The 576,716-nt window shown below is 35.9% G+C and overlaps 3 protein-coding genes, 2 long non-coding RNA genes and 2 pseudogenes across 24 annotated transcripts; 3 read left to right on the plus strand and 4 right to left on the minus strand.

Moving 5' to 3' along the window:
• Positions 1-20,063: 20,063 nt before the first annotated feature.
• On the minus strand, positions 20,064-25,634 carry LOC143681436 (uncharacterized). Its single transcript, XR_013174608.1, has 6 exons — positions 25,378-25,634; positions 23,463-25,044; positions 21,815-21,861; positions 21,683-21,718; positions 21,245-21,446; positions 20,064-20,225 (listed from the first exon to the last, which is right to left on the minus strand). It is a non-coding gene; the product is annotated as an uncharacterized LOC143681436 (long non-coding RNA).
• On the plus strand, positions 25,537-35,214 carry CLN5 (CLN5 lysosomal BMP synthase). Of its 2 annotated transcripts, XM_077158459.1 has the most exons (5): positions 26,360-26,432; positions 27,989-28,105; positions 30,399-30,564; positions 31,268-31,493; positions 33,916-35,214. In XM_077158459.1, the coding sequence occupies exons 2-5, from the start codon at positions 28,101-28,103 to the stop codon at positions 34,425-34,427; spliced, it is 909 nt and encodes a 302-aa protein (XP_077014574.1). In that variant the 5' UTR covers positions 26,360-26,432; positions 27,989-28,100; the 3' UTR covers positions 34,428-35,214. The 2 variants fall into 2 exon arrangements, with proteins under 2 accessions (XP_077014575.1, XP_077014574.1); XM_077158460.1 differs by lacking the exons at positions 26,360-26,432; positions 27,989-28,105 and adding an exon at positions 25,537-25,882.
• Positions 35,215-38,752: 3,538 nt separating this feature from the next.
• FBXL3 (F-box and leucine rich repeat protein 3) lies at positions 38,753-74,861 on the minus strand. Of its 5 annotated transcripts, none has more exons than XM_077158455.1 (5): positions 74,781-74,861; positions 55,256-55,604; positions 52,449-52,571; positions 49,612-49,783; positions 38,753-41,280 (listed from the first exon to the last, which is right to left on the minus strand). In XM_077158455.1, the coding sequence occupies exons 1-5, from the start codon at positions 74,786-74,788 to the stop codon at positions 40,637-40,639; spliced, it is 1,296 nt and encodes a 431-aa protein (XP_077014570.1). In that variant the 5' UTR covers positions 74,789-74,861; the 3' UTR covers positions 38,753-40,636. The 5 variants fall into 5 exon arrangements, with proteins under 5 accessions (XP_077014570.1, XP_077014572.1, XP_077014571.1 ...); XM_077158457.1 differs by lacking the exon at positions 74,781-74,861 and adding an exon at positions 68,473-68,643; XM_077158456.1 differs by lacking the exon at positions 74,781-74,861 and adding an exon at positions 68,455-68,643.
• On the plus strand, positions 48,827-49,493 carry LOC143681435 (ragulator complex protein LAMTOR5 pseudogene; annotated as a pseudogene).
• On the plus strand, positions 68,349-72,602 carry LOC143679572 (sodium/potassium-transporting ATPase subunit beta-3 pseudogene; annotated as a pseudogene).
• Positions 74,862-100,277: 25,416 nt separating the features above from the next.
• MYCBP2 (MYC binding protein 2) lies at positions 100,278-471,306 on the minus strand. Of its 15 annotated transcripts, none has more exons than XM_077158462.1 (86): positions 470,708-471,306; positions 431,265-431,340; positions 412,521-412,736; positions 406,894-407,047; positions 404,815-405,011; positions 398,888-399,130; positions 398,591-398,662; positions 397,053-397,149; positions 393,182-393,255; positions 391,969-392,107; positions 390,464-390,540; positions 387,496-387,700; positions 385,498-385,662; positions 383,224-383,382; positions 378,109-378,313; positions 372,905-373,050; positions 372,497-372,598; positions 361,557-361,664; positions 355,247-355,366; positions 354,477-354,558; positions 346,645-346,762; positions 341,672-341,876; positions 340,877-341,030; positions 337,022-337,194; positions 335,837-335,962; positions 335,625-335,752; positions 323,999-324,090; positions 311,289-311,423; positions 309,462-309,545; positions 308,310-308,406; positions 287,871-288,063; positions 287,067-287,335; positions 282,961-283,182; positions 281,678-281,869; positions 279,185-279,391; positions 277,644-277,775; positions 276,244-276,422; positions 273,561-273,703; positions 271,663-271,763; positions 270,680-270,898; positions 263,929-264,154; positions 258,881-258,999; positions 258,170-258,257; positions 255,565-255,614; positions 252,657-252,829; positions 251,302-251,446; positions 246,780-246,995; positions 242,022-242,077; positions 237,278-237,393; positions 235,055-235,152; positions 234,136-234,252; positions 233,295-233,435; positions 215,495-215,569; positions 212,767-212,991; positions 211,786-211,918; positions 207,612-207,734; positions 204,760-204,939; positions 190,739-190,840; positions 185,200-186,843; positions 184,121-184,290; positions 183,128-183,372; positions 180,274-180,441; positions 175,768-175,925; positions 174,393-174,592; positions 173,383-173,532; positions 163,307-163,467; positions 162,121-162,277; positions 161,699-161,923; positions 159,613-159,678; positions 158,010-158,249; positions 157,617-157,715; positions 145,124-145,204; positions 143,875-144,141; positions 143,087-143,370; positions 132,144-132,240; positions 130,633-130,752; positions 128,881-128,982; positions 127,969-128,097; positions 127,460-127,592; positions 119,523-119,626; positions 117,426-117,614; positions 116,944-117,051; positions 115,715-115,924; positions 113,029-113,136; positions 112,175-112,340; positions 100,278-101,397 (listed from the first exon to the last, which is right to left on the minus strand). In XM_077158462.1, exons 1-86 carry the CDS (start codon positions 471,007-471,009, stop codon positions 101,282-101,284), a joined length of 14,388 nt encoding a protein of 4,795 aa, XP_077014577.1. In that variant the 5' UTR covers positions 471,010-471,306; the 3' UTR covers positions 100,278-101,281. The 15 variants fall into 15 exon arrangements, with proteins under 15 accessions (XP_077014577.1, XP_077014584.1, XP_077014587.1 ...); XM_077158464.1 differs by having other exon boundaries at positions 100,279-101,397; positions 204,760-204,915; positions 287,067-287,341; XM_077158463.1 differs by having other exon boundaries at positions 100,279-101,397; positions 157,626-157,715; positions 287,067-287,341.
• Positions 471,307-485,967: 14,661 nt separating this feature from the next.
• LOC143679406 (uncharacterized) lies at positions 485,968-488,326 on the minus strand. The gene is made up of 3 exons (XR_013173721.1): positions 488,272-488,326; positions 488,032-488,117; positions 485,968-486,217 (listed from the first exon to the last, which is right to left on the minus strand). It is a non-coding gene; the product is annotated as an uncharacterized LOC143679406 (long non-coding RNA).
• Positions 488,327-576,716: the final 88,390 nt, after the last annotated feature.

The following is a 576,716-nucleotide window of genomic DNA, read 5'->3' on the forward strand; positions in this document are numbered from 1 at the left end:
TCACTGCCATGGCAGAGAGAAAAGTGATAGAGCAAATCACAAATCACAACTTATGCTAGCATTTCAGCTCCACCAGCCTAAAGCCAGTCCCATGCATAAGGAGCATCACTTCAGGGAAAGAAGAGACTATTAGTGAACCTATGACACTACCCTAGGAATTAAGTCATCTGGACTTACAAATTAAAGTTTCTTGAATTAGTTAGGTGTACTTTCATTATTTCTCCCCATTTATTTGAACCTTTTGGTATATCTGAAACTTGCTTTAGAAAAATCCATTTCAGAGTATCATATTATACCGTAACTCAGTTATACTCAGGTCAATATACTTGATTGTGTACAATGTCTCCCTCCCACATAGAGCTCAGAAAGTCAATATATTAACTTCTCCCACACCAATATTTAACAGAGGACTAAATGTTTCAGAGTCTGTGTCAGGGTTTCCATCTCCTATGACAGGGAAGACTAAATAAGCTGAAACATTCCCACTCTAAAACACTTGGAAAGTCTGGATAAAATATAATGATCATTCTCTTACATGCATGACTACAAGTGTAAGAATAATCAAGCAATATCAACAAAGCTGATACTTCAAATAAAATGTAAAAAATAAAAAGTATTTAATAAATGTTCAGAAAGATAAAATCTAAATGCTTCGCTAGTCTAAAATTTAACAGTAAAAATAGCTCTCTTTCTTGAGTGCTTAGTATACCTAAGTATACCTAACTATATAGGTATACCTAAGTATACCTAACTATGCTGAATACATCATCTATGCTTTACATGAGTATGTTTAATCTTTGCCAAAACCTATGATTCTATGATTATCTGTATATTATAGATGAGGAAACTGAAGCTTAGGAAGCTTATAAGTAAATGTGTACCTATGCATATTTATACACATGTATTTAAATTATACACTCTTTTTACATACTCATCTCTTGAAGAAATAGTTTATTTTTCCTGAATGTTGCTTATTGGAGGGTAAAGGAAAAAACTTTCACAGATTTACTTTATTTACCTTTTATAAAAATGAAGAATGTTTTCTGTGACCATCTCAGTTTGCCCAGGGCTGAGAGGTCTCAATGTTAAAACCAGTGAAGTCCTGGGCAAATGGGATTGATTGATGATTCTACCAGGATTTCAGAGAAGTAGAGCCATGGGGACAAGCCTTCAAAAGCAGAGCTTATGTTTTTCCCTAGTTTTGGTTAAGAAATTGTTATGATAAAAGGAAAACTAAAAGCACTGAAATGCCTTAAGTCCTATTTTAATGGACTGATGAATGACAAATATGCCCTCTATAGAAATGGCTTTTTTCCCCCTCAGCAATGGTGATGGATTTGTGTGACATGGTTGGCCAAATAAGAACCACACTCTGAAATTATGAGAATGAATACTTTTATTTTCCTCTACCTAAAAGAACATAGAGAAGAAATTAGCTTTGAGTGATCTTCACTATAGGATGTGTTTCAGAGGCTTCATGCCCTTTGCCTTTTATAGTTTGCAAGTGAAAGATTCTATGTACAAAAGCCACCCCCCTCCCACCTGTGGTTTGTGGCTTTGGATCATGAGGCTTTGTCTGTGGACAACCACTGTGGCCTGAGTCGAGTAGGCCTCTTCAGCATAGGTTTGCATGTGCTTCTGCTAGAGATACTGGATATCATGTTCTCTGTAAGGATTTCTTATATTAGTTTCTGGGTTGGCACATGAGGACCTAGACAGTGAAAGCAACTAGATTTTAATGTAAAGGAACATCCAAGGATAAAATAATACATTGACATTCAGATGTAAGCATCAGTCTGCCTCCTTTCCTCTCTCCCTTCCTCCCTCCCTCCCCTCAAATTTCAGGAAGCAATTTTTAGAATTCTGGTTTATTGCCCATAAAAATATGCAAATGGAGAAGAAGGAGATAGTCACTGAAACATCAGCAAAATATCTTCCTTAATGGTCTGTGATTCACTCAATGGGCCATTGAAAGCCACACAAAAAATAAGAAAAAAATATGATAAGCCAATGATGACAATTTGGGAGAACTATCATCTTTTCAGAGAAGCCAAGTCAAACAATGTGTGGCATGTCCATGGTCTCCCTCTGAAGACTAAGTAGTCATCCAGGTTCCACATTATCTCTGAACCCCTGACCTCAGCTTATGGGACTTAAAATAAGTACCAACCTAAGAGAGCAATCTAAAGACCACCAGTGGCCTTGAGGTGGTTTGATCCACAAGTTCTACCAAACTGAGCTGATGGTCATGTAATCACTATAAATATCGCTATCTATTTGTAGGCTTATAATTCCCTACTTTCTACTGTTATCTCTGTATGCTTTGTGATCTACAGATATTTTTTAAATGTTAAAACTGTAATATGAAACATGGCTATGTCTGTCCTATTGCTGTCTTTCTTTCTTTTTCTTTTTTTGAAGTTTTTACTGTAAAATATTACATATATACAAAAAAGCAATATTTTCAAAGTATATTTTAACAAGTGTTTTTACAGAGCAGGTTACAAAGTCTGGTATGGGTTACCATTCCACAGTTTCAAGTTTTTCCTTCTCACTACACCAAAACGCTGGAAGCTAAAAGAAATACCATTATAGGGATGCCCCAGTCATACTCTTTTGTTAAATCCTGTCTTCTCGATTATAAATCCTCTTTATCCTTTGATCCTACTCCCAAACTATAGGGGTCTTTAGGCTATGCCCATTCTAACTATTTCATATTGAAAAGTGGTATCAATAATATAGGATAGGGGGATGAAATTAGTTGATATTCTTGGAGCGGCTGACCTCTCTGGGTTTTAGGAATCCTCTGAATCTCCTCTGGCCTAGGAATCCTCTGAAGGTTACAGGTTTCAGGAGAGTAAACTCAGTACATGAAACTCTCTACCTTTGTTCCCATATAGTAGGTGAAGCTCTAGGGTACATACACTATCATCTTTTTGCCCTATATTCAGATTTACCTTAGCGACAACCAGATCAGCTTTGTTTTTATCTTTAATTTAAGCCTGATTTCTTTTTTAGTTACTTTAACTGTTATTGTATGTAGCAATGCTAGCTTTCAGAGCTGCAGAATTCCAGCTCTGAATCTTAGATGTCAAAAAGGTACTCATTCCAGGGAAATTACTAGTGTGTGTGTGTGTGTGTGTATATATATATATACTAGGATATACTAGTATATCAGTATCAGTATATATATCTGTGTATATATATATATATACTAGTATATATATATATATTCAGAGATACTGATATATATACTGATATATATATCAGTATCTCTGAATCTAGACACACATTTACAACTTTGAACCAAGTGTGGTTGCTATAAGAGCTTACAATCTAGGCTCCAATTTTCTATTTCCTGAAAGAGACCATAGCATATTTGTTCTTTTGTTTCTGGCTTAGTTTGCACAACACATTATCCCCAGATTCATTCAGTTCATCACGTGCCTCATGACATCATTCCTTTTTGTAGCTGCACAGTTATTATATCATTGCACCCTTCGGCCCCCTCCATCCATTGGGCATCATGGATAACGTGCAAATTAACAAACCATGTCTTACAATGTCCTGACTTGGTTGTACAATCAGCAGCACTCTCAATTTTAGACAATTTTCATTGGCCCAAGGAGACAAAGAACCAATAAACATAGCCTCACCAAATATCTAATAAAAACCTCCCCTGATCTCTTGTCTCCCTCCCCCTCCTCCCAATTATTTATACCCAGTATTTCTGTGGTACTCTTGATGTCTTCCTGTTAACTATAGGCCTTGACATGCATTTTTAGTTTTCTCCCATACCCTTCTATTAGACTATTTGTAAAAGATTAAACTTTGAAGGAATTCATGTGAGAACTTACTTATAACTGTAGAGTTAATCACTGGAATAAATGTCACTATATATCCCCTTTCAATCATATTCACCTTCAATATGGTAGCGTCACTTATAACTCCACTAATTAATTACCATCACTTCTAGCTATTCCCTAGCATTTAAGTTCAACCTCATTGGATAGCCTTTCGCCCATCTCTAACTTTTGTGTGCCTCTCATCTGCTGTATTCTAGAGTGTAACCTCAGGGATTACCTTTACCAGAGTCATAATAGCAAAATCACAGAGTATCTGTCTTTTTGTGACTTATTTCACTCAGGTTCGTCCATATTGTCATATGCTTTGGTACCTCATTTTGTCTTATTGCTTATAATATTCCATCGTATGTATATACCACAATTTGTTTATCCACTCATCTGTTGATGGGCCCTTGTATTGTTTCCATCTTTTGGCAATTGTGAAAAATGCTGCTGTGAACATCGGTGTGCAAATATCTTTGTGTCGCTACTTTCAGCTTTGCTGGGTATATACTGAGTATTGGTATTGCCAGGTCTAAGGGCAACTCAATATTTAGTTTTCTGAGGAACCACTATACTGTCTTCTGCTGCACCATTATACATTCCCATCAGCAGTGAATAAGTAGTCCAATTTCTTTACATCCACTCCAACATTTGTAGTTTTCTGTTCAATAGCAGTCATTCTTATTGGTATGAGGTGATATCTCACTGTCATTTTGATCTGCATTTCCCTTATAGCTAATGAAAATGAGCATCTCATCATGTGATTTTTAGCCATTTGTACTTGTTCTTCAGAAAAGTGTCTACATGTCACCTGCCCATTTTATAATTGGGTTGTTGTTCTTTTTGGTTGAGCTGTATAATTTCTTTATGTACACTGATATCAAACCTTAATCTGATATGTGGTCTCCAAATATTTTCTCCCACTGAGTTGGCTGCCTCTTCACATTTTTGACAAAGTTCTTTGAGTTCAGAGGCTCTTGATTTTAGGGAGTTCCCATTTATCTAATTTTTCTTTCACTGAGCATGCTTTGGGAGTTAAGTTTAAGAAGATACCTCCTATTACTAGATCTTGAAGATGTCTCCCTATATTTTCTTCTCAGAGTTTTATGGTACAGCTCTTATATTTAGATCTTCAATCCATCTTGAATTAGTTTTTGTATAGGATGTGAGGTAAGAATCCTTTTTCATTCTTTTGCTATTGATAAGCAGTTCTCCCATGCCCATTTATTGAAAGGACTTTTTCATTCCATTTAGTGGATTTGAGGGCCTTACTGAAGATCACTTGTCCATAGATTTGGTGGTCTATCCCAGTACTCTCAATTTGATTCCATTGGTCAGTACTTCTACCTTTGTGCCAGTACCATCCTGTTTGGCCACAGTGGCTTTACAGTAAGCCTTAAAGTCAGAAAGTGTTAGTCCTCCCTCTTTGCTCTTCTTTTTTAGGATATTTTTAGCTATTCAGGGTCTCTTTTCCCTTCCAATAAATTTGATAACTAGCTTTTCCAAGTTTTCAAAGTAGGTTGCTAGAATGTTTATTGGTATTGCACTGAATAAGTAAATCAACTTAGGTAAAATTGACATCTTAATAACACGTAACCTTACTATCCATGAGCACGGAATGCCTTTCCATCTATACAGGCTATTTTTTATTTCTTTTAGTAATGTTATATAGTTTTCTGTGTACAAGTCCTTGACATTCCTGGTTAAGTTTATTCCTAGATACTTGATTCTTTTGGTTACCATTTTGCTTTTTTGGGGGTGGGTGGGTGCATGGTTTGGTTACTATTTTGAATGGAATTTTTTCCTTAATTGTCCCCTCAATTCAGTCATTACCTGTGTATAGAAACATTACTGATTTCTGTACATTTAACTTGTATCTTGCCACTTTGCTGTATTTATTACCTCAAAAGTAGATTTGTCATAGATTTCTCAGGGTTTTCCAAGAATAAGAAGTTTTACCTTTTCCTTTCTTATTAAAAGCTTTTATTTGTTTCTCTTGTCTAATTGTTCTAGCTAGGACTTCTAGTACAGTGTTGAATAATAATGGTGACAATGGGCATCCTTGTCTCATTTCCAATCTTATGGGGAATGGTTTCAATCTCTCACCATTAAGTGCAACACTGGTTATGGGTTTTTCATATATGCCTTTATGATACTGAGGAAGTTTCGTTTGTCTCCCACCTTTTGCAGTGTTTTTATCAGAAAAGGATGCTGAATTTTGTCAAATGCTTTTCTAGCATCAATATAGTCATGTGATTTTTCCCTTTCAATTTGTTAATATGCTCTATTACATTGATCGATTTTCTTATTTTGAACCACCCTTGCATTCCTGGTATAAACCCCACTCGGTCATGATGTATAATTTCTTTAATGTGTTATTGGATTTGATTTGCTAGTATTCTATTTTTGCATCTATGTTCATTAAGGATATTGGTCTGTAGTTTTCTTTCTTGTAGCATCTTTATCTGGTTCTGATATTAGAGTGATACTAGCTGCATAAAATTAATTAGGCAGCATTCCTTTTTCCTCAGTATTTTGGGAGAGTTTGAGTAGGATTGGTGGTAGTTCTTTTTGAAATGTTTGATAAAATTGCCCTGTGAAGCTGTCTGGTTCTGGGCTTTTATTTTTAGGAAGTTTTTTGATGACTATTTGAATCTCTTTATCTATAATTGGTTTATTGAGATTTTCTATCACTTCTTGAGTCATTATAGATAGTTCATGTTTCTAGGAATTAGTCCATTTCATCTAAGTTGTCTAGTTTGTTGGCATATAGTTGTTCATAGTATCCTCTTATGATTATTTAAATTTCTTCAGGATCCATGGTAATGACATCCCTCTCATTTCTGATTTTGTTTATTTGCATCCTTTCTCTTTTTTCCTTTGTCGGTCTAGCTAGGAGTCCATCAATTTTGTTGATTTTCTCAAAGAACCAACTTTTGATTTTGTTGATTATTTCTATTGGGTTTTTTTTTTTGTTACTGTTCCCCAGTTCATTTATTTCTGCTTTAATCTATGTTATTTCTCTTCATCTATTTACTTTGGGGTTAGTTTACCGTTCTTCCTCTAATTTCCCCAGTTGAGCAGTGAAGTCCTCGATTTTTTGCTTGTTCTTCTCTTTTAATATAAGGCATTCATGGCAATAAATTTCCCTCACAGCACTATCTCTGCCACATCCTGTAAGTTCTGATATGTTATAGTCTCACTATCATTAGTCTCCAGATATTTACCAATTCTCTAGCAATTTCTTCTTTGACCCAGTAATTATTTAGGAGTGTATTGTTTAATCTCCATATATTTGTGAAAGTTCTGGTTCTTTGGTGGTAATAATTCCAGTTTCATTCCATTGTGGTCAAAGAAAGTGGTTTGGATAATTTCAATCTTATTAAATTTATAAAGACCTGTTTTGTGTCCCAGAATATGATCTAACCTGGAAACATTCCATGAGCTCTGGAGAAAAATATGTATCCTGGTGTTCTGGAGTAAAACAATCTATATATGTCTATTAGGTGCAATTCATTTATCGAATTGTTTAAGTTCTCTATTTCCTTGTTGATCTTCTGTCCAATTGTTCTATCTATAGAGGAGAGTGGTGCCCAGAAGTCTACCACTATTAATGTTGAAATGTCTATAACTCCCTTCAGTTTTGCCAATGTTTGCCTCATGTATTTTAGAGCTCCTTGACTGGGAGCATAAACATTTATGATTGTTATTTCTTCTTGGTGAGTTGTCCCCTTTATTAACATATAGTGTCCCTCTTTGTCTCTTATGATGTCTTTACTTTTTTTCTTTTGTATGCTCTATGGTGGGGATCACATTTCATTCTTTTTCCATGTGAGTATCCTGTTATTGCGGCACCATTTGTTGAAATTTTTGTTGTTGTTGTTTGTTTTTCCTTTGTTTGTTTTGCCTGTTTGTTTTGTTTTGAGGAAGTGCAAGGGCCAGGAATAGAACCCAGGTCTCCCATGTGGCAGGTAAGAATTCTACCACTGAACAGCCCTTGCACCCACCCCGTCTTTACTTTTTAAATCTATTTTATCTATTAGTATAGTTACTCCTGCTTTCTTTTGGTTACGGCTTGCATAGAACATCTTTTTCCTCCCTTTCACTTTCAATCTAATTGTGTCCTTGAGTCTAAGATGCATCTCTTGTAATCAGTATATAGATGGATCATATTTTTTAATCCATTCTGCCAATCTGTATCTTTTAATTGGTAAGTTTAGCCCATGAACATTCTGAGTTATTACTGAAAGGGCAGTTCTTGAATCTACAATCTTATTCTTTAGTTTTTATTTTTCAGATCAATATATTTTCCCTCTCTCTCTTTTTATCCTTTGAATCACCCTTACTGGTACTCTTCAATTCTGTGCCCTCCTCCAGACTTCCCTCTCCTGTCTTTTATCTTCAACTGACAGAACTGCCTTTAGTATTTCTTGTAGGGCAGGTCTCTTGTGGACTAGTTTTCTCAGTCTTTGTTTGTCTTTGAAGATTTTAATCTATTCCTCAACCTCAAAGGACAATTTGGTTGGGTACAGAATTCTTGGCTGGAAGCCTTTCTCATTCAGAATCTTAAGTATATCACACTACTGCCTTTTCACCTCCATGGTGCCCATTGAGTAGTCCAAACTCAGTCTTATGTGGATTTCCTTGTAAGTAGTAGATTGCTTTTCTCAGGCAGCTTTCAGACCTTTCTGCTTCTCTTCAACATTTGACAGTCTGATCAGTTATGTGTCTTGGAGTAGGCGTGTCTTGGAGTAGGCCTATTTGGATTTTTTTCTACTTGGGGTTTGCTGGACCTCTTTGATTTGCATATTTATGTCTTTTATAATGGTTAGGAAGTTTTCTCCATTTATCTATTCAACTAAGCTTCCCAGCCCTTTGCTCTTCTCTTCTCCTTCTGGGATACCAGTGATTCTTATATTTCTGCACCTTTTGTTGTCCACCATCTCCCTGTGAACCAATTCCGTTTTTTTCCATCTTTCTTGCCATTTATTTCTTTGTGCACTCTAGTTCAATTGTTCTGTCTCCTAGTTTGCTTATTCTTTCTTCTGCCTCTTCAGACCTACTGTTGTGTTTCCCTAGTATATTTTTAATTTGGTCTACAGTATCTTTCATCTCTGTGAAATGTGCTATTTTTCTACTTAATCTTTCAAATTCTTCTTTATGCTCTTCTAGTGTCTTCTTGATCTCCTTTATTTCTTCATAAATATCTTTGAGCAGTTATTTCATATTCTGTGTTCCTGCTAGTGTTTTGACCTGGTCATTTAGCTGGGCCATTTCTGCCTGGATCTTCCCATGCTTTTGATTTTCTGTTGCATCCAGGGCAACTGATTATCTATATAAGGTTATTTTACAAATTGGTTTCCTTCATTCATCTAAAGTTTTGTGTTTACTTGAGTTTGCATTGAAGGTCCCCTTGGTTTGTCAGTAATTCCCCACCAAACCAAGGCCTGTCTCTCATGCAGGAGGTGTAATTCTACTTTTGGGTCTATTGAGAACTAGGTAGAAAAAAATGCACAGGTAGTTCAGCAGAAGAACACCCATGTATCACATGGGAGACCTGGGTTCGATTCCTGGCCCATGCACCAAAAAAAGAGAAAAAAAATGCTTGAGGGTCTGTTAAAAACTAAGGAGAAAAGGATCAACAGATGGTTCAGCAGCAGAAAGCTAGCCTGTCTTTTGGGAGATATGGGTTCCACCACTGGCCAGTGCACCAGAAAAAAAAAAATAACACACAGCTCAGCTGGCATCCTTAGGCCTGCCTCTCTGTTCGTGTATACTGGAGCTCTCCAAGCCGCCAAGGATAAAGAGGAATGGTACCAGAACCCCACAAACCTCCCTCGCCAGCCAGCCATTGAAGCAGCTCTGTTACGTGTCCTCCCCCCCCCCTTCCTGGGAGGGACCCTCCAATCTCTGCTCAAACCAGGTACCCATGACAGCCCACCTCAGGGGTGGGCAGCAGGCAATGTGCACTAACCCAACAGTCCACATGCACAGGGGAAGCAAGTCCACTGCCCTTGGGGTGCCCCATGGAAACTCCCAGCATGGGGCCATGAGGGAAGACCTCCCAAGCCTGCTGCAGGAGCTAGTCAGAGCATAAGAGCAGGCTACTCCCTCGGGACCTGCACCTCCCTGCTCACCACCCTGGTGGACTTGTGGGTGAAGACACTTACCCATCTCTCTATATCCCAGTCCTTCTGCTTCAACTACATCCTGGGGTTTAGTATTATTTTTTTACCCTATTCTTTTTGTTCCATGGATCTTGGGTGAAGACATCCCACCCTACTCTGATATCTTCCCAGATAAGGTGTCCTATAGTTTTTGTCCTTGGACCAGCACCTCTCACCCTTAGCTAAGTTTGAGAGCTTTTCCATGATTTGACCAAGGAAGCTGAATGGTCTCAAAGCCTAGGGGTGGTCATTCTCATTTGGGAGATTTAAGGGGCAAAGAACATTCACCAAAGCCGTAGTGATCCTCCAGTCAACAGTCGTGTCCCAACATGACCAATCTGATTAATGTGGAACTTAACTCATAAATAAGAAAGAATATTGCAGAATTGCTTGAAAGGAGAATAACCAACAGCATGAAAGAGAGGTACCAAGATGAAGAAGCAATAAAGATGTTGGCCTTTAGAAGAAGGGATACTAAATACAATGTAAGAACGAAGCTTGGATCAGGTCAGATTCTAAGGATCCTTATAAGCCATATTATCAACTGAAGAGTTTGTATTATTTAGCTATTGCTATGTAACAAATTATCCCAAGACTTCACTATTTAAAACAACAATCCTTCATTATCTCAACAGCTTTTGACAATTAGGAATCCTGAAGTAGCCTAGCACGGTACTTCTCGTTTAGGGTCTCTCATGAGGTTGCAATCAAACTGACAGTCAGGGCTAGAGTCTTTGAAGGCCAGACTGGGGCTGAACACCTGACCTGATAAGGAATGATCTGCTTCCAAACTGGCTGTTAGCAGGAGGCTTCGTTTCGCTTCCTCCTCAGTGAACCTCTCTATAGGGCTGCTCATGATATTGCTTTCCCCAGAGTGAGCTATTAAAGAGAGAGATATGCATTAAAAAAAAATTACCCTGACTTCTGTTTAGAGCTAGGAGCAAGAGACAACAGGAAGTCATCTTTTCTCTTATTGGAGAATTGCCATCAATATAAATTTATCATGTGAGCATGGATAGTTAGAAAGTGACTCTAATTACAGAGGACCTTAGTCTTTGGATTGGAAGGTATGTGAGGACAACACCAGTGAATTATAAAGTTGAAAATAAAATCATAAAATTAGATATTCATTCCCACTACTCCTTAAACCTGCCTACCCGCATCTTTACACAGGGGGCTCCCTGCCATCAGTATAGCCACGTTACCATACCAATCCTGACCTTGGACCCTACCTCCAGAGCCCAACACACTTTCTCCATAGGCTCCAGCAAAGAGAAGCAAAAACCCGAATTCTGGTTACTTGAGATTAAGAATTTAGAAAGGTATTGAGAATTAATCATACTTCCTCCCTGTTTGCTCCCCATTGGTTCCTGAGCTGCTCTTTCCATACAGCCAATCCTAGCTTTACCATCAATGTACTTTCCTGATGCCTGTCAAAAATCATACAGTGATAGTTACTGAGCTTCCTAACCTTAATTCATCTGTCAATGAGTTAAACATACTTATAGCAGAGGAACTTGAACTAAGTGTAATTGGGAATTGTTGAGATGGTGGAAAGTCTAGAATTAGAAGGACAAAGTGAAAAAGAATGGGTTTGAGAGGCGTGAAAGCAGTCTCATAGCAAATGAATTCCACCTCCAGTTCACTCCTGCGATACCCTTCCTATTTGGAGCAGCGTGAATTTCAAGATACTGCTACATTTTACATGGCTTATTTAAATTAGTTTTCTAGATTACTTCTTCCTTTCTCAATTTCTTGGTTCCCTTCTTTTAAGAACTACCTTCTTCTTTTCAAAAATGGCATTTTAACTTTTCTCATAGCCTCTGGGTTATCTAATTAACTGCATCTTGTTGTATTTCATCACTGTTTATAAATAAGAGCTGTAACTCCATTGTATGAAATTGAGAAAGAAATCATATGGCTTTATGGCATTTCCAGATTGCGTGTCTAATTGCCTGTTTACTTTCACAGTCCTCAGTAGAAGATAAGCTATTTGAGGGAGAAATCACAGCATACTGGTTTGGCTTTCTAGAGAACTTAGCACAGTGCCAGACACATAGCAAGAACTCACCAAATATTTATTAAATAAGTGACTGTACATTAAATAAGTGATTGGATATAATGTATATCAATTTATACATTATATTTTTTATACATTAATCATAACATTTTACTAGAAAGAGGTGTGATTGCGATGAGAACATCAAATAGACCAAAAAAGATACTGTACAAACAGAAATGGACTCAAGGCTCAGAAACAGCTGAGAAGCCGTGTTTTTATTTTCCTCATATTCCCTTCCTTCAGGGGCCACTGTGAGGCTACTTGTTCTTTAGCACCCACATGGTGCTCAGGACCTATCAGGGTCTCCACGGGCCCCACCTTCATAGACAGCATGGGGTCCTGTGGCTGGATGCCACAATCACCTGCAGGGTCCTGTGGATGGATGCCACAATCACCTCCAGCCTCCGCCTGGCTCCCCAGGCATGCACAATTCCCCATAAGGCACCCCCAGGTCAGAATCTAACCCTGAATAGATGGACAATCAACGCCTAAATGCCCTCAACTGTGGGAACAGGTGGGCATTTGGGTTGAAAACAGATGGTTTTGTTTAGAACAAAAGATTCAACCAGCACTTAAAACTCTAAGCTTTACATAGCAGATTTTCAAGCCAGTTTTTTTCCCTTACTCCCTCCTTCTGCCCCCAACTATGTTTGCACAAATTTCTAGCAGGATGAAAATCAGTTATGTTATTCTCCATCTTAACCAGAAGTTTTTGTGCCAGCACCCATCTCTCTGTTGACCATCTTCTCTCCTGTTTTCTCCCACTGCAGACTTCCCTCCCCTTTCTATCAAGGCTTCTGAGAAATAAACAGCAGCTCATCCCTTTGAAAATGACAGGAATTCCCTAACCTGATAAATCTGGAGATTCTAAATATGTGACTAGTTGGTGGCCAAGTTAAAGACTTTAGATTGGTCATGGATTCTGTCTCTGTAAGTGTTGGATGGCACTGTGCATAGAATCAGAGAGTCCCAAATACCTCAGATCCTCTGATCCAATGACCACTCACTCTATAATTAACATCTTTACAAGAGGACTCTGATAAGTATAGAATAAAGTAAGCTGACTAGCGATTTAATAATCAAAGCAGGGAAGAGAAACAGCCTATCATTTACTAAGCGATACTAAGTGTTAGGCATACAGTGAAATACTTTGGGAGGATGCGTTTCACTATACATAATAAGGCTCTCTTATGATGCTGTGTAGAAAACAAAATAATTGTCTATGCATTCAGGAATTTGATATTAACTTGGCAAAATATCCTCCTGCTTATGAAATGTAAATAATCCTGCAAGTATTTATTATGTCACTTATGGGTAGAAGCAGAATGGTCTTCTCCATTAGGATGTCCACGAGAACTTCATTTGTACAAGTCCCCCAAGCTTACTCCTTCTCAAATATTCCCTCTTTTGGTGAATGGCACTGACATTCCTTTATCTTGAACTAGGCTCCTACAACAGTCTCTTAACTACCTTTGTCTGCCCCTCTCCAATCCATTCTCCTCACAAGTGCCTGCAGAGATCTCTCCAGAACATAAATCTGCTCATATCACTACTCTTCTTAAACACCACTGTAGCTCCCCATTGACTTCACAGTCTTCGGCATGACATAACTTTCATGATTCAGGCCTGGCCTGCAAATCCGTTCTCCTCACCTCTGGCTCCCAGACGCAGCTCTCCAGCCAGAGTTTGCTGAATTCACCATGCCGTCTCACCCCTCCAAGCCTTTGTCATGCAGCTACCTCTACCTTTATCATCCATCCTCAGCCCTTGCACCTTCGTGTGGCTGATGCTCATAAATTTTCACAACCAGCTCAGATATCAATGCCTCCAGGCAGTCTCTACCAAGTAAGAGCAGGCAACGGTTTTCAAGTCACATATGTAGTTTTAAATACCCTCATCGCCATATTTTAAAAAGAAGAAACTGATGAAATTCATTTTAGTACTATATTTTATTTAACCAATGTATCTTAAATAGTATCACTGCAACGCACAATCAATATTTTAAAATAATGAACGAGAAATTTTATATTCTTTTTTTCTTACTACATCTTCAAAATTTAGTGCGTATTTAACACTTATGACACATCTCACTTTTGACTAGCCATATTTCAAGTGTGCAGGAAAGCCATGCAGGAAGTAGCTACCATATTGGACATAACTCTAGAGCACTTAAGCAGTGTGGAAACAGAATCCTGTGCTGTGCTTCCAAAGGTTCTAATTCTGGAGAGGGTCTAATTCTAGAGGTCTAGAATGGAAACCAGGAATGCTCACTTTCAACAAGAATTCCAGGTGATTATGATGCCCACATTCCTCAGACTACGGATCTAATTGGTGAATGTACCAGTTTTGAAGTTAGGTACCCACAGAGTTTATATTCTGACTCCACCATTTAAATACTGGGTAACCTAATGACTTCACCGGTCATTAGAAATTTCTATGTCTCAGTCTCCTCACCTGCAAAGTGAAATGCATAATTCCCACCTAGAGTCATGTGGGGATTAAATGGATAGTGCATTCAAAGCCCTCAACCCCATACCTGGCACATATCTAATAACGACAGCTACTAGCTGTCTGAATACACCCCATTTTTTGACAAGTCTCACCCTTTCCCCGTCTGACTCTCTACACTTCCTTCCACCATAGCCAATGTCACACTTGATGGAACTAGACAGAAAGGGTCTGCTGCAGGTTTTCACATGCCCTGTGCATGCACGTGATAGGTGCTCATGGTATGTATTAAAAATTACACACTTTTTGCTTTGTTTTGTTTTAGAATTGAACTGAATTTCATCAGCTGGGTTTACTCTTGTGGAGCAAAAATCTTTAAATAAAAGTACCTGAAGTTCTCTTACAGAAAGAAAGTGCACAAATAGAAAGTAGAGGATGGCAATACTCTCCTAATGCTCTCCTCTTTAAAGTCTGTCAAAGAAAGCTTTCCCAAAGTGATCTATGGCTTGAAAGTGGGACACCTGACAGATCATGTTATTCAGAGGAGAAAGAGAATGATGCTACATACCCAAGGAGTCAGCATGGAGGTGTTTTACAAAGGCACCCAATATAGTAAGACAAGAAGTCCCCAGTTTGCTTTAGAGATAAAACTGAGTATACATACATCTCTACACACCACGTGAGTGTGCCTAGAAATGTGGGCATGTGTTCTACTTTTCTACTCTTTATTTTATAGGTAATAGTATACAAAGCATTGTTGTATATAGTTGTATGCTTTACTGAGTTATAATATCCATCCATATCCTATACTAAGACTTCGGACTATACCCTAGAAATACCCAACAATTTATTATTATTGTTATTACTGAAAGCCCATTCTGACCTGAGAGTCTCAGAAGCAATATTTCAGATCCTTTGTTAATGCAAAGGCTGAAGAAAAGGCTGGTTGAGCACTCTGAGCAGAGGGCTTATACATGGGAGATATACCATCCCCTCTCTATGGGATGCACTTGGGATAAATAGTCAGTATGCCTTCTCCAGTATTTGCCCACTAGTGGGAAGTAAATCAGAACAAATTCAGTAAACTCCGACTCTATTCCCTAGTGCACTTCTGGGAATAGAGTACCTAAGATCAAGCAACCCCCTCCCTTTCACGGGGGAGTTGTGGATTCCTCTACAAGAAGGAGAGAAATCTATTGATTAAGGCTTCAATCTTGCACAAAGGGTTAAAATAAAGATTATTAATATAATTCTTTCAAAGATGAGGAACAAATGTTGGAACGATGACTTCATATTTTGTGTTCACACTCTGTCACCTATTAATGTTCATTTGTTTTAGATTCTACAATTCCACCATATCGAGCACTTTTTGGACAAGTCAGACTTTAGATTCCCACCACATATGCTGCTTTTGTTAACAGTGTAGTTGTAAGGAGGTTTACATGTCTTTTCAATTATTAGATAATCTTAATAACTTTAGAGTCAGGAAATAGCTCAGAAATCACCTAATTTCCTAATTTCACAAATAAGATCATTTAATTTCAGAAAGGTAATGTGCCCTGTTCTCTCTCATACACAGTAATATCAGTTTTTATGTTTTTCCATGAATTAATGCTTTTCAAATAAATTGTAAAGTAGAGGAGGTAGGATGGAAGGACTTAGATTTAACAACCCCAAGATACCCCAATTCTAAACCTTGACTATATACAGCAAAGGATATAAAACCCAACATCCAGACTCTCTTCTCAATTGTCCCAGTACTCCCTTGTACATGGGGTGGTGGCCACTGCCACCGTGACCAGATACTATCTGGTGATGAGCTCTTCATTCGTTCGTTCATTCACTAATTCAACAGACATTTATTGAGCGAGGAACAATGGCCAGATGATGTCTCTATTTTCTGAACCAAAAATCATCATTCCTAATCTGATGTAAGATTTTTATGCTTTTTCTGTGTGTGAGAGGCAACCTACAGGATGTAATTTGGACATGAACATGCTGGAATTTCTGAGATATTTTTATAGTTTATGGGGGAAGTAGCTCAGAATATTGAATCTGAAACCCAGTGGCATGTCCAGAAAAAACTGTCCAAGAAGCAATGAGAAATGCACCAGCCACATCAAACAGACATACAAATCCATTTAAAAGGAACTTCTGATTATTCCTATTTCATTAAAAGGAAAAGAAAATGACAGGGATATAAGAGGAATAAAAACCTCATAGAAGAAAATCATGATTTTAAAATATAACAGTAGTAATCTGGGTTCAGGAGTTCTTGTACTACTCTTGCCACTTCTCCAAGAGTTTGAAATTATTTCAAAATAAAAAAAACACATGACCTCATCCGGAATAAACAACACTAAATTTTTAGTGCAACCTAGTTAAAGGGTGAAGAAGGAGGAAAGAGCAGCCACTCGATTCACTGGCTTTGTTTTTTTTTTGGGGGGGGTTGTTGTATGCTGTATGGTAGAGTCACATTTTGGGTTTTTTCCATGTGAGTATCCCATTATTGCAGCACCACTTGTTGAATTTTTGTTTGTGTTTTGTTTGTTTTGCTTGTTTGTTTTTGGGGAAGTGCACGGACCAGAAATCAAACTTGGGTCTCCCACATGGCAGGTGAGAATTCTACCACTGAACTACCCTTGCACACCGCCCCCCCCCCCCCCGGCTTTGTTTTTAAGGGGGTTAACATCTTTTCAGGTGCTGTGATACAGGGAGCGCTGACCACTTGGGCAAGACCCAAACTCCTTGGGGTTTGTAAACTGCTCTGCAAGGTCCTGCCCTCCTGTGGAAAGAAACAGCATAGTCAACAGCTTGAGAATCACAGCCAATTCACAGACTTTATTTTCAGAGAATCAAGTCTAAAAGTCTCACAACAGGCTACTTACCAGTCCCAAAGCCATTATATCCATGGAAATTCATTGTTGTTGTTTGTTAACAGAGGTACCCTCAATGGATTTTAGTAACACATGGCACCCTACTACCTGTTTTAGCTTCACAGTCGCTAAAACAAATACCATACTATGGACTGGCTTAACGAAAGGAATTTGTTGGCTCATGGTTTTAGAGGCTAGAAGGCTTGCTTCTTTCTGGAGTTGGCATGTTCTACCTGGCTGGCAATCTTTGGGGTTACTTGGCTTTTCTGTCACATAGCAATATGGCAGTGTTTTCACCTTTCTCTTCTAGGTATGCCGACTTCCAGTTTCGTGACTTCTCTCTTGTGTAATAGGATTACGACTCATTCTGATTTAGTTGAGCCACACCTTAACTGAGGTAACCCCATCAAAAGGTTCTGTTTACAACTGATTCACACCCACAGGAATGTATTAAGAACAGGTTTTTCTGGAGTACATAACTCCAAGCTACCTCAATGTGTTTCAAGGGCCCTCAAGACCATCAACATACTTGGTGATTTATGAGAAGGACTCTTGGAACTCAGCAAATAGTTGTACTCATGGCTGAGGTTTATTACAGTTAAAGGATACATGACAGAATTAGCAACAGAAAAAGACACAGGCAGAATCCTAAGAAATCCATGCACAGGCTTCTGATTCTCTCTTCCTTCTGTGAGGAGACACACTGAGCATGCTCCTTTCCCAACAGCAAAAATGGGAAATGTGTGCAATGCGTCTGCCCAGCGAAGCTCACTAGAGACCCCGTGCATGTGATGGCTTGAGTTATGTACCCCAAATTTAGACATGCTTAGTCTTAATTCACATTTCTGTGGGTATAAGCCCATTGTAAATAGGATCTTTTGAAGATGTTATTCTAAATTAAAGTGTAGCCCAACTGAATGAAATTGGATCTTAATCTGGATTACTGTCCTTTACAAACAGAATAAATTCTGAAAAAGTGAAAGACAGACGCTGGAGGAGCCACAAGTCAGGGAGGAGCTAGAAGCTAGATGTGAACAGAAGCCAGAAGAGAAAAGAGGGGACAATACCACGTGACCAGAAAGCCAAGGAACCCAAGGATACTGGTCAGCCAGAATGCTACTGATCCCAGGAGGAAACAAGCCTTCTAATTTCTGAAACCACGGGTCAATAAATTCCTGTTGTTAAGCCAATCCATTGTCATTGCAGCCTGGAAACTAAAACAATGGTTCAAGGTTTTTATTGGTGGCTGCTAATATAGATGACCTCTGCCTAGCAACTATTAGAATACCAGAATCCAAGACGGAAAGCAGATGTTCAGAATAAATCAAAGTATTTGCATAAACAATCTCTGTACAGTGAACAACTCTTATTAGTTAGAGAATGGGTCAAGTGACAAGTTCCCAGATGCCAGCCAAGGACCAACTAAACACAGCAGCTTCAGGCCTGCTTTATTAACCCTCTTCTGCACAATTTTCTTCACCCTGAAATACCTTCCTTTTTTCATTTATGTGACTTTGTAGAGTGGAAAATGTTATGAAAAATTGGACTTTTCCCCACATTAGGCATTTTCACTGCTCTGTAGCACCTGAGCTCTGTAAGCTGTGTGTTTCAGCACAGTACTGTCACACACCAGAAAGCTATAATAATTTAAACCTAAGCTCTCAACATAAGAGTATGTGAGTTTAAAGGTAATTTTTATGAATTTATTTTATAACAACTTTATTTGGAGGCCTTTATCTAAAAAAACAGATCACTGTTAGGTAAGTCCTTTATAATAGTCCCCCGGGACTACTCTAGGACATGTGATAGCCTGCATAGAAGAACCTCTATGGGTGATACTCAGTAAATTATAGACATTCATTCAATTCAACAAACGTGTACTGTGGGCTTCATACATGCCAGTGGCTGTTCTTGGTACAGGTGAATAAGCAGTGAACAATATAGAAAAACCCATGCTCCCTCGAGCTCACAAAGTAAACTTGTAGATGCTAAGCCGGGTTCAGGAACTAAGAAAGTCTAATGCATGTAAGCCTTCCTTAAAGGGAAGCATCAGGTTCTTGTTGGGCAGCGATTTAACCTGTGAGCATAAAAAACTTGTAGCACTGTAGAAATGGAACTCCCTTGACTATTTCAGCAGGACTTCCCTACACAGAGTAAAGCTGTAGGGATCCCAAACAAGGAGGAAAAGTTACAACAAGATACACTGATTTTCATTCTAGCAAAGATGTGCATGTGTTTGCATGTGTGTGAATGCAAGTATGTGTAATCATCTCCCACCAATATGATATATACCTGCAACACTGTAGCTTCTTATCACTCATAATGAAATTGCTCTCCTCTTACTCTCTTCTCCTACCTGACATCAAAAAAAATTCTTAATAGCATAGGAATAGATCACAGAAATTAATAATTTAAAAGCCATCCAAAGCAGATAGGTGTTTCAGGAGCAACTATGCTGTTTCCTGCTAAACCCTGAGTACTTCATAGCTATAAATCATATCATAAGTCATCATGATTCAGAGAACTTAAAAGAAACTACTGTAGCTTTTTTATCTGAATCACAAAGAATAGAATATATGCCTTCAGGCAAATAATTAAAATTTTAGTCATCAGAATTCTTTGTAAATGCAGAAATTAGCATTCCAATATCTCCATCCCAGTTTTAAATTCGCTCTGCTTTTTTATTGTAGCTATTATTAAATCCAAGTCAATCCACCACGGTTACAGTTGGTTCCTGGGGAAAAGCCAACCTGGAGGTTCAGGAAAAAGCCCTTGGAACAGTTCGATGCCCATCTGTTTGAAACATGGCAGGAAAGTGTTGCTTCTGAAAAAAAAATGAAAAATAAAAATGATGATTTGTCTAGAAATCACATATATCTGAGTAATTCAATTACAATTATTAAACATTTGAATAAAGGTAGCATTTAAAGTACCTATCATCAAGTGATAGATTATTTATTTCAATCGGTTAGAGCTAAAATATTTTTACTTGAACAACTGCCTCAAAATATTATGGTTAAAGCACCATTTTTCAAACATCATTTAAAATACCCCCCAATATCTGAACTGTGATGGACTGATTTGAAGCATTTATTAGGAGTTTAAAATTGGGAACTTACTTATAAACAAAGCTCTCTAACCCATTAAAAAATAAACTTCATTTTTCCCATTCTGTAAAAATTTCATGCAGAGGAGGCTTGCATACGAAAGGGTAGGTCAACACCATTTTGTTTGTAGCATCCCTGTGGGATTCACTCACATCTCGGCAGATATGCTTGCATCTAAACTCCTATATGGCAGTGGCTATGCTGACATCAGGAAATTTATCAGAAGAGAAGAGTCAACCAAGTGGGAGAAAATATTTTTTAGGCACCTGACAGCATGACTGTGCAGAGAGTTAAAATTAACAGCTGACACTAGCTTCTCAAACACTGCAATATTCAGAACAAAAGCTCACTCAGAGGCACCACAAACGTAGGAAATTTCTTCCAGTTTCATTTAAATTAGTAAGATAAATGAAGGCTAATTGTGCTAGGATCAATAGGAAATAATTAAAGCAAGCACAAAAACTGAACAATACAATACAAGAGAACTGCCATTTTGAATTTTTTCTTACAGAGCAAGGCAATGTATTTTGAAAGAATACACCTACCGTATGATTCAAAGTCACCTGGTCTTATCACTTTAAACCATCATCCCTTACCCTTCCCATTTCCATCCTGACCAATCACCAAATACTGCAGCCCCCAAATGAAAGATAATTTGTCCATACATCAGAAAAGCAGCCACATTTAAATTCACCTGGAGGAAGGAAAATAAGAAAGCATTGTAGAACCTGCTTACCGAGACACAAGCTTTTAATCCTTTTCTCCCCCTCCATCCACATTATTATCCTTGCCCACTGTGACTTTACAAGCACGGGAAGATCTTCTGCCAGTACAGGGGAAATGCAGCACTAGTGGAACGTTTGAAGAGTTGACTTTACAGAATGGTTGATAGTGCACTCCTTCCCATGTAGGAAACTTCTTGGTCACCCCAAAAACACCTGCAAAGAAAGAGGAGCTGGAATTATTTAAAGCAGCTGACAAGAAGAACTTATGGACAATTGTTAAGCAAAGAATTAGGGGCATATAGGAGCAATAACCCATGTGATTAGAATGTAAAAATAGTATTTTTAAAAAGTCTTTTAGACTTGATAATGACTTTGAATTAATTCATTAACTTTGTTTTAAAAAGTCAGCATAGGGTGGTGCAACAGCTGTTCAGTGGCAGAACTCTCACCTGCCATGCCAGAGACCCGGGTTTGAGACCTGGAGCCTGCCCATGCCAAAAAAAAAAAAAGTCAGTATAGCAACCAATAATTGTCAGAGATTTTTTTGTTAAAAATTGGTGGCAATCTTTAGGGCTACCCACCTTTAGCTTTTACACAGCTTCAATGTAGCCCTTGTGGCAAGTGGAATCTATAAATATAAAGGATTTATATTTATATAAATTATTAAATAAACATTTTGCATCAACAGTTTGCAATTCTGAAGACACAAGTTGGGATACCCACTATGACATTAATTTTTGCAAAATATTTCATGTTGGGAACAAAGAACTAAATTCAAAAAAAACATTGTGATAACTTTGTACCTCATAAAAACAAAAACTTATCTTTATGTGCTGTACCAAAAGATGTCTAATATAGCAGTAATTTTTTAATCTAAAATTTTTTTCATTAGGGAAGGTGTGGTTTTATAGATCAATCATGCATAAAATACAGGATTCCCACACACCACCTCATTTAAAACACCTTGCATTGGTGTTGAACATTTGTTACAATTGATGCTAGCATATTTTTTTATAATTGTACTATTAATTATAAAGTTCATGGTTTAGGGTGCACAGGTGGTTCAGTGGTATAATGTTCTCCTTCCATGCAGGAGACCCAGGTTTGATTTCCGGAGCATGCACCGCCCCCACCAAATAAAAAAAAAGTTCATGGTTTAACTTAGGGTTCACTATTTATGTAGTGTAGTTCCATGGATTTTTTTTTTATTCGGTTACCATTTATACAATCCAACACTTGCCCTTTGATCATATTTGGTTATATATTTCAGTGCTGTTCATTGCATTCACAATGCTGTGCTACTGTTACCACCAACCTTTATCAAAACATTTCCATCATTCCAAATAGGGACTGTGTATATTTTAAGCCTTAACTCCACATTCCTTATCCTCATCCTGTCCCCCCAGTAAGCTAATCCCTATTCTAGACTCTGACAATACGAATTTGCTTATTCTACTTGCTTCAAATTAATGAGATAATACACCATTTGCCCTTTTGCATCTGGCTTATTTTTCTCAACATGATGTCTTCATGGTTCATCCATGAAAACCTTCTTGACCGAAAGGCGGAAGAGAGGAATGAGACAAAAGAAAGTGTAAATAGCTGAGAGATTCCAGAGTTGAGAGGTTATTCTGGAGGTTATTCTCACACATTAAAGAGATATCACCTTTTTAGTTAAGGTGTAACAGAGAGGCTGGAGGCAAGTGCCTGAAAATGTAGAGCTGTGTTCAGTAGCCTTGTTTCTTGAAGATGATTGTATAATGATATAGCTTTCACAATGTGACTGTGTGATTGTGAGGACCTTGTGTCTGATGTTTCTTTTATCTACCTTTTGCACAGATGAGTAAAACATATGGATTAAAAGTAAATAAATTAATAGGGGGAACAAATGTTGGAATGAATTTAGTAGATTGAAATGCTAGTGATCGATGGGAGGCAGGGGTAAGGGGTATGGTATGCATGAATTTTTTTCTGTTTTCTTTTTATTTCTTTTTCTGAATTGATGCAAATGTTCTAAGAAATGATCTTGATGATGAATATACAACTATGTGATGGAAAAAAAGAATGTTCACATTGTATATTGATTGGTTTTAGTAATAAAAATTTAAAAAGATAAAAAAAAGGGGGGGAATTTAATAAGTTGCTAGTTTACATTTCTAAGGCCAAGAAAATGTCCCAATTAAAACAAGTCTATAGAAATGGCCAATCTAAGGTATCAGGGAAAGATACCTTGGTTCAAGAAAGTCGATGGCATTCAGTGTTTCTCTCTCAGCTGGAAGGGCACATGGCAAATATGGCAGCATCTGCTGGCTTTCTCTCCAGGTCTCTTGCTTCATGAAGCTCCCTGGGAGGCATTTTCCTTCTTCATCTCCCGAAGTCCCTGGCTGGTGGACTCTCTGCTTTGTGATTCTGCATCATTCTGTAGCTTTCTCCAAAATACTCCTTTTATAGGATTCCAGTAAACTGATCAAGGGCCACCTAGAATGGGTGAAGACATGTCTACACCTAACCAAGTTTAATACCCACAATTGATTGAGTCACATCTCCATGGAATTAACATAATAAAGTTCCCAACCTATAGTACTGAATAAGGATTAGAAGGAAACTTTACTACCACAAGATCGATCAGGATTAAAACATAGCTTTTCTAGGGTACATAAATACTTTCAAACCGGCACAAGTACCTACTTCCAAAGATCTGTATAAATATCAACAAGCAACCCCCTCCCAATCTAAAAAAATGATTCTCAGAACTCATTGTGAGGTATCTCCAGATTGTCTCACGACATTTTAAAAAATATCATGAACTTTTATAGTAATTCTAAAGAAAAACTGATTTTAGTTGTTCAGTTTAAAAAAGATAAAACATACAACTGATAGATCCTTATAAGGAGTATTAAATGTAAAGAAGTTGAACAAATATCTAAGACAATTATACTGGCAAATCAACCTTTTGTTTTAAAAGGTGGAGTCACCAATCTAACAGTGATTCCAGCAGAGCAAAAGCCAGAAACAGGAGAATCCTCTACTGAGATGTCCAGAGCCTCCAGACCTCCAGTGTTGTCTGAGAGCCACAACACAACTGCCACCCGGGAAGTTAAGTGGAATCTACATTTTAATTAGATTCCCCGGAGATTTCACATAAACGTTTGAGACATGTTGGAATCAAGCAGTGGTTCCCAAACTTGTCTGCATATAAACATCATCTGAGAATCTTTTAAAAATTCCAAAATCCAAGCAACACTCAAGGCTATCTAAATCACAATCTCTAGAGATGGGACGCAGACATCAATATTTTTTTGAAGCTCCCAAGTGTTTTCAGTAAGTAGACAAGTTTGGGGATCACTGTTCCCTCCAGATGGAGAACTTCAACCTGACTGCACAGGGTGAGTTTCCACCACCAGAGTCTGATGCAATTGGTCTGGGGTGTGGCCCACATTTTTAATGAGTTTCTTAAACTCCCTAAGTGATTCCTATGTGCAGAAAAGTTTGAGAATCACTGACCTAGAGCCTGGCATGGAAGAGTAAAAGTCGGTAGCTGAATGTGCACCACGCTTTCTGGAAGAAGGTTTTAAAGTCAGTAAGCATTAATTAAATGAACAGTTGGTTGCACAGCTCTCAACCGACTCACCAGGTATAATGACAGCACTGAGCTTAGCAGCTCAGGTCTGCCAAATCTTGTAGGATCCCCCCACCCCCCAGGCACTGCTGGCACTTTGCTCATCACAGTGCCCTTCTCTTCTGCCAGGCTCCCTTTCAAGTGACTAGCAGTGTGCATCTTCTGCTTGGCATTTAAAGCAAATATCTTCTCCTGCAAAAACAGAAAGAAAAAAAAATGATGTTCATTCCCCCATGAAAACCCAAGCAAATCAATCTGAGTTTCAACCAGAAAGGAAAGTTAGAAGGCCACTAATTCTGGCCCCTCGGGGCCAACATCAGCTACAAATATTACAACTCAACTACACAAAAAGAAACTGCAAGAGAGCCTTTCAGACAGGAAAAATTTGAGTTACAAGTTGGCTTCCAGAAAGAAAGAAGATCATAAATAGGTTTTCAAATACATGTGCTTCTTAACGAGATGGAAGTGGATCTAATCTTATAGATAGGAACATATAAGGCTCAAAAACATGGGATAACTGATTACATCAATCCTTGAAATCCATTTGCGGCAGTGGTTCTCCACCCTGGCTGCAAATTAAAACCACCTGGGGAGTTCAGGACTAAACAGAGCAGCTAAAGAGGATGTCTACGCACTGATATCCCTCAAAATCTCCTCAGGAGATTCAATCTTGTGTCACGATTAACCACCGCCGACCTAAGAGAGTTCTCGCTCTCGGAGAGCGCGGAGTCAAGGCGGAACTCGCAGGCACTCAAGGCCCGGGTGCCACGGTCCGCGCGGTGCTTCGGAGGAACAGCTCCGCGCATGCTCGGCTTGCGAAATTCGCCACAGTCGCCGGAAATACCGGGGGTCGCCAAATGGCGCGGGCTAGAAGCGCGGGCACGGGGACAGGGAGACCACGGAGGGAAGGCCTGGCCCCGGGACGCGTGCCCTGGCGCTGGGTCCTGACGCCACTCTGGCTGTTGGCATCCTCGGGCTGGCCCCCGACCTCGGGCGACCCGGCCTCGCACCCGTGGCCAGTGCCCTACAAGTGAGTGCGGGCAGGGCGAGGCCAGGGACGCCACGGGGTAGCGGGCGGGCGCGCGGGCCCACACAGACCGTCGGCGCGCGCACGTCGGGGCATAGGAGGGGCAGGGGAGGGGGTGGCGCGCGGAGGTGGGGCGCTTCTCGGCGCGCGGAAGACCCGCTTCTGCGCTGTGAAAGTGGAGAACTCGGACATTGCAGCTGCTGCTTGCACCGCCCCAGGGCCTTCTTTCTTCTCGGGACTCTTGAGCCAGCCAGCTTTGGTTTTCCTGCAGTCTCAGAGGAGTCCCGAATCACGGAAGTAAAGGGAAGTATTATATTTTAATCGAGTGACTTGTAGATATTTTATCTTTGAAAAACTTGGGAAGACAGTTTAAATACCTGGTTTGCAACTTATTTTATACACTATCATTAGTCATCATTCATACGTAACCTAAGCGCATGACAGGTCTCGAGACCCGGGAGCCCGCCCCCCACCCCCCATCCCCCCACCTCCACCTCTGAGTCCCGGGCAAACCGAGGTTGGCCACTTCTCTTGTCCCGTCTTCGATCTGGAGGTAGGACCCTGGTCATAAGTCGGGGACGGAGAGTGCAGACCTCCAAGCTGATTCGAGTCTTTGACCCCCGAAAAGTGTTTAACTCTGCCTAAGACTCAGAGATAGCTAAACAGGGTGAAAGAAAACATGGGGTCAGCACCAGGCAGGAGTGAGATAGATTATCAACCTTTGGTGGACACTGCGAGCATCCACCTAGATCTTTGGGGGTGAGGTGGATGATTCACCTTGAGCGTTGGGAAGGCAAGATTACCGGGTGTTTGGGAGTGGGATCCGGGTTCTTGAGATCACATCTGGCTCCTGCATCACTAGCTTTGTGACCTTGGGAGAGTTACTCAGTATCTCTGTACCTACGTGTCCTCAGAAAGTAACTCATAGAGTCGTTGGGGGAATTAAACCTAGTACATATCAGCTATTGTCGAAAACCTTAGTGTATTGGACAAGTGTAGTCAACTCACCGAATGGTTTGCACCATTTCCGTGTTTTGCTTAATAGCCATGAAGAAAGTAGTTTTGGTTTTTGAAGCAGGTTTTCTTGAAAATATTAATAGACTGTTCATGAGAGAAAATCAGATATTCATTCAATAAAACAAGTAAGAGGGCCAATGCAGTTACTTGATTTTCAATTAGGACAAGGTGTTAACTTGTTTTTTAGTATTTCTTTAAGTTTCGAGTATTAAGTACTAGCTCTCCCTCTAATACCCTCAAGTGAGTATAATACATTTAATTTAAATTATGCTTTTAAAAATTACCTCAGGCCTAAAATAAATTATACTTTGGGTAAGTGGAACTCTTGATGAAATTTTGGAAATAGGGCCAATGAATGGTTAATGTAATCGCCTATACAAAACAGATGTGTACCTAAATTTAGTACACATTTTCAGGGATTCTTCAGGTTTTGGGTCATGATCAAGGTTTTAATAGCCTAACATTGAAATAGAAATATTTGTTTATATGTTAGGGTTTTAAAACAGTGGATCTGGCTGGAACCTTAGGGATCTAGACTGCTTAGAGGACAGAAGCAAGTTCTTATTCGTCTCTCTCTTCCCAGTACGAGGTTAGGGAAGGTGACCTGTAAATGTGCATTGAGCTGAATTCAATAGTCATCACCCCTCTAGCCCTACTACTATGGTCTCCTCCGGACTTCTTCTCTTGCCTGTATTATTGCAGCCACCTCCTATCTGGTCTCTGAGCCTTAATTTGCACACATAAACCCAATTCGAAAAGTAAGAATTATTTTATAGCAAATTCACTCATTTCAGATCTGCTACTTAAAATTCTTTAAATTCATTCTCTGGTTCAACCCTTCCCAGTTGTACAACTCCACGGGGCACACTATTCACACTGTACTGTGTTCGTGCAAAATGACACAGTCTTTTCTACATCTTTTCTCCTGCCTTGAAGCCTGAATTCTAGTCTTAGGTCCTATTCTAGTTTGCTAGCTGACAGAATGCAACACACTAGAGATGGATTGGCTTTTAATAAAAGGGGATTTATTTCATTAGCTCTTCAGAGGAAAGGCAGCTAACTTTCAACTGAGGTTCTTTCTTACATGGGCAGGCACAGGATGGTCTCTGCTGGCCTTCTCTCCAGGCCTCTGGGTTCCAACAACTTTCCCCGGAGTGATTTCTTTCTGCATCTCCATTGCTTGGGCTGAGCTGCGAGTGCTGAGATGAGGTATGCTAAGCTGCTTGGGCTGTGCTACATTGAGCTCTCATTTAAGCACCAGCCAATTAAATCCGGCATCATTCATTGCAGCAGGCGTGCCTCCTAGCCAACTGCAGATGTAATCAGCAACAGCTGAGGTTCACACTGCATTGGGTCATGTCCACAGCAATAGATCTAGGCGCCTTCACCTGGCCAACTTGACAACTGAATCTAACTACCACATGTCCATCCCTTGTCAACTTGGCAACTACGTGCATCACTTTAAACAATATTAAGGTGCAGAAATTTTCTTCTAATTGTAGACCTATGAATCTCAAAACAAGATATCTGGTACTAATATGCAAAGGAAGGACAGTCACAGGATGCATAAGGAGGAATTGGAAGGAAAACCTACAGGGCAAACACCACTGGATATCAAAGTCTGAAAGTCATTTATCCTTCAGTTTTAGAAAGTGGCAGTCCCATCCTTTCCAAGGGCCTATGCAGTGGCCCGCCTCTTTCCAAACCAACCTCGGGGAACATTGAAGAGACCACCATTTTCTCGGCTCCACTCTCTCCACGCATTGGGGCCACACCTGGGCTCTCTACCATTTCTGGGGCACATGCTCAACCCCTCCATGTGGTGGCAGCCAGGCTCTCCCCAGTCCCCAAGAAGCATGCTGTACCTTCTCAAAGGCCTGAGGCAGCACAACTCTTCCACTGCAAGGAGATGGGAGACTCATCCTCTGACTTCAGGCCAGACTCACTCTCTCCGTGTATATGGGTGGGTCTACTCTCCTGGCCGAGGTTTCTTGGCTTCAGACCTGAGCTTCCATGGTTCTCTGCAAACTCCAGTTTGTCCCTTTGTGTCCCTCTTTGTCCAGATTGGCAGTGGTTCCGTTTACACCAACAGTCTCATCAAGCCCTCCAGGACTTCTCCATCGTTCTCTTCACAGTTCCTCCAAAATCTTCCCCTTAGCCATCAAAAAAACTGTTCCAACGTATCTGGTATTTGCAAACCACAGCAGCACCCCACTTCTTAGGTACCAAATCTGTTCTAGTTTGCTAGCTGCCAGAATGCAACACACCAGAGATGGATTGGCTTTTAATAAAAGAGGATTTATTTTGTTAGTTCTTCAGAGGAAAGGCAGCTAACTTTCAACTGAGGTTCTTTCTTACATAGGCAGGCACAGGCCTCTGCTGGCCTTCTCTCCAGGCCTCTGGGTTCCAACAACTTTTCCCGGGGTGATTTCTTTCTGCAACTCCAAAGGGCTGGGCTGAACTGCAAGTGCTGAGATAAGGTACGCTGAACTGCTTGGGCTGTGCTACGTTGAGTCTCTCATTTAAGCACCAGCCAATTAAATCAAACATAATTCATTGCAGCAGGCATACCACTTAGCCGACTGCAGATGTAATCAGCAACAGATGAGGTTCATACACCATTGACTCATGTCCACAGCAATAGATCGAGGTGCCTTCACCTGGCCAAGTTGACAACTGAATCTAACTACCACAGTTCCCTACCTGAGAGTCTACTAAGGTGTCATACTTGTCTTATGGTACCTGATATCTTCTCTTTTTTTCTGTCCCAACCTTCATAGACACTTTAAAAACCTAGGCCAGGTCTTTTTCTCCTTCTCCTTCTTTGCTGCACCCCGACTCTTTCAATCTCACTCCCCATCCCCAGCCCCTGCAGGCAAAAATAATTTCTTCCTCCTTTGTGCCCACAGATGATTTTGTACATTTCTTTAGTTTCCCACTTAACCACATTGTACCCTAATTATCTGTTTAATGTCTTCCTTGCCCCACGGCCACACCCACCCAGACCCAGTGGGGAAAAGAACAGCAGTGTTTAAATTTTTATTGCCCTCTTTTCTAGTGTACAGTATCCTACATATAATAGCTCCTCAATAAATTTTGGTTAAATGAATGTTGGTTAATTCTTAAGAAAACATACAATACACTTATGGATTATTTGGAAAGTTAAATTTCATCTTAAAATATTCTTTTCTCCAGTAAACATTTGTATGTCTAATTGGATAGGATCTGGAGCTATAAACATTTTAAGACATGTACCCTGTCTTCAAAATTCCCACAATGAGAGTGGAGAACAGGGAAAGGTGCATTTTATCAAAGTGCTTTTGAGCTATCAAAAGCTAACAGTTGGAGTCTGTTCACAGGATAACAAGTAAAATGTGTATATTTATACATTATGGTCAGAATTTTGGATGTTTTCCTTAAAAATTAAAATCTGGATTCTAAAATATGTGAGAAACCAAATTTCTGTTAGAATCTAAGTTGATCATTTCTTTTTCTGTTTTAGACGCTTTTCCTTTCGTCCAGAATCAGATCCTTATTGTCAAGCTAAATATACTTTCTGCCCAATGGGTTCTCCCATCCCAGTTATGAAAGATGATGATGTCATTGAAGTCTTTCGATTACAAGCTCCAGTCTGGGAATTTAAATATGGAAACCTCCTGGGACACATGGTAAGGATGCACTTGCTCTTGTATCATTGGTTAATTGAGTGATTTAGTTAACTATATTGATTTGGTGGAATAATTACTGTTAAAATGGCTGATTTTAGGTGTTAATTGGTATTCTTAGCATATATATAAAATGAGTAGTCAAAAATAATATAATTTATGAAATAATTGCAATCTTATTATTATATTTTGTAATCTGGACAATAACAAATGCAGTAGCTTTAATCCTTTTTGATATTCTGAGTCTGAATTCAACTCCTTTATCCAGCATGTGGAAAACAAAAGGAGGAAGCCCAGAGAAAGGGAACGCCGGAACCACATTGATTTCTGGGCCCTGTTATATGCACTCTTCCTAGGTTAGCTCACCATTTAATCTTCTCATTACCCTGGGAGGTACATAGAGTTTTTTACTGAGACCATGGCATGGAGACATTTAATACTTTTTCTAACTTACAAAGAAATTATGAGCATGTCCACATGGCATATCTCTTTCCTATCTGAGATGAGACCAGTAGCCAAAATAAGAGAGGATGAGGGGTTAGTTTGAGGGGCTATAGGGTGGGCACAAGAAAAGCAGTGTGGAAGAGGAACAGCTGAGCAGTTCTACTCGATGTACAGTTGAGGGACATCACATTTTCTCCCATCCAGTTGCCTGGACCTGTGGTCACTTTACAAATGTTTCTATAATTGTATTATTTTAACCCAGAAAATTATGCATGATGCCATTGGATTCAGGAGTACATTAACTGGCAAGAACTACACAATGGAATGGTATGAACTTTTCCAACTTGGAAACTGCACATTCCCCCATCTCCGACCTGAAATGAATGCCCCTTTCTGGTGTAATCAAGGAGCTGCTTGCTTTTTTGAAGGAATTGAAGATACTCATTGGAAGGAAAATGGAACATTAGTTCTAGTAGCAACCATATCAGGTAAGTTTCCGAAGTATGGCAGCAGTTGATGAGTGTATTAATATCTAAATGAAAGAAATTACTTTCATTGAGATATTTCAGTGGTGTTCTTCTTTTTTGCAAGTCACTTTGAAAATGTACTTCTAGAACTACTAACTTCTGACCCAAATTATTAGTCATGTAACGCTTTACCTGTGATTATAGGATATGAGTAGTTTATCTCCTACCTATTCCCATGGTAAAAGTGAATAAACAGTTTGTAAATTAAATTTGACTTTCTAAATAAAAGTGAGGAAAAATCCACAGAGTCCCTCATAAAATAATTGGTTAAAAGACCTGTGAACTGCATCTGAAAAAAAAAAATCTGATGATAAATTAAAATGTTTTTATATTATGAAATAATAGTTACCACTTATATGGACTTACTTTAGGCCATATATGTAAATCACTTTGAACAGTGCTTTACATATATGGCATCATTTATCATCACAGAAACTTTCTGAGATAGTTACTATTATTTTTCCCCATTTTCAAATGGGAAAACTGAGGCACAGAGGTTACGGTCACACAGCTAAGTGGGACTTCAACCCTAACAAAAAGCCACATAGTCATTCTCTTAACCAATTCACTACATTGCCTCCTAAAATATATATGATTTTTGACATTTGAAGCCCCTTGGACTAGTTACCCTTGAGATTTTTCTCTTCTTTTGCATGTGTTGCTAAAGCAGTTTGAATTTTGCTGTAGTTCTTGCATTTTTTGGTTAGCTCAGCAGAACTTTTATCAGCAAATCATCGAGTATCCTTGGTCAAGTCACCATTTTACCTTATTGGCCCAGCTGTCTCATTTTTACAAAGAGGATGATACCATTATTACTTTCCAGCAGTAAAGAGTTTGTCCATATGATTTATAGACTCTACACTTATAAATTGCTATTGCAATTATAGAAAAGGTAGAGACATCTTGAAATGAAGATACTGTTTGTGATAAGCATTAGTCTTATCACATAGGACTTGAGGAATTTATGCTTTCCCTTTGTATAGCTCTTTACAAAACATCTTGGAATGTGTTAATTCCAATGGGAGGAAGAGATATTCTTCTTCCTTTTATAAATAAGAAATTGAGGCTCAGCAGGTAAAGTGACTTAGCTAAAGGTGACAGAACTGGATCTAGCAGATCCAGGACTAGAATTGAGGTCTTTTATAATCTAGGGATCTTTTAACAGAATATTCTGTTTTCTTCTTCCTCCCTTCTAATTGTTATACTCTAAACCAGCCCAACAGTATAAAAGTCCATCTCTCTTTTAACAGTGCTCAGTAAAATAAATAGCTGCTCTTTCATTCTAGGGTAGTTGTTCACAGCTCTGCTTTCTCCTTTTCTGCCTATCTCATACCTTAAAATTCTTCCTTCTGAGAAAAATTTATCATATGAACAGTGATCACTTTTTTTGGCAAAATGGTTTGTAATATGCCAGTACTTAAATCTTTTAAGTTATCCATCTACCCTCTGATTAATCCTGTTCTTTGACTTTTATTCATGTTACGAAACAGTGTTTTGGAGCATCTTATCATTTAATTATAGCAGAAGCTTTTCAAAGTTGAAGGACATTAAAAATAGCATCTTCAGATTTGTTCACACATAGTGACAAAGTGAAATGTTGGGGCACAGCTCAATTAAGCATAATAATTGCCTAGGTGAACATTGTAACCCTGCAGAGTAAGGTGTTTCCTATATATTTGGGGATATTTGTTCAGGTACAAGACAGTAGGAGACAGAGTTAGACTTCCTGGAGTCTGTTTAGTCCATAAACTTGGCCAAAAACATTTCCAATTTAGTTGATTCATTGGAAGAATTTGAGTGGTGGGTGGAGAGGTTGTAAGCAGAATCTCCATAGCTACAAGTACAGGGAGAAAAGGGAAATAATAGATATTAAACAGATATTAAAGGTGATAGGGCATGGTGTTGCCTCTAATGTCATTTGTCGGCCAGCCTTCTAGAGTAGCTTTCTCAGGCAGCCATTCAATGTATGCAAGCCATGCTTTGCAACTGAGAAGCTCCGAATCTTCCCCCTTCCCCAGTTTTTCTTACACTGCCTTTTCTCCATTCACCTTTTCTTCTTCCATAATTCTTTGTCTTTGCCCCCTGAATCTAAGTTTTCCTTTTGACTAAAATGATTATAGAATTATTTTTTAAGATCTATCTATACATCTATTTTATCTTGTTAACAATTCAGAAATAGCTTATGCTTTGAATAATAGAATAAAAATTGGCTATGTTTTTATTTCCATTGTGAGATGCATGCTTGGAAGTTCAGAAATTGTTGTTTATTCATATGCATTCATAGCCTTAGTGAGTCTATTAGGACAACCATGGTTGTTCTATTAAAACCAACGTGGTTAACTTTAATGTTCACATAGGTTTTTCTGCTTTTGTTTTTAATTAGGAAATGCATTTAACAAAATGGCAAAATGGGTAAAATGGGACAATGAAACAGGTATTTATTACGAGACATGGACTGTCCAAGCCAGCCCAGAAAAGTGGGCAGAAACGTGGTTTGAATCCTACGACTGTTCCAAATTTGTGTTAAGGACATATAAGAAGTTGGCTGAACTTGGAGCAGAGTTCAAGAAGATAGAAACCAACTATACAAGAATATTTCTTTATAGTGGAGAGCCTACTTATTTGGGAAATGAAACATCTATTTTTGGGCCAACAGGAAACAAGACTCTCGCTTTAGCTATTAAGAGATTTTATTATCCCTTCAAACCACATCTGTCAACCAAAGAATTTTTGTTAAGTCTTTTGCAAATTTTTGATGCAGTAGTTTTGCACAAACAGTTCTATTTGTTTTATAATTTTGAATATTGGTTTTTACCTATGAAATTCCCTTTTATTAAAATAACATATGAAGAAATCCCTCTACCTAACAGAAACGAAACACTCGCTGGTTTATAAAATGTTGATGCTATTGCTCGTTTCTCTAAGCCACCAGCATCTTGATTTTCAGGAAGTGATTTTACATTTGTGCATTTCTTAGACTTTTCTTCCTTGGAAAAGAAGATAAAATGTGTATCTGCAGACTTGCTGCATATTAACATCTCAGGACTTTCCTCTTAGAGAAGCTGAAACTCATATATTATATTGGCCAAAATGAGCATGTTAAGGTGATCTTGATTTCAATCTCCAAGCCTTTTTAAAAATGGAGTTATGGTTCATATCAGAAATATAGGATCTTTGAAGTCAAAATTTTAGAACTGTGGAAATGATATGCTAATATTTTAAAAATACCTTCAGTAACAGTTTCATGGTGGAAGCCACTTTTTCCCATATGGTAGTTAAACTATTTTGAGTATTTTTTTATGGTTTGGACTGACTTCATAGCTTTTATAAATTTTGTAGCTAAGTCTAGTAGTCTGATTATATTGTGTTTCATTCACCTTCACCTAAAATCTTATTAGGACAACACAGCTGGAGTGATTTTGCTTCCAGGATGTGGCAAATACAGTGTTAAAGAGCACAAATCTGGGGGCTTGATTTTTGGCTAATATACTGGAACTAGCCAGTAACTGGTATCTTGTTTTAGGCAATTAAACAACCCTGAATCTTAGTCTCTTTATCTCTAAAATGATTCATCTCTTAGGATTGTTATAAAAATTGAAATCATGTATGTTTGGCACATTATGTTCTTGTAAATAGTAGCTATAATGATTAATCTAAGAATAAATTGTCATCCTTGATCTTTCCTAATGTAGTCTAAGTGCCAACCTCTCTTGAGTTTCATGATAATCACCTAGACTTTGACCTGATAGCATATAGTATCTGATTCGTCAAACAGTTGAGGCATGAGAGTGATTTGGCTGCAGTAGTCAATGTCTGGTTATACTAATACCCTTAACACCTTCACTGTTCTGTGTACTTCTACTTCCCACTAAATCTCCCAACTCTGTGGAAGACGGTGAACATCCCAGAGAAAGGACTGGCTTTTGTCACGTGATTCAATTAAGGCCATCAAACAAGCTTTCAAAGTGTTTGAAGGATTTGATGATCAATTGAACATTCTTTCTATTCATGGGAAAAAACACCAGTCAATAAGATGATGAAACAGAAATCAAACAGTGTTTAATATATAAAATACCAATTATATTATTGTTTCAGCTAATAATTCCTGGGAGTACTTCCTGGGAGGCTGGTAGAGCACCCCTGAGTTTTCATAAAAAGCTTAAATGTAGATATAAAGTTAACCTAATCCACATGAGAAGATTGGGGCTTAGAAAGGTTAAGTTTCAAAGGCTACTCAGCTAGTAGTAAAGGAGCCACATTTTGAACCCAGGTTCAAACTGAATTGAATGCCCTTTACAAGTTTCCCAGTGCTACTCAAAGTATACTCCACATACCAATGCCTAACCACAAACTGTTATTTCTATAAGGAGAGAAGTACAAAAAATTGAGTTAAGCATTTGGAAACGTTCAAGCAATTTGACATAGTGATTTTATATCTGTTGAATCAAGTAAAATAAATTGTAGCATATATGTTATAGTCTGTCTTTATTTCATTTTTCCAATAATTCATTTTCATTGTTTTTTTTTAAACTATAGGCCCACAGCAGATTAAAAACCCCAGTCCTTTATCCCAGATAGCTTGTGAAGCACCACATTAAAGCATTCTGTCTACTGCACAGTCTTCTTCAGATAAACAGGGAGTATTTAGTTTTACTGTCTCCCATTTAGCCAGTCAACTCAGGTTAACAGTGCCTAAACATCCCTAATCTTTCCTCTTTAACCTGCGAGCTATCTTCACAGGAAATTGCAAGAAAACTTACGTTTTTGCATTATCACCATCTAGTGGCTAAAACCGGGCAATGCCAACTTTTTCAAGATTCTTAGGAAAACTGCTATAGGAAAGCAATATTTTGGATATTCACAACTGCATGGGGTGACAAGCAAAGATTCTTATACCAAGTTTGTGTTCACTGTAAATCACAGAAAGTCAGCAAAGACAAAATGAGGATATCTGAACATGGAGCTTAAATTTTAAAATAAGACTAATTTAAAGAATCATCCACAATTTTTCATTGTGCTTAAGAAAATTAATATGTAAGAAATTGTGTGAGTTCTATATAGACTATAATGTAATGACAGATAATGATTAGCACAAAGAGCATAGCATTCACACAAGTGCTTCTATGACTTTATTAAATCTGTCAACTGTACTTACAAGATGAAATAAGGCTTTAAAGTAGAGTTGATTCAAGAACATTTCAAAATGGTAGTTAGAAAACAAAAACATGGCTGGGCAGGAATTTGCCAATTAAATTTTGCTGCCTCTTTCAACCACTGTATAACAAAGTAAATGTACTTTCTATTCTGTTCATTTAAGTTATAAATTTATAAAACTTCCTTAATTCTATTTCTAAGATAAACTATTTTGTTGAGGTTTAAACTGTATTAAGACTTCAGAATAAATATATCCTCACTCATTTATCCTGGCTCAGTATTAGTTAAGTATACCCATAAAGTGTCATCTACTATATTGTTGTAGGCACAGGAAAACAAAAGATGAAAATGACTACTAAAGTAAATATTTGGAAGCCTCAATCAATATACACTCCTTAAAAAATAAAAAACAAATAATATAAGTCTTAAGAATACCAATGTTCATAGCAGCATTATTCACAATAGCCAAAAGGGGGGAGCAACCCAAGTTCCCATTAACAGATAATGGATAAACAAAATCTGGAGTATTAATATACACAGTAAATATATATACGCATTCCATAAAAAGGAATGAAATTTTTATATATGCTAAAACACTAATGAGCCTTGAAAACAATGAGTGAAATAAGCCAGACACAAAAGGACAAAGATTGTACGATTCCACTTATATGAAATATACAGAATAAGCAAATTCACAGAGAAAGAAAATAGATTAGTGGTTACCAGGGACTGGGGACAGAGGATATTGGGAATTATTGCTTAATGAGTACAGAGTTTCTAGCTGGGGTGATGAAAAAGTTTTGGAAGCGGATGGTAGTAACAGAAGCACAAATGAATGCAATTAATACCACTGAACTGTATGTTAAAAAATTGTAAAATGGGAAATTTTGTTAAATATATTGCCACAGTTAAAAGAAAAATTCTTAGGAAGTTTTATCCAGTTTTATAGTCTACTATGGTGGCACGTGTGGAATTCTCTGGGACTGTGTTTCCTTAAAGACAATGACTAATTTTTTTTAAATAAATTTTTGCCATGTTATAAAAAGAATGATGATCTAAAATGACCCACATGCTTTTCCCTATTCACAGCCAAAGGTATGGGGCTGGCCTGAGTTTGTCTCCATCATCATCTTCATATTTACGCTTTATTGTCCAAGTAACTTCTTGATCTACAAATCTTCCTTTCTACATTCTTTCTCCCCTATTTAAAACAAGGTAGGATAGTAATAATTTATCTTTTCATTAGATTGATTATTTTAAGGATAAGCTCTTAATTTATTTATGGAATAAAAGGCTTTGTGTTCTTTTTTTTAAAGGAAAGCTGGTTGTCAACGAGCAGGTAGGATTTTCCTAGCTGTTTGGTAACATTAAAACAAGCCCCACAGATAAAATGGGGCTACTAATCTGTGAAAAGATTGTTCCCAGCTCTATGTGGGATAAATAGCCTCTTAAAACGCCAAATTTGGGCCTGAGCCTCTCTTCTATCCTGAACTTCTCCACAAATACAAAAAAAAATTCTTAGAATGTCATAAATTGACTTGCTTTTTAAACATGCATTTTTTCCTTAGTAATGTCAAAATAGCCCAGATTACCAAGGTAAACTGAAATTACTTCTGGAAGCTGTTAAGACAAGAGATGAAAACAGTTTCAGTGGTTTAAAACTATTCCAATATGTAGATTCCTAAAAAAGGCCAACGGGATTCAAGGACCCAGAACTTTATTTCTAAATGATGCCTTTTATAAACTCTCACTCTGAATACAGAAAGAATCTACTCCTAAATTAATTTTAATTTCATCATTTTCTTTATAAAACTAAAGAAAATAAACATTTCATGGTAGATTTTTAAAAATCATATTTTAAGCAGCAGTCAGAGCTTATTTCAAGAACAGATACCTATTTGCCTAATTTTATATCTTCAGTCTACCATAAACATTGTTAATATTAAACATTATCCATCAAATATGAATCTGAAAAAAACCCGTATGTGTGTAAGTTTAGCTAGTTTTAAAGTCAAATAAGTATAAATATTTGGGTAACTTTTAAAAATCGTAATAATACAACAGCATTAGTAACTATCTTTATTCTCAAATTAACAAAAGCATATCATATACTTTACAATATAAACAAATTAAGTGCTATGCATTTTGCTTATAAAGTGACAAAGTATTTTAAGTATTATATAATTCAATTTGTACAAAAAATAAATTTCTAAATAAAGCTCTGGTTAGTATAACTGATTACTGTACCATCAAATCCATTTTCCAGTGCTGTTCAAGAAAAAAAAGACTTCATCCAATAACAGGTATTTCTTGTACAATCAACACTTTTTACTATTTAGTAAAAGGGGGAATATTACTGTAATTGTGTTGAATTTTCAAGTCTGGGTCAGCTTTTCCCCCTCATTTACATATGGCTGTAGTACAGAATCCTATCACTTTTGAAAGGCTGATTTAGAAAATTACCTTTTGCCTAGGAAGGTAATCTAATTGAAAAATAGATAAGATCTGTAAGACTGTTAGCTTTCCCAACTGTTGAAACAGTTTTTAAAGTGACGCTACTGAAGAGAGCCATTTCAGGCATTAATGTATTCCACTGGGAGTAAACCATTTCTTATTTCCTTTAGGAGGTTAAAATCTACTAGCATTAGTGCCCAGAATCAAAGGCTATATCATATTAAAAAAAAAAAACAACTAAATATAGTCCAAAACTTAGTATTTTAACAGACTATAAATTCAAGAATTTTTTTTCTTTTTTATATGAAAATATTAAACACTGACTTAAACAATACAAAATATCAGTTTAACCAAATTAATCACAAAGCTGCAGACCTTTTTCAATGAAAATTTCCCAATCCAGAGCAATATTTACTCAAAAATATGATTATGAACTTAAGTATATCCTCTTTTAAATTAACTGTTGTTTATGCTAAACTGTACACTGGTGCTCTTTTTATTTTTTTAAATTCTCCTTACATAACTATGTAAGTTCCAAAGTGGAAAAATGAACCATCACTAAAATTCACTGAAGACTAATATTCTTCCACAGAAACAATTTATAAACATATTAAAGTTCTACTTTTAATTATTCAAATTCCCTAATTTGGCTTTTTAAATATAGATAAGCTTTTCATTTTGATTACTGTATAATAACCTCAAAACTAATTTAAATAAACAAAACCAAGGAAAACTAGTAAAGCATTCCTTACTTTACATACAAAAGCCTCAAATGCCACATACATATAACATTATCACAGAAAAGAATATTTTATATGGTTTAGCAGATTAAAGAACACATTTACACAAAGCTAAACTGCCCTCCTATTCTGTTTATTTTCTTTTAATTTGATCTTGGCTCTGTGTATTATCCTTATATAATAACTAGTTGTGACATTTATCTGTTTTCTAAGTGTTTCAATTGATTATATATACCTCTTATTCTTCAAAGAGCTTTGTAACATTTGAGAACATTCAATCTTTTTCACTAGCTACAATATATCCTACATTTTTCTCACAAAATGCTCACTTTCCTGAGCTATATTAAACACCTTATAACAGGTGTATGTATATCTGAAGACCCTAAAATGTGAAATTTACATTAAAAATGCATAGAGAGCATATATTTTGGAAAACCTAGTAGTACTCAATTCTTGGATATTATAATACATAGGTTTTGTTTCCTTCAGATTTTAAAATGTTTAAGTCTATAACTGATTACTTTCACATCTGAACCATTTTTAATTTTCTGAGATTTGAATGCTATTAGGCTAAAGAAACACAAGGATTTTTCTGACCAAAATTGATCTGTGAGTCTCCTAGTAACCAATCCTTATACACTCACTGTAGATAAATTTCTGTGCCACAAAATAGAACTATATCAGAACTACAGCAAATACATTTGTATTAAATACAATATGCTTAACATTAAGGTGCTATTCATCATGTCCTAGTCTTTACCAAGTGGGCATCATGTCTGGGAACCACACCCTACCAAGATGCTTGGACACTTCCCAATGAATCTGCTCCAAACTGTACTTCTGATCAGGAATTAATACTTCCTCCATAATAGATAACTGAGACAGGCGGCCACCACACATCTTCACAAACTCAACAAAGGCACTACATGAGACTTCACATTCCCCTAGTCCAATAGCTGATAGGTTTTTGCAGCGTTCTGCAATGCGAATTAATTCTTCATCAAGTGGACGTAATCCATTAGCACATACTACCAGTTCAACTAGTCTGGGGCATGTCATTCCTACACGGCCAAGCACATCTTTGCTTACTGATCTCCCAAAGTAAAGATGAGTGGCAGGTATTTCATAACGAAAGAATGGGTCAAATTCTTCTTCATATAAAAAAAAATACATCACTAAGTTCACTTTGGGTGAATGTCTGATGAAAGCATCCCAGCTGCTCTTCTGAATTGTATGGAAGTGTGTCTGTCCAGGATTCTCACTTACTACATCAATGCGCAAATGTTCTAATCGAACATGTTTTTCAGAAGATAAAGCAAGTAGCAACTCATCACTCAATAAGTGGTAATTCAAGGCCAGTTCTCGTAAGCCATGACATTGATCAGCCACACAAAGGATACCTTGGAAGAAGGAAAAAAACAAAACAAAACAAAACACAAAACTGAGTACTTACAAGTTTTTATAAAAGTTTATCATTTGTTCAAAAGCTCAAACAATTACATGCCCCACAGTAAAATTATTTCCTTACCACAATATTATACAATTTAAGATTTATTGCACAGTTGGATTAGCAAAAGGAAAACATTTAAAATTTGTTACTAATTTCGTCTATTAGAAAATGAAACCTATTCCAAAGTGATACCTTAAAAAGAAATGAAGCTCACTTAACTCAGAAAAATCATAAAATTAGTAATAAATGTCATCCTAAAAATATACCACAACTGTACACCTACAACTTCTTTAATTAACAAAAGAAGATTCAGCTCAAAAAATATGTATCTTCTGAATTGGCAAGAGAACAAAGATTTGCATCTATTGTTGCTGAAAGACTTGAGAGTTTGGGAGCACTTACACATGGTGACAGAAGAGCAACAGAATCCAGAGAGTTGAGCAGGTTCAACTTGGACAATAAGTATGGAAGAAATGCTTTAGAGATTGTCATGAAATCCATTGTAAACCTGGATTCTCCTATGGTATCCCCACCTCCAAATTACCCCGGTGAATTCTTTAAAGATGTTTGACAAGGACTGATAGGAGTTGGCTTAATAAATGTAGAAGATCGCTCAAGAATTCTTACTCTTGATAAAGATTATAACATAAGAAAATTCTTTAACAGAATTTTGGGCATGGAGGTACATCAACAGAATGCACTTTGTGAGAACTTTGCTGACACACTTACTGCAGTTGTTCAAAATGCCAAAAAGAACAGAAGATATGATATACACATCTTAGATTTTGGCTCTGGAGATGAAAAGGTGAGGAAAAGTGATGTTAAGAAGTTTTTGATTCCAGGCTATTCAACCTTTGTCCTGAAGAATTATACACAATTAGTGTAGAAAGGGAATGTCCTGGGAGGAAGCTACCAAGATTTGGGCTGAGCTGACAGGACCAGATGATGTTTTTACTTGTCATTGCAAATAAGAAGCAATAAGAAAACTGCTATCTTAGTTAAAGTGAACCCTAAAAAGCAGTTTTTCTTGGTTTACAGACCAAATACCAGGAAGCAGCTCATATTAGAAAATAATACAGATCTAAAGAAGAAGCATAAGAAGGTAATTTCTGATGATGCTGTGGTCCATTGGTTAGATCAATATCATTCATCTGTACATACCTGTACTTACACTTATTGGTGTGGCAACTGCAAAAAAGCAAGCTTGGGGTTAGTTTGTGAAATAGGTCTTCGTTGCTGCCCATATTATGTATTATGTGGTTCTGTACTGAGTATGTGGACAAAAATTGAGGATGTTCTGGCATCTGTCAGTGACACAAATGTGAAAATGCAGATAGTTCAGCTAAGAACAGAGGATGGACAGCAGATCGTAGGTTTAATCATTCCAGCAAATTGTGTGTTTCCTCTTGTAAATCTCCTGTCAACCTCAGACCAGTCTCAACAGCTTGCAGTCCAGCAGAAACAGCTTTGGCAGCAGCACCACCCACAAACCATCACCAACTTGAGCAATGCATAAAGAACAGACAGGTTTCAACATGGACGTATCTGAAATACTGTTGAGGCTTATCATTTGCATAAAAATCAGGGATAGTTTCCAAAGAATTATTTTTCTCAGTTGTGCTCTGTCTAGTTAATTTTGGGGGGAATAAAGACCTGGAATAGATAGCAACTCTAAAAATCAGCAGTGCCGATGGTGGTACATCTGTTTTCCTTTTGCTTTTCCCTTGGTACTTCCCATTTGTTTTTACTTTGGGTGAGCAGAGGGGTATCTGCATGTGCGCAATGTGTGTGTGTGTGTGTGTGTGTGTGTGTGTGTGTGTGTGAGAGAAAGAGACAGAGTCTGTTTTTTGGTGAGTATCTTAAAGGTTACAAACCACAATTGGTTTGAAATGCTTGGAACTTCCCACGCTGGCTTTACTTTTCTGTTACACAGTGGGTTACATGCAGTCCATCCCTGCTGTGGCTGGGGGTGTTATCCCCAGATGCATGTATTTTAAGTCTATAAATATCGAAATGTATATTGGTTTCTTTTTCCAGCTTATTAAAACTAGGCTTATTAACGCATAAGATGAAAGTCTGCATATCATGCATTCAGGTTCTTTTCTAGTTTTTGTTCTGACAGTGCATGTCTTTGAAAGCATGCATAAACAAGATTAACAAAGAAGTCAAGTAACAGAGAAACATATTTGTAGCTGTACAACCTTGGTTATTGTATTTTATAGTGCTTATACCCAGGTATTGCTTCTGAGCCTGTGAGCCCCTCCCCCATTCTCCTTCTTGCCTTAGTTTTCCTGTGAAAGTAATGAGTACATATACATTTTGGTGATAAAACTCTTAAAAGTTAATTTTAATATATACTTATAATATTCCTCACATGTGCTACAAAAATGGCTACAAGCCTGTTTTTCTTAAATTTACATTTTCTTTAACTGAAAAATAGTTTTAAGAAGTGCAAAGTGACTTCCATCCTGCAGTCTTTTTTTTTAGTTCTTTATTCTTATTTGCTTTGTCACTCATAAAAAAGAAACCTTACTTGAGTTGTAAACTAGACAATGAGGAAACACTTAAGGCTTTGGCTGTATGTTTTTCTGTTATTGCTATTATCCAGTAACTTGAATATTGTTTAATGTGTTGTAAGACACTGTAGAGTTTATCTCAAGCTGTTAAAAATGGTAATGTACAAATGTGAATAGGCATCTATAATATGGGTAAGTTTTGTTTCACCTATAATAGATGTTTATAAACAGGTGAGGGGACAATTGATCTTTCTGTTTACTTTTTTCCCTTTTGTTTTTTTTGCTTGCACATGTTGCACTATTAAAAAATTGAGATTGTATAAACCTGATCAAAAGCTGCAAGATACCAAAATCTTGTAGATGCCAAATAAAAAGTTGTTATACTAAAAACAGTCATGATATATAAAGTGGAATTTAGCTCAGTACTGCAGACAGTGCCATATTTTTATAAATTGATTAACAATAATAAACTTCAAGGTTAAGCAAGAAAAGTTACATGTGCAACAGAGGCCAAAGGATATGTTTTGAAATTTAAAACCTAATCCTAATAAAAATAATTAAAACAAGTATGCTGGTTTGAAAATATGTACTTCAGAAAAGCCATGTTTTAACCCTGCTCCAGTCTTGTGGGGGCAGCCATTTCTTTTAATCCTGATTCAATACTGTAGGTGGAAGCTTTTGATCAGATTATATCCATGAAGATGGGGGATGCCCAACTGTGGGTGTGACCTTTTGATCAGATGAAGATGTGACTCCACCCACTCCAGGTGGATCTTAATGAGTTTACCAGAGACCTTTAAAAGAGAAAACATTTTGGAAAGAGATTTTAGAAACAACAGAGTAGAGCTGAGACAGATGCCGACACTTGGAGAACACAGACACAGTTATGTGAAGATGCTTGAAGCCCAAAAGACATAGCCATGAGATTTAAGAAAGCCAGAACCTGGAGAGAGCCAAGGGAAGCCAAGAGATGAAAGCCAACCCCAGAGAAGCAAAGTGAAGAACACCCACAGGAACAGAGGCTGATCACAACGGAGCCCAGGGGCAAGGGACCAGCATATGCTAGTCACATGACCTCCCAGCTGAGAGAGGTATTACAACCCACTGGCCTTCCTTGAATTAAGGTATCTTTCCCTGGATGCCTTAGTTTGGACATTTTTATAGGCTTAGAACTTGTAAACTTGCGACTTATTAAATTCCTTATTTAAAAGTCATTCCATTTCTGCTATATTGCATTCCAGCAGCTTACAAACCAATAAAACAAGATATAACCACATATAACTATGACTTATGTAACTAAAATAACTGCAAATTTAAAAGGACAAGATAAAAATATTCCTATCAAATGAGCAAAGAGTTTTATAGTTTATAATATAGCATTTAATAGTATATAATATTCTTATCAAATTTCTAAGGAAAAAAATATCAAGATGCCAACATAACCACCCAATTCATATTAATGGAAATACATACAACTTCTAAAGCCCTATCACACTCCAAAAAAACCCCAAAAAGCATAGGGCACCATGCTTCATAACCACATGATACTATTAACCTAGCAGCAACTGATTTTTATCAAAGGTCAATATTTGTTCTCCAAAGAGAACTAGTATAAGAACTTGCCTCAAAAAGGCACCTCATATTCCCTAAAAAAAAGACTCAATTTCTTTCTTCCAGTATTTAGAAGCAGAACTGGAACAACAAAACACATATCATAATTGTATTTTACTGTATAATTGCAATATGCCAGGTACTAGATAGGTTATCTCATAAATACTCAAAAAAATCTTGAAAATTAGGTATTATTTCTGTTTTGAAGTTGAAGCAGCTAGCTACAGGTACCAAAGCTGGATTTCAAACACAGGCTTTATTTCATAGGCAGTTCAACATATAGTTCGAGAGTTACAGAGAGATTCCCTGGAAGGAGACAGCAAATATAAGACACAATAACACACAGAACATTACCGAAGCCACGAAGCTGATGAGCTTGCCCAAAGTTTACAGAGAAAAGAAAAAAGCACCAGTACCGGACACAGCGCAACACCAACACTGAAGGGATAGAAAAAGGCACCAGCAAAGGTAACACAGTAGGAACAGAAAGGAAAGAAGAATGCCAAGAGTATTATTAAAAGAGGGAATAGTCACTAGTCTAACAGTGCTCAGAGGTCCAATAATAGATTATCATAGCAACCATAAGAAGTAGAGAAAAAATGTTATAAAATGTTTAGTGAAAAAAAATAGAAAATAGCCCAATGTAGAGAAGGAAACTGCAAACATGCAAAATATGAATAGAAACAAAATATGCAAATGTGTTAGCTTTTAAATTAATATCTTCTGTGGTTATATTCTTCAAGTAAAAAGTATTACAGCTGCTCTTTTTCTTCCCCAAAACTAGTCCAAAAGCCATGAGGTAGGACCAAGCTAACTTATACTATCAAAACTGATGCACATATTTAATAAAATAAGTAAACATGGATATACCAGGATAAAGAGAACAGTTAGCTCACAGTCTCACCAGGAAACCAGAGATGAAAAGGCTCCCCATATAGTGTAGTAAGTGCTACAAGTTATGTTGAGTGCAATGAAAAGGCAAGGATGGGGTATCTAAACCAGAAAGAAGGAGCAGACAACACTGTTACCTGAATTTTGAAAGCTGGATGAAGAAATTTTAAAAAAAGAAAAATAGGAGGGCCTTTCATAGGGTACAGGGTACTGTATACTTCTATTGTATAATATATTCAATAATAATCTAGGAATGGCAGAGAGATCTAAGAAAACAGTGAAATAAATCTAGCAACTCTCATCATTAAGCCCCTCCTTATGGAGATGTGGGAGAATGAGATGGTAATTTCCATTCAAGAGGGAATCATTTCCTAGGGAAAACACCAGGCTTTAAGTTATGGAAAGGTGGGAAGTACTTTGCAAAGAGATCAAGAATTTAACATTGTCCTCTAAAGAACAAGTTACCCAAATAACACAGCCAAAGGAGTGGAGGAATGAGTCAGGAATGAAGCATGCAGAATACTATGAAGTGCAGGTTTATGCTTACTTTTCAATACAAACCACTGGCAGTTTAAATAACCTCACATTGAACAGGGTAATGGGTAGAAAATTCTGTAACAGAGAAGTTGGAAAGTGCTTTCATAAAGCTATTCTCCCATTTAATGGTTCTGCTCCCAAATTCAACTTGGGAAAAGCACTATCTTGAAAAATGTTTAGTGTAACTTTTCTCTCTCCAAATAATGAGAAGAAAAGTAATTAATTGTTTTAACCCAAAACTTTATCTGTTAGCTCAACTATAATTAGAGAAAATTGTTTTATCTAAGTGGACAATTCAAACTTCATATTGTCCTTTCCTCCTTTTAAAATAAAATTATTTCCTACAACTGAAAAGCATTTATATTCTGCATATCCCCACCAGCCAAACTTGTGCTAAACTTTATTTATAGAGTTTATATTATATAATCAAATTGAAAGTTTTTTCCAAAGTAAACATATACTTAAAGATATATGCCCCTAGTGGAGAATCACTGAGTTAAGAGACAATAATACTCAAGCGCAAATGTGCAGAAAGAGAAATAGAATCAGGGTTTGCTGTGGAATAAAGGGATAATGGAAGTAAGGTTTGTGAATCAAGAGCTGTCATCACGATCTCCTAATTATTAAAGAGCAGAGAATCATCTCCCATTTTTCTTTCGGGGAGGCCAGTTTTTTCATGGATTTATAAGAGCTCCCATTGTTAAAGATCTCAACCCTTTGTCATACAGGATGAATTTTTCATTTTTTTTTCACACTTTGCCTATAATGTATTTGGTCTGATGCTGTGCTTTTTTGGGGGGATGGGGTCTTTTTTGGTAGCCAAATATATTCTTTCCTATCTTTGGTGCAAATTTTGGCAACCCCACCCATTCTGTTATTTTCACTAAAATGTTAGTCCATCTGAAATTCATCTTGAAATTTATTTTTTCTGACAAATGCTTGAACCAGCATTGAATAAACTGGTCCTTCCACTACCACCTTTATGATATATTAACTTGTGCATACTGGTGTCTGTTTTTGAACTACACAGCGTCTAAGATGGTGATGCACACTGAAGATGAATAATGAATAATTTTGAATTTGGTAGATGTTGAAAATGATGTATACAAATGGTCTTTTTTAAGGTGCGTTCTGAAGTATTTAGGAGTCTCTGCAAGGTAATTTAACAAAATTAAAAGGGGGTAAAAACTGAAACAATATGGAAAAGTTGATGGTTGTTCAAACTGGCAATGGACAATGTACGCTGTATTTGTGGACATGTTTTGAAATGTTTGTAATAAAAACTTTAAGAAAAAAAAGGATTAGGTTGACATTGCAAAAAAATAAAAAATAAAATTATTCATTTTTTAGTACATGCTGCACAGCTTGCCAAGTAAGATTAAAAAATAAGGTCATAGATATTGCTATTTACTATGGTTTGCCAAATCCCAACTAAAACCATGCCTGTCAACCTTAAAGAACACTTAGGGCTCTGAAATTCTACAAAAGTTCCACGCACTGTTTTTACTTTCCAGAAGCCTACAACCTCCAGATGGGTTCTTGGGCCAGGTAACTCCTGAAACCCAAAGGGACCAGCCTCTCCAGAACATCAACTAGTTCCTTCCCCCATCCCATGTTATCGACAGCCCTACCGACATGAAAAAATCAGAATGGGCACAGTCCAAATATCCCTAAAGATTGGGAGAAAGATCAAAGGAGAAGGAGGTTATAACAGAGAAGACAGGATATAATAAATGAGTATTACTGCTGAATCATTGTATCCATATTTCTTTTAGTCTTCAGTATCTTGGATCAACTAGAAGAGAAACCTAAAATTGTAGAACTGTAATCCATACCAAAACCTGAAATCTATTCTATAACTACTTGTTACAGTGTACTTTGAAATTTATTGCTTTTTTTGTAAATATATTTCACAATAAAAAATAAATAAGCTGAATGCTGAGGATCACGGACTAGGGTATATGGTGAGCAGGATGGAGGAGACCTTGGCATAACACTTGGAGGACATGATGATGAATCCATCCATTATTGGAGTCCTGTGTACAAATTCACTAGGACTTAATCTGGGCTGCCATAGGGACCTTGTCATATGATCATGCTGGGGTAATACCTGTTCTAGCCCAGTAAATAACTAAACTAACCTCTATCGCACCAGTGTTCTATGATATGTCTAGAATTAGACAATGTGAATATTGTGACCCAGAAACATGATGGCATCACAGCGGCAGTGCACAAAATAGCTTCTTGACACCTTGTATCAATTCTCCAGCCTGTCACAAAGACTCAATCCTACCTATGTTAATTATCTTATAGAATTATTAAAGCTCCGGTATTGAGGCCATTCACTAAATGTGCATTAGGCATTTTTCTCTTTATTAGGGTAAGCTGCTTTTGACACTCTATGGATATGGACTGACCTATCAAAATATTGGTAAGAAAGGATCATGTTTTGAAGCAGCAGGTCCAGGTCACTTTGTATATAGTTCTAATTATGTTCAATAAATCTGACCGGAGGAAAAAAAGAACTGTGAGTGAGGTCTACGCTTGGATTACTATGGAATTTATGCTATTGCTATTATTTTATATTAATATTTTTATGCAAAATCAATGATACAATCATATTAGCTCACCTTCAAGGTTAATGATAATAGTTTTTCTTTTTCTGGTGATCATATCAATACATTTTATAAAAATATTTAAGTATGTTGTAAGAAAATACAACATACCTGCCGGAGAGACATGTGGACAGCTGCTCATTTTCAGAAGCTTGAGTGTATCACTGTTGTTGGCCACAAGTACTTTGAGGGATGGATCATCTACTGGGGTATCATCTATCTTAAGCGAAGACAGGGACTTGGAGTTTACAAACACAACCGTCAGTGCAGAGATAAAATGAGACTGAAAAGTGGGAAAAATTAAAAGAAAATTTCAATTTTTACAAATGAGAATTAGGGTTTTCATATAACATCTGATATGGTTCACCTGAACACTAATGATATAGTTCATAACATCTGAGGGGCAGCATCCTTTTATCCTGTTGTTGAGAGTATGGTAAAAAGAAGTGGCTATCTGCCATCTTTCAGAAGAACCTGTTAATTTGTGGGACATGGAATTCAAGCCTCAAAATGAGTGTCCCTAAATTACAGCAAGCACGTAAGTGAAAAGGGGAATTCTGGAACCGAGGGTGAGAATACCTCTCAAGCACTTCCCATAAGCCTATCTGGAAACCCTGCTCTAATGTTTTGTAACAGTGAACCACATTCTTTTTTGATTTGGTATGTAATAACCATTAAAATGGTAATACTATTAGCATAATCATTAACAATTAATATAACAGCAATCAACTCATTTGGAAAATGAAAACTCATAAAATTTTATTTTAAACCACCAAAGTCATACTTAAATAAAACCCCGAATTTTAAAATTCTTTAAAATACGTTAAATTATCTACAATATCTCAAGCCTTCTATTTTAATGTATTTTGTCCACAAATATACCAATTAATATCATTCCATTTATCATATGCATATAAGTATCTTCTGGACATAGAATCTAATCTAAAGGAACCACTGTAGTGAAACAAAAAGCATAGTCAAAGTATGCTACTTTGCCCACCATACCATACTTTGTACATGTATGGGCAAAGAATCCATGAGGAGGTCAACAGATACTCCAACACCTTCCTCTAAATAACCATTTCCACTTCGGCTTTATGAAATTCTCTACAGCAGTAAGAAGGAATGAAGGCATGCTAATATCCAAGAAATATAGTGCAATCAAACACTGTCTTCTTGGTCACCTCTCTAACTTAACTTTTTCCTTACTTTGATTAAAAACTGGCTAACTACTTAAATTTTGACCTCTTTCTCCTAATATTTTCTCATAAAACAAGATTTTTTTTATCTTGTGCAATTACATTTCTCCATTAGTATGGTCATGTCTATATCACTGTCTTCTTTTTCCTATTTCCTCTCATAAAATGCTAGTAAAAATAAATTTCATGTATGTTCTCTCCAGTTCTCTCAGGATTTCCAAGATATAGCAACATCCTATTTCAATCCTATACAAGTGCTATTTAAAAAGGGAAAAAAAAGCATAAATATGTTAGAGCCATTTTAATAAGCAAGGCAGAAGCCTTAACTGCATCAATAGTTCCCAAAGATCCCAAAGACAAAAACTTCAATACTAAATAAGTACAGTACTATAACTAGATATGTGCAATGGCAACCATGAGTAATAAAGAAAAAAAGGAAATTAAATTATTTTCAATATACCTTTTACTATGGTTTATTTTATATATCTCATATGTGTATGAATAAATGTATATTTTTTTTAACTGTAGTAAGTACATAGAAGATCAATTCAGAATATTTCATTTCCCATATGAAGCTTGTAAACAAAGTGCTACTAGTCTGGATTTCTGAGTTAGGGCCTTGAACCATCTTAATTAGAATCACCTGGACAGCTGGATGGACAGGGAGACTACAGGCCTCGTCCTAAATATGGAATAGGAATCCAAAATTTAGAAAGTTCTTCAGATGATTTTTATGCACATTAAGTTTGAGAACCACAGTGATCTGATTCATATACTTAGAATTTTAAAACTGAGACATGAACACAACTCTCTTTGCCCATCTTCCTTATCTACATATGAGAAAAAAATTTTATCTCAAAATATGCATATTCAATGAAACTTTTCTTAAATCAGCTGTGATATAATTTGTTACAGATATTCCACTTAAACAGCCACCTGGGTTATACTATATACTCAATTTAGTAATATTCCTTTCTAAATCATCCTAAATTAAACTGCTAAAAGTTTGAAAGGATGTTTATATTTTACTTAGCAGCGTATTCCGGAAAAATCTTTCAAATTATTATTGGATTCTAACCTACTGAACATTAGCTAAAGTACTCTTGGGCCCAACTATTAGCTGCCTTTCTAAAATACACCCTTATTTTTGAACTTTAATAGAATAGTTGTTAGGAAGAGAGATTATCTCTTAATTATGTGCAGGACTGTGTTAGAAAGGAGGCTCTTAATTGTGTGCAGAACTGTTAGAAGATGTATATGAATATAGTTATCTTTTCCAAAAAAACTGTTTTCCTTAAATAAAATTTGGAAGTTAATCCAAACTGTACCTATACTACCTTTGCTCAACACTAACCAAAAGATTTATAAGTAAGCTATACCGGCTCTCAATATTAGTACTCTCTACTTTTCTCTGATTCTAATTTCTCCAAACTCTTTGAAAGGTTTAAGAAAGAGCATCTGTGTTTCTCTTTTTTCTAACATCCTTGCTCCCTAGTTTTACCTACTAGTTTCTTTTAACAGTTCCTATAGAATCTTCCGTAAATTCATTCACCCCTTAACTTTATCAATAACAAGCAAAAGATGATAAAAGGAAAAGCTTTTTCAAAATCCTATCTCTTAATATTTTAAGCAGTAACTGGTTTTCCATTATATATACAACTTTTCTTACATTCCCATTGTCCATACAAGAAATAGTTAAGAGTTTCATTTGGATTTCTCAGTAACAGATAAAATAAATCAGCAGATTACCTTTGGTAAATCCATAAAGCTTGGCCGAGCAGTTGAAATAAGTCCAAGTGTTTTTAAAGAGCAGTTCACAAGTTGCGATAATATATCACATGCTGCTTCAGCTGATTCTTTGCTGCTATCCACCTTAGAAAAGAAAACATCCTTTATCACATGCATATATTTGCGTTTCTCTCTGTGTGTATCTTAATTTTACAAAGGCAAGAAACATAGGTGTTAGTTTATTGCATTACAATTGAAAGAGCTAATATTTATTCCTTTAATCATCCACCTTCATATACAATTGCAGTCGTGGGGTCTGACCCCAAGACTTACCCCTGAATAACTGTAAGGGCAACTTCAAGACTCCTAGCTTTCAGTATAAAATATATATTTAATGTTGAAAAAACCTGGCTTTTAAGTTTATTTAAGGTGATTTGTTTCAAACTGACTGCATAACCTAATGGAATAAATGAACGTATAATCTTTAAAAAATAATTATATATTTGGCAATGGTTCAAGTAATATATGTCACTAAGTAAATACATATGTTTCCAAGGAACCACAAACTGAATTAGCATTTTCTCAGAATGTTCAGGTGAATCAAGCCAGGGATTCAACATTGTTATTAATGAAAAGTAAAATGAGGGTCTCCAACCAATCAAGTATGAAAATCTGAATCAAACAACCGTGAGATAGCTGCTCCCACACTCTCCTATATACATTTCCTGGAGGAAGTGTAACATGGACAAAATCCCTTGGGTAAATTCAAAGATACAAGAAAGAGCTTTTCCTTAAAAGAAGTTGTTCTCTGGGCTAAAAGCATCTTAAATCAGAATAGTTAAAAGTAATATCAATACTCTATGCTAATTTTCAGGTCTGTGTATATTACTTTAACTCAAAACAGTTCTGAAGAGCTGGTTGTAAAACTAACGTGCAGATTTTATATTACATTCTCAAAGCTATTCTATTATTCTTTAAGTTTCTCTACACCGTGGTTCTCTAAGTGTAGTCCTTGGAATAGCAGCATCACCTGGGAACTTGTTAGAAATACTGATTCTGATGCCCAACTCAGACTATCTCAATCAGAAATGCTGGGGTAAGGCCCAGCAATCCTCAACTAAATAAGCCCTGCAGGTGATTCTGATGTACATAAAATTTAAGAACCACTGTCCTACACTAATAACTGACTACAGGCCTCTTGGGTCTATAGTTAGTGATGAATTAAACATAAATATCAGGAGGGCCCAGAAAAGCCCTGAAAGGTGACTTATTTTTGTAAGTCAGAAATTATTTTCAACAGGAAAATAGAAGGGTGTAAACATATTGGACAAATGGTTTTTGGGAGGTTATAATAGTTGAATACACCTGAACTCCATCACAGAGCTGTAAAATAAAACTGATCCGGCCAATCCACTGAATGGAACTAGTCTTTATGACCTATCAGATGAATGCATTATATGCCTCTTTTTATAGAACTTACCATTAGAATACTCAAATTACCATTGGACAACTCAAAGACGACTGCAACCAACAGAAAGGCTCATCAAAATTTCTTCATTGTGGGGATGGAAGAGAAGTGTCCCTGGGTTTTTGTTTAGTTGATCCCCCCACCATTCCCCCACCCCCCTCATCCCCAGTTAGGGTGACCAGATAACATCCAGAACATCTAACTAAATTTGAATTTCAGATAAAACAGAAGTATTTTTTAGTAGAATGTCCCAAATATTGCACAAGACAATGACTACTAAAAAGTATTCACTGGTTATATGAAATTCAAATTTAACTAGGTGCTCTGTATTTTTATTTGCAAAACCTGGCACAACCTACTCCCAGTGGCCTAGGTGCTTTTTCTGGGAAAAAGGCCACAACAGACCCTATCATTCCCACTACCAGATTGCTCTTCCTTGAACACATGTGGAGGATATGGGAAAATAAGGAAGTAATTTCCATCTAAGAAGGACTGACATTTGGGATAAAGGCAGGCTTTAGTTAAGGCAAGGAGTTCTGGGTTCAAAACCATTGCTCTATCTAGGCTTAACTTGGCCTGTTTTTAGGAACTGTTAAACACAGGCAAATTCATGCAGCTACATTTCAATAACAATTATCAGCTGTCTTCTATAAAAAAAAGTTATTATTCACTCCCAAAACAAAACATTATAAGTTTCTGTACTCATACACTGCACATACAAACCACTGTGATTTCCTAAACTATCCTGAACATCTCAAAAAGTCATGCCACTTCATTTATTGCAACTTTATTTTTATAACTGACTGATTTCTAGTATGTCCCTTCATGCAATGAAAACATGAATAGATCTCTCTGGCATTCTTTCATGTACTTATTTCTATTTCTCTTTAATATATATTTTCTATTTTTTTTTACATAGTTTCTATAACTCTTTTTAATTTGAAGACCCCATATCATAAAGCCATCAATAAGGAACTCAGTCTCTATTAACTAGAAATAACTGCTATATTTCTTACTCAAATATAATCTCTCCATTTTTAATATTTATTGTGTATTCTACCCTCAAATCTGTTCACAATAATTCACTGTAACTGAGCTTTGGTCAATGAGTTATTCTTATTTAGTGGTTGCTTCTGTTCTTTTAAGAAATTATTAATAATTACATTAGAATAGCAAAATTTAGTGTCATTAAATATTAGAATTATTTAGGATATCTTCTGAGGCCCACTATTATTATTAATCTTTAAGCCCCTTCCCTAAAAAGGCAAATGTTTTAAAGACATGAGAAGACATATTGGCTTAGGACATAAAAGCCATTAAAAATGCTTTATTTTTTTAAAAGAAGGATTTAAAATATTACCTTGAAGCTGACATATTGTAGATGATTTGAATGTCTTTTAATAATCTGTTTGATCAGCTCTGGATGTGTAGCTTTCAAATAAGATGTAGCTGGCTGATTCAGCTCAAATTCAAAACACCTCCACAAGTCAGGCATGTGAAATACCTGGTTCCAGTTGCGGCAAACTTGAGAAGCATGGGCCCGATCAAGAAGAGGCAAATATTTAAATATATGAAGAATAATGTCCGGAAGGAGATTACCCCAATCACAAATCTGAGAATGTTCATTTGTAGTCCTCAGTTTCTTGGATTTCTCTGTAGTACCTTGTTGTGATGAATTCTGGCCACTATCTCCTCCACCTCGTTTCATCCTATACAGAAAAAAATGCATCATTTTTCCCCCATTCGTTACTAAACTTCTGGACACGAATCCAAACTAAGTAATCTTTCTGTCACTGAGATGCATATATGTGTGTTATATATAAAAACACAGAATAGAATAATTCAAGAATATCAAAACAAAATAAAATGAAAAATGCTAATGGAGGGAGACCAACTGTGCACATTATATACATTTTTGAGAGGTGATTTTAAACATTTAATTTTATACTCTACAACTTGGGGAAAAGTTTATAGTGATTTTGAAACTAACCCAAGAATAATTCAAAAGCTGTGTAGAATACAAAAGGGAAACCAACAATAACATTTTCTAAATGTTTTTTAAAAGTCAACTTAGGGGAGTGAGATGTTTCAGGGCTCTGTCCCCCACAGAAACTTTGAACAACCAGCAAGAACTGGCAAAAACATCTTTCTCAAAGCTCCAGAAAACAGAGGACTGCAGTACCAAATCAAGGAAAGGCCATCTGAAAGAAGTAAGATCTCCTGGCATGCTGGCTGGTCTCTCCCCCCACGGGTTCATGCAGAGCTAATCCAGTCCTGGTGTGCAGATCCCAGGTCCCAGTACCAAAGGGAGCAGATTAACCTTGATCCACATGTTGGGACCACATATGTCTGGCCCAATCTGCTGGTGGCCAGAGGGACTCACCATCCCAGAACTTGTCCTGCCTATAGAAAGTGTCTCACCTAATACAGAAAGCTGTGGGAAAGCAGTCAGATGGTTGCCTGGGGCAAGGGACTGCTGCTTGAGTACATACAGTGCAGTGCTCAGCACCATGAGGAAACTGTTTCTGAGAGAAGAGTGGCATTCAGTACTAGGGAATTCTAAGGCGACGTGCATGCTCAAGACAAGAGGAATGCACAGAAAAAGAAACGATGGGGTGGGTTGAGGGACTACACTTTGATCTCAAGTTATTCTTTAAACTTACTGTACGCAAAAGTCTTGAAGGAGAACACTAGCACAGGTCAATCTGGGAAAAATGCCCCCTCCCTTTTTTTTTTATAGCACCTGGCATTTAAGAAAAGTTCTGTCATAACCCCAGCTGTATATAATTTATGCAGTATATAATTTATGCAGTATATAATTTCAACCTTTCTATGTATACTGACATGTTGTTTTTTGATCCAGTAAATGGTATATCCTGGAGAATGATTCATGGGCACTGCTGTTATGGGGTGAAATGTTCTGTATATGTCTATTAGGTCTAGTTCATTTATCATGAAATGATAAACTTGTAAAAATACAAGTTTAAGGAACAGACACCTCAAAGTCTAAATTCTAGCCACAACCCATTAAAATATAAAGATGCCCAGGTTTCAACAAAAGGTCACAAAACATAAAAAGAAAGAGGATGAGATGGCTCAGGCAGAAGAGAAAATTAAAGCATTAAAAACCATCAATAAGAAGGACCCAGACAAGATCTGGGACATTTTAAGCCAAGGCTTTAAAAAAAAAAAAAAGGTCCTAAATATGCTCAAAGAACTAAAAGAAATCAGGAAAATGACAGATGAACAGAAAGAGAATACCAACAGAAGGATGGAAATTACAAAAAGGAACCAAACCAAAGAGCTGAAGACCACAATAACAGAAATTAAAAATTTCCTAGAGGGGTTCAACAGTAGACTGGAGCAGGCAGAAGAAAGGAGAGAACTTGAAAATAAGGTAACTGAAATAATCAGTCTGAGGAGAAGGAGAAATGGAAAACAGTGAACAAAGCCTGAGGAATCTGGGGGACACTATCAAGCATACCAACATATGCACTGTGAGAATCCCAGAAGGAAAAAGAGGAGAGAAGGGGGCAGAGAGACTACTGGAAAAAAATGAGGACTGAAAAACTTCACAAATGTAACAAAAGATAGGAATGTACACATCCAAGACACATTCAATGAACCTCAAACAGAATAAGCCAAAATAGACCCATGTTGCAGCATATTATAATCAAGCTGTCAATACCAAACATAACAGAATTCTGAAAAGAGAAAGAAAATGCAGAACTGGAAATGAGAAAGGGATCAGATATATTAGAAAAGATTAATAATACAGAAAAAGGAGGCTGCAATAAAGGAAAGAGAGACAAAGTCCAAAAGACTAAATGTCTAAAGTAAGTACTACCTTTACAGCAAAAATACTGAATGTTAATGGATTAACTCCCCAATCAAAAGACAGAGATTGGCAAAATGGATTTTAAAAAGCATGATCCAAGTATATGTTGTTTACAAGAGACACCTTAGACCCAAAGACAAAATAGGTTAAAAGTGAAATGCTGGGGGCGGGCCACGGTGGCTCAGCAGGCAGAGTTCTCACTTGCCATGCCAGAGACCCAGGTTTGATTCCCAGTGTCTGCCCATGCAAAAAAAAAAAAAAGTGAAAGGTTGGAAAAAGATTTTTGATGCAAATAGCAACCAAAAGAGAGCTGAGGCAGCTACAGAAATATTGTACAAAACAGACTTTAGGTCAAAAGTGGTTACAAAAGACTAAGAATAAACTATCTATGCTGTCCACAAAAGACTCAACTTAGACCCAAAGACACAAACAGACTGAACGTGAAAGGTTGGAAAACGATATTCCAGGCAAAGGGTAACCAAATGGAGCTGACATGGCAATACCAATATTGGACAAAATAGACTTTAAATGCAACACTGTTTGTAAGAGTGAAAGAAGGACACTATATATGGATAAAAGAGGAAATCCACCAAGAAGAAATAACAATCATAAATATGTATGCATCTAACCAGTGCCCCAAAATACATGAGGCAAACGCTGGCAACACTGAAGGAAGAAACAGACATCTGTATGTTAACAGTTGGAGACATCAATACACCATTCTCATCAACAGGCAGAACATCTAGACAGATCATCAATAAGAAAACAGAGAATCTGAATACTATGATAAATGAACTAGACCTAATAGACATATATAGAACACTGCACTCCATAACAGCAGTGCACATGAATCATTCTCCAACAGCAGTGCACATGAATCATTCTCCAGGATACACCATTTACTGGATCAAAAAACAACATGCCAATATACATAGAAAGGCTGAAATTATATACTGCATCTTCTCTGTCTATAAAGGAAAGAAGCTGGACAGCAATAACAAATGAAAGACTGGAAAATCCAAAAAGATATGAAGGTAAATAGCACACTTTTTAAAAACCAGTGGTCAAAGAAGAAACTGCAAAAGAAATTAGTAAATATCTCGAGATGAATGAAAACAAGAACACAACATACCAAAACTTATGTGATGCAGAAAACCTCTCCCAGTCAGGCGAGTAACCAGCCAGAGTGGCAGCAGACGTGGCAGTATAGCCATAGTGCTGGGAGCAGCAACCCACCTCAGACGCAGTGACAGCACGACAGGTACTAGATTTTGACAACTTCTCACCATGGATGAGGATAAGCTAGTCATTCTTGGCTCAGGAGGCTTTGGAAAGTCTGCTCTGACCGTATAGCTCGTTAAAGGAATTTCTGTTGAAAAATATGATCCTATAATAAAAGATTCTTATAGAAAGCAAGTTGAAGTACATGCACAACAGTGTATGCTTACACTACACAAAAAGAAAAATTTAAGACCTAACTGCACACTTGGAGGAACTAGAAAAAAGAACACTAAACTAATCCCAAAGCAAGAAAGAGGAAAGAAATAACAAATATTAGAGCAGAAATAACTGAAATTGAGAATTAAAAAGAACAGAATTAACAAAACCAAAAGTTGGTTCTTTGAAAAGATCAATAAAACTGACAAGCCCTAGACTGACAGACAAGATGCAAATAAATAAAATCAGAAATGAGAGAGGGGACATTACTACTGACTGCACAGAAATAAAAAGGATAAGACGATACTACGAACAAGTGTATGCCAACAAATTAGACGATCTAGATGAAATGGACAAATTCCTAGAAACACATGAACAATCTACATGAGAAGAAATAGAAGACCTCAACAGATCAAACACAAATAAAGAAACTTAATCCTTCAACAAAAACCTTTGAACAAAGAAAAGCCCAAGACCAGATGGCTTCACAGGTGAATTCTACCAATCATTCCAAGAATTAATACCAATCCTGCTCAAACACATCCAAAAAACTGAAGAGTCACAAACACCTAACTCATTCTATAAGGTCATCACCACCTTAATGCCAAGCCAGATAAAGACACAAGAAAAGAGCAATTTCTCTTATGAATATAGATGCAAAAATCCTCAACAAAATAAATGGAACCCAACAGCACATTAAAATGATTAAACACTATGATCAAGTGGTTTTTACCCCCAGTATGCAACAGGTAGTTCAACACAAGACAATCAATATACTACACCACGTTAACAAAACAAAGGGGAAAACCCACACGGTCATCTCCATTTGTGCAGAAAAGGCATTTGACAAAATCCAGCATCCTTTTTAAATTAAAAAACACTTCAGAAGACAGGTATAAAAAGGACACTTCTTTAACGCAATAAAGGGTATATATTAAAAACCCACAGCTAACATCGTACTCAATGGTGAAAAACTGAAAGCCTTTCCTTTAAGATCTGGAAGAGAAGGATGCCCACTGGAAGCTCCAGTCAGAGCAGTCAGGCAAGAAAAAGAAATGAAAGACATCCAAATTGGAAAGGAAGAAGTAAAACTTTCACTATATGCAGATGACATGATTCAATACATAAAAAGTCAAAAAAAAAAAACTACAACAAAGCTACTTGAGTTAATAAATGAATTCAGCTAAGCGGTGGGGTACAAGATCAACATGCAAAAATCAATAGGATTTCTTTACACTTGTAACAAGCAACTGGAGGGGGAAATCAAGGAAAAATTCCTTTTAAAATAGCAACTGAGGGCTTCTGGGAAATTAGCCCTGCTCCACGGAAAAGTTAGAGAAGGGACAGGAGGGTGACTGAGGCAGCAATTCGGGAGTGCAGCTGATCGGCGAGAGCCTTCTACAACACATGTGCCAGCCCTGGTTGCAGAGGCCGAGGAACTGAGAGGCAGAAAGCTAGAGCCTGGTGTAGAGATGCACAGTGGCGGAGCCCACGGGAGTGCACAGATGGGTACACAGGACTAGGAAGCAAGCCAGGCCGCATTCCTTGGGTGTGCTACCCTCACCAGCACAGCCCCATGACCAGCAACTCACTCCACTCACCATGCACCTGAACCCCCTCACCCGCTTCCATTTCCCGTGCTCCAGGTGCCCCCACCCCACCAGCCCTCAGTGCACATAGCTGCCCCACACTCCAACCCCAAGTGCAGCCCAACCCACCACTCCTGCACTCCTCCCAAGCACTACCTCCCCTTCCCTGTTTCCTGCAGGCTGTTCCCAGAGAATGAAGGTTGTGGGCACTTACCTAGGATAACCACCCCACCCCCACCCCCGCCAGCCCATAGTGTCACACAGCTTCACCCTGCCCTCTCTGAGCTCAGTGCATCCATTTAAACACTCCCAGGCCCACACATGCACACAGGTCCCCAAACTCATCATTCAGCTCTGGCAACTGCATGTTACAACCATGCATGCACATGGCCCTCAGCCTCACTTCCCAGCTGAGAAAGTGCCAACCAGCACAGCCGGGACACATCTGCCCCCAATACGTGAAGGCTTAACGCTGACCTGCTGTCACAGCTCTATGCATAAGCACAAAGGGCCCCAGGCCTTACACCAGCACACACCAGGGTTACCTGCGCCAGGCTGATGCACCAGGGAGGTGCAGCTATATCCTGGTCGCTGGGTGCCCATGTCACAAGCACCAACATAACATCCCCAATCTGTGCCTATACAACACTGAAACAAATCACTGTACTGAGTGCTGCACCCCATTCCCTGCTCCCTGCTGTACAACCATCCCACAAACACAAGGCCTGAAAGAAATCAACTCCCAAAGTAAATCAATCAAGACATCTACATGTGATGAAGACAGCAGAAGATCACTAAGCATATCATAATGCAGACAGATAAAGCCCTGCCTAACAATGAAATTAAAACACCACAGGAGACACAGAAGTTGGAACAACTAATCAAAGATGGTCATACAACGCTACTTAATAAAATAAGTGGGACAGCAAATGACATAAGGGAGATCAAGAACACAGTAGGAGAGCACAAAGAGGAATTAGAAAAAATAAATAGAAAAATTTGAAAAAGCTAACTACTGAATTCATCTGGAAGGGAAAAAGAACCCAAATAGGTAAAAGCATCCTAAAAAAGAAGAACGACGTGGGAGGATTGACACTATATAAGACCTATTATAAAGCCACAGTGGTCAAAACAGCATGGTACTGGCACAAAGAGAGAAGCATTGACCAATGGAATCGAATTTAGAGTACAGAAATAGACCACCAAATCTATGGTCATCTGATTTTTGCCAAGGCCCCCAAATCCTCTGAACTGGGACAAAATAGTCTTTCAATAATTGGGCATTGAAGAACTGGACATCAATAGCAAAGAGAATGAAAGAGGACCCCTCTCTCACATCCTACACAAAAATTAACTCAAAGTGGATCAAACATCTAAATATAAAAATTGGCACCATAAACCTAGAAGAAAATGTAGGGAAACATCTTCAAGACCTAGTAATAGGAGGTAGCTTCATAAACTTTACACCAAAAGCACAAGTAACTAAAGAAAAAAACAGATAAATGGCAACTCCTCAAAATCAAATGCTCTGCACCTCAAAAGACTGTGTCAAAAAGGTGAAGAGGCAGCCAACTCAATGGGAGAAAGTATCTGGGAATCACCTATGAGACAAAGGTTTGATTTCTTGTATATGCAAAGAAATTATACAACTCAACAACAAAAGAACAAACAGTCCAATTATAAAATGGACTAAAGATATGAAGAGGCATTTTCTAAAGAACAAATACAGATGGCTCAAAAGCACATGAAGAGACACTCATTTTCACTGGCTACAAGGGAAATGCAGATCAAGACTACAATGAGATACCACCTCACACCTATAAGAATGGTTGCTATTAAACAATCAGAAAACTATAAATGTTGGAGAAGAGTGGAGAAACTGGGACACTTATGCACTGCTGCTGGGAATGTACAATGGTGCAGCCACTATGGAAGACTGTTTGGCGGTTCCTTAGGAAACTAAATATCGAGCTGCCCTATGACCCAGAAATAGCATTACTTGGTATATATATACCCAAGAGCAGAAAGCAACAACACAAACAGACATTTGCACACGAATGTTCATAGCAGCATTATTCACAATCGCCAAAAGATAGAAACAAACCAAATGTCCATCAACAGGCAAGTGGATCAACAAAATGTGGTATATACATACGACGGAATATTACGCAGCAGTAAGACAAAATGATGTCCTGAAGCACTTGACAAGATGGATGAGACTTGAGGGCATAATGCTGAGCGAAATTAGCCAGACACAAAAGGGCAGATACTGTATGATTCCACTTTTATGACCAGCATTGAGGTAGCTGAAGGATGCACTGACGGAAGAGTAGAATGGCGAATGATGGTGTATACTTAAGAACGAAGGCTGTGCTGCTAGAAAAAAGTAACGTCATGAGGCATGCAACAACATGAATGAACATGTGGGACATTTGGTGAGACAAAATAAGCTAGGAACAAAAAAATAATAGTGCTATGGTCACCTTTAGCCAATGCTTGTAAGAAAACAGGGCCTAGACTGCAAGCTTTTAGAGCAGACACACTAAGTCCAGAGTGGTGATTATTATTTCTGGATTTTGAGAAGGTGTTTTATATATATAACCTGATATTAGAGATAAGAACAAAGCCAAACAGGTTGGGGCTTTAAAGTAACTCAGAACACAGGAGTAAGGAAGACAGTGTGTATATTTTAGAACCACACATACTCTTTGAGACCAATGGAAGAAAGGTTTATTTAATCTGGAACTGAAATTTTCCGTAATGCATAATCTAATTCAACCTATCTGTATAGGTCATTTGAACAACTGAAACACAGAATAAGAAAGAGGTCCTTTAATCCTGTATAGATTATTATAAGGCCTGGAATAATCCTAGAGTATGTTAACCAGATAATCAAAAAGTATTGGCAAAGTCCCCTGAGGGAGAGGAGAAAGACTATGGAACTGTTAAACTTTACCATCAGGGGATGGTAAAGAATTCCCTGATACTGTGTCAAACTTTAGGGACACCCAAATTAACAGGCCATGCCCTCGATCGAGGTTTACTCTTGTGAAGTTTATGCAGGTAGCACAGAAACTTAGATTACTTATAGGCATGGCTAACAGTTACTTCTGGAGGACCTCTGTTATTGCTCAGATGTGGCCTCAGTCTCTCTAAGCCCACTCTGCAAGTGAAATCATTGCCCTCCCCCCATGTGGGACATGATATCCAAGGGTGAAAGTCTCCCTGGCATCATGGAAGAGGACTCCCAGAGATGAATCCAGACCTGGCACCGTGGAATCAACAATTCCATCCTGACTAAATGAGGGGAAAGAAGTGTAGTTAATAAAGTATCAGTGGCGGAGAGAGTTCAAATAGAGCAGAGAGGCTACTCTGGAGGTTGCTCTTACACAACCTTCAGGTAGACCTTGCTACCTATCATAACGGGGCAATCCCCAACCAGGACCATTCCAGCCAATCCAAAAGAACACCTAGGGCAATTTATAAGATTGCACAAGGGTTCCAGGCTCTAGAGTAACTTGCCAGAAACCTACAACCTCCAGATGGGTCCTTGGTCCATATAAGTCCTGAAACGTAGCCTAACTTCTCCAGAACATCAGATAGTTAGCTCCACCTCCCTACCCCATATTAGTGACAGATCCTTCCAATAGCAAAAATTTAAAATTGCCATATGCCAAACAACCCCAGAGAGAGGTATGGAAAGATCAAAGGTGATGGTGGAATTATACATAGAAGATAGGACTTAACAAATGAATATGAATGCTGAATTATTAAATTGATATCTCTTTTAGTCTCCAGTATTTTAGAGCAGCTAGAAGTAAAAATCTAAAATTGTGAAATTGTAACCCATGTCAAAGTCTGAAATATTCTACAACTAACTGTGGTGCTGTGCTTGGAAATTTATAGCTTTTTTGTATATATGTTATTGTTCACCAAAAAAAAAAAAAAGGAAAAAAAGTCTATTGTGATGATAAGAAAGTATTTAAGTCCTCTAGCCTCCTATATTCTGGAGCAGCTAGTAGTAAAAATATGAGCGGATCATATGGTAGCCCATGACAAACTCTAGGATCTCTCCTGTAACCACTTTTTGAAGAGTGTTTTGAAATGGCTACTTTTTATTTCTTTGCTTTGTATATATGTTGTACTATACAATAAAAAGTTTTAAAAAAAGTGTGTGTATATGTGTGGGGGGGGGGTAGTTATAAGAGAAAAACAAACTGGAAGTAGAGTCACCAAATTATTACAATAACTAAGAGTGGGCCATAGGATTACTGGTGATTCTTTTTTGTCAGTGTGCTTTTCCTTTCTATATTTTACACATTTCTTTTAACATCTGTTGTTTTGTAATCAGATTTTTAAAAAAGGCCTTGTTTTTTGTTGTTGTTGGAAAGTATGTATTGCAGCCTCTGAATTAAATGGGGTAACTACAGATCATTCACTAGTACCCATTTAGTTTACAGCCTGCAATACTTCTGTTTCTAGAGAGCTAATCTAAGTAAGTGGTCGTTTGAACCTAGACTTGGGATCATGGCCTTTCAAAAGAATGGCCTATAGTTCCAACTCCCTTCTTCTGGCACATGAAGGTATGAAAATTTCTCTCTGGTTCCTGTGTGGGAAGAAGGACATGCATAAGAATAATCATAAACCGAACAGCTCTCTCCAGTAGCTAGCAAAACTTGTGAAAGAGGATTAGGAGCTGGAGAATAGAGGCAGAATGGCAAGAGGAGCCTGACCTCCATGCCATGAAAATGAGCCCAGGTCTTAGCATATGTACAATAAACTGCCTATGCCTCATTGCTCCTACTTCCAAGCATCTGAGTTAAGTGAAATAAATGATATATAGCCTACTGAGAAGACAGAGAGGATGGGAGAAAATAGAATAACAAAAATAATAGTTAACAGGGTACTTTTATGGAAAACTGAAACTTATTAACTTTTAACACATTTTGAAGTGATTTTAAACAAAGGTATAATCTACAATATAATCTTTAAAATTAAAAAAAAAAGAAGAAACCTCTCCTAGTAGTAATGTCCTACCAAAGGTTGAGATTACACTGTCATTATGACCCATTTTTCTGCTTTAACTTGTTTTAAAGTCATACTTTAATTTTAGCATATAAAATTTGGGCCAAAGAACTAAGCATTTGCTATTCAAAGCTTATAATTTTTCCTCTGACTACCTGAAACTACTCAGAATTTTAAAATACAAAGATTCATAACAGAATACAGCAATCTTGACAATTTCTACTCCTCATTATAGATTGCTGACCCCATTTTTTTGGAGAAAAGTCTTCTAAAACCAGAAATACTCTATTAAAAGCTGCAATTATTAGCCTTACTTTAGAATATATGGACATATAAACAAAAATGATACTGGGGTGGTGGTGATGATAGCACACCATGTGAGCATCTGTGAATGTAATTAGTATCACTGAATTGTGTACATGAAAGTAGTTAAAAGGGGAAATTTTAAGCCATGTATGTTTTATTATAATGAAAAATGTTTAAAACAATAAAGTACACTTTAAATGGGTGAAATGTATCATCAGTGAACTATATATCTCAAGAAAGCTGTTTAAAAAATAAACTGGTCATTCACACAATTATCTTTGGTAAAACTGCTGATCCTAACAATAGATACATTTGTTTATTTAGCCCTGTTTTCAAGTATATTTCAATACTTTTCCAAGTTGGGAGTAGGAGGGAAAAAAAAACCCAAAGTATTCAACACTAAGGTATAGTATTTCCATGTTCACCAAAGTATATTTTAAACATTGATTAGTTTATGAGTAGCTGAACAAAAATCTATCAATTGCCATATGTCATTGAACTACATTATATCATAATTAGGATCTTAACCTAGATTTAAAAAGCAAATCTACAAATATAAGGCTAAATGCAGACAAAAAACAATAATCTATTGTCTTCATTTATGCATGAAAATAAAAGGAGTGGGCATTTAATACAATTTTAAAATGCCAATTTTTCGTGCAAAAATTTACACTGCTTTCAAAAATATTTTATTTACTCTATCTGCACATGAAACTGCTGTATAGAAAATTAAACGATTCAGATCCACCAGTCTGCAAATAATTTATGTCAGTAAACTTATATATCTTCTACTTTTAGTCAAAGAGAAAACACCTTTTATATCTGAACAGGAGAGGGTAGGACAGATATGGACAATACACATCAATGAGACTTTCTTGAGCAACAAAATCAGGCCTCCGCAGAGCTGCTTAGGCAGTTTAATTTCACATTACAACTTTTGAGGCCCCAAATAATTAATTCAACTTATTAGAGCTTCTGATGAGTGAACGGACTGATATTATTGGGAACTGCCTCTCCCCCCAAAAAACCTAAGAGGAAAAACTACAAACTAGTTGAGCAGCAAAGAGAGCTACTGAAGTAACTAACAGTTCCATAAACTGACAGGAACAGTCAAATTACTCATCAAATAGATTTCAGCTCACCAGAGAACACGCTGCTGTATGCCCCTCATTGCATCAGCACTTTCACATATGCTGGATATGTAATAATTTTTAAAGCCCATCAGCAGTTAGCTCTTGAAAGCTAAATGCCTGTTTTTGCATCAAATCTCCTTTCCATTTTTGTTTTGCCTTGACTAATATCAAAATTAATATATATTCCTTGACTGGAATACAATAGAAAAGTGGAAACAGCATTAACTCTCAGAACTGGATGGTAGGGAGAACGTGGTGAACACATCCAGTAATCATATGTAGATCACTGGGAAGTTGATGGCATTTTTATAAACATTTCACGAATAGTAGAAGCTAACTTTTTTCAAGTTAAAAAGAAGATTCTAATTAAAAGACAGGCCACTCGGCGGACATCAACAAATTAATTAAATCTCTTTCAATTCTTAACTCGGAGATGCAAGCCAGTCATTTGATGGGCTGCTTTCTGAGCACTATCTGCAGTTCCACCTAAAAAGGCTGTTCACGCGAAAAGGAAGCACAATGCTGCTCAGCACAAGCTGACCAAGTTTTCCACTTGGCTACGCGGCGGGAGCGTCTCTGCCTCCCTCCGCCACCTCCACGGATTGGCTTTCCCTGATATAACTCCTGCCTCTACCCTTCAGTTCGTTTTGACATCCTAATCCCTGTAATTTCTCAAGCTACGAGCATTGGTGTAGCCGACGCCGAAAAGGAACTGGCGGGGCGCGAACCCCACAGTACCTGTCACCAAAGCCCGCCAAGCGCGGCAGGAGCTGCGGCGAGCTCCGCGGCGTCACGGGGAGGGCCGCACGCGACCGCCGCACAGGCACCACGCCTTGTTGACGTTTGGAAGCAGGCACCGCGGGGAAACGCCCCCAAACAGGCTCCAAGGTCTGGGAGCCGCGCCCGGCGCCCCGCCCGCAGCGTCCAAGGGGCGCTCCCCCGCACGCCGGGGACCCCGCGAACCCCGCCCATCAAGAAGAGGACTGCAGACCCTCCCCCGGCCCCGTCGTCGCAGCGGGGCTCCGGCCCTGCCCCTCCGCCGTTACCTGCTGCCGGGGGCGGCTTCCCCCATACACCACCCCGGGGTCCGGGGAGGAGGGCGGCGGCTGGTCCCGCGGCTCTCACATGAGGCCCCCCGGGAACCCCGCTTCGCGCTCCCGCCGCCGCGGCCCCCCGCGCTCCGCCCGCATCCGAGGCGCTGGTCCCCCGGCGGGCGCCAACGTGGCTCCACCTTTGCGGCTGTGGCTACCCAGGAGAAGTCTTCTTTTTCAGTCCCACGCCGACGCGACCCCCTTCCGGGTCCTTCCGCCACTGCGACAGACTCCCTCAGCGAGCTGCGGCCACCACGGAGCTGCCCAGCGTCTCAGCCCAGACACGGAGTCCAAAATGGCGCCTGCGGCTCACGGCCGCGCGCTTTCCCGGCGCGTCTCCCCCCGCGTGGGGCGGGTGCGCGCTGCGGAGGACGGTAGAGGAGCCGCGCCCAGCCGTAGCGTGCGCAGCCGGAGCCGGGTGTGCCTTCCCCGCGCGGCTGCGGGCTTCCAGCGCCTGGTTCCAGAGAGGCTGCCACCTTTATCTCCTCAGACGTGGCTCTTACTTTTAAAATTATTGCTAAAATAGGAAAGTTTAGGGAGGTGGTGCAAAAAGAAGAAAAGAGAAGTTTCGAGTCTGCTGTAACTCCGCAGCCGGTTCCCCTGGGCGGAAGGATAAACAGTGGCTGTTGACAGCTCGCTGAGATGGCCTTCGGGATGGCTACGCCTAGTGCCCCATAACCTAAGGGGTTAAAAATACAGGCTCTAAAAATATATACACGTAATATATGCATTAAATGTTTAAAACACTGCAAGGAAATATAACCGGATGGTTGCCGTATTAAGGGTGGGATTATAGATGATTTCTATTTAGGTAATTATTTTCTAAATCTTCCTAAAATGATTTTTTAATAGGAATTATTTGTTATTATTTCTATTTTAAAAACCATCTTTGTTTTTATGAGGTAAATAGGTTCCTGAGATTAGTAAATAGCTTTCTAAAATGGAACAGTCTCTAGCAGCTTATTAATGCAGCTGTACCTGAACTTCAATATTTTTTTAGGTCCCTTAGTGACTGGGTAACAATAGGACGTTCTAGGAAAGGCATTGCTAATTATTAGAAGAAGAAAGGCAAATAGGTCAAATTCAGGTCCATTTATTTGAAACTAGGTTAACAGCAAAACACTTCAACCAATCAAAAAACATAGCCAGTATATCACATTAAAACTCTCACCCTCCAAAAGTGGCCGCTTTTCACTTCCCCATTTTCCTCCTGAAGTAGAGGAGGACCTTAGCACACTTTGCATTTAAACCTCCCCTCTTTTTCCTGTTAGAGTTATTTAAATTTTTTATTTCACTTTTTTTCAGAAAGAAAACCTCTGCTTATTTATAAATCATTCAGTAATTACAGTTGTCCATTGTATCAGTCAACATCATTGGCACAGGGGTTGGAAAGGGTGACTGTGGAGTAGTTCCATCCAGGAGGGAGCAATATTTTATTATTGAACTTGTTTAGAATTGCAGGTGCATTATGATAATAAAAGCAGGACAACTTATAGTCAGTTTTGTTATTGTTTTTCAATTCTGTACAGAAAATGTACCCCTTCCTCTGGGAACAGAACGCTCCCAGGACCACTCCACCTAGGCACCCGCTGACCAGGAAAGACTAGGTTATGTGGCCGTAGTTCCTTATACACCATCTCAGACTTACCTGTTTTTGAGGAGTTTGACAGTTTTGAGGAAAGCTGATCTGGTATTTTGTAAAATGTTCTTCAATTAGGGTTTTTCTGATGTTTTTTTTCATAAGACCAGGGTTATGGGTGTTTGGGAAGGAGTCCACAGGGGTGAAATACCATTCTCATCCCATCACATCAGGCGCATGCTATCATCATGACTTAACCCTGTAGGTGTTAGCATTGATCAGGTGTTGAGGTCAACTTTCTCCACAGTAGATACTCTTTTCTTCCCCTTCTATGCTCTGTTTGTAAGGAACTCACTATGTCTAACCCATACTGGCGGGGTGGGGAATTATGCTCCTTAAACTATATGGGATTTTTCTACGTGGGAGGTTTGCTGCCGTATCTCTTAATTTCACAGTTATTTCTTTATTTTTCTATATTTAATTCTTTGTAGTTTTCTCAGAACTGTCTTACAATTCACTAATTCTCTTTTCAGTTCTATTCAGTATCTGCTTAACCCAGTCATTGCCTGTGTTTTTTATTTCTAAAAGTTTCATTTGGTTCTGTAAAACATCTGCATGATCTTTCTTGATGTTCTTTTCTCATGTTTTAAATTCTTCTCTTATTTTTCTGTAATCTTTTTAGTCATATTAAGTAATCAGGGGTCTAATCTAGATACGTGTCAGTGTTTGCTCATGATGGGTTGTCCTTAATGTATTCTATGATTTTGAATTGTGAATTCATCCTTTGTGATGCTTTAATTCTAGAAATCTTGTGCAACCTGGTTGAGTGCACGTCATTCCAGAGAGGTTTTTTAGTTTGCTTTTGCCGGTAGCTTCAGGCTATTACTAGCCAGGAACAATTTTTATAATAATTTCTTAATTTTGGGTTACTTAAGTTATAAAGAGAGTATAAATTCAAATTCCAACCTGTGTGAGGGTAGGCCCGTGGTTATGAATTCTCAAAAAGGCTTTCTTCCAGTGATATAAGTCTCCCTGGCAATATGGGCAGGACTTCCAGGGATAAGCCTGGCCCTGGTACTGTGGGATTGACAATGCCTACCTGGCTAAAACGGGGAGAAGAAATGTAAAATAAGTAAGATATCAGTGGCTAAGAGATTTCAAATAGAGTTGAGAAGCTATTCTGGAGGTTACTCTTATGCAAACTGCAGCTAGATAATAATAATTGTCATAGCCCTGTAAATCCTCAAGAGTACCCAGTGCTCTGAGATTCTATGAAAGTTTCACTCACTATTTTTCAGAAACCTATAACTTTCAGATGGTTCCTAGGCCAGAAAAGCCCAGAAACCTAGTTACCAGTTTCTCCAAGACCATCAACCATCTGCATACTCCTACCCCATAATGTCGGCACCCCTTTTAAACATGAAGAAGAATGACCATTGCCCAAATATCCCTAAAGAGTGGGAGAAGGGAAGTTCTTCCATGAGAGCTTGGCAGTGTAGAAGCTCTTTGTCTACAACCTAACCACTAGAGAGTGCCTGGGGCGCACCGCCAAGAGCTGCAGTTTGATCTTGCTTTTCTACCTAGTCTTCTATGGGCTCCTGGCTGCACTCTTCACATTCACAATGTGGGTTATGCTTCAGACTCTGAATGATAAGGTTCCAAAATACTGTGACCAGCTTCCTAGTCCAGGACTTATGGTTTTCCCAAAACCATTTACGGCATTGGAATATACAATCGGTTTGTCTGATTCAGATTCCTATAAAGCATACATTGAAGACATTACTAATCTTCTAAGGCCATATGATTTACAAGGACAGAAAAATGTCATGGTCTTCCCTGATGGAGTACTTTTTGAATAGAAAGGCCCAGATTATCATGCATGTCAGTTTGTTGATCACTTACTTGAAGCATTCAGTGGTATGAGAGATCCTGACTTTGGCTATTCCAAAGGAAAACCTTATATTCTTGTGAAAATGAACAGAATAATTGGATTAAAACCTGAAGGAGAACCAAGGATAATATGCATTCCCAAGGACGGAAACATGGCAGTTTTATTAAATTATCCTCACAGTGCAATTGTAGACTTAAAATATTTTCCATATTGTGGGAAAAAAAATGCACGTGGAATATTTAGCCAGTAGTTTCTGTCCAGCCAGGATTTGGCTCCAACAGTACCAAGAAAGAGATGATAGTTGAGTGCCAGATTGATGGGCCACCCAATCTAAAATGCCAGGATGATCACGACAAGTTTTTGAGACAAGTTGTGTTCAAAATTACAGTGAAGGCATAGTATAGTAGGATATTTTCACAGAATAAATTTTGTGTTGTCTTGTCTTCATTTTGTATCAGCTGGACCTGCCATTTTAGAATTATGAGACTACCTTGGAGAAAGTGGGTTGGTACATAACACTGGGGTAACATCATAATGTGCTTCCAGATCATAATATTCAGTGTGCTCCAAAGCTACTGCCTCTGCCGCCCTTTGACTAGTGTAAAGATGCTGTATTAGGGGCTGCTAAATGCCTGACTCAGAACATGTGTAATGGGGGTCTTGTCCTGGTTTTATGTGGTTTAATTGCCAGGTGTCTAAAACTTAATGCGCTATACTCTGTAAATATTTTATGGATTTAACACTGGTTAACTGTCGTATTTTGATGCCAACAACTTTTAGGGATAAAATGATAAAAGAATAAATGGTACCTGACCAGTATCAAGTGACTTTATAGCTGCAATAAATGTGGTTATGTAGACACCCCTGAGGTTCTGTATGTTGAGGAGGAAAAAAGAAAATAAAAAATGGGTTTGAAAGTGGAAAAAAAAAAAAAACAGTGGGAGTAGGATCATAGGAGAAGGAGGAGTTGTATCAGAGAAGATAGGATTTAACAAATGAATATGATTACTTAATCATTATATTGATATTCCTTTTTAGTCTCCAGTGTCTTAGGGCAGCTAGAAGTAAACACCTGAAATGGTGGAACTGTACCCCATACCATACACTGAAATTTGTTCTAAAGCTGCTCATTAAAATGTACTTTGAAATTTATCACTTTTATGTATAAATGTTAAATTTCACAGTAAAAACGTTTAAAAAGACCTTCTTTTTAAAACCAGATCCCATTCAAAGACATATTAGTTTGTTGTTCATCTCTTTGTGTCCTAAGTTAAACATTTCTTAAGGAGGATGAAGATCTTCAAAATTCCTGCTTTATGCAGGGATTTCAGTTACAACTTCTCTTGCAAACTCATCTCTTGTCCTTATAGGGCATTAAAACCCAAGCCTTTATCTCTAAAAAGATTCCTGTCCCACCAGTCCTTCTATTTTGGTCTTAAGGACTTTATGTTTGCTCTTCTCAATTCATCTCTTTACCTCTTATATATCTCTTCACCCTTTCATATTTTTGTTTCTTTCTTCCTCTTTGTTATATTACACTTCCAGTTCACTGATTTTTCCTTTGACTGTTTCCAGTCTAGAATTTATAGCAACTTATTAAATTTCTCATTCCCAACATTTATAATTTGTTTTGTCTCATATCCATCTAGTTTTAAATAATCATTTTAAATGAATTTTATGCCTTCTTTATCTCTGCAAGCACTCTAGATATTTTAATTTTGAGATTATTTATATATTTACTTTTTTTTAACTTTTTTTTAGCTTAACTATAGGCATATTTAAATAAAGTATCCAGATAATCATTGTAAAATCTGTGTTTGTGCAGTAAGTTTCATAAATCAATTTAAAATTAAGGCAACAAGGAAAAAATCTACAAATTCAGATAGCAAAGTTCTTAAATTCTAAATATGAAACAGTAACTTAAATACCATTTGATCAGCTGTCAAAATTGTGAATGTTCTCAAAATATCAAGTAGAAAGTTATTACAAATAACTACATTACTATAGTAATGACCTAAGTCACTAAATATTTTCCTGATTTCAGAATGGATATCTTAGCTAGCTTATCCATACACATATTTAAATAAATATCTAAGAAGTCATTATATTTATTTACTTTTATTGTCAATTCATTTTGTATCAGTTTATCTCCTAATTTTTTATTTTGTTGGCTGCCTTTCTCATCATTACTTTTCCGTAAGTTTTGAAATTTTATCTACAAGTACAAGGTTATCTTGACAAAAAATGTTTTACTTCTCACTCTTTCTCCCCACCCCCTTCCCCTGTCTCTCTTTTCCTGTATTTGTGTATAGGTGCCATCACCTGGACTCTCAGACCCTTAGTCTAGAACCAGATTTTATGTTGGCATCTTGATGTATTTGCTCAGGGATCTTGCATGTGAAGCAACTGAGGTAAGAAGAAGCTTAGCTGTAATTCTGTCCAGTGGTCTCTGGGAGGCTGCGTTTGTGACTTTGCCTCCTAGGAACACACTACATATGAGCCAGAATTCCAGGCACCAGCCTGGAATTAAACTGCAAAGTCAGTTTAAAAAGAGAGCCACAAAACTAAATATTGAGTTACCCTATGACCCAGTAATAGCACTACTTGGTATATACCCAGAAGAGCTGAAAGCTGTGACACAAACAGACATTTGCACACCAATGTTCACAGCAGCATTATTCATAATCACCAAAAGATGGAAATAATCCAAATACCCATCAACAGACGAATGAATTAACAAAATGTGGTGTATACATACAATGAAATATTATGCCGCAGTAAGATGAAATTATGTCTTGAACGCATGACAAGACAGATGAGCCTTGAGAACATAATGTTGAGTGAAATAAGCCAAATGCAAAAGAAAAGATACTGTGTGACTCCACTTTTATGACCATGGTAAAGGTAAAATCAGAGGCTGTATTAGTTAGGGTTCTCTAGAGAAATAGAATCAACAGGAAATATCTGTAAATATAAAATTTATAAAAGTGCCTCACATAATCATGGGAATGTACAGTCCAAAATCCAAAGGGTAGGCTGTGAAGCTGAGGACTCCAACAGAGGGTCTGGACAAACTCCACAGGAGAGGCTTGCTGGCCGAAGCAGGAAGAGAGCTTGTCTCTTCTGAATCTTCCTTAAAAGGCTTTCAGTTATTAGATTAAGCATCACTCACTGCAGAAGATACACCCCTTGGATGATTACAAATGGAATCATCTGTGAATGCAGCTGACATGAGCATGATTTAATTCTATGAAATGTCCTCATAGCAACAGACAGGCCAGCACTTGCCCAACCAGACAAACAGGTACTACCACTTGGCCAAGTTGACATATGAAACTGACCATGACACAGGCTTATAATACAGAATATTAGAGATGCGTAGAAGCTAGAGATGGATGAATGGTTGGCCAATGAGGTTGAACTCAAATGTAAAGGAATAGATAGAAGTGAAGGTGGTTCCTAGTGAGTCTATAAGTAATATTACCATATTGACGGTGAATGTGATTGAAAGGGATTGTATAGACCTATGTGCCCCACTGATGAACACTAGACATATAAATCAGTTCTTACATGAACTACTTCAAAGGTATGATTCGTGTACAAAGAGTGTTTAAGTCCAAGGTACAGGGGGAAAACTGCTATTGTATGCTATGGGCTATGTTTAACAGGAAAACATCAGCAGTACCACAACAACAGCAGGACTAAATAATGTGGGGAGGGACGAGAGTTAAGGGGAGCTTTAGATTTCCTATTTGGTGAGGGTGTGTTTATTGGTCATCATTCTCTTGGGAACGATGAAATTATATAAAATTGAGAATGTTGATGGACTGGGACTTTGGGCATTATACATTTATGCCTAATGAATGCATCTGAATGATGTTGCTGAAGGATGAATTCACTTAAGAACCATCCTTATTTGGAGATGCACAACCCAGGAGACATCACCATGTGCCTTCTTATGAGATAACTAAGCAAGCTAGACCCCAGAGTTGTATCCCAGTGGAGCTAAGTGTAGGCCCACAGGCACTCAGAGAGGAAACCACTGGCATGAGAAGCTGGAAGCAACAGAACCAAACAAGGACCAGATGCCAGCCACATGCCTTCCCAGATCAGCCTCTCTTGAGTCAAAGTATCTTTCTTTGGATGTCTTAATTTGGACATATTTATGGCTTGAGAACTGTAAACTTGTAACTTACTAAATTCCCTTTATAAAAGCCAAACCATTTCTGGTATATTGCAATTCTGGCAGCATTTATCAAACCAAAACATTAATACAGCAACCCCAACTCTCTCAAGACTGCTGCATGCACGTGGTATATAATTATCCACTCTACTACTCCTATATCTGAAGAAATAGAGTTTAATCCAAATAACACCATAAGGGAAAAGATAATATTAGTAAAAGTAAAACTATTAATAAAAGGAACAACAAAGCAAGAATTTGGCATCATCATTATATATATACTTCTCACAAGGCACAAAAAATCAAGGCAAAATATGACAGAACTTTAGGAAGAATGAGATAATTTAATGTTGTAGTTGAAGGTTGAAATATACCCCTCTCAGAAACTGATGCAAAAATACAAGCAGAGTCATGGTAGATCTGCGCAATATAGTCAATACTTTAAGCTCTTTGATATACAGAAACTTATACTGAAAGAACAGTCATTATAGTAAGAAGCAAAATAAAAGACCAGAAAGGAAAGCTAAAGTAAATTCCAAAGATTTGGCATCATACACACTATGTTTGGGAACCATAATGTGGTAAAGTTAAAAATGAATAATAACAGGAGAACTAAGAATGCCTTTTGTTTGGAAACAAAATGATATAACTAAAATAATTCATGGATTAAAAAGCAAATCATAACAGAAATTAAGAAAAATCCTTGAATGATAAAGAAAAATATTCTATTTCAGAATTTGTGAAAAACATTTATATCAACACTTAGAATGAAATGCATAGTTTTAAATATAGTTGTCCAGAAGTAAGTTAAATTAAAGCATAAGCCAAGTATTTAGCTTGGATAAAGAAGGATATCTTTTCTCAAATGATGGTAAGTTTAGTGAAACTGTTGCCTATGGTAACATTTAAAATAGAAAAATATATTTAATGAATTGGTGCATCTGGCTAAGGAAATTTCCAGGCAGAAAGTTGAAAGTATCTGCTATTTTATTTTAGTTGCATATGAAAAAGTTCAGATGGAGAGAGATTAATTAAAGAAAAACTCTTTGGTTTTTTAGTAGAATTGAAAGGAAATACAGAAGGCCCAGGCAAGTTTTTCCTTGAAACTGAAAATCCCAACCAGTGTAACCTGGATCTGGAAAGACTCTTTGTTGAGTCACAAATGATATTCTATTTTAATTGAAAGGCAATCAGGAAATTTGGTTCTATTGTGTCTTGTGTCTGGGCTTGAGGGTAATGTGGGATGTGGTATCTTATGGCTGTCATTAACCAAGGATGATTCTTCCTAGTAATGAAGGGGGGCTAGCAGTGGGCCCACCTTGGATGAAGCCCCAGGAAGGTGCCTGGGCATGATTACTGTCCCTTTTTGAAGGATTCCCTGCCTTCCAAATTGACAGATCAATCACAGATCTTACTTTGATAAAGATATATAAGATTTTTTCCTGAGGGACAGGAACATCTCTAAAGAGCAGTTTAGTTGGGCAGGAACAGACGTTCTAACTCTACCTTACTCATTCTTTTCACTCTTACAGCAGAAGGGCCTTAGAGACTTAGCCTAGTATAAGGAATGCTGCCCCACATGGAGGTCCCATTCTTTGACCTCTTTTTCTCTTTACCGATTCCTCTTTTTCTTTGAAGCTCCACTCTTTCAAGTCCCCTACCCTATGTTACCAGAATAAAAATTATTTATTTAAAAATAATTCAAGGAACCACAAACATGGGCAGTGAACCCTAAATTAAACCACAGACTACAGTTAATAATAGTTATAAAAATATTCTTTCATCAATTGTAACGAGCGTTACACACCAATGCAAGGTACTAATAATAGGGTGGTATGTGGGAACCCTGTATTTTATGCATGATTTTTTTCTGTAAACCTACTTCTCTAATAATAATAAGAAAAAGAAGATGTAGATTATTCTAGTAATTCAGAAGGTTCCCTCATGAATCCTCCCAGTCAACATCCCCTCAGAGATAACCACCATTCTGAATTCTAGCACCATAATGAGTTTTTACGACTTTATATAAATGGATCCATACAGTATGTACTCTTTTGTGTCTGGCTTTATTTTTTTTCTCAGTTTTATCATGAAATTTATTCATTTTAACTGCTTCTTGACATAAACATCTGCTGAGAGTTATCTATTCTTTATCCTATACCTCTAACATTTATACCTGTTGGCTACCATTTTCCACTTTTCCCACTCAGGCATATTTGAGTATCTAGGACTACATCTTTCTTCATTTAAGAGTTTTCTTGATAAATACCACCTGGAAAGAGGTAACAAAAATTACTAGTGGGTGGTGCCATGGTGGCTCAGTGGCAGAATTCTCACCTGCCATGCCAGAGACCCAGGTTCAACTCCCGGTGCCTGCCCATGAAAAAAAAAATTACTAGTATGGGAGGAAGTTACAACAGTTTACCGAATTCTTACAGAAATGTTCATTGGCACACATCTCCCTTCTGCATAGATTTGAGCCCAACCTCCTCCACTATGTCTCATCAGGGCAACCCTGCCCCCCTCCTCTGAGTTACTTCAGTTTGCATTTCCCATTGTGGCAAATTAGCCCAACTAAAGCATTTTGATGGTAAGGTGTCTCTTTGTATGTTAATTGTATCTAGGATTAAATTGTAAATTCATCAAAGACAAGACCAATGTTTCCTGACTCTGAAAAAGAATCTATCAACTCTTCCCTAGACCACTGTCAATTTTCCAACTTGCATTCTATAGCGATGAAGTCTTTCCTTTTTAAACTAGCCTTTAACCTGCTTCCTGCATTAATTTTCTAACACATATATCTGGGTATGTCTCTTGCTTAAAAAAAAAAAAAAACAATGATGGATGCTAAAATCCAAACTAAGAATGAGATTTTAGACCAGCGCTGTTCATTAGAAATATATATGAGCCACATATATAGTTTAAAATTTTGTAGAAGTTGTTTTAAAAAAAAGGCAAAAGGAAACAGGTGAAATCAATTTTAATGATGTATTTTACTTAACCCAGTATATCTAAAATATTATCACCTCAATATGTAAAAAATATAATTATTAATGAGATATTTTATGTCCTTTTTCTTTTGGTACTAAGTCTTTAGTACGCTAGCCCAAAACCCTGGGCTAATTATTTAGCCTCTGTGAGACTCAGTTGCCTCATCTGTAAAAGGAAAATAATACTTCACAGATTTGTAGAAGCTGAAAATTTAAGGATGTATAGGAAGCCCATTGTATTAATTTCCTATTACGGTTCCCATAATAAAATACTACACAATGGATTGGTTTAACAATGGGCATTTACTGGCTTACGGTTTTGAGGCTAGAAGTTCAAAATCAAGATATCAGCAAGACTTGCTTTCTCCTGAAGCCTGTACACTCTGGTACTGACTGCTGGCAATCCTTGGAGTTCCTTGGCTTCTGTCTCTGCCTTCTGTTAAATGGCAAGGTCTTCTTTCACTGGCTTTTCCAGATTTCTGCTGACTTCTAGCTTCTTGCTCCTGTGTGGATTTCTCTGTTAGGCTTTTTTATAAGGTCTCCGGACCCACCATGATTCAGTTGAGCCGAAATGTAGCGCGAAAACCAGGAACGAGGCCGCAGGCCTCCAGGAACGTTTCGCGAAATTAGAACAGGCTGAGACTAAGGATCCGTAGTTTCAGGAAGCAGGTTTTATTTGCTATGGCCATAGGGCTCAGGCAGTAACCCCTGAAAGTCTGAGCCTCAAACAAAAGGCAACCTTAGCTTTTATAGACTGCACAATATGTTAAAGACAAGGTAAACAATTGGCTGATTTAAGTTGAGAATGGCCCAGAGCTGAACCATTGAGGGGCCCCCACCCCAGGAATGTCTTCTTTTGCCTATGTGCATTTTTACCAGTTCCCGAAGGCTAGGGGAGGGGGTTTCTATACCAAGAAATGTGCCTTATCTAGCTTGCCTGCAAGGAGAGGGGGTTTGGGGATTTTCCACAGAAAGCACAGCTGAACTAGAAAGAGGGGAAGGCCTGCCTGCTACAATACCTTAGCTAAACATGACATCTTCAAAAGGCCCTCTTTACAAATGGTTTAATAAATTTACATGGTACAGTGATGGAGGTCAGAAATTCAAAATGGGCTGAGATCAAGGTGCTGGCAGAGCTGTGTTCCTTTGGAAGCTCGGGGAAAGAATCTGCTTCTTGCCTTTTCCATCTTCTAGAGGCTATCTGCTTTCCTTGGGACCTTCTTCCATCTTCAAAGCCAGCACTGTAGCCCCTTCAAATCTCTCTGACTGTTACTTCCATTGTCATATCTTTTCCCAGATTCTGACCCTCCTCCCCTCTTTCCCTTACTCTTGTGGTTACATTCAGCCCACCTGGTTGCTCCACAATCATCTCCCCATCTCAGAAAGTCTCATTTGCCATAAAACTATTCACACATCTTGACGATTAGTACATGGACGTATTTGGGAGCCATTTTCCTACCTACCACAGTCATGCATTACACGGTACTTGCCCACTCTAAGCCCTCAATAAATGCTATATTTTATTATCATAGAACCTTCATTAAGCTCTTAATCACATTGGATTCTTTTCATGTTTCTGTATTTGTGTTCTGTGAATGCCTTGTCCCTAGCACTTAACACAGTGTGCTGTACATATTTCATCTCTAACTCATAATGTATCCATCATGCACTTCTAGGTATAAATCACAGTTGCTAAACAACTGGGAAATCCAATTCCCATCCTCATGAGAACATACTGTCAAGAGAAGATAGAGAACAGGTGCTCAAATATTTATTAGATGAATTAATGAAACAAAACAGTTTACTTACACTTCCTAGTAATGCATCAGTGTCTCACTTCTCATTGTATGCTCTGTTTGGAATACACTTACCCATTTTTGCCTGTCAAAACACATCCTTATTTCAGAACTAGGCTGAAACACCTGTATTTGCTTTTCTGAGGAACTGGACACTTGTAAGTAGGCTCAGAGCACAACAGAAATGTTCAACAAATGGCCTTTTTATTACTTACACAGTATAAAGTGTCTGAAAGAGCAGGGGAAGAGACCATTGTAGTCGGTCACCTGGAGAGGCGAATTGCTAGGGTCTGGGATAGTATATGGCAGATTTGCACACTCTACTTTGAGTCAGAGAGGAGAGACAAATCGGGGCTGCATGAGAGTGGCTATTTATACAAACCCAGGTGGAGGGGGCCCTGCAATTCAGAGTCCCTGCTGTGATAAGCAGCTAGGGTTGCTTGTTCTTGGTTTCCTGGTGTAAGACACAGTCAGGCCACTCTATTAGACCTAACGTCTCCCTTGGGCTGCAGAATGGAAACACATTGAAGCATCTGCACACAATAGAAAAGAAGTGGGAGCATAGGCCAGGGCTGGGAGATGGCTTTTAGGTGTATTCATGACTTCCCCAACAAAATTATATCTGAACATGTTTCTTGTCTCGCTTTGTTAGCTAAGAAACTTAGTGCTGATTTGGAGGACCGTCAGGTCTCAGAAAATAAACTTCACAAACAAAATGGATTCTGTGGCATGGGGGACCCTTCAGTTTCTCTCCCTCAGCATCTTCTGACAGGACCTGATGTGCTGACAAGATAGATGAGCAGAACATGCCAATGTCCCATGCTCCAGAGGCCAGACCAGATAATCATGAGCATGAAGTCATGATCTGCACCAGTCTGATATTCCCCGTTGACGCCTGCAGCTGCACATCACCCCCACCCCCCTTGGCGCATTTTTTTCTTTAAAACCATAAGCTGTCGGAAAGAGAGCGGGAGCCATTTTCCTTTCCTTTCTCTGGCAGGTTTTGCTGCCTCCTGCCTGCCTGCTCTCCCCTTGCTCTCACACTGCTGCTTTCTCTCTCAATAAACCTGTTAAACTTTGACTAGCTGTCTCATGTGGAATCCTTAACAACTCCATGCCTAATAGGCCTACCTTTAGCAAGTATATAAAACTGTTTGTTTACTTACTGAACATTGATCTCTAACCTTGGTTTTTATTTTCTTTCATAACTTCCTTCACTATAATTTCCTTCAATAGTATCTATATTTTAATAAGCCATTTAAGTCATTTATTAAATGCATTGACTATAAGTAAGTCATTTAAAATGTATTATCTTCTTGTGTCAGTTTCTGCTTTAGGAAGTGGATGCCAAGATGGAGTTAGACATGGGAGAAATTTGTTAGGGACAATGCCTGTGAAAGAGTAAGGCATGAGGGAGGTAGAGTAGGCAGAGAGAGTCTTCAGGCTGCAGGTTTTTAGGGTTTTTGTAAATTAGTATCAATTTTTATTAATACAAATCCTGGAAAAAGGAGTAAGGATAAAACTTTAAATTAATCCTCAGATAACTCAAGAATATTTGGTACATGTTTTAGAAGAGGTAGTGTTCAAATTAAAAATTGGTCAGCTAGCTTTCTTATATTCCATGGATAATAAGAATATTTTTTTTCAATGAGTGGTGGGAGGATTTCTCATCAAACAAATTTCAGAAATATATAGCATTGTCTGGGATGATTCAGTGACAATCAAAAAACGAAAGCATCGAAGAATCCCTGCAGTAAATATGTAGGTTGACCTTTGTTTAATCCAGAATCTCCAAAACATATTTCATCATGGCATTTATTAAAAAAAAATATTTTAGTATATTGTACATCATCTCTTCATAGGAAATAGTATGGCAGATAGGGGTTAAGCTATGATCGCTTGTTTGACTTCTTCTAAATAATAATACCATGATAATTACCATTGAAATCTTTTACTATTCATTTATTGTGATGAGAGAAAACAAAAGTATACTTTCTAAAAACAAGTAAAGTTTGTTTAATTATCTTCAAGATATTCTATGCATTATTTAAAATTATTTCTTATATTTGTAGAATTTTTTCATTCTTGTGATTTGCAACAGAATGAAACATGATGAAAGTCAGAAGCTCAATGTAAAGCTACTACCCCACCCACCCCTACTAAATTTGCATTAATAATTGAGGCCACTCTTAGTAATCAGCATCCTGCATGTGAGTGTAAATTGATTGTATATGTGAGCTAATTTTTGATGACTTTGGATTTATAAAAATAAATCAAATGCAGAATGAACAGAGTGGATAAGCATCATGTAGCATATACAATTTAAATCAACCTTTGTTTTTTAAATATTGTTTCTGGATTGCTCCTCTGGTAATTCTACATCTCATCATTTTGCAATTGTCAATTAATTATTGCATCCTATTTTGAATTCTCAACTTGTGGGTTTTATAGAGTGTCCTTTTGTTTAGTGCATGTTTGATAACACAATATGAAGAAGCTGTCCAAACTAGTTTTATAGAAAGGTGACTGACCATAAAGTAGTCAGTGTATTTATTCTTCCTTTCATGATGGTGGAGGCAAGATATTTTAATGGGTATACTAAATATATTTGTTATGCTAGGTGTTTGGTGTTCTAAGATCATTAGCACTTTCTGGCCATGTAGCCATATTATGTGATAAAAGTAGCAGATTTAGGGCTTTTGTCTGTAAGGAGCTAGTGAAACTGTGGACAGGAATCAAATGAAGAATGGGCTGGGAGTGGAGGGTGTTGCAATATGGGACCCTAGATCCAGCACTGCTGTTTTCAGTGAGGTCCCCGAGATAGCCCCTTAGCAGTTCAGTGGCTTAGGGAAGGCCAATTTACCATGAGAAATATCCCATGATGTGGTACCTATAAAGTGTATATGGACATGTATGAGTCCAAGTATAATACTTCCTCTCTCACTCTAAGACTGCCATAACAGGGACCACTGCCAAGTTTGTTTATTTTGTGCTCAGACCTCCAGACTATTCAACATGTTCATATCATTGAAAAGCAAGTGGGATGGCAAAGAAAACTTCATCTGTAATTTGATGTGAGACTGAAGGATATATCTGTACATTGGGCTGGATGGATAAAGCAGTGGACACTGAAGTCACTTGATATTTTCAAGTATAGAAGTTCACCTCCATCTATTATAAGGTTGATATGCCGTATTGCTGCGTGACCAGAAGTTAGAATTCAGTAATGCTTTTTCCTTTTAGATATTTTAATTTTGTACACCTTTGTTTAGATTACTTTATTATGACCTTTTCTAAATGGCAAGGTCAAAAGGGCAAAGAGTATTTTTTTGCTCTAAACAATAGTAGGTAGGGTTCGTTTCCCAGTGCCTGCCCATGCAAAAAAGGAAAAAAGAGTGGCAGACAGCACAAATATAAGTATTTCAGACTGCTGACACTTCCGTAATTCAGTCTTGAATTTCACGTGCAAAATAAACCAGAGTTGTCAGAATTATGTTAGTTCATGTAGTTCCATAGGAGCAGTCTTGAGATCTAACAAAATAAGGGAATTTAGATGCTTTTCTAGTTTTCTTAGCTAAATAAAGCTGGTTTGAATTAAAGTGAGAGGAAATTTTGAGAAATAAATTTAAAAGAATGGCAAAATCAAGTAATGCCTTGAAAACAAATGATAAAAGAAGTAAGGCTTTGGTAACAACTTGAAATGCAACTAGAATTGAGTAATAAGCAGGGCCTGAAAGGAAAAGGCTGAGAAACAGTGTACTGTATTAAACAAACAAACAAACAAGGAAGATTGGGTAGATTGAGGTTTGTAATCACAAAATAATTTTTAAAAGACAAGCAAATTCACATCCCAAGATATGATGAAAAGGAGAAAATGACATGAAAGACTGCTAGAGGACAGAAAAGAGATTTTTCTTTTACTTAAACATTTTGATCATTTTGAAACTTTCATCTGGTGCTTATTGTTTCAAGACTTTCTTCCGACCTTGCTTCTCCCAGAATCAGTCACAACCTCTCATAACCTTTATCCTCAAAATGGAAATGGCTTTTATTATAATTTTTTTGTTATGAAAGTACATCTTTCTAATTGTTAAAAACACTTGCAAAATACATAAAGAGGAAAATAGCTTCTCCGCCGGTGCTCCCGCCGCCATCTAGCCCTCCTCTTCCTCTTTCTCCGCCAGCGGCGCTCCCGCTGCCATCTAGCCCTCCTCTTCCCTCTTCTCCGCCGGCGCTCCCGCCACCATCTAGCCCTCCTCTTCCTCTTTCTCCGCCGGCGGTGCTCCCGCCACCATCTGGCCCTCCTCTTCCCGATTCTCCGCCGGCGCTCCCGCTGCCATCTGGCCCTCCCCCTTCTCCGCCGGCGCTCCTGCCTCCATCTAGCCCTCCTCTTCCTCTTTCTTCGCCGGCGCTCCCGCCGCCATCTAGCCCTCCTCTTCCTCTTTCTCTGCCGGCGCTCCCACCGCCATCTAGCCCTCCTCTTCCTCTTTCTCCGCCGGTGCTCCGGCCGCCATCTAGCCCTCCTCTTCCTCTTTCTCCACCAGCGGCGCTCCCGCCGCCATCTTATCCTTCCCTTTCTCCTCCTGCTCCAGCGGCTCTCCAACCACCACCGTGCCCTCTTCCGCCTTCACCGGCTCCTCCACCCCCGTCCTCGACAGCCTTGCCATCCTCACCTTTCCTCCTCCAGAACAGCTACCAGGGGAGTAGAAACGATACAGAACAGCTCCAGAGCCACGTCAGAGATCAAAAAGACAGCGTACCCCATCCTGGAATGGCTGACTGGCTGGGAGAACCCGCTCCGGTGAGATCGCCGAGGGGTGTGGGCTTCACCGGGCGGGGCGGCAAGCGGCCGGAGTCCCTCCCCTCCTCCTTCCCGGGCCAGCTGGCAGAATTGGGCAGGCAGTTCCCTCAAGCCGCGGGGGCTGGTGCCCCCACCACGTGCAGCCCCCCAGACCAACTGAGAGAATTGGATCAGAAATCCCCAGGCTGCAGAGAACGGTGACCAGGGGGGTCCCTTCCAAACACATGACTCCCCAGTCTGGCTGGGAATGGTGCACTCTCCCCGGCCGTGGCGGCTGGTGCCCTCCTGCCACGCTTGGCGCCCCGGGCCGACTAGGAAATTAGGACATGCGCTCTCCCGGGCTGCGGCGGCCGGCGACCCTCCCTGCGTTCGGACCCCCGGGCCGGCTGGCGCTCTTCCGGGCTGCTTTGGTTGGCGGGCCTCCCCCACAGTGAGAGTTTTCCAGGGTTGGAGGACCCACAGCACCTTTTACTGGTGGGACCCGCAGACGGACGTGTGCTGCAGGCGCCACCTACTGGGCGGGATGGGAAGAACAGAGCCCAGAGATTTCACAGAGGAATCTTTTGGCCTGTTGGGTCCAAAGCCCAGGGAAATCTGACTGGGTGCCCAGGCGCCAGCGGAGGGTGGCAGATCATGCTCAGAAAATTGAGGGTATGGCCCGGTCAAGGGAACAAACCAATGGTTCGGGTGAGGTGCGGGAGCTGAGACAACTAATGCTGAGTGTACGAACAGGGGTGGAAAGCCTCTTCAAGAGTGAGGTCGGTGGATTGGGGGAGGACATGAAGGGGACGTGGGCTGAACAAAGGGAAGAAGTGGAAAGACTGAAAAGACGGATCGCAGAGCTTGTGGAGGTGAAGGATGGAGCAGAGAGGATGGAAGGGAGGATGGATGTCTACCATGATAGATTTAGGGAGACAGAGGATAGAGTTGGTGATTTGGAGGGTGGAACATCTGAATTCCAAAAAGAAACAGAGACTGTCGGGAGGAGAATGGAAAGGTTTGAATGGGGTGTCGGGAAGCTCAAGGACAATATGAACCGCACAAATATACGTGTTGTGGGTGTCCCGGGGGGGGAGGGGAGGAGAAAAACTAATGGAAGAGGTTATCACTGGAAATTTCCCAACTCTTGTGAAAGACCTAGAATTGCAGGTCCGGGAGGTGCAGCGCACCCCAAAGAGATTGGACCCAGGTGGGCATTCTCCGGGACACTTGCTAGTTGGAGTGTTGGAGGTTGGGGGGGGGGGATCTTGAGGGCAGCAGGAGGGGGGCGGTCCGTCGCATACAGGGGAAGCCCAATAGGACTATGTGTAGATTTCTTGGCAGAGGCCGTGGAGGCTGGAGGACAGTGGGATGATATATTTGAATTGCTGGGAGCGGAAAACTGCCAACCAGGACTCCTGTGTCCAGCAGGGTTGTCCTTCAGGGATGAGGGAGAAATTAAAACATTCTCGGACGAAGGGTCACTGGGAGAGTTTGTGACCGGGAGACCAGCTCTGCAGGAAATACTAAGGGGAGCACTAGAGTCGGATATGAGGGGATGGAGGAGGGGGGCATGGAGAGGAGTGTAGAGGGAAGGAAAGTCAGATATGATATATATAGTGCAAGGGGCAAAATGGTAGAGGAAAATATTATCCAAACAGTAATAACACTAGATGTTGGTGGACTGAATTCCCCAGTCAAAAGACATAGACTGGCAGAATGGATTGGAGAGCAGGATCCTTCTATGTGCTGTCTGCGGGAGACACATCTTGGACCCGGGGATAGACGTGGGTTGGGGGTGAAGGGTTGGGAAAAGATATTTCATGCAAGTAACAACCGGAGAGGAGCAGGGGTGGCTATACTGATGTCCAGCGGATTGGACTTCAAATGTAAAACAGTTAAAAGAGACAAGGAAGGACACTGTGTACTGGTAAAGGGAACAATTAAACGGGAGGACATAACAATCGTGGGTATTTGCGCACTGAGCCAGAATGCCCCAAAGTGCATGGGGAGTACACTGCGGGCACTGAAGGGGGAAGTGGACGCATATACTGTGATAGTTGGGGACTTCAGTTCGCCGCTCTCGTCGGTGGGCAGAGCGTCTAGACGGAGGATCGGTAGAGAGATAGAGAATCTGAATGTTACTATAAATGAGCTAGACTTAACGGACATTTGTGGGGCATTACATCCCACAACGGCAGGGTACACCTTTTTCTCGGGTGCTCGTGGATCATTCTCAGGGATGGACCATAGGCTGGGTCACAGGGCGGGCTTGACAAGTTTGGAAAGATTGAAATCGTACACAGCACTTTATTGGATCATAAGGGAATGAAGTTGGAAATCAAAAATACGCGGGGTGCCAGGGGGTTCGCAGGTGCATGGAGGCTCAACAGCACGCTCTTGGGTGGCAAGTGGGTCAGGGGGGAAATTGCGGCAGAGATTAGTGGATGCCTCGAGGTGGGTGAAGGTGAGAGCGTGGCATGTCGGAGCTTGTGGGACGCAGTGGGGGCAGTGCTGAGAGGGAGATTTATTGCCCTAGATGCCTATATCAGAAGGGAGGAAAAGGCAAAGATGCAGGAATTAACTGTCCACTTGGAAGAACTGGAGAGGGAACAGCAAACTAATCCCAAAGCAAGCGGGGCGGGGGGGGAGATGGCAAGGATTGGAGCAGAGATGGATGGGATTGGGAGCATGAGGACGGTGGAGGGGATCGATGGGACCAGAAGTTGGTTCTATGAGAAAATCAATAAGATTGATGGGCCCTTAGCAAGATTGACAAAAAGAAGAAGAGAGAGGATGCAAATAAATAAGATCAGAAATGGAAGAGGAGACATAACTACTGACCTCACAGAAATAAAGGAGGTAATAACAGGATACTATGAACAACTTTACGCTAATAAATACAACAATTTAGATGAAATGGACGGGTTCCTGGAAAGACATGAACAACCAACTTTGACTCAAGAAGAAATAGATGACCTCAACAAACCATCACAAGTAAAGAAATTGAATTAGTCATTCAAAAGCTTCCTAAAAAGAAAAGTCCAGGACCAGATGGATTCACATCTGAATTCTATCAAACATTCCAGAAAGAATTAGTACCAACTCTCCTCAAACTCTTCAAAATAATCGAAGTGGAGGGAAAACTACCTAATTCATTCTATGAAGCCAACATCACCCTCATACCAAAACCAGGCAAAGATATTACAAAAAAAGAAAACTACAGACCAATCTCTCTAATGAATATAGATGCAAAAATCCTCAATAAAATTCTAGCAAATCGTATTCAACAACACATTAAAAGAATTATACATCATGACCAAGTAGGATTCATCCCAGGTATGCAAGGATGGTTCAACATAAGAAAATCAATTAATGTAATACACCATATCAACAAATCAAAGCAGAAAAATCACATGATCATCTCAATTGATGCAGAGAAGGCATTTGACAAGATTCAACATCCTTTCCTGTTGAAAACACTTCAAAAGATAGGAATACAAGGGAACTTCCTTAAAATGATAGAGGGAATATATGAAAAACCCACAGCTAATATCATCCTCAATGGGGAAAAATTGAAAACTTTCCCCCTAAGATCAGGAACAAGACAAGGATGACCACTATCACCACTATTATTCAACATTGTGTTGGAGGTTCTAGCCAGAGCAATTAGACAAGAAAAAGAAATACAAGGCATCAAAATTGGAAAGGAAGAAGTAAAACTATCACTGTTTGCAGACGATATGATACTATACGTCGAAAACCCGGAAAAATCCACAACAAAACTACTAGAGCTAATAAATGAGTACAGCAAAGTAGCAGGTTACAAGATCAACATTCAAAAATCTGTAGCATTTCTATACACTAGTAATGAACAAGCTGAGGGGGAAATCAAGAAACGAATCCCATTTACAATTGCAACTAAAAGAATAAAATACCTAGGAATAAATTTAACTAAAGAGACAAAATACCTATATAAAGAAAACTACAAAAAACTGTTAAAAGAAATCACAGAAGACCTAAATAGATGGAAGGGCATACCGTGTTCATGGATTGGAAGACTAAATATAGTTAAGATGTCAATCCTACCTAAATTGATTTACAGATTCAATGCAATACCAATCAAAATCCCAACAACTTATTTTTCAGAAATAGAAAAACCAATAAGCAAATTTATCTGGAAGGGCAGGGTGCCCTGAATTGCTAAAAACATCTTGAGGAAAAAAAATGAAGCTGGAGGTCTCGCACTGCTGACTTTAAGGCATATTATGAAGCCACAGTGGTCAAAACAGCATGGTATTGGCATAAAGATAGATATATCGACCAATGGAATCGAATAGAGTGCTCAGATACAGACCCTCTCATCTATGGACATTTGATCTTTGATAAGGCAGTCAAGCCAACTCACCTGGGACAGAACAGTCTCTTCAATAAATGGTGCCTAGAGAACTGGATATCCATATGCAAAAGAATGAAAGAGGACCCGTATCTTACACCCTATACAAAAGTTAACTCAAAATGGATCAAAGATCTAAACATTAGGTCTAAGACCATAAAACAGTTAGAGGAAAATATAGGGAGATATCTTATGAAACTTACAATTGGAGGCGGTTTTATGGACCTTAAACCTAAAGCAAGAGCACTGAAGAAGGAAATAAATAAATGGGAGCTCCTCAAAATTAAACACTTTTGCGCATCAAAGAACTTCATCAAGAAAGTAGAAAGACAGCCTACACAATGGGAGACAATATTTAGAAATGACATATCAGATAAAGGTCTAGTATCCAGAATTTATAAAGAGATTGTTCAACTCAACAACAAAAAGACAGCCAACCCAATTACAAAATGGGAAAAAGACTTGAACAGACACCTACCAGAAGAGGAAATACGGATGGCCAAAAGGCACATGAAGAGATGCTCAATGTCCCTGGCCATTAGAGAAATGCAAATCAAAACCACAATGAGATATCATCTCACACCCACCAGAATGGCCATTATCAACAAAACAGAAAATGACAAGTGCTGGAGAGGATGCGGAGAAAGAGGCACACTTATCCACTGTTGGTGGGAATGTCAAATGGTGCAACCACTGTGGAAGGCAGTTTGGCGGTTCCTCAAAAAGCTGAATATAGAATTGCCATACGACCCAGCAATGGTATTGCTGGGTATCTACTCAAAGGACTTAAGGGCAAAGACACAAACGGACATTTGCACACCAATGTTTATAGCAGCGTTATTTACAATTGCAAAGAGATGGAAACAGCCAAAATGTCCATCAACAGACGAGTGGCTAAACAAACTGTGGTATATACATACGATGGAATATTATGCAACTTTAAGACAGGATAAACTTATGAAGCATGTAATAACATGGATGGACCTAGAGAACATTACGCTGAGTGAGTCTAGCCAAAAACTAAAGGACAAATACTGTATGGTCCCACTGATGTGAACCGACATTTGAGAATAAACTTAGAATATGTCATTGGTAATAGAGTCCAGCAGGAGTTAGAAACAGGGTAAGATAATGGGTAATTGGAGCTGAAGGGATACAGACTGTGCAACAGGACTAGATGCAAAAACTCAAAAATGGACAGCACAATAATACCTAATTGTAAAGTAATCATGTTAAAACACTGAATGAAGCTGCATCTGAGCTATAGGTTTTGTTTGTTTGTTTGTTTGTTTTACTACTATTATTACTTTTATTTTTTTTCTCTATATTAACATTCTATATCTTTTTCTGTTGTGTTGCTAGTTTTTCTAAACTGATGCTAAATGTACTAAGAAACGATGATCATGCATTTATGTGATGATGTTAAGAATTACTGATTGCATATGTAGAATGGTATGATTTCTAAATGTTGGGTTAATTTCTTTTTTTCCGTTAATTAATAAAAAAAAAGTTGCAGTGGGTGTGAGAAGTGTTCCACTGACACAAAGTTTCTGAGACATTTAAAATAAATAATCATTTCCAAAAAAAAAAAAAAATACATAAAGAGGAAAATAAAGATGTCTTATTTCAACTTCCAGAAAAAACTGCTGTTAATATTTAAAGCGTATTCATTTTTTTCTATTTATTTTTAATCTGCACAGGTACATATTACTGTATATAAGTCTATCTTAAGTCTATACATTTAAAATAGGAATAATCTATATTGTGTAATCTTTCTCATGTGAAATTTGTCATTTCTTTTTTCAATTTTAAAGCGGTTTTTATTGAGATATATTCATACACCATACATTCTACCCAAAGTGTTCAAGCAGTGGCTCTTAGTATAATCACAGAGCTGTGCATTCATCACCACAAATTTTAGAACATTTTCATTACTCCAAAATGGCAAACCCTGTACCCCTTAGCAGTCACCTCTCAATCTCTCTATCCTTCCCCAGCCCTACATAACCACTTATCTAATTCTGTCTCCACAGATTTATTTATATTTATATTCTATATAAATGGAATCATATAATATGCAGTACTTTGTGTCTTTTCTTACACATAACATAATGTTGTTTTAAAAATTATTTTTTTAATTAGAGAAGTTGCAGGTTTATATAAAAGTCATGCAAAAAATACAACGTTCCCTTATAGCCCTCTATTGTTTGCACTTGGCATTGGTGTGGTACCTAAAAGAATATTAAGATAAAAGAATATTAAAATATTACTGACTATAGTCTGTTGTTTGCATTAGGTATATTTTTCCCATGTAACACCCTATTATTAGCACCTTGTGATAGTGACATATATTTGTTATAATTCATGAAAGAACATTCTTATATTTGACTATTAACCAGAGTGCAAGGGGTGCAGTGGTAGTTCACTGGTTAGAATGCCTGCCTTCCATGCTGGAGACCCGGGTTCAATTCCCGGACCGTGCACCTTCCCCCCCAAAAAAGTAACCACAGTCCATTGATCACTATAGGGTTTACCGCATTATATAGTCCTACATCTTATCTCTTAATTTCCTTTGAATGACCCAACATATATAACTCAAATCTTCCCCTTTTAACCACATTCACAAACGTAATTCAGTGCTGTTAATTACACTCACGATAATGTGCTACCATCACTACCATCCATTACCAAAACTTTTCTATCAACACAACAGGTACTCTATACAAATTAAACATTAACTCCCCTTCTCTACCCCCATCTCAGACCCTAGAAACTTGTACTCTAGGGTCTAACTCTATGAGTTTGCTCACCATACTTACTTCAAATCAGTGAGATCATAAAATATTTGTCCTTTTATGTCTGGCTTATTTCACTCAACATAATGTCTTCCAGGTTCATCCATGTTGTCACATGCATCAGGACTTCATTCTATCTTACAGCTGAATAATATTCCATTATATGTGTATACCACATTTTATCTATCCATGCGTCCATTGATGGACATTTGGGTTGTTTCCCTCTTTTGGCAATTGTGAAGAATGCTGCTATGAACATCAGTGTGCAAATGTCTACTTGTGTACCTTCTTTCATTTCTTCTGGGTATATACCTAGTAGTGGGATTGTCGGATCCATGCAAATCTATACTTAACTTCCTGAGGAACTGCCAAACTGTCTTCCTCAGTGGCTGTACCATTTTCCATTCCCACCAGCAGTGAATAAGTGTTCCTATTTCTCCATATCCTCTCCAGCCCATGTAGATTTCTGTTCTCAGTACTGGCCATTTTAATAGGTGTGCAGTGATATCTCATTGCGGTTTTGATTTGCATTTCCCTAATAGCTAGTGATAATGAGTATCTTTTCATATGCTTTTTAGCTATTTGTATTTCCTCTTTGGAAAAATGTTTGAGTTTTTTGCTCGTTTTTATACTGGGTTGCTTGTCTTTTTGTTGTTGAACTGTAGGATTTCTTTATATATTCTGGATATTAAACACTTATTGGCTCTGTGTTTACAAATCTTTTCTCCCATTGAATAGGTTGCCTTTTCACTTTCTTGACTGTTCTAGTTTTCTAGGCTGCCAAAATGCACATACTGTAAAATGGGACAGCTATTAATAATGGGAATTTGTTAACTTACAAGCTTACAGTTCTGAGGCTGGGAAAATGTCCAATTCTAGATGCCATACTTTCTCCCTGAAGACTGGCTGCCAGCAATCCTGGACTCCTCTGTCATATAGTGGAGTGTATGTATGAAACCTCCTTTCTCTTCCAGGTTTCATTGCTTCAGTGGCTTTCTCCCTGCTTCTTTGGCTTTCTTTCTGTCTCTTTCTCTGTAGTCATTTCATTTTTAAAGGATTCCTGCAAGAGAGTTAAGACCCATCAGAATGAGGGGGGTCAAAATTTAACTAAAGATCCTACTCACGTAAAAACCCTGCTTACAATAGGTTCACACCCACAGGAATGATTAACATTAAGAACATACTTTTGTGGGGCACATAAGCTCAAACTACCACACTATAACTTTGACCTCCAAAAGACATGTAATTTCATATGCAAATACATTCATTCTATCATAATATTTCAAAAGCCTTAAATTATTTCAGCAATAATATTAAGTACAAAGACTCATAGAAATCAATTATAGGGCAGTGCAACAAGCTTGTGCTTTGGAAACTTTGACTATTGCCTAGAAAAAAATCTTGAAGATGCGTCCCTAAATTTTCTTCTAGGACTTTTATGGTCCTGGCTCTTATATTTAGGTCTTTGATCCATTTTGAATTGATTTTTGAATAAGGTGTAAGGGGGATTCCCTTTCATTATTTTGCATGTGGACATCCAACTTTCCCAGCACCATTTGTTGAAGAGACTATTGTTCCAGTTGAGTGGACTTGGCAGTCTTGTCAAATATCAATTGGTCATAGATGTGAGGATCTATTTCTGAACTCTCAATTCGATTCCATTAGTATTTCTAGATATCAGTATATCTATCTTTATGCCAGTACCATGCTGTTTTGACTACTGTAGCTTTGTAATATGCTTTTAAGTCAGGAAGTGTGAGTCCTCTAATTTTGTTCTTCTTTTTCAAGATTTTTTGGCCTCTTACCATCCCAAATAAATTTGATAGTTTGCTTTTCCATTTCAGAATGATATTATGTCTTTCAATCCATGAACATGGGATGTCCTTCCTTTTATTTAGGTCTTTGATTTCTTTAAGCAGTGCTTTGTAGTTTTCTTTGTACAAGTCCTTCACTTCCTTGGTTAAATTTATTCCTAAATATTTGATTCTTTTAGTTACTATTGTAAATGGAATTTTTTCTTGATTTCTTTTTCTGATTGTTCTTTGCTAGTATATAGAAATCCTATTGACTTTTCATGTTGATCTTGTACCCTGCCACATTGCTGAATTAGTTTATTAGCTCCAGTGCTTTGTTGTAGATTTTTCTGGGGACTTTCTGCATATAGGATCATATCTGCAAAAAAGTGAGTGTTACTTCTTCCTTTCTGTTTTGGATGCCTTTCATTTCTTTCTCTTGCATAACTGCTCTGACTAGAACATCCAGTAAAATGTTGATTAATATTGGTAGCAGTGGACATCCTTGCCTGTTTTAGTTTACTAAAAATGTCCAAATTAAGGCATCAATAAAAGGCTACCTTCACTCAAGAAAGGCTGATGAAGTTCAGGGTTTCTACCTCAACTGGAAAGGCACATGGCAAGCATGGCAATGACTACTGGCTTTCTCTCCAGGCTTCTTGCTTCATGAAGCTCCCCTGAGGGCATTTTCCTTCTTCATCTCCAAAGGTATCTGGCTGTGTGGGCTCCTGGCCTCATGGCTCTGCGCTCTTGAATTTCAAGACTTTTTCATAATGCTTCCTCTTTTAAAGGACTCCAGCAAACTAATCAAGACCTACCTGGAGTGGGTGGAGTCACATTTCCCTCTAATCCAAGCTCAATACCCACAATTGGGTGAGCCACATCTCTGTGGAGATAATCTAATCAAGTTTCCAAACTATGAAATATTTAATAGGGATTAAAAGAAAAGGTTGTGCCCATAAAATTGGCTTTTCTAGGGTACATAAATCCTTTCAAACCAGCACAATGTCTTATTCTAGATGTTGTGAAAGCTTTCAGGCTTTCATAATTGAGTACATTAGGTGTGGGGTTTTCATACATGCCCTTTATTGTGTTGAGGAAGTTTCCTTCTATACCTATCTTTATACCTGTTGTTATCAGGAAAAGATGCTGGATTTTGTCACATGCATTTTCTGCATTAATGGAGATCTCCATGTGGTTTTCTTCCTTTGTTATGTTAATGTGGTGTGTTACAATAATGTATTTATTAATAATTTATATTTATTTTTCATAAGAATTGGGAAATTTTTGGCCATTTCCTCAAATATTCTTTCTCTACCTTTTCCCTTCCCTTCTCCATCTGGGACAGCCATGACACATATATTTGTGCACTTCATGTTGTCATTCAAACCCTTGAGACCTGATCAATTTTTTCATTCTCTTTTCTATCTGAACATCTCTCTGTAAGATTTTGATTGTCCTACTTCTAATTTGCTGATTCTTTCTTCTGTTAAAATCTGCTGTTTTATGCCTCTAGCGTATTTATAATACCTTCTATTGTGCCTTTCATTGCCATAGTTTCCATTATGTTTGTTTTCATACTTTCAAATTCTTCTTTATGTTACCCAATGTATTTTTAATATACTTTATTTTCCTTCATCTCCTTGAATTGATTTAGGAGATTTAAACATCTCTGATTAGTTGTTACAAATTCTGTGTCTCCTTCAAAGTTTGAATTTGTTCCTTTGACTGGGCCCTATCATTTGTTTCTTAGCATGGCTTGTAATTTTTTTGCCAATGTCTGAGCAACCAATTATCTCGATGAGTTAACTCTGAAGGTCAGCTTCTCCCTCTTGTCTAGGGTTTTATTGTTTAATCGCTTTGTCTTAAGGCTCTTCTTTGATGCTTGGTCCAACTTATTCTGGACATTTAGAAGAGCCTGAGTTTAACTGATCAGATTTTCTCAGCTCTTCTTCATCTGATTCCTGTCTTGGATATGTGGTACAATTTTTAAGATCGCACTAGCTTTGTAATTGTTTCACCTCCAGGACAAATCTTCCTTTCCTTTGTTCTTTCTTCAGGAATCTTCATCTGTTCTTTTGTTTTTGTTTTGCCTCAACAGTTTTTTAACACTCCTTTTGTTGCCTCTTGCTGCTTTTGTCTAGAGGGCAAATTCTGGGAGAAGGGTCACCCTGAGAGGACTTTCCTAAGTCAGTATTTTCCAGCTAATACAAGGCCAGGGTCTCGTGAAGAAGGCACAGACCAGCTCCAAAGAGCCTGGGAGAAGAGGGTTAGAAAGATGCTAAAAAACCTTAGCACCCTGTGATCTGAATTCACCAATCAAAAGCTGTGATTAGTACTTAGTCATGTCCTTGAGGTTCTTGGGGAAGAGGACTTTCACATCCCTCTCCATTCAAGCAGCTAGCCAGGGATCAGACCCCAAGGTGGCCTGCTTTGACAGTGGGGGAATATGCACTGGCAGTTGCTGCAGAGTGAGGTACTCACAGTTCTTTAATGCAGTTTCTTAGTCTCTTTGACCTGCTTTACCCTGGATGCTGTACAGTGCTCCTGTAGCCTGTGGAGTCCTAGAACAGTTGTTTCAGACAGTTCCTGCCTGTCCAACTGAGGTGCAGCTCTATGGCAGCTGCAGTCTCAACCAGCCGAACAGTTCTGTGGTGAAGATTGTCAAAAAGATGTCCTACATTGGATAGGAATCGGCCAGTCGCTGGTATCCCATCATATAGCCCAGTCCATACTCTGTCATTGTCTGGGGCTGCCTGGGGAGAGTTGGCTTTATGGCAGATCCCAAGAGGCTGCGACTGGAAGCTATTTCATAAATTAGTGTTTTCATAGAATCAGTGTAATGGTAATGGCACAATGTGATATAAAGAGCTTGGATCTTAGAGACAGAAAGACCTGGATTCATACCTCAGCCAAATACAGCTGGAATCTAGTGCAAATAATTTAACTTAAATTTTCTTCTCTCCTTTATTCTTCACTTTTGAACAGTTCTTTATTATGGGATAATAATATCCAATTTTCTTTTTTTGGCATGGGCAGGCACCGGGAACCGAACCCTGGTCTCTGACATGGCAGGCAGGAACTCTGCCACTGAGCCACCGTGGCCCACCCAGGATAATGCACTTTTATAAATGCTTTCTCAATTGACATTGGTATATTAGACCCAAGAAATTGAGACTAAGGAAGAGTAATGGTTAATTAAAAATCACACAGTCAAAATGAGGCAGTCAGAACTTAAACACTAGTCTTCTGTCTTTAGGCCCAGTACTTTTTATGTAATATTGGCAGTTTGAAGGAAAATGAGAGGAAATGGCCCATTATACAGCCACCACTAGACACATCCATGACCAGGTGCAGGTGGGACACAGCTGACTAAGTGGGCAGGGAGAGATATTAGGGTTGAACAATCATGAAAAAGACTGATTAGTAAACATTTTGGAATGAAAAGTGAATAAGAGGGTATTGCATCTGTTTTACTAAGTGACCTTATTGATAGAATATAGGGATTTTTAGGTCTAAACAATCTAATCAGAAAATTGTTAAAGAAAAATGGCTTTTCTTAGTCCTGAAAATATAACAAAAGAAGTTTCCTTCCCAGAAAGATTCATTAAAATGTGCTATAATGATTCTGCTTTATGTTTCAGTCTAGTTTATTACATATAGCAGTTGAAGAATGGTCTAGCTCTACAGTATGCTTGAGCCAAACATATGCTGAAGCCATTCCTTTTCTGTGTCGTCATAATTTATTCATTAAATGGTTTGAGATACTAGGAATTATATAGCTATAAATGTCTTCTTCATAAATTAAGACAAGTTATACTATTGTGAGATTAAAGGAATTTGTTGTTCTATCCCTTTTATTACTAGAATATTTACACTTAAAGGGCTCATTCTTGCCAAGCCATCTTGATAGTTTCCTAGTTCCTTCATTTTCCATTACAAATTGGAGCTGAGCAATTTGCTGGCAGAATTCATTGATGTAAGATGCTGTTCTTTACAGTTCTCAAGTGTCCGTAAAATCTCTTACCTGTGTGGCATTCTCAATGTTAGTTTCATTCTTGTGGCTTGTGAGTTTAAATCAAGAATGTTTACAATGGCCTCACCACATTCTCCCCTCATTTTTCCTGGGGCACACCTGGAAACAGCTTCCATCTCAGCACAACTTTGTGTTTTCAGGAAATATTTTAAGCCAATCCTGAGCCTGTGCCCTGTCTCCACCCACAGGCTTGTCTGTATAACTTGATCACCATGACAGGTGAGGGCTGCAAAATGGCGGAGACAGACATTTCTTAAAGCAGGTACTGAGAGACAGAAGCTGGTGGTGAAGCTGGGGGTGGGAAGTTATCTGAAAAGCAGGGTCATCACGACAGAATGACTGAACCTAGAGAAAAAGGCTGTGTTGCCCTGAAGGTTCTAGAAGCTCTTCTGAATATAGGCCAGAGTAGCCCAAGAGGCCCTTTGTCAGAAGGAAATATGTAAAGGGATGTGTAAATGGAAATGTCTTCAGGACCCTTTCTGTTTAAGATTTCAGGGTTTCTTCAAGTCTTAATCCAAGGTTTTTTGGAGGTTGACATTGAACTAGTCTTGCCTGCAATCCATTCTTTCAGCTTGGCTTGGGGCCACTAGAAGAGACTTCAGTGACAACAAATTACTCTCCTTGCTTCTGAGCACACTGGGCATTTAAAATCACTTGCAACTCTGAGGCACTGTCATACAGTACAAAAGGTGCTTACATAATCTCTTTATCTAGAGAGATGGCAAAAGGTTTTATCATTGCTTTTTAGCAATGACTCAGATGTTTCTGAGTGAAAAGGGACATCTCCATTAGGTCACAGCCCTTCCTTGCCCAGTGACCTCATATGATTATGGATCCACAGCTTACATCCTGAAGAGGTCAGGGTTTATGACTTCAATTTCTTTTGCAGCAAGGTCCCTAACACCAGGAAAAATAGATTGATTACTGTTCTTTGATCATATTTTAGAATTTTCCATTTACCCACTTTTTTTCCTCATGTGCTTTTCTCCTTATCTCTGCCCCTTGAAATGCTACTTATTCTTCAAGAATTAGCCCAAACAGCCACTTAGCTACACTTTCTCAACAAAAAAATAATTGAACAAAAACCAGTAACAATGCTCTTTTCTAAATCCTGAAGCAACTAACTTGGACATTTTTAATGAAACTTATTAGTGTATTCTGTAAAATAGTTATCTGTGCTCAGATTTTTTGTGTGCGGGTTCCAATAAAATTTTATTTACAAGCTGAGTTCAAAAGGGGAAATCTGCTTTATTTCATTATATCTGAAAGTTATGAACAGCAAGGGGTGGGCTCCAACAGTGTCCAGAGCTGACCCCAGCTCAGCACATGAGGAGGTCGGCTGTAGTTCACTGAACCCTGCCCTTGATGATACTTAGGATATAGTCTGGCTGCACTAGGAGATGGTTGTGCGTTCTACTTCTCTGTGAAATGTAAACCACTCCAGGCCTGGTGTGCTTAGATTTGATTTCTTATTTGTATTTTATGTTCTTTCAAGGCAAAAACTATTTTAAATTCCTCAAAAGTGCTTAATAAATTGTATTAAAATAATGGATGTGGATAAATTAATTTGTATATTTCTAATAATGGGAATTAAAAATAAAACTGATCAAAACCTCGTCAGTCTCATGAAACAAAAATAATCTGATTTATGATAAATCATAAATCTCAGTTTGGTAATTTTATGAGTTAACTGAGAAAATATCGATACAGGAAATACTAGTGATTTTACTATTAATTTCAAAAAGCTGCTTGTTAAAAAGATGGAGTTCGGTCAATTTCCTAGATGATTTTCTCTGTCTTTGGCATATACCTGTTTATGAATATGTATATTCAACATTTTCTACTCAGTGGTTTAAGATTCCAACATTGTACTTCAATGCTATTCTTGTTTTCGCTAACAGTAACAAACATTATGATTGTGTGGTATTAGTAAATTTCTTTCCAAGGAAAACTGGATAGGATTTTTAGACTTTAAAGGTGTTTATATTTTGTTTCTCATATATCTTACACAATTGGTAGACTTTATCACTGTATAAAAATGTACAGTGGTTTATTGACATGTACATTCCAATATGCTTACAGCTGCAAGATAATGAGGCACACTCAGTATTGCACTTCATTAAAATTTCAGGCTCAAACTTAACCTAGAAGTTTAAATGAAACTGCATTTGTAATTTAGTAATTCTTATACAGGACAAACATTGATACTTTTATATACAGTGTGATACTTATTACATTTATATGCCATCCTAACACAATTTTTTTTAAATAACAGTCTAGGAAATAAACCAGAATATTCCTCTTTTTATCCCCACCTGTGATGCAATTGTACAGGATTACAAAAAGGCAGTATACAATAAACAATGATCATTATTATTTTTTGCTTGAAAGTCAGCATCATTTTTTAGTCCATGGGCATGGCGATTCTTTTATACCAATTATCTATAAATGTCCAATGTATCACAGCCAATGACGGTAATGGCCACATGCAAACATCTCACAAATTTGATGTCTCGGTTCAAAAGAAAATAAACCAAAATAATGGGGAAACTTTCCACAGCAAGAATTATGTACATGGTATTTGGCATTCTTCTTGCACTGTGAATGGTTCATTTTCATGGATTTAAAAATGGTCCCGTCCTTATCCTGAGCAGAGTTTAAACTTCACCACATCCTTTTGGGGGATGAAGGCAACTTTTCTCTCTGTCGACAAAGGAATCTGAGTGTTTTAAAACGTGTGAGCATTTCTGCATACTCCACAACCCAGGGCAAATTCTTCCCCAGTGGGTGGATGAACAACATGGAGTGGACATTCAGTTCCTTCTAGCTGTTTGCCTTTGGGACCTGTATAAGTTTTGAAGGAGGCAAAGAATATAATTAAAAACAAACAAACAAAAACCTTACAGAAACTTCATATAAACATAAATCACCCATAAGTTATTCAAAGCAATAGCATGGCTATGGTTATGCAAATATAAAATTAGGTACAAATTTAACATAAAAAATTTAAAAAATATTTTTCTCTTAGTTACATAAGTAAAAATGTTCATCATAAAAAATTTAACATATATATATATATATATATATACACACATACAGAGAAAGTGATAAGATCCCTTACCTACAATATCATGCTTAGAAATAACCACTATTACCCTACATATGTTTTTGTATTTATGAATGAGTTAGATATGTTATTTTAAAACAAGGAGCAATAAACAAAAATGTTCACGAAATTCCCTCAAGTTAGTCTAGCATGAAATTATTAAGGATAAGAACACATGGAGAATCTCACAAATGTTTTTCTACATGTAAAAATAAATTTAATTAGATTCCTGGTGCCCACCCATGTTAAAAAAATAATAATAAATTTAAATGTAAATAAGCCATGTTACTCTTCTACCTTATATGAAGAAAAATCACATACTGATAAAATGGGAAGACTGACTTTTAGTATTAACTTAAAAAGTATCTGAAGGGAGATAAGTGGGAAAACAAAATTAATCAATTTAAAAATATGAAGAGTAAATATGATAAAATGTAATTTGGAAGATATACTTGCAAATTAGAAGATATAAATTTGTAGATAATTATCAAACAGCTTAAAAAGTATATAAACTAATGATGAGCATTTAGCACAATTGGAGACTGAAATTCAGTACTACACTATGTTGTAGATCAGTCAGTCTTAACAATTTGTCTGCTCTGTTTGTAGTAGCCATTTTTTTCTGGACTATTCAAACAAAAAGGGTAACTAACTCCTTTCTCTCCTTTTGCACTTATGTGAAAATTTTAGTTCTAGTGTTTAACTGGCATGGATTAATAGAGTTAGAATTTTATTTTTAAGAAAAATTCATACAAGCTAACTTCCATCTACTCCATCATCACCTTTATTTTATTGAAATGTATAATTAACTAAAGACAAGATTCTTCTTGGGAATATGTCGCCATAACATTTAAGGAGATTTTCCTTCATTTAAACTAAATTACTGTTTTAAGTTGATCTGCATATTTCTGTATATTTGTCATGACAGTGCTTGCATCCTATTTGGTGTACTGAGCAAATAAACTTTCCATTTTAAACAAACAAACAAAAAAAAGTATATAAAAACTACTCTTTTAAAATAAAAACTTGTTATGCTTATGTGCTTCATGTTATGTTTCATATCATTTAGAAAGCATTATAGCTCCTTTATAAACAAGGAGTTTTAGTGTATGGGGAACACAATAAGAATAAGAATTCTACTTATTCTTGATTGCAGAATTCCTATTTAACAGTAGAAGGTATAAGCATAGTAATTTTCTATAGCTAGTTTTGAATGAAGGGAAATTTTGATTTTGTTTGAGAGAAAAATTATCATGAAATTGGATGGAACAGATTTATCCAAATCAGTGGGGAATGAGATATCATTAATTTACATCTTCTGGATTTAAAAATATTTCTGACAGAAAAGGAAAACACGAGGGATAAAAAGGCTCGTGTTTGTGAAGCACTTAGCCTGGCACAATATAAATACTCAATAAATGTCAGCTGTTTTAACTACTATTGAACAATAACAATAAACTGAGGCCTGATCTAGAGGAATAAAATAAATTCCATATAAGAGTAAGACCAAGACATGAGGGTAATTATCAAACTGAAGGCTCGTAATCTCAAGAGATATTATTGACTGCGGGTTTAAGCTCACAGATATGAGAGAGAACAGTCAGTACTGCTTCAGGCAAATACAGGCACATGACCCAAGGATCGATCAGGTTGGGAGTACACCAGAGGTTTGTTAGAAAGTTACTTATTCCTGCTATAAATAATAGCCATCAGTATTTCACCCGAAATCATCAAGTCCATTGGTATTCCTACCTAACTCGGTGGGGGCAAGGGAAGATCCTCAAGGACAGAACATGATATATATATATATATATCTCAGGGGTAGGTAATACATATGACCCTCGCAGGTTTTTTTTTTCAGGAAAAAAATAAGGGACTTTTAATTCAACAAATATTTATATATATTTATCTTCAAGAAGTTCATAATCTAACATGATGGTAAAAAATAATGGAACATGAAAACAAAACAAAATACTTGCAAATAATGAGTACACTGGTCTAATGTACTAACTCAATCCTCTAATAGCCACAGGAGACAGGAACTACTATACTCTTTTTGCAGATGAACGAACTGAGGCACAACTAACAATTTTTCTGATTCCTAGATATCTAATTTACAGAGTGTTGTTAAGATTAAGTATCCAGGCACTGAAAAGCTCATCCATGAATATTTTTTAGAAAGAAATGGACAGAACTGGGATGCATTATCTACTTCAACTCCTTAATCTGGACTTTGTCCTCATTATCTATTAAAGATTAGAGTCAATGGGATTAATGGTGATCAGCGAATTGATCCTTCTGTCTTAAGTAAACTGCACAGCAATCTTCTGTGCCCATTTCACTGTAGGGTCTTAAATTTGACTCTAGTTCTCTAAATGAATAGATGAGTTAGAGAAATGTGTGAGGCTAGGAGAGAATAACTCATTTTAAGTATGTTCTTGGGCCAGTTACTTAATCTCTCTGGACCTTAGTTTTCTATTTGTGAATATAGAGATAATACCACCACCTTGGGTTGTAGAAATTAAACGAGAAAATACACTATGAAAATGCCCTGGAACAATGTCAGTTCCTTCCTTCTGCCAACTTCTCTATAATTCACAATTGCTTTGCAAAGGGCAAACTCCTTCAGTCAGCTGACCTGGTTGATCATGAGAATATACAAGGGGGAAGCCTTGCCTTTGTTTGACCCATCTTCCCTCTCCCAGTTGTCACTCTTAATCTCTTCCACTGTGTTCTGGAACACTTTTCATTGCTAGCTAACTTATTACTTTTAACTTTCCTTTATCTTTTTTTACACAGAAGAAAGTTACTTTCATTAAGTAAAATTAAGTAAAGTTTAGCTGGCACCGTCTCTAAACTTTCTCAACTACAAGTTGTCAACTCCCAAACTCTTCTGTGATTTAGGCTAGGAAACATGATTGATATTCTTCTCATTCCCTTTTATTTCCAGACCAAGGACCAAAACTTCCATTCAATAACCCCTCTTCTCTTGAAGCTCAAATCATGTAGGGCACTGCCCTCTTCTTACCACCTTCATTTGCAGATCTCCAGCTCATCACCTCCTCCATCCAATCATGATTTGCATCTCTATTCTGGCCATTATCCTAAACACCCTAGCATCACATCTTGCTTATTGCAAAGTTACTTAAACTTAAAAAAAAAATGGGCCGGGGCCAGGGGGCAGAGGAGTGAAACTATTTATCTTTATTTTGAATAGGTAACATATTTTACATAGTTTAAAAATCAAAATGATAAAATATGACATACAGTAAGAAGTCATCCTCCCCCATTACTTCCGTTTTCCCAATAAGCAATATTTTTAGTTTCTTCTGTATGTTTCCAGGTTTTTTAAATGCAATTTTACTGAGGTGTATTCATATACCATATAATAATCCAAAGTGTACAATCAATGGTTCAACGCATCATCACAATGTTGTGCAGTCATCATTATAAATGATTTTTGAACATTTTTATTACTCTATAAACAATAAAAATAAAAGTAAAAAAGAATGCCCCAAACATCCCAATCCCCTTATACCCCCTATTATTTATTTTTGTCTTTATTTTCTTACTTATCTGTCTATATACTGGATAAATGGAGTATCAGTCAAAAGATTTTCACAATCACATGGTCACACTAAAATCTATATAGTTATAAAATCATCTTCAAGAAATAAGGCTATGGATTACAGTTCAATGGTTTCAGGCATTACCCTCTAGCTACTACAATATCCTCAAGACTGAAAAGGGGTACCTATATAATGGGTAAGAATAATCTCCAGAATGACCTCTTGACTCTATCTGAAATTTCTCAGACATTGAAACCATATTTTGTTTTATTTCTCCCCTTTCTTTCTCAATTCCAGGATGCCAGGGCCAGGCTCATTTCCAGGAGTCAGGTCTCATGTTGTCAGGAAGATTTACACTCCTGGGAGTCATGTTATACATAGGGGGGAAGGCAGTGAGTTTACCTGCAGAGTTGGCTTAGAGAGAGAGAGGCAACATTTGAACAGCAGAGAGTCTCTGAGAGTGACTCTTACACATAATTATAAATAGTCTTAGCTTCTCCTTTGCAGGAATAAATTTCATAAGGGCAAGCCCCAAGATTGAGAGCTTGGCCTATTGAATTGTAGTCCCCAATGCTTGCGAGAATATCAGGTCTTCCCCAGGTGGGGAAGTTTAATATTTCCACATTTTCCCCCATTCTCTAAAGGGGACTTTGCAAATACTTTCCTATCTTCTGCCCAGATTACTCTGGGATGTATCAGGGCATCACACTAACCTGTACCCACCAACAAGATTTCATTCCCTATTTGAGGTTCCATGTAATTATGGTGTTTGAATAAACTCACCAAACAAGTTGAATTAGATAGTGTGTTACAGAAAATATAAATTTGCACCAAATAAACATCTTCCCCTTTGGCCTCACCCAGAAGTTGAGGCTTTAAAATAGTCAATATCACCCTTTACCCTTTAGTTTGATTTATCTTAATTCTAATCAGATCAGCTCCACTCATATCTCTAATTGAAGTCTGATCTCTTTTGCAGCTCTTTTAACAATTGCTGTATGGGGTAATGATGACTTTTATAGCTGCAAAACTCTAGCTCTGAGTCTCAGGTGTCACACAGATACCCGAAGTTCTAGGGAACAATCAGGTTATAAACAGAGATCAGCATCTCAGAATCCAGAAATAACAGTTATAACTCAGGAATAGATGTAACTGCCGTAGGAGTTTACAATCTAGGGACCTTAACAATAAGCCTTCTCCTGATAACATATGCTCTGAATTCAATTCTCAGAGTTTGCACATTGTAGTTAGTCCATATTAATGAGGCATTATAATAGTTCTTTTTTCATTCCTGGCTTATTTCACTCAACATACTGTCCTCAAGATTTATTCACCTAGTTGCATGCCTCACAACTTCATTCCTTCTTGCAGCCATTCAATAATCCATTGCATGTATATACAAAAGTTCTGGCCTTCCATTCATCAGTTGATGTACCTTTAGGCCACCTCCATCCACTGCAAATCATGAATAATGCTGACATAAATACCATTCTTGTCCCTGCTTTCAGTTCTTTCAAGTATACACCTAATAAGAGGGTTGCAGGATCATATGGCAACCCTATACTTAGCCTCCTGTGGAACCACCACACTGCTCTCCAAAGGGGCTGCACCTATTCTACTTCCCTACCAACAGTGAATAGGCACATCTCTCTCTTCACATTTTCTCCAGCACTTGTATCTCTCTGTTTAATATGAAATCGTTTTATTGACACACCATATAATCCATCCTAAGTAAACAATCAATGGTTACTGGTATAATCACACAGTTATGCATTCACAACCACATCTGCTACATGAGAACATTTCCATTTTTCCCACAAAGAAAGAGGAGGAAAAAAAATAGAAAATAAAATAAAATGAAAAGGAGAAATAGCAACATCACCAAAAATCTCACACCCCCTCTTATTCATTTTTATCTTTGGTGTATTGCCTGTGTTACACTTAATGGAAGCATACTGCAATGTTACTGTTTAACTACAGACCCTAGTTTGCATTGATTATATTTTTTTCTGTATACCATCCCATTTTCATCACCTTGCACCACTGATGTTCATTTGTTCTTCTTCATGTAAAAACATTCTTATATTTGTACATTTAATCACCATTACTGTCTGTCTGCTCTAGGTTTCACTAAGTTATACAGTCCCAGTCTTTATCTTCTATCTTTCCTTGTGGTGTCATACATGTTACAAGCATTACTCTTTCAACCATATTCACACTCAGCTTTGGTCAGTGTACTTAAAATGTTGTATTACCATAAGATATATTGTGCTATCCATTTTTGGATCTTTACATTTAGTCCTGTTGAACATTGTGCACTTCTTTAGCATCAAATACCCCATTTCTTTTTATCTCCTAATAACCTGTATTCTCAACGTTAACTCTCAAAGTTCATTCATTAATGTCAGTTTATATTAGTGAGACCATACGTGTATTTGTCCTTATGTTTCTGGCTAACTTAATTCAACATAATATTTTCAAGCTTCATCCACACTGTTGCATGCGTCATGACCTTATTCTGATATATATTTTATTACTTCTCTTTTTTTATCCTTAAATAGTCTTCATTTCTATACACATCTTCAGACCTCTTCTGTCTTTTCCTATGTCTGTTGTGCCCCCTTTAGAATTTCTTGTAGAGCAGGTGTCTTGTTCACAAACTCTCTCAGTGTCTGTTTATCTGAAAATATTTTAAACTTGCTCTCATTTTTTTTTTTTTTTTGCATGGGCAGGCTTCAGGTATTGAACCTGGGTCTCTAGTACTGCAGGTGAGAATTCTGCCACTGAGCCACTGCTGCACCACCCAACTCTCCCTCATTTTTTTTTTTTTAACTTTTTTTACTGTATAGTATAACATTTATACAAAGCAAAGAAATAAAAAAGCAATAGTTTTCAAAGCACTCTTCAAAAAGTGCTTACAGGAGAGATTCCAGAGTTTGTCATGGGCTACCATAATACAATCCTCTTTTATTTTTCCTTCTAGCTGCTCCAGAACATAGGAGACTAGAGGGCTTAAATACTTTTTTATCATCACAATTGACTTTTTTCCTTTTTTTTTTTTTGGTAAACAATAACATATATACAAAAAAAGCACAGCACCACAATTAGCTGTAGAACATATTTCATACCTCGACATGGGTTACAATTTCACAATTTTAGGTTTTTACTTCTAACTGCTCCAAAATAAAATGAAAAGAGACTAAAAGAGATATCAATTTAATGATTCAGCATTCATATTCATTTTTTAAGTCTTCTATGTGTAATTCCACCATCATCTTTGATCTTTCCATCTCTTTCTTCAGGGTTGTTTGGGCTACGGCAATTCTAAATTTTTGATATTGGAAGGGTCTGTCACGAATATGGGGTAGGGACATGGAACTATCTGATGTTCTGGAGAGGCTGGGCTAGGTTTCAGGACTTATCTGGATCAGGGACCCATTTGGAGGTTGTAGGTTTCTGGCAAGTTACTCTAGTGCCTGGAACCCTTGTGGAATCATATATATTGCCCTAGGTGTTCTTTAGGATTGGCTGGAATGGTCCTGATTGGGGGTTGGCAGGTTATGACAGGTAGCAAGGTCTACTTGAAGCTTGTGTAAGAGCAACCTCCAGAGTAGCCTCTCAACTCTGTTTAAACTCTCTCTGCCACTGATACTTTATTAATTACACTTCTTTTCCCCCATTTGTTCAGGATGTAATTGTTGATTCCACGGTGCCAGGTCTGGATTCATCCCTGTGCCCCTCATTTTTGAAGGACAGTTTTACCAGATATAGAATCCTCAGTTAGCAGTTTGTCTCCTTCGGTATCTTAAATATAACATACTACTGCCTTTTTGCCTTCATGGTTTTTGCTGAGAGATCCACACATAGTCTTATGGAGCTTCCTTTGCATGTGATGGATCACTTTTCTCTTGTTTTCAAAATTCTCTTTGTCTTTGACATTTGACAATCTGATCAGTACGTGTGTTAGAATATGTCTATCTGGATCTATTCTGTTTGGGGTATTCTGTCTTCTTGGACCTATAATTTTATATCTTTCATAAGAGATGGGAAATTTTCAGTGATTATCTCCCCCATTAATCCTTCTGCCCCCTTTCCTTTCTCTTCTCCTTCTGGAACACCTATAATATGTATATTTGTGCGCTTCATGTTGTCATTCAATTCCAAGACTCTGCTCACATTTTCCCACTCTTTCCCCTGTTATTTTATATGCTGGATTTCAGATGTCCTGTCTTATAGTCAACTAATCCTTTCTTCTGACTCTTCAAATCTGCTGTTGTAATTCTCCATTATGTTTTCATCTCTTCTATCATGTCTTTCATTCCCATAAGTTCTGCCATTTATTTTTCAAGCTTTCGAGTCATCCAATATCTTCTTTATATCCTTCATCTCTTGTACCATATCTTCTTTCAACTCGATTTGATTTTTGAATTGATTTAGCATGCTTGTTAGAACATCTTTAATTGCTTGTTTCAATTCCTGTGTTTCATTTAAAATGTTAGTCTGTTCCTCTGACTGGGCCATATCTTCATTTTTCCTGGTATGACTAATTTTTTGCTGGTATCTAGGCATCTGATTTCCTTGATCAGTTTATTCTGGAGGATGTTTCCACTCTTTCATGTTGGGTTTTCTTATTGGTTGCCTTTGCTCTCTATCTGTTCTTTGGCATTCAGTTCAACTTATTCTAGACCTCTAGCATGGCTTCTGTTTAACTGATCAGAATTTTTCAGCTTTTGTTTTTCTGGTTTTTGCCTTGCCTATATGGAACCTTTTTTTGAGGAGGGTCTCTCCACTATGATTGACCCCAATCAGATTTTTCCCAGACAAGGCAGGCCCATGGCTTCTCCACCTCAGGAGGAGGGTACTCAGTATAAGATCTCCTGGAGGATGAGGTCCGTCAGGTTGTCTAACGTTCCTGCAGAGCCTCTAGACTCTGTGCTTTCCTATCCTGCCCAGCAGGTGGCACTTGTCAGTGCACAGCTCCCTACCAGCGTAAAGTACTGCAGAGCCTTTAATTTTCAGCCTTCCAGGGGTTTGGTTGACTGAGGCTAAAGGCAAGCTGAAGTGTTACTGATCCCAGCCCCTGGGGTCTGAATTCTGTGAGGGTGGGCTGCCACTTGAGCTTGGCCCTGTCCCCTTCTCTTGGGGACTATACCCCCCTTTAGGGAATTATCTCCTTTACTTTACTTGTTACTTTGTTTCCCAGACCTATCTTAATTCCATCCTTGACTGGGTCAGCACAGACAACTGAAAATGCCCCAGGCCTTCTCTAATGAGATAACTCATCAGAGAGGAAAAAAAAAAAAGAGAAAAAAAATAAAATAAAATAAAATTCCTTTTCAGAGTCAGTCTCCCCAGGCCCCAAGGTTTGCCAATCAAGAGCCAGAGTTGGTACCTAGGCTCTATGTGCCACTTTTCTTAGGGCACAGCCCGTTTCCAAGTATTCTGAGCTGGCCGACTCCAAAAGCCTTTTTTTTTTTCTTCTTCTTCTTTTTCATCAATCCCATCTCTTTCTTGCCAGGAGACCTCAGGGTACTTTTCTGCTTTCTCTGGGTTTATCTATGCTCAGAGCTTGTATCCAGCAGTCCAAATTTGCTAATTCAAACTGTAACTGGAACTTGTTGCTAGTGGAAACTTCTTTTTCCCACGGGGAAGTGTTTCTAGCAGCCTGCCATGCCAGTGGGGGAGAGGCACTAACCTCTGCAATTTGGGAGCTTTACTTGAACAATTTCCTGCTGAAAGCTCGCCCCTTCCACCCCTTCCTGACTTGTATATGATTTGTGTCCAGTTGTAGATGTCCCCCAGTTATTCCAGACAATTTCTGGTTGTTTACTAGCTGCCATAGAGGACTAATTAAATTCCACATCTCGCTATACAGCCATCTTGCCCCATCTCTTTCTAGTGTTTTTAATGCAATAGATACAAATGAGTATATATTTTCATTTCCTTCCCTTTCTTATAAAAGACATCATATTTTATACATCTTCATTTAATACATCTCTTGGAGATCTTTACATGTTAGTACAGGAAAATTCCATCCTGAGTCTCCTTTTTTACCCCAGGAGTATATTTAGTATTTAACCAAATACTTATCAAATACTGTTTGCAACCTTTTATTATTTTAAGCAATGCTATAGTGAATACCGTTGTGCATTTGTTCTTTTTCTTTTCCTCACACATGCAAGTGTATCCCAGAAGCGGAACTGTTATGGACAGAGGCAGCTGTAATTATGATAGGCACTTCCAAACTGCTTTCCATAGGGTTATACCATCAGCACTCTCTCAAGCAACGCATGAGTCTATTTCACACAGTGTGTTGTGTTATTTGTATTGTGTGTTTTCACTAATTTCAGGTTTACCTCATGTGTAAAATTCTCCTGTGACCGTGTTTACCTTTCCTTCCACTACCCTCACTCCCATGAAACCTTCCACTTCTCTGTGAGTACAAGCCCCCTGGCCTCTCTCAATTGTTTCATTTTCCTTTTGGCTTCATATTCCTTTTTACCTGACCTCAAGAGACAACAATTTCTCCTGTATTCTCAGTGGCAATTTTAATTCTCTTCACTTTTTAAAGCTCACTACCCTGCTGATTTCCAGTCATTTTAGATCAAATTACTTGTCCATATCACGGCGCTGGTTTCCAGGTTTCTTAAAAAAAAATCACAAAATCCTAAATGGTTCTAATATTAGTTTATGATATCAGACTTCACACATGTATTTAGTGCTGAACAGCAACCTTTTTACTAATCCTTAGTTGACTTCTCTCTCATTGTTCCTAATCTTTCACTCATAATAATGATTGAGCCTTCTCCTTCACTCAGAAAAGTCAAAGTCTTAAAATATCCTTTGATTCTTTAGGTTTCTGTCACTTGAAAGAGAGTTTTAATAATAAACAATACTAGGTACCATATATATCATTAACATAATTTTAAACATAGTAAAAGCATACCTGCAGGACAGTGTGGCAGTTCTTCCTTAGGAATGCTAGTCATTCTCTGAAAATCGTCATGACAGGCATTACAAAAATGTGTCGTTCCAAAACAGAAAAAGACAGCCACTGAGCAGCAGTAGCGACATTTATATTCCAAGAAGTCAGTGCCATGTTTGGGACACATCTGTAGCAGAAAAAATACAAAAAGAAGACACAAAATCAGAGTGAGACTATTTCAATTTTATTTAAAACAGCCAAACAGCTTACAATTCATGTTCTAAATCGTAAGACTACAATCTGAGAGCCTACTTAGCTCCCAAAATTGGCTGCAAAACTCTCGATATAAATATATATTTAAAAAAAGAATGTGGTTTTGCCCATAACATCAGTACAAAGCCGAAAGTTCTAATCCTATCTCAAACATAACCTAAGATTTAAGTACGTATTTAATTTCTTTGTGACTTTATCCCTATTATTAGGGATAAATATTATTATCCCTAATAATATTTCAAATGGAAATATTATTTTTATCTTCCAATCTCATAGATTTATTTTGAAAATTTCACTGGAGAGGGGAAAACACGAAAGTTTGAATATGGGTTAAGAAAAGGAAATAAATTCACTACTTATTGAAATGTGGTGATTCACTTCAGGGAAGAAACAATTATAAAATGGGCAAACACGGAAATATCATCTGGAAGAAACAATGTATATGAAATAATTTGGAAAATTATACACTTTTGCATAAATATAAGAAAACACTAAGGGGAAAAACCTGGTTTACCCTTCCTAACACATTGGCAATAATCTATTAAGGAAAAAAAAAGTTTAATGTTTCTAAACTATCCTTTCTAATAAAATGTTCTGCCCACCTGAGCCCTGGACACATCTGAACAGGCACCACAAATGAGCTCTCTGGGATCGTAATCATCCCCTTGTCCAGCTTCAGCGTCACAGCGAGCTTCGCCACCAAAATATGCCTACGGAGAGAACACACAGAGATGACAGCAGAAATAAAGAAAACCCTCTTATGGGATATCTCCTAGAGTTCCAGTCATTGACACGCCGTTGCAAAGCCAAGAGCAAGTGCATGTTGCTGCCTGTGGAGGATCAAGGTGAGAAATGAAGCTATTCAATTCTGGAATGATTCATGCCTACAGTAGGAAGTCCAGACATTATATTATCAAAACAAAATAATAAAATAATGTATATTATTTTAAATAAATACCAAAACAGGATATTAAAATAGTAAAGAGAAACTATGCTTTTCAAGGACAAAGTCTGACTAATTTTTCTCATTATGAAATATTAAATAGCATATTCCCTTCTGCTCCTCTTAAACATAATGCTTAGAAATTCTTAAACTGTAATATTGTAGAAGAAAAATATGCCTAAAGTAAATTATTAGTACAGGATTATAATCTAAAAGCTAATGGAAAAGGAAAAAAAGCTATTTTTAAGCATTTACTGATCACATAAATTTTTTTTTTTAAAAAGAAAGCCAAATCACTTATAAAGTTATACAATATGCAGGAACTCAACAGTATCCATTACAGAGACTAGAATAAATGAACTTATCATGATAGATTTACTCTGGGCACAAAATAAATAAGGCCAACATAATTGAGACAGCTTACATGTACATCTTGTCCTGCGTTAAAAAGTTTTGTCCATAATTGGTGGCCAGCCGTCTTAAAATGAAAGATGGTCATAAAGTAGAATACGTAAGATAAGTCAATATAAATCTATTACCTGAACCAGTAAAAGAGGTCAAAACACAGGTTCCACTGACCTAGAGGTTACAAACGGTTGTTTACCAGCTTAACTGGTCCTAAAAGTACTTGATTACTCCTAGTACATATTGGTACATATTGCTTATTTCAGTTATTTCACTTTTTAATATTTCCTGCCTAGCTTCTTACACATTTGAGTGTGTGCTACCATAGTAGCATAATATCCATCTGTGATGTTTAACACATTAAACATACAGAAATATATTTTATTATTTGTATCAATACAAGTTTAACAAGTGCACACTACTAGTCTTCTCTAGGTCTTTTTGGCTTTCATCTGTATTTATTCAGCCTTCCAGGCATCATCTGTATTTTCATTTTGTTACACTGGGGAATTAAGCTTCTGTCATTTATTCTATTCCCTCACTCATTTATTCATTCTCTAATTCAGTAAATATTAACATAGTGTCAAGTAAGTCAACACTGGAGATAAAGAAATTAAAAAACAAAACAAAACAACAGTCTTTGTCCTCATGAAATTTATTGCCAGATGGGGCACAGAGACAAGCTAACAGTAATCATAATGCTGATTACTGTTTGACAAGCAAACAGTAATCACAATGAGTGCTATGATTAAAGATATCAAAATTATCTGGTATGTGTAGGGGTGGTCATATTACTGAGGAGGTGAAACCTCAACTGCATACTGAAGCATGATTAGAGATTTGGTAATGCAGATGAGCATTACTATGGGTGGGTGACAATGTGAGCAGAGGAGAGGATACTGTGCAGAGAAACAGCATTTGCAATGGCACAGAGTTGTCAGTGAGGGAGCAAACATGGCTGAGTTTGGGGAACTGTTAGTAGTTCATTATTTATAGTATGAGGTGCAAATGGTAACATACTGGGAGATGAGACTGGGGTGGGAGGTAGGGATAAAGGGTATAATCAGAAGGCTGACATAATTAAATTTGAGGTCTAGAAATATTAACTTACTAGTCACAATGGCAGTGTAGGGGATGGAATAGAGGAGTTAAGGACTTGACATCAGGATCTCAGAAGGCTAATATAATCATAAGTGAAAAAGGATTAGGGTTGTTGAAGCTAAAATGGAAAGAAAAAGGGACTTGAAATTTGGAGACAAAACTGAAGAAACTTTGTAAATAAATATTAGAGACTGTGAAGAGTCAAGATTGATGGGTTTAATAATGGACAAGCGGATTTTGAAGCATCTATAAAAAATACATATGTCTGGTAGGCAACTGGATATATGTAACTAAATCTCAAGAATTTGGGGAGGTTATAACAGTATTCATAGTAGGTTAAGCCATAGATGTACAGCAGTCACTGAAGGTATGTAGGTAGCATCAGCAAGAATGGAGTTCTGGGGAAACAAATATGTAAGGGGTAGGTGAACAAAAAGGAAACCAATGAAAGAGTTATAGATGGAATGATCAGAGAGGAAAGAGTACATCAAAAGACAGTACTGCAATGGAAGCCAAGGAAGTAAGAACAGCCAGCAATCATGTAAGTGAATTTTATTCAAGAACCAATTGGGTTTGGCAATCAGGAGGTTATTACTGGTAGGAAGCAGTTTGTGAAGACAGTACAAAAATATTACATGTTTTGGAAAAAGTTTGTTAGGTAAAAAAAACAAAAACAAATTAAGTAAAGAAGTTCAACTTGAAAGGCTATACCAAACTTACTCAATTGTAAATTCAGACTTAAGATGCGAGAATAGTTAGATATCATTATACTATTTAACTCCTTAATTACATAGGTAAGCTCTAGCTCTTACAAATTCTTAGTATAATGTATAGCATACCTTTCTGCATTTGTAGCAGACATAATATGCATATCTATTCATGGCATAACCAGCTGGGTCATTATAAAACCTCACACCAGGAGTTGTGATAGCTTCACTCTTATGCAGACCTTCATATTCCAATCTCATTAAGGCCTTTCTTCTGACATCCTCATAGAGTTCTTTGATTGGATCAAGCAGGTCTTTTAATACTATATGATTTATTTTGTTCTGAAATAAAAAATGAATATTCTTTAACAGAATTATTTATGCCTTAATTCAATGAAAATATATTGTGTACCTAAGTGCCAAACACTGTGCTAGGAGGTAAGCAGACACAAACATTTTCTAAATAAATGCCACTTTAAAATAGCCGTGTAAAGTGGTTAAGTGTGTGTGCATGTATCTGTTTTGGCTCCTTGTAGGTAGGATAGAATGTCAGGTGAGAGAAATGAGCAGGCAATATTTTTCTATACCATCTTCAGGTGTCTATTTCCAGATACCCAAATGCAATCTTTCTTTGTGGCACAAACAAGCAGGAAAGCAAAATACTACAATCAACTTGATTATTCCCTCAGGCTAACTAAGCAACGATTGTGCTAAGTTTTTACATGTTATACCCTTTACATTAGTCTATAAATTTGAAGGCAAGAAAATAGAGATGACTTAAAAGGAATGAGGAATTAACAGGGAAAGCACGGGCAATCGCATTCTTGAAGAAAGGTAATAATCATAATTAGTGTCCCAAAGCTACTTGTTATTTTGCTTAATACCTTTACAGAGATGTGTTAAAATATCAATAATTTTCTCCTTATTATAAGTGGGCTCTAAAAGAATCTGTTTTAATGGCACTAAATGTTCAGACTTTACTCTTTAATTGCAGTTATCAGTACCTACAAGCGTCACAGGCTCATTCTTCTTTTTGATAGTTAACCATGTGATATCAACTGATCTGAATTCTTGGGGTATGAAAGTAGTGACGGTACTCTTTAGTGCATGATGTCTAAATTAATTTTTTGATGCATTATATTTAATTCAATTTAACAAGATTTAATTGACAATTACTGTTTCAGGATGCATTATAATAGATAAAGATATCTTATACTTCGGCAACAATAGATGGCAGGGCAGAATACTGTTGGAGGTTGGTGGCAAATGGAGCAAGATATGAAGAGATGCTGACATGAGTTTATTTTAAAAGCTTTGATGAAAATAAATACAAAGTAGATAATTTCTGATTCTTTCCATACCTTGCAAATGGGACAAGATATAAATCCAAATGTTATCCTTGGACCAAGCCATCTGTTTTCTAAAACCCGTCGACAGCACTGTAGGTGGAACACATGACTACAGTCCAGCTTAAATTAAAAAAAGGAGAAGCATATAAGCAAATGCAATAAAGATAAACACTTGTGTAACCAGGAGATTATGAAATGCAAAGTGTTATTTAAAATAGATAAAAGAAAAATCAAGAATTTAATATAATTGGCACTTGTTTATAAACATCAGTTCATTATTAACTAGACCTTCAGCTTCTCCCATTTTTTGCCATTCATACAGTAATGCCAACCTATGTAAAATAGCCTGGGTTAGAGAGAAATATAGAATTATTTAATTTTGCATCTTTTGGAAAGAAGATGAAACTACTGATTTACTTAAGATTTTCTTTTTTGAGGATATTATTTTAGAATGACAAGAATTGAAATGATTTAACTTTAGAAATGAAGACTACCTGAATGGCTGGTGCTGCTGAGAGTGCTTCAGTGAAACATATCATGCACATATCATCTGCATCTTGCTTCAGTGTTGTGGCACTTTTATCACAGCCATGTAGACAGGGCAAACAATGTTCTTCGTTTTTAACACCTCCACATGGATGGCCACAAGGATGTGTCTTACAACAGGCTATCTTAGCATATTCCTATTAAACATGAATAACAGTATAAAATTATCAAAAAAGGCACAGAACCTGTTTATTATCTCTATTATATTAATTTTCTAAGGCATTTTACTACAGGAAATAAATATTAAGTCTAAGTAACAACAAAATAAAGCTATTTTTAATCTTTACTTGAGTATGGTTTAGGATTATCAAAAAGGCTTGTTTCTCTTCTAATGCAATTTAAAAAACTGACTCTGCATAAAGGAAATGCTGATAAAAAATGAATTAAAATTTCAGTCTATTTGTTGTTGTGCATAGCCACAAAACAAAACAAAAATTCCCGACATACAATATCCCAATCAACCCTCTCTCATGGAATAAAAGGAAAAATATACAGGCATCATACACCATCTGAGCTCACTATCCAAATACTTGTTACATGAATTCAGGAATCCAAAATATTTTGGTAGCCTGCATATATATTCAGGACTAAAGAACCCTCAGTTACTAGAAACTTACTGCAGGGAAATAGTGAATAAAGTATATAAGGTATAAAGGAAATACAGTCCATTGCTTTTTTAGTACATAAGTAAATACTAAATACATATGACTGTGGCAGTTGAGAAACAAAAAAAGAACCCTGTTTGGGCTTTAGAGCCTTATTTAATTGATTCTCCCACTTTAACAAAGTATTTAACTCCACATAGAAAATATACTACTCCAAAAACAGGAGTCACATTTCTCAAAAAAACATATACAAATGGCCAGTAAGTATATGAAAGATGCTCATCACCGTTAGCAATTAGGGGTATGTAAATAAAAATCACACTGAGATACCATTTCACACTCACAAGGATGGCTGCTATTTAAAAAAAAAAAGAAAAGAATAAGTATTGGAGAGGATATGGAGAAACTGGAATACTAGAGCACTGTGCGTGAGAATGTACAGCCACTGTGGAGAACAATATGATGGTTCCTCAAAAAGTTAAATACAGAATTAACATATGACTCAGCAATTCCACTTCCAGGTATACACCCAAAGAAAGTAAAAACAGGGCCTCAAATAGTTATCTGTACACCCATGTTTATAGCAGCATTATTCACAATAGCCCACAAGTGGAAACAACCCATGTGCCCACCAACTAATGAATGGATCAACGTGTGGTACATGCACCCAATGGAATATTATTTGGGCATAAGAAATAATGAAGTTATGAGACATGCTGCAACACAGAAGAACAAATATTGTATAGTGCATAGAGATGCTAGAAAGAGTAAATCTGCAGAGATAGAAAGCAGATTAGAAGTTACCAGGGGCATGAGAGTAAGGGATATGGAGAGTGTTTGAAAAATAAAAAATACATAATGACAAAAAAAAGAAAAAAAAGAGCCACTTAATATTTGAAAAATGGAGATTTAGTTAATACTAGCCCCCTCCATCCTTTTTAAAAAATGAAATAAAAGTCTGGTAGAAATTCTACTATGAGGGATGAATTGGTTCGACAAAAGACTAGAAGTACAAAGGAAAGTTAGGAAACTACTGAACTTCTCTATGAATAGAAGATGAGGATCTGAACCAAGGCAAAGAGTCTTCAAAAAAGAGCATGTATGAAATATGAATGAAGTAGGAAGAACAAACATGTAGGTGTTGAGGTGGATCACCCAGTAGCAGGGGGCTTCCTATTTAATAAGAAATAGTCGGTAAGCAATTTTTAAGGAAGTGCTTTCAGGGAGGCTGGTAAGGAAATGGAGAAAGCAGGACATGAAGAGGAAGACCAGCAGCAAGGGTATCTCCTCAGACTTGATTTAATATAACCACCATGAGGGGAAAAAAAAAAAAATGGGAGTCATGCTGACCTATAATTATGAAGTAAAGGTCTCATGGTCTCATGTGGAATGCGTACTATTCCTTACTGTGATGGCCTGACTGCTTAACCACATACTCACCTGGCAATCTGCATCAGAACAAACACTGCCAACAGCAGATAACTCTGTTCCACTCCTGGAACCACAGAAACGGCATGCTTCTGAGCTACTTGTGGTTGGTTTGCCTAGGTTCAAGCAGAAAAAGAAAAATCCATTTTAAGGATATGTTTGCCGTGTATCTTAATATAATTAATAAAAAAAATAACCATGCAAACCAGATTTGTATGAACTGCCATCACTCATAAACCACCTGATAGTTTTATAGTGGATGGTGCCCGAACTGCAAAGTAAATAACAACAAAAAAAGAGGGATAAGGAACTGAAGACCTATCTCAAGCCAAATAAACTCTTTACTGACTGATTTTCATTAAAAAGAAACAGATTAAAGATGTCATAAGAGACAAAGAAGGACACTATATATTAATAAAAGGGACAATTTACAAAGAGGAAATAACATCCATAAATATTTATGTTCCCAATCAAGGAGCTCCAAAGTACATGAGGCAAACACTGGCAAAACTGAAGAGAACAACAGACATTTCAACAGTAATAGTGGAAGATTTCAACACATCATGCCCCTCCACAGACAGAACACCCAGATAGAGGATCAACAAGGAAACAGAGAAAGTAAGCAATGTGATAAACATAGAATTAATAGACATATAGATCATTACACCCAAAAACACCAGGCTATACATTCTTCTATAGGGCACATGGAATGTTCTCCAAGATAGAGCATATGCTGGGACACAAAATAAATCTTTATAAATTTAATAAGATTGAAATTTCCAAAGGACCTTCTCTGACCACAATGGAATGAAGCTGGAAATTAATAATCACTAAAGAACCAGAGATTTCACAAATACATGGAGATTAAACAACACACTTTTAATAATCAGTGGGTCAAAGAAGAAATTGGTAAATATCTGAGACAAATGATGGTGAGAATACAACATATCAGAATTTAAGGGATGTGGCAAAGGCAGTGCTAAGAGGGAAATTTAATACCTAAATGCCTATATTAAAAAACAAGAATGAACAAAAATCAAGGACTTAACTGCTACCCTGGAGAAATTAAAGAACAGAAAACCAACCCAAAAGCAAATAAAAGAAGAGAAATAACTAAGATTAAAGAAAAACAAATGAACAGTAAATCATTTATATAGAGAATAAAACAATAGAAAGAATCCACAAAACCAAAAATTCTTTGAGAAAATCAGTAAAATTGATACCCTGCTCTAGTTTGCTAGCTGCCAGAATGCAACACACCAGAGATGGATTGGCTTTCAAAAAAAGGGGATTTATTTAGTTCACATACAGTTCTTCAGAGGAAAGGCAGCTAACTTTCAACTGAGGTTCTTTCTTACGTGGAAAGGCACAGGGTGATCTCTGCTGACCTTCTCTCCAGGCCTCTGGGTTCCAACAACTTTCCCTGGGGTGATTCCTTTCTGCATTTCCAAAGGCCTGGGTTGAGCTGTGGGTGCTGAGATGAGGTACGCTGAGCTGCTTGGGCTGTGCTACATTGAGCTCTCTTATTTAAGCACTATCCAATTAAATGAAACATCATTTGTTGCAGCAGGCATGCTCCTAGCTGACTGCAGATGTAATCAACAACAGATGAGGTTCACATGCCACTGGCTCATGTTCACAGCAACAGAACTAGGCACCTTCACTTAGCCAAGTTGACACCTGAATCTAACTACCACAGACCCCTAGCTAGACTGAAAAAGATAAAAAAAAAAAAAAAAAAAAAAAAAGGATGAAAATAAAATAAAAAATGAGAAGGGCGCATTACCATAGGTCCTGAAGAAATTTTAAAAATCCTAAGAGAATACTATGAACAACAGTATGTCCACAAACTAGACAACTTAGATGAAATGGACAAATTCCTAGAAACACACAAACTACCTAAACTGACTTGAGTAGAAATAGAAATTGGTTCAACAAACCAATTACAAGTAAAGAGATTCAATCAGTTATCAGAAATATTCCCACAAAGGAAAGCCCAGGACCAGGCGGCTTCACAGGGGAATTTTATCAAACATCCCAAAAGGACACCAATTCTGCTGAAAATCTTCCAAAAAACTGAAGAAAAAGGAACGCTACCTAACTCATTTTATGAAGATAGCATCACTCTAATACCAAAACTGGATAAATATGATATAAGAAAGGAAAACTACAGACCAATCTCCCAAACGAACATAAATGCAAAAATTCACAACAAAATACTAGCAAATTGAATCCAATGACACATTAAAAGAATTATACATCACGACAAAGTGGGGTTTATACCAGGAATGCAAGGGTAGTTGAACACAAGAAAATCAATAATTGTAATCTAGCACATTAATGAACTGAAAGGGAAAAATCACAAGATCATATTGACTGATGCTGAAAAAGCATTTTAAAAGTTCAGTATCCTTTCTTGATAGAAACACTTCAAAAGGTAGGAATCAAAGGGACCTTTCTCAATATCATAAAAGGCGTATATGAAAAACTCATAACCAGCACCATACTTAATGGTGAGACATTGAAAGCATTCCCCCTAAGATGGGGAAAGAGACAAGAATGCCAATTTCCATCATTATTCAAAATTGTACTAGAAATCCTAGCTGGAGTGATTAAAGAAGAGAAAGATAAGGCATCCAAATAGGAAAGGAAGAAATAAAACTTTCATTAGTTTCAGGCCACATGTCCTATACTTAGAAAACCCTGAGAAATCTATGATAAAGCTGCTTGAGCTAATGATCAAATTCAGCAAAGTGGCAGGATACAAGATTAATATACAAAAACCAGTAATGTTTCTTTCTATACCCAAGTAATGACCTATCAGAGGAAACCTTAAGGAAAAAATTCCATTCAAAATAGTGACCAAAAGAATCAGGTCTCTAGGAATAAGCCTAACCAGGGATGTCAAAGACTTAAAACTACAAAACATTGCTAAAATAAATTAAAAATGAACTAAATAGATGGAAAGACATTTTATGTTCATGGACAGAAAGACTGAATGTTGTTAAGATGTTAATCCTACCCAAACTGGTCTACAGATTCAATGCAATATCAATCAAAATTCCAGCAATCTACTTTGGAAACTTGGAAAAGCGAGGCATCAAATATATCTGGAAGGAAAAGAGACCTCAAATAGCTAAAGATATCCTAAAAGAGAAGAGCAAAGTACAAGGACTTACATTTCCTGACTCTAAAGCCACAGTGGTCAAAACAGCATGGTACTTGCACAAAGAAGAATTGACCAATGGAATTGAATTGACAATGCAGAGCTAGACCACTAAATCTATGGACCCCAAATGATCCTTAATAAGGATCCCAAATTCACTGAACTGGGACAGAAGAATCATTTCAATTATTGGGCATGGGAGAATTGGATATCAATAGCTAAAAGAATGAAAGAGGATCCCTACCTTACACCCTATACAAAAATTAATTCAAAATGGATTAAAAGACTTAAATGTAAGAGCCAGTGCTATAAAACTCTTAGAAGAAAATGCAGGGAAACATCTTCAAGATCTAGTAATAAGAGGTAGCTTCTTAAACTTTACACCTAATGCACAAGCAATGAAAAACAAATAGATAGGAATTCCTTAAGATCAAGAGCTTCTGTGCCTCCAAAGATTTAGTTAAAAAGGTGAAGAGGCAGCCAACTCAACAGGAGAAAATATTTGGAAACTACATATTGGATAAAGGTTTGACATCCTGTGTACAAAAGAAATATACAGCTCAACAACAAAGAACAAACAAAACAATTATAAAATAGGCAGACAACATGAATAGACACTTTGCTGAAGAGCAAAGACAGATAGCTAAAAAGCACATGAAGGGATCCTTATTTTCATTAACTATAAGGAAAATGCAAATCAAGATGACAATGAGATTCACCTCACACCTATAAGAATGGCTGCTATTAAACAAACAGAAAACTAAGAATGTTGGAGAGGATGTGGAGAAATTGAGACCCTTATTCAGTATTGGTGGGAACGTATAATGGTACAGTTCCTGTGGAAAACAGTTTGGCAATTCCTCATAAAACTAAATACTGAGTTGCCCTATGACATGGCAAAACCAATACTTGGTATATATCCAGAAGAGCTGAAAGCAGTGATAAGAACAAACATTTGTATACTGATGTTCAAGGCAGTACTATTCACAATTGACAAAAGATGGAATCAATCCAAGTACCCATCAATTGATGAGTGGATAAACAAAATGTGGTATATACATACAATAGAATATTATGCAGTAGTAATATGAAATGAGGTCCTGAAACACAGGACAATGTAGATGAACCTGGAGGACATAATGCTAAGTGAAATAAGTCAGACACAAAAGGACAGATACTGTATGATTTCCCTATTATGACCCTGGTAAAGGTAATCCCTGCGATTACACTGTAGAATATAATAGACTTAGAGGCACACAAAAGCTAGAGTTGGGGGGAAAGGCTACCCAATGAAGTTGAACTTAAATTCAAGGGAACGCACAGAAGTGATGGTAGCTAATTAGTGGAGTTATAAGTAACACTGCCATATTGAAGGTGACTATGACTGAAAGGGGATGTGTATTGCCAATTATTCCACTGATTAAATCTATAATTATAAATAAGTTCTCCCATGAACTATTTCAATGGTTTGATATTGGACAAAGAGTCAACAGTAGAGGAGTATGGGGGAAAACTAAAAATGCACACTATGGCCAAACATTAACAGAAGACATCAACATTACCACAGCACTATCAGGGGCAACTAACTGGGGGGTATGAACAAGTGATTAGGGGTAGTTTTGATCTGATAATTAGCAGCACTGTCAGTTCATTATTGCTATGGACCAAGAAAATTGTCTAAAATTGAGAGTGCTGATGACTGCACAACCAAATGAGGGTACTGTTAAGACGCTGTTTATTTTGGACATTATTCATGATGCCCAGTAGATGGAAGAAGCCGAAGGGTACAATGACTGCGAAGCAGAATGGCAAACTGTGATACGTTTATATGATGGAATACGGTGCAGCTACAAAAAGAAAGGACATTGAGGCAAGCAATGAACTGAATAAACCTTGGGGACAATGTGCTGTGCAAAATAAGCCAGAGGCAGAAGAAAAAATATGCTAAGGTCTGTTTCAGAAAACACTCATAAGAAAATGGGAAAATAGACTGTAAGCCCATATAGCAGCCACACTTAGTCTGAAGTATATTTCTAGAATCTGAAGACACTGAGGCACATGTCTATCAGCTAGTATTTCCCTTGAACTCTGAGTAACTCTGTGACACCTAAGACCCAGAGTTGGAGTGCTGCAGCCCTGAAAGTTAGCATAGTTATATACAACAGTTAAAGTAACCCAAAAAGAGATCAGGCCTCAATTACATATACAAATCAACACAATATGGCTGGGACTAAGGTAATTCAGAATACAGGTTAAAAGATGATAGTGTATGTACTCTAGACCTTTGTATGAGACCAAAGGCAGTGAGGTTTATTATTTCTAGAACCTAAATTTTCTGTAATACACAATCTAAATCAACCTGCCTGGATAGTTCATTTAAACAACCCAAACCCCTGGAGAACAGAACAGGAATGAGGCCTTGTAATTCTGTAGAGCTTAATGTAATACCAGGATACATCTCAGATTATGGTGGGCTGACAATTAAAAAGTACTAATAGCGTCCTTTGAAGGTCTGAAGGAAAAAAAAAAGGAACTATTAAACTCTTCCATCTGGGAAACCCCGGGTACCTTCTCAACTATTGGGCACTCTCAAGAAAATAGGCCAAGACCTTGATCTTGAGGTTTGCTCCCATGAAACTTATTTCTGTAGTAGAGAAGCTAAGACTACCTATAATGAGATCTTAGAGTTGCTTCCAGGAACCCTCTTTTGTTGCTCAGATGTGACCTAAGCCCAACTCTGCAAAGAAAATCATTACCTACTCCCCTATGTGGAATGTGACATTCTGGGGTGAAAGGCTCCCTGACAATGTGGGGTGTAATTCTGGGGATGAGTCTGGCCCTGGCATTGTGAGATCAACAGTTTCTTCTGGACTAAAAGGGAGAAAAGAAATGTAACAAAATAAGGTATGAGTGGCTAAGAGTGTTGAAATGGAGTTGAGAGGCTATTCTGGATGCAACTCTTATGCAAGCTTTGGGTAGACAGTTGTAATGGCCATGGTTTGCTAAACCCCAATCAATGTCAAATTTCTGTTAACTCTAAAGAGCACCTAGGGCTCAAACTGAGACTCCATGAAGTTTCATCCATTAAGTTTACTTTCTTGGAACCTATAATTTCCAGAGGGTGCTTAGGCCAGATAAATCCTGAAACCCAGAGGGACTAGCCTCTCCAAGATTATCAATGAATTACATCCCCCTATCTACTGTCAATGCCCCTTCTCAACATGAAAAAGTCAGAATGGACATTGCCTAAAGATCTTTATAGACTGGGCAAAGGATCAAAGAGAAGGAGGAGTTATAACAGAGAAAATGGGATTTAACAAACAAGTATGACTGCTGAATCACTATATCAATATTTCTTCTAGCCTCCAGGGTTTTGGAGCAGGTAGAAGGAAAAATCTGAAATAGCAGAATAGTAACCCATAACAAATGCTGAAATCTTTGCTGTAATTACTTTTTGAAGTGTACTTTGAAAATTATTGCTTTTTCTTTCTTTTCTTTGTATATATTTCACAATAAAAACAACATTTAAAAATTGATAAAAAGAAACAGATTAGACCTCCAGTCAAAGATGGCAGACTGAGCATTTGTGAAAACCCCCCCTCACTCCAAATGCACAACACTGATAAAATATAACAATAAAAAGTTAAATAAAAATATACAGAGGAAAGGGAAATCTTTAAGTATCTTGACGCAATAAAAATTACAAGGCATAGGAGAAAAACCTATTATCAGAGAATCTAAAAAACTTGAAAAACAGAAGAATTCTCATCCAAGGAACACAGAATTTAAAATTGAATTTTGAAATTGAAATTGAAATATGTTTGAAATATTTAGAGAAAGAATGAACAGACTTCATAAAATAAAGAGCAATAGACAAAGGACAGGAAGATTTGAAAATTACAGATCAAGCACATTTTAAGACAATTCAAAAATTCTAAATAAAAAATTAATATTGAATTCTGCAGTGTTTACAGAAAATATTTTTTGAAAAAGGGTGGTTTCCATCATGAATACAAGGATGGTTCAACACTAGAACCTATATTAATACAACATATGGCACCGATAGATCAAAGGAGAAAAACAATCAGCCTTGCAACATGGAAAGTCACTCATACGTTTAGAGTTAAATTTCAAGTTTGCACCTAACTTTACCATCAGAAGTTTGTAGCAGTGAGAGAAATGGTACTTAATTTTTATTTAAAAGATTTCTATTCATCTTTGTTAATTACTTTATTTATCAGATCAATAGGAAAAGAACTATTCAGAAAATTTGAGAAGCACTATTAAACCACTCAGAATTTCATGAAATAATAGGCTCACAACTAGAAGGGATCTTTGTGATCACTAAGGTAATAATGCATTTTGTGAGGGAACAGCTATCAACCAGAAGGAAATATCAACAGAAGTGAACCTTATCTACACAGCACCTTTTAGTGATCAATACTTACTTTTGGGAATATATCTAATACTTCTGAAGATTATCAGTGAGGTGTATAACTGAGACAACCATCTCAGTTAACAGATGAGGACACTGAATTTCAGAGAGGTTAAATGAATTGCTCAAGGTCACACCGCTCGTTAGTGACAAATAGGTTTCCTGACTTTTAGTCTAATGTTCTTTCCATCATACAACAATGTCTACATCTAGTATATATTCTAATATAAAAAGTGATCAATTCATAATTAGACATCTGAATATCCTTTACAATAATTCACAATAAATGGATTAACATCTAGTTTAATATATTCAGTAAGTATGGCCTAATCTTCAATCCTTTTTTACCTGTGTGTTCTCGGAATTCCACCATTGCTTTCATTGTTTTAGAATCTGCCAGTGCCATCAACCAGAATAATTTGGTTCTTCCACAACCTTCGTGAAGGTCAACCTTTATCGCTTCTTCTTCTTCTTTGAAGACCTATTGTTTCATTAAAGAAAAGGAAAAGAAAAATATTTACCATTCTAAAAGAGGAAGTGTGACACTAATCAATAATAATAACGATGGTTTTCATTTACTAAGCACTCTCAGGTAGTTCATAAACTTCTACTTTCTAATCATCACAACAGCCCCATTTTTATAACTGAGGAAACTACCTCTCACAGAGCTTAAATACTTGTTGAATTTATTCAGTTAGTAAGTGAGATCACTAGGAACTGAACCCAGGTCTTTTGCTTTCAAGGTTCTTTTTTTTTTTCCCACTCCATCAAGCTTCACTCTCACATTTACTTCAAAATTTACTAAATATGTTTTATGTTCCAGATACCATTTTGGGTATACGGACAGAAAGTGGCACCTGTCTTTGATGAGTTTTGGTTCGACGATGAAGATGAAGGAATCTGTCACAATCAGTACATAAATTTCCACATATGTTGCACAAAATGATTGCTGCAGTTTCACCATCATCATGGTTATCACACATAGGCTAAAATAAGACATTTCAAATACTACATTAGATTAAAAAGAAAGTCTCAGAAACACAGACATGTTGATTCTAACTTAAAATTTTTGTTATTCTGAAGTCTATTAAGAATTTAGAATCTGAATGTTAAAGACAATTAGGGCGAGTGTACTTAACTATAAAACCTCTCAAATCTCCAAATTCAATGATTAATATGCTATGCAGGTTCAATGATAAATTACAAACATGATACTTTGCTTAATGACTAAGATTTTCCCCCATTATTTAAAAAAATTCTGAGTTATTGGATGCTAAAGGAATAAATAATACATTTTTAAAATTTGATCATTAATAAGAAACTGATGAAAAGATCTATTCAATACCTAAGGAAACTCATAAAACATATTTTAGTATATATATGTGAATAAATGGTGTGGCACATTACCTCTCCTACTGCATCATTTCCTTCCTATCAGAAGACTGATTAATTTTAGTACAAAATCTAGACATTGAATCAGAATCTGGCTAAAAACAAATTTTGATATGATGCAAATATGACTTGGAGAAGAAGGTGAAAGCCCTTTTAAGTAATTAAATTAAAGCCTCTAAAGTTTCTAATGAATTGTGAAAAAGGGAACGGAAGTGAAATAAACTGGTGAGATGAACTTGGCCAACCTAAACACAATTTTTCTAGAGCTCTAATAATTGTGTATTTTTATGATAGTTTTTGTTGAAACTGGTCTAAACAAAAATACATTACTATAAAGCAACCCAAGATACATTTTTATAAGAAAGTTCTGATCTTACCATTTGTTTTTGCTGTCCATCCTTTCCCATCCATCTCCCTGAGGAGAGACGATCAACGTGGTCCTGATCAAGAACACACAGTGATGCGAGAGCGAGCCAAAGCTGTTGAAATGAAAGGCCGTTACATTATCGAAGTTTTAGGAAAGACTTAAACACTGACGGCCTGACACATAATGATGGCTCAATAAATGCTGGTTGAATTTGAAAAGATTTAGACACCTAGTGGCACTCAGTGTTTCTTGATATGGTACCAGGCATACGTGCCCCATATGGGCCTGGAACATAGCAGTCACTCAAATATTTATTGAACAAATGACTGTTTTTGTGATGAACCATTCTGTTTTCTACCTGGCATATGAAATTATCCTTTATACAAATGCCAAATTAACAAATGAATTTATATATTTATCTAATACATACCATATCAATGACTTCTACCTATTTTTCCATACTTGTATCATCTATTTGAGGCATTAAATTACAAGGAAGGTAGTACAATGGCTGTTTGCCTAATTTTGCATAGTTCCATGAGTAGTTGGGTATATATCAAAATCTTTTAAATTTTCATCTCTGTAAATGTAGTTTTCATAGACATCTCTGTATGTTTCAAAGTGCCTAGCACTATGGTTGGTTCACTTTGTCAAAAATAAGTAAATGTTCAATAAAATTTAGAAAATTGTACTCAAATATAGTTTGAAATTTTCTGAGGCTTAAAAGAGTAAGTTTCAGGGCAGGTAACGGTGGCTCAGTGGCAGAGTTCTTGCCTGCCATGCTGGAGAACGAGGTTTGATTCCCGGTGCCTGCCCATGTGAACAAACAAACAAAAAACCCAGGTAAAAGAGTAAGCTTCAATTCTGTGGAGAAAGATACATTCCTTCATTACTGATACATAGAAAATTATTAAACTGGCTTAACTCTAAGAAATATGTGTGTGTGTCACTGGATGTGAAGAGTAACAGAGGATAAAGGACAGAAAAATAATGAAAAAAGTACATGCATACTGTCAAAAGCAACTGCTTCAGGCTTCACACTCACCGATAACATAGTACAAATTGCCTTTTCCTGCCTTGAGGAAATACAATTTATCTTCTTTTTCAGACTTCTGAGGATTAACCTAAGCAATTCCTACCAGTGTTCACTTCTTCCTAATGCTGTCACACTGCCCTGCTTCAAGGAAATGTCAAATTCTCTTTTGGAAGTATGTGGGAAAGGAAGCTTAGTAGGTTAATAATTACTATAGATAACCCATCCAAAGAATGAAATCCCAATTTTTAAGAGATTCTATCCTACCCCACCCTGGGAATACATTTTTTGCCTTTCAAACATAAAGCCCTTCAACCCAGTAATAAGGCCACAGAGCTTACATTAGGAAACACTGAGTCGCATAAACAGGAGTGTGTGGGACCTTGTTTACAAGGACCACCAGTCCATCACAGCTCGATGCTCATGCTCAACTTATGTGGCAAACTCAGATGATTCAATGACATACAATATAATTCTGCTTTTGATAACTAGTATATCTACAGCTTTCAGAACAGTAACAAAAACAAGTGATGCAGAACACATAACAGTGAATTGTTACAGCCATCAGGTTTAGTGTACAATTTTAAACAGCCCTCATGCTTTCTCAATAAATGTAATATTTGCTAGAGGGAAATGTGGATTAAGCTTACTTATTGATTAAAATCTGTTCAAACCTATTAATGAAAAAGAACATGCAACAATAGAGTTCAAATAAACCAAAAAACCTACCCTAGTTGTTGCAATACATCTCACTGGAGATCTAAATTCTTCTTCCATTTTGGTCAAGGCAATAATTGTCTCTGCTATGGCATTTTTTGTCACTCGGGACCAAGCTTCTGATAGATGACCCTATTGAAAAGGACAGAATATTTTAATAAGTAACAAGAAATGTATTATTATATTAGTAAATTATATTTTTACATAAACGTCTCTCACAAAAAAGATTTACTAGTTTGTAGCAAGACCATGACATTTTAGAACAAAGAGCAGAGAGCTGTGATATAAAAATCCTTTACAGCCCTATGGAAACCTCAACTTCTAATCACTATCTTGATGATACAAAAGAAAAGTAAATAAAAATTTAAATTTTCAATACTCTTTTTCCTATAGAATTCAAGGCTATTTCAATTTACACTGGATGAAAACCAATACAAGTACTAATGTATCTGTGCTTGAGAAATTTTGGTTATGAAACCTTGTTATTTAAAAGGAAATTAATGCAGCTAAACTAACTGCTTTAGTTGACTATTTAGGGATACCAAGACATAAGTAGTTTTAGACAACTATTTTTATTTGCTAGCTTTATTTACTTATTAATTTTAATTTCAATTTTTTTGGCATGAGAAGGCTCTGGGAATCGAACCCAGGTCTCTGGCACAGCAGATGAGAATTCTACCACTGAGCCATTGTTACACCACCCTGCTAGCTTTATTTTTAATCAACACCAGTACTTTATTAATATATAATTTAGGTGTCCCTAAACATTTTCATCCAATAAACACCCTGAGAAAGCTCATGTGCCACAAAGATTGAGAAAATGTCCATGCTGTTGAGAAAAGTGATAGGGCTCCATATTTCCCCTAGTATATTCTCCCACTTCTCATAGCCAAGTGCTATCAATCTTTTAAGAGGCAGCTCAAATTCCTCCTGCTCCATGCCTTCAGTTCACTCTAGCTCTCAGGGATTTACATTTCACAGTATGTTGCCTTCCTGAGGCTGAACTCCTGGAAAACAATGGAAGGTAAAGAAACCAATCTTATGGAGCAAGTAGTAACAGCCAGGCATTTCGAGAAGTAATTTCTTATCTTCCACACTCTCAGATAGACATTACTAAAGAAGAGTAAAAGCTTTATAAGCCATGAGAGCCAAAGAATGGAAACTCTCACTTTTGGGATTTCTTTTTTTTTCATCTTTAAGCTTTTAGATGCATGCTCTTTTTTGAGCTTGAAAGAGCATATTTTATTTTATTTTTTAAGTTTTAAAGTCTTGGAAGACATATGTTAACAGTTATCAAGTAAATTAATTAGAAAGTTTGCAATGTATATATTTTACATAAAGGATTAATTTAATCAGTAACTGAAAAGACAAATGTTGCAATAGTTAATATACTAAAAATAGCCTTTAAATAAAGCAGAATATTAATACATTCCTCATCAATTCAGTAGAATAAGATACATGCTTTATTAATCCAATAACTATTATATCTCATTGATATAATGGTCAGGAAAACGGGAACTTACTGCTGCCATATCCTTAATAAGTTTAATAATGATCTCTGAAATTTGGGTAGGAGTAGAGCCCTTCATCCACCAATGACTTTCACCTCGTCGAATATAACTACAAAGAAAAATTGGCAGGTAGAAACCAATCATTGATAGTTGTTACAAATGAGTTAGATGAAAACTGTTATTCCAGTGTGCAATATTTTAATTTGTTAAGCTGTTCATTCAATTAAACCATTGGAAATGAAAATTAATCAAAATATCACCCATAACCTATCTCTGCGACCTCAAAAAAGCAGCTTTTCTGATTTGTATTCTCTTTCGAATATTTGTTTACATATTATTCCTGGGTGGATCTTCTAGAACACTGCTATTCAAAGTGTAGTACATGGACCAGTTGCCTATCCACAAACTATTTGCTATAGTCCACACACAGAGTTTAGGAGCTAGGGCCAGAATGTAATCAGTACATTATATAATTGAGAATACTATTGTTTAGTTCAGCTCATATTTTGCTTTCTAGCAGGACTATCTAGATGAAGGAATGTGATTTATATGCTGGTGCTATCTTCTTATTTTATCATGGTTTGGCTCTTCGGATTGCACTGTTTCAGATCTTTTCCTAGTAATTTATTTACTAACATGCAGTTGTTATTTTCTTTCTTCTTATACGTTGATGTTCTGCCACTTCAATTCTTTTTTTGGTAAACTTAGTATATCCTGAATGTTTCTGTTTTCAGGAAATGTAGTAACATCATCTTCTTTTTAAAGTAATAAATGATGTTTGTGGAAAAATCAAAACAGTTTACATGAATGTTTGGCATGTATTCCACAGCGTGACTGATCATAACTTGTTTAACCATTCATCTCATGATGAACATTAGGATGCCTCTAATTTTCTGCTGTTACACACAATTCTAGAACATTCCTACATAAATATCTTTTTTTGCAAATGTGTAAGCATTTTGAAACATTTCTAGAAGCAGAACTGGTAGATCAAAGGATATGCATATTTTAAATATAATAAGATATTATCAAACTGACATCCAAAAAAGGTTGTAGCAATTTTTATCAGACAAGAATTCCTATTTCCTCATAAAGCTGCCAAGCATCAAAGATATTCTACTGCTGTTTTAATCTACCTTTCTCTGATTTCTAGTGAGGTGTCTTTTCATCTGTTTATTGACCCACGTTAATTCTTCTGTGAAGTGACAGTGCTTGCCACTTATTTTCCTAACAGTTTTTTGTCTTTTGCTCATTGATTTATATTCATTCTTCTAATATTATGGCTATTAAATTATTTTCAACTGTATAGGTCTCAAATAATTTTCTAAGTTAGTTGCTTGCATTTTAAAATATTTTAATAGTATCATCTATCAATTCATTTTCATGTAGACATATCCGTGAATCTTTTCCTCCATGACTTTTGAATTAATTTTTAAACTTTTTAAAAATATAACAACAAACACATTCTTAACATATGATCATTCTGTTCTACATATATAATCAGTAATTCACAATAGTTGCATATTCATCATCATGATCATTTCTTAGAACATTTGCATCAATTCAGAAAAAGAAATATAAAGACAACAGAAAAAAATTCACACATACAATACCCCATACCCCTCCCTTTCATTGATCACTAGCATTTTAATCTACTCAATTTATTTTAACATTTGCTCCCCCATTATTTATTTTTATTCCATATGTTTTACTCGTCTATTGATAAGGTAGATAAAAGGAACATCAGACACAAGTTTTTCAGAATCACACAGTCACACTGTGAAAGCTATATCATTATACAATCATCTTCAAGAAACATGGCTACTGGAACACAGCTCTACATTTTCAGGCAGTTCCCTCCAGCCTCTCCATTACATCTTGAGTAATAAGGTGATAGTTATTTAATGCGTAAGAATAACCTCCAGGAAAACCTCTCGACTCTGTTTGGAATTTCTCAGCCACTGACACTTAATTTTGTCTCATTTCTCTCTTCCGCCTTTTGGTTGAGAAGGTTTTCTCAATCCCTTGATGCTGAGTCCCAGCATATTCTAGGATTTCTGTCCCATGTTTCCAAGAAGGTCCACACCCCTGGGAGTCAAGTCCCATGTAGAGAGGGGGAGGGTGGTGAGTTTGCTTGTTGTGTTGGCTGGAGAGAGAGGCCACATCTGAGCAACAAAGGAGGTTCTCTGGGGGTGATTCTTAGGCCTAATTTTAAGTAGGCTTGACCTATCCTTTGTGGGGTTAAGTTTCATATGAACAAACCCCAAGATTGGGGGCTCAGTCTATTGCTTTGGTGGTCCCCACTGCTTGTGAGAATATCAAGAATTACCCACCTAAGGAAGTTGAATTTTCCCCCTATCTCACCATTCCCCCACCTCTATGACTTTTTATTTTTATCCTATTTTATTTGTTTACTAATTTTCATGGGCAGGCACTGGGAATTGAACCCGGGTCTCCAGCATGGCAGGAGAGAATTCTGCCACTGAGCCACCATTGCACCACCCTCCTCCATGACTTTTGGACTTTGTGTTTTAAGGTCTTTCAAAATTGACGATTACAAAAATATTCCCTCTATAATATTTTTTTTTCATTTGCAACTTTTTTTATTGTATGGTATAACATATAAAAAAGCAATAGTTTTTAAAGCACTCTTCAACAAGTAGTTACAAGACAGATCTCAGAGCTTGCCACAGGTTACCATACAATCCTCTCAGATTTTTCCTTCTAGCTGCTCCAGAATATAGGAGGCTAGAGGGCTTACATATTTTTTTATCATCACAATTGACTCTTTTTCCTTCTTTTTTTGTGAAAAATAATATATATGCAAAAAAGCTATAAATGTCACAGCACCACAATTAGTTGTAGAACATATTTCAGAATTTGACAGGGGTTACAATTCCACAATTTTAGGTTTTTCATTCTAGCTGCTCTAAAATACTAGAGACTAAAAGAGATATCAATTTAATGATTCAGCATTCACATTCATTTGTCAAATCCTATCTTCTCGGTATAACTCCACCATCATCTTTGATCCCTCTCTTTAGGGGTGTTTGGGCTATAGCAATTTTACATTTTTCATAATGGAAGGGTCTGTCGTTAATATGGGGTATGGTGATGGAACTATCTGATGTACTGGAAAAGTTGGGCTAGGTTTGAGGCCTTATACTGGAATTCAACCTCATTAGCTAATGGTTCACCCATCTCTAGCTTCTATGTAAAAAGAAGGTATCTTTAAGTACCCTAGGGTATTTAGGTAAGTTAGGGTATCTTTAAGTACCCTAACTTCTGTATTATAAGCCTCTGATGATACCTTTATGCTGGCCATAAAAGTGGAATCATATAGTATGCATCCTTTTGTATTTGGCTAATTTCACTCATCCATCTCATCATGTGCTTCAGGAAGTCATTTTGTCTTACCGCTGCATAATATTCCATCATATATATATACCACATTTTGTTGAGTCAGTCGTCTGTTGATGGGCATTTGGTTTGTTTCCATTTTACGGAGAATGTGAAATAATGCTGCAACGAACATCAGTGTGCAAATGTCTGTTTGTGTCGTTGCTTTCAGGTCTTCTGGTCTACTATATACCAAGTAGTGCTATTGCTGGGTCATAGGGCAACTCAGTGTTTAGTTTCCTAAAGAACCACCAAACAGTATTCCATAGTGGCTGTGCCACTGTACATTCCCATCAGCAATGGACAAGTGTCCAGGTTCTCCACATACTCTCCAACATTTATGGTTTCCTGTTTGTTTAATAGTAGCCATTCTTACAGGTGTGCATGGTACCTCATTGTAGTCTTGATCTGCATTTCCCAACGAAAATGAGCATCTCTTCATGTGTTTTTGAGTCATCTGTATTTGCTCTTCAGAAAAATGCCTATTCATATCTTTAGCCCATTTTATAATTAGGTTGTTTGTTCTTTTGTTATTGAGTTGTATGATTTCTTTGTATATATAGGAAATCAAACCTTTGTCCAATGGGTGATTTCCAAATATTTTCTCCCATTGAGTTGGCTGCCTCTTCACTTTTTAACAAAATCTTCTGAAGTGCAGAAACATTTGATTTTCAGGAGTTTCCATTTATCTATTTTTTCTTTTGTTGCTTGTACTTTGGGTATAAAGTTTAGGAACCTACTTCCTATTACTAGGTCTTGAAGATGTTTCCCTACATTTTTCTTCTAGAAGGTTTATGGTGCCAATTTTTATATTGAGGTGTTTGATCCACTTTGAGTTAATTTTTCTGTAGGGTATAAGAGGGGGTCCTCTTTTATTTTTTGGCTATTGAGATTCAATTCTTCCATGTCCAATTATTGAAAAGACTACTTTGTCCCAATTCAGAAGATTTGGGGGTCTTGGCAAAAATCAGTTGACCATAGATTTGGTCGTCTATTTCTGCACTCTTCCTCACGTATTTTGGGGCATTCTGATTCGGTGCGTAAATATTTATGATTGTTATGTCTTCTTGTTTAATTGTTCCTTTTATTAGTATATAGTGTCCTTCTTTGTCTCTTTTAACTGTTTTACATTTGAAGTCTAATTTGTTGGATATTAGTATAGCCACTCCTGCTCTTTTCTGGTTGTTATTTGCATGAAATATCTTTTCCCAACCTTTCACTTTCAACCTATGTTTATCTTTGGGTCTAAGATGTGTTTCCTGTAGACAGCATATTGAAGGATCCTGTTTTTTAATCCATTCTGCCAATCTATGTCTTTTGATTGGGGAATTCAGTCCATTGACATTTAGTGTTATTACTGTTTGGATAATATTTTCCTCTAACATTTTGCCTTTTGTATTATATATATCATATCTGATTTTCCTTCTTTCTACACTCTTTTCCATATCTCTCTCTTCTGTCTTTTTGTATCTGACTCTAGTGCTCCCTTTAGTATTTCTTGCAGAGCTGGTCTCTTGGTCACAAATTCTTTCAGTGACTTTTTGTCTGAGAATGTTTTAATTTCTCCCTCATTTTTGAAGGATAATTTTGCTGGATATAGGAGTCTTGGTTGGCAGTTTTTCTCTTTTAGTATTTTAAATATATCATCCCACTGTCTTCTAGCTTCCATGGTTTCTGCTGAGAAATCTACACAAAGTCTTACTGGGTTTCCCTTGTATGTAATGGATTGTTTTTCTCTTGCTGCTTTCAAGATCTTCTCTTTCTCTTTGACCTCTGACATTCTAACTAGTAAGTGTCTTGGAGAACGCCTATTTGGGTCTAATCTCTTTGGGGTGCGCTGCACTTCTTGGATCTGTAATTTTAGGTCTTTCATAAGAGTTGGGAAATTTTCAGTGATAATTTCTTCCATTAGTTTTTCTCCTCCTTTTCCCTTCTCTTCTCCTTCTGGGACACCCACAACACGTATATTTGTGCGGTTCATATTGTCCTTGAGTTCCCTGATACCCTGTTCAAATTTTTCCATTCTTTTCCCTATAGTTTCTGTTTCTTTTTGGAATTCAGATGTTCCATCCTCCAAATCACTAATTCTATCTTCTGTCTCTTTAAATCTATCATTGTAGCTATCCATTATTTTTTCTATGTTTGCTATTTTATCCTTCACTTCCATAAGTTCTGCGATTTGTTTTTTCAGTTTTTCTATTTCTTCTTTATGTTCAGCCCATGTCCTCTTCATGTCCTCCCTCAATTTATCGATTTCATTTTTGAAGAGGTTTTCCATTTCTGTTCGTATATTCAGCATTAGTTGTCTCAGCTCTTGTGTCTCATTTGAGCTATTGGTTTGTTCCTTTGACTGAGCCATATTCTCAATCTTTTGAGCGTGGACAGTTATCTTCTGCTGCTGGCGTCTGGGCATTTATTCAGATTTCTCTTGGTGTTGGACCCAGCAAGGTTGTAATATTTTTCTGTGAAATCTCTGGGTTCTGTTTTTCTTATCCTGCCCAGTAGGTGGCGCTCGTGGCACACGTTTGTCTGCGGGTCCCACCAGTAAAAGGTGCTGTGGGACCTTAAACTTTGGAAAACTCTCGCCGTCCTGGGGGTTCGCTAGCCGAAGCGGCTTGAGCCGGCCCGGGGTCCGAACGCAGGGAGGGTGTCCGAACGCAGGGAGGGTTGCTGGTCGCCGCAGCCAGGGAAAGAGCCCGTCCGAATTTCCTAGTCGGCCCTGGGCAACAAGCGTGGTGGGAGGGCGCCAGCGGCAGCAGCCCGCCCGAGAGAGTGCACGTTCCCCGGGAGTCACGGGTTTGGAAGGGGCCTCCCCCACCCGTCACCGTTCTCCGCGGCCTGGGGGTTTCCGATCCAATTCTCTCAGTTGGTCCGGGGGCTGCGCGTGGTGTGGGCGCCAGCCGTCTTTGTTTCAGGGGACCGCCTCTCCAATTCTCCCAGCCGGCCCGGGAAGGGGGAAGGGAGTAACTCCGGCCGCTTGCCACCCCGCCCGGTAAGGCCCGCGCGCCTCGGCGATCTCACCCGAGCTGCTTCTCTCAGCCAGCCAGCCGTTCCAGGATGGGGTACGCTGTCTTTTTTATCTCTGTTGTGGCTTTGGGCGCTTTCTGTATCGTTTCTACTCCCCTAGTAGGTGTCCTGGAGAAGAAACTAAGATCCGCGCGTCTTACTAAGCCGCCATCTTCCAGGAAGTCCCTATTTCTGCACTCTTGATTCAATTTCATTGTTAAAGCTTTTATCTTTGTGGCAGTACCATGCTGTTTTAACTACTGTGGCTTTATAACAGGTTTTAAAGTCAGGAAGTGTTAATTCTCCCACTTTGTTCTTCTGTTTTAGGATGCTTTTAGCTATTTGGGGTCTCGTCCCCTTCCAGATGAATTTGGTAGTTAGCCTTTCCGAATCTTCAAAGTAGGTTGTTGGAATTTTGATTGGTCCTGTGTGGCATCTGTAGATCAATTTGGGGAGAACTGACATCTTAACTATATTTAGCCTCCCTATCTATGAGCAGGGAATGTCTTTCCACCTATTTAGAGCTCCTTTGATTTCTTTTAGCAATGTTATGTAGTTTTCTGTGCACAAGTCCTTTACATACCTAGTTAAGTTATTCCTAATTATTTGATGCTTTTAGCTGCTACTTTGAATGGAATTTTTTCCTTAACTGACTCCTCAGCTAGCTCATTGCTTGTGTATAGAAATGTTATAGATTTTTGCACATTAATTTTATATCCTGGCACTTTACTGAATTTGTTTATCAGCTCAAGTAACTTTGCTATAGATATTTCAGGATCTTCCAAGTATAGTATCATATCTCCAAATAATGAGAGTTTTATTTCTTCTTTTCCATTTTGATGTCTTTTATTTCTTTTCCTGCCTGATTGTTCTAGCTAGAACTTCTAGCACAATGTTGAATAATAGTGGTGACCATGGGCATCCTTGTCTTGTACCTGATTTTAGGGGGAAAGCTTTGAATTTCTCTCCATTGAGTATGATGCTGGCTATCAGTTTTTCACATAATCCCTTCCCCATCATATTGAGGTACTTACCATTGATTCCTATTTTTTGGAGTGTTTTTATCAGAAAATGATGCTAAATTTTGTCAAATGCTTTTTCAGCATCGATCGAGATGATCATGTGATTTTTCCTTTTCAATTTGTTAATGTGTTGTATTACACTAATCGATTTTCTTTCATTGAATTATCCTTGCATTTCTGGTATAAAGCCCATTTGGTCATGATATATAATTCTTTCAATGTGCTGTTGGATTCAACTTGTTAATATTTTATTGTGAATTTCTGTATCTGTGTTCATTAGGGAGATTGGCCTGTAGTTTTCCTTTCTTATAGCACCTTTACCTGGTTTTGGTATTAAAATACTAGCTTCATAAAAAGAGTTAGGTAGAGTTTCCTTTTCCTCAATTTTTTAGAAAAGTTTTGAGCAGGATTGGTGTTAGTTCTTTCTGGAATGTTTGATAAAATTCCCGTGAAGCCATCTGGCCCTGGGTTTTATTTGTAGGAAGATTTCTGATGCCTGACTGAATCTCTTTACTTGTGATTGGTTTGTTGAGATCTCCTATTTCTTGCTGAGTCAGTGTAGTTTGTTTGCATGTCTCCAGGAATTTGTCCATTTCATCTAAGTTGTCTATTTTGTTGGTGTATAGTTGTTCATAGTGTCCTCTAATGATTTCTTTTATTTCTTTAGGATCTGTGGTAACGCACCCTTTCTCATTTCTGACTTTGTGTATTTGTACCCTTTTTTCTTTTTTTGTTAGTCTTGCTAGTGGCTCATCAATTTTATTGATTTTCTCAAAGAATCAACTTTTGGTTGTAGTGATTCTTTCTATTGTTCTTTTGTTCTCCCATTGTTTTATTTCTGCTTTAATCTTTGTTGTTTCTCTTCTCGTATTTGCTTTGGGGTTAATTTGCAGTTCTTTCTCATGTTCTTCCAGGTGTGCTGTTAAATCCTTGATATTCCTCTTTCTTGCGTTTTAGTATAGGCATTTAGGTCAATAAATTTCCCTCTCGGCACAGCCTTTCTCGCATCTCATAAATTCTGATAAGTTGTATTCTCTTTTTCATTAATCTTCAGATAGCTACTGAATTTTCTAGCAATTTATTCTTTGACCCACTGGTTGTTTAAGAGTGTGTTATTTAATCTCCATATATTTGTGAATGTTCTCATTCTTTGGTGGTTATTGAGATCCAACTTCATACCATTGTGATCAGAGAAAGTGCTTTGAATAATTTCAATGTTTTTAAAATTATAAAGACCTGTTTTGTGCCCCAGGATATGATCTATCCTGGAGAATGTTCCATGAGCACTACAGAAGAATGTATAACCTTCTGCTTTGGGGTGCAATCACCTGTATATGCTTGTTAGGTCTAATGCATTCATCAAGTTATTTAACTTCTCTATTTCCTTGTTGATCTGCTGTCCGGTTGTTCTATCTATAGAGGAGAGTGGTGCATTGAAGTCTCCTACTATTATTGTTGAACTATCGCTCCCCTTAATTTTGCCAATGTCTGTCTCATGTACTTTGGAGCTCTTGATTGGGAGCATAAACATTTATGATTGCTATTATCTTCTTGGTGAATCGATCCTTTAACTAGTATATAGTTTTCTTCCTTCTTTGTCTCTTATGATGCCTTTACTTTTAAAGTTTATTTTGTTCAATATTAGCAAAGCTACTTCTGCTTTCTTTTGGTTACAACTTGTGTGGAAAATTTTTTTCCATCCTTTCACTTTCAATCTATTTGTATTCTTGTGTCTAAGATGAGTCTCTTCTAAGCTGCATATAGCTGGATTATGTCTCACAATTCATTCTGCCAATCTGTATCTTTTAATTGGTAAGTTTAGTCCATTAACATTCAAAGTTATACCTGAAAATGCATTTCTTGATTCCACCAGTTTATTTTTTTTTATTTTATTTGTCAGATCTACATATTCGTTTCTCTTGCACATGTGACATCTTGCAGAAGTGACCCGACTGCACAGGTCAGCACTTTCTCAGATGTGAGAAGCGTGGCTGAGGGCTGAGCACATGTGCAGTTCTAGGACTGCTGTAAAGTTTGCTTCCTAGAGCTGAATGATGTGATTGGGGGTCAGCACATGTGCGGTGGAGTGAGTGTGTGCAACACTACTGGCAGGGGGGCAGCGGTACCCTAAGTATGGAGGTTAGTGCCTGCAGACTTTATGCACTGGCAACAGTCTGCAGGGAACAGGGAGGGGGAAATAGTGCCTGGGAGGGGTGCAGGAGAGGTGGGGTGGGCTGCACTTGGGGTGGGGGTGGGGGGCAGTTATGTGCATTGGGGGCTGGTGGGGTGGGGGCACCTGTAGAGCAGGGAATGGGAGAGGGTGACGGGGTTCGAGTATGTGGAATGTGAAGTAAGTCATTGGTCATGGTGCTGTGCTAGTGAGTGTAGCGCATCCAAGGAACACTGTCTGGCTTACTCCTGGTCCTGGGCTTCTGTCCGTGCACTCCTGCATGCTCTGTGTGCTCTGTGGCTCCACACCTCTGTGCCAGGCTCCAGCTTTCTGCCTCTTAGTTCTTTGGCCTCTGCAACCAGGGCTGACCCACGTGGTACAGTGAAGCTCTCCCAGGTCAGCCGCTCTCCCGAATCACTACCTTCTCCCTCCATAATTTTTTTCTAGTAGAATTTTAAAAACTATGTGTGTGTGTGTGTATATATATATATATATATATATATATATATATATATATATATATATATATATATGAAGAGTTAATTGATCTGAAGCTTATAATTTATATTACATATCCGTGTATATTTATATTTAATTGATCGGAGGTTAGTATGTGAGGTAAGAGTCCATAACTTTTTTAACATGGATATTCAAATAGCTCAACAACATACACTCAGACTTTCCTTTCTTCACTGATTGGAAATGACACATTATATGTAACATTCCCTTTTATGTATGGGTCAGTTATTTATGGATCTTATTTGGTGAGTGTCATGGTCAGGTTCATGTGTCAACTTGGCCAAGTGGTGGTACCTGTTTGTCTGGTTGGGCAAGTGCTGGCCTGTCTGCTGCAATAAGGACATTTCATAGAATTAAATCATGATCATGTCAGCTGTATCCACAGCTGATTCCATTTGTAATCAGTCAAGGGGAGTGTTTTCTGCAATGAGTGATGCTCCATCTAATCACTGGAAGCTTTTTAAGGAGGATTCAGAAGAGACAGGCTCTATTCCTGCTTCAGCTGGCGAGCCTCTCCTGTGGAGTTCATCCAGACCCTCCATCAGAATTGTCAGCTTCACAGCCTGCCCTGCGGATTTTGGACTCTGTGTTCCCATGGTCACGTGAGACACTTTTATAAATTTTATATTTGCGAGTATTCCCTGTTGATTCTGTTTCTCTAGAGAACCCTAACTAATACACCTTTTTAAAAGCCATTCTTTTCTGGTATATTGTATTCAGGCAGCTAGCAAACTAGAACAGTGAGTAAGCAAACAAGGCAGACTTTGAAATCATGTTATAATTCACCCAATGGGGGTTTACTGGCTCTATTTTAGTAGAAAGCAGAGGGAAAGACCTACCTGGAATTGAAAATCATTGGAAGGGTAACTGTTGTAACTCCTTTGCCCACAGTGGCACCAGCTGTTCCTGTGATGGTTGTTCCTTTGGCTTTTAGCTGTACAGTGAGTGCTTTGGCAATGCATCCTAGAAACATGTCCAAGATACCTAGCTTATTCCAATCTCCTTTCTCTGTTGAATGTATGATATCACTGATATCTGCTGGGGGTAGGGATTTCACTCCTATGATGCTGGCCAGACGACTAGGTGTCACTTCAGGCAAAACTCGTCTTAGTAAAGAGGTCACCTGATAAAAAAAAAAGAAGGAAAAAGTTCTAAGATTGATGTTTTAAAGTTTTCATTTTTTAATGAATCTAGCTGACATTCTATGACTTTAAAAAGTTTGAAAAGTACAGAAATATGACTTAAACCCTATTTTTAATTTCTGGAGTGATAATTACCATTCCAAGGCAGCAAGAAAAAAAATATGCCTTTATTTGGTTAGAACTAAAGGAAGATTACATTATATACTTAATGGTAACAAGACAAATAGTAGCTAGGATATTCTATCACAATACCATGTTAATGAAATGGAACATATTTTGCTCTCCTACACTTTCAATGCAACAATTAAAAATAAAAAGCATGGAGTTAAAAAATACAGGCCAAAAACTAATGAAACAAAACATAATAAAAATCTATACTTTTGGCTCTAAGTAATTCTCTTTGCTAATGTGAATTTTAACAATGTTGAAACTATCATACCAGGTAAAAAAAAATAAGTTACAAGGTAAGTGGTATGAGCAGTCACCTGTCTCTGGACTCTCGGAGAGGCTGTGTGAAGAAGTGAAAAGAGGTCCTGAAGCAGAGTTAGTTGCTGAGCCAGGTACTGCCGGCCCACGTTAGAGCCACTCAATGCTAAAACCATAGAGAGCAGCTCAAAGCAGTAAGCATCAGAGGAGGCATCTTCATCATTTGGTTGAGAATTGGCATTTTCTTTGCTTGAGATAGCATGTTCCCATTCTTCACGGACTCTGGTGGCTTCCATGCGAATAGCCTGGACGATGTGGGCACACACCTATTTAAAGATGACAGAAAGGAAGTGTAAATTTGTATTTGTTAAGACTGATCTACTACTTCTAGTAAAAATACAAGAACATAAGTTGATGCTCAATTGAATATTCTTCTTTTCAATTAATTCTCTACCATATCATTCTCTCAAATAAGGAAATCTAGGGGAATCCTGATAAAAATCTGACTATTTAAATAAAGCATAATTTGGAAATTGAGTATATACAATTTATCACTATCACTCTGTGGTTTAGCATATCAAACAAAATCAATTAACATATTTTATCACTTCTAAGGCACATTTTTTGATATTTTAACATTCCTATTCTTTTATAATGATAGTATTCATAATTTAATTGGCAGGAATTTTTCTATTTTAGTGATAATAGTAAATAACAGCACATTTTTGAATTGACAGGATCTAAGATTCAATGAAATGCTGTTAAAAAGATAAAGCACAAAGAGATTCATGTTAAAAAGATGTGAATGGTATTGAAAGTTGAAACAATAAACTTATTTAAAATAAGTTCTTTATTTGGCCTTTGGGGGACTTCACTTATGTTACCTAAGCACTTTGTTATAAGAACAACTTACAGCTACTCTCTTACCCTTTTTAATTTAAAATTATTAACACTGGTTTAGTTAAAACTATCATTACTCAGCAAAAAAAAATGAAAACAAATTAAAAAACAAAACAGTGGAAAGAACACAGGAAATGCAAATGAAATCATATAGTTGGGTAGTTGACAACAAAATAAAACAATCTACCCAAAAATAAGAAATAATGAAGAGCAACAAAGAAAGAAAGTTAATATTGATAACAAAATCTTTAAACTGGTTCAAGGTGTGTCAAAATACTCTAGATAAAAGAATACACATTCTGCAGGACTCCTAAAGCAGCCAATATAAAATGGCCTCCATATATTTTAGAATACAATTCATACCCTGAAAAAAAACTGATGAAGACAATGAAATGGTAATTAACCAACCTGCTTTTGTAAATTAGTCAATTTACTCCTGCTGAATATAATTCCAACCATATGTTCTTTCAGGTCAGCATCGGATGTTGCCTTTATGTATAAACAACAGGAAAAAAAAGGAAGCAGACTCAATAAATAAAATCTGTATTTCTGACATTTTAAAGTAGCTTGGAAAATAATTATACAGATATTTCTATAAGGTGAATTTATTTTAAATTGAGGCCATAATGCTAAAATAAAGGATAAAGTTGAAGGAATCATCACTGATTAACTATTTAAAGAACAAAATTGTAGAACTTAAGAAATCGAGAGAGGTCTACTATGGATTCATATATTCTAAAAATTCTTGTGAATTTGAGTCAGTTTGATTTAATTTATTTCTAAATTTGTTACGTTAGTTCACATCCTACATTCAGAGGTTTGAAAGGCAAGTCAAGAAAATAAAATTTGATTAAAAGGAAAGGTCTTTTTAATGAGACTCTATGATGGTGGTCTTAAATTAAGCTACTCACTACAGAAATCTGTGTGTGTGTGTATATATATATATATATATATACAAAGAAATGTATTGTAGGAAAAATCAAAGCTGAAATTTTATAGAGCTTATATGTGTGGCAATTTTCTAAGTGATATATATATATATATATATATATATATATATATATATATATATATATATATACACACACACACACAAATAATCTTATTTAATCTTCCCAACAACCCTGTGAAGTAACCCTCTAATGTTCTCCCTATTTTAAGGTAAGGAAATTGAGGCAAGCCACTCTTGTCTAAGAGAGAAAAATGACTCTCAGTTTCACTCCCCTAAGGATAGAGAAAGCCACAAGAGAATACCACTCCCAGCTTAACAATGAGAAAAAGCTGATAATCTACATTCTAACTTTCTGGAGCTCATCAGAGTTGAGATCAGGAACCAGGTGAACTGGATTCCGAGTCCATATAGTTGGAGACTTCAACACTCCTCTCTTAGTATTTGTTAGACTAAGTAAACAACAACAACAACAGAAAAATTAGTAAGGATCTTGAAGATATGAATAACACTCCCAATCAATTTAAAGTAATTTATATTTACAGAAATCCTCACACAACAATACAGCACCCACATTCTTTTCAAGTACACATGGAACATTCCCTAAAATAGCCTATATTATGGGCCAGAATTTTAATCTTAACCCACTTTAAAGAACTGAAATTATACAAAGTATATTCTCTGATGACAATGAATTAAACTAGAAATTAATAACAGGAAGCTCTCAAAAATCCTCAAATATTTAAAAATATAACAAGACACTTCTAAATTACCCAAGGGGTGAAAGATTAAGATATTTTCTAATTCCCCTTTTGTTTTCAACAGAATAAAAATGAAAATACAACACACCAATATTTGTGACATTCAACTAAATCAGTACTTAGAAGAAAATTACAGCATTAAATATTTACATTAGAAAAGAAAGATCTCTTTAGATCTATGATATAAAGCTTGTATCCGAAAAAATAAGAGCAAACCAAACCCAAAGCAAACAGATGGAAAAATAAATGTATAACCTCAAGTTATTAAAACAGAGGAAAATCAGTGGAACCAAACGCTGGTTCTTTTAAAAGATAAATAAACTTGATAAACCCTTAGCCAGACTATTCAAGAAAAAAAAAAGACACAAATTACCAAAATAATGACTACGTAACATTACCAAAATACAACTAAGTAACAAGACATCATGACAGATCCTATGGATATTTAAAAGGATGAACAAGTTACACCAAAAAAAATTGGCATCTTAGATGAAATGGACAAATTATTTGAAAGAACTACCAAAGTTCACTCAAGAAGAAACAGATGACTAGAATGGTCTCATTTCTGTTAAAATAAAAATTTAATTTGTAGTACAGAGCAACCTTTTTTTGCTACTTAAATTAGATTATACATTAACTTCTTTTACAAAATTCTGTCATCCTTTAAAGTAAAAAGTATGAACTGCATATATGCTAATATCACATATTGAATGAAATACATAGCAAAACATGGACTATTTTACTGAATAAAAGTAAGAACATGATGAAATGCATTAGATTTATCCATTCTGATAAAAATTCTTAGCAAAATAAGAACAGAAAACATCCTCAAACCAATTAAAGGCATTTAAAAAATTCTAGTGCTAACAATATATTTAATCGTGAAAGACTGAATGTCTTCCATTTAAGGTCCAGAAAAAGGCAAAGATGTCTGCTCTCTCCTTAAGGCTTCAACCAGTTAAGTATTGCAAAGAAAAAGAAATAATGTAAGGCATGTAAGTTGGAAATGAAGAAGTAAAACTAATTTCTTTGCAGACTACATAATTATCTATGAAGAAATCCCAAAGATTCTACAGAAAAGCTTCTAAAACAAAGTTAATTTTAAAAGATCACAGAATATAAGGTAAAAATACAAAGGTCAATTGTATTACTATATTTTAGATGTGAACAGAAAAATGAAACAAAAGATACTATTTATAACACCATCAAACATGAATTATTTAGTAATGGATTTAATAAAATATGTGTAATACCTGTACACTGAACTACAAAACAGTGTGGAGAAAAATTAAAGAACTAAATAAATGTGTTCATGGATAAAAAGACCCAATATTATTAAATAGTCAATTCTTCCAGAATTGATTTATCGTTTCAGTGCAAAGCCACTCAAAATTATAGCAGGCTTTTTATTTTATTTTATTTTTAAGAAACTCCTGATAGGCTGTTTCTAAAATTTAAACAGAAACTCAGAAGACCTAAGAATAGTCAAAAACTACTTCAAAAAGGAATAAATTAGAAGACTCACATGACGTGATTTCAAGATTTAGTATAAAGCTACAATAATAAAGACTGTCTGATGCTGGTATTAAGAATATACATTTAGATCAAAGCGACAAATAGTCCAGAAATAGACCTATACATTTATGGCTTTGATTCTTGATTACTGATTATGAACTGATTATTGATAAAAGATAGTCTTCTCAAAAAATGGTGCTGGAACAACTGGATATGCACATGTGAGTAAGTGAACCTCAACACTTAATATGACATATAAAAATTAACTTAAAATGTGTACAGTTCTACACAAGAGAACTAAAATGATAACATTTCTTAAAGAAAACAGGAGAAAATCGATGTGAACTTTGGTTCAAGATAAGACTTAAAGATCATGAATCATTTAAAAAAAATAGATAAACTGGACTTCATCAAAATTAAAAACTTTTGCTCTTTGAAAGACAAGTCGTTTCCTAGGATAAAATATTTGCAAAACACATATTTCATAAAGGACATGTATCCCAAATATATAAAAAGCTCTTACAACTCAATAATTAAACAGTCCAATTAAAAAAATAAATAAAATATGTAAATAAACCCTTCACCAACAAAAGCATATGGATGGCAGATAAGCACAGGAAAATTTGTTCAACGTTATTAATCATTAGAGAAATGGACATTAAAACCACAAGGAGATATATACCATCACACACTTACTAGAATCTAGGCTAAAATTAAAACGGCTAACAAATCAAAGTTCTGTTGAGGATATAGAACAATTGGAAATCTCATATACTTTCAAATAATTCATTTTGAAAACAGTTTCTTATAAAGTCAAACCTACTTTTACCATAAAACAGAGTGATCCCACTCTGTTTGGGTAAATAGGAATTTACCCAAGAAATGAAAGCATATACACACAAAGATCTGTACAAAAATATTCACAGGAGGGGATAAATAGTGGAGATAACCCAAATATCTACCAAAAAGTGAAACGATAAACATATTACAGTATATCCATACAATGGAAAACTTCTCAGCAACAAAAAGGAACAAACTATTGATTTATGTTCAACATACATAGAGCTCTAGAGCATTACACTAAGTGAGGTAGCACACCAAGTAAAAGATGTGGGAGAGCAGGGTTTGATTCCCAGCCCATGCACTTCCACCAAAAAACATACAAACAAATTCAACAAATGGTTCTGCAATAACGGGATATTCACATAGAAAAAGAATGAAATGTGACCCTACCATACAGCATACAAGAAAAAGAGAAAACAGACTGTTCTAGTTTGCTAGCTGCTGGAATGCAACACACCAGAGACGGATTGGCTTTTAATAAAAGGGGATTTATTTTGTTGGTTCTTCAGAGGAAAGGCAGCTAACTTTCCACTGAGGTTCTTTTTTACGTGGAAGGCACAGGATGGTCTCTGCTGGTCTTCTCTCCAGGCCCCTGGGTTCCAACAACTTTCCCCGGGGTGACTTCTTTCTGCATCTCCAAGGGCCTGGGCTGAGCTGCTAGTGCTGAGATGAGGAATGCTGAGCTGCTTAGCAGTGCTACATTGCTATTTCTCATTTAAGCACCAGCCAATTAAGTCAAACGTCACTCATTGCAGCAGACACGCCTCCTAGCTGACTGCAGATGTAATTGGCAACAGATGAGGTTCATGTACCATTGGCTTATGTCCCCAGCAACAAGACTAGGTATGCTCACCTGGCCAAGTTGACAACTGAATCTAACTAACACACAGACCAAAGGCAACATTCTGTATTGTTACATTTCTATGACTTCTGGAAAAGTCAACAATACAGAGGCAGAAAATAGTTCAGTGGTTGCCAGAATTAGGTGTGATATGGGGAGACTGACTGTAAAGGGAATGAGGGAATTGTTCTGGGACTAATGTGCTTTAAAATGTGATTGTGGTGATGATTTCACTATTGAACACATTGATCAAAATTCATCAAATAATGTTTAAAAGTGTATTTTTTTGGTATATAAATTATACTTCAATAATCTGACTTACAAATGATTCCCTTAGGGAACCGCCTTAACTTGATAAAGAATGTCTACAAGAAATGAACTGCTAATATACTTAATGAAGAGAATAGAAGATTTCCCCCTAAGACTTGGAAGAAACAAGAATGTCCCCTTTCACCATTCTTGTTTAATAGCATGCTGAAGTTCTAGCTAATGCAATAAGATAAGAAAAAGAAGTACAAGGTATACAGATCGGGAAGGAAGAAAAAAAATGGTCTTTATTGCACATGATATGATATGATTGTCTAAATGGAAAAATCTCAAAGTTAACAACAACAAAAACATTCTTGGAAATAATAAGTGACAACTAGTAAAGAACATTTGAAATTCAGAACATAATGGCATTTATATATCACAATAGGTGTGGTACAGGGGATTTTTAGGGCAGTGAAACTATTCTTTGTGATAAAACCCATAGAATTGTACAACAGAAAAAGAACTTTAGTTAATAAAACATATTAATATTGGTTCATCAATTGTAACAAATGTAACACACTAATGCAGGAAGTTAACAGTAGGAGAAACTGCAGTAGGGGGTAGGGTAGAGGGAAAGGAAGTATATCAGAACTTTACATTCTGCACAGTTTTTCTGTAAATATAAAAACACTCTAAAAAATAATGCCTATTAAAGAGATAAAAAGACCCATAGCCAGCATCTTACTCAATGGTGAGAGACTGAAAGCTTTTCTCCCTCTGTCACCACTATTTCTAACATTGCCCTAGAAGTTCTAGCTAGAGCAATCCAGTGGGAAAAAAAAAGCCATCCAAATAGGAAAGGAAGAAGTAAAACTTTCATTATTAGCAGACACATGATCCTATACTTTGAAAACCCTGAGAAATCTACAACAAAGCTTCTTGAGCTAATACATTCATTAAAGTGGTGGGATATAAGATTAATGTGCAAAAATCAGTTTCTATACACAAGCAATGACCTGAGGAAAAAGTAAGGAAAAAATTCCATTCAAAATATCAACTAAAAGAACCAAGTATCTAGGAATAAACTTAACTAGGGATATAAAGGACCTGTATAAAGAAAACTACATAACATTGCTAAAAGAAATCAAAGATCTAAACAGGTAGAAAGATATTCCCTGATCATGAACAGGAAGGTTAAATGTTGTGAAGACGTCAATTCTACCCAAATGGACCTAAAGATCAACGTAATACCAATCATAATCCCAAAAACCTACTTTGAAGACTTGGAAAAGCTAGTTATCAAATTCATTTGGAAGGAAAGACACCTTGGATAGCTAAAAGTAGCCTCCAAAAGAAAAACAAAGTGGAAAGATTAATACTTTCTGATTTTAAAGCTTATTATAAAGCCACAGTGGTCAAAATAGCACGGTACTAGCACAAAGACCAAAGTATTGATCAGTGGAATTGAATCAAGAGTGTGGAAATAGACTACCAAATCTATGGTCAACTGATGTTTGATAAGGCCCTCAAATCTACTGAACTAGGACCAAATAGTCTTTTCAATAAATGGGCATGGGAGAATTGGATGTCAAAAGGCAAAAGAATAAAAGAAGACCCTTACTTACACCCTATACAAAAAGTAAGCCCAAGTGGATACAAGACCTAAATATAAGAGCCAATACCATAAAACTTTTAGAAGGGGAACATCTTCAAGACATAGGAATAGGAGGTAGCTTCCTAAACTTTACACCTAAAGCACAAGCAATGAAAGAAAAAATTGTAAATTAGAACTCCTTAAAATCAAATGTTTTTGTGCTTCAAAGAACTTTGTCACAGATGTGGTCTCACTCTCTCTAGGCCCAACTCTGTAAGTGAAATAATTGCCCTACCCCCTATGTGGGACATGACGTTCAGGGGTGAAAGTCACCCTGGTGCATGGGAGATGACTCCTAGGGATGAGTCTGGTCCTGGCACCATGGGATCAACAATTCTATCCCGACTAAAAGGGGGAAAAGAAATGTAACTACCAAAGTATCATTGGCTGAGAGTTCAAATAGAGTTGAGAGGCAACTCTGGAAGTCACTATCATGCAAGCTTCAGCTAGACATTGCTACCCAAAATGACTTGCCAAACCCCAACCCAAACCATTCCAGTCAATCCTAAAGAACATCTAGGGTAATACATAAGATTCTACAAACATTCCATGCACTAGGGTAACTTTAAAGAAATCTACAACCTCCATATGGGTCCCTAGATGAGATAAGTTCTGAAACCTAGAGGGCCCAGCCTCTCCAGAACATCCAGCTAGTTTGATCTCCCTATTCCATGTCATCAACAGCCCCTTTCAACATGAAAAAGTTAGAATGGCTATAGCCCAAATACCCCTAACGAGTGGGATAGAAAGATCAAAGATGAGGGTGGAGTTATACAGAGAAGATAGGGTTGACCAAACAAATATGATTGCTGAATCATTAAACTGATATTTCTTTTAGATATTGCTGAATCATTAAACTGATATTTCTTTTAGTCTCTAGTATCTTAGAGCAGCTAGAAGTAAAAACCTAAAATTGTGGAATTATAACCCATACAAAACTCTGAAATCTGTTCTACAACTAATGGTGGTGCTGGACTTTGAAATTTATTGTCTTTTTGTATATATGTTATTTTTTCACAAAAAAGATAAAAAAGTGAATTGTGATGATAAAAGAGCATTTATTCCTTCTGGAGTAGCTAGAAGGAAAAATCTGAGATGATAGTATGGAAGCCCATGATAAACTCTGGAATCTGTCCTGTACTACTTGTTGAAGAGTGCTTTGAAAACTATTGCTTTTTTCTTTCTTTGCTTTGTATATATGCTATATGATACAATAAGCTACCAAAAAAACCACAAAAAACAAAAAAAACACGCCAAAACCAAAAAAAGGACTTGGTCAAAAAAATGAAGAGATAGTCAACTCAATGGGAGGAAATATTTGGAAATCGTGTATTAGATAAAGGTTTTGTATCCTGTATACATAAATCGATCATACAACTCAACAACAAAAGAACAATCAATTATAAAATGGGAAAAGGATATGAACAGACTTTTTTTTCTGAAGAGCAAATACAGATGGCTAAAAAGCACATGAATAGATGCTCATTTTCATTAGCTATAAGGGAAATGCAGATCAAGAGTACAATAAGATACCACCTCACACCTATAAGAATAATGCTATTAAACAAACAGGAAACTACAAATGTTGGAGAAGATGTGGGGAAATTGGGACATTTATACCGTGCTGGTGGGAATGTATAGTAGTACACTGTTATAGAAGACTGTTTGGTGGTTCATCAGAAATTTACATATAGAGCTGCCCTAGGACCCAGCAATGCCACTCCTTGGTACATACCCAGAAGAGCTGAAAGCAGTGATACCAACAGACATTTGCACACTTATGTTCACAGCAGCACTATTCACAATTGCCAAATATGGAAACAATCCAAGTGCCTATCAATAAATGAGTGGATAAACAAAATGTGGTATATAGATATGATGGAATATTATGCAGCAGTAAGATGAAATGATGTCCTGAAGCACATGACAACATAGATGAACCTTGAGGACATAATGCTGAGTGAAAATAATATAGGCACAAAAAGATAGATACTGCATGATTTCACTTTTATGACCTTGTAAGGGTAAACTCAGAGGCTTATGTTCTAGTTTGCTAGCTGCCAAATACAACACACCAGAGATGGATTGGCTTTTAATAAAAGGGGATTTCTTTCGTTAGTTCTTCAGAGGACAGGTAGCTAACTTTCTACTGAGGTTCTTTCTTACAAGGGAAGGCACAGGGTGATCTCTGCTGGCCTTCTCTCCAGGCCTCTGGGTTCCAACAACTTTCCCTGGGGTGATTTCTTTCTGCATCTCCAAAGGCCTGGGCTGAGAGTGCTGAGATGAGGTATGCTGAGCTGCTTGAGTTGTGCTACTTAGAGCTCTCTTATTTAAGCATCAGCCAATTAAATCAAACATCATTCACTGCAGCAGGCAGCCTCCTAGCCGACTACAGATGTAATGAGCAACAGATGAGGTTCACGTACCATTGGCTCATGTCCATAGCAACAGAACTAGGCACCTTCGCTTGGCCAAGTTGACACCTAAACCTAACTACCACAGTTTATAATACAGAATATAGGGACCTGGAGATACATGGAAGCTAGAGATGGTGAATGAGTAGCTAATGAGGTTGACCTTAAAAATAAGAAAATGGATAGAAGTGAAAGCAGTTCATTAGTGGGTCTCTACGTAATATTCCCATATTGAAGGTGAACATGATTGAAAGTTGTATAGAGCCAGGTATCCCACCAATTAACACTACAAATATAAATAAGTTTTTGCATGAACTACTTCAAATGTATGACTCTTGTACAAAGAGTAAGTAATATCAGAGTATAGGGGAAAACTACTATTGCATGCTATGGGCTATGTTTAACAGGAAGACAGCAAAAGTACCACAGCAATACAGGGGGTAAATGATTTGGTGGGGGAGGCAGAGGATAAGAATTAAGGAAAAGTTTGGATTTTCTATTTGGCAAGTGTGTGTTTATTGGTTATTTTTCTCTTGGGAGCAATAAAAATTGTCTAAAGTTGAGGCTGCTGATGATTATACCATTAAGTGAGGATAATGTGAGATGTGGACTACTGATCTTAGACATTATATATGATACCTAATGGATGGAAGTGGCTGAAGGATTCACTGACAGAGAAGTAGAATGGCAAACTGTGGTGTATACATATGATCAAATATTGTGCTGCTAAGAAAGGAATGAAGTCATGAGGCATGCAAAGAGGTGAATGAACCTGAACATTATGTGATACAAAATAAGCCAGAAACAGAACAGCAAATATTGTATGGTCTCATTTAGAAAAGACTTACAAGAAAATTGGGGCCTAGACCGTAAGCTCTTTTGGCAGTCACATTTACTCTGGAGCTATATATGTATAACCTGGTATTTTCCTGGAACTCTGAGTACCTGTGTGACACCTAAGATTCAAGTAGGAGTTCTGCAGGTCTGAAAGTCAGCATTGCCACATACAACAACTGGTAAAGAAACCAAAAACGAGATCAGGCTTCAATTACAGATAAGAACGAAGATGATCGGGTTGTGACTAAGGTAAATCAGAATACAGGGGTAAAGAAGACTTTGTCTGTATTTTAGAACTTCCCCTACTCTATGAGACCAAAGGCAGAGAGGTTTTATTTTGTTCAAAACCTAAATTTTCTGTAGCACATAATTTAACTCAACCTGTCTGGATAGATCATTTAAACAAATGAAACACATGGAACCCAGAAGGGAAATGAGGGCTTTTAATTCTGTATAGCTTAATTGTAATGCCCATATACATCCCAGAGTATGCTGAACAGATTAAAAAGCACTGGTAAAGTCCCTTGAGGGATGGGAGAAAAAATATGGAACTAATGAATAAGGGGTTACCACCAGGGAACCCCTTATTACTATCACAAACTAGGGACTCCCAAGTCAATAGGACATGTCCTTGATCTTGAGGCTTGCTCTTATGAAGGTTATTTATATAGCAGAGAAGCTAAGCATACCTATAGTTAAGCCTAAGAGTTACTTCCATAGGACCTCTTTTATTGCTCAGATATGGCCTCTTTCTCTAAATCCTATGCTGCAAGTAAAATCGTTACCATCCCCCCAACATGGGACGTGATATCAAGGGGTGAAAGTCTCTCTGGCAATGTGGGATATGGCTCCCAGGGATAAGCCTGGCCCCAGCACCGTGGGATTGACAATGCTTTCCTGACCAAAAGGGGGAAAAGAATTGTAACAAATAAGATATCAAGGGCTGAGAGTTCAGAGTTGAGAGGCTACTCTGGGGGCTACTTTCATGCAAGCTTCAGCTAGATATTGCTATTTATCATGGTTTCCTAAACCCCAACCCAAACAACAACTGCCAACCCTAAAGAACACCTAGGGCTTTATTTGAGAGTCCACAAAGGTTCCATGCATTATGGTTACTTTCCAGAAACCTACAGTCTCCAAATAATTCTTAGGCCAGATAAGTTCTGAATCCCAGAGGGGCCAGGCTCTGTAGAATATCAACTAGTTCCATCTGCCTATCCCTTATTAGCGAGAGCCCTTTCCAACATGAAAAAGTTAGAGTGGCATAGCCCAAATATTCTTAAAGATTGGGAGAAAGATCAAAGGAGAAGGTGGAGTTATAACAGTGAAGATAGTATTTAACAAATGAGTATGACTGCTGAAACATTATATTGATATTTCTGTTAGTCTCCAGTGTCTTGGAGCAGCTAGAAGGAAAAATCTAAACTGTGAACCCATACCAAACTCTGAAATCTCTTCTATAACTAATGTTGCAGTGTGCTTTGAAATTTATTGCTTTTTTGTATTGATGTTATTTTTCACAACAACAACAAAAATAAAATAAAATATTGTAACCTTTCCCAATCCTTTCAACTAGTAGCTCTCTGACACCTTGAATTCCCTAAATAAATTTCTGGAAAATGCCAAAAAGAAAAAACAGAAATCATGTTATTGCATGGGGATCCAGCAGTACCATATCTTTCCTATTCAACCTTAACTTCTCAACATATACTCTCCTACTGTTAGGCCAGCCTCATTAGTGAATCCTTGCTCCCATCCTGTCTATTAATTGAACTTTTATCCATTCTCTTTCAGGTCTAACTCAAGTCCAAAATTCCTGAGAATCCTTCTCTGATTACTTCCAGGACACAATAATGTTGACGTAGTCTGAAATCCTTTTGACACATCCAATTTTTATCACAGATTAGTAACTTGATTATAAACTGAATTTTAGCACAGTTTTATAGTCATTCAAATGATATCTCTAAAAATTTTGAATGGGATTACCAAAGTTTATGAAATCTTATTTTTTACAGACCTCAAAGAGAAAAATGGGGATGATTTAGATATTACCGAATTAGAAAGCACAGGGGTAGACATGATAAATTCTTGAAATTATCTTTTAAAGTGCTGTAACACCTAAAGCAAATGAATGTTGAGATTAGTCAGGGTTGACATCTCTTTTTGGAAATGGATGAGGTTTTCCACTTAGGTACAGTGCTTTAGTTTATACCAAAGAAGTAAAGAAAGCAATGGCATTTTAAAACAGAATAATGAACAGTTATTCCAAAAAATATATACTGAATTTGTGTTTGCTTACACCATGGTGGCTACAAAAAAATCAGACATGAACCTTGTTCTCAAGAAGCTTGTGGTTGAGTAGAAGAAATAAAACATTTCTAAAATAAATACATTAGGAAATAAATCAAGAAGAGACATACATATATTATTAAGTTTAGCAGAGGGAAGAACTACTTTTTGGAGGGGATATCATAAAGCAAGTTCATAGAGATCTGAGCTAGATTGTGAAGAACAGATAAGATGGAAGAGACAGAAGATAATTTTTTGATGTTGCACAGCAAATAAATAAGTAATTTTACAAATGTTAATATTTGCACACAATAACCCAAGATATAGGGCAAATTGTGTTGCTACTTTTTATGCTATCTATATTATACATTAACAAATAATGAATTTCTTTTAGACAGGTCATCTTCTTTCCAACTAAAGTGAATGTGAACTGCATATAAGTTAGCATCACATGTCAACTAAAATATTTAATAATACATGGATTATTTCAGTGAAAAAAAGAAAATGAAAAGGGGAATGAGTATTTTTAGAATACAAAATAAATACATTGTATACTTTTTCCTCTCCTTCAGGTGATGATAACAGTGCTTTTTCCTCTTGTTCTGGTGTAGGTTCAGCATCTCCAGAGATGAGCTTTCCAAATACCTGATGAAGACAAGCATGTGAGAAAGAGTTAATGGCAGGAAGTTACCATTGTGGAAACTAACTGATTATGCAGGCCTTATAGAACTACTATGTTATTCCTGCTATATACCATGACATTTCTGAAGTATGAAACCAAAATAAAACACAGGAGTTTAGGGCTATGAGAAGAGGAAGGAAAAGGGCAATTTATGTAGTCAAAAATTTCAAACAAATTTTAGAAAATATTTTGTTATGTTCTTGAAACATATTACTCTAATTTATTCTATGCTGGAATATGTAAGTAAGGATACTCACTTGGGATGTAATAAGTCTGAAAACTCGCAGAGTCTCGGCTTCACAGTTCCTTTGCTGGGCCACACTGGCTGAAATCTGGCCAGCAATTTTTGTGCTTTCACCATCCTTCCAGCCCAGAACTTTTACTTGCCGAACCCTCAGTGTATTTTCTGGACCCTTTAATTCAATTTTGATGATGTGATTATCCCCTCCTGGAAGTTCACTCGTTACCCAACCAATGTGTCTGGAGTCCAGATCAACCTGGTAGAGTAGTAAAAGGAACAGGAACCTCATACAACTATATCCTTCTTATCTCTGTCCTAGATTTAGCATTAATAACAAGCTCAAATAGCAAACATTTGCAGAGACTGTAAAATTTATTTCACAATGATTATCTTACTTAAACCTTGTGAGGATAAGAATTTAATATTATTTATTATCTAAATCAATTATCTAATATATAATTATTTATTAAATATTATCTATTAATTATTCAATTGATATTATACATATTAAGAAATCAAGATTATTACATGTTAAGGGACTCTCCATAAGCAACGGATGTGAGAATTAAAATCCAGGTCTGACTACTATGCTACTTCCCAGCACAAGTGGTGCAAGTGAAAATATTACAAACAATTTACAATACTGTACTTTACCTATCCCAACTGTAGGCAGAAACACAAGACTAGCAACCAGGTTACAGTCAAAGATAAATACTTTCTGATATGCAGTTAATTAATATTACTTTTGAAGACAAATGATATAATATGCAACTTTGTACTTGGGATTCCTTACTTCACTGTGTTTCATTGAGAATATAATTTTTTTCAAGGATTGAATTTCAATGCACTGTGAATGATTTTTGACAATATTCACTTAATAGTATTTGATATGTAAGAAGTGATCTGGGGCATGTAAATTAATCATATAGACATTAAATTGATATTATTTCAATTTATAATATCAATCTTTCTAAAAAGGATATTAAACATAGATACTATCTCACAGAATAGGATTACTTGCTCAATTTAAATAAAATTTATTATTTGTTCAATCCAAAATTTCATTCTTTTAACATGATTTGAAAAAAAATCTGGTTAACTTTCTTGGGCAACAGTAGCCACAGAGGAAAAGCTTTGATAGTTTTACTTACACAAGTGAGTTTGTATGTACTCTCAGCCACGTGCCCAGATAAAATTCATTTCTAGAGTTAATTTGTAAATTGAGTTACAACCCGGGATATAGTAGCAGTGTTATACGTGATAGACTGTAGGCTAAAGGACAGTAATCTGTTTTAACTGTCAGTGTAGGTGAACTATGGTGTTAACTGTGAATTGGATCTATGACAACTTTAAGGCATCTGAAGTTTTGTAGTGGAAAGAGGTGACAGGTATGGTATAACAGCTCTTGACCGAGAATATTTAGAGCAATCATGTATAAGATCTCTAGCACAGAGCTGGTTATAACTGTTTCTATGTATGGACCATTTGTCAATTTAGTGCTTTGCAAAAAGATAATTTCATATAAGACACTGGTAGAGTGCCAAAATTAGAATTCTACGTGGAGACATAAAAAATTTCTCCCTAGATAGCAAACCACTTAATGATAAAATTTTAATTACCTGCTTAATTCTGCATAAATCTTCTACTGATTTGCCAGTTAAGAAGGTCATTGAGGTAACTTTATTCTAAAATATAGATAATTCAAAATATTTATTATGCCATACTTCCGTTTAAGATTTATGATTTCTTACATCTAACCATATTAAATCAATGCTTCTGCCTATCTTTTAAGGTCCTAATTGAACCCACCCCATATATCCAACCAACCACAAATCCTTCAACACCAGTCTTATTCTCACAAACTCCATCTTAATCATATTTCTGCCTTTCTCCATGAGTTCTCTTTTAACTTGGCATTCCCTTTCTTTTGATCTAAAGAACACAGTCAAATTCTATCCATACCATGAAGTCTTATAACTCTGCTTGTCACTTATGTCCTACCTTCTTTTCTATATTCTCATTGCTTTTGGAAGAAAAAAGGTTAAAAAAAAAAAGTGGCTTAATCAACAAATACTTTAGAGGGTCATAATGTGCCCAGAACTGTCTTATAGACTTGGAGAAGGATATATGATAATGAAGGGTTCTATCCCTCCAACATAACTGTCAAATTAGGGAAGGCATGATTAACAAGCAAAAGTATCAAAAAATAGAAATTAAAATAGTTGTAAGTTCCAAAAAGAGTCATGTTGGTACTAAAGCCAGAGACCTTAAGGTTGGTAAGCTTTACTCAAAGCACTTCAAGAAATGAATTAATACATTAATTCCTTGGAGAGCTGCATACTTGAAGTGCTTTGGGCTAATGAATTCAAATCAGTGAATGCTATGTATAAGGCACTGTGGTGGAAAGGATAGGGAACAAAGAGGTACAGAAGTCTCAAGAATATATTTATTTCTTACAGGGAATTTCTTAAAAGTAGTTTCAGCTTACGTACTGGGGATTTTAAACAATAATATTGTTTAAACAACAATAATCTATTGCAATCACTGCTTTGTGGGAGAATATGCCTTGCCTTAAAATGTACCATGAATCAAAGATAACTTTGTACTGGTCAATGAGTAGCTGGAAAATTACTAAACTGGACCTAGTAAGATAAAGTAGTGTACTGAAACTCTTGGGTCTGAAGAGGAAATATGTTTATAATATATTAGCTAAGCCTCTTTTTCTGATTCATTGCCAGGAAAGAACTGAATCTGTACCAATACACAGGAATTGGGGATGGCAGTGGATGGGAAGGTGCTTGCAAACTTTAGATGGACTGCTGTGGTTGCATTATACCCAGAGTATCTGAGGCCCAACTCCATCACTCTGACTCTTCTTGGGAAAGGAAATATGCAAATTGTATAGGAACGGCTCAGCAATGGCTGCAGGGGCTCCATTAATACTGTAGCTGCTAGCAAGCCACATCTAATCTGAGGGAAATAAATCTAAGAAGAATCTTTTTCCTGGAATAGGGCAGAATGGGGTGCCATTCGACAGTTGGTGATCTTTCCTTCTTGGTTCCTAACACTTAAGTAAATATGACTCTTTTTCCTTTCTTTAGTGCATTAGGTAAGAGTGCTTAATTCAACTGAAACATGTGGACATGCTAGCACTAAGGAGAACATAAATTATGGTTATTTAGGTTAGCCCAGGAACTTTTTCTTTCCCCATGGAGGCTAGGGTGAAAAAGTAGAAACCTAAAGCTAATTAAAGTATAGGTCACAGTGCTATCAAAGTAATATGAAAGAGAACACAGAGGAGGGAAAGAATAATTTTTATAGAGAAGATCACAGGACAGGAGTTCTTTCAAAGTCTTAGAGAATTTGTGAGAATGAGAGGAAGAGTTTAAGAGGGAAAATTTCCAGGCCAAGCAAATAGCATGAACAAGGTATGTAGGTGGAAAATATTATAGAGTACACATTTATTTTGCTTAGCTGTAGCCATGGTATATTTGCAATCAGACATCTTTTAAGAACTGGTATTTTACAGTGCTCCCAATCATATTAATCTGATTTTAGACTTAAGATTATTTGGAGAATACAAAAATGCTGTTTGGCTGATGAAATTTCAGATGATAAATCTTTTCACTAAACTTAGAAATGAATGTATGATTACTAAAGCTTTGGAAAGACCTAATGAATCATAAATAAAGTTTCCCTTCTTACACCAAGATCTCGGGAATTGTCCACGTGAACAGAAACGTAGCGGGCATTGATTCCTTTTACACAGTTGATGGTGATGCTCTTAGTTTTGTTTTTATCTTCATCTCCTGATTCCCAAAAAGTTTCTGTGGAACCATCTGTTAAACTGCCAATCATGGCAGGTCGGCTTGATGTTTTTATGTCAACAATGCTGGTTAAGTCCTTTAAGCACATTACTATGCATAATTCCTATCAGAAACAAACATAAATACTATAACATTCAAAAGGAAATCTATGATGATAAAATAAATAGACATAAAATAAGAAATAAAAGTATGTAAGAATCAAATTATGAGTAACTTATAGTTTCTCCTTCAGTACATTCGTTGAATGTTAACTAACAGGATAATATAATATAATAAGATGATAACTGTTAAGAGACTGACCTGAGTCATAGCTTCAAAGCCAGACTGTATACTGATGCTGAAACTCTCTTCACTATCTCCATCATCTGATTTTGACAAAATATTGTTAATGTGATGAAAGACATTGCTCTGATGGAGGAACTGGTGATCAGACTGCTTGAATTTGAGGCTCCAGCATCTAAAAAGGCATAAGCAATACATGAAATAATGCTTTTCCAGGAATTTCTGGAAAAACATTCTTTTGATAATACTTCAAGAAATCTTATACTCTAAGTAAAAAGAAAAAGAAATTTAACAAATCAGGGAACAAAATCATTGTTTCTGCTGTGGCAGTGTCTTCTTTATTTTTTTGATTGTGACATAAAACTAATTTCTTCAGAGCAAGGTAAGTTCTAAGGAAAGTTCAACCCATTTTAAATAGAAAAATCAAACACATGAAGATCAAGGGTACGAAAGCAAAAAAGTCAATGAATTTGTTTTGCGGACAAGTGTTACATCAATTTATACAGCCCCTCAAATTAATTATACAATTACATATTAATACATCAGGTATAACACATCTACTTCAAAAATCTTGAGAGAAGGAAGAAAATCTTTCTACTGTTGGTCTTACCATTAGGAATGTGGGAAGCCAAATCATTCCACCAACTTGTTTCTTATAAAACTAATGGAAGATTACTTGGATATGTAGTCCAATATGTGAAACTAACAACAGGTTCACAATGCAAAAGTATTGCTAAAATCGTAGGAGATTCTAACTTAAAATTAGGTGATATTATTTAAGGTAGTTTTAGGGTTGGTTGCATGTAACCAGGCTACATTTTTCCCAAAATTCTTTTAAATTCAAAACTGTCATCTTGATTTTTGTTTTTTAGAATTCATTCTCTGTTTCCTTTTTCTAAAATATAAAATTCTCCAGAGGCAGCTCTGAAGCAACTGATTTGTGGTGATAAAAAGGCAAAATGAGTAATACAGTTAGTGATAATTTAGCACACTCAAGAATATTTTATCCGTTTTTTAGAGGGGTAAATGGCTGTGAATGAAGGACAATTCCCAATTATGACAGTACAAAGGGAAGCACCATCTACATAATTCAGAGATTCCTTTCTATCTTACTATTTAAAGAGGTCTTTTGAGCATTTTATACTTTGAATATTGCAGAAAAAATATTTTTCAATGTATTTAGAATGCTCAGATATAAAATTACCTTAAGGCCATTTGCTGTAATGAACTGCCACTGGGGAGAGACATCATAAGATCAGAGATTGTCTGAAGTAAGCGGTGAAATGTATGTGGTAAAGGATGAGCTGCTTCACCGGCGATCACTATATCTGAGAGTGGATGTTCACATACTCGTGTGTCCTTTTCCTAACACAGAAATTAAAAGCAAATTTATTAGGTTGTACACTGGAAGTAAAACAGCCCCATTTAAAAATGCTGCCCTTTTTAAATTTAACACAGTTCAGGTGAAAAATGTTTGAGGTCTGGAATAAGCCAAAAGACCACCAGGTTTCTGTTTGTTTTAAGAAGCCTCTGATTTTCTCTTTGGAGATTTTTTTGGGAAAATTGTAGTCATATAAGAAAAATCACCACTCAATGATAAAAAAAAATGGCTTGCTTATATTCTGACATGAAATTTACAGGTTCACTGAAGCAACTAAAAAATTACGCCTTCCTTTCCATTAAAAAAGATTTCTCAGTCAAATGAATTACATTTCTAGAACTCATACCTACACTTCAGTCTTTGCTCATGGTATTTTCTCTGGCTAGGAAATCTTCTTATCTTCATGGTCAAAATCTGTCTTATGGTTTGTACTCAAAGTTACATGTAACACTGCCCCTAATCAGAAGTAATTTTCCTTTGTGATCCAAATGCCCTTAGAAAGCAGTGATTATTATTTTACTTATTTCCAATACCTTTGCACAGAGTAGCTATCTAAGAAGACTTGCTGAATTGAAATATATCTGCTTAATAACAAAAGCAATTATACTTTAAGTTTCACATATAGTTTCTCATTTAACAAATTAATTATTTTGAGTACGTAGTGTATGTCATAGCAAAAAATAAACCACATAAAAAATTCTCCCTATCCCCAACCCTCCAGATGTCATTCCCATTGGCAATCACTATTATCAGTTTCTATGATGCTATTTATAGATCATATGTAGATCACTAATTGTGTAGATGCACACTAATCTGTAAGTAGCATGCATCTATACCAAGAGTAACATTTTAAACACACTGATCTGAACTTTCCTTTTTCACTATTAACAGTTTATTTTGGAGATCATCCTTTATCAGATACATGTGTAACATACACAATCCTGCAGCACAATATTCCAAAGAATGTAAATACCAGTTTATTTCACCAGTCCACTTCAGAACAAACATTTAGGTTGCTTTCTGTCTTTTATTATAAATAATTCTGCAATGAATCAATTTACATATCTGTCATCTCACACTTGTGCATATACAATAGTATAAATTCATAGAAGTAGAATTACCAAATCACTTTTTTTCAAATCACTTTCAATATGAATTTATTTTTTAATATTTTCATTGAGAAATATCCACACACACACAGTCTAACCATATTATAAAATCAATGCCTCAAAATATCATCACATAGTTGTGTATTCTTCACCATGGTCATTTTTTGAACATTTGCATCACTTCAGAAAAAGAAATAAAAAGGAAAAAATAAAGAACTCCCCAATCCATACCCCTTACCCTTTCCTCTCATTGACGCACAGTATTTTAATCTACCTGATTTTTACCATTTATCTCCCTTTAATTTTTATTTTGTATCTTTTTTTTAGATAGTTATTATATCATCTCATTATAGATTTCATTTTTCTTAGCAAGTCAAATTTTTTATTTACCTGTTCCTCTGTGTTGAATTCTGGTTAATTTTTTTAGGACTCTTCTACAGTTAACCAATTTCTTCACTAATCTGCTGTAAAATATCAGAACTAACTTTTTAAAAAATTTATTTATTTTAACTGTATAGTATAACATATATACAAAGCAAAATAAATAAAAAAGCAAGTTTAAAAGCACTCTTCAAAAAGTGGTGACAGGGTAGATCCCAGAGTTTGTCATGGGCCACCATTCGATCCTCTCAGATTTTTCCTTCTAGCTGCTTCAGAATATAGGAGCCTAGAAGGCTTAAATACTTTTTTATCATCACAACTGACTTTTTTTCCTTCTTCTTATGTGAACAATAACATATATACAAAAAAGCTATAAATTCAAGGCACAGCACCACAATTAGTTGTAGAATATATTTCAGACTTTGACATGGGCTACAGTGTCACAATTTTAGGTTTTTACTTCTAGTTTGCTCTAAAATACTGGAAACTAAAGGAGATATCAAAAGACTTCCAGGAAGATGGCCGACTAGAGCAGTCTGAGATTAGCCCTGCTCCATGGAAAAGTTAGAGAAGGGACAGGAGGGCAACTGAGGTGGTAATTTGAGAGTGCGGCTGACCTGGAAGAGCCTTCTGCACCACATGCGGCAGCTCTGGTTGCAGGGGCCAAGGAACTGAGAGGCAGAAAGCTGGAGCCTGGTGTGGAGGTATGGAGGCCACGGGAGAGCCCGGATGGGTACACGGGACTAGGAGGTAAGCCAGGCTGTGTTCCTTGGATGCACTACCCTCACCAGCACAGCCCCATGACGGGCAACTCACCCCACACCCCATGCACCTGAACCCCCTCACCCGCTCCCATTCCCCATGCTCCAGGCACCCCCACCCCACCAGCCCCCAGTGCATGTAGCTGCCCCCCCACCCCACCCCAAGTGCAGCCCAATCCACCTCTTCTGCACTCCTCCTGAGCACTACACACACACGCCCACACCCACACCCTTTCCCTGCAGGCTGTTATCAGCGCATAAAGGTTGTGGGCATTAACCTTCATACCTAGGCTACCCATCCTCATAGTGTGGCACAGCCTCACCCTGCCATTCCTGAGCTCAGCACATCCATTTACGGCACTCCCAGGCCCACGCATACACAGGGGTCCCCAATCACGTCATTTAGCTCTGGGAACTGCACATTACAGAAGTCCTAGAACAGCGCATGCTCACAGCCCTCAGCCTCACTTCCCAGCTCTGAGAAAGTGCCAACCAGCACAGCTGGGTCACATCTGCCCCCAATACAGGAAGGCATAATGCTGACCTGCTGCCACGGCTCTACACATACACACAAAGGGCCCCGTGCCTTAGACCAGCATACACCAGGGTTACATCCCCCAGACTGGTGCACCTTGCAGAGCTATATCCTCCCTGGCCACTGGGTACCCACATTCATAAACATCAGCGTAACATCCCCAACCTATGCCCAAACCTGCCCTGAAACAAATCACTGCACTGAGTGTTCCACCCCATGCCCTGCTCCCTGCTGTACAACCATCCCACAAGCACAGGCCTTAGACTGTTGAAAGAAATCAACTCCCAAAGTAAATCAATCAAGATATCTACATGCAAGGAAGACATCAGAAGATCAGTAAGCATATCACAATGCAGACAGATATAGCCCTGCTGAATGACCAAATCAAAACATCTGAGGAGGGCCACGGTGGCTCAGCAGGCAAGAATGCTTGCCTGCCATGCTAGAGGACCCGGGTTCGATTTCCGGTGCCTGCACATGTAGAAAAAAAAAAACAAAAAACATCTGAGGAGACAGAGACATTGGAACAACTAATCAAAGATGTTCATACAATGCTACATAATAAAATAAGTGGGATAGCAAATGACATAAAGGAGATCAGGAAGACAGGAGAAGAGCATAAAGAGGAATTAGAAAGAATAAATAGAAAAATAGCAGAAATCATAGAGATTAAAGATTCTATTGGCCAAATAAAAAACAAACAGAGGCACACAACACCAGATTTGAAGAGACAGAAGAAAGAATAAGTGATATAGAGGACAGTATAATTTACTTTGAAGACTCAAAACAGCAAATGGCAGAAAAGATGGAAAAATTGAATGGGAACTGAGGGAAATGATAGGCAAAATAAAGTGCACAAATATAAGAATCATTGGTGTCCCAGAAGGAGAAGAGAGGAGTAAAGGGCTAGGAAGAGTCGTTGAGGATATACTGGGAGAAAACTTTCTAACCCTCATAAAGGACATAAATATACAAGCCAAAGAAACCCAAAGAACTCCATACAGAATAAATCCAAATAGGCCTTTCCCAAGGCACACACTAATCAGTCTGCCAAATATTGAAGAGAAGCAGAAAATCCTGAGAGCAGCAAGAGAAAAACAATCTACTATATAAAAGGGAAATCAAGCAAGACTGAGTTCAGACTTCTTGACTAGCACCGTGGAGGCAAGAAGGCAGTGGTATGATATATTCAAAATCCTGAAAGAGAAAGACTTTCAGCCAAGAATTCTGTACCCAGCCAAATTGTCCTTTAACATTGAGGGAGAGATTAAAACTTTCACAGACAGAGACGTCCTGAAAGAATTTGTCAACAAGAGGCCATGTGCTAGTTTGAAATGATGTATGTCCCCTAGAAAAGCCATGTTTTAATCCTAATTCCATTTTGTAAAGGCAGTTGTTTCTTCTAATACCTATTCAGTATTGTATGTTTGAAACCGTAATTCGATCATCTCCCTGGAGATGTGATTTAATCAAGAGTGGTTGTTAAGCTGGATTAGATAGAGGCATGTCTCCACCCATTTGGGTGGGTCTTGATTAGTTTCTGAAGTCCCATAAAAGAGGAAACATTTTGGAAAATGAGAGATTCAGAGAGAACAGAGCAGAACACATAGCCATGAGAAGCGAGTCCACTAGCCAGCGACCTTTGGAGATGAAGAAGGAAAATGCCTCTTGGGGAGCTTCATTAAACAGGAAGCCAGGAGGAGAAGCTAGCAGATGATGCCGTGTTTGCCATATGCCCTTCCAGCTGAGAGAGAAACCCTGACCATGTTCACCATGTACCTTTCCAGATGAGAGAGAAATTCTGACTGTGTTTGCCATGTGCCTTTTCACTTGAGAGAGAAACCCTGAACTTCATCAGCCTTCTTGAACCAAGGTATCTTTCCCTGGATGCCTTTGATTGGACATTTCTATAGACTTGTTGTAATTGGGACATTTTCTCGGCCTTAGATCTATAAACTAGCAACTTAATAAATTCCCCTTTTTAAAAGCCATTCCACTTCTGGTATCTTGCATTCTGGCAACTAACAAACTAGAAAAAACTCCCAATTCAATCCCACTGATCAATATGTCAATTTTTATGCCAATGCCATGCTGTTTTTACCACTGTGGCTTTACAATAAGCTTTAAAGTCAGGAAATGTAAGTCCTCCCACTGCATTCTTCTTTTTTATAATGTTTTTGGCAACTCTAGGCCTCTTTCCCTTCCAAATAAATTTGGTGATTTGCTTTTCCAAATCTGCAAAGTAGGATGTTAGAATTTTGGTTTGCATTGCATTAAGTCTGTAAATCAACTTGGGTAGAGTTGACATCTTCACAACATTTAGTGTTCCTACCCATGAACGTGGAGTATTCTTAGGGTTTTCCAAATATAGGATTATGTCATCTGCAAATAATGAAAGTATTACTATTTCCTTTCCCATTTGGATGTCTTTTCTTTCTTTTTCTTGCCTGATTGCTCTAGCTAGAACTTCTAGAATAATAGTTAAATAATAGTGGTGAGGGAGGGCGTCCTTGTTTCATTTCTGATCTTAGAGGGAAGACTTTCAATCTTTCACTAGTGAAGATGATGCTGGCTGTGAGTTTTTCATAATGCCCTTTTATCATATTGAGGATGTTTCCTTTGATTCCTACCTTTTGAAGTGTTTTTTTTTTAATTCAGAAAAGAGTACTGAAATTTGTCAAATGCTTTTTCAGCATCAATTGAGGTGATCATGTAATTTTTCACTCTTGATTTGTTAATGTGTTGTGTTACATTAATCGACTTTCTTATATGGAGCCATCTTTGCATGCCTGTAAGGAAACCCACTTTCTCATGGAGTATAATTCATTTCATGTGCCTTTGGATTCAATTTGCAATATTTTGTTGAAAATTTTTGCATCTCAAAAAAAATTTTGCATTCTCAAAAAAACTACAGATTGGTCTGTATTTTTTTCCTTTCTTGTAGTTTCTGACTTTGGTATTATAGTGATGTTAGCCTTGTAAAATGAATTAGGCAGTTCTCCTTTTCCTTCAAATATCTGGAAAAGTTTGAGCAGAGATGGTGTTAGTTCTTTTTGGAATGTTTGGTAAAATTCCCCTGTGAAGTTATCTGGCCCTGAGCTGTTCTTTAGGAAGGTTTTTGATGACTGACTGAATCTCTTTACTTATGATTGTTTTGTTGAGGTCTTCTATTTCTTCTCAAGTCAGTGTGGGGTGGTCATGTGTTTCTAGGAAATTGTCCATTTCCACTAAGTTGTCTAGTTTGTTGGCAGACTATTGTTCATCAAATCCTCCTATGATTTTTAAAATTTCTTTAGAAATCATAGTAACGATCCCCTCTTGTTTCTGATTTTATTTGCACCTTCTCTCTTTTTGCTTTTGTGAGTCTAGCTAAGGGTTTGCCAATCTTGTTAATCTTCTCAAAGAACCAACTTTTGATTTTATTGATTCTATTTATTTTTTGTTCTTCAGTTCATTTATTTCTGCTTTGATCTTTGTTATTTATTTTCTTCTTGCTTTGGGGTTAGTTTGCTGTTCCTTTTCTAATTTCCTCAGTTGTTCAGTTAGGTCTTTGGTTTTAGCTCTTTCTTTTTAATATATGCATTTAGAGCTATAAATTTCTCTCTCACCACCACCTTTGCTGCATCTCATAGGTTTTGATATGTTGTATTCTCATTTTCATTCATCTCTAGATATTTACCAATTTCTCTAACAATTTATTTGACCCACTGGTTGTTTGAGTATGTTGTTTAATGTAGATGTAATATATATGTAATGTGTATATATGTGTGTGTGTGTGAAAGTTCTCACTTAGACTTAGAGATACATAAAAGCTAGAGATGGATGAACCATTAGTTAATGAGGTTGAACTCCAATGTAAGAGAATAGATGGCAGCGAAGGGGATTCTCTAGTGGGTCTAGAAATAATACTACCATATTGAAGATGAACAAGATTGAAAGGGGTTGTATAGACCAACCTGTCCCACTGACTCACACTAGAAATATGAATGAGTTCTTGTAAGAATTACTTCAAAGACAATGATTCTCGTATAAAGAGTGCTTAAATCCAGGGTACAGGGATAAAACTGCTATTTCATGCTATGAGCTATGTCCAAAAGGAAACCATCAGCACTATCACAGCAACAGCAGAGGTAAATAATGGGGTGAGGGACAAGAGTTAAGAGGAGGTTTAGATCTCCTATTTGATGAGGGTGTGTTTATTGGTTTTCATCTTTTGGGAACAATGAAATTATCTAAAATTGAGAATATTGATGGTCTGTGGACTTCGGGCTGTCTACATGATGCCCAATGAAAGCAGGTGGTAGAAGGATGCACCGACAGAGAAGTAGAATGGCAAACGATGGTGTATACTTATGAACGAAAGCTGCGCTGATACAAAAAGGAACAACATCTTGAGGCATGCAACGATATGAATGAACATGTGGGACATCTGGTGAGACAAAATAAGCCAGAAACAAAAAAAACAATAATGCTATGGTCACCTTTAGAAAATGCTTATAAGGAAACAGGGGCCTAGATTGTAAGCTTTTAGAGCAGACGCATTAAGTCCGGAGTGGTGATAATATTTCTGGATTTTGAGAGGCTGTTTTATATATATAACCAGATAGTAAGAGATAAGAACACAGCCAAACAGGTTGGGGTTAAAGTAATTCAGAACACAGGGGTAAGGAAGACAGTGTCTGTATTTTAGAACTATACATACTCTCTGAGACCAATGGAAGAAAGGTTTATTTGAGCTGGAACTGAAATTTTCCGTACAGCATAATCTAATTCAACCTATCTGTAGAGCTCATTTGAACTAACTGAAACACAGCACAGAATGAGAAAGAGGTCTTTTAATTCTGTATAGATTATTGTTAATGCCTGGAAACATCCTAGAGTATATTAATCAGATAATCAAAAAGTATTGGCAAGGTCTCCTTATGGAGGGGAGAAAGACTATGGAACTGTTAAACTTTACCATCAGGGAATTCCCTGAAACTGTGTCAAACTTTAGGAACACCCAAATCAATAGGCCATGCCCTTGATCATTAGGCTTACTCTTGTGAAGCTTATGTAGGTAGCATACAAGCTTAGACTACCTATAGGCATGCCTAAGAGTTACCTCTGGAGGACTTCTGTTGCTGCTCAGATGTAGCTGCAGTCTCTCTAAGCCCAACTCTGCAAGTGAAATCATTGCCCTTCCCCCTATGTGGGACATGACATCCAGGAATGAAAGTCTCCCTGGTAACATGGGAGAGGACTCCCAGGGATGAATCCAGACCTAGCACTGTTGATCCCACAGTGCTGACAAAATGGGGGAAAAGAAGTGTAGTTAATAAAGCATCAGTGGCAGAGAGAGTCCAAATAAGAGTTGAGAGGCTATTCTGAAGGTTGCTCTTATGCAACCTTCAGGTAGACCTTGCTACCTATCATAATCTGGCAACCACAACCAGGACCATTGCAGCCAATCCTAAAGAACACCTAGGGCAATTTATAAGATTCTGCAAGGGCTCCAGGCACTAGAGTAACTTGCCAGAAACCTACAACCTCCAGATGGGTCCCTGGTCCAGATAAGTCCTGAAACCTAGCCCAGACACTCCAGATCATCAGATAGTTCCATCTCACTATCCCATATCAGTGACATTATATATATTTTATATATATATATATATTATATATATATATAATATATATATATAATATATAATATATATTTATATTATATATAAATAATATATATATATATATTTTTTTTTTTTGCATGGGCAGGCACTGGGAATTGAACCTGGGTCTCTGGCATGGCAGGCAAGAACTCTGCCTGCTCAGCCACTGTGGCCCACCATTACATCATTTAATTTAAAGCTCCTCTTTTATTTCCTTCAACAAATTAAATACAGTTATTCTGTATCTACGCAGATACTTACAATCACTGAAACTGTTGAGGATCTATTTCTGTTGCCTGTTTGTTTTGTCTTGCTCTGGCTTGTGTCTCCTTGTTTCCTTGTGGGTCTTAAGACTTTTGACTATGATAATTCTGTCTGATATCTTTCTTACTTTAACAGACTGCTATGACAAATATCACATGCGTTGTCTTAAATAATAGGAATTTCACTTTTGACTGATAATGATGTCTGATATCTTTCTTACTTTAAAAGGCTGCTATCACATGCATTGTCTTAAATAATAGGAATTTCTTGGCTCACAGTTTCAAAAGTCTAAATCAAGGCATTGGCTAGAATCTTTGTTTCCTCTGGTTGTCAGGAGCATTCTGATAATCCTTAGGCTCCCTGGCTTTCCCATCACATGGTGATGTCCACTCCTTTTTCTTCAGAGTTCTGCTGACTTCTAGCTTCCAGTTCCTCTCCATGGCTTTTTCTTACTGTTTTTGAATCTCTCCTCTAGTAATCCAGATTAAACCCAACCTCATTCAGTTTAAGACCTTAAAGTAACATTTTTAAGACAAGCAATTTACAGTGGGTTCACACACACAGAAATATGGATAAAGACCAAGAACATGTCTAAATTGGGGTTACATAATCCAATCCATCATAATATTCTTGGAAATTAATCATAAAACGTCAAGTATTAAATTTTAAGAGATTGAGAATAAGTTCTATGCTGTCAGATCCTTTCACTTTATAGATATTGAGTCATTCTGCTCTGAGAAGATATGGGGCTAGAGCATAGGCTTACAGTGATCTAGCTCATTGCTTTTTCCATTAGACAGGATGCTTCTCATAAAATCCTTCTTTTTGTAGGCAAAAACAATATTTCTTAATGCCACATCCCAAAATAGTATCTTTTCTTCCTCTGATATTTTAAAACAATGCTGTAAAGTGGATTTGCACCCTGTAGTAATATTCCAGTTTATTTGTAACAGCATACAATTTCCAATTGATTGCCTCATGACAATGGTTTCTCATCAAGTCCCTCAATGAACCTGATGATTCAGCTTCACTATAGATAAAACTTTCACTATGTATAGTTAATACTTTGCCTATGGCATTAAAATTTCATTCTTTCCAGTTATATACTGTGAATTATCTCATGTAAGTTATTGTATTATCTGAAGATGGTTCTATTCTTCTATAAAAATATGGACAATTAAAAAAAAACAAAATTTTCACTTACTTGGTCTGTATTATCTTTGTTTGCTTTATTCTCTTCATCCTCTTCTTCCTCTGGTTCCGCTGGAGCAGGTGTAAGTGATGCCACAAAATGCCACAGAATATCATGGAGAGAAGTTGTTTGTATGACATTACACAGAAGCCAGTTAAAAGCCTGAATAAATGATGGTTAAATGAGTCCAAGATAAGAAGAAAATTTATCATATGAGTAAAAAAATGTAGGGCTTTTCAAAGTCAGAAACAAAGTATCCCTACTGAGTAAATGTTTTAAGGAAAGATACTGGGAAAAATCAATTTCACTGAAAGCACACTGAACATGAAAGGGCCAGTAATTTTGGTATTAATTTTAAAAAGCAAAAATTATAATAATGATATTAGGGAAAATAATACTCTGAAATGCACTGCCAAAATGCATTTTTTCAAACTCAATTTTAAAAATTCTTAATATTAATTTACTCAAGCACATTGTTTTCCAACTTGTACTTAGTATCAACATAGAATGCTTCTTAAACCCTACACAAGCTACCATTTACTTACATATATTTATATTGCTCCCAATAATGAAGAGGCAGTTATTTATTATACAGATGATAAATGAAAGATTTACTGTATATACAGCCTTGTGATATATAGCAATTCTGTCATTTTCAGAGAATGAAAACTCAAAAGTTAATACTGGTAAATTTATAACTCAACAGCCCTACTCATCCCCTTTGCACGATTATTTTACTAACTGAAAATGCCACTGAGTGCAGAAAGTTTAAAGAAAAGATAATATCAGAATTCAAATAATAACATAATAGAAATAAATCTGGGTGCTTAAATATGGAATTCTAAATTCATTTACATTCATAAACCTGAGTTTATTTTTGAAATTTTTATGTGAACATATTTTCCATTGGTCAATACACCCCTTAATTTGTTGTAATTTTTGTTTGGTAGAAAAGTAGCATCTTTAAACAGAATCATCACAATAACTGGTCTGACCAATCAACTCCATTAATATATCCATACCTCCATAGCAAAAACTCGACAAGCAGATTTCCTTAAGGCCTGTTTCATAGCTATTTCAAGACCTTCTAGATCATGATGTTGTATAACAAAAGCTAATACTGGCCACTGGAAATTTCGTTCTCCTTTGGAAAGAGAGCTGTGGGCTGAGATTAGCCGGGAAAGCTCAGGAGATGGATGTCTCAAGAGGGAAGAACCAACTTCTATTTAAAAGAAAGAAAATTATTAATTTTCATAGGCAGTAATAAAATTAATATATTTAAGATGATACAGAACTGAAAACTTTAAAAATGTGAAACTTTATGTGGATATTGAAAATTAGGAATATCAAAAAAGTTTTGGCAATGGTGGTGAGGGCAGTAAAAAACACTGTGGGTATAATTACTGCCACTACAACTGTATACTTATAATGGTAACATATATATATGTTAACACAATATAATTTTAAGAAATAGTATCTAGCTTAATCATTTAAGAGCCTTTTTCTCTAGTACTTGATGTAAATCATGATTTCAATTTCTACTGAGGAAGAAACTGAAACTCAGTTTAAATATCTTACCTTCCTAAGGTCATACAGCTCTTAAGTTATAGAGATAGGTTTTAAATCCAGGACTGAATTCAAGGTTCATGCTTTTTAAAACATTCTAAAAGCTAAGTGATTTTTCCTCGAATGCAATTTATGTATAATCGCTATCACTTTCTATAACAAAGGCATCTCAATAATAAGAACTCAAATATTTTGTTGAATGAATCTATAAATTGTTGGAGGATGTTTATTTTCTTTCTTGAAAGTCTACCAATAATACCATCTGTGTACAAATTTTAGGACAATCTTCATTTTAGTAAGTGTCCTATCTGATAAATTATCTTCATATTATCTTTTTCTCTTGAGTTTCTTTTTTTCATTCTTGAGGCAAAATCCCCCAGCTCCAATCTGAGGCTGTTGATACTGACTGGTCCAAATTATCTAACTCTTTTACTGACTCAGAGCTACTTATATCTCCAAAGTCTTATTATCTTTTCAGAGTGATGGCAGATGCAAGAGTGGGACAATAACTGTAAATATATAAGTCACTGGAACTGTTTGTTCACTGGCTTAGTGGAATACATAATGCTAGCAAGATACCACTTAGACCTAACGAGAAAGAATTTGAAGGTCACTTTACTCTTGAAGAATCACTAGATGAATGATGTCTCAAACAACTTTAACATAAAATTTAGAGAGGCATACTTAGGCTGTATCACTTAAAGGAATACCTATCAATAAAAAAATTTATCCTCTCACTTCAAATATTAGATTCTTAAAAATCTGCAGATGAAATCATTTTATAGTTTTTCTTTTTAGCAGTTGGGTCACTCAATTTTCCATTATACTTACCAGTGTCTCCACTGTTAACTCTTCTTCTAGGGATGGCCTTAACTCGTGCAGGTAAAATGGAGTGTTGCTTATCATATTCAGAAGCAACAACTGAGTATGATCTTTGGAAGACAGTTCTCTTTGCCAGATCTGTATCAGTTATGGGACTAGTTTCTAAACTGCAGATAGAACAAATTGACATAAAAAATTTGGAGAAAAGGTAAAAAAAACAAAACTATGTTTTATAGTAGTGTAACCAAATATGACTCTATTTCATATGGAAAAACACAAACTCAAAACCAACCTGATAATCTCATCTTAAATCAGAATTTGGTCTTTCCAAATACAGCAACATCATATTTTAAGGTAATTATTTTTATTCATTTCTCAAATTTTTAGTTTTCTTAAATCTATTTAACATTTTAAACGAAAAAGAAAAGGCATCAAATAGTCTAAGCTCTAATTAGAATAGAAAGCACATGGTAGTGGAATTCATGCACCATGACATTAGAGATAAAAGAGGCAGATATTAACTAAGCGTGCTAAATAGGAAGAAAATGGATATTTATATATAGAAGCTTGATAAAATGGGAAATGAAACTCGATTCTTTTTTTTTTAAGTACTTTAATATTCTATAGGTTTCTGACTCTAGGGAAATGCTGCACAACTTTTCTAGTGCATGGATACATCGAAGTATTATGAGAGATAAAATGATTTTCAGCATCACTCTTATACTTACACTGTAACAATGATTTTCATTTAGGCTTAACAGCTTTTCTACTTACTATAACAGCATTAAAATAATTGAAAAAGTAGTTTCCTTTACTGAGACATTTAATAAGAAAAAGAAATATCTTTCCTTACTTATTTCCTAGGACAAATTTACTAACTATTCTTTTCATGTGTTCTTTTTCCTGTCACCATAAATCCCTCAACCCAATAGAGACATTTTTCCTCACTTTGGGTCCCTGGAGTTGTTTTTCTTCCATCATTCAAGCCAGTTTTGAAATCTCATGTCCCTCAGTAAAGTGTACATATTTTCTAACAAGTGGCTCACTCTCTGGGTATTTTCTTTACCTACCATCTCTCAAAGCTTATGTACATCCTTGCTTGAATAGACTATAAATACACTCTAGTATAAATAGACATTTATAATAGATATAGTATAAATGCTTATAACAGGTCTAATTGGGGGTAAATGTGATTTTGGTTTGTTCGATTCCATGAATGACTAGACTATAGTGATATTATCTTAATTCATTTTATATAGGATATTACCATAAAGTATTAATTAAAAAAATGAACTATTACTTAACTTAAAAACTGACAGTTGCATAAAAATTGATAATGCTTGTTGTAAATAAAATTCAAGCAACACAAGAAAACCCAAAGTAGGAGCCAGAAATGGCCATCATTGATTGCAGATAAACATCATTCCAGAAATTCAGTTCTACAGTCATGTTTTCCATAGTTGTTTAGGCTTTGTTCTATATTTAACATAGAATCTCTCAATCTCAATTCTATTTACATTTTGGGCCAGCTAATTTCTTGTTATGGAGGGCTGTCTTATGTACTGAAGGATGTTTAGCAACATTATGGACTCCTCCCAGCAGGATGCCAGTTACAGCAGCCCAACTGTGATAAAGTTTCTAAACACTGCCTGATATGAAATCACCCCCAACTGACAATCAGTGAGTTAATGGATTCATTCAAGATTCAGCACCAGCTTGAGTTATTCATTATTTTAAGTGACTGATTATGAGACTTCACTGTCAAGAAGTTTTTTCAAGAAAAGCTCAAAAGCACTACATTTCCTGAATTATTGTCTGCTTGAGAACATCGCAACCTGCTGAGCATAAAAAATGTGGGCTACTTTGTTTTCCTTAGAATATTTTAACCATTACACTTATGTGCTCTGGCCCTATTATACTTCACCTTAAACAGTGTAGTCTTGAAAAGACTATTTCAACATGCTTTTCATCAGTCATTTCGTTAACTTGATCAATCCATGATCATAAATTTTGTGGCAGTGTTTTTTTTTAAATTAATTACAGTAATAGCACATAGGTGCTAATGCTCAGTGAGTATATCTGAGCATTATTGGGTAAACATTTTAAGGTAGCATTTTCTTTCATTTGGATTTTAGAGATACTGTTCATTTTTTTCTTTCATTTGAAGTTGAAAGTTCAGAAGTCTACATTTTTCTCCTGCTGCTGCAACAAAATTGTTTTTCTTAGAGTTTCAATAACGAGATACTTTTGGGTCACCTTTTAGAAAAATTTCCCTTTAGTCTGAAAATTCAATACTTTTTATATGGGGGCATTTTTCTTATAGTTTTGGATACATTTTCTACTATACTTACTGATTTTTCTCCTTTAAAGATATCAGTATACTCCTTTGGTTATCTTGTTTTCCATATCCATTATCTTTTAATTGCTATAATCATTTGGTCCTTTCTTTCTTTACTCACTGAAATATCTCAAAATCTTCTTTTCAATATTTCAATATACTGTCCTTAGACATTTCTAATTAATTTATTAGTTTTACAATGGTGCTGCTTTGGTCTTCAGTCTGTTCTATTAACTCTGTATCTTTTTACCTCAGTCTCAAATTTGAGCTTTAGCTTATTTCAATTTTTGTTATTATCAAGTTTTCCAGTACAACAGAGTATTTATGGGAATTTTCTTCTTTTCCCTGAGTTTTCCTCCAGATTGGGTTATATCATCTGACTTGAGTATGACATACTATTTATTTTCATTTGCTAATGCTTAAGGTGAGCAGCCCTGTCTACGTCTTCTGTCTGTTCTGATACAACATGCGTGTCATTTACTAGACTTCCTTTCCCACCACATGTGACACTGTTTAATTGCTTCACCAGATAACTCGACATGTATTAACTATTCTATGGCAGGAATCATTCCACTTAGCTGGGTATATAGCCCATTTCTGTGGCAGGATTTTCTGGGACCTTGGATTGTTGCTCGGCTTCATCACAGAGCTGTAGAAAATAGGATTCCTTAGAAGATTCCCAATTTCTGCTGTAATACTAGTGGTGATACTAGGGACTTCTACACAAGAAGGTTTTAACTTCACTTTTTCTGGGATTTCCATTAATTCTTTTAGACCACTTTTTTCTAAATTAGTAGTATTTGATTTCTTAGTATGGTTTCTAGGGTGATGCAGAGGTACATCAGAATTTTCTGTTTCTTTCCATGGGCACCACTTTTGGAAACTGATGGCAACCTGTGCAGTTAGAGTTGGTAAATAGTTTTTTCCTTTTTTTTTGGTTGTTAACTCACTAGGTAGTTGGGGTGGGAAATTTTATGAACAGCTTCAAAGGTGCATGGGCAGTTCAGTGGTTAGAATGCCTGCCTTTCATGCAGGAGACCCGGGTTCAATTTCTGGGTCATGCATATACCCCTGCCCCTCCCAAAAAGAAGGAGCTTCATTTCACCATCTTTACCTACAGTTCATGCTACTTGATATTGATCCTAATGGGTAATAAGAACGCTTTGAATAACAATTATTGGATTAAGCTCAAAATTATTTCTAACTTTTTAAATGTATATCTTCTTTGTATATACTTTATCACCTTTGACGATAAAAAAAGGCAGTACTGTATTCCTTGGAGGAAATTTCAAAAGCAGCTCCAAAAAAACTTTGGTTTCAATCCACAGAATTGGGGAAAAAGTTGACAACTACTTTTAATGGAAAAATACTCATCTGGATATACGGGTTCTATTATGGTTATTAAACCATAGTTTATAGTTAGTTTGTTAGTTTATAATTATAACTGTACATATTAAGACAGTAGAACATCCTAATAAGCACTTTCTATTTTCCTAAAACAAATATCCTCCTTTCACTGATGCTGTTTTCACGGTTACTCAAGCCTGAAATCTTGATGTCATCTTAAACCTAACCTTTCTTGATCTAGTCACCAAGTCACATTGATTTTTCTTACAAAATATCTCCTTTATATTTTATTTGTGTAACCACCGCCAACAAAATCTAATTCCATAGACCAAGCTGAAATTTCTGATAACTTTATCACTTTCTCAACTGACACTGTGCATTTTTATCATGTCGTTATGCTTCTAAAAAGTCTCAGTGGATTCCTACTACTTTCTGCATTATAGTGACATGCTTCTGTTCAGTTTTTAAGGAACTCTTTACTCTGACACCACCATTCCTAAGTGAGTGGCATTGTAAGCAATAATCCTAGAAATGTGAGATTTTTTTCAGCCCCATTTCTCCCATGAAACCTTCTGCCTCAAAGTGAAACTTTCTCTATCTGACTTACTAGTGACAAGTTGCTGTAATATTTTCTAATGTAATTTTTTATTACTGCATCAGTAACATATATTGTAAGCTTTTTCTTACTGCTTGAACAGCACAACTGACTCAATGTCCTCCCCAAGACAGAAGGATCTATAAAGACTATTTCTATAGCATTCTCTTCTAGCTCAAAAACTTTTCTTCCACCAAACACTGGCCATTCAACAGAGAGGAGAGAACTAAAGTACCTTGGAGGCATAGACTTCATATTGCTCTCTGGTTCTTCAAATACACTAGGACTTGCATCAGGTGTTACTGATATGTATGGGGCAGGTACAGATGTTGAACGTAGGTATCTCATTTCATCCTGGAATAGGTTGTCATCTTGATAGCCCACAAAATTTTCATGATGATGCCTGCATTAAATCAAATCCAGTAACTTAAAGTGTGATGGCAATACAGATTGTCTTCATTTTCACTCTCCTTCGTAAAGGAAAAACCAGCACATGTAAATGTATAATTAAAGGTGAAGTATTAAAATAAATTGAGTTGTAAGCAGATGGAAAAAAAGTCTGACAGCTTTACATACAGGTGTTCCAGATATCACAAACATTTCAAATCCAAAACTGAGCTCATTTTCCTTCTTTTGAGAGCTGTTCTGTCTTCCACTATTTTGGTGAATGCTTCCGCTAATTATCCTAGTGCTTAAAATATTTCCATGCCAAAGCAGGCTTAGTCCTCAATAATTTCTAGTCACATAGATCTACGAATAATAGTTTTCCTCTTACATCCATTCTCTCCTCTCATTCTCTATCATCACTGCCTTGGTCCAGGTTCATATCATTTCTTGCCTGGACCACTGAAATGCAGGCAGGCGCCTATTTTGTAGGAATATATATAACAGTCAAGTGTGAGAGACATTAGAATTATGAAATATTCCAAGGGTGAGGGAGTTGTCCATTCCCAGAGAGCCAAAAATAAAAGATCAGCAATTATTCTTTGTATTTTTTGTTTGTTTGTTTTACCAGTTGGTTCTTTCTGTTTCAAACTGGAATAAAGATTTGCTAACCTAAGTCCTCTGAGTTATCTGACTGAAGCTTAAGAAAAGATCTGTTGCCTTTGGCATGCCTGATGATTTCCACCTTGGCTTAAAATGTATTTGGTCTGACATTTTTATTTTTATTTTACTTTATTGAAATAGTAAGTACAAAAATTAAAAAAAATTCAGGCAGTGCGATGGTGGCTCATTGGCAGAATTTTTGCCTGCCATGCCGGAGACCCAGGTTTGATTCCCAGTGCCTGCCCATGCAAAAAAAAAAAAAAAGAAAAAAAAAATCTATGCAGTTGTGCTATATAAAGAGGGCAATACTTGCCAAAATGGAAGTGTTGGTTGGCAAGCCCTGTCAGCAGCCAATATCTCAAATCATTGTTTGTTAGCTGATGAAAAAAAAAATCTGTATTTGGTATATGGAAGGCTCTTTTACAGTGTCAGTGTACAAGGTGTGCAAGTATAAGCTGTACCACCCAAACCCAATAGAGGACCATAAAATACTAATAGTGTAATATTAAAAGGTTTCTCCATCTTTAGTTGTGTCCTTTTACTCAGTTTCCACATTATTAGCAGTGATTTAACTGTAAACTAGTTCATGTATTTCCCTGCCATTTTTTTTTACTTGCCAATGGGAAATAAACCTTAGCATGGGCTAAAAGGACCCATAGTACTTGGCCTTGGATAACCACTTTAGCTGCATTTCACATATTTCCCTGAGCAACCAATGCTTTGACAAGCCTGTAATTCATTAAATGTGCAATCCTTTTTCATTTCATTTGTGTCTTCACCTATATGGGTCACTCTGTCAGGGACTTGTTTTCTTCCCATGATCTGCCTGATAAGATTTCTATTTTAACTTAAAAACTGCTAAAGTGTTAGATCTTTTGGGAATCCTTTCCTGATTTCCTTGGGAAGATTCAGATACTCTTCATCTTTTATGCTCTAACAACATCCTATACATATTTCTATTATAGAACTCTTTATATAATTTTTAAAAACTTTTTTATTGTAGAGTATAACATATATACAAAGCAATGAAATAAAAAAGCAATAGTTTTCAAAACACAGCAAAAAGTGGTTACAGGATAGATCCCAGAGTTTGTCATGGGCTACCATAGGGTCCTCTCATATTTTTCCTTCTAGTTGCTCCAGAATATAGGAGGTTAGAGGGCTTACATACTTTTTTTTATCATCATAATCGACTTTCTTTTCCTTCATTTTTTGTGAACAATAGCATACATACAAAAAAGCTATAAATTTCCAAGCACAGCACCACAATTAGTTGCAGAACATATTTCAGACTTGGACATGGGCTATAATCTCACAATTTTAGGTTTCTACTTCTAGTTGCTCTAAAATACTGAAGACTAAAAGAGATTTCAATTTAATGATTCAACATTCATATTCATTTGTTAAGTCCCATTTTCTATGTATAATTTCACCATTACCTTTGATCTTTCCATACGTCTCATTGGGGTACATAATATTTTAAATGTTTTTTTTTTCTTGTTTGTCTTCCTACCACAGAGTAAGCACATGGAAGTCAGGATTTTATTATACTCATTCCGGTATTTTCAGAGGCTAGCACAAAGCTTGTGTTCAAGAAATGCTAAAAGAATAAACGTTTTTAAAAATAAAGACTTCTATAGGACCGTGTCAGTTTCTTTCCATTTTTTTGCATTTCTATTAACAGACAACCTACCAAAAAGTAAAAGATATTTAAAGCCTTACTTTATAAGACATATTTTGTATTAATAATAATGAAAAACTGATAAAGTTTTTACATGGATTTTTAAATACCCGTTTTCATAAAGTGTGTACAGTTACATGGGAGTCAAGATACTTGAGAAAATTTGGAGGTTTCTTTTTTTTTTTTTGGTTTCTTTATTATACATATACATAATATCTATTGTAGTGTGGTTTTCAGAGCAATATACATAATATCTATTGTAGTGTGGTTTGCAGAGCAAATATTGAACAACTCCATGATATTAATGAACAATAAATGTTATCCAAAGATGATTTAACAAACAAATCAAAAGTTTTGTTACCTAGCTAACGTCTGCAGGTAGAGACATGGCATTTTAACAGGAAGATCTTCAGAAATGCCCTCTTTAACACTGGGAAGTTGAGACTGAAATGGTTTTGCAGGATGGTAACAAAGGATGCTTGGTTCCGCTGCACTACTCAGGGACAACAGGAAGAGTGCATTTGCTTTAATCACCTGGTGAGCTTCCATGGTGGGCAAGGCACGAGGAGTTTTGACCTGCATTGGCTTTCTCCTAGACTGTTTGACCTGACAAAGAAAAATGTAAATTTGCAGTTATCTCCTCAATTTATGTTTAAAATTTTAATTTCTTAAGCTAAGTATTTTAAATTTCTAACAAAAATTATTTAACACGTATGAACTATTTTATATTGACAGTTTTACTGAAAACAGCATTCACATCACGCTTCTCTTGAACTGAATGGAATACATATTAAACACAAGCTATTTTATTTTCTTTCCTTGGAAAAATTAAAAACCTAATTCATGAAATAATGCAATTATTTATTTTTTTAAAAAAGAGTAAATAATATATGTGTTTGTATTCAGCAAAATTTTTCAGTTGGGAGTGCCACTAGTGTGAATAATCTTGACTCGTACAGGATAACTGAGAGCAAGGAAAAATGAGGGGAAATAAAAAGAGGAAAAAAAAACAGCCCAAAAGAGGTATAATTAAGAGACAGGTGAAGATGAAAAGACACACATATGTGTACAATGGGAGACAATTAACAATAAAGAATGGCACAATAAATATTAGTCTCTGAGGCATTATGTGTCACAGTTAGTTGTCTTGAATTATCTCCAGATATAGTTAACTTTTGTAATACAAAAAATGCTGTGAGTACAAATGCTACAAATTTATATTTTTCCATTATAAAATCTGCTTTTTAATATCAACTATGTGGCATGTAGCTGATATAATAATATGAAAACAAAATTACATTTAAAAGGCTTATTCATACCATTAACAGTATAGCCCAGAATGGAATAAAAATACCTTCTCCCTTGCAGCAGCCTGTTTTTCACGGAGATATTTTTCTCTACAGCGATCACATACCAAATACCAAGTGCTTCCTCCTATGCCACCATCACCACAGTTACCAGCCCATCCTCCACAAAAATGCCCAATGCTATTGTAACCTTGTCCACCAGCATACCGGCCACAACCTTGAAACAGTAAGAAAAATAAATATTTAACACTTGAAGTATACTTAATAAGTTGATCCTTACTATTTATATAATGACATTTATCTTCTCAAAGTAAGCAAATTATCAAAGCAAGTATCATGATATTTTTAATTTCAGGCTATTAACTATATAAGAAAAATAGCATGCTGGACCAAAACGGATACAGTAAATGATAACAGTATCCCAAATAATAGAGTTAACCTATTTCTTTATAGGCAGCTTAAAATAAATACAGGATATAGGCACATTTAGATCTACTTAAGTATGTCAATAAAATTGGACAAATACAATAGGTACAAACTTTTATGTAAGAATGGCATTTTTTTAAGGGATCACATTTTACAAAGGATTTCGGGTATATGTAGAAACTCCTGTATATCATACGTGCAAAAATACTTCACAAAACTCAGATAAGTTTTAGAATAGTAATCATTACTAACCATTTACCTAAAATGAAGTCTTTCACTTCCTCAGGAAAATACCCAGAGAAATTAAGATAATCTAATTTAATTTGCAATATTAAGCAGGAAACACTAAAATCAAAGAAGACCTAACATTGGGATCTGCCACGTATATGCATGTCATTATTTGTATTGTGTAAGATACCTTAAAAACATCCTTGAGGAAACACAGAAAATATTTTTAAAATTTCAAAATATATTAAAACGAAATAGTGCTACATCATCTGGCCAATCATACTCTTAAAATTTCTTTAACTATCTTTCACAAAATCTACATTGATAATGTACCATAAAACTTACATTTAATATAAATTCTGGGTAAGTTTCCCTATACTTTAAGATAATTCTAGAACAGCTCAAGTTAAATATATGACCTAACTCACTAAATTAAAAAAAGTACCTCTATACTTTCAATAACATAGTTTACCTGGGTGAGCTTGTCTCATGTGATATGTCACTGGATATGGATGTGATTCTCCACACAGCTCACAGATGGTATCTTTCTCTGGACCTCCTACTGCCAGCTGGGCCATCTCCCCAAACAAATTACCCCTTGGCCTAACTTCTGTCTTTTCTTTTTTCTTTTTTTCCTTTTTGGCCTTCTTATTCTCTTTTTCACACTCTTTCTTTTTAAGGACTGCACAGGAGCCAGGACTTGGAAAAATCATGTTCTGGGAAGCTGCTTTGATAGTAGCTAAAGAGATGTCTTCCCAAAAAGCCACTAAATGTTGTAAAGTTAGGGGAAGAGGAGATTTAGACTTCATTGTATGATGCATGGACATTTCAAAAGTGGCTTCAGTTTTCCCATCCTCACATTTTTCATGCAGAGGTGGTTCCTTTAGCATAGATAATACCTTATTTTTGTTGATGCTACCCATTTTAGATATATCAGGTCCATGAGGAGCAATATTAAACATATTAAGAGCAGATGATATTTCCAATGAGTGCCTATTTTTTAACTTGGTTACTTTTTCTTCTGTAGGCTGTTGGCCATTTAAACTACTCCTTATGGGAGCATGTTCTTTGGAAAGTTCAGGATTAAATTTTAGGAAAGAAGAACAGGCCATTGCATCATGTACTATGCCCTCATGCCAAAGGAAAGAGGCAAAGACTGCTCTGGCACACTCAGCCACAGAAGGAGACATGGCGTGCTTGGCTGGTTCTAAGGGTTTGGATCCATCGCCTTTGAAAAGAAAGCTAGATTTTTCTTTTTTGGGCCTGGTGTGCCTATTAGCACATTTTCGACTTATTTTGGGGGATGCTCTCATTTCCTGTTCATCTTTCAGGGGTGCTTTTCCTATGCTAAAATGAACTTTATTTGAACCTTCATCCACACTTTTAAATTCACTACTTTCATCACAGGTACTATCTATTAGACTATTTGTTTTTAAAGTACTTGAGGTGCAGACTTCAACCACCTCACTGTGAAGGTTTTCTTGTACCACATGGGGAGAGGGAGCTCTATTTTCAGATCCAGGGGAACCTTTAGAATCCTTTGGTACTGGTTTTGGTTTTGGTGATGTTGATCGCCCCCTTAATGGTTCTGTGAGGGGCATTTTCTTCTTGCGGAGGGTATCTGGATCAAGTGTGTAAGAGTCTGATTTGGATCGTTCCCGAGGAGGATCAAGTTTTGCCTTAACTGGAGCAGTGCTTTTTTGAGGTAGATTTTTATCATGTGGTGAGGAGGAGCGGGGAGAACTAGCACCAGATGGGCTAGACCTATTGGCTGGAAGAGTCTTTGGCTTAGGAGATGATGACCGAGAACCTGGTCCTGGGGATTCAGCTCTGAGGCCAGAAGACATCCTCCCATCAGATTTTAGAGTTTGTAAGGTGTTATGGTTGGGGGACAGTGACCTACTATGAGAATCTGACCTCAACTTTGCGGTATCAGATTTTAACATGAGGGATTCACTAGCAGATAAACCTTCGGTATTCCTTGGCTTCTTCTGATCACCAGTAGTCCGGCTCATACGTCCATCAGGTTTAAGTGATCTGCTGTGTTTAGAGGACAGTTCTGATTTTCCCAATGTAGAGACTGGTCTAGAAGATGCTGAGACATTTCCTCGGTCACCTGTATGGCCCATTTCATAGTGAAACGTTAATAAAATTATACTTCACTGCAATTGAACACTGAAATAAAAAACAGAGCTAAAAATTTATAGTTTGTTATAGACAAAAATATCCAAGAATAAATGAAAAAGGGAAACATTTCTCATTAAAGTTTTAGCAAATCATTAAAACTATTACCACCAAAACTGTTTTCATGGATGCAAACACAGACTGAACAAATAGTACATAAGCATTATTATGAATTATCAGTGAAAACTGAACCTTAGCCCTAGTACACTAAATAATTATAATTTATAAACTCAGTAAGTAAATAGAAAAAGAACCTAACTGGAATAGAGAAATTATGAAAATAATATATATATATACACACACACACACACACATATATATATATTCATATATATATATATATATATATGAAATAGTAGAGCTAAATTTCCAGTATTATTATACCTCACATACTTAGAGTAATGGTGCAGGTCTTGCTGAGTTAGGAAACTGTCTGAATTTATACATATATAAATTTAGCATTTTCAAGTATACAAGTAAACACAATTAGGCTAATAGAGAGCTGCTTAGGAGACTCCTAATGATTGAATTATAATAATGTGTAATTAACATGAATGCCCTGAAGCTATTATTTAATTACATTTGATCCAGACAGTTTATTCTTTATGAACAGGTTTATCCTAAAAGTTCAGTTCATTAACTTTCATTAACTCTAGGTATTTAGAACTCAAAAGTTGTATTCCCTTGGAAACAAATGGAATGGTAATTAGGACATAAGAATTAGTAGCATTTGACTGAATTGTGGGCCCTTGGAACAAGGAGTCAGAATGAGAAAGGAGATAAAAAGGAAAACAATTCACCCCTTTCTTAGGCAAAGCACTACATCTAAGTGGATACTATTACTTTTGGGCTTCTTGGCCCTCTTTCGATATTTCTCCTTCTTACTGTTTAATGCTTTCCATTGCGGCACAAGAGCCAGGAAATCTTTGCCCCCCACTAACTATTACAACCTTCAACATTTCCTTTTCTCCCCAAAGTAAAAACTCCTACTTTAATGTAAGTGATATTAGTTGTTAGGAAGAAAGCAATCTGACTGAAGTCATTCAAGTAGTATGAAAAACTGAACATCTCTAAACCTTCCTATCTAGAAAATTCAGATGAATTTGTAAACTGGTTACATTGCAGGTTTTTTTTCTTTAAAAAACAGAGATATGAAAATATTTGGATAATGTAGGAAAATGTATTTTTGCTTACTTATATGTGTTATCTGGTCAGTATAGTATTGCCTTAGAACCTGCCCTCTTCACTGATGCAATGTTAAGGGGGGGTCCCATAATGCAGTAGGTGCTCAATAAATATTTGTGGAATGAATAAGTGTAAATAAACTGAACATAATGCTCTTTAGATTCCTGCAGTGCTTTACTAGTCTATTATGAATTTCATTTTTCATACATGTTCTCTACAAATACAGTACAAAACTGGGCTATATTAGGAAAAACATGGAGGAAAAATTCACAATACAGAACCAATTCTAGACATTGATTCTGTCTTAATAGTATATAGATAAACAGAAATTATAATCTTGATAAGTACTTTCAAATTGTTCAAAAGCAATTTAAGGGCAGGCCACAGTGGCTCATGTAAAAAAAAAAAAAAGCAATTTAAGAAGCTTCTGCCCATCTCATCTTATTAATTTAGTAATGGTACAGAGCAAATTTTCTTAAAAAATAAATCATATTTGGCAGCACTAAATATCAGTCTAGTTCTTGTCTATCACTAATTTTTAGAGTATTGTTTTTAGGTGTTACAAATCAGATTAGCAGAAAACATTTTTATTGCCTTCATCATCACATTTATTTCAAAAGTGGTGCCAACAAAATGGCAAATCTAGATAAATGAGTAGTAAATCTTTTATGTTAGCACTCCTCTCTCCAAAAGAGCCTCAACTGGTAAATCAAAGAGTTTGTTTTTTAATTTACACAAAAAGGACAAATTGTTTTAGGATTCGTAATATAATGGGGAGGGTTCTTGACAAAAATTACCTACCTGTCTCAGATGCTTCCTAATGTCTGGCCCAAACACCTGTTGCATGCAAAGGAATGGTGAATGCATACCGAAGCTAGATCTAATTTTAGGATCATATACACTCGCCATGGCCTAACCTTTCCTCACAGTATCCTCTAAGGTTGGCTGAACAATGAAATCTGTTAAATATCAGCAATGACACTATAATATGCTAGCAAAACTGTTTGATGTAGAATGCATTGGCATTTGTAAGGCTTATCTCTCTCCTTTAGTAGTGCTGAATACGTTCTCAAAAACCTGTTAACTGGTTATGAAAACATCTGATGGAGATCAGACAAATAAGTAATGGCAGAATTATTTCTTCTTGAGATGGATTTCTCAAATTATAATGAATCCTTTTGAAAAACTCACTATCCCCAAATATATTTCATATATTTATTTTAAAAAGAATATGTTAAGATTTTAAATAAGGTAAACTCATATTAAGTAATTTATTTATCTTCGTCACTTTGGTTTCAAAAATTTTGAGGCATGTAGTAAATATTACTAAACAAAGTCATATTATGCTTGCTTAGAGCATCAATAAATACAAACAAACACTTTATTAAAATCTTTAAAACATACATGATACTTTCATATTCGTCACTTAATCATTGTTATTCAAAACATGTAATTTTAGGTGATAATGGCTCTGATTTTTCCTAAACTAAAAGAAATTCTAAGAAACAATGATACAGGACAGAATAGAAATTTAGTACATTCAAATAGATTAGCAAACATGTTAAATGTTAAGTATTCACTCACTAAATGACCTGCATGATTTTTTCATGCCCAAATGTAAATTATCAATTACATAACACCATAATATAATACTATGCTATGCTATGCCATGATTTATGTCAATATCAGGTTATACAACACTATATGCTAGAGACAATATTATTTGCTACAAAGATTGGGTTATATAATACTAAATACTACACTATATACTACACAATGATATTATATAGTATTGCTGTCAGTATAGAAAGGAGAAATATAAACTGCTTTTTACTCATCCCTAAGAATAAAGAATATCAATAACTACTTGAAATACTCATGTAATATTTAAGCCATCAATACAAAACTTTTGTGATAAATTTTTCTTAAAATACAAGATTTAAAAAATTTAATTAATTAAATATTACATTAAGACTAAAATATCTGAGTAGGCATCTAAAGCATTCTAAAAGACTAAAAGGATATTTTAAAATTGTCTGAAATTTTATCAGTTGTCAATAGTTTCAACACTTCTAAAGTTACAATATTAAAATAATCTAAGTCAGTAAGAAAATACTATAAGGAAGAGATTCATGCCAGACAGGACAGATAGTTTATATATATGTGTATTCTGATAACTAAGTTAAACTAAAAAACACCATCTTATTTAACAAAGTGAAATTTCTCATAAAAAACTAAAGTGGGTTTTATATGGCAACAGAAAAATGAATTTAAGGCTAAACTGTCACATACAATAATAAGTGAATATTATTATGGATCAAAATGTGCTTTCTGCTATTCTGCTGTACAGATTTATCATTTTCCTTTCTATATACCTATTTTATTTTTCAAGACTGCAAATATATTAAATCAGTATAATATTTAACCTGCAGATACAATAAAAATGCATGTCAAATTATACTATAATATTGAATAGACACATCATAAATTACCACAAACATACCAAACTTTAAATAATATTTAAAAAAAACTTAATAAAAAAGCAGAATGAAATGGAAATGATTGAGGTGAACTAAAACTCCTTTACTGAAACTTCCTATGTTAATTAAAAATGGCCCATCCACGAATGCACGTATACCCACCCTTCAGTTTGTGAGACAGAGATGAGATAGCAGAGGCAGGCCCAGATACACCATAATTTTTGTAAATGCGCTCACGAGAAGCAAGGTTGCGAGATGGAGATTCTACAGTGGAAAACAGTGGCAAAGAAGCAGCACAGATTCAATGTAAAAAAAAATTTAGCAGAGAACACAAGCAAAAGCAAAGCATTTCAAATGGTATGTAACTATTAACTGTTATTAAAAAGTTTATATTCTGCTAAACTTTTCAACAAATTTATACATCTCAAAATTAAAACTGAAAACAAAATTTGAATTAATTAATTTTGATAATAATGACAGCTCCAAAGGTGTTAACTGAGAAGTTAAGTAAGCCTTCTAGCTTTGATAAATCACGTTTGAGCATTGCTTTTTTAGAGTAGTATTTGTTTAGGTCAGTTTTCTTCAATTTGGTGTTCTTTTCTTATAAAGGTTTATAAGTAGACTATTATTTTTATGTAAATATGAGAGATAAAGAAATGCTATTTAATCAGTTTAACTTGTTACCTGGTTCTCTATATGGACTCATGACTGATTTTTCCAATGTATGTCAAAGAATGGACCCAAGTTGACAATTATAGTTGGCTACTTTTCTAAGTCCACTGTCAGTGAAAATGTTAGGGTAAACCCCAATATTTAGTTTATGCTGCATAAATCCTGAGAAACCAAATATTATTTCTAAAAAGCTTCAAACACAAAGTAAAAGAAAATTTACAAATCACTTAAAATGTTAGCCACAGTAGTGATTTTCCATGCACAGAAATAAACTATTTGAAATTAAATAATTTATTTTTTGTTCAAAGAATAGAACCTTTAAAATGTAGTCTTGGAAAAGCAGTAAACTAAAAATATCTCTAAATGAAACTGAAAAAAAATCCATTTTATTTATAATTTTAACTCATGGTGATTAAAATAAAAGTAATCTGTTAGGCTGAAATAAATTAAGGTAATAAGAAAACTTAGATTCATTGAAATAAAAAATTGGATACAACATAACTATGTTCTTAATCCTCAAAACAGATTTATTCACTATAATGGCCACAACTAATGATAAACCATTCATAAATAAGTCATTCAATGTAAGGTTCTGAGTATCTGTTATGAGTCAGACACTGTTTCAAGTATTAGGGACATGATGATAAAAACAAAGTTTCTGCTTTTATGGAGCATATCTTCATGCGAAAGGAAACAATGAACAAATAAATATTTTATATCAGATGGGGATAAATTCAGGAGTGATAAGCATATAGATGTTGGGTAAAATTCCATGACTAGATGAGACAACCTAGGAAGAAAGGTCTAGCAGAGGTCTGAGACCAGAGCCCTGGGGCACTCCAAGGAATACAGAATAGAGGTGGCTACAGAACATACACTGGAAACAAACAGCCTATGAGGTAGGATATATTCAGTAGGCAAATGGAGAAGGTATTTCAAGGAAAAAGGAGAAACTGTGTCAAATACTGTCGAGACATCAAGTAAAAGGAGATCTTAGATTGACAACTGGTGATGATTTGGTAAGGCAAAAGCCACTGATTAAAGCAGTTTCTGTGGATAGACTAAAAGTCCAAATCAGTAGGTTCAAGAAAGAGAGAATAGGATGAATGAATATATAGAAACAGCAACATATGTGGCATAAAACCATCTTAATCTAAATTTTAAAAGTTTAAATTTTTAATACTTTTGAATATTTTCTTTGTGAACAGGTCTACAAAAACCCAAAAGATGTTCAGGTGCTACAAAGGAAATTCTTATGTTATTTAAATCTCATATAATACATACTTGCAACTACCACTGAAAATATCAGTTAGGAGAGGAACATATTTCTCTTCTTCAAGAACAGAATTTGAAAGCTGTCAGCTTCTGATTAGAAGAGTTAATATAATGAGAGCTCCAACCACCAATGTAGTGATACCATCTTGCAGCTTGGTCGTTAAAATCGGAGGACCAGGTTATCAAGAAGATACAGGAGCAGGAAATCAGAATACTATCTTAATTTGAAGCACATATCACAAATTTGGGAAAAACTATAAGAACACTTAGGATAAGATATTAGATATTTAAGAACAAATACCTGGAAAAGGCTTGGAAGCCAAAATGGTCCTTAAGTCTTTTGTGTGTATGTTTTAAACTTTTTTAATTGTATAGTATAACATATATATAAATCAAAAAAATAAAAAAGCAATAGTTTTCAAAGCACTCTTCAAAAAGTGGTTACAGGACAGATCCCCAAGTTTATCATGGGCTACCATATGATCCTCTCATATTTTTCCTTCTAGCTGCTCCAGAATATAGGAGGCTATAGGGGGCTTAAATACTTTATCATCATCACAATCGACTTTTTTTTTGTGAACAATAACATATATACAAAAAAGCTATAAATTTGAAAGCACAGAACCACAATTAGTTGTAGAACATATTTCAGACTATGGGTTACAATTTCACAATTTTAGGTTTTTACTTCCAGCTGCTCTAAAATACTAGAGACCAAAAGAGATATCAATTTAATGATTCAGCATTCATATTCATTTGTTAAGTCCTTCTGCTATGTATAATTCCACAATCACCTTTGATCTTTTCATACCTCTCTTTGGGGTTGTTTGGGCTATGGCAATTCTAAATTTTCGATATTGGAAGGATCTGTCACTAATATGGGGTAGGGAGATGGAACTACCTGATGTTCTGGAGAGGCTGGGCTAGATTTCAGGACTTATCTGGACCAGGGACCCATCTGGAGGTTGTAGGTTTCTGGCAAGTTACTCTAGTGCCTGGAACCCTTGTGGAATCTTATATATTGCCCTAGGTGTCCTTTAGTATTGGCTGGAATGGTCCTGGTTGGGGGTTGGCAGGTTATGATAGGTAGCAAGGTCTACCTGAAGCTTGAGTAAGAGCAACCTCCAGAGTAGCCTTTCAACTCTATTTGAACTCTCTCTGCCACTGATATTTTATTAATTACACTTCTTTTCCCCTGAAGTCTTTTCTAAGGCCTAGAAAGACTGATTTTTTTAAAACCAACCTAAGTGTTTTACTTTGTTATTGGTCCTTCCAGCTTTTTTTCTACATTGCTAAAATCATAATATAGATTAATTTTCCCTTGTTATTTTGAATTTTTCAATAATATTCCATGGAGTTCTCATAGTCCCTTTAAACTGGGATTTATTACTTAAAAATCTCTATTTAGACACAGTGGGTCCCACATCATCACTGCCCACACTGGGGAGGGGCCCTAGGATCCATTGCACGTAAATAACAGGGGGCCACCAAAGGCAATTAAGGGTTGACAGCATATAACGCACACTGACTAGACTGAATGTTACTGCCCTCCATCCTCCCTCGAAGGGACTGGTGTGGGAAAGTTCTATAAAGCTGGGAGGAAAGAGATGTTTTGAAAGTTAATGTTGCATGCCTCACAACTTCTTTCCTTTTTGTAGCAGCATCTGAGTCTATATATACACCATTGTTCGCAAACCTACTTCTCAGTTAGTGCCGTTTTCAGCCACCTCCATTCATTGGGAATCATGTATAATGTCCAAAGTCAACAGTCCATCAACACTCAATTTTAGATAATTTCATTGTTCCCAAGGGAAAGATAACCAACCCTCTCCAAACAGAAAATCCAAACCTCCCCTTAACTCTTGTCCCTACCCCCGTTATTTACCCCTGGTGTTGCTGTGGTACTGTTGATATTTTCCTGTTCAACATACAGCCCATAGCATCAAGAAAGATTGATTTTTAAATATGATTCAGACAAGTAATGAAACATTTTTTAAAAAATGAAAGTTGAAAGAGGATTATTGCTAAATGACTAAATATGCTGTGATTAGAGATAATACTTGTTTTAGGCACTTAATTTTTATAAAACCTGTTCATGTTTAAACATACATTGATGAAATTATAGATAACTTTAAAAAAATGTTTGTTACCTTTCAATTTTAAAAAGGGAAGCAATTTTTAAGAGATACATTGATGTATATGTATAAAACAAAAAACGTAGATCAACTTTTAGACAATTTAATGGGGATTAAATACGCATACTATCATATCCTTTTTTAAAAAATCTGTTATATAGACAAGACAACCAATGAATTAAATTCTTCCTGGTAGAATTTTGATCCTTTTTGAAGCTATCATATAGTTAACTAAAGAGAATAAAAAAATTAAAAATGGGATTTTTCTCAGTGCTTATGTGAAGTCAATGTTTCTTGTTTTGTATAAATTTTCTGCTTACTAACAACATGGTTCTTTATGTATATTATTTGTTATTTGGTTCCTGCCCTTTGGGTCCTAAGTAGCTGGCTCCCTGGGTCACAGAAACTTTGTAAGAACATTGGTAATATCATTTGATATTTCCTATTATGTTTTGTCATTAAGCTATGACATCACAGAGGGATTCTGCTGAGTTACTGGTAGGCATTTCAGATATTCTGGAAGTTTCTAATTATTTATTTAAAAAAAGATAAAAATCTAGTTTAGTGGTCCTTGTGAAAACAATATATAAATGATACCTTCAACCTAGCAAAAGATGTGAGAAACCAAATAGTAACTTTGCTATAACAGATAAAAAATAAGTATAATTATCATTCACACTTCTTTTATCAATGTTTCAGAGGATTTAAAATAAGGTGACTGCCGAGCACTATATACTTTTAGCTATCGTGACTGACAGTTTTTGATACATAATTGATATACCCAGAATCCTTCTTTATAGTAAATTTATCAAGACAAAGGTAGACTTACGTGAAAAAAAGATAGAATTAAGCAAATGCCAAAGATGCTTAAACATGGTTGTTCTAATTTGCTAGCTGCTGGAATGCATTATGCCAGAAACGGAATGGCTTTTAAAAAGGGGAATTAAATAAGTTGCTACTTTACAGTTCTAAGGCAGAGAAAATGTCCCAATTAAAACAAGTCTATAGAAATGTGCAATTTAAGGCATCCAGAGAAAGACACCTTGGTTCAAGAAGGCCCATGAAGTTCAATGTTTCTCTCTCGGCTGGAAGGGCACATGGCGAACATGGCAGTGCCTGTTGGCTTTCTTGTGGCTCTACAAAAAGGATTCTTTCCAAAATGTTGCCTCTTTTAAAGGATTCCAGCAAGCAACTCCACCTTCAATGAGTGGAGACATACCTCCATGGGAATCAACTAATCAAAAGTTACCATCCACAATTGGGATGTCGTTTCTATTAAACGACAGTCAAAATGCTCCTACCCAGCAATATAGAATGAGGATTTAAGGACACGGCTTTTCTGGGGTCCACAACAGATTTAAACCAGCACAATGGCATAAGAACTAACATTTATTTACATAAATTTCAGCATACAAAAAGAACTGCAAAAGAATGAAAGTCAGAACAAAATTTCCAACTTAAGGATAAATAAAAACAACCTTGTCACTAGAGTATGACATAAATCCACATGATATGAATGTAGAAAGGAAAGAATATGGATGAAAATAGTAAATACCCAGTAAATAAGATTGAGGGATATAACATTGAGGGAAAAAATATTATTTCAGAGTTTATGACAGCTGAGATAGGAAAATTGAATATAATTTGATGTGCATGTATCCTGTGCCTTATAACAATTTCAAAAAATTCTAAGAAAAGATAGGTATATTGCTCCTTAAGCAGTAACTTGAGACACCAGAGGGCTGAGGATGGTCTTAAAAGTAAAATTTTGGCCCTCAACAAATTGCTAATTAGTTGTGGGTGTGGAAGGGGGGATAGCTAGTTAACTATACACCAGGGAAATCAGACAACATTTTGATCAGGTGATTAACATTAACTATGATAACCATGTCCTGTAGGAGGATACAATACTTAAACAGCACAAAAACAGCTAAAATCTAAATCAAAACAAAAATGGTTTTAGGATAAGATACTTTCGAAGTAATGTCTGCAGAAAAGAAAAATGTGGGTTCTAGCTTACTGCCTCAAACTAGGGAAACATGTTAACTAAAGATAAAGAAGAGACATTGTTCCATTCTCTTTTATTATTATTGTGGGGAGAAGGGTAGAGGGAGGCATTTTTATTTCCATATTTTCTATTAAACGACTGGGAAGAACTAACAACCAGAATTGTCTTGTGATATAATGAATTTCCCATCTGGCAAGTTTATCAGGATGTTGCTGAATGATATAAGGTATACCTTAAGAAGGCAGGACTAAATGATCTCTCGTCTTTTCCAACTCTTAAATTCTGTAATCAGATGGAAGTAGAAAAATATCACTGGAGTGAGTTAGGAGACTCCTAGATTGGCCACCAGGTAACTGTACGGCTTTGTGTAAGTGACCTATAATTCTCTCATCTCGAAAATGAGAGCTGGATTTGATGACTTCTTAGGCTCTTCAAATATTAAAAACTCTACCAACATATGGCATAATGACAACTGATTGTGCAGATTTCTTAAACTAAAGAGGGAAAGAAAAACAATCTAATGATGGGGAACAAAAAGTTTAATTTAAAATATTTATTTCGACTGTAAAGTACATTCCAATTGTAGCATTTCATTTTGATAACCTAAGTAGTTAGATATACCTCAGTATAAAAGCAAAGTGGGAGAAAAGACAGACCTAACATGAAAATATAATTTGAAATACTTAAAATTTTTTGATTTTTGTACAATTTGCATAAATGTAATTAAAGGCAAATACACAAAAATGCTTTAATAATTAATTTTTACTAAAAATGAATATATGAATAATCTAATAGTGTATTTTCAACTTGTCAGTCAATAGCACCATCTTTAATTATGAGAATGCTGAATATGTTTTGCAAATCCAAAGTATATTCCAGTTTACTGGAGTTAAGTTACCAAACTGAACTCACGTTTTCTTTCAAATATGATTTCTAGTATGTGTTTTTGGTATAAGGTAAGCATTATCACCTTTCAAAACAAAGCCAGAAAATAATGTCATTCTAGACTGACTCCTAAAACTGTGATTACCATATCCTATCCATTTTACTGCCTAAATATTCCTAACCTTGTTTCTTCTTCTGTGTGCTCACTGTAAATGACCTTAGCTTAAGTCCAACTCTGTTTTTCTCTGGACTCTCTGCCTCCAACTTCCTTTTTTTTTTTTAGGACCTTTTTCATATTTTAAGTTATCTTTCGTAAGTGTAAAACCAATTATATCACTCCTTTAAAAATAATCTTCAGCACTATCTATTCTTTTTTCACCTACTCCATTTATTCACTATACTTACAGGATGAAGTCTGTGCTACTAAGTATGGTTTATAAGGTCCTTCATATCTGCCCTCATCCTCTCTAGTCTAAAACACTGTCACTAGGCCACTCATGCTCTACGCTACAAATCTGTGAAGTTTCTCAAATGAAACGCATTCTCTGACTTGAATCAAATGAGTTCATTAATAAGAAGTGCTTAGAATGGTGCCTGGCATGCGGCAAATGTTCTAGATGTGTTAGCTATTATTATTTTATTCCTTCTCTTTTTGCCTCAAACCTCCAACACACTCTCCCCATGCTAACTCTAACCTGACAAGTGCTTCCTATTTTACTGAGAAAAAAAGAAGCAGGCAGAGGAGAACAAACCTCAAGCTCCCAATACCAATATTCTTCTTTCTCTGCTGTAATGATGGATACACTATTTGTGTTTACCATTAGCCTACCTTTCCACCTGAGTGCTGGATCCCATCCCTGCACCCATACAAGAATATCTCAAGAATATCCAGCAATTCTTTTCTCTCTGCTGCACTGTCTAGTTTCCTTACTCTACTAGATCATTCCCATCAAAACAAAAAACTAAAACTTAATGCTACTTTTTTTTTCATTGAAAAAACAACAAAATAAAACAAAAACCTCTCCAGATCCCCATCCTCTCTCCTAGTATCACTGTATTTCTCTCCTCTTAACAACAAATCTTGACAGATTTATCTATACTCATTGTTTCTGTTTTCCCTTTTTCTCTTGAACCTGCACAAACCAAGCCTTGGCATCTCGCTTTAATGACATGACTCTTATCAAAGTCATTAATGTCTGCCATGCTGCTAAATCCAGTGGTCAATTCTCAATCCTCATTTTTACCTACCAGCAACATTTGATACAACTTATTACCATCTCCTTGAAACACTATACTCACTTGTTTTTTCTCCTACCTCTATGGTCACTTTTCAGTTTCTTTTGCTGATTTCCCCCTTCTCTCCCACCTTTAAATGCTGAAGTACCCTGGGGCTCAGTCCTTAGGCCTCTTCTCTTTTCTACCTATACCTACTCTCCTGCTGCTCTCATCCACCCTCATGGTCTATATCCACCTATGTAGACATTACTATAACTTTCCATAACTCTCAAATTATTCTGCTATAAACTAATTGGACTTCCCAATTTATATGCCCTGCCTAGACATTCCTCCTGAACTCCAGGCATATATCCATCCTAACTTAATATCTCTACTTGTATTTGATAGGACAATTAAACTCAACTTATCTGGGATAGACTGTTTACAAATATGGTCATAATTATTCTTCTTCCTGAATCCATGCCCCTATGTAACTCTTCTCATTACAAGGTGGAATCTCTTTCCCCAACTTTGAACATAAGCTGGCCTGGTGACTTGTTTTGAACTGTGCAGGTTCTAAGCCTAAACCTCCAGAGATCATGCATGCCTCTGCTCTCTCAGGCTCCTGTTATCTCCATGTAAACAAGTCCAAATTAGACCACTGAATGATGATATGAAACACTTGGCTAAATGACTCATTTCATCCCAGCCAATGGCCAGTCAACCTTTCAGAGGCAAAGCTGCTTAACTGACCTGCAGTTGACAACAGGAAGGAACCCAGCTAAGACCAGAAAAATTGTCTAGTTGAACCCAGACAAATCTGCCAATCTATAGAATTGTAAGCTAAACCGATAGGGCTTGTTTCAAGTCATAGATTCTGTGGTGGTTTGTCATGTAGCAGTACTTACCAATATTATGTTTAAAGTTAAGCTTCTATTATTGCCATTAAAACTTAGTTCTCCTGCAACTCCCAGAGTAAACAGAAACTATATTCTCCCAAATGCCTTGGCTAAAAAACAGATTCCACCTTCTATTTCCTTTTTGTCACTACTTATTCAATCTGTAAACAAATCTATTGGTCCCTCTTCAAAATATATCCAGTATTCAACCACTTATTACTATCTCCATGGCTAGTTCCTTGGTAAAACCACCATCATCTTCCACTCAGATAACTGCAAGATTCTCCCAAACTAGTCTCTTTCATGACCAGCACTTAGAATAAGAATGCCTGGCATGTAGGTAGTGCTCAATAAATACTTGTTGAATTAATGAATCTCTATAACTTAGCTCTTACTATTCTCTTAGTTGTAATGCTTTTTAGCATCCCCTGCTCTCATTACCTGATAAATTACTAAGAATCCTTCAAGACTTTTTCTAACCTCTTCTAGCTGAGTTAGGGGCTTTCTCTCCTGTGCTTCCATTGCATCCTGTATATATTGCTTCTCTAACACTTAAACAGTACAACAACTTTTTTTTTAAACATGGCTGCGCCTTCCACAACATTCTGGAAGCTCTTCAATTATCTGTGATCATAATTTCTTTACTTTTTGGTCCCCATTATCTAGCATAGAGTATATATTTAATAAAAGTGTAGTGATGGAAGAATGAATAGCCCATTGGAAGAAATATGCTCATGAAGGACAGAATAAACAGTATCCAATGAGGAGATGGGAGCAGAGGGAGAGATAAAAGGTCAAATACAGATGGGGAAAGCAAACAGATGCACTAGGAAACACTGTCTCATAAATAACATCAGTATTCTCTTTTTTAAATTCTTAGAATGATGTGAAGAGTCAATGGAGAAACTGCTGATAAAGAAAGCAAAACCTCCAGACTTAAAAAACACTTCCAACCACAAAGAAGATGGCTAAGCTGAGCAAAGATCAATTCAGGCCCCTGACTCAAAAGATAAGAATGTGTAAGGATGCTAGAGATGTTAGAGCCAAAGCTAAGATAAATATATTGGCAGTTGTGACAGACATAAAGGTTCAAGCGTGAAAATTTTTATGGAGGAGTTGGAATACTAGAATAAAAAAGCTGACTCAAGTTTATAAAATCTTCGTTGGACGCCATCATATAATTTTTCTTTAGGAGCAGAAAGAGGATCTAAGAAACCACTTTTGTGTCAGAAACTCAGTGTAAGAATAGAAACTAAAACACAGGTCTCCTTCCCAAGTCCAGTGCTCCATCTACTATACTACATCTTCATGGCAAACAAATAGACAAATTCTGTGGTATGATTATAATCCAGGCTAGAAATGATTTCTAGGTCTTAGAATCAAATCTGGCTTTTAAAATAACATTTATACTAACATCTGAGTACAGTCTTACTAAATTAAGAATTAACCTCAAAACAAATAATGCTGTAAAGATGGACTGAGAAATAGCAAGGAAACCTCATTTGTCTAAATCCTCCAAGTCATTCCATCCTAGGAATAAACTGCTCTCACTCAGACTTCTTTCACATTCCCTTGGAGCAGGAGAGATGTTAAATGTCCATATCAAAAGGCAATGAAAGCATCAGCAGGTGACATTTAAAAGGCATCCATTTTATGGGTGAGGCAAAAAGGTTTAGAAGTGTCAAACAGCTTAAATAAGGCCAGTAAGGGCTGGAGGGGAAAATACAAGATTTAAGTCTTTGCATGACTCCATCTCTCATGCTAAATAAGTAAAGAATTTACTTCAGCATAGTAATACTCTCAAATATAAAATAAATACCCATTCAGATACTCAATTTCACGTGTCACATTTAAAAATGTTTTGTCCCACTTAATGTGACATATGGTTATAAAATACAAAAACTCTTGCAAGGTAACCAAGAGCTATCATTTTTGGGCTTTGAAAGTACTACATATTTAACGTGAATTGTATATTACATGTTTAAAATCTCTGCGAGAACAGCAAATTGTCATAATGCTTTAAGTAATTTTTCCCTACAAAAACTAAAAATAAACCATTCAGCCTCTTGGATAGGGAGTACCTATGTTAAACACAGTCATTTAGAATAAAGTATTTCAGATGGAGGATCTTGCTTAGAAATCAACTGTAATCAGTCAGAAAATATGACCTGAAACCCTATGATGTGTGAGACTCTTTTCAGGAGCTATGTGATGCAAACTGACACTTTCAAAAAGAATGAAGAAAGATAATAAAAATAAGGAATATAAATATTCTTAAAGAAAGGAGGCATACACATAATTTCTGACCCTTAGTCCAACAGAACCATGTTATGAAACTGTTTAGATCTAAAAATACATAACTGATTTTTAAAAGTTAAAAAAAGTGAAAATCAAAAAAGTTAATACAGAACAATACAGAAAAATTCTATATACAAACTTATCTCTCATGTTTGTGTGCATTTGCTCACACAATAAAACAAGAAAATCTGTAATTTCTATCTCTATAATTATTCTATTTTACTAGAATAGCAGTTATAATAATTTGCATGCTTATATATTTTTGTGTTAGTGTATGAATAATAAAATATTTTTGCTAATATAAAGTTAAATGATCAGATTTGGAGCACCAATTAATTTAATTCCGGATTATTTTAAATTCTAAGTATTGTGAAAAAACTATGCTTGACGAGGGCAGGGGAAACAGTTACTGAAAATAATGTTCAAAGAAATGCTAGATAAAGATAACATGTGGGCAGTTTACATGCATATCTGGAGAACTCGTCTATTTATTTAGGAATCTGATTTATGACATTTAAGAAAATTTTTTTCCTTTTAATTTTTTTTTTTTCTCGCATGGGCAGACCCCAGGAAGCGAACTTGGATCTCTGGCATGGCAGGCAAGAACTCTGCCTGCTGAGCCACTGTGCCCCAACTTTTTTCCTTTTAAACTACCTACACTCTTAAAATTAAACTTTAAACTGAAAATAATCAATGTGAACAAAACTAATACCCTAGACACTGGAATGTAAACAGAAATTTTTAAAATATTAAAGAACAGAGTTTTCATCGTTGATTAGCATGTAAGACCAAATAATTAAACTATGGCCTTTGTAAAACTGGCCTCAAGCCTGGCTCTGCCATTTTATTTGTATGATTCAAGGGCAAAACATTTATCCCCTCTAAGCCTGTTTCTTCACTTGTGAAATGGAGATAATACACAGTACCTCAATGCAATAATGTGTTTGTATATAGTAGTGACTCTCCATGAAAAGAGAGATCAGTACATTTTTATGTCTTCTATATGTAATGTTTTTAATTTTTTTTAAATTGTGAAACATAACATATACACACATATACACAAAAAAGCAATAAATTACCAAGTACATTTTAACAAGCAGTTATAGAACAGATTTTAAAGTTTGGTATGGGTTACAGTTCCATGTATATGTAATGTTTTACTTTATTATATTATAAAGTATAAGACAAACACAATTTTTCATTTCACTAACTAATAAAGAGACGTTTAGTAGGAATAAGTTATCTTCTAATGCAAGGTGAAATGCTGGTGGATGGGATGGTAGTGAAGTCAGGAAAAAAGTATCTTACTCAGTTTTAATAAGAAGCACTCTGCCATATGTAATTATTTTAATATGAATGTGACCAATATAACTCTTATTTTCAAAACACTGAAACTGTTTTGATTCCAGACTTTTTTAGTAATCCTAAAGATTAAAGTTTTTATTTTCTGAAATTTGGAAACTAAATCAGTGACATTCTGCTGAAAATAACAGCTTTTTAAAAAGAACTGAATAATTCCCATTATTCAAGTATAGATAAATAATTATTCAGAAAATTGGTAACTGAGACATTTCTAGATTCTGATTTCAAATTTGCTCCAAGATGGTGGTAAAGGGAGTAGTGGTACTAATAACATTTATATACAATATTCATAAAATTGTATTGACACAATGTCAATCTCCTGAAAGAGAAAAAATAATTTTAATATGGTCTTTAATATTTTATTAATTAAAATTAAAATGAAAGTAGGTATTTCCTTCGTTTTTAAAAAGACTTGCAATAATCCTTAAGGTAGGAAAAAAAGAGGGTCTTTATTATCTTAGTTCTTTTATTTGCTACTATTATGTCATGATCAAGAAATTTAAAATTTCTCTTGAAAATTTTATTTCTAATATGAATTTTTATCTGACCAATTATGATTTCTTCCTTTTTGTTTTTTTCCCTTGTTCTTAATAGTTTCTGCTCCCTGGCTACAACTAGATGCAAAAAATTTGGTGGTTTCATAAAATTAGTAAACTAAATCTTCATTTCTCTATAATGCTTATTATGGAAGGAAAAAACTATTTCACACACATGAACACTATTCTATTCCCTTGAAATTATTCTCTTAAACACATTCAAGTGAATATTATCTATGGATAGAGGTGATGGTTAGCTAGAAATTGGCACTGCTTCTAGATGCTTAAATTTCTAAAATAATTAATTTCATTAGTTAAACTGGCCTACTGTATAGTATAAACTCAGGAAAGTTTATTCTTAGTATAATCTTTACATAAGATACAAAATACTCATAATGAAAAACATAATTTGCTAAGTATACACTGCCCTTGTTCCTAGTAAAATCAAGCCAGCTGGCATTTTTCAAGTAATCCTGATAATGGTGATCAAATATTTTTGTGGAAAAATGACTTAAATCTAAGTGTAAGTATACTTGATTAATGCAAAGAGGTCATGCATTTGAATCCAAAAAATGATGTGTAAACTGAGACTATAATCATGTTCACTATAACCATACATATTAAAAAATCTTAAATCCAATGTATTTTTCTAAGATGTTTACATTAGAATAAACAATATAACAGTTATTTTCAAAACTACACTAAGTAAAAAAATGTGTGATTAAAAACAAATTTTTAGCTGCAAAATAACTTAATGCTTCAAAAATGTGGGAGGGGATGACATTCTAATTAAATAAAACCAGTCAGGTGAGTTGATAAATAAATAGGAACTGATAAACAACTCAGAACAAAGCTTCAGAAATGGTTTGATGAGGCAGTTTAAGGCTGACAGACTTACTCTGAAGCTGAGGCTGCTGGAAGGAAAGGGGCTGTCCGAACACAAATGGGCTGTGGACTAAGGAAGAGGGAGGTTTGGCAGCTTGATCAAAGATGGAAGGAGCTGGGAGATTGGGCCGTGACTGAATGGAATTCAATATGGCACTCAGTTGGTCACCTGCAGTGGGCAAAACAGTCAAAACTACAACTTGTTATTAATTAACATCCAAAATGGTAAAGTAAATGGTGCTTTATGACATTCAGATAAAGATAAATACCAAATAAAGCTATGCCAATTTGGAAATGTGTACAAATTGGTGATTATTATCCTCAGTTTGAGGGACCAAATTTCTCTTTCTCTCTCTCTCTCTCTTTTTTTTAATAGAACAGTCCATCAAATCTTACATAACAGCCCACATACAAAAACAAATATGTTTAAATTCATATACAACATACAGCAGCAGCATGGAATAAAAAGTATATGAAGAATCTATGATAAACTGATCAACTATCACACATATAAATGATATTCTAAGTAAATGATGTCTTTTTTTCTGTAGTGTCTGACATTGAATAATATCAGCCTGCCTCACATTACAGTTCTTGCAGAAAATAAGCAAACAATATGAATGTCTTTTCTTTGAAACAAATACTGAAGAGGGCAAAGTATATATTATTAATTTAATATATTTAATTATAGCTACAAATGAATATTTTCTTTTTTCCTTCTGAACCTTTTGTTTCTATGGAGAAATCTTTTTTTTTTAAATTGTATTTTTAAAAGTATGAATTCTTTAGCATGGATGTACAATAAAAAATCCATAAGATCTGTAAGATAAGAAAGAATCTGAATAGTGCTTCTGAATATCAATTCTGACATTTTTCCTTATAAAGTGCAAAAGACTTTAACAGAGGAGGATTTTTAAAAAATATGGAACAATGTAATTGAGAATACGTATATTAAATAGTTTAAATGGCAAAGAAGAGGGGAAAAAAAAAGTATATATCCAGACTAGTTGATGCAGGGACCGAAAAACAGTAGCTTTTCAAACACATTGCCTAAATATGATATAGTTTATGAAAGGTCATTTCAATTAAAGCACTGACAAGGGATAAATTTATATAGAAAGAAACATGTTTACAAGCGACATGTCTTTATTCTTTAGAAATTTAATACTGTGGATGATAGAAAGTATTTTAGAGATAATGAAAGAATTTTGTAAAATACTCTTTAAAGGAAAAGAAACTTTTACAAAAAGTACTTAACTTCTTTTACCTTGGACAGTATAAAGAGTTAAAGAAAATGGGAACTGTTCTTAAAGACAAGTAAAAAAAGTTAGAGATATTTAATCAATTTTATGTATCTTAATATTTCTTTGTTCCATATAAATATTTAAAAGGCCTATTAACAAGTTCATGTTATCCTCTCTTGAACAATGTTAGCAAAATCACACTTTTAAAAGTAATACTTTATCATGTATTTTTGTATCTGTTGAAAATTGATTTTCATTCCTATAGTGTTTTAGTAAATTATATTTTAAAGATTGATTTACAATGATAGCCCAAAGTAAATCATTTAGACATGTTAAAGACGGAAAGCATACAAATCGAACTAAGCATGGCTTTAAAACAAATTAACATAGACGTATAGTTGCAGGGAGTAAACGTTGAGATTTTAATTTAAGGGCAACAATTATATACAGAAAGGGACACAAAGAAAGAAAACATCAAGTATTTATTCCACATAAGCATGAAGACCTAGCTTAACATGAAGAAATCAGAATACCCCAAAGTAAGTGAGCAGACAGTATCCAAATTTACAGAACAGACCAACTCAAGAGAGGAAGGGAGAACAAAAAGAAATCTTGTAGCTAGGTTTCTGTTATAAAAACATTTCCTGAATAGTAATGAAAACATCCAATAGAAAATGATTTTATTCTAAATCTAGCGTTTCTTATATTTTATTATTATTATTATCATTCTGTACTTTGCTGACTATTTCATTATTTTTTCTTGCTCTGCAAGTCAGGAATAATGACACTGTATTTATTCCTTGAAATCAAGTTCTGTGAATTAGTTTCAATAAAATTTTAAAGGAAGATCATTTCTATGTAGGTTATCTTCTCTCTTCTTCCCATCATCCATCTGCTGACAATACAGCTGATTTAGAAGCAATCAGGGTCAGGTACATAGGAAAGAACATGAGGGTGGCTTAAATTTACAGAGACAATTTTGGACGAACTTCAGTTATAAATTATTGCAAAATAATGACTGTTTGGGCTGTCCATGATTCTAGTCTCCTCCATTAATGCAGCTAAAACATGGATGTATATGTTTTATATTCATATGGTTTAGAGGATTTTTTTTTTTTACCACTTTCTGGTTTTATTATATATCTCAAACTCAAACATATTTCATATAATTATAAAATTAACTAAATTAACTTGGTTATTCATTCAAAATCACACATATTTAATGAAGTCACTGTGTAAGATCATTTAAAAATAATATTCTGCTTTTATATGGATCATTTTGGAAAGTTCTTTGTTGTTCAACATTACTCTCAGTAATAAATGGATAATAAAAATTATAATTCTTTTACGAGATATAGTAACATGGAATCTTTAGGATGCCAATTGAAGGTGGATGCTTTTAAGAAATAAAAAAAAATGAGCAAGAATTCCTACAAACTTAAGCTAAAACTGGTAAAAATAATACTGTAAAAAGAACACCTTTGTTAACATTTAAATGTTAGTCTCGTAGGAGCAGATTTTAATAAAATTTTGTGGGTAAATGGGAATAAAATGGGTTGAAGAGAAAGGTAATAAAAAGTATTAAAGTTAGATAAGAAAAGACTCACTTTTTAACACCTACCTTTATTATTTCCGAGTCCATAGTCAAATCCTTGGGCACTGCAACTTGCCCCTTTATTAAAAGCTTGAACTGTGAAAGGGCTTGGAGGAGGGGTTTGAGAATTCTGATCCAGAAGAACTTGCTCTACAATAAAAGGCATAGCTATAAAATTAGTTTCATATGTGCCAATCGCTATCTATATAACAAAGAAAGAAAAATTGCAAGGAAGGTTTTATGATGATTAGATTTAATATGTCTAACATTTAGATTTGATTAGTCTTAATAAGAGAAAAAGAAATTTTCATCTTCACACTGACACAGCATATGCCAAATCATTGTTTGTACCTATTAAATATACAGTGAAATTTAGAAATAGGAGACACTCTTATAGAGCTGATTTACTTTTATTGTGGCAGGATACATCATTGAATGTGTACTAATTTTTCTGTGCCAGGATCTCGCATTTGTACAAATTTATACAAAGGCATTTTGCAAAACAAAAATGGGTAGCCTACAAATCAGAAACCAAAATATATTGTATATTAGGAAAGAAAGAGAAAAACATCTCCAGAATATCTAAGTATCCAGTATGAAACAAATTTTCACTTGTAAAACACTAAATTAGGACTGAGAAAATTAGGGAAAATTTAATTTTTGTTTTATCTTTACTTATTTTCCTTGAAAGTTATATAATCAGAGACTATTAATGCATCTTGAAGTAAAAAAATGTCAGAATTCTTATTTAAAGAAGGAAATGGCAAGTAGGTCATCCAGTTTACAAATGGCAAGATGCAAAACAGAAAATGGGTAAACTAAGTCAATCCCCTACAATCATGGAGCTATAAAATTCTGGCTGATATAATACTAAAAACTCTAATACCACAGTTAAATAGCTATATTGATGTCAGTTAAAAAAAAGGGACAAAATCTGTCAAATGAAAGGGAGAAAAAGCATTTATTCATTTAAAATAACATTATGCATAGAGATGTAAGTACAATTATGTGATGATACTGTGAGCCAGTGATTGGATACTTCAGATGTCTGTATGGTGTGTGACTATCTCACAATAAAATTGCATTAAAAATAACATTTGACCATTGACCGATGTTCCATCTGCATAAAGATATAACATTTACAATCTGACTTTGTGACTGTGAAAACCTTGGGTCTGATCCTCCTTATATCCAAGGGTATGGACAGATGAGTAAAAACTATGAATAAAAAAAAATTATAATAGAGGGAACAAAGGGTAAAATAAATTGGGTAGATGCAAACACTAGTGGTCAATGAGAGGGAGGGATAAGGTGTATGGCATGCGTGAGTTTTTTTCTTATTTCTTTTTCCAGAGTAATGCAAATGTTCTAAAAAATGATCATGGTGCTGAATATACAATTATGTGATGATATTGTAAGCCACTGACTGTATATCATGTATAGAAAGTATGTGTGTGAAGATTTCTTAATAAAAATAAACACTATAAATAATGAAATTCATTCAAATACATTTTAAAAAGTGAATATCTCTTTAAACAGGAAACGGAACTAGAAAAACATGGCGGCATGTTTTCTTCCATTATGTAAAATGGAATTCTGTGGACCAGTGGTATTGTGTGCTCTACCCCTTTACCAGCATTTGTTTTTCAAAAAACCAGTTCTAGGGTTTCCTTTAGGCAATACCCTTCAGTATGAGATTATTTCAGCAGTGGAATACTTCTTCTGGAAAACACCCATACATGTTCTGTGTGAATCCAAAGGCAATTCTCATCCTCCAGACTCTTCAGAATGGTCTACTGAAATCTCTGTTTTTACCATAGCAATAACTATGCCTACTGGTTTTAACTACAGAAATCAAGGACCCATGAAGAATTTTTACAAAAAGGTAAGTTTTTGTTTTACTTCTACATTTGATCTCAGCCAAAAGGCCAAGAAAAGATTTTTGTTTTGCTTCCAATACTTCATATAAATAAATCATCAAAGCACAAAATCCTCTTGTTTTCCTATTAAGTCTAGCTACATACTTATACCAATGAGCAACTATCTGGATACTACCATCAATTTATCTTAACGATTTTAAGAAACTAAATTCTTATTACTTTTCTCCTTATCATCCCAAATTTTATGTTAAAGTATTAAAACTCACATTATGACTATATGTATATATATAAAAAATAAAAAAAGAAAAGATCATTAACTGACTACAGATAAAAATGAAAATTTCTCTAAACCTCTTTTAAGACTGAAGGCATACCACTCCAGAAATGATATCCTAATTTAAGAAACATTTTATCTTAGAAGAACCTTCAACCCTCTAAGTATACGGATTACAATTTTCTGTGTTAAAACTTGCTCCTTAGTAAGGAGGGCATTTTACATTTTAACAATGATAGCTATCCTTACCATCTGCTAGCTTTAAATATTATTCACTTATTTAATCTTCATAATCTCATTTGCAAATGAGAAAACTGAAACAAGAGATTAGATAACTTGGTCAAGATCACAAAACTGAAAAGAACACTGGGATTTGTAGTCTGGCTGTCCAGCTCTGGAGTTTATTCTTACACATTATGCTACATTGCCAACTAAAACAATTTTTAAGCTAGAAAGGTCCTTTGAGCATCACCTAAACCATTTTCTGGCTTTAGGAGGGGTCATATCATTGAACTGTTTTACATAAAATTGATCTCCCTTTAATTATTTTTATTTATATAAGAATATTCCAATGTATAAAAAACACTTTAAATTTATAAATATGTAGTAAATATATATTAATACATAGTAAATGGGAAGTTTATTCTGTAAAATGTCCAATTTATATCACATGAAGCCTTTTCCTTCTTTAAAACATAATGAAGAATAGTTCTATCATTTCAGAACATTGTTTTATGATGACATCATCTTTGGCTAAAAAGTTTATCTGGCAAAGAAGGAGGTTAGGTTCTCAAATTGTGCTTAATGGATTTTTGATGCACGTGGTATGGTGTAATAAGCATGTATTTAAAACATGAATAAAGATTCTGGTTCAGTTCATATCTGTCACGTAATGTGCTCGACAATCAGAGGCATGTCATTTAAAATTTTGAGCATTAGTTTTCCTATCAATAAGATTAGGATTATATTATTTACCTCAAGGGCTTGCTGAAGGAAAAAAAGGGAGCTAAATACTTAAATGCATTCTGTCATTCATGTAAATTTCCAACTCTTCTTACTTCTTGGATAATAAGTATTATGTTTATTATCTTTTGGATAAAGAAATATATCCTTTTATTTATTTTACCTTAACTTACTCAACTCTTAAAAAAAAACACACGCACCTCATTATTCCATAAATATGGGATTTGGCAGAAAAGTCTTTGCTTGACTTATCTATATGCCATAACTGTTATTTTTGTGATTCAACCTGAATTTATAAAATTTAGTGAGCAACTGGTATGTGCAACATCATTTTACTACTACAAATACAAAGATTAAAAACAAAACAAAACAAACTGGTTTCACAAGTTAGGTAAAAAGTTAAAAAAAAAAAAGGACTCTAATATAACTGGTATTTTTCTAGTGGTGAGTATAATAGCTCTTTAGGAAAACAGGGAGAATTCTTAACTCTGTCAGGAGCAAAGATTTATACAAGTGATAGATAACATGATCTGAACTCTGAAGTACAAGCTTTTGCCACCAGGAGAATGAAGAGAGGGGTACATAAGGTGAAAATCTTTTATTAAATGAGATCAGTGTCTAAAAAAGGTAAATAAAGTTCAAAATTGAAAGTCTAACAACAGAATAGGAAACGCTAAAAAGATGCTATGCATTTATTCAATGCTCCTTCTCTGGGACAAAAGTAAATTGAATACTTCGTGTGGTTTGAAAATTGAACTTTCATTGAGTGACAGAGTAAAACATTCACTCTTGTATTGGTACTGGAGTATGAAGCACACAAATTCATATTAATGAAATAAAACTCATGTTTTATGAACATGCCTTCATATGTTTCACATTTTTAAATTCACTTCTTTCATGTGCATTAATGTAGTATACTAGTATTATACAAACCAATTTTAACAGTTGCAAGATATTTAATTCTTAGTTCTGCTTTTGCTTAAAAATTAAGCAAAGAACTCTTTAAGACAAAAGAAATAGAACACATTAGGTTCCTGCATTTCAAAGGTTAATCAGAATAAATCACAAATTTAAGCCAACTTGCCATCTTCATGTCGGAGGTACTGGTTTCCACCTCTGTCTCTAGCTAAGGACCATGCCTCTCCTTCATCACTTTCACAGAACTCTACCATGCTGTTCTTATCCAGCTGCACCCATGTACCTTCAGAATTCGTTACCTGGCACATAACAAAAAGCATGATTGATTGGCTTATTCTTCTAGGACATTTGGGCAGAAAACCAGTAAAAGGTTTAAGTGTTTGAATACTGTAATCATTCCAAAAATATCTATTATGAAATTAGTTTCTGAAATTAAGACCACAGCCTGAGGTAAGACAGAAAAGTTTGCTAACATACTGCATATTTATGGCTTTGGCTACATTAATAATAATTTTAAACCACATAGATAATCCCTAAATAACTTTTAGTGTTACCTAGAAACACCTGGCTCATGATATTTTTTTGTACCTAAAATGTCATAACACAACGTATTATTATTTATACTGATAGTACCTATAGTGCTACTTGAAAATGACCCTACACTGAGAAATAGCATGACACACCACATCTTTAAGCTTATTTGCTGAGGCAAATGCCATAGTAGAATAAATTGTAATTTTATTTTCTCAGGACTTCAGTGAGACATATTAATTGGAACAAAGAAATGAAACCCTTTATTATATGAGCACATCTCCATACCAACTCAGACAAAATATTTTAAAGTGCTGATAATCCATAGCAGTATAGTATTTTGTAATAACGAAAATACACCTGCAAATACTGAACAGTTTATGTATACAATACAAATCATTTTGTTAATATAATTTCCACAAGAATTATGAAAATAAAATTATTATAAATGAGACACAGAAAAATTACATTAGTTTTTCAATACAAATAAAGATAAAAAAACATTAGCATTTTAAAACCTGGGGTGGAAATGGCACATTTTGAAGAAAGAGATGCTTTGGGTGTATTATATTAAAAATGAGTATCGTAGAAGTCATGAAGCTACAAGAATCCATACCTCTCCCACTGCTTTGACTTTGTTTCCCAGAACTAACATTCCAATTGGGATACCTCTAAGGTTAGGGCAGCTTCTGATGTTGTGACCTGAAGGTCCTGTCTTCACTACCTTGTACATGCCTGGCCCTCCTCGCAAGAATGGCATATCCTGTTCTTGCATTGTTGCTTCCTGTGGGCAGCAGGAGTGTATGTCTTTGAAAAAGTCATCAGTATTAGTTTTAGGTTCCTGAAAATTTGAATAGGAAAAAAAATACAATCTATTATCACTTTCAAAATCCACCTACTAACAGCTTTTACAGCAAGTCTACATTGCTAATTAAGAAAGACGATACATGATATCTAAGGATATGGTCAATATCACTATTATAGAATCTTTCAGTTTTTCAAAGTGGAATGATATTAATAAAAGTTGAAGAAAATACAGGAGAGTGGATCTCTGACTTTTGCCCATCACAATTTCTTCATTTCCTCCTATTTTCGTCTGTAATAATTATTTACACAAATAAGCATGAAGACAGGAAATTTATCTATAAACAGAGATAATGATGGAAAAATGTAGATACAGCCATAACAATATTAGTAAATATATATGTATGAAATAATGTAACAGATACCCATATATACATATATAAAAACAATGTAGCACATTAGTAGTAGTAAATGTATTATTATGAATGAAATAAGAATGAAACAAGATTTTAACAACTCATACTTTCTTAATATAGTGGAAATGAAAATGCCTTGCTGGATTTGTCAGACAATTACTACACAATAATATATTAAGGCAACTAAGAAAAACAATGATTATCCTTTCAGTACAGAGAGGAGAGATCAACATTAAAGATGCGTTTTTCAGTAAATATAATGCATTTGGATATAAGAGTAGTTATAAAAATGAAAGACAACATGCCCTAAATTTTCTGTTGAACCTGAATGCTGTGATGAAATTATTTTTTATGTGAATATAGTAAGAAAAATAATAGATAATCAGCTCATATTTGCTCTTCTTCCCAACTTATTGTAAATAAAAGTTCCACATCAAGGGTTCTATGCCATTGTAGTCCTCTAAAACAGATTTTAAAACTATACTTTTAAAATAGTATGTTGTAACACAGATGGCTCTTCACAAATTGCTTTATATTCAAATAAAGCAGCAGAAAACCACAATGGGACACTGACTCAAAATTATGTTAAAAGTAAAATAATATTTTATAATGTTATAAATAGAATTAAAAGTGAAATTAATAGCCTGCACATAAAATTTTATTGAATAGCTATAATCCTATAAATAGTTTCATACTAAGAGGGTACGTATGTCCATCTACATAATAGAAAACAAAAAATATAACTCTAAATCCTGAGGTTAAATAACATATGCATTTAAGAATTCTGTGCATTTGAGACTTTGTTAATTTAATATATGGTGGGCCAGGGAAATTTGAAACCCACTATTAACTTTCACAAAATATTTTGTAAATCTCATTGTGGTGATGAAAATCATCAATATTTACTTATATAATACTATATATAATATTTAACTTATATTAACTGTAATTAACAGTATTTACCTGACATTCTTTAGTTTTATACTGGAAATTTAGGCTAGATTTACAACCTGAAATCTAAAAATTCACTCTATATACTGGTAAAAATTTACATATACGTACAATGGTATGAATATACAGAAAGCATTCAAAATTAAAATGGGGAGTATACATATCTAAACTTTGTTGTTATTATACTCATGATTTTTTAGTAAACATTTCAGAATGTGTATTTGTGAATGATCAATTTTAGTAAATACATCATTCTGTTACAAAGTTGGAACAGGGACGCTTTAAGTTCTATTTAGTAATAATTAAAAAAAAATTATATGATATAACATACCAAAAGTAACAAGCAAATGTGTATACATTTAGCAATAAAAACAGCTTCGGTGATATATAATATTTGTAGAACACTTAATTAGTTATAACAATTACTCCAACTTTTGATCATTCAGGGTATCCATGTGTAGTGCAGTCTTGGCAAAAATTAATAACGACTGCAAACTGTTTTATGAAAAGCAACATATAGGAACTTTATCAAATAGTTAATATTTTGTTGGATAGTTAATGAAACTATATAAATGAATACATGTAAAACTAAGTTAATCTAATTTTTTGTTTTATCATATGGTATATAAAATAACTGATATAAATAAAATGATATAACTGAGCCTGTTATTCTCAAGCAGCCCTAATATACAAATTTTATTCAACACAGTTATAGGCACCAATCTATAAAACTGGTGAATTTCAATATTATTATTTTCCCTCCATTCCCATCCCATACTCAAAAGGGCAATGTGTGTGAAATGCTAGGTATTGGAAAAAACAGAGGAGTCAAAGGGTCTGGACACAACCACCGAAATAAGCTAGCTCTGAAAGAGCTAGACTTGGATATAATTGTTGGAGAAGTTATTTATTAAACTAAATATTATAAGTTAGAAACTATGTAAAGGTTTAACATAAACTAAGAATATATTTGTGGGCAGGAATGGAAGGGAATGAAGTTGAAGGGAAAAGGGTAAAGAGGATACTCCTCATTGTAATACTTCATGTAGATATACCTTTTGTTAAATTTTTTTAATTAACCTTATACAAAGGCTTTGAAAGATATAAACATAAATTTATTATACATGTTGAAATACCTGAATAATGTATGACTTTTCCTTACAGTTAACTCACCTGGGGGAAAAAAGCTTTGGAAGTCCATGAAAATACGTCCAAATCCCTGACTCCTTGGCTAGCATTAAAGATATTCTGAGCAACAAAGTTTAAGAAAGAAAAATATCAACAAAGAAAGGGAACAGGATATCATCTGAAGAAGATGCTTTCACAGTAACAACATTTTTTTGTACTCTAGCACCAACATTGAAATATTATTTTACTAAAGGGAAACTGAAGCCACCTGAGTAAACCATATATCAAAGGAATTCTGATAAATAAAAATTTTTGTCAAAAGCTCTCCATGGATATAGTGTGTCATGCCATTTGCTAAAATTAAGAGCCAGACATTAGTATAAAGTTTAACAGTCAATTGAAGAAGGAAACCTTAAACCTTAATGTTCCTTTAAATGAGGAAGTATCTGTTCCAATCTATGCCACTTTTGTTTTATGACAAGAAAACAGGCTGTTTATAAAGAAAATGTGAATAATACAGAATGTATAGACAATGTAACTACTATGGCTACCAATGGCATTTAGTAAAATATGAACATAAAGTAAAAAGTAAAAAAAGACCCCAAAATAAACAATTTGAAGCCATTTTTCAATTTCCACCCCTCTATAAATGAGAAAAAATAATTTGGAAATGTTACTGAAAGCCATCTGTAAATGTGTTAAAAATAGCATAGAGAAAAATACACAATATGAATCTTGCATCAAAAGATAGGCCTAGTTTTCTCCATCACAAAAGTTTAGGAAATGCACAGAGCACTTATGATCCCAGATTAAAGTGTAAAAATATTTTGTTAAAGAACAACTCAGAGCAGCATGAATTTAATTGATATATTTACCCAGTTATCATGCTATCAATCTACATCTGGCCTGAAATTAAAATCTTCCCAGTGAGTAGCAACTGTACAATTTTACTGCCTCTATAAATATTTTGATAAATAGTTATTTTGGATAAAAAAAGAAGACATTCAAATGTTAATAAGAACATCATCTAAAAATTAAACACAGTAACATCATAATTCAAAACTAATTAGAAGTCATTTTAGACAATGAAAATTTAATATTCCCTAGTTCTCTATTTTCCATGTGTATATGTATATGAACAGATACAGATATACACATACACACATGTATTTGCCAGCTCAGAAATAAAAAGCCAGAAAAAAATGAGCTTCTGATAATATGCCCACAAATAAAAGTAAAACACACACCAAAAAAGAAGAGCCAAAAGCAATCCTACATTTAAAAATAAATAGCAAACAGGACTTTTTCTCTTTAAGTAGAGATATGTTGCAAGGCATTTTAAAATGCTATTTGGGGGTAGGAGTCAGGAGGGGATGTCCTTACTAGTTCATCCTTGTACATAAGAATTTGCTCAATGGTTTTTTTTTTTTTTGTCTTCACAGAGAATAGCGGCACAGACCCTTCAATAAAAATACCAAGATTTTTTTTTGCTTTGACATTTTCTGTTTTTTTAGCATCAATTATCTAGTATCAAAAGCAATGTAGATGAAGTCGGTGATGAAGAAGTAATGAGGTAGTTCATTAGCAATATTTAAAGCTTGTACTTTTTTCATTCTAATGTGTAAATTCTAAGTGTTTTCTGTCTACAAAATGTTCAATTTAAAGTCTGTAACTGCTAACTATGGTAGTAAATTGCCAATAAAGTCAATTTTGTGTGTGTTAATTATATGTGGATTTAAATTTGACACATTTTTTGCTTTCCTTCTGATTTGTAGGAAATTCTAAGTCCACAATTGCTTTACTATATGATTACTTTCAAAATGTAGTGTCCTAATAAAATTTCATTTATCAAATACTGAAAATTCACCAAATAGAAAGCTGGAGTTTAAAAACAAAAGATATTTACACAGTTTTCTTTGGAAAACACAGATAAGTTTTAGTCTAAAGGTATGAATGTGCATGAAAATATTAATTTTTTCAAAGTCTCAATTTCTTTATATATTTACATATAATGTATAATTTATTTAACTATTAAAATATATAAGAGCTTTCATATTGTGTAATTAATATGAACACCAAGGTGTATATGTGTGTGTGTGTACATGCAATAATCTAGATAATTTTATTCTCACAGACTACATTATAGGGGAAAAAGTTTTGTTTAGAAAATTAAAACATACCAAAATCATATTTAAATAAATGAGCACCAAACAGCAACTGTAAGCTGATAATCTTTCAAGGTATACAAAAGGACAAATAAGAAAGTAATTATCATAGTGAAAATATGTGATCAAATAAGCCAAAGGCTCATACAAAACAAACAAACAAAAATGAACTTTCATTGTGCTAGATAACCACAGAGCTAAAAACGGCCATATATAAAGCAAGAAAAGATAATATAACTCAGGAAAATTAAATGTAACATATATAAAATCATTTTTATTTTTATTGCCTCTTACTCTCATTCTATTAGAAAACTTAGACATCAACCTAAAGTAAGAGATGACGTTTTATATAATCATCCAGGAACAGTACATTTACTACTGCTGTTTTAAACAATGCTTTATAGCTACTAACATTAAAAAAATGGGTTGTATATAAACACACAGAAACCGGAACAACACAAAACCAAGAAATTTAGGTTATGTAAAAGCTTTCAGGCATCATCAGGAATTCTCAAGAGAATGAAATTGTATACAAAATGAAAGAAACATTAGGTAATTTTACCAATTATCCTGGGTATTACTTTAAATAAGTACAACCTATATTCCTTGATTCTGTTCAACCCTCTTCATATACATAATGTTGAAAGACCTAATTTTTTACAAATTATCCAAAGAATTGAGCCTCTAAGTTTCAAATCACTAGCACTTCCTATCATAAAAGTAAACTTTCTTTTCCAAAAATATAAATTCTTGATTCTAGGCAGTCAAATATCTTCCATGTCATGCACATGATCAGCAATTTCTCTTCTTACTTTTAGTGTAAGTTACTTACTTCCCTAATATGTGAAGCATTCTACTAGTTCACATTCTGCAATTCCCAAATCTTTAGAATTTTAACTTAAAACTAACATTCCCCCCAGGATGCCTTCTCAGACTGACCCAGGCCACCTTCAATATATATCACAGTATTCATTCTCATTCAAATATTAAAGTTATGAGTAGTTATATTTATTTAATTTGACAGTTCTAGCCAAAATAATACATTTTTTGTAGCTATATCTAGTTTATCTTTTTATAACTGCATTTACCTTTATTTCTTCACTGCATTAATGCATACTGGACATAAAAGATAGGTTCTGGAATCATATCAACTGCAGTCCCAGTACCAGCAACACCACTTACTACTTGTGATCGCGGATGAGTAGCCATCTGTCCTCATTGGAAAAATGAGGATGATAATATACTTAACAACATAGCATAAATGAGATAATTAAACAAAGGAGCATACATGCGTAAGGAAGTATTTTTAAACAACATGATCACACCAAATGCAAAGAACTAAATAAGTATTTGACAAATGTTGAAAGTCCACTAGGAAAAAAGTATAATATTTAACAGTTTGGAAGAAACAAATAAGAGACGGATGGATCTTTAATGAATTTGTACCCTTAAGAAACTTAAGAACAGAAATAAAAGGAATATAAATACAAGGGATTATAGACAAGAAAAACAAATTAATCATTCTGGGAGATAAAAGTAAGCATTTTCTACTTCTACAGATAAAGTGCTACCTAAGAAGTGAGAATTTCCCCAGTATTTACCTCCTTCCGATTCCCAATCCTTTGCTTCACCAATATCTAACTATTTATCAGTTTCCTAATATAGCATGCCTCCATAACTTTACAGTTTGATTCTATCTAGAAATTCCTTTATCTTTCCTGGCAAGTTTTCTTCAAGGCCCAGTTTAAATGCCAACACCTAAGTGAAGTCATTCCATAACTTATTACAATGCAATTTAATTATTTGAACACGGTATGTCTACTGTATTTCGTAGTAAGTACAAGAGTAAGAACGTGCCATACCTTATTTAATTTTGTATCCCTACCTTCTGCCTCTCTACTCACCAATTACTTCCTAGCTTAGTATTTGGTACACAGTAAGGGTACAGTCAGTATTTGTCGAATGACCAATGAGTGAATTTATAACTATAGTATTATTGTGAAGTATGAGAAGAAAAAGGTCAATAAAAGGAGCCTAGTCAATCAGGAAAAATTTGAAAAGTTAGAAAAAAACAACAGAGAAAGCATTCTAGACAAATGAAACTGTTAAACGTGGACTTTAAGATTTAAAATTGAACGGTATGTTCTAGGAAAGGTAAGAAGTTTTTCGACTGTGAATTCCTTGGGAAAAAAAACTACCTTCTTCATCTATTTATACATCCTTTCCATTCATTTAAAACATATTTTAAAAATACAAGGATATAGTATGAATGCTGAATGCTATTTAATCTCTAAACTGTATTATTAACTATGTTTTGGCATTATAGCAAAGTCACATTTGAACTAAATTAGGATACCAATAATTCTTCAGTAAAATAATGATGTTTAAATAAAACTATTGCTGGGCAGTCCAACATTTAGCTGAAGTTCATATCTTTATATGAAATACAAAAACAGTGAAAATAAGGGTTCTACAATATGTGTAAATATACAAGACAATGCAATAAAATAATTTTAAAACATTCTACATACTGTTACTTATGGTAATCTTTTTAAAAAAATTAGTTTGTCATATTAACAGTTGGTGTCTAAATTTTCAATGTTCTCCTCTCTTCCCAAAAGTCTGAGTCAGGATCCAAACAAGAATCCAAAATGAATGTGAATGCAAAATTGTTGTAATTATAAAAGGTTGAAGGGGGTTGAAGATGCAAAGATTGCTAATGGCAAATTTTCTGTACTTTTGAGACAATTTAAATTAGTAGCACTGGTCCTGGACTATTTCTAACTTTAGTTTAAATCTCCCAGCTTTCTTTTTTTTAATTGAGTAATGTTTTAAAATTATCAGTCATGATTCCAGCTGACTTACTTACAAAGGGACTAAAGGTGAGAAGGGAGAATAGATGCAAAATATTTTTCCAGCAGTAATTGTAGTAAGAGATTGTGCTGGTTTGAAGCTGTTATGTACCCCCCAGAAAAAGCCATGTTCTTTTTTTTGACTTTTACAAAGGGATTTATTAAGTTACAAATTTACAGTTTTAAGACCATAAAAATGTCCAAATTAAGGTAGCCAGAGAAATATTATCAGATTAACCTCTGATAATATTCAAAATCTTATCTGTATGTTTAAGTAAATATTTATCTTCATTGTATAAGTCTTATAGATTTTTCAACTTTTTATTATTGTGAGATATAATATATACACAAAAAAGCAATACATTTCCAAGTACATTTTAACAAGTAGTTATAGAAGAGATTTTAAAGTTTGATATGGGTTACAGTTCCACGACTTTTTTTTCTTCTAGTTCCTCCAAGATACTGGAGACCAAAAGAAATATCAATATGATGATTCAGTAGCCATACTCACTTCTTAAATCCTATCTTCTCACCTATACTCCTCCTCCTCTTTAAATAACATATATATATATATATATATATATATATATATATATAAGCAATAAATTTCAAAGTACATTGCAACAATTACTTGTACAACAGATTCCAGAGTTTAGTATGGGTTACAATTCCACAATTTTTATTTCTAAGCTGCTCTAAGGTACTGGAGGCTAAAAGAAATATCAGTATAATGATTCAGCACTCATGCTCATTTGCTAAACCCAACCTTCCCTCTATTACTCCACCATCACCTTTGATCTTACTCCTACTCTTTAGGGGTAGTTCAGCTATGCCCATTCTAACTTTTTCATGTTGGAAGGGGCTGTTAATAGTATGGGACAGGGGGGTGGAACTAGTTGATATTCTGTAGAGGCTGACCCCTCTGCATTTCAGGACTTACCTGGTCCAGGGACCCATCTGGAGGTTGTATTTTGGAAAGTTACCCTAGTGCATGGAAACTTTGTAGAATCTTATATAATGCTCTAGGTATTCTTTAGGATTGGGAAGAATGGTTTTGGTTGGGTTTGGCAAATTATGATAGGTAGCAATGCCTAAATGAAGCACACATAAGAGTGAGCTCCAGTGTAATCTCTTGACTCTATTTGAACTCTCTCAGCCACTGACACGTTATTTGTTATACTTCTTCCCCCCTTTTGATCATGATGGCATTGTTGATCCCATGGAACCAGGGCCAGGCTCATCCCTGGGAGTCATCTCCCATGCCACCAGGGAGATTTTCATTCCTGGATATCATGTCCCATGTAGGGGGAAGAGCAATGGTTTCACTTTCAGAGTAGAGCTTAGAGCAAGAAAGGCTACATCTGAGCAACAAAAGAGATCCTCCAGAGGTGACCATTAGGCAAACCTATAAGTAGGCAAAGCTTCCCTGCTATACACATAAACTTCACAAGAGCAAGCCTCAAGGTCAAGGGCTTGGCCTATTGATTTGGGTGTCCCTAATGTCTGCCATAGTACCTGGGATTTCCCCTGTGGTAAAGTTTAATGGTTACATATATTTTTTCCCATCTCTCAAGGGACTTTGCCAATACTTTTAGATTATCTGCTTAATATACTCTGGGGTTTATTCTGGTATTACATTAAGCTATACAAGATTAAAGGCTCTCATTCTAATTTTGGGCCCCCTGTGTTTGAATTTTTGAAATGATCTATCCAGATAGGTTGAGTTAGATAATGTGCTATAAGAAATTTAGGTTGTGGACATAATAAATTTTTCTTCCTCAAAGAATAGGTGAAGTCTAAAATATAGGCAATGTCTTTCTCATCCCTACATTCTGAATTACCTTAATCCTGACCTGATTGGCTTCATTCTTATCTCTAAACACCAGGCTATACATATATACAATAGCCCCTCATAATCCAGAAATAACAATTACCACATGGACTAAATGTGACTATCGTAAGAGTTTACAATACAGACCCCAGTCTCCTTATCAGTATTTTCTAAATGAGACCATACAATATTTCTCTATTGTTTCTGCCTTATTTTGTGTCACTAAATGTCCCACAGGTTCATCCACATCATTCATGCCTCACAACTTTGTCCTTTTTATAGCAGCACAGAGTTCAATCATATGTTTACATCATCGTTTGCCAATCTACTTCTCAATCAGTGCATCTTTCAGTCACCTCCCATCTACTGGGCCTCATGTATAATGTCCAAAGTCAATAGTCCATCAACACTGTCAATTTTAGATAATTTCATTGTTCTTTTACCCTGGTCATAAGAGTAGGATCATATAGTATCTATCATTTTGTGTCTGGCTTATTTCACTCAGCATTATGGTCTTCAAGGCTCATTTATATTATCATGTGGTTCAGGACATCATTTCATCTTATTGCTGCATAACATTCCATCATATGTATATAACATATTTTGTTAATTCACTTGTCTGTTGATGGACATTTGTATTGTTTCCATCTTTTCGCAATTGTGAATACTGCCGCTATGAACATCAGTGTGCAAATCTCTGTTTGTGTCACTGCTTTCAGCTCTTCTGGCTGTATGCCGAGTATTGGTATTGCCAGGTCATAGGGGAACTCAATATTTAGTGTTCTGAGGAACCACCAGACAGTCTTCCACAGTAACTGTACCATTATGCATTCCCACTAGTAGTGCATAAATGTCCCAATTTTTCCACATCTCCAAAGTGTGTAGTTTCCTGTTTGTTTAATAGCAGCCATTCTTATAGGGCTGAGGTGATATCTCACTGTAGCTTTGTTCTGCATTTCCCTTACAGTTAATGAGAATGAGCATCTTTTCATGTGCTTTTGAGCCATCTGTATTTGCTCTTCAGAAAACTGTCTATTCATATCTTTAGCCTACTTTGTAATTGGGTTGCTTTTCTTTTGCTGTTTAGTTATATGATTTCTTTATGTAAACAGGATTTCGAACCTTTATCCAATATGTGATTTCTAAATGTTTTCTCCCATTGAGTTGGCTGCGTCTTCGCCTTTTTGACAAAGTTTTCTGAGGCACAAAAGCATTTGATTTTGAGGAGTTCCCATTTATCTATTTTTTCTTTTGTGGCTTGTGCATAAGTCTTGAAGATGTTTCCCCATATTTTCTTCTAGGAACTTTATGCTATTGGTACTTATATTTAGAATTTTGATCCAATTTGAGTTAATTTTTATACAGGGTATAAGGTAAGGGTCCTCTTTCAGTCTTCAGGCTATTGATATCCAGTTTTCCCATGCCCAATGACTGAAAAGACTATTTTGTCCTTGTTCAGTGGATTTGGGGGTCTTGTTGAAGATCAGTTGGCCATAAATTTGGTAGTCTATTTCTGCGCTCTTGATTGGATTCCATTGGTCAATATTTCTATCTCTGTGCCTGTACCATGCTGTTTTGACCACTATGGCTTTATAATAAGTTTTAAAATCGGGGAGTGTTAATCCACCCACTTCATTCTTCTTTTTTAGGGGTCTCTTTCCCTTCCAGATGAATTTTGTAACTAGCTTTTCCAAATCTTCAAAGTAGGTTCTTAGAATTTTTATTGTTCTGTTGAATCTGTAGATTGATTTGGGTAGAACTGACATCTTAACTACATTTAACCTTCCTTAATGAGCATAGAATGTCTTTCCAACGACTGAGACTTTGATTTCTTTTAACAAAGTTATGTAGTTTTCTGTTTACACATCCTTTACATCCTTAGTTAAGTTTATTCCTAGATGCTCGATTCTTTTAGTTGTTATTTTGAATGGATTTCTTTTCCTCAAGGAAAAAAATTAATTTATGCAGATTAATTTTATAACCTGCCAATTTGCTGAATTTGTTTATCACTTCAAGCAACCTTGTTGCAGATTTCTCAGGATCTTCCAAGTATAGTAATTATACTTGGAAGTATTATTATAATCTTAGATTATACATGGTGTATAATTCTTTTACCATGTCATCTCCAAATAATGAAAGTTTCATTTCTTCCTTACGAATTTGGATGCTTTTTATTTCTTTTTCCTGCCTAATTGCTCTCACAAAAACTTCTAGCAGATAGTTGAATAATAGTGGTGACACAGGGCATCCTTGTCTCATTCCTGATCTTAGGGGGAAAGCTCTCAGTGTCTCACTACTGAGTATGATACTGGCTATAGGTTTGTTTAATATGCCTTTTATACTTTTGAGGGAGTTAACCTTGATTCCTACCTTTTGAAGTGTTTTTATCAGAAAAGGTTGTTGAATTTTGTTAAATTCTTCTTCAGCATCAACGGGGATGACCACATGATTTTTCCCTTTCCATTTGTTAATGTGCTGTTTTACATTGACTGATCTTCCTTGTTGGGAGTCATCCTTGCACTCCCAGTATAAACCTCACTTGGTCATGGTGCATAACTTTTTTTTCTCAATTTTTAAATTTTTTAAACATAACATACAAACACGGATATTCTTACCATATGATCATTCCATTCTTGTTATATAAATAATAACTTGCAATATCATCACATAGTTGTATATTCATCGCCATGATCATCTCTCAGAACATTTGCATCAATATAGAAAAAAAATAAAAAGGAAAAAAAAAATTCATACATACCATACCCCTTTCCCCCCCACTGATCACCAGCATTTCAATCTACTAAATTTATTTTAACATTTGTTCTCCCTATTATTTATTTTTAATCCATATGTTATTCATCTGTTGATAAGGTAGATAAAAGGAACATCAGACACAAGGTTTTCACAATCACACAGTCACACTGCGAAAGCTATAAAATTATACAATCATCTTCAAGAAACATGGCTACTGAACACAGCTCTACATTTTCAGGCAGTTCCTCCAGCCTCTTCATTACACCTTAGTTAAAAAGGTGATATCTATTTAATGCGTAAAAATAACCTCCAGGATAAACTCTCGACTCTGTTTGGAATCTCTTAGCCATTGACACTTTCTTTTGTCTCATTTTGCTCTTCCCCCTTTTGGACAAGAAGGTTTTCTCAATCCCTTGATGCTGAGTCCCAGCAGCTCATTCTAGGATTTCTGCCCCATGTTGCCAGGAAGGTCCACACCCCTGGGAGTCATGTACCACGTAGAGAGGGGGAGGGTGGTGAGTTTGCTTGTTGTGGTGGCTGGAGAGAGAGGCCACATCTGAGCAACAAAAGAGGTTCTCTGGGATGATTCTTAGCCTAATTTTAAGTAGGCTTAGCCTATTCTTTGCAGGGTTAAGTTTCATATGAACAAACCCCAAGGTTGGGGGCTCAGCCTATTGCTTTGGTTGTTCCCACTGCTTGTGAGGATATCAAGAATTCTCCACTTGGAGAAGCTGAATTTTCCCCCTTTCTTGTCATTCCCCCAAGGGGACTTTGCAAATACTTTTTTATTCACTGTTCAAATCACTCTGGGATTTACTGGGGCATCACTCTGGACAAACCTACAAAATCTCATGCCTTACTCAAGGTTCCACGTACTTAGGGTGTTCAATTAAGCTGTCCACATAAATTATACTACGAAATGCACTAATCAAAATATAAATTTTGTATGAAGTAAACATTTTTGCTGGAGTCTCACACACAAGTTTTAAATTATGAATTATCATCTATTTTCAACACCTGTAGTATTGACATTTCTTTTTTCTACCTCATGCAAAAAGACTTTTAAATTTGTACATTTAGTCACTATCATTATACACTCTAGGCATTCTTAGATTATACATGGTGTATAATTCTTTTAATATGCATTTGCTAATATTCTGTTGAGATTTTTTTGTATCTCTTTTTATTAGTGAGATTGGTCTGTAGCTTTCCTTTCTTGTAGCATCTTTACCCAGTTTTGGTATTAAAGTGATGATAGCTTCATAAAATAAGTCAGTAGTATGCCTTTTTCCTCAATGTTTTGGAAAAGTTTTAGTAGCACTGGAGTTAGCTCTTTTTGCAATGTTTGATAAAATTCCCCTGTGAAGCCATCTGGCTCTAGGCTTTTCTTTGTAGGAAGATTTTTGATGACTGTTTGGATCTCTTTACTTGTGACTGGCTTGTTGAGATCTTCTATTTCTTTTTGAGTCAGTGTAGCTTGCTTACATCTTTCCAGGAATTTTTACATTTCATCTAAGTTATCTAGTTTGGTGGCATATAATTGCTCATAGTATTCTCTTATGATTTTTTTTTTATTTCTTCAAGGTCTGTGGTAATGATCACCTTCTCATTTCTGATTTTATCTGCATCTTCTCTCTTTTCTGTCAGCCTTGCTAGTACCTTTCGATTTTACTGATTTTCTGGAAGAATCAACTACTGATTCTTGATCAATTTTTATTGATTCTTTTCTATTGTTCTCCCATTTATTTAACTCAGCTTTAATCTTTGTTATTTCTCTTCTATTTGCTTTGAGGTTAGTTTGCAGTCAAGTTCCTCCAGGCAAGCAGTTAAGTCCTCAATTTTTGCTCTTTCTTCTTTTTAAATATAGGCATCTAGGACAATAAATTTCCCTCTAAGCACAGCCTTTGCCCTATCCCATAAGTTCTGATATATTGTTTTCTCATTTTCATCTGTCTCCAGATAGCTACTGATCTCTCTAGTCATTTCTTCTTTCACCCATTCATTGTTTAAGAGTGCATTATGTAATCTCCATATATTTGTGAAAGTTCTTGTTCTTTGGTAGTAGATTTCTAGCTTCACTCCATTGTGATCAAGTGCTTTGAATAATTCCAATGTTTTAAATTTATAAAGACCTGTTTCGTGCCCCAGCATATGATTTATCCTGGAGAATGTTTCATGAGCATTAGAGAAGAATGTATATCCTGGTGTTCTGAGGTGTAATGACCTATATATGTCTGTTTGGTCTAATTCATTTACCAAAATGTTTAGGTTCTCTATTTTTTGTTGATCCTCTGTCTGATTGTTCTGTCTATAGAGGAGAGTAGTATAGTGAAGTCTCCTACTATTATTGTTGAAATGTCTATCACTCCCCTTCAGTTTTGCTAATGTCTGTCCCATGTACTTTGTAGCTCCTTGATTGGGAACATAAACATTTATGTTTGTTATTTCTTGTTGGTTAATTGTCCCTTTTACTAATATATAGTGTCCTTCTTTGTGCCTTATGAGGTCCTTACTTTTGAAGTTTATTTTGTTTAATATTAGTTTGGTCATTAGATTGGGCTGTATCTATCTACATCTTCCCATTGCTAGTGATCTTTTGTTGTCTTTACGGCATGTAAATATTTTGATAGTGCTACTTTGGATGTTGACTTTCTTCAGTAGTCTAAAGCTTTGTATTTGCAGGATGGGTATGGAACAATATGTAGGCATGGGGAGGGACACAACAGTGTGGTGATGGGTTGCGGTGCATGTATACACATGGGTTGGGGACTCTACGCTGGTGCCTGTGAGTGTGGGGTGCAGGTCATGGGGTTCTGGATGTGCAGTACAAGGCCCATGGATGCAATTCAGGCAGACCTTGGAGTGCAGGAGGAGGTATGGCATGGGGACACAGAGGGAGGGCACGGCAGGAGACATATGGGGGTGCTGAGCAGATGTGCTGGAGCTGGTATGTGGGCAGAATGCAGGTAGGCATATGAAGCATGTGGGTTATGGGTGTCAGGGTGGGGATACAGGGCAGAGAAGTCAGAGCTCAGGGAGGCTGGGGCACGGGTGTGTCCTTGTGTAGGGGGAGGGATCCAGGGAGGCTAGAATGATGCACAGTGGGCAGGGGTGAGGCAGAGGTAACAGAGGTTGTGGGATGTGTGGCAGGGGTGGGTGATGAATGCGTGAGCTGGGCCTGGCGTGGGTCCACAGATGCAGGGTTGGGGTGGGGTGGGGTAGGGGTGCCTGCTTGTGCAGGGTGGAAGCCATGTGGCATAGCTGTGCCCAAAAGCACCTTCCAGGTGTGAGAGAAGGGCACTTGTGCCATGGGGTGGGGCAAGGATATGTACGTGTGTGTAGCAGTGGTGTGTGGATCTGTGGGGGGCAGAGTCCTGGTGTGCACTTGCACAGAACCCAGGGGCAGTGGGATAGGATTGTGCCTGCATGGGCTGAGGGCGGGTGTGGCCCTGATGTGCAGTTCGGCGTTTGCCCAGAGCTGTGGGAGGGTTGTGTGCGTGCATGTGTCTGGGGGACTGGATGTTGATATGTATGTGCACAGAGCTCAGGGGGGACCAGGTGGGGTTGAACAACTGTATGGGCCGGGTGTGGGTGTGGCCTAGGTATGAAGGTGAGCACCTTTAGCAAGGATGCGCAGGTTATTGCCTGCAGGGGGCAGGGAGTGGGAGGTAGGGGTAGAGGGGCTACCACAGTACGTGGGTCTTAGGAGGGGCAAGGTGACACTGTGCACTCATGCAGAAGAGGTGGCTCGGGCTGGGACAGGCATGTGCGGGGGTGGGTGGGGGTATTTGGGACAGGGATGCTTGGAGCATGATGGTGGGGCAGGTGATGGGGTTCAGTTGTGTGGGATTTATGGGCAGTTGTGGATCATGGGGCAGGGGCAACACACGTTAGGGTACTGTGCTTAAGGAATGTGGCTTGGCTTACTTCCTTGTTCCCATGTCCCTGCCCGTGTACTCCTGATGGGCTCTGGGCCTCCATCTGGAAATGGATGTGCTAGGTTGTTTGTACTAGCTGGCCAGTCTCCGGTTCTCTGCATTTAAATTCTTCTGCTTTTTCTTCTACTCCCTATGTGGTGTAGAAGACCCTCAGGCTACTTATACTCCGGAATCGCTCTCCCAGTCTTTTCTCTATTCCTTCTCTAGCTGTTTTTTGGAGCAGGGGTGAACTCAACCTATTCGATTCCAATATCTTCCTGGAAGAAGTCTGCCATGCTGTTTTAATTAATTCCTTTGGGTGTGGACATGTTGTGGGTGGGACTTTTTGGTTAAGTCATTTTAATTTAAGATGTGACCCACCCTATTCAAGATGGGTCTTATTTTTACTGCAGTCCTTTATGAGAGGATAAATGACAGAAAAAGTGGACACAGCTTAGACAGAAAAGCACCAGAGAAGCTAAGAGAGGACCTACAACAGCTCAGAGAGGAGATCACTAGAATCAGGAGCTGAAAGCAATGAAACCCGGAAGTAAAGGACCAGCAGACATTATGTGCTAACTGAGAGAAGAACCCCAGATGCCAGCAGCCTTTCTTCAGAGAAGGTACCTTCCTCTGGTGCCTTAACTGGGACATTTCCATGGCCTAAGAACCGTTAGTTGTAAGTTAATAGTCCCCATTGTAAAAGTCAATCCATTTCTGGATTGCATCCTGATAGCTTTAGCAAACTGAAACAGAAATACAAAGGAAGAAATAGTATGATATAATTATTTAGCTGTGCTAGCTCCCTGAGGGGATGGATGGAACTGTTCATCCTTTTATGCTCTAGCATGTTCAGCCCTGCACAGAGTAACATCCTTATTTAAAACTAATTGACTATATAAGGTACCTGCCCTAGTCCTGTAGACAAAACGTTAGAAACTAAGCTTGATCCTGCCTATGGCCTGATTCTGGCCCCATGTGGATCCTCATCTAATGTCTGCACTGAACCAAGTTTATACCAGATCTATTTGGAACCCTAGGTCAGCTAATCTTACCATACCTTCTTTGACATCTTTGGTCATAACTTAAAATATAAGCCCTTATATATCATCTATCTGTTCTCTTATTTTTATACCAAAAACTGCTCAGGGTTTCTCCCTGATCAAACTAGACCCATCCCTCCCATGCCTTTAAATTATACCTGATGGGACAAATTCCATTTACCTGTCTTATGGGTCAGTGTTGCCATTACTCTGCTGGCGTTCATGTCCATGTGGGTGACTGTCAAACTGCCTCTTAGGTCCTAGACTTAGACAATTCCAATGACTTTCACTTCCACTATATTTAGCTAATCCCTATGGCCACAAAATGGATGGAGTTGTGACTGTTCTATGAAATCAAACTCAAATATTCTGCTTTATCACACAAACTGCTTACCCTTCCAGTTTTTTCACTATAGTATGCTCACTATATTTTAAGTTTCCCAAGTTCCTTAGAACCTCCACCTATCCTTTCAAGTTTCTAACTACTAGTTGATAATCGGAACTGCTCTTTCACTAGCATCTGGAATTCCTTTTTTACCTCGCTTTTCTGTCAAAGCAGCCCAGAAAATGCCAAGTAAGGATATATTCTGCTTTCTTGGATGCTTTAATTCTGGACACTCAAGGCATACAGAGGAGGAGAGTCCAGGCTGGGTCTACCCAGTATATTCACTGGGTCCTTAGTGATCAGTAATCCATTTACTTATTTTTGGTAAGATTCTTCTTCTATTTCTCTCAAACATTACTCCAAATCTTCATAGCACTTCTAAACCCTCTAATTTCCCTATTATTTTCGTTCAACTAATGGCTTTCTTTTTTTTTCTTCTATTCTACGGAAATTGTGATCTCACTCAAAATCTTCCCTCTTTTTCTCCCTAAAAATTTATCTTCTGCCATAATATCCCCTCTAAATAATATCTCCAAATGTTTCCTTAATTTCTTTTTCTCACTCTCCTTTTTCACTCTTTGGCTTTCTCACCTATACCTCTAATTTGTCCCTTCTCTTTTGGTATCTTTCCCTTAACTTATAAAGATATCAAGTCACTTTCATCCTTAAAATATAACAGAAAAAGCACTGCATTTGTAATGATACCAGCAATGCATCTCTAATGATATCAGACAATCTTAGCTATTTACATTAAAGGAGAATTTAGGTTATTCTTCAACATACTAAAATACAACAAATTTCAAAAGCATCTCATTTTTTTTCTATCTTCAATATTTGTATCCAGATTTTTCAAATAAGTCAGGGACAATCTCCTCATTCACATTCCAGTGGAAGCCATCAACAGGGATTTGAGTGGCTCACTCCATTTTGCTTTCTCTCTTAACTTTGATCGTGCCTCTCTCTCTCTGCCCTGAGGATGACTGTCTACTACAAATTGTCCCTTGGATGGACTTTAAGAGCATCAGATAACAGCCACCAATGTTCCAAAATGAAACCCTGGGATTTAGAGCATCAATACACAGCATTTTTTTGCTCTTCCTTTCTACCTTTCTTTACTCTATTGTTTTATCTATAGGAAAATCTTCTCCCAAAAGCATCTCTTCCCAATGAACAAAAAGGAGAATTAGGAAAAGATAATTTGGAATATGCGAAGTAGGAATAATAATATAATCTTGTAATTAACCTAAGAAAATTTTCTTCAGACACACAAAATTCTAAGTGGTCAGAATTAAACAGACCAACCAACTGACAAAACCCCCAAGAAATGGTTGTTATAGTTATCTCATTCAAAATACAATTTTCATAGTCCTGAGGGATGAGTGGTTCCTATGATGGAAAATGGTTTCAAACTATTTTTTTTTTTTTTTTTTTTTTTTTTTTTAAAGAGAGAGGGAGGAAGGGAAGGAAAGAAAGACAGAGAAGGAAGGAAGGAAGGAAGAAAGGGAAACATCTTTAAACATTTTCTTATTTTATTATATTTTGTTTGTTTGTTTGTTTTTTTACATGGGCTGGGGCCGGGAATCGAACCGGGGTCCTCCGGCATGGCAGGCAAGCACTCTTGCCCGCTGAGCCACCGCGGCCCGCCCTCAAACTATTTTTGAAATCAACTTTTTAGGCACAAATGATCATGAATGATTTTTTTTTTTTTCAGTGTTGTCCCTCTTTTCTAGACGGTCAAATGTCTTTTCACTTTTTTTACCTGCAGATACACATCTGAGGAAAATTTAAGAGGAAGATCTGACTTATTTATTTAAAATTCTATATTTTAATTATAGATTTGTCATTGTTTAGCTTAGGCCCAGTAAAACCGTAGGCTAACATTCTCCAGACTATCTTGATCACACATCAGTTGGCGTTAAAAATATACACATACATACACACACATGCACACACATAACACACATATAAAAGTGTATTTTAAAAGAATGAGATAAATAAATATAAATTCTAATATGTTCTTCCTCAGAGTGTCATCCTGTAGACCCATCCCTTTAGAGAACATTACTCTGGACTATCAAGGAGGAAAACCAACACAATATATTGATGATTTGATATAACAAGCTAATTTTGAATATTGATTTTTAAGAAATCCAGTTTACTGAAATATTATGGTCTTATTAAAATTAAAATTCTACCATTGCTATTTATTAGCAGTGTCAAAAGGAACTTATATATTTAATGGTGATACAAAGGAAGAGGAATCATACATTATGATTATATTATTAAAAAAAGGTATGGGGAACTATATCATATCAGTGATATCTCTGTCTTGTGGGCTCTAACTGTTCTACTGCATTACTGCACTTTATGAAAAAGTTAAGCAAATTTTCTCAGAGTTTAGGATTTAGTTTCAACTAAAACACAGCACTACAACCCTAAAAGCCATCTTATTTTAACACAGTCGGATCAGAAGTTGGAAAAGATTCAAACTCATACACAATACAGAGAAGCAGTTACAAAATGCCAACATAAAATACAAATATTCCATACATACGTTTGAATGTATAATTGTGAATTCATAAACTCTAGATTGCAGTTCATTCCAAACAGTAATGTGAATAAGAAAGGGAAAAAGGGATGTAACCACTATCATTCCCACTTCTTTGGAAAGGAGGATTCAGTAGTCCTAATCCTGCCCATGATGGATAATATCAAGCATAAGAGCCTTAACCTTTCTAAATAACACCCTTCATTATATAGATATCCTTAAGAGTTCAAGCACCTAAAAAGGAAGAGTATTTACTTGTGATTTATTTCAGAACTGAAAAACTTTGATTAAAGAAAACCCTGTATTGAGAACAGATCTACGATGCATTTTTAAAACCACCTTTTACTTACGTCAACAGGGACCAGCAGGCTCTTGCCAAGATGCTGATTAAAAGAGAGGCACCAGGCTTCAGTATAACCATTCATATTAGGAACATACTTCTTTATTGTCTCATCATTCAGTCTCAACCATACACCATCATCATTGTGGATCTATGGGAAATAAGTAACAAAACAAGCCATGCCTTGCTGTAACTCCTACGAGGTTAGCAAGGGCTGATGGCTGCAAAGCAAATAATGGCTGACATGGAGATGAAGGATCTAGTTTTGCAGAAGGTAAATTTAAGAGAATTTTTAAGGAAAAAAGCATCAAGGAATGCCAAGGTAATATGATAATTCATTTGGTGAGATTCAAAAATAACTTCACTTAAGAGCAAAAACGCAAAAGAATCACATTTTAAAATAGTTAATAAGCAAAGTCACGTATTTTCCAAAAGAAACACAAGTCTTCTTTTCCCTCAATTTAGATTTTAATGATGAGAAGATACTTGGTTATATTTCTAGAAAAATGTATTGTCCAAAGTTCAAGCAATATAATAAATACATTTAAAAACCAAAGAACACTTTAAATCCATGGAGAACTGTACCAAGGAGATCTCGTAAAGGTTCTGACTATTATGTTTAACCGAGTTCCTTTCATGTTCAAAGTATAATATCAGTATTGCTTTATCAATAAAGAAAATGGATGAAATGTTTGTGTCTAATTAACATATTTCTGCAAAAGAGTTTTCTGCAAATTTCCCAAACTGCATAAAACATATACAAACAGCAAATTTAGTAATCTTATTTCTGTACAAACAATGCAGAAACTTTCTGTCAAGAATTTATTATCAGGAGTTTCTTTAAAAATTACCTCATCGATAAAAGTGATAGTTCCATTGACTTTCACTATGCCTATCTGCTCACTCTGAAGGGAAGGGTGGCTACGGATACGGAGTCCTGCACTGTCCTTGGCCACAAATTTTCGAACCTGGGAAAGGCAAGTGTAAGTAGTAAGACAGGGAAAACATGGGCGAAAGATCTTATAAGATATAAAACTGAACAAATTTGAAAATATTGCAATTTTGAGAAAGTTTCCCAATGTAATTTGTAGCTGGGTCATTCTGCAAATAACGGTGATTTATTTGTACAATGACAGAACTTTTGTAAGTACTAAAATGTACTTTTGTGAAGAAAAAAGAAAACTATTAATACTTAAATAAATTATAATTACATACATAATAAATTTAGAAGACCAATAATAAAAAAAAATAAAAGAGCTTTTTTTTTTTTTTGCCTTTGGGAAGATATAGTACAAATTATATTATCAAGGTTTCCTCTTAAACAAAATCATACAAAATTCTATTTGGTGTTAGGAAATTAAAGTTTTCTTTCAACAGTACAAGATAGTTTAACCTTGCAAATTTTACATTTAATTATAAATCATCATTTAAAAATGCCTCTACATGCAGCTAAAATTAAAAAATAAGAAATATTAATAGTTATAAAAAATTTCAGATTCTTAAATTATAAACTTTCAGTAACAGAATTTATGTGACCCCTGTAAATTACTTCACCATTATATAAAAAAGCCAGAAAGTGCAGTTTCTGCAATTTAGATATGACCAAAATTACCATAAACCACTCATATCTTATTTAAGGTTATACAGAATTCATATAATGAAATCACATAAATATTAGGTATATGATAGCCTTCTTAAAGTATCAATGAAAAAAAAAGTATTTTGCCCTTTTATAAATCTCTCAGTGATCTGATTTCATTCTTTCTTAACCTTATTTGGTTGAGGTTCAGTCTTTGGTTTGACCAATTGAGTTCCAGGAGGTATCATTCCCTTTGGTGGGTCTTTTACTTTTACTTCAAGGCCAGCATCTGTAAGAAAAAGAAGGGAAGTAGAGCATTTGAGAAAAAGAGAGGGAGGATTCTTTAACTTAACCTAGTAAACATTCATGAGATGTTTAAAACAATTTAAACAAATATTTGAATTCTGTCTTTTATATGATTATTGGTATTTGACAGGCTGAAAAAGGGAAATATTTGGAAAATCGTCCTGGGATTCTAAAGGGTATCTCAGGGGTACAAGGAAAAGTGGAATGGCACCCATTCTTCAATTGGAATATATGAAATGATAGTAAAAGCAAAAATTCCAAATTAAAAAAAAGAAACCCTTGTGTGATTAAATGCCATCTGCCAACAACAGATCAGAGTACTACCTTTCACTTCCACCAATCATCTCAATCATCTCTCTGATAGCAGTATAGTGAGGTGGTTAAGAGTTTCTTAACCACTTGTTGTCAAGTTAGACTGCTTAGGTTGTTCTCACATCTACAACCAATTATTTAACTCTGTGAGCCTCAATTTCTTCATCTATAAAATGGGAATAATAATAGTACCTACCTATTAGGCTGTTGTAAGATTTAAAGATGATTAAATGATTTAAAAAATTTAAGGTACATAATACAATGCTGGGCAGTTATTAAGTGCTTAATAAATGTTAGCTTTATTATTATCATTATTCTAAAGAACTTATTATCTATCCTTGTCTATGGTCAAGCAAGGTCTAGTCACTTTGGGAGAAAGTTGAGTTAAGAATGAAAGGAAGAAATGGATGATTCTGAGCAAACATAAATCTCTTTCTTCAGCTTCATTCCAATGACTAACTTTAACTGGATTTTTCTTATCTACTTTGTATCATATTCCTTCACTCCATTATGAGAAATTGATTAAAAAAAAACTCTGTGGTATTTTTGGACCAAAAAAAAAACTCCTTTATAATAAAGAAATTTTTGATTACCTCTGCTTCCAAATTCCTGCTGTAATTTGCACCTCCTTTGTATCACTAATTTATATTCTACTTCATGTCATTTTTGCTTTGTCTGTTTTATTCCTGCAATCTTCAGTAAATTGTTAGCACGTGAGGACAGAAATTGTCTTACCTAGAACATTGCCTTGCACATGACCAACAAATCTTTGTTGAGCTAAAGCCTTGATGAATATGTTGAAATAAAGGAGAATGGAGCAAAGGTCTGTACACTGGTACAGAAGTACTTTATATATCTGATTCTATACAGTTATGTCATAGCAATATGCTATACAGTTTCATCCAAGTGAGGTACCTCTTTACCTTCTAAAGTGTAAAAGCAAATTACTTTAAGCAGTTTTCATAATGGTATTTTGGTGAAATGTTAATCAGTTTTACCTCTATCTTTGTACTTTCTCTCTGCCCCACACCCAAGTGTCCCATAAGAATTAAAGTTAGAGGAGATTCTTAATTTCAGAACTTCTCAGAATCTCTACTATGTTAATGTACATTTTATAAATCTCTAAAGTAGGAATAAAAAATACTGGATTTTCTAAATCTATCTGATCAGAGGAATCCTTTTTATTGAGGGGGAACCTGGAACTAGTACTATAAGGAATGCACATTGATAAACATTTATTTAGAGCAGTCTCATTTTGCCGTAGTCTCATTATATGAGTAGTTCAAAAATAAAGAAAAGGATTAATGCTCAAAATAAAGGCAACATGCTTTTCAAAGTTAGTAGTGAGTAAAAGAAAATTTATTGATTCGATATAAATAGGCAGGAATTATGTGTTAGGCAGAGAGCTAGAAAGGCAGAACCAAAAATGTGAAATGGTCTTTGCTTAAAGCCAGTAAGGGAAGATAGATATATCATGAGGGAGTGACAGGGTATATAAAGGGTAGTAATACAGTAGCACAGAGATTATACCTAACCTGGTACCTTAGTGAGTTGAGGGAAGGAATCATGGAAGTTATAATGCTTGAGCAGACACCATAAATTACTACAAAATTTTAAGACCTCAGGAATGCAACATTAAATTCTCATTTAAAAGGAGGAAATAAATAGGTTATAACCAAATAGGCTATAAAGCATGTCCATGTCTATAACTCAAGTTAAATGGCAAAACTAAAACAGAAAATTGATTTTGATTCTAGTTCTTTGTACTAAGTAACTTAAAATTAAAAAAAAAATACCTATTTCAATGCCATCAATGGTAACATGAATAGTGTACAGTCCAATAGCTCCTGGAGTCCAATTTGCACAATAAGTGCCATCATTATTAACACGAATCAGCATATTTTCACTGGGCCTGAAAAGAAATAAATAGAATACTGGAAAATTGGCTTTTGATCAAATAGCTGACATCATCATGAAGATATTTCAGTAAACATTTAATTTCTGTTTGATCTCATCTTTTTCTTCAATGAGAAAGCAGAAATAAGTAGATACTATCAAATTCAAAGTCGCAGATTTATAAACCTACTTCTCCTACTTTCTCTCCTGTTACAATGGAAGACATGCCCTTCTACTTGTGCTGTGAATTTTATTACCTCCAAAATTTCCATGCTGCAATTAGCTTGCTCTCTCTCATGCACCTACTAATTTTTCCCATTTTACTGGATCATTTCCATCAGCATACAAACAAACTTTAGAATCTCCCATCAACAAACATCTCCTCTTAATGTTACAGCCTTTTCCAATAAGGTCTCATATGTTTTTCCCACTTATATTGAAACTCACCTAAATAATTATCTGCAGTCATACTCTCCATTTTTTCCCTTCTGATTCTCTACCACAACTTATTCTAACAGGGCTTTTTTTCCTATAACTTCCCTGCGATTGCTGATGTCAAAGTCACCAATAACTACTACTGTCCCCAAATTCAACAGTCATTTCTTTTCATCAGCAACCTCCTGATAACTTTTGATAGCTGACAATAACTACTCTCTTGAAATATTTCCTTTGTGTTGTTTCTTGATATTCTCCTTGTTCTTTCTGAGTCTTTTGTTGGCTCTCCCTCTTCTGACCACCTTTTAACTTTTGGAATGCCTGAACATTTGGGTCTAGATCTTTTTTTGGTGTTGTTCTATAACATCTTTTGAGCTGACCATTCACCCACTGCCCAATTTTAAATACCATCTAGATATGTTCATAACCTTAATCTACATCCCCGTGGGTGTGAACCATTTGTAAGTAGGACCTCATGAAGATGTTATTTTTATTAAGGTATGGCTTAATTGAAGCAGGGTGAGCCTTAATCCAGATAGCTGGAAGCCTTGTAAAGAAAACTTGGAAATCACAGAACACAGGAGAGGATATACCGAAGTGATGGGAAGAAGCCTAGGAACCCCAAAGATTGCTGGTAACCAACAACAGAGGGTTACAGATTTTCTGGAGAAAGAAAACCTTGCCAACATTTTGACTTGGACTTCTTCTGCTCTCAAAACCATGAGCAAATAAAATCCCACTGTATAAGCAACTCATTGGGCAGTATTCATCATAGCAGCATGGCAAACTAAGGCAGAGAACTCCCAATTTTCTTCCTCCCGTGAATTCAAACTGATATTCCCAGTTGCTTTTTTGGCATCTCCACTTAGATAACTAAGAGGCATTTTGGCATCTCAATTGTACTATACCCAAAGAACTCTTATTTACTATATACTCCATCAGCTTACGAAACTGTTTAAACAACAAAAAAATGTGCTCATTCATCAGACTCCTAGGTTCTCATCAAAGGCATGAGAGATAACATGGGTTAATAAATATCTTCTGAAAAGATATTTTAGACTTTCAGGCTAAACACTTTCTGTGGCAACTATTCAACTCTATCATTATACTGTAAAGCAGTTCATAAATAATGCATAAACTAACAAGCACACAATCAGACAGTGGGCTGGATTCAGTCTGCAGGTTCTGATGTGCCAATCCATGATTTATACTGTTACTCAAGCCACAGAAAACTATAATCATTCCCCACCCCACCCCTTCTCCTCCTGATTACATTCTAGCAGGAAGATCTGTTGACTACCTGCTAAGGCTATCCCAAACCCATTCACAGCTCTTCAATTCCATTGCTAACTCCTTTCCACGCCCAGTCAAAGCCACCAAATTGTTCCTTAGACTAGTACAAGAGATTCCTAATTTATTTCTCTGCTCCCACTCTTCCTCTCTTCTAATATGTTCTTAGTAAGGACCAGAATGACCTTTTCAAAACTATAAATCAGATTATGCCACTTCCCTACTTAAAACCCTCCAAATAAATTTGCTTAGAATAAAATTTACACTCCTTAACACAGTCTACATTCCCTTTATAATGTGGCCCTTGTCTAACTCTCTGAATTCATCTTTGACCATTTTCCCTCTTGCTCACATGCTGCCAGTCTTTTATCTTTCTGTCTATTCCTCAAAGACATCAATTTCCATCTATCCTAGGGTTTTCTCCTTACAATGAACTTTCCAGATCTTTACATGTCCATTTACCATCCAGCTTTCTACTCTAATATCTCCTTAAACAGGACTCTCCTGTCATGCTACACTTTGGTAGTCTGCCCTATCCCCACCACTTTGTATCTAACAACCCTATATATTTTCACTATTTTATATTTACAATATGTTTCTTCATAGGACTGAGATGCTGTGAGTACAAGAGCCCTATCTACTATGTTTATAATACCCCAGAATCAAATGCTTAAAAGTATTTGCTGAATGAATAAACAAATTTATCTAGTATTTATAGTTCATATTTATTTTACAAAAACCATATACTGCTGCCTGGATACATCCTAGAGTATATAAGCAGATAACCAAAATCTGCTTAATATATAAGCAGATAACCAAAAAGTACTGGCAAAGTCCCTTGAGCGATGGGAGAAAGACTATGGAACCATTAAATCTTACCACCAGGGAATCCCCTGATACTGTGTCAAACTTTAGGGACACTCAAATCAATAGGTCATGCCTTCGATCCTGAGGCTTACTTGTGTGAAGCCTATGTAGGTAGTGGAGAAGGTTAGACTCCCTATAGGCATGCCAAGAGTTACTTTTGGAGGATCTCTGCTGTTGCTCAGATGTGGCCTCACTCTCTCTAAGCCCAGCTCTGCAAGTGAAATCATTGCCCTCCCCACAACGTGAGACATGACATCAAGGGGTGAAAGTCTCCCTGGCGAAGTGGGACATGACTCCCAGGGATGAATCGAGACCTCGCACGGTGGGATCAACAATTATATCCTGACAAAAAGGGGGAAAAGAAGTGTAATTAATAAAGAATCAGTGATAGAGAGAGTTCAAATAGTCGAGAGGCTATTCTGGTCATTGCTCTTACACAAGCTTCAGGCGGACCTTGCTACCCATCATAACCTGCCAACCCCAACTAGGACCATTCCAGCCAATCCTAAAGAACACCTAGGGCAATATATAAGATTCCACAAGGGTTCCAGGCAACTAGAGCAACTTTCCAGAAACCTACAACCTCCAGATGGGTCCCTAGTCCAGATAAGTTCTGAAACCTAGAAGGCTCAGTCTCTCTAGACTATCATAGAGTTCCATCTCCTTACCCCATATTAATGACAGACCCTTCCAATATGAAAAATTTACAAATGCTATAGCCCAGAGAGGGATGGAAAGATCAAAGGTGATGGTGGAGTTATATAGTGAAGATAGGACTTAACAAATGCATATGAATGCTGAAATCATTAAACTGATATCTCTTTTAGTCTCTAGTATCTTACAGCAGCTAGAAGTAAAAACCTAAAATTGTGGAATTGTAACCCATGTCAAACTCTGAAATATGTTCTACAACTAATTGTGGTACAGTACTTTGAAATTTATTGGGTTTTTTTGTACATATGTTATTTTTCATCACAAAGGAAGGAAAAAAAGTCGATCGTGATGATAAAAAAATATTTTTAAGCCTTCTAGCCTCCTATATTCTGGAGCAGCAAGAAGGAAAAAAATCTGAGAGAATAGTATGGTAGCCCATGACAAACTCTGGGATCTATCCTGTAACTACTTGTTGAAGAGTGCTTTGAACTATTGCTTTTTTCTTTGTATAAATGTTTTGCTTTGTATATATATATGCTATACTATACAATAAAAAGGTAAAAAAAAAAAAAAAAAGCAACTAGATGAAAAAGACCTCGCACGAGGTCTTACATGAGACTAAAACGTAAAAAAAAAAAAAAAAAAAGCATACGCTTCTACTGTAGTGGAAACTTTGTAACTGTAATAAGAGGCACTTATTCCTAAAGAAACATCCCAGGCCTAGAGATTTTGACAGCAACTTTCTAGATTGTGCATGAATATTCTATTCCATTCCACATATATATCAGAATTAAGACAAAGAAACTTGTAATTTCTAATAAGTTATTTTACACATGACGCCTTGAAACTTACAAGTAATTATACTTTTCACAGTCATTTTAGAGCTTTTTTTGAAATTTTTATATGGAGATGGTTCCTCAAACAATACAATCCACCTAATCATTTTTTCCCAGACATCTATTTTAAAAAGTATTTCTCCTAAACAAGCAATTAAAATACTAAGTCAAAAAAAAATGTTCTTAAATCTGGAATTAATAGAATTACTTATGACTGAAAATTTAAGACATCAGAACAGAATATAAATCACATTGACATCTCCATACAATTTACTCATTTGAGGGAAAAAGGAACAATTGGAAAAAAAATAAATAAAACCAAACAACCCTATAAAAAGCGAACTTACACATGTTTAGATACTAATTATTCGTTCTTGAACCTAAGTATTATGCAACAGATTGGCAGTATTATAGTTCAATATAAGAGGTATTTATCTTCAAATATATACATTTCAGTATATGTAAGATCTCTACAGGAAATTTTTAAATGCTTTATTTATTTATAGACAGTAAAGTTGGAATGCTTTAGTTTAGTCCCAAGCAACTGACAAGAAATTCCTACCTCTTAGGGGTTGGTGATGCAAAACGCAGTTCTTCAAATGAGTAATTCTCATAAACCTTTAAAAAGAGAAAAGTAAGAATGGCAAAATCATTAGAAATATTTTCATTTAATGGAATGATAGAACATTCAATAAATGATCCTAAGATAATTGGTTACCCGTATAAGGAGATAAAGAAAAAACTTAATTACCTACCTCACTCACACTGTTTATAAAAATAAATTACAGGTTTGTTAAAGATCCAATGTAAAATGCATATATCAAAAACAAAACTAAAAAATTTGGAAGTAAAAATAGGGAATATCTTCTGAGTACATTAAAATAGCTCCCAAAGACACTATAAAGAAAGGTAAATGAGAGTTCTGGGAAAGATGATGGAGAAGGGAGCTCCAGGACTCAGTCATTCCACCAAAACAATTATCACACAGACAGGAAGAGTCTGAAACAACTACTTTAAAACTCTAGAGGTCAGAAGAACATTATACTGCACTCAGGAATGAGCAAGAGGAGAAGACTGTTAAATTACAGCAAGGACATGTAAATTGTTCTCTACAGGAACTCATCCTCCACCCTTACAGCAGGCTGCCATGCTGGACCAAGGCCCTGGCTAGCTGCTGATGCCAGAAAGGGACAAAGAGGTCCTCTTCCTCAAGAACAGGGGTGAGCAAGGCTGATCATTGACAATAGCTTTTTTTGATCACAGGATTTGGATGGCTGGGTCCCAGTACTAAAAGCAGCTATTGTTTCAACTTGCCCTGAAGGGGCAGCAAAAGTCACTGTTTCAACACTCTTTGGACAGAGGCAGAGGCAGTGGAGATTTAAAGGTGCAGCACTTCCTCAGGGCTGTAGGGGACAATTAGCTGATAGGCTGTATTTGCTGAGAAGACCAGGAAAGCTCAGCTTTGGGGAGCTGTCAGAAAAAAATTGGTACCGTTCTGATTCGCTTCCCTGGGCACTTTGGAACTAGTCTCTTCACGGGGCTCTGGCCCTGTATTGTCTGGGACTCCAACAGCATATTAAAATAATTATACACCATGATGAAGTGGGAATTATCCCTGGTATATGTAAGGTTGGCTTAACATAAGAAAATCAGTTAATGTAATATACCACTATTAACAGAATGTAAGAAAAAGAAAATACATGATCATTTCAATTGATGAGAAAAGACATTTGACAGAATACAGCATTCTTTCTTGATAAAAACACTTGGAACAATAGGAAACTTTCTCAACACGACCATTGGCATATATGTAAAGTAAGAAAACATCTTAACATAATGGTGAAAAACTGACCACTTTCCCTCTAAGTTCAGGAAGAAGACAAGAATACCCCCTGTCACCACTGATACCCAATACTGTACCGGAAGTTCTCGCCAGAGCAATTAGATAAGATAAAGAAATAAAAGGCACTGAATTGGAAAGGAAGAAGTAAAACTTTGCCTATTTGCAGATATGATTCGATATACAGAAAACCCTGAGAAATCTATAACAAAGTTCCCAGAGCTAATAAATCAAATCAGCAGTGTCAGGTTACAGGATCAATACCCTCAAATCAGTAAAGCTTCTATACACAAGCAATGAGCATTTGGAAGAAGAAATCAGGAAAAAATTTCTATTCACAATAGTAATTAATAGAATCAAATATCTAGCGATAAATCTAACCAAGAATATGAAGAACCTGTATACTAAAACTATAAAACTTTGCTAAAAGAAATCAGAGATGACCTAAATAAATGGAATGATATTCCATGTTCATGGATTGAAAGACTAAATATCATTAAAATGTCAGTACTACCTGTGTTGGTTTGAAAGGATTTATGTACCCTAGAAAAGGCATGTTTTAATCCTGATCAATTTTGTGGGAGCAACCGTTTCTTCTAATCTCTTCTCAGCACTACAGGTTGGAAAGTCGCTCATCTCCACAGAGATGTGACTCAATCAATCGTGGGTATTAAACTTGATTAGATGGAGATGTGTCTCCACCCATTCTACATGGGTCTTGATTAGTTTACTGGAATCCTATAAAAGAAGTATTTTGGAGAAAGCTTCAGAAAGCTCCAGAAGCATGAAGCAGAGACTACCAGCCAGCAACTTTTTTGGAGATAAAGAAGGAAAACATCTCCCAGGGAGCATCATGAAGCAAGAGCCTGGAGAAAGAGCCAGCAGATGCCACTGTGTTTGCCATGTGCCTTTTCAGCTGAGAGAGAAATGCTGAAAACCATTAGTCTTCTTAAACCAGAGTATCCTTCCCTAGATGCCTTAGAGCAGACATTTCTATAGATTTTCCTTAATTGTGACATTTTCTTGGCCTTAGAATTGTAAACTAGCAACTTAACAAATTCCCTTTTTAGCAAACTAGAACACTACCCAAAGCAATTTATAGATTCAATGTAATCTCAAATTCTAAGAGTTTACTTTGCAGAAATGGAAAAGTCAATCATCAAGCATATGAAAAGGTAAGGGGCCCCATATAGCTAAAGCCACCTTGAAAAAGGCAAAACAAATTCCAGACCTTAAAACTTATTAAAGAGCCACAATAATAATAACAGTACAGGACTGGCACAAGGACACTTATATAGACCAATGGGATAGAACTGACAGCTCAGAAATTAACCTTCACATTTATAGCCAACTGATTTTTCACAAGCTGGCAAAGACCTCTCAATTGGGAAAGAACAGTCTTTTCAACAATGGTGCAGGGAATACTGAATCTCCATTTGCAAAAAAGAAAAAAAAAAAAGAGAACCCCTACTTAGTACCATCTAAAAAAGTTAACTAAAAATGGATCAAATGGATCAAAGACTTTAATATAAGAGTTAGTACTATCAGAATCTTGGAAGAAAATGCACAAGCAACAAAAGAAAAAAAACTGATAAATGATGAGATGTCATCAAAATTTAAATCTTTTTGTTTCTCACCGGACTTCATCATGAAAGTAAAAAGATAATCTACACAATGAGAGGAAATATTTAGAAACCAGTTATCTGATAAAGGGCTAATATCCAGAATATATAAAGAAATCCTTCAACTTAACAAAAAGACAAACAACCCAATTAAAAAATGGGTTGAACAGACCCAAATTTGAACAGAACTCTCTCCAAAGAACACATACAAATGCCCAGAAAGCACATGGAAGATACTCAATATCAATAACCATCAGGGAAATACATACCAAATCCACAATGAGATACTATTTCACACCCATTAGAATGGTTGCTATTAAAAAACCAACAAATGGAAGATAAGTGTTAGAGAAGATGCAGAGAAATAGGAACACTGATTCATTGCTGGTAGGAAAGTAAAATGGTGCAGCTGCTGTGGAAAACAGTTTGGCAGTTCCTCAGAAAGCTAAGGATAGAACTACATATGACTCAGCAATCCCACTATTTGTTGTATACCCCCAAAAATTGAAAGCTGGAACTTGAACAGATATTTTCACACTGATGTTCTCAGTGACATTATTCACAATTTCCACAAGATGAAAGCAACCCAAGTGTCCATCAACCAATGGGTGGTTAAATGAAGCGCATATATATATATATAATAGAATACCATTTAGTTGTAAAAAGGAATGAAGTTTTTATAAATATGACAGCAAAAGAAAGGAAAAGAAAAGCCTCCAGCAGAGAGAAGGGGCTTTGAAACTCATGTGATGGAACCTAGATTAGCATCCATAATACATAATGAAAATCAATATGAAAGAAACAACCCGAAAGAAAAATTAGTAAAGACAGTTCACTGAAAAAGAAATCTGAATGGCTAAAAAACATTTGAAAAATTATTTCACTAAAATAGGAATCAAGGAAATGCAAATTAAAACAACAATGAAATATATCACTGTCATCTAATTGTATTGGGAAGAAACAAGTGTTAATAAGAACATGAAATACTTGGTATTTTCATACTCTGCTGGGTAGGAGTGTGTGTTTTGGCAATTGCATTTCTAGGTGTATCCTAGAAAAACTCTGCTCATATACAAAAGGAAACATATATACAAGGATGTTTATTACAGTACTATTTATAATAGCCAAAATCAAAACAAAACCCTAGAAACAACCTAAATGTCAATTAGTAGGAGAATGGATGATAAATTATGGAACAATAATACAATGGAATACTTAAAAAGGTTAAAATGAATGAACTAGAGCTATATGGTTAAACCTCAAAAACAATGATGAGCAAAAACTGGCAAAATCCTATGAGCAAGATGATACCATTTTTATAAAGTCTTAGAACACAAGACTTCTAAACATATTACTTATGGATATATTGATATTATATATATATATGAATAATAATCATTATACTCAGGATGACAGTTTCCTTTAGTGAAGGAAAATGGGTACAGGGAAGAGTATAGAGAGGGCTTCAATTGTACCTGTAACAATCTTTTTCTTAATAAAAATGACAAAGATCGGAAATGTTATCACAAAATTGGGCTGTAGGTATACAAAACTTGTCATATTATTCCTAATACTTTTGTATGCCTGCAACATTACCAAATTAATCATTACCAATCAAACCACCTCAGTGTCTGATTGTATAAACTTGATATTTATTTCAAATCTTTTCTAAATACCTGCCAAAAACAATGAAAATCCTCTCTGGAAGAAGATAACATCCTAAAAAATGCACTGCAAGCTTTATATTTATCAACAGTTCTATAGATCTGTAGTATTCTGTCTGCATTTGAGTCATTGAAATGTCTGTTATATGAATGAATGGTGAAAAATCAAATTTTTGGATAAATAAATAAATTACCTTCATCATGGTTATGGCAATATAGCGAGCTTCCTTCACTATCATTGGTTCATATGACACATCAAGCTTTGGTGATGCCAACCCGCCAAAAGTCATGTCAGTATTAGAAGATGCAGCTGTTACTGCAGGGCTGCCAGGAATTCTTTGCAATTTCTTTACTTGCTCTTGTTGTAAAGATGTTTTTTTCTGAGAAACAGGGACTGCTTTCACTTCCACCTAACCATAACATTATAAAAATCAGATACTACTATTATATAATTGCCCACGGTGTGTCAAAGAAGCAACTTGTAATTATGGACTCACAATTATATAAATTTTTATATAAAATTTATATATAATTTATATTATAATATATATAATTATTTATATTATAAAATTTACATATAATTTAACAATGCCAGAATGGCCTGAAGATGGTTTCACAATACAGACCTCAAACACACTGTAAAGTGGAGGCCTAAATTTTTTGGAATAAATAATCACAGATATCATAACATAAATAAAAATAAACACCACAATTAATAATAAGAAGTAAGCATAGTAGAACGAATGTAGTTTGAATTCTTGCAGAGACTAACACTGAATTATGCTATTAGTAATTCAAGCATAAATATTCTCCTCATATTTTGAAACACTAATTTCAATTTCAGCTGTATTGTTTTGAAAAAAAAAATTTCCCATTGATAAAATAACTAAAGACTAAAGATATTTTTTACTCTAGGAAGAAAAATAACTAAAGGACTATAACAAGAAAAAGAACCATCAGAATTATTAGACTATTAGAAAAAGAACTATTAGAACTGTCACCAATCATAAGCCATTTGATCTAAGCACTCTAATTCAACTCTGGAATGCAATTTCTTCAACAATTAAATGAGGAAATCTTTTACTACTTTACCATATAGATGCAAAGTGCAGATTTGTTAAGACATGTTAAAGCACTGGAAGGACAAATTGACTTACAAACAATACTTCTCAGAAATACTTTTCAGGAATTCTAACTAAACATTTTATTCCAGTTTGTTTGCTTACACGTTGGCAAAAAATCACTTAACCCTAGGCAACCATAATGTTACAAACAATTTAAATGCTACTTTAGCTCTTTACCCAGTATTATCATCCTGGGCTTGGTCACAAAAAGTTTCTTCGGTCACTTGCAGACACTACTTTTGTGGTAGGGAAGAACAGGTAATACAGCAGTATATGGGAATCCAGTACTTTATGCATGATTGCTCTATAAACCTACAACTTCTCTAATAAAGAAAGAACAGATTAACACAACAAAAAGATCTTCACTGAAACAGTAAAATTTGAATAAGTGAAAGGTAATAGTATTATTTAAGTAATCAAAGGACATCATGGAACTGCAGAATGTCTTTAATGTTTATTTTTCTTGTGAATACTATTCTATGAAATCAGCAGCTTGAGATTCTGATTGCCTACATAAAGTTAAATGCAGCTGCCAAATGGGTTCCAATAAACAAGCACAATCGTCAGTTGGGGTTAAGAGTGATAAGCATGAGGACTGATATAATGTCCTGGAAACATATAAATGCCCATTCTTAAATTTAAAAAAACAGCAGTTTAAAGGTATATGATAAAATTCTTCAGCTAATCTACATCCGCCACCATTAAAACTTTAAACTTCAAATGTGGAAAAAAAGGAAAAAGCAAATGTTTTTAAAATTTAACATGTTTGATTTCAAATAATTTGTAGGCACTACTTTTTTTTGGCATGGGCAGGCTCTGGGAATTGAACTCGGGGCCTCGAGCTCAGCAGGCGAGAATTCTTGCCACTGAGCCACCACTGCACTGCCCTGTAGGCACTACTTTTTATCTACTATTTTGGTTTAATGTTTTTCTAAACAGTTATACATTTACCCTGAGTAAATGAAAGTTAGAGGTTCATTTGCCACTGTAACATGCACCTTGAAGTAAATGAGTGAATAATTTTATATTCTATGAGTATTAAGTTATTATAGAATACCAAACACAGTGCTTTCTTTTATAAAGTGTGCGTCTTAAAAATATGTTTATTCTTTTTTTTTTTGGCATGTGTAGGCTCTGGGAATTAAACCAGGGTCTCTGGCATGGCAGGCTAGAATTTTACCACTGAACTACCTTTGCATCACCCTTTATTTTCTATAAGACTTTTTTTCTTCTTACTAAATAAGTTTTATAAGGAATAATCATTTTTTCAGTAAAAAATATTCCAACAAAACTTGCAGCTCTAAAAGGTATTTTGAATCTCACTAAGATATTCTCTGCAAATCAATCTTTGTGTTTCAAACGATTAGCTATTATTATAAGATACTTCGACAATTTTTAATAGGTCTGAAATGCTCCTAAACCTTTATGTGTCATCTATCAGGCTGAAAAATAAAATAAAATAAATTAACTTTGTTTTCACCTAATACAATAATGTGATATCAATACATTAAACACCATTAGATACAAAAATCACTTTTCCTAAGTAGTATTTTCAGGAATTTATTAGATACAGTTTCTAAATTAGAGATAAAATTCAGATAAGATATAGAATTGAGCATAAAAGTTTTAGGTAAGCAAACTTAGTAAGAGTTTTAAGGAAAAGAAAGACACCATAGGAGAAACAAAATATATGGGGAGAAGAAAATTAAATATGGAGCACAAGATCACATGGTTAAAAAAAGAACCAAAAGGTGGAGAAAAAAAAGATAAAACAAAATCTTGTGCACTCCCCACCCTCTCTCCCCCAAAATTCAACAAATGGTGCTGCAATAACAAGATAAGCGCATGAAAAAGAATGAAATGTGACCCCTACCATGCAGCACAAAAAACTAAAAAATAAAAAAAACACATAAAATCTGACTTTGGAAGGCAGGCTATACATAACGCAGATATCAAAATGGAATGAGAGTTTGCAAAAGGTACCGAGGAGGAAACCTAAGAAGAAAGGAAATACTATATAAGCAGCGTAGTACAGCCATTAAAAAGAATTAAATGGTTTGCCAACGTAGAAAATGGCTATTACAATGTAATTACATGAATAAGAACTTAATCTTGTGGGCTTAACAACTCATTACATACACCAAAGTAAGAAATTCATCTGTGGATGCACAAGCTTCTTAATATAGTAATGCATATTGCACTGTGAAAAAAATTCTGTCTTCAGGTGGAGTCATTTCATATCACTATCAAGATTACTTTTTCCTTTATTCAATTTTTTTCTTATAATTTGTGATGCTTTTTGCATTCCACATAGCAATTCATAGTTGATGTAAAATCACTTTGGTGGGGTATTACATGTCTCAAAAAAAGAAAAAAGAAAAAATATCAGAATACAGTGTATAGTGTGTGTGTGTATTATATTTGGACCAGTATGCAAATTTTTACCATGGGTCACAGAAAATTTGAAAGCACTGCTAAAGAGAGATTTTTACTCAGAATCAAATTCAAATGCTTTTCCATACAATTCTATTTAATTGGTTTTAAGACATGTGAACAGTGTGTCTTATCTTCTTTCTATGAATCAGTTAAGAGTGACACTGGCATTGGGATTCTTCATGCTGTAAACTAAAGAATACATGAAGTAGTATAAAATAGTTCTACTGAACTATTGGAGTAAAATTATTCTCTGAGAAAAAAGAATTTTGTGGTTTAATCAACTCTAGTTTTCAAACAATCAAATTACTATGTAATATAACTGCTTTTTGGAGGGAGGAGAGGACTGGCTGGGGACAGTCTATTGAAATTTTAATTCAAAGTCTTTTTTAATTAAAAGTTTTAAAAGAGATATTTACAGTAATAGATTATATCACAAAAGTTGTGCATTACTGTTGACTTTAAAACTTCACTTTTAATTAATGTTGCAGGGAAAAGGTATTCAAAGAACTCTATAGTCATGGTTATTACATGAATATTTCCATTCTAATTTCTTTATTCTTTGACAATCTAAATTCATGTCTTTTAAATTTATTTAGGAAGTATTAATATTACTTTTTAGTCAGTTTCAATAATAATAAATGCAGAATGTACTTGAGACTTTAAAAAAATGCATACAGAATTTTAAAATGCATTCTTTCATTCATTTATTAAATCAACCACTATGTTGGTCCTCCCTCTATATGCTTAGCATTCTTTATATAGACACTTTCTTATCTTTCCTTCGAATCACCATCACCATCTAGTAAAATGTAAAAGAAAGATACAACAAAAGTTTATAGCTTGGAAGATTGGGAACTAATTTGATATGAACAAATAATTTTAAACAGTCAACTCTTCAGCTTCCTCCTGTGTATATATATATGTTATATATATATATATTTATACATATATATGATACATATATTTATACATATAAGATACATACTTATGTATATATTTATACATATATATAAGATATATATCTTATATATATAATAGAGCAAATAGATTCTGAGAACTTGTCATTTCTAAAATTTATTAGTCACAATAGTCAGTATATAGATGTCTTAATAGTCAGTATACATATGTCTAATATTTAATATTCAGATATTATTACCTTCATATTGGGAACATGTACCACATCCCCATACTGGTCTTTTGTTTGAACAGTTATGGTGGTAGGCCAACCACAGCGAATATCATCCTTATTCAGGACCAAAGATGTTTTCTGAGGCTCAGCATAGGAATCTGGCTGGAGCCACCTAAAAGTAATAAAAATGCATTCATTCATCATCATCCTTAATTATTATCATGAAATTAAGTCATATGAAGAAAACTTGCATCACATAAAATTCTAAAATAATATCTTCACTTTCTAGTCAGTGATAATCACAATGGTATCTCCCTCGGAAAGCTGTTAGTGACAAATTGATTAAGAAACACGCCAAATGTTTATACACATTACAGAAATAATTTTAAAATCAGTAGACTTGAAATTTTAACCGTAGCTAATTTAAAATAACAAAAGAAGCTAATTTAAGTTGTATACAATTTGAGGTCCCCAGTACACTCATTCCAACTGAGGCCTGCCTTAATTTGCCAGCCTGAAAACTTGGATAAGAGCAACTTATCTGGATAAACAGGGACAGATATGGAATTACACTTGCTCAAGAAAAACTAAGTTCAAGGTGCACTACCCATCCAATTTTACACAATTTTCAACCATCTTCCTTATTACCTTTCCCTCTAAGTAAATTCTGATTTTTCTATAGCATGTGATATCCATTCCTATAATTTATTCCATGATTACATTCAAGTCATCTTGTGAAATGAGTACTAGGTAATTCTGTCATACATTATATAAAAAAGTCCACCTAGGTAGCAATGAGGTGGACTTACAACATTTTCTATTCCTTTCCATCATCATTTTGGTTTTCAACAACTAGGTTAATTTTCCCATTTTTAGAGTTATAACCAGAAAGAAGTTGGATATTTTTTTTAATCAGTAAAATCACACTAGCCAGCATATCTTTTTTTCCTTTTCATCTTCAATGAAAGCAAACAGCAACAAAAATAAATCAGAAGTCTTCAAACTCAAGGGGCTTGATTTAAATTCTAAATCTAAATATATATAGATTTTAAAGCCATACTTAAAATGTAATAATACATCTAGGAGTTTAGTCTAGACATTAAATATTACTGTCAAATATAAAGATTTTTCAATTATACCATGTGTTCCATATATCCTTTAAATAAAAGTTCACCCAGGAAACTTTAAACAAATAAAACCTGTAATATATTGTACAAATGTTTTGAAACAGTAACTACCATTTTATACTTCAGCAAGTTCAAAACACATAAAACATTATTTTATTCCACACTTTAAGACATAAATGACTTTTCATTTCTCTGAAGAAATGAAGACTGAGCAAGCCCCAAAAGAGAGTAATTTTAGTACTTAAATTATATTACCTTGCAAGCCTTCCACCACTTGATCCTGGAACACAAGCAATAAAATCATCTAAAAAGGACTGTTCATTGCTTTGAATTTGAAGTGGTAAGTTTCCTTCAAGTGCTTCTAATATAGTTGGTGAATGAGAAAGGGCCAAACCCTTTCCAAGAATACCAGAATGGGTTTTGCACACCTGTTGGGTGAAAAAGATTCTTTATGTATTTCAAAATATAAAACTTTACAAGAATTTTTTAAATGTGCAAACAATTATATATAGGCCTTCTTGAGAAATTATTCTCTTCAGCCCTCAGCCCTCAGCATTCACTCCTTTAACTAAGGAAGGAGAAAATCCAGGAGGGAAAATAAAGAGTAACTCTTTCAGATTTTTTCTGTTCCTTTTCTTTTTTTAAAGTCCCCCCACCCCCACCCCAAACACACACAAACGACTCAGATTTAATGACTGATTAGAGTACATAGGTTGAGCCCCATGGGGGTTGAGAGTGAGGTGGTTCATCTCATTCGCCAGGACTAGACTTCCTTCTAAAGGAAGCTGTAGAACTAGTTTCTTTCTTTCAAAATCCTCATTATTGGCAGCTATCCTGGTAAGTTATGCGAGAAATCTGAGTGGGTGTGAACCAAAGTCTTGACTTGGGCCAAAAGTACTGGAAGCCTGATTGTGGTGGCACATAAATTATATTAGCCTGCTAGCTTTATTGAAGTTGAAAAAAAGAGGCAGAAAGAACTGAAAGGTGTTCTTTAGGATTATCTGGAATAGTCCTGGTTGGGGGTTCGCAGGTTATGATAGGTAGCAAGGTCTAACTGAAGCTTGCGTAAGAGCAACCTCCAGAGTAGCCTCTCGACTCTATTTGAACTCTCTCCCATTGATACTTTATTAATTACACCTCTTTTCCCCCTTTTGGTCAGGATGGAATTGTTGATCCCACCGTGCCAGGTCTGGATTCATCCCTGGAAGTCATCTCCCACAGCCTAAATGACATTTTACAAATATGTCATTTATTACATATTTTACAAATAAGTGATTAATTACAGATGATCTCCTTGTCGGTTCTACTTAACTAGGATGCTGTCTTATTTTGTATCTTAAGGCACAACAAAAAGCTGGGAGGATTTTTAAAACCCAGAAATTTCTTAATATTAATGACCATGCCATGATTCCATTTGACAAGAGGATAGTAGACAAGAGTTTGTCACCACACTGCTAGAGATCAAATTCCAGCCCAGTCACTTATAGCTGTGTTATCCTGGGCAAGTAATCTAAGTGCACCATGCTTTGGTTTTATCTATAAATGGAGATAAAACTCTCTCTAATTCATAGAGTTATGATGCTTGAGTTAAAATATGCAAAATGTTTAGAATAAGGCTTCATAAAGTTAAGATAAATACATGTTTGTTTTTATTATTAGTGCTCTGATCAACTGATCTCATGAAATAAAGAAAATGTAAAACAGTAGGCTGTAGGAATTACAAGTCCTGGGTACTAGCATCTATCTCCCAACTAGCTAGGTTTTTAGACAAGTCACATAATTTTTCTGAACTTTGGATACTTTAATTGTAAAAGGCAAGAGATACTACTGACCTCAAACCATACCTGTTAAAATACATATATTAAAGATATTATAAAGCATAAAGTGCTTATAGATATTATTTAAATTACTACTCATTAATTACATGCAGAAAATAAGTATGATCTATATCAGTGTTTCCAAATGTGGGCTCAATGATATAAGCATTCTGGTCCATGGTAAAATGAGGAAAAATTATGACAGAAAAGACTGAGTCCTTTACTTCTAGAATATATTCTCTCTATTTTGGAGTATTAAATTGCCCTTTCTCTAAGATATTGCTGATAATAAATAGTACATTTTTTGAAAAAGTGTTTTACCTAACAAAACAAAATGCTATCAACCCTAGTTCTTGGAAAAAAAATTCTTTGGAAAAAATTTACAAATCTATAAAATCCTCGTCTCAATACCTAATTGAGTGATTCTCAATCTTTCTTCTACCATCACACCATTCAATAAGCAAATATTCCCATCATTGTCACCCTCAGTAGATGCAGTGATGCTCATTAGTAGTACCTCAAAATCTCTGACCTGGGAGAACCAGCTATTATCAAGGAATAATTGCAAATTATTCAAGACTGAAAAATCTTGCCAGGAGATTCTGATGTTTCCATCCTATTAAGAATGACTAGCTAGATAAATCCACACTAACAAAGCAAGGAAGCAATATATTAGCCTCTTAGCAATTCTGAGTAATAAAATATTACAGATAGACATAATAATAGATCCAAAGAGTATTTCACTGAAATAGAGTATTCACATATTTCCATTACATCATGTCAACTGTGCTAGTTTATTAATGTCTGTACAGACAAAAAAAACAAGCAAACAACAATACCAAATTGAAGGCTTCCAACTGCCTAAAGTCAACTGGTTCTAAGCATTTAATATGACATACAGGCCTACCACAATTTAAATATACCAATTTCACCTGTTTCACTTTTGGCAACTTCCAGAATTTATAATATGCTCATAAAGCCCGAGTTTCTTTTGTGAAAAGCCTTTCCTCTTATTCTAACTGGTAAAATAAAACTGAGATCCAACTTCAATGTTCAAAGTTCTGAAAAGCCTGCCCCTATACACGTGACCCCGTTATTCTTCTTTCTCCCAAGGGATTTATGTCTAACTCCAAGTTAATATCCACTGCATAGCATTGTAAGGGCTCACATTGGTCTCTCTCATCAAGGGGAGAGCAATTTTATGAGTTATCTTTATAATTGCCAATATTTAGATAAAAGTACTTAATGAATGAATCCTAGGTTCAAGAAAAATGAGGCTGATTTGAGTGAAAAAGCTAATTTTAAATTAATGTACAAAATTCACTCTACTACATCTGATACCATACCTGTAATGCGGCCTCTTCAAGAATTTCAAGATCTTCCTCTAATTCATTACCTGTTGTGCAAATGAAAAGTTTCACTAAAATTTAATGATATTTATTTTAACTTTCTAGTCCTATGCATTCATTATAACTTCTTGCAATTCTGATATTGCAGACTGAAAATAATAGTTATCATTGTGGGTATGTCTCAGTTCTTTGCCTTTTAAAATGTAAAATGTTTCAGAATGAGTATAGGCTAATATTGTCAAGGCCATATTCAAAAAAGCACTCGTCAACTGATTTGCAAAAGATATGTAATTTTTTAATTTACTTACTTTTTTACAAAAAAGGGGAGAGAACTGATTATTCAGAATCGGAGCCCTTATTTCAGTTGCTTTATCCAAGTCACACATTTACTAAATAACAGTGACTCACTAAGTTACATAAGGCAGCAGCTGTACTCTCTAGCCATTTTCCCCTTTATTGATTCATATAGCATATACTTTATTTATTGACTCTTACTTGACAGTTTAAGTTATGATATAAAAGTAACAATTTAAATTAACACAGAAGTGCAGAACAAAAATTCCAAGTGTCAATAGTTTCTTATTCTTATCCAAAGATAACCAAGTGTCAATAGTTTCTTATTCTTATAGAGTATTTATAGAATATTTCTTATACTTCTAGAAACTCTGTGCAAATAAGTACATGTATGTATGTATACAAATACACATACGCCTGCCCATGCAAATATATATTTATTCACATATATAATGTAATTCTTCTGCAACTTGCTTTCCCCACTTAACAACATAATTTAAACATCTTTCCTCATCTAGACATATAGGTCTACTTTTCTTTAACAGCTGCACAGACTCCCATTGTATGGATGTACCATTACTCCACTAACCAATTTCCAAATAACAGACATTTTGGTTGCTTCTAAGTTTATACAATCACAAGATACAATACTATCTCAATCAATCTCTGAATGTATATTTTTTTGTGCAACTATGTATAAAAACTTACTAGATCAAAAAATATACATACATACAACTTCAACAGCTACTGATTTTTTTTTCAAAAGAGGTTGTACCAATTTTCCTCATATAAATAGAATATAAGTCTCATTTCTTCACATATGTAACAACATTATGTAGGAGCCAGAAACTGAGAAGAATGAGAGGAACCAGGAAGAGGAAAAGGAATAGTAAGGGAAGAAAAGGAGACAAAGAGAAGGGAAAGAAAGAACAGATAGAATAGGAAGTGAAGTCTGAAACTGGGGGTGAGGATTGAGAAAATATACTAAGCATAGAAAATTCAGTAAAGCTTTTAATTCCCAAATACTGTGAAAATGAAATGTTGGCCCATGTACAAATATAATTATTAAATATTTTAATATTTATCTTCTTGATTGTAAATTAATTTACACATCACACATTTACACCACATAAACAGGCACCATTTTTGCCACTGCCTCATTTCTCTGTGCTACTTCATGTGAAAACACTTCTAAAGAGCTATCTATATATTCAACCTGACTCCAGTTCCTTGCTTTCCATTCTGTCAATCCACTCTAAAAGGCCTTATATTTGTATCAATTTACTGAAATACTTTTTACTGAGTAAATCAATAACCCACAAGTTTTCAAATCAAAGAAAAATTTTAATTGACATCTCAGCAGTATGCATGCACTTTCCTGGTTTTTTTGTAGCCTCACTGGTTGCTCTTATTTACAGTCTCCTTTTACTATTTTTCTGTCCAACTTTGAATTCTGGCTAGTCTCAGCTTTTATCTTCAGCTATCTTATCTACCTTCCCTCTGTGGTGGTTGATTTTATGCATCAACTTGGCTAGGCAATGGGGTCCAGCTGTTTGGTCAAACACAAATCTAGATATTGTTATGAAGGTATTGTATAGGTGTGATAAATATCTATAATCAGATAACTTTAAGTAAAATAAATTACCATCAATAATGTGGGTTGGCCTCATCCAATGAATTGAAGGCCTTAAGAGCAAAAACTCAGCTTTCCTGGAGGAGAAGAAATTTTGCCTCAAGACTACAAAACCAACTTTTGTCTGAGTTTCCAGCCTGTTGGCCTGCCATACAAACTTCAGACTTCAAACCCCACAATCGCATAAGTCAATTCCTTAAAATGAATCTCTTAATATGTACATCTTTCATATGGTCTCATGTATTTAAATAACACCTATGCTCAAATGTTATTGTTATTGAATTGTCCCTTGAACCTCAGACAATAAATATCCAATTGCCAACTAGGTATCTCTACTAGGCTATTTAAGAAATATCTTAAATATTTAGCTTAATACTATATACTCAGGGTTTAACCCAGTGCCTAGAACATAGTATGTGCATAAAGGGTGGTGTATGTAAGTGCGTGTTCATGAGTGTATAAACAAAAAAAGAATGGCAGATACTGGTTAGTCTCTGTCAAAAATAAACCAAACTACTAGTCCATCAGGCAACTGTTGTTCTTACATGTATATGATTATGGAATTAGTTTTGCTAATGTATTTTAGAACTTTCTATAATGAATATATTTTACTTCAAAATTAAAAAAAAAAACAACAATATATGAAGTAAATACCTAGTACGTGACCAGACTTACCAGTAGGAAGTGCTAGATCCTTCTTCATCAAAGCTGCTGCACAAACCCCACCAAGATTGGCTAATTCTTTTTCCAACTGAATTACTCCCTATGGAATTGCAAAATAAATAAATAAATAAATAAATAGTGGCCTTAAAAAAATTTGGAAGGTAAAATGGGTTATCAATAAAATATGACTTGTATTCAAACATTACTTTTGAAACCAGAAGGAAGTATGTGCTAGCTAATGGTTAAACTGAGAGCTGGAAGAGAGCCAATGCCATATTTCATGCTGTTTATCAGTTTCAGGCCTACAATGTTCACTGTTCAAAGAATTTTTCATTCATTACCCTATGGGGTGATGACAAATTTTGTCCTTGGTTTTGTTTTCTTGCATGATTTAAAATATTTAGAAGAGATAATAAGTTAGTTCTTTTATAAAATCAGATTCTATTATTTACTCAGAAAGGTATAGCCACTTGAGCAGGTTTGGGGCACATATAATTATACCAAGTCTTTAAAGGTTGGTCATGTTGCCTAAATTCCATTTTTTCCCATGTTTCAAAAGTAGCAGAACAGATCACAACACAAAGTTTAAGTAAGAATATTTTAAATTATACATATTCTAGCTTAAAATGTCATATTTTTTAATATAAGTGACAAATAAAATGTACTAGCTGCCCGTTGAAATACAAACTTCCTTAACAGAATTAAAAGATAATTCATTTTTACCTCATCAGGTCCAGGGCTAAATTCATATCCAATCGCAAAACACTTAAAACCATAGAAAGAAGCTTTGTCATCTTTCACATAATCTGATGCCGTCTCCAGTGAAAACAGGGCCTCATTTCCTAAGAATAAAAAGCTAGAATTAGAGTTCAAAATATGAAATGTCACTGAAATTTACCTACCTTTTATCCATTGCAAATAGGTAGCAATAAACATCGAAATACTAATAATCTATATAGTCTTTATTTGTTTCTATATCATGTCAGGGAAATTGTGCTAAAAGCAACTTGGGAACTCCTATCTTACACCCTACACAAAAATGAACTCAAAGTGGATCAAGCTCCTAAATATAAGAACTAGCACCATAAAGCTTTTAGGAGAAAACGCAGGGAAACATCTTCAAGACCTAGTAATAGGAGGTGGTTTCCTAAACTTTACACCCAAAGCACAAGCAACAAAAGAAAAAATAGATAAATGGGAACTCCTCAAAATCAAATGCTTCTACACCTCAAAAGACTTTGTCAAAAAGGTGAAGAGGCAGCCAACTCAATGGGAGAAAATATCTGGAAATCACCTATTAGACAAAGGTTTGACTTAATGTATATACAAAGAAATCATACAACTCAACATCAAAAGAACAAGCAATCCAATTATAAAATTGGCTAAAGATATGAATAGGCATTTTTCTGAATAGCAATTACAGATGGCTCAAAAGCACACGAAAGAGATGCTCATTTTCACTGGCTATAACAGAAATACAGACCAAGACTATAATGAGATACCACCTCATACCTATAAGAATGGCTGCTATTAAACAATAAGGAAACTATAGATGTGGAGAAACTGGGACACTTATTCGCTGCTGGCAGGAATGTACAATAGTGCAGTCACTACGAAAGACTGTTTGGCGAGGTTCCTTCGGAAACCAAATACTGAGCTGCACTATAACCCGGCAATAGCACTAATCAGTATATACCCTGAAGAGCTGAAAGCAATGACACAAACAGACATTTGCACACAAATGTTCATAGCAGCATTATTCACAACTGCCAAAAGATGGAAACAAACCAAATGCCCATCAACAGATGAGTGGATCAACAAAATGTGGTAAACACACATGATGGAATATCACGCAGCAGTAAGACAAAATGACATCCTGAAGAACATGACAAGATGGATGAGCCTTGAGGACATAATGCTGAGCAAAAGTAGCCAGACACAAAAGGACAAATACTGTATGATTCCACTTTTATGACCAGTATAAAGGTATAGTCAGAGACTTATAATACAGAATACAGGGAACTTAAGATACCCAGAAGCTAGAGATCGGTGAACCGTTACCTAATGAGGTTGAACTCCAATGTAAGGGAATAGATAGGAGTGAAGGTGATCCTCTAGTGGGTATAGAAATAATATTACCATATTGAAGATGAACAAGATTGAAAGGGGTTGTATAGACCTACGTGTTCCACTGACTCACACTAGAAATACGAATGAGTTCTTATAAGAATTACTTCAAAGATATGATTCCTATGTAAAGAATGTTTAAGTCCAGGGTACAGGGGGAAAACTGCTATTGCATGCTATGAGCTATGTTCAAAAGGAAACCATCAGCACTACCACAGCAACAGCAGAGGTAAATAATGGGGGGAGGGACAAGAGTTAAGAGGAGATTTAGATCTCCTATTTGGTGAGGGTGTGTTTATTGGTTTTCTGTCTCTAGGGAACCAATGATATTACTTAAAATTGAGAATGTTGATTGACTGTGGACTTTGGGCCCTCTACATGATGCCCAATGAATGCAGGTGGCAGAAGGATGCACTGATGGAGAAGGAGAACGGCAATATACTTATGAACGAAATGTATACTTATGAACGAAGGCTGTATGGCTATGAAAAGGAACAATGTTGTAAGGCATGCCACGATGTGAATGAACATGTGAGACACAAGCCAGAAACAGAAAAACGACAATGGTATGGTCATCTTTAGAAAATGCTTTAAGAAAACAGGGGCCTAGATTGTAAGCTTTTAGAGCAGACACAGTAAGTCTGGAGCGGTGATTATTATTTTTGGATTTTGAGAGGCTGTTTTAAATATATAACCTGATATTAAGAGATAAGAATGAAGCTGTACAGTTAGGGTTAAATTAATTCAGAACATAGGGGTCTATATGTGTCTATATTTTAGAACCACACATAGTCTTTGAGACCAATGGAAGAAAGGTTTATTTGATCTGGAACTGAAATTTTCTGTAGTGCAAAATTTAATTCAACCTTATCTGTAAAGCTCATTTGAACAAATGAAACACAGAGAGCAGAGAATGAGAAAGAGGTCCTTTAATCCTGTATAGATTATTATAATGCCTAGAAATATCCTAGAGTATATTAAGCAGATAATCAAAAAGTATTGGCAAGGTCCTCTGAGGTAGGGGAGAAAGAATATGGAACTATTAAACCTTACCATCAGGGAATCCTGATACTACATCAAACTTTAGGTATACCCAAGTTGGTAGGCCATGCCCTTGATGATGAGGGTTACTCTTGAGAAGCTTACGTAGATAGCATAGAAGCTGAGACTATCTATAGGCATGCCTAAGAGGACCTCTGTTGTTGATTAGATGTGGCCTCAGTCTCTGTAAGCCCAACTGTGCAAGTGAAATCATTGCCTGCCCCCCTAAGTGGGACACGATATCCAGGGGTGAAAGTCTCCCTGGCGAAGTGGGACATGACTCCCAGGGATGAATCCAGACCTCGCATGGTGGGATCAACAATTACATCCTGACAAAAAGGGGGAAAAGAAGTATAATTAATAAAGTATCAGTGGTAGAGAGAGTTCAGAGGCTACTCTGGTGGTTGCTCTCATGCAAGCTTCAGGTGGACCTTGCTACCCATCATAACCTGCCAACCCCCAACCAGGACCATTCCAGCCAATACAAAAGAACACCTAGGGCAATATATAAGATTCCATGGGTTCCAGGCAACTAGAGTAACTTTCCAGAAACCTACAACCTCCAGATGGATCCCTGGTCCAGATAAGTCCTGAAACCTAGCTAGCCTCTCCAGAACACCAGATAGCTCCAGCTCCCTATTAGTGGCAGACTCTCTCAATATCAAAACTTTAGAATTGCCATAGCCCAAACAGCCCCAAAGAGAGGTATGGGAGGATCAAAGGTGATGGCAGAATTATATATAGAAGATAAGACTTAACAAGTAAATAAAATGCTGAATCATTAAATTGATATTCCTTTTATTCTCCAGTATCTTAGAGCAGCCAAGAGTAAAAACTTAAAATTGTGGAATTGTAACCCATGTCAAAGTCTGAAATATGTTCTACAACTAACTGTGGTGCTGTGCTTGGAAATTTATAGTTTTGTATATATGTTATTGTTCACAAAAGAAGGAAAAAAAAGTCAATCATGATGATAAAAAAATATTTAAGCCTTCTAGCCTCCTATATTCTGGAACAGCTAGAAGGAAAAATAAGAATGGATTGTATGGTAGCCCATGACAAATTCTGGGATCTGTCATGTAACCACTTGTTGACGAATGCTTTGAAAACTGTTGCTTTTTTATTCTATTATGCAATTTAAAAAGTTAAAAACAAAACAAAACAAAAAAAACAACTCTGGGAACAACAGAATCACTCCAAGAAATTGTTATGATTTTTCTTCATGATCAAATACTGCCCTCTGAATCAAATTTGTTACTTTTAAATTACATGACAATCAGTTTTAAAATTAGTTTTCAGTGACTATATAGCCTTCTCTGTCTCAAAGTTGGCAATACCTGGTATGGGCTGAATTGTGCGTCCCCTAAAATATGTTGAAAATCCTCATCCCTGGTACCTATGGATGTGACCTTATTTGGAAAGAGTTTCTCTGCAGATATGATCAAGTTAAGAAGAGGTCACACTGGGCCCTAATCCAGTAAGACTGTTATTCATTTATGAAGAGGAGAAGAGACACAGACATAGAGACACAGAGAGGAGAAGGCCCCAGGAAAAAGGAGACAAACAAGGAGAAGACGCCCATCTGAAGACAGGGGTAGAGACTGGAGTGAAGTGTCTACAACCCAGGGAACACCAAAGATTGGAGGCAACCATTAGAAGCTAGGACAGAAGCATGGGATGGTTTCTTCCTCAGGAAATGTAGAAGGAACCATGTGAGCAAACACCTTGATTTTGGACTTCTAGCCTACCGAACTGAGAGAGAATGCATTTCAGTTTTTTTAAAGCTATTCCGTCCGTGGTACTTTGTTATGGCAGCCATAGGAAATTACGAAACTACTACAATGCCCTAGCATGGCATCTGGCTTTCCCAATCCCTTTCCAGATGAATTAATAAATGACCTCACGCATGTGTGTACCTACTATCATTTATGCTAATAGAAATACGATTTCTTTTGGTATTATCACATTATTCAAATTCTCCTTTGTTTCAAAATATGGGGGGCTGATTATTTAAAAGGCAGTTCAGACTAGAGGAAGAAGTTTCTGAGTTCAAATTGGCTATTAGTTTGAAGTATCAGATGAGTACTTATGGCTAACTGGCTAAAAACACAACAGATGAAACTTAAAATACTTTCTTTTAAAGGAAAATAACAGTAAAAGCAATAAGATAAACTAGCTCTTTCTCCCTCGCTCCCCACCCCACCCCCACACACCCTCAAATAAACTGAAAACTCAATAGCTTTAACACAATTCAGCACATAGTTCATGAATTCTTCTGAAAGTTCTTTAATAAGTTGTAAGATTGAGACTTATTGGGAGAATAAAATAGAGAATTCATTTTGTCTAGTCTGGTCCCAGTCATGCATACTCCTCAATATTAACTCTGTTTTTTCCACAGAAGCCTCAAAATATTCTTAGGCTATGACTCCTGATCAGGGCATTTTCTATCTACCTCAACTGTAATCCAGATACACAGTAGGTTCTCTATAAAATCTATCTAAAAATGAAATAAACATTTTCAATGATGACACCTTGCCAAATGTGCATTATCATAAATGTAGACATTTTACTGTATAAGCTGGAAGAGAGAAAAAAAACCTCACCTGGTAACACTAAAACCATAGTAGGCCATCCAGAGGATCCTGAAAACTTCTTTAATTCTATCCATGAATTAAGATTTTCATGAAAAGATGTTAATTTTGGTCCATATCCTGCATTTTGAACTGTTCTAACAGGAATGAGCAAACGGAGGACATCTTCAGACTGTGCAGTACCACACTGAGGGTCAAACTCGATTGTCATCCACCTTACACATGCTGGGAATGTAACCTGAGAACATTCAACAGGAAAAAGGACACTTGTATTTGTAACAAAAAAATCCCATTTTTCTTTTAATCAATTTGAGAAACAGGACATCATATTGTAAAGATCAGGCTTTCAACATGTAGTAAAATAAATTTTGAGCAAGAAATTAATAGACTATTTTAAATATGATCAGAAATCAAAGTATTAAATAATGTTCAATATCAATTCTCCCCATTTTCCACTAGCAATATTTACTTCTCCCTAACAACAGACTGAGGTTGCATTAATAATGTTTCTAAGTACATTGAAAGCATAAGAAAAAATATTACAAAGTGGCTTAATTTCCCATAAGCATTCATCTGTAGTTAATTCTAAACTAAGACTTTCTTCGTGGAATAGTTTATTTATATAAAAAATTTTCTATTTCAGTCAGTATGTACATAATGAATATAAGTAGGTAAATCAAAATGCGATACTTGATAGGTAAAATATGAAAATATATTGATGAAAAATGTTCAATTCATGAAAATATAAAATATTAGCTACTTTTAGGTTAAGTGCTTCATCATTAGTAAAAAAATTCCAGAAATTATTATGAAAATAATGTCAAAATAAATACACACACTTGATAAATCTCATTTTAAAATATTTTCTTAAAGGTTTACTGTAGAAAATGTTTATACAGTAACTTTATGATGGCATATAATTACATGTATTTTAAGGGCCCCTATCAAGTTTCTGTCACAACTGTTGCAGAGAGAACTCTGGCATAATAAATACAATTAAGCAATACCATGTCAAATAGTAAACTATGAATTGTTTGTAGGCTATAAACCTTAAGAATTTCCCATGTATTCTAGTTTGCTAGCTGCTGGAATGCAACACACCAGAGACAGACTGGCTTTTAATAAAAGGGGATTTATTTTGCTAGTTCTTCAGAGAGGCAGCTGTCAACTGAGGTTCTTTCTTACACGGGAAGGCACAGGATGGTCTCTGTGGCCTTCTCTCCAGGCCTCTGGGTTCCAACAACTGTCCCCGGGGAGATTTCTTTTTGCATCTCCAAAGGCCTGGGCTGAGCCGCTAGTGCTGAGACGATGTGTGCTGAGCTGTTTGGGCTGTGCTACATTGAGCTCTCTCATTTAAGCACCAGCCAGTTAAATCAAATATCATTCACTGAAGCATGCATGCCTTCTAGCCAACTGCAGATGTAATCAGCAACACATGCCACTGGCTCATGTCCACAGCAATAGAACTAGGCACTTTCACCTAGCCAAGATGACACCTGAATCTAACTACCACAACATGTATGCTATCAATCTAAAACATTTACCCAGGTTTAAAGTAGTAGTTTGGAAATAACAGACATTTTTTAAGTACAGGATTAACAAAACAATCTCCATACTGCACCAAAAAGATACAGAAGAAAAAGACCAACTATTAAAAAAAAATAGAAAAAAAACAAGCATAGGTAAGGAGGTGGAGAAATAGAAACACTAGTTCACTGTTTATAGGAACATAAAATGGTGTAGCCACTGTGGAAAATAGTTTGACAGTCAAGAAGTTAAGCAAAAATTACCATATAACCTGATAATCCCATTTCCAGGTATATTCTCCCCAAAATTGAACACGGACACTCAGATTACTTGCATACTGGTGCAAGTAATGGTGCTTTTACTCACCACTGCTAAAAAAGAGAAGTAACCCTAGTGTCCATCAATTGATGAATCAATAAACAGGATACACACACGATGGAATATTATTCAGCTATAAAAAGTCATTGGGACTGTAGCTCTGATACATTGTGATAACCTTGAAGACATCAAGGTTGAGTGAAATAAGCCAGACACAAAAGGACAAATAATGTATGATCTTACTGATACAGAAAAATTAGAATAAACAAATTCATAGAGTCAGAAGCTAAAGTAGGTTATCAAGGGCCAGGACTGGGTTAGAGAATGGGGAGTCAATGCTTAACTGGTACAGACATTCTGTTTGGGATGACAGAAATATTTTGGTAATGGATGGTGGTGATAGTAACACAATGTTGCAAATGTAATTAGCTCCAATGAATTCAATATTTGAGTGTGGTTAAAAGGGAGAAATGTTAGGCTGTATATATGTTAAATAAATAAAAGTTTTTTAAAAAACATAGGGTTGTACAATTCAGTGTACTCCAATGTAAACCATGGAATATAGTTACTAGTATTATAATATTCTTTCATCAATTGCAACAAAGACACCACACTAACGCAAAGTGTTTTCAACAGGGAACACTGTGCGCTGGGGTATATGAAAACTCAATATGTTCTGCATGTCATAAAAGACAAAGAAAGATTGTTAGATTAAAGTGGATTGAAGAGAACTGTCAACTAAATGCAATGTGTCAATCTAGATTGGATCCTGGGTCCAGATTTTTTTAAATGATATATATGCTATTATTGGGACAAATGGCAAAATGTTTAGCTGGTAACACTGGTATAGTAATACTGTCTACTCTAATAATAGCATTGCACTGATATTAACTTCACTGCATCTGATCAGTGAACTGTGATTATACAATTCAAGTTCCTCGACTTCAGGAACTAGGTTAAGTGGTCGTGATGCCTGCAACAGACCCTCAAATGGCTCAGCAAAATTGGTAAATACAGAGAGATAAATACATTAAATGTGGCATGATTTTAATAACTGGTAGTGCTAAATGAATGTTATATGGGTATTATTGTACAGTTTTGGCTACTTTTCTGTAGGTTTGATGTTTTTCAAAATGAAAAGTTAAAAAATGAGTAAGGAATATAGTATCTTTCTATAAATCTATTTATTTCTATACATACATACCTGCATCTGAGTGTGTGACCATATTAATAGAAACAATGGAAGGATAAGCCATATAATCAAAATAAAACAATATGACATCCAAGAAAGGAAAGGAGGGAGGAGGGTGAAGAGGAAGGAGTTTAAAGTTTGCAGAATATACTGTTCGATAGATTTGATTTTGGAACACGTAATTCTTTAAATAAACTAGAACAAAATTAAAATTTAAAAAGCAATTCCTAGAAAGCTAAAATAAAAGTATCCAACTGTATATGCAATTAGTAGCAGAATCACATATGGAGGGATTATTACAATTTATTTTAAAAGTCACTTAACTATATATCCTTGAGGGGACATACCCAAAGGATAAAACAGAACAAAACAAAATCCCCCTAAAAATCTAAAAATACATACATTCAGACAAAGCAAATAATTAAGTGACCTTCTAATTCTGAAATTCCCCGAGTTATTGAGAATAGGGACTACTGATGAATGAGAAAGGACCACTGTGGTCCTTATTTTGACTCAGAGTTACCAATATAAACTCATAGTCACTTCATATTTAAAAAATACATATATATATAAATGTTCCTATACATACTTATATACAAACACACACATAAATACATGTATGTACAAGCATATGTATAAACAATAGATATGTGTATAATTACATGTCTGTGTGTTTGTGTGATAGAGTGTTTTAATTTATTCTGTCTACTATAAAGATCTAGGAAAAATGACCAACCCCGGAGCAATGAGAATCCTAGCACCAGATCTGATCTTTTAAATATACTTTCCAATTAAAAGGAGCCAGGCATTTTAAAAAAATGACTGGTTCTAGATCTGAAGTAGGAAATGTATATGATGAACTTAAAACTTTTATACTAGACAGCAAGGAAGCTATGAAAGACTGCATGAGGTGTATCTATAAAGTTCTCAGGAGGCAAGTTAAAGAATGTCCCATCCAACAAAATCTTATGATCCAGTTTCTTCAACAAATAAATCAAAGAGAGAGATGAATGGCTGCGAGATGGAATAGCTGCAAGAAGGAATGAAATCGTTAGGCATGCAACTTGCTAAACGAACAAACCTTGGGGATAGTATGTTGAATGAAATGTCAGAAACAAAAAGACGAATATTATCATGGCTAACTCATATGGACAAACTATAATATATAAGCTTGGAGAATTGAAGTTGAGAGCATGGGTTATCAGGTTGGGGACTATTGTAAAGGGTCCTAGAGTATAAGCTCTTAAGCAGTCAAATATATTCAGGAGTTGTAATTATTATTTCTAAATTCTGAGATATTGAACTTTTTGTCTGTAATCTGGTTATTCCCTGAAACTGTGGATATTTATGTGACATCTAAGACTCAGAGTTAGAACACTGAAGCTATGAAAGTTCGCGTTATCCCATACAGCAACTGTTAAAGTTGAAAAAGTGATCAAACTTCCAACTAGAGTTACGAATGAAGCTGATCTGGATAGGACAAAGACAAATCAGAACACAAGACAAAGGATGATATGTTCCATATTTTAAAACTTCAACTTCTGTGAAACCAAAGGGAGAGATGTATATTTGGTGCAAAGTTTACGTTTTGGGTAGTGCATTATCTAATTTAACTTGTGGGGTCAGTTTATTCGAATACCATAATTACATGGAATCTTGAATAGGGCGTGAGATCTTGTTGGTTACAGGTTAGTGTGATGCCCCGATACAACCCTGAGTAATTTGGGCAGAGAATAAAAACAGTATTCGTAAATCCCCTTAGAGGACTGGGGAGGAAGAAGGAAATATTAAACTTCCCCATCTTGGGAACACCTGCTATTCTCTCAAGCAATGACCAACCCAGGAGCAACGAGACAACCAATTCAATAGGCTGAGCCTTCAATTTTGAGATTCACCCCTATGAAATGTATTCCTGCAAAGGAGAAGCTAAGCCTACCTATAATTATGCCTAAGAGCCACCCAACAGAACCTCTTTTATTGCTCAAATGTGGCATCTGTCTCTAAGCGAACTCAGCAGGTAAACTCTCTGTCCTCCCCATACATGGGACATAACTCTCAGGGGTGTAAATTTCCTGGCAACGTGGAGACAGGACTCCCAGGATGAGCCAGGACCTAGCATCATGGGACTGAGAAAGCCTTTCTGACCAAAACAACAGAAGACAGAAATGAGACAAAATATAGCTTAAATGGCTGACAGATCTCAGAGTCAAGAGGTTATCCTGGAAGTTATTCTTATGCATTATATAGATATCCCTTTTGTAGTTTATGGTGTATTGCAGTGGCTAGGGGGAAGTACCTGAAACTACTGAGCTGTATTCCGGTAGTCTTGATTCTTGAAGATGATTGTATAATTATATAGCTTTTATAATGTGACCGCGTGATTGTAAAATCTTTATATCTGGTTCTCCTTTTATCCCAGAGTATGTACAGATGAGGAAAAAAATAAGGATTAAAAATAAATAAATGGGCGGGCCACAGTGGCTCAGCAGGTAAGAATGCTTGCCTGCCAAGCCCGAGGACCCGGGTTCAATTCTGGGTGCCTGCCCATGTAAAAAAAATAAATAAATAATAGGTGGGTATAAGGGGTAAAAAAATTGGGTAGATTGAAATACTTGTGTGGTTAATGAGAGGGAGGGGTAAGGAACATGGTATGTATGAGTTTTTTTTTATCTTTTCTGGAGCAATGCAAATGCTCTAAAAATGATCATGGTGATGAAAACATAACTATGTGTGAGCCACTGATTGTAACTTTGGATTGACTATTGTGTGTGAAAATATCTCAATAAAAATAATTTTTAAAATGAGAGAGAGAGAGAGGGATGGAGAGGACCTATAGATTAAAAGACACTTAACAGACATAACCAATCACAATGTATGGATTTTATTTGGATTCTAAGTCAAAGAAACAACTAAAAATTTGAATAACATTTGATGATATTAAGGAATTATTCATCTTTTCAAATGAATAATATTATGGTTCTTTTTAAAGGATATAATATTAAGGTAATAATTTAGAGATACATAATGAAATACCAATGAATGTAACAACACAGGCGGGGACGAAGAAGTCTGACCAAGAGTTGGTAGTTGTTGAATCTGGAATGATGGATAAATGGGGCACACTGTACTCATCTATCTACTTTGATATGTTCAAATTTTTCTGCTATTAAAAAGTTTATTATTTTATAACACAATTTAAACTTATTATAAATTGATGGAATGGATGACTTCTCAATTAAAAATGAAAGGAATAAAGATTATGAACATTCCATAATAACAACTTTAAATTTATAAATGTTTTGTATATAGCTTTTATTTGTACATTATGAATAGCAATTTTTACTTTAAAACCTATATAGGGTATGTACATTTTCATAGCTCAGGCTGTGGTATAAATATTGGTCAGTCTAAAAAATATGCTTTTAAATTTTAATACTTATATCCACTACTATTACAATATACAGCATGCAGTTTAGCACTATATACCACACTATACAAGAACAAGTCTCATAGAACTTAATACCTTTATATTCTTAAGGGTAAAAATTCTGTCTTATAACCCCTTTAAACATCTAACAGCACCTAACTATATGCTGATTCTCCGTATTTAAATACTGTAAGAGAAGTTATACTTCTGAACATAGGCAAACACTCTTTAAGATGAATCACACAACATAAATCAAACCAAATTTTAAATGTAAAACTTCACTAAGAATTATTGCCTACCTTGTAATGCATAACACATGCAGGTTTATATGGGTGCTCACTCTCTATGACAGCATAGTGATTGGAGGTTGTACAAGCAGAGAGGCCTTGTTCAGGCTGGTTTCCAGTGGTGCTATCTGTTGACTGATTAGGATTGAAGGAAGGTGGTGTATACTTCTGATTCAAAATGGCAACTGAGGGAAGCAACTGTTGTACAAGGCCAAAGACTTCTACAGCCACCTAGTGTATTAAAACAAAACAGAGATTAAATGAGGTAGTGTGAAAGTAATTTTAAACTTATAAATTTCTATAACTATGGATTACCCTTATTATTAATAATTTCCTTCTAGAGTTTCTATTACTAAGTTTTCATTCAAAGAGAAATTTGTTTTTTTATGAATTCAAAAATTTCTTAGTCTCAGGTGATGCAACAGTGGCTCAGGGGCAGAATTCTTGCCTGCCATGCTGGGGACCCGGGTTCAATTCCCAGAACCTGCCCATGCAAAACAATAAATAAATAAAAAATTAAAAAAATTTCTTAGTCTATATTTTTAAACACTTTTGCCTTTTCATGAGCTGCAGTAAATTAGGTATTACTGAATATTTAATTATGCTAAAGAATCAACAGCTATTTCTTCCATGACTTGAATATTTCACTACTTAAAAAAGCTCCTACCTTTTACATTGCTATTGTTATTTAAGATGAAGAAGACTTGGCATCAACCTCATAAGTTAAAAAATCTGTTAACCTGAAATTTCCTTATATACCACATTTTAAAACATATTTCCAATTCCAAAGTTCTTCAACTGAAAAGCCAACAAGTAAGCACTGTGTTCTAGTAAACAATAAGAACAGACAGGGTTAAGTAGTAATTTCAACCATTTTAAATGTCTGTGTCTCTACTTGGTACTCAAATAGTAAAGTATCTTCTAAGGAAAGATAAAGAGACTAAGAAAGCTGGTATTTTAAAAAATATTCTAAGTTATAGAGTTAAACTGCATACCTTCGGAATAGCAGCAGCTACCGGTCCTATGTAGGCTATAATAAGAGGAAGTAGCATGGAAAACAAACTGGAAGAGCTAAGAAGTTCGGGAATGTCATCAGCTAAAAAAAAGTCATTAAAATTATGGTTAAAGGTAATTTCATTGTAATGTATACAAGCTAAATTAAGTTTATAGTCTGTTCTTTTAAGCAAAATTATAGTTGACACTGATTGCTTATAAAAAGGTTCTGGCACTAGTCTTAAGGTTTTATTTACATATTGTCTCAAATGATCCCCACAATAAGGTATTTTTATTATCCCCACCTTTCAAAAGAGAAAAAAAGGCACACAGTGCTTAAATACTTTGCCCCAAATCATACACCTGGAAAACGATATAGCCAGGATTAGAACCTAGGCTAACAGAGTCATGATTTCAAACCACTACTCTTGGTGCCAGGACTTGCTTAGTGTGACATGAAGCAAGTTACTTCATTTGTCTGTGCCTCAGGTTACTCACTTGGAAAACAGAATAACAAACTCCTCTCATTGGACGTTGTCAAGATCAATTGAATTAATACATATAAAATGCTAGAACAATGCCTGTACAGATTAAGTACTCCAGAAATGTCTGCTGTTTAATAACAGCAATAACAGTTATACTGCCTTTTATTTCTCCAAAGAGAGTACTTTGCTGATAGACATGAACACAGTGCTGGAAAGACAGGCTGAGTCTAGACAATGGAAACCTTTATATCATAAGCAAAATGAATCCATAAATAATGGTTCATTTATTTATAATGCATCAAAATAGTCTGGGCACTTATTTTTAAAATATGTTTACATTCATTTAGCTCAGCCAAAACTTCCAGGGATGGGCCAACCATATTTTTATTTTTAGCAAGCTTCTCAGGTGAGTCTAAAATGTTATCAGGTTTAGGAACAAATGCAATATGAAACAGTAAGGATGAGGGGCAATAATAAATGCTTTTTTAAAAGGATAACTCTGGTTTCAGTGGGTAGAATAATTAGATGGTGGGTGGGGGAGAGGTGGCAGTGAAATTAGGATGCTATCATTCATGAAAAAACAGATATTGCTGGAATGATGACATTCTGAATTATGGCAGTGGGAGAAGAGAGACGGAAAAACAAATTGGAGAGCTTCCCTAGAAGAATTCACAAGAACTTAATTTAGGCAAGTGGATTTAGGGGGAGATGTTTAGGGTTATTCAGACCTATGGATGGGTAGTGATGTTTTTTATATTCTTTATTCTAAACTATGACTATATCCTGAAACCTAGAGGGCCCAGCCTCTCCAGAATATCAGATAGTTCCATCTCCCTACCCCATATTATTGACAGCCCCCTCCAACATGAAAAAGTTAGAATTGTCATAGCCCAAATACCCCTAAAGAGTGGGATAGAAAGATCAAAGGTGATAGTGGAGTTATACAGAGAAGATAGGATTTAACAAATGAATATGAATGCTGAATCATTAAATTGATATCTCTTTAATTCTCCAGTATCTGAGAGCAGCTAGAAGTAAAAACCTAAAATTGTGGAATGGTAAGCCATGTCAAACTCTGAAATATATTCTATAATTAACTGTGGTGCTGTGCTTTGAAATTTATTGCTTTTTTGTATATATGCTATTTTTCACAAAAAAGAAAAAAAAAGTCGATTGTGGTGATAACAAAGTATTTAAGCCCTCTAGCCTCCTATATTCTGGAACAGCTAGAAGGAAAAATCTGAGAGGATTGTATGGTAGCCCATGACAAACTCTGAGATCTGTCCTGTAACCACATGTTGAAGAGTACTTTAAAAATTATTGCTTTTTTAATTTCTGTGCTTTGTATATATGTTACACTAAACAATAAAAAATTTTAAAAATATATATGACTATAAAGATAGAAAAAATCTTACCATCAACAGCAAGCGCTCGGTGCAAAAGGTCTTTAGCAGCACGAACAACAGTGCTCACCACAGAGAGAGCTCTACTACAGTTTTTATCTTCTTCATTGGCTTTACTCAGAAGCTGTGACTGTAAATCTCCATCAAATTCACTCCTATAACATTAGTAAACATGATATTATCTTACAATGGTAAGTGGAAAATAATCTAACTCTAGGAACCATATCTAAATCAGAGGTCCTCTTAAAGTTAAAAGGAAAAAGTAAATATATAACTATAATTTCAGGGATTGAAAATGGCTTTGAAGAAAAATAAGACAGCATAAGAGCATAAAGCAAAGGGTATTTTTAAAAAAAGGTCAAGGAAAAGCTTTGAGGAAAGGTAATTAAATTAAAAACCTGAATTATGTTAAAAAAATAATCATACAAAAATTTGAGGAAACAGTATCCAGGGAAAATGGAATAGTTAGAAAAAGTCTAAGACAGGAAAAAAATCGGTGAATTTAAGGAACAGAATGAAGACAAATGTCATTAGAATGAAATGAGAAAGAGATGGAACAGGTAAAAAAGGCTTTGGACCACGTGAGTCTATCGTAATAACTCTGAATAAGACATTAAGTGTGATGAGAACCTATTGGAGGGCTTTGTGCAAAGGAGGAACATGATACAATTTGCGTTTTATAAGATCACTCTGGCTGAGTTGTGGAGAACTCAGGACAATAGCAGAAGTAGGGAGACTAGTTTAGAGACTACTGCAGGTACCCAGGTAGGAGGTGGTAGGAGTCTGGATTAAACTGTTAATTGTGAGAGAGGTAGGAGAAGTCAGGTTTAGGACATATTTATTTAAAATACAGCTGCAAGGACTTGTTAATGAATTAAAAAACTGAATTATGTTAAAAATAGTGAGGTAAAGAGAGAAGTTGAGAATAATTCCATGGTTTTTGGCTGCAACTGTGGATGAAGGAGGGGTACTCCTTTTGAAATGTTATAACTAAGATGTCTGTCAGACAACTATAAATTGCATCCTTAAAGAGGACATGTTCAATGGTTAAGAGTTTTGTCATCTCGAGTCCAATGTAGTGTCTACAAACTCTAGTATGATAGTTCATCAGATGTGTGATTTTGAGCAAGTTCCTTAACTGCTCAGAGTCTTAGTTCACTAATCTAGAAAGCAGGGCTAGAAAAAGTGCGTACCTCCTTTGGTTACTGAGGATTAGCTGAGATATTATCGATAAAGTGCTTAGACCATTGCCTGGCAGAGTAGGTGCTCAGAATACATTGGCTATCATCATCTTTATTATTGCCACCCAAATGATGATGTCAAAGAGGGAGTTGGATATTCAGGCTAGAGCTTAGAAGAGACCAAGATAGAAATATAAATTTGGGAGCTATCAGAATGCATAGTCTTCTAAGCTAAGGTGTAAGAAGTCATGAAAATTATTGTATTTTGCATAATGTAAAGTCTGGATAGCAGATGCTGCTAAGAGGCTCTTTAGCTTTGCAAAATATGCAACTTTCTTTGTACGTGATATAGCTTTTAATATACAATTTGAGAAGGAATAATGGATTGTTTGTTGGAGTGTTTATGTAACAGAAAAAGCTCTTTATAATTGGGGTAAGAAGACAAGAAAACTTTTCATCTTGGCAGCAACACGACACCATGCAGCTCTTTAATGCCTTTTGTTGTATTTCACTTCACATGGAGAAAGGAAGCAGAAAATCTACATGTAGAGAGTTGTTCTGCACCTACATGTAGAGAGTTGTTTTGCACTAACTCCTTAGGCAATGTCCCCAAATAGTTTATGAAGGACATGGAAGAAACAGCAGGCCTCTAAAAGTGATATGCAACTTGCATGATTTAATGCAAAATCAGATTGCGGACAAACATGGTGAATGGTACTCACTACTACTTAAAATTCTGCCTAAGTTGCTAAAAGAAAAATTCAGATTTAGTGAGAAATGTAAATTAAAATTTTTTAACCTAAAGATTGTTTATAATTCTTTATTTTCCAGTGTTTAAAGAAGGAACGGTTTTAGATAAAAATATTATGAGAAACATGTGATTATATATTCTAGAGTCCCAGGGGCTACCTTAGACAGGCATAGGATTCACCGAGACAACTATTTTAATAACCTTTCATCAATTGTAACAGAGGTAACTACGGCTAAAAAAAAAAAAGTATAATTATAAAAATTGCTATCATTAATAGTAACAAATGTTCCACAACATGCAAGTGTTGGTGGTGGGGTAGTGTATGGAAATCCCGTATTTTATGCATGACTGTTTTGTAAATGTATAACTTCTTTAATAATAATAATGATAGTAAAAATACTCCATAAAATGGATAAGATTAAGTCAATACCACTACCTGTGGAGAGTTCATCCAATCATTAATTTCAGGTATTTTATAAAAAGAAATTAATGAATTCCATTTAAATTTGAAATTGAAGACCAGAAATTATAAAGTAATAGCAAATAACACATATGACCAATAGATAAAAATGTCAATGATGTTTATGGAATAACAGCAAAAAACCATTTTATTCATCTTTAAATGAATTAGCACAAGTATGTGAAAGGAAGATACCTGTATAATTTAATTGTAACTACCCATTTAGCATTTTCCACCCTGGTAATAAACTGTATATGCCTTACTACTTTATAATATTTCCTTTATCTTTCTCCACATACCTACCTATAGTACAGTATCTGTGGAATCTGTCCTCTGGTTTGGTTTGTGCCGTTACTACTCAAGCTGCATGTGCTGAATGTAAATGTCACACCATCAGGACACTGAACTGTGGTCATTCCTCCATCTCCATTGGCTGTACGGCTTCCATAGTTCCTTAAGCGCACAGCATATTTAACATTTTCCTTCACAATAAAGATGTAAAACACATTTATACTTATTCATTGTATATTATTTTTGTATTGTGGATAACAAAAAGAACTTTAGCACCAAACTGGGCAAACACTGAATTTTTCTGCCATATTTATAGACAATTGTGATTGAATGAATTTTTAATGTATCAGTAGTGATGAAAGTGAACACAGAATGCTTATTATGCTTATTAATCGACAGAAACTGTTCTAAGTACACATTGTCATTTAACTAGAGTGGTCCTTAAAATGACTTTAAGAGTTAAATGCCATTGCTATCCTATTTCACACATGAAGAAAATGAAGTAAGAGAAGTTAAGTAATTTGCTTAGGTCACAGCTAATAAGAGATGAAACTAGGATTTGAACACATACAGTGTGATTCTAGTCACAGTTCTTAACTACACTGTAAGTATTAGCCATAAAAAAAAGATTTTAAATACATTGAATTATTTCTCCTTGTTGAGTTTAACTTTTAAAATAATTTTTATTTGGGGGAAAATCATGGTGATTCAATTATATTTTTATTTTAAGCAACAGCAGCAACAGAAATAGAATACTCTGTTTTGCTAAATAGTTGTTGTTAAGAATTAAACTGGAAAGTAGTAATAAATTAAGTAGTTAATACTATTAAGACCACCTGTTTTAAAAATGAGTTTTGGCATAATAAGATAAGGAAAGACAGAGCCTAGTGTCTTTTTGGTTTCTGTAAGGTGCTAGACATGGATGAAGGTGCTTTAATTCCATTATTTAATGAAATCCGAACATTATAACATACATATCAACCTTTCCAATCTTAGGGAAACATGTGGAAGAACAGTTATCTAAACATAGGTTTGTCTGACTCTAAAGTCTAACAATACTTCCTATTATATCAGATTTTGAGAGGTACTATGCAAATACATTATACAGTATATCAGGAACACAGGAGGTACTCCATAATCATATGAAGCATAATGTTATAACAACTTTGGACTTCGGTACAGCTTTTTTGGGGGGGATGGTGGGGGTCCATGGTCCGGGAATTGAATCCGGGTCGCCCACATGAAAGGCGGGCATTCTAACTGCCAAACTACCCATGTACCCTCGGTATAGCTATTTTAACAAAGAAAATCATTTCCATGAATTTCTACTATTTCACTTTTCATTATTTCTAAAGTAAACTTCATGCTTTAAGTATTAAATATTTAAAACAGAAACAGTTCTATGAAATTACCTTTAAAGGAACAACTTTGTCAAGTCTGATTTCAGCTATATCACTGGGTGAATCATCTGTTGTATAGGTTCCTTTGACTAATTCTAAAGATGTCCATCTGTGGGAATGAGTTGAATCTCCTGCATGTTCACTCTAATTAAAGCAAAGTAAAATCCACCATATTCTTAATTTTATTGTATTAACAACTTTGATCAATTTCCTTTGTAACTAAAAAGAGGATACTGGAATACCTATGTAATCATATTGGTAATTCTGTCTTTAAAGAACTATATATCTAGTGCTATTTACAAAAATCCCAAACTTTATAATATATTCTACAATGTATTAAATATATGAATTATTAGTCATACATACTAACTTAAAACATTATAAAGTCTTGTTATTTGTTGTTCTCAAGAATATTCTACAAATAAAAATTTAGTTCCCTTTTAAAAGGGCAATCAAATCTCCCTTATTGGTGGGTTTCCAAAATACATGACAAAATTCTAGAGGCTCATAACCTCTTTAAGAAGACAACTCCAATGGGAATCTAACATAAGAGTAGATTCTTCATCTCTTCAGGAAAATCACCACATGCACTTAGCCATACAATTTTGTATATAATTTGTATGGATCTCTTGAAGCCTACAGGTACAGTTCTTATAATTTCAGGAGAAATTATAAATGCTTTATCACTATAAAATAGTTTTCTATCAGTTAATACATTTATAATATGTAATTAAACTGCTTAAAAACATTTCTCAAAAGCAATTTATGCCCTTGTTTGTAAAATTTGCTTTCAGAATTTCCTCATACATACTAAAGAAAAAAATTTTGATACAGTAAGCCATTCACTTTTATCTGATCTTAAGAGGCATTCACATTCCAAATTATATAAATGGGCTTTTCTCACCTAATGTCTTAAACTATTATAACTTCTTTATTAGAAGAGTGTCAAAAATTTACATAACTTAACAAAGTATAAAAGTAATTCAGATTACTTGCTCAAAAGCACCTAGCTACTGAGACTACTAGTTAGTAGGAAATAATGTACACATTATCCTTCTGTACTGTTTTAATAAACCTTTGTGGAAATATTTAAAATAATTTAGAGAATACAGCAAGACACAGCTAAATGAATCAATAAATAATTACTAAGAGTCATCTATTAACACTCTGGCAAAATTGCTTAAACACTGATACAGTTATATCACCAGCCTGAATATTGCTTTTTGTGTCTCTCTCAAAGGGCAATTACAAAACAAACACACACACACACACATACAAAACACTCAAGGTTCAGCTATATAATCAGAGGCTTAGCTATATAATTTCTAGTCTGACTGCAATTCCAATTTTTCCTGAAAGTGCAAATGTAGTCAGGAGCAATCCAAGGTGGCAATCAGATAAAATTCACTCTCTTTCAATTTCTTTAATATTATCCATCCTATGATTGATCTGCTAAAGCCCTCAAAGTTTGGATCCATCACACCATTATAATGGTGAAAAGTTCTGATACACAACCCACACAGCAAGATGAATGCAATAAGAGCGGTACGTACATCATCAACCAATACCTCTAATTCATATTCATGAATTCCACCACCTCCATAGACAGAAAAGCCAACCACAACTATTCCAGGTTTGTCTACTGAAAAGCAGATTGCATCAGGGGATCCATTCCCAGTATTCCAACTTCTTCCCTGACTTGTTTTTGTGAATCGGTTGGCACTGGCTTTTACAGAATGGAGAGAATTAAGTCCATCAACCTGGTAGAAAACAAAAGCAATTATACCCATAGTCTGTACCTGAGCATTAATGATATACCTTAAATAAAACCTCCAAAGGCTTCCAAGAAGTCCAATAAAATAACCTATATTTAACAAGAGGCTTAAAACTTCCTAAAAGTACATTTTCTCAAAAGATAAACGAGCAATAAATCAGACGTTATCATTCTAAATTCACAAATCAATGCTACTTGACATTATTTTCTTCTTTCAGTCATATTAAAAAAAACTTCACATATTCACTTACTTTATAATGTCAGAACTGTAAGCTTCTAAGTTATCACAGTCATAACATAGTAAATTAACACTCTGAAAAGATACACTAACAATTTCATCAACATTCTATATACCAATGGCTGTAAAGCTATGCTACACAGAGCTCCAGGGATTATCTGAGTATAGGTAGGTAAGCAAGTGGTGGTCTCAAGGTCCCCCTCTTCCACCAGACCATCTCTCCTCTTATCTGGGAGTTTCCAAATAAGACTGTATTTGAAGAAAGTGTTCTGGGTCTTAAGATTGAATACCATTAATATACAAAGTGACCTGATAACTTGACATTCAATATTTGAATCCAGATACACACACTCAACCTCGCTAATTATGGAGTTTCACTAGGAAGGATCAAAGAATTTGTACTGGTTTGAAACTTTTTTTTTTTATTTCAGTGTCTGCTTGTGATCTAAGTTAGCTCCAGAAATTTCAGAGATTTATCAGAGGGAACAAACAAAGTTTTTAATATCCAGGCAAACTGCCCTGAAAAAGAACAGAGATTTAAGCCAGGTCTTCTGGGAACTCCAAAGGTGGTACATTAGTCATCCTGCAATTTTGGGTATTCCTTTTCATTAGAAAGGTAAATTCCCTGGGGATAACTAGACAATTAACTTCCAAAGATGACCTATGCAATACAGAGTTTCCTGCATTCTCTAGGGTCTAATACACAAAGGAAGCTTATTACAGGCATTCATAATTCTTTGTTGCATAAATAAACACATTAAAATTTTTCTGTCTAAGGGCTTCAATGGTTTCCAAGGCCAAAGTCAAAGCTAACCAAGAAATCTACAAAGCGTTTCCTAGGGTGAGATAGTAAAATTTTTATCACTATGATTCAGTAATGAGTGTAGACTGCTTATTCAGAACAGGTTTTAAATAAATCTGTAAGTAAGAAGAACAAAGACTATGAGTTATAGCAAGAAATTTGAGAACTGAGGCCCTGAATACACGTCAGTTATTAAAAGTCCATTGGAATGATACAAGGCATTTCATATTAAACACAACTTTTAAAACCAACCTACTGTGTGCTTTTGGGAAAAAATACAGTCAACACATTCAGATAAACTGTGAAGCAAAGTAAGTAGGGTAGTGAAATGGTGCATAATAACGTCACTTTATGTTAAAACATCTCAGAGTGATTTTCACAAACAAAATATTTGATCCATTAAATATTTTATGATATAGGTGAGAGAAAATTATTATTCTGATTTTACATATATAGGCATACCTCCTTTTACTGTGTTTTGCTTTACTATTTTTCACAAATTGAAGGTCTATGGCAACCCTGCATTGAGCAAGTCTACTGGTGCCATTTTTTCAATGGCATGTGCTCACTTCATGTCTCTGTGTCACATTTCAATGAAGTATATGTATTGTTTTTTTAAACATAATGCTACTAATACACTTAACAGACTATAGTATACTGTAAACAAAACTTTTACAAGCCCTGAGAAACCAAAAAAAAAAACCGATGTGACCCATTTTATTGCGATATTCACGTTATTGCAATATTCGTTTTATTGTGGTGGTCTGGAAGCAAACACAATATCTCTGAGGTATGTCTGGACGTTGTCTAGTGTCAATCAAGTAGGCTGAGCTAAGATTTGACCCTTGGTACCTTTTCTACACCACGTGTTCATTATTAGTAGTCCTACTTGTACAACATTATTCATTTACCTAGCAATGTGAACTTTGCTTTTCTTGGGGCATGGCAGAGGAGTTATGCAATGGGGTTTGATAAGAAGAAAAAGTATATTTTGTACTACTGTGATGAACTGAGTAAACTGGTAAGGGAGAGGTAATATCTAAGAGCAGACAAGAGGGATGTGGAAGGGGAAAAAGTCCAGTTCGTTTTTCTGGAAGAAAATACAGTAGAACTGCTGACCCATTACTATTCTGAACTCAGTTCCTACAAAGAAGTAACTAAATGAAAAAGAAACAATGTAGAAATTTTAAACATGTTCTTATTACCCAATCTCAAAATATAAAACTGATTACCTCAGATCCCAGTGCTGAGGCTGTCAGTTCACTGACAATACTGGCAAGTAATCCACAGGTATTAGAGACTAGGTGGGAGGAGAAGAGTTCATTTTCTCTCCTTAGGCTGTTTCTGACAGGTAACACGACAATGACCAGCATTTTCTCCAGAACTTCACGGAAGCTTGTTATTCCTGAAATATTCTCTTCACTCTATGATACATGAAAACACAAAGTTCCACAATATGTCTTAATTTTGCTGCACATGAATACCTAGTTATAAAATCTTGTCTTTATAGAGTATATCCTTAAAAATCACATTTAAGTCTATTTCTATAAATTTATCCAATTATATATGGAATCACTATATTTAACTTTTACTTTAAATTTCTTTTTTTGAATTATTAGTCTCTGTATATCACAAAAGTGCCATATATTTATAAGGTGTTTGTGTTTTTATTAACTTAGAGTAGTTTTCATGTATTTTCTTACTTTGCTTTTCAGTAACAATCTATATAACAGAAAAATATTCTTCCCATTTAAAAAGCTTTTTCTATAAGGCAAGATTTCAATCTGAGATAAATACTCTTGGTATATGTAGAGGCAATGTGACTAAGAAATCATTTGTGCAAATCTATTGTTCTAGCAAAATCCTATTTTATATGCAATGTAATAAAAATATGGAATTCTTCTTTAACTATGCCAATGAAGTTGTATTCTACCATGTTAGATTTCCTGGTAAAGATCAGAAAATTCCAACCCCCACCAATGTAAATATTTCAAGATAAGAAGTTATAGAGTACTACTAAAGATCAAAGGAAAAATACTTCTTTTTCAAGATGGCTTTAGGTATTTGGGGCCTCTTATCCTTCCATACAAATTTGATGACTGGCTTTCCCAATTCTCACCGTGCTAATTTTAACATACTAAAATGATCTACAGAAAATGTTTTAAAAATTCTTTATTTCCCTAGAATTTTAGCATGGCAATTAAATTCTATGAGACGATAAAACATTGTTTTTAATATCTGCAACTTACAAATTGTTCAGTGAAAAACACAACCACAGGTAGTCACTGTAATTCTTTGAAATTTTCTATACGTCCGGAATTTTTCAAAATGAAATTTGGAGGAAAAAGGTTGGCAGTTTTATAGGTAAACATGAATTTTTCCCCTTAATTTAAGCTCTTCTTGTGAAATAGATAATCAGCATTTACCAGCACAGAAGAAAAAGCACCAGGCTAAATATGCTTCCATTGATGATTTCATCGCCTCAGAAAAAAAAAAATTATTTCAGAACACCTACCTGACTGAGTTTTTCCATATGTGCCACCAAAAGAGGAAAACGGTGAACTAGTGTTGAATCATTCTCTGTGCTTACTTGTTTAACAATTGATCGTAGTAGCACTTCTCCATCATATGCAATAGGGAAGATAGAAGTCAGCTTAACAGAAGTGTGACACAGAGCTGACATCACAGCTGCAAGGAGTCGGCTACTTGACGTCTTGAAATTTGCTTCTTGAATATCCTTTTAAAAACAAAAAATATATACCATCTCTAAGAAATATTGCATCAATATACCAAGTCTGGATAATTAAAGATACGCTTTTAAATCATATGCAAAATTTTCAATCTCAGTCATTGTGGTAGTTAGATTCAGTTGTCAACTTGGTCAGGTGAAGGTACTAATTCTGTTGCTATAGACACGAGTCAACGGTACGTGAACCTCATCTGCTGCTGATTACATCAGCAGTTGGCTAGGAGGTGTGCCTGCTGCAATGAATGATGTTTGACTTAAGTGGCTGGTGCTTAAATCAGAGAGCGCAATGTAGCACAGCCCAGGCAGCTCAGCACATCTCATTTCAGTACTAGCAGCTCAGCCCAAGACTTTGGAGATGCAGAAAGAAATCAGCCCAGGGAAAGTGTTGGAACCCAGAGGCCTGGAGAGAAGGCCAGCAGAGATCACCCTGTGCCTTACCACATAAGAAAGAACCTCAGTTGAAAGTTAGCTGCCTTTCCTCTGAAGAACTAATGAAATAAATCCCTTTTTATTAAAAGCCAATCCGTCTCTGGTGTGTTGCATTCTGGCAGCTAGAAAACTAGAACAGTCATTTTTCCTGTCTTATCTACTATACAGAACATAAAATTCTAGAATATTATTATTGTGATACTTATTACAGTATAAGTAATATCAATTAACCTAAGTATTAATACTTACACCATTCTAGCAATAATACTTTGAAACATAACTGTTATTGCAGTTATTAATCAATGAAGATGGAAAATTATTCAGTTTGGTTAAGAAAAATCATCCTCCTGCTGTTCAATAAATGACTTTATATATTTATATATACCTAGAATCAGTTTCTTTCTACTAATATTCTTAAAGAAAGACATTAAAAGGTTCCAAATAAGACTGGAGTTCGTTTCCCAGTTCCTGCTCATGCTGAAAAATAAAAAGGGGGCTCTCCAAATACATCAAAGGTATTTCTGGTAATAAACACCGAAACTATTTTCCTCAGACAAATAAATAATTAAAATTGTAATTATGTGCTACTATAATTATAATGATTAAAATTATAATTCTGTTCTACTATAAATTTCACTAAGGACACAAAAGTATGTCGTCACATCATACAGCTTATCCAGAAAAATGAGTAACATATCTTTAAAATTTTATACAAAAGTATTCCAAAACTTATCAATACAAGACATCCTAATTCAAAAAAATCATGTACACATTGTTTAGTTCATCAAACATTTGTATTACAAAGTCAGGATAAAAGTAAAGCAATGTTGCATATGTTAAACCACTGTTAATGTTCAATCTGAAAGGAAGAGAACAACCATATCATATTGGGCAGGTTTTGAGAGAGAGAAAGTAATTAAATAGTATACCAGCCCAGGTAATAATGTTGTCCCAGGAAATTGAATGGTAGAATACACTACTCTGCTTCAGGGATCCAAAGATACCTGCTCCATTGTCATCACTTGAAGTATAACAAGAATACCTTTCAATTAGTCTGGGTTGCCCTGGTGATGACAATGAATGTTATTTTAATTCTTCTTGTGAGGACCTCCAGTATAATGTTGAATAGTGGTGGTGAAAAAAGACTTGCTTTGTTTTCAAACTTAGGGTGAGAAGTCGATATTTCACCATTAAGTTTGACGTCGGCTATAGATCTTTTGTACATATCCTTTATTAAATTTAGGAACGTTTCTTCTGTTATCCTATTTGTTGTGAGTGTTTTTAATCATACTTAATTGCTAATTTTGTCAGTTTTTCTTTTTCTACTGAGAGGATAATTATGATTTTCCCTCTTTTGTCAGTTAATACATTGAGCTACACTACACTACTTTTTTTTATTGTGGTAAAATATTTGTCATTTTGACCATTTTAAATGCACATTAATTACATTCATGATTGATTTCTGAATATTAAATAATCTTGCACTTCTGAGATATACCTCATTTGGTCGTATTTGTTACTTATATTATATATTACAGGATTAGAATTGATAATGTTAAAAACTTTTGCTTTTTTTTTGCAAGGTCTAACTGAAGCTTGTGTTTAAGAGCAACCTTCAGAGTAGTCTCTTGACTCTATTTGAACTCTCTCTATCACTGATACTTTATTAATTACACTTCTTTTCCCCCTTTTGGTCAGGATGGAATTGTTCAGCTCACAGTGCCAGGGCTGGACTCATCCCTGGGAGTCCTCTCCCACGTCGCCAGTGAGACTTTCACCCCTGGATGCCACGTCCCATGTAGGGGGAAGACAATGATTTCACTTGCAGAGTTGGGCTTAGAGAGACCGGGGTCACATCTGAGCAACAAAACCGGTCCTCCAGAAGTAACTCTTAGGCATGCCTATAAACAGTCTAAGCTTTTCCGCTACCTACGTAAGATTCACACATGTAAGCCTCATGATCGAGGTAGTGGCCTATTGATTTCGGTGTCCCTAAAGTTTGACACAGCATCAGGGTATTCCTTGATGGTTAGGTTTAATGGTTCCATATTCTTTCTCCCCTCCCTCAGGGAACTTTGCCAATACTTTTTGATTATCTGCTTAATATACTCTAGGAGGCTTCTAGGCATTACATTAATCTCTACAGGTTTAAAGGACCTCTTTCCATTCTGGGCTCCCTATGTTTCAATTGTTCAAATGAGCTACACGGATAGGCTGAATTAGATTATGCAATACGGAAAATTTCAGTTCCAGACCAAATAAACCTTTCTTCCATTGGTCTCAAAGAGCATGTGTGGTTCTAAAATATAGACACTGTCTTCCTTACCCCTATGATCAGAATTACTTTAACCCCAATGTTTGGCTTCATTCTTATTTCTAAATACCAGGTTATATATATAAAACAGCATATATGTTTTTGAGTGATATTTGTTTGCAATGTACTTTTCTTGTAGTATCTTTGACTTCAGATTTTGGTATCATAGTGATAATAACTTCATAAAATCAGTTAGGAAGGGTTTCTTCCTATATTTTCTGGAAGAGTTGTTAAAGGATTTGTATTATTTCTTATTTAAATGTTTGATAAAATTCACCCAGGAAATTATCTGGGCCTGGAGTTTTCCTTGTGAGAACATTTTTGATAGTGAATTCAATTTTGTAATGGATATAAGGCAATTCAGATTTTCTATTTCTTGCTAATATCTTCAAAATATTTATTTATTTGTTAGTTACTTAGGTATTTAGAAATTTATTTCATGTGTACTATAAAATATGCATTCTGCAGTTGTGCATATTATTTATAAATCTCAATTAGGTCAAGGTAATTGTTAGCATGGTTTATATAATATGTATCCTTATTTTTTACCTAGTAGTTCTATTACTTATCAAAGAGGAGTGTTAAAGTCTCCAACCATCAGTTTGGATTTACGTAGTTCTTCCTTTAGTTCTGTCAGTTTTTTGTCTCATGTTTTGGAACTCTGTTATTTGGTAGATATGCATTTATGAAGGCTGTTTTCCTTATTAATGAATAATGTTCACCAAATCCCTGTGCAGTACCCAGTTATCACACAAGTTTTGCCTACATAGAGGTGTCAGGAATTGTCACTTTGGCGCTGGCCCTGTCTCACATACTTTCCATCTCAGGTACGCATATCTCACCTACACTCTCATTCATGCTCTCATACTTTCAGGAGAAAATCAGCAGCTGTGCAGTGTGCCTGCCAATTTTATAACTAAAAATGATAAAACAAATGGAGAAAAAAATTTTAAAACTTTGATTATACAAGTGAAATATACCAAACTAATTTCCCGTATAAAAACTAATACGTTTTTAAATAACGTATTGCATTACGTTATTTAAACAATAGAAAGACTATAGTTTATTTTCTTAAAGAGTATTAAGTAATGTATCAGATTTTCAACAACATTGTACAAACTTAAATTACCTGATCCAAACAATTCAGAAGATCACAAAGGCAAGCCCACTGTAAGGCAGGAGTTGGATAGAAAGAATGAAAACAGGCAGTAAAAGTATTATGACATTCCTGAAGGACAGCTTCTAGGAGGCTCAAAGGTTGACTGAGATATCCTTGAGGATCATTATCCAACTTCACCATGCAGTGATCAACTCCTTCTGATAAGATTTTTCTTAACAAAGTTCTGGTTTTTCCAATACACTCTGCTAATTTGCTAGTTTCTTCCACAACTGCTTTTCCTGTAGCTTTGAGGAAACAAAACAGATTGCTAAATAAATAACACATATGCAAGGAAACATTCACTATGTACTCTCCTGAATACATAAAATACTAAATACTAAAAATCACAATTCCCCATAAATTAGAAAGAAAACAATTTAGAAATTATGTGTGGCCAAAAGATATTTTCTTTCTTTAATTTAATGGGGGGGAAAAAAGAGGTGTCAGCATTTAAGTCTAAATCAGTTGTTCAAAATATTTCCATTTGACAGAACTTTTAATATTTTTAAGTATTAAATTTAATCTGCTCTGATACTGTCAGAATAATATATAACCTATTTTATTCTCTATAAATATATATATAAGCATTGTACCAAGCCAACTTTCTCCCTTTATCCTGTGAGCAGGTTAAAGGCAATTGGGGATCATAAACTCTTGGTCATTGTACTGAAATCTCCTCAATATCTCAAATATTTTGTTACTAAAGTCATTTAAAAAATGCACTGTACCCACCAAAATAAATAAATAAATAATAAAATAAAAAATGCACTGTACCTGACACTGGGTAAATTTCACAGGTATAGACACGCAGCAACCTCAGACAACAGGTGCCCACAAAGCGCAGTCTCTCTAAATCCAGAAGCGTGGCCGTGAACTGGAATCCTTTTAATCCTCTAAGTTCTTCAACTCCTAAGACTAAGGTGGTCCAGCTCCAGTGAAGAATACTCAACAATGATTCAAAGCATTCCTTATCAGAATTTGAAACAAAAAAAAGATAAAAATTAGTTCAAATGATACCAGAGTTTAAATCAAATGGGAAATAATGACATTCAACTTCAAAATTTTATCTTAATCTTTTTTACTTGAGTCTTGATGGCCTTAAATAATAGACACTCTTATACTGCATCCATTAACTCACTATTAAAACTATTTTTAAAGTTTGACAAAAAGGGTAGTCAGACATTTATAAAAACAATGTTCCCCAATATTTAAATATTTAAGGATATATTTTTAAGTTTCCCTGCTACCAACCTATCTAATTTATTATACAGATGAGGAAAAAATGAAAACAATTACAAATATAGCTTCACTTGAAAGAAAAACTATATTGTCACTGAAATATTATATAATACACAAAAATACCATAAACACTTAAATAATTTTTGTAATATAATAGTTTTAGTATTAGATATCAATATCAGTAGCAAATTTAGGATTTAGGATATGGTTCTTTCTTGCACTGTTAGCTTGTGTGTGGGTTATATTATGCTTCATTATAGCAGAAACTAGATGAATATCAAAGCAAAGCACCCTTTCCCCTTCACTCATAAAATCCCAGCCTTCTGCTGAGCACAATCTCAATAAAGACACATTACAACATTAAAAAAGAGAGATCATCTGAAAAAAGGCACAACAGGATTGAAGAGACTTATGTGGATCAAAAGATAACAAACAGATCTTAATTCTTAAAGAACACAAACGTACCAAGGAATTGAAGTTCTTGTAGTCTCTAGCTCAAAGCACAAATCCTGTAAACTGCTATAACACTTTTGGAAGGTCAGTTTGACTGGATATATAAAAATTTAAATGGGCACACTTTCAGTACAAATATTCATACAAGCACGTAAATTATCAAAGACATATAATTATGGATCCTCATTCAGCAAAATGTAATAGCAAAGATGAGAAATTGGCCCTCTGATATGAAAAAGGCAGAATAAATTAGAATACAACCATTCTGTGTAGACATTAAAGGTTATTAAATTAAAAAAAAAAAAAAGAAAAAGGAAGAGGGAGACTGAAGGCTCTCCCCCTAAGATCAAGAAAAGAACAGTGTCACCACTGCCACTCAACACTGTAATGAGAGTCCAGCCAGAGCAATTAGGCAACAAAAAGAAATAAAAGGCATTCACACTGGAAAGCAAGAAATAAAACTGTCCCTGTTTGAAGATGATGTGATCCTATAAAAAGAAAATCCTGAAAAATCTAAAACAAAGCTACTAGAGCTAATAAATGAATTTAGCAAAGTGTTGGAGTATAAGATCAACACCAAAAATCAGTAGTGTTTCTATAACACTAGTAACAAAAATCTGAAGAGGAAATCAAGAATAAATTTTATTTACAATAGCAGCTAAAATGATTAAAAAAAAAATTCAGGAATAAATTTAACTGAGTATGCAAATGGCAAACTAAAAAAGCACTGCTGAAAAGAATTTAAAGAACTCCTAAACAGAAGGACATTCTGAGTTCATGGATTACAAGGCTAAATATTTCAAAGATGTCAGTTCTACCAAAAGCAGTGTACAGATTCAAAATAATTCCAATCAAAGTTACAACAGCTTTCTTTGCAGAAATGGGAAAGTCAATCATCAAATTTATATAAAATAGTAAAAATTTCTGAATGTATCCAAAACCACTTTGAAAAGAAGAACAAAGTTAGAAGACTTGCACAACCCAATTGTAAAACTTTACAAACTTATAGTTATCAAAACTAGCATGGAACTGGCCCAGGGACAGACATATAGACAGATGGAACTCAACTGAGAGTTCAGTAATAAACACTTTGCTCTGAAGTTAATTGATTTTTTTTCTTTTTTTTGCATCGGCAGGAACTGGGACTCGAACCCAGGTCTTGGGCATGGCAGGAAAGACTCCTGCCACTAAGCCACTGTCACATCGCCAAAGTCAACTGATTTTTCACAAGGGTGCCAAGTACTTTCAATGGGGAAAAAGACTCCTCAACAAATGGTGCTGGGAAAACTGAATATACAAATGCAAAAGAATGAAGATGGAACCCTATATCACATTACATAAAAACGTCAACACAAACTAGATCAAAGACCTAAACATAAGAAACAAAATTATAGAACTCCTAGAAGAAAACACAGGGAAGCATCATTCGGACCTTCCATTAGGCAATGGTTCCTTAGACTTTATACTAAAAGCACATATGACAAAAGATAAACAGGACCTTATCAAAGTTAAAAACTTCCGTGCATCAAAGGACTTCACTATGAAAATAAAGATAACCTACAAAATGGAAGAAAATATTTGGAAACCACATAATCAATAAGGGTTTAATACCCAAAACATATAAAGAATTTTTTCAATTGGATAATGAAAAGACAAACCACTCAATTTAAAAGCAGGCAAAAAGACCTGAATAGACATTTTTTGAAAGAAGACATACAAATGCCTAAAAAGCACATGAAAAGATGCTCATATCAATAGCTATTAGGGAAATGCAAATCAGCCAGTGCAAACAGTTTAGCGCATTTATTTCCAGGCAGAGGCCTGGAGCTGTCAGGAGTGCATGGACACGCAGACAGGGACTAAGAAATAAGCCAAGCCATGTTCCTTGAACGTTTTACCTTCATGTGCGTCACCCCTTTCTCACAACTCACCCCACACACCATGCTGCTGAACACTGTAACCCTCCATGATCACCTCACTCTAAGCACCCCACCCTGACCTCCTTCCCTTCAAATCCCTGCCCCAGACCCTTGTCTACCACAGTCAAGCAAGCCTGTCCCAGTCTGACCTACCTCTCCCATGCAAGCTCAGTTACAACCCGCCCCTCCCCTCCCAAGACACGTGTACCTGAGGCCAACCTCTTGACCTCCACCCCTCCCTCCCTGCCCCCTGCAGGCAGTCAACTGTGCATCCAAAACACAGGAGCCCACCTTTATACCAGGGCCACACCCATACCCAGCCCATACAGTCGCTCAACCCAAGTATCCCTACAGGGACCTCTTGACCCATGCACCCCTCCCCACCCCCCGGCCAGTACACGCGCATGCACATCCTTGTCCCACCCCACAGCACGAGTGCCATTCTCCTACAATGAGCAGGTACTCTCGGGCATATCTGTGCCACATAGCCTCTGCCCTGTACAAGTGGGCAACCCTACCCTACCCCACTGCTGCATGTGTGGACCCACATCAGGGCCCTACCCACCCATCAACACCGCCCGCCGACACATGTCCCAACATCTCCATGACCTGTGTTCCAGGCCTAAAAACCCAGGCATCTATATCCCTCCCCCTGCACAAGAACACACCTGTGCCGCAACCTCCTTGACCTTTACATCTCACCCTAACACTGATGATCCACAAGCTTCATGTGCCCACCCACAACCTGCCCACATACCAGTCCCCATGAATCAACTCAGCAGCCCCCATCTGCCTCCAGCTGTGCCCTACCTCTGTGTTGTCCACACTGTACCCTGCTCCTGCATTCCAAGGCTTGCCTGACCCACACCTCACTGACACAGTCCCTATACTGCAGGTCCACAAACCTGTGACAACCTATGGTCACAAGCCTCAGGGCAGATTTCCCCACCCATGCGTAAACCTGCAACGCAACCTGTCGCCACACTGTTGTGCTTCCCTCACCATGCCCCTTATCCTATGTCACACCTGTCCCTCAAATACAAAGCTTTACACTACTGAAGTAAATCAACTTCCAAAGTAACCCTATCAAAATAAATACACGCTGCCAAGACAACAGAAGATCAACAGCCATATGAAGATGCAAACAGATACAACCTAGTCTAATGACCAAATTAAAACACCAGAGGAGAAACAGATTTTCGAGCAAATAATCAAAGATGTTCATATAACTTTACTAAACAAAATCAGTGGGGTGTGGGCCCTGGTGGCCCAGCAGGCAGAGTTCTCACCTGCCACGTCAGAGACCTGGGTTAAATTCCCAGTGCCTGCCCATGCAAAAATAAATACATAAATAAATAAATAAAACAAAATAATAAAATCAGTGGGATGGCTAATGACATAAAGGAGATAAAGAAGACACTGGAAGAGCATAAAGAACAATTTTAAAGAATAGAAAAATATTCTTTCAATATATTAAAGATGCTGTAGACCAAATTAAAAATATATTAGACAGAAACAACAGCAGATTTGAAGAGGCAGAAGAAAAAAATAAGTAAACTAGAGGACAGGACAACTGATTTTGAACACACAAAAGAGCAAATGACAAAAACAATGGAAAAATCTGAATTGGATCTCAGGGAAATGATGGACAAAACAAAGCACACAAATATAAAAATCATCATTGTCCCAGAAGGAGAAGAGAAGAGTAAAGGTCTAGGAAGATTAATGGAAGATATAATGGGGGAAAAATATCCAATCTTTATTAAAAACATAAATACGCAAATCAAAGAAGCCAAACGAACTCAAAATAGAATAAATCCAAACACGCCTACCCAAGACACATACTAATCAATCTGTCAAATGTTGAACAGAAGCAGAAAATCGAGAAAGCAGCAAGAGAAAAACAATCTACTACATACAAGGGGAAACACATAAGACTGGGTTCAGAGTACTTAACTGGCACTATGGAGGCAGTGGTATGATATATTTAAGATCCTGAAAAAGAAAGACTTCTAACCAAGACTTCTATACCCAGCCAAACTGTCCTATTAATACTGAGGGAGAGATTACAATTTCCACAGACAAAGGCTGAGAAATTATGCCAACAAGAGACCAGCTCTACAAGAAATACTAAAGGGAATTCTGACAAAATAAAAAAAAAGATAGAAGAGGGATGTCTGGAGGAGGGCACAGAATTGAAGAGTACCAGCAAGTTTAACCTAAAAGATAAAAAAAAAAAGGAAAAGAGAATATAGATCTGCAAATAAAATGAAAAAGATAAGATGGTGGACTCAAGAAATGTCTTTACAGTAATAACTTTGAATGTTAATGGTCTAAACTTACCAATTAAAAGATACAGATTGGCAGAATGGAGTAAGGAATATAACCCAGCTATATAATGCTTACAAGAGACTCATCTTGGACATAAGGATAAAAATAGATTGAAAGTGAAAGGATGGAAAAAGATGTTCCATGCAAGCTATAACCAAAAGACAGCAGGAGTAGCTATACTAATATCAGACAAAATAGACTTTAAAGGTAAAGACATCATAAGAGACAAAGAAGGACACTAAATATTATTAAAAGGGACCATTAGCAAAGAAGAAATAATAATCATAAATGTCTATACTCCCAATCAAGGAGCTTCAAAGTACATGAGACAGACATTGGCAAAACGGAAGGGAGGAACAGAGGATTCAAGAATAATATTGGAGACTTCAATACACCACTCTCCTCTACAGACAGATCAACTAGATAGAAGATAACAAGGACATAGAGAAGTTAAACAATCTGATAAATGAATTAGACCTAACAGAAATACATAGGTCATTACACCACAAAACACCAGGATATACAGTCTTCTCTAGTACTTATGGAATATTCTCCAGGATAGATTATACGTTGGGACATAAAACAGGTCCTGATAAATTTAAAAACACTGAAACTATTCAAAACACTTTCTCTGATCACAATGGAGTGATGCTGGAAATCAATAACCACCAAAGAATAAAAACACTCACAAATATATGGAGATTAAATAACATACTCTAAACAATGAGAGGGTCAAAGAAGGAACTGCTAGAGAAATCAGTTGCTATGTGGAGATGAAAGAAAGTGAGAATATGACACACCCAAATTTATAGGATATAGCGAAGGCTGTGCTGAGAGGGAAATTTATTGCCCTAAATGCCTATATTAAAAAAGTAGAAAGAGGAAAAAAATTGAGGACTTAACTGCTAACCTGGAAGAACTTGAGAAAAAACAGCAAACTAACCCCAAAGCAAAAAGAAGAGGAGAAATAAAGATTAAAGCTGAGTTAAATGAATGGGAGAATAAAAGAATAGAAAGAATCAATAAACCAAGAGTCGGTTCTTCGAGAAAATCAATAAAACAATGGGAGCTAGCAAGGATGACAAATGACAAAGAAAAAAAAGGGAGAGGATGTAAATAAACAAAATCAGAAATGAGAAAGGACGTCATTATCACAGAGCCTGAAGAAATGAAAAAATCCTAAGAGGACACTATGAACAACTAAATGCCAACAAACTAGACAACCTGGATGAAATGAATAAATTCCTCCAAAGACATATGCAAGCTACACTGACTCAAGAAGAAACAGAAGATCTCAATAAACCAATCACAAGTAAAGAGATTCAAACAGTCATCAAAAATCTTCCTACAAAGAAAACCCCAGGGCCAGATGGCTTCACAGGGGAATTTTATCAAACATTCCAAAAAGAACTAAAGTTTTTGCCCAAACTTTTCCGAAAAATTGAGAAAAAAGGAATACTACTTAACTCATTTTATGAAGCTAATATCACTTTAATACCAAAACTGAGTCAAGATGCTATAAGAAAGGAAAACTACAGATCAATCTCTTTAATGAACATAGATGAAAAAATTCTCAACAAAATATTAGGAAATCAAATTCAATAGCACATTTAAAAACTATAAATCACAGCCAAGTGGGGTTCATATCAGGAATCCAAGGAGGGTTCAACACAAGAACATCACAATTTAATATGACGCATTAACAAATCAAAAGGGAAAAATCTTATGATTATCTCCATTGACGTTGAAAAAGCATTCGACAAAATTCAACATCCGTTTGTCATAAAAACCCTTCAAAAGATAGGAATCAAAGGTAACTTCCTCAACACGATCAAAGGCATATATGAAAAACCCATAGCTGGCATCATACTCAATGGTGAGAGGCTGAAAGCTTTCTCTCTAAGATCTGGAAAGAGACAAGGATGCCCTCTGTCACTACTGTTATTCAACATTGTACTAGATGCTCTAGTGAGAGCAATTAGGCAGGAAAAAGAAATAAAATGCATCCACATTAGAAAGGAAGAAACAAAACTTTTATTATTCGCAGATGACACGATATTATACTTGGAAATTTCTGAAAAATCTACAACAAAGTTAATTCAGCTAATAAATTCAGCAAGGTGGTAGTTTACAAAATTAACTACAAAATCAGTAATATTTCTGTACACAGCAATGACCTAATAAAGGAGTCAATCAAGAAAAAATTCCATTCACAATAGCAACTAAAATAATCAAGTACCTAGGAATGAACTTAATTAAGGATATAAAGGACTTGTAAACAGCGAACTACATAACTTTTGTTAAAAGAAATCAAAGAAGATCTAAATAGGTGGAAAGACATTCCATGCTGATGGATAGGAAGGTTAAATGCAGTTAAGATGCCAAGTCTACTTAAATCAAACTACAGAGTCAACGCAGTACCAATCAAATTTCCAACAACCTACTTTGAAGACTTGGAAAAGCAAGTTACCAAATTCATCTGGAAGGAAAAGAGACCCCAAACAGTTAAAAGCATTCTAAAAAAGAGGAATGAAGAGAGGATTAACACTCACTGATTTTAAAATTTATTATAAAGCCACAGTGGTCAAAACAGCATGGTACTGGCACAAAAATAGAAGTATTGACCAATGGAATTGAGTCGAGAGCATAGAAATAGACCACCAAATCTATGGTAAACTGATCTTTGACAATGCCCCCAAATTCATCGAATGGGGACAAAATAATCTTTCCAATAAATGGACATGGGAGAACCGGATATCAATAGCCAGAAGAATGAAAGAGGTCCTTACCTTACACCCTATATGAAAATTAACTCAAATTGAGTCAAACACCTAAATATAAGAACCAATACCATAAAGCTCCTAGAAGAAAATGTAGGGAAACATCTTCAAGACCAACTAATAGGAGGTAGCTTCTTAAACTTTACATCCAATGCACAACCAACAACCACAAAAATAGATAAATGGGAACTCCTCAAAATCAAATGCTTTTGTGCCTGAAAAGACTTTGTCAAAAAGGTGAAGAGGCAGTCAACTTAATGGGAGAAAATATTTGGAAACACACATCAGATAAAGGTTTGATACCCCGTATATATAAAGAAATCATACAACTCAACAACAAAAGAACAAGCAACCCAATTATAAATTGGGTTAATGATATGAATAGACATTTTCTGAAGAGCAAATACAGAGGACTAAACAACACATGAATCAAGCTCATTCTCATTAGCTGTTAGGGAGATGCAGATCAAGACTAATGAAATACCACTTCATATCTCTAAACATGGCTGCTGTAAAACAAATCAGAAACTACAATGTTGGAGAGGATGTAGAGAAATCGGGACACTGATGTAGTGCTGGTGGGAGTGTATAATGGTAGGTGCTATGAAAGACAGTTCAGTATGTCCTCAGAAAACTAAATATTGAGTTGCCCTGTGACCTGGCGATACCACTACTTGGTATATATCCAGAAGAGCTGAAAGCAGTGACATACAAAAGATTTGCACACTGATGCTCATAGCAGCACTATTCACAATCGCCAAAAGATGGAAACAATTCAAGTACCCAACAGCAGACGAGTGGATTAACAAAATGTAGTATATAAATGCAATGGAATAAGCAGCAGTAAGATGAAACGATGTCCTGAAGCACGTGACAAGATGAATGAGCCTTGAGGACATAATGCTGAGTGAAATAAGCCAGACACAAAAGGAGAGATGCTGTATGATTTCACTTCTATATGACCATGGTAAAGGTAAAATTAGAGGCTTATAATATAGAGTATAGGGAACCTAGAAATGGGTGAACAGTTAGCTAGTGAGGTTGAAGTTAATTTTAAGGGAATGGATACAAGTGAAGGCAATTCATTAGTGATTCTATAAGTGATATCACTATATTGAAGGTGAACATGATTGAAAGGGGTTGTAAAGACTCATGTGTCCCACCAATTAAAACTAAAAATAAAAATAAGTTCTTGCATAAACTGCTGGAAAGGTAGGAATCTTGTACAGAGAGTGTATAAACTTTGGGTATGGGGGAAAAATGTTGTTGCATGCTATAGGCAATGTTTAACAATAAAACATCAACAGTAGCACAGCAATACCAGACGTACATAATGGGGGGATGGAGAAGAGTTAGGGGGATGTTTGGATATTTTTATTTGGTGAGGGTTTGTTTACTGGCTATCTTTTTCATGGGAACAATAAAATTATCTAAAACTGATGTACTGTTCACTTTTGGCATTATACGTGAGGCCTAGTAGATGGAGGTGGCTGAAAGATGCACTGACTGAGAAGTAGACTGGTGAACAACAGAGTAAATGTATGATCAAACAAACATGGTGCTGCTGTGAAAAGGAAAGAAGCTATGTGGCATGCAACAATGTGAATGAACCTAGGGGGTATTTGGTGTATTAATCAGGGTCCTCTAGAGAAAGAGAATCAACAGGGAACATTCGCAAATATAAAATTTATAAAAGTGTCTCACGTGACCATGGGAACACAGAGTACTGAAATCCACAGGGCAGGCTGTGAAGTCGACATATCCGATGAAGGGTCTGGACGAACTCCAAAGGAGAGGCTAGCCAGCCAAAGCAGGAAGAGCCTGTCTCTTCAAAATCCTCCTTAAAAGGCTTCCAGTAATCAGAGTAAGTATTACTCATTGCAGAAGATACTCCCCTTTGGCTGATTACAAATGGAATCAGCTGTGGATGCATTTGACATGATCATGATTTAATTTTATGAAATGTCCTCATCGCAACAGACAGGTCAGCACATGCCCAACCAGACAAACAGGTACCACCACCTGGCCAAGTAGACACATGAACCTGACCATGACAGTCCACCCCTTGTCAACTTGGCAGCTATACATACCACCTTAAATCATACCTACTTTCTAAATAAAAAGCAACAAAACACACATTTTTTTCTTTCAGCTAACAATACTCAACTGTCCTGTATATAACTGGAAACACATTAAATCTCTCCAGGACAAGGTGCAAGTCCTTGGGTAATATTCATTCTTAAACTTGATCTCTTACAACTTAAATAGTATAACAGGAACAAAACAGCATCACAGTCCTTGTTTCTACAACTGATCACGTGGTCGAAGTTCATATTTATCACTACCCTCTTCCACTACCCATTCCATGTTCCCTTTGCCCTCAGCAAAGCACTTCAGCTGGCCATGGTTCTTTGCCTGGTGGGGTGACCCAAACCTTCATTCCTGAAGTTTCAGAGCCATTGGTAGCCCTGCCTGGATTACGTTGTTGCAGTTTTCCATTGATATTAATCACAGGGAATGGTAGTACTAAAAGATGCCCAAGGGGATATCTTATATTCCAAGAAAACTCTTCAATACCTTCATTATTTGTTGCAGTCCTACTTTCTCCTCATAGGGTCAATCACTCCAGACAATAATATAATCCACTTCTTAGCTTGATGATCCACTGGCATAAGTACCCCAAAGTGACCAGGTGGCAGTCTTAGATTTCAGTTCAATGAAATCATTGTTGTTTCTCCTAGTGGAAGCACTCCCTGTTTTGGAACTAAAACCTGCAGACCAGCAGAGATGAGGGTCGCATGGACAGGAAGCAAAAATATTCCTAGCGGATCACTAGGAGTAATAGTGAGTGGTACCACTCCCATTTCCACCCCTTGGTTCCTGGACCCATGGAACCTGGCTACAGGAGAAACAGCACCATCCAGCAGACTCTGATTCAGAGCATACACAGCTTCCTGGAGAACATTACCCCAACCCTTCAAGGTACTGCCACCTAGTTGGCACTGTAATTGAGTTTTGAAAAGGCCATTCCACAGTTCTATCAATCCAGTTGCTTCTGGATGATGGGGAACATGGTAAGACCAGAGAATTCCATGAGCATGTGCCCATTCCCGCACTTCACTTGCTGTGAAGTGTGTTGCTTGATCAGAAGCAATGCTATGTGGAATACTATGATGATGGATAAGGCATTCTGCAAGCCCACGGAAGGTAGTATTGGCAGAAGCTATGAGCGCAGGGAAACCAAACCCATATCCAGAGTATGGGCCTATTCCAGTTAGAACAAATCACTGCTGCTTCCAAGAAGGGAGCGGTCCAATGTAATCAACCTGCCACCATGTAGCTAGCTGGCTGGTCACCTCGGGGGAATGGTGCCATATCAGGGACTGACTGTGGGTCTCTGCTGCTGGCACATTGGGCACTCAGCAGTGGCTGTAGCCAAGTCAGCCTTGGTGAGTGGAAGTCCATGTTGCTGAGTCCATGCATAACCTCCATCCCTACCACCATGACCACTTTGTTCATGAGCCCATTGAGCAATGACAGGAGTTGCTGGGAAAAGAGACTGACTGGTATCCACAGAACGGGTCATCTTATCCACTTGATTATTAAAACCTTCCTCTGCTGAAGTCACCCTCTGGTGCGCATTCACATGGAACACAAATACGTTCATGTTTTTAGCCCACTTAGAAAAATCTATCCACATACTTCTTCCCCAGACCTCTTTGTCACCAATTTTCCAATTATGGTCTTTCCAAGTCTCTGATCATCCAGCCAAACAATTAGCAATAGCCAGTATACAAACGCGCCACTGGCCAGTTTTCCTTCCAAGCAAAATGAACAACCAGGTGCACTGCTCGAAGTTCTGCCCACTGGGAGGATTTCCCCTCACCACTGTTCTTCAGGGACACCCCAGAAAGGGGTGGTAGTGCTGCAGCTGTCCACTTTCAGGTGGTACCTGCATATCGCGCTGAACCATCTGTACACTGGCCCGAGTTTTCTCTTCCTCAGTCAGTTTTTAAGGAACTCCCCAAGAGGCCATAGCTCTGGTCTGGGAAAGAGAAGGTAATGTGGCAGGTGTGGAGACCATGGGCATTTAGGCCACTTCTTCATGTAACTTACTTGAGCCATCAGGATCTGCTCTGGCCCTATCTCATATATACCATTTCCAGTTTACAGTAGAGTGCTGCTGTGCACACCCAACTTTATGGCTTGGTGGGTCAGACAACACCCAGCTCATGATAGGCAATTCAGGTCTCATGGTAACTTGGTGGCCCATGGTTAAACGTTCAGTCTTGACTAAGGCCCAGTAGCAGGCCAAAAGCTGTATCTCAAAAGGAGAGTAGTTATCTGCAGCAGATGGTAAGGCTTTGCTCCAAAATGCTAAGGGTCTGCGTTGTGATTCTCCTATAGGGGCCTGCCAAAGGCTCCAGACAGCATCTCTATTTGCCACTGACACTTCCAGCACCATTGGATCTGCTGGATCACAGGGCCCAAGTGGCAGAGCAGCTTGTACAGCAGGCTGGACCTGTCGCAGAGCCTCCTCTTGTTCAGGTTCTCCCTCAAAATTAGCAGCTTTTCTGGTCACTCGATAAACGGGCCAGAGGAGCACACCCAAGTGAGAAATATGTTGTCACCAAAATCCAAAGAGACCAAACAGGCGTTGTGTCTCTTTTGTGGTCGTAGGAGGGGCCAACTTCTCCTTTACCTTACAAGCGATATCTCAACATGCCCCACACCACTGGACACACCTAGAAATTTCACTGAGGTGGAAGGCCCCTGTATTTTTCTTGGATTTATCTCCCATCCTCTGACACACAAATGCCTTACGAGTAAGTCTAGAGCAGTTGCTACTTCTTGCCACTAGGTCCAATCAACATGATATCAATACAATGGACCACTGTGATTTCTTGTGGGAGGGAGAAATGATCAAGGTCCTTGCTGACAGGATTATGTCAGAGGGCTGGAGAGTTGATATACCACTGAGGTAGAACAGTGAAAGTATATTTCTGACCTTGCCAGCTGAAAGCAGACTGTTTCTGGTGGTCCTTACTAACAGCTATTGATAAAAATGCATTTGCCAGATCAATAGCTACATACCAGGTACCAGGGGATGTACTGATTTGCTCAAGCAGTGATACCACATCTGGAACAACAGCTGCAATTGGAGTTACTACCTCGTTGAGCTTACGATAATCCACTGTCATCCTCCAAGACCCATCTGTTTTCTGCACAGGCCAAATAGGAGAGTTGAATGGGGATGTGGTGGTAATCACCACTCCTGCATCCTTCAAGTCCTTAAGAGTGGCAGTAATCTCTGCAATCCCTCCAGGAATTGGTATTGCTTCTGACTATTTTGCTAGGTAGGGGCAGTTCTAGTGACTTCCACTTGGCCGTTCCCACTATTATAGCCCTCACTGCACAAGTTAGAGTTAGAATGTGGGGATACTGCCAATTCAGTATGTCTATACTAATTATACATTCTGGAACTGGGGAAATAACTACATAATGTATCCGGAGGCCCACTGGACCCACTGTGAGACAGACCTGAGCTAAAACTCCATTGATCACCTGGCCTCCATGAGCCCCCACTCTGACTGGTGGTCCAGAGTGACGTTTTGGGTCTCCCAGAATTAATGTCACTTCTGAACCAGTGTCTAATAATCCCCGAAATATCTGGTCATTTCCTTTTCCCCAGCACACAGTTACCCTGGTAAAAGGCCATCGGTCTCCTCGGGGAAGGCTTGGAGGAAGATTAACAGTATAAATTTGTGGCAGTATAACAGGGTTCTCCCCCAAAAGGGACCTTTCCTTCATTCAAAGGGTTCTGGGTCTGTTTCAAGTCTGGAAATTGATTAAGGGGCCGTGACTCTGTGTTTTTCTAATTCAGGTTAGACTTCTGTTCACTTGACCTAGAACTCTTTTGCTTGTACAGCTCAAACAAGAGTTTAGTAGATTACCCTTCTATTGTATTTCTACGTACCCCATGATTTACTACCCAATGCCACAAATCTCTGTGAGTCATATAATTTTGATGCCAGCTTTGAGTTTGCTGTCTATTATAATAGCCACATCTATCCTGTCTTCGGCAATTAAGTGCTGCCACCTGGCTTCTGCCAACTCGGGATCCCATCATCCCCATTGTGTTTAAGGATTCCAGCTCAGTGACAATACTTCCTACAGTAATATCTGACCTACAGAGAAGTACAACCATAGAGCTCTTCAGGGATGATGGTGCTAGTCTCACAAATTTATTCTCACTCTTCTGGTAAAAGGTGCATCCTCCAGACATTTCTGGGGTGTAAGGGCAGGTTTTGCATGACAAATCCACTCCAACATTCCAGTCTCTCTAAGCCTCTGGATCCCCTCATCTGCATTATACCAGGGCAGTTCTGGCATTTCAACCTCAGGTAATGTCGGCCACCTTTTGATCCATGTTTCAACCAACCATCCAAACAAACTGTTAATACCTTTTCTAACCTCTCGAGCTGTAATATTGAATGCAGAATCTCTGCTTAGTGGACCCATATCAATAAATTCAGCCTGATTCAGCTTTATATTCCTCCCACCATTATCCCACACCCTTATTGCCACACATATTCCCCTGATTTCTGTCTATATGAATTGGAAAACTCACACAGTTCTTTTGGAGTATAATGTACCTCCTAATGTCTGATACTTTGTACCTCACCTTTAGGGGCCTGTTGGGACTTTAGTTACAGGTCTGAAAGAAATGAGGGGTGGTGGGGTGGGTCATGAAAAGATTTAGAAATATCTTCCAAGCCATTTGGTTCAGGGCCTTCATTTGCAGTTTCATCTGGTGAAACAGGACTAATCACTTTAGGGTTAATCCCTTAAGGAGGAGGTTGGGTGTCCAACTCCTCAAGGCAGGCTGGAGGTGGGGTGGCTATGTCCTCAGGGCAAACTATTACAGGGTTATCTAGAGAAGACTCAGCATGACCTAGGGTTTCAACCTCACTCCCGACATCATTATCAATCCATATGTCACCACCCTGTTTTTCAGGGTCTCACTCCTTTCCAATCAACGCCCTCACTTTAACAGCAGACAGCATGCAACATTGAGATTTCAGTTTACGTCATAAAGTTGTTACTATACCAATAAGATTCTGAGTCTGATTTTCATAGACCTCAAGTGTACGGCTACAGGAAATAAGATTTTCCTTTGGGATACTCATAGAAACTTCTACATCTGTCAGATGACACTTAAGCTTCTCGTTTGAAGGCTTAAGCCCATCCCTTTCACTCCTTAGTGTAGCCAGTGTATCTAACAACAACCAGCCAACATCTCTATACCTCTTATTTCCACAAAACTCTGTAAAGGTGACAATAACATTATCCACCAGAGCCTGGCTTCGTACAAGCGAAGCATTAGGAGAATCGAATGGGGATATTTTGACTATCTCTTTTGCCAACTCACTCCATGGATTGAGAGTGTCATTCTGATTACGGGAAGTAGAGTCCTTAGTGCCTTGAGTCCAGTCAGAGTAGAAAACCATTCATCAAAACCCATTTTTAAGATTCTGTTTCTTAAGAACCACACCTGGTACCAAGATGTATTAGTTAGGGTTCTCTAGAGAAACAGGATCAACAGGGAACACTCGCTAATATAAAATTTATAAAAGTGTCTCACGTGACCGCAAGAATGCAGAGTCCAAATTCCACAGGGCAGGCTGTGAAGTTGACGATTATGATGGAGAGTTTGGACGAACAGGAGAGTCTCACCAGCCGAAGCAGGAAGCGAGCCTGTCTCTTCTGAATCCTTAAAAGGCTTCCAGTGATCAGACTGAGCATCACTCATTGCAGAAGGCACTCCCCTTTGGCTGATTACAAATGGAATCAGCTGTGGATGCATCTGATGTGATCATGATCTAATTCTATGAAATGTCCTCATCATAACAGACAGGTCAGCACTTGCTCAATCAAACAGGTACCACCATTTGGCCAAGTTGACACATGAACCTGACCATGACATTTGGTGAGGCAAAATAAGCAAGAATAAATAGAGCAAATATTGTATGATCCAATTTAGAAAATACTTATAAGAAAACTGGGATCTAGATTGTAAGCTCTTACAATAGTCACATTTAGTCTGGAGGGTTGGATTTTGAGGAGCTGTTTTATACTGTATAACTTGGTATTTAGAGATAAGAATGAAGTTGATTGGGTCGCGTTAAAGTAATGCAGAATACAGGGGTAAGGAAGACATTGCCTGTATTTTAGAACTTCATCTACTCTTTGAGACCTAAGGAAGAAAGTTTTATTATTTACAGAGCATAAATTCTGAGTAGCATATACCATTTAAACAATCCAAACACAGGGAACCCAGAATAAGAATGAGAGCCTTTAATTCTGTATAGCTTAAGGTAATGCCTGGATACATCCCAGAGTATATTAAGTAGATAATCAAAAAGTATTGGCAAAGTCCCTTGAGGGATAGGAGAAAAATTACAGAACTATTAAACTTTATCATCAGGGAAACCCTGGATACTGTGCCAAACATTAGGGACACTCAAATCAATAGGTCAAGCACTTGATTTTAAGGCTTGCTCTTGTGAAGCTTATGTATGTAGCAAAGAAGCTTAGCCTATCTGTAGGTATGCCTAAGAGTCCCCTCCGGAGGAACTCTATTGTTGCTCAAATTCGGCCTCTCTTTCAGCCCAACTCTGCAAGTGAAACCACTGTGCTCTCCATTACATGGGACATGACATTCGGGGATGAAAGTCTCCCTGGCAGCGTGCGAGATGATTCCCAGGCATGAGCCTGGCCATAGCACCGTGGGATCAACAATGCCATCCTGACCAAAAGGGGGAAAAGAAGTGCAACAAATAAGGTATCAGTGGCTAAAAGAGTTCAAATAGAGTTGAGAGGCTACACTGAAGGACACTCTTATGCATGCTTCAGTTAGACACTGCTACCTATCATAGCTTGCCAAACCCCAATGAAAACCATTCCTGCCGATCCTAAAGAATACCTAGAGCATTATATAAGATTCCACAAAAGTAACTTTCCAAACCCTACAATCTCCAGTGAGTCCTTGGACCAGATAAGTTCTGAAATACAGAGGGGCCAGCATCTCCAGAATATCAACTAGTTCCATCCCCTGTCTCATATTATCAACAGGCCCTTTTAACATGAAAAAGTTAGAATGAGTATAGTCCAAATACCCCTAAAGAGTGGGAGAAAGATCAAAGGTGATGGTGGAGTTATACAGAGAAGGTTGGGTTTAACAAATGAGCACAAACAGTGAATCATTATGCTGATATTTCTTTTAGCCTCTAGTACCTTAGAGCAGCTAGAAATAAAAACTAAAAATTGTGGATTGTAACCCATACCAAACTCTGAAAAATGCGTTTTACATGCAACTGTTGTGACGTACTTTGAAATTTATTGCTCTAATGTATATATGTTATTTAAAGAGATGGAATATAATAGAGAAGATAAGATTTAACAAATGAGCATGACTGCTAAATCACTATATTGACATTTTGTTGGTCTCCAGTGTCTTGGAGGATCTAGAAGAAAAAACAAAAAATTGTGGAACTACGACCTATACCAAACTTTAAAATCTGTCCTATAACTACTTCTTAAAATGTACTTGGAAATTTATTGTTATCTACTTATTTATATGTTATATTTCTCAATTAAAAAACAAAAAGTTAAAAAAAACCCAGCAGGAACAAACATACATCTCCATTTCATCACTGCCCTACCCTCTTGTAGGTCTGGCTTGTTATCTCCATCATGATACTGAAACAGTCCCCTCCAATGAAATAACCCATAGCAGCCAAATTCAACATGTATTTTCCAACATTTCTCATATTTGACCTTTTATGGCTCCTGAAACTCCTGGAGCTTCCTCCTTTTTTCACCCCTGCCTTGACTTCCATGACCTCACTGTCCTCTGATTTTTCTCCTCTTTCTTCTTGGAATTTTACTTGGATTCCTTTATAGACTCCTCTTCTTCCACCTCTCCCCAAATATTGGTGACTTAAGGTTCCATCCTTATTCCTTCTCTTACCTTACATACTCTTCTCTCCCTGTTTGAAATAATCCACAAACATAGCTTCAACTTACATCTACACGCTGGTGACCTCCCAACTGACGTATCTCCAAATCCAGACTACTTGTGTGAGCTCTCCAGACCCTGGTTTTGTTTGCCAGTTGCTATCTTTATGTGGATTTCACAGGCACTTCAAACCCTGAAAACTACACTAAGCATCTAATTTAGAATGCTTGCTCCTCCTCTTTCCACACTGACAATGACAGCAAATATTCATTGAGTATCAGTGATGTCGCTAGATACTACAAATGCATTATCTCATTTTATCAACATAACATCCTTGTAAAGTAGACACTATTATCATCCCATTTCACTGATAAGGAAACTGCGGCAAAGGAAAATTAAATAACTTGTTCAAGGTCACAAGCTGCTTTGAACCCCGGCTATCTGATTTTAAAATCTATACTTTTAATTTCAGCTATATGGCTTCTCCATCTGAGAAAATGGCACAACACTCACTAAGGCAGATAAGGCAGATACCGAGTATAATCCTACTCTCCTGACAATCCTTCATTCTACAAATTTATCCAGTTCCATTTTCTTGTTGAGTGCCCCTCTACTGCTATCCTCTTGCTCTCCACTGTCATTTATCACTGCTCCCTTTTTGGCCCTGTTTGTGTTGCCCTGGGATTTTAACTAGCCAATTAGTTTCTTCCCTCTTATCTTTCCTCATCTAATCCAAATCCTTACTCCTGTCAAAGTGGCCTTTTAAAAACAGTTTTAAAGGAATTATTATTTTTTGTTAAATGTAATAACATTACAGTTATACAGAAAAATGTTCTTACTGATCATACTAAAGTTTATAGGGGTAAATGATGTGATGTCTGAGATCTGCTTTAAATGCTCCAGCCAAAATTAATTAATGAATTAAAGTAGGAGAATAATCAAGATTGGCAAAATGTCACTGTTGAAACTGAGTGATGAAGGCATGGGAACTCATTATATTAACTTTGTTATTTTGAGTATGTTTTAAAATTCCATAGTAAAATATTTCATACAATTAAAAAAAAAGATAACTATTGTAGATCTCAGAAACTGAATACCGGTTAGCAAGAGCTGGGCTGGAGGTAGAGAATGGGGAGTTGATGCTTAATTGGTACAGAGTTTTTATTTGTGGTGACAAATGTTATAGAAATGGATAGTGGTGATGGTCGCACATTATGAATGTAATTAATACCACTGAATTGTATAAATTAAATGTTGTTAAAGGTAGACATTTTAGCTGTATATATGTTGCCAGATTAAAAAAATAAAACAAAACAAAACATAGAATTGTACAACACAGTGAACCCTAATATAAATTATGGACTATAGTTAATAGTATAATAAAAATAACACTGTTTCATCAATTGTAACAGACACCACACTAATGCATAGTGTTGGTGGTGGTATATGGAACTCTACTTTCCGTACAATTTTTACAACTGCTGTAATAAAACAAACAGGAAGATGGAAAACTGCAAGTACCATTAAAAACAAGCAAGAAAATTAACACACTAAGCTTGCGTGTGCATACAAAAATGGTCTGGAAAGATAAACAACAAAATATAAACAGTAGTTATATATGATGACAACAGGGCAGTGGGGAAAGAACTTTAGTATGCTTTTACTATAGCTTTATCCCTACTCTACTTCATTCATGCAAGGGACATGAATTTTGTGGTTTAAAAAAATAATAATAAAAGAAAGAACATTTTCCTCATAGATTTTGTTGCCATACAAGACAACCAGGTATAATAATAAATCACATTCTTATAGTGCCTTACAGTTTAAAAAACATTTTTGTACTCTTCATTAGAAATTAATAAAGATGCTATGATATAGTTTATTTAGATAACGTGCATAAGAATCCTCAACTAATAAATGAAAGAGCAATGACTTAACTCAGATTTCCTGAGTGTATAAAACTTGATCTTTTAATTACATCATGTTGGTTTTCATTCCACATTGATAACCCCAATAGCATCATGAGTCTTTAAATGTAGACTGGAGATAATCAAGTAGTTCAACAGATTCTTTAGTTAGATATACAACTGTTTAAATTATTTCCTCAAATATTAAATTAACAGTTTTGGGGCTAGCACTACCCTTACCTTTTCCTTCACCTTCTAATTCCTTTAGCATATGAAACTATTATAACTGAACGGCAAACCCATCAGTTAGTTTAGATAAGGTAAGTTCAAGTAAGCTGGGCATGTTAAAATCATAGTGAACAAATCTATTTTCCCTTTATTAAAAGCATGTATTGTCTTTGGCCTAGACATAAATGTCGATGAAATGGCAATACAAAATCTGAGATCATAAAGCTATGCTGAGGTAAACTCTTAGAAGAGTAGTTACACTCTGAATATCAAAATGAAACTAAGCAATGAATAGAAAAGCTGAAATTTTCAAAAATGATACTTATATGGCTTACCACTGAGACAGTTCTTGCAAATGATCTTTTTAAAATGTGTACAGGTTCACTGGTTTGCTGTTTGCCTTTAGAAGCACTGCCATCACTGGTTGGAAGTCTGAAGTTAGTAGACACACACAACAAATTTATGTTAGAAATTCCAGTGACATTTTTTTGTTTAAAGCAAAATGTCAGTTACACTTTTCAAAAGCATTTTCCAAAGCTAAGCACAATTTTTGGCATTGTGAGAACTTTCCCTTCTAAATTCCATAACTTGTAACACTGGGTAGTTGAGGCCCTCTTCTCTTACTGGAGAACACATATCATTTAGAATATAAATGGGAAAATACTACTGCTAGGAAATTCTTCAACCAGTAGCAGTCCACTAAAACTACTATTACGCTTATAAAACATATTAAAAAATAACTAAAACGTTTCATAAAAACAAACGAAAATCTCTTCTTATTTTTATCAGTATGACCCAGCTTCTACAAGTAAGTAATTACTAGAAAGGACGAAATAAAGAATTACTGTTCTTGAGGTGATTCCTTTGATTTTTATTTCTAAATGTAATAATGACATTTTAAAAAATGAGATTTGATATTTATTTGAATTATTTATTCTAAAACTATTACAGTCATCTCCTAGAAAAATGCAAGCATGTTTGAATTCATGCGAAGCAAGTAAAATGCTTAAATAATGTTAAAAGTGTAATGATTATATTATGCAAGTTTGATATCTCAAGTAAAAACGTTTAAGGGATATTCCAATTCATTCTATCATGAAATGAACAAGATCTGTAAAACTACAGCAAATCAATTAAGCTCAAATCTGGAGTCCTCACATATATTCCTGTCTAAATTTCATTTCCCTAATACAAATTTTGTTAGTTTAAAACATTCTAAAATCAAGACAGATTTTAAAAACAAGCTATTAAAATACTGTTATGAGTATAATATAATCAGTCGAGCAAATTAAGTTTGAGGTAAAAAATACTTTAAAATATATAAAAAATGTTTTAAATTATTAATCTTTGTTAATTGTAGCCATATTACTCCTAGTATATGAATTTCCTGAATGCTTAAAATAATTTCCCTTATTTTCTCATATTTCATAATAATCATCTCATTACAAGAACAAACCATATTGATTAATTATAAATATGCTAAATACCTGTACAATAACTGAGGTATCTGACCAGCATTAACATCTGTACCATTATTTGATTTCTTTGAACTCTTAAACTGGAAAACAACCCTAAGAAGAGATAAAGTAACAGTGACATCAAAATATAACATGATTCATGATTTATTAAATGAAATAAATTTAACAATTGTGTTTTCAAATTTTATGTTAATCAACAGAGATTCATTGATTAAGAAAAAATAAAATAAAAAGGTATCATCTTGATTTTAGTCCTAGCTCTGCCACTCACTAGTTGAATGGCTTAATCAGTAAAATGAAGGAATTTAACCTGATCAAAAACTCTGTTCCTAGATGAATAGTTCTCCTGAGTTGTTAGGTTCTAGGCTGCTCCCCAGTCTGCCTAGCTCAAGTTTAATAGGAGCAACAAATTTTTAATACAAGATTTCAACTTACAAGCAGTTTAAAATCTACCCAACTATACTCATTAACAGCCTCTTAGTTTCCAAATGTCATGATATTGCTAAACTGAATGAACTGTATATGGGAATCACACAGTCCAGGATGAAAACAGTCTCCTCAAGTCTAACATACAATCTTAGAGTAAGGTGATAAGGACATATACAACTACGGCTTAGATTTTTTTCCTACAGCTTTCTACTTGAATACAGTCAGCAACAGATAATTCACAGCATGATGGTTTTGTTTTTCACATTTTAATCTGATTAAAAAATTCTTAAGAAATTTTTTTATATCACTTCAGAGCTTCTAAGTAGTTATTTTTAGAAAATACATGACAGATGAATCCAAGATGCTTTTTTAAAAAGGCAAAAGGTAAAAAATTCTCTTAAGTCTTTATTGGTTAACTTAGAATCAGTGTATGATAATTTATTAGAACAAATCATAGCAAAATCGCTTTACAATTACCAAGTCAAACACCAAAGATGAAGTACACCCCGAAACAGATTTGTGGAGAGTCATTTTTTTTTTAAAGTCTTGCAAATTTGGACAGCTCTGTTATGAGTTGAACCAAACTGAAATTACTATTATATAACTTCAACTTATTTCAAACAGTTTGGTCTTGAGTTAATAAAGAACAAACTGAATTTCTCTTACAAATGATAGTCCTTTTCAAATACATAAATCAGAGTAACACAGTACAAAGAATATTGGATTTAGAGTCAGGAGACTCCAGGTCCAGTTGTGGTTCTGTCACATGGTATTCACGTGACTCAAAGCAAATTTACAGTTTTGTTTCTCTATTTCCTTGAGTAGAAAATGGTGCCACTAGCCACATCACAAAGTTATTGAGGGCATCAAATGTGATGTTACATACGAAAGTGTTTTATAAACTGAAAAGCATTCTGTAGATAAAAGCTATTCTTAAGCAGCAAAACTTTCCCTACATTTTAATAAAATCGTAACATCTTAAACTGCTTTATGATTTAGAAATTACTTTCATATGTATTATCAAATGTGATAAATACATATTTTTTATGGTTTCTCAACTCCTCAGTATCCTTGTCACCTTCTTCTATTTAATTTCTAATTTAGTAATATATTTTTAAACAATTTAGTATCCAGAAATACAAATGCCACCTGATATGAGTATAGAACAGTGGTCTTATTAACTGCCTTGTTCTGTCAAGATCTTAAATTTGGCATACGATCACATGAACTTAAATTTTTAGTAGCTATATTATGCTCTAGTCTTACTAAGCTTTTTAAAATTTTTTTAGTCTTACTAAACTTTTTACCTAACTTAAAGTTCTCTTTCAAGAAGACTGTAAGTCAAGAAAACTATTTCACGAACAAAAAACGAAAGTTGCTTAAGTAATAATTAAACATCTTGCTTACCCATCATCTGTGGTAATAGAAGCCTGTCCATGAGATCCACAATCACTGCTGGGTCCTGATACTCGAGCCCATGCTACATACCACCATCCAGTTTGCAGGAGAACGGGTTCATCAAACATCATTGCATATTTTTCTCTGAGAGAAATATTAATGAGTCAAAGACAATGCCTGTGCACATCCCTGCTACATGTATTAAAAAAAAAAAACTTTTACCAATGAAAATATGAAATCAGTTGTATTAAAATAGTCTTGTCCATGATGCTAGTTAACAAGGGAGGTGGTTTGTGTTATGGTCGGGGGTAGGTGTTGTATATTTATTCCCAATAATACAGCCCCAGATGGAACAATCACCAAGGCTTTACAAGGCCTAATGGCCTTATCTGAAGAACTGGATGAAAATTCAGACATTGATAACCCCCTCACAGGATGGTTAGAAGGCTGGTTTGAGAAATGGAAAGGAGTGGCACAGTCCAAGTTAATTTCTTTAATCATCATAACTGGGGTACTCACAGCACTTGGGTGTTGAATTATCCCATGTGCCCGAAGGTTAGTTCAGAGACTTGCTGAGGTGGCTTTAACCAAGCAAATGCCTATTCAGTACAGGCAAAACAATCTGTACCCCCTTAAAGAAGAAGATCCCTAAGATGAAGAATGCAAAAATACTCTCATCAAGTTTGAGGAAAGACTAAAGTGTGAAAACTAAGAGAGTTCAAAAAGAGGGGAGATTTGTATGAATAAAATTAAGTTTAGCTTTCACTCAAGATGGCACAGGAAAGGGCTGCAGGACAGTTCAAACCGGTCTTGCAGGTAGGGAGAGGAGAAAGCCTCTGACACAAGCCTAGAATTGGTGCCAAATAGGTAGAAACAAGTTTAAATGAGTAATGGCCAGGGTCACTGAAATATAAAGTGTAATCAAAAGCAGGAACCTTCAGAGGGAAATCTGTATTAGTCAGACTATGCAGATAGGCTGTAACCTCTGGAGTATCCAATCAGTGGAGAACCAGGAGAGATTTGTGTGAATACTACTACTTTCAGTTGCTTGGCATGCCACTCACTATTTTTTGGCTGTGTGCCCATTCTTGCAAGATTGTTAATAAATTCTTTTCTCCTCCACAACAAAACAAAACAAAGTCCTGTCTAACAACATTAAAAAACATCTATTTTAAAAGTATGGGCAAGCCACGACCTGGGTACTGCTTGGATCCTCGGGTGAGCAGATTTCTCCATGCTAACAATGAACACCCAGAGGATGTGCAATCCCCAAAGCAGCAATCAATGATCTATACCTGTGGAGACTGTCACACAGAAAATGAAATAAAATCCAGGGATCCAATCAGATGCAGAGAATGTAGATACAGAATAATGTACAAGAAAAGGACTAAAAGATTGGTGGTTTTTGACGCTCGATGAAACATGAATTCAGAGTAATATTTCTTTTGTAGTTGGATTTGCCATTAATGTTTCACACTGTTGTATAGTTTTTGGTTAGCATACTTTATGAATATAACTACAATATGCACAATTTAATTCTTTCACTTTTTAAACCATATTGTATTTAGATATGTTAATGCTTCATAGAGAGAAAATTTTTTCTGTTCAATTTCATGATTTATAACTTTATTGTATATTTAATCTGACACATGGTAAGGTTAAAATTCCTTTTCCTAAACCATAGTTTTAATTAAAATCTAGTATCACTGGGTCTTTTGTTTAAAATACAGGTTCTAGAGTACTCTGAGGGCCTGATTAAGCATATTCCTTGGAAACTACCATCCTGTATCACCAGTTTACAGCTGGTAAACTTGGTAGTGTCATTTGGTGCAGAGTATACCAGAGAATTTGCTGTCAATGTATATAGACCATTTTGACTTCAATTTGTCATGTATTACTTGATATAAGACTTCCTGTATTTCTCATAATGCTTGATTGTTTTTCAAGTCTGGTGAAAGAGAAGACAAATTTAATGGTTCTCTGAAAGACAAAATCAACCCCTAGTAAAGTGAATAAAGCGGACTCTTAAGCCAGGTGTGGGTTCCTGTGTATTAAGTCATTTAATATGTTAAAAAATCCTGCTTTCAGAATATAAAAGAATCGGAATTACTTTACACCAAATTACTGGATAAATGTTAAAATCTTTTGCCTCAATCTCAGGAACATGGAATTGATGCTCACACCTGTACTCCATTTATTCCAAGATTGCATCATTGTGGAATATCATGTCAGCATCCTCAGCATTCATTTGAAAAACGAGAAATATTCCAATTTTGTTAATAGCCATGTGTGTCTCTTGCTAAAGAGCGCTTCCTTGATCCAGGCTTTCCTTTATCCATGGTTTTTAAAATTTTGTGATTCTGGTATCTTCCTTTTTGACTTAAACCTTTTCAGACAAGGGAATCCTAATATTTATGTTGTCTCCTTAAACAAATAAACCTTACATGTAATGTAATTATACTTTCCTTAACTCTTCTAATTCATCCTAGGTGTTTGTGTATTGATAGTTTATTTGAATATTATTTGATTAATTAGGCAGAATGGTTTAATGGAAAAATATCACAACTGGAACTCAAGACCTATGTTTTCAGTCAATCCCTTAACCTCTTTGTGCCCCTTTCATCTATAAGATGAAAGTAATTTGACTTGCTACCTACTTGGATATTTTTATGAAGAAAGTGAGAAAATAGATGTAAAATTGCTTTTAAAAGATTCTTTTGAACAGCGCTCTATAAACATAAAAATCAATAAATCTGAGCTTATAACTTGGCCCTTACTGAACTGCTTACAACAACTGTGAACACTGAGTGAAAAAGCACTGAATGGAACCTAGAATTGTAAGTTTCAGCCTTGCCAGTTATTGGCTTACTGATTTTGGATAATTTATTTCTTTTAATTTCAGCTTCATTGTCAAAGTGAAGGAATAGTGATGGTCAGTGTGGTAAGTTAACAGTATTTTGAGAAAAGCTATCTTGAGAGATTGACATGAAAAATTCAAATATAACAGATGAAATTAGAAATGACCAGCCCTAAGGAATAAAATAAGTACATGGCTGAGGAGGCATAAAGCAAGTTGCCTCCTCCTCATATTCACATATGCACATATATCCCCACCCCTCCCAGAATAAGTTCAAAGTTAGTCAAGGGGGGAGCATTGTTATTTGAGAAGAGGTCTGAAGGATGAGAAGGAGACAGTCACTGGAAGATAAAAAAGAATGTGTCTGAAATAGAGAAAATAGCCATGGAAAAGCTCTAGGGTGGGACATGAGCATGTCTGGGTCCCACTTCAGAATGAAGTTCATATGAGTGGAACTGTGTGAGGCGGGAGAGAGTGGGAAAAGACAAGGTTACAGAGGTAGGGAAGGGCCAGCACACTTAGGAGCCTCGTGATAGGAAGCTTTTTTGGGAAATAAGTAGGGTATTAACATGTAAGACTTAAAAGATCACTCAGGCTATTGTGTGAGAATGGATTGTACAGAAACAAGAGTGACAGTGGAGAATCAGTTATGAGACGTGTAATAGTTCAGACTAATAATCATGGTGACTGCATCAGGTTGGCAGCTGTGAAGGAAGTGAGAAGTAGCTGATTGTGAGAGATATGTTTTGAAGTTGAACTTGTAGGACATATTGATGGACTGGTTAGTAGTCAAGAGCTCTGTAAACAGCATGGGCTTTGACATAAGGCTTTGGGTCCAGATGCCCACACTGATCCTTGTTAAGCTGGCTACGTGATTTTACCAGGCCTTACTTTCCACATTTGTAAAATAGGTGTGAAATAATAGCTCCTACTTAAAAGATTTGTTTTAATATCAAATGAAGTAATCCATGTGTGGTGGTTTGAAACTGTATGTATTCCAGAAAAACATGTCCTCAAATTTAATCCATTCCTGTGGATGTAGACCCACTGTAACTAGGACCTCTTGATGAGGTCACTTCAGTTAAGGTGTGACCCACCTCATTCAAGATATGTCCTAATCCTCTTACTGGAGTCCTTTATAAAAGAATGTAATTCAGATGGAGAGAGAGAGCCAAGGAAACAAGAAGCTGAAATCAATGAAACCTGGAAGAGACTAGCAGACGCTACAATGTGTCTTGTCTTGCCATGTGACAGAGGAGCCAAGGACTGCCAACAGCTGGTCTTTGGGAAGAAAGCATTGTCTTAAGATGCCATGATTTGGACATTTTCAGAGCCTCAAAATTGTAAAATAATAAATTTCCACTGTTGAAGATAAAAAAAAAAAGCATGGGAAAGAAGTCAAAACAAATAATAGTGATTTGTATTATGGTGATGGAATGACATTTCTTCTCTCCCTTGTTGAATTCTAAAACTTGCTTAAATGTTACAAAACTTTTATATTACAGTAAGACAAAAAAATCTTAACTGCTATAAAATACTATGTAACTTTTGTTGGTAAATGAAAAACTGAACACTAGTTTTTAAGTTCATTCATTCAACCAAAGTAATTTGAGAAGTAGCAGGATGTCATGGTTAAGAAATGGCTCTGAAATCTAATGGTCTAGGTATAAGGTGCCTGACCTAGTTACTATACCATCACAGTACCTCAGTTTCTTCATCTGTACAACAAGGATGAAATTAAAATCTAATTTATTCTGGGGATTGAGCTAATTTGGTAAGGTGTTTCAAACAAAGCCTGTCTCATGGTAACCACACAAAAATGGGTGCTAATATTATCTGTCACATATGAGAAATCATGCCTAGGTACTATACAGATAAAAAAATAAATCTACAAAAAAATACGGCTGATTTGGGAAGATGGTATGGTAGGAGCTCCAGGACACAGTCCTTCTACCCAAACAACTATTAAACAGGCAGGAACTGTCTGAAACAACTATTTTGAAACTCTGGAGGCTAGAATAACACTGTGTAACATCCAAAGAACAGTAGGAGGAAGAAGCTGATAAATTACGGTAAAAAAGTAAATTACTCTCTGTGCATGGTAGTTACCGGCGCCCATATCACCACACTCATGGCAGACCTTTACTGAGTGTGGTGACAGACAGGGACATAAATATCATTTTCCCCAAGAACAGGGGTAGGCATGAATACTGATCATGATTTTAATTAGCATAATCGGATCACTGGGGGCTGGGCACTGAGGGTAGCCATTATTTCAAACTGCCCAGTACACGGGTGGTGGTGAGATTTAAAGGTGGTGTGCTTCCTCAGGAATGCGGATGGCAGTCAGTTGAAGGAGAACATCTGTGGGGTAGGCCAGGAAAGCTCAGCCATCAAAGAAGGTTTTGATGCCTTTCCTGATCCCTTTCCCCAGGGCATCTTGGAGTTAGTGTACACCTCCTTTGTGTGTCCATAACCCTGTTATGGCTCGGAAAAACTGACTTGGGAAAGTCTACTACATTGTGTCCTCGTCCTAGAATTTAAGCTTCAGCAGCTTGCAACAACATAAGGAGTGTAAAAAAATACAGCATCAGAGTCTAAAACAAAGGCCCGCCAGCTTACAGGAGAGGGAGATCTGTTTCTTGGGAAACAAGGGGGCAACTGAACTCCTGCAAATAGAAAAACTAAAAACAGTTAACAAGCAAAAGCCCAGGACAAGACAAAGACACATAAGAAAGGGAAAAACCGGCACACTGCATTCGCCTTGGACAGACCTCCCTGACTGGAGGACCAAAGCTCAAGAAAATCCCTATCTTATCACTGGCTGGTTATAAAACCAAGAAACAGGTACCTCAAGAAATTAGCCTCAGAATTAATATCTTTTATTAAAATACACAGTGCCAACAAAAGAGTACATGACAAAGAAAGATGAATCCATGGCTCCTCAAAAGGGAGAAGATACAAATTCAGAAAATGCCAATGAGGAAGATAAGAATGTAGACATATTGAAAAAAATATTTTAAAAAATGATCTTTAAAATTTTCAAGGAAAAGAAAGAAAATATAGAGAAAGAACTAAAAGATTTCAGGTAAACAGAGAATAAGTACAGAGATAAAATTTTTAAAGGGACCAAGCAGAACTACTGGAATTAAAAACCACAAAAATAGAAATAAAAAATATCTGGGAGGGATTCAAGAGCAGGGTAGAGCTGGCAGAAGAATCAGTGATCATGAAGAAAAGATACTAGAAATGAGTCAGGCTGAGGAGCTGCAAGAAAAAGTAGATATTAAAAGCAAAAATAGCCTGAAACACCTCTGGGACACCATCAAGTAAACCGATACAAAATTACAGGACTCCCAAAAGAAGAAAGGGGCAGTCTTTTCCCTTTCTTTGACTAGAAGGACTAGTCAAAGAAATAATGACAGGGAACTTTCCAACTTCTCAAATGTGATAAGTCACTTATATCATATGTGAATATGCACTTCTAAGAGGCCCAGAGAACACCAAACAATATAAGCATGAAGAAATACACACCCCATCATACACTGATCACAGTATTCAATACAAAAGACAAGGAGAGAGTTCTGAAAGCTACAAGAGAAAAACAATGTGTCACATACAAGGGAATCCCAATTAGATTGGCTTGCAAATTCTCATCAGAAACCATTAAGGCAGTGGGTTGAAATGCTTAAAGTGCTGAATGGAAAACACATGCCAGCCAAGATTTTATATCTGGTAAGATTAAGACATTCTCAGATAAATGAAAGGTGAGGCAGTTCATTACTACCTAGACCTGTCCTACAAGCAATGCCTAAGAGCATTCTTCAGATTGAAAAGAAAGGACAAGACAGTGGTTCACAGTGAAATAAAGACCGGTGATAACGGTAATCATTTGGGTAATTATAAATGCCAGTATTATCGTAGTAACTCCACTTTCTAGTGGTGCTAAAATGTAAAAGGATAAAAAGTAATCATAAATCTGTGCTTCTGGACATACAATGTACAAAGATAGAAGTGGTAACAAGTACAAAAAAATGGTGAGGGACAGAGGGGTATAGAAAAATGAAATATGTATGCTATGGAAGTGAAGTTGGTATCAAATCAAATTTAGTTATTATATACCTAGGATATTACATTTTAATGTAATTATTACATGGTAACCCCAAGGAATAAAGATGAAAAATACACCCAGATAGAAATGAAAAGGCACTCTATATGGTAGAACATAGAAAAGCAAATAAATATAAAAATAGGCTTTAATGGAAGTGATGGATAAAAAATGTATACGACTTGCAAAGGCTATATTATCAGTAGTGACTTTAAATGTAAACAGATTAAACTCTCCAGTCAAAAGGCAGAGATTAGCAAATTGGATAAAAAGAAGTATGACTCAACTATATGCTGCCTGCAATGGACTAATCTTAATGTCAAGGATACATGTAAGTTGGGGGTAAAAGGATGCAATAAAGAATACCATGCAAGTATTATATACTGATAAAGGGAACAATTCAGTAGAAAGCTACTAACAATTATAAATATATATGCAACTAAATAGCAGAGCCTCAAAATATATGAAACAAACACTAACAGATTTGAAGGGAAAAACAGACTCCAGTCTCCTACTATTTTAATACACCACTCTTAATAATGGGTAGAACACCTACTCAGGAGAAAAGCAAGAAAATTCAAGAATTGAATGATGCTCTAAACCAACTAGACCTAACAGACACAAACTTTACCTAATAAGAACAGAATATATATTTTTCTCAAGTGCATGTGGATGGCCATATGTTGAGTCCAAAACAAGTCTCAATAAATATAAAAAGAGTGAAGTACAATACATGTTCACCAACCACAACAGACCGAAGCTAGAAATCAATAACGATGGCAAAATGAAAAATTTACAGATATGTGGAAATGAAACAATATACTCTTAAAGAACCAATGGGTTAAAGAGGAAATCAGAAACAAAACTAGAAAATATCTTGAGGCAACTGAAAATGAAAACAGAACATACTAAAATTTATGGGAAGCAATGAAGGCAGTGCTGAGAGGGAAATTTACAGTTTAAATGCTTGTATTAAAAATCAAGAAAGACTTCAAAGCAGAGACTTAATCTCACAGTCAGAAGAACCAGAAAAAGAGCAAACTTAAAGTCTGAGCAAACTCAAAGTGAGCAGAAGGAAGGAAATAACAAAGATTAGAGCAGAGATAAATGAATTAGAATAAAAAAAAACTAGAGAGTTAAAAAAACAAAGTTTAATTCTTTGAAAAGATCAATATAATTGACAAAACTTTAGCTAGATTGAGAAAGAAGCAAAAAGAATACAAATAATGAAAATTACAATATAATTTGAAAAGGGGAACAATACTACACACCCTGTTGGGAAAAAAATGTGCTATAAGAGGATACTATGACCAACTGTATGACAACAAATTAGAAAATCCAGATGAAATGGACAAATTCTTAGAAAAACACAAACTACATGGGTTGACTTAAACAGAACTGGAGGATCTCAAAAAATCAATTACCAGCAAAGAGACTGAGTTAGTAATAAAAAACCTCCCAATGAAACCAAGGACCAGACACTTCATAGGGTAATTATACCAAACATTACAGGAAGATTTAATTCCAACTCTGCTCAAAGTATTCAAAATAAATTGAAGAGAAGGGAATACTCTCTAACTTACTCTATGAGGCCAACATTACTCTAATACCAAAGCCAGATAAAGATACCAGAAGAAAACTACAGAATAATATATTGTAGGAATATATACCAAAAATTCTCAACGAAATACTAGCAAACCAAATCCAACAGTATATTAAAATAATTATATACCATGATCAAGTGAGAGTTATTCTAGTTTTGCAAGGCTGGTTCAACATAAGAAAATCAACTACTATGAAACACCACCATTAACAGGATACATGAAAAAAACACATAATCATCTCAACTGATGCAGAAAAGACATTTCAAAAATACAGTACTATTTCTTGATAAAAACACTTAGAATACGAGAAATAAAACGAAACTTTCTCAACATGATAAAGAAAATACATGAAAAGCCCATAACTAATTTCCCACTTAATGGTGAAAGACTGAAATCTTTCCCTCGAAGATCAGGAACAAAAGAAGGATGTCCATTGTCACCACTGTTATGCAACATTGTACTGGAAGTACTAGCCAGAGCAATCAGGCAAGAAAAAGACATAAAAGGCATCCAAGCCAGAAAAGAAGATGTAAAACTTTCCCTATTTGCAGATTAAATGATCCTACATAAAAAATCCTGAAAAAATCCATAACAGAGTTCTGAGAGTTAAGTCAAATCAGCAAAGTGTCAGGGTACAAGATAAACAGCCCCAAATCAGTAGTGTTTCTATACACAAGCAATGAACGAGCAGAATACCATTCAGATAGTAATTAAAAGAATCCAATGTCTAGGAATAAATCTAACCAAGGATGTAAAGAACTTGTACACAGAAAATGACAAAATATTGTTAAAAGAAAAAAAAAGACCTAAGTAAATGGAAGGATATTCTGTGTTCAAGGATTGGAAGATTAAATATCATTAAGATGTCAATACTGGGCGGGCCACGGTAGCTCAGCAGGTAAGAGTGCTTGCCTGCCATGCCCAAGGATCCGGGTTCGATTCCCAGTGCCTGCCCATGTAAAAAAAAAAAGATGTCAGTACTACCTGAAGCAATACATAGATTCAATGCAATCCCAATCAAAATTTCAATAAACTTCTTTGCAGAAAGGGAAAAGCCAATCATCAAATTTATATGGGAGGGTAAGGGACCTTGAATATCTAGAGCTATCATGAAAAAGAAGAATGAAGTTGGAGGACTCACACCTCCCAATCTTATAATTTATTACAAAGGTAAGGTAATCAAAACAGTATGATATGAGCACAGGACAGACATACAGACCAATGAAAGTGAATTGAGAACTCAGAAATTAATGCTCACATTTACAGCCAATTGATTTTTAACACGATGGCAAAAACCACTCAACTGGAAAAGTAAAATCTCTTCAACAAATGGTGCTGGGTACTGGATCGCCATTTGCACAAAAAAGGTGAACCCCTACCTCACACCATATACAAAATCAACTCAAAATGCCTCAATGAAATAAATATAAGCACTAGAACTACCAAATTCCTAAAAGAAAATGCAAGGAAGCATCTTTAGGACCTCATGTCAGGCACTGGTTTCTTAGACCTTACACTCAAAGTACTAGCAACAAAAGCAAAAATAGATAAATAGGACTTCAAGAAAATTAAACTTTGTGCCTCAAGGATGTTATCATGGCAACAAAAAGACAATATACACAAAGGAAGAAAATATTTGGAAGCCATATTCAATAAAGAAATTAATATCCAGAACATATAAAGAAATTTTTCAAATTAACACAAAAAGACAAACAACCCAATTAAAAAATGGGCAAAAGACTTTAATAGGTATCTCCAAAGATATACAGATAGCCAAAAAGCACAAGAAAAGATATACAACATTCATATCCATTAAGGAAATGCAAATCAAAAGCACAATGAGATACCATTAGACTGGCTGCTATTAAAAAGGAAAAAAAAGGAAAGAAAGAAGTGTTGGAAGGGATGAAAAGAAATAGGAACATTCATTCATTCCTAAGAAAGCTAAGGACAGAAATAGTATAGGGCCTGGAAATTCCACTACTTGGTATATATACCCAAAACAACTGAAAGCTGGACTCAAATAGATATTTGCACACACCATTGTTCATAGTGGTATTCTTCATAATTACCATAAGATAGAAACAACCCAAGTATCCATCAACTGAATGGATAAATAAAATGTAGTATGTATACACAATAGAATATAATTCAGCTGTAAAAAGGAATGAAATCATGATAGATGTGTTAACATGGATGAGCCGAGAAGACATCAGGTTGTATGAAATAAGCCAGACATAGGGCAAATAGTGTATGATCTCACTGATTTGAGACAATCAGAATAAGCAACTCTCTGGAATCAAAATCTAGAATATAGTTTACTAGGGTATGGGTGGAGATAGGGAATGGGAAGTTAAGGCTTAAAATATATAAGGTCCCTATTTGGAATGATGGAAATGTTTAGGTAATAGATGGTGGTGATGTAGCACAACATTGTGAATGCAATTAACAGCAATGAAATACATATACATTATCTGAATGTGATTAAAAGGAGAAATGTTAGATTTTATATATGTTAACGGAACAATTTTTTTTTTTTAATTCATGGCATTATACAACACAAACAGGCAACCTTAAGTTAAACCTGGGACTTTAATTAAGAGGAAAACTACTATCATCAGTTGTAACAAATGCTCCCCCCCAATGCCAGGTGTTGGTGGTAGAATGTTGTATGGGAATTCTGTATTTTATGCATGACTGTTCTATAAATGCACAACTTCTCTAATAAAAGAAAAAATAAAAATTAGTAAAATAAAAAAATAGGTCTGACAGTTTGAGAGTTCTGGAAGTTTACTAATTTAAGAGGACAGAAAAGACATGTATATAAGTAGGGACATCTGATAAAGGATAACAGAAGAACATAAATTCTAGGTAATAGAGTGGAAGATTATGAAAGAGAAGGCATTTGAAAATTTTATTGGGTGTAGCTGAGATAGAGGAAAGAATGAAGGGCATTTCAGGAAAAGATGAGAATGGCATAAATGGATCTGTGGAGGTGTCTTCCTACATCCAGGACATAGTCAAGAAATGGAAATGAGTCCAGTTTGGTTAAAGCATTAGGAATGATATAGAAGAGTAGTATGTAGAAAGCAAGAAAAAAATGCTTTCTGACTACAGAAGTTCTTTTAGCCTTAGGAATCAAGGCTTTCTTTTAAGATGACTGATTCTCCAGACATGAAAGCATATACATCACATTTTTTGAGTTATAATCACATGCTCAAAGATAAAAGCTAAATGATAATTAAGTCTTCTTTAAAATTTAACTAATTAAATTTCCTGAAAATTTTCCTAATATTTATTTGTATAAAACATAAAGATTACTGAAAAAGGACCTCAATATATTAGTTAATGCCTAAACAGAAGACTTAACTCACATTTTCTTTAGGTTTACTATTTTGTCTCAAAACTATCTGATAAAATCAAACTCAATGCCTTACTACGTTATTTCAGACATTCACAAAAAATACGCATTTTTCAGTACCAAAACACTGAAAACAAGTCCACCAAACAAGATTTTCTTATCACAGTTATTGTTGGGAAGCATAGTGTATCATTGTTGCTATGAAACTCATTTTATGTCTTTTCTCACCATAATAGTCTGATTGACATCATTGAGATAATTTTTAAGATTGTATAGAGAAGAATGATGAAATCTAAGTCTCCCATTAGTTAGTGAATCTTCATAAATTAACATAGCGAATTTGGTAATCTCCCACGAGGTTGCAGCAAAGTTGGTCACCTCTTCAAGTGTGTGATAATTTAGCCTACACTATTGGCATGGGGTCAGACTACAGAGATATACATGACAGTACATAAATAGTGCTATAGGTAACATAATTCTAGGCAGGATCACATATAACAGGTGTTCTCTAAGAGAGGTATAAAAATTAAACTAACAATTATATGTATATTTCCATTTTATTTTCAGTGCACAAACAATCTTACAAAATAAAAAATATGAAAAGAATACTATTAGTTTTAATGTAACATTGTAAAAAGTAATACTTAAGTGACCTAGTATATAATTTAATTTCTGGTATTAGGAGAGACTGTTCAAAACTTCCTTTTTAAATTATGTTTTATTAATTTATAATGAATTTTTAACTTTAAGAATATAAGGGTTACATTAAATAATGAATAAATCATTTACCTAGCAGCACAGTCATAAGCCAAGACATCAGTCTCTGCAAGAAGGTCTCCATCAGTTTCATGATCTCCTCCATCAGGACCCAACTCAAACAGCTGGAAAAAGGAGAAAACATATTTTGCCCAATCATTCAGTTATATAAATCTGCTGAATAATCTGTTTATAATTTTGTGAATGTCCAATATAAGCTGGACTACATAGAATGTAAAACTGCTTTTTCAATAATATCAAGTGAAATATACATTTAAATTAAGAGACATATACAAAGTGTTATGGTCTACATTAATCTTGGTTTTCCTATTTTATACTTATATTCTTATAAAATACTTTCCTATTTTCCTACTTCCATCAAATGCTAAAAATAGCTCTGTACAAAGTTTTTTTTGATAAGTCAAAAGGAAGATTTTTACAAAATTTATTTATATGTAAAATTTTCTGTAATAGTAATAGAGATAGATTTATGAGTACTCATGGCTGTAAATATGTGAAAATAGCTAATAGGGAATTTACATTCATCAAACCAGACTTTGATTCATTAAATGGCATAAAACACCTGCCTACAATAAAATGCAAATTAAACAGGGTCCTTCTGCCATCTGAGAGTGTTGACTTGAACTTAGATGGGTTACTTCCTACAAATAAATAAGGCATTTGTTTTCTTAAGAGCTAAGAGCTCTAAGTCAAATGCAAGTTTCTATCAGGTTTTCCTTTGTGGTCACAGCTGAAATGAGGGACAGTTAGAGATGAGATTTAACTTGCTTTCCTGGACTACATTACACTATACTGAGTAAGTAATAATAGGCTAAGAATCGATGATACTTAAAGACCTCTGAAACTCATAGATTCTATTGTAATTTATCCAAAGAGTTTTGAACCTGGTTTAAACATCTGAAGGAGGTGAGGACTGCTAAGGTAAAATCTACAGTGTTCAAGTTTTGCAATTAGAATGCCTAGGGTAGAATCCTGCTTCACTACTACCAGCTGTGAGATCCTGGGACTCATTTTTTTCTTATTCATAAAAGAGGGGTAGATACTAACAGTGCCCACTTCATAACAGTTATGAGAATTAAATGAAATAACACCTGTGAAAGACTTAGAAAACTAAAAAATAGGGCTGGAAAATGTTAACCATGGGACGAGAGGGGAGCAAAAGAAGATAAAGACCCTAAAAGATAGGGGGAAAAAAATTCTTCAAAGTAATATTGCATGTGAAAAGGAGTGATGAAGAGAACAGGGGAAAAAAGTTATAAAAAAAAAAAAAGAGAGGACCATAGCGTACAGGAAAAAAGGCAAGAAGATACCAAGAGAAGAAAAGGATGTGAAATGAAGTAAAAATAAGGAAGAATTATAGGAAGTGGTCTTCTTAAAAAAAATTGACTATTCATATTTTAAAAACCCTCTTATTTCTCTGTGAACTATAATAGGTGAACTACAAGAAAGGCAGTTTCTCATACCACTGATAAGGAAGAAAAGGTGTCACTAAAATTTACTGAACAGACACTGTGCTGGATGTCTTCATTTTCAACTATATGCTAATAACATGGAAATCTTTCTCCAGCTCAGATCTCCTTATTTAATTTCAGCCTATTATTCTCAAGTTACTGGATTCCCCAAGACAGCTCAATTTCACCAGTTCTGAAGTGACATATATCACTCTGCTCTTATCTTACCTATTTCCAGAACTGGTATCGTTCAAATAAAAAAATCTGTGACTAATTCTGTTTCCCATATCTCTTTCCTATCACTGTATATATTCTAATCCTGGTACCAAAGCCTGTCCATTAAACCATATACTGCTACTTTCTAGAATATTTCAATAAGACTTAGTCATCTTACCTCCAATCTTGCCTCCCTCTAACTCATGTTCCATGAAGTTGACGGTTTTGTTTGATTTAAAATGACCTTTAGTACTCTTTCAAAAATGAGATAATTATCAGGATACTTTCTTAATCTAAGATTCTTCAGTGGTTCCCCATCTTCTTCTTAGCATGACACAAAGATTCATAATGATTTTCTCTAACCTGGATCCTAGTTTATATTCAACAAGTATATCTGCATATATACTGTGTGCCTGGCCTGCTTCTAGGAACTAGGCATAGAGCCATGATTAATACAAACAAAAAAATGGCGTGTGTGTGTGCATGTGTATATGTGTGTGTACTTGGAGTATATGGTAGACAAAAATATTTATACTTCTAAATAGGTTGACCAGAAAGTCAAGACCTGAAGGTCATGAGGAAGTGAGAAACACAGCTAGTGAAGTAAATTCTAGTTAGAAGGAACAGCATGTGCAAAGGTCCTGGGACTTGATTTCCCTGGCATGTTTGACAAACAAGAAGTGGACCAGTGTGTCTGGATTAAAGTAAAATATCTACTATAAAACAGGCTCAGAGATGTGATGCAGGACAGCTTTAGTACGGTCTTGTAGGCCTTATAAGGCTGTTGGCTTTCTTCTGGAAGTTTCTGAACGTAAGATTAAATGCTCTGATACACACTGTAACAATCACTCTGACTGCTATGTTTCAAATAGACTGAAGGAGGCAGGACAGAAGTAAAACACCAACAATGTAATAGTCTGGATGAGAATGGATGTGACTTGGACCAGGGTGGTACCAGTGACAGTTTTTAGAAGTGGTTAGATTCTGAATTTATTGGACAGTGTAGTCAACAACATTTGCTGCTGAAATAGATGTGGGTGTGAAAGAAAGAGAAGAGTCAAGGATGATTCCAAGATTTTGTACATGAACAACTGGTAGAATGAAGTTAACTCCAATCTAAGACAGTTAACTAGTATGGGAAAGAATGTGGAAATAGCAAGATCAGAACGGATTTTGAACATGTTCCATTCAAAATGCTTTTTAGTTTTCAAAGTTGAGATGTAGAGTAGACAGTTGGATATATGACTTGAGAGGTCTGACCTCTCTCAGGGAGTCATTAGATGAAAAAATTTAACACTGTAAGGTTGGATCACTCTGAGGGTTAGTATATACTTAAAAAATGTATTCGAGAACTGAGTTCTGGGCATTCCATAATTTAGAGGTCAGAGAGATGATGACAGGAGGAAAACTTAGGTACGGTGTTGTAATGGTCAGCTTCATGTGTCAACCTAGCCAAGCGGTGGTACCTGTTTGTCTGATTGAGCAAGTGCTGGCCTGTCTGTTATGATGAGGACATTTCAAAGAATTAGATCATGATCACATCAGATGCATCCACAGCTGATTCCATTTGTAATCAGCCAAAGGGGAGTGCCTTCTGCAATGAGTGATGCTCAGTCTGATCACTGGAAGCCTTTTAAGGATTCAGAAGAGACAGGCTCGCTTCCTGCTTCGGCTGGTGAGACTCTCCTGTTCGTCCAAACTCTCCATCATAATCGTCAACTTCACAGCCTGCCCTGTGGAATTTGGACTCTGCATTCTTGCGGTCACGTGAGACACTTTTATAAATTTTATATTAGCGAGTGTTCCCTGTTGATCCTGTTTCTCTAGAGAACCCTAACTAATACATCTTGGTACCAGGTGTGGTTCTTAAGAAACAGAATCTTAAAAATGGGTTTTGATGAATGGTTTTCTACTCTGACTGGACTCAAGGCACTAAGGACTCTACTTCCCGTAATCAGAATGACACTCTCAATCCATGGAGTGAGTTGGCAAAAGAGATAGTCAAAATATCCCCATTCGATTCTCCTAATGCTTCGCTTGTACGAAGCCAGGCTCTGGTGGATAATGTTATTGTCACCTTTACAGAGTTTTGTGGAAATAAGAGGTATAGAGATGTTGGCTGGTTGTTGTTAGATACACTGGCTACACTAAGGAGTGAAAGGGATGGGCTTAAGCCTTCAAACGAGAAGCTTAAGTGTCATCTGACAGATGTAGAAGTTTCTATGAGTATCCCAAAGGAAAATCTTATTTCCTGTAGCCGTACACTTGAGGTCTATGAAAATCAGACTCAGAATCTTATTGGTATAGTAACAACTTTATGACGTAAACTGAAATCTCAATGTTGCATGCTGTCTGCTGTTAAAGTGAGGGCGTTGATTGGAAAGGAGTGAGACCCTGAAAAACAGGGTGGTGACATATGGATTGATAATGATGTCGGGAGTGAGGTTGAAACCCTAGGTCATGCTGAGTCTTCTCTAGATAACCCTGTAATAGTTTGCCCTGAGGACATAGCCACCCCACCTCCAGCCTGCCTTGAGGAGTTGGCCACCCAACCTCCTCCTTAAGGGATTAACCCTAAAGTGATTAGTCCTGTTTCACCAGATGAAACTGCAAATGAAGGCCCTGAACCAAATGGCTTGGAAGATATTTCTAAATCTTTTCATGACCCACCCCACCACCCCTCATTTCTTTCAGACCTGTAACTAAAGTCCCAACAGGCCCCTAAAGGTGAGGTACAAAGTATCAGACATTAGGAGGTACATTATACTCCAAAAGAACTGTGTGAGTTTTCCAATTCATATAGACAGAAATCAGGGGAATATGTGTGGCAATAAGGGTGTGGGATAATGGTGGGAGGAATATAAAGCTGAATCAGGCTGAATTTATTGATATGGGTCCACTAAGCAGAGATTCTGCATTCAATATTACAGCTCGAGAGGTTAGAAAAGGTATTAACAGTTTGTTTGGATGGTTGGTTGAAACATGGATCAAAAGGTGGCCGACATTACCTGAGGTTGAAATGCCAGAACTGCCCTGGTATAATGCAGATGAGGGGATCCAGAGGCTTAGAGAGACTGGAATGTTGGAGTGGATTTGTCATGCAAAACCTGCCCTTACACCCCAGAAATGTCTGGAGGATGCACCTTTTACCAGAAGAGTGAGAATAAATTTGTGAGACTAGCACCATCATCCCTGAAGAGCTCTATGGTTGTACTTCTCTGTAGGTCAGATATTACTGTAGGAAGTATTGTCACTGAGCTGGAATCCTTAAACACAATGGGGATGATGGGATCCCGAGTTGGCAGAAGCCAGGTGGCAGCACTTAATTGCCGAAGACAGGATAGATGTGGCTATTATAATAGACAGCAAACTCAAAGCTGGCATCAAAATTATATGACTCACAGAGATTTGTGGCATTGGGTAGTAAATCATGGGGTACGTAGAAATACAATAGAAGGGTAATCTACTAAACTCTTGTTTGAGCTGTACAAGCAAAAGAGTTCTAGGTCAAGTGAACAGAAGTCTAACCTGAATTAGAAAAACACAGAGTCACGGCCCCTTAATCAATTTCCAGACTTGAAACAGACCCAGAACCCTTTGAATGAAGGAAAGGTCCCTTTTGGGGGAGAACCCTGTTATACTGCCACAAATTTATACTGTTAATCTTCCTCCAAGCCTTCCCCGAGGAGACCGATGGCCTTTTACCAGGGTAACTGTGTGCTGGGGAAAAGGAAATGACCAGATATTTCGGGGATTATTAGACACTGGTTCAGAAGTGACATTAATTCTGGGAGACCCAAAACGTCACTCTGGACCACCAGTCAGAGTGGGGGCTCATGGAGGCCAGGTGATCAATGGAGTTTTAGCTCAGGTCTGTCTCACAGTGGGTCCAGTGGGCCTCCGGATACATTATGTAGTTATTTCCCCAGTTCCAGAATGTATAATTAGTATAGACATACTGAATTGGCAGTATCCCCACATTCTAACTCTAACTTGTGCAGTGAGGGCTATAATAGTGGGAACGGCCAAGTGGAAGTCACTAGAACTGCCCCTACCTAGCAAAATAGTCAGAAGCAATACCAATTCCTGGAGGGATTGCAGAGATTACTGCCACTCTTAAGGACTTGAAGGATGCAGGAGTGGTGATTACCACCACATCCCCATTCAACTCTCCTATTTGGCCTGTGCAGAAAACAGATGGGTCTTGGAGGATGACAGTGGATTATCGTAAGCTCAACGAGGTAGTAACTCCAATTGCAGCTGTTGTTCCAGATGTGGTATCACTGCTTGAGCAAATCAGTACATCCCCTGGTACCTGGTATGTAGCTATTGATCTGGCAAATGCATTTTTATCAATAGCTGTTAGTAAGGACCACCAGAAACAGTCTGCTTTCAGCTGGCAAGGTCAGAAATATACTTTCACTGTTTTACCTCAGTGGTATATCAACTCTCCAGCCCTCTGACATAATCCTGTCAGCAAGGACCTTGATCATTTCTCCCTCCCACAAGAAATCACAGTGGTCCATTGTATTGATATCATGTTGATTGGACCTAGTGGCAAGAAGTAGCAACTGCTCTAGACTTACTCGTAAGGCATTTGTGTGTCAGAGGATGGGAGATAAATCCAAGAAAAATACAGGGGCCTTCCACCTCAGTGAAATTTCTAGGTGTGTCCAGTGGTGTGGGGCATGTTGAGATATCGCTTGTAAGGTAAAGGAGAAGTTGGCCCCTCCTACGACCACAAAAGAGACACAACGCCTGTTTGGTCTCTTTGGATTTTGGTGACAACATATTTCTCACTTGGGTGTGCTCCTCTGGCCCGTTTATCGAGTGACCAGAAAAGCTGCTAATTTTGAGGGAGAACCTGAACAAGAGGAGGCTCTGCGACAGGTCCAGCCTGCTGTACAAGCTGCTCTGCCACTTGGGCCCTGTGATCCAGCAGATCCAATGGTGCTGGAAGTGTCAGTGGCAAATAGAGATGCTGTCTGGAGCCTCTGGCAGGCCCCTATAGGAGAATCACAACGCAGACCCTTAGCATTTTGGAGCAAAGCCTTACCATCTGCTGCAGATAACTACTCTCCTTTTGAGATACAGCTTTTGGCCTGCTACTGGGCCTTAGTCAAGACTGAACGCTTAACCATGGGCCACCAAGTTACCATGAGACCTGAATTGCCTATCATGAGCTGGGTGTTGTCTGACCCACCAAGCCATAAAGTTGGGTGTGCACAGCAGCACTCTACTGTAAACTGGAAATGGTATATATGAGATAGGGCCAGAGCAGATCCTGATGGCTCAAGTAAGTTACATGAAGAAGTGGCCTAAATGCCCATGGTCTCCACACCTGCCACATTACCTTCTCTTTCCCAGACCAGAGCTATGGCCTCTTGGGGAGTTCCTTAAAAACTGACTGAGGAAGAGAAAACTCGGGCCAGTGTACAGATGGTTCAGCGCGATATGCAGGTACCACCTGAAAGTGGACAGCTGCAGCACTACCACCCCTTTCTGGGGTGTCCCTGAAGAACAGTGGTGAGGGGAAATCCTCCCAGTGGGCAGAACTTCGAGCAGTGCACCTGGTTGTTCATTTTGCTTGGAAGGAAAACTGGCCAGTGGCGCGTTTGTATACTGGCTATTGCTAATTGTTTGGCTGGATGATCAGAGACTTGGAAAGACCATAATTGGAAAATTGGTGACAAAGAGGTCTGGGGAAGAAGTATGTGGATAGATTTTTCTAAGTGGGCTAAAAACATGAACGTATTTGTGTTCCATGTGAATGCGCACCAGAGGGTGACTTCAGCAGAGGAAGGTTTTAATAATCAAGTGGATAAGATGACCCGTTCTGTGGATACCAGTCAGTCTCTTTTCCCAGCAACTCCTGTCATTGCTCAATGGGCTCATGAACAAAGTGGTCATGGTGGTAGGGATGGAGGTTATGCATGGACTCAGCAACATGGACTTCCACTCACCAAGGCTGACTTGGCTACAGCCACTGCTGAGTGCCCAATGTGCCAGCAGCAGAGACCCACAGTCAGCCCCCGATATGGCACCATTCCCCCGAGGTGACCAGCCAGCTACATGGTCAGTCAAGTGAAGAAACTATTTCAAAGAAAAAAATCAACAGCATTAAATTCTGATTGGTCAAGGAAAATAAGGACTGAGACCTGACCCCTAGATTTAGTAATACAGAAGTCATGAGGTCTTTTACAGGAAGTGTTTCACTAGACTGGTGGGGCAAAAGCTTGACCGAGTGAGTAGGCTCAAGAAGGACTGAGAAGAGAGAGAATAAAGAAAGTACAGAAATTTCTTCATGAGAGGCTAATAGGTACTAAAACAAAAAAATCGCTGTTTCTACTGCTCAGAATGCTACCCCTACTGCTGGATCTTACTCATTCTCTTGGTCTCTACTTAAACGTTACATACACAGAAAGTGTTCTCTGGCCATTTCATGTGAAGTAGGCTAGCCTTCTCTGCTAATTACTTTCTCACATATCATTCAATTTATTAATTATATAAAACAAACCAAAATCTTTTGTCTATTTGGGATAGCACCATCCCCAACACCTAACAAATCCTGGGACATAGTTGGTGTCTGATAAACTTTGTAAAATGTGATATGAATGAATGACTAAATTTTGTTTCCTTCACTCAACAGTAAGTTCCCTGAAAGCAAGCACTAACCTGTTCATTACTATATCCCTGATGTAGAACACACTGAATGAAATCACAAAGGATGGAAAATTAAGGCATGTTGAAAACTATTAACTATCTGAAAAAGCTATTTAAATCACCCCTAATTTTCCTACTACATATTTATGAGGCTGGATTTTATTAAAATACTTCAACCAAAACAATATACTGCATATTTCTATTAAACCAGAGATTATAAAGATTGTCAAAGATGTAACACACCCCATTTCTCTCATGATATCCTTGTTTTGTTTGGTAAATGTTATTATTTCTCAAAAATATGTTACTTATGATGGCATCTTCTGGGCTTATTATTAGACTTAAATGAATTAATAAAAAGTTTTAAAATAACTTTTAATTTCTAATATGGTAAATATTAGTATAAACAAGTAAACAATAATAATGGTACCTTCAATACATTTTTAATTTAAAAGGGTCCTGAAACCAAAAAGTTTGAGAATAATGTACTAAGACCAGCTAAGTGGCTAGTCCAAGACAAATAACTGCCTAGGATAGTGACAGAAAGGGTTTTTTGTTGGGCAAGGGGAAATAAGAAGAGGAGCTATTAAGAAGGACATCCAGGTTTCTGGCTTATGTAACAAGTATTTGGTAAGTGGTACTATAGAAAGGGATCACTGAAAAAGAGCCAAGCTCTGGAGGAAGCACCGGAATTCAGTTTGAATAAAATGAGGGACATGCCATTAAGAAACTTACATGGAAACAGGTGAAAGAAGTCTGAGCTGGAGATAAAAATTTGGTATCAAGCTGATATTTACTAAAACTCTGGGCTTAGAAGAGAATGCCTAGGTGAAATAAAGGGAAAGAAAGAGGGCCTATGGAAACTCAAATATTCAGTAGACAGGGAGAAGAGAAAGAACCTACAAAGAAGTCCAAAGGAACAAGTAGAGGTATCAAAACAAAAAATCAAGAGGGGACTTACCCTAGAGAAAAAAAGCAAATCTTACAGAAGTGAAGAGAAGTGGAAAAAAACAACCACCTTTGTTGGGCCTTACACCACTCAATAAATACAAGACAAGATCATTTTCAGAGAATGAGAGGAGTAAAGAAGGATTTGAGGCTTGGAAAAGAAAAATAGGGCCAATATAAAAACAACATATGCAGGAAGGCCTCTATAATTCTATACTACCAACTACCAATGATAAGATCCACTACGGTGTTCAATATCCTAGAAACTCACAGGGCCAGGAAAAAGAAAACACCAGATGAGCTGAATGACACTCACCAAACAGTGATAATCAGAACGACATAACTCACCGAGTTTGTGTCTCCATCATGACTATGAATCAAAACAACTTAAAGTAATCATTTTGAAGCAGATGCATCAAAATGAGCCAAAGAGTAAGTCTATTTTTCTGTTATCAACATATTTATACTACATATTTCTTAATCATTATTCTGTCCTTATACCCTATATGACTATGGGTGCTTTTAATTTTTATTTTATTCATTTCTATACCAATCTGCATTTTTTGTATATGTATTCAAATTACAACCAGAAATAAATATTGTAAAACATTTTTTTAAGAGTCTCAAGTACAGCTTCCCCATTTAGAGAATTCTTGATATTCCTGCAAGCAGTGGGGAGAACCAAATCAACAGGCTGAGCCCTCAATCTCAGGGTTTGTTCCTATGAAACTTATACCCACAAAGGATAGGCTAAGCCTACTTAAAATTAGGCCTATGAGTCACGCCAGAGAACCTCTTTTGTTGCTCAGATGTGGCCTCTCTCTTTCTCCCTCAGCCAATACAGCAAGTGAACTCACTGCCCTCCCCCTCTCTATGTGGGACATGACTCCCAGGGGTGTAAACTTCCCTGGCAACATGGGACAGAAATCCTAGAATGAGCTGGAACTCAGCATCAAGGGATTGAGATAACCGTCTCAACTAAAAGGGGAAAGAGAGAAATGAGACAAAAGAAAGTGTCAGTAGCTGAGAGATTTCAGAGTTGAGAGGCTATTCTGGAGGTTATTCTTACACATTATATAGATATCCCTTATCAGTTTATGGTATATTTGAGTGGCTAAAGGGAAGTACCTGAAACTGTTCCCCAGTAGCCTTGTTTCTTAAAGATGACTGTATAAAGATATAACATATACAATGTGACTGTGTGATTGTGAAAACCTTGTGTCTGATGTTCCCTTTATCTAGGGTATGGACAGATGAGTAAAAATATATGAATAAAAAATAAATAATAGGGGGAACAAAGGTTAAAATATATTGGCTAGATGGAAATACTAGCGGTCAATGAGAGGGAGGGGTAAGGGGCACATATGTATGATTTTTCTTTTTCTTTTTCTGGAGTGATGCAAATGTTCTAAAAAATAATCATGGTAATAAATATACTACTATGTGATGATATTGTGAGCCACTGGTTGTATACTATGTATGGAATGTTTGTATGTTAAGAATGTTTGTGTTTGTATGTGGTTTGTCAACACAAATATATATATTTTAAATCTGTCAGTACTTGTTTGGCCTCTAAGAGGATGTCCTCACAAGCCATAATCATAAGGGAGTTTTAATAGATTAATAAAATTTTTGGACATTACTGAGATCTAAGAAAATACGTCCAAAATGGGCGGCATTTAATTGAGAATTTCCCATGAAGACTGCTATTGAAATTAAGGCAAAAATTATAGTCTTTCTTTCATGTTAGTAAAATCAGCTAATTTGAGAAGTAGAGCATTCAAGCTTTAATGAATTTTCAAAGAATAAGCATACACATAGCTTAGAATACTGGCTATCTCTTTCTGAGATGAAAAGATGTGGTAATAATTCTTGATTACTTTGTATAGCAGATGGAATCCATCTCTACCATTTATCTCTTACTTCATCCCAGCTCCCCACTCCTAGAGGGATGATGTCTGTTCAAATAGTATATGGCCTTAAATAAAAAAAACCTTTTTAAGCTACATAAAAATGTCCTTGCATTAAAACAGTTGTGTTTCCTGTTACTACAATGGCTATAAGAAAGTGGCCACATAAAAAGGTGAGGCTATTCTTAGACCACCAGAAAGTTCAACACAAAGGGCTGAGAGAATGATTGCCACAGCCCTTTATTAGTCTTACTGAAAAATCATTTACCTTTCATTTCTTCTTTTAATTTATTTTTGATTTTTTAACCAAGTTAATGATTTAGTACTGGTGCATTAGATTTTAGTAATGTTACTTAAGTCCCTTTTCAAAGGAAGTATTACAATAAATGATAAACTAAGTCAAAACCAACATCTACAAACAAAAGGGCATTATTTCAATGAACTGCTTACCTTAATTTTGGCAGTATACTCTCCTCTACCTCCAAACAGACCAAGACCACCAAGTAAAATATCCGTATCGGCACTAAAACGTATAGCCTCTACTGAGTGGGCAGAGTAACCCCAGCCCCCTCCATGACCTAAAAGTTATAAATAATAATTTATATTTAAAAATATACATATATATTTCAGTTATAATATTTTCTAAGCATAAATACACATACTTTCAAACCTGTTTACCACACTATAATCTTCTTTGGAATAAACCTTCATTACTGCTTGAGTCTCTTCCTCTGTATTTGCAACACCCATTTTTAAATCCTGCATAGCTGCCAAGGTATCAAGACAACCTAAAATAACAAAAAAATAAAATTCAATTCCTTGAAATTAAAATTCCCCAGAGTATTGATGATGGGAGATACTATAGGAGATAAATTAAAATAACACTGGCAGTGTGCTCATCAAGTTTATTCCAACTTTTAAACATAGTTTTGTGGAAGAATACTTAAGTAATAAAAATTCTCCCATGTCTGGGTGATTATCATATTTAAACATATACTATATGACAAAGTTTTGCCCAGAACTATCTCTGAAAAGTTGGAATCACTTCACCTTTGAACCCTTACAAGGTTCTTCATTTTTAAGACCATCTTTTCACTTCATTTTGATTATTAAAGCATAGCTTGAGGAAGACAGTGTGTTAAGAACCTTATCAATGTTACATTTGGATGTTTACAATAGTTATCAGATAACATTTGTTAAAAATGAAGCAATAAATTGTATTATGATCTAGTAATTATACTAGGAGTATAATCTCATAATTGCAAATGTCAGATAAACATAAATGGATCTATTAAATATCATTTTTAAAAAGCAATAAAAAAAGACTGGTGTGAAATTTCCAGCAACAATGTAAGTGGATTGGAAAAGTGCTATATCTCAAATTAATTAAATAGAAGTAAAGTTTATATGCTGTGGAAAATTATGATATGTAAGGAGAGATCAAAGTAGTATTTACAAAATACATACAATATTTTATAGAATTTTTAAAAATGTATGCAAATTAATATTATAAATACACATTTAAATATTTAACCCACATCTCTACAAGCTTATATATTCAAGTAAACCAAAAATGTTATATTTAAAGACATACTATTAGAAAAGTTGCACTCAGGACTGGTTTATAAATGGGCATACATGAATCTTTCATGGTGTTGGTAAATATCTAATGCACTATTTACTGTAGGATAAGCCTCTTATAAAGATAGAAGGGCTTAATTTATTATGCACCTAGGATATTGTTAATGTTTAATATAAATGACAATTTACAAATCTAAATACTCTAGAAGTGAACAAACACTAGCACACATCAAAGAAATTAGGTGAACTTCAAACAGCAACCATACCTAGAATGTGCAAAGCCGCATGAGATCGAGTGGTGAGAGCTCTTGATCCTGTTGGTAAGGCAAGTTCAGGACTTAGTATGCTGCATCTAGACTGCATGTCTGTTGCAGAGGGAAGTCTGGCATCAGCAACTACTGCATTGTAACACCACAGTTCTCTGGTATTTGGCCGAAACCTTTCATGTAAGAGAATAAGTATAGCACATCAACATGAAGCTTCATTTTTAAAAATTTTAATATAATTTATGATACAAAGAATTAATACCAACAGCTTAAAGAGAACAAAATATAGTTCATTATTTTCCATATTTGAGCTAAACATATTAATAAAACAATTTATATCACTACAAGTGAAATAATTTTAAAATAGTAACATAGATCACAACATTTCACAAATAATACAGTAACTATATGCTTAAGACATCATGTTCAGTGAAATAAGCTAGATACAAAAGGACAAATATTACATGATTTCACTGATGTGAAATAATTAGATTATGCAATTTCAGAGTCAGAAACCACAATACAGTTTACCAGGGCCAGGGCGGGGTAAGGAATGGGGAGTTAATGCTTAACTGGCATAGGATTTCTTTTTGGGGTGACGGAACAGTTTTGTTAATGGATGGTAGTGCTAGGAGCACAATACTGTGAACTTAATTATCACCACCAAATTATACATTTGAATGTGTTTAAGAGGGTAAATTTTAGGGTATACATGTTACTAGAGTAAAAATTAGAAAGAAAAAACCCTCATAGGACTATAACAGAAGTTAGGATTTAGGGGATGATTATGATTTCTGTATCATTATACAGTTATTCCTTTTACTTTTCTGGTTTATTAGAATAGACAGAGGGAAATACCTGAAATCTCTGAACTATAATCTTCTTGCCTTGATCTTTCATAATGATTGTTTAACTATATAGCCTTTATCTTATGCCTTTGTGGTTCTAAAAACCTTGTGACTGAACCTCATTTGTATGTCTTTTTTAACCAGTTTTTCAACTTTAGAGTCTTACAACCATAAAGATAGCTTCTAATGTTTATTAGTGAAGGGCCTTGAGTCAGTCCAGAACTAACCTACCTCAATGCCAAAGCTATCTTGATAAACGAAGTTTGATCTAACCAAAATGGACCCAACTGACAGGCGCAGTAGCTTAAATCGTAACCTATAAGTGACCTATAACTCACTATAACACTAAAAGTCATGCCCATCAGCATATTAAGGCCTCCATTTTCTTAAATACGTTCTGTAACTAAGAACGTAATCAATCTGTGCATGCTCAAGAATTAGATCACCTCTAACTTTGCCATCTTGAGCCACTGTGCTCATTATCCTAAAATCTGCCCATCTTTTGATACTATAAAATTATCAGAATTACTGCAGTTCAGATTTTTAGGCCTCCTGATTCCTGTTTTGTGCCCAGCAGTAAACTCTTTCTCCTTTGAAACCCTGGTATCTCAGTAATTGGTCATTTGAGTGCATTGGGCAGAGAACCCACTACATTTTATTGGTATTAGGACTACACAACACAGTGAATGCTAATATAAACTATAGACTATAGTTTAAAAGTATAATTATAATAATATTGTCTCCCCAATTACAACAAAAGTACCACACTAATGCAAAGTGTTAATAATAGGGAAAACTGTATGTATGTGTGGGGGGGGGGGGCATATGGGAACTATGTAATTTCTGCATGATTTTTCTATAAACTTACAATTTTCCTAATTAAGAGAAAAAAATTTTTATGAAGTACATTTTTATATACTGACTTGGAAAGATCTCCAAATTGTTGTTTAACAAAAATGTAACTTTTAGAACATGCAATTTTATATAAAAATAAAATATATACATTTTAAAAAGTGTCAAACAATATAAACCAAACTTAGTACTTCCTACCCACACAGAAGGTTAGGAGAATTTGATGGGGGGAGAAAAAGAAGATTTGAAGGATGTCTTACACTATCCTGTGTGTATTTTTACTTTGATTTTTTTTTTCATAACAGCATTGTATTCATGTATTATTGGTGTAAATTTTAAGTAGGAAACATATTTGGTACTCTTAATGTTAATCCACTCAATAAGTTTCTAATTATTCATGGAATTTAGCTTCTTAAGAATATAAAAGGATGTAGACTCAGGAAGGAAGGAAAGTTAAAGTAAGATAATCTGTATCTGCAAAGTCTGTGATGGCTTTAAAATGTAAGTACACTACAGAAAAATGCAAAGGACACAAAAATTGCCAGAAATCAAAATAATGGAAAGAATCCTCATGTAAAGGAAAACACTTTCCAACTGTTTTACTAAGGGAGAGTGCCCCTGACCTTTTAATTTCTGTTGTGGAACAAAGGGTAGAATAATCAAGCCCCCCAGAAAGCATTTGAGATCATCCGTCCCATTGCTACCATCATATGTAAAGAAGATAAAGTTCAACTAACTAGATACCATACTACAGAGTTCAATTAAGACTCCAGGGAAACACCTCCAGGTCAAACAAGTTTTACTGGTAGGATCTGGCTATTCTGTATCTTTAACTTAGTGAATGTTTCAAAAAACAAATTCATAGTGCTGATTTTAATTTTTATTTTGTTAATGAAAATTTGCTTACTACAAAATAAAAGCTCAACTTAAACATAGGTCCAAACTAGAACTTACTCTTTGGTAATTAAGTCTCTTAAATATAATGAATTCCAATCAGTAAACAGTTGCAGAAAATTATATCTTTACATTTACTGTCTTCTTTTATCCCTTCCATTCTATCCCACTGTGATGACTCTAATTTTGATTCATAATACTTGTCTTCAAAGAATTAGTAGGAAAGGCCATGAAACAGTAGTCAATTGTTATTTAATCTACTCCATACAATGCTGCCAGAGAAATCTAAAAGCACTAGTCAACCAGCTGTCACCTTTAGGACTTCTGCAAAATTCAGATGGTCAGCAACCTGGGAAACAATTACAGCCCTTCACTCTGAAGTCCTCATGATTAAGACTCACCAATCGCTAATAAGCAATGAAAGAAGGCATGGGTAGAAGAATGGAGAGAGAGAAAAAGTCTCCTCTTTCCTTACTCTACTTCAACCTTTAAATTATTCTAATCTCTGCTTAACAAGGCTGGCCCAATAAACAATGTAAGAGTTAAAAACAACTGATAAGCTCTGTGAAGAGATACGATAGAACTCTTTTCTATACTCATGTCTATGAAGCACCACAATAAATTTTAAAGAAATAAAATATAATTTTACCCAGCTCTGAAGTTTTATAATTTCCAGGTTATATAACCTGTTTATTCACTACCAATATTGGATTTTTTGTTACACACATTATTAAAGAGTGGGCTTATTTATCTTTTTACTTTGTAATGTCTTTGGCATAATATCTTCTACAAATTTGGAAATAATTAGATATTTATGGGAATAAGAAATAGGATACACTCTATATAATACAGAGAGAATTGCTGACAGACTGAAAAATAATAAACAATGAATGAGATTTTTGAAAGTAAAAAATAACAAAAACATGCATAGCACCTACTATGTGTCTTTGTTACTAGTTCTTTAATCCTCATAACATTTTATAAACAAGAAAAGTGGGACACAAAAAAGTCAAAATAACTTCTCCAAGGTGACAAAGAGCAAACTATGAAGCTGGGATAGACCTTACCACTCTTGCCAAGAACATATCCTCTAAACCACTACTCTATAATGTAAAGATCCCTGTGAATCACTATGATAGAAGTGTCATTACTAGCCTAACAGGAGACTTATATTATATATAGAATATGTTATATTATAAACAAGAGTAATAATTGGGTAAAAATGTAATTACTACTCTATTTTATAAAAAGAGAAGCTTACCTCCAAATGACATCATATACAGGATCAAGACATACACCGAATCCTTGCAAATCTTCTTGTTCAGAGTCATTAAAAGTTTTACAGCTTCCATCAACTTTATTTATTAGAAGACACTTAAATGGAGGAGGTTCTGAGATAGAAGCAGGTACCAAGCCTTGGGGAAAATAAACATATTTTAAATATACATTTCCATTTTATATTCACAGAAACCCTAAAAAGTTAGCATTATTTTTACCTCTATTTCACAGATGAAGAAACTGAGATTTAAATTTATGAGATTAATTAACCAAAAACCCCGAAAGTAGAAAATTAGAGTAAAATATTGGGTTATGTAAATCCAAAGCACACGGTCCTAATTGCTACATTATAATATTTTAAAATATAACATATTCATGGTATCACGAGCACAAGTATGAATTGATACTTTGGTCTTAATGAAACATCAGAGTTTGATTTAATCTTCCATAAAAGTTAATTCCTATCATATATTTAACAAGAAACAACACAAAAAGAATTCCTCACTCTGGTATAGGTTTTATGTTGCTACAATTTAGCTCATAACTGTCAAACTTATAAATATTCTGGTTTCTAGATCTTTCAATTCCTTTATTTTTCCAAATTGATATATACATGTTTTAAAAAAAGGCATTTAAAGACTTCTTTTAAATCTCTTCAAACATAAAGAAAACAAAGAAAAAGCTATAAGATTTTATTCCATTATAGGGAAAGATAAACCATTCATTATCAATCAATTCAAAGTTTTTGGGGGGAGGGGCTTGTTTCTTTGGGTATTACCTATAATGTGTTTGCTGGCAAAAATTTCTGATGTAGCAAGAACATGAGAATTAATAAGTGCTTCATCAATTCTTAAGAAAGTCTGATCCCCACTTGCACCTATCCAGGTAGCTTTGCGTCCATATTTTGATCCAATGTTAGGCATGGGAGCTGGCTTTGCATTCCAGTATGGCACATCCAAAATTGGCCTGCCCAGTTGTCCTTTCTAAAAGATTCAATAAACCATATTAATAATATTACCAGATAAATAATCTGTAATTTTTATCAAGTTCAGGAAACAGTATGAAAAAACAAGCTCTATGAGACATTATCCTTCACCAATTTTTAGCCTTTTTTAAAAAATGAAATAAATGAGAAATTTGGACCAAATATTTATTAAGTAATAAAATAACCTCATTTCCTCCTGGGAATTCTCTCCCCAGTGAACCACAAAGTATATAAAAAAATAAAGTTAATATATTTTTCCTTGCACATAATCTACCCAAAATACTGTGTCTACATCCAAATGAAAAGTACAATAAAATACACAATACATTAAAAAAATAGTGCTACAAATTTTTCTTTTAAAAATTACTTTGGTATCTTAAGTTGACAATACAAAACAGTATCACTATTGAACTCACAGTCTGAAAATATTCTGATAAAAGATCAAAGATAATATATACAAGAACTGTGAATACAATTTGAAAATTACATGCTATTTTTGGTATGCCATCAAGTGTTCATAGTTATTTCATTTATGTTTTAAGACAAACAGTAAAATCAATGATAAGGTACAATGTCTCAAGTGAATAACTCAACTCACTTAAAAAAATATGGCTGTCTATAAGGACCTGATTAGGTAAGAGTTTAAGCTAAAAAGCAAAAGGAAGTTTTTTGCTACTAAGCTAGTAGCCGAAAAAGAATAAAACAAAGTGAATGCTTGGTCAGTATATATTCACCAATCCCTAGCTCAAGAGATCTCTCTCCCTGTGGCATTCCATTTTCAGAAACTCTCTGGAGAGCATAAAATGCTGCATCAAGTACCCAGGTCATTTTCAAGTGTCTCAGCAATGAAAATGAACAACCATAGCAAAATATCTGGAGATTGGTGAACCTGGCGTATTGCCAAGAGCCTGGCCAAGCTCTGACCCAACTATCAGGTTCTTACTGCAGATCTATTGCTCCTTCAACACCACAGCAAGAAAACACAACTGCAGCTGACTGCAGAAGCAACTGAGTTTCAATTCCTGGGCTGAGCCAGGGGAAGAAAAAGTAGCAAGCAGATTAGAGAAAGTCATCAAAAATCCAATATATATTTTTACCATCTTTGCATATCTATCCTTATTTTTAAGCAAAGGCAAAAATGCATAAAAATGTGAATACTGAGCAAAGTACATCATATTCAAGAAGAGATTATGCCTTTAAAGGGAAAAAAATGAGCTTTACCTTTACTAGACTATTGAAAAAAATATCTATTCCCCTATTACCAACCAATGCATAGAAAAGCAGTCCAGAAATGTGACAGATGCCTGGGCAGTCCCAAGGGGATTTGGAATGTGATTGCAAATACACCAGATTTAAATTCACAAAAGCTCACAAAAAGTTTCCCGGGGTTGGAGGGCATAGATAAGTGTCTCAATTCAAATCTTGTCACTCATATTCCCTCCCCACTCCACCAAAAAAAAAAAAAAAAAAAAAATCAGAAAACCAACAAGGAAAACAAATAAAACCACACAATTCTTGGCCTCAGCAATATTAGGAGACCGCCGTACCTTCAAATTACTTATAACCAGAAGAATAAACCAAATTCCAACAGAATTTTCCTACTACTGCAAGCCCATAAGTATGGAGAACATGAAAGGGGAGGTTTAAGCAAGAGAATTAAGGGAAATGGAGGACTTAGAAAAAGCACAGGGGAAATAATACCCTCAATGAAAAAGTCTAACCCTTAATGCCAAAATACTAAACTCAGGTCTGGAGTTAGAGGTTCAGAGTACCCACTACAGGAAAAGGACTTCAAAGTGAGCAGGAGCCTGTCTCATCAATCAGCTTGAGGCAAATTAAAAAGTATCACAACATACTCAGTTGGCAATGCTGTGGAGAACCAGGCACTCTCATATACTGCTGGTAGGAATGCAAAATAGAAGGGAACTGTCAATACCTTACGAAATTATATATGCATTTAACCTTCAACCAAGCAATGGTACTTCTAGACTTGTAACAATGTTCACCACTATAACTGCAGAATACTGGAAAGCACTTAAATGTTCAACCACAGGCTATCTATTAATTGAATAAACTATAGTGTATTCGTACAATGGAGTACTATGTAGTTGCAAAAAAGAATAAAGGAGATCTCTATGATATTGAACAGTTCCTAGGGGATATAGTAAACTGCAAAGAACAAAGTGCAAAAAAGTATATTCAGTATGCTATCTTTTGTAAAACAAAGGGGAAATAATTTTGTGTTTATTTATACAAAAAGAAACACAAGAAGGATAAACTGAAAAATAGGGTGAAAGGGGTAAGAAGCAAGGACATGCGACAGAGTACACTTGTCTGAACAGGCCACTTTTGTATAACCTGACTTTTAAAAACATGTAAAAAATTTTTTTTAATGAAATCAAACAATGCAAGGTGGGGTAGAGGTGGGGGGTAAGGGAGTTTGGACTAAAAGCTAAAAGCAAACTGAAACAGAAGAAGTGTATTACATAGAACTGCATTACAGAAGACTAACATAATCCCATTGAAGGAGGGGGTTGGAATGATTAACCCAAATAATTTATGAACACAGTATTTGATTATATAATGTAAGTTTGGGGAAGAGCACAGGATAGAATGGGTAAGGGCAAGAATGATAAACAAATTCTGAAAATTTTTTTAGTGAGTTTGCTTTTTATAGTAAGTAGGGAACCATAATTATAAAAACATTTTAGACATATTTTAGGACTGAGTGTATGAGAAATGAATGCATCAATGTTGATGGGAACCAGGATTTTATGTTCCAAGAATAGGAACATAAAAATATGGAATGCGAGAAGGCAAAAAAGAATCCTGTAGGGATGGACTAGAATTGGAATTATCAGTGTGGACTTATGATTTCTAAGACAGATACATACATGAATGGACACAAATATGTACCCTGGGAAGGCAAAGAACTGGTGGCAACAAACATACCTAGTGCCCACTTGATCTTTTTTAATATTATTCCCTGCTAAAAGGAAGTAAAGATAGGGCTGATTCTACAGCTGAGACAGAGTATGTACAAAATGAACCTGACTCCACCTTGTTTTGTAAGAAAGGAAATGCTTTTTTTAAAAAAAAAAGAAAAAAAAGAGGTATATCAAAGGATATGAGAGCCAGCTGAAAGGGGGCCCAAACTGGCCAAATCTGTGAATAACCTAAGCACTTAAATAACTAAGAACAGTAATGAAAAAAGTTAGAAATGCATGAGCCCATACCAATAATAAGTAGACAAACAATGAAATAAGAAAAGAGGGCTTTTGCTTACTATAGAATGCAATGCACTGACAAGTAAGGTAGAAGGAGAGGTGTAGTTGGAAAACCAACTTTTTGTAACCATCATAGTAAAGATTCATTCAGGCAAGAGTGCATGCTAATTCTAAGGGGAAGTTTTATAAGAAGCAGGTATCTCTGCAGGCTTAAAAATGTCAACCCACAGATTACTAATTAGCTGCAAGGAAAAAAAAACAGTAACTATACAGTAGAGAAATCAGAAAACAATTTTATCAGGATCAAAATTTAAGGGGTAGATGTACATTTTGTGCCTCCAGCTGTAAAGCTTTGGTAGCATTTTGGCCTGCAAAACAATCTGAATCTAAATACAAGGAAATATCAGATAAATCCAAAATGAAGAACATTCTATGAAGAAAAAATTAAAAAAACAAATTCTTCAAAAACGTCAATATCATAATAGACCAAAAAAAGGTGGGGAAATGTTACAGATTAAAGGAGATTAAAGAGAAATTGCAAGCAAATGCAATGTTTGATCCTGGACTGTTTGGCGGAAAGTGCCAAAATATAATTATTTGGTCAATTAACAAAATACAAACTATTAAGCAGTAAAGGGTCACAGTGTATGCCAATAACTCCTAAAGAATTCAGAAAAAGTTTTATATTTATACTAACACAAACACAGAAAGAGAAAGCATGCAAATGATAAAGCAAAGGTATCAAAATATTAACAATAGGTAAATTTGATTAAAGAATATATGGGTCTTTTATGTAATAAGTCTTATTTTTGCAAAGATTCTGCAAAGTTTGGGATTATTTCCAAACAAAAATTTTTTTCAAGTTTATATTTACAGTTTTTAAAAAATCACAAGTTGCAAAGTACATCTCAGTGTACTGAGTTATAAAGTCCTGAATAGTTAATTATTCAAGTCAAGGATGGTATACATTTCTTAGCAGTCTTATAAGGCTTTTCCTTGATCTCTAACATGCCCAAATTATACAAAACACTCGGACCATTTTTCATTCTTTTCAAGCTTTGGCAAAGAGAGTGAGAAACACATAGGCAGACAGACTGCGAGACACAGACAGAGCGAAAGAGGGGAAATACACCACAATTTTAAACAAATCTAATAAAAAAGTTATAAAATAGAAATAATTCTGGAAGTTAAGAAAAATGAATCTTAAGCTAGATGAGAAATAATCTTTTGAATGACAGAATCGGTTCTACAGAATGCTTTAAGGGTTTAGATCTGGAATAAACATATCTGTATTTCTACAACAGCTATTAAATTCAATACATTCTAATGCTGATCTAGAGAAGAAAATTGTTCCAAGTTAATGTCCTTCAGGTTTTGTATGTGCATGTGTGTGTGGTAAGAGAGACAGGAAATGTGTATATGCAATTATTATAATACAAGAATTTCACTGGAACCTGAAAAAAAAAAAAAAAACTAATGTAGACAAATTGTAAGGCAATGGAACAGTGCAATATTATTAAAGTTTAAAACGTTCCTTACAGAAAAACTTCCAAATGTGAAGACCTGTCCGTCCATTAAAAGCACTGCTGTATGGTTGCTGCCTGCAGTAACTTGGGTGCTAGGACCTGGCAATGCTTGAACAAAAGTGGGACATCCCCTAGGTTTCAGAAGAAAAAAAAAAAGTTAATTTCTTGTAAGACCCAACTGGAAAAAACAAAACAAAACCAATAAGTAAACAATACAATAAGGAAAATGGGTAAAAGGGTTCAATAAGAAAATTTAATAAACACATTTACATATTATATGCTGTCTCCATTCTAGATTCTGGGTAAACAAATATGAAAAAGACATAGTTGCTGACTTCAGATTATCATAAAGATTTTCTGAAATGATGAACCCAAACATGGATGCATAATTTTTTATTTTTCTGAAAGACTGCTGGTGCTTTCAGAATTATTTCATTTTATTTTTTTTACATGAGCAGGCACTGGGAATTGAACCCGGGTTTCTGGCACAGCAGGTGAGAACGCTGCCGATGCGCCATTGTTGCACTACCCCATTCTTATCATAAAAGAAAAATCTAATACTCTGTATAATGAATGAAATGTTAGAGAACTCCATAAGTACTTGTTGGATAAAAAAATCCAATCCCAGAACTAGATGAAATAATTTTATGATTCTCTTTTCTAACTTTTATCAGTAAGCTATAATTTTATATTTTAACATGGTATTTAATGAATCAGGATACCATATCATGAAACTATTATAGCAATAGCTATAAGATCAGGTTCTGGAGTTAGACCTCCCAGGTTTAAATCCTGGCTGTACCACTTAATAGCAACGCAACTATGGTTTTGAGCAAGTTATTCATTCTTTCTGCATTTCAATTTCTTCCTCTTTAACATATAGAATAATAAGAAATAGTATCTATACCATAGGGTAACTGTGAACAATAAAGCAGTCCATACATGTCAAGTGCTTAAATTAGTGCCTGGCACATAGTTATTAAATGCTAACTATTACTGTAAATGACCTCCTACTATACTTTCTATTTTTATTAACCAATTAAGTATTTTTATTAACCATTATATGTAATAGAATAACAATCACTATAGAAACAGTCCATGTATAGGTTATATACATAAGTTACATAGGAAGGCTCTACTTCTGACACAACTTAATTAATTTTTTCATTATAAAACTAAAATTAAGTATAAAAATATAAAACTGGTTCAGTTTTCAGAATACAACTTGTTTAAATAGTTTAGCTTGCTTAAACTAAGGAAGGAGAAAACTAAGCAAGTCTAAACTCCTCAATGTTACAAAAGAAATTAACAGGTCATTCCCTCCACTTCACTGACAATATTCCCTTCACTGACAATATTATTTCATCCTGCTTCTTTTCTCAGTCTACCCATTCTTCCTACACGATTTTATTTAATGACTCAATCTACTACACAGCGTGATTCCCAAGACTGTATCTCCAGCCCAGGTCTCCAGAACCAGAAGGATGACTTCCTAATGGACAGCACTTCTAGTCTAATATCCAACAGTGGACTCATTTAAGATCCATTCCTCCTCCATTTATCCAAGAATGGATTCTGAGTTATTCTTGACCATGTTTTCCCTCAGTTAGTATTATCTGAACTAAATTACTTCTATTCTCCCCACTCCCACAGGCATTTCATAGCTCACTTCTAACTTAAAGGTCTTCCTATCTTATTGTGCTGGTTTGAAAGAATGTATGTCCCGTAGAAAAGCCATGTTTTAATCTAAACCCTGTTTCATAAAGGCAGAATATTCCCTATTCAATATTGTATGTTTGAATCTGTAATTAGATCATCTCCCTGGAGATACAATTTAATCAAGAGTGGTTGTTAAACTGGATTAGGTGATGACATATCTCCACCCATTTGGGTGGGTCTTGATAAATTCCTGGAATCCTATAAAAGAGGAAACATTTTGGAGAATGAAGGAGATTGAGAGAGAGCAGAGAATGCTGTAGCACCATGAAGGAGAGAGTCCACAAGCCAGTAACCTTTGGAGATGAAGAAGGTAAATGCCTCCTGGGGAGCTTCATGAAACTGCACCTTGAGAGCTAGTTTGGAGGTTCTAGCAGGGGAGCACAGCTACTCGTATACCCTTGACTGAAGAAGGGTCTTCCTCTAGCAGGGAAGGTCGTCCTCTTCGACCGAGCACACAGCTTCGGGAGGGACGCACATGGAGTGGTGAGGGAGGAAGGGGATACCCGCCTAGCCAGCCAGATCAGCAGAATCAACTCTGGCGATCAATGGGGTGACAGATGTCGCAGCCAGATCGCCCTCACATCCAGCTTCATGAAACTGGAAGCCAGGAGAGAAAGCTAGCAGATGATGCCGAGTCTGCCATGTGCCCTTTCAGATGAGAGAGGAACCCTGACTGTGTTCACCATGAGCCTTTCCAGATGAGAGAGACACTCTGACTGTGTTTGTCATGTGCCTTCTCACTTGAGAGAGAAACCGTGAACTTCATTGGCCTTTTTGAAACAAGGTATCTTTCCCTGGATGCCTTTGATAGGACATTTCTATAGACTTGTTGTAATTGGGACATTTTCTCAGCCTTAGAACTGTAAATTAGCAACTCATTAAATTCTCCTTTTTAAAAGCCATTCTGTTTCTGGTGTATTGTATTCTGGCAGCTAGCAAATTAGAACAATTACTAATTTGGAAAGGCACATGGTGACCCACATGGAAGTGTTTGCTGGGCTTCTCTTCAGGCTTCTGGGTTCATATAGCTTTCCCTGGGGTGGTTCCTTTCTGTATCTCCAAACATCTGGGTGTGAGCTGACTCTGTGCTGCATTGTGCTAGGCTGTTTCTCTTGTGATCTCTCCTTTTAAGCCTCACTCACTTCAGAAGCCATTCCCCTTAGCTAATCACAGATGCTGTCAGCCACAGATGAAATTCATATGCTGATGATTTAAGTCCACAGCAACAGAAATGGGCACTATTACCTGGTCAACTTGATACCTGGACCAAACTACTACAAAGTACACCCCTTGTCAACCTGACAACCATACACATCACCTTAAACCATTCTTCATTTCTAAGCAGAAAACAATAATAGACATATTTCACAATCTCTAAATATAAAATAAGACCTTTTGTGCCAAACAATGCTCATCTGCCCTGCAATGAATGCACTAAATCTTTCAATATATAAAATACATTCATTATCAGCATGGTCTGTTCCAAAGCAAAATTCTCTTCTGGCTGTGGACCTGTGAATTCAGAGCAAGATACCTGCTTCCAATACAAGGAACTGTCATAGGATAAATGATCCCATTGCCATAGGGAGAAACTGGAAGGAAAACAGGGATCACCGGACCTAAACAACTCTGAAAACCTGTAGGGCAAACTCCATTATATTTCAAAGTCTAAGAGTCATTTATCATTGAGGCTTTAGAATGCAGAAATCCCACCACTCCAAGGGCCTATGCAGCAGCCCAGTTCTCTCCAAGGGACAAGGGTTGCAACAATGGGGAACATTGGGGACACCACCTTTTACTTGGCCCCACCCTCCTCAATCATCCGGGTGGCACCTGAATTCTCTGGCATCTCTAGGACACAGGCTCAAATCCTTTAGGACAATGGGGTGGCAGCCAGGCTACCCCAATCCCCGGGGAATGTGCTCCACCCTCTCCAAGGCCTGGGGCACCAGAACTTTTCCTGACCATTGAGGCAGAAGGCCCACCCTCTACCTCTGGAGCAAACTCACCCCCCTCACATGTACAGGTGGATCCGATCAGAAGACTTAAGGTTTCTTGGCTTCAGACCTTAGCTTCCATGGATCTGCATCTTTGGCTGTTCTTCCTTCAATCTGTCTCTTTCCCTTCCCTTTTAGCCAAAACTGGCAGGGGTTCTGTTTATTCAGATCTTGCAAAACATTTGTTGACTTGGCATGAAGCATACAGGGATCGCAACCATCAGACAATAAGATCCTCCTCAAATTTTTCTGGATAACTATTTCCAATCCTCACTTGTCCTGTAATGGCTGGCTAGTTCCATGTTTGCCTAAATTCTCATAGGGGCACTATTCTCTGGGGGTCTCATTTTCTAGAAGCCCAGAATTTTCCAGACCATCAATTTCTGGTTTCTTTGCACCCAAAAATACAGGCCTCAGCTTATCCCTTTCTTGCTGTATTTTACTATAAGCTACAAGGAGAAACCAGGCTGCATCTTCCACATTTAGCTTAGAAATTTCTCTAGTCACATATTCCAGTTTGTCACATTCAAATTCTACCCCCCAATCAGCACCAGGAATCAATTTTGCCAAACTTTGTGCCATTTCAAAACAAGGGTCGCCGTCCTTCCAATACACATTCTTATAAGGTTTTAACGGAAGTATCTCTAGAGTCCATATTTCTACCAACAGTCTCTTCAAAGCAGTCTAGGTTTTCTCTATCAAGCTTCTCATAATTCTTCCAGAATCTACCCCTTATTCATTTAAAAAGCTGGTCTAATACGTCTGGTAATTTGAAAATGCGGCAGCATCTCACTCCTCTGGTGCCAAAATCTGCTTTAGTTGGCTAAGGCTGCTAGAATGCAACACACCTGAGATGGATTGGCTTTTATACAGGAGATTTATTTACTTACAAATTTACTAATATTGGAAGGTCCATGATGACATCTGCTGGGCTTCTCTCCCTGCTTCTCGGTTCAATCGGGTTTCCATGGGGGGATTCCTTTCTGCATCTCTAAACATCTGGGTCTGAGCTGGCCCCGAGCTGCATCATGATCGGTAATGCTGAGCTCTGTGGGGCTGTGCTGAGCTGTTTCTCTGTTTTCTAGCCTCTCCTTTTAAGCCTCACTCATTGGAGAAGATACTCCCCTTAGCCAACTGCAGATGCAACCAGCCATAGATGAAATTTAAATGTTGATGATTTAAGTTCACAGCAACAGAATATCTGGGCACCATTACTGGGCCAAGCTGACACCTGAACCTAACTACTATAGGTAGTTACGCAAACTCCATCAGAGTTTTATCTTCTTAAGACTTGGTAATTTATCTTCAGGATTAAAAGATACAACAGTTCCTGAAGATGATAAGTTGAAGCTATTCTAATAACTGAATATGTTGCTATGATATTGCCACCTAAGAAAGTCACTGGAAATCATACATTCATTGGTATAATCAATACCACAAAGCAATGTTTTCATCTTGCCTCATTTTGAAAGTTTATATGCACACCTTCCCCTCCTACAATAGCCATTATACCTCAGTGTGGAAAAGAAGGGTCTTGTGCTGATGCTGCCAATTTTTCATAATGCACAATAAGATGACATTACCTGAGGGGTAAGATCTGATTTATAGTCATTATTTTCATGATTCTATGGAATCACATCCAAGTGCAAATTCTGATTGGTGAAGCCCTCCTTGCTGCTCTACATCATTCCTAATTGCGATGTACATTTTCCAGTTTACATCATAACTCCAGTTTTTATCATAACAAAATAATCACCACCTAAATAATAATGATGACAACAACAGAAAATGTACTTATGTGGCATGAATCTTCAATAAGAAACTGAACAAAGGTTGCCAAGTTCTTCATACAAATTAAAAGCCCTGATTCAGCCTCTGAATATCAGTGATTTTATTCAACTGCAAAGTAAAACATCTGCTAGCTTCTTAAACCTGTGATACTAACTGCCAGCCATTGATATCATCATTGTCAACAATGATATTTGACAAAGTCTGACAAAGACATCTTTTGCTTTCTTTCAAATAAATACTTGTCATTAAGATTGTGGATAGTTTACAAACGTCCAGTGATTTGTAAGTGTACTTGTGTTTTTTTAAGAAAAATTCAACTCAATATCTTGATTGTTTAGTCTCACTATTAACAACAATATTCATCATAATAATTAAGGACATAGTAAATTCATATATACTATATATATATATGCAGAGTAAATGGATCTGCCTCAGCCACCTCCCACAGCTCTGGGAACAGACAGTGGTTCTCAATCTGGATGCACATTAAAATTTGGGACCTTTTAGAAAAACTCTCACGCCTTCACCCCCTTAGAAATTCTATGTAGAATCCAGATATAGCATCTTTTAAAGATCTCCCCCATGATTGTAATTTGTAGCCAGAGCTAAGAATCACTGATCATTACCAAATAGCATAACCCCATCCTTGCTAAAGTTATGGGATAAGTCTAAATCAAACTGAAAAAAAATTGGATTTTCTTTTCAGTCTAAGAATTAGGGGAAGAGAAGCTCTCTTTCTTTCACTTTATGTGAATGAGAAATCATATAGGTCATGCTGACTAACATCTTGTAACTACAAGGAAGAATAAGGCAGAGTGGAGAGTCAAAAAGAAATTGGGTTCTTGTGGCAAATTGAGTAACTGAGTCAAGTCTGTCTTGAAGCTGGCCTACAACTCTCCACACATGGTAAATAAGCCTGGTTGCAATGATATGACTACCATAGAAGTATACCATGCCTTCAAGACATCATGTTGCAGGAAACACAGATGGCTGACTATCCCAGTTGTCATTTGGATTGATAAGGCCATATACCCATGGGATGTTCTGAGTTCTATTGAGCATGGCAGAGCTGTTTAATTACTGATCATTCCTGGTCCAACATTGGACTTTTCCAAGGCTTAGGGACACCCTATTGGCCTGGCTGAAATTCTCTCTTTAGTACTGCGCTGTGGTCTACATATTCTTCTTAGCTTAGGTGTCCTTCCTTCCCACTCTCCTTTCACGGATGTCAGATCTACATTGTATACGAAGGCTTTCCTGACTATTCCTATGCTTTTCCCCTTTATCCTTCACAAGAGTTGTTCTCAATAAATTATTTGGACGTCTAATCCTATTTTGGCATTTTCTTCTTGGAGGACTCAAAACTAAAAAGAGATGGCTTTTCTGTTATTTCTAACCAAAAGCCCTATTAGGTAGGATAAGGATTCAGCTGCTATAATGAAAGCCAAAGTAACAGGGACTTAAACAAGATAGAGGTTTCCTTGTCTTTCAGGTAAGAGTCCAAATATAAGGAACTCATAATGAAGTTCTATGGTATCAGGACCCAAACTGTTTCTATCATGCCATTTTCAATACAACATATGGTGTCTGTGATGACTTCTCCAGCTCCTGCCACCATCGATATATTCCAGTCAGCAAGTAAGGAGGGGAGAAGAAAAATGGAGGGATATTCCTCTTCTCAAAGTTGAACATGTCACATTAGTGCACATCTTGGTGCAAAAGAGGCTGGGACATGAAGTCTTAAGTTGCATGTCCATGTCCCCAACTAAAACTCTACTACCAAATGAACTAGGAAATAATGGATACTAGGGAAAGTCTAGCAGTTTCTATCCCAAATCTTCATTATGCTGGGTAAGTGAAAATAATTCAACAGAGAAACTACTAGGATTTGTTTGAAAAGTAAGCAAAAGCTTCAATGACTTCATCTTAAATATTTAGAAAATTTCAAAACAAGACAACATCAAGGAACATGACTTGAATGCATTGCTTATTTAAAAAAATACAATTTGTGAATACTGTCTTTTCTGTTGCCTCACACAACCTCTTAAAAATAATTAAGAATGGAATTTTGTGAAAATCATAATTAATCTCACATTTAAAACATATAAAATGTAAATCAACTTTCCTTAAAACGACAAAATCACTTATATCCACCAAAAGCAAAACTACAAATTCAGGAATAATCAGTATTCATGGGCCACATTTCCAAAACAGTGGTATAAAAACTATTATGAGCCTATAAATATATATTTTCTTAAAAAGAAGAAAAAAAGAAAAGGGAAGAAGGAAAGGAAAAGCAAGGAGGAGAAAAAACCCACTATGCTGAAAAAAAGGGTACCTGGAATTGACATCTCCATGTCCTAGCTGCCCATGCTGTCCATATCCAAATGTATAGACATCTCCATTTTCCATTAAAACCACTGAAACCAAAATACATTGCTTATTTTTTCATTAAATGCATTTTATATACCTGTCACAACTATACTAAAAGTAAAAATTTCACTATTTAAAATGCACTGAGACGTTAAAAAAAGGCAATGGAAGCAGAAATTTATATTTAATAAGATATAAATATAATTTTAGCTCTGTAAAATATTTATAGGTAATAAAATGCATAAAGTTTTTCAGAATACATACTTTAAAACCCTGTGAATGTCATTTAATAACATTAGTAACACAATCTACTGAGAATGTAATTCTTTACTACATTTTATGAAAATAAAGAAATTCACTGATGCCATATTTCTAATTGAACGATAACAAAATATGGGACTATGTTATTAAAATCACAGAATTCTAGAGTTCAAAGAGATTTCAGAAATTATTTCATCTTCAGAATTTTCTTGAATTAAATTCACATAGAATTATAAAATAGGTCCTTCAGAAGACAGAACTAGAAATCAGATCTCTAGAAAATTACCTCTTCCATTACACCACAGTTTAAGAGAGATTCTATAATAATTACAAAGCTTTTACATATCTGAGAGATTTTTTCACACTATAGCTTCTAAAATACTGCTAACAGACTACATTCATTAAACCTAAACAGCCTAAGTTATTTACCACAACTGTAAAAATGCAGTTATACCCTAAAGTTCCAGCTGCTACCTGAATGGTGAAATCCACAGCTGACTTGTACTGCCCGGAGCTCACAATCAAATCTCACAGAGCCTGGAGGATATGTTGTGATTTTACTTGCATCCTTTTCTCCCCTTTCTCCACTTCCATCTGTAAGTGTCATAATTTACAATTAAACCATTATTCAACTTTAAAGTAAAATCTGAAATCAGTTTATTATGGAAGAACAAGAGAAAAATGTTAAAAGGAACAAGCAAGAAGAATCTGCAGCTGTTAGAAGTGAAAGATCAAGAATCTACCTGCAATGAAGCAATTTTGAAAAGATACACTGTACTTTATACTGCTGTTTGCAATATCACTAATCAATAAAAACAGAGAGAAGATCAGGTTAAGGATAAAACCTAGTAAACTAATCTGTTATGCAATGTAAATGGGTCATTAAGTTATAGAAATAACAACATTTTAAATGTATATAGTTTATATGGGAAAAATTAGCCTGCATAAAAAATAATTGCATGCAAAGTCACTTAACAATTATTTTAAATTTAGTGATATAGTTAGTATTAGCCATTAAAAAAAAAATTCCTCGCTGACTTGCAAGGGATTTAGATTTCCCAAGCAGATCTGAGAAGGACTATACTTCTCACCAGCATTCTTAAACTCAATTACTTTCATAAAGTTTTATAAGTTTTAAAAAGACCATACAGCTTCATTCGAGATACTGTAGTTCAGTGACCTACTCTCATTTTTCATGTTCCCCTTGTCCCTCAGCTCTTCTGCTTTGTGGTCTTCCTGTCTCCAATTACTATCTTCAAAGAAATTTCTTTCTACTTTCATTTCCTTCCTATTTCTTCCCCTCTTTTTGTAATTTCTTCTATTAACCCTGCTTTAGACTTTCTCTATACCCTGGTTGTTACATTTAATTTTGAATATTCTGGCATTCTAACCAGAGCATTTTAAAAAAGCACATTCCGGAATATGAGAACTTTAGGTTGGAATGTATAAGGGAGGCAATTTACTTTTCCTTATCAAAACTATATATCCCTTAAAAATGACCTCAATATCATGAAGATTCAAATTCCCTGCACAGTGAATAAAATGCAAGGAAGGAATTTCAAAAGGTCAACTAGTCTAAACCACTCTTGTAGTATATCAACTCTAAACAAGTGTGTAAAATGCATATATACATATGTGAATTTAGACACACTTTTAACTAATTTTGTATTTTTATTGTTGATTTAAAAACGTTAGACAGATTAACATCAAATCATTTTGTGTTTGCTTTATCTTTTCTTTTTTTATCATTTCTTTCTAACTTTTAATATTATCCAAGTAAGACAAATAGGCCTAAATTATGACTGTCCTTTCTATAACTATGACTCTTTCCAAAGCTTTAAATCTTTACAACACCAGGACAGTAAAACCTCACTAATTCGGAATAACAAAGAAAGAGCAGACCCATGTGACTTCATCACAAAACATTTATGTAAAAATTCAGTTTTATTACCTTCAAGCAATTCAACTAATTGTGCTACAATAAATAAAATATGGTTACCTATATTATAAATCAAAATAAACCTATATTACATAAAAATGTATCGTAAACATAAAAGTCCTTTAACATACAAGAATTAACTGCTGGACCCAGAGGTTGAAGGCACGCTGAAGGAATCCTTCATTTCTTGAGCCCTTGGTTTGAAAAGCTAGTGATTTTAGACAGGTTTCCCCTTAAAAGTATGACCCTGAAAATTCACAGAGGAAGAAATTACTTTGAATTTTTACTCAAAAATATCACAAATATTGCAACTGAATTATCATAAATTCTGAATTAGTGAGAGGTTTTACTATAATAAGATAAAGAATATGATTCCTCTTCTGCTAAATTATCTAATGTGGGTTTGCCAAATTAAATCTGTGAGAATGAATGAGCTAAAAATAATTATAACATTCAATTTCACTCCATCCAAAATGAAATATACCCATTTCAAAGACTCTTCACCTTGGGAAGACAGTGGAATGACCGAATACAAACAACAGCCTACACAAAAAGGAATTAATATTTTTCAAAGACTATTTAAATAAGGTGTTGTATATAAAGACATTTTACAGCTTTAACTAAATCAATAAAAATACCTAGTTATTAAAACCAAAACTGACTTTAAAAATTGTGTATTAGGTTTTGCCAGACTTAACTAAATTAAACATTACAAGTACCATCCCACTTCATATAAACATATTGATGCCTAATTAGAACCTTTAATCCTGAAATTTAGTTTTTTTGCCCCCTGTCTTGAGTCAGATTAACTAGATACAAACCCCACAATAGAGAGATAGCATCAGGGAAGGGGAACCAAAAAAAAAGAAAAGCTTAGCAATTTGCTGAATAAAACAATGATGATTAAAAGAGTAGTAGCTATTATTTAAAGGTCAAAGTTATACTAGAAACATTTGGTTCAAGATCATCTAAGCAACCTGTTTCTATATAAAATAAGTTTCTCAACTTTTGAAGATAGTGATGATTATTACTACAAGTACAAAAGAAAAAAGAGGAGCTTCTTGATCATTATCAGTAGCTGAATTTAAATGCTATATACTTGCATTTGGTATTTGATGTCAGTTAAAAAAATCAAGTAAAATCCTAATAACTTAGCAATATATAAAATACCACAAAGAAATAGGTACTTAAAAAGTTGCTAAAAATATGATGCAAACTGAAGAATGAACAAGTGAAATTCAGCAAAATTAACTTCTGCTCAAGCTCAACATTCTGTAGAGTATTACTGATTACTGAGACCTAATCTCAGATTTGTAGGAAGAAGTAGTCAGGTATGAATAATCTTATAGCCAGCATTTAGGTATGAGCATTTCTATATTTTCCCTAAAATGAATAAATCATATACATATCATGTGATATTGAAATTATAATATTTATGAAGCTTTGGCAGATATGTATCTAAAATATGTCTCTAAAGTATTGCGTATGTACATTACAGATACATATTTGCACATACAGAGATTTCAGTATCTTAGGGACTCAAACTTTTAATTTTAATCTATACTATTATTGGTAATCTTACAGTCACACATATCACATAAAGCTGTTACAGAACACAGTGAGTGCTTTGAGCAAAATCATTAAAATAAATCCGCAGGAGCAGTAGCACCTGCAATTTATTAAGCACTTGCTCCATGCTAAACACTGTGAAAATATAATAGCATGGTGGATAAGTGCTCGCAGGCACTAGAGCGTAAGAGCCATGGATTGGAATCCTGATTCTACCATTTGCTAGCTGTATGACACCAGACACTGGACCTATTTATGTCTCAGCTTCTCCATCTATAAATAGCAGTAATATTTTAAGTATGCATTTAACAAATCTCAAATTTTGTACCTTTAGGATAATACAACAATTCTAAAAAAGAAAGCTAAATAATTCAATTCAAAGAATTGAAGCTGGCATTCCTGGGGGATTCTATTTACAAATACAATACAATGTCTTAATTTAAATTTCATGTCAATTAAATCAGTTATGAATTATTACTCTTATTTTTAAAATAAGGATACAGAAGCCCGAAGACATTAAGTAATTTATGCATGGCCGTGTAGCTCTAGTTAAAAAACAAACTTAGTATTAAAACTGAGGCCTAATTCAAAAGGCTATAATATTTCCACTATACACACCATTTTTAAGCATAAATAGGTGTAAAATACATATAGTGCACTTTCTGATCTTCACAACAGCTGTTTTAAGATAGATTTCCAGACTACCTCTAGAACAATTCAGATGCTTCTAACGAGGTATGCTATAACAAAATCTTTCTCTTTAAGGCATTGAGTAGCTGACAGACATTAATTTAGGTATCTCTTTGTAATACACTTTACGTCCACATTTTTAGAATAACTTACTATATGTTATAAGGCATTCTACTATTTATTCAGCTTTATATACTCCATTTCTACTCTAGACAAAATTCTACCCAAATGGGATGGGTTCTGACCTCAGAATTCTCTCCAATCAATCAGAAGCTTTCCAACTTTCCAGCTGAAACTCACTCCTGTTAATAATAAATCTACATTTCTTACCTCCCACATACACAGAAAATGTCAAGAGTCCATAAAACCTGAACTATCATCATTCTGCAATCTGTACCACTAATATATTTAAATGCAAGACAGAACATAGCAATTAACATAGTGAATTTCATATGGGTAAATGAGAGGACAAACAGGATAAGAAAAAGAAGAAAAACAAGTAGGAGGAATTAACATTAATTTAAAGGACTATGAAAATTGTAAAAGCAAGGAATGTAGAAAGCAATATATGATTAAATGACAGCTAGGAAAAATGAAAAAAAAGAGTAATGGAAAGAAAATATGTGGGTGGGTAGAAATGAGTAAGTAGAAAATTAATAACCTTTACATAAAAGAGGGCACTGCGGGCAGGCCACAGTGGCTCAGCAGGCAAGAAGGCTTGCCTGCCATGCCAGAGGATCTGGGTTCAATTTCCGTTGCCTGCCCATGTAAAAATAAAAAAAAAAAGAGGGCACCATTTGAAAAATAGTATTTGTACTTTAAATTCATTTGGGGGTTAAAGAAATGAAATTGCTTCTCTGTAGAAAACCATGCAATTTGACAAAAACTGGTCATACACTGAAAGACTACAAAATAGACCTTTGAGGTTACTACCAGTATACAAAGAACCTTGTTATAAATAACCCTGTAGTAGACATCATTTTAGTAAGGCTACCTATAAAAATTACTTAATTTCTATAGTTAATCATTAACTGACATTGTAAAAAGTCGGCTTTCTATTTAGTCTTCATTTAACATTTCATTTTAAATTCTGACCAAAAAAAAAAAAAAAACGTTTGTCCAGAAGATAGTGGGATGAAGCTGAAAAAGTTTTAAACTGTTTAATGAAATTAACTTCAAATAAAAATCTTAGAAGAACTCCACTTTGATATAATTGGGAAAAAACAGACTGCAAAAAATCTGTTCTAAGAGTGCCATAGTATACATAGCAAGAAATTAGAGATTGTGGTAATAACCAAAATAATCTATATAGTATATTACAAATATGGTTTCTTAGATTTGAGTATTTGTGTTATTAGAGCACTTATAAATAGCACAATCACAAATTTTACTATGATTAATCATGTTGACCTTAAAGCACCCTCAAGTTTTGTTTCTGGAGAACATCTCTTAAGTATATTTTCCCTATTTGTGCTTTAATAAAAACAGTTTTTTTGTTATTGTTTTGTTTTTGTTTTGACTGACATTAAAAAACAAAGTTTATTATTATAATATACTGCTTGTAGAAGTTTAAAAAAACTAGTCTGCAAGTTCAGAATAGTTATTTTAAAATAAGTCTTTGCTGCAAATTGTTTTGCAGCAAAAGAAAATATAAAACAAAACACAAACATTAATCAGATTAATTTTTCTGTATGGAATATATGCTTTTACAACTTTCTGTTCTATATTGCAGTACTTAGGCATTTAAGAAAATGGCAGCTGTAAGTAATGCTAGCTAATAAAGAAGCCCTGGTTCACATATCAGGATTCAAAGCAGAATTTATATATAAATCTGTCAATTTTTTGCATTAAATTCTTTCATCTTGGTTAATACATAATCTGCAGTTTAAAAGAAGATAAGCATGCTTTAGGATTAATGTTAATTAATCTGGAACTTTGAGGTCTCAAAGAATTACTCAGAAATTATCCTTAGTCCCTGAAAAACTTGTTAGAACCTTGGCAATTTCTGAGAACAAGAGTAAATCTACAAAACCCATTCTTGCTTACACCTATCTCTACTTCACCCTCAATATCAAATATTTGTACATTCATGCGTGCTGTATATATAAATTTTAATATTAAAACAAAGGAAAAGTATAACAGCATCAACTTATTATGATTTAATCCACTGAATTTAGTAATTTGGTTAACTTTAAAGCAAATAAACAGCATTCCAAAAAAAATATTAAAACACCAGAACTCTATCACATAAGAGCAGACAATAAAGGATAAAAATAGAAAGCAATGATTATTTTTCCATATTCCCTTAATTTTATGAAATTTGAAAAGAAATGGAAAAGATAAACCGTAAAATGTCTTCCTTATGAAAGTTTACAGTAACAAAAAAAAAGAAACAAGAAGCATGACAGTCACTAACGGTGCCACTTTCAGCTTAGCAATTTTAGCATGTCTTTCTCCTCAGGCTATATAATAATGATAGAAGCAAAGTAGAAGAATCAGGTCTGTGCATTTTCCCAGAAACAAAATTCAAATGAGTGGAAGAAATTGGGAAAGTGTCCCACCTAGCGGATAAGGAAGACCAAATACCTTTGTGCTTGTCCCGTTTATGCTTTAGCTGTGCTGGATGGGATCTGAGTCTGGCTAGGGCCTGTTCTCGATGGTTCATAAAAATAGGACCAGCAAATACAAGGGGGCCTGAGGAGAAACATTTCGTATGTGCATAGAAAAGCTCACAAAATGAAAATACTACATTGAACAAAAATAATTTAAACTAAAAGCATGAAAAATTATTCTTAACTGCTTTGAATTATATTTTTCTCCCACTCCAACCCCCAACAAAGAATCAACCTATTCACCATTCAAATTGCAAGTTAATACTTTAAATATAGTGTATAAAAAGTACAAATTTCATAAAACTATCAGGTAGTTGTTAATATTTTCAAATAGCTAATCAGGAAATTCAATTCAAACAAGTACAATATATTACAAATATTTTAATATCCATTTCAACTTTAATAAACCATACATCATGAAAACCAATATCTTTCCTATTGAAATATCAAAACAATAGGTTTTAATCATCAAATTTTAACAAGGTCTTCCAGATTCAATAACTACAAACCAAGATAAATCTCTTATTGACTTTATTACATTCCGTCATAGAGCTAAGAAAATAAGGATAGTCAAAAACAAAAAATCACTATGGTCTACTATATAGGTGTATGTGTGTCTATCTACAGCTGTATCTATATAAAATCAATGTTTTATAAAGATAGAATTATTTATAAAAGTAATATTTTATTTAATTTTCTAAAAAAGAATAACTCTAACTTAACATATGTAAACATATACACAAAATCAGAACAAAGATAACCTAAGCATTATGTTGATGTTAAGCAAGGAATATAACCCACGTAACATTTTAGGAACCATTAATAGTTATTTCATAAAATCATTACTTTCTGGAGCTCCACTATGTACATACACACATACACACATTATACTTTCCCCATTTATATAGTATGCATTGGGGAAAAAAAATCTTCAGTCAAATAGGCTAATAAAACTTATAAGTCACTTTTCTCCCTTATCATCTAGATGAAAACGAAAAAGAAACAATTTGTTTACATTATACCTTTCAATTTTATTTCTTTTCTTATCTACAGCTTCCTTTAGTTTTAGCAACATCAAAAATCCTTCAAAATGTCAGAGTACTGGACAGGAAGTTACCAGTATTTAAAAAGTGAATGATAACAGTATATAAACACAGAATATTTTTAATATAAGCATGTTTCTTCATGATTCCCTGCAGATCTTCAGATATAATTAATTTTTCTAAAGATGGAACAAAATGCAATTATTACTCTGAAGTAAAATTTAACAAAATGTCAAATTATATACCAAAGCAGTTCTCATTAAACAAAAAATAAAAATGGGTAGATGAGAGAAACATATTTGAAATATGTCTCTACATATAGATAAAAAAACAAGCAGCACCAATTCTATAAAAAACCAAGAATAACACTTCTATGATTACCACAGATAGAAATGTGCTATTGTTAATAGACAGAAGTAAATATTACCTCCCAGTAAAGCAGTACTAACAAATTTTAAGCTGATATTGTATAAATTGAGCTGCATTTTTAAAATGTACTAAAATAGGATATATTTCAAAAATGAACAAAATGTCTTATTTTCCAAAAATACACTATCTTCCAATGTTATAGATTTTCAATAGATAATATACTATCAACTAAAGTTGATAATATAAAAGAAATATTCCTAAAAAGTACAAAGTACATTCTAAATACACTACAGAATTGTACACATTAAACTATTTACAATAATATTTCATTACCATTTTCTGCTTTCTATTGTTTGCTTGGGACATTATTTCTCCTTCAAAAAATATATGCTCATAATATTCAGGAAATTCAATCTTTTTAGAATCTTTTGATACATAAATCTAGAGGGCCCATGCTTGTGATATTTTTCAGTAACTTAAAATTATTAGTCCTTTAACTCAGTAACAGGTGTACCTCTGGAAAACTACCCTAAGGAAAAACACAAAATAGTTTTTAAAGACTTCAGCTCAAAGTCGTTTACTATCACCTTATTAATTGTAGCAAAAACTTAAAACAAATAAATAAGTGAATAATTAAGGAAAAGCTATGGTATAAGCACTCAATGGAGTATTATACAGCCATCAAAAATGAGATTTATGGAGACTTTTTTTACACAGAAAACAAAGAAAATCTCTTATGCTATTTAAAAAAGTACGATAACATTATTCATCAAAGTTCTATAAAAGATCCAAAGAGTAGTAATAATGAATACAAATGATATCAGAAGAAAACGATATTCTCAAACATTCTTTTTCCCCCTTTCTTGTGAGGTTCAATAAAGATCCATTCATTTAAAGAAAAACAATGCTTTTTTTGGCTCTACCATTGGACCCTGAAAGTGTACTTTTTAAAAAAAATCCAAACACTTCAATTTAAAATGCTACTGAGGATATAAATTTCTACAACATTATAAAGCAATGATAAGTAACTGTTAAAATTTAAAACAGTTTTAACAATGTCTTTGACCCAGACATTTTATTTCTGGGAAGCTTCCTTAAATAAACAAAAACCCCCTATGTATGACTTTATATATAGGAATACTTATTAGAGCAAAAATCACAAAAATATGAAAATAAGTCAAAAAACCCATTAATAGGATAATGGTTGAACAATGTATAGTACAGTTATGTCAGTAAATGTTATGCTATTAAATAGAATGTAGAACTGCATGTACTAACCTAGAGAGTATTCACTTGTTATAAAATGAGAAAATCATGTTACAGAGAACTATATATAATACAATATCACTTTTGTAAATAAAAACATGCCTATTCTTTTACGTATCTATAGACAGCTGCATATTATAATTTAACAGAGTAAGATATAGGAGTATATATATTAGAAACCTCTTTTGTTTTAAGAGGCCAGTAGGGGAAAGCAAGGAAAGAATATTAGCAAAATATGAAGACATACATATTATAATGTTAAGCAAAAATATAAAAATGAAATCAGTGACATAACTACAAATATATTAAGCTTGACTATGATTATAAGACAATAAAATAAATAAAAAGAATTTAATTAAGGAATAGGTTTACAGAAAACCTTTAATCTAAATTCCTACATTATGTTAATATGGTATTTATAATACACTGCAAAAATTTTTCTTATAATATTAAGAGGCAAAAACCAAGACAACAATACATATTACAGTATAAAATGATGTAAAATAACTAAACAATAAAGTATACACAGAAAAAGTGAAATAAAATACATACAAACTTCTAACATTGGGTGAAGAACTGTATTGCTCTTTTTTATATTTTCTAAATATTTCATAAATATTTTAATAAAAAAGGGATTTTCATGTGGTACTGAGAGATCAACTACTATGGGAGACTGTTAAATCAAGATAGATTGATGGTTTAACAGCCTTAAAAATCAAAAAGCAAAAAAAAAAAATCAACAGCAACAATAACTCAATCACTTTAGCATTAAAGAGCCTAAATGTAACAATTTTTTTTTACGTTTTAATTTGTAACTATGGGAAACTGATTCATTTTCTCCTCATAAAATGGAATCTGTTTTATTTTAGAGAAGCTGTTTGGGAGTTTTGTTGATTAATAACCAGTGTTTTTTTTTGCTCTAATAGCTTTTTTTGCTGTGTGCATTCATTTATATTTTATTTTTTAAACGTTTTTATTTAAAAATGATTTTCAAAGTACACTTCAACAAGTAGTTACAGAACAGATTTCAGGGTTTGCTATGGTTTACCATTCCATATTCTCTTCTTTTTCCTTTTATCCTTTAAATTACCCTTATTTGTACTTTTCAATTCTGTGCCCTCCTCCAGACCTCTATTTCCTGTCTTTTTTTTTTATCCAGCTGGCAAAACTCCCTTTAGTATTTCTTGTAGCGCCAGTCTCTTGTTAACATATTCTTCTAGCATTTGCATGAAAATTTTATTCCCTCCCTCAATTTTGAAGGACAATTTGGCTGGGTACAGAATTCTTGGCTGGAAGCCTTTTTCTCTTTCAGGATCTTAATATATCATACCACTGCCTTCTTGCCTCCATAGTGCCAGATGAGTTGTCTGAACTCAGTCTATGTATGTAGTTGATTGTTTTTCTCTTGCCACTTTCAGGATTTTCTAATTCTCTTCAACATTTGACAGACTGATTATTATGTATCTCAGGGACAGCCTATTTGGGTTTATTCTATTTGGAGTTCACTGGGCTTCTTTGATTTGTATATTTATGTCCTTTATAAGGGTTGGGAAGTTTTCCCAGATTATATCCTCTACTAATCTTCCTAGCCCTTTACTCTTCTCTTCTCCTTCTGGGACACCAATGATTCTTATATATGTATGCTTTGTTTTCTCCATCATTTCCTGAGATACAATTCAAATTTTTCAATCTTTTTAGTCATTTACTGTTTTCAGTGTTTGAAATCAGTTGCCCCGTCCTCCAATTCACTTACTCTTTCTTCTGCCTCTTTAAATCTGCTGGGGTGTGTGTGTGTGTGTGTGTGTGTGTGTGTGTGTGTGTGTGTGTGTGTGTGTGTGTGTGTGTGTGTGTGTGTGTGTGTGTGTGTATTTTGGGCCTATAGCATTTTTAATCTGGTATTTTTCAGATATCTGGTATTTTCCTATTTATTCTTTCAAATTCAATATATCTTTATGCTCTTCTAGTGCTTTCTTGATCTACTTTGTCATCAGCCATCTCACTGATTTTATTTAGTAGAATTATATGAACATCTTTAATTAGTTGTTCCAAAGTCTTTGTCTCCTCCAGTGTTTTAATTTGGTCATTAGGCTGGACTATATCTGTCTATATCTTGGTATGCTTAATGATGTTCTGTTGTTTTTGAAGCATGTGAATATCTTGATAGGTTACTTTTGAAGTTGATTTACTTTAGTAGCTAGTACTTTGGACACTGATTTCCTTTAGTAGTCTAAGGCTATGTATTTGCAGGATGGATGTGGAGCAGTATGTGGGGTGCATGCGGGGGCACAACAGTGCAGTGATGGGTTGCAGTGCAGATATAGGCACCCATTGGGGGTGCCATGCTCATACCTGTGAACATAGCATGCTGGGTGTGGGCTTGTGGAGGTGCAGTGCAGAGTGCAGCTCAGGCAGGCCCTGAAGCATGGGAGCAGGGTGCAGCATGGGGGACAACAGGGCCAGCAGGGGTGGATGGGCAGGTCTGTGCAGATGTACAGGGGCTGGTACACAGGCAGGATGTGGGTGGGTGCATGGAGTATGACAGTCATGGGTATTAGGGTGTGGGGTAGGTGGCACAGATACCTACGCAAGGGTGTGTTTTTGCACAGGAGGTGGAGTTCAGGGGTCCCAGAATGAGGATATGAGAGTATGTGTGTGTGTGTGTGTGTGTGTGTGTGTGTGTATGTCACGGGTCGCAGGGATTAGGGATGTGGGTCGGGTGCAGGTGATGTTGGGTGGGTGGGGACCTGGCATGGGTGCGCAGGTGTGGAAGGTTGGGGCAGGGGTGCATGCGTATGCAAGGCAGTGGCTATGCAGCACAGATGCACATGTGAGCACCTAGCAGGTGTGGGAGCAGAGCACTTGTGCCAGGGGATGAGGCAAGGGTATACACATGTGCAGGGCAATGGTTTGGGGTGCAGGGCTCAAGAGGTCGATGCACAGAAGTGTAGGATCCTGGGCATGGGTGGGGGGCAGCGGGGGTGGATGATGTGGTTGTTTACATGCATGGGTTTGGGGGGTGGGACCCTTGTGTGCCCGTGCAGAGTTCAGGGGCAGCGGGCTGAGGTTGCAGCTGTGTGGGCTGGGGGCAGGTGTGGCCCGGATGCAAAGTTCAGTGCCTGCCCAGGGCTGGGGGTTGTGGCAGGGTTGCACTTGTGCGTGAGTGCAGATCTGTGAGAGCCATAAAGTGATACAAACATGCGCAAAGCTCAGGAGGCTACAGGATGATACTGTGCCACTGTGTGGGCGGGGGGCTGTGTAGTCCGGGTATAAAGGTAAGCACCCATAGCCTTGATGTACCAGAGATCGCCTGCAGGGGGCAGAGAGGGGGAGTTTGGGGTCCAGGGGCTGGGCACAGGTGGGTGGGTCTCAAGAAGGGAGAGGTGAGACTGTGTGCTTGTACAGGAGAGGTGGGTTGGGTTGTGCTACGCATGTGTGTGCACATGGGGCTGGGGTACGGAGCAGGGACAAGTGGTGAAGGGTGGGGCGCTTGGAGTGGGGTAGGAGGAGCAGGTGACAGGGTTCAGGTGTGTGAGGTGTGTGGCAAATTGCAGGGCAGGGGCGGTGTACATGAGGGTAGAGTGTTCAAGGAACATAGCTTGGCTTACTTCCTTGCCCCCGCTTCCCTATCTGCACTCTCCTCAGGACTCCAGGCATCTGTTTGGAAAAGGGCACATTAGGCTGTTTGCACTAACTGGATGGTCTCTGATTCTCTGCATCTCAATTCTTCAGCTTTTGCAACTAGGGCTTCCCTATGTGGTGTAGAAGACCCTCCTAGGACACTTACACCATGGAATCACTGTCCCAGTTGCCTTCCTGTCGTTTCTCTAGCCGTTCCTTGGAGCAGGGGTGAATTCGACCTGTCCTATTCCGCCATCTTCCCAGAACTTCTAATGATCAGTTTTATGATTAGCATCCCAATTTTGTGAGAAAAACAATCAAGACAAGGCCAGAGTTGGAAAAGAATCAAGCTCAAAGAGAACAGAGGTCTAATACATAGTTAACCACTAGTATCACTTCATCATCATTGTTACCATCGTCATCATGGAAAATTTACTTAGGGCTCTGTGTCACGCATTTTCATGCACATCAGTTAATCTCCAAAATAGCCCTACTTAGGTAGGCTTTATCTTTACACCTTTATCTTTACAAATAAGGAAACTGAAGTTTAGGGAAGTTAATTAAATTACCAAGATCATATACCCATACTAATAAAAGTAAGAAGCCAGGATTTGAATCAAAGACTAATATAACAACCCAAACTCAACCACAATTGGTAGCTAGAGTTAGTACCTAGCTCTGCTGCTAGGGTAACCAAATAATTCATCATCCAAATGTGACTCTACTGGGAGTAAAAGCACACAATTAATAAATATGCCTGGACAGTAAGCATAAAAAGGGACTGTCCAAGGCAAGGAAGGACATATGCTTACCTCATCTACAACTGAAATTTATAAAACTTTGATTTAATACTTAGGGGAAAGGGAAAGAAGGTAGAGTAGCAAACATTATTTGAGTTAAGTTTTGCCTATAATAGAGTGCTGAAATGGAATATAAAGGTGAGATCACTCATATTATCATCCAGGCATTTCTCTGATGACTTAGCGTGTTCTGCTTAAGAATTCCACTGAATACACACTTCACTCATAAAGTCAACACAAGTGTCAGAGAATTTATATATCAATCTTGTATAATCTACGAAATTAAAAATTATCATAAATGCCACTGAACTAAGGGATTGCTATAGATACTAGTGATACCTAAGAGGATAAATTTAAGAAAGACATTATCTGGCAGATTAATAGCATAAAAAATTAAACTAAAGACAAAGTTCAAAATGTATTGGAAAGTAGTCACAACACTGTTTTTTGGGTCTAATTTATTAGGAGAGCACAATCCATTACAGGAAACTTTACGCCCTATAAACAGTAGCAACATTACATCAACAGGCCTTAGGCTGACTTAGCAAGGCTTTATTTTAGCACAAGAGTTAGATTCTAAAAATCTGATCAACTTGAAACAATTAAGTCAGACTTGATAAACTAGAGGAGACAGTCAAAGTAACTTAACAAAATCTAATCTTAAACCTCTGAAACATCAAAACAGGTAAAAGTCAATTACAAATGAGGGTAATTACTAACATATTCCCAAACTGTCAGATCTAAAAAGTACCCAGCAGTTGCCAAGAAAATAAAAGAAAAGGATATATGGGAGCTAGAACACTAAACATTTATTTGAAACTTATGCTTCTCCTAAGACAAAAGCAAGACTAAAACAATTTTCTCTAGCATAGTGCCAAAGAAGAGTCCTGGAAAACTGCACTGTGACTCAAATAGTTAAAAATGCAGATTCAGGACCCAAGACCTGGAAACTCTGATTCATTAGGCATAGTGTAGGACCCAGGGTAATTGATACACAAGGCCCATGCAACAAACTGAACAACGGTGCTCTAGAGCAGTGGTTCTCAAACATTAGCACCTTTCAGAATTGCTTGGTGGGCTTCTTAAAACAGTCTGTTGGGCCCTATCTTCCCCAGTTTCTGATTTACTAAGTCTGGTTTGGAGCCCAAGAAATGGCATTTATAACAAGTGCCTATGTGATACTGGCCCCTTAATGATGTTGAGAACCACTGCCCTAAATTAATGAAAAGCACTAGCACCTGAATAATATGCCGCCATCCAAAAAAAATGAAAGCAAGAGTAAAGTACAATGCCTTAAACCTATCTATATTTTTCATGAAACAATGGCTTATGTTTTAAAATATAACTCTTATTCTGTTTATAAAGTAATATGCTTATTGATTACTAGTTTTTTTTTTAAAAGCAACAAAGAAAATTGTCAAGAAGAAAATTAAAATCACCTATGTTTCACCAGGAAAAAACAAAGTGACAATATTTTGGTACCTATTTTTCTAGCTTTCCCAGTATGGGTGTATCTCTGTTTGCTCTTTATTTTCCAACATGGGTATATATCTGTTTGTACTTTATTTTGTTTCTCTTATAAAATTGTTTATAATGGAGTACAAAAAAGGAATATAAAGATCATAAAAGTGTCATATCATGACATTGATTTTTAGTTGTTTAATATAGCATAAGAATTTCCCCAAGTCAGTGAACATGATTCTGAAGTTAGAACTCTTGTTTAAAAATAAAAGCATTTTTATAAAATAAATGAAATGTACAGGCAGTCCTTGCTTTGCACAGTACTGTGTTAACTGAAACACATGCACACTGGAACTGTATTCTCACCTTGCATGGTTCCATGCTAACTGTGGTGGTCATGGCACCAATAAGCACAAATTTCAATTAATTAAATTATCATGCAAAGTGAAGAAGGCCATAACTGAGGTCCATAATGAAGATCCTAAATCATCAGGAAAAGCTATTTCCTATATATTCTGTTTTAACAAACATGAAAGAGAGTGATAAGAATTTGAACCAAAAAAGTAAGAATAAGAAAATTTTTGTGCACTAACAGTCTAATGAAGTGTCTCTATATGTTGAGGACTACAGATCTTCCTAGAACCTAAAGCTATGTTTGTAAAATCAAATACAATAATGTTACAGTTTCTTTAAATAATGACCTTTAAATATGGATTTTTAACTTTTAAATGGTTAAAGTTTATAATTAAGGTTTTAAGGCCTGTGACACATTTTAAAATAAATGGTAAAAGAGTATTCTGCAAACACAAAGTTTCATTGATTTAACAATGTGATAGTGGCTTAATTTCATGTTCCTTCTGATTTGCAGAAATTTATCACACCTAGAAAAATAAATTTTTTAGAGGGAGCAAAAAGATTAGCAAGATTTACATTATCTAATTAATTAAATGTCATCATAAGCATTTTCTGTACAGCTAGATTGAAGCCTAAATAGCGTCTGTAGGCCAATTTTTATGATTTTACCTAATATTTCCAAAGGAAGAAAGAACAGATATTAAAGAAGTACAATGATAGTCAATCTTAAGAACATCGTATAATTAACACAGAAAGAAAACTTCCACTTAATTACTATATGCCCTAAAGGTCCAGAGCTTAAATTCTATCCTATTTCCTAAAAAAAGATAAAACATGCAATTATTTCAAATATTTGTATAATATAAATAATGCATGATAAACGTTGATATCATTAAAATATCCTTTAAAGGCAATGATATATAAACAAAGCCAAACATAAAAGCAAATATTCACTGTAGCACTCAGTCAAGGCTGCTTATCAGATACAAAAAAAAAACAACTGTTATGCTCCAAGCATCTGTTTCACATTTTAAGTTAAATAAAAATAGAATTTGCCATGTGTGATAAATATTTTATTACTCTATTTTACATTAAACAGTATGTCCAGAAAAAATTTATAGTGATGGCTATATGGGTAATAAATAGATTTTATCACATATATAAAATATCATATCAACTCTAAAAGTATTTCAAATAAGCAACTGCAGATAAGTATATCAGATAAGCAACTGCAATATCAATAAATATTTCAAATCAAAATTTTGCTTAGCAAAATCTCATCTTCATAACAATTTGTCTTAATCATACAAAGAAAGATTTTATTGGACAACAATAACTTTAGTAATATTTATCTGTGTTCCGTATATATTAAAGTACCAATTATAACCACTGTTAAGTGAATTTTCAGGCTGGAAAAATGGCCATAATCTATGAGAAAAAGATAACGGTAAACCTATCTTTTGAATAAAATCTGCAGACTTTCCAACTTACGTTTCCTGTACATAATTATAATAAACTTCTTGAAAAAAAAAGATACATAAAATCATAATTATGCACTGGATTAGAGGAAAGAGGAGGGACCATACCCAAAGGATAATGATCAAGAAAGAGTAAGAAAGCAGAAATTAAAAGTTCATATTTAACTGAATTTGTTGTTTCACAGTCATATAGATGACTCCAAAGACTGGGTGATAGACAAGGTCTTAGAATTTGTACTGTAAAAAGTCGCCTTTGCTAACAGCTATTCATGCTTGGGATATGGTATAATTCTTAGTATTGTTGATTTATACTACAAGCACCCAATGGAATTAAACACATGTTCTTAGAAGGACAATTACAATATTTTGAATATTTTCACATTATTTTCAAATTACCAGAATGCTACTGATTTTAATTTCAATGTTTTCTTACCAAATCATCCTATTTTATAAATTCTTTAATACCTTAGTATAGATTTTAAAAAATGGATTTTCATATATACGTTCTCTGCAGCTACATCTTACCTCTTCCTTCCTCTAATCTGTGTCTCCTGATTACACGCTGTCGTTTTTCTTCTTGTCGTAACTGAAGGTGTTCTTCAATGTTAACCCCGGGTACTGGAACAGCTAAATGATTGACCAAAAAAAACATACATATGTAATATAACAGACATGACAAAATTAAATGAAATTCAAGAAAGTAACAGCTAGCAACAACACCATATAAAACATATAATTTCTACTGCAAGAATTCTCAGCAAAAGAGAAAAATAAATCTCATCACTCAGTTAATGACATATTGTCAGTTATCATTTCAACATATTGTATATATTAACCATCATATTTATTTTAAAAGATATTTCTAAAAGAAATGGTTTACACTGTCACAATTACTGATTGAGGACAAATGTTTAATATAATCAATCAAGTTACCTAGAAGAAGATCTAAAGGTATCATCTCTTTTACTGCATCAAGAATTCCTCTTTGTCTGGCCTCCTGACCATCCAACTCTCTTGCACAAGCCTTGCAACATCCACATACAGCACAGCCAGATTCCCCTGAGCCACAACCACAGATCCTAAAATATAAAATAAAATAACGAATTAACTGAAATCCTACTTTCCTTCTTAAAACTTGTTTCTATAATTTCTTTTCTGCATTTTGTGACAAAGGTAAATGAATCAACATTTAAATAACTGCCTCAGAATGGAATGTACCTTGAACAAAGAGTGTATAAATTCAGGATATAAGGGGAAGACTGCTATTGAATGTTATCGGCTATCTTTAACAGGAAAACATCTACAGTACCAGAGCAACACCAGTGGTAAATAATGGTGGGAGGACAAGAGTTAGGGGGAACTTTAGATTTTCTATTTGTTGAAGGTGTGTTTATTGGTTATCTTTCTCTTGGGAACAATGAAATTATCTAAAATTGAGAATGCTGATGGACTGTTCACAGTGGACATTATACATGATGCCTAATGAATGGAAGTGGATGAAGGATGCACTGACTGAGAAGTAGATTGGAGAACAATGGTGTATACATATGATAGAATAGTGTGCTGCTACAAAAAGGTACAAAGTTGTGAGGCATGCAACATTGTGAATGAAGCTGTGGGACACTAGGTGAGACAAAATAAGGCAGAAACAAAAGAGCAAATATTGTATGGTGTCATTTAGAAATTATTTATAAGAAAACTGGGGCCTAGATTGTAAGCTCTTATAGCAGTCACATTTAGTCTGGAGTGGTAGTTGTTTTTTTCTGGATTTTGACACATTGTTTTAGATATGTATGACCTGGTATTTAGAGATAAAAATGAAGCTGATCCGATGGGATTAAGATAATTAAGGATACAGGGGTAAGGAAGACACTGTCAGTATTTTAGAACATCATCTACTCTTTGACACCAAAGGAACAAAAGTTTATTTTGTCCAGAACCTAAATTTTCTGTGGCACATAATCTAACTCAACCTGCCTGGATAGATCATTTAAACAATGCAAACACAGGAAGCCCAGAATAAGAATGAGAGCCTTTAATCCTGTATAGTTTAATGTAATGCCTGGATATATCCCAGAGTATATTAAGCAGATAATCAAAAAGTATTGGCAAAGTCCCTTGAGGAATGGGAGGAAAATTATATAACTATTGAACTTTATCATGGGGGAAACCCCTGATGCCGTGTCAAACATTAGGGGCACCCAAATCAATAGGCCAAGCCCTTGACCTTGAGGCTTGCTCTTATGAAGCTTACATATGTAGCAGAGAAGCTTGGCCTACCTATAGGAATGATGCCTAAGAATTACTTCTGGAAGACCTCTTATGTTGCTCAGATGTGGTCTCTTTCTCTCTAAGCCCAACTCTGCAAGTGAAACCATTCCTCTATCCCCTACGTGGGACATGACATCCAGGAGTGAAAACTCCCCGGTGGCATGGGAGATGACTCCCAGGGATGAGTCTGGCCCTGACACCATGGGATCAACAATGTCATCCTGACCAAAAGTGGAAAAAGAAGTGTAACAAATAAGGTATCAGTGGCTGAGAGGGATCAAATACAGTTGAGAGGCTACTCTAGAGGTCACTCTTATGCACACTCCAGTTAGACACTGCTATCTATCATAACTTGCCAACCCCCAAACAAAACCATTCCTGCCAATCCTTCAGAACATCTAGGGTGTTATATAAGATTATACAAAGGTTCCACACACTAGAGTAACTTTCCAGAAACCTACAACCTCCAGATGGGTCCCTGGACCAGATAAATCCTGAAATGCAGAAAGGCCAGTCTCTCCAGAACATCAACAAGTTTCAGCCCCCTATCCCATATTATCGATAGCCCCTTCCAACATGGAAAAAGTTAGAAGGGGCATAACACAAATATGCCTAAAGAGTGGGAGAAAGATCAAAGGTGATGTGGAGTCATACAGGGAAGGTAGGGTTTAACAAATGAATATCATTGCTGAATCATTATATTGATATTTCTTTTAGTCTCCAGTATCTTAAAGCAGCTAGAAGTAAACACCTAAAATTGTTGAATTCTAACCCATACCAAACTCTAAAATCTGTTCTAGAACCAATCACTGTGATGAGCTTTGAAATTTATTGCTTTTTTTGAATATGCTATTTTTTACAAAAAAGTTGATTGTGATGATAAATGCACATCTATATGATGATATTGTGAACCATTAATTGTACACTTTACATGATTACATGGTATGTAACTATATTATCAATCAATCAATCAATCAATCAATAAGCAAGCAAGCAAAGGAGAAGGTAGAGTTACAAAAGAGAAACTGGCATATTCAGTTTGCCAGTTTGAAGGTGTTATGTACCCAACAAAAGCCATGTACTTTTTCCTGATCCAATCTTTTTTAATCCTGAATTAATATTGTGGGGTGGAAATTCTGAGTAGATTGTTTCCATTGAGAGGTGAAACACTCAATTGTGGGTGTGACATTTTGATTAGATGGAGATGTGACCTCTCCCATTCAAGGTGCGTCTTGATTAGCTTACTGGAGTCCTTGAAAAGAGTAAACATTTTGGGGAAAGCTCAGAGCCTAGAGAGACCCAGCATTTGGAGATGCTTGGAGCACCAACAGAGAGAGCAGATGCCTAGACAGAGATGTTTTTTTGGAGATGCAGAGCCTAGCAGATATGTGCCTTCTTACGAGATGCTAAGCAAGTCTGGACCAAGAATTGCATCCCAGAGAAGCAAAGTGAAGGCCCACAGATGCTTAGAGAGGAAACAATGGGCATCAGAAGCTGGAAGCATTGGGAACGGAACAAGGATCAGCAAACACCAGCCACATGCCTTTCTATGTGACAGACAGCAGCCTTTCTTGAATCAAGGTATCTTTCTCTGGATGGCTTAGTTGAACATTTTTACTGGCCTTACAACTGTAAACTTGTAACTTAGTAAATTCGCTTTATAAAAGTCATTCCATTTCTGGTATACTGCATTTTCAGCAGCATTAAAATATTAAAACATTGGTATATTTCTTCAGAATATATAACATGACCCATTCTGCTATCTTCAAAGCCATTATTAACCAAAACAAATACTAGTGAAGCACCAGCAGCATTAGTATTAAGTGGCTTAGATGGATTGGCTGGTTAAAAATCATACAAAAAGCTTGCTATCCACCACATAACTCAAGAGAGGTGTGAGCAGCCTTCAGGGAATGAGCCCACCTTGCTAGTTTCATATATTGTCTCTTTTTTCCTCTCTCTTCTTCGTATGTCCTTATTTCCCATTCTCTTCTTTCACTATACCCAGTTACCTATTCTTTTCCCACTTCTTCATAACTTTCAAATCTGTTGTAAATATATGGCATTTGTTTATAAGACCACTACTCCCAAAAGTTGGCTAAAGGACTTGTGAGCAACTAACTTCTCAGTCACAGACTTGGTAGATGTAGAAGTCATAGCTTTAGTGTTATTCTTTGGGTCACTCCTTAAAACTTTTAAGAGCTTTGCTGAGCCTCTGGTTATTCAGATTTGTGGATGTACAAGTAGAATAATTTACCTGGGACCTAACAGGTACCCTGGGAAACTCCAAGCTTTTAAAAGCAAGCATTACTAACAACTTAGAGGATCACTATGGAAAAACTATGTTACAATATGCCCTACTGAACTGTCCATGAGTATTAGTGAAAAACATAATGTTTAATTTTACGTTTATTCTAGGATATGTAGTCTTGGATTTATAATTGATGTCATTTTAAAATAGATTTTAATGTCTTGCATATTTTTCTATGCAATATTCATCTATTTATTACTGCTTTATTTATAAGGAAATTATTGTATTGGTTATGTTCTTTTCATATAGATCTATAAATAATTATTAGAACCTGATAGTAATTCTCTGAGAAAAAAGCAAATAAAGAACAACAATTATTTTCAGAAATCATAGGTGATTTCTTTCTGATATATACCAGTTGCTTAAGTTCATAAATTAGGGACTACTGAGAATGGTAACAGCTTGCAAGAAATGCAGAAGATAAATTTTGACTTTGATTTTGTTTAAGTAATAAAAATCATAGAATTTCATGCATTCAAATTAAATGAAAAAATAATTTAGGTATTTAAAAAAAAAGAAGGCAGAGCCAAATATGTATTTGTAGAATAAATATCATCCTCTGATAAAAATAGGCAAATGTTTTTGTGTACTCTAATAATGTAGTGTAAAAAAATCATATTTCAATACATCATCTCAATAGCCTTAAAAGAAAAAGGCCTGTTATATGTGATCTATTTATATATGTTGGTATTAAGTTCTGTTATATGTGATCTATTTAACTATGTACAAACATATACAGAGAAATAGAAGTACAGTAGATCCAGATGTATTTGGGAAAAAGCATCCGACTCCTAAAGAAGCGCCAAAGAGGTCAGAGATGTGGGGGTGCTGTCCTTACTCTGGGCTTTCTTGACAAGATTCCACCAACTTCCCCAAAGTCAGCCAATTATCAGAAATCTCATCCTACAAAGGATACCCCATCATGTTATGCTGATAACAAATGGCAACATAAAAAATCACATTAAAAATTCTCCCCAACACTCTAAGAAGAAACTTGCATTCTGATTCTGAGTTTGTCAAACCCACATACTAACTTTAAATCGACAGTAACATTAAACTCTGGGAAAAAATGCGCTCCAACAAAAGTGAAAGATAAATATAACAGGTATATAATTTTTTACAATTTTAGCAACAGTAGTCCATAAAACTAAAATTGCACACAATAACTTTAATTTTTAAGAGAGTATTATATCCTTGAGTATTCTATCTGATACTTGATAATTCTCTCCAGAAAAAGATTCATGTTCAACAGAAATGAACAGATATTTGGTACTAAAGCAGTTTTACGAAAAGAATACAAATGAAGGCGCTACCATAAACCTGGAAGAAATTTATGATCTGATTTTAAATAATGGTTTAAATGAGTCAAATGAAAACAAAGTAACAGTAAATAAAGGTGACAAATTAGACACTATTACCATAGAAAACAATTGTAAAATTTTTAAGTATATACCTTATGCCTTAAAAAACAACACACTAGAAGATACTCTGGAATAATTTTGAAAAGGAATGCATTCTACTAACATTTTTTTTTCAGTATTAATCATTTTCTTACCCTCCAGGGACTCTGTCAGGACGCCCACTACTGACACAGCTGGCTCCATAACCTGTACAGTCTCCACAGACAGTACACACCATGCACTGCTCCAGCTTCCATTTGTGCATGCCCGGAGGGCACATCATGGACTTCTCATCCTTTTCATCTAGTTCTTCCTCCAGGTCTTCATCCATTGCTGTCGCCATATTTTCAATTCCAAAACCTATTTGACAGATCAATTTATAATTTTGCCTGTAGATTATTCACACGTTTAAAAACCTGATAATTACACTTCCCAATTAAAAATGCATGACACTTTACTTTTCCAAATGAATATGCAAAGGAATGATAAGGGTAAGAAAAATTCAAAGTTTAATTTAGGAATTATGAATAAAAACTCTCCCCATTCCCCTTCTGCAAAATGAAGCAGGGAAGGCTATTGTAAAATTTCTTAGGTGTCTCTTTCTGGCAAGCATACTTTAAAATATTTTCTGAATTTTGATCCCTCCTTTACATCCTCACCACCAAAGCTTTCTTTAAGCCCACCATTCTCTCTTCAACAGACCAAAGAAAGCCTAATCATACTCAAGCCCTTCCTCTCAATGCCAACAATCAGCTACCTAAAACACATATTTGATCCTATGACTTCACAATTTACAAACTTATGTCTTTCCAAGGTCTTTAGAAGAACAGAACTCCTCAGCAAGACATATACAATTACAATCTGGCTTTAAATTTTCTCCAATCTCAATTCTTCCATGCAAACTACATTCCAGCTGAACCCAAATTCCCTTTGCTTTCCAAACATTCCATGTTCTTTCACATACTCAATACCTTTGTTCATTATTGTTTCCTCTACTTGAGATGCCTCTCCCTGCCTTATCTACTAGAGAAACTCCTTTTAAGCCTTCAATAATTCAGTTCTGATGTATGTGCTATGCAAAGCACTAACTACTTTCTCCATGGAGTGAGTCACTACTCTCTCAGAGCCTGCTTATATCTCAATTACAACTATTTGAATTTTGATGTAATTCATTCAACTAATGTTTTACTGAATACCTACTATTCTCCAGGTGTTCCTCTAGTCAAGAAGTCAAGCAAACTTTTTTTTTTGTAAATGACCAGATAGCAAATTTAGATTTTGCCAGCCACATGAATCTGTTACATTAAAAAAAATAAATAACTCTTGAAAAATATAAAATCCATTCTTAGCTTGGAATGCCATTTAAAAAAAAAAGACTATGGGCTATGCAGGTATGGCATTAGGATATATTCTGAGCACTGAAGACTATTATATAAAACTTGCATATATATCTATATATATATATGTCTATCTAAAGACATATCTATCTTTCAAGTGTGAAAGATAGATACTAAGCAAATAACCACATAAAAATGTAAAAATAAAACTGTGTTAGGCTGAAGGAGGAACATATAGTGTTATAAGAGCATATAATGGAGGAGCAAATCAGTGAGGATCAAGTAATTATTTTTTATGGTTGTCTTTCCTACAAGATTTAGATCCTCAAAAGTAAGAGATTATGTCTTACTTACTTTATCACTTATTCTTAGTCAATCTTATTATCTTATCTCTTATCCTACAACTGTACCTAGCTTAGAGCTGCCACTAATAAAGGCTTAATTAAGAAATGAACTTACAGTATACATAGCATATATTTTACTTATACAGTATACATAGCATATATATATTTATATATTTCACTTTTAATCTATGAGCAGTCTGGAAAATTAGAAAATTCAACATTAGACAACTATGTCCAGAGTTATAATAAAGGAACCTGAAGGAGGTCTGAGCACCTTCATTCTTTAATAACAACAATAGCAAAAATGTATTGAATACTTACTTGCACTTAAATATACATACATTACTCAATTAATCATCTCAACAGTACTATGACTGCTATCCTCAAATTAATCTCTAAATTCATTGCAATTCCAATCAAAATTCCTAGGAGATAAACTGATCCTAATTCAAATGGAAAACACAAAAAAAGCAAAAATTCTTAAAGGATAAGACTGAAAATTTTGTTATCAAAATTTAAATATTATATGCAACAAATGAAACTAAACAAATGTGAAAGATAAATACAGGCTTGTTAAAAATATACAGAACACATACAACATAACATGAGAAAATTCCTACAAATCAATAAAAAAAAGACAAGTAAAACAAGAAAAAGACAAGCTTGAAGAGATACTCAAGCTCACCATTAATAATCTGGGAAATGCAAATTAAGAGAGCAATGAGACACCTAGCAATTTCACTCCTAGGTCTATACTCCACAGAAATACATATATATGTTCATCAAAAGACATTTACTAGAATGCTCACAGCAACACTATTCATAATAATAAAAACTAGAAACTACCTAAATGCCCATAACACTATAAAGGATTTAAAATCTGTATATGATAAACTCACACAATTTAATACTATAAAACTATGAGAATGAGTAATCTATAGCTATTCATAATAAAATGGATGAATCACATAAACATAATGTTGAGTGTAAGAAACTAGATGTGAAAGAGTTCATACCACATGATTCCACTTATATAAAGTAGAAAATATGCAAAACCAATTTATGTTATTAACTAGGAAACAAATATAACTCCAGGGAACATAAAAGAGGGCTTTCTGGGGTGTTGGGAGCTAGTTACATGAATGTGTTTAGTTTGTAAAAATTCACAGAAATGTACATTAAGGTTATATGTATTCTTCTGCATGTATATCATACTTCAATAAAACAAATAAAAATCAGAAGAACTAGCATTTCATATCCATCAAACTGACAAGAATCTGAGCCTGAAATAGCAACTATTGAAGATAATAGAGAAATTCTTACCCTACTGGTACGAGAATAAATTGGTATAACCTAATAAAGCTGAAATAGACACAGCAATTATACTACAGAAAGTCTTATAAACATTTTTCAGGAAATATGTATAAGGAGGTTTTAGAATTATGTATAACAGTGAAAAATTGGAAATATATTCATCCATCAGCAGAACAGATAAATTGTGGTATATAAGTGGTATGGTTTATCATCAAGTAATTAACATGAATATATGTACCAAAAAGGACAGATTTCAAACACAATGGTGAGACAAAAAAAAAACAATTTTCAGAAAAACATGACTAACAGATTATCACATAAAAAACATGTAAAAGCCTAGTATATATTTTTATGCATACAATATATAAGAATATGTTATATATTTTACATGTAAAATATATGAGAACAAATAAAAATATAAGAACATTACTAAAAGCATACTTATCAAATTCATATTTGTGATCAGCTCTGGAAAGAAGATGGAGTATAATAACACTTAAATTTTATCTTTAATATTTTAATTATTTCAGTATTAAAAAACTGAAAAAATGATAAACCCTGTTGTTAGATACACAATTTTGTATGGTTCAATATTATTGCTATTCTTTTCTGCATAAGGAAAACTTTAAAAATGCCTTTAGACAAAAAAATAAATAAATAATAGGGGGTGATAAGGGGTAAAAAAATTGGATAGAGTGCAGTACTAGTGGTTAATGAGAGAGTTATAGGATGTATGAGTATTTTCCTTTTTCTTTTTATTACTTTTTCTGAAGTGATGAAAAATGATCTGGTGATTCTGAAAATGATCATGGTGATAAATACACAACTATGTGATGATACTGTGAGCCACTGATTGTATACTTTGGATGGGCTGTATGGTACATGAAGATATCGCAATAAAAATATTTTAAAAATTAAATTGAACTTAAAACACCTTTTTATTCTGCATGACTGCAGTCCATATTAATTTTATGTGTCTTACTCTCCTCAATTGCCATTCTAATCTATTACTCACTAACAGAGTAAGTATTACTCATATTAAGTAAAAAATCTTTTAGCAAAGTTATTCTGATTACTGCAAATTTACCCTAAGTAATCAGAACACAGGTATAAATGCATGCTTGATTTTCACAAAAGATTTCAGACACTAAAGAAACAATTATAGCTCAGACGTTTTATGAAACAATTATAGAACATAATTTGAATATATACTTATTTGTACATAGAAAGCTAAACTGACTCCCCTTTATAGCTATGGTCATAACTTAACTAAAAGAGAAAATAAATTTCTATTCTGAAGTAATCCAATTCTTTTTTCTCTTTTGACCTTTCTTCTTTTCTGTTTAAATCAATATGCTCTAATGGACCTGCTCATTTAAAAACTGAAATATAAATACACACACAAGGCAAGATAAAAAAATGATTGGCTCTTCAGATTTAGGTAAGCCTGCCATCAAGTTGGCCCCAAAAGAGTTAAACTTGTTTTTGTTACTTTATACAGAGCTTAGTTCTAAAAATAATTCATACTTTAAACACAATTCAATTCTTAGTTCTAATAATATGTATCTATTATCTTATTCCCAGTTCCCTCCGGCTGAAGGGTATAGACACATTGATAGGAGCTAAAAACAAAAACTGAGAGCAAGAAATAAGTAGATACGAACAATTAAAAAAAAAAAAGACTACAACAAGCATGGCAACCAAAGGATAAACTCCTCTTTTCAATAGTCTGAAGGCTGAGGTAAAGAATATTAAGATAGTGTATCTACAATTCAGTCTTTTCTTGAGAAAGGGTCAGATATTCATAAGGATCACTCTTAGGCATAAAGAGCTGATTATATTACTGGTAGCACATTCTGATGAAGAGGAAGGTATTATTTCCCAGACAGATTGCCATCAAAATGGTTAAAACTGAAAATGTGGTATAAAAGGAACTAATAACAAAGTGTTTGCAAAATTCACCTTTCTGAAATAATTTAGTTACCATAAATGCTAAATCAAAGAGGCAGAATTACATTTTATGGAATTCAGGAAAACACGTAAGTAAGCAAGTTCATTTGCTAAAAAATTAAAAACCTACAGTACATTTTATTATTTCAGGGATATATCTTTATCAATGATTTTTGTCAAATAAACAAATTAATTGGTTTTCCTGTTTCATAAGTCTGAAACTAAAGAGTCACTTGTTTTGAAAAAAAAGAGTAATATTCTTAACAACATCTTATTCTGAAAAACTAATGAAAAGACAACATAAATTTTAATATTAAACATTCACCTTTCCCTCCTTGGTTCATGGCACCAGTGTCTCGCCCACACTGTCCTTTATTATTTACACCAAACGTCCAAACTTCTCCATTCTTCATTAAAACACAAGTATGAGCTTTTCCCATAGCTACCTGAGTTACAAAATGGCCCTTCAAATCAGTCACCAAACCTACAGAAAAGATACAAATTTTTAAGGAAAAAAACAAAAAAAAACTTTTCCGCACTTAGTAAATCTTCGTAATAAAAAAGGATTATTTCAACAGGCAACTTTTTTTTTCTGGGGCAAAATAATCACTGAAATTGGAAATAAGTGGTCAAAAGACTGGGAGGGTATCATTAAATTAATTTTGTAATGTAGTTTCAATTAATTTCAAAATGTTACCATCCAGAGTTGGAACAATATTTACTGTGGTATTAGCTTACTTCTGAGTGATTAATCTACATGCTAACTCCTCTCAACAATTCTCAGAAGGGTAAGTGGTTTTCAAACTTTTCTGGTCCACACACAAAGAAGCCTATAAATCATTTACTTTACCTGCTTTGATATGCCTCAGTAAAACACTTGCCACAGTATATCAAAGTGACATTATTTTTGTAGAAATCTGTCAGGTTTTCCAAAACAATGTATTTCAATCTTGAACTGAACAAAAATTTTCTCCCATAATCCCAATTCATAAATATTTCTTAAACTTTACTTGTTCACATGTTACTTTCATTATACCTGCCATATCTAGACCACCCATATTATCTACTTAATATTTTTTGCATTAACTTTAAATTGACTGAAGCATTTTTATCCTTGTCAAAGTAGCAATAACAGTAATAATTAAAGACTATTGAATATTTTTCCAATATACATTAAGGTTGAATATTTTTCTACCATACATTAAGGTAAAGATATTTTTAATTAAAGCATTCATTCTATTCATATTATTAATAATGTCAACCTCGTATCACACTTTGGAGAACGTGTTCTACATTATTAGCTCAGAAATCACTTCCTTCAGGTGGCCTTACCTTTCTACCCTATACAAGCTTAAGTCTTTTCTGTTAAGCACACCTCAAAAACTTCCATTTTTTTTTTTATTTAGCATGCTTGAAAAATATATGTATATATAGTAATAGTATTCATTATTAATAGTACTAACTCACATGTTTTGAGTCCTTTTGTGTGGCAGGCTCTGTGCTAAGTATTTTATAAGTATTATCTCCTGTGATCTTTACAACAACCATATGAAGTAGGTACTATTTTTAGTCCTTTTTTGAAGATTAATAAAAAATAAGAAAACTCTGAAAGGTTAACTAACTATTAACTAATAAAAAAATGGAGAAACCAGGATCTGAGTCTATGTCCATAGCCATTAAACCACACTTCTCTAACATTTAAATTCTGTATTGCCTAATTGTCTCTCAGATCCTCAAAAAGGCAGGGACCATGTCTTTCTGATTTTCCACCCCTTACAAACAGTCAATGCTCAATGAATAACTGTTGAATAAATACCTCGGTTTCTTTATGCATTAGTCCTAGCCAAGAAGACGGTAGCAAGCAAAAGTTATACTGAGTATTATTATTAAATTGTCCATGTTACTCCAAAATTTTTATTCAGTTCAGGTCAACTGAGAATCTTTCAATATTACCATACTGAGCCAGCTCACACATCACTTGGGCACATTTCAATTTAATAATTGCCACAAATGTTCTATGTACATCATTTCCTGATCATGAGACAATTATTTAAACTTCTAATCACAAACTTTATCAATTCTGATTTTCTTTTTACAAAGAAATACATAAATACTATGAGCTTATACATATTTACCTCATATAAAATCCTTCCAATTGTGTTGCTTCATTCAATTATGCTAGAAAGAAAAATCTAGCAGCATAAACTGATTATTTTTTTTTTGAGATAAGAGTTTATAAACATAAAACTTTATTTGGCTAGTCCTCAAGAACCTAATGTTTGAAGAGAGAAATAATTCAACACAGCCATGATATAAAAATCATATTTCCAGGGCACTACTGGGAACATGTCACATAAGCATTTAATCAAGTCTGAGAAAAGTTCTCCACAGAAAGTAGCTGCTAAGCTCTACGATTAGCTCTGCATGAAACTAGTAAAAGTTTTCTTTAAAAGTGGCAAGATATGAAGGAAAGAGGAAAAGGCGGAGAGAAAGCATGCCACAAATGTTAATTTGCAAGGTATATCTTTGCTATATATAATGACTGCTATTGGTCATTTTTTTCATAAAAGTGAAATGCTGTTTGACTTCATTAACTTACTTGAACTGTCAGAATAAATGGCATCTTTTCCAAACATGTATAGCTCGCCATCTTTAGAAATAACAGAACTACTTCCATTATTGCAGGCTGTATACACCACAATCTTTCCTTCCATCTTAATTATTTTTTTAGGTTTATAGGGTTTTGATTGCCGTCTGCTCTTAGCTTAAAAAACAACAGAAAATTAAATTAAGGCATCTATGTACGTATACTAATAATAGTTTGTATATAAAGCCCAAGGAAAAAACATATTATTTACATTTATAATATACTTGCTTTATTTATTTTTAATAAAATCCTGGCTTCCCATCATGTCAATTATAATGAGTCAACCTACAAACCTCATTTGTTCAATTAACATTAGCCTATCATTGTCATAACTTCTTTGTAGAACACTGAAATTCCCAATGGGAAACACCAAATTTCTACCAAACTTCTGAGGGCCCAATCTCTGACTTAGCTATTTACAGTGTATCAATACCATTCCACCATCAAATACATAAAAATTCCCTTTCTCCTCAAACTATTTCATATAAATTCTTATTCTAAATCCTAGAAGGTAAAACCAGTTTCCCATTCATTCAATTCATATTTACTAACTACCAGTTTAACGAGTGATTGTTAAGGAAGAGAAAGATACGTGTGTGGAAAGAGAGAATAAATTTAAATATGGGTGATTCGAACAGCCTTTACTCTCAAAAACTAAATCCCAGGAATAAGTAAAAGATTGGAGACCCCAATCTGCAGTTCCTTCAGTCAGCCCTAGTTTCTGCATGTCTTTCAGAAAAAAACATATTGCTGTGCTGGGTTCAATTCTGGTGTTTAAAGATACCAGCATATATTTCCATACAACATGATCTATATACATATATATGATAACTACTTTATCTAGTTCTCCACCAAAAAGAACAATGTGCTCCAAATGCTAGAGGCAAAATTTGGACGTGCTGAAATTTCTGAGAGATGGTAATATACTTTATGGATACTTCATGGGATTTTTCCAGGATAATTTTTATTTACAAGTGATTTTTGTCTTAGTGTGTCAACTTCAAAACTTAATCCCCATAAGACACTACTGCCCTGTGCTATAATATGAGGAGCTACATAAGAGAGAGAGAGAGAAAAAAAAGACACTTTAAGGAAGAATCTAAGAAAATATAGAAATATTTATATAGAAAATAAAATATGTGATAAAGTTTATTTTTTCATTGGTGAGTACTAGGGATCAAACCATATGCCCCCAAAAAAACATATTCAAGTTTTAATCTGCATACCTCTGTGTGTGAACCCATTTATAAATAGTTTCTTTGAATATGTTATGATATGTCAGAGTGTGGATTCAATTGTGAATAGGATCTTCAAAGACTCTATTTAGATAAGGCCAAATTGAATCAGAATGGGCCTTAACCTGTATGACTGGAATCCTTGTATACAAGGAAATTTAGATGTAATAGTTAAAAGAAGCCCAAAGTAAGAGAAGCCAGAGGTGGCCATCAACAGAATGCTACAGATGTTGGAGAAAGCATGGTCTTGCTGACACTTTGATTTTTGCACTTTTAGCCTGAAAAACTGTAAAACAATACATTTCTGTTATTTAAACCAATTTTATGGTATTTATCATAGCAGCCCTGGCAAACAAGGACACAGCAATAATTTCATCATAGAGAAATAATACCAAGAACAGTGATTTATGAGTAACTATTATACAAGGTTACAGAAGGTTTATCTTCATTCTGAAATATAAGCATATATTCTCAGGGGAATAGCAATATATTCATAAAGCATATACAAATTAATTAATATGCACTCTGGAATGAAATCTGCAACCACAGTTCTTTAATGAATAGTACAACATCACTATTAACTAAATATGTCCCAATGTAAAATTCTCTATTATACTTGGTGAGGTTAATGTTATTGAAATTGAAATACCTTATGTTAAGGAAATTACATAGCACTTTTATTTTCACTGAACGCCCAGTTCATCACCAAACTTACTTGATTCTCCATCTTCTCCTTTACTAGCAGATCCTGTAAAAAATATGCTTCCATCTTCAGCAACCAAAAGGGCATGAGAGCCATCATGTCCAACCGAAAAGTGTACAATCTTTGGTGATTTTGTAATTGGCAGCTCAACCCATTTTCCTGCAGATGGACCACCTTGCTTGATTCCAAGACTCTGGTATTTGCCAGTGTAATATATCTTATATATTAAAAAAAAAAAATGGGGGAGGAGGGGTTATAGTAGCTCTTAGACGGGGAAGAACACCAGATTTCATATAAAAAGAAAAAGAAAAATTTCCACATTTTATTGAAAAAAAATTAAATGGTTTTTTACATAGTGTAAAAATAGTGTAAAAAAGATATGCAAGAGAAAAATATGCAGATAAGCAAGAGAAAAATATACAGATTTTGCCAAGATAGACTACATAAATGTTTTTTTCATATCTATTCAGGATACTTTACATTTATATTTATTTTCATAATTATTCTCCAAACTCACAACGGCAGGCAATTGATAAAATTTTCAATTTCCTTTTCCAAGTTACAAAAACTACTATAGTCAAATACGCTATATTTGACTAATAATTTCAATTTTCAGAATTTAACCATCTTACTTCATCCACACATGCATTAAAAAAGACAGAAGCTTATATCATTATAGACTGACTTCTATAACCTATACTTACTTACACATGCTTCTACCTACTTCTGCTAAATTGTAGTCTTTATACATTTCTGCACATTCACAGGTACAGAAATTTGCAATTATCAAAATAAACATGAAACATGAATTCACTCCAACTCAAAAAATTACACAAATTCACAATTAATTAAAATTAAATATTTGTGAAAATTTAACATTTTATAAAGTTTATAAAGTTTTTATAATGTCTTAAATGTCACAGTTTTCTTTTGTAGTAATAGTAATAAAAGTAGAGCACAAAATACAGAAGGAAATACCTGAAATTGTTGAACTGTAATCCAGTAGTCTTGATCTCTGATAATGATTGTATAACTATATATACAGCTTTTATCATGTGACCATGTGATTGTAAAAACCATTTGACTAACACTCTCTTTACCAAATGTATGTGTAGATGAATAATAAAATAAAGATGTGCATGAAAAAATAAATAATATTGGGAATATGGAGAAAGAATATCTATACAGCAAACTATAGACAATAGCTGTAGGACTACTTGAATAATCTTTCACCAATTATAACAAATGTAACTATTTAAAAAAACAGAATTACAGCAGGTGATTATGACATTGTATTTTAGAATTTTACCTACTGTATGAGACCAAAGGCAGAGAAGTTTATTTTGTCCAAATCTAAACTTTCTGTAGTACATTATCTAACTCAACCTGTTTGGACAGCTCCTCTAAACAACCCAAACACACGGAACCCAGAATGGCAATGGGGGTTTGTAATTCTGCATAACTTAACATAATATCCGGATACATCTCAGAGTATGTGGGGCAGATAATTAAAAAGTACTGGCAAAGTCCCTTGAGGGACGGAAGAAAAAATACAGAACTATTAAGTTTACCACTGGGAAAACCCCTGATACCATCTCAAATATTAGGGACTCCTAAGTCAGCAGGCCAAGCCCCTGATCTTGAGGCTTGCTCTTATGAAGCTTTCTCCTGTTGGGGAAAAGCTAAGTCTACCTATAGTTATGCCTAAGAGTTACTACCAGAAAACCTCTCAGATGTGGCCTCTCTTGTTCTAAGCCAAACTCCACAAGGAAAATCATTACCCTACCTCCTATGTGGGACACGACATCCAGGGATGAAAGTCTCCCTGGCAATGTGGGCCATGACTCCCAGGGATAAGTCTGGCCCTGGCATCATGGGATTGACAACGCCTTCCTGACCAAAAAGGGAATAAGAAATTTAACAAAATAAGGTATCAGTGGCTATGAGAGGTCAAATAGAGTCAAGAGGCTATCCTGGAGGCTACTAGTATGCATACGTCAGCTAGACATGGCTATTTACCATGGTCTGCCAAATTCCAACCAAAACCATTCATGTTAACCCTAAAGAACACCAAGGGTTCTACCTGAGATTCTACAAAAGTTTCACATAGTATGATTACTTTCCAGAAACCTACAACTTCGAGATGGTTCCTAGCTCAGATAAGTCCTGACACCCAGAGGGGACAGCCTCTCCAGAACGTCAACTGGTTCCATCTCCCTATCCAATATTACTGACAGCCCTTTCCAACATGAAGAAGGGAGAATGGGCATAACCCAAATACCCCTGAAGACTGGGAGAAGGATCAAATGAGAAGGAAGGGTTATAACAGAGAAAAGAGGATTTAACAAATGAGTATGACTGTCGAATCATTATATTAATATTTCTTTTAGTCTCCAATGTCTTAGAGCAGTTAGAAGGAAAAATCTAAAACTGTGGAACTATTACCCATACCAAATGTTGAAATCTGTTCTCTATTTGTTACAATGTACTTGGAAATCTATTGCTTTTTTGTATATATGTTATATTTCACAATAAAAAATGCTTTAAAAAATAGAGTTACAGGGAGTACAGGGTAATTCAGTGATAGAATTCTTGCCTGCCATGCAGGTAACCTGGGTTCAATTCCCTGCCTGTCCATAACACCCAGAAAAAAAGAATCATATGCCACCATACAGCATACAGAAAATAATGTATATATAATTAAAAAAAAGGTGAAAAGGTGTTATCACCAATTGTAACAAATTTTTCACATCAATGCAAGTGTTGGTTGGTGCAGTGTGTTTGGGAATCTTGTATTTTATGCAAACCCATAACTTCTCTAATAAGCTTTTTTTTTAAAAAAAGGAAAAGCATAAAATAATTACAATAGAAAATTTTAAAGATGATTACGCTTAAAGAAGTGAACTAAGAAAAGTAATCAGCCGATTGTACCAATTATCTTTAAAAGCAGGACATGTTTAGCCCAAAAAAAGTCATTTACCTTTCCATTTGCTGTTTTCATTAGTGCAAACTCTCGTCCTGCACCAAGAATGGCTGATTCCTCATCAAACCCTGTACCTGATGTTACAAAAAGACTAATAAATGCAATTACATTTCTAATATGAACAATTCTTATTACAACGCGCACTATTTTAAGTAACTGCAAAGTCAATTATAATATCACACAAAAGCAAGGTTGACAACACATATTCATATGCCTGAATAAAAAATAATTTAGTTAATAATAAGTACACTACTCTGAGGAGAGTTATAAGTTTCTTAATTTGCTCCAAAGTAGTACTCATTAAATTTTAAATATAAACAAACAAAATTCTAAAACTCAGTGTCAGCAGTATTCTTTGAATGAATAAATAAATTTTTAATGAGATCTATCTGGGAGCAAGCATTATAGAGTTTATACATCTTATCTCATTTAATCCCCACAATATATTGCCCAATTACAAATGAGCAAAATATTAAGGTTCTATAAAACATAAAAGGTAGTACAAATGCAGCCATTTGGGTTTGAATAATTCCATGCAGATATCTGAATTAAGCTATTTCAGATTCTCTGTCCCATGTTCTGTTTTTTCATTTTCTATAGAATAACATTTTATGTAGCTACTCTATGAATTTAAATATGTATGTGTGCATACACATACACATATCCTTATAAACATTTTCAAATGGTAAAATGATGAATAAAAATTACAACTTTATATCTGGCACATTTCATAATTTCATCCAATTGATTACTGATGAATTTATGGGCTTTTAAAATTTTAAAACCACAATCTCAATTCATTTTTTTCCTATGAGGAAATTACAACAACATTACACAATTAATATAAAATATGCAAAGTAAAACACTAACATCAAGTTTAATTCAATAAAATAGAATTAAATAAATAAAATGGCATTAGTAAGTCTAGAGCACTATGGCAAACCAAAACTGATAAACTTCTTGGAATTAGTCATCCTAATTACTACTCTAATACTGTAAGAGTAAGTATACCAAGCCCAAGAAATACCCTGAATACTCTGTGGTTATATCAATCTCTGTATTCAACTGAAAGATCAATGTTTAGGTCATTACAATCTAAAGAATTACTCTATGGGCATCTTGAAAACCTGTATTAATAAAAATTAAAGGTTTAAATAAGAGAATTAGGTATATTATTTAGCAGCATTTACAAAAGAAATTTTCAAAATTTAAAAAAACTGAAAAAAGATGGGTCATGTAAATTAATGATGCCTACCAGAGTTTTCCATCATAATTCTTACTAAATATGCTTATTTCCTTTGCTTTACTCAAAATGAAAATGGTAAATTATTAGACACTTCCTTAAAATAGTCTTCAAATACCATATTCTATTTAAAGGATATTTTCAGTGACTTATAAAGCTGCTAAAATATAACCTGCATTGCTGAAAACAAAGCATTACGTTTCTAAAAGACGAGATGTGAAATTAATACATGAGGAAAAGATTTATTTTGCCATCTTACTTATAATATGCAAATCCTTCTCCAGATCAAACAGTGAGATACCACAGGCATGTAAGCATTTTCTGGCCAATTTAAGTTGTAATTCTTGTTGTAGTACAGGTTCAGTGCTTGTGGCAAATATTCTGACAACAAAGCCATCCTAAAAAAAAATAAAATATCCACAGTATTATGTGCATTAGCTTGCTTCTTTAGGCTCTATATTCTAATAAAACTAAATATTTTCCTAAAACACAGGCAACAAAAGAAAAAATAGATGAATGGGATTTCATAAAAATAAAAAACTTTTGGGTCTCAAAGGGCTTTGTCAAGAAAGTAAAATGACAATCTACATAATGGGAGTAAATAGTTGGAAACTACATATCTGATAAGGGTTTAATATCCAGAATATATACAGAAATCCTTCAAGTCAAGACCAAAAAGACAAAAAATCCAATTTAAAAATGAGTAAGACTTGAGTAGACATTTCTCCAAAGAAGTTATGCAAATGGCCAAAAAGCATATGAAAAGATGCTCAACATCATTAGCCATTAGGAAAATGCAAATCAAACCCACAAGGAGATAGTATTTCACACCCATTAGAATGGCTCCTACTAAAAAACGAGAAAATTACAAATGTTGGAGAGAATGTGGAAAAATAGAAACACTCATTCACTGCTCTTGTGGAAATGTAAGATGGTACAGATACTGTGGAAGACAGTTTGCCAGTTTCTCAGAAAGTCAAGTATAGAATTAACCATATGACCTGGAATCCCACTTTTAGGAACTTCTCAAAAGCAGGGACTCAAACAGATGCACACCAATGTTCATAGTGCATTATACACACTGCCAAAAGATGGAAGTAACCCAAGCATCCATCAATCGATGAATGGATAAACAAAATGTGGTATATACACACAATGGATATTACTGAGCTATAAAAAGGAATGAAGTTCTTATGCATGCAACAACATGGATGAACCTTGAAGACATCATGTTATGTGAAATAAGCCAGACAAAGAAAAAAGGACAAATATATGATCTCGTTGATATAAAACAATTAGAATAAGCAAAGTCACTGAGAATTTAGAACATGGGTTAGCAGGGGAGAGAGTGGGATATATCTGCTACAGAGCAGAGTTGTCCATACTAAGGAATATACATATATATATACTTTTTTTTTTAAGAGATAGGAATTTCATTTCCACATCAGCTACTCATAATTCAGGCTACTTACATCCCTTGAAGCAGCTATCTGATTAATATATTCTCCATCAGTGAATAAAATATTTTGACCATCAGTGTGGCAATCTAGGTAGAAGAAAAAAGTAATCATCTTAACAATAAAAATAAACACCTCATAAAATGACTTCATTCCTCTGCTGAAATCAGAATGAGAGTTCTCCACGCAATAGGATAAACAAACTCAAAAGGAAACTGTGCTTTTTAATAAAGAATTAAAACTTAGCAGAGACACAATAATTCAACTAATAATACATATTATATTTTATGCTTACATTTATAATTTCTTCCATATTCAAGAACCTAAGAGCCCAGTAATTACAAAACAAATTAGTATTAAATATAGTCTAATAGAAAACATGCACCATGATGAACAAACTAGAACATTGGTAATAACCATTTCAATACACATGCAATGTAGGCAACATTCTACCCTCAGACATACATTACAGTCATTAGTGTCACAGAAAAATACAGCTAGACCTACAGCTTCTATATTTGAGGTCTATGGTGTCCAACTACAAATATCCCTTGCTTTCATAAAATAGATGAAATTCCAAAGTGATTGTACAGTTTTCACTTAGAAATTCAATGTTTATTTGCAGCATTTTTAGCATTTTGCATACTCTAAATTTTTTAATTGTACATACTCCACAGACCAGACAAATATATGTTTATGTATTTCTTTTTGTCTGAAAGTGATCATATACCTTGGCTGTAATCTCTTATTCTGGCAATACTGTATATATCTCTGTGGAACAGGGAATTATATACTTTGATCAAAGTAACACTCAGGCTCAATTTGTAACAAGGGATGAATGTATTACAGAAGGACCACTAGAACATATATTAGTGGTTGCTACTAAATAACATGAAACTACAAGCAAAATCTAACATCTAAGTATAAACTGTGTCCTTTTAGAAAAACAAAAATGTTCAGCAAGCAGGTATAAAAGCACACACAATTCCCAAAACAACTGCAAAGAACTAGGATGAATCTCTCCATTAATCACAGTAACAAAAAATTAATTTTATTTCTATCTGCACCTGAACCAACCAAACATAAAATTGTTTTTGCTTTTTTTAATGTAGTAATAGTGTGTTCCGTGCTCCTCCCATTCCCACCCCCTCCCCAATAAACTGGATTTCTCTATATTTTTGCACAGGAGCTTCATACTAGCATACTTCCTTATTATAAATATGCAAAACACAGGCACCCTTACCAAATAGAGAATTCAGTGATCACAAACTGGAAATAGAAACTGGGAGACAAGGCCCACTGGAAGCCCAAGAGACTTGGTAATCAAAGAGAGGAGAAATCGAAAGAAAGAGTTCCTAGTCCACTGTACAGAATAAAGAGGCGCAAGAAAGATGCTTCTCAAGCTCTAAGCAGTAAGATTTTAAACTAAAAAGCAAAGAAGAAAAACTCATTATAATTTCGGATAAATGCAGGGGTGAGGAGTGAAGCGGCGCAAGAAGAGAAGCAAAAAGCCTCATGATCTGAGGCAACCTGTCACGAGACATGGACAGTAAATGACATAAGGATACAATATGAAATATAAGGGAGATATAAAAGATAAAATGACAATTACAACAACAAAAAAGAGTATGCTTTACATTGAGCAATAGCAGGTTGAAAATAATTGTCTTATAAACTAGACTATAAGACAAGCTAGAACATGAAGCTCAAAGAATTACCTGATTTATATCAATTTTTAAGATCATATTCATTACCATCTATAAACCTGACAATTCACTTCTGCTCTCTCTTGACGGAAAAGCTACAGAGCAGAGTTGTCCTTACTAAGGGAAAAAAAAGCACTATTGAAGAAAATGCAGTTGAGGTCAAAATGGTGGGAAAACGGCAACTGGCTTCTTTTAAGCTTGAAGGCCGAGTCTTCCTGATGAGCAATTTCAAGAAGATTTTCTCTTTATTCTTTCTTTATTCTTTGTATAACGTTCTAAGACAGCAACTTCAGGAAAATGTCAAACATCTCCCAGGTTGGAAGACACACAATATGGGAATATCTTCCCAAAGTGTGGTTCATTCTTCACCATGAATACAATATATATTTATAAAACCATGCTCATATTTGTAAAAGTTGCATTTCAACTGTTAAATGATGCAGAAAGATTTTATCATTGTGGAATAAATATAAGAACTTCAGGTAAATATTCTCAATTGTCTTTTCAGTCACAATCTCTACTAATTATTAGAGTTCCTCAGTAATAAATACTTTATAGTAGACGAACTGTTAATTTATGAGAAATCAGAATTTTTATTCTAATGACCTACACAAAACAGAGTGATAGGAATGCTTATTATAGTGTAATTTATATAGCAAAAATTGAGAAAGAACTTTCATCCCATTATATTATTCAATAGAATATATTTTGTACATTAGATTAATGCTGTGGTAAGTGGTTAATATGTGAAATTTTACATTGTATACATTACCAGAAAAAAAAATTTTTAATAAAAAAAGAAAAAGATGTTACTGAAGACTATTTAATGGCATGGGAATATATTCAGAATACTAAGTAAAAGGGATGGATCATAGTATGTAGCATATGGTCATTTTTTTAATAAGTATGCACATAGATACATAGGAAAAACTCTACGGATAACTACTAATAAGTTAAAAGAATATGACAATAGTACTTTATTTATAGAAAATGTACTTATAAATAATTTTGATTTTATTCTTTTTTTCTCATATTTTTATAAAATAAATATGATTAAATATGTGTTTATGTGGGTGTGGGTGTATATGCAGGTTACTAAAAATTATTTTTTTAAATAAATGCCATTAAACAAAAGAGAAAGTAATAGACTTGTGATGAAATAAATCTCCATAGACTTATCTGGAAACAGAAAGTCATTTACAAAATGGCTTCATTTAAATCATTTGCTTTCCAAAACTTCTCCACATAAATTTTGGCATAGGCCTTAACGTGGTGTCATGTAAACTAATTTTGATATACACATATATAGCAATGTCCAAATGAATGTTTTACAAGAAAACTGTTTAACAAGCACCATGGCAGCAATTATCCTTCTCAATGTGTTCTTCCAAGCAATGGTTCTCCACTGTCTTCAGATAGTCAAGTGCCTAGAAGTAATATTCCTGCATACCATGAAATTGATAGACCCATTAAATATTTATACATACTACTTTAGAAAGTATCAAAGGTAAAAGCAAATTTGAAATCTTCTACTGGAGAATATTTTAAGAATTTCCTCCATGTTACAAAAACTTTGAGATTCACCTCCTCACAATTTATAGAGCATGGTAATTTGAATGCTGAATATAAATGGAATATCTCAAAATTAAGGCAAAATGAATTATATCCAATGTGCCAAACCAAGGTATTATCAAAAACTATAAAACAAGGAATTCTAAAAAGCTTCCTGACACACTTCCAAATCTGTCTGTGAAATCCCTTTAAAATAAAGAGGAAATCTCAAAGTGCACGGTTGTTAAAGGAAAAATAACGAAAGATTCTTTGTACCAGGTCATAAGAGAGGTAGTGTTGACTTTTTAATAAGAGCAATAAAGTAACATTATCCCATTAATTCAGCAGTTGAAATAGTCTTGGTGGAGGGGTGAGAGAACCATGCTGCAAATTTGTAAGAATTTGAAAACAAATATTAAAATTTATTATACCATATGTATAATGTCTATTGTCCCTACATACAGTAACTTTATATAGACTATAAAGCATTTTTCACACCAAGATTCTTTGGACTCATTTGTCCGCAAGTACTACTCCTCGTTAACCATTCTTTATATGTATGAGAAGCCTAATGGGTACATCTCTTAAAAAAACACTCGTGAAGGAAAATAACAAGTGGAGTAACATACCTGGTAATATTACAGTGCCATCTTGTTCCAGTGTTTCGGGGCTTATTCTTATGGCTGTCATGCTGTGGTTATTCACATCCCTATACAATAAATAACCCTAATAACAACAAAAAATTTTTCTATATGTGTTAAAATACATTTTTTCATTCTCACTTTAGCAGAAAAGCAGTCATACAAGTCCATGTTACAGTTCTTTGAGGTATAATACATCAATATTGATGTCTAAAAGACAATTAAACATTAAAAATAAAAGAACATGGCTATACTTTAATACGAGTAGGCATTATACACTATTGGCAATCAATTTCTTAGATACATATATAAATATTACACAGGACAAGACAAACATCTTGTCCAAAATGACTATATCACTTGCCAAATAAATAATAGAAATGATCATTACTTTAAGAAATATTTTAAAGAAAAATATTTGAAATATTTAGATTGTCATTTCAAAATGAATGGAATAGTTGTTCTGGAAGGAGTGATGTGCTACTGAAAGTATTTTGTAAAAATGTATCTTCCATAGTATCATTTCTTAGATAAAAATATAGTAGGGAGGCAAATATTTGAGGAGACATTTCAAATCAGGTTTTGGTTTTAAGAGATAATTACTGAGAAATGTGATATTTAAAATTAAAATTTTAAATCTCCCCAATAGTTAATATAGCAGCATTATTTTTCATATAACAATAATAAGTTTTTTGGTTTTCAAAATGCTTTCAAATATCTTTTATCATTTGGTGCTGACAACAATCCTATGAGCTGAACAAAGCAGGTGTGCAGGAAAATCATCATTTTACTTCCTACCATAAGGGAATTTGGGCTTTGCCTCTCAGGAAGGTATAGTATGGAAATCAGTATTACTGACTTCTCTTTTCTATCCATTATTTGCTTCTCATCATGAAGAGGAATGATGTATCTGATTGCTGTCAGTAAAAGGATCTGACACACATTTGGACACATCATGTAAGGGATGAGATCATGATATTAAGAAAGCAACGCAGGCTTAGCTCTTTTCCCTTTTTTGTGATTTTCTGCTTGATCTTCCATGCAGCTGGCTTACAGTGCAGTTGGCAGGCAAACTGTGATCCCCAAAAGGTACTGATCCAGACTTAGAAGGGAGGTGTTTGTGGCAAAAAGCCCCAATTTGGTCTCAGGTCACAGATACATTCCTCAAATCAGATTTGCTTATGATAAAGGTGGTCATTTATTCTTATCCTGAGGCTCACTTCAATGAAAACTCCAACAGAAAGCATTTTTATTTCCATTTTACAGCTATATAACAGAGAAACAGCTAAGAGAACTGAACTGTCCAAACTTACACAGCTAGTAAGAAGCAGAGCCAGAACTAAATGTCTTAAGAATTCTAAGCTAATGTTCCTTACACTGTTACACTGTAGCTTCAGTTTTACAATTAAAAACACACCGTTTCTGTTTAAATAGAAGTGATATCATATATTGACTAAACAAGAACTAACCACATGTTTTTAAAATTTAAAAAAGAAGACTATGGTTTATTGTGGATTTTCTCCTACCTGAGCATACCCTAACCAAGACTTTTTTTCTTTTCTGTTTCTGATCCGGGATGTAGAATTGTATATATGGCCCTGCAAAATAACAAAAGTTAGTCTCTCAATAGTTCCATAAATAATAATAAATAAAAAATAATACAGTGAATGAATAAAATTTATTGTTCATGCTTCAATTACAATTTTCAAAGGATTACCAATACTTGAAAATTAAATAGTACATTAAAAACAAAACTAGAAACAATACAATTTAGTACAGATACATGTTCTGCTATGATTTAGAACTATAAGGAGTAACATTACCCTAACTGTTCCACTGTATCCAGAGCCTATTTTGTATAATCCATCCTTGCATAAAAGATAAAGAAAAAATCCATCATTCTGAAGTAGACACTGGTCATCTTCATCCACAGATATTTCTTTTAATGGCCACTTGTGCATTAAAGCTGCTTTCTTAATGCCATTACTAAACCAGTCCTGTATTTGAATTTTTCCCACCAAAACTGCCTGTACACTTCTCTGGAGTGAATTTAGTATTGTTGGCACCTATTCAAAAGAGAAGAAAAAAGCAAAAAAGGCATTTTAAAAGGTCCCAAATACAGAAGAGACAACATAAAGATACTTCAGTATTACACCATTATTAAAAAAAAAAAAAATTTGAGAATGATGATGTTTGGCATGCCCCTCCCCCCCAAAAAAAAAATAACTAAAAGCTCATGATAAGAAGAAAGTCCCAAGCAGGCCAAGATAAAAATGTCAGCTCCAAAGATTTTAACTTGTATTTTTTCACCAAAACACAATGAAATAAACATATATTTCCAAAACACCAATAACCAGCACTGTCTGTAGATTTTAAGGTTTGACAATTAAAACACAGATTAATAAATGAAACATGAAGATATAAATGAAATTATTTGGTACTAGAATTATACTGCACAGTAGTCAAAATATATCTTTTGTGTGATATGCATAATCTTTAAAATTCTTCATAAAAATAAAGCATAAAATTAAGCAACACACATAGGGAATCAGCATTGCTTCTACAAAGATGAAACTAAATTTCTGGTGTTCCTCTTCAACTTTGCTTCTTATGTCTAATCACTGTTGACATCAATGATTTCCCATGATATGAAATCTAATTGTATGCATTCGATACTCAATGACCTGCCAAATATCTGGCATTGCAAAGTAAATCCTCAATAATCACCAGTACTGGACCAACATCCTGAGTTCAAGGGAAACTAACTGGTCCTCTTTTTTAGACTCCCCTTACACCACCCAATCACTGGCTGTCAATCAGAGGGTCACCACATTCAGCCACAGTTCTACAGCTGCACTGCCCACTGCAGTAGCTACTATCCACATGTGACTACTGAGCACTTAAACTGCAGCTAATGTTACTTAAGATGTGCTTTAAATGTAAACTACATGTTGGATTTCAAAGACCTAGTAGAAAAAGGAGAATATAAAATCTTAATAATTTTATATTGATTACATATTAAAATAATAGTTTGGATATACTGAATTGAGTAAACATATTATTAAAATTAATTCCAACCGTTTCTTCTCACTTTTTAAATGTGGCTAATAGAAAACTGTGAATTACATATATGTCTTATATTACATTTTCTGTTGGACAGTGTTATTCTAGAGGGTAAAGCTTGCAAAGGGATAATAATCTACTGTTCACAGATATACTGTCCTTTCCTAGTTCTCAAGCAACCAACTCAAAAATATACACTTATTTTTATAAAAATAACACTATTATATATAGTCAAATACTACTTCAGATTATCTCCCCAGAAGTAGTCACATTAAACTTATAACTCTTTTATCTAGAATTTACACCACTGCTAAAATAATGTGCCAAAGCTTCCATCTTCAATTTTTTTTAGTTTCAGATATTTTCTGTTGGTGCATATTTTGAAAGTTGATGTCCCTCCTTCCCAAATCCTCAAAATTTAACTATATTATAATTTTTGGTTAAACCAATATTCAGAATTCATTTTATTATGACTTTGTAAACATGGTTCAGAGCTTAGTCAATAGAGTATAACAAATCACATTTCTCTCCTCGTGTAATTGTTCTTTTTTTGCTTGAGTCAATGATTGCCCCGTTTTTGCATTTTCACTCTATTTTCTCTACACCTATGCCTAAGTGTTCCCCAAACTCCTCCCAATAAAGTCAAACATACTATTTTCGATTTTTTTCTCCTTGACAACACCCCTCATAAAGCCTCCTGACCTCCACAGGGACCTGCATAGAAGGTAAAATTGTTCCATACCTTGCATGTTAGAAAGCATCTCCTTATCTACCCTCATACATGATTGGTGGCTGGGTTAGGTATAGCGAACACTAGTTTCCCCCAAGACTTTGAAGGTACTGTTCTATCATTTTCCAGTTAGCAGTATAGCTTTTGAGAAATTCAATGCCATTCTAGTTCATCTTTTGTAGGTAGCCTGTCTTTGCTATCTGAAGCTTTATCATCAGTGTTCTGATTTTGCATTGGTATTCCTTGGTATGAATCTTTTTTTCATTCATTGTGTTGGGTACTCATACTGTGTGTCCTATCAATCTGCATCTTTAGGGTCCAGGAATTCTCCTTATAAGATTTCTCAGCTAATTTTCTCCCCTCTGCTAGAGCTCTTATTAGTCAAATATTATATTTTCTTGATGGACCGTCTAAGTAGTATCCACCTATTTTCTATCTTTCTCCAACCTCTCACCCCCACCCCATTTCTGGGAATGTCTTCAACCTGATCTTCTAACACTCTGATTTTTTTAAAAATTGCTGCTACATTTTTACTTCCGAAAACTTTATCTTGCTCTCTGATTTTCTGAGAATAGAATGGTTGCTTAATTTATATAATTTTATTCTCTACCTCTCTCAAAATATATTAATTACAGTTTTCTCAGAGTTTCTTTTGTACTCTTTTTTATCCAAAGTTTTCTTTTACCATCATCATCATTACTGATTTGGGGGATCTCTGTCTTTCATGTTAGTCTAGTGAACTTGGCTGCCTCCTTACTGATGAGAATAAGGTACTAAAAATCTGATAGAAGCTCTATGTCAGTGGATAAAGCTTGCCAGGCATGAGCTACCCACAGAATGATCACACTAAGTTTGACAATTTCACTGGCAGACCTCCAAATGTCTGCATCTGAGGGTCTTTTCTCATGCTTTCTCCAAAGAGGGATCTGCCAACCTTCCTTCTAGAGGCCATTTGCCTCACTGCCAATGTTCTGGGAACTTAGTGGGGAAATAAGAAATTGCATCAGCAGTAAGGAGACTTTCACTTATCTCCATTTTCAGCATGGTTTCTCAATTCCACTCTCAATCCTGCCTAGCGTTTTCCTGGCTTATCTGACTCAATTTCTTTAGACTGTAAACTTCTCTTCTGTTAGGGGAATGAAAGAAGGAGAGCTGCCTGGTTAGGAAGGGGAGAGAGAGAAAGTGTTCTGGGGTTCTCCACTATTCCTTAAACAGACATGGATCAATTTTTAGCCCTTCCTCTCACCACTACATTCTCAGGTACCCTGCTGCCTCTAATTCCTAATCCTATTTGGAGATGAGGTGATAATTGACTTATTTTCTATGGGATTAGACTCTATAGGAATTTAGGTTTAAACTTTCCTCAACTCCTATCTTCCAAAAATATGCCCATTCTTAAAAGTTTATACTTTACAAAAGAAAACAGTCCTGGGACTGGGGAGGGAGCAAAAATTAACACGTCTCCAACATAGCTCTACTTCTCTCACACTTCCTAACAGGATATCAAAGTTCTAAGAAAAACCCAGGGCTATATAATAAATAGTCTCAGATATATGCTTTTCTCTCTCCTACTGATTTTCTCTTCCCAACAAAGTGGCAGGATCTAGAGAATTTATTCTGATAAACTAGACCTCCTTAATCTGAGGATTCCATATTTGGAATCCTACCAATTCTGGAAAATCTTAGTCATTATTTCAAATACTTCTCACCACAAATCTATTGTTTCCTTTTGGAACTCGAATTATATTAATTAGAATTTCTCATTTTATCATCCATTTCTTATTTTATCTTTCACATTTCTTCACTTTGCCTTTCTCTGTGCTACATTCTAGACAATTTCCTCCTTTTTTTTGTCTTTCAGTTCCCTTCTATTATCTTCAGTCATATTACCCACTGATTAACCTATTTTCTAAGTTTCTAATTATAATTATTTGGTTTTTCTTCTGATCTGATTTTTTTTTTTGCATAGGCAGGGTCCAGGAATCAAACCCCAGTCTCTGGCATGGCAGGCAAGAATTCTGCCACTGAGCCACCACTGCACTGCCCCTGATTATTTTTTATATTCTTATTCCTTAGACATACTTTGGATAACTTATTTCATTACTTTAAACATATCAAATACATATATTTTATGCTCATTTTCGAATAATTTCAATGTCTAAACACTTAGCAGGGTTGAGTCTGCTAAATCTGTTTCTACTAACTCTCAAAAATGGTATCTTTTTGTTTGAGGGCTTAGATAGATACAGTGGTGTTTGATCTGTAGAAATCCTTTGAATTCATCCCCCTAGGAAGGACTTTAAAAAGTCCCCTTCGATCAAGCCTCTCATAGCACTACCATTCCTAACCTACTTTAAATTCAATCCTCAGCTTAACCTCTTTGTAGTAGACAGCTAATATGAATTTGAGTCTCCAAACCATTTGAGATGTTAGAGTTAGGATTCTCAGGGGAGACTTTTCCCCTTCCACCTAGAGCCAGTTCAAGATAATTTTGTGAAAGGGAGTTAGTATGCAGAAAGGGACTAAATTGTGAATAACACCACAAGCTATCTACAAGGTTTAGGCTGGGGTTCAGGAGGTGGAGGGATGGGGTAGGTCTGTAGAGAACCTCATCTCTTGAGTCAGTAGATCTAATAGTTATGTGTAGCTTAACGGTTGGCTAATATTAAAGTCACACAAATAAGCATTCAAGTCCCGTCTCTATTATTTATCAGGTTTCCGTACTATAACTATACTTACTATAAACCTTAACCTTCAAATATGACACTTTCTCACTTCTAGGCCTTAGTACACGGACATCTGGAAAATTCTCCCCTCACATCCCCAACAACAATGTCTTCCCTCTGGAATGGTTAATATCATCTAATCTTTTAGATCTCACCTCATATCCTCTAGGAGACCTTCTATGAATCTAGTTTATGTACCCATGTTATGGACGCCAATATCATTCCTAGGTCTGTACAAAAATAATACCAACATAGAAGCCTAATAAGCTTATGTATTAGCAGCCACTATCGTGTTAAAATTTAAGTAGTCATATACTTTTAAATTTATATCTACATTAAACATTTGTAGAACCCTCAAAACATGTATACAAAACAATGTTTGAAAAGCACTATATTGGAGAACCTTCAAAATAATCAAGGATCATAAAAAAGAAACAAGAGAATTCTAAGCAGAGCTGAAAGAGGGAAAAGAATAACAGTGGGAGTTCAGGGACTAATCAAGTTTAACAAGGAGAGTTCAAGATCTCTGAATAAGTCACAAGAAATGACCTATATACTTCTTATGCTATTTTTGCTAGCTAATGATGGGACTGAACATCACTTCCAATTGTCTTGGAAGGTGTCCTAGGAAGCATGGAAAGGCAGATTACAGAGACTTAAAACTATAACTTCTTACTCAATTTCCGGAAAGTCCAAAAGAATTAAATAAAGCTTGTCTATAAGGAGAGCTATATCACCCAGCACTAACAATGGTAAAGAGTTTATTCCACAATCAGATATTATTACATATAATATTTTAAGCTTTTCTTTCTCACTAAAGAAACTCGAGACAAAATCGATTCATCAAAAACCATAGTCAATCAATTAATTAAAAATATAATATTTTAATAAAATACCCTTTTATTTTAAAAGAGAAAAGATAATTAGAAACTTAAAGAAATTAAGTACTTGAAAATCCAGAGCAAAATGGGGATGGGTGGGTATGGAAAGTGAGAGAATGCAAAAAAAGGAGGCTGTGGTGTTGATACCACATTTTAATTATCTTTAATGCTACAGTGTTAAACACAGATATCGCTTAGCTCAATTGCTATAAACGTGTTATATATCAATCCTGGACTGATAAATTACTATACTGAGTGAGGAAAAGCAGGGAATTCACACTAACCCAACTTGGGATGAAATTGCAACTTGACATCTTATAAATGTCTAAGTAGCAATAAATATGAAATACCTGAATAGTTTGGCAAGCATGGCTGCCATTATTGGTGAGAATAGCAGAGATGGCTTGAAGTGTCCTTCCTGTTTCTCCCCAAGAAGCCACCAGACTAAAGAGACAAGCACAGGAAAGTGCTGTCAGGGACTGCCCCGTGCTGTCATTCATTCCAGAACTTCGAACAGTGATTTCCAAAAGAAGCTGGAAGAGAGACTCTGTAGATAAAATATAACTCAATTATATTCATTCAACATACAGAACTTCTTATATGCATATTTATTTATTTATACCTTGCCTTGTTACAAAAAAAAAAAAAAACAACCTCTCTCAGGTAGCTAAAAGTTACTTTGCCTTAATTCCTTTCTAGTCACACTTTTTTTCCAAGAGTTTAAATATTTATGTATCAAGGCCTTAGAGAACATTTAGTTGAATTCTAGCCATCCTAGTCTTCAGTCACTCTCCTTTCTGTCTTAGATCCTTAATACATGCTATCCTTTCTTCATAAAACCCTTGTAACCTAGTTAACTTTGATTTATCCTTCAAATCTCAAATGTCACATCTTCAGGGAAGCTTGTTACAATTTTGAAAAGAATAAAACAATTGATCAATTTTGAAAAGAATAAAAGAAAAGGAGCATTTATATATAGACTGGATACATAGGAAAATGTTCAATAACTGAAAGGAGACAAAAGACTGGTAGAAGACCCAAGGGGAAAGAAATGAGTATTTTGTTTAAAATAAGAAATATGAAAAGGTTCTGGTGGTATTTTAAATATTCCAATCAATTGATATCTGGCAAACCAGAGCTAAAAATTACAGTGAAATAAAATAAAACAAATCTGCAATAAAATGCTGTTGGGCCAAGAATAACCATAATATTAATATGATCATTGATACTACCATAACAATAACCAAAAAGGTGCCTACTTCTTAACAACCTTTATTCTGTAGAAGCATTTAATAACATGTAAAGGAGATTGGGTTGTTGCTTTTAAAAACCTCAAAAGGCCAGGATAATTAGGGTTCTCCAACCCAACCCACCCTTACACTGAAACAACAAAAACAAAAATCAAATACAAAAATTAAAGCACTGTATATGATCAAAAAAAGAAAAATATGATATGTAATTAGGTTCATAATCTGATAAAAGGTAAATAGCTAAGTAGAGAAAAAAGACCAAACTCTGGTTCCAACTGACAACATGTTCCCCAGACCAGCAGCAGCCGTATAATCTGGGAATTTATTAGAAATGCAAATTCTCAGGCTCCACCCCAAAGCTACTAAATCAGAAACTTGACAGGTAGGGCCCAGATGGCTCTAATATATGCTAATGTTTAAGAACCATCACTCTAGTACTTCCAGATATTATATCACAAGGATCTAGAAAATCTTTGAAGGCCCATGGTTAGCATAAGAAAAAAAAGCAATTAGCCAATCTAAAAATTATGTTTCTCTCTATACTAATACCTTTTGAGTAGAAGCCATCTGGCTCACAGGTTTAAGTGATGAGCTTAAGTTACTGGCATGAAATGTACGCATAGATAAAATTCAAACAGGCTTAAAGAAAAGCAAATATTATGTTTTAATGGAAGCTGCTGCTAACTTAGAAGCATTATCCCTAAAACAAATGGATTTTTATTCATGATAAGTACAAAAGAAATGCTCTCTCTGTTTAGGAACTAATTGTGTTATTTGGGGTTTGTACCACTAACTTCCTTTTTGTTTAAACTTATTTTTTAACTAAGTATTCAGAGTAAAATGTAAAGTCAGAGAAAGTGAATGTTAACTATTTTGGCCAAATTTTTAATAAGAATCATTTAATAGTGATTTAAGACTTAAGGATTATTTCTGGATTCCAAGAATTTATGTTTTGATTTTCAAGATCAAGACAATAATCAAGAACTGTCTGTGCATAAAGTATATATAAACTCTTAAATCCTAACTCCAGTGGAACATGGTTACTAAAATACCATAAAACATATGACTGTTGTTTCATTACCATGATTAAACAAAGACTGCACTACATGCTGTTGTAAATGATTCATAAGAGAAGCCATTTACTTTAAAATGCTCAATTCAATGATTCTGGATTCTTACCTAGGACCTCAGGTGGCTCTGACTGGAGGCCTTCTGGCTGCTGACCCTGAAGCACATTAAGCAGAGCTTGGAGACTCCTGAGGCACAGGGATGGATGAGAAAACCGTGTCTCCTTAATCAATTCAAAAACTTCACAAAGTCCAACTTCAATAATCTATTTAAGATGAAAAAATCATACTTATAACATGCAGGCTAAACATTTCCCAAGTAGTTTAGCCTGTGCAAGTTACTTCACCAGCAAAGGTTAAAAAGTTCTTCTTAAAAAGTCAAAAACAAAAGACAAAACAAAAATTAAAACAAGGTGTTTAACTTCAAGATTTAGAAAACCTTCGACTGTTGGCACAGTACAAAAACATCATGAAAACTATTTGAAATTGTTGAATTCATTCTTCATTAATGTAGAAGAAATAAACTACATTAATTTAAAAGGTTCATTTGATTGTACTCAAGTAAAATTAGCACTCTTTTGTCAAAAGTCATGTTAATGTTACTTATGACCACAAATAAAGTCAGCACAGCACATACAGCAAAAAGATCTAAAAAGGAGCTTTTCATCAATCCTTTCCTATAATGGTACAATCACCATATTATTTATAAATGGTGTCCCTTATTCTTTGTAGGAGCATCACACAAAGAATTAAAAACTGATTAGTTAAAATATTATTGGTACTTTTACTCTAATTATCTAATCATTATTCATCAGGACCAAGAGAAAATTGATGCAGTGTCTAGCAAAAGATAGATACATCTGTAGCTAAAGACTGAGGGAGAAAATATGATGAATTGGTATAAAATATTCCTTCTGAAGACTGAAAAAATAACCCACAATGAAATTCCATTCTGAGAATCAGATGTATAAGGTCTCTGAGGTGTTAAAGTATTCAGGGAAGTAATCAATATAAAAAGTTAAAACTACTTAGTAGAGATGGATTAAAGCTTTAATACTATTGGACATGACAGTGAAAGAATCTCTGTTGAGATTTCTGTATTCATTCAAATATTACATAAATATTTCCTAAGTACTTACTTTGTACAATTCACTACAGAAAATAAGAAGATACATATTTCAGACCCTGTTTTCTGAGAGTTACCTAATAAAGCAACAGCTATATAAATAATTCTCATCCAGTCCAGACTTCTAACACAGCTATTAATACATTATAGTACAGCTGGCTATTTTTGTTTCTGTTTTCCCAAATAAATTGTGGTCTCCTTGTGGACAAAAAAACATGTCTTAAATAGCTTAATATCCTGCATGCCCAGCTGAGAGCTAGGTAGATGGTAGGCACACAATAAATACTTGTTTACTCGCTCAGTTGTTTGCTAAAAACCGCAGCAACTCAGAAATATATTGTCAGATAGGGGTCAAATCAGCTGTGAGTCAGTTGCAGTTCTGATAATCATTTGCAGTTTCTGAAGTATTACAGATATAACTGAGAAGTCATAATAACTAGAAGAGCTGGCTTTAGAAAATTATCTAAAATCCTAGTAGGCTTGAGCTTGATTATAACAACAATTACCAAAATGCCAACATAGAGTTTCAATTGATATAAATGCACTAAGCAATGAAATTTTCCCATTTCATAAAGCTATTTTCCTGGAATAGAATGCAAAACAAAAATATGCTGTCCAAGAATTCCATCTACTTAGGTACTTAACACGAAACAGAAATCTGAGGTCAAAGATCTCCCGAGTAAAAATGTGGGCTCTATTCTCAGGACAATGGAAGACTACCACATTCTAGTATTCTTTCAGATCGCTTACTCTTATTTTCAAGAAGATTCTTAATTCCATAGACAACATTTTTGTCTATGGTTCATTTACATAAATAAGATTTCTGTAATAAAGAAATTATTGAACCTTGCCAGAAAGGTAGTAAGACTGCTCACTGACCAGATTCCTGAGATGTCTCTCTGCTAAGTGTATGGAATAATAAGAAATATACGACAAAAGGAAACTCAGGTATACTGCCTAGGAACAGAGTCTAGCAGGTTTAGTCAGCTAAGCTTTAGCTACAATGCTCAGGACAGAGAATTACCTCCATCTAGGTTAAATACTGCGGATTCTCACTAAGCATTATATCTTAGCTCAATGTAGATTTTTCTTTTTAATAAGGAGAAAATCTAATATATTTCAGAATAGTGATATGTATTCAATATTTGGCAAGGTAAAAATCAACCTTAAGTTTCCCAACTTTTTAAGAAATATTAATATTTAGTTCTGAGTTATTAAGGACAAGAACCAAACATGTTTTGAAATAAGTATTGTTATGAAGTTAGGCTGAACAGAGTGTTTTCTACCATATGGATGGTATGATTGATTATACCATCATTGGACTTCATACTTTGAAGCCTGTCTTAAGAGTCACTGAGAGCACACTATACTTCCTCCTCCCTCATAACATTAGGATGGGTATAAAGATAAATATATAGGACTGCAAATAAAGTATAATTTATTCGTGCAGAAAAAAAAACCTTTTTTTTCTTTTTTTTTGCATGGGCAGGCACCAGGAATCAAACCCAGGTCTCCAGTGTGGCAGGCAAGAATTCTGCCACTGAGCCACTGTCATACCACCCAATATATTTTTAATGTGTGCATAGAAAAAAAGACAAATGAAAATGCTAATAGTGGGTATTTTGGGGGTAATGAGGTTTTAGAAATTGTTTTCTTGTTTATAAAAAACATTCTGCATTTAAAAAATTATCTATAATGAACATGTACTGCTTTTATAAATACAAAAATAAAATAATAAATATGACTGAAATTATCAACTATACTAATAAGATACACTAAGCTTTACTACTTCCAATGATAAACCATAACTAACCACTAATACATGGTTGTCTTCACTCCTCTTAAGAAAATAGTCTGCAAATTTACTGAATTTTACCTTTACTGCTGTTTTCAAATAATTAAATCCAGAAAACTATTACACTTGAAAGATGAAATAACACAGGGCACAAATAAGTACTGATACAGTCAATCCAATGTCACTGATGGGAAAAGTGAGATAAAAACATACTTGGTGGGCGGGCCATGGTGGCTGAGAGGCAGAGTTCTTGCCTGCCATGCCAGAGACCCGGGTTCAATTCCCTGTGCCTGCCCATGCAAAAATAAAAAAAACATTCTTGGTCAAAGAAAAACGATATAATCAGCTTTCAAGGTTTGCTCTAATTATTTCTAATATATTTCCACTAAAAATAAAGGTGGCTTTATTATTTCACTAATAAATATAAACACAAAAGTTTAATTACCTTCCATTTAGATTTAATAAGAAACTCTTTGCCACTAGAAATTTTATCATCTTCTACTAAAAAGTCCTAGAATCAGTTCTAATACATCTGAGAAAGCTCAAAAGGTAATCAAGAGTAGATTTATATATTACTTTTGTGTGAAGTGTACTATTTTTTAAAATTGTTTGTATAAAGCAAATAGAGACAATATTCACAAATTATAAAAAGTAGAAAACCTTAGAGGGGAAAAGGAAGAAGAGGAGGAGCAGGAGGCAACAGCATAGAAGACAAAAGCAATGGCGGTTTATGAAGAAAAGGAAAAGGAAGAGGAAGAATAAAAGGAAGAAAAGGTGAAGGAGAAGTGGAAGCATTCTGATTCTCAGAAAGTATAAGAAATGTCTAAGTTCCTATCCTCTAATATGCAAATTTTATCTACAACCACCCTCATCTTGTTCCTTTCTCCTCATACAATGAGAAAAAATCATTTTACTACTTTTCAAAGTTAATTTAATTTTTCAACCAATGCTTTTGATCCCACCCTCTCACATCTCTAATCAAATTTTGTTTCAATTTCTGCCTACACAGTGATAATTTCCAAATCAATATATGTAGCAAGTATCTTTCCTTTGAACTTTAGCCCTATATAGTGCACAGTGGACATCTAACATCTACCTCAAACTCAATAAGTTCAGAATTAATCTTTACTACAAAGTACTGCTCCTTCAGTTCTTTTTCAGTAAAAGGCACCACTACCCAAAAACTTTAGAAATACATTTAGATCTCATCTTTACTTTCCACCTCCATATTCAACTAAAGTGCCAGTTCCTGTCAACTCTGCTTCCTTAAACATTTCTTGGATGCACTGACATTACAACAACATTAGTGCCTACTCTCATCAATACTTCACAGACAAGTGCAATAACTACCTAACTGGTCCAGTGGATCTGCCTTACTAGCATCCAAGTGACCTTATTATAATGTAAGTTTGAGCACACTCTTCTGCTTAAAATCCTTCAATATTCCCTACTCATAAGATGATATCTGAAATTTGCATTACATATGCGGCCCTTTAAGACATAGCTCTAGTGCTCTATCTCTTGCTACACCTCAGTCACTCCATTTAGGCCAAAGGAAATGACTTGCACTTTTATGATGCTGTTCCATCTGTCTGAAAGAACAGACAGCATACTCACTTGCGTGTGTTTCACTATATTTAGCATGGCCCTATCAATCCATAAGATACTAGAGAACAATTATTTATTTATATGCTTATTATCCTTAATAGAAAATACTTTCCTGAGGGCAGGGATTGTGTTTCATCTTTTGTATTCAGGGCCCCTAATATACTGCTTGATACAAATTCAAAAAGAATTCATAAATTCCTGAATTTATAAATTAATAAATAAATCAGCCCATGCCTTCATCTTTGAACAAAATACGTGGCATGAGAACCTCAAATGAGTTTTGGGAAACATGAATTTAAGTTTCACTGTTAAAAAATTACGCAGCTATAAAATTTGGAAAGGTTTTGAGGATCTGGAAATTAGACAGTGAAAGAATTAATTTTCTGTGAAAGATCCTCTTTACTGACTCTTTTAAATCTGTATCTTTTGACTCTGTTGATCATGTTGAGATCTACTGTCCTTAAGAATGTCTCATATTTTCTTTTCTTTAATACTCATTTATCATGAAACTTTAAAAACTTGATATGTACTAAAATTAAACTTGATATGTACTAAAACTAAAGAACAGAGTTTTTTTATTAGAATATGTTTCCATAACACCAATTAGTTTACATGCTTCTGATAATATCAGAATAATGTAGAATTTTTATTGGTTCAAATGTGACTTTTTTCCTAAGCAAAGGGAACCAGAAATGCAAGAATATAATTATAATCTAGGCAGAAAAGGAAAAAGCTCTCAGCTCAACTGCTGCACAGTCAGGAGCCATTTTAGTTCTATTTCAAGCCCACAACTTCTTCCCCTGAGCACTACCAGCTTTCCCTGATTCTTGGCTTGTGGCAGTTTGTACTTCTTCCTATGCCACCTTAACGGCAGCCCATTGGCAGCTCCATGCCTACATGCCAACATTTCCACTCTAAAGTTTATGTACATTTTAATATTCCTTATGGCAGATTCTAACCCACTATTCCCCTGCCTGGGCTTTCCAAGTATTCCCCAGTGAGTTACCAACATGTGACTTTGTTAGTGCTCTGGTTCCAAAGTTGCATAGAGTTTTCCTGGTCAGCCCCAAACCTATTTTTTATCCATAAAAATAAGCCCTGTTATTTTTAGTGCACAATTTTACAGAAAGCAAGATACTTTATCAATGCATGTTTATGGATTATAGCAAACACCCTGTAGGTTACACATCAAAACAACTTAGTGACTTACCTTTGGGAGCTTGATAGGGGGCTCTTTGGATTCCTCCTCTTCATCACTATCTGATTCCCCACTCTGCACCGAGTTCTTAGATGCAGCTGCCAATGATGTTTCCTTTTTCTGCCATTCCAGAACACAATGGCGTACATTGCAGTAGATATTGAAAGCAGAAGGATTGCTATGTAGTTTGATATCTGGTATAATCACTGTATTCTCCAAGTTTTCAGACTGAAATACAAGACACAACATTTTATGTTCATGCTTCTTTCCATCAATTTCCATTTTAAATAACAAAAAATTAAAGATTAGACAGGCTAACTGACATAGCAAAGACTGAACATTGTCTACTGTCTCAACTGATAGTATTCTTTCTACCAGACTTCACTACTTTTTGAGAAACACAGTAGTTATGCCTTCTATATCATGGGCTTAGGGGTGCAGTGCTCTATAATCTGGAAAACACGTGTAATTTTTTTTCTTTTTCAGGGATTCAGGAAACCACCTAGTAGCTTCTTGATCAGTAGACACTGCCTTTCTCATTACTTTTACACTGTGTAGGCTAAGTTTTTTTTTTTTTTTATTTTCAAATCAGCCTTTGCTGGCCTAAAAATCTGTAGGGATAGACCCTTCACCTTTATTTCCCTTTAAGGAAATCACATAGGGACTTAGTCTTTTCCCATGTGATGCCAGAGTCTACCAAATGCCTTTTTAATAACAACCCAGCACCCCAAAAAATGTTGCACTTTCTTCCTAGAGAGATGTAGATCTCATGGTTTATGCAAACGCTTTGCAGGTGTTGGTGTAGCTGCAGCAAAGCCTTCACGGGTTTCCTTCTCTTTTCTTGATATGCCTTAAGGTCAACTCACTAACGTTATAATGTCTGCAACTTTGGCAGACATTTTGCCTGAACAAAGCATATCTAACAATTTTACTTTTTCCTTCAAGTTCGTCACTTTTCTCTGTTTCTTGGAAGCAGTTTCCAAACACCTAGGAACACAATACTTGGGACCCATGATTATAATAGAGTTTATAGCATTTAAACAACATAATATAAAAAACTCGAGATACAAAGATCACCACTGCAGGATGTCACATAGGAGGTTGCTATAAACACACTTGATATCCCCAAACCAGTGCATAGAACCACCGATCATTTATCACAAATTTAATTTTAATTAAAAAAAATTGTGCAGCTGTTCATTTATGTCATTAAACAGTAAAATGCATACTGTATAGGTAACATTATACATAACAGTACATATATTTTATGCTTTATGAGTTAATAAACTTTTAAGATATCTCTACATTTCTAGTCTTTGTTTGTCATCTGTTGGCCTTTGCGTATCACCTGCAGCTTCCACAAAACTCCCCAAAATTACTCATTTAATTTCTTATGCTGACATGCAGTATATTGAACCTGGGATGGAGAAAGTCAGGATGTGGAAGGGATAACTGTAATAACTGTAATAACTGTAACCAGCGTTGATTGGGTCAAGGTTGTAAAGTGACAGACAAAGAATTTAAAAGAAATACTTTTCTATTACCATATATTAACAGAAGCAACAAAGCTTAACTGCCAGAGGATATTAATTTGGTGCCTTTCTTAGGGATACCAAATATATTGCAGAGTATCAATGACCTAGTACTAATGTTGAATTACATTTGAATTTATTTTATAAGTATACCCCGGTGCCTGCACATACAAAAAAAAAAAATAGACATAGGGTTATACCCAGAAATTAGTCAGGTTTCAAAAAAAAAACCTTAATTTTTGTCAATTATTGTAATTTTCCTCATTCAAATGAAAGTAATGTTAAGAAAATGGCAGAATGTCAACACATATCTCCCTAAAACTCTCTCTTAGCTTTCAGTTTTGATGTAGGTAAAAATCATGTACTTACTACTTTCACTGTTGAAACAATCAATTTGTTTTCGGCCCGGCATTTCATTAAGCAGACAGTAATGCTTTTTTTCCCTTTCATGATTTTTTTACTGAGGTATATAATCATTTAAAAGTGTACAATCAGTGGTTTACAGTATCATTATAAAGCTGTGCATTCATCATTATGTTTGTGTGTGCTTTTTCTACTTTTATTTTGAATTCTTTTCTTTTTTTTTTGAAGTAATGAAAGTGTTCAAAAAGCAACAATGCTCTTGAGATCAACTTTTACTCTATAAATAAAAAGAACTTTGGAGACATTATACATTATGCAAGTTTCAACTACTATAATATGTCCAGCAAATATTCAAGATTAGAAAAAAGATACCTCAAGTACCGTAAACACTTGGTTCCAAAATTCCACCCTTCTAACATAAAGGCTTGGAAAAAAAAAAAGTAATATTCCTTGTTAAATAAAAACTGCACTACAGTTGAGCAACATGTAATATAATAGGTGAACATGTCTTCAAGAAACAATAAAGACAAACAAATATTAGCAATCTAAATCCAATAATATATTAAAAAAGAAAAGAATACAAATGGGATTTAACCTTGGAATGAGGTTGGAATACTATTGGAAAAGCAATCAATGTAATTCCCCATATCAACAAAATAATGGAGGAAAAAAACACCATAAGATGCTGTAAATAAAAAAGAAAAAGAATTCAATTAAAGTTTAATATCCAGTTATGATTAAAAAAATAAAACTAAGTAAAGTTTAATATCCAGTCATGATTAAAAAAAAAAACTAAGTAAATTAGGAATTGAAGGGAACTTCCACAATACTGTAAAGGATATCTATGAAATACCTACAGCTGTGACATGGTAAAAGACTTAATGCCTTCCCTCTAAGATTCAAAAATGAGGCAAAAATTTCTACTCTCAGCAATCTGATTCAGCATTATACTAGATATACTGCCCAGTGCAATAAACCAAGAAAATGAAATAATGGGTATTGTTATAAAGGAATAAGTAACTCTTAGAAAAGAAGTGTCTTTATTTGCAGACTACTGTACAAAATCTTAAGAAATCTGTAAAAAACAGTTAGCTGCTAATGAGTGGATTTAGTAAAATCACAAGAAACAAGATTAATAGATGAAGATAAATAATATATCTGAACATTCTGAAAGTGAAATGTAGCGGGCAAGCTAAAGACAGAAATAAATGCAAACCACATATCTTAAAAAGTACTAGTATCTAGAATAGATTAAAAACTTCTAAAAAATCAACAATAATGAAGTAAATAAAATGAAAAGCAATCCTGTTAGAAAAATGGGAATAGATATGAACCAATACTTAAAGAAGATTCTACAGAAGGCATATAAGCACATGCAAATAAGTTCAACATCATTAGCCATTAGAGGAACACAAATTTAAACCACAAAAGGAATTCTACGTACTTAGCAGAATGGACACAACAAAAAACAGTGAAAACAACAAATGTTGGTAAGGATGCAAAGAAAGTAGATCACTCATACAATGCCGCTGGCAATGTAAAATGGTACAGCCACTCTGGAAAACAGTATGGCAATTTCTCACAAAACTAAATGTGCTCTGTGTTATTTCTTACAGCAGCATTCAAGTTACAATTATTTCAGAATAAAAAACTTAAAAATAAAATAACAGGGAACCCAGAATAAGAATAAGCATCTTTAATCCTTCATAGCTTAATGTAATGCCTGGATACATCCTAGAATACATTAAGTATTGGCAAAGTCCCTGGAGGAATGGGAGAAAAAGTATGGAACTATTAAACTTTACCATCAGAGAATCCCCTGATATTGTGTCACACATTAGGGACACCCAAACCAATAGGTCAACCCCTTGGTCTTGAGGCTTACTCTTGTGAAGCTTATGTAGGTAGTGGAGAAGCTTAGCCTACTTATAGGTATGCCTTAGAGTTACTTTTGGAGGACCTCTTTTGTTGCTCAAATGTGGCCTTACTCTAAGTTCAACTCTGTAAGTGAAAACATTGCCCTCCCCACTATGTGGGACATGACATCCAGGGATAAAAATCTCCCTGGCAGCAAGAGAGATGACTCCCAGGGATGAGCCTGGCCCTGGTACCACAGGATGAACAATTTCATGCTGACCAAAAGGGGGAAAAGAAGTGTAACTAATAAAGTATCAGTGGCAGAGAGTTCAAATAGAGTCAAGAGGCTACTCTGGAGGTCACTCTTACACAATCTTCAGTTAGACACTGCTACCTATCATAACGTGCCAACCCCAACCAAAACCATTTCAGCCAATCCTAAAGAACACCTAGGGCAATACATAAGATTCTACAAAGGTTCCATGTACTAGGGTAATTTTCCAGAAACCTACATCCTCCAGATGGGTCCCTGGACCAGATAAGTACATGAAACCTAGAGGGCCCAGCCTCTCCATAACATCAGCAGGTGTTTCTCCCTACCCCATATTATTGACAGCCCTTTCCAATATGAAAAAGTTAGAATGGCCATAGCCCAAATACCCCTAAAGAGTGGGATATAAAGATCAAAGGTGATGGTGAACTTATAGAGGGTAGGGTTTAACAAATAAATATGATTGCTGAATCATTAAATTGATATTTCTTTAGTCTCCAGTATCTTAGAGCAGCTAGAAGTAAAAACCTAGAATTGTAGAATTGTAACCCATACCAAACTCTGAAATTTGTTCTACAACTAATTGTTGTGATGTGATTTGAAATTTATTGCTTTTTTGTATATATGTTATTTTTCACAAAAAAGAAAAAAAGTCAGTTGTGATGATTAAATAAATAAGTAAAATAAAAATATAAAATAATTAAAGATAATTTAACAAAATATGTACAAAACCCTACACATTGAAAACTAAACAAAATTGATGAAATTATTAGAGACTTAAATAAATGTAAAGACATACCATAGTCACAGACGGAAAGATTCAACATCATTAAAATGGCACTTCTTTCCAAATCTATAGATTGAATATAATCACAATAAAAATTCTAGAAGCTTTTACTAATGGAAATTGACAGGCTGATTCTAAAAAGTAAATAGAAATGAAAAGGACCCAAAATGAGTAAGACAAGTTCATTAAAAAAAAAAGAAAAAGATCAAAGTTAGAAGACATACTAATAGATTTTAAAGCTATTATAATCAAGACGGTATGGTACTAGTATAACAATAACCTACAGACTGATGAATCAAAATACTGTCCAGAAATAGACCCATACAAACACGGTCGATTGATTTTTGAGAAAGATGTCAAGGTAATTCAGTGGAAAAAGAAAAGACTTTAACAATGATGCAGGATAAACTAGCTACTAATGTACAAAAAAATAGGCATCAACTCTTAAGTTACACCATATAAAAAAATTAACCTGAAATGCATCATACATAGACTTAAATACAAAAGATAGAAAGGTAGTTACAGAGCAGGATGTCTGGCTTCTGAGTGGAGACCTTTGTATCATGTGTGAAGGGATAGCGAATTCAAAATGGGTGATGTTGAGAAGGGAAAGTAGATTTTTGTCCAGAAGTGTGCCCACTGCATTGCCATGAAAAAGGGAGGCAAGCACAAACTAGAAACAACCTGCATTCAGTTTGGAGTACATTGTGCATCTTGGACATGAATATCTATGTCTCTTTGGGCAGAAGACAGGTCAGGCCCCAGGATTCTCACCAACAAGAGCAAAGGCATCACATGGGAAGAGGAGATACTGAAGGAGTATTTGGAGAATCCTAAGAAGTACATCCCTACAACAAAAACGATCCTTGCTGGCATTAAGAAGATGACAGAAAGGGCAAACCTGATAGCTTATCTCAGAAAAGCTACTAATGAGAAATAACTGGCCACTGCATTATTTATATATGCATCAAATTTGAAATGATCTCATACAGCAGAATTCAGATCATGAATGGCTGATAGGATATCTTTGTTTAAACAGTCCTGAGTTAAGATTAGATTAGATTATTTAAATGAATATGATCAAGCTTCTTAAATTTTGACAGTAATTCTGGTTTGGCAAGTGTATCACTATTTCTCCTTCCTAAAGATATAATTGGATTGAGGCTAGGCTGAATTAGTAAGGTTCAACTTTTCACTAAGATAGTGAATGCCAACTCATAACCTATAGGAGACTGGTTTTATATTTAGATTTATGTAACTGGCTTTACTACTATATTCGAATACTAAGTATATTAGTCAGTTTCTCTACATAAATAGAACTAATAGGAGACATCTGTAAATATGAGATTTAAAAAAGTGTCTCATGCAACTGTGGGAATGTAAAAGTCTAAAATCTGTAGGGCAGGCCACGAGCTAGCAAGTCCAATGAAGGTCCCTAACCCAGGAGAGGTTGGCTGGCTCAAGTAGAAAGAGATTCTCTCATCTGAGCTCTCCTTAAAAGCCTTCGGGTGAGTAGATTAAGTGTTACTCATTGCAGAAGATACTCTCCTTAGCCAATGCAGATGCAAACAGCCATGGATGCAACCAACATGCTCATGATTTAAGTCCACAGCCTAACAGCAACAGACAGGCCAGTGCTTTCTTGACCAGACAATTAGGCGCCAACACTTGGCCAAGCTGACACATGACCATCACAGTTCACCCCTTATTGACCTGGCAGCTATACATATCACCTTAAACTATATATAATCTCTAAATAGAAACAATAACAACCACATATTTTTTTCTCACCCAATAATACTCAACTGTCCTGCGTACAAACAGAATAAATCTCATCAGAATAGGGTGCAAGTCCTTGGGTACCAGTCATTTTTAAATTTGATATCCTAAAACTTAAATACTATTTCATGAACAACTTATGTCATATGATAAAGGGGATAAAATAGAGGGAAACAAAGATATTTACCTTAACTACAATATGAAGACAATCATTACAAAGCAAGGAAGAACTATTCATACCATTACAGTTGTTTCTGTAACTGATCACATGGTTGTAGTTCATATTTATCACTACCTTCTTCCACTACTCATTCCATGTTCCATTTACCATCAGCAAATACTTTAGTTGGCCCTGGTTCTTTGCCTGGAGGGGTCCCAAACCTTCATTCCTGAAGTTTCTGAGCATTGGTAGTCCTGCCTGGATTGGGTTGTTGCAGTTTTCCACTGACTTTAATCACAGGACATGGCAGTACTAAGAGATGCTCTAAGGGATCTCCCGTATTCCAAAAAACTCTTCCTTACTTCCATTATGTAACTATAGTCTTACTCCCCTTGATGGTCAGGATCAATCACCTGAGCCAGTACACTAATCCCCGTCCTTGCCTGTTGATTCAGTGGCATGAGAAGCCCAAAGTGGCCAGGTAGCAGTCTCAACTTACAGTTCAATGGAATCATTACTGTATCTCCTAATAGGAGCATTCCTCCTTTTGGAACTAACACTTGCAGACCATCAGAGCTTAAGGTTTCAGGGACAGAGGCAAAAACTTTTCTAGTGGATCACTAGGGATGACAGTGAATGGTGCCACTCCCATTTCCATCCCTTGCTTCCTGGACACACGAATTCTTGCTATGGGAGAAACAGCACCATACAGTGGACGTTGATTCAGAACATACACAGTCTGCTGCAGAGCACTGCCCTATGAGGTATTACCACCTGGCTGTTGCTGTAATTGGGTCTTAAAAAAGGCCATTCCACAGTTCTATCAACCCAGCTGCCTCTGGATGAAGGGGAACATGGTAAGACCAGAGCATTCCATGAGCATGTGCCTGCACTTCATTTGCTGTGAAGTGTGTTCTTTGATCAGAACCAATGCTGTGCGGAATACCAGGATGGCAGATAAAGTATTCCATAAGTCCACAGACAGTAGTTTTTGCAGAAGCATTACATTCAGGGAAGGCAAACCCATATCCAGAGTATGTGTCTCTTTTAGTTAGAACATATTACTGCCCCTTCCATGATAGAAGTGGTCCAGTGTAAATCAACAGGCCACCAACTAGCAGGCTAATCACCTGGGGGAATGACACTCGGCAGTGGCTCAGCATTCGCTGTAGGCAGGTTGGCCTTGGTGAATGGAAGACCATGCTGCTGAGCCCATGCATAACGTCCATCCCTACCACTGTGCCCATTTTGTTCATAAGCCCCGTGGGCAATGGCAAGAGTGGCTGAGGAAAGAGGATGATTTGTATCCACAGAATCATATTATGCACTTGATTATTAAAATCTTCCTCTGCTGAAGTCACCCTCTGGTGAGCATTCACATGGAACATAAATATCTTCATATTTTTTTGCCCACTCAGAAAGCTCTATCCATACACCTCTTCTCCAGACCTCTATGTCACCAATTCTCCAATTGTGCTCCTTCCAAGTCCCTGATCATCCAGCCAAACCATTAGCAACAGCACATGAATCAATATACAAATGTATCTCTGGTCAGTTCTCCTTTCATGCAAAATGAACAACCATGTAGAGTGCTCAAAGTTCCACCTACTGGGAGGATTTTCCCACACCACTGCCCTTTAAGGACATCCCAAAAAGGGGTAGTGCTGCAGCTGTCCACCTTCAGGCAATACCTGCATATCGTGGAGAATCATCTGTAAACTAGACCTGAGTTTTCTCTTCCCAGTCAACTGATTGTAAAGAATTCCTCGAGAGGCCACAGCTCTGGTTTGGGAAAGAGAAGGTAATGTGGCAGGAGTGGTGGCCATGGGCATTTGGGCCACTCCTCATGTAACTTGTTACTTCATGTTCTAGTTTGCTAGCTGCCGGAATGCAACACACCAGAGATGGATTGGCTTTTAATAAAAGGGGATTTATTTTGTTGGTTTTTCAGAGGAAAGGCAGCTAACTTTCCACTGAGGTTCTTTCTTACGTGGAAGGCACAGGATGGTCTCTGCTGGTCTTCTCTCCAGGCCCCTGGGTTCCAACAACTTTCCCTGGGGTGACTTCTTTCTGCATCTCCAAAGGCCTGGGCTGAGCTGCAAGTGCTGAGATGAGGAATGCCGAGCTGCTAGCAGTGCTACATTGCAATCTCTCATTTAAGCACCAGCCAATTAAGTCAAACATCACTCATTGCAGCAGACACGCCTCCTAGCTGACTGCAGATGTAATTGGCAACAGATGAGGTTCACGTACCATTGGCTTATGTCCGCAGTAACGAGACTAGGTATGCTCACCTGGCCAAGTTGACAACTGAATCTAACTAACACACTTCAGATATAACTGCTCAAGCCCTATCTCTTAAATACCATTTCCATCTTATGATGGAGTGCTGCTGTGTACACCCAATTTTATGGCTTGGCAGGTCAGACAATACCCAGCTCATGATAGGCAACTCAGATCTCATGGCAACTTGGTGAGCCCATGGTTAAGCATTCTGTCTCTACTAAGGCCCAGTAGCAGGCCAAAAGCTGTTTCTGAAAAGGAGAGTAATTACCTTCAGATATTAAGACTTTACTTCAAAATCCTAAGGGTCTGCATTGTGAGTCTCCTCTAGGGGCCTGCCAATGGCTCCAGAGAGCACCCTATTTGCCAGTGACACTTCCAGCACAATTGGATCTGTTGGACCATATGGCCCTAGTGGCAGAACAGTTTGTACAGGAGTCTGGATCTGTCACACAGCCTCCTTTTGTTCAGGTTCCCACTCAAAACTAGCTGTTTTTCCAGTAGTTGGTAAATGGGCAGGAGTAGCACATCCCCAAATGGGGAATATGTTATCTCCAAAATCCAAAGAGACCAATGAGGTATTGTGCCTCTTTTTCCATCATAGTAGGGGCCAGATGCTTCAGCTTATCCTTCACCTTGGAGGGGTTATCTTGATATGTCCCACACCACTGGACATCTAGAAATTTCACTGAGGTTGGAAGGCCCCTGTAATTTTGTTGGATTTATCTCCCATCTTCTACACACAAATACCTTACCAATAACTCTAGAGTAGTCGCTACTTCTTGCTCAGCAGGTCCAATCAATATGAATCCTCATATAATGGTCCAGTGTGATATCTTGTGGGAAGGGGAAATTATCAAAGTCCCTGCAGACAAGATTATGTCATAAGACTGGAGAGTTGATATAACCCTAAGGTAGGACTGTGAAAATATAAGCTGGTCTTCCCAGCTGAAAGCAAACTGTTTCTGGCAGTCTTTACTAATAGCTATTGAGAAAAAAGCACTTGCCAGATCAATAGCTGCAAACCAGGCACAGGGGATGTGCTGATTTGCTCAACCAATGATACCAATTGCGGAACAGCAGCTGAAATTAGAGTCATCACCTGGCTGAGTTTACAATCATCCACTGTCATCCTCCAAGATTCATCTGTTTTCTGCACAGGCCAAATAGTAGAGTTGAACGGGGATGTGGTGGGAACCACCACCTTTGCATCCTTCAAGTTCATAACAGTGGCACGAATCTCTGCAATTCCTCCAGGAATCCAGTATTGCTTCTGATTTACTATTTTGCTAGGTAGGGGAAGTTCTAGTGGCTTCCACTTCACTTGGCCTTTCCTACCATAATCTCTTCACTTCTCAGAACAGAGCAAGACTCACCTGGGTTTCAACTGGTATTCATCAGCCTATTTAAAGGCAGGTGCTGAAAATAAGGTAGCTATGTCCTATATTTATCTTTTTGGTCTTAACTGTGTCAACCTAATTAAAATTCCCTGTATCTGAAATGTTGCCTTTTAATTAACAAAACACATTTTGGTGTGGTTTATGTATAATACCAAATAAAGAATGCTGAACACTTCTCAATTAAAAAAAAAGAAATGTAAAATCTCTAGAAGAAAATATAAAGATCTTTGCAACGTGGGGTGGACAAAGATTTCTTAGCTATGAAACAAAACACATGAATCATATAAGAAAACAAAAGTAGCTGGATTTTATAAAAATTTAAAACTTTTGCACCATAAAAAAAGCAAGCCATAGAATGGGAAAGATTATTTGCAATACAGAAACTTGACAAGGACTTGTATCTAGAATTTATAAAGAACTCTTGTACCACAATAACACAAACAACTCAATTAAAGAGTGGGCAAGATTTGAACATACACTTTACCCACACAAAAAAATATGAACAGTCAAAAGCACACAAAAAGATGTTCACATCATCAGTCATTAAGAAATGCAAGAACACAGTGATATACTTCTTCCTACTTATTATAAGACTAAATTTTAATGTCTAAATTTAGTTTATTCTGTACCACTTATTAATGACTAAATTTTAATGACTAAAATTTTAAAAGCTAACAATACTATGTGTTTATTAAGATGTAAAGCATTTGATATTTTCATACATTGCTGCAGTGACTGTAAAACAGAACAATCACTTTGGAAAACATTTTCAGTTTCTTTAAAAGTTAAACATAGAGAAATCTAAAATGGCTGATTAGAGAGAGGCTAGGCTGACTTCTCTTCCAAAAAAAAACACTTCGGGAACAGGCAGAAACTGTCTGGGACTCTAGATATTGGAGGGAGCAATGGGCAACAGCCAGGAAAGTGTGGGACAAAGAGACAGAGAAACTACAGGAAGAGATTATGAAGACCGCCCCTCAGTCCCAGCTCCTGGTGCCCATCCCTTTCTCTTGGGGCAGAAAGCTTCAGAGTATCCTGTCCCTGCCAAACGGATGGTCACAGACTGAGAGAGCCGTGGTGGTTCACTCCCCAAGAACAGTGTGGAACATGGTCTAGCACTATTCCAGCTTCTGGCTGGTGAATCTGGATTGCCAGGACCTGCTGTTTCAGCCCACCCAGTCCAGGCGCTGCTATGCCATTGTATGGATCCAGCAAGAAGGAAGCTGAGAAGAGCCTGCCTTCTGAGGGCTGAGAAGAACAGATTGTCAAAAACCACCATCTTCTAGCAGGTGAGGAAAGCACACCTCTGGAAGATGTCTGAAAGTCTCTTGGTTAAAGACGGCCACGTGCTAGGCAGGCCAGGAAAGTGTACCTGTGAGGAGCAGAATTGAAGGCTTTTTAGTGTCTTTATCTGACCCTCTCTCCCCATCGCCTTGTGGAACTGGTGTATACCCCCTTCATGGGTCCCTGAACCACTGTCAAAGAAAAGTATCAATACAAAGTTAATCAACAACAAAATCTCTGACATGAGACAGAATCCAAGCTTCAGACTAAATTAAGATACTCACAGATAAGCAGAGGCTGAGAAAGTTCATTAGCAAGAGACCTGTCTTATAAGAAATACCAAAGGGAATCCTGCAGGCTGACGGTAAAAGACAGGAGAGAAAGGCCTGCAGGAGACTATAGAAATGCAGAATATCAGTAAAGCTAACTAAAAGGGCAAAATGAGAGACAAAAATAAGATAGGACATATAAAAGCCAAAGGATAAAATGGTTGAAGTAAGTATCACCATTACAGTAATAATATTGAATGTTAACGGATTAGACCCTCTAGTCAAAATACATAGACTAGCAGAATGGATAAAAATTATGAGCCATCTATATGCTATCTACAAGTGACTCACCTTAGACCCAAGGATAGAAAAAAGTAGAAAGTGAATGCCAGGAAAAAGATACTCCATGTCAACAGTATCCGAAGAATAGTTGGGGTAGCTATACTAACATCAGACAAAACAGACTTTAAATGCAAAGCTGTTAAAAAAGACAAAATACATATGCACCTAACCAGGGTGCCCCAAAATATATGAGATAAAATTAGGAACACTAACTTTTATAGTTATATCTATAAAATAGCTGGAGACTTCAATTTACCACTCACATCAACAGAGAGAACAGATAGACAGATGATAAACTAGGAAACAAAGAACCTGAATAATGTGAGGACTTAACAGACGTATACAGACAACGTACCCCCAAACACCAGGATATACTTTATTTTCAAGTGCTCATGGGTCATTCTCCAGAATAGAATACATGCTGGGTCACAAAACAAGGCTCAATAATTTAAAAAGATTAAAATTACACAAACCACTTTCTCTGATTACAACAGGTAAAGGACTGGAAAATGCAAAAATAATGGACAGTAAATAACACATTCTTCAACAACCAGTGGGTCAAAGGAGAAATCAGGAAATATGACAACTGAAAATGAGAAAACAGCATACCAAAACCTATGGGATGCATGCAGCAAAGCAGTGCTGAGAGGAAAATTCACAGCACCAAAATGCCTACATTAAAAAGGAAGAAACAGTTAAAATCAAAGTCCTAACACACATCTGGAGGAACCTGAATAAAAAAAACAGCAAACTAATCCCAAGAGCAGAAGGGAAAAAATTACAAAGATTAGAAGAGAAATGAACGAAAATGAGAACAAAAAAACCAACAAAACAATAGAGTCAACAATACCAAATGCTGATTCTTTAAGATCAACAAAATTGACAAGCCCTTAGCTAAACTGACAAAAGAAAAAAAAAGAGACAAGATGCAAATAAATAAATCAGAAATGAGAGGGAGGGTATTACTACAAACCCCACAGAAATAAAAAAAAAGACCATAAGAAGATACTATGAAAAACTGTACACCAACAACCTAGAAAACTTAGATGAAATGCACAATTTTCTAGAAAGACTACATTGACTGCAGAAGCAATAAAAGCCCTCAACAAATCAATTCCAAGTAAAGAGGTTGTAACAGTCATCAAAAACTCAATAAAGAAAAGCCCAGGACCAGATGACTTTACACATAAATTCTACCAATCATTCCAGAAGAATTAGTATAAGTCTTGCCCAAACTCTTTCAAGGAATTGAAGAGGAAGGAACATTACCTAACTCATTCTATGAAGTCAATATCAAACAAGAAAGGAAAATTATAGACCACTCTCTCTAATGAATATAGATGCAAAAATCCTCAACAAAATACTTTCAAATAGAATCCAAGAGCACAGTAAAATAATTATATACCTTGATCAGGGATTTTATCCCAGGTAAGCAAGGATGCTTCAACACAAGTAAATCAATCGATGTAATACAGCATATTAACAAAGCAAAGGATAAGAAACACATGATCATCTCTACTGATACAGAAAACGAATGTGACAACATCCAGCATACCTTCTTGATAAAAACACTTTGAAAGATAGGAATAAAAGGAAACTTTCTCAATATGAAAAGGGCATATATGAAAAGCCCACTGCTAATTTAGTACTAAATGGTAAAAGACTGAAAGCTCTCCTATTAAGATAGGAAACAAGACAAAGATTCCCACTGTCACCACTGCTATTCAACACTGTGCTAGAAGTTTTAACCAGAGCAATTATGCAAGAAAAAGAAATAAAGGGCACCCAAATCAGAAATGAAAAAGCAACATTTTCACTATTTGCAGATGATATGATCCTATACCTAGAAAGTGCCAAAAAATCTATACAGGGCTACTGGAGCTAATATTTGAGTTCAGCAAAGTGGTAGGACACAAGATTCATAAGTACAAATCATAAGTGTTCCTACACACTAATAATGAGTGATCTGAAGAGGAAATCAGAAAAAAAATTCCATTTACAATAGCAGCTAAAAGAATCAAATAACTAGGAATAAAATTAACCAAGATGTAAAGGAACCGTACTCAGAAAACTACAAAGCCTTGCTAAAAGAAGACAAAAATGACCTAAATAAATGGAAGGCCATCACATGTTCATGAACTGGAAGGTTAAATATTGTTAATATATCAGTTCTACCCAAATTTATTTATACATTTAAAGCAATCCTAATAAAAATTCCAATAGCCTACTTTGCAGAATTAGAAAAGCCAATGATCAAATACATTTGTAAGGGATAAGGGGGCCCCAAACAGACAAAAAGTCATAAAAAAAAATGAAATTGGAGAACTCTCATTTCCTTACTTTAAAGCACATTACAAAGCTATAGTGGTTAAAAACAAAAACACAGTTTTGGCATAAAGATAGACATACTGACCAATGGAATCAAATTGAGAATTCAGAAATAGTCCATCACATCTATGGTCAACTGATGCTTGACAAGGCTGCCAAGTCCATTCAAGCAGGATAAAGCTGTCTCTTCAATAAATGGTACTGGGAGAACTGCACTTCATATCCAAAAGAAAGAAAAAGCATCCCTATCTCAAATCTTATACAAAAATCAACTCAAAATGGATCAAAGATCTAAATATGAAAGCCAGAGGGGGTGCAAGGGTAGTTCAGTGGTAGAATTCTCACCTGCCAAGTGGGAGACCTGGAGTAGATTCCCAGTTATGTACTTCCCAAAAAAATGAACAAGCAAAACAAAAAAATGAAAAAAAAATAGACAAAAATCCAACACATAGTGCTGCAATAACTGGATACTCACATGGAAAAATAATGAAATGTGACCCCATCATACAGCACACCAGTTCCCAGTTATGTACTTCCCAAAAAAATGAACAAGCAAAACAAAAAAATGAAAAAAAAAAAATAGACAAAAATCCAACACATAGTACTGCAATAACTGGATACTCACATGGAAAAATAATGAAATGTGACCCCATCATACAGCACACCAAAAAAAAAAAAAAAAGAGAGAGAGAGAGACCAATATGAAAGCTAGAATCATAAAACCCCTAGAAGAAAATGTAGGGAAGTATCTTCAAGATCTTGTGGTAGGAGGTAGTTTCTTAGACCCTACATCCAAAGCATGAGTAACAAAAGAAAAAAATTAATAAATGGGACATCCTCAACATTAAGTACTTTTTTACTACAAAGGACTTCGTTAAGAGCGTGAAAAGGAAGTCTACTCAATGGGAGAAAATATTTGGAAACCACATACACATTGAGGGTTTAATTTCTAGGATATTTAAAGAGATCATACAACTCAATGACAAAAAAGCTAAACAACCCAATTAAGAAACGGGCAAAAGACTTGACATTTTTCCAAAAAGGATAAACAAATGACTAAAAAGCCCAAGCAAAAATATTCAACATCACTAGCTATTGGGGAAATGCAAATCAAAACTACAATAAGATATCATTTCATACTTACTAGAATGGCCACTGTTGAAAAACTGAAAACTACAAATGTTGGAAGGGATGTGGAGAAAGAGGAACTGTTGATGGGGATGCAGAATGGTACAGCTACTTTAGAAGATAGTTTGACAGTTCCTGAGGAAGCACAATATAGAATTGCCTACGATCCAGTAATTCTGCTACTAAGGTATATACTCAGAAGAACTGAAGGCAGAGACATGAACAGACATTTTCACACACTGATGTTGATAGCAACATTCATAACTGACAAAAGATGGAAACAACTCAGGTGCTCATCAACCAATGAGTGGATAAACAAAATGTGGTGGGTGTGTGTGTACACAATGAAATAATATTCAGCTGCAAGAAGAAATGAAGTTTTGATGCATGTGATAACATGTTGCATGAAATAAGTCAGACACAAATGAACAAACAGTATATGACCTCACTAATATGAACTAAATATAAGTAGCAAACACACACTGTGAATATCTAGAACATCAGTCGAAAGAAGACAGAATGAGAGCATCTGTGCAGAATTTGTAATAACGCTGATTTTAAACATTTGGAAATGGATAGAGATGATGGTAGCACGTTATAGTGAGTACAATTAACAACAATGATATGTGGGTGCAAATGTGGTTGAAAAGGAAAGTTTAGGGTCATGTAAGTCCCTAGAAGGAAAGCCAGAGGATGAAACATGGGACTATATAATATACTGAACTCTCTTGTGGGTAAAAATATTCTAGAATTGATTATGGTGATGAAAGTATAACTCTGTGAACATACTAGAAGATAGTGATTGTGCACTTTAGATGGATTTTACGTATGTGAATTTATCTCAACAAAACTGCTTTTAAAAAAAGCCAAACATACATCTATCATGCCACCTGTGATAAAAAAAAAGTTAACATTAAGGGTGCACTTGCTACTATATGTATTTTTCAAACGATCCATGGCCAACGGCCAACCCCTAAAAACATGGTCCTCTGAGTATTTGTTATGTTATTGATTATTTGTTATATTCCACTGGAGTAAAAGACCATGCCTACTGGCCTGTCAGACTGCTTTGCACAAACATTAAGATTAATGACATGTACCTGGTTTCACTGTTGGGGTTTCACTTGACATGGCTCATTGCATAGCAGGATAGCCTATATGACCAAACACCCATAAAAGCTTTAGAGTCCCCAAGACTCAAATGGGCTTCCCTATATAGAGACAGTCCTCACATGTCCCTTCACTACTAGAGATAGCATGGCCTGTGTGGCCTCAGACAAGTAAGTACTAAGAAGCCTATATGACATAACTCCCTAGAAGCCACCATTATGGATCTTTTTCAGGTTGCTTTTGATCCTTATACTTTGCTAGTATATAAAGAATGCTCATACATCCCCCTTCTACTCTGAAAGCACAAGCAAAGTGAAGTGATATAGTGAAAATATATTAATTATCTACCACAAAACTTTTCTTAGGATAAACACCCCTACTCTATTCTGTATGGTTCGCCCATCAGGGTGCTTACTCAACCCGCCTCCATCATAAAAACAGAAGCACAATTAGTTCTAACCAATCAATGTATTTCATTTCCCTGCCCAAGGTGATTGATGTGCATCAGTCAAAAAACCCACCCAGGATTTTCTGCTGTAACTATATGGAGCTATTGACTGAATGATGTTAGAGCTGCCAGTAGTCTAGTCCCCAGCCACAGGCAATAAGCCCACATATAAAGGAAAGCCAAGGCAAGAGATGAAGACATATTTGATGACATTATATAATCCTTTCAACTTGCTGTCTCTCAAGACAGAACCACGAAATAAATTTCATCCCCCTACCCTTCTAATTTGATTTACTACTTTGAAATAGATTTCTCTCAGTTACAATAAGAACACAATTAAAAAAAAAAGAGGGGGGATAGAAACAATAACCTCTGGACTTTAAATATTACATACAGGCCCAGATATGTTGTTTCTCTAGCCAAAAGTGAAACTGTTCAGAAATCGTAGTTTTGACCACCCTCTTTCTTCTGCCTAGCCCTCTTAACACTGTTCAGTAGAAAAGCTAGCCTTTTATAGAAAGTGGGTTCTTGTCACTGACAAGTATTTAAGGAAAACCTAGATGGAATTTATAGAGAAGATTTCTGCATTAGGTAGCCAAAGAGATCTTTGATCTTTAAGGTTCCATTTACTTCATATATTCTATATTGCCTTTTCTTTTGTATAGCCACCACTGTGAGCACAGACAAAAGAAGTTCAGAATATTATACACATACCAAGAGTTTCTCTAATTCACTTACTTTATGTCAACAGAGGCATATGAGATCTAAGTCCCAACTCACAAGTCAATTTTCCTGTCTTCAGTAGATATAGTTAGATAGGAAAAGAAGAGAATGAATATTTCCTTCAAAAGACTGAGTAAAGATAACAAGAATAAATAATAAATAATAAATAATTTTCAGTACCCAGGTATTAACTTCCAAGTCTACTGCTCAAGAAACATCCAAAATCAAAGATGAAGGTAAAAGTGAAAACCAAATAATAAGGGGCTTTTAAAAAATTATTCAATATATTAAGACATTTTGAAGGCCAGGGGTAAAATAGCCAATGTAAAAATATATATATTTTTTCATTTAACTTTTAAAAAAGTATGCTTCTACCATTTAGCAATCTTTCTATATTTAAAGTAATTTCAGAATCAGTTACTTCTCCAAAAACTTCATTTCTGTACAAAAAGAGTAAAAAGTCTTTTTCACTCCCTTTTTTTTTTGCATTTGACAATAAAATTGGCTATCTCAAGCTAAATTACTAAGTAAAAGTAAAAATTTACTTCCAACACGTCCCTCAAGTCACACTATACTTCAGCATACAGAAACAAAATGGTTTGTTAATTACATAGTCATATATTCTTAATATTAGTATTTTATTCAAATCACTGCATGAAAAATTATTCCCCTTAAATCACCGGCAGCTTTACCTTGCTTCTTGTCTTCACTTTCGATTTGCTTTTCTGTTTTCTTTTCAACTTCTTCTTATTTAAAATTTTCTTATTCCTGAAAAAAAAAGTGAAAAAAATAATTAGGGAAGTTCATAGTAGGGCACACAAAGCTATTAAAAATAGGTATTTACAAAGTAGACAGTTAATATTTTTCTTATAATCTTTCTATGAAATAATACACTCTAAGTAGACATAAATAATATTAGCATGTCAAGTAGTTGTTACGATAGTACAATAGTGGACAAGCTAAGAAACACATATTATGTGATAAAGGATTATAAAAGCTGAATTATGTAATACTTTTTATAAAGTTAAAAAGTAAAATAATATCTAATGAACAAGGTTATTTTTCAAACTTTTTCCATAGTAGAAGTGCAATAAATATGAGCTGTGACTCCTTCTCAGGGTAATTAGCCTGATTTCTGTGGTAGTGGGAGCTACAGTGCAATAAGTCTCAATAGTAAATTACTAAAAGAAAACTCCCAATCATATACTTTATGTATCCAGTCAGATTTTTATTACCCACAGCCCTAAAGTCAAGTTGTTCCTTAAACAGGAAGCCCATGAATGACTTTAAAAAAGAAAAATATGCAGTAAAATATAAAAATTATAGTGGAAGAAACAAGAGGCGAGAAAAACATTTTCATTTCCTTCAATCTTTTTATTGCCTATCATGATGAGGCACACACTGCTAGGAACTAAAGATACAAGCTTAAAAATATCATTCTTACCTTCAAGGAGCTCAGGGATTTAAATGGAAAGCACAGCTTAATGATCTAGCAAGAGGATGCTACTGCAATATAAAGATAGAGGGTAATGAGGCCCCAGTATAAAGCAATAGTGGGGGGGGGGGGGGGAGAAGAAATACCAGATGCTGCAGAGGTCAAGTCCTTAAGACTTGATACGTAACTTGATAGAAGGAGTGATAAACAAAAACATTTTAAGCACATGTCCCTTGGAGGGCAAGGATATCATGCACAAAAAATAGGGAAGTCAGGAGGGCAAGTTAGTTTGGGAAGGTAAAAAAAGGTTCTTCTTCTTTTTTTTTTTTCCCGCATGGGCAAGCACCAGGAAAAAGGTTCAATTTTGAAGATATCTGATTTCAAGATGATGAAATGTCAACAAGATACACATGAGCAACAAGCATAAGAAAATTTTATCCTTGACACTTCCTTCAGCTTCACTCTTCAAGCCAAAACAATCACTAAATTTTGCCAATTCTATCTCGTAAATAGTTCTTGACTCTGCCCACACCATCTCTACTCCTGTCATGCTATTAATCTATGCTACCACCACTTCTTACCTGCATCACTGCAAAATCACCTTAAATCATTTTCTCACATTCACATTTACCCCCCACTTCAAACCATTCTTCATAAGAACCCGAGACCACTTCTTAAAACAGAAATCTGAGTGGGTAATTCCCCCACTTAAAACCCTTGGTTCCTTCTCAGTTCTATCAAAATTAAGTATAAAAGCATTACCATGGTTTAAAGATCATCTACCAATCTCTGACCTCTGTCAACCTCTTCTGCCTCATTTTGCATCCCTCCCCAATTTGTTCAACATACTCCAACCACAAAGACATTCTTCCAGTTGTCTGAACTTACTAGGCTCTTTAAGGACCTTCACAAAGGTTTCTCTCTGCCTGGAATGCTCTCACACATCTTCTGCTAACCCCTACCCATCTTTGATGTCCCAGCATAAATGTAACCTACTCAGAAAAATCTTTCTAACTCTCCAAACTGGGTCATTTTCCCCTAATAAACACATTTTATCTTAAACTTCCATTCCACCATATAATCTACAATTATAATTATGTATGGGATTATCTGTTCAATGTAACATTCCATCACCACACTGTAAACTCCAACTATGCAAACACCACTTCTTTCTTGTTGACTGCTGTGGCCTTATTACCCAAAAAAGTGCTTGGAACATACTACTCAGTAGTATTTTGAGAGAGTAGAAAGAGAAAGTGGGAAAAAGGAGAAGGAAATGGGAAGAAAAGAAGGAAGTTAAGAGCTATAGTTACATGCCTTAGACAGTAAAATAAGCAGAGGACCAAGGACAGATACATAGAAAGACCAGTACACTTGAAGGGTATCTAGTCAGAAACATCCTTTAAGGAATGGAATTATTTTACATAGATTTTGGTACACAGAGGATAATGGAGAAACTGTCTGCAGAGGAGATTTTGCCGAAATAGTACAGTACAAAAGTAAAGGGAGAAAATGTGGTCAACAGTGTAAAATGCTACACATGCACAGACATACCTGCTTATACAATTTACTCAATAAACTCTGAGCATTGTGAGAGCATGAAAAATGTCTCTTTCAATTCCATATTTTCAATAACTGCTTCAAGTGTCTGATACAACAGGGATACTCAATAATTATTAAATGAGTAAGTAAATGAATGAAAAACAATGAATATTTTTCACGTGTGGTTTAGGAAATCATCCTTCCTTTATACTAAAGTTTACTTAAGGAAAATCAGTCTTTGAGCCACAGGAATATGTAACTGCTAAAAGGTTGGCTACTGCTTACAGAATTTAGAAAAACATCAGGGTCCATTCAAAATCAATCTTTGGCAAAGAAGAATACATAAATTCTAATTCAAGTGGATTTCCTGAAGCTGTGTTATCAACAACTTAAATTTTCCCAATTATAGACCAATGTTCTTGTCTGTTTTGTTTAAAGGACTTCTTGAAAGTTCAAATGACTTTATACACAACCCTAAAATACTTCTTTCTATGAGCACTGGCAACTAACAACTTTACTGAATCTGGATATACCTGTTTTGGAATATAGACTAACTGAAGAACTAGTTCTTCCTAGGTCTCTACAAATTAATTTTACTGTTTTTTTTTCTTCGTTGGGATTGTTTTAGGGGTGGAGGGTTGTACAAAAAGAGCCAGTAGGGCGGGCCGCGGTGGCTCAGCGGGCAAAGTGCTTGCCTGCTATGCCGGAGGACCTCGGTTCGATTCCCGGCCCCAGCCCATGTAACAAAAAAACGGAAAAACAAAATACAATAAAACAAGAAAAAAAATGTTTCCCTTTCTTCCTTCTATCCTTCCTTCCTTCTCTCTGTCTTTCCTTTAAAAAAAAAAAAAAAAAAAAAAAAAGAGCCAGTAATGACTTACAAACTATATGAAGAAAAATCTATATTCAACGATAATGTCTTATTAGACTGCATTTTAGAACTAAGCTTAAATAAGCTTTTCATGATAGTGATAAGTAAAAGAGAAAATTAAGTAAAAGAGAAACGCTTAAAAAAAATCTTAAACATGAACAATTATCATTAGAATTTCTGATAACTCAGAACTTTAAATCAATAGGAGCTTAATACAGAATGTCTGGGATTGACCCTGTAAGATCTGTAGTCTTCTCATAAAAAGAACTTCATGTCCATGAGATAATGAAAGGCAAAGGCTATAAACATACCTCGAGTATTTTTTAATATAATTAGTTTTAAAACGCCAAAGAATTTTCTTAATAGTTACCACTGTTAAAAAAAATTCTGCAATATAAAAACAAACTTCACACGTAGCTCAGTGTATAGATCATTAGTTTCTCTATCAGCTTATGACTGGGGAATCTGTTTTCAACAAAACAAAAATCAGTCATAATAGTTAAAAAAATCTCTCACTGAATCTTTTTCCTCATTTCTAAGATAAAGAAGTGAAGAAGATTATCTCTGAAGTTTCTTCTAGTCTTAAAATGCTAGGATTCTTTAAATTCAAATTAAAGGAACTTCTAGAACAAGATTTCAGTCTTCTGTTAAATTTCACCTTGTAATAAGAAATTAAAAATTACCGAATTTCATGGTCTAAAACAGGTACAGGCACAGTTTTTCTGCAAAAGGTCAGATAATAAATGTTTTAGGCTTTTGTGTCATATGGCCTCTGTTGCAGCTACTCAGCCATTACAGCATTAAAGCAGTCACAGACAATACGTTAACAAATGTGTGCAGCTGTATTATAATAAAACTTTACTGCTGAACAATAAAATTTGAATTTCATACAATTTTTATGTCATAAAACACTCTTCTTTTAATTTGTTTTCAACCTTTTAAAAATGTAAAATCCATTCTTAGCTGATGGGACATGCAAAAACAGACATCGGGCCAGATTTGGTCTGTGGGATATAGTTTGCCGACACCCTAGTTTACAGTGTACTTTGATCTTATAGGAGTAAATATACTCCTATAAGAAAGAAAGAAAATATTCCACACTGATAATATTATTCTGAACATGACTAGACTTATACAAATACAAACTCTCAAAATAATCTGCCTTTTCTTTTTATGAAGATAAAATCCTGACTTCCTTTTCCCTTAAAGATATTAGATAGTAGCAAGCAACTGTTCTTCTCAAAAAGTGTAAGACATAAGACAGCTTAGAAACACTGAACACTAGATGATCTAAAAATCCAGAGATGGAAAAGCATTTCTAAGTAGAGGTGGGACCACTGCCATTTTCTTTCATAGGTAGCATCTGCAGAGTTTGAGCACAGTGAAGATTGAGCGTGGTTTAGGAAGAGAAACTGCAGTAAAGGAATCAAGAAACTAGTGGTACTTTAGATGTCTGCATGGGGCTGGAAGGACAAACTGGAAACTAGAAAACAACACAAATATGTGGCCAATTGGTATGTCTGCTTAGTGAAGGGGCAGTGAAAGAAAGGAAGGCTAAATACAAATGACAGAGTTAATTTCCCACAGTCTCCCAGCGCTTAGAAGACAAAGTCACAGTAGAGGAAAGGGTCTAAAAGAAACACACAACAGATCCTGCCCAAGAGACATTTAAAACCAAAGGTGGACAAAATCTAATTAATGCCATACTGAAACCTACAGTGATCCTACTTAATCTCTAATTGGATTAAAGTCATCAGTACCTCATCCTATATGCCTAATACAGAAAGAACAAACCCCTCTGGAAGAAGAAACCGCTGAAAGAAATTAACTGCTCTTTTCCTAAAACAATGTTAGGCACACAATAAAACTATTAAGAGACATCCAAAAAGGTAAAATCGTGTGACAGATAATCAAGAGAAAACAAAATAATTAGGCATACTCACATATAATCCAGACACTGAAGTTGGGAAACAAGTCTTGATACAGGTGAAATAACCCTATGTTCATTTATTTCAAAAAGGCTGAAATAATGGAATTTAACAGAATCTATTTTAAAAAGAACCAAATGGACTAAAAATTAAATATGTGAAATTAAGAAGCTTTCACATGGTTTTGAGAGCAGAACAATCACAGAGGAACAGAGAACAGGTCAAGAGAAACTATCCAAGCTGAAGCACAGAGAAAATGGCACAAACAGAAAAGAAAGTATGAGATGTGTGGCACATAGTTAAATTATCTCAGATTCTTGCAACTGGAATCTAAGAAATAGAAAAAAGAAAAGACAGAACAATACATGAAGAGATAATTAATGACAATTTTTCAAAATTGAGAAAAATCAACTCAGAAATTCAAGAAACTCAGTGAACCCCAAGCAAGAAAATCAATGAAAACCATACCTAGTCACATCATAGTCAAACTGCTAAAAAACAAAGGATAAAGAGAAAATCTTCAAGCTGCCAGTGAAATGAGATAACCAAAAGAAACAACAATAATGGAGTGATGACACCCATCCCCGTATCAAAAAGTGCTGAAGTATGTGAGGGGTGGGGAATCTAGCAACCAAAAATTTTACGCCCATCAAAGATTTCCTTTAAAAATGATGGCAAATTAAAAAATGTTTAGATCCACAAAAGCGGACATAATTCACCACCAAAATGATGGAAGAAAACATCATGAACACACTTCCCAGCCTGGCTAAAAATGCTGACTGGCTACATTAATATTTTTTTCAAAGTAATCTTTACGCTAAAAGTATTACAAGAGATGAGCAGAGCATTTCACAATGCCAAAGGATCAATTCAAAAGAAAAACATAATCTTAAGTCTGAATGTATCAAATAACATAGCTTCAAACTACAGTGAACAAAACTGTCAGAAGTAAAAAGAGAAAAACAAATCTACAATTATAAGAGAAAATTTTAACATGTCGCTCTGTAACTGACAAAATGAAGAGAACAAAACAGCTTCGATGTAGAAAAATTTAAAAACAATCATGACAGACCATCTTGAGCTAACCGACATATACAGAAAACTACATGCAATCACTGCAGAAGGCATATTCTTTTCAAATGCACATAGAACATTTACCAAAATAAACAATACGCTGGACCACAGACCAAGTCTCAAAAAACATCCAAGGACTGAATTATAAGTGGTTCTCTGATTACAGAAAAATTAGAAACCAGTAACAGGAAGAAAACTAAAACATTTGCAAATGTTTGAAAATCAAGAAAAAGAGACTTCTAAATAACCTATGGACCAAACAAGTAACAATGGAAATTAGAAAGTATTTTCAATTAAATGAAAATAAAATTTGGCATATCAAAACTTGTGGAATGCACCTAAAGAAGTGCTTAAAGAAATAATTAGATTTATACATATACGTAAACACAGATATTGAAAAAAAGAGAGGTTAAAAATAAATAACCTAGACTTGCAATTCTTGCATCTTTCAAGAAATATAAAGAGAACAACAAATTAAACAGAAAAGATGTGGAAGGAGGGAAATAATAAATATAAGAGCAAATATCAATGAAATAGAAAGCAAACATTGAATGGAGAAAAATCAAAGAGCCAAAAATGGATTCTCCGAAGATGTTAAACATAATAAACTCTTAGCAAAAGTGATAAGGAAAAATGAAAATACAAATCACTGTTATTTGAAATGAGAGGACACTACTATACATCCTGTCCATAAATTTCACCACTTAAGTAAAATGGACAAGCTCCTTGAAAAATATAACTTCTCAATACTAAATAAGAAAACAATGGATTATCTGAATAGTTCTTTATCTGTTAGAAAAACTGAATCTCTAATCAAAAACCTTTCCACAAAGAAAACTGTAGGCTCAGATAGCTTTGCTGGTGAATTCTTCTAAACAATACATATCTTAAACTCTTCCAAGAAATTTAAAAACAGGAAATACTTCCTAACTCACTTTATGAGACCAGCATAACTGTGATATTAAACCTGAAGAGAACATTTTAAAATAAGAAAATTTCAGGCCAGTATCTTTCATGAACATAGATGCAAAAAATAGTACAGAGCCCAAAAGTGGAAATAACCAAGGATCAACTGGGGAACGGATAAACAAAATGTGGTACAAAGACTACAAAAGGCCACTAATTGTGTGATTTCATATATGCCAAATGTCCAGAATAGGCAAAGCCACAGAAATAGGAAGTAGATTAGTGGTTGCCAGGAGTAGGGGTAAGAGGACAATGGGGAGTGACTGAAAACAGGCGAAAACTTTCTTTTTGAGGTGATCAAAGTATTCTGGTTGCAAACTTAGAAAATACATTAAAAAACATTTAACAGTGTATTACAAAAGAGTGAATTTTATAGTACGTGAATTTTAACTCAATAAAAAATTCTATAAGGGAAAAAAGCTATTGACCTAGAAAAAAATTTTTAATATCCAGCAATATATAAAGGATAACACATAAAGGTTAAATCCAGTTATGCAAAACTGAGTCAATATAATTAAAGATAATAATAGAATAAAGGTAAAAAATCATTTCAGGTGAATGATGCAGAAAAAAACATTTTATAAAACTCAACAAGCATTCATGATGAAACTACTCAGAAGTAGAAGGAAATTTAATGGAGATTATTCACAAAAATCCTGTGGCTAACGTTACACTCGATGATGAAAAATCAAATATTTCCATTGAGTATGGGGGGAAAAAACAAGGATTTATACTATGACTACCTCTATTCAACACTGTACTAGGAAGCAAAAGCAATAAAAAGCATGATGGTTGAAAAGCAAAAAATAAAGCACTTGGATTTGTAGATAATATAACTGTATGCCTAGAAAATATAAAATAATTACAAAAAAGTAAGCAAATTATCCATGTCACTGGTTACAAGACCAATTTTTAAAACATCAACTAATTAATAAAACACTACATCCAAACCGAAGCTTTTCTGTAGAAGCTAGACTCATTCCCCTGTGTAATTAACGTAATGATACATCACTGTGTTCAAGCATCACTGAATAATTTTGGGAGGAACAGTAGTCTGATTACTAAGCAGAAAACTTTATTTACTTAACCTAGCCTGATAATTAGTAATAAGAAAAGAGTTTTAACAGTTCAAGTTGAACTAGGGGAGAAATGCAAGCAGATTCCTACATAGTGCTTCAGTCTTCTGATGTTATTTGGAAGTCTTCACATTAAGGGAACTATAAATAAAGCCACCTCTGCAACAGGCAGAAAAGCGGAAGAAAAAGAAAAACGGTGGAGAGAGGAAATGGGGAGAAGTCTGAATAGTTTTGATAACAGACCATGTCTCATGAAGATTTACACCCTGGATGCATATAACCTGGATGTGGCCACTGAAACTCAAGCCATGGAGCAACTGCAAAACTTTGTGAAGGCAACCTATTCATTCAAGGCCTCACAGAACCATTGCAAATAATTGCTCAAAAGCAAAGACAGTTGGCAGTCAAAATAACAAAAGCACATAAAGATGCAAGGCATCATTAATGAGAACTAGAAGAAATACAAAACAGAAAAAGAACCAAACTTCTGATGGTAGAATTTTCAGACAGATTATAATACAAATACGCTTGGCAAATTTAAGAAATAAATTTAAATATAAAAGAGTAGCTTATAAAATAACTGAAGGGCACAGGGACATAGCAAATCTGAAGCAGAGTAAAATCAAACTGCTAGACCTGAAAAATAAAAAATTAAATCAAAGACTCAATAGATGGGACTTACAACATTACATATAGTTGAATTAAAAATTTGAGACCTAGAAAAAAAATCAAAATAAAAATATCTAGAACAATAAACCAATAAGCAAATTTATCTGGAAGGGCAGGGTGACCCGAATAGCTAAAAGTATCTTGAGGAAAAAAACGAAGCTGGAGGTCTCACGCTACCGGACTTTAAGGCATATTATGAAGCCACAGTGGTCAAAACAGCATGGTATTGGCATAAAGATAGATATATCGACCAATGGAATCGAATAGAGTGCTCAGATATAGACCTTCTCATCTATGGACATTTGAGCTTTGATAAGGCAGTCAAGCCAACTCACCTGGGACAGAACAGTCTCTTCAATAAATGGTGCCTAGAGAACTGGATATCCATATGCAAAAGAATGAAAGAGGACCCGTATCTCACACCCTATACAAAAGTTAACTCAAAATGGATCAAAGATCTAAACATTAGGTCTAAGACCATAAAACAGTTAGAGGAAAATGTAGGGAGATATCTTATGAAACTTACAATTGGAGGCGGTTTTATGGACCTTAAACCTAAAGCAAGAGCACTGAAGAAAGAAAGAAAGAAATGGGAGCTCCTCAAAATTAAACACTTTTGTGCATCAAAGAACTTCATCAAGAAAGTAGAAAGACAGCCTACACAATGGGAGACAATATTTGGAAACGACACATCAGATAAAGGTCTAGTATCCAGAATTTATAAAGAGATTGTTCAACTCAACAACAAAAAGACAGCCAACCCAATTACAAAATGGGAAAAAGACTTGAACAGACACCTATCAGAAGAGGAAATACAAATGGCCAAAAGGCACATGAAGAGATGCTCAATGTCCCTGGCCATTAGAGAAATGCAAATCAAAACCACAATGAGATATCATCTCACACCCACCAGAATGGCCATTACCAACAAAACAGAAAATGACAAGTGCTGGAGAGGATGCGGAGAAAGAGGCACACTTATCCACTGTTGGTGGGAATGTCAAATGGTGCAACCACTGTGGAAGGCAGTTTGGCGGTTCCTCCAAAAGCTGCATATAGAATTGCCATATGACCCAGCAATACCATTGCTAGGTATCTACTCAGAGGACTTAAGGGCAAAGACACAAACGGACATTTGCACACCAATGTTTATAGCAGCATTATTTACGATTGCAAAGAGATGGAAACAGCCAAAATTCCATCAACAGACGAGTGGCTAAACAAACTGTGGTATATACATACGATGGAATATTATGCAGCTTTAAGACAGAATAAACTTATGAAGCACATAATAACATGGATGGACCTAGAGAACATTATGCTGAGTGAGACTAGCCATACAGTCCCACTGATGTGAACCGACATTCAAGAATAAACTTGGAATATGTCATTGGTAACAGAGACCATCAGGAGATAGAAATAGCGTTAAGATAATGGTAATCGGAACTGAAGGGATACAGACTGTGCAACAAGACTGGATACAAAAACTCAGAAATGGACAGCACAATACTACCTAATTGTAATGTAATTAGGTTAAAACACTGAATGAAGCTGCATCTGAGGTATAGTTTTTTTTTTTCTTCTTTTCAATTTTTCTCTCTATTATCGTTTTATTTCTTTTTCTGTTGTCTTTCTATTTCTTTTTCTAAATCGATGCAAATGTACTAAGAAACAATGAATATGCATCTATGTGATGATATTAAGAATTACTGATTGTAGAATGGAATGATTTCTAAATGTTGTATTAGTTAATTTTTTTAATTAATAAAAAAAAAGAAAGACTTTTTTTTTTGGTTCTTTGAGAAAATCAGTAAAATCTATGGGCCCCTAGCAAGGATGACAAAGAAAAAAAAATATATATATATATATAGAACAAAAAAAACACAAAAAGATTAAAAATATGTCTTTAACTTCTTTTCCAAATCCAAAAACCTCTTTCTTCAACTCGTTTTCCCATTCCAAAAGAGATAGCTTTTGTCCTACCAAGTATATCCTTCCTCTCATATGTTGGATCCCATCATCATCCTTAAGATTTTACTCAGTATTTTATACACTCTTTGTCTCTCTTTTAGTAACTCACTTTTTTCTATGGTTTATAACTTTGGAGGCCATGTGTCCTCTCTTAATAGAAAAAGAAAAAAAGTTGAAATGATTCTCTATGCTCCTTTATCACTAAATTTCTTGTAGGGGGAAATAATCTTCATTTTCTTGAACTTTCTCAACCCTTTCCTCTCAAACTCCTACAAGTCTATGAAACTTCTCAGTACCACAAACTTTTTAGCTGCCAACTCACTCCCATCCTTCAGTCTTTATCTTTCACATTCTTCCACATATGATTACTGTCAAACAGTCACTGTTTCTTCAAATAATTCCCTCCCCTGGCTTCTAGTGCCTCCAAGCTCCTCCTGCCTTCGATGATGATTCCTTCTCAGTCTTTTTCACTGGTCTTTTCTTCCTTTCCCTGGTTCTTAAATATTTAATATATATATATTACTTCTCATATGAGTTATATGCTCATGTCTTTTATTCATTTTGATTTTGGGGAGTTACAAATTTGTTTTCAATAAGGTTTTACATCAACAATAATATCTACTGAGATTTCATGGACATCATCAGATGCTAATCTAGAGCCAATTACTTCCTCTCTGACGATATAGTTACATCTACCGTGAAAAGCCACAACCTTTTTCTAGCCACTTCAAAATCACACCTCTACCCATTTAACTCAAAGCAAACGATCTAATCCTCTACGTAGCTGCTAAAAAAAGGGATGTCATTAGGAATACACTTCCCTTATTTTCTACTACTTCTAAATGAATCTCTAACCAATCTTAATCTAATATTCCCATTTTCTTTTTTTGTTTGTTTATTATCGTTGCCCTTCTCTCTCAGACAAGCAGGTCAGAATATAGAATACAAGTACAAACTTACTGGATTTAAATACAGGCTCTATCATTTACTAGTTTCGTGGTCTTGGGAAAATTACTTAAACTTTCTGTGCTTCAGTGTCTCATCTGTAAAACAGGATAAAAACAGTACCTATCCCATTATGTTATGAGAAACATATGAGTTATGAAGCACTTAAGAGTTATACTTGGCATTTTTTAAGTGCTAAACAAATTGTGCTAAAACGTCTTGATTTGTACTTCCCCAGAAGCAGACATTGATTCAAGGATTCGAGGCAAGCAGCTGCTTTGAAAGGAAACACAATTGTAGGGAAATTAGAAATGAGACAGGCAAGGGAAGGAAATCAAGACAGGGTACATCATTAAGCCAGTTCCCAACAGAGAACTCTAGGAGATGGTGCAGAATTATCCCAACTGAAAAGTGAGTTATCCCAACTGAAAAGTGAGAAAAATATCCACCAATTCCTCTTGCATCATTGATTGGAAGCTTTTCTGGGGGCACTACTCCCTGGCATTTCTGGCTTATCCTGCACATAAACCAAGGATGTTCTCCGTGGCCAGAAAGAAAGCTCTCAGGCAGAAAGTCATAGGTGCTTACAGTAGACAGGATGGTGATGAATGCCAAAGGGATATAACTAGGACGCTAAGAACATCTTCTACAGTGTCTATTATCTAAAGGATGTTTTATTTGTTTCCTCCCTTCTTTCCCTTCAGACATGAATTTCTACATACTCTACTCCCTTTTCTATCTAATAACCTCAATTCACTTTCCCAATGAAACACAATTTCTCCCTACCTTCTGAAAAAAGGAAGTGGGGGTGAATGGGAATTCGGTAGCTAAGTACCAACTTTAAGATCCTGTCTCAGACTTCTGTTTAACTGAGTTACAAGAAAAGCAGTTTGTGAGTGATAGTATATTCATGAGAGGTTTTAAATATACAGAACATAGTGCACCTGAGACAGGATTGAGAGACTCCTAGTAATAGACTTTAAAAATATAGATTTAGAGCTCAAGAAAAAAGTTTTAGCTACAAGTCACAGACTAGGAAGTCAAATGCAATTCAGTGATATTTAAAATCACAAAGATAATATAAGGAACAAATTTTAGAAAATTTGAGATAAATAAGGAACAAATTTTAGAAAAAGGAGTGCTAAGTATGGAGTCCTGAAAAACTAAACTCTTCTTTCTTTCCTATCTAGACGAATGGTATCATTTTTATACTGAAGACCTAGTCACCTGTTGTACTTATCTTCATCCTTCCAACATAAAAATGCCTTTAACTCTATTCTATTCACTCTATTCTCACTGCTTTTTCTCAGGGATGATTATCATTTGCCAAAACTAAAGCAATTATCTCTTTAAAGGTAGTCCTTCATTAGAGAATATCTTCTTTCATTCTCTAAAATGCCACCAGAGATATTTTTACAAACAAAGTTTAATTCTATCACTACACTGCTTAAAAATCCATGATAGTTCCACAAATTCTCATATTAAGGCAGTACATGAAACATAATAATCTGATCCTAATACATCCCTTCTAATCTCTTCTCCTATACCCTCATTCTCAATAATCTGATCCTAACATATCCCTTCTAGTCTCATCTCCTACACCCTCATTCTCATTCACCCAATTCCCCACATTTTAATTACTGTTCATATTTTTGTTTTGCACTTCCCTGATTTTTACCACTGAACTCACAATGTAGCTTCAGCAACTACTACCATCTACTTCTGAGATGGGCAAACTATGGCCTGCAGGGCAAATCTTGCCTGTCTTCTATATTTATAAATAAGATTGTATTGGAACACACTTATCTGTTTACACATTGTCTTTGTTTGCTTTCACCCTGTAACAGTAGTGCTGAATAGCTGCAAAAGAGACCATTATGACACGCAAAGCCTAAAATGTTCACTATCTGGCCCTTCACAAAATACTTGCACCATGGGAAAATATCAAGCAGTCTCAATGTATATAATTGTATTCTCAGCAGGAAATATAAGAGACGAGGTCTGGAATAATATTTAAGTTAATAAAGGTTGAAATTTGCCAAATTAACTGAAAACTAAAATCCTACAGATCCAAGAAGCCCAATGAACATCAAGCAGGATAAACACATACCAAAAAAAAAAAAAAAACACATTTAAGCATAGTTTAGTTAAACTGATAAAAAGCAATGACAAAGAGAAAATACAGAAGAAGTAGAGAGAGAAAGAAGTCTGGTATGGCCGCATAAGCCCATCTCTCCCACCGTTTATCACTAAAAACTTTGGTTAAAATTCAACAAGGAAAAAAAATTATCTGAGGAGTCTGAAAAGCAAATAAAAGTAGATTGTGGAAGAGAATCAAACTTGGAAAGGTGACCAAAAGGAGGATTTTGATTCTTTTTTTTTTTGCTCCTTTCTCTCAAAGTTCTGCCAAAGTTAACAACCCAAGTAGTTTAAACTACAAGAGAAACATTTCTTTCTGACCAGAGGAAATGGGCACAGGGGCTCCTGAATGTTGGAGAATGTGGGGGAAATACTGGAAAGGAAAAAAGTATGCCCTCTATAAACCCACACAATCTCTGGGCTTACTTTGGAGCGATCTATGTCTGGGAAAGACCCAAATCAGCATAGTAAAGACTCTGAGATGGAACTGAGATTTTGAACCAGAACATAAAGAAGGCAAGACTAAAATCTGCAGCCTGAACCAAAATAAACTGATACTCTACAGAAACAGAAAAAGGAGATAGATAGATAAGAGAGAGAGAGAGAGAGAGAGAGAGAGAGAGAGAGAGATCAGCATTCACCAGAGAACTATAATAGGACCCAGAATTTACAAAACAATATTCACAATGTCTAAGATACAATCCAACACCAAAAAAAGGAAAAAGAAAAATGTGATCAAGTTACAAAGGAAGGGACAATCAACAGATACCAACCCTGAGATGATCCAGATGTTGCAATTATTCAACAATGACTTTAAAGCAACTACTACAAATATACTTCATGGAGTAAGGGCAAACACACTTGGAACAAATATAAACAAATTCTTAGTAGAGAAAGAAAAATCATTAAAAGACCCAAGTGCAAAATTAAAAACTGAACAATATGATGGCTGATACAAACAAATTCACTGGATGGGATCAATAAGAACATGGAGTTGACAGAGAAAAGAGTCAGTGAACTTGAGAACGGATTAATGAAAATTATCTAATCTGAAGAGCAGAAAGAAAAATGATTGACAAAAGGGAAAACAGTCAAACGGTCAAAGACCTTTAGTGGTAATACTAAAACTCTATCATTATTGTCATTGGAGTCTTGAAAGGAGAGAAGAAAAATAATAGGGCAGAATATCTGAAGAAGCAATGGCAGAAAATATCCCAAATATGGTGATAGACACAAATTTACAGATTCAAAAAGCTCAGCGTTCTCCAAGAGGGAAAAATAAAAGAAAACAATACCTAGACACATAAATCAAACTGCTCAAAACCAAGGACAAAGAAAAAATTTTACAGAAAAATGACACATTACACAGAGGGAATGAGACTTGCATTATCAAATATATTTCATCATAAACCATATATATATGAAAAGATAACGGAATAACATCATTAATGTCCTGAAAGGAATCGAGTGTCTAGTCAGAATTCTACATCTATCTGAAACATCCTATAGAAACAAAAGCACAATAAAAGCATTTTAAGATGAAGAAATACAAAGATAATTCCCCCTCAGCATTCTGTTCTACAAGATATGCTAAAATAATTAAACTGAAGGGAAATGCTGTACCTTCAGGAATGAAGGGAGAGCAAGAGAAACAGTAAATAAATGAGTAATATAAAAGACTTTTCCCCTTTACATTCCTTAAAATATGTATGACTGTTAACAGCAAAATTATAATAGTGCATGGTGAGGTTCAATAAATTTGAAAAGACTAAAATCATAGAAAATCTGCATATGAAAGTAATTACAATAAAATGTATAGGAAAACACCAAATAGCTAGAAGTTAAAATAATTCTAAACAACCCATGGATCAAAGATGAAATCACAAAGGAAATTAGAAAATACTTTGAACTAAATGATAACAAATACACAGCGCATCAAGATCTGTGGGATGCAGCTAATGCAGTGTTACACAAAAAGTCAAAGCTTTAAAAATTTATTTTGAAAAAGACATGTGATAGATTGAATCATGTCCTCCCACAAAGACATATTCAAATCCTAACCACCAGTCCTGTGTCTGTGAACTCAAGGATCACAGAAGATACTCTTTGGATGAGGTCCACTGGACCTCAATCTAATATGACTGAAGTTCTTATAAGCAGAAGAAATTCAGATTCAGTCATTCAGGGGAGGCCAGAGGAAGAAACAGAAAACAGACTGCCAAGTGATGAAGACACAGACTGACTGCCAGCAAGCCGCCACCAGAATGCTATAGACTTCTGAGTAAGCTTGATTCTGCTCACACCTTGATTTTGGACTTCTTGCCTCTGAAACTGTGAGCAACAAATTCCTGTTGTTTAAGACAACCAGTTCGGTGATATTTCTCACAGCAGCCCTGGCAAACTAAGACAGGAAGAAAAATTTTAAATCAATGACCTAAAGGTCTACCTTAAGAACGAGAGTAAAATAAATTCAAAGGAAAAGGAAGTGAATTATAATGACAAAAGACATTAATATGAAAATAAACAACAGAGAAAATGAACAAAATTGAAAGTAGGTTTTTAAACTTATTTTTAACAAAACTGGCAAACTTACAGCTAGACTTATCAAGGAAAGAAGGGGACAAAATCCTCAATGTGAGGAATAAAAAGGGGACATCATTTGGACATCAACGTTTATAGCAGCAGTATTTATAATCACCAAAAGAAGGAACTTTTTGATTACTAAAAAGTCCATCAATGGACAAATGAATAACAAAATGTGTTATAAATACACAATGGAATATTATTCAGCCATAAAAAAGAATGAAGTTCTGATGAATGTTACAATATGGATGAATCCTGAAGATATCATGTTGTGTGAAATAAATCAGACACAAAAAGACAAATGTCATGTGATCTCACTTATATAATATACTTAGAAGAAGCAAACTTCATAGAGACAGATGGTGGTTTATAGGTTACCAGAGGAGGGGGAGCAGAGGGTGGAGGAGAAAAGGTAATTATGGCTCAAAGAATGAGTAATTTCTATTTGAGGTGATGAAAAAAAGCAGGGGTAAAGGATTTTGGCAACAGTAACATAATATTGTGTACATAATTAATACTACTGAATTACACACTGAATGTGGTTAAAATGGGAAATCTTGTGCTTTATATTGTTTACTACAATAACAAGTTCAAAAGGGGGAATAATTACTCTCCTGTAGACATTAAATGGATAATAAAAAAAATACTATGAACTTATGCCAAAAATTTCAACAATTTAGATGAACTGGACAAAAAAAAAAATACAAGTTATCCAATACTGACATTAGAAATAACAGAAAATCTTCTCTGCTGGCGCTCCCACCGCCATCCTGCCCTCCTCTTCCTCTTTCTCCGCTGGGGTGCTTCCGTCGCCATCTAGCCCTCCTCTTCCCCCTTCTCCTGGGGCGCTCCCGCTGCCATCTAGCCCTCCTCTTCCCCCTTCTCCGCCAGCGCTCCCGCCGCCATCTAGCCCTCCTCTTCCCCCTTCTCCGCCGGCGCTCACACCGCCATCTAGCCCTCCTCTTCCTCTTTCTCCGCCGGCGGCGCTCCTGCCGCCATCTTGCCCTTCTCTTTCCCCTTCTGCTCCGGCGGCGCTCCATCCGCCATCTTATCCTTCCCTTTCTCCTCCTACTCCAGCGGCTCTCCAACCACCACCATGCCCTCTTCCGCCTTCACCGGCTCCTCCGCCACCATCCTCGACAGCCTTGCCATCCTCACCTTTCATCCTCCAGAACAGCTACTAGGGGAGTAGAAACGATACAGAACAGCTCCCGGAGCCACGACAGAGATCAAAAACACAGCGTACCCCATTCTGGAACGGCTGACTGGCTGGGAGAACCTGCTCCGGTGAGATCGCCGAGGTGCGCGGGCTGCCCCGGGCGGGGCGGCAAGAGGCCAGAGTCCCTCCCCTTCTCCTTCCTGGGCCAGCTGGCAGAATTGGGCAGGCGGTCCCTTCAAGCCGCGGCCGCTGGCACCCCCACCACGCGCGGCCCCCCGGACCAACTGAGAGAATTGGATCAGAAATCCCGAGGCCGCGGAGAATGGTGACCGGGGGGGGTCCCTTCTAAACATGTGACTCCCCAGACCGGCTGGAATGGTGCACTCTCCCGGGCCGCGGCGGCTGGCACCCTCCCGCCACACTTGGCGCCCTGGGCTGACTAGGAAATTCAGACGGGCGCTCTCCCAGGCTGTGGCGGCCGGCGACCGTCCCCGTGTTCGGACCCCCGGGCAGGCTGGCACTCTTCCAAGCCGCTTCGGCTGGCGAACCTCCCCCACGGCGAGAGTTTTCCAAAATTAAAGGACCCACAGCACCTTTTACTACTGGGACCCGCAGACAAATGTGGGCCATGAGTGCCACCTACTGGGCAGGATAAGAAAAACAGAACCCAGAGATTTCACAGAAAAATCTTTCAACCTGTTGGGTCCAACACCCAGGGAAATCTGACTAAATGCCCAGACGCCAGCAGAAGATAACGGATCACGCTCAGAAAATTGAAAATATGGTCCAGTCAGAGGAACAAACCAACAGTTCAAATGAGATACAGGAGCTGAGACAACTAATACTGAATATACGAACAGAAATGGAAAACCTCTTCAAAAACGAAATCGATAAATTGAGGGAGGATATGAAGAAGACATGGGCTGAACAAAAAGAAGAAATAGAAAAAATGAAAAAACAAATCACAGAACTTATGGAAGTGAAGGACAAAGTAGAAAAGATGGAAAAAACAATGGATACCTACAATGATAGATTTAAAGAGAAAGAAGATAGAATTAGTGATTTGGAGGATGGAACATCTGAATTCCAAAAAGAAACAGAAACTATCGGGAAAAGAATGGAAAAATTTGAACAGGGTATCAGGGAACTCAAGGACAATATGAACCGCACAAATATACGTGTTGTGGGTGTCCCAGAAGGAGAAGAGAAGGGAAAAGGAGGAGAAAAACTAATGGAAGAAATTATCACTGAAAATTTCCCAACTCTTATGAAAGACCTAAAATTACAGATCCAAGAAGTGCAGCGCACCCCAAAGAGATTAGACCCAAATAGGCATTCTCCAAGACACTTACTAGTTAGAATGTCAGAGGTCAAAGAGAAAGAGAGGATCTTGAAAACAGCGAGAGAGAAGCAATCCATCATATACAAGGGAAACCCAATAAGACTATGTGTAGATTTCAAGGCAGAAACCATGGAAGCTAGAAGACAGTGGGATGATATATTTAAATTACTAAAAGAGAAAAACTGCCAACCAAGACTCCTATATCCAGCAAAATTGTCCTTCAAAAATGAGGGAGAAATTAAAACATTCTCAGACAAAAAGTCACTGAGAGAATTTGTGACCAAGAGACCAGCTCTGCAAGAAATACTAAAGGGAGCACTAGAGTCAGATACGAAAAGACAGAAGAGAGAGGTATGGAGAAGAGTGCAGAAAGAAGGAAAGTCAGATATGATATATATAATACAAAAGGAAAAACGGTAGAGGAAAATATTATCCAAACAGTAATAACACTAAATGTTAATGGACTGAATTCCTCAATCAAAAGACATAGACTGGCAGAATGGATTAAAAAACAGGATTCTTCTATATGCTGTCTACAGGAAACACATCTTAGACCCAAAGATAAACATAGGTTGAAAGTGAAAGGTTGGGAAAAGATATTTCATGCAAATAACAACCAGAAAAGAGCAGGAGTAGCTATACTAATATCCAACAAATTAGACTTCAAATGTAAAACAGTTAAAAGACACAAAGAAGGACACTATATACAATAAAAGGAACAATTAAACAAGAAGACATAACAATCATAAATATTTACGCACCGAACCAGAATGCCCCAAAATACGTTAGGAATACACTGCAAACACTGTAAAGGGGAATAGACACATCTACCATAATAGTTGGAGACTTCAATTCACCACTCTCATCAAGGGACAGAACATCTAGACAGAGGATCAATAAAGAAATAGAGAATCTGAATATTACTATAAATGAGCTTGACTTAACAGACATTTATAGGACATTACATCCCACAACAGCAGGATACACCTTTTTCTCAAGTGCTCATGGATCATTCTCAAAGATAGACCATAATGCTGGGTCACGAAGCAAGTCTTAACAAATTTAAAATGATTGAAATCATACACAACACTTTCTTGGATCATAAAGGAATGAAGTTGGAAATCAATAATAGGCAGAGTGCCAGAAAATTCACAAATACGTGGAGGCTCAACAACACACTCTTAAACAACAAGTGGGTCAAAGAAGAAATTGCAAGAGAAATTAGTAAATACCTCGAGGCAAATGAAAATGAAAACACAACATATCAAAACTTATGGGACGCAGCAAAGGCAGTGCTAAGAGGGAAATTTATTGCCCTAAATGCCTATATCAGAAAAGAAGAAAAGGCAAAAATGCAGGAATTAACTGTCCACTTGGAAGAACTGGAGAAAGAACAGCAAACTAATCCTAAAGCAAGCAAAAGGAAAGAAATAACAAAGATTAGAGAAGAAATAAATGAAATTGAAAACATGAAAACAGTAGAGAAAATCAATAAGACCAGAAGTTGGTTCTATGAGAAAATCAACAAGATTGATGGGCCCTTAGCAAGATTGACAAAAAGAAGAAGAGAGAGGATGCAAATAAATAAGATCAGAAATGGAAGAGGAGCCATAACTACTGACCTCACAGAAATAAAGGAGGTAATAACAGGATACTATGAACAACTTTACGCTAATAAATACAACAATTTAGATGAAATGGACAGGTTCCTGGAAAGACATGGACAACCAACTTTGATTCAAGAAGACATAGATGACCTCAACAAACCAATCACAAGTAAAGAAATTGAATCAGTCATTCAAAAGCTTCCTAAAAAGAAAAGTCCAGGACCAGACGGCTTCACATGTGAATTCTATCAAACATTCCAGAAAGAATTAGTACAACTCTACTCAAACTCTTCAAAAAAATCAAAGTGGAGGGAAAACTACCTAATTCATTCTATGAAGCCAACATCACACTCATACCAAAACCAGGCAAAGATATTACAAAAAAAGAAAACTACAGACCAATCTCTCTAATGAATATAGATGCAAAAATCCTCAACAAAATTCTAGCAAATCAAATCCAGCAACACATTAAAAGGATTATACATCATGACCAAGTAGGATTCATCCCAGGTATGCAAGGATGGTTCAACATAAGAAAATCAATTAATGTAATACACCATATCAACAAATCAAAGCAGAAAAATCACATGATCATCTCAATTGATGCAGAGAAGGCATTTAACAAGATTCAACATCCTTTCCTGTTGAAATCACTTCAAAAGATAGGAATACAAGGGAACTTCCTTAAAATGATAGAGGGAATATATGAAAAACCCACAGCTAATATCATCCTCAATGGGGAAAAATTGAAAACTTTCCCCCTAAGATCAGGAACAAGACAAGGATGTCTACTATCACACTATTATTCAACATTGTGTTGGAGTTCTAGCCAGAGCAATTAGACAAGAAAAAGAAATACAAGGCATCCAAATTGGAAAGGAAGAAGTAAAACTATCACTGTTTGCAGACGATATGATACTATACGTCGAAAACCCAGAAAAATCCACAACAAAACTACTAGAGCTAATAAATGAGTACAGCAAAGTAGCAGGTTACAAGATCAACATTCAAAAATCTGTAGCATTTCTATACACTAGCAATGAACAAGCGGAGGGGGAAATCAAGAAACGAATCCCATTTACAATTGCAACTAAAAGAATAAAATACCTAGGAATAAATTTAACTAAAGAGACAAAAAACCTATATAAAGAAAACTACAAAAAACTGTTAAAATAAATCACAGAAGACCTAAATAGATGGAAGGGCATACCGTGTTCATGGATTGGAAGACTAAATATAGTTAAGATGTCAATCCTACCTAAATTGATTTACAGATTCAATGCAATACCAATCAAAATCCCAACAACTTATTTTTCAGAAATAGAAAAACCAATAAGCAAATTTATCTGGAAGGGCAGGGTGACCCGAATTGCTAAAAACATCTTGAGGGAAAAAAACGAAGCTGGAGGTCTCACACTGCCTGACTTTAAGGCATATTATGAAGCCACAGTGGTCAAAACAGCATGGTATTGGCATAAAGATAGATATATCGACCAATGGAATCGAATAGAGTGCTCAGATATAGACCTTCTCATCTATGGACATTTGAGCTTTGATAAGGCAGTCAAGCCAACTCACCTGGGACAGAACAGTCTCTTCAATAAATGGTGCCTAGAGAACTGGATATCCACATGCAAAAGAATGAAAGAGGACCCGTATCTCACACCCTATACAAAAGTTAACTCAAAATGGATCAAAGATCTAAACATTAGGTCTAAGACCACAAAACAGTTAGAGGAAAATGTAGGGAGATATCTTATGAAACTTACAATTGGAGGCGGTTTTATGGACCTTAAACCTAATGCAAGAGCACTGAAGAAGGAAATAAATAAATGGGAGCTCCTCAAAATTAAACACTTTTGTGCATCAAAAAACTTCATCAAGAAAGTAGAAAGACAGCCTACACAATGGGAGACAATATTTGGAAATGACATATCAGATAAAGGTCTAGTATCCAGAATTTATAAAGAGATTGTTCAACTCAACAACAAAAAGACAGCCAACCCAATTACAAAATGGGAAAAAGACTTGAACAGACACCTATAGAAGAGGAAATACAAATGGCCAAAAGGCACATGAAGAGATGCTCAATGTCCCTGGCCATTAGAGAAATGCAAATCAAAACCACAATGAGATATCATCTCACACCCACCAGAATGGCCATTATCAACAAAACAGAAAATGACAAGTGCTGGAGAGGATGCGGAGAAAGAGGCACACTTATCCACTGTTGGTGGGAATGTCAAATGGTGCAACCACTGTGGAAGGCAGTTTGGCGGTTCCTCAAAAAGCTGCATATAGAATTGCCATATGACCCAGCAATACCATTGCTAGGTATCTACTCAGAGATAAGGGCAAAGACACAAACGGACATTTGCACACCAATGTTTATAGCAGCATTATTTACGATTGCAAAGAGATGGAAACAGCCAAAATTCCATCAACAGACGAGTGGCTAAACAAACTGTGGTATATACATACGATGGAATATTATGCAGCTTTAAGACAGGATAAACTTATGAAGCATGTAATAACATGGATGGACCTAGAGAACATTATGCTAAGTGAGTCTAGCCAAAAACTAAAGGACAAATACTGTATGGTCCCACTGATGTGAACCGACATTCCAGAATAAACTTGGAATATGTCATTGGTTACAGAGTCCAGCAGGAGTTAGAAACAGGGTAAGATAATGGGTAATTGGAGCTGAAGGGATACAGACTGTGCAACAGGACTAGATACAAAAACTCAAAAATGGACAGCACAATAATACCTAATTGTAAAGTAATCATGTTAAAACACTGAAGGAAGCTGCATCTGAGCTATAGGTTTTTTTTTTTTTACTATTATTATTACTTTTATTTTTTTTCTCTATATTAACATTCTATATCTTTTTCTGTTGTGTTGCTAGTTCTTCTAAACTGATGCAAATGTACTAAGAAATGATGATCATGAATCTATGTGATGATGTTAAGAATTACTGATTGCATATGTAGAATGGTATGATTTCTAAATATTGGGTTAATTTCTTTTTTTCCATTAATTAATAAAAAAATAAAATAAAATAATAAAAAAAAATAAATAAAAAAAAAAAAAGAAAGAACAGAAAATCTGAATATCACTATACCTATTAAAGAACTTGTCAAAAGCTTTCCCCAAAGAAAATGCTAGAACCAGATGGGGTACCTGGTGAATGCTATCAAATATTCAAGGAAGAAATAACACTAATATTATCCAAACTTTAAAAACATAGGAAGAAGAATTTCTGTCCAACTTATTTTATAAATTCAAAATAACTGTAATGACAAAACCTGACACAGATATCACCAAAAAAAGGTTACAAACCTTCTTGAAAATAAACCCAAATGTTAATAAAATATTAGTAAATTAAATTCAACAGGATACAAAAAAGTTAACACATTATATAAGAAAGTTTTATGCCAGGAATGCAAAGTTGATTTCACATTAAAAAATTAATTAGTTTAACTTTTCCTCTTATTTTTTTATTAATTTTCTTACTATTAACTTTTCTTATTAACTTTTCCTCTTATTTACTAATTAATTTTCTTATTAAAATATGTTCATTTCAAAAGATGCAGAAAAAAGTAAAAAATGAAAGTCAACACACAATCATGATAAAAAAATTATCAGCACAAAGGAATAGGAGGGAACTTCCTCATATTGATAAAGGTCATCTATAAAACACCTAAATTAATATACTCAATGGTGAAATACTGATTTGTATTGTCTCCCTTTCAGATTAGGAAAAAGGAACTATGCAGCTTTCACCACCTCTATTCAACATTGTTGTGTCATAATCATTGAAATAAAGGAAAAAATAAAAATAAAAGTGCACAGAAGTCAGAAAGAATGTAGTAAACTGTCCATATTTGTACACAATATGATTACTTTTATGGACCATCCCAAAGAATCTAAAAAACAACTATTAAAACTAAATTTAGCAAGGTCAGATATACAAGGAAAATATACAAAAACAACTGTATTCTTAAACACTACCTTCAACAACAACTGAAAACAGAAGTTTAAAAAGTTACTGCAGTACTATAAAGTATAAAATGGTTAAAAGTGAATCTACAGAAGATTTTCAGGACCTTCACACTGACAATACGAAGACCACAGAAAGAAATTAAAGTATAACTAGTGACATACTATGGGGATGGATTGGAAGACTCAGTATTGTTAAAATCCCAATTCTCCAACTGATCTAAGGCTTCAACACAATCCCAATCAAACTATCGGCAGGATTTATTGTAGAAATCAACAGGCTGATTCTAAAATTTATATGGAAATGCAAAAGACCAAAAATAGTAAAAACAACTTTGAAAATGAAGAATAACATTAGAGGACTTAAAACTATGGTGATTTCAAGATTTTATAAAGCAAGTGTAATCAAAATAGTGTGGTAGAATAGGTAAAATTAAAACTTAAACAACAATGTCCATACCAATTGCTGGTGAAGATGTGAAGAAACTAGAACATTCACGTATGCTGATAGGAATATAAAACGGTAATAACCACTTTGGAAAAGTTTGGCAATTGCCTATAAAGTTATATATACACCTAGTATCTGATCCAGTCCTTCCATTTCTAGGCACTTACACAAGAGATACAAAAACATCTATATAAACACTTCTGCATGAATGTTCACAGCAGATTTATTTTTAACAGGCCAAAACTGGAAAAGGCAAAACATCTATCAATAAATATACAGTAGTATATCCAGAATATGAAGGATTCCTACAATTCAATAAAACAGATAACCATTTTTAAAAATGCATATATACTTAAAAATGGTATTTAAAAACGTACAGATACTAAAAAATTAACAATATTTTTAAAAAGAGAATATCCAAATGAAAGACCAACAAACTTAGTCACCTCTGTATTCATCAGGGAAATATAAATTAAAACACAGTAATATGTCATTTAAAAGTATTATGTCAATTAAAAAGTATTTGTTCCATCTTGTTCTAGAATTTTTGCTGCTTTCAAGCTCCACTGTTAATGAGTACAGTGCTATCCAGCACTTAGTTCAGTATAGTAAAAAGCCTCATTTTGAATGAATAGCTCTAGAAAAGTCTTAGCACTCAGGCCAACCAACAATAAAGTAAGAAGTTATTTGTGCTTTAAAGAGCTATTTCAAGATAAGAAAAAATGAGAAACCCAAATCAAAGTACTTTAAATTAATTTTAAAATATTTTAACAATAAACTTTTTCTTAAAAGGTTATTATATTTCAATATTTAACAGAAGTTAAAAATTCCTCATGTGTACAAAACTCCTACTTATCAATAAAAACAAATAAATTTTTAAATAGACAAAAAACAACTAGAATTTTCAAGGGGAAACAGAGCCAATACATCTGTGAAAAAGAAAATTTAACCTTACAATAATAAAAATAAAAATGCAGGTAAAAAGAGAAAGGAATACTATTTTTTCTAGACAAGACAGGCAGAATTTAATACAATTGTCAATTAGGGTAAGTTGGGGTTAAAAAAAGATATCCTTGTATACTGGATGTGCTGATGGAAGGAATTAGGGATAGCCTAAAGAGACAAACTTAAAACCACATATGTACAAAGTTATTCACCACAGCATTCTTTCTAGCAGCAAAAGATTAGAAATCACCGAAATGTCCAAACCAGAAAAATGCATACAATATATTACAGAGTGGACTATTACGCAGCCATAAAATTTCTGAGCAATAATGTGGAATGAGGTCCAAAACATATTGTTTAAAAAGCAAGGTTCATTAATAGTATATATATATATACATGCACACAAACACAGACATTCACACACACATGCATAAAAAACATATACATGGACAGATACAATATGCTACCTGAAATGTTGAAAATAGGGCAAATATATTTATACATGCATACACAAACACAAGAACTTACTATTTTTTGGACAAAAAAATGCATGGGAAGGCAAAACCAAGAATGAATTTTTAAATGGTTATGTGAAGGAAGTAGATAAGATATAAGTTAGCTCTCTGGAAAATATGTTCTATGGAATTTTGACTTTTTTAGCCAGGTAAATATTTTATATATTCCAAAAATAAAACTAAATCAAAGAAGAAAATCATTATAGCTTAAAACTGAAAATAAACTGAAACAAATGTATCTACTATATATCAAATGGTAATTTAACCACTCAGGCAAAAGAACTACTTTGAGTAAATTGTGAACACAGCACTTTAAAATCTCTATTGAGACACAGAATTCTAAGAACAAAGAGAACTACAAAGAAATCTTAAATTTCACTTAGTAGTATTGTTTGTCATTTATATATACAATAAAGCATATACAATACACAAATAAAACAAAAAAGTTAATGTTTATAAATTAATGTTACCATTAGTTTTATTGTTTGTGGTTTACATATACAGTAAAACATATACAATATACAAATAAAACAAAAAAGTTAATGCTTACAAATTAATAAGTTACTACTTCTAGCACCCAAGATATTCAATGTCAGATAAAAAGAAACATAAAATCAAAGAAGAGTATTTTAAAAGCCTCATCAGGGAATTTCCCTGATACTGTGTCAAACTTTAGAGATACCCAAATCAATAGGCCATGCCCTCCATCATACTCTTGTAAGCCTCAAGTAGGTTGTGGAGACACTTAGACTACCTATAGGCATGCCTAAGAGTTACTTTTGGAGGACCTCTGTTGCTGCTCAGATGTGGCCTCAGTCTCTTAAGCCCAACTCTACAAGTGAAATCACTGCCCTCCCCTCTAAGTGGGACAGGACATCCAGGGGAGAAAGTCTCCCTGGTGAAGTGGGACATGACTCCCAGGAATGAATCCAGACTTGACATTGTGGGATCAACAATTACATCCTGACCAAAAAGGGGGGGGGGGGGAGTGTAATTAATAAAGTATCAGTGGCAGAGAGAGCTCAAATAGAGTCAAGAGGCTACTCTGGGAGTTGCTCTTACACAAGCTTCAGTTAGACCTTGAACCTATCATAACCTGCCAACCCCCAACTAGGACCATTCCACTCAATCCTAAAGAACACCTAGGGCAATAAATAAGATTCCACAAGAGTTACAGGCACTAGGGTAACTTGCCAGAAACTTACAACCTCCAGATGGATTCCTGATCCAGATAGGTCCTGAAACCTAGCCCACCCTCTCCAGAACATCAGATAGTTCCATCCTCCTGCCAAAAATTAGTGACAGACCCTTTCAATAGCAAAAATTTGGAATTGCCATAGCCCACACAACCCCAAGGAGAGATATGGAAAGATCAAAGGTGATGGTGGAATTACACACAGAAGATAGAACTTAACAAATGAATATGAATGCTGATATCTCCTTAGTCTCCATTATTTTAGAGCAGCTAGAAGTAAAAACCTAAACTTGTGAAACTGTAACCCACATTAAAGTCTGAAATATGTTCTACAACTAATTGTGGTGCTGTGCTTGGAAAGTTATAGCTTTTTTGTATATATGTTATTTTTCACAGAAAAAAAAGAAGGAAAAAAAAGTCGATTGTGATGATAAAGTATGTAAGCCCTCTAGCCTTCTACATTCTGGAGTAGCTAGAAGGAAAAATATGAGAGGATTGTATGATAGCCCATGACAAACTCTGAGATCTGTCCTGTAACCACCTGTTGAGCAGTACTTTGAAAACTATTGCTTTATTTCTTTGCTTTGTATATATGTTATACTATACAATAAAAAAGTTAGAACAAAAAAATCTACAAAGTTAAACATGAAATGGAAATATCAATATGAACTATTTATTTTCATACTTCCCAGCTGTCCCTTAAAGGAACTAAAAGCAATGATTATGTAGTGAATGTAAGCATGTCTAGGACACAGATACTAGTTTCTAATCGTATTTCCCTTTGAAAGTTATCAAGGTTTCTTGAAGAAATGACTGATTCCATTTCTGAGACAGGGAAAATATGTGAGCTTGGGACTTCTTAAGCCAGAAAATAAAGAAGTGCTCAAAAACTGATGGGGGCCTGATAAAAGGGCATAGAAAACAGTCTGAAAGGACCTTCACTTGCCAAACCCAAGACAATTTGGGGATCAAAAAAATTATTCTAATTGGTTTTAAACATGAATTAATAAAAGCCATTAAGTTCATAATGATTCTCAAAGAAACAAAGAGAAAAAGAATGAGAGAAAGAGAAAGCACAAGATAGAAAATGAGAAGATGTCTTTGAACTAGTTCTCCATGAAACAGATTCAAAGACTTACCTGTCAGTTTGTAGGGGAAATTTGTTGGGGAGTGCCCTGTGGATCAAAACTGTAGAGGGGAGGAGAGAGGACTAGGCACAATGAGACAGGTAGAAAGAGGAGTTGAACAGTGATGCTGTGAGGGCAGAGTGAGGAGCTGAACAGACCTTAGTCAACCCCTGGGGAGGTTAAGAGCTATGAGCCCCACCTTGAAGTTAAGAGCCTTTATATGTCTCCATCACCAATTTATGCAGATTTCCCCCAAGAATGGAGTGTAGGAGTCTTCAACCAACCAATGCTCCCAGCAGCCAGAGAAGTGAACACCTCAGACTTGAACAGAGAATCTGGCTTCCACATCACAGCATTCACTACAGTCCATCTATTGTACTGCTAGGATTGCTTCATTTAAATTCTGGAAATAGCTCCTCTAGAATTCATGTTGGTCTCATTTTTTAGTGAAACTTTCAAGAGGAAGTAATGTGGAATAAACTATAGTCCCCACCACTGCAGACAGTTTCAAGGCCAAAATTTCTACTGATAGCCTCTTCTCTACTATCCATCTAGATTCCCTTCATCTTCTACTAGCATTTCTGGTAGTCTAGTTGGCTGGCTGTCAAAATTGGACTAGGAGAAATCCTACAAGTCAAATAAATCTAAGACAAACAATCTCATTTAAAAATGTACAAAAAATATATGTAGATATTTTTCCAAAGAGGAAATACAGATGGCTAAAAGGCACATGAAAAGATGCTCAGTTTCACTAGCTATTAGGGAATGGCAAATCAAAACCACAATGAGATATCATTTCACACATACCAGAATGGCTGCTATTAAACAAACAGGAAACTACAAGTGTTGGAGAGAATGCGGAGAAATTGGAACACTTATTCACTGCTGGTAGGAATATAAAATGGTACAGGTGCTGTGGAGAATGGTTTGGCAGTTCCTCGGGAAGCTAATTATAGAGTTGTCTATGACCTGGCAATTATACTACTTTCAGAAGATCTGAAAGCAGGGATGCAAACAGACAATTGCAAACCGATGTTCATAGTGGCATTATTCACAATTGCCAAAAGATGGAAAACCCAAGTGTGCATAAATAGATGAATGAATAAACAAAATGAGGTATGTACATACGATGGAATGTGATTCAACAGTAAAAAGGAATGAAATCCTAAAGCATGCAACAGCACAGATGAACCTTAAGGACATTATAACAAACATTTGACACTATTACAAGGAGTCAATTATAGACAGGTAAATGTGGGAAATAGTACATATTGCAAACTGCTGCCTATAATTAACAATAATATTATAATATTCTTTCATCAACAGTAACAAATGTACCACAGCAACACCATGGGTCAATAATTGGGGGAAATAGGATGGAATAAGGGGTATGGGAGGATTTGGGTTTTCTTTTTTACTTTTATTTCTTTTCTGGAGTAATGAAAATGTTCTAAAATTATCATCAGGATGTATGCACAACTATGTGATGATACCGTAAGCCAGCGATTGTATACTTCAGATGCTTTGTATGGTATGTGAATATATCTCAATAAAATTGCATTTAAAAAAATTGGAACAAGAACAAACCACGACACCCTGGTAGATCACCTGTGTGCCAAATCTCCATGCTCCATTGTGTAATGGCAGCCCTACTTCTCCTGATAACCAAGATGAAAAGGAACCCCAAGTCTAGGCGGCAGTTACACTTTAAGCAGGTATAGGAGTTCAAGTCCTCAAAGACACAGGACTCTTGTTGTGTCCTCTGTTGGAAATGTTTCCCTTCTGAAAACCAGGACCTTCTGACCCCTAGTGCTGAGTGTTACAGAAAGGGGAGGCACACAATTCCCAGTGGATTATTAAAAGCGATGGTCAAGCTGGGGCGGGCCGCGGTGGCTCAGCGGGCAAAGTGCTTGCCTGCTATGCCGGAGGACCTCGGTTCGATTCCCGGCCCCAGCCCATGTAACAAAAACGGAGAAACAGAATACAATAAAACAAGAAAATGTTTAAAAATGTTTCCCTTTCTTCCTTCCTTCCTTCCTTCTATCCTTCCTTCCTTCTCTCTGTCTTTCCTTTAAAAAAAAAAAAAAAAAAAAAAAGCGATGGTAAGTGAAACCACTCCTACTTCCATGTATTCTTCCTATTGGGAACACTGGAGGATAACACCCATCCTTGGTGGGTATCATGGCCAAGCTCCAGAGTATCATCCTTGGCTATTTCATCAAAAGACTGGTCTAATGCCTTTATCAGGTCAATAGCTTCTGGGTGGTATGGTGCATAATGGGACAAATGGAAACCCACAGATCCTCCTTTGCTATAAAGTGGGTCCCTTTGTCTGATATAATACTATGTGGGACCCCTGTACTGGTGGATCAAATACTCTGCAAGCCCTCAAAAAAGTACTAACTAAACCCCTGCAAGCTGGAAAGGCAAACTCATACTCAGAATTTGTATCAAATCCAGTCAAAATGAATTGCTATTCTTTCTAAGGTATAAGAAATAGTTGTTCTCTTCCAAGGATGGTGGTATACCTACTCACCATTGGTCACTATGCTGTCAGACTAGACATTCAGCAGCAGCAGCTTTTAGATCAGCACTGATGAGTGGCAGCCTGTTATTGGGCCCATGCACAGCCATCATCAGTAATTTTTCTAAGGCACTTCTAATACAAAAGAAAAACCTAACAGTAGTGTTCATTAAGCAGTTATATCCAAATAACTTAATAAGAATTTATGTCATAACAACTTAGTAGCCATTTGAAAAAAATAACACACACACTGAAAGAAAAAGTATATTTTTATTTCATTCTTAAGTAACCAAGTTTAGTTCAGTTCCCAGTGCCGGCCCATACAAAAAATAAAATAAAATAAATAATCAAGTTTATTAATAGAACATGTGTGCCTGCTGGGCACTGCACAAACTCGTAAACCTTGGAATCAAACTGGAGCACCGCCATTCTCCTTTCCTGTTCCACACTTATATTTGTGGACTAAGTGTTTGATTTGTATCACAGCAATTGCCAAAATTCCAACTTCACAAAGATAAGACACTGAAGGGAATGTAGTGATATAGCATGTCTAGTGTCAAAACTGTTAACCACCTAAAGCTAGTAGTTCATGACAGATGTTGCTATGCTTTCTTTGAAAATTTTTAAAGATCCCATAGTATTCCTATGTGTCTGTTGGGCATTTCAAGGTGCCTCAGCATAGTTTGGGACTCACACATTTACATATATATATATATATATAAATCATCTCTTTCTGCCCTCAGCAGAACCGACACCTCCTGATAGGTTCTGTCTCAATTAAACTCTAGTTTTTGGTTTGATTAACCAGAAGGGGAGAGAGTAGATAGGAGGAAGGGAAGGGTAGCACATATGTTGTCATGCAAAGTAGAGGTCTCTGCATAGTCTTCAAGCAAGAAGGGGAAGGGAAACTAACCTCTAACCAGGAGCAGCAGGCCACTTCTGCAGGCTCAGAGAGTTCAGGGTAATCTGGAGTTTCCAGGTTTGAAAGTACACCAATTCAGTTGTCTCATCCTGTGCATCAGGGTCCCATTCTTTCCCAACCTGAGTACTGACCATGATATAGTAGACTTGCTGAGAATTTGTTCCTCCCTAGAATTCTGCTACTCTTATAATTCAATCTAGGTCTAATCTTTATCTTTTTCTATATTACTGCAGAAGATGAGTTTCTTTATATGCTGCTAAGGAATTCATCTGACTTTCACACTTTGCCCCAATTAATTACCTTCAGTCTTTTATTGTCTTTCTCCAATCTATCAATGTCAATCAGTAAGAGCTATCTGATTACACTGCCCTCACAATTAACAATTTCCCTGAACTTCTCAAAAGATTACAATATTATGCCCACCAGTGCATTCCCTTCAACAGGAATCTCATGCCAATTTACCACCAGTGAAAGTTCTAACAGTTGCACAGCTATAGCATGTGCCAGGGGCTATCAGTGCTCCATCTATCACCAGTAACGGGAGTCTCATTGTCAGCCAGCCGGCAGATAATCCAGTTCCTACTTCCTCAAACCATTCCTGGCACCAATTATCTTGGTTAGGGTTCCGAGAAACAGTCTGTGAAATGGAGATTTGCATACCAGAAGTTTATCAGGGAATACCCTCTGAATCAACAGATTGCTTTGCTATGTCAAAGGAGCAAAGGAAGAAGTGGAATTGCAATGTAGTCACAGGAAGGCTTCAATCAATCCCATGGAGAGCTCTGCATTTAGGAAAGACCTTCAAAGTTGTCCTGCCTTAGGGCAAAAGGACGAGCAACACAGAATTTACATTGCATGCAGGATGTTCTTGGAGAAAGGGTATAACTTTGGGGGGGTGGGGAGGGTGGGGAGCACTCTTGGGTGAGGGCAATTCCTGCAATCTTAGCCACCAACATTCCCAGCAGCTAAGGGAATATGTACCTGAATGAGGGATCTGAGTAGCAAATCACAGCACCCACTACTCTACCACTGGACTATAACATCAATTCAGTTAATGAGGAGAGAGAATTAAGCATTTACACTGCTTTTTCAGGAGGAACTACAGTTCACCACCAGTTGATGAAAGAAAACTATTTTATGCAGAAGAGTACTAGCTATTAAATACAGAAGAAATAAGAGAATTATAAAAATCATCATTTTGAAATCCCCAATGAAATTACTGACTCAGACAAAGATTATCAGAGGAAGTTAAAATCCTTAGGTGAAAGATATTCACAATAGGTCACAGTTATTATGCCATGATTACTTGCTTATTGTAAATGTAAAAAGCATACATTTACAAAGGAGAGATCTATTGGGCACCATTTTAACCAAATAATCAGACTTAACATCATTAAACAGTGAGACAACCTGACAACCTCCTGAGGGGATGCAATATGTAGTACTCAGCACCATATACAAAATGTTCTTACCAAAAATTTCTAATCAAAATCTATTCAAGCCTTAAAACGTAACCTCTATTTATAGGAAATACAGGGGATAGAAGACACAGAGATGAACAATAACTAGGGGACCTGCCTTAAAGGAGCTAGATTTTTATATGATATTCCAGAAAACGTAAACTATTAGTGACAGAAAACTGATCCATGGTGGCCAGGGACATGGGCAAGGGGAAGGGGATTAACTGCAAAGGGGCCTGAAGGGACCCTCTAGAGTGATGGAAATGTCTTACTTACAAGGATCATCAAAATTAGCGCTTAAAAATTTCAATTTTATTGTATAGAACTTAAACCTCAATTAACTCCCAAATAAAACACCATTAATATTTAGCCTGTTTTGATTTTGAAAGTGAAACTGTTCTGATGATTTTTAAATGAGTATTTTTAAATATCGAAGTATTTTTCTTTAGGTGCATGGTCTGGAAATTGAACCCAGGTTTCCCGCAAGGAAGGCAAGCATTCTACCACTGAATCAACCCAATATCAAAGTACTTTTAAATTAACATTTTTTTAAGCCCAGAGGTAAGACTACCTCTTAAAAGAGAGAGATAGGAGAACAATTCCTTTCACAGTTCTATGTTTCAATATGCACACCAAGCAGTTTTTGCCTTAGTATTTATACATTATATAGTATTCTATAGGTGTAACAGCTATATGAAGAAAATTACTACTTATCCACAAATAAAAAGATTCAATCCCACACCATTTCTTAAAACATTCATACACTAATATCTGTTTATAGCTCAAAACAGTTCAGCAGTATCTACTGAATAAATCTAACGCACCTTGCTGCTGAAGGTGCCCTACTCTGTAGCTAACACCTTCCTTCCCAGAATGAATTCCAAATCCTCTCCCCATCCACTTTTTAGCGCTAATGAAATTCATACCATTACCTAAACACAAACTGTATTTTTTTACTTTGCTCCAGACCAGAATGTCATCCCTTTGTCACAATAAGCTATGCTTTCTTAGTCATTACATTTAACGCTTTAATAAATATCTCCTTTTTATCTTTTACCCCCAACTAGACAATAAATTTAAGAGTAGAAACTGTGTCTTATGAGTCTTTATAGTAATCTCTGAACATGTGTTGGATTAAGTGCCTTTTACAGTGGAAATCCCATGCATCTGAAGGACAGCCAAAGATACCATCTCTAACATGAGAGAAATCAGCTGAAGAAATTAAGTAGTTTAGCTAGAGAAGAAAAGCAATTCCCCATTTTAACCACAATTTCCAGTATTGTTTCACTCACCTTGTTCTTCACCATTTTATGACCCAGATACCAGGATTCCTCTTTATCTCCCAGTTTACAGTTCCCTTCTGGCATTACTTTCCTTTTTACCATATGGTGAATCAATACCACCAAACGCTTTGATTTCTTTTTTTTTAATTTCTTTTTTCTTTGATCTACAGTCATACTTCAAGTCTGAAATAACTCAACTAGCAGTTTTCTTCATTTCTCTTTTGAGTGGAAAAAGTTACAATGCAACATGACTTAGAATTTTAAATATGATTTTAAGAATAACAACAGCAGCAGCTAACATTTATGGGCACTTAGCATGTACAGGCACTATGATCTTTCAGTAGCACCACAGGTTACAAGTAAAGAAACAGACAAAAAAAAAGGGTAATTAATTGACCCAAAATCGTTGAGATAAAAAAAGGTACAAATGGGATTTGAACTAAGGCAGTTGGCCTCCAGATCTTTTAGCATGTAGCCACTGTGCTATGGTGCTTCCCAAGTGCAATGCTACACAGCCATACACACTCAAATGATTCCTCAAAATTTCTTCATGCATTCCTTGTCTAACATCTTTCTTAAGAGACTATTTTAATATAGATTGGGTCTCATTCATACAAAGACATCATTAAGTGAATGAGATAGTTATTTGCATACTTAACATAGTCACTGAGACAAAAAAAAAAAAGACAGATATGATCTCTGCCTTCTCTTCAATTTCCCAAATCCCATTTGTACCCTTACTCTCAGCAGAAAACAATAATAATATTTAATCGTACTTAATATGTCAGGTATTTACATATATTAATTCATTTGTTAAAAGAAGTAATAATAATTAATAGTAATCCCCATTATCATTATGTCCATTCTACATACAAGAAAACTGAGAAACAAAGAAATTATGTAATGCACCCAAGATCACACAGCTACCAAGTGACAGAACTGGAATTTAAACACCGGTCTAGCTTCAAAGTCCAAACTCTGAACTACTTCATTAGAATGCCATCACGGCTTGACTGTATTAGGTCTTAATTCCTCAACTTCTCTACTCTAAGCCACATAATCTATAGTAATGCATTCATTCAAAATTGAGTGATAACTCATTTTCCTTGTTTTGGTTCCTTGAACACAAGCTTGTTTGCACCTCAAGGCCCTTAAAATTTCCTGAAACATTCTAGCTCTAGATCTGTCTCTTCAACATTAAGTTGCAACTTATATGTAATTCTCAAAGAAGTATTCTCTGATCACCTTACCCAAAATAGCCCCCAGTGCAAATCACTCTATTATAGGATATTGGTTTTATTTCCTTCATAGGTACTTATGAGAGTAATTGAAATTAATTCATCTGTTTATCTATAAGTTGGTCTATGTCTCCCCATTAGACTGGTTCCAAGAGAGTCAAGACCTAGTTTATCTTACTCACTGCTACATCTTCAGTACCTAAAACTATGTCTAGCACACAGTAGGCACTTGATATTTACAGAATGAAGTCTAAAAATTGTGCTAGTCATTGAGATTACCAAAATGAATTGGATATGGCTCCTACTCTCAATGAACTGTGAGTCTTTACATCTATAAATACTCACCTCTTCCCCTTCTATCTTAATGAAAGAATAGTCCGTAACTTGGCTAACCTCTCTACCTGTGGTTTTAAACCTGTCATGGAGATCTCTCCCTATCAATTATACCTTCATAATCATATCTTCAATCTCTCCCTCTTCATTTACGGACTGCAACCTATCTACCCTTCAGAGTCAACAGAGATGCAGACATCTGGGGATGCTTGGAGTGCTGACAGAGAGAGCAGAAGCTTAGACATACGCTTGGACATGCAGAGTCCAGCAGACATCATCATGTACCTTCCCATGAGATGCTAAGCAAGCCAGAACCCAGAGTTGTGTTCCAGAGGAACCTAAGTGAAGGCCCACAGGCACTCAGAGAGGAAACTACTGGCATCAGGAGCTGCAAGCAACAGAACCGGGACCAAGGACCAGCAAACACTAGCCACGTGATTTCCCATGTGACAGACAGTGGCCTTTCTTGAGTCAAGGTAATTTTGGACATTTTTATGACCTCAGACCAGTAAACTTGTAACTTAATAAATTCCCTTTTTAAAAGCCATTCCATTTCTGGTATATTGCATTCCAGCAACTTCAGCAAATCAAATTAAATTTTGGTTTGCTTCCTTATTTATCTTTTTATGGCTTCTTTCACTGTCTCTTTTCTCTCACACTTTTAAACTTAATTCTCACTAATGCTTCATACTCTATTCTTCCTCCATTCTCTGTCTTTGAATAATCTTGTCTTCTCCTATAACTTCAACTAGTACATCTACACAAATGATTATTTTACATGTATTCCTTCAGAACCTGTATCACACCTCCACTTTCTCCATCATCTTTAATAAGAAACGTGATTAAATTCTTAATCAAATGCTCAATAAGGAGTAGCTGCACACTAAGACCTAGAAAACACAATATGAATTATAATAAGTAAAAATGTTCCAAAACAGCAGGAAAAGCAATAATAGGCTATTTAAATCTGGGTTCTATGAGAATTTCTTGAAACACTTTAATTCTTCATTACTTTCAATTCTCAGCTTGTACAAAAATGTACCAAAGACTCAAAGGTCATTCACAAATCTTATGTACATGATTAACCTACATTAATCCTCTCTAAAATACAGTTATACATCACAGAAATATTATTACATAAGTATAGTAATAGAAAGTCCGAACAGAGAATATAACTCACAAATTATTGAATAAGTCTGGGAACAACATACAAAATGATTTCAAAGTCTTTAAGAGGGGTTTGTGAAGATGTACCTATGTACCATAACCATAATTTATAGACTCATGGATCAATTATAAGAATTACCAATAATTACACCTCACTATCAGAGCAAACCGTCTAATGAAATTTTGTGTTACTTCAAATACATTAACAATAAAAAGACTGTTCCATTTTGGCCTTCAGGTTAGATAGCAAAAGGTAGTTACACGTATTTATATCCATATGATACAACTACTCATGTGTTCAATCTTGTAAACAATTACAGAAATGAGAAGACTGGTATACCTAGAAAAAGTATGAACAAAGCTCCATTTTTACAACTCTCTCCAATGAATAAGCCACAATATGTACTGAAAAAACAAATACCTGGCCTTACAGCCTAGCTTCTTATCAATGGGAAAAAAATTCATCTGGTTATCACCCCACATTCGAGAAATATATTAAATTCTTTAAATGATTTGAAAAATCATACATTTCTTTACTTATGTATTGCAAGAAGTTGTGAGAAAAAAAAAGACAAACCAACTCCCAATTACTAATGTCAAACCCAAGCTGGTGAAACAATCAGTTACCAGCCTTCAGGATATGTGCCATAGAAGTACATGGAAAAGAAAACAACAGAATTCTTAGCAAAAAGGAATTCACATTTTAAGAAAAAAAAAATGAAAGTGACATTTCCCACAGCAAGGAAGATGAAGATGCAGTGCATCTAACTGGAAGAGATCTAGGGGCTGATCAGATTTTCTAATTGGCAGCAGGTGAACACTACACTAGCTGTCATATTCTGAAGTTCTTCCATTCAGCTTTCCCTTTTCCTCTACAAAACCCCCGCTACTCCAAAGCCTAGAAGTGACAGAGGAAATAGAAGATGAAGGGAAATGGCCGATAGGGCCACACAAGAGCAGCTGCAACCACATCGCTAGAAAACCAAAAAACCCAGTTATCAAAATGTAGCTTTAAAATTTTCTATCAGACACCTTTCACTCTACATAACTATCTGCATGCCTTATTTCTAAGACTAACTGAAACGCCATGTCTAAATGACTGTTTGATTCTCTGAAACTCATCGTATAAATATGAGACTATCCTTTACCTATACCACTGCTCCCTTAGATAAAGGCAGCTTTTCTTTAAGGGAATTAGAAGGGAGAATGAAATGTCATGGAGTGGGAATAGGGGGCAGGGGAGGGTGATCAGTGAAAAAGACATGCAAATACCACTCCGGCAGACACTGAAAATGTCATTTCCCTCATTACTCTTACAAATTCTTTTCGTGTATTACCCTTTGACTCTATACCCATCCCTCCCACTTCTTCAACTACCATATGCACATGCACACACACGTGTCATAACCGACCTACACCATCACCTTTTCCAACATCCCATACTACATTCCCACCCTCACTAACCTTCCACATAGGCAGACAGACACACACATACACACAGTAAAAACTGCAGACACCGCACCCTCCAATGTCAATAAGTACCTCTACCAGGCTTATGCGCGTAATGAAAGACTGCTCAGTAAATATGTAAGTAGACGCAGACACACACACACACACAGGCACACACGCTGCATGTGAGGCAAGGAAGGGCACTCTGGAGACGCACCTGGAGGCCGGGTGTCCAGCGCCGCTGACCCCCTGGTCTCTGTCACTGAGCGCAGCTGTGTATATCCTCCGGTAGCGGTCGGCCAGGGCCCGGCCTGACAGCAGCAGCTGGTAATGACCCCGGGAGTCCGCGGTGGGCAGCCCCAGCCCCAGCCCCGCGGCAGTCACGGAACCCTCGGGAACCGGCATGAACAGCGCCCCCGGCGCCGGGGAGGAAGAGATGGTGGCGGCTGGGAAGAAGCCGTCCCCGCCGGGCCCCGAGGAGCCGGCGGCAGGGGAGGCAGTCGCTGCGCACATCATCATCCTCGCCGCCGCCTCGTCCCCGCGGGCCGGGCTGGCAGACACGCGCGCGCACACAGCCCTTTTCCAACGACGACGGCTCTGGCGGCGGCCTCTCACTCCCGCAGCAGGGAAACTACAAAGACAGCAGCCTTCTCCTCCTTCTCCTTCTTCGCCTCCTCCCCCCCGCGCCGCCCTCGCCACTACTGGGGCCGCTCATCTAACCCCGCCACACCGAGAGTGTAAGGAGGAGGCGGTGCCGCCACTGCCGCCACCACCACCGCTACCACCGCCGGGGCAATCCGCAATGGGAAACTGCTAGCTGCACTGAGCATGCGCCACTCCTTGCACATGCTCAATAGCTCGAGCCCCTTTCTCTCCCCACCCCCTCTCTGCCACCTCTCCCTCCTCCTCCGGGGTTTGGGTGTGGGAGCTTCGTTTGTGCTCAGTCTGAAGAAAATCCACTTCGGGTTTTGCTTGCCGCATGAGGGAAAGTAATGAAAATACTGGAGAGACGATTAGCTAGCGGTGTTCGACTTCAGGTAATGGGGTTCCCTCCAGGAGGGAGAACTAGCACCCGAAAGAAAGAGGGAAGATGCCGGTCGCCAGAAGATGAGGGTTACGCATTCCTGCTACTTCTTCTCCAAAGTCTGTGCTGCCAACATGAAGATTTACTGTGAATAGTGCTAGTTAAATCAGAATTCAAGGTAGAGAAGGCCACTCGAATTAGGAGTCCCTTTGGCGATCTTATTTTGGATTTATTGTCATTAGAATTTAAGTCTGCTTCAAATTGCCTTGACTTACAAAGACAGGTAGTAATCTAATGCACTTTTTTTCTGTGAAAGTAGAATTCACATATGCTGGTATTCAAAGGCTACATTCATTTCTAAATTGTTATCAACATTTACATCAGAGCTAAATCACAACAGCAGCAATTTTCTTAAATGTTCTTTTGACTCTCCACTCGTTAAAGGATCCATCCTTATCTCTTGACAGCTGTCACTTATCGGCTTATCTTTTTCTGTCCAAGCTGCCAATAATTGTAAGCCTGTATAACACCTGAAAATGTCAAATCTACCAAAGATCTTATCATTGCCATCTAAAAAGTGTAACATCCTGAGTCCACTGTTTCAAGCTATTCTACTAATCCCTTCATAAGTGTCCTAGAAATATATATTCAAATGTCCCATGATTTATAGTTCTATCCCTTGACTCTCAATTTGAAGAGTTTGCCTAATGTATACTCCTAACATATTTCCTTGTCCATTCATCCCAATACTATACCCTTCTAGTTACTAGTTCTGTGCCTCTTTTTTGAATGTCTTTCACACATGAAAAATAGTAATAATGTCCAGTTGAGTGTTTTGAGAAGTGCAAACAAGAAATGAGGAAGTAAATTAATTCTAGATTTTGTTGAGGATGAGGTGCTGAAAGGCTGAAACTGCATTTTTATCTTGGGCTTTGAATGATAGATGAATATACTTTTAACAAAAAGATACCTAGAAATATGATGAAAGCATAGAGACAGGCACAAACGTGGGGAATCACAGTATTTTATTTCAGTACTGTAAGTAGCCCTGTTTAAAAAGCTTTGTACCTGTCTTGTTTCCTCAACTGTTTTACTAATTTCCTCAGAACTTCTGGTTTATCTTTATGTCTTCCTCAGTCTCTAGTAGAGAACCTTACACATAGTAGGTATTCAATACATATTTGTTAGGCTAAATCTGATGCTTCAGCGCAAAGGTCAGTGTTGAAAAGGAAGTGCCCCTAACCCTGGGGTGAGAACATCAACACTGGTGTAGAGGCAGCTCAATTTTAATTGTGAAGTTATAGGCCTAACAAGTATGAACTGCAAGGATACATTACTGTTGTTGCTAGGATACATTACTGTTGCAAGATCAACAGAGTAGCAAAAAAGGCTCTGAAATCAGATAGACATGGATTTGGATCCTGCCTCTGCCACATAATACTTGTATGACTTCAGGAATATTTCCTCGTCTGTATCATACCTACTGCATAAAATTGTGGGAGATTTAAAGCATCTCTGACTTTCCAACTTGGCACATGGCTTTCCACAAATGGTAAAACGAAGAACAAAACAAAAACCACACTAAATCTATCTGTAAGATGGGAGTGGTGCCAACGCCTGTTCCCCACTGCATTCCCAGGACCTGGCACGGGGTGTAGCCTTAAATAGGAGAGATAGATATTGGTGGAATGAATGAATGAACGAACGAATGCTGCTTACACAGAGAAACAATTCCATCTAGGGCTTAGGTGGTGGCAAATGTAGTCATAGTCCGTTTAGAGTTTCTAGAGGGCTAACTGCTGCTGCACTGTATCGGGGTTCCTTTCACCCCTTCCTTAATTTCACCTCAGTCTTTAAAGTACCCCTCGATTCCAGAGAGGCCCCACCTTGAGACTTCTGGACACACTCAAAACCCGGTACTGGATAATTTCCTAAGAAACCCGATATCATTGAGCGGTACCACTAGGCGTGCGCAGAGTCGCACACATGCTCACTTTGGTATCAGAGGGTGGCGTTTTTTTTTTGCGGTTGCCAGCGGTTTCCTTCCACGGCAGCGGCAAAGGTCGCAGTCGCTCTACTCAAATTGATAGCTAATGCAGCGTTTTCCTCCTCCTCCTGCTCCTCTTCCTGCTTCCGCACTCTGCGAACGCCCCTCGCTACAACTGCTACAGCTACTGCGCTGGCACCTGGACATCTTGGGAGGCTTCTATGGGATAGCCCGCGATGAGACCACCCCAGGGATGAAAGGGCGTTTAGAGTCGTACTTAATTCCACTGCCAAGGGGTTCGAAGGGGAGGGTAGTCCCTAAGGCAAGTCGCGGGAGGTTCACTTCACCAGGACCGTCGAGTTGTGGGTTTCTCGCCTTCTACAAAGCAATCATCTCCTGCCACTCCTGCGCGCAGCGCTACTGAATGCCTTACGCTGCCCAGGTGTTTGGAGCGGGGTGGGGGGAGCTCTTGTTATTCAGACAACTATGGGTAATGAAAGAACAGGGAAGTCTCTGATTTTTCTTTGCTTTTATTTTGCCCATCCCACTGAGCTTGCTTCTGTACTTTCCTCGCTGCCATCTTAGATTTATCTTCTGGCTTGGCTGGGCGTGCTCGTGCATCGAGTTAGGAGGGAGTGCTAGGGTGGAGTGGCAGGGAGGGGGAACCCTAGGTGGGGTGTCAGAATAGGCTAGACATGCGTGCACGCCCCATTCGCCCTAAAAGAATAGCATTAAACTAAGGCATATCCTGCCTTTTACTGATTTTACTAGTGAAACGCATATATAGTATTTTTCAGGATTTGTGGTTGATACCATGCTGATTTCTCAAAAGAATCTCATCTGTGATCATACAAAAAGATTATGGCTGCTTCTTTCACCTTTATGATCACAGATTTTGTTGTTCTTGTCCACTGGACATTACGTACCTGGGACTACAATTTTCTGAACTCTTACATTTTTCTACTCTATATTTAAGAATATGCATATATACATTTTTTTAAAGAAGCCACCAGAGCTGATGCAGTGAAAAAACCAACAACAAAAAATGTACCATGGCAGGACCCATGATGTGTCTGTAAAATGACAGATTGATGTTGTTAATTAACATCAATTTAATTTAATTAACATTTAAAAGGCTAATATTGCACTAATGCTACAAGGTTACAAACACAGGAAGCATGCATGCTATCAAGAAAATCAAAGCTGCTGAAAATGCTGTCATCGAGTTGAGTCTGAGTTTGTTTCCTGGATTTGTACAATAGTGTATTGGATCATTTAAAAAAACAAAATGGTAGCTGAGAGTATTTTGAAACAAGTTTAATAACTGAGAGCAATTTGAAACAATTTACATGCTCAGGCTTGAAGAGTGAGGAAGTTCTTCACTCTTCAGTGACTAATGCTTTTGAAGTGCCACAATATTCATCGTTCTTAACTAATATAATTAAATATCATTTAATTGCCTTTTAAAATGAAATATCATATTTAATAACAGATTGAAGGCAAAATTTCAGTGGGCACTTGAAATTCTTTTGTACATAAATTACACTGAATACCCTAGATAGGTTGACTTTTGGCTTTATACAATTGTATTTTTAGGACTTTATAATATTTAGGTATGGAGAGTTAATGCTTTTTTCTATTTTATCTATATTAGTTTAAAATATACAAAATATATGTCCAAGTTTTCCTACTAATTAAAATTTAAGTTCTAGGAGAGGAATTTATATATGAACATTTTCATCCCTGAAAACAATTATTCTAAAATGTTTATTAGAGAGTGTATGCTTTGGAATGTGTGAATTCAGTAATGTATCTTTGTATGCAAATCACAACACTTTAAAAAAATCTTGTTGTGATGCATGTAACAACTGATATAGAAAGTCATATAAATTGCTCTGTTAAAGAGAGAAATTTAAACAAACACATCATTTTAACTTTGAAAACCTCAGTGTAGTTAACAAAGTAATAAGTTGTTCTTTATTACTGATATTAAATAGTTTGTCTCATTATTTCAAATTCTAAACAGCTGTTGAAATTTTTGTGTATAACAGCAGTTTCGTTACATCAGAAATTTCCTTGAAATGTATTTTTATAAGTATTATAGACAAGTCTGGTATCAGGATGTATCTAAATGGCTCTAAACTGATTATATTAGGCATGCTTTATTTTAAAGTCATTTAACCTACATTTTCTCATCAGTAAAATGAGAGTAATAATAATCAGTAAATGAGAGTAATAATAGCACCAATTTTGTTAGACTCTTGAAGTATCATATTAAATATGGATGACATACTTGCTTGGCATACTACCTGACAGGCAATGGTAACTGCTGTTAACAGTACGTCTGGTCCCTTTATTTGGGGTGTGTCCCACTTTGTGCTAGAGGAAGTAAGAGTTTCACAGTTTGAGTTATATACCCTTAGCTTTGGAAAAAGTTTTTCTTTGAAACAGAAAACACATTTAGTCTAAAACACATTTAGTTTCTTGCTGTGACAAGAATAGAATCCAAGGACAATAAATGTCTCCCTATAACATCCTGCTCTTGGACAATTTAATTCACAAAGACATTGCTTACTTTTCTAAGTTCAGTGAGTTTTCTGAATTTTAGTGGACAGCTAAGTTTTGACACATGAAAGTCAGTACTAGCATGATTTCTCTCACTTGGCTGGTGACTCGAGTCAAAAAATAGAAATCATTGATGGCTCACATTCTCCCTTAATTTATTATTAACAGCCCCACCTTGTTTGACTTCCTGTTTTGATAAATATCTTTACTTTTGTATTTTTAAAGGAAAAAGGAGTCACTTTCCCCAGTCTTCGTAAATAATGCTCATAAAAAATTTTGCCACCTTATTTTCCCCTTTTCAATATAAATATTGTTGTGGTTACATGAGATTTGCTTTCAGACTAGGCAAGCATCTATTTAAAAAGTTTTTAGAACATATAATTCATGGAAAATATTTCATACTTTTCCTAAATTAATTTATAGCAAATGACATAATATCTTCTTAAATGAAATAATTTTATCTCTATTCTATGATGTCACTGTTAGGATCTGAATTAATTATTCATTTATGTGGTGGAACAAAGCCAACACTTCTTCCTAAGAAAAACTGTGGCTTTCCTACAGGTCCTAAAGTTCTCACCTGTGTGCAGACAGAATGGTGTGCCAATAATTTGCTTGTTTGCTCAAGTCCACTCAAGTGGACTCAAGAGCATCCACTTGCTATGCTCTGTACAGCAAGTGGATGACCCTCACAAATTACGTTTTCCAGTCTCACTCGCCAACTAACTTCAAATTAGGTTTAGCCAATGGAATGAGTTTGGTGATGGGTGATTGGAAAGTAGGAAGAGGAAGGAGCACCTCCCCTCCTCTTTCTCTGCTTCTAGTACCATCTCTACTGGACAACTTCTCCTTTCCTGGTCCAACTCCAGCCAGGTGCCTTCTGTTATGAAACCAGATCTCACTGGGCAACCCCATCTCCTGGATTCTGGTAACTCCATCTCCTTCTTTGATATCTCCTGCCCTAGAGATTGTACTGGCTTCCTGCTGATAATAATCTCCAAATTGTTCACTGTTTCTTGTTTGACTTTTAAACTCCTTCCACTGAAGTTAGTTCCCCATATTCAGTTTCCTCTCTTAATGACCTGGCATGCATTTTCTGTTCTCCTGATTAGACCCTGAATGATATAGATGGTCTTCTATCTAGATAATAGAACTGACTTAAATTCTCAGGAGTGATTTGGTGATTCATCACTTTTCAACTGGTCATTAAAGCTTGTGGATGTGACTTCAGTTAGCAATAAAGAAATCTGTGAAACAATTACAAACCCCCTTCCTTTCTTGCCTGTCTCTGCCCTAGAGACTAGAGAAAGTAGAATATTCTCTCTGTGAGCTTCTCCTGCACGTAGGGTTGGCTTTGTGACACAATTAAGACCAGCAAGATGAGGTAAAATCTACTTGCACTGCTTCTTTCACCCCCTTTCTTTTCACTTCAAGATGGATAGGATGGCGGATATTTGTAGCCTTGAGACAATAGGTGAGAGATAAAAGCCAAGAAAATTATTGACCTTGTAGAGCCACTGAACAAAGTTTCACACTTATTTTCATGTGAGAAAAGGCAAACTCCTAATTGTCTAAGCTACTGTTAATGAAGTATTCATCTACTTTAGCCAAGCACATTCCTACCTGGTACACCAACTCCAGCATCTTGTCAAAGATGTATGCAGTCTCTATCTAGCATCTATCAGTAGTCTGTTTGAAAGAAAGGAATATTTATGGAAATAATTAAAAGCATAAAAATCCATTTTTCAAGAAACATTTAGAAGAGATAATTAAAATATTAAAAATCCATTCATTCCTCTGAGTCCCAAATCTTTGTCCTTGAATCAAGTCAAGCATCAGCAAGTTCACTAGGTTGCATTTTAATACCATGCCTTTGGATTTTACTAAAGATTACTATGGTGGTATGTTCCCATAAGCCCTTCTAGGTCTGAAGCACTTTGTCTTCCAGTTGCTGTGAGTGTTGGCTGCTGGCTTCTCCCAACCAAGCCTCTTCCCATGAATTGCCCTTTGCCTTAAGGAGCTGTTTCACCCAATGTTATAGCACCTCCCCAGAGTTACTCACATCCACTAGTTGGTGAATGTGGTATACAAAGTCCTGGACTTCTTACTTTAACTCAGTATAACTAGGAGGAGCTATCCCAGCTCCAGAACTCACCAGGGAATTAATCGAGGCCTCTTTTAACAGCATTACAGTTCAGTCTGCCATTGATCCTGCTTTCCTCACTCATTTCCAGATAGCATTGTTGAAAATGGTCCCCAATAAACGTCTTGCAACTAGGTCTCCAAATCTGAGCTTGTTTCCCAGGGAACCTAACCTAAGTCAATTAGTATTAGGAGTGGTCTGGAGAAGCAGCCTGTAAAATGGGATTTTGGAGCTGAATTATACACTGGTTGGGTGACAATGAGGACCATATCTGTAGTGGACAGACAGTGTGGATAATTTCTAAGGTGACCCCTGATGATCCTTACCTCCTGCTAATCCCCTCTCCTTGTATGTATATGGGACCTGCAACTTCTTTTAACTCATAGAATACAGAAAAGGTGACAGGATGTACGTGATCACATGTGTGTGATTATGTTTCTTAATATTATAGCTCCTGTCTTGCTGGGAAACTCCCTCTCTTTACTGATGAATTTAAAGAAGCTGGCTGTCATATTGTGACCCACCATATGTAAAGGTCTATATGGCAAGGCATTAAGGCTGGCCATTGATTGACAGCAAACAAGGAAGGAACTGAGATCCTCGGTCCAGCAGCCAGTAAGGAACTAAATTCTGCCAACAACAATGTGAGTTTGAAAATGGGTCCTTACCCAGCAAGTCTAATGTGTGTCTGCAGTCTCAACTGACATATTGATTGCAGTCTTGTAGAGGACTAATCTGTCATCCTCAGTCTCCTGATGCACCGACACTCAGAGATAATAAATGTGTGTTGTTTTAAGCTGCTAAGTTGGTAGCAATATTATTATGCAGCAATATAAAATAATGCACCATCACTAGTGGCATGTGGATCATTGATAGCACCTGACACATGGTAGGCATAGCCATGCAGTTGCTAAAACTTTCCCTGAAGGTAAAGTAGGATTGGATATCTGCAGATGGGAATGCACTTTCAGGTGCAATTGTTCAGGGAAGGTGATAATTATAAAGACGTTGGGATTTGATTGCTCTTGCTGAGTGCCTTAGATGCACTGAAGAAAGATAATGAAATTCTGATCTAAAGTAATGAGCAAATTATCACGTCTTACCCCTCCTGCTATAAAGAAGGAAAAACAACGTCTTGTAAACTTCTTTGGGTTTTGAAGGCATAATATTTACTTGAGAATATTGCTCTGTCGCATTTACTGAATGACACAGATGGCTGCCAAACTTTCAGTGGTGCCCTAAGAAGGAAAGGATGCCACTTCATGTCTAGTCTGTGGTGCAAGCAATCCTGCTTCTTGGCCCATACAGAGCTGCTTTTTGGATCTGACAGACCCTATGATATTAAAGATATAAGTGGTGGAAATATGCTGTGGCATTTATGGAAAATGTCAGTGGGAAAAATCACAATGAAGTTTCCAGAGCAAGGCCATGCAATCTTCATCAAAAAAGTATGCACTATTTGAGAAATAGCTCCTAGCATAGATACAGAGCACTTCACTATGATATAGAAACTTGTGGCTAGAACTGCCCATCAAGTGCTGGATTTTTTCAGACCCACTAACTGATAAGGTCAGGTGGGGCCAGCACGAATCTATGGTAAGATGGAGGTGATATACCCAGGATCATACATGAGCAGAACCACATCACAAGTAAACTATGTGAGCGAATGGCAAGACTCCAATATTATCCACCATTATCGCACTGGTGCCTCTCTCAGTTCAAACTTCTGTCTGCGTGGGGTTGAGAATGGGAATGAAAAGAGGATCCCTTATGATCAACAGATAGAGGAAGAAAAAAGGCTGAGCTTTGTTCATAATAAGTTGACTTGGTAAGTCAGTACAAGCTGAAAATGGACTATTGCTATACCACAACTATGAAAGATAGTGATAAGGAGGAAATCTCCCAATGGTCTGAACTTTATACAGTGCACATAGTTATCCATCTTGCCCATAAACAGAAAGCAGCTTGAAGTCAGAAAATATAAGACTCAGGAGTAATGGCAGATGGCTTACCTGTTTGGTCAGGTGCCTGGAAGAAGAAAAATGGGAAGATTGGGAAGATGGAGACCTGTGGAAAAGACATATAAATGAACCTTATGGAAATGGGCATGAAATCTGAAGATCTTTGAATCATGTGGGATGCCCATCAAAGAACATCCTGCCATAGAAGAGGCACTACATGACCACATAGACAGGATGACCAACCAGTTGATATCAGCTAATCTCTGTTTATGACCACCAAATGATGGTACAAAGGTACATGGACAGAGTAGCCATGCAGAGATGGAGCTATGCATGGAATTTACAGCAAGGACTCTTACCTAACAATGCTGATCTATCTTGCTACTGCTCAATGCCACATGCACAAACTGTCAGCCAGAGGGATCATCACTGAGCCTCATGGAAAAAGGGGCTTTGCAGATGTGGTTAAATTAAGGAACTTCATTCAGATAGGGAGATTATCCTGGTTATCTGTGGTGGTCCAACATAATCACAGGATTCTTATAAAAGGAAGGCAGGAGATTCTGAGTAGGAGAAGATAATGTGATATTGAAAACTGAGTCAGAGGAGAAAAGACAACAGAAGCAAAAATGTATAAAAGGAGATTCTGTTAGCCAGACCATTGCATGAGCTAGTGCAGGCAGCATCTGCAAGCTAGAAAAGATAAGGAAACAAATACTCCATTGAAACCTCTGAAAGAAATATACCAGTTGTCACCTTGACTTTAGGGCCTCTGACTTCCAGAACCATAAAACATTATTTTTTTTTGTTTTAAGCCATTAAATTTGTTACAGCATCAATAGAAAACTAATACAGTGCCATTGGATCCATTATTCCATCACATAAAATGCCTGCCAGAAGCTACTGTCTCTAACAGAATGATGCTGTGGGCTTTTAAGGTGCAGTTGGGGCACAAACTTGGTACCCTTTAAAGATAGGGTATCACTGCAGGAAACCTAGGGCACTTTCAGTCAGCAACTATCATAAGGTGTTGTGTTCCCAATAGGTAGAATGTATGAGTTCAGGTTCTCAAAGTGTAAGTAGGAGTGGCCTTATTTACCGTCCCTCCCAGTCACCACTTGGAGAATTTGTGCTTTCTTTCCTGCTTAGGATTCGTAGTTCTAAAGATCCTGGTTCTGAAAGGTATAATTGACTTTAAATTGTGGTTGCATTTAGTCATTTCAGGATCCTTAATACAGGAGACCAGAAGACAATAGAAAGGAATCTCTATACTGGCAGGAGTAATTACCCCCTCTCATCAGAAGTAGATAGGGCTGACATTACATAGTGTACATATATACATAGGCACAGCTTTTAGGTGATCCACGGTGTGGCTCTTGGTACTACTTACTCAATATTAGTGTGGAATGGAAAAGTACAGTCCCTGTGACCTGAGAAGGTCATAGTAACCAGGGGTTCATGTCTCTCAGGGATATGAAAATGGGTAATCTTATCATGTAGGCCACCTAGTCTAGCAGAAGTTCTAGGTGAAAGTAAGGGCAATCAAGAATGAAGTGGCGGTAGAGGGAGAATTATGAATTTCAGTTTTAGCCTTTAAACCATCTATAGCAACAAGGGCTGTAGTTCATCCCACTCATCTTCCCCTTTTAGGTTTCTGCAGGAAAAAAGGCTGCCCAGAATCCTGTGGAAGCAAGTAGATCTGAGCAATGGAAAGGGCACACTGTTTGTTTCCCAGCTGCCAGAGAGTGCTGACAGTTCACAGCTGAGCCCTTCTCTGAGCACTGTCCTTAGCTGAGGGCTGCAGCTTGACCCATGGTTTTGTCTCCTCTCTGAGTTGCAGTCTGTTTTAAGTGATTTATCATTTCAGTGGTACAAAGGCCCAACCTCACTGCCTTAATGTAGGTATAATCCTCAGGGCCATCCCAGTTCCAGAGTTCCCTGTGAGTTTGACTGATGTCTCTGTTTCAATGGATTCTCACTTCAACTTCTGCTTCTGTCTAATTCTCACTTGACAGATGTTATTCTTAGGTACGCTTCCTAATAAACACCCTGCATATAAACTTTTTGTTTCAGAGCTGGTTTCCTGGGGAACCTAAACTACAGCAATAACTACGATTAAAAGACACATAAAATTTATCATTACATTTGCTCTAGAATATTGATGACATTATTCATGGTAGCATGCCTTGTTCCATATTTCTTACATGGGAAAATTTTTTTGAATTAAGTATTCAAAAAAGTGCTTAGTAATAAAAATCATGTAGTTGATCATAATTCCCTTTATTCTCTTTGTATTTAACTACTGAAAAATTTAGAATAGATGTGGTATTTGTTGTAGTCTTTTCCCTTCCAAGTTTTGAAAGATGAAATAAAATAAATGTTAAAAAGGTTTGTAGCGAATGAGCACAAAAATGTTTATTATAATAATGGCTAAGCATGAGGACAGAGCTTAATGTAAAGCTGAAGTAATCCTCTCCTCTATACTCCAGGTTTTAGAAATTTTATCCATCCATTCACTTTAGAATTGGCAGGGCAGCTGTCCCTAGGTAACAGGGAAGAATTTTACATGCTCCCTGCAGGCACCTAACTCCTACCTGGAAGAAAGGAGGAAGGGGCTAGGCTGTAGATGCCCAATATCTACTTTCTAATTCAACAAAGAGATAAGTTACTGCACCTCCCCATAGGGAGAGGGAATTTTTTTAAAAAATCAGAATGAGCCAAATGATGCCACACTACTTGAAGGAAAAATGAAGATTAGGTAGGATATATTCCCCTGTTAACAGTATTTTCCATGGTCGTATGGACACACTTGTCCTTTTGAATGAGTTCACCAATGTCCATGGCTTTACTTATCATCTTTATGCTGATGAACCCCAAATCCTCATTCTAGCCAAGACCTGTAACATCAGCTCCAGAACCATTTACCTAGCACTCGAGGCATCTCTACCTGGATTCCTGTAAGTACCTAAAATTCACAATGTCAAAAACAGCATTCATCATCTCTCCACCCTGAAACAGCCTCCTTTTCCTGGTTTCCCCATCTCAATGGATGACACCATTATTTGCCCAGAATCTGAGGATAACGTTAGGTCCTTCCATTTCTCTCACCCTCTACAATACGTCACGCTTTCCTATTCATTCTAACTCTTGCAGAGTTCTCTCCTCTCTATGCTGATTGCTTTAGTTGAGGCCCTTGACAGGTCATGTTGGAATTGCAGCAGTAACTTCCCAGCTGCTATCTTTTGTTCATGGCAGCTACATGCTATCATCGGGGGAATAATGATGATAAAAGTTGGAGGTTCATCTTCTCTAACCTGTTTCTTGGTTCGGAAAGAATTTGACAGAATGTTCTTAGAGAACGTGATCAGGATGAGCCATTACTCCTCTGCTCCCAGTTGCCTGTACAGTAGCCATTCTCCTCTGCCACTGATTTTGATTCTCTGTAAGCTATTCTCCACACTGCTGTGATCTTTTAAAACCAGATTTGTATACAATAAAATATTATTCAGCAATAAAAAGGAATGAAGGGCTGATACATATTATACAATATGGATGGGCCTTGAAAACATTATACTAAGTAAAAGAAGTCAGACACAAAAGGCCACATAGTTAATGTATGCTCATTCATATGAAATATCCAGAACTGTTAAATCCATCAAAACAGAAAGTAGATTGGTGGTTGCCAGGGGCTAGGGTCAGAGGAAGATGGGATCGACTGTTAATGAATATGGAGATTTTGGAGAGTGATGACATATTCTGGAATTAGTATTGATTGTGAAACTGTGAATTTGCCAAAAATCACAGTGTACATGTTGACAAGCTGAATTTCATGATATGTGGATTATATCCCAATAAAAATTTTATTTTTAAGAAACTATTAAAATCCTTCAGTGATTCTGTTAGTCAGGCTAATTAATGCCAGTTGCCACAGCAGACACACATTGTGAGCTGTTTATTCTTTTTACCTGCTAGAGCCATACTCCTCCCTTGGCTGAACTGCTTTGTGCCCCAGAAGATGGGGATACCTTCTCAGGAGATCAGGGGGCAGGAGAAGAGGTAGGTCAAAAAATATATTTCTGACTCTCCCTGCTTTGGAGTCTCATATCTGGCTGAGATTGTGCCACTTCCAGTGTCCCAACTAGAATTCCTGTTGGGTTGTCGCTTCCATGGCCCTGCTCTCAGGGTCCTAATAACTCTTTTTTCCTCTCTTTGCCCCTTTAGCCCTAGGGAGGCAGCATCATCCTGCTTCCCATGATTCTTCCATTATCCTGTCTATACTTTGGAAAGTATTCCCTCCATTAAAATCTCTTCATTTGAACTATCTTGGGTGATTTGTTTCTGACAGAATCCTGACTGATAGACCCTCAGTGTCAGGGGCTTAGCACAATAAAATTTATTTCTCACAAAACTCACAGTCTGACATAGGTCCAAGAGCCCGCTTTCATCTTGGGGCTTTGTCATCTGGACCATGCAGCCTCTACATGTTCCCTCCATGATGCAGGGAAAAGGAATTGGAAAATTGCACGGATGCTATCTAGGGCCAGGCCTAGTACTGTCATACATCACTTGCACTGACATCCATTGGCCAAACAAGTCATAGGGTCCCAACTTAACTACAAGAGATGCTGGGATAATGGCATGGTGAGCACATGACATTATCTCCACCTAAGACTATGAAATTGCATTTGGTATAAATCAACTCCTTAGCAGGGCATGAAAGACACATTACAATCTACCCCAGTCTATTGGCTAACTTTATGGCTGCTTGTGCCCCACACTATGTCTTTCCATGAGTTGTTTCCTCTGCCTGAGATTCCGTTCTCCCTCTTCTCCACCTGACTAACTCCTATGTTTACTTTAAAACTCAGTCCAATAATTAACTCCTCCTGGAAACTTACCTTGATCCAAGGCTGATTTAAGTGCCGGTTCTCTTGCTACCACAGTACCAGGAAAACATTTCCATCATGGTGGTTATCACTTTGTATTATAATGTCATGTATTTCTTCAATTTGCCAATTAAACTGTGAGTTTCTTGAAGACAAGGATTATATTGTACCTCCACTTTTCCTGGTATTACCTTCCATCATAGTCACTAGCTAAATAATTACTTTTTAGCCAGTGGCTCTTAGCAGAATTAGTACTATCCCCCCTAGAGAGCATTTTGGAAATGTGTAGAGATGTTGTTGGGCATCACAATAACCAGGAAATATTCCTGACATTTAGGGTAGGGGCTAGGGATGATAAATGTCCTATATTACATTGGACAGTACCACACAATGAAGAAATATTCCCTGATCTGCAAGGCTTCCAAATGTTTCACTGGATTTTCAGATTGGTGAAAAATCTGTTTATATCTGTCTCTAGGTAGAACCCAATTCAGTTTTACATTTAAGTACTATTTGGGTTGTCTATTGCTATATAATAAAGCAACCGAAAACATAGACAATAGAGTAAAAGTTTATTATCTCCCAAGATTGTGTGCTTGTATTGTATATGCTCAATACAAAGGAAAACTAACACACACTTTTGGCAGAATTTCACTAAAGATATAATGAAGTAATCAGATACTTGAATTTAAAAGGTGATTCATTATGAATGTGACAACTACAAAGACAGATTGATACGGGTTCATTATATTGGTGATCCCAATATAATGAATAACATTCTAAACAAAGCAAAGATCAAACTTCCCAGCATATAACTGGGCTCATCTGGGCAGTTCTTCCGCTCCATGTCATGTTGACTGGTGCTGTAGCATCTGGGTGTTTAACTGGGCTCAAACATACAAGTTGGCTCATTCACACAGCTGGCAGTTGGTGCCAGCAGTTGATAGGGAGTTGATCTGGAGCTGTCACTTGAATAATTCCAGACTTCTTCATGTGGTGTGTCCACAGGGCTTGGGCTTCTCATACCATGGGAGCTGGGTTTCAAATGGTGGTGAATGGAAGCTTGCCAGTTCTCTTCCCGCTTGGTCCCAGAACATCATTTCTGCTTCTTTCCATTGGTCAAGGCCAAGCTCAAGGCCAGTCCACATTCAAGCGTCTTGCCTGTTCAAGGAGGAGAGGAATTATTGAGGATTATCTTTGGAAACGAGCTACCTCAGATGCTGTATTTTGTTTTTGTTGTTGTTTTGGTCCAGTTTTAAGAATTTTTCAGAAATATAAGAAAGGTGTAACCCAAAAGAAGTTTGATCTTTACTTTGTTTGGAATGTTATTCATTGTATTGGGAACCAATATAATGAACCCGTATCAATCTGTCTTTGTAGTTGTCACATTCATAATGAATCACCTTTTAAATTCAAGTATCTGATTACTTCATTATATCTTTAGTGAAATTCTGCCAGAAGTGTGTGTTAGTTTTCCTTTGTATTGAGCATTTTCTTTTTATTACATATAAAACTATATTATTTATATTATTTCTTAATTTAATATCAGACTAGTAAAAAAGTTATTACAAAATATTTGCTATAAGATTCCCACCCAATAGCGGTGATGTTGAGAAACATTGGCCTCTGAGAACAGACCTAATACCCTAGCATTCCTTCTGGTTTCCGTATTTTTCATCATATCCCTGTTCTCAATTTTCTACTTTTATTTTTATTTTATTATCTCAATATATGTGCTCTGGGCATAAATCCACTGAAATCTCTGAGCAATAGCATGGGTAATATATATAAATGAATGAATAAGCAAATAGCTAGTTCTGCATTCTTTCCAATTATTAAAATGTAAAATTCTTATAAAATATATAGTATTTATCTTTAAAATTAATTTTTTTCCACTGAAATAGTCATTTATTAATTTCTAGTTTGAACCAGATTAATAAGATCTAGGTATGTGTCATATTACCACCTTATTTTATTGATATACCTTAACATGAACAAATTCTTGATTTATCCACTACAAAATCACATTTTGGAAAGACTGAAATTATGCATAACCATTTTAGATTTCTTACATTGCAAAGTGGTTCAAATTAAGATGTTTGCGAGAAAAAAAATCACCAGACCTTTAGTAGCCAGGCTTTGTACAAATGTATTTATCCCATAACTTTTCTTAAAATATTAATTGAATAAATGCTGTACTTAGAATATATTTACTATCTGAAACTAAATTCTATAAGACTGTAACTAATTATAATCTATTTCTTTGAACTTCTACCTCTTATGCAAGTGTAATGCATTATTACTCCATATTCAAGAGTGCATTATTACTCCATATTCAAGAGTTTATTTTCTAACATTTACATTTCTATACCAAAGATAAGCAGGACTTAGTTGTTAAATCATACACATTGCCCATTATATGATAGTCTTCTAAATTTTGCATAAAGTTTATTAAGTTTTAGGTTTACAGAAAGTACAGAGAATTCCCACCTACAGCCCATTGCTCTTCCTGCCCTCAGTTTCCCCTATTATTAACATCTTGCATTAATGTGATACAAATTGATGAACCAATATTGATACAATTTTACGAACTAAAGTCAATTGTTTATGTTAGGGTTCACTCTTTATGTCATACAGTTCTATGTGTTTTTGACAAATGCGTGATATCATGTATCTACCATTACACTGCCCTAAAAATCTCCTATTAATTCCTTCCCCTCTTCCCTTGAACCCCTGATAGCCAGTGATCTGTTTACTGTCTCTATAGTTTTGCCTTTCCCAGAATATCATATAGGTGAATTCATATGGTATGTAGCTTTTTCAGACTGGTTCCTCTCACTTACCGATATACATTTAAGATTCCTCCATATCTTTTCCTTGCTTGATATCTCATTTCTTTTTCTCTTGGAATAATAACCTTTGTATGGATGTGCTATAGTCTGTTTATCCATTCCCTTTTTGAAGATATTACCCACCTGATCTGGTAGACAGGTGATAACCTCCTGGCCTGGTACACAGATTCTGCCCTCCCACTCTGGTTGACAGGGGCTGATCTCCTTGTCTGTTAGGTAAAGAAGGAGAGTCTCAAAGTAAAACAATTCTAATCCATAAATTACCAGCAAGCAAGAGTAGATAATTCTCTGTTAAGTTACCACTGTTGTAAGACATGAATACACTGAGAAGTGTATCATGCAAATGATATGAGACATACTTACCTAACTACAGTTGTTACAATAGGCTCAGCAAAACATTATCTAGCTTCCTTCTTAAGTCATTTCAAGGAAAGGTGAAAGAAATCTAGCTTCACATCAACCTTTGCATGCTTTATAAAACTGAATGGTGTGAGAACCCCATGAATACTGGACCACAGACAGAAAATCCCCCTTCTAAGCCAACCACTTTGTCTGCTTCAGTTTTAGTTTGGGGAAGTAGGTCAGCCTCAATGCTACTGTGGCAACAGAAAAATTATTCTGGCTCTTTATAAATGGAAAGGGTGACTAATTTAACCTTTTATTTTTGTAATACCAGCAAATTCAGTATTGAAAGCTATTAGAAATATTTTTTATATACATTCAGCTCTTTCCTCACACCACCCCCACTTGCTCACACAATAGTTTTACTTCAGTGAATTAGAAGTTAACTTTATTTAATCTTTGCGCCAAAGGAAATAAAACAAGGAAACCAGATAACAGTAAATTCTAGAAGTCAACCCACCAATATTGTTTACAAAATAGGTGCATAGTGTATTTTAGTTTACATCATTACTCTGACATAGTTCTTTAATCTTTATCCTTCCATCCTTACTTTTATATCCTTACTTCATAAGGCCTCTAAAAGTGAACACCTCAAAGTATATAAGTACATGTTTGTTTGTGTATGCAATATCTTGGCCCCCAATGCATTTTCTAGCTACCATCACATTCTTTACCCTGACATAAAATAATACAAAGCAGAGAATCAACTTCCTATCCTGTCCAAGAAATATGCATTTTCCAATTAAAAGTGTAGCATGAGGCACCTTAAAAGTAATGAACACATTTTTATTTCATATTATAAAAGTTCCAACATTCTAAATATTAGGGTTATTTTGTGGATGTTTCACTTATTAGGGTTATTGCTTTTTCATAGTTAAACAGATCTAATAACTATGATAAAGGAACTGTTATAAAATATATAAATCTTATTGCAGTGGTTCCATACTTTATGATCATGGCAATAGAACAATACATCTGTAGACTACCACAATAGTAGTTAGTTTTTTGTGAAATGGATTAGTCAACATGTGAGACCACAGGAGAGCCCTGTTAATAAGTAAATAAGTAAATTAAGTCAAAATACCTCAGGAAATGTATTATTTAATTTATTTGGCCATTTTAATAAAGCTAACATTCAGAAAGAACAAAGCCCTATTTCACAAAGGGAACTAATTGGATTGGAGAAGTAAAATGTGAGAGGATGGGCCCAGGTTCATTAGAGGTTTAGCAGAATTTTGCAGAATCTTGAGAACATTCCATTCTCGTCCTTCCTGTTCCATTTTACACAGAAATCATCACTGTGGCATCTTATGCTTTGTGATTATAATGAATTATTTGTCAAAGAGAACCTCAGTAAGCTGATTCATTGTTACTGTTCTCTTCCCAAGAGTGTGAACTTGGAAGTCAATGTAGTGGCATTTAAATTTATTACCAGCTCTGGTAAAGTAACACCTACTTACAGACCTTTAGGGATACATACATGGATGTATTTATGCATAAATACATACTAAGGAGGAATGAAATTAATTGGCTAAAATAAATTTTAGTTGATATTTGGCTTTATTTATTACATGCCTATAAATTTTCTAAATGTACATTCTACCTATTTTCCTCTTGAAAATTTAGTTTCTCTAGTACATAAGCTGATACCAGTATTTCTGTATACCATGCTATCAATTCTCCCCAAATAATTTAAAATTACAAAGAACCATTCCTATATTCTAGCTGGGAAAACTAAGTCCAGAAAGTTTAAAAATGTGCCAGAGGTTACAAAATTGAATGTGGCTGAATGCAATATTTCAGTCTATTTTGTTTCCCATCATATTTTTAAATGGCATTGAGAATAACATCTATTAATAGTATATGTACATTGCCTTTTAAACAGAACTTGAGTGAATTATTTTTTAAACAGCTTGGGTACATTACTTAAGCTCTGTACCTCAATTTCCCATCTGTAAAGTAGAGGTTGTAGTACTATCTGCATCACAGGATTCTTGTGTGTTAATTCTTAGAACAGTGCTCAGCACGTAGTAGGAATTCAGTAAATATTAACTGTTGCTGTTATGGGACCACTGCTCTTTTTAGCCCTTTTACTGGTCCATGAATATACCCCATCTTGTTGTTGATACCCCATCTTGTTTCCCCTTAGTCTTCATACTCTAACCCAATTTCCTTTCATTCTGTAGTGTTCAGTTTCATGAGTTTGCGGTAGATTTCTTCCAGTCTACCTACCGTACATTCTTTTATTTGTGTGTACATATTCTGTGTGCATCTATGTATGGCCATTTCAGTTACTTTTTGTATGAATTACTCATTCAAGTCTTTTTCTCTTTTAAATGGGGTTTCTGAGTCAGCTTCAGTTTTCTAAGAAGTAGATGCAAAGAGGGACATATATATGGACATATATTGGGGGAAATGTCTATGAAGGATAAAGAAGAAAGTGATTAGGAGTAGGTAAGGAAAGTCTCTAAACCTTTATGCTGATTTGACATCTGTGAAAGGAGAAAAGGAAAAGAGGTAGATGAAAGGGGTCTCAAACTGCATTACACCTCTGAGGAAGCCTCAGCCAGGCCAATGGGAAATTCCATTGCAAAGAATGTCATCAAAGGAGTCCTGTATTGGGCAGGAATGGTCAGGCCCTGGTACACTTGCCATGCTTGACCACTAGCTTGGCACCAACCTGCAGAGCATGTCCTGGGTGTTAACGCTGCTGTGGATCCAAAGGTGTGGACGCTATGTTCCAGGTACTCTTCTTGCTGCAGTTTCTCTTGAACCTTGGCAAAGGAGGTGGGCTGTTTCATCATGATGGCAAAGTGGGCAACAGAGCTGACTCAGCCCTGCAGCTCCCAGGACCAAAAAGGTTATGTGTGCATTTATTTTTTTATTTTTTGTGTGTGTGCATTTATTTTTAAAGGTATTTTAAGATTATTCTGTATATATATTGTATCTTGTTTTTTCACCCAAAATAATAATTCTCTACGTAATTAATAATTATTGAGAATTTTATTTAATGGCAATATAATAAGCAAACTTCCAGAAGTATGACATTGTATTCAACAATTCTCATTTTGTTGTACAAGTGTTTCCATTTTTACACCCTTAAGAATAAGGTCAGCCTGTATATCCTTCCCTATAAAATTTTGCCATGATCTCCAGATTTATTTCAGTTGGCTAAATACCTAGGAGTATAAATACTTAATGAACAGGTATTTTTTTAAGGCTTTTGCAAACTGTACATTGCTTTCAAGAAAGATTATATCAAGTTTAATTCCCAAGAGCAATTGTAAAAGTATCAGTCTCATAGTATTGTTGCTGACATTTAATTAAAGGAAATTTTCCAAATTGATAGGCAAAACTGGTATATCATTATTTGCATTAATTATTTTTTATTTTCTAGAGATGTGTTTAAATATATTTAAAATGTGTGCATGACTACCTTTTGTATTTTATCTTCTGGAAATTGTTAGTTCTTTTCCTTTTCCCAGGTTTCTATTTGCCAATTTAGTGAGTTCTGTTATTCATTCCTTGCTCCCACCAGACAATTTTCTCACCACCCTGTCAATGTTTTAAAGTTATTAAGTTCTGTTTTCTCAGGGTAATAATTAAATAGTCCCATCTTATACTTATTAAGAGCTCAGAAATTCTGTGCTTAACTGCAGCCTGTTCACAGTTCCTAGAGACCCCTAGACCAAGGTCCATTACCCAAGCCTCACAGCTTACCCACCCTCCCTACAGTTTTCATGTATCAGAGATCAGAGGCCTTTAGTTCTCATGCACTATGATCTCAAAAATCCAGGCCTTTTTTTGTTTGTTTGTTTGTTTGTTTGTTTTTACTTAGTTTTGTTGTTGTTGTTGTTCTCTATCTTTTGGTGCCAAAGAGACAATTCTGGGTTAGATAGGTGGGCACTGTCGAGAAACTGTATCTCAATAAAAGAGAGAAGCCAAGGAAGAAAACAACTTATGAACACTTATTTAAGCTATGACATAGTTTAGTCTTGCAAATAAAAAGCACTGAGTTGGAACCAGAGAAACCTGGGTTCAGGACTTATTGTCACTCTTATTAGTTATATTATCTGTATCCATATTTAACTTCTTTGAGCGCCAGCTATTTTAACTCTACCTTCTAGGGTTGATGTAAGAATGAATAAAAGACACATAGAGAATCCAGCACCTTGTAGGTGTACCACATTCTATCTTTCTTTAAAATCAAGCCTTGAGAGAGCATCTAGATGCACTATGCAAAGCTGATTAATGTGAAAATTTACAGTTTCTTCTCCTAATGTATTTGCTCTATTAAAAAAAAGCTATAGCTATTATGTTTCCTGTCAATAGAGGTAAAAATCTCAAGTCAATATATAATCCCCCAGTCTATAAACCACTTCCTTTACTTATTTCCTCTTTAACAGTATTTTAAACTTTGACTCAAGTATTTTCTCTCTCTCTCTCTCCTTAATCATTCAGTATTCTACTGGGCTCATTTCATTTATTAACTAGAATTCTTCCTTCATCCTTGACTGAGTACTACTTTCCTTATTCAACTACAATAAATTGTCTTCTGATTGGCATATTTGCTTACTATCCAACTGGTCCCAGGACAGAGAACTAAATTCCATTTGTTTTACAAATGTATTTCACAACAGCAATTAATTAAACTGAATGAAATATCAGAACAGGTTCTTCAAGTGACATTAGTTATAACATTTTCTGTACTTCATATTAAAAATCAGTTTGTTTATGGATAGAAGAAGAATTGTATTCAAAAACAGTGCTGTCTTTTAGAAATGATCCTATTTGTAATAAGAGTATTTAGTCATCCACAGGAAGGTGAAAATTGCATTAAGGATGTCTACTTCTGATATTATGTTGGTCTAAATATTCTCAGAAATGTATATCCATTATAGAATATTTAACTTCTGGATAGGGCATACTTTGGAGACATTAATAGTTTTGCAAATCATAGGAAAATTTTCTAAGGATAACCCCTTAAATACAAAAATAAATCTGTAAACCTGGGGCTAGAGCCGGGTGCCTTTGCTGTGGGCATATAAATTCATCGTTTTGCCTTAAGGATAGATTCCATAAGTGTAGGGTTGAAGGGGTGGGTGGTGGGAATGGGAGAGCTGAGCCTCAAACTGAGCCTGGAAGCTCAAGCTATTCCAAAGTGTTCCTAGATCAGTGAAATCTTCTGGTTCATAACAAAAGTAGGAGTGTAACATATTTTGGGGGGAGTGTTTTGAATTTGCTAAAGCTGCCAAAATGTGACACACCAGAGATGGATCGGCTTTTAATAAGGGGATTTATTTAGTTAAACATTTATAGTTCTTCACCAGGAAGGCAGCTAGCTTTCATCTGAGGTTGGCTGTTAAGTGGGAAGGCACAGGGTGATGTCTGCTGGCCTTCTCTCCTGACTTCTGTGTTCCAATGGCTTTCTCTGCGGCAATTCCTTTCTCCATCTCCACACATCTAGGCTGAGCTGTAAGTGCTGAGATGAGGTATACTGAGCTACTGAGCTCTCTTCTGACCTCTCAATTTTAAGCCTACAGCTTATTTAATTAAATTAAACCTCACTTATTGTGGAAGGCACTCCCCTTAGCCTATTGCAAATGTAATCAGCCATAGATGAATTTCACATACTGATGATTTAAGGCAACAGAAACAGAACAGGGCTTCATCACCTGGCCAAGCTGACACCTGGACCTAGCTATCACAAGGAGAAAACCCCTATTTTAAGATCACAGGACTTTCACCAGTTAAGATAATGCAATGAATTCACAAAGATCACCATATGAAACAGTCAGCAGAAGCAACAGACAAGGTGTATAAAGGGCAAGGACTGCATATATTGAAATGTAACATTTATATACAATGTTTAGAGAAATAAATGAAATCACAAAGAACACAATTTTGTTTACAATGTTTAAAGAAATAATGACGCAGTCACAAAGATGAGTAAACCATAAAAATTTATCCATAATAAATTGGCAAATTAGAAAAAAATTCAATCCTTGTGAAATGAAATATAATTGTTTCAATAAAAGTCAATGGTTAGGTCAAATAGCAAGAAGGCAAGAGGGGGGTCAAACAATAGCTGACTAGACAATTACCGAACTGCAAGAGATATCCAAAGGCATTACCACAGGGGTGCAGCCTAGAGAGTCAAGGAGATATGGAGAATAGAATAAAGACATCTAACAAATGTCTAAATAAATACAATGGATGAGAGGCTATAGTTGAAGAGATACTCGCAGAATTTTTTCCCCAGAATTATGAAAACATGAATTCACAGATTCAGACAAACCAACATATCCTGAGCAGAACAAATTAAAAGAAATTCATGGCTCGACCCAACAGAGTGAAACTTAGGAAAAAATAATGGTCAGTCCAGAAATATGTACTTGAAAGCTGTCTTTCAAAAATGAGGGTATTAAAAAATCCTTGAGGTTGAAATCATCCATAGATAACAAAAACTAAGGAAGTATTCCACCAAAGCGAAAAAAAACTGAAGAAAGAATATTCTCCCAGAAATATTATCTGGGATGCAAGAAATAATAATCAACAAATAAAACAGCAACAATGTATAAATGCTAATAAACATGGTCTCAATATAATAATAAAAATAAGGATAATAATACTGTTTAATCTGTGTGGCATCTTTAAAGGAACAGGATTAAAACTGGAAAATTGTAGCATGTAAGTCAAGAGAGGAATGATTAAAGTGTTCTAATATATTATACCATTCAGGGTCAGGAAGTATATGAAAATATTTAATATTAGATTTTATAAAGTTCAATGTGTATGGGAAAATTTCAAGTATATCTACTAAAGAAAAGAAATAAAGTTTATTATTTCCATTTGTTATTTCCAAGTTAGAATATAGAGGGAAAAATGCCAAAAAATTAAAAAGTAAGGGGAAAAATGTAGCATAGACAAAATGGCAAAAATAGAAATGATAAAATAAAACTTTAGAAACAACCACAACTATGACAGTAATTGCAGTATACCACACATTTAGTATAACACAGTATAATAGTAATGTCACAATATAAACAGACTAACAACTAAATGTGACTGTTAAAAGGCAGGTGGCATTCAAAATAAAAAGTTTAAAGAAAAAAAGGCAAATGACAGATTCGGTAAAAAATAAGCTGAAGCCCAGTTGTATGTTCTTAATCAGAAATAGACCTAACTCTAGGGGCACAAGATCAAACACAAGTAAAATGTGGAATAAATAGGCTAGGGAAATGCTAACACAGGGACGCTGGGGTAACTATATTGATAGCAAACACAATCACATGAAGAAAAATGAAAAAAAAAGGGATATAGGATTACTACATAATGATAAGTTTTAATTCATTGGGAAGATGCATTTCCAAAATTGGATATATTTAATAAAATAGTTTCAAAATATTCAGATATAGAAATTCAGGGAGAGAAAAAAGGAGCAGGAATTGATAGACTGAGAGAGACATCAACTAATTACCATGTATAGACTCCATTTTGATCCTGATTTGAATTGACAAATTGTTAAAAGGAAAAAAGATGATATTTTAAAAATAGAATTCGTTTTTTTAGGTGTTATAATAGGTTTGTGGGTAAGTATAATGAACAAGAATCCCCACCTTTTAGAGGTATATGCGAAAGTATTTATGGATGCTGTTTAGGATTGAAAATAAACCAGGGCATGAAGCAGGGTGTAGTGGTTTGCATTATGTACCCCAGAAAAACATGTTCTAATCCTAATCCATTCCTATGGGTGAGGTTCCTCGGGTGGAGGCGTGGCCCAGCTGAATCAGGGTGGGCCCTAATCCTCCTGCTGGAGGCCATATGGGGAACGCCACAGAGGGAAAGCCGCGGGAAGAGCTCGTGTTTTGTGGTGTGCTTATGGATATTCATTACATAAAACTTCATTGCTTACATATTTATTACGTATATTATTCACTTATTTTAAAAGGAAATTTTTTTAAAAATGTACTTTTCTGACAACTTTTTATTTTAAAATTTCAAAAATAGAAATGAAAGAAGGATACAAAAAGACACTAACATATCCTTCACTAGATTCAAAAGTATTAGACACCAACATATCCTTTACTAGATTCAAAAGTATTAACATGTTCGACAATTTTAAACATTTCTCATTCCATATACATGGAAAAATTATTTTCTTGCTGTAATATTTGAAAGTCATTTGCAGACATATGATATCACTGTCCTGAATATCTCATCACTCAATTTTTTAAAAACATTTTTTATTGTGCAATATAACATATATATTAAAAAACAATAAATTTCAAACTACATTTTAACAAGTAGTTATAGAACAGATTTCAACGTTTGCTATGGGTTACAGTTCCACAGTTTCAGGTTTTTCTTTCTAGCTTCTCCAAGACACTGGAAACTAAAAAGAAATGTCAATATAATAATTCAGTAGTCATTTATTAAATACTAACTTCTCTGTTTAACTCCTCCTTCTCCTTTGATCCTTCTCTCAATCTTTAGGGATATTTAGATTATGCCTATTCTAACTTTTTTCATGTTGAACAGGGGTGTCGAGAATACAGAATGAGGGGGTAGAACTAGTTGATGTTCTTGGAGAAACTGGAACCTCTGGGTTTCAGGACTTATCTGGCCTAGGAACCCATCTGAAGGTTTGAGGTTTCTGTAAAGTAAACTTAGCACATGCAACTTTTGTAGGATCTCAGAGCCCTTGGTATTCTTTAGGGTTAACAGGAATGATGTTGTTTGGGGGTTGGCGAACTGTGGCAATTCGCAATATCTAGCTGAAGCTTGCGTAATTGTAGCCTCCAGAATAATCTCTTGACTCTATTTGAAATCTCTTAGTTCACTGACACCTTACTTTGTTTCATTTCTTTTCCCCCTTTTGATTGGGAAGGCATTGTCGATCTTACTGTACCAGGGCCAGGCTCATCCCTGGGAGTCATGCCCCATGTTGCTAGGGAGACACACCCCTGGATGTCATGTCCCATTTAGTGGGGAAAGCAATGATTTTACTTGCAGAGTTGGGCTTAGAGAAAGAGAGGCCACATTTGAGCATCAGAAAGGTTCTCTGGAAGTAAATCTTAGGCATAATTATAGGTAGGCTTAGTTTCTCTACTATAGTAATAAGGGTCATAGGAGCAAGCTTCAAGATAAAGGGCTTGTTTGGAAACCACATAGATAAGGGTTTAATATCCATAATATGTAAAGAAATTCTCAGCTCAACAACAAAAAGACAAACAACCCAATAAAAACTTGGACAAAGAACATTAACAGACACTTTTCAGAAGAGGAAATACAAATGGCTAAAAGGCACATGAAAAGATGTGCAATTCACTAGCTATTAGGAAAATGCAAATTAAAACCATAATGAGATATCATCTCACACCCACTAGAATGGCCATTATCAAAACAAACAAACAAAAAGAAAACAAGTGCTGGAGAGTATTTGGGGAAAGAGGCACATTTATTCACTGTTGGTAGGAATGTAAAATGGTGCAACCACTCAGGAAGGCAGTTTGGTGATTCCTTAGGAAGTTAAGTATAGGAATGCCATATGATCCAATATTCCCATTACTAGTTATGTATTCAGAGGAACTGAAGACAAGGATACAGACATTTGCACACTGATGTCTATAGCAGCATTAGTTATGATTGACAAGAGATGGAAACAGCCCAAATGTCCTTCAATGGGCAAGTGGCTTGTTTACTGTGGTATACGCATACAATGGAATATTATGTAGCTGTACGACAGAATAAAGTCATGAAGCAATGTAATGATGTGGGTGAATCTTGAGGACAATATGCTGACTGAAATTAGCCAAAAATAAAAGGGCCGTATGGTCTCACTAATATGAACTAACATTAATGAGTGAATGTTGAGAGTTGAAGTTAAGAACCAGGTTATGCATAGATAGAAAGAGGGTAGAGATTGGGCATTTGGTGCTTAAAGAATACAGAACGTGCGACAGGACTGATTGTAAAAATTCAGAAATGGATAACAATACTGCCTGATGGTAGCACAATAATATAAGTACGCTGAATGAAGCTGAATGTGAGTATGGTAGAGGAAGAAGAGCTGGGGGGCACGTATAATATCACAAGGAAAGATAGAGGATAAAGACTGAGACAGTATAACTTAGGAATGCCTGGAGTGGACAGTGGTGATTAAATGTACAAACATAAAAACATTTTTGCGTGAGGGAGAACAAATGAATATCAACATTGCAAGTTCTTGAAAATGGAATGGTATACAGGAGAAAGTACAATCAATGGAAGCTAGGGTCTATAGTCAACAATAATTGTAATATGCTTCCATTGAATGTTACAAAGGCATGATGTCAAAACTAAATGTTAACAAGTTGGGGGAAATGGGAGATGGGTATGGATTCTTTGCAGAAGAAAAGGAAATGTCTTCATATAAATTATGGTGGCAAAGGCATGGCTATTTATTTAAGTTGGATTGTATGATGTGTGAATAAAACTGTTGAAAAATAAACAGAGAGAAACACGTGCTAGAGAAAATGTGGAGAAAGAGATTTACCTAGTCACTATTCATAGGAAAGCTGAGAGGTATATTCCCTCCTCAGGGCAATGTGGTGGCTCCACAGGAACCCATTGCTACATATATACCTGGAGGAACTGAGAGTGGGGACATGAATGGACATTGCACACTGGTGTTTATGGTGGTGGTATTCATGATTTGCAATGGATGGAAGTGGCCTGAAGGTACAACAACTGAGGAAAGAAAGGGGGAATTGTGGTGTATACATACAACAGACTACTGAGCAGCCACAAGAAGAAATGAAGTTGTGAGGCATGCAACTAGGTGAATGAACCTTAAGGACTGGATTGTATGTTAAATGAAATGTCAGAAACAAAAAGACAAATATTATCATGCCTCACTAATAAGGACTAACTATAATATACAAACTTGGAGAATTGAAGTTGAGAGCATGGTTTATCAGGTTGGGGCCTATTGTAAATGCGTCTTTACAATTGTAAAAGATTTTACATTGTAAAATCTTACAGCAGTCACATATATTCAGGACTTGTAACAGTTATTTTTAAATTCTGACATACTGAGCTATTTGTTTATAACTTGCTCATTTCCTGCAACTTTGGTTATTTATGTGACACCTGAGACTCTGAGTTAAAGCACTGAAGCTTTGAAAATCAAGCATTATCCCATACAGCAACTGTTGAAAGGTGAAAAAGTGATTAGACTTTGACTAGAGATATGAATGAAGCTGATCTGGATAGGACTAAGGTAAATCAGAATACAGGGTAATGGATTACAACTTCTGTGGGAGACCAAAGGGAGAAATGTTTATTTGGTGCAAAATTTATATTTGGGTAGTGCATTATATAATTTAATTTGTACAGTCTGTTTATTTTAACACCATAAATATCTTGAATCTTGAATAGGACGTGGGATTTTGTTCACAGGTTAGTGTGATGCTCTGATATATTCCAGAGTAATTTGGACATAGAATAAAAATATTTATTTGTATTTGCAAAGTCCCCTTAGGGGTCTGGGGAGAAAGGAGGAAATATTAAACATCCCTATGTGGGTAATTCCTGACATTTTCAAAAGCAGTGGGGACAACCAATTCAATAGACTGAGCCCTCAATCTTGGGGTTCACCCCTATGAAACTCATTCCTGTAAAGGAGAAGCTAAGCTTATTTATAAATATGACTATGAGTCACCCCCAGAGAACGTCTTTCATTGCTCAGATGTGACCTCTGTCTCTGTAAGCCAAATTAGCAGGTGAACTCACTGTCCTCCCTCAACGTGGGACATCACCCCCAGGAGTGCAAATCTTCTTGGCAACATGGGACAAGGTGCAAATCTCCCTGGCAACATGGGACAGAAAGAAGTGAGACAAAATAAAGTTTCAGTGGCTGAACTTCAAAGAGTCAAGACATTATTTTGGAGGTTATTCTTATGCATTATATCGACCTCACTTTTTAGTTTATGGTGTATTGGAGTGGCTACAGGGAAGTACCTGAAACTGTTGAACTGTTGTCCAATAGCCTTGATTCTTGAAGATGATTATATAAAGATAAAGCTTTTACAATGTGACTGTGTGATTGTGAAAACCTTGTGTCTGGTGCTGCTTTTATCTGGAGTATAGACAGATGTAAAAAAAAAAAAAGATAAAAAATAAATAAATAAGGAGGGGATATAAAAAATAGCATAGATTGAAATACCAGTGGTTAGTGAAAGGAAGGGGTAAGGGATATGGAATGTATGAGTTTTTTTCCCTTTTTGTTCTTTTTCTGGAGTGATGCAAATGTACTAAAAATGATCATGGCAATGAATACACAACTATGTGATGATATTGTGAGCCATTGATTATATACTATCTATGAACTGTATGTGTGTGAAGATTTCTCAATTATAAAAAAATATAATCAAGGGCTCGTCCTATTGACTTTCGAGTCCCTAGTGTTTGAGATATTATCCAAGTTTCCCAGGTGGGAAAGTTTAATGGTTCCACACTTTTTCTCCTATCCCTCAAACAACTTTGCCAATACTTTTTAATTATCTGTCTAGCATACTCTCAGATGTATCCAAGTATTACATTAAGCCATGCAGAATTAAAAGCCCTCATTCCCATTCTGGACTGCATGAATTTGGGTTGTTTAAATGAACAACCCACACAGGTTGAGTTGGATTGTGTGCTACAGAAAATTTAGACTTTGAACAAATACAATACATGAAGTTAAAATAAAATATAGACAATGTCATCCTTTACCCAGCTCATCATACAAATTTAAGATTAAGGATACTCTATAATCGCAATGCCATTTTGTACCCAAGAAAATTAACAATAATTTTATAGTGCCATTTAATATCCAGTCCATATTCAGACTCTTCTAAGTGTCTCCAAATGTCTTTTAAAGATGGATGTTTGAATATATTAAATTTGACATAATGAATTATTTTGATTGATCTTTTGTTTCTTAATTTAATCTGGAGCAGTCCTTGATCCCTATTTTCATGGCATTAGCTTTTTGAAGAATTTAGCCCTCTTATCTTAGTGTTTCCTACATCCACATTCCAATTATTTCTCATGATGTCAATTCACATGTTTCCCATTCCCTGTATTTCATGCAGACTGAAATTTAGGTCTAGAGTTGGCTAAATTTAGGTTAAATCTATAAGAATACATCATTCACAACATAGGAAATGCTGTGACTTCATGCTTATCAGGAGACATATAATATCAAATTATCCCACTCTTAGTGACACTGATTGTGATCATTAAGTCCAGATGATGGCTACCAGATGTGCATATTGTAATAGTGCATTTACCCTTTGGAATTAATACATAACCTGAGAGGTGATACTGGGAAACTGGGAATATCCTGTTCTCTGATAGACTTCCACCCAATAGTTTTAACAGTCATTTACTAGATATTGTAAAATCATGATGTTCTAATTCTGTAAGACTAAAGGGGAAAATTTTAAGTAACTTTTTTTATTTTTAAAGAATTGTATCAGAGTGCTACAGCTTTAGCTTGCAAGAATGAGTAAAACTTAATTTGATTTTCATTTGATATTATTTTGTATATCTGTATTTTGATTAACCCAGAAAAATTTTTCTTTGATGTAGCTGTCTATGTATTAGAAAACCCATTCCCTCACTCTCCGCTTCTACCAAATTTCTCACTTATTGCCAGACATTTTCTCAGGAGATATGACCCCCTGCTCTGTATTGCACAAGCTGAAAAAATATTGAACAGCATATTTATCACTGTGTCTGTGTAGTCATTGCAGTTCAGACAAAGTGCAGTGTTCCTAAGCAAAGTTTTCTCTTATTTGTTTTCCCCAGAACCTCATCTCCATAGCCATGTTGTAAAATTATTTGATGTTGAGGCCTTGGTTGACTTTTTGCTTTTATTAATAGTGAATGTCATTGAATTTGGATCTTTCTCAAAGCTTTTTTTTTTACATTCCTTAGGGTAAATTCTAAAAGTGGAATTACTTGGTCATGGCTATAAACCACTTTTTTTTTTTTTTGCATGGGCAGGCACCAGGAATCAAACCTGAGTCTCCAGCATGGCAGGTGAGAACTCTGCCTGCTCAGTCACTGTTGCCTACCCTATAAACCACTTTTTAAAGTTTATATTCTGAATTGCAGATAGCTTTACAGAAAGATTGCACCAATTTTTACTTACACTAGTTTTTTAACGTATGCGTTTAAATATCATACTCATCCCTTCTGAACACTATAAATTTGAAAGCCTTTTCTTAATGTAATAGAGAAATACTATATTTGTATGTCTTTGATTATTTTAATTTTAATTAGATATTAGTATTTTTTCCTGTAAACTGTTTTAGTTATGTCTTTGACAATTTTTCTACTGCAGTTTCAGCATTTTTTTTAATGACAAATGTTGGTTAAATATAAATATAAACCAGTCTATATTTACTGCAAATTATTTTTTAGCTTGACTTTTTAAAGAAGGCTGTTTTATTAGAGATACCATAGTTCTAGCAACATTGGAAGGATACAAGAAAATTTGTTTCCAGAAAGCTTATTTCTCTCTCACACATGTCAGAATCAGGCTAAGTGTATTTCTAAGTGGATATTTGATTTTATAAGCCTTTCAGCAAAGAATTTGAATATATTTACTATGTGTCCATAGCAAGTTTCAAAACTTTTTTAGTTTCTGCTTCACTTCTCCATAGTAGTTAAGGAGTGTAATTTCGATGTGGTCACCTGAAATTTCAGAGTCACAAATGCATAGAAATGCTGTAGAAATATTTTAAATTATAATTTTTCCAGGCCAATTTTGAAGTTGAAGTTTTTGAAATTTAAATATTACTTGAAAAACACAATTTCTTCCTCTACAAGCTCCTTCCTCATAAATTTTTTTCAAAGATGAGATGAGAAAACCAGTAATATTCAACCCTGGCTGCCAAATTATGTTAAATGATATTGTTGTACAGTGTAACCAGATATCAGCTTCTTATTTTCTGCAGTGAATTCATTTTATGGTCAATCAACCAATGTTCAGATCCACTTTGAGGATTAAACATGGACCTAAGAGCTGAGACACCTGAGCGGTAATTACCGATGATACAACTTGATGTGCTCTCATTACAGGGACAGACTTGCAGAGTTAATGGTAGTTTGCTTATGGTATTTATCAGTCACACTTTGCTACATTTTGTGGTTATTCTGGTAAGTGGCCAATTCAGGTCACCCTCCTTCTAACACTGTAAGTCTCAAAGGCAGAAATTGTATTTTACTTATTACTCCTTTTCCACATAGAGTCCTAATTTGAACATTTGCTTTAGGAAATTGAATTTCATCATCCTTGTTTTAGTTTGTGTTAAAATTATTTGAAAAGGGCTATCAACTTTATGTTACCTTTTTTTAAAAAAACCTGTAATTCTGTGTCAGTATATGCCCATGTTTCACAATCTGTAGAGGTCTTCTGTCTTGCTTAAATTCTCCCTGCTATAATTTCCGTCTGTCACATGACACTAAGAAGAATTGTTTTCTATCACTTAAATAGTAACTCTTCTCATATTTTTAAAAAAGAATCAATCCCTCCTCATTCCTTCAGGTCATATAAGTTTTTTTGTTTTTTGTTTTTTTAACATGGGCAGGTACTGGGAATTGAACCCGGGTCCTCTGGCATGGCAGGCAACCATTCTTGCCTGCTGAGCCACTGTGGCCCACCTGGTCATATAAGTTTTACTCCTTTACTCACACCACTTTTTACCAAACTTTGTATCAGTCCATTTGTAATGAACTTCCTTGAAGATTCCGTAGAGAATTTCACAAAAGTTTTGACTAATGCTTGGTTGTTTGTACACTATTGAGTCATTTGTATACTTCTGGAATCCAGAGGTTGATGAAATTGTGACAACAAGAGCAAACTTAGGACAGGAAGGAAAACAATAAAGGTCTAATAACCACCTCCACCTCTGTAAAACTTAAAATCAGGCAGCAAAGATTTTGTTTAATTTGGTCTCTTTTTTGTTAGCTATCATGTAAATCTAATAGTAAGAAATGTTTTCTGTACCCTTGGCATACTGATATGTCACAAGGAAGTCAGAGCCAATTCAAATCTCATGGAATAAATAGAGCCTTCTGCCAAATTAGGTTTGAAGAATAGATTCATTCAAGGGGCTCTATTTAATGTACATGAAGACACTGAAACTGATTCACTGAACCATGCAATTAAAATGTGATCTTAATATTGTGTTTGGATTAGGATTGATCCCAGTATACACTTCTCTTGGGCCAACATCACGACCACGCATTGCCTCTGTGGCACAGCCAGTAGTGTGTGTCCAAGCAATACAGTAGAGCTGATTCACCTTTTGGGCAGTTGTAGTAGTGGCTTCATTAGTTCCAAGCTCTGGTAAAACTACCCAGAAATAACTGACTGAAGATAAAATATTTTATTTAACTTTTCCAATATTTTCTCTCACACATGGTGAAAGTGAATAAAAACTTATTTTAAGCCTGCTAATTTTGCAACTTGACTTCATTGTACAGCAGCAATCCTCTGTCCTCTTAGGACCAGTCACTCCAGCTGTATCCAGAGTGTGAAGAGCTTCAATTCACTTGGTGGCAGTTCGGTCAAATTGTAATGGTAATGACTATGTGAGACTGCAGTGAACAGAAATCTCAGCTCATGGTGGTTTAAATATAGAGAGATTGATGTATCTCACTCAAAAAGACGTCCATGAATGGGTAATGCAGCACTAATGCAGCAGCTCAGTATTGTCCCATTCAGTCTTCCTATTCTGCCCTTCTTGGTTTATCATTTTTCATTTGCATGCTTGGTTGCTTTATGGTTGTCTGGTGGGGTTACATTGTAAGCCCCATGCTCACCTTGCGGTCAAGAAAGAAGAGGAGGAAAAGGAAGCTCCAGTACTCGTTGTCATCTCTGGTATCGCCTCCTCCCTTTTCAGTTCTTTATTGTGGAGAGTTTCAAATACACAAAAATAGAAGTAATAGTTATGCATCCCCACGTATCCTGTTCTCAACTTCAACAACTATCAACATTTTGCCAATCCCTGTGTTGTTTTACATGGTGTACTGTAAAGCAAAAAGCTCACATCATATCATTTCAAGCATAAATATATTACCATGGAATTCTAATATTTTTAAACAATCATAATACTATTATATTATATACCATAATTAACAATAATTTATCACCTTGTACCCAGAATATATTCAAATTGTCCTAATTGTCTCAAAAATGTTTGAATTGGGATCCAAAGTTGGTTGTTGTCTCCTTAGTCTCTTTTAATTTATTATGTACCTCTTCTTATTTTAAGGTCATTTTTTGAAATTATTTTTCAAATAGAATTGCATATATTCTGGATTTGGTTGACTGATTTCTTGCCATTTATTTTACCTATTCCTCTACCCTCCATATTTCCTGTAAATGTATAGTTATATCTAGAGACTTAACCAAATTCAAGTTCATTTTTGGGGTCAAGAATATTTCATAGGTGGTACTGATCTTATTGTATCACATCAGGAGTCAAAACATTGGCTGATGTTTTCATTTTTCATATGCCAGGATGAATCAGTGTGTTCATGTGCACATGTACATGATCCATCCATCATAAAGTTCCCCATCAACATTTCATTCAATAGATTTTGCACCTATTGATTTTGCCTGGATCTCTTATTTCATTTGGGATTAAAATATGGTTTTTTAAAATCCTATCATTCCTTCAGTAATTCAATAAAACTCTAACTGAACTGAAAAGAAGAACTTTTCCTTACCAACTCTTTGGTTTACTCAGAAATACAGTTAATATACATGAAAGACAGAATACATGTTTGATGTGTCCTTTCATTTATCTATTTTTTCATTTAAATTGTGTACTAGCTATCTCCAATTGTAAGCAGTGAGGTGATTTTTATCTAGCATATTGATGAATGAATTAATTTTTATATATCTGTTATATTTTAATAATTAGAGCCATTCTTTGTAATGCTGAAATTACCCCATCTTTGGCCAGTGGGAGAGCATCAAGTGGGCTCCTATGTCCTTTTGGCCCACCATTTGTCTTTGATAGATTCACTGCTTCCTGGTACAACAAGATGCCCTAGGTTCATTGTGTACATTTCTAGACTCAGATTTAGTATTGGCCATGTCTCCAAGGTTTTCTTGTTCATTTTAGTTGTTGCTGGGATGCTCATTGCTATTGGGTTGGGCATTGTTCTTGGGTCTTTTCAGTTAGCAAATGTGCATTACTTTTTTTTTTTTTTCCTTTTCTTTTTTGCATGGGCAGACACCGGAAAGTGAACCTGGGTTTCCGGCATGGCAGGTGAGAACTCTGCCACTGAGCCACCGTGGCCTGCCCTGCGCATTGTTTTTGAGACAAAAATACATCCTGAATTCATACTGACATGGAAAACATAATTTTAAGATTGCTGGATTGTTATTACATAGCTTATATGTGTCTCTCTTTTCTCTCATGCTGAAAGTCTTGGTTCCCCATGATAAAAATATAATTATTATTATTTTTTGAATCCTTATTACTTCAGGCAGTAGGAATTACTGAATGAAGTTTAACATTCCTTTGCATTTCTTTTTATCCTTTTGTCCAATTCCATCTGTAAACCAAGCAAACATTCATTTCCCATTTGGTCCCATTCACCCTATATAGGCACTTGTTAAGGAGTGAATCAGTGAGGTAGGAGTAGGCACATGAGGAGAAGAATGACATGCCCTTGCAAAATACATGTCTTTCATGACCTTTCCAGACCTTTCCCTATATATACCACTTCCATGTGATGATGGAGAGTTACTGAGCATGCCTAACATTGAGTTCATGCAAGGTAGCTCAGATCACATGGTCACAGAGTGTCCAGTGATTAGTTTGATTCCTTCTTGGGACCAGTGGCAAATCAAGGTCTGTCTCTCAAAAGAAGAATTGTTACTTGATGATGAAGTTGTGATTTTCTTCCAAAATCCTAAGATCCTCTCATGTATTTCTCCTATTCGATATGCCTTATATTCACATAACACACATGCCTCAGGTGTTGTTATAAGTCGTCACTGGGTGTGTTGGGCTAAATAAAATAAATGGGCAGTCCTTTCTAGCTCTGAGTTTAATTTAAAGCAGTTGGGCTCCATAATAAATTATTTGGAGGAACTTCTCCCAGTGTAGTATATATCCTCCAGAATTCAGAGTCCCATAAACTTTAAATTCCTCTTAATATTAGAGGACGCAAGGTATATTTCAACTGACAGTTTGGAAGGAAATATCCTGACTTAACCAGACAGACCACTGGACCCCCAGAAATGTACTAAAGTAGCGGTAACCTGTGTTTTGTGGGGTTTATCTATCATACCAAGACATGTCTAGTATCTTCTATTTCAAGTCATATCAGCATGACTCCATCAATGTAGTGAACCCAAAAGATATCCTTAAGGATGATGGGAAGCTCAGGGTCTTAATGAACTAAATTGTGGCACAAAGTCGAAAAGTTTTATTGATCTTAGTGTCTTTGGCACTAATTCAAATAGTTAAATTGGATTGTGATAGGAAAAGACCCCTGCATTGTTCCAGTGTCTGATGGTGGTATATTATGATTCTGTCAGTTCTATGGAATTGCTTTTTTTGCACACATAAGGTCATTTATTATACAAACTATTCTGCACTTTGCCTTTTACCAATTTTTATCAATTTATCTTGGAAATTTATTTTCATTCTTTATATTCTCATTTTTTTCCATGACTGCATATTAGTTCACTGTATGCATCTGCCATAATTTATTTTATAAGTATTCTCTTAAGAATATTTGTATTAAGAAATCTTCACACAATACAGTCCATACATGGTATACCATCAATGGCTTACAATATTATCATATGATTGTGCATTCATCACCATGATAATTTTTAGAACACTTACATTACACCAGAAAAAGAAAAAAGAAAGAACTCATCCATTCTATACCCCTTACACCTTCCTCTCATTGACCACTAATATTTCAATCTACCCATTTTTTTACCCCTTATCCTCCCCCTGTTATTTATTTATTTTTTATCATTATTTTTTACTCATCAGTCTATACCCTGGATAAAAGGTGCATCAGGCACAAGATTTTCAGTCACACAGTCACATTGAAAAGCTGTATAGTTATACAATTATCTTCAAGAATCAAGGCTACTGGTACACAGTTCAACAGTTTCAGGTACTTCCTTCTAGCCACTCTTATACACCATAAACTGAAAAGGGTTATCTCTATAGCACATAAGAATAACCTCCAGGAAGGAAAACCTCTCGACCCTGTTTGAAATCTCTCAGCCACTGAAACTTTATTTGGTTTCATTTCTCTCTTCCCTCTTTTGGCAAAAAAAGACTTTCTCAATCCCATGATACTGAGTCCTGGCTCATCCCAGGAGTCATGTCCCACGTTGCCAGGGAAATCTACACCCCCTGGGAGTCATGTCCCATATAGTGGGGAGGGCAGCGAGTTCACCTTCTGAGTTGGCTTAGAGACAGAGGCCACATCTGGGCAATGTAAGAGGTTCTCTGAGGGTGATCTTTGGCATAATTATATGTAGGTTTAGCTTCTCCTTTGCAGGAATAAGTTTCCTGGGGGCAAACCTGTGGAATTGCTTTTGATTTACTATGTTGGTGGAGAAGGGGAGCTCTAGAGCTTCTACTTGGCCCTTCTGACCACAATAATCCTGATTCGCAGGTCAGAAATTCAATATGAGGATTCTGCAAGATGTTGAATATGCTTATTCTAACTATATATTAAGGACCAGGGAAATAACTATAGGATGTATTTTCAGTGCCATTGGGTCCACTAAATCCTCAGAGATTAACATTAATTTAGAGCCAGAGATGAATAATTCTCAAATGTCTTTGTATTTCTTTTTTTCCCCAGTGCATAGTTGCCTTGATAAATGTCCATCTGTCTGTCCATTTGAGAGAGGCTAATGGAAATTTTGAAATACATATTTGTGATATTGTATTATCTGGGATAAGCTTTGACTTCATAGAAGAGGTGTATTTGTGATATTCACTCAAATCCAAAAAAGATCAAAGTTTATTTCTTGTTCATACAAAAGAAGTTTCGTGAAGCACAGGTCAAGGGTGGGTGCAGCAGCTCCATGCTGGCATCAGTTACCCAGGTTTCTATCTTTATTTGCACCTTCGATTAGCATGGGCCACCATTTAATTGCAGTGTTAGTCAGCCAGTTGAGCAATTACAGCTGCTCTAAGTTGTTTGACTTTTCACAACAAATCTAGAATATCTGGTAAGCACACCCATATCCACTAATTAAAAATGGCTACAATTATGTGCCTATTTGCTTTTCCTTACATTCTCAGAATCTATTTACATCCATAGTCTCCAGATTTTTGCCAACTATAGTTTGTATGTACACTTAATCCTCCCAGGTGTGACTTTTAAATTATTCCTCTGAGGAAGCCAGAGGTCTGACTCGGGGTACAGGTCTGGAGTCAGTGAGATAATGTGAGTCGTGGGGAGAACTGAATTCCTTCTGCAAGGTGACTTCTTTGTATAAGACCGTATTGGGGTCTTGAAAGTAGACAATAACTGCCTCATCAGACAGAACAACAAGGGGGATTCTGAGTTTGAAGTTAAAACCTCTGAATTCTCCGATATGTCTTCCTTCTGATTCACATAGTTCTACTATTTCCCTATAAACAGACTAACTTTCACAGTCAGAAGACCTGAAAACCAATGAAGTATGATTTTGACCTTGCCATTCTCTTTGTTTAGGGTGTCCATCATTGTTAAGAGCAGGCATCCAACTCTATAGTCCTTGATTTCCTCCTGTCTTTTTTACTGTTCAATGGCAGCCCTCCAAAACTCTGCCTTTAATGAACTCTAATTTAAACAGCAGTTTTGCTGCCTGCCATGTATTTTTAAGAGTTCCATGCATAAATACTGATGGATTCATTACTTTCAGCCACAACCAGGCAAAATAACCTTGATTCCCAACTCCCCCACAGCCCATTTTCCAGAACAGTTGTTTAAGCCAACTCCACTGATTTTGAAATTAGTCAGGATTCTTAGCTTCAAGAATAGAAATTAATTTGAGCTGACTTAAGCAGAAAAGAAGTATACTGAAAGAATTTTGGTAGCTACCAGAATTGTACAGAAGACTTAGAGAATGGGCAGGGAATAAAAAAAGAAGCTCAGCAAAAATGTCAAAATCCTGCTACAAAACCGGTTTGGGTAGGGCATTGCTGCAACCGTCACCACACCCTGGCCACTCCAGATTGTAGCTACAATGCCACTGGCACAACCAGCATATTTTCAGATGTTGCCACTACTGCTGGCACTGCCACCAAGTGACTCCTGGACACTGGGTGCTGCTGTGTCTGCCACTGTGGGCCATTGCCCCTGCCCCTGATGCTGCCAGAATGAAGCCTCTATCCCCATGATTTTTCCTGTCATTGGCTCCAGATTCCCGATACTGATGAATGCACCTGATTGGCTGAATCTTGATCGTGTATCCATGGCCTAGATACCATGATTCCTGGAAAAGAAGTATCTTTCTTATCATGTTCTCTAGTTGGAGGTAGGCTCTGTCATCAGTGAATATTCAAACAATGGAGATATGCCACAAATATTAAAAAGAGAGTTTCAGACTAATATCCACTGCAAGTTGGCAAATGCTGTGTGTATTCTGGGGTTGTAAAACATGGAGGAGTGGGGAAAAACACTGGGGTGGGAGTTGTTTTCAGAACTAGGGGAACTTTAGAAGTCATATTAAGGCATTCTAAGGTTGCTATGACAAATGCTACCCAATGGTTTGGCTTAAAAAAATGGGTATTTATTGTCTTATGGTTCTGGAGACTGGAAGCTTTGTTTCCTCTTGGGATTAGTAGCATCTTGGTGAGCTAGCAATTCTCGGTGTTCCTGTCACAAGGCAACATCCTCTCCTTTCTCTTCCAGGTTGCAATGACTTCCAGCTTCCAGTTCATCCCCATGGCTTTCTCTTACTATGTCTGAGTTTCTTCTCCTTATAAAGGACTCCTGGAATCTAATTAAGACCCTGCTCTGTTCAGTTGGGCCACATTCCTTCAAGAGATCCTATGTACAATGGGTTCACACACACAGGAATACAGATTAAGATTTAGGACATGTTTTTTGAGGGTACATAATTCAATCTATCTCATTTTGCCCATTGGAACCCAAAAGACATATTCTTCCCATATACAAAACACCTTAATTCTATCAAAATATTCCAAAAGCCTTAAGCCATTTTGGAACAATTCTAAATCCAAAGTCTCATCAAAAACAATTATGGGTGTTGCCCATCCTGGGACAAAATTCATCTCCATCTGACAGACCTGTGAAATGTGAAAAACAAGTTATCTGCTTCCAAAATACAATGGTGGCACAGCATAGGATAGACATTCCCATCTCAGAAGCGATAGCTTGGAAGGAAAACAGAGGTCATGAGTCCCAAGCAAGTTTGCAACCCAGCAGGGCAAACTCCATTAGATTTCAAGATCTGAGAGTGATGTCTGGATGGATGCTTTTTCCTTTAGGAGTGTTGGAGGGCACCTTTTTCCTTTTCAAGTGCTTGTTTGGTGGCCATGCTTTCACCAATGCTGGGGCTAGGCCTTACCCTCTCTGAGCATTGGAGTGGCAGCCTTAGCTCTGCCATAAAACTAGTATGTAGGCCCAACCCTCTCCAAGCTTTGGGGTAAAAGCCAAACTTGCCTGGGGTAGGAGCCCCACTCCCTCCAAGCACAGAGGCAGTTCCATCCTTTCCACATGTGTGGGTGGGCCAAAACTCTTGACTGGAGGAGATCTATTCAGTCCAGGTCTCTACTTCCGAAGTTCTGCTCTTTAAGTCAATCCTTCAATTCATCCTTTCTCTGTTCCTTTCAATCCAGGATGGCAGTGCTTTTGTACATACAATTTTTTTGCAGACAAAAGGATTTTTCCATAGATCCTTCCTGGATAGCTGCATTTCCAATTCTGATTTTCTCAAAAATGCCGACTGGATCCATGTTCAGCCTTACCCTGTTTAGCAAAAGGTGGCTTAGTAAAATCCTCAAATGGAACCCTGTTCTCCAGGGAGTCACTTTTCAGAAGCTCAACAAGAGTCCTGATAGAGCTTCTTCTGGCCCCTGTCTCAGAACACACTTTCTGCATGGTTGAGAAATTTCCAAATCATCAGTTACTGGTTCCTTTGTGCTCACCACTTTCTCTCACATTTTACAATAATCTGCAAGGAGAAATCAGGCTGCACCTTCCACACTTAGCTCAGAAATCTCCTCAGCTAAATATCCAAGTTCATCGCTTACAAATTCCACTTTCAATCCAACATTAGGACATAATTCAGCCAAGTTCTCTGCTACTCTATATCATGGATCATCTTTCCTCCAGTTTCCACTAACACATTTGTCATTTCTTTCTAAGGCCTCATTGTAAACACTTTTAAAATCCATATTTCTACCAACAGTCCTTTCAAAGCAATCTAGGCTTTATCCATAAAACAAAACAAAATTCTTCCAGCTACTACCGATTATCCAATTGCAAAGCAGTTTCCATATTTTTAGGTATTTTCCATAGCAGCACCCCACTTTCTGGTACCAAAGACTGTCTTACCATCTTGGCTATGATGACAAATACCACACATTGGGTTGACTTAAATGATGGGAAAAATCCCTTGATTTTGGAGACTGGAAGTTTTGTTTCCCCTCCAGGATTTGTGGTGTTCTGGCAGGCTGGCACTCCTTGGGGTTCATTGGCTTTCCAGTCATATGGCATTGTTCCCTCCTTTCTCTTTCAGATTCCAGTTGACTTCCAGCTCCTCTCCATTGCTCTTGCTTATTATGTCTGAATTTCTTCCACTTATAAAGGATTCCAGTAATCAGATTAAGGCCCACCCTCATTCATTTGGGCCAACCCCTAACTAAAACAACATTTTCAAGAGATTCTATGTACAAAAGGGTTCACATCCACAGGAATGCAGATTAAGATTAAAAACGTGTTTTTGGAGGTACACAACTCAACCTGCCTAGACATTTAGATTTTATTTGGTAGGCAAGGAAAATTACTGGAAATTTATGTATAAAGGGAATGTAATAATCAAAGTGGACTTTAAGATCATGAATTTGCAGAAATTGTTAATTATTATAGAGGCGCATTTGGAGAAAGCAGATTTCAGAGGCAGAGACATCAGTTAGTAGTACAGTGAAATACTTAAATATAAAATGGTATGTATGTGTATAGCAATGGAGGTGAAAGAAGAGAAAAGAGAATTGTAGAGAAAAAACTCTAGAGCTCCCTAACAGAACTGACTCTTCATCAAAGCATTCTCATATTTATTATGAAAGTCTCATAGAAAAGTGTTCTACTCCAAGGTGAACTAAGAGGCTGCTTTGGTAGCAGTCTTCAGAGTGTAGACAGCTTGGGATCCAGAGACCCTTTCAGCAGGTTTGCTATGTTAAAACTATTTTCAAAATAATACTGAGACATTATTTGCCCTTTTCAATATGTTGACAGTCACACTGATGATGAAAAAAATAGTGGCTAAAATTGCTTGCACCTTCGCATGAATCAAGGAATCAAGATAGTGGTGCCAAAGTGTTCTAGCAGTACATAGAAGTCATTCACTCTATTCTTCCCTTATAATAATAATAATAATAATAATAATCTTATAATAATAATAAATCCAGTTTCATTTAAGAGTACCATTAATGAAACAGTAAAAATTATTAATTAAAAAAATCTTGATATAAGTATATGGCTTTTTTTTTAATGCTGTAGGTCAGGGACACATTTCTTAATTTTTCCATGTGAATATCCTGTTATTGCAGCACCATTTGTTGAATTTTTTTGTTTGTGTTTTGTTTGTTTCTTTTTTGGGGAAGTTTATGGGCCAGGAATAGAACCCGGGTCTCCTGCATGGCAGACAAGAATTCTACCACTGAACTACCCTTGCACCCCCTTTAAGTAAATGGCTTTTAAATAATCTGTGTGATGAAATGGGAAGCACATATAAAACACTTCTACTGCATACCAAAATGCATGGTTGTCTCAAGGAAAAGCACTTGTGTAATGTTTGAATTGCAAGCTGAACTAGTGTTTTTTTAATGGACCATTGCTTGTACTTGAAAGAACGATTGAGACAAAGAATAATTTTTCATTCATGTGTATTTGGCAGATAATTTTCTGAAAAGAAATGAAATGAGTCTGTCATTTCAGGAAAATAACAGTTTGTTGCCAGTGGTAAAATTAGAATTTTAGAAAACTTGTATCTGCCTCCAAGAACTTAATAGTTTCTTAAAACTTTAATCTTCTAATGACATTAGTAGTGAAATTAATTAATGTGATTTCTTAATATTGTACAAATAGAATGTGTCAACATTTCAAATATCTGTATAGCTCAGTGAGCCAGTAATTTACAAATGACCAATATATCTTGTTACAAAATCATTGGCTAAAAGATCCATTCAAAGTTCCAGATAGACCAATGGATTTTAATGTAACAGAGAAAAAAAGTTCACTGATGATTATAGTTTCATATTCCATATTGCAACTAACCGCTAAGAACTATCACTTTCCCAGTTTTGGTGCAATATCAAAGAAGAAATCCACAATTACCTGAAAATATCCTACCCTTTTCTAACTACATATTTATATGAGGCTGGATTTTCTTCATAAGCTTCAACCAAAACAACATATCACAATAGATTAAATGTAAAAACAGATATGACCACCCTGCTCTTTTCTGTTAGCTAAATATTATAGAAATTTGCCAAAATATAAAACAATACCACTCTTCTCATTTTTTGGTTTCAGAAAATGTTATTTATGTTAACATATAAAGGGTTCATTATTGTTTTTTTAAATGATATTAGTAACTGTTGAGGGAATACAAATCAAAATTATAATGAGATACCATTTCACATCCTGTAGTATGGAAAGTAACAAGTGTCAGAAAGAATGTGCTGGTAGGAATGTAATATGATGCAGCCACTTTGGAAACAGTTTGGCAGTTCCACAAAAAGTTAAACATAGTTACCATATGACCCATTAATTCCATTCCTAGGTATATGGCCAAGGGAACTGAGAATGTATGTTCACCCAAAATCTTGTACACAAATGTTTGCAGCAGTATTATTCATAATAGCCACAAAAAAGTGGCTAACTCCAAAAGTCCTCAATAGTGGAACAGATAAACAAATGTAGATATACATATAATGAAATTTTATTTAGCCATAAAAATGAATAGAGTACTGATTCATGTTATGATATGGATGAACCTTGAAAATATTATGCTAAATGAAAGAAGCCAAATGCAAAATGCCACATATTTATGATCCTATTTATATGCAATGTACACAATAGGCAAATCTATAAAGACATAAAGTAGATCAATTAATAGTTTCCAGGAGCTTGGGGGACAAAGGTGGGAAGTGACTGTTAAAAGGCATGAAGTTTCTTTTTGGAATGATGAAAATGTTCTGGAATTAGTGATGATGGTGCAAACCTTGCAAATATACTAAAAATCACTGAATTACACACTTCAAAAATGGTATATTTTATGACATGTGAAAATATATCTCAATTAAAATATTACATGCCAGAAAAACCATATTATTAGCAACTACCAATAAAATGATTTTCACTGCAAAAATGTTTTGTCTAATAGGGATTGGAGGGCTGAATATTTGATGTAGGTCATGCAAAAGTACAAATGCTGGTGATTTCAGAAGAATGCAACTTGTGTATCTGGTCTTTCGAGCTCAAGTACCTATGCATCATTTCCGTGCTAATGATCATTAACATAAACAAAATCCTTATGTTTTTCCCTTTTAGCAGGAATGAGTGCAAAATCCTTATGTTTTTCCCTTTTAGCAGGAATGAGTGTGCTCTAGGACTAAAGTGTGCAATTTCATGACACTCACTGCCATTAGGAAGAAAAGAAAATCAGTGGAGGATGGTTGGGAGTTGAGGGTGGGATAGGGTAGATGGTAGTTTTCTGAGTGAGGACAGCAGCAGGAATTTCTTGGCAGAGTGATACTTAATCTGGCTACAAGTGGCATGGTTGGAAAAGGTTTATTAAATGTAGGGCAGAACTTGGTTAACAGTGCGTTCCTCTTGATGTGAGACCAGCCAAAATGTCAGGACCTCAGGCCTAGAAGGAAAAGTTTCAGAGTCTGCTGTCACAGTGGGAGGAAACAGGAATGGGGCAGAAAACCAGCCAGAGACAAGATGATATGGTTGAACATGAACAAAATACTTCCATTTTTAGGAGTTACAGACTCCTAAAGTTCACCCTAAGTACCAAGCTTAGGTTACAGAACTAGTTCTAGATCCAATCAGCTGATAAATAAAAAACTGCCTGTCTAGGTCTCAACTGGCTGAGGAACTGTTAAGAACTGAATTTGCCATTTGATAACATTTGTGCTGCCAGTTGAGATGTCACCCCAATCTGGCAACTTTCCTTGACAGATGCTCTGTATGTCCTCAGAGCATCCGGTTCTTTCCTATTGCTATACCTGTGATACCTGTATTGCAATCGCTTGTTTTTGTCTGTCTCAGCACCACACTGTACATAAGTTCCTTGACAGTAGGCACTGCACCTCCCTGCTTATTTTCTCATGCCCTGGCACAGGATCTTCTCAAAGTAATGCCAGATCAGTATTTGATTACTTAATAGGGCCAGGGAAGCAGTGGCAGTCTTTAAGTAATAACGCAGTAAATGGTACAAGTTGGTAGATGGTGAAGTGGGGTTGGAGAGGCATGGAGAAGGAGGACAGTCTTGAAAATAGACAGCCAGGATTTATTTTTATTTTTATCCTAGTCTTTCCTGTTGGCTGGGGAAGAATATTTAAAAGTTTTAGATGCTTATTAATATTGCACATGGACTTTTGTGAGCTTTTTTGGTACAAATTTTATGAATGATAGGATAATTTACTTATTACTGAAAGAGCACAAAAGGTAAAAAATATAATCAAATGTGGGGCAACTGTGTACTGAAAATATAGAAAATGAGGTAACTGAAAAGTTAATTATAGGAAAATATACTTTTCAATTTTGTTGGGTTTCATTTGGACGTTTTAAAATTGGCTTAATTTTCATTTTTAAAAACAAAAATTTTCTCCTTTCCTTTCACTGGGGACAAGTCTCAAATAACAGAAACATGAACAGTAATTTAAATGACAGTAATTTTCTTGGTATTAGAAAATTGTAGCATTTGGTTTTCTTTAAGTGAATGCTTTGGTCACTATATGATACATCAGTGTTTTTATGTTAATATTTTGTAATTTTTCCATTGTTTTCTCAAATTCTAATTTGAGTACGTAATATGCTGTCATGCTCCTTGTCAGCATGTCTAAAAATACCTTTAAAATGTTTAAATATATTCCAACCTCAGTTTCCAATCTTACCACCTGCCACTTCCTCTATGCTTTATTCATAGAGATTGATTTTCTCAATATTCCCCAAATTTGCCATGTTCTTTAATGTTTATGTATGATTCATTTTTTCCTCTCTCTGAAATTCCCTTTCTCTTCTTAGCCTGCCCAGCTTCTACTTGTTCCCTTACTGCAGACGGACCTGGCTCTACCAAATGGATCAATCAGCCTTAGCTCTGTGTTCCCTCCACACTGCGCTGCTCTAGGGAAGTGTCTGGCAACTGTTTTCCATTCTGCACACACTGTGGAGCATTAGGACTTATGCAGAGGCACACAGGATTAACCTCAAGTGGTGTGCATGTGCATATGCATGTGCATGTGGGGTGCATGTGTGGTGGGGGTTGGGGGAGGGAGGACATTTGTGTAGATAGATCTCCTGACCATCCAACTCAGTGTTAGAAAACTATTAATTTTCCACACTTGGCTTCCATAGAAAAATATGTTTGAAGAAAGATTCCATGTTGGTTACAGAATAAAAAAGTCTGAAAACCACTTGTGTAGCAAAAACAGAATGAACTCTAGAGTCAGATACATCTTGGCATTTAAGCTCCACCACTTATTGGGGTAACCATGGCAACTCTTTGAGTTTCTCTGATCTTTATTTCCCATTTGTTGAACTGGGCGAATCATACCTAGCTCATAGGGTCTTTGTGAGGATTAAATAGGATTCTAAATGCAATGTGCCTGGTTCATCAATAAATGCTAACTCTTTGTTTACCCTTTCAGCATATAACATTTCAACTACTTATTTATATCTCCCAGTGGATAATACTGGCAGAAAGAGAGACATAGCTTAGACCAAACACTCAATAATTGTTTGATGAATTAATGAATAGCTCTGATTTCTTTCAACATTTCCTTGGAAGTCATGATCCTTACCTGCTTTAAATGAAAAATCTGTTTACAAACCAGCGTCTACCTGACTCAAATGGAAAATTGGGCGAGATTATAGTTCTTTCACCTTCTCTCATATTCCCAAATTGTTCTGGATTTTAAATGGTCATACTTTTTAAATGGAAATTTTTAATGAAGAATACTGTTTCTTCATATTTGTATCCATTTTATTTAATTACTCATTCCATTTAAATTATTTTGCTCAATAAAGTTCCAGAACAAACTCTCAATTTTATCATGGTTAGTTTATTAAGTTATGAAGTCATTAGATTCCATAGGTATGCTCAAGAGAACAAAAAAATTACAACCTTAACGATTTCTATAGAAAACCCTTGATAGATAAATGGATGGTGGTTGGGTAGTAGCTTTTTATTTGACAAAGAATGAGGTATTTAATGGGAGAAGAAGATTTTTCTTTCATTGCTATATTAAAAGCTTTCATATGTTCAAATTTAGAGTTAGTCTTAAAAGGTACAATTGGTTATTTCAAGTTCTTATTTTTCTTTTAAGAATTTTATTATCCATGAACAGTTCTCTCTGGGTAATGCATTTGATCTTGAACAAAATTAGTCTTATGTATATTTCATGAAATTTTTCTGCTGAAAAGAAGTATCAGAAGAAAAAAAAACATGTAGCATCTTCAAAAGTAATTATATGAACAAGGATAACATTGGTAAGTAACTCTTTTTAATCATTTTGAAGATGAAAGTTCAGAGGAAGGTATGGCTTTGCCTGGAAAACTCAGAAAAGGTTTGCATAGAGTTCATGTTTTAGTAGAGTTTAGAATAATTAATATGAATTTTCATGTGGTGAAAGTGGAAAAAGCATTTCAGATAGAAAGAAGACACTCCACCAGTTGATGTTGGGTTTGAGTCCCCTGTGGGATCTCTGCAAAGGTTAAATATCATTCTCATGTCTGTTGCCAGTTTTTGCTTTTTGAGTGTAAGGAATAGGCAATTCCCCATTCCTTCACTTCCTTTTCTCTATCAGTATGGTTTACCTAACAAAATAGGCTGGGCAAATTTCCAGGTTGCTGCTAGAGTGTTTCCAGGGATGTTAGGCTGCTGTTACTCCCAAAGAATATCATTATTTTGACCCTTCTTTTTCTTGCTTTATCTCTAAAAATTGCAAATACTACAACTTACATAGAAGACATTCTGAACAATACCTTATAGTGGATATTGATATCTGGTCTTGCCTGAAGCTCTTAACCTTTCATATATATTCTCTAGGTCCTCATTTATTCCACAACTTTGTCTTACACTCCAAATAAATTATAAACATGTAGGGGGCAGAACCCATGCCTTGTACTTCCTTATATTTCCAATAGGAGATTAATATATTGCAGAATCTGGGCAGAGCTTGCTAAATACCTATTCAATTGATTATTTGATTTGGCCACCATGGGGACTAGAGAATCTGCTCAAAATTATGTAAGGCAAGTCAAACTGTAGCTATAATGGCAAAAGGGAGTATGATGGATATTCTCCATTTGCCCCTCCAGTATACTTTCTACCTTTCTCCACCTTCTCTGGCTGAATTTTATGGATAGTCTCAACTCATTCCTTTGACCCTCTGGCTTCCAGTTGGGTTCAACCTATCCAAGGTGTTAGAAAGAGATCTGAGGGCAGAGTTCATCCAGCTCTCTCTCTACAGGGCCTCTTGGCTTCTGTCTTCTACCTGAGTCCATAGCTTTTTCTGATTATCCTTCCCCTCCACCTACAGCTACAACTCTCTTCAGGTTTCAGTAAGTGCTCACTCTCCTTGCCCCTTCAAACATAAGAATGATAATGGACTCCCAGCTAATTTAGCTTTGGGGTACTTCACTATCCCTTGTTTTCTTTAACCCTGCCCATACTTTTCTAGTGCTATCTCCATTAAATTCTCTCTGTACCCATCTACATCTGTGGGGACTCTGACAGATAGAGGTGGTGGCCACTATGTTCTAAGTAACTCTGGAAATAACAATTTGTACTTTCCTTTTCTACTGTAGAGCAAAATGTTTTCTGAGTTCATTGGAATGTTTACTTCTCAGGAAAAAAAAAAACACACATGCAACTCTTTGTTTTGCCTCAGGACCTATATATAATTTTATATTATGACATTCAGTGATTTGTGAACAAAACCAAATTTCTTAGCACTGTACATTTTGAAGCTTGTTATATAACAAAGACGTTTACATAATAAAGATGTCATGATTCAATGACCCAGTATTAATCCTCTAGTGAACTTTGTCCATTCTAACAGGTTGTTTTAGGAGCTTAGTTGACTTAGCCCTCCTAAACAACATAAAGCTTTTTTCAGGAATCCCTTTGACTATTGCAGTCTTTAGCAAATGAGTGTGAACTAAATGTCTGTGTGAATAACAACTAATAGTCATAGTGCCTCCACATTGTTGTCAATGGTGAAAGATGAGAATACTATTAAAAATGACAAAAATAAATGTCTCAGAAATTTTTGGTTTGTGGGAGAATATGGTAATATCACTGCTAATATGGTTAATAAGGAACTTTCTCTTTTTGTTATGGGCATTCCTTCATAAATTTTTTTTCATTAGGATGTATATTTTCACATTCCTGTTCTGCAAACTAGATAAATATCTAACTGACAGCAATATTAATTGGCAGTGGTCTTAACTTAAGGTTCTTGTTTAAGGTTATTCTCTAATTAGCACTAGGAAATGTATACTTTTGAGGAATATTGAGAAAAATATTTCACTAGAATTTTCTTTCTTCATTTTTCTCTAAGAGCTAATTTGTACGTGGGTTGATGAGGAACTATCTCATTATAGCTGGCAGCTATCATATTAGGAGTTCAAAAAACATAAGGTAAATGAATGAGATTTTTCTAGATAGCATTAATAAAGCATTTGAACAGTAAAAATTCATATACCCATCTCTTCTGTTAAAATATATTTGAGAGCATTCTTTATGTCAGTTCTGGACTAGACTGTAAGGATACCCCTCTGTAGAAAGCAATGGAATGGCAATATCATCTGTAATCAGGGATGCTGTTCAGATATTTAACAGTACATTTATCAAGGCCCCATACAATCAGAATAGAAGCCAGGTAAACAATGGGTACAAATGAACAAATGCATCCCAGCTGAGTGTCCCCAACAGTTCACTCTTTTTGGACTGATCATTTGTAGCTCTGGGGGTCTTTCAATAGGGATTTGTATATGCTCCTAAGCTGAGACTAGTGAAACTGGGTTTTCCTTCCTTCCTTCCTCCGGTGTTTCTTTGATACTGCACTGTTTGCCAGGTCCTTTCACTTCCACTGCTCCTTCAGACCCAGGTGCTGATCTGAACTTTGAGCTTTACTTCTTCAATTTTTGGACATCCTCTTGACTTTTGTCACCTATCTGTTTCTAGGCTTCTAACTATATTATAATATACATTCTACTTCTCTAGCCTTCATTATCATCTCCTTCCTTTGGCCATCCAATGGCACTTCATTTCTACTTTTCCTATAGCATTTGATTCTCTTAGTTATTTAAGTATAGGACTTATTGTTCTTTCTAGACTATAAGCTCTCTGACAGCAGGGAGCAAGTATTATGAAACTAGGTTATACCCCATATAATGGCTTGAATAATATCCCCCCAAATTCATGCCCACCTGGAATTTTAGAATGTAACTTTATATGGAAATAGGGTTTTGCAGATGTAATTAGTTAAATTAAAAGTAATCATACTGGATTAGCTTGGGCCCTAAATCCAATAAATAGTATCATTATAAGAAGGTTGTGTGAAAATATAGAGGCAGAGGGAATGCTATTTGAAGACAGAAACAGAGATTGTAATGTTATACAAATAAGTCAAAGAGCGACGAGGATTTCTAGCAGTCACTAGAATCTAGTAGAGAGGTATGGAATAGATTCTTCCTTCAAGCCTCCAAAAAGAACCCACCCTACTAACACCTAGATTTGGGACTTCTAATCTGCAGAGCAGATTTCAGTTTTTTTAAGATTCCCAGTATAGTAGTTAGGTTCAGGTGTCAACTTGGCCAGGTGATGGTGCCCAGTTGTTTTGTTGCTGTGAACTTACATCATCAGCATGTGAATTTCATAAGGGGAGTGCCTTCTGCAATGAGTGAGGCTTAAAAGGAGACGTCAGGAGAAAGGAACTCAGAGCTACCCAGACCCAGACATTTGGAGATGTGGAAATGAGTCAGCCTGGGGAAAACCATTGGAACCCAGAAGCCTGGAGAAAGGGCCAAAAGACAATGCCATGTGCCTTCCCATGTGACAGAGAAATTCAGATGAAAGCAAGCTGCTTTATCTCCAAGGAATGATAAATGTTTAAATAAACAAATCCCCTTTATAATAGCTGGTCCATTTCTGGTGTATTGCATTCAGGCAGCATTTGCAAACTAAAGTAGCTTTTGCATCAGAGGAGTAGGAGTGCTGCTGTGTTTTCAAATACCAAACGTGTTGGAATGGCTTTTTAAATGGATAAGAGAAGGATTCTGGAAGAATTGCCGGGCATTTGATAGAGAAGAACTAGAATGCTTTGAAGAGACTATTGGTAAAATATGGACTCTAAAGATACCTTGGACAGGAATGAGGAATATGTCATTGCAGACTGGAAGGAGAGTGATCCTCGTTTTGAAGCAGCAGAGAATTTGGAATATTGAATCTTTTTTCTGGATGGAAGGGAGAATTTGAATGTGATAATCTGGGATACTTAGCTGAGGAAATTTCCAAACTAAATGTGGTGATACAGTCTGGTTTCTCCTTGCAGTTTACAGTAAAATGTGAGAAGAAAGGTACAAGCTGAGGACTGAACTTTTGGGTGCAAAGAAACCAGATATTGATGGTCTGGAAAATTCTGTTCTTCCAGAAAATGAGGTCCCAGAGAAAAGACCCCATGTGAGGATTTAAATAAACATAGATCCAATCAGCCATTATAAGACAAGCAAGAATTGGAATTCGAGTTATCCAGAAAGGATTTGTGGAAGGCCCTAACGTCTAATGGTTTCAGTCCCTGTATACTGCATGTAAAGTCAACAGATTTTTTTGTGAGACCTGTATAAATGGAATCACTGGACTAAATGGGACATAAAAAGGATAGATTGAAGGAATAATGGCCTCAGAGGCAGAACCACGGAACCTAACGTCTGACGTGAAGAAACCTCAGGCCATGAGAGTAGATCCACCTGTGCGTGCGGAAGGGGTGGGTTTTCCCCAGAGGCAGAGAGTGGGCCTTCTGCCTCGATGTTCAGGAAGTGTTCTGGTGCCCCAGGCCTCAGAGAGGGTGAGTCACATTCCCTAGGGATTGGAGGGCGCTTGGCTGCCACCCCATTGTTTGGAATGGGTTAGCATGTGCCTCATGGAGGCTGAGAATCCGGTGCCACACAGATACCTGGGTGGCACTGGGAAAACGGTGGTCTCCCCAGTGTTCCCCAATGTTGAAACTCTCATCCCAGTGTTTGAAGAGAACAGAGCCACTGCGTAGACCTTTGGAAAGAATGGGACTGCCAGTCTCTGAAGCCCCAAGAATAAATGACTCTCAGACTTTGAAATCTAATGGAGTTTGCCCTACAGGCTTTCAGAATTGTTTAGGATCCGTGACCCCTGTTTTCCTTCCAATTTCTCCCTATGGCAATGGGATCATTTAACCTATGACTATTCTTTATATATTGGAAGCAGATAACTTGCCCTAAATTCACAGGTCCTCAGCCAGAGAAGAATTTTGCTTTGGTACAGACCATGCCTGCAACTGACTATGATGAGATTTTATGCTATTTTTGAGTTGTACTGTTGCTGAAATGGTTTAAGGCTTTTGTGAAATGGTTTAAGGCTTTTGTGATATTGTGATGAGATGCATGTATTTTGTATATGGAAAGATTTAGTGCATTGCATGCAGGGCAAATGAGCATTGCTGGGAAAAAAAATGTGTTATTCTTTTATATTTAAAGATTAAGTATTTAATATTAATTATTTTAATATTTATTAAAATAATTCAAGCCATTACATGGGGTTGCCAGGTTAATAACGGGTGGACACTGTAGTAGTTAGGTTCAGATGTCAGCTTGGCCAGGTGATGGTACCAACAGTTGTTCTGTTGCCAAGGACTTAAATCATCTGCATGTGAATTTCATCTATGGCTGATTACATTTGTGGTTGGCTGAAGGGGGTACCTTCCACAATGAGTGAGGCTTAAAAGGATTAGTCAGAAAAGAAGAGCTCACAGCCAGCTCAGACACAGATGTTTGGAGATGTAGAAAGGAGTCACCCTGGGGAAAGCCATTTGAACCCAGAAGCCAGGAGAAAGGGCTGACAGACATTGCCATTTGTCTTCCCATGTGACAGAGAAACCCAGGGGAAAGCAAGTTTCCTTTCCTCTGAGGAACAGTAAATTTGTAACTAAATAAATTCCCTTTATGAAAGCCAGTCCTTATAAGAAGAACTCCTTAGAAGAACTCCTTATAAGAACAGAAGAGACACAGACATAGAGGGAAGATGGGCAAAGACAGAGATAGCATGAGCATCTACAAGCCAAGGAACCCCAAGGATTACTGACAAACACTAGAAGCTAGAAGAGGCAAGTCGTGATTCTCCCCTACAGTTTTCAGTGGGAGCATGACCTCGCTGACACCTTCCTCTTGAACTTCCAGCCTTCAGAATTGTGAGAGAATAAATTTCTGTTGTTATAAGCTAACCAATTTGTGTTGTTTGTTTTGGCAGCCCTAGGACATTGTGATGGTTTAAGGCTGGATATACCCCAGAAAAGTATGTTCTTAATGTTAATCCATTCCTGTGGGTATGGACCCATTGTAAGCAGGATCTTTTGGTGAATAGGATTTTAAGTTAAGTTGTGATTCATCTCATTCAGGGTGGGTCCTAATCCTCCTTTATAAGAGAATGAAATTCAAGCAAATAGATAGAAAGCCACAGAAGCAAGAAGCTGAGAGCAATGAAACCTGGAAGAGAAGTGAGAGATAAGCAGATGTCACCATTTACTTTACCAAGCAATAGAGCAGTCCAGGGTTGCCAGAAGCCAGTCTTTGGGGAGAAAGCATTACCTGCTGCTGCCTTGATCTGGACATTTTTCTCAGCTTGAAACAGTAAGCTTATAGGCTAATAAGTTCACATTAATAAGAACCAACCTATTTTTTACTATGTGTTTTTGGCAGCTTTGCAAACTAAAACAGACACTTATACTGTTTCTCCATTGATTATGTGAAATGTCTCAGTATTGATCCAGGAAACCCTCCTTCCCACCTTCTTTGTTTGCTTTACGTATCCAGAATTGATTTCTGTTGCTTATAATAAAAAAGCCTATTTAATGTGCCACCTAAAGTAGATGAATTCATTCACATTGCAAGGAACTGACTTCCTGTATGTAACACAATTCTGAGTGTGAAACATAATATGCAGAGGGCTTCCTTTCCTCTTGCTAGCTTTCTTGTCTTCAACAAATATTTATTGGGCACCGTGACAAATGCTGAAATTCAATGATAAGTAAAACAGAGAGGGTCCCTGCCCTCATGGAGCTTACAATTTTATATGAGAAACAGATACTATCAAATAATGATGCTGGCAGCTATATTATTATAAATATTAATATCCAAAAGGAAAATGATATGTTTCTAGAATGGTGGAGAATAAGGAAACCTGATTAAGAGTAAATGGTGGAGGTGAAGAGTAACTTGAGTTGAGGACTGACAGGTAAGCAATAGTTAATTACGTGGGAGAGGTGGTAGAGTGGGAGTGGTGTGGAAAGCATTTCAGGGATGACTCTGAGTGTTGAGGCTTATCAAGAGAATGAAGGGAAACAGAATGCTTACATTCATGTCATTCTTAAAACAATTTAAACTCAATTGGAATCAGTTTAATATTCACCATTAGGATAATAGTTAAACTTGTATATTCACTTTTTTATAAGAAAAAAAAAGTTCCCTCAGGTTTGATTGGCTGGAATTATGACCCATGCCTGTTGTTCCTTAGCCATAAAGGCAATAGAGGTACTGTGATCAACTCAGAGACTCACATGATTCTTGACCTCAGGCTAGAGAAAGGCCCAAGTCCCTCAAAGCACATGGCTGTTTTATGAGCAAGGAAACCGGTGGAAAGAAATAGCTGTTGCCTGAACAACAGAATGTGCTACAGATTGATGAAATTACCTGGACAGAAAAAAAGTTATTGGAGTGGTGGGAGTGAAAACCTCAATGGAGAGGACTCAAGAGAGAATGAAAGGAGAGTGATTAAAACAAGAAATATAGACAACGTTTTTGAGAAGTGTTGTAAAAGGTATTAATTGAAGAGAGATATAGAAGCCAAGAGACGTTTGTATGTATGTAGAAAAGGTATGCAGGTATGTATTTAAGATTGGAGATATTACTGCATGTTTAATTTTGATGGGTATGAGCTTATAAGGAAAAGAAGAAATAGAGATGCAGAGAAAAGAGGGACAAATAACTGGAGTTATTTACTGGAGGCAGTATAAATATACACACATTGGAAAAGATGGTCTCAGGAGGTAGAATAGTTCATACACAGTAACGACAGGAGTGTATGTGGTTCCACATCAGATAGGTATGTAGATGAGGTGAGAGGATTGAAGAAATTCTGTTCTGACAGCTTCTACAGAATCCCACTATGTAAACCAGACTAAAATAATGACTAGGTTTCTCAGGTAGATTACATTCTTATTGTTTGGCAGAAAGAATTTCATTGCTTGAGTCCCCATGAATGATTTCCATGATGTCTTGTTTCTTGATTTTAACCAGGCTGATTGTTAGTATACTAAGGATAGGAGCAACTCTTCCAAAGCTGTGCTCATAAATAGATCAGTGAGATCAGTGTTGGCTTAGAGGAAGGTGGCAATGCACTCTGAATAAAATTCTAACTCCTCATTATAATGAATGCCTCTATATAATCTGCCTTTGTCTACCTCGGTAAACTCACTGAGCATTAATCTCCCCCTTGCTTCCCTGCTTCAGTCATATTGGCTTTCTGTCTTTCCAATATGTGAAACTCATTGCAATTTTGGGAACTCTACTTTCTATTCCCCTCTTCCTGGAATACTTTTCCATCAAATACACATCGGGCAGTCTCATCCTCATCATTTAGGATGAAGAGAGGCTCCTAACAGCCTTATCTAATATGGCCTATACCCTACCCAGCTACTAATTTATTACTGTATTTTATCTCTTTGTAGCATTCATTAACTAACCAAAATTATAATACTTTCTCTGCATTGTCTGCTCTCACAGCATTTAATATAGAACCTGGTACATGTTAGGTGTTCAATATGTATACATTTAAACATTTTTTATTGTGAAATATAACAATTATACAAAAAAGTAATAAATTCCAAAGTATATTGTAACAAGTAGTTATAGAACTGATTTCAGAGTTTGGTATGGGTTACACTTCTACAATTTTAGTTTTGTTTTTTCTTTTCTAGCTGCTCCAAGACACTGGAGACTGAAAGAAATATCAATATAATGATTCAACACTCATACTCATTTGTTTTATCCTTTCTTCTCTGTTATAACTTCTCCTTCTCCTTTGATCCTTATCTCAGTCTTTAGGGGTGTTTGGGATATGCCCATTCTAACATTTTCATGTTGGAAAGGGATGTCAATAATATGGGATAGGGGTGTGGACCTAGTTTATGTTCTTAGGAAGACTGGCACCTCTCGGCTTTAGTACTTATCTGGCCTAGGAACCCATCTGGAGGTTGTAAGTTTCTGGAAAGTAATCTTAGGGTATGAAAACTTTGTAGACTCTCAGGGTCTTAGGTGTTCTTTAGGGTTGACAGAAATGGTTTTGTTTGGGGTTTGGCAAACCCTGGTAATTAGCAATATCTTGCTGAAGCTTGCATAAGACAGCCTCCAGAATGGCCTCTCAACTCTATCTGAACACTCTTAGCCACTCATAACTTATTTTGTTACATTCCTTTTCCCCCTTTTGGTCAGGAAGGTGTTGTCCATCCAATGGTGCCAGGACTAGGCTCATCCCTGGGAGTCATCAATATATATTTTTTAATAAATCCATGCAAATGGCTCTTTTCTTGTCCCAATTTCATTTAATCAGTTTATCAGTGACTTAGGAGAAAAACATAAAAGGATGTGTTTTTCAAATTTGTAGATAATATGAAGCTGGAAAATCTCTGATATATTAAATTGAATATGCAAAGCTCAATGTGTGTTGGGTTGAGATGCTGAATTAACAAAAGTATTTTAACAGGGATAAAGATAAATGTGAAATTTAGGTTAAGACATTCATTATAAAAGCACAGCTTAACAGTAATTCATGAGGAAAAAACCCAGAAATTTTAATTGTCTATGGGCTCCGTGGGCAATGTGGTGGCAGAAATAAGTAACCTGAATTAAAGAGGCACAATATCCAGACAATAGTCCCACCATATTCTGCCTGGTTTAATTCACATGTTGAGCAGTATGTTTGGCCTGGTTTATTTACTGCTGTTATGGGTATCTCATGTCTCTATTATGGCATAGAGCATAGTTGTTCCTTATAAGATGTCTGAGAGCTTTGGGATCTCTACCAGGTATGTTAATAATACATATGGGTTCTATTATATATCAGGTTCAAGCTAGCCAAATTAATTACACAGTCCTGTTTGTTGCCTAATTTGACACAATAACAAATGGACACTGGAAAGTTCCTCCAAACTGGAGACTCTAGAGAAGAATACATGAAAGTAGAATTTGGAAAATATTTGACTATTTTGAAATCAATATCAGCACTTCATAGATTATAGTTACATTAATGCAATGTAAGGATTACCTAGAATCTTACTAGATGATACCCTTTTTCCCATATAGCAAAATCAAAGTAGTTTTCCTACACCCTGTACATATATAATTTCAATACATTTCTCTTATTCTTTCTCTATAAATCCCACTTAACCGCTAGAGGTCTGGGTAAAGATTTCTTTTTCTTCATTTAAGGTAGAAGTACTAAATTTATCTGAATATTTATTTATATTAGCTTTCACATAAACATATACATATATGTGTATACAAACATATATAGACATGAATATATGTATAAACAAACATGTAAACATATATATATATAAACATATATATCTCCATTATTTTTCAATGTGCAGTGTGAAGTTATATCAACGGGTCAACAACTTCTGTTCTCCTAAGTAACATAAATGGGAAAAGGAAATTATTATCAGCCAGCTGATTACTGAGAGAGGATAATAGTTATGCTTGATGGCATCAGACTCTGAGCGTCTGATCTCCATAGTAGGGAAACCTCTTTAGAGAGGATGATCTTCCAAGCTCCAATTCTCTCTGGGTTCAGGCCTAGGGATAGTGAGGGGTTCCTTCTGTTGCTGGCCTTGCAGGCCTCAAAATCCTATCTTTGGTTCCCTAACTCTGATCTTATCCCTGTAAAAAGTTCCTTAATTAAATTATCTTCAAAATGAGAAGAGAAATGATGGATTGATACCATAACTTTTGAGATTCTTTATGATGTGAAATTTTAGGAGGGACAAATTCTATGTTCCTTAAACATTATGCACATATCTTTACTGAAGTATTTGTAATAATTTTTGAGTACCTATTATGTGCCAGGCATTTTGCATACCCTATTCCTAATTCTTACAATTATAGTATCAGGTCTTATTGTTTACAATGAGGAACTTGAAGCTCAGAGAGATTAGATAACTTGGTTAAGATCATAGTTTGTAAATGAAACATTCCAGTCAATTCTAAAGCCCACATTGCCACCATTTCCTTTACACCCACTACCTCTCTTGCCTCTACGTGCACATTGAATTCTCATTTGGATTCTGATTACTTAGCTGAACACTGGCATGCTCTTTTTTTTTTTTTTTTTTTTACCTGAGCAGGCACTAGATATCGAACTCAGGTCTCCGGCATGGCAGGTGAGAACTCTGCCACTGAGCCACTGTTGCCCACCCTGGTATGCTTTTTGAAAGCCAAAGCTATGCTTTCATCTCCACTGCCTAGCACAGTGTCTGGTACATGGTAGACATGTAAGGCATTTTTGAATGAATAAATAGAGGCAAAATTATACTTACCCCTTTACCTGTATTTCTATTCTGTGGGCATACCTATAGCATAGCAGATCTTTGGTTTACATATTTTCCTTCTCATTAAATTCCTTCATGCTCCCTTTCCCTTTTACTTTCTCTCACTTTTATACACTTGATTTGGACAATCTTTTCAAGGATAATTGACATGAATAACCATAGACGGTAGAGATAGTATCTCCCTCTGGATAAGAAGGCCATCTCTGTTTGATGTACAATAATATAAAGAAAATGTCTCCCTCTGGAATAAAGATTGGGCAGTTTTGCCTGCAGTCCATTATGAAAGATTGGGGTTTCCTAAGCTCACTATTTCTCATCTGTAATGCAAACCCAGCCTGCTTTGTGCAACCCCTAATGGGACTTGGGGGAAAGAGGGAGCCAACATAAACATGAAGCTTATAATTCTTACTATGCCATGAGTGAAAAGGTTGTTTGTTTCTGACCCAGGAGTTTCATGTGCTCTACCAGTATTCAAGAAATTATGGCAGCCCAACTTTTCAGTTCGTAAAGTACAGTAAAAACTCAGAGTCTTAATAGTTCTTGACAGTTACAAAGAAGCATCCTTTACAGGACTTGGATTTGGAGTATTTTTTCTTGGGAATCACAAGGTCATTGCTGGATGATCAGGGTGGGACAGAGTTTATATCTTGAGAGAAAAGCAGGAATGGCCTGAGGCAAAACAGGAGACATTATGAAGTGAACAGTGTTGATAAGTGAGCAAGGTTGGTTTGATATTATTAAGACATACTACCTAAGCTGGGTTCAGAACAAACATGAATAAATGGTTAGCTTAAGAAATGGATAGGCCTATGAGGTTAGGATGGCTATATCCAGTAGGCCTGTGAGGCACATATCCCAGACAAATGTGATCAGAAACAGGTTGGCCTAAGTAACTACGTGATTCCTTTCTACCCTACAGTATGGATCTTCCTATAGATTGGCCCCTTTTCCCTGCTCAGAAAGTGACCCTTGGGTACGATTTTGAGCTCTTAAGTTGCCAGGTCCTGAGACTGTTGAAGCCCCTAGTCAGGTTGTAGTAATTTTCAGTGTCAGTGTTGAAGAAAAATTCATGCTCTTTACCTTATGGGGAACAGTGGCTGAGCTTAATTTTTCCTTTTTCTGGTGTGGTGGCTACTGATGTCTGCTTGTTCAGACTCTTCTCTAGTGGTCCCAGTCCTGGAACCAGGCACCCTTGGGGATGGGATAGAGGTATGCCCTCTGGGTCTTAGTAGTTTGTTCTGCATAAATAAAAAATAAGTTGATAGTGGCTTAAATAGTAACACATTTCCAAAAGATGTGTCATTCACTTTTCTCAGTATAAATAGTTATGATTCCCTCAAGAATTTGGAACTGTTGTCTGTGCTTTATTAGGGGAAATGTGGTACATGGTAGGCATGTAAGGTCAAGATACAGCAGGAGTCAGTCCAAGCTGGCAAGCTAAAGCAGTGGTGGCTACTTCTTGGTACTCATAAATACACTTATAAAAATGGATATGCCATGAAATGCAATGGCCAAAGTGTGATCACATGTTAGTTTGTAGGGAAAACTTCCAAGCTATTTCAGACTCTTACTTTTGACTTGATTTATGATGATTGCCTTAAATGGTTGATAGGCTTTTCTATAGATATAGATGTAGGATCTACAAAAAGTAAAAAATTTGACACTTGGAGCATTTAGGAGTATCTTAGAAATGCATACTGTCATATATTGCACTTTAGTTGATTACTATTATCTTCAGTGGGGAACATGCTTCTGGAAGTTGGATTTGGAATAGAAAAGGGAAAGTACAAGTTCTGGTCCCCAGTTGGAACTAGCTGTCATGAACCAAGTACAAAAGTAGGTATGGAAATTGAAAAATGCAGAGTTGGGGGGCAATATAAGGAAACAGGTCAAATGTGATGGAATCAAGAATTCTGAACCATGTTGGATTTCAAGGTTAGGTACATGATAGCTAGTTAACAGGAAGACAATGTGAGTTGACATGCGGGAAAGCAGAAGAAAAGTTTAGCATGGTGGCAGAGAGGCTGGGAAAAGTGCATGTGGGCAGAAAGGTTGTTCAGTCATTTTGGTAGCTCAGGGTAGGTAGGATAACTGTAGCAAGACAAAGAATTAGACAATGAGGGTCTGATTAGACAATTTTAACAAATTGAACTAAGTAGAGAAGGAGCTACTAATAACTTGCTAATTTATAATTCAGTTTGTTCTGGGGTTGATTGGGACTGTGCCTGATGATGGCTGTGACTTTAGGAGCAATAAGAACAAAAATGAGGCTATTTGTCTCTCCCTTAAGTCTGTGTACAAAGTTACCCTGGCTGATGGGGTCCCATAGAACTCGTGCTGTTCAAGAACCTCACAATTAAATCCAGGGAGAGAATAAGCAAGAGTAGACCAAAAAACAAAATCCAGTAATTTCAGGTAGGAGAGTGAATGTACTACCAAAGTGAGGGTCCAGAATATATCAGAAACATTCATTCATTTTTCATTCATTGTATAATATGTGCTAGGTTCTATGTAGGTTTAGGGAATACAAAGATGATAATAGCCCCTGCCCTTCAATAATTTGCAGTCTGGTAGGTAAAATGGACAAGATGATTGCAATAAAGTTTGGTAAGAACCATGAAAAAGATAAATCCAGGGTTTTATGAAATGGTAGTGGGTAGCAAGAATTATCAAGGATGGCTTCCTGGAAGAGGTGATGATTGAATCATGTCAAAAAGAACGACTAAAAGGTAAGTAAGTGAAGTTGGAGGTTATTCTAAACTCAGGTTTTTGTAAACTCAGTTTTGTGTAAATTTAGCATTATGACTTCAGGAACCTTCAGGATTTTAGGGTTGCTGAGACTGAAGTGCCAAAAAGAAGCATTTTGTATATCACAATTTCTTATGAAAGATTCAACTACCTACTGTTATGTCTCAGATTAACTCCAATCATGGGCTCCTATCTCTCTTCACTGTCTTTGACCTCTGCAAATTCATGGATATTTGATTCTATAATTCAACATATTTTGATCCAGGAACACTGAAATAAATAGCAATTTTTAAAAAAATAACTGCTCTAGAGGAAAGTTTAAGCTCTGACTGAGAAAGCACCACTGGTAATTTCCGAGGGTCTGTTAAAAATGGGTACAGAGTTTAGAGAGAAAGCAGACAAGATCTGGGTTAGTGGAAAAAGTAGGAATGAGTAGAGAACCTGTTCTATTGGTTTACACATGCAGAGAGAAGAAGTGAGGAAATGAGTAAGGTGGAATGAGGTGGAGGAAGATTTACAAGATGCTTATTATCTTTCAACAAAGGGTGGTGTCGAATGCAAAAGTATTGCACAAAGGGCACAGATCTTCCCTTCTGCAATCATCAATATCTAGCATTAAATATCTGCCCCCAATTCTTCCCATTCAGTCATCTTTTCTGCTTGCCAGAGTGCTGTAAACCTCCAGAGAGAATCCCCTTGTGTGTTTTTGTGGGGAGAAGGTGTTTCCTTTCACAATCACTCACAAAGCAGTGAAACATTGATTTGACCTCAGAAACCTCTAGAAGAAAAATTGCTAGTGCAGAGAACAGTTTTTTCTTCTTTTGATTTTCCTGTCCTGAGCAGAGAAGGAGAGCTGATGACAGCAGCGATTCTGTGCTCCCACAAAAAACCCAGGCACAGGACACGATGAGGTTTCTTTGTCTGCCGATGCTCAGGGAATGCATTGTTTATATTCAATGGGGAATACTGGCGTCAGATTTCTTAAGAGCATTTCCGATAATATTTCTGAAAATAGGGGAATATTAAAATTAGAGTTAGTAACTTCAGCAAAGAAGCAGCTTCCCACAAAACACAGAGTCACACTAGTGTTTTAAAAGAAGGCAAGAAAATTAAAAATCTCTCAAATATTTAGTGTAACTGGCAATTCTTTCATATTGATAAATATGGTAATCTGATATTTTCAATTAAGTCTTTTTCATTAGTTATCATATCTAGTCCAATTCTTTTTTTCTTAGGGGAATAAATTTGAATACCTTTTACTAATACCTCCCCCATACACATACTCAAAATACTTTTGCAAATCAAAATTTACAGGTACATTATGAGGATTCTCTTTCAGTTCATCAGTTAACTTTTAGAACTGAAAACATTGAATTATTTCATTTTCTCAAAATAATATTTGATTACAAGAATAAGGTACGGTAGTAGTACCAAATGCAACAGATTGCAGTGCTGAAGCATCTGCTGCTTAATCTAAAAAAATGCATTTGAGTTTTAACTTTGTATTTATTATGTTATGAAAAGAGGGCAGAAACTTTTTGAAGATACCATATATGTAATTCAATACTGAGTAAATCTTGTTTTGAGACTAATGTAATAACATATATGATTAACAGATATTTCTTGCTGTCTGGGTGTGGTGAGATGAGTGCCTGTACAGTAACTGGTTTTTTCTGTTGGCCCAGAGTCTTGTGTTTGCTTGTTTCTGGAAGGTTGGGTCTGAACCACAGTATTTGGGTGTTCTTTTCTGCTGCAGTGTGGTTATAAAAAGGCCAATCTGACCTTAGATCATACATAAAATGAAAAGAACCTGAGGGGTTAGGGTAGGTATAGTATTTAAAATTCATGTTAAGCAGAGGCTGGAGCGGACTCTGTGCTTTATCATGCACATTCACCTACCTTGAAATCCTTTGGATACCTACTTGCAGGATCCAACACTGGACTCTGTGGGGTTTCTTTTCTTTTGTAAGTAAACAATTAAAAAATAAAGTATAACATACATACTGAAAAGTGCACACATCAGAAGTGTACAAATACAACTTGATGAATTTTCACAATATTGGTACAATATCTATGTACCACTATTCAAAATCAAGGGCTAGAATACCGTCAGCACCCTAAGAGTATCCTTCACATCTCCTCATATCATTATACTCCCCAAAGATACACAATATTCTGATTTTTGTCACCATAGATTAATTTTGTCTTTGAACTCTGTGAGTGGAATCATACAGAGTGCTCTCTTTTGTTCAACATTATGTTTGTGAGATGTATCCATGTTGTTGCATGTAGCAATAAATTATTTTCATTGCCATGTATTATTCTATTGCATGAATATTCCACATTTCACTTATTGTCTTGCTAATAGACATTTAGGTTGCTCCAAGTTTTAGCCATTATGACTAATGTTGCTATGAATGTAAATGTTCTTTTGGGGTTACATTGGTGCTCATTTTTGTGTATATATCTAGGAGTGGAAATTTTTAATTGTAAGGTATGTGTGTGCTTAGTTGTCCAAGGTGATTATACCTCTGTTTGTATATGACAGCTTCAGTTTCTCCATAACCTTGCTTATACTTGGAATTGAAAAAAAAAAACAGGGCAGGCAACGGTGGCTCAGTGGCAGAATTCTCATCTGCCATGATGGAGACCCAGGTTTGATTTCTGGAAACTGCCCAGGCCAAAAAAAACACACACAAAAAAACTTTTGCTTGTCTGGCATGTGTGCACTGGTATATATCATGTTTAATTAGCATTTCCCTGATGATTTATGATATTGAGTATATTAGTTTCACAGATGCATATGCAAATTGACCATTTGGACATCCTCTTTTGTAAAAGTGCTGTTCAAACCTTTTATACATTAAAAAAAATGGGTTTTCTATTATTTTCTTATTGATTTCTAGGATTTAAAAGCTATATTCCTGTGTAAATCCTTTATCAGGTATTTGTACTGCATATATTTTCTTCCACTCTGTGACTTGACTTTTCACTCTCAAAATGGCCTTTTGAAGAACAGAGTTTCTTAATTGTACCTTTGTAGTTAGCATTTTTGTGTGTTTTATTTAAGAAATTTGTTAACTTCATGACCTTGATTATTTTATTCACTTATGTTTCCTCCTAAAAATGCTTGGTGTTTTAGCTTTCACATTTAGATTTGCAATCAATCTATAATTGACCTTTTTATGAGGAGTGGGGTGGGAGTCTCAATACATTTTTTTCCATATAGATGTCCAATTTACTAGACACAATTTATTGAACAGACCATTCTTTCTTCACATAAGAACACTGACACCTTTGTCATATATCAAGTATTCATACACATCAAGGTGTGTTTCTGAGCTCCCTATTCTGTATCTGTAAGTTTATTCTTAAAAAATGTTTATTTTGTTCCTGATATTGATATTTTGTGCATTCTCTATTTATTCTTGATTGGTTTTGCCTAGTGTTAATAATCAACTTTATTAGTCTTTTCAAAATGTCATCATTTGGGGTTGCCAGAGTAGTTTAGAGGTAGAATTCTCGCCTGCCGTGCGGGAGATCCGGGTTCATTTCCTGGCCTATGCACTTCCCAAAAATAAACAAACAAGCAAAACACACAAAGGGAAAAACAAACAACAAAAATTCAACAAATGGGGCTGTAATAATGGGATACACACATGGAAAAAGGATGAAATGTGGCATAGGGCATACAAAAACAATCTTTTGGCTTTTTTTACTTTCTAATGCACATTTGTCTTCAATTTCATTAATTTCTGCTTGTATTTTTATTATTTCCTTCCTTCTTAAATAGGCTTAATTTTCTGTTCTTTCATAATCATCAAGATGGATACTTAGATCATAGAATTATAGCCATTTGTTTACCTCATACAAATTTTTAAGGTATAAATTCCATTTTAAATCAACTTTAGCTATACCATGCACATTTTGATATGTCATTTCTTAAAATAATCCAATTTAAAATTTTTATTGTGATTGATTCTTTGATCAATCATTATTTACAATGCACTTCTTTTTATCTATCTATTCCCTTTTCTAGTTATTTTTATTATTGATTTTCAACTTAAATTTGATAGGCTTAATAGCTTCATTGCTGCTTTGAAATTGTTGAAACATGATTTATGGCCAGGTACATGGTCAATTTTAGCAAATGTTTTAAGTACACATGAAAAAATTTATATACACACACACATATATATACTATATTATTGTATACAGACCTGCTAAATAATGCTCATTAATCTTTTTTCTTGTGAGAGAGATATGTTCAAATCTTCAAATCTAATTTCTTAAACTTTTTTAATTGTATAGTATAACATATATACAAAGCAAAGAAATAAAAAAGCAATAGTTTTCAAAGCACCCTTCAAAAAGTAGTTATAGGAGAGATCCCAGAGTTTGTCATGGGCTACCATACGATCCTCTTCTATTTTTCCTTCTAGCTGCTCCAGAATATATGAGGCTAGAGGGATTAAATATTTTTTTTTAGCATCACAATTGACTTTTTGCCTTCTTTTTTGTAAAAAATAACATATACAAAAAAGCTATAAATTTCCAAGCACAGCACCACAATTAGTGGTAGAACATATTTCAGACTTTGACATGGGTTACAATTTCACAATTTTAGGTTTTTACTTCTAGCTGCTCTAAAGTACTGGAGACTAAAAGAGATATCAATTTAATGATTCAGAATTCATATTCATTTGTAAAATCTTATCTTCTCTCTGTATAATTCCACTATCACTTTGATCTTTCCATACCTCTCATTGAGGTTGTTCAGGCTATGGCAATTATAAATGTTTGATATTGGAAGGGTCTGTCACTAATATGGGGTAGTGAGATGAAACTATCTGATGTTCTGGAGTGGCTGGGTTAGTTTTCAGGACTTATCTGGGCCAGGGACCCATATGGAGGGTGTAGTTTCTGGCAAGTTACTCTAATACCTGGAACCCTTGTAGAATCCCTTACAAATTGCCCTAGGTGTTCTTTAGGATTGCCTGGAATGGTTCTGGTTGGGGGTTGCCAGCTTATGACAGGTAGCAAGGTCTACCTGAAGCTTGCATAAGAGCAAACTCCAGAGTAGCCTCCTGATTCTATCTGAACACTCTCTGCCACTGATACTTCATTAATTACACTTCTTTTCCCCCTTTTGTCAGGATGTAATTGTTGATCTCATGGTGCCACGTCTGGATTTATCCCTGGGAGTCATCTCCCACATCGCCAGGGAGACTTTCACCCCTGGATGTCCTGTCCCACATAGTGGGGAGGGCAATGATTTCACCTGCAGAGTTGGGCTTAGAGAGACTGAGGCCACACCTGAGCAACAACAGAGGTCCTCCAGAAGTAACTCTTAGGCATGCCTATAGGTAGTCTAAGCTTCTGTGCTACCTACTTAAGCTTCACAAGAGTGAGCCTCATGATTGAGGGCATGGCCTATTGATTTGGGTGTCTCTAAAGTTTGGCACAGTATCAGGAGATTCCGTGATGGTAAGGTTTAACAGTTCCATAGTCTTTCTCCCCTCCCTCAGGAGACTTTGCCAATACTTTTTGATTATTTGGTTAACATACTCTAGGATTGTTCCAGGCATTACAATAATCTATACAGGATTAAAGGACCTCTTTCTCATTCTGTGCTCTCTGTGATTCACTTGTTCAAATGAGCTATACAGATAGGTTGATTTAGATTCTGCACTATAGAAAATTTCAGTTCCAGATCAAATAAACCTTTCTTCTATTGGTTTCAAAGAGTATGTGTGGTTCTAAAATATAGACACTGTCTTCCTTACCCCTATGTTCTGAATTACTTTAACCTCAACCTGTTTGAATTCGTTCTTATCTCTAAATATCAGATTGTATATAGGAAACTGCCTCTCAAAATCCAGAAATAATAATCACCAATCCGGACTTAATGTGTCTGCTTTAAAAGGTCCCTGTTTTTTTATAAGCATTTTCTAAAGATGACCATACAATTGTTGTTTTTCCATTTCTGGCTTATTATTCTCTCACCAGATGTCCCACATGTTCATTCACATCATTGCATGCCTCACGACATTGTTCCTTTTTGTAGCAGCACAGCCTTTGTTCGTAAGTATGCACCATCGTTCGCCATTCTACTTCTCCATCAGTGCATCCTTCAGCCACCTGCATTCATGGGGCCTCATGTAGAGGGCCCAAAGTTCCACAGTCCATAAACATTCCTAATTTTAGATAATATCATTGTTCCCTAGAGACAGAAAAACCAATAAACACACCCTTGCCAAATAGGAGATCTAAACCTCCTATTAACTGTTGTCTCTCACCCCATTGTTTACCTCTGCTGTTGCTGTGGTAGTGCTGATGGTTTCCTTTTGAACATAACTCGTAGCATGCAATAGCAGTTTTCCCCCTGTATTCTAGACTTAAGCATTCTTTATACAAAAATCATATCTTTGAAGTAATTCTTACAAGAACTCATTCATATTTCTAGTGTGAATCAGTGGGACACATAGGTCTGTACAACCCCTTTCAATCTTGTTCATCTTCAATATGGTAATATTACTTCTAGACCCACTAGAGAATCACCTTCACTCCTATCTATTCCTGTACATTGGAGTTCACCTCTTTAGCTAACGGTCTCTAGTTTCTTTATATCTCTAAGTACCCTGCATTCTGTATTGTAAGTCTCTAATTATACCTTTATGCTGGTTATAAAAGTGGAATCATACAGTATCTGTCCTTTTGTGCTGGCTAATTTTGCTCAGCATTATGTCCTCAACACTCATCCATCTTGTCATGTGCTTCAAGAAGTCATTTTTTTTTACTTCTGTGTAATATTCCATTGTATGTTATACCACATTTTGTTGATCCACTCGTCTGTTGATGGACGTTTGGTTTGTTTCCATCTTTTGGCAATTGCGAATCATGCTGCTATGAACATCAGTGTGCAAACGTCTGTTTGTGTCATTGCTTTCAGCTCTTCTGGGTTATATACCAATTAGTGCTATTGCTGGGTCATAGGGCAGCTTGATATTTAGTTTCCTAAGGCACGGCCAAACAGTCTTCCATAGTGGATGAACCATTGTACATTCCCGCCACAGTGCACAAGTGTCCCATTTTCTCCACATCCTCTCCAATATTTATAGTTTCCTGATTGTTTAATGTAGCCATTCTTATAGGTGTGAAGTGGTATCTCATTGTAGTATTTTTAAAAATTTTATTGATGAAAAAATATACAACACAAACATTCTTAACATAACATACATTCCATATATGGTATACAATCAGTGACTCACGATATCATCACATAGTTGTGTATTCATCACCAGTGATTTGCATCATTCCAGAAAAAGACATAAAAAGAGAAAAGAAAAATTTATACATACCATACCCCTTATACCTCCTTCTCATTGACCACTAGTATTTCCATCCACCCAATTTATTTTAACATTTGTTCCTCCTACTATTTATTTATTTTTAATCCATATTTTTTACTCATCTGTTAAGGATTTACACTTTTAATCTGAGATAGGAAATCCCTGGAGGAACAAAGCACAGACCTGGAAAGAATCCCTCTACCTTATTACATAGAGAGTAGATTGTATTAGGCTGAAGGCAGAAATAGGGAAATCAGGCAGGATGCTGTCAGGGTGATCCAAGTGAGAGATGCTGGTGGCTCGATGAGATTGGCAGCAGTGAAAGGAAGTGAGAAATGGCTGGATTCCAAATATATATATATATTGTATATTCATTGTCATGATCATTTCTCAGAACATTTGCATCAATTCAGTAAAAGAAAGAAAAAGAAACTAGAAAAACACTCATAGATACAATAACCCTTACCCCTGCCTTTCACTGATCACTAGCATTTCAATCAACTATATTTATTTTAACATTTTTCCCCCTATTATTTATTTATTTTTAATCCTTCTGTCAATAAGATAGATAAAATGGGCATCAGGCACAAGGTTTTCACAATCACACAGTCACATTGCGAAAGCTATATCATTATGTAATCATCTTCAAGAAACATGGCTACTGGAGCACAGCTCTACATTTTCAGGCAGTTCTGTCCAGCCTCTCTACTACACCTTAACTAAATGGGTGATACCTATTTAATGTGTAAGAATAACCTCCAGGATAACCTCTCAACTCTGTTTGGAATCTCTCAGCCATTGGCACTTTATTTTGTCTCATCTCACTCTTGCCCCTTTTGGTCGAGAAGGATTTCTCAATCCTTTGATGTTGAGTACCAGCTCATTCTAGAATTTCAGTCCCAAATTGCCAGGAAGTTCCATACCCCTGGGAGTCATGTCCCACACAGAGAGGGGGAGGGTAATGAGTTTGCTTGTCATGTTGGCTAAGAGAGAGAGGCCACATCTGAGCAACAGAAGAGGTTCTCTTGGGGATGACTCTTAGGCCCAATTCTAAGTAGGCTTAAGCCCTACTTCTCATTGTAGTCTTGATCTGCATTTCCCTCATAGCCAGTGAAAATAAGCATCTCTTCATGTGTGTTTGAGTTATCTGTATTTGCTCTTCAGAAAAATGTCTATTCATATCATTAGCCCATTTTATAGTTGGATTGTTTGTTCTTTTGTTGTTGAGTTGTATGATTTCTTTGTATATACAGGAAGTCAAACCTTTGTCTGACAGGTGATTTCCAAATATTTTCTCCCATTGAGTTGGCCGCCTCTTCATCATTTTGACAAAGTCTTCTGAGGTGCAGAAGCATTTGATTTTGAGGAGTCCCCATTAATCTATTTTTTTCGCTTGTTGCTTGTGCTTTGGGTGTAAAGTTTAGGAAGCTACCTCCTGTTACTAGTTCTTAAAGATGATTCCTACATATTCTTCTAGAAGCTTTATGGTGCTACTTCTTATATTTAGGTGTTTGATCCACTTTGGGTTCATTTTTGGGTAGGGTGTAAGATAGGGGTCCTCTTTCATTCTCTTGGCTATTGCTATCCAGTTCTTCCATGCCCCAAAATTGAAAAGACTGTTTCGTCCCAGTTCAGAGGATTTGGCAAATTTTATAAAATCAGTTGGCCATAAATTTGGTGATCTCAATTCGATTCCATTGGTCAATGCTTCTGTCTTTGTGTCAGTACCATGCTGTTTTGACCACTGTGGCTTTATAATAGGTATTAAAGTCAGGGAGTGTTAATCCTCCCATTTCATTCTTCCTTTTTAGAATGCTTTTAGCTACTTGGGGTCTCATTCCCTTTCAGATAAATTTGGTAGTTAGCTTTTCCAAATTTTCAAAGTAGGTTGTTGAAATTTTGATTGGTACTGTGTTGAATCTGTAGGTCAACTTGGGGAGAACTGACATCTTAGCTATATTTAGCCTTCCTATCCATGAGCAGGGAATGTCTTTCCACCTATTTAGATCTACTTTGACTTCTTTTAGCAATGTTATTAGTTTTCTGTGTACAAGTCCTTTATGTCCCTAGTTCAGTTCATTCCTAAGTATTTGATTCTTTTAGTTGCTATTTTGAATGGAATATTTTTCTTTAACTGACTCCTCAGGTAGCTGATTGCTTGTGTATAGAAATGTTACTGATTTTTGCAGATTAATTTTATATCCCACCATCTGGCTGCATTTATTTATTAGCTCAAGTACCTCTGCTGTAGATTTCTCAAGATCTTCCAAGTATAGGATCATATCACCTGCAAATAATGAGAGTTTTACTTCTTCCTTTCCAATTTGGATGCCTTTTATTTTTTTTATCCTTCCTGATTGCTCTCGCTAGAACTTCTAGCACAATTTTGAATAATAGTGGTGACAGTGGGCATTGTTGTCTTGTACCTGATCTTAGGGGAAAGGCTTTCAGTCTCTCTCCATTGAACACGATGCTGGCTATCAGTTTTCCATATATTCTCTTTATTATTTTCAGGTAGTTACCTTTGATTCCTATCTTTTGGAGTGTTTTTATCAGAAAAGGATGCTGAATCTTATCGAATGCTTTTTCAGTATCAATCAGGATGATCAAGCGAATTTTCCCGTTCAATTTGTTAATGTGCTTTATCACATTAATTGATTTTCTTTTGTTGAACCATCCTTGCATTCTTGGTATAAGCCCACTTGTTCATGGTGTATAATTCTTTTAATGTGTTGTTGGATTCGATTTGCTAATATTTTATTGAGAATTTTTACATCTATGTTCGTTAGGGAGATTGGCTAGTAGTTTCCTTTCTTATAGCATCTTTACCTGGTTTTGGTATTAAAATGATATTAGCTTCATAAAATGAGTTAGGTGGAGTTCCTTTTCCCTCAATTTTGTGGAAAAGTTTGAGCAGGATTGGTGTTAGTGCTTTCTGGAATGTTTGATAAAATTCCCCTGTGAAGGCATCTGGCCCTGGGCTTTTCTTTGTAGGAAGATTTTTGATGACTGATTGAATCTCTACTTGTGCTTGGTTGTTGAGATCTTCTGTTTCTTCCTGAGTCAGTGTGGCTTGTTTTTTTTTCTCCAGGAACTTGTCCATTTCATCTAAGTTGTCTACTTCATTGGTGTATAGGTGTTCATAGTATCCTCTTATGATTTCTTCAGGGTCTGTGGTAACATACCCCTTCTCATTTCTGATTTTATTTAGTTGCATCCTCTCTCTTTTTTCCTTTGTCAGTCTTGCTAGTGGCCCATCAATTTTATTGATTTTTTCTCAAAGAACCAACTTTTGGTTTTATTGATTCTTTCTATTCTTCTTTTTTCTCCCACATTCCTTTATCTTTGCTTTAAGCTTTGTTTTTTTCTTTTCTTCTATTTGCTTTATAGTTAGTTTGCTGTTCTTTCTCAAGTTCCTCCAAGTGTGGTGTTAAGTCCTTGGCTTTTGCTCTTTCCTGCTTTTTAATATAGGCATTTAGGGCAATACATTTACTTCCCAGCACAGCCTTTTCTGCATCCCATAAGTTCTGCTAAGTTGTATTCTCCTTTTCATTCATCTCCAGATAGCTGCTGATTTCTCTAGCAATTTCTTCTCTGACCCACTGATTATTTTATAGTATGTTGTTTAATCTCCATCTATTTGTGAATGTTCTCATTCTTTGGTGATTATTGAGATCCAGCTTCATCCCATTGTGATTAGAGAAAGTGTTTTGGATAATTTCAGTATTTTAAAATTTATAACGACCTGTTTTGTGTATCAGCATATGATCTATCCTGGAGAATGTTCCATGAGCACTAGAGAAGAATGCATAATGTTGTGCTTTGGGATGCAATGACCTACATATGTCTGTTAGGTCTAATTCATTTTCAAGTTATTTACCTTCTCTATTTCCTTGTTGATCTCCTGTCTGATTTTTGTATTATAGCAGAGAGTGGTATATTGAAAAGGTGTTTATTTATTCCACCATCTTATCTTTCTAATTTTATTTGTCAGATCTATATATTCTTTTCCCTCTTTCTCTTTGTATCCTTTAAAATACCTTTAGTTGTATTATTCAATTCTGTGCTCTCCTCCAGACCTCCCTCTCCTGTCTTTTTTTTCAGCTAGTTAGCAGACTTTTTGTAGTATCATTATAATATTATGATGAAGTGAATTTCATGATGTTTAAGTGAATGAGTGAGAATGACTGAGAAAGGAGCTTCCTTTGGGAACTTCTAGGATGCAAACTCTAACATCATTAAGGAGAATTAAAAACAAAATATAATTTTAATGATTACGTACTTTTTCTAGATATTAGTTCACAGTAAACATATCAATGCATTTTTTAAATGAAAATCTATTTCCAAATTAAAAATGAAATGCTTTGAACAGGAGACTGTGCGGGACTGTGTAAAGAATTAGAAACTACATCCATTTATCCTCCTTTCCAGTGGTCTCTGTTCCTTAATTACATGCTTCAATTGCATTAACATCAGTGTTCTTGGAACTTTTCCATTAACTGATCAATCTGTCCATTAGGATATGTTCCCTGATATCATATTGAGCTCCTCATTTGCTATTCCCCCCCCCATTAGTGCTAATTAAGTCCCTTTGGAAGGAGAATAATGCTGTTACATCTTAGCATTCCCTCTCACATGCTTTATTTATTATGCTTTGAATATTTTGAATTGTCCTGAAAAATTCTGTCTGAGATTATGATTATATTGACTTGATCATCTTTGAAAGTCCTTGAATGTCCTAATCTTTTCAAACTTGAGACTTTTGAAATTAACAATAAATATTAGAATAAAAGATGCCAACTTCTATACCAGTAACTTCTGGATATAGCTTGAGTGCTAAAAAAACAAGGAAGATTTAGTTTACTATAGAACATTACATAGAAAATTGTTTACTATAGAACATTACGTAGAAAATTTCACACAAAATATACCTATGATGATTTTAATGATGCAATTAAACCAAATTCTCATATAAAGAAAAAAAATTAGGATTTTAAAAGTAGTCAGGTTATGACATTTAATGAGTTAAAAATTGTTGGTGATTTCTTTCTCTTGGCCCTATTTTCCCCTTTTTACCCATTCCCTCAAAATCTCAAATCATTACTGGACTCAATAAATGCTTGTTAATTGACAAGTAAAGTACCACTAGATGATAGGGGAGAAAAATACCTACAAAATAGAATTAAAATGCCTTACCATCATAGGATTTAATGTTATTAGATTGCCATGAAATTTAGGTGCTATGGGAATCCATGTTTGAATTACTTTTTTAATTACTAAATTATAAAAGTAATTTATTAAAAATTTTATAGATAATTTAATAATTATTAAATTATAAGAAGTTAATAACATGGGAGAAAGTGAGGGTAGACTGTTCTAGATTAAAAGTGACTAAGGAAAAAAAGTGACTAAAGAGATCTAAAAATTAAATATAATGAGAGCCTTGTTTAAATACTATTTTAAACAAACCAACTGTAAAAATACATTTTATGGGACAAATGAAACACTTTGATTATTGAGTGAGTATTACATGATTCCCAGGAATGAGTATCAACTTGTGAGGCATGATAATGGAACTGCGGTTGTGTAATAAATTTTCTGTATTTCTTATCAGCACACACTGAGTTATTTAGAAGCAAAAATAGTATGCTGTCTAGTATTTGCTTTAAAGTATTTTAGAAAAGAAAAAAGAGAGGGGGTGTATAGGAAGTAAACACAGTAAAACCCTGTTAATTATTGGCTATATTAGATAATGCATAGAGAGAGATACATTGTACTAGTCCTTACTTTTGTGTATGTTTGAAATTTCAGAAGAAAATTGCTTTGAATAATATAAAAGTAATATATATTCAATATATAATAGCACAAATAAGACAAGGCATGTATAACTTAAAACATGAAAGTCTTCCATGTTCACACCCCTCCCTCCATCCTACAGCACAGTAATCACTGTTAATAATGTGGTGTGTACACCAACATGGAGATTTCTGTATCGCTCTATTTATCTATATGCACATATTTTCATCAAAGTTTTTAAATGTCTACTTTTTTAAAAACAATATCTTGTGCGGAGCAATGGTGGCTCAGTGGCAGAATTCTTGTCTGCCATACCAGAGACACAGGTTTATTCCTGGTGCCTGCCCCTGCAAAAAAAAAAAAAAAAAACCCAAAACAGTATCTTGACTTCCGGGAAGATGGCAGAATACAGTAGCTTGAGATTAGCCCTGCTCCACAGAAAAGTTAGACAAGGGACAGGAGGGTGACTGAGGCAGCAATTCTGGAGTGTGGCTGACTTGGGAGAGCCTTCTGCACCACATGTGGTAGCCCTGGCTACAGAGGTCAGGAATTGAGAGGCAAAAAGTTGGAGCTTGGCGCGGAGGTGCAGAGCCTCGGAACCCGCCGGAGTGCCCAGATGGAAGCCTGGGACTAGGAAGTAAGCTGGACCGCATTCCTTAGGTGAGCTACCCTCACCAGTGCAGCCCCATGACCAGCACACCCCACACACCCGAACCCCGTCACCTGCTCCCATTCCCTGTGCTCCAGGCACCCCCACCCCACCAGCCCCCAGTGCACATACCAGCTCCACAACCCCACCCCAAGTGCAGCCCAACCCACCTCTCCTGCACCCCTCCCAAGTACTACCTCCCCTTCCCTGTCCCCTGCAGGCTGTTGCCAGTGCATAAAGGCTGTGGACACTAACCTCCATACCTAGGCCTTCCTTGCCCCCCTGCACATAGCGTTGTCATTCCCCCTGACCTGAGCTCTGTGCATTCATTAATGGCACTTCCAGCCCCACGCATGTGCAGAGGATCCCAATCACACCATTCAGCTTTGGGAATTGCACTTTACAGGAATCCTAGAACCAGGCATGCACATAAGCCCTCAGCCACACTTTCCAGCTCTGAGAAAGTGTTGGCCTGTACATCCAGGTCACATCTGCCCCTAATCCATGAAGGCATAATGCCAACCTGCTGCCACAGATATATGCATGTGCACAAAAGGCCCTGTGCCTTAGACCAGCACACACCAGGGTTATGCCCCTGAGACCAATGCACCTCAGAGTTATATCCTCCCTGGCTGCTAGGCACCCTCGTTCACAAGCATCAACATAATATCCCCAACCTATGCCCATACCTGCCCTGAAACAAATCACCACACTGAGTGCCCCGCTCCATGCCCTGCTCCCTGCTGCACAACCATCCAGCAAACACAAGGCTTTAGACTACTGAAAGAAATCAACTCCCAAAGTAAATCAATCGAAATATTTACATGTGATGAAGACAGCAGAAGATCACTAAGCATATTATAATGCGGACAGATATAGTCCTGCCTAATGAACAAATTAAAACACCAGAGGAGACACAGACACTGGAACAACTAATCAAAGATGTTCATACAATTCTACTTAATAAAATATGCGGGATAGCAAATGACATAAAGGAGATCAAGAAGACAGTAGAACAGCATAAAGAGGAATTTGAAAGAATAAATAGAAAAATAGCAGATAGAACAGAGATTAAAGACTCTGTTGACTAAATAAAAAACATACTACAGGCACACAGCAACAGATTTGAAGAGACAGAAGAAAGAATAAGTGATATAAAGGACAGAATAATTGATTCAAATACTCAAAACAGCAAATGGCAAAAAGAATGGAAAAAATTGAATGGGAACTCAGGGAAATGATAGACAAAACAAAGCACGCAAATATAAGAATCATTGGTGTTCCAGAAGGAGAAGAGAGAAGTAAAGGACTAGGAAGAGTAGTTGAGGATATAATGGGGAAAACTTCACAACCCTCATAAAGGACATAAATATACAAGTCAAAGAAGCCCAACAAACTCCAAACAGAATAAATCCAAGTAGACCTTCCCCAAGGCACATACTAATCAGTCTGTGAAATGTTGAAGAGAAGCAGAAAATCCTGAAAGTGACAATAGTAAAGCAATCTACTACATACAAGGGAAACAAATAAGGCTGACTTGAAACTACTCAACTAGCACCCTGCAGGCAAGAAGGCAGTAGTATGATATATTCAAGATCCTGAAAGAGAAAGACTTCCAACCAAGAATTCTGTAACTAGCTAAGTTGTCCTTCAAAATTGAGGGAGAGATTAAAGCTTTCACAAAGAAGTCCTGAAAGAATTTGTGAACAAGAAACCTGCCCTACAAGAAATATTAAAAGGGGTTTTGCTAGCTGAAAAAAAAATTAAAATAGATTGGCAAACGATGGCATATACTTATGAATGAATGTTGTGCTGCTACAAAAAGGAACATAGTCAAGAGGCATGCAATGATGTGAATGAACATGAGGAATATTTGGTGAGACAAAATAAGCCAGAAACAAAAGAAAAACAATGGTATGGTCACTTTTAGAAAATGCTTATAAGAAAATGATGGAGACATAACCACTGACCCCACAGAAATAAAGGACGTAATGAGAGGATACTACGAACAAATTTATGCTAATAAACTTGACAATGTAGATGAAATGGACAACTTCCTAGATAGGCATGAACAACCAACATTGACTTGAGAAGAAATAGATGACCACAACAAACCAATCACAAGTAAAGAAATTGAATTAGTCATTAAGAAGCTCCCAGAAAAGAAATTTCCAAGACCAGATGGCTTTACATGTGAATTCTACCAAATATTCAAGAAAGAATTAGTATCGATCCTGCTCAAACTCTACAAAAAAATTGAAGTGGAGGGAAGGCTACCTAACTCATTCTATGAAGCCAATGTCACCCTCATACCAAAGCCAGACAAAGATATTACAAAGAAAGAAAATTACAGACCAATCTCTCTAATGAATATAGATGCAAAAAATCCTCAACAAAATTCTTTCAGATAAAATCCAGCACACAATAAAAAATTATACACCCTGACCAAGTAGGATTCATCCCAGGTATTCAAGGATGATTCAACTTAAGAAAATGTAATATGATACACCATATCAACAAATCAAAGCAGAAAACCACATGATCATCTCGATTGAAACAGAAAAGGCATTTGACAAAATTCAACATCCTTTCTTGTTGAAAACACTTCAAAGGATAGGAATTATTATTCAACCATGGTTATTCAACATTACGTTGGAAGTTCTAGCCAGAGCAATTAGACAAGAAAAAGAAATGCAAGGCATCAAAAATGGAAAGGAAGAAGTAAAACTCTCATTGTTTGCAGATGATATGATACTATATGTTGAAAACCCTGAAAAATCCACAGCAAAACTACTAGAGCTAATAAATGAGTACAGCAAAGTGGCAGGTTACAAGATCAATATTCGAAAATCTGTAGTGCTCCTTTACATTAATAATAAACAATCTGAGGGGCAATCAAGAAAAAAATTCCATTTATAATTGCAACCAAAAGAACAAAATATTTAGGAATAAATTTAACTAAGGATACAAAAAATCTGTACAAATAAAATTACAAGAAATTGCTAAAAGAAATCACAGAAGATGTAAATAAATGGAAGGGCATACCACGTTCATGGATTGGAAGACTAAATATAGTTAAGATGTCAGTTCTCCCTAAACTGATTTATAGATTCAATGCAATACCAATTAAAATCCTAAAAGCTTTCTTTTCAGAAATAGAAAAACCAATAACCAAATTTATCTGGAAGGGCAGAGTGCCCTGATTAGCTAAAAATATCCTGAAAAGAAAAATAAAGTCAGAGTCACACACTACCTAACTATAAGGAGTATTATGAAGCTAACAGTGGTCAAAACAGCATGATACTGGCATAAAGATAGATATACTGATCAATGGAATCAAATACAGTGTTCAGATATAGACCCTCTCATCTATGGACAATTGATCATTGATAAGGCAGTCAAGCCAACTCACCTGGAATAGAACATTCTCTTCCTTAAATGGTGCCTAGAGAATTGGATATCCACATGCTAAAGAATGAAAGAGGATCTATATCTCACACCTTATATAAAAATTAACTCAAAATGGATCAAAGATCTAAACACTAGGTCTAAGACCATGAAACTCTTAGAAGAAAATGTAGAGAAATGTATCATAAAGTTTATAAATAGGAGGTGGTTTTCTAGATCTTACACCCAAAGCTTGAGCATTGAAGAAAGAAATAGATAAATGGGAACTCCTCAAAATTAAACACTTTTTGTGCATCAAAAAACTTTGTCAATAAAGTAAAAAAACAGCCTACACAATGGTAGACAATGTTTGGAAATGATATATCAGATAAGGGTCTAGTATCCAGAATATACCAAGAGATTGTTCAACTCAACAACAAAAAGACAAACACCCAATTACAAAATGGGCAAAAGATGTGAACAGACACTTCTCAGAAGAGGAAATACAAATGGCCAAAGGCATATGAAAAGGTACTCAACTTCACTGGCTATTAGGGAAATGCAAATCAAAACCACAATGAGATATCATCTCACAACCACCAGAATGGCCATTATCAATAAAACAGAAAATGACAAGTGCTGGAGAGGATGTGGAGAAAGAGGCACATGCATACACTGTTGGTGGGAATGTAAAATGGTACAACCACTGTGGAAGGCGGTTTGGTGGTTCCTCAGGAAGTTAAATATAGAATTGCCATATGAGCCAGCAATACCATTGCTAGATATCTACTCAGAGGACATTAGGGCAAGAACACAAATGGACATTTTCACACCAATGTTTATATCAGTATTATTCACAATTGCCAAGAGATGGAAACAGCCAAAATGTCCATCAACAGATGAGTGACTAAACAAGCTGTGGTATATACATATGATGGAATATTATATAGCTTAAAGACAGAATAAAGTTATGAAGTATGTAACACCATGGATGGACCTTGAGAACATAATGCTGAGTGAGATTAGCCATAAACAAAAGGACAAATACTGTATGGTCTCACTGATATGAACTAACATTAGTGAATGAACCTGGAGAATTTCAGTTAATAACAGAGACCATCAGGAGATAGAAATAGGGTAGATATTGGGTAATTAGAGCTGAAGGGATATAGATTATGCAACAGGACTGATTGTAAAAATTCAGAAATGGATAGAACAATACTACCTAATACAATAATGGTAGTACACTGAATGAAGCTGAATGTGAGAATGATAGAGGGAGGAGGACTGAGGGCACAAATGAAATCAGAAGGAAAGATAGATGATAAAGACAGAGATGGTATCATCTAGGACTGCCTAGAGTGTACAAGGATAGTGATTAAATGTACAAATTAAAAAATGTTTTAGTATAAGGAAGAACAAAGGAATGCCAATATTGCAGGGTGTTGAAAATAATAGTACTTCATATTTTAAAACTTTAACTTATGAGTGAGTCTAAAGCAAAAAATATTTATTCGGTACAAAATTTAAATTTTGCCTAGTGCATCTCCTAATATAAACTATATGGACAGTTTAATTGAACACCATAAGTACATGGAACCTTGAGTAGGGCATGAGATTTTTAGGTTCATCCAGAGTGATGTCCTGATAAATCCCAGAGTGTTTGAACAGTGAATAAAAAAGTATTTGCAAAGTCCCATTGGGGGAATGGTGAGAAAGAGGGAAAATTCAGCTTCCACATGTGAAGAAGGCCTGATATTCTTGCAAGCAGTGAGGGCAACAAAATCAATAGGCCGAACACTCAATCTTGGGTTTTTTTCTTATGAAACATATCCCCACTAAGGATAGGATAATCCTACTTAAAATTAGGCCTAAGAGTCACCCCCTGAGAACCTCTTTTGTTGCTCAGATGTGGCCTCTCAGTCAACACAGCATGAAAACTCAGGCCCTCCTCCTCTCCATTTGGGACATGACTCCCAGGGGAGTAAACCTCCCTGGCAACATGGAACAGAAATCCTAGAATGAGCTGGGACTCAGCATCAAGGAATTGAGAATAACTTCTTGACTTAAAGGGGGAAGAGAGAAATTAGACAAATAAAGTGTCAGTGGCTGAGAGATTTCAGAGTTGAGAGGTTATCTTGGAGGTTATTATTACATATTATATAGATATTCCCTTTTTAGTTTAAGGTGTATTAGAGAGGCTAAGGAAAGTGCCTGAAACTGTAGAGATGTGTCCAGTAGCTATGTTTCTTTAAGATGATTGTATAAAGAAAGATATAATGACATTGCTTTTGTAAGTGATTATGCAATGCTTCTTTTATCTATGGTATGGACAGATGAGTAAAAAATATGGATTAAAAATAAATAAATAATAGGAGGAACAAATGTTAAAATGAATTGGGTACAGGAAAATACTAGTGGTTAATGAGAGGGAAGAGTAAGGGGTATGGTATGTATGAGTTTATTCTTTTTTCTTTTTATTTCTTTTTCTGGAGTGAGAAATGTTCTGAGAAATGATCATGGTGATGAATATACAACTATGTGATGACATTGTGAACCACTGATTGCACAACAAACATGGAATGTCCATATGTTAAGAATATTCGTGTTGTATTTTGATTAATTTTATTAATAAAAATTGAAAGAAAAAAGAAAACAGGGTCCTAGATTGTAAGCTTTTAAAGCAGACACATTAAGTCCAGGGTGATTATTATTTCTGGATTTTGAGAGGTTGTTTTGTATTTATAACCTGATATTTAGAGATAAGAATGAAGCCAAACAGATTGGGGTTAAAGTAAATCAGAACATAGGGGTAAGGAAGACAGTGTCTATATTTTAGAACCACACATACTCTTTGAGACCAATGGTAGAATGGTTTATTTGATCTGGAACTGAAATTTTCTATAGTGCATAATGTAATTCAACCTATCTGTATAGCTCATTTGAACAACTGAATCACAGAGAGCACACAATAAGAAAGAGGTCCTTTAATCCTGTATAGATTATTATAATGCCTGGTAACATCCTAGAGTATATTAACCAGATAATCAACAAGTATTGGCAAAGTCTCCTGAGGGAGGGGAGAAAGACTATGGAACTGTTAAACCTTACCATCACGGAATCTCCTGATACTGTGCCAAACTTTAGGGACACTGAAATCAATAGGCCATGCCCTCAATCATGAGGCTTACTCTTGTGAAGCTTAAGTAGGTAGCAGAGAAGCTTAGACTATCTATAGGCATGCCTAAGAGTTACTTCTGGAAGACCTCTGTTGTTGCTCAGATGTGGTCTCAGTCTCTCTAAGCCCAACTCTGCAAGTGAAATTATTGCCCTCCCCACTATGTGGGACATGACATCCAGGGCTGAAGGTCTCCCTGGCGATATGGGAGAGGACTCCCAAGGATGAATCCAGACCTGGCACCATGGGATCCACAATTACATCCTGACCAAAAGGAGGGAAAAAGTGTAATTAATAAAATATCAGAGAGCGTTCAAATAGAGTCAAGAGGCTACTCTGAGAGTTGCTGTTACACAATCCTCAGGTAGACCTTGTTACCTATCATAACCTGTCCACCCCCAACCAGGACCATTCCAGCCAATACTAAAATCCTAGGGCAATATATAAGATTCCACAAGGGTTCCACACACTAGAGTAACTTTCCAGAAACCACACCCTCCAGATGGTTCCCTGGTCCAGATAATTCCTGAAACCTAGCCTAGGCTCTCCTAACATAGATAATTCCATCTCCCTACCCCATATTAGTGACAGACCCTTCCAATATCAAAAATTTACAATTGCCATAGCCAAAACACCCCTAAAGAGAGGGATAGAAAGATTAGAGGTGATGGTAGAGTTATTCAGAGAAGAAAGGATTTAAGAAATGAATATGGATGCTGAATCATTAAATTGATATCTCTTTTAGTCTCCAGTGTTTTACAACAGCTAGAAGTAAAAATCTAAAATTGTGAAATTGTAACCCACATAAAAGTCTGAAATATGTTCTACAACTAATTGTGCTGCTATGCTTGGAAATTTATAGCTTTTTTAGTATATATGTTATTGTTCACAAAAAAGAAGAAAACAAAAAAAGTTGATTGTGATGATAAAAAAATGTTTAAGCCCTCTACCCTTCTATATTTTGGAGCAGCGAGAAGGAAAAGTATGAGAGGATCATATCATAGCCCATGACAAACTCTGGAATCTATCCTGTAACCATTTGTTCAAGAATGCTTTGAAAGCTATTGTTTTTTTATTTCTTTGCTTTGTATATATATAATACTATACAATAAAAAAGAACATTAGGGCAATATATAAGATTCTACAAAGTTTCCATGAACTAGTGTAACTTTCCAAAAACCTATAACTTCCAGATGGGCCCCTGGACCAGAAAAGTCCTGAAACCTAGAGGGCCCAGCCTCTCCAGAACATCACCTAGTTCTATCTCCCTACCCCATATTATTGACAGCTCCTTCCAACATGAAAAAGTTAGAATGGTCATAGCCCAAATACTCCTAAAGACTGGGATAGAAAGATCAAAGGTAATGGCGGATTTATACAGGGAAGGTACGGTTTAACAAATAAATATGATTGCTGAACCATTAAATTGATCTTTCTTTTACTCTACAGTATCTTAGAGGAGCTAGGAGTAAAAACCTAAAATTGTGGAATTGTAACAATTCCACATACCACATACCAAACTCTGAAATCTGTTCTATAACTAATTGTTGTGCTGTGCTTTGATTCTTATTGCTTTTTTGTATATATGCTATTTTTCACAAAAAAGAAAAGAAAAAGTTGATTGTGATGATAAAAAAAAATATTTATTCCTTTCTAGCCTCCTATATTCTGGAGAAGCTAGAAGGAAAAATCTGAGATGATGATATAGTAGCCCATGACAAATCTGGGATCTGTCCTATAACTACTTGTTGAAGAGTGCTTTGAAAACTATTGCTTTTCTCTTTCTTTGCCTTGTATATATGTTATACAATTTAAAAAGTTAAGAAAAAACCACCACAATATCTTGCGGGGGGAGCATGCAAGCATAGTTCAGTGGTAGAATTCTCACAGGGGACCTGGGTTTAATTCCCCTTCCCAAAAAACAAGCAAACAAACAAAAATTTCACAAATGCTGCTGCAATAATGGGATACTCACATGGAAAAAAAAATGAAATGTGACACGCCAAATAGCATACAAAAGAACACAACTATATCTTGGACATTTTCCCATTTCAATAAATTTGGGTCTGTCTTATTTCCAGTAACTGAGGTAGAGCATTCCATTGTTTTGATATTTCGCTTGGATGACTTTTTTTGTAATACCATATGGTGACTATTTAGCCTGTTTCTGCTTTTTAACTGTACACATAATACTACAGAAATATTTGTTCAACATGCCTCTCTGTCTGTTTATGTGACTGTGTCGGTATGATGAAATTTTAGAAGTAGGACTGGGAGGCAGTCTAAATCAATGGGCAAAAGTGTAGGTACTGCTACCACTGGAAAGCTGAGTGAGCATAGGCAAATGATTTAACTCTCAGTTTTTCATGCTGAAATATGTATAACAGTATTCATTTGTTCACGTGATTATAATGCTAAATAAGAGAACATATAAAATGTGTTTAGAATGTCCCATGGCACATGCAGGAAGGAGTCAATAAATGTCAACAATCGTTGTTAATTATGTTAGGTTGGTTTGATTTATATTCTAATAAATAATAAGATAACCAGTTTTAAGAAAAATTTTGATTGATAAAGACCATCTCTTTGTTTTAATGTCCATTTTCCTAATATTTATTTATGTTGAAAATCTGCTTACATATTTCCTGGCATTACGTATATAATTTCTGTTAAATATTAATCTGTGTTTTTTGCATGTATACTGAGGTATAAAAACAGTGATATGATAGCAAGATTCCAGAGAAATGAACAGCCATCTAAAAGTTCTGATTAAGCCTTGAATTTTTCAGGTAAGACAATCTGCAAACATAAGTTCGATCTTTCCTAAAAAAAGTCTCAGAGGACATCCATCTCCAGCTATATCAGACCAACACTTCCACCAAATAAAAAATTTATAAAATTTTATAAAATCATTTTAAATCACTAGAGAGCAATCAAGGCGACCAGCACTTAAAAGGCCAAGATTCCAGAGTGAACAAAAGCATATGGTTGTGAGCCTGACATTTTCTACTTGGCCCTTTGATGAAGTCTCCAGTTTGTAAGCTCCATAGGGCTTATCAGTCAAGCAGTGTTCATTTTCACCTTAGAGCTTTCAGCAAGTTCACAGGGTGACGAATACAAAAGTCAATGTTCAAGTACTACCAAGGAAAATCGACGATGGTACATACCTCAGCTCTGAGGTGAGACTCCAAAAGGGCTATGCCTTATGATTGAGAGCAAATCAAAAGAGACTAGAGCTTTCACCTCAAGTCATCTTAATGATTAAGTAGATCAAAGTTATCTACCCTTACACCAATTGCTTACCAGTGTGAATATAAATCCTCACTGGAAGGAATATAAAATCATCCAAATCACTGCATTTTTATACCTGACATCCAGTATTCAATCAAAAATTGCTAGACTTGCAAGGAAACAGGACAAAATTACTACACCCCCAAATGAAAACAGAAACAAAAAAAAGCCGGCAATAGAAATGGCTCCTCGGATAAGCAAACAATGAAATTAACATTTATGGCAAAGAAAAAACAAAGAAGAAATACTGACACTTAACTTCTCATTATAAACAATGAAAGAAAATAACTGCAAAGCTATATTTCTATAACTACCCAGAAAAACTAGGACAGGGGCTGGGCCATTGTGGCTGAGTAGGCAGAGTTCTTGCCTGCCATGCCTGAGACCCAGGTTTGATTTTTGGTACTTGCCCATACAAAAAAAATAAATAAATAAAAACAAGGAGTGAAGGACAGTGGGTGCAAGGGTAGTTCAGTGGTGAAATTCTCGCCTGCCATGCGGGAGACCTGGGTTCGATTCCTGGTCCATGCACTTCCCCAAAACAAACAAAACAAGCAAAGAAACAAAAATAAACAAAAATTCAGCAAATGGTGCTGCAGTAATGGGATACTCACATGGGAAAAGAATGAAATGCGACCCCCACCATACAGCATACAAAAAAAAAAAAAAGAAAGAAAACAAAACAAAACTGAAGGGCAGAGGAAAACCTAAAATGGAGAGAATGACTTTTCTGGTTTGTAAATTACACTCAATAAAGATGTTTTTAGAAAGTAAAGAAGAAATAAAGACACTTTAAAAGAAACAAAAACAGAGAGACATCATCACAAGCAGAGCAGAATTAAATGGCATATAAAGAGTTTTTCAAGCAGAAAGAAAATAATACCAAGTAGAAACACAGAAATGCAGAACAGAATGAAAAGCAACAGAAAGGAAAACTTTAAATAACTGTGACTGCAGGAAACAATAGTAACATTCTTGGGAGCTAAAAGAAAAATATATATGGTTATCGATACATAAAAAGTCATGAATGTAATATATAGAGTCAAAGTCCAAGTGTTCTAATGTCCAGGTCTTGTTCAGGAAGTTATAAACATATTATTATATATATATCATATTGTGGTAGTTAGGTTCAGATGTCAACTTGACTAGGTAAAGGTTCCTAGTTCTATTGCTGTGGACATGAGCCAATGGCATGTGAACCTCATCTGTTGTTGATTACATCTGCAGCTGGCTAGGAGGCATGGCCACTGCAACAAATGATTTTGATTTAATTGGCTGGTGCTTAAATGAGAAAGTTCATCATAGTACAGCTCAAGCAGCTAAGCATACCTCATCTCAGCACTCGCAGCTCAGCTCAGGCCTTTGGAAATGCAGGAAAGAATCACCTTGGGGAAAGTTGTTGGAACCCAGAGGTCTGGAGAGAAAGCCAGCAGAGATCACACTGTGCCTTCCCTTGTAAGACAGAACTTCAGTTGAAAGTTAGCTGCCTTTCCTCTGAAGAACTATACATTAACTAAATAAATCCCCTTTTATTGAAAGCCAATCCATCTCTGGTGTGTTGCATTCCAACAGCTAGCAAACTAGAACAGATTTGGTACTTGAGAAGGAGTGCTGCTGTGGTTTGCAAATACCAGATATGTTGGAATGGTTTTTTGGATGGATAAGGGGACGATTTTGAAGGAACTAAGAAGAGAACAATGGAGAAGTACTGGAGTACTTGAAGAGACTATTGGTGTAAACAGAACCACTGCCAATCTGGACAAAGGGGGACACAAAAGGGACAAATTGGAGTTTGCAGAGTGAGAACCATGGAAGCTCAGGTCTGAAGCCAAGAAACCTCAGCCAGGAGAGTGGATGCACCCATATACATGGAGAGGATGAGTCTCCCACCTTGTTGCAGTGGAAGAGTGGTGCCACCTCAGGCCTTGGAAAGGGTACAGCATGCTCCTTGCGGACTGGAGAGAGCCTGGCTGCCACCAATGGAGGAGTTGAGCATGTGCCCCAGAAATGGCAGAGAGCCTAGGATGGCCCCAGTGCCTAGAGAGGGTGGAAATGAGAAAAAGGTGGTCTCCTCAATGTCCCCTGAGGTTGATTCAGAAAGAGGCAGGCCACTGCATAGGCCCTTGGAAAGGATGGGACTGCTACTTTCTAAATCTGAAGGATAAATGATTTCAGACTTTGAAATCCAATAGTGTTTGCCCTGCAGGTTTTCCTTCCAATTTCTCCCTATGGATCCTTTGATTGTTCCTCCTTTGCATAATGTCACCAGATAACTTGTTTTGAGATTCACAGGTCCACAACCAGAAGAGAATTTTTTGGCACCTTAATATTTTTTAAGGTGATGCATGTAGTTGCCAAGTTGACAAGGGGTGGACATGTGGTAGTTAGGTTCAGGTGTCAACTTGGCTAGGTGAAGGTGCCTAATTCTATTGCTGTGGACATGAGTCAATGGCATATGAACCTCATCTGTTATTGATTACATCTAAAGCTGGCTAGGAGGTATGCCCACTGAAAAGAATGATATTTGATTTTAATTGACTGGTGCTTAAAAATTAGAGCTCAATGTAGCACAGCCCAAGCAGCTCTGCATACCTCATCTCATCTCAGCACTCATTGCTTAGCCCCAACCTTTGGAGATGCAGAAAGGAATCACCCCAGGGAAAGTTGTTGGAATCCAGAGGCCTGGAGAGAAGGCCAGCAGAGATCACACTGTGCCTTCCCATGTAAGAAAGAACCTCAGTTGAAAGTTAACTGCCTTTCCTCTGAAGAACTATGCATTAACTGAATGAATCCCCTTTTATCGAAAGCCAATCCATCTCTGGTGTGTTGCATTCTGGCAGCTAGCAAACTAGAACACATATAGACTCTATTAAATTAAGAATGTATGTAGTAATATCAGTGATAACCACTGAAAAATGAGAAAAGAATGTACAATCAATGAATTAAAAGAGGAAAAAATAGAATTATGAACATAGCCCAGTGATCTAAAAGCAGTAAGAAAGGAAAGAAAAAAAAACAGAGGGACAAATAAGAAACAAATAATTAGAAGAAAGATTTAAGCCCAATGTATCAACCATTTGGAATTAATGTGTAGTTAAAGAAGAAAGAAAAGCCATGAGACTGTATTAAAAAATAAAACACAACTGTATATTGCTTTCAAGAGAAATACCATAAATACAGGGCCACAGTGGTGTTAAAATTAAATGCTGGAAAAGGGTTTACAATGCAAACACTAATTAAAAGAAAGTTGCTATAACTAAGCTAATAGAAAAAAAAAGAAACATTACTAAAGATAAAAAGAGTTTTGTGATAATAAAAAGTTAATCAACTAAATAGATTTAATGATTATAAATTTGTTTGTGTCTAGAAATGTAGCTCAAAATATATGAAGCAAAAATTAGCAGAATAAAAGGAGAAACATACACATTAAAATTAGATTTGGGACTTCTGGGAAGATGGCTGCTAGAGCAGCTTGAGATTAGCTCTGCTCCACAGAAAAGTTAGAGAAGGGACAAGAGGGCGACTGAGACAGCAATTTGGGTGTGTGGCTGACCTGGGAGAGCCTTCTGCACCACATGCGGCAGCACTGGTTGCAGAGGCTGAGGAACTGAGAGTCAAAAAGCTGGAGCCTGGCATGGAAGTGGAGCTGCAGAGCCCAAAGGAGTGAACAGACAGGTACAAGGGACCAGGAAGTAAGCCAGGCTGCATTCCTTGGGCACGCTACCCTCACCAGCGCAGCCCTGTGTCCAGCAACTCACCCCACACCCCATGCATCTGAATTCCCTCACCTGCTCCCATTCCCCACCTTCCAGGCACCCCCACCCCTCCAGACCCCAGTGCATGCAGCTGCCCCCCCCACCCCAAGTGCAGCCCAACCTACCTCCCCTATGCCCCTCCAAAGCACTATCTCCTCCTCCCTCTTCCCTGCAGGCTGTTACCAGCGCATAAAGGTTACAGACTCTAACCTCAATACCTAGGGTACCCCCGCCCTCCCTCCCTACTCCCCCCACCCATAGTGTCACACAGCCTCACCCTGCTCACGCTGAGATCAGCGCATCTATTTATGGCACTCCCAGGCTCACGCATGTGCATGGCCCCCCAATCATGTCATTAAGCTTTGGGAACTGCACTTTATAGCAGTCCTAGAACCGTGTATGCGTACTGCCCTCAGCCTCATTTCCCAGCTCTGAGAAAGTGCCAACCTGTGCAGCCAGGTCACATCTGCCCCCAATACAGGAAGGCATAATGCTGACTTGCTGCCACAGCTCTACTAATGTGCATAAAGGGCTCCGTGCCTTAGACCAGCATGCACCAGGTTTACATCCCCCAGACCAGTGCACCTGCACAGCTACATCCTCTCTGACCACTGGGTGCCCATGTTCAAAAACATCAGTGTAACATCCCCAACCTGCAACCATACCTGCCCTGAAACAAATCACTGTATTGAGTGCTTCACCCCTTGCCCTGCTCCCTGCTGTACAATGATCCCTCAAACACAAGGCCTTAGACTACTGAAAGAAATCAACTCCCAAAGTAAATCAATCAAGATATTTACGTGTGATGAAGACAGCAGAAGATCACTAAGCATATCACAATGCAGACAGATATAGCCTGTCTAATGACCAAATTAAAACACCAGAGAAGTCACAGATGTTGGAAAAACTAGTCGAAGATATTCATACAACACTACTTAAGAAAATAAGGGGGATAGCAAATGACAAAAAGAAGATCAAGAAGACAGGAGAAGAACATAAAGAGGAATTTGAAAGAATAAATAGAAAAATAGCAGACATAATAGAGACTAAAGACTCTGTTGACCAAATAAAAAACATACTAGAGTCACACAACACCAGATTTGAAGGGACAGAAGAAAGAATAAGTGATATAGAAGGCAGGATAATTGATTTTGAAGACTCAAAACAGCAAATGGCAAAAAAAATGGAAAAAAATTGAAAGGGAACTCAGGGAAATGATAGGCAAAACAAGGTGCACAAATATAAGATTCATTGGTGTCCCAGAAGAAGAAGAGAGGAGTAAAGGGCTAGGAAGTATAGTTGAGGATATAATGCACAACATTATGCATTCTTCTCCAGTGCTCATGGAACATTCTCCAGGATAGATAATATGCAGGGGCACAAAACAGGTCGTTATAAATTTAAAAATATTGAAATTATTCAAAGCACTTTCTCTAATCACAACCCTAATAAAGGACATAAATATACAAGTCAAAGAAACCCAAAGAACTCCAAATAGAATAAATCCAAAAAGACCTTCCCCAAGGCACATACTAATCAGTTTGTAAAATGTTGAAGAGAAACAGAAAATCCTGAAAGCGGCAAGAGAAAAACAATCTACTACATACAAGAGAAATAAAATAAGACTGTGTTTGGACTACTCAAGTAGCACTGTGGAGGCAAGAAGGCAGTGGTATGATATAGTCAAGATCCTGAAAGAGAAAGTCTGCAGCCAAGAATTCTGTACCCAGCCAAATTGTCCTTTAAAACTGAGGGAGAGATTAAAGCTTTCACAGACAAAGAAGTCCTGAAAGAATTTGTCAACAAGAGACTGGCCCCACAAAAAATACTAAAAGGATTTCTGCCAGCTAAAAAAAAAAAAGACAGGACGGGGAGCTCTGAAGGACCAGAATCGAAGAGTACCACTAAGGGTAATTTAAAGAATACAAAGAGAAAGAGGGAAAAGAATATATAGATCTGACAAATAAAATAAAAAATATAAGATGGTGGAATGAAGAAATGTCTTTTCAGTAATAACTTTGAATGTTAATGGACTAAACTTACCCATGAAAAGACACAGATTGGCAGAATGGGTTAAGGAACATAATCCAGCTATATGCTTCTTACAAGTGACTCATCTAGACACAAGGATACAAATAGATTGAAAGTTAAAGAATGGAAAAAGACCTTCCATGCAAGCTGTAACCAAAAGAAAGCAGGAGTAGCTATACTAATATCAGAAAACTAGACTTTAAATGTAGAGACATCATAAGAGACAAAGAGGGCACTATATACTAATTAAAGGGTCAATTCACCAAGAAGATATAATAATCATAAATGTTTATGCTCCCAATCAAGGCGCTCCAAAGTACATAAGACAGACATTGGCAAAACTGAGAGGACCGATAGAAGTTTCAACAATAACAGAAAGAGACTTCAATACACCACTCTCCTCTATAGACACAACAACCAGACAGGAGATCAACAAGGAAATAGAGAAGGTAAATAACTTGAAAATGAATTAGATCTAACAGACATATATAGGTCATTGCACCCCAAAGCACAACATTATGCATTCTTCTCTAGTGCTCATGGAACATTCTCCCGGATAGATAATATGCTGGGGCACAAAACAGGTCATTATAAATTTAAAAATATTGAAATTATTCAAAGCACTTTCTCTGATCACAATAAGATGAAGTTGGATATCAATAACCACCAAAGAAAGAGAACATTCACAAATATATGGAGATTAAACAACACACTCCTAAACATCCAATGGGTCAGAGAAGAACAGCTAACTGGAGATGAATGAAAATGAGAATGCAACTTAGCAGAACTTTTGGGAAGCAGCAAAGGCTGTGCTGGGAGGTAAACATATTGCCCTAAATGCCTATATTAAAGCAAAAAAGAGCAAAAGTCATGACTTACCAGCACACTTGGAAGAACTAGAGAAAAAAACAGCAAACTAATCATAAAGCAAATAGAAGAAGAGAAAAAACAAAGATTAAAGCAGAAATAAAGGAATGTGAGAAAAAAAGAAGAATAGAAAGAATCAATAAAACCAAAAGTTGGTTCTTTGAGAAAATCAATAAAATTGATGGGCCACTAGCAAGACTGACAAAGGAAAAAAGAGAGAGGATGCAACTAAACAAAATCAGAAATGAGAAGGGATATGTTACCACAGACCCTGAAGAAATCATAAGAGGATACTATGAACAACTATACACCAATAAAGTAGACAACTTAGATGAAATGGACAAGTTCCTGGAGAAAAACAAACAAGCCACACTGACTCAGGAAGAAACAGAAGATCTCAACAACCAAGCACAAGTAAAAAGATTCAATCAGTCATCAAAAATCTTCCTACAAAGAAAAGCCCAGGGCCAGATGCCTTCACAGGGGAATTTTATCAAACATTCCAGAAAGCACTAACACCAATCCTGCTCAAACTTTTCCACAAAATTGAGGGAAAAGGAACTCCACCTAACTCATTTTATGAAGCTAATATCATTTTAATACCAAAACCAGGTAAAGATGCTATAAGAAAGGAAAACTACTGGCCAATCTCCCTAATGAACATAGATGTAAAAATTCTCAATAAACTATTAGCAAATTGAATCCAACAGCACATTAGAAAAATTATACACCGTGACCAAGTGGGTTTATACCAAGAATGCAAGGATGGTTCAACAAAAGAAAATCAATTAATGTGATAAAGCACATTAACAAATTGAAAGGGAAAATTCACTTGATCATCTTGATTGATGCTGGAAATGCATTCGATAAAATTCAGCACCCTTTTCTGATAAAAACACTCCAAAAGATAGGAATCAAAGGTAACTACCTCAAAATGATAAAGGGAATTAATGAAAAACCAATGGCCAGCATCATGTTCAATGGAGAGATACTGAAAGCCTTCCCCCTTGAGATCAGGTACAATACAACAATGCCCACTGTCACCACTATTATTCAAAATTGTGCTAGAAGTTCTAGCTAGAGCAATCAGGAAGGACAAAGAAATAAAAGACATCCAAACTGGGAAGGAAGAAGTAAAACTCTCATTATTTGCAGGTGATATGATATTATACTTGGATGATCCTGAGAAATCTACAGCAAAGTTACTTAAGCTAATAAATTCAGCAAGGTGACAGGCTATAAAATTATTGTGCAAAAATAAGTGACATTTCTATACACAAGCAATGAGCTAGCTGAGGAGTCAGTTAAGGAAAAAATTCCATCAAAAAATAGCAACTAAAAGAATAAAAAACTTAGGAACGAACTGAACTAGGGACGTAAAGGACTTGTACACAGAAAACTACATAACGCTACTAAAAGAAGTCAAAGGAGATCTAAATAGGTGGAAAGACATTCCCTGCTCATGGATAGGAAGGCTAAATATAGTTAAGATGACAATTCTCCCCAAATTGACCTACAGATTCAACACAGTTCCAATCAAAATTCCAACAACCTGCTTTGAAGATTTGGAAAAGGTAGCCACCAAATTTATCTGGAAGGAAAAGAGACCCTGAATAGTTAAAAGCATCCTAAAAAGGAAGAATGAAGTGGGAGGATTAACACTCCCTGACTTTAATAACTATTACAGAGCCACAGTGGTCAAAACAGCAAGGTACAGGGCGGGCCAAGGTGGCTCAGCAGGCAAGAATGCTTGCCTTCCATGCCAGAGTACCCAGGTTCGATTTCCGGTGCCTGCACATGTTAAAAAACAAAACAAAACAAAACAGCATGGTACTGAAACAAAGGCAGAAGCATTGACCAATGGAATCGAACTGAGATCACCAAATCTATGGTCAACTGATTTTATAAAAGGCCCCAAATCCTCTAAACTGTAACAAAATAGTCTTTTCAATAATTGGGCATGGAAGAACTGGATATCAATAGCCAAGAGAATGAAAGAGGACCCCTATCTTACACCCTACCCAAAAATGAACTCAAAGTGGATCAAGCACCTAAATATAAGAAGTAGCACCATAAAGCTTCTAGAAGAAAATGTAGGGAAACATCTTCAAGACCTAGTAACAGGAGGCAGCTTCCTAAACTTTACACCCAAAGTACAAGCAACAAAGAAAAAAATAGATAAATGAGAACTCCACAAAATCAAATGCTTCTGCACCTCAAAAGATTTTGTCAAAAAGGTGAAGAGGCAGCCAACTCAATGGGAGAAAATATTTGGAAATCACCTATCAGACAAAAGCTTGACTTCCCGTATATACAAAGAAATCATACAACTCAACAACAAAAGAACAAACAATCCAACTATAAAATGGGCTAATGATATGAAGAGGCATTTTTCTCAAGAGCAAATACAGATAACTCAAATGCACATGAAGAGGTACATATTTCCACTGGCTATGAGGGAAATGCCGATCAAGACTACAATGAGAAGTAGGGCTAAACATACTTAGAATTGGGCCTAAGAGTCACCCCCAAGAGAAACTTTTCTGTTGCTCAGACATGGCCTCTCTCTCTCTCTCAACCAAAATGACAAGCAAACTCATTGCCCTCCCCCTCTCTACATGGGACATGACTCCCAGCAGTGTGGACCTTCCTGACAACGTGGGACAGAGGTCCTAGAATGAGCTGGGACTCAACATCAGAGGAGTGAGATAAACTTCTTGACCAAAATGGGGAAGAGTGAGATGAGACAAAATAAAGTGCCAATGGCTGAAAGATTCCAAACAGAGTCGAGAGGTTATCCTGGAGGTTATTCTTATGCATCAAATAGGTATCACCCATTTAGTTAAGGTGTAATGGAGAGGCTGGAGGGAACTGCCTGAAAATATAGAGCTGTGCTCCAGTAGCCATGTTTCTTGAAGATGATTGTATAATGATATAGCTTTTGCAATGTGACTGTGTGTTTGTGAAAATCTTGTGTCTGATGTTTCTTTTATCTACCTTATTGACAGATGAGTATAATATATGGATTAAAAATAAATAAATAATAGGAGGAACAAATGTTAAAATAAATTTAGTAGATTGAAATGCTAGTGATTAATGAAATGGAGAGGTAAGGGGTATGGTATGTATGAGTGTTTTTCTATTTTTTTTTCTGAATTCATGCAAATGTTCTGAGAAATGATCATGATAATGAATATACAAATATATATATGTATATGTATGTATATATATATATATATATATATATATATGAAATCCATCCATTTTTCACCTCCTTCACTATTGCCAATCTCATTGAGTCACCAACATCTCTCACCTAGATCACGTTGATCGCATCCTGCCTGATTTCCCTATTTCTGCCTTTAGTCTAATACAATCTACTCTCTATGTAGTAAGGTAGAGGGATTCTTTCCAGGTCTGTGCTTTGTTTACCATCTCAGGGGTTTCCCATCTCAGATTAAAAGCATAAGTCCTTAATAGATGAGTAAAAAATATGGATAAAAATAAATAAATAATAGGGGGAACAAATGTTAAAATAAATCGGGTAGATGGAAACACTAGTGGTCAATGAGAGGGAGGTGTAAGGGGTATGGTATGCATGAAATTTTTCTTTTCTCTTTTATATCTTTTTCTGGAGTGATTCAAATCACTGGTGATGAATACTCAACTATGTGATGATATCGTGAGTCACTGATTGTATACCATGCATGAAATGTATGTTATGTTAAGAATGTTTGTGTTTGTATATTGTTTCATCAATAAAATTTTTTTTTAAAAAAAGGCTACAATGAGATACCACCTCACACCTATAAGAATGGCTGCTATTAAACAATCAGGAAACTATAAATGTTGGAAAGGATGTGGAGAAACTGGGATACTTATGCACTGCTGGTGGGGAGGTGCATCCACTATGGAAGACTGTTTGGCGGTTCCTTAGGAAACTAAATATCAAGTTGTACTATGACCCAGTAATAGCACTAATTGGTATATACCTAGAAAAGCTGAAAGCAATGATACAAACAGACATTTGCACACTGATGTTCATAGCAGCATGATTCGCAATTGCCAAAAGATGTAAACAAACCAAATGCCCATCAACAGATAAGTGGATCAACAAAATGTGGTATACTCATATGATGGAATATTATGCAGCAGGAAGACAAAATGATATCCTGAAGCACAAGACAAGATGGATGAGCCTTGAGGGCATCACACTGAGTGAAATTAGCCAGACACAAAAGGACAAATACTGTATGATTCCACTTTTATGACCAGCATAAAGGTGAAATTAGAGACTTACAATACAGAATACAGGACATTTAAAGATACACAGAAGCTAAAGATGGGTGAACCGTTAGCTAAAGAGGTTGAACTCCAATGTAAGGGGATAGATAGGAGTGAAGGTGATTCTCTAGTGGGTCTAGAAGTAATATTACCATATTGAAGATGAACAAGATTGAAAGGGGTTATACAGACCTATGTGTCCCACTGATTCACACTAGAAATATGAATGAGTTCTTGTAAGAGTTACTTCAAAGATATGATTCTTGTATAAAGAATGTTTAAGCCCAGAATACAGGGGGAAAACTGCTATTGCATGCTACGAGCTATGTTCAAAAGGAAACCATCAGCACTACCACAGCAACAGCAGAGGTAATTAATGGGGTGAGAGTCAAGCGAAGGGTGTGTTTATTGGTTTTCTGCCTCTAGGGAACAATGATATTATCTAAAAATTGAGAATGTTTATGGACTGTGGAACTTTGGGCCCTCTACCTGATACCCCATGAATACAGGTGGCTGAAGGATGCACTGATGGAGAAGTAGAATGGTGAACGAGGGTGTATACTTATGAACAAAGGCTGTGCTGCTACAAAAAGGAACAGTCGTGAGGTGTGCAACAGTGTGAATGAACATGTGGGACATTTGGTGAGACAAAATAAACCAGAAACAGAAAAACAACAATTGTATGGTCATATTTAGAAATGCTTATAAGAAAACAGGGGCCTAGATTGTAAGCTTTTAGAGCAGACAGATTAAGTCCAGAGTGGTGATTATTATTTATGGATTTTAGAGGCTGTTTCCTATATATACCCTGATATTTAGAGCTAAGAATGAACCCGAACATATTGGGGTTAATTTCATTCAGAACATAGGGGTAAGGAAGACAGTGTCTATATTTTAGAACCATACCTACTTTTTGAGACCAATGGAAGAAAGATTTATTTGATCTGGAACTGAAATTTTCTATAGTGCAAAATCTAAATCAACCTATCTGTATAGCTCATTTGAACAACTGAATCACGGAGAGCACAGAATGAGAAAGAGGTTCTTTAATCCTGTATAGATTATTGTAATGCCTGGAAACATCCTAGAGTATATTAACCAGATAATGAAAAAGTATTGGCAAAGTTCCCTGAAGGAGGGGAGAAAGACTATGAAACTGTTAAACCGTATCATCAGGGAATCCCTTGATAGTGTGTCAAACTTTAGGGACACCAAAATCAATAGGCCATGACCTCAGTCATGAGTCTTACTCTTGTGAAATTTATGTAGGTAGCAGAGAAGCTTAGACTATCTATATGCATGCCTAAGAGTTACTTCTGGAGGACCTCTGTTGTTGCTTAGATGTGGCCTCAGTCTCTCTAAGCCCAACTCTGCAAGTGAAATCATTGCCTTCCCTGCAATGTGGGACATGACATCCAGGGCTGAAAGTCTCCCTGGCAATGTGGGACAGGACTCCCAAGGATGAATCCAGACCTGGCACTGTGAGATCAACACTTACATACTGACCAAAAGGGAGAAAAAAGTGTAATTAATAAAGTATCAGTGGCAGAGAGCGTTCAAATAGAATTGGGAAGCTACTGTGGTGGTTACTCTTAATGCAAGCTTCAGGTAGACCTTGCTATCTATCAAAACCTGACAACCCCTAACCAGGACCATTCCAGCCAATCCTAAAGAACACCTAGGGCAATTTGTAAGAGATTCCACAAGGGTTCCGGGTACTAGAGTAACTTGCCAGAAACCTACACCCTCCAGATGGGTCCCTGGTCCAGATAAGTCCTGAAACCTAGCCCACCCTCTCCAGAACATCAGATAATTCCATCTCCCTACCCCACATCAGTGTCAGACCCTTTCAATATCAAAAATTTACAATTGCCATAACCCGAACAACTCCAATGAGAGTTATGGAAAGATAAAGGTGATGGTGGAATTATACAGAGAAGATAGGACTTAACGAATGAATATGAATGCTGAATCTTTCAATTGTTACCTCTTTTAGTCTTCAGTATTTTAGAGCAGCTAGAAGTAAAAACATGAAATTGTGAAATTGTAATCCATGTCAAAGTCTGAAATGTGTTCTACCACTAACGGTGGTGCTGTGCTTGGAAATTTATACATTTTGTATATGTTATTTTTCACAAAAAAAGGAGAAAAAAAGTCGATTGTGAAGATAAAAAAAAATATTTAAGCCCTCTAACCTCCTATATTCTGGAGTAGCTAGAAGGAAAAAAATAATAGGATCCTATGGTAGCCCATGATAATCTCTGGGTTTACAAAAACTGCTCTGTAAACAGTTTTCGAAGAGTGCTTTGAAAACTATTGCTTCTTTATATCTTTATTTTGTATATATGTTATACTATACAAAAAAAAAGTTAAAAAAAAGTTTGGTAACTGCAAGGTGCATTCAACATGTAACAAGTTGGAAATAGTATACTATCTGTTAAACTGAAACTAAATTTTTGTCTGTTTATATGAAGAATGTACTCCAGTTTGCTAAATTAATCTGTATAAATTGGTTCTTAATGGTAGAAATTAGTTTAAGCATCATTGTGCTTTCTGTAACTGATGTTGATTAAGAATAAGAGAGCTGAAACAAACCCTTTAAGGGCTTTCCATAGGTATGGTAACATAGCTTTTAGTTCAGTTAATCCTGGTCTGCCAACTGAGAGGTTATTTTGCCTCACTGAACTCAGAATATAGTTTTTCTATTGTACTCCCCTTTTACATTATTTGGGGGGAAATTTTGAAATTTAGAGTGAGCTGAGACACCTCAAGAATTTCACCAAAGCCCTTTTGATTAAACATTGGCATTTTAACCAGCGATACTACACCTATTTCTAGTTTGTATTAGCTGAATCAAATGTTTTAGTTTTTGTGAAGGAGACCAAGTTAGGACTGAATAGGTTGTTTACCTTTTTTGGGTGAACTATAAACGTTTGAGTCATTCAGATTTACTGTATTGAGCTTAAATTTCCTAGATAATTGTCAGATCTATATTTTGCTCTGTTTTTGTAGTATAGCCAGAGCATTTAGTATTTAAATCAAGTTTCAGAAGCAGAGCTAACTGCAAAAATATAATAATTTGTTAATAGGAGTGAGGGTTATTGTGAAAAGTTACAAGCTAATTATAGGGAGTACCTACCTAAGTGCACTCATTATACCTATACTACACCCATTGGATGCACAAATGTTTGTCGATTTAATTTGCTGACTATAATATAGGTCATGTCTATATGAACAATGTAAAATACTTTATTTGGCATCTGAGCACCCAGGTAGTTGATTTTGATCTTGCCATTTGCAAAAAAGGCCTGGAAGTATTACTTGGAATCTACCCACAAGAAAATGAATCATGGAAATATTCTGAAGATGTCAAAGCAGAGTGTATATGGAGATAGGAATCTTTTTTAAAATTTTTAAATTAATTTAAAAAAATTACAGGAAACACAAACATTCTTAATATGTGATGATTCCATTCTACATATATAATCAGTAATTCACAATATCATCACATAGTTGCATATTCATCATCATGATCATTTCTTAGAACATTCGCATTAATTCAGAAAAAGAAATAAAAGGACAACAGAAAAATAAAACGAAAACAGAAAAAAAAACTTACACACCATACCCCTTCCTCCTCCCTTTCATTGATCACTAGCATTTCAAACTAAATCTATTTTAACATTTGTTCCCCCATTATTTATTTTCATTCCATATGTTCTACTCATCTGTTGACAAGGTAGATAAAAGGAGCATAAAACACAAGGTTTTCACAATCATACATTCACACTGTGCAAGCTACACCATTATACAATCATCATCAAGAAACATGGCTACCGAAACACAGCTCTGCATTTTCAGGCAGTTCCCTCCAGCATCTCCATTACATCTTGACTAACAAGGTGATATCTAGTTAATGCATAAGAATAACCTCCAGGATAACCTCTCGACTCTGTTTGGAATCTCTCATCCATTGACACTTTGTCTCATTTCACTCTTCCTCCTTTTGGTCAAGAGGATTTCTCAGTCTCTTGATGCTGGGTCTCAGCTCATTCTAGAGTTTTTCTCAATCCCTTGATGCTGAGTCCCAGCTCATTCTCGGATTTCTGTCCCACGTTGCCAGGAAGGTCCACACCCCTGGGAGTCATGTCCCACGTAGACAGGGGGAGGTTGGTGAATTTGCTTGTTGTGTTGGCTGGAGAGAGAGGCCACATCTGAGCAACAAAAGAGGTTCTCTTGGGGGTGACTCTTAGGCCTAATTTTAAGTAGGCTTGACCTATCATCTGTGGGGCCAAGTTTCATATGAACAAACCCCAAGACTGGGGGCTCAGCCCACAGCTCTGGTTGTCCACACTGCTTGTGAGAATACCAAGAATTCAACTTGGGGAGGTTGAATTTTCCCCTGTTCTCACCATTCCCCAAAGAGGACTTTGCAAATACTTTTCTGCTCACTGATCAAATCACTCTGGGATTCATCAGGGCATCACTCTGGACAAACAACAAAATCTCATGTCCTACCCAAGGTTCCATGTACTTATGTCATTCAACCAATCTATCTACATAAGTTACATGAGGAAATGCACTAGTCAAAATATAAATTTTGTACCAAATAAACATTTTTTTCCTTTAGTCTCACACATAAGTTGAAATTTTAAAATATTAATTACCATCTATTTTCAGCACCCTGCAGTAATGACATTCCTTTGTTCTTTCTCGTGCAAAGACATTTTTAAAATTTGTACATTTAGTCACTGTCATTATACACTCTAGGCAATCCTAGATTATACCATCTCAATCTTTATCATCTATCTTTCTTTCTGATTTCATTTGTGTCCCCAGCCCTCCTCCCTCTATCATTCTCACATTCAGCCTCATTCAGTGTTTTAACATAATTGTACTACAGTTAGGTAGTATTGTGCTGTCCATTTCTGAGTTTTTACATTCAGTCCTGTTGCACAATCTGCATCCCTTCAGCTCCAATCACCCAATATCTAACCCTATTTCCATCCTGATGGTCTCTATTACCAACGAAATTCTCCAAGTTCATTCACCAATGTCAGTTCACATCAATGAGACCATACAGTATTTGTCTTTCATTTCTGGCTAATCTCACTCAGCATAATGTCCCTAAGGTCCATCCATGTTGTTACCTACTTCATAACTTTATTCTGTCTTACAGCTGCATAATATTCCATCGTATGTATATACCACAGTTTGTTTAGCCACCCATCTGTTGATGGACATTTTGGCTGTTTCCATCTCTTGGTAATTGTAAATAGTGCTGCTATAAACATTGGTGTGCAAATGTCCTCTTGTGTCCTTGCCCTCATGTCCTTTGAGCAGAGACAGCAAATAGATGGGTCCCATTCCCTAATCCATTCTGCCAGTCCATGCACCCTGATTGGGAAGCTTAATCCATCAACATCAGTATTATCACTGCCCGGGTAGTACCCTTCTCTACCATTTTGCCTTTTGGCTTTTATATGTCCTTCTAATTTTCCTTCTTTTTACCTTTATGCATGGTCTTCCTTTCTACACTCTTCTCCACACCTCTCTCTTTTGCCTTCGTATCTGTCTCTAGTGCTCCCTTTAGTATTTCTTGCAGAGCTTGTCTCTTGGTCAGAAATTCTCTCAGTGATTTTTTGTCTGAAAATGCTTTAATTTCTCCCTCATTTTTGAAGGACAATTTTGCTGGATATAGAATTCTTGGTTGGCAGTTTTTCTCTTTTAATGATTTAAATATATCATCCCACTGTCTTCTCACCTCCATGGTTTCTGCTGAGAAATCTATGCATAGTCTTATTGGGCTTCCCTTGTATGTGATGGATTGCTTTTCTCTTGCTGCTTCCAAGATTTGCTCTTTCTCTTTGACCTCTAATATATTGATTAGTCAATGTCTTGGAGTACGTCTATTTGGATCTATTCTCTTTGGGGTACGCTGTACTTCTTGGATCTGTAATTTTAAGTCCTTCATAAGAGTTGGGAAATTTTCAGTGATAATTTCCTCCATTAGTTTTTCTCCTTTTCCCTTCTTTCCTCCTTCTGGGAGACCCACAACACATATATTTGTACACTTCATATTGTCCTTCAATTCCCTGAGTCCCTGCTCATATTTTTCCATTTTTTTCCCTATAGTTTCTATTTCTTGTTGGATTTCAGATGTTCCATCCTCCAATTCACTAATCCTATGTTCTGTCTCTCAAAATCTACCATTGTAGGTTTCCATTGTTTTTTTCATCTCCTCTACCGTGCCTTTCATTCCCATAAGTTCTGTGATTTGTTTTTTCAGACTTTCGATTTCTTCTATTTGTTCATTCCTTGCCTTCTTTATATCCTCCCTCAATTCATTGATTTGGTTTTTGATGAGGTTTTCCATATCTGTTTATATATTCTGAATTAATTGTTTCAGCTCCTGTAGCTCATTTGAATTGTTGGTTTGTTCCTTTGACTGGGCCCTATCTTCAATTTTCCTAGTGTGATTTGTTATTTTTTGGTGGCGTCTAGACATTTAATTACCTTAATTAGTTTATTCTGGAGATTGCTTTTACTTCTTTTACCTAGGGTTTTCTTGCTGGATGAATTTGTTGTCTATCTGTCTTTGACATTCAGTTCAGCTTTATCTGGACCTCTAGCTTAGGTTTTGTTTAACAGAGGAGAATTTTTCAGTTCTTGTTTTCTTGTTTCTTGCCCTGCTTGTATGGTGCCTTTCCCCTCACACACACACTTAGAAGCCTCTACTTAGGTATTATAGACCCCAGCCAGATTTTCCCAGACCAAACTGGCCTCCTATCAGGAGGAAAGAGTCACCTGTGTCGGTTTTCCCTGAGGGTGAGACCCAGCAGGTTGAAAGACTTTCCTGTGAAGTCTGTGAACTCTGTTTTTCATATCCTGCCCGGTATGTGGTGCTTGTCTGCCTGTAGGTCCCACCAGCATAAGATGATGTGGTACCTTTAACTTTGGCAGACTCTCCCCGCTGGCGTGTGGTGGAGACAGAGGAAAGGTTGCAGGCTGGTTTTAATGGCTTCAGGTTACCAAGCCCTGGGGTCTGAATTCCTTGAGGGAGGGATTCCACCTGAGTTGGGCTTCACCCCTCCCCTGGGGAAGGCAAAGGCTCCAGACAAGCTCTTAAACAACCTTGTTTCTGCCTATGTCTGGGGCAGTTGCAGCCTGAGAAGTCCTGCCACTGAATCCAGAGGCAGTCAAGCCTTTGTAGAAACACAGCCACAAAAACCTCTGTTTCCTTTTTTGTTCTTTTTCCATCAGCCCTGCCCCCTCGGTTCCAGGGCAAAAATGAGCGACCTCCGCTTTGACCAGGTTCACCTGAGCTGGGGGCCTATTGCCAGAACTTGTTAATTAATTCCACAATTGGCTTTTAGTTGGGCTCAGCCCCTGTTGCTGGTAAAGTCTGTTTCCTTTCTGCTCTGGGAAGCAGCCTGTGGGGGAGTGGCACCAGCTGCCGCAGCTTGGGGAACTCATGGTTCTCGGGGGGGGGGGGGGCTTGCAGTCGGTCCAGCTGGTCCAGACTGGGGTACACTGTGTGTCCAGTCACTGACATGGCCCAGGAGCTGTTCTGTACTGTTTCTGGTTATTTAGTAGTTTTTCTGGAGGACGAACTAAAATGCGCTCATTGTTAAGCCACCATCTTGGCCTGGAAGTCTCCTTAATTGGTCAGAAATAGGAATCTTTATATTTGGCAAAAATAAATTCAAATTAAAGATATTTTTGGCCTAATGAACAGAGAAGTTGAAGTTAGTGTTATATTTTCTCTTTCTTTGTACCATCCTTGGACTATGCTTGACATCCTTGTCAGGATGTCCAAGTCACAGGGTTTTATTTATAAATCAAAAGTGTAATCTCATCCAATAATCCTTATTCTTCTAAGGGCACTAAGTCACATTCCCCATAAATTTAAGTCAATTATTTCTGTAATTAAAGAGTTGCACCTTAGTGTTCTTTAGAAATATGTCTGCTAAATTATTTTCATGATGTAATAATAGTGCTTTTTGAAATCAAGATAAGAATAAAATATGAGTCCCTTAAGGCAGAGACTTTATTATTCATTTTTTTATATGCCTAACAGACATTGTAGGCCTGGCACATAGTACAGTGAATGATCTGTAATACATATGAGATAAAATTGTTACCATCCTGCTCTCCAGTCAATAGATTTCTAAACCTACTAGAAGTCTAGAATGCTAAATCCCACATAAACTGGTCAGCAGCTTCAGAGATTGGGGTTACTAACACAACCCACTGAAATGTACTGTCTTTCTGCTTTTAAGCTAAAACATCAGAGACAGGGGACTCACACTCCATGATCCCCATATTTAGTCAAACTGATTCAAGGCATTCAAGTTAAAGGGGACAAGTTAACATTGCACTGCTTCAAAAAGAGTCATGATTTTGCATTTTACTGTTTGACTAAGATGCGAAATAAGACTGTTAGTGATTTAATGATTGCTATTCCAAATTTCCATTGATTTCAGTCTTTACAGATTATTTAAAAGTTAAAAAGTAGATATGTATGTTAGTAATTCTTCATATTGGTGCTATATTTGAAACTCAAGTGGTATTTTCCAGTTGACAGTCTGGGAAAGTATTCAACAGTTTTGTTGTTGCTTTTTCTGTCTATTTAATATAACCATCTTCTAGATAAAGAAAATCTTGAAACTGTATACACAATTACTGCATTGCCTTCTGAGG

Source organism: Tamandua tetradactyla, chromosome 4 (assembly GCF_023851605.1).
Source record: "Tamandua tetradactyla isolate mTamTet1 chromosome 4, mTamTet1.pri, whole genome shotgun sequence".
NCBI lineage: Eukaryota > Metazoa > Chordata > Mammalia > Pilosa > Myrmecophagidae > Tamandua > Tamandua tetradactyla.

Bases quoted from the DNA above. Each gene is read 5' to 3' on its own strand.
- FBXL3 (XM_077158454.1), bottom strand. From the start codon at position 68,295: ATGGGGGAAGCCGCCCCCGGCAGCAG. The intron at 52,572-55,255 runs GTAATATTTTAA...TTCTTTTCTAAG, and splicing joins TACAATATGTCAGCTTCAAG to GTGGATAGCAGCAAAGAATC. The intron at 49,784-52,448 runs GTAATCTGCTGA...CCCACTTTTCAG, and splicing joins GCTTTATGGATTTACCAAAG to TCTCATTTTATCTCTGCACT.
- MYCBP2 (XM_077158461.1), bottom strand. From the start codon at position 471,009: ATGATGATGTGCGCAGCGACTGCCTCCCCTGCCGCCGGCTCCTCGGGG. The intron at 390,541-391,968 runs GTAAGATGGCAA...TTGTAACATCAG, and splicing joins GAAGGATTTGCATATTATAA to GTACAGGGTTTGATGAGGAA. The intron at 175,926-180,273 runs GTACTTTAGTTC...TTCTATCTGCAG, and splicing joins ATGAAGTCTATGCCTCCAAG to TTTAGAAACTAGTCCCATAA.
- CLN5 (XM_077158460.1), top strand. From the start codon at position 25,710: ATGGCGCGGGCTAGAAGCGCGGGCACGGGGACAGGGAGACCACGGAGG. The intron at 25,883-30,398 runs GTGAGTGCGGGC...TTTCTGTTTTAG, and splicing joins CCGTGGCCAGTGCCCTACAA to ACGCTTTTCCTTTCGTCCAG. The intron at 30,565-31,267 runs GTAAGGATGCAC...ATTTTAACCCAG, and splicing joins GAAACCTCCTGGGACACATG to AAAATTATGCATGATGCCAT.